The following is a 576,716-nucleotide window of genomic DNA, read 5'->3' on the forward strand; positions in this document are numbered from 1 at the left end:
AGTTTGACTTCCCCCGGAAACTGGTTCCATTATCTCGCTGACTTATAAAGATTCTTGTTGGACTCATGTTGAAAACGAAACCCCTTCAAACACTGTGATGTCAGTGTTATGTAAAATTGGACAACTTTGACGGTGACTAGGAGACTTGGGAGTGAGAAATAGGGAATCATGGCTAGGAGACCAGGAAAGGACCTGAAAAAAAATGTGATTCAGCTCGTTCATCTCTCAGGTAAGGGACCTGGAACACACACACTTTCTTTTTATCTACGGAGGCCATGTGTTAATGAATGGTTTTCTTCTGCTTCTTCTCATTTTTATGCTCATTTTAAATATTCATGTGTCTTCAGTAGGCTTTAAATATTTAAAACTTGGAGTCTCACATGTTGGAATGAATAAGAATTCAGTTTTGGTGATTTTGTTCAAATAACCAAATTTTCCTTCAAGGTAGATTTCTAATTTTTTTCTCTTTACAATACCACATGTTAAATATCTCAGAAAGTGTGCAAAGTTAGAACCTCATGGAGAGAAAAGCCTTAGTGGCTATACTTTTGTTTCTGCTATGTAAGTACTGCTGAATAAAGCTGACTTTTGTTTGTGGCTGCTTTTCATGGTGCCTTCCATCTCGACAATACAGTTGATTTATAAACTCTTAAAAAGAAGACATGCTTTGGAGAAAGACGTGGGCTTGGTCAGAGTGAAAGTCATGGAATAAACAACCTCTTGCAATCACTTACATTCCAAAATCATTTTCCAGGGTGATTATCAAGCCAAGAACTACAGAAACCAATGTCTGTAATTTGAACTGTACGAATCAATGCAAGGAAAAAAAAAGAAAAAGAGGGAGAGAGAGAGAGAGAGAGAGAGAGAGAGAGAGAGAGAGAGAGAAAGAAAAGCCCTACTTATCAACTCAAAAAAGACATATTTGTTTTTTAACTCCAAGGTCAACTTTCTAACCATACACTTCCATTAGAAATAACGAGGTAATAGTATAGTTAGAACGACACTTTGCTTCTTTCTCTTCTCCCTCTCCTTTATTGGATTTAAATTAACTTTTATTTAAAAATTATAATATATAAACATGCACATTAAAATTTTTAAGTTGTTAACATTTAGGTTATTATTTTGAATTTTAAGAATTAAAAAAAAAAATAGAAGCACATCAAAATGCTGAGAACACTATCCATCAATTTCTTTCCTGACAAGTAGCATGACTCTTTTCGTCTCTGTTGGCACCAGTGGCAAAGTGCCACGCTTGAAGTAGCCAAAACCTGCTGTTTCTGTAAAGATACAGCTTTGAAGGGTTATGCCAATGCTTTTGAGAAACAAAAGTGCTGAGTGAAAGCAGGAACCAGGCCTCCTGAATCATCAAAATATTGTGTTTGAGGCTTACTTTTCAATAGAGTAGTCATTCCACAAACATTTATTGAGTGTCAGCTGTGTGCCAGGAGCTGGATTTCAAAGACAAGAAAAACACAGCCCCTGCCTTACAGGAGGTTCCAGTCCTGCGGAGGACAGAGGTAAATGGACAGTACGGCCTCATATTGTAACATGCACCAAAATTGAGAAATAATAGTATTAAATGGTTAATATTTATGAGATGCTGGCCAAAGGCATAGCATTGGGCTACTAATGTCCTGAGAAAGCATGGAGAAGGGACAGGAATAGTTAGGAAGATAAAACACCCTGTTATATATGAAAAAGAAAAAAAGGAAAGACAGGGTGATATATCTGACACAAGAAATGCTGTAGGGCCAAATACTATAGAGAAAGGGCCAAAGTCAGACTGACTTCATGCCACTTTATTCTTGTTACCTCATAAAACCCTCAAGCAACAGATATTTTCGAGCCTCACCTCGGTTCCACCCTCACTCAGGCAATCAAAGAAGAAAGGGTCTGGAACAGACCAAAATGTGATTGATGAAACAAAAACCAGCTAAGAGTCTGATGCCCTTTTTCTTCACAGCAAAATGTTCCAAATCAATATGACTCGGGTATCACAGTGGATATTGACATAGTCTCATCGGAAAACATGGCTTTAGAGTCTGTAGAAATGGGTTCTCGATCCTGGCGGTGTGACCCTGGATAAGTTTCCTGAGTCTCAGTTTCTTCCTCTGTGAAATTGAACTGAGAAGACCTAGCATGCAGGGCTGCTATGGAGGAGAGTAATAAACAATGGTACCCAGCACATGGCACTCAAAGCCGGTCACTATTATTGCCAGTTTCAGTCACTCTCTAGCCTCCAGGTGGCAGCCCAACACCTGGGACCCAGCCTCAGATTTCTGAATTCACTGTGTGTGTGTGTGTGTGTGTGTGTGTGTGTGTTTCCTGGGTATGGAGCGCAACAGACCAGTCTATACTAGAGTTTCTCAGCCTTGACAAGATTGGCATTTTGGATCGGATGATTCTTTGTGTGGTGGGGGCCGTCCTGGGCATTGCAGGGTGTTTAACAGCACCCCTGTGGTCTCCCCCTAGATGCCGGTAGCACCAACCCCCCACGACAACCCAAAATGTGCCCAGACATTACCAAATGTCCCGGGGTGGGCGTGGGGCCAAAGTGGCCGCCGGTGGAGAACCACTGCTTTACATGTGGATCTTGTATTCCTCTTATTGCCAACCAAACAGTCGTGGAGAAGGGAACGGCATTTAGCCTACATCATGTTAAAGGTTCCCCAAATCTGCTGGCTCCACACAAAAACCTGCTTCAAAGGACAGACTTTGCCAGTGTTATCTGCAGGCTTCCCCTCACACGCTCAGTAGCACAATGCTCTTGGTTTTTTTGAGGCCAAAATGCTGTTTCCAGAACAATCTCAGGCTCCAGGCTTTCTGACCCAGCGACACCTCTGTCCCCCTCACAATCTGCTCTCTTGTCTGCGTTTGTGCACAGTGACACTGTGACGCTCTCATCCCCTTCATCTCGCTGGGCTCCTTTTCTCATTCCCCCCCAACAGACACACGCTTGACCTCTCTCTTGTTCCCCAGGATGTCTCTGTGCTCGGCCCCACCCCCCAGCTGAAAGAGCCTCCCACATCCTTCCTGCCTGGTCACCCCGGTCTCTTCCTTACAGATCCTTTTCCAAACCCGACTCCGCAGGGACATCTCTCCTAACTCTGTCTAGCGATCTCTCTTTCCTCCAGCAACTTTCCCAGGACCATATCTATCGACCCCTCGATGAAACACATTCTGAAAGAGCATCATTTGATAACATGCCCCGTGGAGTTACAAGTGATTTCATTAAATGCAAACGCTCCCTGCTCTGCATCCTTTTTCTGAGCTGCCTTTGCACAGCCGTTGTGCCGAATTCCATAGGTGTCTCTGATATTGATCTTGGACAAGGTCTACTGATATTTCAAAAATTAATATCTGTACATTAGATGGTTGGCTATTCGCAAAGTCCATTTAATATCGGACATAAACCACAGAATCAAACCACGGGCCATGTGCTCTCAAACTGACCTGTGTCGGTTTTGCGCTCTGCTTTGCTCCAAATCCATTTTGTTTCCCAGACTCCTCCCTTTTTTCCTGGCATTTAGCTCTCTAGTTTATGACAGTTTCTTATAGACCTCAATTCTTGCTGTAAAGTTATAAGTAATTTTTAATGGGGGGGGAGACGTATAAGAAAGGGATAGGAAGTAAAGAAAGGGATGGAAGTGGCTGGTGGAATGAAGGCTTTGGCGGACAAGCATGTATCTCATATTGATGACTCACATTAAAACATATTCATGTTTTCTCAGGTTTATTAATGCATTTCATTGCGCCAATAACATCTTCAAAGACCACCAAGCACGCTTTCAGGAAGAGGTTTGGGCACATCCTGTGCTTAATGAACCCGTCACAAAAATGCCTTACTCGGTGTAGTCAGCCTGGCTTTTCCTTCTGTGTTAAAATATAGAACAGACCACTGAGTTTTTACGTTGTTGTTTTCTTAATTCCCTGCTGCACAAATTTTGGCATCCTGGTTTTCATGAAGTTTACACCTGATGATGTATGTGTCTACGAGTCATCCAGCAAGTTCAACCCGTTTTCCTGATGGAAAGGGAATGGGCGGTCCAGGGGCTCACTTCGTTGAGTTCTTGCTCTTGCGTTCCTAAAGCTATACTCTTCTCCCTCCTGTGTCCTCCATCGTTGACCCCATTCATTCGTGGAAATCCATGCAGTATTTCTGTGACCTTTGCCCACGGTACCTCTAGGGGTGCTGATTTTTGTGAACACCTTTTCTGCTTGCGTAGATAAGTTTTTAAGTCTCTCAGCACGCTTGCTGCTTACTCTCTTGAGAACATCTTAGTTCCGTACGTATCAGTTCATCTTCCCGCGTTAATATCTTAATAGAGCTCTGGAGTATAAACTGACCTGAAAACCACTTTTTAGACACTAGCAACAGGGCAAAGATTTGAGCTGAGGGCTGCCTCGCTTTCATCTTCGTTTACCGTGGCTGATGCCCGTCTGAACATCCGAACTGGGTTTAAATCTCCACTTGGCCATTTGCTAGAGGTGTGATTTGGCGCAAGGCAGAATCACGCCTTTGTGTCTCTACGAAATGCATTTCAGAGGGTTCTCATATCCAAACTGGTGATGGACCTGTATTATTCCATTGAAAGGTTTTGTCTCCCACTCAATAGTTCATTAAAACAGTCAGTCACCTTTCCCTACTCCTTCCACCCTGGGAAGAGGCTAACGGTACTCTGACTCTGACGCAGTGGTTTGCAAAATATTTGTTATGCCCCCCCCCCGCCAGGATGTGAAAAAACTTTGTAACCTTCTGCTGAAAAAAAAACGTTGTGTCTAAAATGTCTTATCAGTAATGTAATTTGATGCAAAGGATACGATTTCTATTATAGCACAGATATGGGTACTTAAAAGTCACACTATTATATTACTCTTTTTAATATATTCACCGAACTACGAATACCACAGTGATTTCATAAGCACTGTCACTTGATCAAAACAACATACACATATGAAAATTTTAAATACCTAATTATTAAACATAAGACATACAATTATATTGGAAATGTATGTCAGTGTACCACATTCTAACCACGGTGCTTGTAGGCATTGAAGTAAATTCCAGGAAAGGAGCTTCTTTTTGGGGGGAATGGAGGTGAGTGGTTGCAGGTGGAGAAGAGTCTCAGAATTGGGCCAAAATGACACCTCAGTCCTGTCCCAGTGGCTACCTTCTTACGCAGGTCACTTACCTTTTGTGTCCCATCTTTGTAAACTGGAGATAACACAAAGTCTGACAATTAAGTTCGTGAACTCATCCTAGAAAAAGTGCTACATGCCTCATTGCGGAATATCACTACAGTCACCTTCGAAGGACTCCCCTTGGGAAGCTATGCACCGACGCCAGCATCTAGTCCACCCTTCAAAGCAATTTTGGAACTCTTTTTCTGGAATGGCCATCAGAACTGTCCTCATATTACCCTTGATGTCCTGAATGTCATTAAAATGTCTTCCTTTCAATATTTCTTTTATCTTCTCGTAAAGAAAGAAGTCATTGGGGGCCAGATCAGGTGAGTAGGGAGGGTGTTCCAAGACAGTTAGTTGTTTACTGGCTAAAAACTCCCTCACAGACAGTGCCTGGTGAGCTGGTGCATCTCGTTATGCAAGAGCCATGAATTGTTGGCGAAAAGTTCAGGTCGTCTAACTTTTTCACAGTCTTTTCAGCACTTCCAAATAGTAAACTTGGTTAACTGTTTGTCCAGTTGGTACAAATTCATAATGAATAATCCCTCTGACATAAAAAAAAGGTTAGCAACATCGTTGCAACAAGTTTGCAAACTTCATTGTTAGATCTCATATGACACATGCCCTGTTTCCTGCCCAGAGTTGTAGAAAGGCTAACCTAAGACGAGGTAAAAGAGCTTTGTGTGCATGAAAAGCAAAACACAATTGTTAATTACTGTTATTAGTTAAGGAGGGAAATGCCCTTCTGAAATGTTGGCCTCTGAGGCCTGGAATTTAAATTGCAGTTTGATAATTATAACGCTTGTTTAATCTGATCTGAACCTGATGTGTCCTGGTATCACTCTAGGCTTATTGGTATCCAAGACATTAAAATAAATTTAATTCTCTAAAGAAAAAAATAAGGGTCACTTGGGGATCCTTGAAGTAATCTTAAAAATACAATTAAAAGGATTTCTATAAGCTTAAATGATTCAGTGTTCACTCTCACGGGAAGTTAGCTCTCAGCCCCCAGCGAGGCCCTGGAAACCAGGGAAGGCAAACCACCCACTCGTCAACCAGGAATGAATTTGTAAATCAAAGGGCCACACCCTGTGTGCTCACAGCCAAGCAGCTTCTGAGAGAGAGAGAGAGAGAGAGAGAGAGAGAGAGAGAGAGAGAGAGAGAGAGAGAGAGAGAACTCTCTAAAGAGTAAACAAGGAAATAAACAAGTGAGGGAAGAAGGGAAAAGAAAAAAAATAGAAGAATGCAGCACGTTTGAAGTCTGCCGTCTTGATTCCATCAGTTAAATCCCCTGGAGAACACACAAAGTGAGCTGGGTGGGTTTGTCATCCGGCCCTGGGTGTGTCTGGGTGAGGAGGTGGAGGTGAGCGGGGGCCTGAGCGCTACTGACAGACCCCACATCTCAGCTACGCTTTGAAGTTGACCTGACCGTCCTTTCATCGAGTCCTCAATATCGCAGTGGCTATAATTTAAACTTGAAACAGGAACAAAGTGTTTTTACTATTGAGTAAATCCTCTGTTAGAAGAGCAGATTCTCCCCAGGCAGATGGCGTCTCTCTCTCTTCTTCTCTTCTTGGTGGTGAGTTTAGCTACCACGTTTCACACACAAAATTTGGAAATCCATCGGTCCATAGAACAAGTCAACAAAACATACATCAGGACTGCTTATGGGGTCTAAACAACGATAGTAACCGTTTCTGAAGTCTCCCTCCCTTCCTTCCTTTTCTTTCCTTCTTGCTTCCTTCCTTCCTTCTCGTTCTTTCTTCCTTCTTTTTTTCCTTGGAAAAATGATTTTTCATTCTTTGGCTTTCTTATAGAGCGAATACAATAGTATTAGAAATGTAATGGTCATTACAAAACATTAAGAAAAATACAGACAAGCAAACACAGAAAATCAAAATAAAAACATATAGATTGCTTCCTCCAAAAATAATCTCAACATTCTGGTGAAAATTCTTCCAGATTGTCCATACACCTGTCTCTCTCTCATTTTGTGTGCAGTCAAAACCGAGTATCTTATTTCCCTGAATTTGACCCAATTCTGAATAGAATCTTCTACTGTCTTCCTCAGTAGAGGTACTTTAGTGTTTCCTACAAGGAGCAAACTCCAGGACCATGTAATACAACGTGATTTTCAGAACAGAGTTACCCGAGGTCTGTACTAAAGTTTCTGTTCACGAGGATGATTTGGGGTTAAAATTTAAAGGGTCTGAGTAGATGCTGAAATCGGAGCTTTCTGAGCAGGTATGTCTGATCTTGACCCACATGGTATACGACTGAGAAGTGTGAACATGTCCATCATAAATAACCTCCTCCCCAGCTCTCTCTGGTCCCTACACTTTCCAAGACCCATTATTCTTGGTGCTACAGGAATTCTGGGAAGATTCTCTAATGGAAACGTGCCTGCTTATAGATATCACACCAAACCGTTGTCAGGCATCTAATAACACCCCAACTTGTAATAGCTCACCAGTTTTTGGGAAGAGAGGAAGCCCTTGACAACGGTATGGGTGGGGGTGGAGGAAGTGAGGGAGAATAGAGACTTGTGGAGAGGGAAAGTTAGAAAAGATTCTGAGGATAGGGACTGTCTCCTGCACGTTGAGTGTTCCCATCACAAGGACAGAAAGCCACTCAATGTTGTAGGCCTGTGCACACACACACAAGAGGGAGGGAGGAAGGATTATTGCAAAGATCCAATCTTCTTAGAATCATGAGGACATGAAATGAAGTATAGCAGGTCTTGGGCAGTTCAGGAACAGAAATCCCTCTCTTCCTTCCCTGCTTCTCTTGTTCCTCTACCTCTTCACACATCTTCTCATCACTCACTTGGCATCTGGTCCCAAATGGTCTCAGGCCCTAACGTCACAACAATCCTGGTCCAGCACGTAGCACAGCTGACAATGATTTCTCTGTCTCTTAATTCAAATGCCCTAGAGTGGTGACTCCTAAATCTGCCTGACCGTTGAAGTCACTCAAGGCTTTGTAAAACACAGATTCCTGGAGTCCTGTCCCAGATGACATCTCTCAGGAGGAGTAGTAGATCAGACCAGCTCTATTTGGGCAGACTCTGTCATAGCTGCTGAGGGGTTGCCCAGGGGCCAGGCATCCATTCAGGGATGCTGATTTTGGCCAGGGTGGCTGAGCCTCAAGTGTTACATGGAGTCACTTCAGGGTAGTGATTGGGACAGTCACCATAAGGCATATCTGTTCCAGGGCTGCTTGCAATCCATTCTCTCTGTATATTTAAACTCCCTAACATAACTCAGGTTATGCTCCCTCCAGGTTACAATCCTTCAGTTGATCCCCTATCTTGTTAGATAGAGATCAGACTCCCTAACGCGGAGAGAGAGGTGAAGGCTGGAATCCATTTACAAAAAATCGAGTAAGAATGAGAAATACTAAGAGCAGCAATGAGTACCTGGGAAGCTGGGTTCTGGTTCGGATTCTGCACAACCCTGTCGGTCTTGAAACTTCTCTCGCCTCAGGTACCTTGCTGAAAAAGTGTATGGTTGGATAAGATGACCTCTAACTCTCCGGGCTTTAACATTCGGAGATTTCTTGGGTCTGTACCACTCCTCTGAGGACAACACATCATTCCAGGGTTGGGAGTGGGATCTGGTTGGAGCAACTTGGGACCTTGTGTGCAAGATCTTGACCAAATCTTAGTGGCACAGACAACAAACAAAACCAATATGCTCTTTCTGGTTAACGTGGCCACAATCAAATGGTTCTAGTGAAAATCAGGACTCTGAAACTGTTCTTTTAAAAGAATCACTCCAAAGCTTGCTTATGGCTGTGTCCAGGTTTTAGGTCGGTGAGTATAAGGCGAGTGCTGAGAAAATTCAGTCCCAAACTAACTGCGAGAATTGTGTAAGTAAAAATAATGGGAAACGGACTACCAAGAGAAAATTACAAGTTTCTATGGATGACTGGTCACATTACAGCTCATAATAGTCATCTGTAGGGTAGCTGAAATAGTGTGTCAACAATTCATTGGTTGGATGATTATAATGACTCTTGTAAGTTGATGAAGAGGCTTGAATTGCCATTTTTAAAGCGAATTTAGAAATACTTCATTCCTTTGCACCGGACAGTGGCTGTCCCTCAGGTCAACAGTGGCATCCATCACTTTAACATAATTGAGCCTCTAACAAATTCAAACCAATTCACAGCAGGAGACAGAGGCCAATGGCTGGATGGAAGATTGCTCAAAGACTCTGTCATCTGATGGGAACCCCAATGAAACCTTCCATCTACTTTCCTGTTTGCCCCCATTGTGCTAGAATGCTTCTCTTCTCTCTCATCTTTGAACCCGCTAAGAAATTCGACCTTTACCAAAAATGCTGTCCTGTCTTCTTGCTGGATGGATAAGGTCTGATGACTACTGATTCTTCACGCTTCATTAATCACTCCATCTTCTATGCTTCCATGTCATCTTATAAATACTATTATTATAAGAGTTCAAGTATTAGTTATGGCTAGCTGCCCCTCTGGATTGTATCTTTGTATCTCTCACATGTTAATAAATATGTAGAGAACAAGAATTGGAAGAAAGAAAGAAAAGAATTGTATTGATGACCCGGGTGGGGGATAGTTATCATCTCATAAGGACTTTTGCACCAATTTATTTCATAACAGTTAAAATACTACACATTGACAAAGAAAATCTATTACAGCAGAATACAACATGGTTTGACTATTAACGGTCGAAACAGGAGAATGCTGTGTCGGAAATATTTATTTTGAACGATGGTGCTTAAGGAAAAGAAAACAAACTAGTTTAAATAGAGGAGGGTTAGGAAGTGAGGACCTGAAGAGAGATCCTGAGTGATTTAAGACGTCGTTCATATCTCTGCCGGTCAGGGTATATTTCAAAGCACATGGCCTTCTTTTTCAAAAATGTGCCCATTCTTCTGTGTTTCCATCCGAGATGGGATCACTTACAGGCTGACAGAGTAGGGAGGAGGAGGAGTAGAAAAGACAATGAGAATAAAAGATTGCCTGGAGGGATCTGAGCAAGTTGGAAGAAGGAGAGAAGGAAATTGTTATGGGTTAAATTGTGTCCTCCCCCAAATTCACGTTGAACCTCAGCAAGTTCTCATCCCCAGAACCTCAGCAAGTCGCCTTATTTGGAAATAAGGTTATTACAGATGTAATTAGTTAAAATGAGGTCATTGAAACTTGGTGGGCCCTGATCCAATAATGACTGGTGTCCTCATAAAAAGGAAAATGTCGTGCTGACTTCGGCAGCACATATACTAAAATAAAAAGGGGATAATTTGGACACAGAGACACGCATGCAGGGAAAACACTATGTCAGCACGAAGACGGCCATCTCCAAGCCAAAGAGAGAGGCCTGGGACAGGTCCTTTCCCAAAGTCCTCAGAAGGCACCAACGTGCTGGCATCTTGATTGCGGACTTGGGGCCTCCAGAACTGAGATGATCCATTTCTGTTGTTGGAGCCACCCAGCTTGCAGTTCTTTGTTACGGCAGCCCTAGGAAATTAATCTAGGAATGAAAGGGAATGTGTGTCTACCTGCAAAAGAATCATTTCCTGATAAACAGAATAAACTGAACTGTGAAATACAGAGGGGTGACCACAGCTGGTGAAAGTTCTGAGAAGACAGGACATTAATCAGTTCCCGGATTCAGCCAGCAGATGGCGCTGTTGATTGAAACAGCTCTCTGGGGTGGGAGTAGGAACCGGGTGGGTCTTGCCCATTTGTCAGGTATTTGCAAGTGGAGTAAGTATCCAGGTGATGGTAATTGCTGGATTTGCAGACTACTGCTAACTGTGGCCAGTACCCTTTGTGATTCTTGGAAGTCTGCGAAAAGGGGCTTGTGGGAAATATTTCCGGTGGTTATAATCCAGACAGGTGTGCAGTGCTGTAGGTGGGCATGGAATTGAAACTTTTGCTACATCTGACAGAAATGCAAACTCTTAGAGGGTCTGTGACTGTGGCTGTGCCTTTCTCTTTCATAGCATCTTACACAAAGTTAGAAAATGGCTGTTCTTTGTTGTAATAATGTTATCTCTTTAAGCTTACTAGAAAGAAACATCATTTTTTTTTTAAATTCACATTTTAAGCCAATAATACACACAAAGCCTGTATTTACATCTAATTAAATCTTTGAGGCATGTTTCCATTTACTTCTTAGAATTTTTTTAACCAACATTTTAACTATATATAGGGGGTGCTTATAAAACTGTGTACAAGTGGACACTGATCAACGTTGCTCAAGCAGTAGTTTGCTGTAATCAGAAGTGTCTGGACGCTGATGGGAACCACTCTGAGCATCTTTTGTAATCGCAGAAGTCAAACGTGACTTTGATTCATCTTTTGTTATCGGTATATATTGAGTACTATAATTTTAATACAGTTTTCCTTTCTAAAATGTATATATATATATTTTTGGCACCCTCTGTATATATATGAATATATATATATATCTCCAAGAAATAACAATAAGTGTTTACAAAGCACTTCCCACAACAGCTCCGTGGTGTTATCAAGGTAGATCTTACTGTCCATGTTGTACAGATGAGTTTAAGCACAAGCAGGGAATAGCAAAAAAACCCTCCTAAAACCCGGTTCTTCTCATCCTCAATTCAATATTCTCGATCACTAATTAAATGTTTAAAAATTTAAAGATTCGCTTGAAATGTAAATCAAAACCACGATGAAATATCACTTCACACCTGTTAAAATGGCAATTATCAAAAAGGAAATAAATAATAAAAGTGTTGGCGAGGATGTGGAGAAAAGGGAACCCTTGTGCATTGTTGGTGGGAATATAAATTGGTGCAGCCACTATGGAAAACAGTATGGAGGTTCCTCAAGAAATTGAAGAGAACTACCACATAGTAGGTCCGATAGTTTTGCTTCTCAGGATTTATCCAAAAGAAATGAGAACACTAACTACAAAAGATATCTGCACCCCATGTTCATTTCAGCATTATTTACAATAGCCAAGACATAGAAGCAATCTAAGTGTCCTTCGATAGACGAATGGATATAGAAGATGTGGCACATATGTACACAATGGAATATTATTCGGCCATTAAAAAAAGGGATATCCTGCCATTTGTGACAACATGGGTGGACCTAGAGGGCATTATGCCAAGTGAAATAAGTTGGATAAAGACAAATATTGCATGATCTCAGTTATATGTAGAATCTAGAAGAAGGAGGAGGAGGAGAAGGAGAAAAAGAAAAGAGAAGAGAAGAGGAAAGAAAAGAAAAAAGAAAAAAGAAAAGAAAAGAAAAGAAAAACTGAACTCATAGATACAGAGAACAGTTGCCAGAGGCAGACGGTGGGAGGTGGGTGAAATGGGTGAAGGTGGGCAAAAGGTACAAACTTCCAGTTATAACATAAAAAGTCATGTAAATAATGGATTTAATATACAGCATAGTGATTATAGTTAATAATATTGTATTGTCTATTTGAAAGTTGCTAAGAGAGTAACTCTTAAAAGTTCTCATCATAAGAAAAATAAACTTGTAACTGAAAAATATAATTTAAGGAACTGACAATAGAAAATGATCTCTCATGGTTTAATGTCTTCAGTTTTTTAGTGGCCTAACTATGCGCTATTTGTCGAGTTATCTATCATAAAGAGCCTATGAAATTTTAGTAGAAATCCAGTTGTTGATTAAATAATTAGTTCTCCTAGTAGAAAAAAAAATTAGACTCTTGAAATTGCACAGAATGGGTTTGAATGTCTCTAGTTTGGGCAAGTTATTTAATGTCATCACACTTCGATTTCCTCAACTGAAAAAATAAATAGTAATACTTGCCTCATCAGGGTCAACAAAATAAGATCCATTAAGTATTTAATATGGTTCTTGGTACCAAACAGGCCTTTATAAATGGTAGCTCCGTTATGCCCTATAAATAAGCCAGAATCTGCAGGCTTAGCGTGCAAAGAACATGTTTTCTCCCAAGCAAAAGTCTAGGATCAAGGTCAAAGTCATAATATGCAGCCGTGGACTGCCTTCACACCCACACAAGGCTGCCAGGCACGCCAGCGGGTGCACTCCCTTCCCACTTACTTCTTAGAACTAAATGGAGTAGGAACATTCTTCTCCCTCGAAGGGGCTCATTTCTCTCTGGCTTGTTGTGTGGCAGGCACTTCGTAGGGTTTTGTGCCCTTCGCGGACTTAGTGGGAGTTTTGCATGTAGGAAGAAAGAACAATTTGCTCTAAAGATCCCTGCTGTGGAGTAGAGAAGGTTGTTTTACCGTAAAAGGAGCAAATTACATGACTTCTTTAATGTCATCCAGATGATTTTCTCTCTCCTTTTCGTTTTTTAAGCTCTGCTTACAATTCCACAGTATTTCCTCGCAGTGCAGACTTCACTTGGCAGTATCCATAGCTGCGGCCTTTGTAAACAATGTTTGCAGGGCATGGGTTTTCTGGCTGCTCCTTTTTTAATTTCAGAATTCCATTTTATATGAACCCCTTACATACAGATGAATGCTATGTAGTTTACAAAGTGTTTAATGTGTATTAGTTCGTAGAATGCTAGAGCTGGATGGATTGACTAGAGGTCAGCCAGACATTTTCTATAAAGGGCCAAGTAGTAAATAGTCTAGGCTTTGCAGACCATATAGTTTTTATCTGTTGCAACTACTCAACTCTGTGCTTGTAGAGTGAAAACAGCCATAAGACAATACGTTAAAAAAAAGGGGCATGACTGTGTTCCAATAAAATTTTATTTAGGGACACTGAAATTTGAATTTCATTTAATTTCCACATGACACACAAGAATCTTTAAAAAAAATTTTCCCTTCGCTCACAGTCTATACAAAAATAGGCATAATTTGTCTATCCCTAAACTAGAAGAGTATAGTCAGAGAACAAGTGTTGGATTTGCTGGAGACCTTACAGAGCTTTAGAAGGCCTTCGTTTTATAGCTGAAATTCTGGAACACAGCGAAATTTAAATACTTTCCTCAAAGTCATACAACTGGTGAGTTATGGAGGCAAAACCATATTTTCCATCTCCTGATCCCTAATCAGATTTTTATAAACCATGTCATTCTTCAGTAATGACCGTGACTGATACGCGTCCAGGCAAGCATTACAGTGAACTTATAATTAATCTGTGGACATAAATGTCGGTCTCCAGATTAGCTCTTCTGATCTCAACGTGGAGAGACTCGGACTCTGCAAAATGACTTCCTCAACTGTGTGACTTGCAGCCTACCATTGGGGTCAAATGAAGTGTGTGAGACCTCTCTCATGACTTATATACTGCTACTTAAGTTGAATATTAGAAATTTTGAGCTGAAAGCGCCCTGGGAGAGTTTCTTGGCTCACACCTTCAAATTATATGGGAGCCACTGAGGTCCAAAGAGCCTATGTGAACTGCCCAGCGTCAACAATTGGCAGGACCTAGAAGCCAGTTCTCTGGACTCCCCGTGCATCACTGTTTTAATGATACCATATAGCCTGACACAATAGTTTATGGAAAGGAATTTTGTTACTCGTAATTAAAGCATGCCTTTTGTGTTCAAGTCCAGAGAACACATATAATAATGACTCTTAATTACCAACTCATTCTTCTATTAATATATCAGGAGCTGTACTAGACACACAAACATTATTTAATCCTTTCCTTCTTTATCTCCATTTTACAGATCAGGAAACTGAGGCTTGAAGAGCTTATCATAACTTATTTCATGTTACATCGCTAGTAAGTGATAGAGCCCCAGTTCAAATCTGCTTTTCTCTCTAAAACCTGAGCGCTTCACTTTCTGTGTCACCTCTGTTGGGTGCTTTTGTTTTAAGCCCCAGAAACGACAACAAAATGTTGTAAATTATAAGAAGGATGTATTGGGGGCTGGGGCACGAACAGGGGAAGTGTGACTTGCAGTGTCATTCAGTCCAAGCCCTGAGATCCCCGGCTCTGCCTTCCTGGCTTGATCTGCCTGATCTCAGGCTGGCTTCACGTTGCCCCGGGTGGCCTCATTCACACCCAGGAAAGGGCAAGGTGAAAGTGAATCATCTGTCAAACGAACGTCCTGATCCTGCGGCTCTGCTTGGACCAATCTCTGCACTAGTCCGTATGCTGAGGATGGGATTAATCCTCAGAACCCATCCCTAGAACGAGGAGTGAGGCTCATGCACCCAAGATAAGCTGCTGTCACATAATAGAAAGAAGGGATGCTCCTTCTGGAAAGGAAACTCTGGAGGCTATTAGAAGAATGAATATTTTACAGGCAACCAACGCATTTACTTAACCATCTCCGTATCCTCTCCCCATGTATGTAATCCATAGGTTCAAAACTACACAACTGGCAGCATAAACTTCGGTGGAGGTGTCCCGGACCTCTTGTTTTAAGGTGGTAAGGGGAGAATTGCTCAAGGTACATTACACCAATCTTCAACAAGCATTTTTGGACTCTTGCCTGAACTTTAGGCATCATTAAATGAATAGGTATCAGCCTGTCAAGGCAGGACCTTCCCAAAAGTTACGCGAGCGTTTCCTGGGGCCTCAGTCTGCACTTTCCAGGGAGAAAGTAAAGGGACTGACTAATAGCGAACCAATCCTAGCCTTTATAACCCAAATTCAATCCTCTGTTGTCTGCCCAGCTCCAGGGTGGGTATCTCAGACACCCCCACCACCCTGTTTTAGAATAAGACCTATCGCAACATGTTGCTACGACTGTCACATGTCTAACATCTCCACGAGACAAAAGTCTCCATACGGAAGGACCGTTTGTCACCCATCTTTGGCCCTCAGCCTGGAATAGCATGTCACCTACAGAAAGCAAATGACTGAAACCGAACGAACAGTGCCAGCTCTGAAATGAGGGCTGGGCTGGAGCCCCTGGAATACTGGGGAGTCCAGTGAGCTCCTCTGAGCCTCCTCTCCCACCAAATGCAAAAACTAACGATGTCTCATATAAAATGTAAAGTGAAGAAAATGTGACCTCTTCCATTTTCTAAGATGCACGTTTTGTCATACTTCACCATCTCAGAAACTGAGATCCAGTCTTACAATGCACCGAATGTCGGTGTGACCCCCCCAGATTAATATGTTGAAACCTTACCCCCAAAGTGATGGGATGAGGAGGTGTGGCCTTTGAGAGGTGCTTAGGTCATGAGAGTGCAGCCCTCACGCTGAGAAGAGTGCTCTGATAAAAGAGACCCCACAGAACTCCCCAGCCTTTTGCCACGTGTCTGTGAACAGAAAGCCGGCCTTCATCAGACACTGAATCTGCTGGCACCTGGACTTCCCAGCCTCCAAACATCCGAGAAAAAGCCACCCAGTTTATGGCATTTTGTTATAGTGGCCTAAAAGACTAAAACCATCCTGTAATCCACGTGTAAGTCCATAGCACACTTTAATTGATCGTGTTTTGTCTTATGTCTTACGGATTGTATCTTAATAGTCCATAAAATAATGGTGAATCTCACAATCAAAGGTGTCTGCTGACAAAATACAATGTTATGGATACCCATGCAGTACTCTGCCTCTGACACGTGTTCCGAACCTGCCTAAGAATCAACTAGTCTATTTGTCAATCTCACGAGAGTCCTTTTACATCCCTCACCGCGTCCTGGGTCCCTACCCATCTTATAGTTTAAATGTATCCAAACCTTTTTGAAAATGATTTCTATTTAGTACAGCGTTTAATCTTACCTGTCTTTACTTTCCATTACCATCTCACCACCACTACCACCGTGCTTGAAAGATGAACTTGGAACCATTGTGGAAAGAATAACTTCAGTTCTAGTCTCGTTTTGCCACTAATTACCTACATGTCTAATTTCTGTCATCTGCAACTTGAAGGTGCCAATATTTTCTTCGCAGTTATGTGCTGTCCCATGAGATCACATGTGTGGATGTCCTTTAAAATGACTGCATTCTGGAATGTGATAAGCAGAAAAGCCTCCGCTCCCCTCTGTAATTTTACCAGTCTTGGACAGCTTCCAAAGGCTTTAGAAGAAAGGGTGTCTTTTAAGGTGCATTCGATTACTTCCTATAGTCACCCCCAAGATCAATGGGATGACTTCTGTTCTAGAAAGATCTACAAGACATGGCAAACAAAGTGACTAATTGTTACATTGACTGCACCCAATTTCCAGTAAGAATGTGAACTCCATGGCTTTAAATGTCAGGGTCTCCCTGATTTTGCCTGTCAGGCAGGAAATGCTTATTTGCAAGGACCACTAGGGGAGCCTTATCTTGAGGTTTTTAAGACAGTGCAGGCTTTAACTTGAGATGATGAGTTGCTTTCAATGTGACTTACCAGAGACAAGCTCCATGCTATGTTTGGCATTAAAGAAGTCATCGTTTATTTGTGGTTTTATTTGTTCTTTTTAACTTTGTGCTTTCCCTGCCTTTGCACACTATTGAAACGTAGTCTGTCTTTTACTTGGTTGTAGGCTTAAATTATGGAGTAGGAGTGGGGTGGACATTATGACACTAATAGTTATTTAGCACCCACTGTGTGCTCAATTGACACACATTGTCTGGTTTCTCTACACATCTCACAGCACTCTGAAAGGGTTTAGTGTTCTGTGTTTGAGCTGAGGACACTGAAGTGATTTGTCCGAGAGCATGGACTCAGAACTGGACGCAAGCCTCCTGAGCTCAGACCCCCAACTTTTTGTTTTTGATTTTTGGTTTCGATTTTGTCTGGGGATAAGGAAGAAAGGAGTGAAAAAAATTGGTATTTGAGCAAGCATTTGGCATGATTTTTTTTAAATTTTCTAGATGGGAGGTCATCTTCTAGATACAGGAAATTTTATATTCCTGGTTTCTCCCAAAAACCATAATAGTTTAAGTGATTTAGAGCATAAATTTAAATTAAACTTCCAGGATTCTTTTTGGTTAACAGAAAGAAGTGCAGAGAATATACTTAGAGAGAAAGGTGGAAGAAAATGTATATACAAAGTTAGGCAAGCATGTTTTAAAGGCAGAGGTTATTCCTAAAACATCGTTTATATTTTATGTCTCCTTTCCTTAACATTCGTCAATGGCCTCTTCAGTGAAGCAAAGTGTTCTTTTCCCAGAGCAGGAAAATCCCATTATAAAATGCTGCAGAGAGGATGCTTCTTTGGTCATATCTCCTCGATTGTGAGGGGCCCCTGTGGCAGTGGGGACGTATCCTGTGGTAAATAGAGCACGGGTGTCCCTGGGCGAAGTCAGGGTGACCCGCGCGCATAGCGTGGCTGAGACCCACTTGCTGCACGTGAAGCACTCTTCGTCCCCTGGCTTGACAGTGACAATGCCCATTTGCTAACATGTCCCCAGGCGTTAGGAAGCTGAGTTTGGGGACAGGAAAGGTGGCTGCCCTGGCCAGGCTGCTGGGCCGCTGGGATCCGGGGCACCTGCTTCTCCGCTGGCTCCCTGGCGGTCCCCGCGGGGAGGAGGTGGTGCCCCGAGCGCGGATTGCGGGGCGCCTGGGAGAGCGAGCTCCCCACCTGGGCCGGGGCAGCTGCAGCACCCGCCCCGCTGGGAGGGGCGGCGCGGGGGGGCGGGGGCCGCGCGCAGAGCCACCCGCAGCTTCCCGGCTGCCGCCGTCGGAGGCGCACAGAACTGGTTTCCAAGGTCTGCGGCGTCACCGGCGCCGCGGGAGCGCTGGTCATGAGGACCCTGTGGCTGGCGCTGTGCGCGCTGGCGCGGCTGTGGCCCGGCGCCCTGGCAGGCTGCACTGAGGCTGGGCGCTGCTGCCCCGGCCGGGACGCCTCCTGCTTTGCCCGAGGCTGGAGGCTGGACAGGGTCTACGGGACGTGCTTCTGTGACCAAGCCTGCCTCCTCACCGGGGACTGCTGCTTCGACTACACCAGGGCGTGTCCAGGTGGGTGGCGGGGCCAAGGGGGGGGGGGCACCGGCCATTAGCCTGCAGCCAAGGGACAGAGTCCCACACCAAGGACCAGGCACCCTCCAGCCCCTTCTGTCGTGGTGGGGCCAGTCCCTCAATCCCGGTCCACCCCAGCCCCTTCCGTCCAGGTACACCAGCTCCATCTGTCCAGGGTCTTCCAGCTCCCTCGGTCTATGTGCACCCCAGACTCTTTATCCTAGGCCTCTCCAGCCCCCTTCCATCTAGACATACCTCTCCAAAGCATCCCTCCCACCAGAGCCTGGATGGAAAGTGCTGGAGCACTTTCTGGAGGGGTGCAGCTCACTTCTGCTGGATGAATTAGTCCTCTCAGGAACTCTAGCGTGATAGGGCCACCTCCAGCCTGGAGAGATGGCACTGACAGGTTCCAGGACCCGCCCCTGGGTCAGGCTCCACTCCTTCCATCCTGTTAATCCTCAGGGATCTTAAGGGCTCTGTGAAGGGTGACGAGAGAAGGAATGTGTAATGGTCCACTTTGTGCCGAGGGCTTGCTCCTCGGGCAGGGGTGGTGGGGGCGGGGAGTACTTTCTCTCGCAGTTCAAGTTCTTGAAGGAGCACAGTTGTCCTCGCCTCCAGACTCCAGCCTGTGGATAGAGCCCCTTCCTCACAAAAAAGGGTTCCCTCTGTTCTTTGAATTCAGTTTTATCTATATAGCTTGATAAAGATTTTTATCTCAGGGATCTTACTGCGTGTTAATCTTGCTGGTTTCCCTTTCGGGTCAGTCTTTTTCATCCTTAAATTTCCCACAGTATCACAGCCCCTGGTATGGGCTCAATAAATGAGGATTTAATTAAATTAAAAGGGAAATGGTGAGGACAGTTCTGAAGAAGGAGATGCACCTGAGAGAAGCCAGCTCCTGAAATAGAAGTAGCTGGGCACCCCCCCCCCTTAATCGCATCACCCCCAACGCCACGCAGCTGTTAGGGTTTGACCTGAAGGATCTCCGTGTGGGATCCTCACATCTTCCCGGGAGAGTAACCAGCAGGGCTGGGTGCCTGGGAGAGGGCAGCTCGCCTCCTGCCTCTGTTCTGCGGGAAGAGGCCAGGAGCCCACGGCAGGATGGTCAGCCAGGCCTGCTGCTGAAAGAACACAGTTGATACACATTAAGATTTTTTTTGGACCTTGATGGAAAGTTAATGATTTACCTACGAATATTGATTTTCTTTTTGATAAACTTCTTTCACTTTCCTGCTCCATGGCCAGGAGCTTTTGCTACTAAAGTAAGGTGAAGAGTCAGTTAGGAAATGCAGTGCCCTCGGCCCAGCTGTCCTCAGCCCCCTCCTCAGGCAGCTACCCAAACCCCTGTTTTCCTCAGTTACTTGGGTCACTCAGGTACACCCTGTCCACTGTGGTAGCCTCTCCCACTCAACCCTCCCACGCGAGGGATTTACCTACATGTTAAAGGGAAGTACAGAATTCCCGTAGTTCAGATAATGTCCCCCAGACCATGGCAAGCACAGTGACACAAAGATGGTGAGGGCACAGTCTCTGCGCCCGAGAAGTTCATAGTCACACATGCAAAACCACTTGCAGCACGCTTAGTGCCTAAACAAAGGACCTGGGATGCTAGAAAGGAAAAACTCAGAAGACCAGAGGAAGTGCTGGGCAGTCTAGTCCCAGAGAATGAACTAGAGGTCTCTAGAAGGGGAAGGGAATTCTAGGAGGAAAGCATCACTGGTTGTGGGTGTCAGCCTTTTGTGCCAGGTGCTAGGCTAGGCCCTGAGGCTAAGCTGGAGAACAGGATAGTGAATGTAGCTAGACATGGAGCGATTCAAGCACAGACAAGGAGAGCAAGCTGAGAAAAACTGGCTTTCTAGTGAGGCCTAACAGCGCTATGAGGAGTTGCAGAATCCTCCAAGTCTTGATTTGGTCAGAAATAAATCCCTTCTTTTCAGTCCAGGAAGTAGACACATTAAAACAAAGAGCCTGTCATTTTGGAGTGGGGATTTGTTGGGTAAGGGATGGCAGAAGATGGGGGATGACCTTGCCATCTCTGGGAGGACTGAGACAGAAATCTAGCTTAGCAGCAGACGGCGGGATAGAAAAGACTCCATGTTGGCAAATTCTCTGCACCTAGAGTGCTTTGGTTTTTTGGAAGGGAGGAAGAAAATAGAGACAGTTGGAAGCTGGGCACTTTGGGGAGACTGAGCCTGCTGGCACCTCAGAGTTGAGGGTGAGTGAAGGGCAGGTTGGAGCTGAGGTGCTCTGTGTCCTCAGCCCTGGACGACTGTCACAAAGGAGCTGACTTTGGGGTTTGGGGGAGGTCGGGTTGGCCCGTATTAGCATTTTACAGGAACTGAGGCTGCCAGGGGCTCTCCCATTACTAAGTTACCACGAATGGGCCGGGGAGTGAGCGCTGAACCCACGGCTGCCTGATTTCAAGCTGCCACCAGCCACATCTGTTTGTGCTAATGCAGGGTTATGATTTATTTCCAGCTAAATCAAAGCTCGGCAGCACGGATACCCCGTTCTGCCTCTTAGAATCTCATCTCCTCCTTACCCAATGCTATGTTACCCATCGATGCTGCCTGAAGCCTTTTTGGCTGCAGTGACATTAAATGTGAACAGAAAATGGAACTGTGTCAGAACTAAACATGCCTTACTTCTGTTCCTTCTGATTTTTTCATCTTGATAAGTGCATTTTTTGGGGGGGTGTGACTAAAAGATAAAATACCGGAATCTCTTTTTCTAAATAGATAGTTATTTTTCACTCACTCAAAATAAAAATATATTAGTGGATCTATAGAATTACTAAGCTGCCATTTAAAAAAAAAATCTGTTCTGAACCTAATTATCTCATAAATTCCCATTATGGGTTTCATATCTCATAAATTCCCATGGGTTTCAGTACCAATCACATATTTTCATACATCCTCCCCCACCCCCCAAAAAGAATAGAAAATTCACCATTGGCCTGATCAGGGACTGGGGGGGAAGGGGCGAAGCAGAGGAGGGGGACAGATCCAAGTGACCCGCCCTGGGAGAACTTCTTGGAAAACCTGCTTCTCAGGCACAGAGCCTCCCAGTTTCAGCTGGGTTCCTGGAGTCTGCATTCTAAGATCATAGAAACAGTTGTTTGCATTAGATCTTGGATGAACAACGTTAGGAAAGAGGTATCATTAACCCAAGTGGAGAGGGACAAAAACTGAGTAGCCTAGATGGGTCAGTCTCATCTAGATTTATGGGACATCTAGGAAACCAACTGGCCAAAATCTCTGATGTCATAGCTGGAGGAAGAAGGGGCACCATCCTTAAAAAGATGGGCTCCAAAACTCACCCAAGGGAATGATGTCCCAATCTATGATGATTTAGAAAGTGGAGGCTTTACTGGAGCCAGAGTGACTGAGAGACCGCATGTGGCTTCCCCTGCCTCTGTCTCTGCAGAAAAAAACGAGCAAGGCCTGGCACCAGGATTCATCATGCAGAACTTGGCTGCAGCCCTGGGTGTGCAGTCAAGGAGGGAAGAGTTGCCAAGGCTTCCCCAGCACTGGCTCCAGGCCAGGCCCTCTCACAGGCACCTCACAGCTCTAAACTTACTTTTGTCTCACAACCTGCTGAGGTTACAGGCATACCTCAGTGTATGGCGGGTTTAGCTCCAGACCACCGCAATAAAGCGAGTATCGCGATAGAGCAAGTCATAATGTTTTTGCTGGTGGAGGGTCTTGCCTTCAATACGTAAAAAAAAAAAAAAGCAACAACTGTGAAGCACAGGAAAGTGAAACGCAATAAAATGAGGTATGGCACCAGGAGGTTAGAGATTAGGCAATTCGTCCAAAGTCACACCACTAATAAGTGAAGACGCGACATTTGAACCCAGGATTTGAACCCAGATCCAGAGCCCACATGGTTAAACATTACGTTTGTATTGCCTCAGAGAAATGAGGCTTTATGAGAAGCTGTGTACTTTGCAGGGTAGACCCCAGATAAACACTGGCAGAGTGGATGAGTCTTCCATGACTGTGTGCTCAAGGGCAAAATGTGTCCTGTTCCTCTTTGCAGTCCCCTGATGGCTACTGTGGTGTCACTTGATAACGTTTGTCAAAACAATGTGAGCAGTCATTCCACCGAGGGGCTGTTCTCTGTGGTGTCAGAGGGCACTGCCAGCTGGGGCGTTTCCACATGTCCTTTTAAAAATAACATTTTCCTTCCTTGACTACAAAAGCTATGCTGCAGAAAATTTGGAAAATATGGAAAGCCACAAAAGAAAAAAACAAAAACTCACCTGGAAACTTACTTGTCCAGAAAAAGCATCGTTATCTTTTTGATTTGCATCTCCTTTCTTTCCTGGGTTTCTATGGTGTGTAAAATTCCATTTTTCTAATGAGGCAGCCCATTTCATTGTCTTGCTAGCATTTCATGCAACTTGTCCAGTTAATGTCTTGAAAGAAAAAACAAAACAAAACAAAACAAACCGTACTGGGGGCCAGATAACATGGTTTCTGCAAGAGGAAAAAAAAATACTTAATCATTTTATTGGAGGTTTTTTCAGGGGCTAAACAGGCACTTGGGCAACATAGTCTCGTTTGACTTTTAGAGGAGTTTTGGCAAGGTTCAAAAGGCGGATAATATACATTTGAAATTGTGAGATGCGTGTGCGTGTGGATAAAGGGGCTTTCTTTTCCTTCCATGGAATGTCAGAAAGCAACAGCCATGTGTAAATAGTCCTGCTGTGAGTAAAGTGTAAAAAGAATATTTCCTTGGGAATGATTAGGACTATCTGAACTTGACAGTGTGAGGGACAAGGCACTGGATCGTGCGTGGGTGGCCTTAAATTTGGAGGCGGCAGACAGCCATGCAGGCAGGGTCAGATGCAAACGGGAATGCTTGAGAGTCTGTGATCAACCGAGGAGATGCCACATGAGAATAAGAGCAAGGCCCCCCATTAGGGAGAAGTAATCCAAACTCTATTTCTGGTATCAGCTGTTTGTTGCTGTGTGTGTGTGTTTGTGTGTGTGTGTGTGTGTGTGTGTGTGTGTGTGTGTGTGTGTGTGTGTACGCATGCTTATATTTGGCTCCATCAAGAAAAGCATTAGAAAACCATTTTTAAAAATTACCCTTTGGTACCTAAAGACTGAGAATAGTGTGTGTGGTTCTGGCTGCCACAACACTCCAAGGCTGAGTCCAGTGGTCATTCTGAGAGGGGAAGGGTCTATAGAAAGATGGATCCGAAAGCTGGAGTATTCAACCTGAAAAGTCTGTGCTGGAGGAAAGGGGACCTCCTGAAACAGTAAGTTCCTGAGTGGCACAGATAAGATCAACGGAGATATGTTTTTGCACCATATTCTGAAATTCTTGTGTGAGGGAAATTTGGCTCAAATAAAAGGAAATACCATTGCATGCTGCAGATGATGACATGAAAGAAGCTTGTTGCATTCGAGATGTGGTACTGGCAGGAGACATAAATGGACTAAACAGGATGTGGAGGACTCGTGGCTGTCAGGAGCAGCCAGATCTACCTCACCTGAAGGCACAGACCCTTTGGGGCAGCCATGGCAAGGAGAGTGCAGACAGCTCTGGGCCAGGCTAAGAATTCCCTCGTGTTGGCTATGGGAACTTCTGGTTTTGCTCCTCTCCTTTCACCGGCTTTTCTTCCCACTCTGGAGCTTCCGTCAGTGCTTTGGCTTCTAACTCATGAGATAAGCAGACCAGAGTCTGCTTCAATGTAGAACATTATTTATGAAGGAGGAAGAGCTTGCCCAATGCCATTTTATTCATTCATTCAACAATATTTTGTGAGCACCTACCACGTGCCAAGCACTAGGCATGAAATGAAAAACTCAGCAGCAATAAACCAAAAAAAAAAAAAAAATCACAAAGGAATTATGAATCATGGAGTTGCTAGAAGGCAAAGAACACTGAGGTCGGAGAGGAAATGATTTTGAGGGGTGTGTAAGGGGATGCTGGGAGACAGCTGAACGAAGCTGGCCAGAGAAAGACTCTCTGAGGAGAAAATAATTCATCTGGGACCTAAAGGATGGGTCGAACCCAGCCATGCCCAGTGTGGGAGGAACTGGCCGAGCAAACATACAACAAAGGAGAGGGTGAAAGAATTTGGGTGTTTTCAAGAGGTCAGGAAGCCAGCATGGCTGGAGCTTGGCACAGAGGTAGTGGGGTGACGGTTCCAGGTGGGAGTGGACGGGCCAGCCCAGGCCAGTCACACACGGCAGGGAGTTTGAATTTCATTCCAAATTCAGTGGCAAACCACTGAGGGAGTTTCAAAGGCCATTTATTAAAAAAGAAAATAAAGTCAGTGGTACATCTTTTCAGGTAATTGTATGTGGCTGGCTATGACTAGATACCCTGTTAGAGCAGGCAAACATATACCCTACTCTTGTGTTGTGTAAATTCATTCCTGAAATGTGTAACTTACTTTCCTATTCTGGGCCTTTCTCCCTGGGGCTGTGGTAGGGACATCTATCACAGAAAGCTCGTGAGGACGGGGAACTAGCTAGCATACCAGGAAGGACTTGATAATTCGTCACACTTTAGATTATCTCACTTCCCACTGAGCTGGGAGCCAGAGGTGCCCACTGGGCCTGAAGCAGGAACTTGGGTATCTGCTTCATATCCCTGGTCTCTATTCCATGTCTCCTTCCTGTCTGTGCTCCCCATTCTCTCGTTACGCTTCTTGGGATCACCTCTTAAATAAATTACTTGCATTCAGATCTGTGTCTCAGAATTTGCTTCTGGGGAAACTCAACCTGCACATTGCATTGTGTTGAAACAAACACGGAGGAGAGCAAAAAGGGCTTGCCAAGCTTCCTGGCACCCATGAAATCTAGGCTTCTGTCCCCTTCAATAAGTAGGATGATGTCATCATGTCCTAACTCTCCAGACATCAGGAAGCGGTGACAAGCTGGGAGTCAAAGGTGATCACTCTGCTCAGTAGGTAACCGTCTGTCAGGCCCCAGAACAGCAAGTGGAAAGTGAAAATTGAGAAAGTCAGATTTTAAGAAAGAATATTTTGAGGTGCTCTATGTCGATGCAAATTAGATAATCTTCCTGGGAAGGGGACAAGAATACTCATGGAATCGTTCAAAAGGAAGTTAGTGTCATGCAGCTGTCAGATAGGACTCGTGGTAATAAATCTGTCAGAAGTTTCCCTACTTCCCCTAACCTCCACGACCGAAGATTGCGTGTGACCTATGATGATTTACAATCTAAATCATCAAAAGCTCACGTTCATCAAGAATAGATTTGTTTCCCACAGAATGGGAATAAATACCTCAGACTAATCTTCCAACTCAAAATATTTTGTGGAACACCTTTTGCCTCTACGTGAACCCTGTATTTCCATGTGAACTTTGTTTTTCCTTCTGACTTACCCTGCAGACATTGAGACGTTATTCTTCAGGGCCAGAGCGTTCTGACTCTCTTGATGAGACTATTAAAGTCATGCATCGTGAAAACGGGACGTAGCTTTTTGCCAGGGACAAACTGGAACCAAATGGGAACAACAGCTGATCCAATGATCCTGTGACTTGAGGATTTGCGCTGTGCACGCAACCAAATAAAAGAACCACACATTGGACAGGCACAAAGGTTGAAGAAGTACTGGGAGACTAAATTCAGAAAACTGTCCCCGATGTCATCTTTTACCACATGGATAGAGTGTAACCCGAGGTCATATTACTAAATTCTGAGTTAGCGCCATGGCACATTTCATTTTATTGTGATGCCGAATGTTAATCCTTGAAACAAGTGTATTTTTAAAAAAGTGTATCATTAAGTGTTGTTTAAGTCCAAAACGTCAGGGCAGAACTAGCTAGACTCCGAGATGAAGAGATTTGGGTGGGGAAGAGAGCTGTCGAAAGAATTAAGGCCAGAGGAGTCCTTTTCAACCAGATCCTAGCCTGACAGTCTCTTTAAATGCCTTTCAGTGCTACAGGCCAGTTACATCATGGGATTCTGAAAATGAACAGGGAAGGGTCAACGAGAGATGACAAGAGCAGGAAGTGACCTGTTACCGAGTTTCCAAAGGATGTCTGCAGGGAGGAGATTGGGAAGGAACTCTGACGTGGCTCAGTTTTGCCTCTTTAGGTAGTTGACCTATGAGTCATGCGATACCTGTGAATTCTCAGGTGGTTGATAACAACATTTTAAAAGTTTGGAATTTTTGAATTAGTGACATATAGTCTATGTTGCATGTGACCGTTTTTATGTCTGAGGAAGCTATGTGCTGCCAAATGATACACCGTCCACAAGCCGTGAACCCTAAACTAGAGTGTGCTCAGAGGTACAAATGAGTTTTCAAATACGATCAGAAGATTTCCAAGAAGTTAAGGTGCTTCCTTGATGAAGATTCTGTACGAAAGCATGAGAGTGATCTAGGGAAAGAGGTGATACAGGTTTGGCGAGGAAAGAAAGCCTGTGGTCCTCTCGTGCAGAGGTCTGTCTTCTGTCTTTCTGTCCTTGTCTTCTATCCAATTCCAAATATTGAAATAATTCGATTAAAAAACTCGTTCCAGTCCTTTGAAAAGACTCGCTAGGACTTTAAATGGGACAGTTAAATGTCAGCCACATTGGTTTTACAGTCACCGCCGGGGAATTGTTGGCCAGACTCTTGCCCTGGTTCTGCCCTTTCATGGTGACCACGAGCTCTGTGAGGCCTGGCTGTTCATCTCTAAACTCCAGCTCTCGTAATTTTTGAGTCTCTGACATGAGACTGAGCCCCCAAGAGCTGACTCCAGCGTAGGGGTCCCTTGGCGTGGCCTTGACTTGGGCAGGTGGTGGGGTCTTTGGCGGGTGAAGTTCATTTTTTTTAAACGTTTGTTTTTTTCCTTTACGTTTTCTACAACATGTAGTACTGCTACAATAAAAAACGTTCTGGCCAGGGGAGGGGGAAGTTAAAATCAAGGAAACACCAGGGCGAAGATCTGATCTAAGCAGGGGAGTATGAGGAAATAGCCTGAGGCCTCTGTCTCTTTACTGGGGTGTGTCGCTGGCTCAGACCCACCTTCCTGATCCGGAAACTTCCACCCTCCACTGACAGGTACGTGATAATCAGCTAACCGTCTTCGTCCGGGCAGTGGAATCAATGTCACCTGGACCCTGCGGAGGCAGGGCCCAGTCAAAGCTCAGATCCTGTGGGCTGGACGCCACCTCCCACGTGGTGGGGAGCAGCCTGGCAGGCTGCTGGGTTTGCTGTGAGCGTCCCTTGGTACTGTTTTTCAGCTCGCCCGTGCATCGTGGGGGAGTGGAGCCCCTGGAGCGGCTGTGCAGCCCAGTGCAAGCCCATGGCCCGCGTGCGGAGGCGCCTGGTGCAGCAGGAGCCGCGGAACGGCGGGGCGCCCTGCCCGGCCCTGGAAGAGAGAGCCGGCTGCCTGGAGTACACGACGCCGCAGGGCCAGGCCTGCGGGCACGCCTTCGGTACGGAGGTTTGCATGGGTGCTGCGTTTCCATCTGTTGGTCCCCTGAAAGGCCAGGTGCTGTGCAGGGCAAGCTGCATGCGCTGCAGGGAGTGGGAAGGGCCAGTCTCCCGGGAGTAGATAAGGAGCTCAGGAAACGCTTGATAAAGGAGTCACCGGTCAGCTGCCTAAATGTCCCCAGTCCCTTCTATTCCCTCCCTGTGCTTATAACCCAGTGGTGGCCTCTTCTCCTTGTGCACCGCTCAGCAGTTTTTAGCAAACTCCGTCCAGCTGGCCACAGAGGGCTTTAGGCAGGCTCTTGACGTTTCACGCAGGGTAGTGACTGTCCAATAAGGAGAACTCGATTTTTACCCTTCACTGCGATTCCTGTGTAAACATCGACACTCACATCCGTGTGAAAATAGTAGAACCATTATAAATTCCTGAACAGCGATAGACTGATTCTCTTAAAACAGCTACCTCGCCTCTCACGCCACCTGGATCTGGGCTGACGTGATCCGATTTGTGATTTGAAAAGAGCAGTCTGGTTGTGCCCCGGCCAATGGAGGGGCCAGCGGTTGTCCTCATGAATGAGTGGGGAGCCCCAGGAAGCTCACAAAGAAATAAAGAGAAAGGCCAGTGCTGGTGCATTGATCTGGATGGAATCTGATAGAGGAAAACCCTGATCCTCAGGATAGCAGAGACCCTGTGTGTTTCCTGGGAGCCTGGAAGATTGCATGTCAACGTGACCCTCGTCAAGCCATTTTGTTCCTTTCCCCATTCCACACACAAATATGTTATCTAGAGTCTGCTTCATGCCAGGCACTGGCTGGCTGCCAGGGTTGCAATGATGAGACAAGTGGACGGACGGGGAGCCTGCGTCATGTAGCTCACCGTCAAGAAGGTCACTGGGTAATCCTAGGAAATTCATCTCAGACAATTACAGCGGCAATTTGGTGCAGCTGCTGGTACTGACCCCGTGAGAGGGGTGTGGAGCTATGAGTGTGCGTTGAGTTGGTTTCCCCGGGTCTTGGGGGAGAGGTGGGGAGGGGAAGGACTTCCTGGGGTATTGGGGATGAGGCTGAGAAACACAGAGCTGTGCAGGCAGACAGACCAGTGTGGTGAACCATAAATAGAGGCTGATCTGGGAAAACCAGGGGACCCTGAGAGGCAGTAACACACCAGCTGTACTGGGTGGTACTGGAGCAGGGGTGCATGAGAGGTCGTGGTGTGAGGACCACAGTCCAGAGGGGGGAGGCTTATGTGTCTAGGTGATGTCAGCTGAGGCCAGGGGTCTCAGAGTCACAGAGCTGCAAAGGGCAAAGGCCATAGTAGCTTGGGGTATCATGAGTACAAGGCTTTAGTTGATCAACAGCCAGCAGATGTTGGATGTAGTTTCACAGTGTCTACAAAGCAGGCCAGGGCTAAATAGCTAAAAATCTGCCTGTTTGGCTATTTTTATAATAATCGTATGTATAAAAATTTGACTTTGGTGCCAGTAAGCTTTGGAACTAACAGGTCTCAGCCTGCTGTGGGGAAACAAACACCCTAGGGGCCACGTTTTGGCTCATTCATATATTAGGTTGGTGCAAAAGTAATTGCGGGTTTTGCAATTATTTTTAACCTTTTAAGCCGCAATTACTTTTGCACCAACCTAATACAACATAGGGGGAAACGCAAGGCCCACTGGAGAAGCTGGAGGAAGACCTGGGTGTGGCGAGCAGAGACTGAGGCTGGCCGTGAGAGAGCTGATACTCCTTCCATGCAGGGCTTCCGAGCTCCCTGGTTAGGGTTTTGGTCTTTCTCTTAAGAGCCCTGGAAAACCGCTGGGGTTTTTTTTCTGCAGGGGCTGATAGGGTCAGATCTGTGATTTGAAAAGATCCCCCTGGTAATGGAGTGGCGAACGGCAGGGCCAGAGTGGAAACCTCTCACAGACGTGGCAGTCACTGCAAGCTCTCGGCACTTGAGTGCTCAGAGAAAGGCTCACAGAACAGAATCACATGCAGCTCCTGAGCTCTGCAGAAACACTGCAGAAAAGGCTCAGAAGGAAGCTACCGTAGGACATTATTGATGTTCTTTATGACCCTTCCAAGTTAGAGTCGATCTATCAGGAAAAGCCACGGCTCCATTCATTTACAGAGTTTGGCTGCTAGAACGTAGTTCTGGAGTGTTCCACCAGGCTGTTTCAGACCCCTTCCCAGCCCTGGGTCTCTTTATAACAAGACGATTCAGGTCCTAGGACTGGGGACAGGGAGGTCATTGAAGAGGGAGGTATGCAACATGGGCCCACATATTGGTCGCGGGGGCTCCCTTCTCTGCTTGGAGATGTCCACCCCTCTGTCCTCTGACTGCATGAAGCCCACAGACCTCCCTGCCACCAAATGTCCCATGTTCCCAAATTACCTCTCTGATGACCCCTCTCAGCAAACCACTAAGAAGATTTGAAGAAGCAGTAGTTTTCTTCTGTGACACCCAGAAGGTTTTAGCAATTCTGGTATAACACCAGCAGGAGATAGCTCTACTTAATGGTCTCCTTTCACAATAAGGCCAAGCACAATTTCCCAGTTTGGGAAGAGAGGAAGAAATCGTTACTTGGGCAGGCCCACAGGCATATGCAGCCCTGACTTTGGTCCCTGAGATTCCCTTTCCTATTGGAGTACCTTGGAAATGTTGACCCCTGTCACAAACTGTCAGGGAGGAAGGACCCCTTGAATATTCCAGTTTGGTGGTTCCTAAAGTGTGGTTCCGGACCAGCACCTGTGGCCTCACCTGGGAATGTGTTGGAAATGCAAGTTCCTCGGGCCCCACCCAGACCCACAATCGCTGCAGTGGGGCCCAGCCCTCTGCTTGGAGCAGGGCCTCCAGGGGGATGTGATGCTTACTGATGTCCCAAACCGCTGCGCTGCCCCAAGCACGAACCCAGTTCTTTCCTCAGCTCCCTGCTTCATAGCTGGGTCACTTAAGTGACACCTCCCTGGAGGCAGAAGTTCCCAAAGTGCAAAGAAGGGGCGGAATCAGGAAAATCGTGAGGTCCATCAGCCAGACAATTTTCTCTCCCAAAGAACTTCTCTTTGTAATGCTAACAAGCATCTTCATTCTACCAGAGGGAGACGATATGGAATGTTTCCCCACTTTACTTGGTTAAATGACCCTTTTTTCCAAGGGGCATCTCACTATGTCACCACTGTTTTGTGACATGCATGTTGGAAAAGGATGAACAACTTGGGGACAACGTGAGGGAAACGAGAGACAGGAACGTGCAAAGGCAGGGTGGTGGGTTCTCTGGGCCGCCCAGCGCCGGTTTCACCCTGGGCCCTGGACCTTCGCTTATGTATTTCATTGAGACTCTCTGGGCATCTGCTACATAACCGCACTGTGCTGGGTTTTGGAGATTCCAACTTGAGTGGGAGCCTCGTCCCAGTTAGAACTCAGAGTGGTAAGTGAGGGCTGTGAGGGAAGGCTGTGCAGGTTGGTGAGGGAGCCCGGAAAAGGGGTACCCCTCACTCTGGGGCTCAGTCCTGCTGCGTGGTCACCTGTGTACCTGTTCCTACCCCCCGCCCCCACCAGACTCCCCGTGCACAGAGCAGGTGCCCTTGTGACACACATGGCACACTAACCTCTCACACTGGTGTGCTGAGAGCTTTCTAGACCTTATTGATTCGGTCGTCATGGCAGCCCTGTAAGACAGTGTATGAGACTGCTATGGCTGCTGTAACAAATTAGTGGCTGAAAACAACATACATTTGTTATCCTACCGTGCTGTGGGATGGAGATCCAATGCAGGTCTCATTGGACTAAAATCAAGCGAGTCAGCAGGCCTGTGCTGCTTCCTGAAGGCTCCAGGGGGGAGTTCGTTCCCTCACCTTTTCAGGGCACAAAGGGGACCCTTGTTATGGGGGCAGAAAGCTTAGAGGAATTGTGTCCTGCGGGTATGTGGGAAGTAAAACTTGTAAGCGATGAACTTGGATATTTAGTTGGGGAGATTTCTTGCTGCTCATAGTCCAACAGGAAAGCAAAGGGATAGATGGAGGATAGAACTGCTCATCCCTATGGAACCAGGACTGGATGGATTGGGAAATTCCCAGCCTCGCAAAACGGCCAGGGACACGAAAATGAAGAGGTTCACTCATTCACTGTCAGAAAGCATGTGCTAGAGGAAGACACCAAGGGTGTAGGTTCGATTGATTATTACCTTTTTGTCAGTACCTCAGAAAGAGGAACCAACGACCACACACTTAGTGACTCAAGCAACAGAAATGCACTACCTTGTAGTTCTGTAGTCAGAAGTCAGACACGGGGTCTCCCTGGTTTAAATCAATTTGTCGGCAGGGCTGGGTTCCTTCCTGGAGGCTCTGGGGGAGAATCCGCATCCTTGCCTCTTCCAGCTTCTGTACGTTTCCCGCATTCCTGGCTCATGGCCTCCTCGTCCATCTGCACAGCCAGCGACACTGCATCTCTCTGCGCCTTTCTTCTATGGTCACCTCTTCCTAGGACTCTCTTCTGACTCCTTCCCCCCCACACTTGGAAGGACCCCTGTGATCACATGGGGCCCACCTGGATAATGCTGGATAATCTCCCTATTTTAAGGTCAACCGAGTAGCAACCTTTCGTCTTTGCCGCGTAACAGAACATATTCACAGGTTCTGGGGATTAGGACATGGATATCTTTGGGGGACCGTCATGCTGCCTGGTGTGGAGATGGGACAGTGTCATTATCCTTGGTTCACACAGGAGGACACTGGAGCTCAGAGGTGACAACATTCGGAAGGAAGAGCTAACAGAATTTAAACCTGGATCTCGTGGCTCTGAATCCTGTGGGTCCCACCCTACACTTGGTATTGTTTTGCTGTCAATTGTTGTCATTAGAGCTAAATTTGCAAATACAGCTTCTGGTAACGCTATGTAGAAATATAAAGGTCCTGTGAGGCCAGTGAATAAAACATGATCACGGAAGCACTCTTTTTAGGGATCAAGTAGCTCTTGCATTTTCCTGTTTCATTTAACGCATATCTTGACTATATTTTTATCATAAAACAAATCCAAAAAGCCATATGATTGTATTTGTTGCACATACTGACAATTGCTTATCCGCGTTTTCCTCCTACAAGGAAATCAATGTGTGCTCTAAACTGTATGCTTCCAGGCTGGTGTTATTTGTCAAATTTTCTTTCTGTTCTATTTTACTGTCTATCCACAGACCAGTGGCTCTACACGGGCTATTGTGAAACCCCCATTGTGTCGGAGGGCTTTAAGAAATTCTCAAAGCAAATTTAATTCCAGGTTCAAAGTCAGTATGTGCAGTGCCACGCTTTGAGAAGTGGAAGTGGTAAAACCAAACCATGGTAGGCTGACAGGATGCCAGAAAAGTTGGCATATGGCCTGTACACAAAGAATCTGTTACATTTGAATATTGTTGCCAGGAGGGGAAAGGAGGTGGAACCCACATTTATTGAGTTTTTGTCCCGGGCATGTAGCGACGGGCTTCCACACATAAGCAGAAGTGGGACTGGAGACAAAAATTATTTCTAAATTACTTGCCACTCTTTAGTGAAAATTAAATTTGTGGGGGAGATTAAAAAGTGGGGCTGGTTCCGAAACCTCCAGGAGATCTGGCTGCTAGTCTGTTTACTGAGGACCCATGTGAGGGGGGCAGGCGCCCTCTCAGGAGAATGTGCCACCAACCGAGCTGGGGCCGAGGGGACAGGACACTCAGGGGACGAGGCCCTGGGTTACTGGCCTGGTTTCAGGATGGGTCGTAAGCACAGAGGCTTGCCACTGACCATGATTAGTAGGTGTTAAAAAAACAGAAGCTATCTTCTGTGTTGGGGCCCTTACTCAGTCCTTTACTACTTATTTTCCCTTCATTTAACTTCTGGGAGCCTCTGTGGGCAGATAATAAGATCGATTTCAGAGGGCTGTTGTGAGAATGAAACGAGTTAAGACATGAAAAGGGCTCCGCTTTGTGACAGGAAACTTAGAAGGACATAATTGTTAGCTTTTATTATAAGACGTTTTCTTAGGATTTTGATATCAGCAGCTATAATCATATACTTGCCCTCTACTTCCTAACCTCGTTCCCCACCCCCCAGCTGTGCATGAAGCGTGGAAGCCTTTGAACTTCTATGATAATACACGCAGTACAAATTAGGAGTTCAGGTAAATGTGTTGTGCTAAAGAAAGACACTGTGAAAATTTTATAGTTTGGTATAATGCTACGTGGATTTCGCAGTCCGTGCCTTCTTTACTTTGTGAATAAATACATAAATGCGTCAGAAGAGCAGAAATGAAAACAGGCCAGGGGAAAACCGAAACACTTCAGATGTTTGTGTTTCTGCTAATTAGGTCTAAGAGAAACAGAAACGGATCATCGTGTACATGAATCCACTTGTTCTTTTTGATTCTGTCCATGGAGTTTGGAAGTTCAAAAGCTACAGTCGCATTTAGAAAGCGTGACATGTTCTCTTCTGGAAACAATTAAACATGTTAGTGCAGCAAGGAAGAGCCTAGGGCTTACGTAAGAGGTGGGTACTTCATACTGGAGAGATGAGGCACCAGACCGTATGAGACGAATACCTGCACCTCTTAGGAGCAAGTGGCTACCAGGTATTAAGCCACTCTTGACTCAGATTCCCTCGTAATATAAAAATGTCTCTTCATTAAGAAAATCTAAAACAGAATTAGGCTCGCCATCTTGTGGTAGTAAGGAGCCAGGTAACATGAGCGTATCGGCTGGAAGCATCAATTGTGCATCCGGTACCCTCCTGCCACTTTGTTCCTGTTGGTGATGGCTTTGGTGTCCAGAAGCCAATACCCTTCCTCGGTTGGTCCAGTTTCTGAAATGAAAGGGAGGAAGGATTGTTGAGCCATTTCAGCTGCAAGTCTCAGTACAAGAACACAACACCACAGGGAAGGAAGTAGGACCTGTGCCCCTTGGTGGCACTTTGGGACTTTATTCATCCACTCATCGACCCATTGCACACCACTTAAGTGTGTAATGGCTACACTGATGAACAAGGCAAAACCCTGTCTTCTTTGAGTTGACCGCAGAGTGGAATCAAGAGGTGCCATGCAGAGAGACAGGTTCCTTCCTGGACTTAGAGATGAAATAGAAGGAGAGACACACCAGTAAAATACAATTACAGAAGGAGCAGAGGTAGGAGGAACAAATTCCTGCCTCCTTTTCTCTTCTCCCACCGTCAGGGCTGGGGTAAGGTGTGGGGAGGACAGGACGAGGAGAGGACCACTGGGACTCTCCTTCCCCAGGTGGGCATGGCATCGGGCAGCTCCACCTGCGCTATGTGGTTGGCAGCGAAGCTTCTAGGCTGTGGTTATTGACCAGGGAAGCACTCGCACTTCCTTCCTTTGCTTTCTTTTGTCCCCCATTCTCATTTCCTCTCTCTCTGGTCATCTTCTTGTCCTCCTTCTAGGCCCTTTTCTCTCTTTTGCCTTCTTCCTCTTTCCTTCCTTCCTTCCTTCTCTCTCTCCCTTCTATTCTTTTACTTTATTCTTCCTTTTCCCCTTTTCTTCTCTATTTCTCTACCTTTCATTTTAAAAACTATCCTGTCCTTTTCTCTATTACCTCACTTTTTCCCTTGGTTTCCCTCCCCCCACCTTTTTGTGATTTCCTCTCGGTTGTTCTTCCTGGTTCTCCTCCTTACTTTATAGTGTTATTACTGCAGACAAGCCCACCTGTCCAAGTTCTGCAGCCCCCTCCCTACTCATCAGTGTGCTCAGAAATCTTTATCCACTTGAGTTCTGCGGACACTGTAGGTTGGCCTTGTTTCAGCTCCCTGGTGCTGTGTCACAGACCTTTGCACTGAGAAATGGAGGGCTTCGGACAGACTTGAAAGCCGGTTTGGGAAACGTCAGCCTGGGTACTTTTGGCTACATGTGTTCAACCCCATTCTCCTTTTCTAGTCCCGGCCTTTATAACTACCTCCGCATTCAACAAGGAGAGAACAAGACACGCTGCCTCCCCACAGTGGTCAACAGTCACGGAGGATACCGGGTAATTTGGTGTTTTGCTGTTTGTTTGTTATTTTAATTTACGTTTTGCCACTGGTATGGTCGAATCATTCCACAAAGGTCACCTTGGGGTGACGGGTGTGCTGTTACTTCTGTTCATTGACTTTGGGTAAAACATGACACTTAAACAGAGTCGGGAAAGTACTTGTTCCCTCGCTGTTTCTGGGGAGCTATGAAGATTTATCTGTCTCTGAGGTCTGTTCCCCAAGAAGAAACACGCTATATGAAAATGAGTGAGATTGTCAGTCACACGAAGGGTTTTTATGGGACCATGCACTCCAGTACCATGTCTGCTTGGTGAATTTGACAGTGGCCCACACCTGAGCTCTGGAGTTCTAGCAAGACCTCATAGCACAGGCTGGCAGCAACCTCCGTGCTCGCTACAAAGCCACTCTTCTGTTGTCACAAAAGGGATACCAGATGGCTGCATGTTCAAATCCCCTCACTGCCACTTATCAGCCACTTCTTAAAAAATGAGCATGCGAATACTTACTACATGGGGTTGTTATGAGAATTTCATTAGAAAATATCATGGAAGAGATGATTACGCTGTGTGAAGTTGACTGAAGTTGCATCATAAAATTCCCTACCTTAATACCTTAAGATACCCAATAAATGATACCTACCACTGTTAAAGATCTTTGAAGCAGACTCTCCAAACACTTTCCACTAACCTGTTATATAGCTCATAATTCTATGCTTTAAAAAAAAAAGCCCATTTTAGCATAGTTAGAAGCTAAAATGCAACATGCAGGGTTTTTACTATGTTTTGTTTCCCTGAAGAATTGTAAAATTGTGTTGTTTTCAAGAACAAGACTCTGAAATGGTCACCCGTACCTGGGGCCCTCAGTCTCATCACATGTAGTTGTCCATAGCTCAATAAAAGGTGACAGTAGTCTGTCACAGAAAAACATGTCCTAGCTTCCCATTTTTCTTCTGTTTGTGATGCCCGATATAATTTTGATGCTTGACTTCAAGTCAAAAAACTCATTACAGCAGGTCACGCAGCTGAGCTGGGTGGGCAGTGTAGGAAAGGCCCCTGGGAACATCTGTGGGGCAGAAAAGCTTGGGTGCTGGCCTGGGCATCACAGATAAGCCCTATTGGGACTCACGTGTTCTCAGATACAAGGCAAGTTCTTGTTGCATGTATATAATTCATCAAAATATCTGCAAAGTTATCATGGCCTAGTTTCCTACTGAAACGTGCTTTTGTACGTACACTTTGGTGGTCAGACTAGACAGATACACGATATCCAAATTTCTGCAAATTCATGTTGACCAGGCAATTCGATCTCAGATTAAAAAAGAGCCCCAAGCTTCTGTGTAGTTGTCTTCTGGACGTCGTCACAGTACAGCAAATGAGAGACTTTAGCAGGCATTCCGTGACGGATGCGTGACGGATGTGACCTGTGAAAATGCCCTGTATTACTTCCTCTCATCTGTCCGATGTCCTTGGGGAGGACGAGCTTCCTAAGACTTTCTATAGCGTTAGGCCACCTCTCATTACAGTGAGTGAAACTGTTCCTCTTTTGCTCTAGATACTGTATGGAGTTCAAGACCGAGTCATTGACTCATCACTGTGCACTGGAAAACCGACCCCTGACTCGCTGGATGCAGTACCTCCGAGAGGGGTACACGGTGTGTGTCGATTGTCAGCCTCCAGCTATGAACTCTGTGAGCCTTCGCTGTTCCGGAGATGGCCTGGACTCTGACGGGTAAGGGAGGGAGATGGGTTGATGGACTTTTCTTGTTCCTCATTGGGAGAGAGCTGTCCTCTCCTCTCCATGTCCTGAACAGCTGACCAGTGTGTAGCCTATCGAGGCACGACTTGGGGAGTCAAAACAGTAAGTGAGGAGAACCTTCCGGCTAGCCATTGCGGACTCCAGGGCCCAGTTCACACTGTGAGACTTGGGCTCTATACCAGAGACGAGTGGGTGAATTTGGAGACGGGGGTTCAGACCAAGCTCCCAAATGACCACCAAAGACTCAGCGCTCCAAAGCAGTGCTCCGAAGACATGAGTCAGAGTATCTTGGGATGATGATTAAGAATATGCAAATTTCTGAGCCCCACCTGAACCAGAATCTTTGGGGATGGATTTTAAACAATCTCCTAAGTGATGGGTCAGCAAATGTTTTCTGTAAAGGTCTGGATGACAGATATTTTTGACTTTGAGGGCTATATGGTCACTGGCACTCAACCCTACCAGCGTTACCACGAAAGCAGACATAGGCATTACGTAAACTGATGAGTTTGGCTTTGTTCTAATAATACTGTATTAATGGACACTAAGACTCGAATTTAAAATAATTTTCATATTCTCTTGATTTTCTTTCAACTCTTCAAAAACCTGAAAATCTTTCTTAACTCATAGACTCCACAAAAGCAGGGGGTGGGCTGGCTTTGCCCCACGGGTCGTGGTAATCCCTGCCCAGATGATACATGCCCCGCAGTTTCAGAATGTCCGCTCATGGGGTGGTCATAGAAGTCATGACTGAGATAGTGGCGGGCTCAGCTTTGCAGGGTCATAAACCTACAGAAATCTAGACTGTCCAAAAAAAATTGAGTGTTGAAAACATTTTACCACCATGAAAAGCTATTCCAGTCCTGTACTCATTTATCAGTTAAATCTGCTAACAGTATAAGAAAAGGATAGTCTTCGTGCTGGGCATGGATTATGGTTTTAAGCATGTCAGATGGAACTGGTCAAAATACAGATTAAAAGGAAAATATGGACCTTTCCAGGTACTCATTATTCCCACAGTATATTTTAATGTTTAATGACTTGAATTTACGTTTATTAGTCACTTGTGCTTACCAGCCTCTATTGAGTACACCATATGAACAGTAAAGTGGGTAAGGAATTCATATGAAATAGAAACCTAATATTTAGACTTATTATTTTTCTGAATACCTCATCTATAATTTGACTTTAAATGAACTTATAAATTAATTTGTACCCATAAAGTACCTTAAGCCCTGGCTGAAATTCAGTGACTCTAAATAATAATTTCAATAATCTGGCTTTGCTCTTTCCACTTCTCCCATTTTTTTTCATTATGGAATCAAAGAGTTGGAAAGGATTATAAGAGATTATTTGGTTCAGACCCCTCTAATTTAAATACATGTAAAACAGGAAGCCATTATCCTTTATGTAGCACTTCATATATTTACATCAAGTGACAGGAAATGAATACAGGGACTTCAGACTACTCTTTCAGCATGAGTGTTCTCAAACAGGGATTAATTGATAACTTGAATTGTTAGAACCCAAAGAAGTAAAACTCAGTTTGTGATCATTTTTTTAAATTCTCATTTACAGTGTTCTCCAAAACTCTATGTATGATAATCATGTTCTTTTTCAGAAAACTTCAATGTATAATTTTATAAATTTGAACTTTCTTTGGTTTGCGTTTAGTGTAACATTTCCAAAATATTGTTTCAGGAATCAAACTCTCCATTGGCAAGCAATTGGCAATCCTCGATGTCAAGGGACTTGGAAAAAAGTTCGGCGAGTAGACCAGTGTTCTTGTCCAGCTGTTCACAGTTTCATTTTCATATAGATTGCGAGGTAAATATTTCAAAATGTGTTTGTAAACAGGCTAAATGTTACCAAGTCATGTTCAATGCTTCAGAAACCTTCCAAACCTGTTTGGCTGAGTTCCTGAACACGTCATTGCCACACTCTGAAGTGGAGAAAGAAAATTTAGGGTCTGGTTCTCAAGAAACAGAGCACCTTTATTTTTATTTTTACTGAGTTGAGAACCCACCCTTAAGACTCCTGTGGTTTTGTGTTCTGACCTTCCATATAGAATCCTCTCATTCAACTGGTGTCTGTTTGCACCACAATTACTACAACATGGTGCATTTATTGGTGAATAAGTTGTCATGTAAGGGTATCCACACTTTGAATCTTGCATTTTTTTCTTGCTATTCTGTAACCTTCAGAACTTCTTGCTTGAAGGATGTGTGCAGATATATGTACACTTTCACACATACCTTCCCCATAGATTAGTGCACAAATTCTGAAATAATTAATTTCAAGCAAATTGTCACAAATAACTTTCCACAGGACAAGTTGTTTAAGATTTAGTAAGCATTTTGTAATAAAAAACTCAACAGCTATGCTAATAATATTTTTTTGCAAGTATTCAGTTAATTGAAAAGAGCAAATGTTCATTCAAGGCCAATGAGTCCCTTTAAATGTTATACTTTCCATGAAGACAAATTTTGGCAGCCATGAATGGAAGAATTGCTTTAATTATGAAAATTCTACCAGCATTAGCATCTAAGATTATTTCCAAGGCTGAAGCCTGGAGCTGACTAAAATAATCTTTTGGAGTCCGATGTTAAGTTTAGTTGAAGTAAACTTACTGCTTTTTTCTAGAGCATACATTTCCTTGTTTGGGGTAGAAGGCAAAAGCATAGATTACAGAAGGTAGAAATTTTATTACAAATGCTATGATCTCACACACATACACGCAGAGAAGTATTAGTCTCCTTATTTTTATGATTGGAAAATCAGTGAACCGGAGACAAAGTGGCTTGTTTAAGGATCTGGGATGACAAGTCATTCTGTAAGGCAGCCATAGAGCCAATTTCGGCTTCTCATCCAGAACTCAGCTTCAGTGAAAAGCTTGACTATGCGTAAAACTGTGCTGTAAAAGCTAAGCCCTTTGCATTTTTTGAAATAAATTTTAAATTCAAGATAGTTTCTTTGGAGAATTGAATCTTAATATTTAAACTATATGAAATTCCCTCAGTTTCATTTGTATAAAATATTATTCACTAACAAATGATTTACTACAATATATATTTCTCAGTACTTATGTTAATGACAGGACAATAGCAAGCTTCATAGGGATGGAAAAGTCCCCCAATATTTAATGCTGAGAGTAGCAACATTTGTGACCATATATATATTCATTTAACTGTCAAGAGTTGTTTTTATGGTAAATTAAACTCTTCAGAAATTAATAAATAAAAAATTTGAGTCTCATCAAAGTTAAGAACTTCAATTAATAGTTCAGCATTAACATTTGAAGACCATTTCTGATGTTTGTAAATCAAGAGTTTTGAAACTATACCTGGGGAATTTTCAATGTGACTTAAAATTTTTATACTAGTAAATAAACTTTCTGTACACATTTTAAAAAGCTTTTTACTTGTTTGACTAGAAAATACCCAAATGTTCTGGATTGATCAAATAAACAAAATCTCACCAAAATAGAACGAAACAAAAAAACCCCTTCAGAATTGACTAACAGCAATAAAACTATGATGCAGTTATGGTTCCAATATGTTAAAACATTTAACATATTTCAGTTGCATAAAATCAATTTTTCACTGTATGCATTTATTTTTAGTGCCTGGCCATTAATTAGTTTCATATTGAAGTCAATTTTTGGAATTTCTATTTTTGAGAAGAATTTCATAGGCTGGCTGACTTACCTATTAGATAACGGTTTTGAGATGCTTGTTATTAATTCTAGGAAAGCCCAAGGAAACAGTTCAGAACTGAAAGATGTAGTCCCAGTGATTAATGAAGAACCAAAAGTTTTTATTTTCAAAGTTAAATATCAAAGTATTTAATTCTCTTTTAATAAGCACCTTCGAGCTAGGGTCCTTTTCACATGCACTATATGCAATGAGTGACGGACCTTAGAATTACTTAATCGACCGACTTTTAAAAGTGCATGTGGAAAGTAATTAGAACAAAAATAAATACACCCACTCAGGAGAGAAGGGGAAAGAAATTAGGGATGGTGCTCATTTAGAAAAGTGAAAAAAAAAAAGTAGAAAAAGGAACAAGAACTATAATCACGCTATTTTTTTGTAGGTTCTTTCTTGGGATGTTTTTATCCAAGAATGTTGAAAGCAATAATTTGTTGTTTACTTCTGTCATAAAATTTTTAGTTAGCTGTCTTTTCTAGGTATACACAAAAATGAGGCAAAATAAATCTGGTTCTGCCTTCTAAGAATATTCTAGTGAAAGTTCATATATATGACTGCAAGCTAATGTAGAAAGCAAAGCCTTGAGGTAGAAGCACATCAGATGAAGAGCATATTGAGAGAAAAGGGAAATTTCTTTTAATATCAAGGTGACATGGACACGTTAACACTCTTTCCTTCCCACTGAGGTTGCAGGATTTACAAAAGAGAATAGGTTCATAACAGATGAGAAGGGGGAAGGGTGGAAATCAGCCCCGAGATTTTGAAGAACTTTTTTGAAGACTGAAAGAAAATAGGATTCCACTGATGGATAAACCAGAATGGAGGGACCATACCTTTTAAAATATGTAGAAAAGAAGGTGGAATCAGAGGTGGCAGCCATTCTTCCTGTGGTGGGGAGGTCCCACTAAGCACCAAACAACGAATTTTTTTAAAAACCCCCATCCTGGGAGACAAATTCGTGAAATTTAAAACCTAGAACTCAAAGGCAAGGGCCAGCAGACCACAGGCTAAATTTTGCTGGTCGTCTGTTTTTGTAAATCTAGTTTTATTGGAACATAGTCACACCCAGTCATTCATATATTTGTGTCTATGACTAATTTCGAGCAGAGCTGACAGAGACCGAATGGCCCACAAGGTCTAAAATACTGTATCTGGTCCTTTACAGAAAGTTTATCCACCCTCTGGCTTAGACCATTATTACCTTTAATGTTAATTACTGACGTGGTTGGATTCAGGTGTACCATTGTTTTTTTCTGTTTATCCTTACGGTTTTATTTGCTTCTGTTTCCCTTTCCCCCACCTTTTGCTTTCTTTTGGATTATTTGAATAATTTTTAATAGCGATTGGCTCTGTATCTGTATTCTTTTAAACGGGTGCTCTAGGGGTTTTAATATCATCCCTAACTTTGCAGTTTATTTGAGTTATTAGTCTTAGTGTCACACTGTATTAAATGGGCAAAGTCTTGCAGCCATTGACTGGAAACAACTCTGAGAGCCTGAATACAAACCCACAACGGACAGACCTTGTATGACAAACTGACCCACGAGCTCTGCAGCAAGCGTGGAGGACGCCGAGGTAAACTACAGCAATGCCCCCAGAATGGCAGGACATGGTTGATGGCTGCCAACATCCTTGCAACTCAGAACCAATTAGAGAAAGCCAAAACAAGCACACAAGATGCCTGCTGCTGGCTGGCCAGCTCCCAGCTTCCTCATGCCAAAACCTCCAGCCAGAGCTGGCCTGAGCCTTCTCTGGTTTTCACTCCAAAGCTTTCCCACTATAAATCTCTGCCCATCGCTCGTGATGGACCCCCTGGCTACAGCAAGCTCTGAGTAAACAGCCTGTTTGTTCTCATTTCTGAGCGGTCATCATTTATTCCCACAACTCAAATGCCCAATGGCATAATAGGTAAATAATTGTGATATAATCACACAACACATTACTGTATAGAAATAACAATGAACAAGCTACAGTTACATATGACATATGCTGAGTGAAAGAAAAAAATAGCAAAGAATAGAGAGAGTATTGAATTTCCTTAAATGCCTCAAGTCACAAAAACAGGACATTCTCACAGCCTGTGCAGACTGGCTCTGAGGTGGGGTACGCCAATGCCTAGCCAGCCACCTACAACGCGGCCTTAGCCTTCACCCCCGGCACGTGTGCTGCCCAGAGAGCGTTCAAAGATGGAGGCGTTGGGCCTCCAGGTCTTTTCTGAGACGGTCCAGTTCTGGGCACGTGCACAGCCTTCTAGTGCCCTGATTTTCTTGAGTTCTTCAAAACCCTTCCTTACCCCATGTAGCTTCCTCCCCAGGACTTCTGGTCTGTCTGCAGCTTGTAGGCCCTGTTTTTAAAGCCCAGAGAGTTCAGAAGGGGCAAAACAAAGGCCAACCTCTGAATTAAGCCGTCAGGGAACTGCCAGACAGGTCAACACACACAACCACAATTCTGGGAGTACAGGTCTGCGTTGACCCCTCTGGCCCCATCAAGCTGCACCAAATAACGGGCTGCTGTCCTCACAAGTGGAGTAAGCAAAGACACCAAATCACCTTACCAAAATGAAAGAGTGGTGGTTGCCAGGGGTTGGAGGAATGATGTAAGAGATGCGGCAACGGGAGGGGTCTGGCGCTGGAACTGTTCAGTATCTTGCCTGAGGTGGGAGGTACAGACACCTACACAAAAGATGTATTATTTAGAACTACTGCGTTTTCCCGGAAGTAAGACCTAGCCGGGCCATCAGCTCTAATCTGTCTTTTAGAGCAAACATTAATAGAAGACCCGATCTTACATTAAAATAAGACTGGGTGTAATATGATATAATGTAATATAAAATATAAGACCAGGTCTTGTATTAATTTCTGCTCCAAAAGATGCATTAGAGCTGATGGTCTGGCTAGGTCTTATTTTCGGGGAAACACGGTAAATACACACACACACCACACATACAGAATACAAGTAAAACTGGGGAAATCTGAATAAGATTTGTGGATTGTATCAATATCAACATACCGCAGTTTTACAAATTAATATTGGGCAAAACTGGATCCAGTGTACAAGGGGCCTGTCTGTAATGGTGCTTTTCCTTTTTATGTACCCACAGTCATATAATAAAAATCTATGTTTTAATGAAATCTAAATCTCTTTTAATAAGAAAATTCTAAATAAGAAAGCACCGTACTGTAATTGACAGTGATCTTTCTCAGTGGCACATAAAATAATTGAGCTTCTTCTAGTTGATGGCACCTGAGATTTGATGGTTTATGTATGTTTGGAACGAGGAGGTTGACTTACAGGTCCGTTGTGGCTCACGCTGCCTACTGTGGCACTAACCATCAAAATGTCTACAAGAAACACAGTGACAGTAAGTGGTGGTGTGACAACACAGACGAGTCAGGAGGCAGTCAGTAATTATCCACATTTCTATTTACTATGAATATATGACAACAAATTCAGGCACAATGGGGAAGTCATGTATAATGCTAGAAGAGATGAAATACAAATGACAAAACTCTATCATTTAACTTTTTTTACAAATAGTTCAGTATTTTCACTCAATTGTTGAATAAAGCACATGTAACTCAACCTGCTAAATATCTGTATTAGTTTTTAACTAAATTCTCTAAAGAATAAAATGTTGGTGAAAACTCAAAGGTGTGTATGACCTCGCTTATTTAGGATTCATCACGGATGAGAAAATGATCCTGGTTAGTATCAAAGCAAGCATTTACAGAATACCATTTAGGTACACTGTTGCTATATTAAAAATGTCAAAGAAAATGATATTTATGGCACCATGTTATAAAAATGCTTTATTTAAAACCAACTTTGACTAGGTTTTAACACTGGAAGAAAGGTCGCATGTACCTAAATGAGACATGAAGAGATCCTTGGTGATAGTACAAATTTTGTCCTACAGATATTACTATTTAAGTTTTTTCCTTTATGAAACTACTGAAATGAAATTTTAAATGTGTTAAAACACAAAGATTACCTTGTACATTTCATTCTATAAACAAATGTTTTAGTCATTAATATATCAAGGCCATAAATCATTCCTTCTTATGTCCAAGGCCTATTACTAGTCACTGATTTAGAAACATCACTTTTATGTGTGTGCTGTGGAGCTGAAGTCAGCCTACAAACCTAAGAATTGGTTAAGAGAAATGTAGTTTTGCTCTTACCAGGTTTTCATGTTTTTATTGATACAGGATTTGGAGGTAGAGGTACTGAAAGCATCAGAGTTCAACAAATCTACATTTCATCAAAGTAAAAAGGTACTTAAAAAATACAATGATGGCAAATCATATTACTCTTACAGCACAAATCCTTAGTTAATCAAATGGCTGTGCCAAGAAAAGTACTATAATGCTTTAAATAAAAACTTTAAGATACATCAAAGACCACCAAGTTTCAAACAAAAAGCAATGATCAAAATATTTAACTGTCCTTTTACCGAGCTTTTACAAGCACATCAGTCTTCACTGTCTGAGCAAATCAGTTTTAGTTTCTTCATAGTCCTCCATCTGTCTTTTAACATGACACTCGTTCGATTGTTGAATTTATAATGTAACAGTATTTTAGACCAGTTTCCCTCTCCGTATTTCCTCACGCCAGATCTCAGATTCCTATCTTCTTCCCAAAGCCATGCCTTTTGATAAAAAAAAGAAGTTATTCACAGAGACAATTCTTTATATTTTTTAATGAGGTATAATTGCTATATAACATCATGTTAGTTTCAGGTGTACAACACAATGATTTGATATTTGCCTATATTGTGAAATGATCGCCAGAATAAGTCTAGTTAACATCCATCAAAAGTAGATAAAAAGTAGAACGGTTACTCACAGAAACAATTCTTTAAAGCACATATCTACTATAGATGTAACTTTTTTCATCAAGATAATTTTAGTTTCTTAAAGATGGGAGAATTTTTGTATACATTTCTTAGACTTATGTAAGATCTCATATTTATTACAATAACCTTTTAAGGGCCCTAACTATTACTGTTCATCTTACATAAGTGTAAGATGGCTCAGCTCTTGGAGGTCAGAGAGCTACAAAGTAACCGAGCTAAACACTAACCCAATTCCCTAATTCATCTAACTTTAAGTGCACACTGTGTCCTAAGATGCTTCTCTACAATTGTTAGTAGATTGGTATTTATTAATCCTACATATCTCTAAACAATTTATGAATATTTAATTTCATTAATGAACTCAGTGAAAACCCTGTTCTGTCTATGTCGGGCAAGGTACACATATACATAAAACTCGAATCTGTATAAAAATAGGTTTTTGAAAACAAGTAGTATGAACTAGTTAAAACTACACTAGTTTATTTTTGGAGAAAATGACTAAAATTTAAAAGAAAAAATCAAATCAGTATCACACACAGAAACTTCGCATGTGCTACCGGTGACCAACTGATCACTCCTCCTGCTGACAGCTGAAGGAGCAATGTGACCGCCTGCGTGATTGACTGAGTCTGGATGACGATGCATTTTCCCCGCTGACTTTCACATTTTCATTAAAAATCCATCTATCAGTCACAAGAAGACAAATACTGTATGACTGCACTTACATGAGGTCCCCAGAGTAGCCAAAGTCACAGAAACAGAAAGTAGAATGGTGGCTGCTCTGGGATGGGGCGAGGAGGAAATGGGGAGCTGTGTAATGTGTCCAGAGCTTGTTTTGCAAGATTCAAAAGTTCTGCAGATTGGTTGCGCAACAATGTGAACACGTGTAATGTACATACATATATATATATATATACACACACACTTTCAAAGGGTTAAGATGGCAACTTTTGTTATGTATATTTTACTACAATTAAAGAAACCTGGCCGACCTCAGTTGCGTGATGCACTATGAAAGAGAACTCAAGGTGGCTTGAAGAGAACAAGCCGAGATGACAACTGTCATGTGTAGATGCGTAAACCTGGCAGTGACCAAGACCAACCCCCGCAGGAGTCTGTCTGAGCTGCCACCTACCAGCTGCGCAGCTCAACGGCCAGACGAGATGGACACCGTCCTGGGACCCCCTGACCCACGCACTTCCCTGCCACTCACCACGCCGACACAGCCCCTCCACACTGGCCGTCACTAACACAAAACCAAGAGATGGAACTTCGCACGTGTGTGGTGAGGAGTTTAAAGGGGAGGAGGTGGGCTTCCTGACAAAAAGGACTTCAGCAGGGCGTTATTACTCTTGGGGGTCACGTGACTCTTTGAGAAAGGGATAAAAGCTATGGGTACACACTACAGTGTAGATGGACTTGGAGTGCTCACTTGTGTTGAACCGCTTCACAGACAAGTAAAGGTTTATCAAATTTTACACGAAATTTCAGGGGCCACTTATACTCCCCTTAAAAAGCTTATCAATTTTATGGTCCTCAAGAGAATTTCTATTGTGTAAGAAGTTGCCACACATTTATTCAGCTTTAAAATGTAGTCTTTGGCTTATGTAACTTTCATAAACACAGCACTGTTTTCTTGTTTTAATCTGAGCTATACTATTTTGAATAGAGAGCACAGATGGTATCTGATATAATACCAAAGCCCATTTCTCTCAAGAAATAACTAATAATCTGTTTAAATCCTATTTATTAGGTTCCTGAGTGCAAAAAGTGTCAGCAATATTTTCTGGTGGATCACATATAACAGAGGTTGGCAAGCTGTTGCCAAAATAGCTCGCACTGCCCAGGAGCTAACAACAGTTTTTACATTTTCAAGTTTCTAAAAAAGAAAAAAAATGTGATAGGAACGGTATGTGTCTCACAAAACCTAAAATATTCACAGCCTGGCCCTTTATAGAAATATGTTTGCCAACCTTTCGCGTAGGAGAAAGTTATTAGGTTGGTGCAACAGTAATTACAGTTTTTGTAACTATTTTCAACCTTTTAAACCGCAATTACTTTTGCACCAATCTAATACAATTTTGTCAGTAAATTAACTGAAAACTAGTGTTTAACATTAAGTATTTGCTTTTTTCTTCTATTAAAAAAGAGAAACTCTAAAGATATGTTACTTTGTGATTGATTATGTCTTATTTAGTTTGATTTGAATGTTTTTACAGTCTTTGCTTAATTTTATCTATGATTTAAAGGTAAAAAGTCTTGAAAAACATCATATGGAACAATTGATCATATAGCAACTAATAACTATATTCTTTAAAAGTTTAGAGTTTAAAGAAGCCAACTGCCACTTTTTATAGATGGAGCTGAGTGACACAATTGGCTCATCAGTATGAGATCAGAAGGAAAACACGAGGGCATAAAATTTCATTAAGTCTACTCCTTTTCTTAAACTCTTCATTTTTTCATTTTATACATTTAACTTATTGTACTATATTCCATTTGTAATGATACACAGTTAACAAAGAGCTTAAGATGATATATTTCAGGACAAAACATCTTTGTGCTACTCTCTTGTGTTTTGCTTTTCTTGAAAAATAAAAAAAAGAAACAATACAAAATCCTAACAATCCTAGCCCTGCCCATAACCACTGCCCAAAATACAAAGAGCGCACAACAAATTAAAACACACCAATCTTTCTTTCCTAAAGCTGAACTTTATATAACTTATATTTGATCATTTCAAATGCGTTAGAGGAAAAAACACAATGCTTTATAAAGCCTTAAAAATGATACCATTTATAGTAAAAAAATACTCTTACAGTAGCTCCCAGTACATAACATCCATGGAAAAAAGAACTGTTGAATTTATTTCTTGAATGAAATAAATTTACAAAAGGAAGTCTCTTTTTAAATTGTGATGAGGCAAGCAGAAATACCTCTGTCTGTTTAACAGACAAATGCAGCAAGGAGAAACTGTCTAATCAGGCAGACACTACTGCAATAAACATTTTTAAAGAACCCAAATCTCAACACAAAATAAGATAAAATCTGGCATTCATCTGAGACAAGCTGTCCCACCGAAAGTCAACGGTGAAAATGAAAAATAAAATCAGATACTAGGGCTAGCCACAGAATGCTTTTTTGGCACAATAAACAGTGATAGACAATGCACCTATTTAAATTATGTAGTTGATAACCCACGTTTTTTTCTCAATACAAAGAGAGAGAAACTGTTTTCTCGAAAACATCCATAAATAACACCTACAGTCCCATTTGGAATTGTTGCCAGAAGAACCAGAGAGGCAGATCGTCAGGTAGGATAATCCTTACCTGTTCCTCCTTTTGGAGGGCAGATTAGAACATGACGATGGAGTTAAAAAAAAAAAAAAGTATGAGGCAGAGACTTCAGGTTTTGGACCACTACGTAAAGAGCCTGGAAATACTACCCCAGTCCTAAGAACAAGAACAAATCTGAACAAAGTCAACAACTCTTCTTAGATCCATCAGAGAATTAATGTCGCAGGGCAAACTGCTGTCCTGAAAACGAGGATGACAGAAGGGTGGACACAGAGAACCCCAGCTTGCCAGGTGCAGGAGCTCACAGCTGGAGCCAGTACAGGTAGAAACATTTAACTGTTACAGATGAACTGACGGGGGCTCAGTGTGAACAAGCTTCAGTTATAAAACTCCAGGGGCCCGATCGCATTGGGGCCAACGAACTTTTGTGAGTTTTACCTCCAAAAGCCCCACCCGCTTCTCAGGGTGAAGATGGGAGAAAAATCTCCCCCTTCTTCTAACGGGGAGGGGAAAAAGCAGCCATTGTGAAATACTTCCAGGGCATTCTGTTCTCACTGACAGAAGCCTGCCCTCAGGAGAAACTGATGTTGCCAGAGCCTAACTGACCTGTAGAAACACCCGGCTCCAGCCCCCTCTAGCCTTCCGGTTTCACCCACGAGGGGACAATAAAAGCTGACAAGTGCATATGAAGGTCTTAGCCCAGGACACAGGCTCACTAGGAGAACGAGACAATCGCAGAACTATAGATGCTTCCCTTCGCCCGCCCCCATTTTACTACCATGCTACTAGGGCTCCTGTATAACCACCTCAGCTGAAGGAGCTGCCTTGGACCCTCACTAAGGACTCTCTGGGAAATCCAGAGACAACAAGAGAGCTACAACAAGGAAATGTTAGCCCCTGACACCTACAGCTACAATAAACAAAGCCTAACTCCTCACCAGACAGCCATAAAACCTCACACTCAAGGCCAGTTTACCTCAGTTCCTTTTATTTGATACATCATGTCCAGCCATCAACAAAAATCATAAGGTACACTAACAGGTGAAAAGCACAATCTGAAGGGACAAAGAATGAGACTCAGCTATGGCAGAGATTTTGGAATTCTCAGAGTGGGAATTTATAATAACTATGATCAATACGCCACGGGCTCTAGTGGAAAAAGGGGACAACAGGTAAAAACAGATGGGTAAATGTAAGCAGAGATGTAAACCCTCATAAAGAAACAAAAGGAAGAGCTAGACATCCACAAAACAGTAACAGAAACGAAGAAGCCTTTGATGGGCTCATCATCAGACTAGACACAGATGAAGAAAGAGTCAGTGAGCTTGAAGGTATGTCGACAGAAACTTCCCAACTGAAAAGCAAAGAACAAAAACAAAAACAACAGAAAAACAGCCAAGAACTGGGGGACAATCACAGAACATGTACCGTACATGTAATGGGATACTAGAAAAAAAAGGCATAGAATAAAGATTTAAGCAATGATGGCTGAGAATTTTCCAAAACTAATGACAGACACCAAAACAGATCCAGGAAGGTCAGAGAACACAAAGTAGGATAAGCACCCAAAAATCTACACCTTGGCACATCACATTCACAGTGCAAAACATCAAAGACAAAAATACGTGAGACTTTTAGTGGTATAAGGACAGTATTTCTCTATTTTCCTTGGGGGAATTCACTCAACAGCAACAAGAATAGAAATAAAATCCCAAACTCTGATAAAATTAGAAGACTCCCATGACATGAACCATAATGTAGGTGGAAGGGATTCATTGTCAGTGGAAACTGACAAAAGGTACATGAAGAAGCAGGGCACAGGCACTCTGCTTCCAGATCTCACACAGCCTGTGGGGTTCGCTTTTCCAAAGTGAGGACCACACCCTGCGCTGCACACTCTAAACCTCTCGCTGCACCAGCAAGAGCCTCCCGCAATCTGCAATAGCTCCGAAGCTAGAGATGATGGGACTACATGAGGAATCACACAGATTAGCAATATTTGCAGGAAGCAAAGCAAGAGTAGGAGGTGCCTGCTGTGTTCACTGAGAGAAGCCAAGGCCAAATAAGCTCCAGTCACGGGACATCCTCCTAGTAGCCTGGAACTTGACCCTACCTCTAACATCGCAATATGAACCATCTGCAAAAGTTTATCAACAGAAAATGCTCACCTTAAATAAAGGAGAGTAAGAAAAAGAGCACAGGACCACCTTCCACTTCCAGCCATGATAGAACAAGGACCAGACTTATTCACCTGTTGTAAACAACTAGAAAACCAGACAAAATACAGGAAACAATGGTTTCAGACAATGGACAGATGGCTATAATCACTTAGAGGGGAAGCAGATGACGTTAGTCTTAAAACTAATCTATCTTAACTTTCTGAATAGAAAAATTCCGTATCAAGTGGTTTCTCACTATTATTTTTAAAGCACAGAAGAACCTATTTAAATCGGACCTCTATTAAGAAAGTATGAATATAAAAGCTTATAATGTAAACTTAAGTCCCACCTTACATCTGATAAACTGACTTTATGATAGTATCACAATAAGTTTAAATAAAAGAAAAACCCTATCTAAACCTAACTTAAGACTGTTTTAAAAATGCACATAAAGTATTTTCTTGAAACTCTGAATAGGCAGATTGGTCCATTAATCTAAGATGACAAAATCAAAGCTGGCCAAGAAGAAACAATTTACACTCAATGTTTTCTTACGGGTGAAAAGAAATGATGTGAAACAATCACAATTAATCAAGTTACGAATTTAACATCAAGTATTATTTAAAAATCATAAACATACCTGTTTTTTCCTAGATCGATGATTTTGAGAAGTACCTGGTTGATTGTTTAAAACATGCTTTCTCCTGCTTTCAGTGGCTTGTCTACTATTTTCTCTTATCTTTCTTCTATCTAAAAGTAGAAAGTCATGAAAAACTGTTTCACATTAAAAGAGGTATTGTATTTTTAAAGGTTACCATGAAATTCCTATTTATTTTTTAGCTACTTTAAAGAAAAAGAGTCTATGAGCTTAATTTTTTCCCCCTTTGAATCATGGTGCTGTGCAAAGATCAGTCAGTACTGGAAAATCAGAGGGGGTGTGTTTTGAATCTCGATTCTTTTATGTCTTTAAACAAGTCATTTCATCTCGAGAGCATGCCTTTTCATCATCTGTTAAAAACAAGTAATATTTACCTAGTAAAATTGTTGCAATTCTCTTAAGATAATATTTAAGAAGTATTTGACACAGTGTAATAAATATAATCCTTTCCTTATTCCCTCTTTCTTATTCAGTCAATTTAGTAAGACAAGAAATAAATGTATATGTAACTGAAAAGAAATAAAACTGTAATTGTTGAAAGGATTTTTATATAGAAAACCTAAAAGAATATACAAATAAGAGTTAAAGAGTTTAGCACGATGGCTAGTTATAAGATCAATAAACAAAAACTCAGTAGTATATCTCTACATAGTAGTAAACAGTTAAAATATTAAAAGAACTGAAAGATAATATTTACAATAGTAACAAAAAATGTAACACTCTTAGAGAAAACTCTAGCAAAAGTGGTTAAGATCTGTATGTAGCAAACTATACAGCTGTACTAATATGTGTGCATATATACACATACATTATAAGAAAAAATATATTAACACAATCTAAAGAGAGAAATATACTTTTTGTTCATGCGTAGGAAGACAAACATAATTGTGTCAATTCTCTCCAAAATTATCTGTTGTTGTAATGCGATTGCAAATCAAAGTTTTAAGAGGGTTCTTTGCAGAACTTAACAAGAGCATTTTAACATGACATGTGAGGAGAGGTAGTGCACCATGGGCCCAGCGGCCTTGCACTTCTTGCTGGATGTATGAGACTTATTTATTTCCTGATAGCAAGCAGTTTCTGTAGTTAGACGGGCACTACGTAAGCCAAGGGAACCAAATTATTTTAGTTTAGAATTATAATTCCTGGCCATTTTGCAGCAATAGATGTAGAAAAACAATTTTGGAACTTCACCAGCATGAAACACAATCTTTCTTTGAGTGTACTGTACCATCTTTAAAATGAGGATGATAACAACAAACCCTTAACACGATGAGGAGGTAGCTAGATTCTATATAGTCCTCCCGCATTATTCATGGATTCTGCATTTGCAGATTCACCTAACCTACTAAACTCTGCAATTCCAAACTCAATCCTCAGTGCTTTCGTAGTCATGGGCGGACATGCGCAGTGTGGTGCCAAATCGGAATCACCTCCACGCGCACACCCTCCGCGGAGGCGAACGAGGTGGAGCTCTGCCTTCTTGTTTGCGCTCTCACGCTGTCAATAACTGTCCCGTTTTCAGCCTATGTAGCACTACATTTTTGTATTTTTGCTGGCAGTGTGGCTGTGGAAATGCTGTCCAGTGTTCCTAGGTGCCAAGAGGCTACGATGTTCCCCAGAGAAAACGTGTTCATTCGTGTTCATTCACACAAGTTACAGTGCTGCCGACCATGACGTGAATGTTAATGGATCAACGATATATATTAAATAAGGTGCCTTTAAAACAAAACACATGAAACAGGTTATGTATTGATCAGCCGACAAAAATGTGACCAGAGGCCCAAAGGAACGTACCCCTGTATTTATTCCCCTGTAATGGTAGTTTTCACTAATTCACTGCTCACGGGGACTTTACAGACCATAACTATTGTGAGTAACAAGAATCAACTGGATTTATGTTTCAGATCAGTAACTATGTCGGGTTGCTAAGTAAAGTTAAGGTAGAAAAGCAGTACACCACCAGAGCAAAAGTACTCTACACGAGGCAGGCCGAACAGCTCACTCTCTAAATTAACCACCACCTCTAATTAACTGTGCAGTCACGACATTTCATCTCTTTGTGCTCCAGTTTTCTGAAGTGTGTGTTTGTGTGGTGTGGTGCTGAGGTCAAGGGCCAGCTCGCTTTTGAGAACACATCAATTTTCCACTTCTAAAATGTAATACGAGTACTCACTTGGACAAGTTTCTGCTCTTTCTTCTCTCTCATTAAAACCTTGGGGGCTTTTCTGTTGCAACTTAGATAAGAAGAGATTCCTGTGAGACCTAAATGAAACATGAAAGCCTGTAACTGGTTCCACAGACTAGAAAAGCTATGGAAAAAGGTAGATGATTAGTCTTATCTCTGTTCTAGGACATTCTTCTACTTTGGCTTGTTTCCTTCGGTGCTTTCCGTGCTTTGTGCCCCTTTGGCCTCTTAAGATTTGTTATCAGTTTTCCATCTCTCCCATCACTTATTTTCTCCATCTTATCTACTCAGAAATCCAGGTTCTTTTGGTTTTCCAACTAGACCAAGGAAAAAAATCCTCAGACTATAAAGTATTAACTTGCATTCTCTTCTATGGATTATAAGTTCATTTTCCCAAAGAGAAATTCAACAATTCCTTTATACATGATGGCAGATATCACTTGATTATCTTCATAGCTTTTTTGGAAGGTAAGGCTGTTGGGAAATACAGGCTATGGCAGAATTTTTTGACAATCCTACAAAGTCGGTATTCCAATTTTATGAAGGAGCAAACTCTGAGGAAAGAAGTAGTTCATTTAAGCTTAGGCGTCTATTGTATCACCACCTGAAATCTGTCCCTTCACCCCTAGAATGCTCTATGCAATCGGCTAATCCTTTTCCTCCCTCCCTCCCGAAACTTTCTATCGTGCTCTCTGGAATGCCTTTCTCAAACCTCTTCACCAGCCCTCCATCTCGTCACCTTGTCTAAAACCTAGCTCTCTCATGGGGACAATTAGTTCTCTCCCTTGTGGCATTCTCAAGCAGACACTGACTTAATCTTCCACCTTTCACGAGCCACACGATCCCAGAGGTGGGTCTCTATACTTTCCATTCCTAACGAAAGTTACTGTTGGGATCCTGCTTCCACACAGAACTTGGCCTTTGAGGACTCACGCACTGAGGGTGTCACCACCTAGCATTCTTCATTGTCCTTCGCTACCTTTCACGTACTTCCCATCATTCACAGATCTTTGTCTACCCTCAACTGCTGCCATCACCAGGAATCATTTCACTGTTCCCATGGATCACCCATATACCATCCTGGTCCCTCAATCTCTCATTTCCAATGACCTCCTCCCCCATGGTTCCAGTCAGCATCCTGACTGATCTATCTCTGAAATCATTCATGCGGACTTCCTGCTCTCTGAACATGTTGTATTGTCTGTCACAGCATTTCTAGTAGATTACAGTTTTTCATAAAATCAGAATTTGGGACATTCATCCGAAACGTAAGCCCTGTGCCCTTCCTGCCCCAGCATCATGCCCTCCTTGTTTCTGTGGCAGAATCTGAGTTTACTACACATCTGCTTTAAGTTCAAGTACTCCCTATACGTGTATTTCAATAATGGCCTTGTAGAAACTGTGTGAGCCAACCTGGGACCCCAAGGCAGGTTTCTATAGTTTGGAATTCTAGGAAACGCCACGGTCTTGAGTATCTGTTGAAGTTAGCAGGACCCTGCGATATTCTTTAAATAACACCATTTATGTGGCAGCTACGATAACATATCTAGGTCTGCATGAAGTGCTAAGATTTTAAAGACAGAGAAGAAAAATGCCAATTTACTTTACCTCAGGAAGGATACTGTACCCTCTGTGGGCTCAGTTACTGCAGATGGTTTATCACTAACACTTCAAAGAAAAAAAGACTGTAAGAATGTAATTTAAAAAAACACTTTTCATAATAGTACTTTCCACACAATTTATTAAATTTTTCAATTTGTAAGAAATATCTTTTGGAAAGAAATCCTGGTAACATTAGGACATATATATAGTCCATTACAACATGGCTAATTTTTGCCCAGATGTGCCCACTATAGATGTTAAATGAAACGTCCCCAAACATAAGTGAAGCAGTTTATGCTGTAATCCAGCATCCATAATGTCACTCTTCCACAAACTCCCCCATCCACCTTAATTTCCATGAATTCAAGCTTAATTTCTCGTCCTCCCCAGCAGTCTCCAACTGAACTGTTAAACAAATTCCTCCTTTGCTGTGGCTTCCGCAAGCACAGCATGACCATTTACGCCTCCATGCCTGCCTTCACTGGAACTATTCTCTCTTGAAATGACACTTCCTCTCCCACCCACCTGTAAATAACTATCCTTCAAGCCCATGCTCGATGCTAACACTTCCTGGGAGCTGTCCATTTCAACTTCTTCAGCTTTTATGTCCGTCTATAAACTTTGACAACAAATTATGCAATGTCTGCTGCTCCTGTTTCACATCGATAATTTTTATGGCCTCAAACAGTGTATCAGCTGTATCAGAACAGAATATTTGTTTCATCTCACGCTGATAACAGAGGGGCTTCACGTTTCCTGGCATTTGCCTGACCTCCCAATCACACTGCTGATTCTCTCCTTACTTCACTTGCATCCTGCAGATTCTTGTCTCGACACTGGTGAATGTGATGCTTTATTTGTCCTGATTCTATCTGCTTCCAGGAAGGTTTGGAGAGTTGCCTGATTGTTGATCCTGGTCTCTAGTTTTGGTTTTGCTCCCTGGGTCTAGTGTACTACAAGTTCTAATGTACGCCTGGTAATGAACTAGGCACCCAGGACACAAAGCTAATGAAGAACCTGCAAAGAATTCTGAATCTAGTGAGACATGGACAGGCAGAGGTGTGTTCCTTTCCAAGATGTGTGGCTCGGTGCTGTGGGAGCACAGCAGTGACAACTCTGATGAGAGCTCAGCAAGACTTCGTACAGGCGATCTCTGAGCTAGACCTTGAATGGCAAGTAAGGGCTTGTCTTGGAGAGAACAGAAAGAAGGGAACTCAAAATTGAAGCAAGAGTAAAGGCATGAAAGAGCTTGTAACATTTCAAGATCAGGGAGAAGTTCTGTGTTGTTAGAAAGTACCATATATGTGAGCAGGGAGGGGTTAATGCTTAGAGACAAGGTTGTTTATGGCAAAAAACAGAGTCTATGTGAGGCTTCATAAGTCATGCCAACAAGTTCTAACTCATCTAGTAAGAAACAGAAAGCCAAGAGAGGTTATTAAGCTGGGAAGTGATTTAAACAGATTTGTTTTCATGGGGAACTAACTCTGGAAGTCATGTCAAAGGTGGATTTGTGTGGTACAAAGCTAAGTAATAATCTAGGATATAAATGACAAAAGTGGATTAGAGAGGCATTTCTGAGATGGGATTCCTAACACTTGGGGAGATAACTGGATGTGTGTGAGGTGAAGAAGACACAAATAAGAACATCAAGAATTCTGTTTTACACACATTGACTCTGTGTAGGAGGGCATTTGAAATAAGTGGGTGGTCCTATATAAGGAGGGCGCATAGGAAATGTGTTCATTATCTGCAAGCATCACGGTTAAGTTTTAATTTTATTTTAAAGTAGTATTACACTGGGCAGGAAGGCTGGGCCACAGAACGCGCTGAGTCTTAGTATTACTAAATTTTGATTCCCTAAACAAGATGAAATAATTGAGCCAGTAAAAATAAAATCTGTACTTCTCAAAATGGGTCTTCGACAAACATAAGCCAAAGAGCAAAATGGGTCTTAAGACAGACATGAACAGAGCTTTTGGGGAAACGAACCAGCAAGGAGCAGGCGATGCTGTCACGGACAGGGAGGGAAGACTAAGGTAACGGAGGAGCTCAGTCCTGAGGGGACCGGAACCACGCCCACCTAACTGGGACCTAGTGCCCACCTCTAAATAAATGAGGAATCTTCAGGGTTCAAGTCATAGCTCCAAGAAAAAACAGTAATATTACATCTACTGTCAAATGTGTCCTTCCAGAGACATGGGATTTGACAGGGTGAAGGGTGGAGTAGCGGGAATGGACCACTGGTTCAATAGACAGGTCTTTATAAGGGCAGAGTTGATCATCTTCGATAGGATTAGTTTCCAAAGCCAAAGCTACAGAGAAAAATCAATTCTGTAAAAATCACCCCTGCAAATCCCTAAAGAAGAAAGTTTGGAGACTGAACTCGTCTCTCGATATGTACGACTGACACAGCGGTTTCCCTCCAGCACGGGAGCGAATCACTATTTCTTCAGTGGAGCACCAGACGAAGCGGGTTAGCTTACCCTTAGAGAAGATGTACGAACAATGTTTTAAGATGCTATTAAGAGAATAAGTCTCGGGACAGTAAAACAGTCACATGATGAGGGCCAGTGGAGTCTGAGAACTAAGGGGCGCAATGAGTCAGGCTTCCAACCTTCACGCTGTTCTACAGCAGGTCCCCCGAGAATGCTAAATGCTACTACTCACACCACTTATACTGCGCGTGTTCTCACTCTCTGTTTTCGTTCAGCACATATAACCAGAATTTTGCATAAACCATGAAGAAACTCTACATACTCCAAATAGCCAAATGTTAATCATCAGTAAGACAAGACACCCACTGCTCAATGATTTTCATGAGTAATGGCTCACTAGTATCACTTTGATATAAACATACTGCATTCGTAAGACAAAAAAAAAGTATCAGTGAATTTACAAACCTTTTTCCTGTATCCAAATTAGCCTCAGTTTCCATGTCTGTATCACTGCTATCAGGTTTATCTTGAGAAAGTATTCTTGCTCTTTTACTTTCCACTACTTTTGCTGCTGCCTTAAAAAGGGGGGATTGTGGGAGACAAAGAAATGCATTAAGCGATTTTAAACAAGGAGCAGTAGATTAGGCTTCTAATTCTTTGACGGTCATAACCAAAGTGTCTGTTCACAGACCAATAAAAGGCACTGTGTTGTTTATTTTCCTCAGTATCTATGACAACACCAGCAGCTACTTTAGCTACCTGTTTGGTTTGTAAGCATTATGGAGGTCTTTCCTTGTAAATGTATTTGCTACACATAATACTCCCTAAGCAATCTTAAGATAAAAGGTCAGTTAAAAAAAGGCAATAAAAATTCTAGGTATTATAAAATAAAACTACCTCAAATTACTCAATGTTTGTTAAAAATTTTTGAGGCTAAGACAGAGAATAAAACGTTATAAAAAAGTTTTAGTCTATCCCTTTTCCAAAAATATTCTAAAACTTTCTTTAAAATTTAAACTAAATGTTTTTTTCACTTACTTCTTAATTCATTCTAAGTTTTCCACTTCAACTTTTTACTTTGAAAAATTTTTCCCAACCCTCATTTGAAAAGTTGTAAAAATACTACAAAGGTCACCGATTAACCCTTTAGATTTACTAATTGTAACACTGTCACATTCTTCTACAAAAATCACTAAATAAAATTCTGATTTGTTTTTAAAGGATTTCTATTTAAAGTATTCTCCTTTATTATAATAATTTCTCCTAAGTCTACCAGTCTCTCTGAAATATGCATACCTTCATTAGAAAGGCTGATGATTTTTCACTGAGTACATAATTCACAAAACTCTTAATTTTCTCCATCATTTGGTTGTAACTGAAGTGTTGAAAAAAGGAATGAAATGTATCTTTCTGAGAGATTATCATACGCAATTTCCTTTGTAAAGGCTAAAGAAAACAGAAGAAACAAAAATCACAAATAAGATACTAGAAATTTTGTCATAACTGAAAAGATCACTAGAAATATAAACTCAGAGACACAATTAAGAGATTTAAAAATTTTTCATGTTTTAAATGGCCTACCAACATCTTTTTTTCTGACTTTTAAAAGTATGTAATATTTCACACACACACAAAAGGACTTTAAAAAATATTATGAACCTGTATGTCCATTACAAAGCTTGAGAAATAAGAGATTATCTATACAAATTGCAGCCCTTGTTTACTACCATAATCTGACTGGTAATCCCCTAGCCTCCTTCTCCTCAAAGTAACCATTACCCTGAATTTAGAATGTACCATATTCATGCATTCTTCATACCTGCACTACACATGTATACATACATAAATAATACATACTATTGTTTAGCATGTTTTTAACTTTATATAAATGGTGTTATACTGTGTATTCTGAATCCTGCTATACTTTGCTCAACTCTATGTTTATGACATTTACCCATATTGATTTGATATGTGTAGAACTTTCGCTGTTGTATAGTATTCTGTTGATCAAAAATACCCATTTACTCATTCATTCTTCCAGCCCGTTGATAGCATTCAGGCTGTTTTCTATTACCACAATGCTGTTCAGTGTTTTTCTATATGTCTTCTTGGCATAGCACAAGTTTCTCTCGTACAGTAGTTCTTTCAATACTGGTTGCACAATAAAAGCTATAGAGCTTTGAAAAGTCAACTTCTCAGGCTCTATCCCAGACCAATTGTCTCAGGAGGAACTGGGATTTTTTTTTTTAAATAAAATTTTACAGCTTCTAAAACGTGTAAACAGCTACTTTAAGGTGTGTATCTAGAAGTGAGATGCTGGAATGCATACTTATAGATTTTGATAAAATGCTCTCCCAAGTTTAAATACCAATTCACTCCAGAGAGGAAGGCATAGCAGTCCTAGCATTTCTCCATTTTTTGAGCCAACTGCTGGTATTCTAGGACCTTTTAAATCACTGCCCTTCTGAGGTACAGGAAATGCTATTTCAGTGTGTTACTCTGCATTGCCCTGCTTGCTAACACCAGTGAGGTTAAGCTCTCTCTGATGCTTACGGCTATAAGGTTCTCCTCTTCGTGAAGTACACGCAGAGTAGAGTTTTCAGTAGCCTCATAGTACTAAGGCAAAAAGTAGCGGCAGGGAACCCAATAAATATATCAGGCTTTCTGCTGCAATCTGGAGGGTTATATCCCAGAAATAGGAGCATATCAGACAAACTGACCCTCTAAAAACTACAGCCTACCCTCAATGTGTCTCAGTCCCTCAATGGGTTAAGGTGACCACCCCCAACTCTAGACATACCAGCAAGTGAAAAGGTGCTCACCTTCATTAGTCATCAGGGGAATGGAAGTTAAAGCCCAATGTGATACACACATACGTGCCAGAATGCCTAACACGAAAACCACAGATAAGGTCTGTGAAGCAACTGGAACTCTCCCGCAGTACCGAAGGAATTAATAGAATGAAACTATTTTGGAAAACTGGCAGTATCTAGTAAAATTGAGTATGTATATATCCTATAACCCATCAATTATATTCCTAACTGTATACCCAATAGAAACACATATATATTTGTTCTACAGAAGATGTGTAAAGAAATGTAATAGCTAAAAACTGGAAATGATTCAAACATCCATCAACTGTAGGAATGGATCAACTGTAGTCTATTCCCACAATGGATCAATGAGAATGAACAACTGTTGCTATCAGCAACACGATGGACCAACAGTACAAATGTAAACCTGCTATATGACTCCATCGTAAGCCAAACGAATCTTGGATGTCCTAAGGACAGTGGTTACTCCTGAGCAGGTGGCAGTGACTGTAGGGAGGGGGCTGGTGATGCTCTTGATCCCGGGGCTCGTCACACAAATGTGTTCCTTTTGTGACAACACATCTACTTACATATGTATGATACATGTACGCCACTAGAGATATGCCACTGGTCAATAAAAAGTTTGCTAAAAAATCTATAAAACAATTTTTTTCTTTGAATAAGCTTAATTGATTCCAATGGCATTTTGCTTTTAATATTTAAAAACTTAGTCCTGTTGACCTTAACATGACACATACACACATAAGAAACCTCTAGAAAAAAATAAGCAAGTTATAATGCCTTCTTCCATACCTGCATTGCCCAGTACAGTAACCACTATGCACACGTGGCTACTGAGCCCTTGAAATGTGTGAGCCCTGAATTTAGACAAAAGTGTAAAATGCATGTTTCAAAGACAGTACAAAAAAAAGAAGTGCAAAATATCTCATCAATACTGTTTTATACGGATTAAATGTTAAAAATAATTTTTTTTATATATTGGGTTAAATAAAGTGTTATTAAAATTAGTTCACTTGTTTCTTTTCACTTATTTCATGTGGCTACTAGAAAATTTAAAATCACATATGTGACTTACATTTCTATCGAACAGGACTATTCTATACTGTTTAAAAAATAAACCATTCCTTTCCTTTTCCAATATACTTTCAATTTTCCTCATTTCATATAAACAGTTCTAAAATTCTGATTCTACACAAATACCGTGTTAGCGTCTGAATCACCAAATATTCTTCCAAAGACTTCTTCTGCTTCCTTAAAATTGCCATTTTCCATACAAACAGCTACAGCCTAAAAGACAGGATGACAAATACGTACCTTATATTGCTTTTTGAAATATCTAACTGTTGTTTAAAATTGAAATAACTCAGGTAAGTCTAAACTACTTCATTTAAAATATTTTATGTCGCTATGGAAGGCAGTGTGAAGGCTCCTCAAAAAATTACAAATAGAATTACCGTATGACCCAGCAATCCCTCTCCTGGTTATTTACCCAAAAAATCTGAAAACATTTAGCCATAATGACAAGTGTGTTCCAATGTTCACTGCAGCTTTATTTACAGTGGCCAAGACATGGAAACAACCTAAATGTCCTTCAACAGATGATTGGAAAAAGAAGATGTGGTATATATACTCAATGGAATACTATTCAGCGGTAAGAAAAGATGAAATAGGACCATTTGTGACAACATGGATGGATCTTGAGATTATAATGCTAAGTGAAATAAGTCAGACAGAAAAAGCAGAGAACTGTATGACTTCACTGATATGTGGTATATAAACCAAAAACAACAAAAGAACAAGACAAACAAATGAGAAACAAAAACTCAGACACAGACAATAGTTTAGTGGTTATTAGAGGGTAAAGGGGGGTGGGGGGCGGTAGATGAGGGTAAAGGGGATCAAATATATGGTGATGGAAGGAGAAGTGACGCTGGGTGGTAAACACACAATGGGATTTATAGATGATGTATCACAGAATTGTACACCTGAAATCTATGTAACTTTACTAACAATTGTCACCCCAAAAAACTTCAATTAAAAAAAACAGTTAAAATAAAATTCATTGAAGTGTTTTACTTAAAAAAATATTTTATGTAATAATTTTGATTTGATAAATCATATAAAATATTTCACAGACAAAATAACAGTGGTTTGAAAAGATGAAAAATTTTCATTGGCTCATTGCATATTTACTCATAAACACCCAGCATTCTGTTTCTTTCTAATTTAGGCCAAATTGAAGGCAGGTATTAATAAATAAATTAGGAGCTACATTTTATATGTTCGGGACCCGCCTAAATATTTTGAGTAAAAGGAAAATGAGAGAGGAGGTAAATGGCATTTGTGATGATTAGGAGACATAAAATTTGCAAGTAGGATCCCTGGATAATCTCTAATAGAAACCTAGGAAGCCAGATGCTTTTGAATAATCATTTTATAAATTGGCCTTTTTGATACCATATGTGGTAAATATGGAACCACCATTACCATCTAAGTAACTTTGTAAACTTGGGCGAATTATTTAACCTCTTGGTGCCTCAGTTTCCTTATATGTAAAAGGATAGAAATAAAAGTACCTGTTTCATAGGGTTGTAGTGAGGATTAGAGTTACATATGAAAGTGCTTAGAATAGTACATACTTGGCAAATAGTAAGCAACGTATTACATGCCTGCGATGCATTTTATGGTAACCCACGCTTTATACTATAATAGTATATTATCAAAGGCCTGCTTCCTCTAGAAACCCTCCTCCCCCAGATGGGAGTAACATTAATCTCTTTGCTGCAGGTTGAAAGTCTTAAAAGTAACAGTCATTCTTCTGCCCATTCTCTTCAGGTCTTAATTCTACTGGACAGTCACTATGCTACCAATAATTCTTGGGCAGGTAGGATACCACATGGATGTTCTCTCCTACCCAACTGTAAAAAAAAAAAAATTTTTTTTAGGTAAGGAAAAGTGTATTTATCTAACAAAATCCCTAGTATGTGCTTTGCCTGTTAGCAAAATAGATTTTCCCTGCTATTATTATACCTTTGAATGATTTTTTTGGCTTCTCGCTCTTTAACAGGCTACTCCTAAAATTCTCTCTACATACTTAAAACTTCCCATTTTCTTAATCACAAAAATCCATTTATTTGGTATCAAATATTCTAATATGTTTATATTTATAATCTTTAAATAAACATTGGGAGAGCACAAACCACGAGTCTCTGAAAGTTGCTTGGTGATCTTTAAATTGATGAGGCATATTTTCTGAAGTGGGGACAATAACACTTTGGTAGCAAACATTAAGTCCCAGCTCTCAGAGCTCATGTCAAGACTATACACCAAAGGTCCAATTTCTAAAGAGAATGATTATATTAAACTGTACTCTTGGGTTTAGTGCCCAACTTTCATAAAGTGGCTCTTAATTTCTTCAGATGCTATATTTTTATTTTCTAGCAAACTAGGTAATTATAAACACAGTAACACTCATACCTGAATTTTAATTAAATTCTGTATTTCTTCATGAAGTTTGTCATGTTCCTTTTCAAGTGAAGCCCAAATTATCAGGGCTGATTCCAAGGGTGTAATTCGGTCATCAGTTTCAAACTGAACATCTTTTAAAACCAGAACAAAAATAAATTAGAAAGCTAAGTTGAACATCACTTTGTCAATTTTTAAAAATTCATTTCTTTGAATATTTACTGAGTGTGTACTAACTGTCAAACACTGCTCCTGTAAATACCAGGTTAGGGAAGTGATTTGATTTTTCAAGTTAATTTCCTTATTAAAATCAACTTTAACAATGGAAAAAGCTAGGTAAGTTTATAAAACTTACTTTCCTTTACTAAAATATTACTATTAAGAGCTAAAATAAACTATATTTTACATAAGGTGTCACGGTAACAGAATTCTTAAATGGCTCATAAGTCTAACTGCATTATAAAAAACCTCTAGAACATAAAATCAGTTTATTTTGAATTTGATTTCAGCATATGCTACTTGAAATCCTTGTTATATATTTTGTGGATATTTGAAACAGGATCTTTCAAGAAGTTATTTTCCTACCAACATTCTTCCAATCACCAAGGCTTAGAATCTGAGGACTCATTGTTTTACTACTTCCTCTTTCTCATCACCATATCCTATTTGTTGCAAAACACTGTACAGTGGTTTAAAAAACTTGACTTTGGAGTTTCTCCTGGACTCCATCATGTATTACCGGTGTGGTGTTGAAAAAGTTACTTCATTTTTCTTTTCCTCACCTACAAAATGGTGAAAATAAATTCTATCTCACAGGATTTGTGTGACTATTTAATTAGATAGTATTTGTACTGCTTTTAAACTTTCCTAAAATAGAATTTTTACCAGGTTGTCCTGATCAAAGACTCACAGTGGCTGGTAGCTACATAACAAATTAAATACAAACATCTCAACCTGAAATTCAGACCCTTCGCCATGTATGTCTTACATCTATAATCTATAATTCATCCATTCAATATATGTTGAGCACTCACTATGTGTAGGCACTCGCCTAAAAACAGGACATCTCAGTGAATAAGACAAACTCCCCATTCTTAGGATGCTCACATGCTAACGACAGAGACAGGTAGTAAACAAATTAACAAATAATTTAACTTCAGAGGAATAAGAGCAAGTAAGAAAAGAAAGGGTACTACGGGAGGAATCACACTGAAGGGGGAGTTAGGAAAGGCGTCTCTCAGGAAGTGACAGTGGAGCCAGGACCACCATCATGTGAAGCGGAAGTGGCAGTCACTTCAAGATCCACAGAGAAAACATTCCAGAGGGAGTGAACAGCAAGGACAAAGGTCCTGAGTAGGAGTTTGGTGTTCAGAACGACAGCAAGGAGGTCAGGCGGCTAAAGCAGTGGGCAAGTGGGACGCCTGCCATCAGAGACCACGGAGGAGGGAAGGAAATGCCGGTTTGGGAACTCTGACTGGACAGCGAACAGGGCTAGCTGGGGGATGTGGAATGCGAGGAAAAAGGAAGGACTCCGGGCTTTACTAACTGGGTAAATGGTGCTGCCACCACGGACATGAGAAGCCTGGGTGAGGAGCAAGGTTTGGGAGTCAAACATGGAAATCAAGAGTGCTACTATCCAGGTAAACTACTGTGGCCAAATAACTCGAATGTTTCGTCTGGTCTAGACCACCATTTTCACCTTCTGATGGAACCCCTCAATCCTAAGAGGTTTAGAGCAAACTCTACCTCCGTCTTGAATCCCTTCCTTACTCTAGCTAAGTGACCAGGAAATTTCTTTTCCTTAAATCTCTTGTCTCACTAGTCCTATCTTTGCTATGCCTTGCAGTAGCTTATGCTTATACTTACCTAACAATCCCTTAGCTTTCCAGTGTCTGGAAGGCAGAAAATCTCTTACTCTCCAATGCATAATGATATTTCAACTTCTGAGGCAGGAGTTATTTAGTATATTCCTCCCAATCCCTGTAGTTCCCGGTACCCTAGTAGTTCCATAGCAACTATGTAACAAACATACTTAAGAGAATTTCCTTTTTTTCCCCCTTTTAAAAATTAGAGGGAGCTTGCAATTTAATATTAGCTGTTTCAACGATTTCTACGATTTCTACAACGATTTCTATTTTTTGTTGATTTCTCCAAAGTGTTTCTCCAGCATTTTAGATACAAAAATACATTCATTCATAGACCAAGTCTCTATAGTCCAGGCACTGTGCCAGGCTTAGGACACAAACATGAAGAAGAAAAAGTTTCTGCACTTACATGTGAGCTACGAAGGCAGACAAGCAGACAAAGCAACGTGACTGGTCCTTTCCTGGAATTATGTCCTATGCCAATGGTTCTCAACCCCAGCTTTATGTCAGAACCATCTGAGGAGCTTCTGGAAAATACACATGCCGAGGCGTACCCCCCGAGATCAATTTATTTAGTACAGAGCAGAGGCCATGCACCTTTGTTTTCTAGGAACTCTCTAGGAAGACCAGTGTATCTGAGGAACAGAGGATTGGCTCTCAGAAGGGATGCCAGAAAAGAATCCTCCGTGAAAGAGAAGTCGCCCGGAGTGGGACATGATGAGTAAACAGAAGATAAACAAGTGAAGGGGACAAGGATGGCAAGAAGAACATTTCAGGAAGATGGAGCAGAAGGTAAGGCAGAAGGTCTACGAAAGACATTCACACTCATAGTTAACACTCACTGAGGCCCTACTATGTGTCAGGCATTGTGCTAACTGCTTCACGTGCAGGAGGCCTTTATCCACACAATTTCTTTAAAAAAGTACACAGTATCATCGATCTTGTTTGATAAAGGAGGATCTGTGATCTAGAAAGGTCGCAGCTCGCAAATGGCAGAAATGAACACCAGAACCCTTACACACTACTTGCTTGTCTCCAAAGGTGTATTTCCGGAGTGACAGGATGGCTGGTAGGGCTAGAGTGCCTGCTGTGAGGCAGTGAAATGAAAATGCCAAGGCAGATGGCCTCCTCCTTCTTCACTTCACATCTGCCTTCCTTCTTTTCAAACTGCATTTCAGTACTCCTCTTTCCTAACAAGTCTTGACTGACATCATCGAACCCTTCTCTCTAATCTGCCTTCTTTCTTATAACTGTGAGATGTAGAAAAAAATGTATGTGTACATGTTAGATCTTAACTTCAAAAACTTTACCGTGTAGACCTTCCCCTTCAGGGAGGAGGCAGGATACTGCAGCGGGCCAGCACTCCCACGACCACCAGAAAAAAACTGGACAAATTGTAAAACCACGTTGCTATAGACGTGGGATAGCTGTGTGAGCAACGAGAACGAGACGAAGTACAATTAGAGAGTCCTGAGATGAGCTGATGATGTTTTCTTCCCTGAGTTCATTTACACTGAGGGGCCAGTATACTCCAGGCAGGGAGATTTCGCTGGGGTAAGAGAAACGAGAAAAGCTTTTGGTGGGTTCCTTGGGGCTGCTGGGTGGATTGGAAACTAGAGAAACTGAAAACACAGGTTTTCCCCACAGGACGTTTGCTGAGTTCTGGGGCAGTGCAGGAAACTGTGGTGGAAAGGCAGGGAAATCGTCCTGAGTTGCACAGATCTTAAGACATAAAATCCCATGAAAGAAGGTGCCTGCCATAAACAAACATTTCTCCTTCAAGACATTTACCATATTTAAAGCTCTGTGGGGCAGGAGACTAGGGCTAATATGGTAGCCCCTAGCCATACATAATTATTGAGCAGTTAAAATGCGGCTAGTCCAAATTGAGATGTGTTTTAGGTATAAAGTACACACCAGATTTCAAAGACTTACTGTAAAAAAAAGGAAAGGGTAAAATATCTTATTAACATGTTTTATACTGACATGTTGGTGCATGTTTTAGAAATACATTTAGAAATGTTGTATTTATTTTAGAAATAAATAAGATAGTGCTAAAATTGATTCCACCAATGTCTTTCTACTTAATGTAACTATTACAATTCTCAATTACATGAGGCTCACATTGTATTTCTATCAGGCAGTGCTGCTGCAGAGCAACCACGAAAAAAATGCAAAAGGGTACATACACTGAAAATCCAACATATAAATTAAAATGAAATTCTAAACGCTTTCTCGCTGGAGTCCATTGTGGTGAAATATATTGATTCTTGGTAACTGACCTTGGCCTATTACATCCAAGATACACCCAGAACAGGATCCTGGGGAATTTCAAGATTAAGGATGCAGGATACTGGCGCAGGCCAGCACCTTTCCTCCAAAAAAAAGATTTTCCCACCCCATTATTGGAGGAATGAAGATACACTGAACAACTGCTGTATGTGAAGCATTAGAATATGCTGTCATGTTGAGCTATAAAGCCACTCTGTTAATACCCCTGTTACCTCACAGTCTGCGTGGTCAGGGATACTCCAGTTGGGTCCACATCAGCCCATTTTCTTCAGCCCAGACCTACCTGTAATTCTGTCCCCCACATCTACTCTGCTCTAGTCCTAGCCACCTATGATCCTGGTACCAACTCCAGACCCAACCTCACCTCCAGCACAAAGCATGCTACCTGAGCCAGAGCTAGACTCCTGAGGGCCGAGGTAATCATTCGCGTCACAAGGTCCTTTAAGTGACCATGTGGTAATACCAGCCCTTATTGACCGACTGAATCAGGCTTGCCCATTACAATCTAAAATGAACTACGGAGACAAGGGAGAAAATACAGCAATAAATCATACTTCCTTATACAAATAAGTACTGAAATCAAGTTCAAGTGAGGTTTCAACTGTCATAGCTGCCAGTAAAAAAAGGAGTGTGCATGACAGAGTGACCGCAAAGTTACCATACCAACTTAAAGTACAACCTCCAAGGTAAAGCCCACGAAGCGGGGCATCCCCAAAACGGCATCAGAACCACCTGGGAACTTATTAGAAACAGAACTCCTGGGCCCTCGCCCATCCTATTGCATCAGAAACTCGTGGAGGGGAAGGGCACTCAGCATTCTGTTTTTTTAAAAACAAATTCTCCAATAACTCTGAAACAGGTTAAAGTTTGAGAACCACTGGTCTGAGATAGGGACTACATTTCTTTTACTTCCTTTAGATATGCTTGTGTGTAGATAGATATAACAAATACATGTGGGCAAACTCTCAAAAACAAATGACAGCTCCCATCTGTTTTCTTCTCACTGTCTTACCTTTACACATAGACTGAAATATTTCCAATATAAGATAAAAACTCATATTTACCAAGGGTTTTTCCTGCTGCAATTCTTGTCAAAAACTGACATGTTTGTATAGTTTGCAATTGATAAGCTGTTAGACTGGATAATCCATGAATAATAGCTGAAAAAGAAAAAAAGTGAATTTTATTTAAACATAGAAAAAAACCTTGACCTCACAGTGTCTGTGGGTTTTTTTTGTTGAGAAAATAGGTTATAAACATCACACAAAAATTATCATAAGTTTAGAACTGTATATTTTTATTTATAGACAATTTTTTAAAAATCTGAAAAATAGCAATGAACACTTGCAAAATAAAACCGATGTTTCACATGTAGAATATTTGAAACTACTTTCACAGGTAGCACTCTAAACTAACGAAAAGAGAGAGAGCCAAACTGTAAAGTGAGTCAAATCATTATCTGGAAGCTCATTTTATACCTTATAACTAATATTATAGGAAATACTTCCCATTATTTTTGTCACGGTTTCATTTAACTGAGAGTCTAGTTTACAAAGATTTATTATAAAAACATATTAATATTAATCTCACAAATATTTGAATGCCCACCCAGATGTTACGCCAGGCAGTGACTGTATACAATGGTGAGTAAACCATGGTCCTGGACCTCAGAGAGTTTCTTACCATGTAGCCATGAAAGACAAAAATGACTGAACAACTAAAGTAAAAAGGAAGAGAAAACCTAAAAAGACAAGTATAGAATGCTATGGAAACATAACAAACAATGTTATCGTGTGTTTTAGTAGCTAGTTGGAGGGACATCCCAGGGAAGGCTTCTCTGAAGAAATGTTTAAAGACCAGAAGGTGCCACTGTTAGCCTTATATATTACACTTCACCCAGGGTTGGCTTGGTGTAAATAAAGAGGTTAAATTAAGTAGGAAACCAAAAAGCAGTCCTGCAGCCACTAAGCAGGTAAGACAAACACATTTATTTGTACTTATTTCCTTAATTCTCAAATGCCATCGTCTTATACTATACTAGCAATTATCTGGGCTAATTATAGCCATAATATAATTAATAGGATTCAAGAACAGCATAAAATTTAAACACAATTCATTCAGTATTTACTGAACATCTACTGTTAGCCAATATTAGGGATTGATAACTGAATGATGGGATAGCCAGTCCCTGCCCTTGACGACAGTTTTAGTCTAAGTAGGCACAAATTGAAGAAAGTTATGCAAGTGACTAATTAAAATTTTAATAAGTGCCCCAATGGGTAAGTATAGCATAGGAGCAAAGTAAAAGAAAGACCTAATCTCTTCTAGGGAAGAAAGTCAGACCCTTCTATATTCACTTCCCTCCACATTCCATCTAGTCAACAACGCAATAACTACAGATATCCTATATACCACTGCCCGTCTGTTCTTTCTACCTGCTAGGCAAAAAACCAAAACAAAACAAGGAAAACCTACTCAGGCTGAACCTGGCTATCTGCTTTTTTCCATATCTGTAACCAAACACTGCGGACAGAAAAACACTAGGGAGGATCTAATGACCAGCAACAATAGCCAACTATATTTAAGCACACACACACATATATATATATATGTATATAATATCAGAACGTATTCTTTATACCACTGGTTTATACTAGTGGCTTTCAACAGGGGGTGATTTTGTCTCTTAGGGGACATTGAGCAATATCTGGAGACATTTTTGATTGTCAAGGGAGGAAGAGGGTGCTACTGGCACCTAGTGGTTGAGGTCAGGGCTGCTGCTGAACATCCCACAATGCACAGGAGAACCCTCATCCCCACTCTCCACTCTCACGCATACACAGAACAGAGAATTACGAGGTGCAAAGTGTCAGCAGTGCTGAGGTTGAGAAACCTTGCTTTATACATATCAGTTCATTTGCTTCTCTCAACAGCCCTATGAGGTAAATACTATTATCACCACTTTACCGATGAGGAAACTGAGGTGCCAAGAGGATAAGTAACTTGCTTCAGGTCTTACAGCCCTATAGTAGCAGAGCCAGGAATCAAATTCAGATCATTCACTCTGGAGTCTATGCTCCCAATACCCCACACTGCTTCCCATGGGAGGAGACAGGTTAGGAATACCAGTCTGGAAAAGGCATTATCTATGGGAGGTGTGAGAACAATTCTGAGTTGGAATGAAAGAGCTAAGAATTTTCTAGAAGGCGTCAAGACTCGTATATTTTTACAATATTGCAAAGCGTAGTGAATAAAATTCTATAAAAGGCAAAAGGGAGTCCTTTCAGTCAAAATGGGAATACAGAGACAAAAGATAAAACTATGTTCACAATTTGCACGTCTCCCATGGATTAGCAGTGCAACTTGAAAAAGTTTACCCTCTCTGGGTTTCTGTACCCCGACCTTAAAATAATGGAGGTGGCCTAGATTATTTCTCAGGTCTTGAGCTAGAACCTTGAAAAGGGTTTTTACTTTTTAATTAAACAGTATTTTCTAGAAGTTTTTAAATTTACAGAATTATTGTGAAGATGGTTTCCCTATTAACATCTTACATTAGTATGGTATATGTTAAATTAATGAACCAATATTGATACCTTAACTAAAATCCACACTTTACTCAGAATTCCTTTGTTATTACCATGTCCTTTTTCGGCCGCAGGATCCCATCCATCTAGAGTACCACACGACAATTAGTTATCAGATTGTCCCTCTGGATGACCTTGACAGTTTTGAGGTATTTTGTAAAAGGCACCTCCTACTGGAACTTGTCTGGGGTTTTTTGACTCACGATTAGACTAGAGTTACGGGATCTGGGGAGGAAGGCCATAAAGCTCCATTCTCACCATAGCACATTAAGTGTACACAGTGCCAACGATCACCGTGGAGGCTGACAGTGATTACCTGGGTGAGGTACAGTCTGTCAGTTTCTCTACTGTAAAGTTACTCTGTGCTCCCCTTTCCGTACTGTACTCTTCAGAAAACAGTCCCTGTGCACAGCCCACACTTAGGCATGGGGAGTCATGCTTCACCTCCTTGAGGACAGAGCAGATGCATAAATTACTTGAAATTCTGCATGGGCGATCTGGCTCCTCTCCCAGTTATTTAATTATTCTACCATTTAACTTTCTAAGGAATGCTACCGAACCATGGCTCTAGTGTTAGGTGTGACACAGCTAGAGGAAAGGTTCTGGAATCGGAAGATAAGCATGGGTCTGGCACACGCCCTTAGAAGGGGTTCCACGCGATCAACACTTTAGGATGTTTCACCAGTTCATTGCTCTGGAAACTAAGATAATTTGCCTAACTCGTGGGGTTTGCCGTGAAGATGAAATACGGCAATAGGGCTTTCTTAAGTATTTAACCCTCTATTCAATACTACCCGGGGGTTGCATCCAGCTGCAGTAAGTGGAGTGCGGACTCTGAAGTCAACACCAGAGCATCTTTCTGTGGTTCAAAACAGCCAGGCGAATCTTCTCTATGGATCTATGTCTTGGTCCGTCATTTACAGGCTGTCTCGTCTCGACAGATTTCTCGGACAGTCACTGTTATTCCGAAGCCTACAGTCCTGAGCAAGTCGGGCAAACGAGGTTTAAACAGCTCACAAGCTGACAGAAAACACTGAGGCCTACGTCACTTGGGGACCATAGTGACTGCTGACTAAATGCCATCACACGAAGACCTGAGCCGAAAGAAAACAACAAATACAAGCGCCAAAGGAGACAAAAGGCATCGGACACCGCGTGAGGTGAAATTTTGTACGTTTTGACTCATTTAATCCCGTATCAACGCTAAAGGCGGTCTTAGTCTCATGTCTTCTCAGAAAAACTGGGAATCGGGGGAAAAAAAAACCCCACAAAAAACAGGAGCCGATAATAGGGGGATCGAGATTCGAGCCAACGTTCAATCTGAGCCTCCTTCCCTCCGCAGCTGCTCCGCTCCCCCGACCCACCTGGGGGACAGCGCTTCAAACCTGGCCCCGGCCGCCCGCCCAGGCGCGCCCAGCACTTACCCTCCGCGCTGTCACGGGTCCGGCGGAAGTCCTCCGAGCGGCCGTCGCGGAAGGCCCGGCAAAGAGAGAGGCAGAGGAAATCGAGCATCCAGCCGGCAGCGACCTCCTCGGCCTCCGCCACCAGGCCCGCGTCCTCCTCTTCCTCGGGGGCCCCCAGCTCAACCTGGCACTCGAGCAGTTCCTGGCACTCGAACTGCTCCTGATCATCCTTCGCCGTTTCTGACAGCCCTTTCTCGGAGGGGCCAGCATCCTCTCCGTCAGCCCGTCCCCGCGGGCTCCGCGCCTCTGCGGCGTCCTCCGCCATGTTCAACCGCCGGCGCTGGTTTTGCCACTTGGAGCGCCGAGCGCCGATTGGCTCGGGCTGGAGGGTGGGGGCGGTGCTTCGACGGGGCTCTTCCGCCGGGAAACCACCAATCACACTGCCAGGATGGGCGAGCGGCTCGAGCCCGGCTTCTGATTGGTCGAGACTTGCTCACGCCTCTGATCGTTGAATTTTCCGCCACTCTAGAGCCAGACTTTGTTGGTAAACTAGTAGCTCCAGACTGCGCGGGGAGACAGGGCGCACAGGGGACTGCTTTATCCTAGTGCAAAACTGCAACATTGACTAGAACAACAACACGGTTAGTTAAAATGAAAAGCATTTCACCCGCAGTGTACTTCAAAAAGAGATAGGTGATTAGAACTTGTCACCATTAGTCCAGCTTAACACTTTAGACCCTAATAGTCACCTAACACAGTTACTATGCAATCACTAACCAAAACATAGCAACGGACTTAAATCCATGCTTCTCCAACCTTAACGTGCATCTGAATCAGTCCCGGCGCTCGTTAAAACACAAGTTGCCGAGCACCACCCGAGCTTCAGTTCTGTAGGTCTGGATTGGGGTTCTTGAATTTGCAAGTCTAATAAGTTCCCAGGTGATGCTGGAGCTGCTTGTTTGGAGACCGCATTTTGGGAATCACTGTTCTAGAAAGAGTATATTACTATGGAAATGAATTTCAATCAGATTCTGAAACAGACTATAGAATGCATTTCAGTAAAATCTATATGCAATTAGTAAACATTCTGTGATGGGCAAATTTTTTTTTTTGCGCCGAGATGCACAATTGTTACAGTTATCTTTAGTTACAGGGCTGTTAAGAGGGGAGAGATTTGATCTTTAAAAAAATTTTCTTTCCTTTTTTTTGGGGGTGGGGTGGGGTGGGTGGTGGTGGTGGTGGTGATGATCCCAAGAGCACAACATGAAAGCAAAGACAGAAGTTTTGGAAATGCAAAGGTAACTTCCTATCACATGTACTTTCACCATTAGGATGGATCGTTGATGTAAAGGCTGGGTGACCACTGGAAAGAGATACTGTGGAAAGATTCTGCTAAGGAGTGTGTCCCACCACAATTCATATGTTATTTTTTTTAAATTTTTTTTTATTGGGGAAGGGGAACAGGACTTTATTGGGGAACAGTGTGTACTTCCAGGACTTTTTTCCAAGTCAAGTTGTTGTCCTTTCAGTCTTAGTTGTGGAGGGCGCAGCTCAGCTCCAGGTCCAGGTCCAGTTGCCGTTGCTAGTTGCAGGGGGCACAGCCCACGATCCCTTGCAGGAGTCGAACCGGTAACCTTGTGGTTGAGAGGACCCGCTCCAACCAACTGAGCCACCCAGGAGCTCAGTGGCAGCTCAGCTCAAGGTGCCCTGTTCAATCTTAGTTGCAGGGGGCGGAGCCCACCATCCCTTGTGGGACTGGAGGAATTGAACAGGCAACCTTGTGGTTGAGGGCCCACTGGCCCACGTGGGAGCACGGAGCTTCCTCCAACCGCCTGAGCCACCGGGCCAGCCCCCCAATTCATATGTTGAAGTCCCAATCTTCAGACTGTAGATAGGGCAGATAAGGAGGTAATTAAGGTTAAATGAGGTCATAAGGGTGGGGCCCTGATCTGATAGGGTTAGTATCCTTATAAAAAGAGACATTAGAAAACTTGCTATCCCTCCCCGCCCCCCCCCCCCCCCCCCCCCCCGCCTCCCACCCCCCACATGCCAGGGGAGGACACAGTGAAAGGCGGCCATCTGCAAGCCAGGAAGAGAGTTTACCAGGAACCAAATCAGCCAGCACCTTGATCTTGGAATTCCCACCCTCCAGAGCTGTGAGAAAATAAATTTCTGTTGTTTAAGCTGCCCAGGCTGTATTTTGTAGGGCAGCCCAAGCTAACTAATACAGATTCTCATAAGCCTAGGTGACTTTTCCCGTGCTGGTGCCATTCCTAAGGCTGTTTTTGCCTTGGACTACTTAAGGAACACTTTGAAACCCTTCAGTTCCTTAAATTCTTTTGTCTCTACCTGAAACCAGGTGCTCTATTTCCTTTTCTCCCCAAGGGAGCAGACACCAGCCAGAGTTCACTTTCCTTGCTGCTGTTTCTTAGGCCTGGAGGTCCACCTCCCCTTTCTCTCTGCTAAAGAATTAAAGCCAAATAATTAGAGGATTAAAGCTCCCATGCATATCAGCTTTTGCAACTAAGTGCATGGTTCCTCCCATTTAATGACTTAGGATGTCACAGCACATTCAATCATTCTTCCTCACAACATGATTATTTCAAATTGCCACGTTTAAAAGAAGGTTAACTGATCACAGAAATTCTTATTTTTGACTTATCTCAGGTCACACTTGTTGAGTCAGGAACAAGTCTTGAGTTTTTCTCATGCCAAGGGACCATGAGGTTTTGCATGGAAGAGGATGCTCAATTTGTGGTCATGAAATTTCTGAATGGAGAGAAGAGAGTCACTGTCTGCCCCCTTTGGGGCCTGGCTGGAGTCTCAAGGAGGGGAGCCACAAGGAGGAGAGCTTGGTAGAGTTCAACTGCATCAGCATTGGCAGGTTATTGACTTAAAGGGGTGTTACATGTGGTTCGTAGAAATCTTGATAAGCCTCCTCTACTCATGGTTCAGAGCAGAGAGTCAGACTGGGCTTGTCTCCTGGTCCTGCCACTCACGAACTGTGTGATTAAAGGCAAAATAGGGAACCTATGTGCCCTGGTTTCCGTCTTTGTAAAATGGAGGTCACCACAGTTGTCTCAGAGTTGCTGTGAGGATTAAATGGTTTAAAGAAATTACTTAAAAACAGCTTCTGACATATTACAAATGCTCGATAATATTAGCTCCTGCTGATTTTCTCCTTTGTCCTGGTTTTTAAACATTTTTGTAGAGAATCCCTTTGGCAACTTTTCTTACCTACCTCTATTAGGAAGAATCATGGTTTCCCCATCAGTTGAAATCTCAAAGTTCCCCGCCACCACACTTCAAGGGAGGGAGGGGCATGATTTCTATAATAGCAGCATGATTATATATTATGATATAATAGGGCATGATTTCAAACAGCAGGAAAATGTGAAATTTCAGAAAAAGTATATATATGTGTGTGTGTGTATAATTCCATTTATGTAAAAATTTCAAACTTGCAACACAATACTCTGTATTATATATACATCCACATAAGGAGAAGTATGGAAAATATTTATGAGAATGATGATACCAATAGTGTCCCCCTGAGAGGGGAGAAAGGGACTGTTTTCAGGGAGGAGCTTCACGTGTATGTAACTGTCTTACTGAAAAGAAGATCTGAGATAAATATGGCAAAATGTTAACATTTAATAAGGTTGAGTGGCAGGTATGTGATTATTATTCTCTATACATAATACGTTTGAAATCGTTTACAAAATCTCTTTGAAAATAAAAATATTCAGAGTACATTTGGGCTTTAACAATTCTAAATAACAGATTTGACCTGTAGTACCTTTCCAAATTAACCAATACCTTGACTAAACAGACTAAATTGGCTTCTTATTTTGTTAGCCCTGGTGATATACTTATTCTTCCCAGTAGAGGTCACTATGTAATGAAATATTTTGTTAAACAACAGAACACATTAGTATACTTCCGCCCAATGCAAAGGTTTTCACTCTTAAAAAAAAAATTATGAAATTCTTTCTTACTAGCTCACTTTCAAGCTTTATTAAGCAAGTCGTGAATTTCCCATCTAACAACTAGAAGCGTACTCCAGTGAATTGTATAAAATGGAAGGTTTTAATAGGCAGAAAGAGGGTGAAACTAAGAAGTTAAAAGAGTGGAATATTTTAGGCAGGGATACCTTCCCTTCCGGCGAGCTAGTGGGTTTTATCAGCCAGATTGTCACTAATGTGGATTAAGAAATTCCAGATTGATTGGTTTAAAATTCCACTCCTGGAAGAGGAGGAAACTAATTAAGTTCCTAAACTTTGGTTTGGCTTAGCAAAAGTGACTCCATTTTGGCCATATTGTTTCTTTTTTTTTTTAACACAAGTAACATTCACGAATGTGAATCACTATGTTTGCTCTTTTGGCTTTAGGAATTTCTTCTGATTTCAAAATCTAAGAGTCCTCTCTCTGGCCTCCCCAGAGCACCAATGTGGTACCTGCTGGAACCAAGTACATGAAAATCAGGGAGCCACTCAGTCAGAGGGCCCTCCGGAAGGGGGAAGAGGCCCAGGTGGCACCTACTTACACCAGAAGACAGATTCATCTTGAAACTGCCGTCAGGCTCAGCATATGAGAAACTGGCTGATGATGGCAGTAGGTCAAACAGGACCTTCCCTGCTTCCTCCTTCTCTTCCAATGTGCCCGCCTTGGAGGGATAAAACTTAGGTAGTAAGGAAACAGATACAGAGATGCCAACCAAGGCATCTCTGCGGGGCAGAGACGCCCCACACCAGGTTTCCGTTCTGAATCAGGCTCGCGCTGGAAGGAGAGACATTTGACATTAAATCAAATTCAGAGTTTTGATTAACCTTCTGGACTGCACATTCTAATTGCTGTATTCGCCCTGTGTTTGTTCATTAAAGTGACCGTAGGACCTAAGAGTAAAGAACAGAAAAATCAGAGACCTGGCAGAATTTTCATCAAGGGTCGGGGTGAAATTATCCACATTAAGTGACGTTGAAAAGAAAGATGAAATTTGAAAAATAGGTGAGTTTCGGTTAAGTCACGATTGGTGCTTATTCAACATACCAAGTTTGGGGCCAGGTAATTCTCTGTTGTAGGGGCTGTCCTGTGCTCTGTAGCGTGTTTAGCAGCCCTGGCCTCTGTTCATCTACAGATGCCAGCAGCAACCCGCCCCCTCTCCCACCAGCCGTGACAACCAAAAATATCTCCAGGTATCGCCAAATGTCCCCAGTGCCGGGGGAGGGGAGCAAATTGCCCCTAGTTGAGAAACACTGATTTAAAGTAATGCTTTTTTAAATCAAAGACTTTTTGTAACTCACATAATCCTCTAATTTATTTGTTTTGGAAATCTGGAAGGATATATATATATATATATATATACACATATATATAAATATATATATGTATATTTTTAGTAGGCTACTTTAGCAGCCCTACTTTTGTGGTTATGCTCATCCTGAAAAAAGTTCATAGAATTTTTGTGGAAAATTTATCTCACATTGGTCAAAATTGCTGACATAGTTTTGGGCCAGGCACATGAATAATCTGTTGCTTAATAGCTATATTATGTTTACAGTGCTTTTAATCTTATTAAATGAAAATTTAAATAAAATCGATGCTCCCGTTTATTATGTGAAATATCAAATGATGATCCCATTATCCCAATTTACTGCTGTTATTAGACTGTTATGCTAACAGCTTACTGAAGGAAAACCCTCTTGCAGCGTCTGGTAGCTAGATTGAAAACTTAGGTGTAACTTCTTTTTTTAAATTGTTTTCTAAGAAATTTGCTGGGCTTCAGCAGGTAGGACACAATAGGCTTTGACCGACTGCTTTGGCCACACAGATCCTTCCTTCCACAGGATTTTGGCAACAGCAGAAAGAGAAGCTAATGGGGTAGAGTAAACCCTGCCACCACCTGCCAATTCAGAGGCTTGGATCTAGAACATTCCCTTCCACATCTCAGAAGCACATGTTTTTTGATTGAGAGGTAAACGATAGAACTAGTTTTTATGTTTTAACATACTCCAGTACCCACACCCTAATTATTGCTTTATTTCTGGCCAACATGTTAGTTAACTACTGTACAAAAAAACCCTGAAGGATTTAAGATTTTCTTACAAGTCAGCCTGTTATTGTTTTATAGACACTGGCAGAAGACATGACAGTCTTGGATTAGAGACAAAAGACTGTTGCTTATGACAAAGCAAACATGAGCAAGAGGTTGTGTTAGTTCTCCATTCCCCCCAAGTCCCACCAGGGTGTGACACAGAGCGGTGCCGGTGGGTGCTATGCACGTAGTGGGTCGTGTCACACTGAGGAAGACTGAACTTGAGGACTCCACTGCTTTTATAATGAGAGGTAAGCAAGCCTTTTCTTTGTCTGGTGGGAGTCATTATCTCATTCCTCAAGGTTGTTTGTTACAAGCACACCCCGTAGAAAAGAGCTGTCCGTGCCTTATGTCCTTGGCATAAGCAGCAAAGACATGCAAGGACACAAGAGCCCACGGCCATTGTCACGCCCAATAATTACATGTATATGCAATTTCTTGTCTACGTCGATCTGAGGCCAGTAGGTGGGGATAAGTGAGGATATTTGACAGGAGAAGGAAGTGTGAGGGAAGAAAGGCAGTTCTTTTCGACAGAAATTAGGGTTCTGTTATCAGAATTTCAGTGATAAAGTTTACCTAGAAAATTGTTGTGATTTGAAATCTTAGTTGGATTAATTTTGCAGCCAGGGAGGGTCTATCTATCATCTATCTTATCATCTATTTACTGTATTTCCCCGAAAATAAGACCTAGCCGGACCATCAGCTCTAACGCGTCTTTTGGAGCAAAAATTAATATAAGACCTGGTCTTATTTTCATATAATATAAGACCAGGTCTTAATATAATATAATATAATATAATATAATATAATATAATATAATATAATATAATATAATATAATACAATATTGGGTCATAATATAATACAATATAATATAATACCGGGTCTTGTATTAATTTTTGCTCCAAAAGATGCATTAGAGCTGATGGTCCGGCTAGGTCTTATTTTCGGGGAAACACTGTGTGTATCTATCATCCATCTATCTCATCTATCATCTTTCTACCTACCTACCTACCTACCTGTCATCCATCCATCCATCCATCCAATATCATGACTTGCAGAAATTAGCACCTTCATAAGTAGTTTTATGTGCTCGACAAAACATCTCTGTAGTTTATTCTCAAATGCTTTATTGCCTGGTAAAGAGAGTAGAGTGGTGGGTCTTTGGGTGGCAATGGACCCTTCCAGGAGATTCTTCCTTTAGTTACAATGCATTAGTGACCACCTACAAAGTTATTCGTGATTCTGACATGAAGAACTTCTATAGTTCTTAAGCTACTAAAAGTAACACATTAAACATAAATTGGAATTCTAAGATTGTATAGCAAGAACATTAAAAAGCATAATTATTGATCCTTTCATAACACCTCTGAAATAAATGTAAGGTTCGAATGCATTCAGCAGGGTAAGAACATTATTTTTAAAGAATCAATACATATATTATATAGCTATAATGCTTACTACGAAAAATTTTTCAGTAGAAAATTGCTCCAGGGGCAAATTATTGGAAGGATTTTAGATAATGGCTTTTATTTCTACTCAGAATTTCTGTATTATGGCATATCAAAAATGATACCAACAAGCTTTCACCAGGCCACTGATGTAATAAAATAATGAAGGCAACTGGAATGTTAATAAGATGACAGTTTTCTATTGCGGTGTAACCAACCACCTCCAACCTCAGCGAATTAAAAAATAAGTTATTTGTTTATCTCATGAAGCTGCAATTTGAACTTTTAAGGAGAGAGTTGGCTTCCTGTCTCTCTTGCTCTCCCCCGTGTGAGAGCATAAACAGGAGAAGAGTTCCCACCAGGAACTGATCTGGATGACACCTGGATCTTGGAATTCCAGCCCCCAAAACTGGGAGAAAATAAATTTCTATTGTTTAAGCCACCCAGTCTGTGGTATTTTGTTACAGCAGCCTGAACCAACTTAAGATCACTAAGAGCATAAATGTCTTTTTCTTGGTATTTCCTGTGCTGATTATTAAAAATATTCCAGAATTATGGTGTAGTCCCTGGCTCGAGAGAATTCTCCTTTTATTTGTTCTTATTAGAAAAGGTGCTTCACTCTGAATTCACCAGCTTGACATTTCCGTTGAATCTCAATTGTATGAAGCAATACTCGAGGTGAAAACCTCTAACCCAATTGAAATAAATTATTTGCATTGTAATCCAAGAAATTGGACCATTTATCGTTATTCTGCCCATTATTTCCGGTGAACAAATTCATGATGCGCAGACATAACATCACCAACTTTTCAATCTTCGGTGACTACTGTCTAATTTTTAGAGCTGCTCAATTCCCTTTCTGGGCTTTTCCGGCCACATCACCTCAGTGAAACCTCTCACTCTAGTCTGTGAAACCTAACACTTACCTCATTGCCATTTTGTGTCCTTTCTCCAGTGTATCAGCGCTGCAGTATCAGAAAAGAACAAGTATTTTAGATGCCTATCTTCAGATTTAAAAGTCCTGGTTTAGGAGTAATTAGAAGTTGCATTTTTTTTTTTTTTTTTAAGGCAGATCTTAAAGCGTTGCCCCAAAGTACTTTAAATTATCATTTAAAAGTATTCCCTCCTACAGATCTATCCCATAAAAAATGCCCTTCGCCATTTCCTCTAGAATCCTCCAGTAGAACCATGACAACTCCCCGAAGAAGGTGTGGGGGGCTACGGGGATGTGGGTTTTTCATTCTCGGTTTCATTTTTATGAAGAGATTTCGAAAGGATATGGCTTCACTTAAACACTTGTAAAGACTTTCCATAAAAACCAGTGTTGTGTTTTTGAAAAATTAGGCTGTCTAACATTTACTAAGTATCTTCTATGTAGATTATTTCGTTGAATACTTACACAACTCAGCGGGGTACTTACTATTGTAATCTCTATTTAACCAACAAGGAGACTTGCCTTACACTGCTCACCCTGTCAGTGGCAGAGCCCTAATTAACTCCGGGCTGTGCAATTTTACAGCCCATGCACCTGCCCTACGTATATACCTGTAGTACAGAGTATACAGCTCTTTACTTCCAGTCACATGGAGTCAGGAGCCTGACCACACGGTCAGTCAGGCTACGCTGTGTGCCTGGAGGACATGGGGAGCCAGACCAGATGAACTAGGCAGGAGGGATGCAGAACGCCACCCCAAAACTTAGCGGCTTAAAACAATCCCGGTTATTTCTCATGATTCCATGGTTGGTAACCTGGATAATCATGCCTGGGATTACTCCTGCGTTCACAGTCACCTGCTGGGGGAGGGTTCTAGGTGACCTCACTCACATTTCTGGCTGATGGAGCTGGCTGTTAGCTGGAGTGCCTTGGTTTTCCCCCACAGGGCCTGTCACGGTCCACTAACTTAGACAGCATGGTGAGCTCCAGGTCCTGAAAGTGTGAGCATTGAAGCTGCATGTCTCCTGTGGCCTAGGATCTGGGACTTCCACAGACTTTCTTCTGCCACATTCTTCTGGTCAAAAAAAAAAGTCCCAGGCCTCCACCTCTCGATGGGAGGTGCAGCAATATCACATCTCAAGGGGTCATGGTCACAGGGTAGCATGATTCTTTTGAGGCCATTATTATAATCGTCATCACAGTATTTATGTATCAGTTGTATACTGTTGTGTACCAAATCACCCCTAAACTTAGGGGCTTACCACAATCACCATTTTATTGTCGTCAATCTGTAGGTCAACAACTCAGGCACGTTGCAGTGGGGTAGCTTTTCCCTGCTCCATGTGGTGCCGGCTGCGGCAGCCAGCGGGGGCTGGGAGGGCCCAACAGAGCCTCAGTCACAGGTCTGATACCTTAACCGGGCTGGCTGAGAAGACGGGTGTGGTGGGCTGGCTGGACCTGTCTTTTCTCATGGTGTCAGCTGAACTCATGCATATGTCTGGGTCCTTGGTTTTCTTCATGTGGCTTCTCCTTCTACTTAGTGTCTCCAGAGCCTGTTGTCATGGCCTCTCTCTTGAGTAGGATACATTGGACTTCTTTCCATGGCAGGTAGCCTCCCAAAGAGCAAAACTCAGGCCCTGAAGGCCCAGGCCCAGAAATAGCACAGCGTCACTTCTTCCATGACCTTTTGGCCAAAGCAAGCCAAAGGCCATTCCAGATTCAGAGTTGGACAGACAGACTTCCCTTCCTGACAGAAGGAGGAACATGCATGTACAGGGATGAGAGGAAGTGTCAGAGGCTATCTCTGTGAACAGTGTACCACAGATAGTGTGTGACTGAATGTGGAAAAATGAGAAGCTGGGGTCAAAGGGTTAGTCTAGGCTGGGGGCTACCCAAACAGGTTGTACTTAATAGCAAGAATGACTCAACGTAAGACAAGGCAGCTGTACGTAGGGAAAATACAAAGGTTTATATCAAGTAGCAAATCAATAGAAGGAGACAACGTATGGACAGTGGTTGAGATAGTAGTAGCTAGCGTATGTTGTGCATATGACATTTCATGCTAGTCGGCCATGACATGGTTAAACAGAAAAACCCTGCAACCTCTGCAGCCAGGGGAAATATTTAGCTGTTACACGGGATGCACCATGACGGTCCATGTGTCTTCCCCAAAGGCATTTTGTCATGATGAGACTAATGTGGAATTTATCCTCCCACTAAAAGGATGAGATCATAAAATACCCCTTCCATCACCACAGCTTGGGCAGAACCCAGAAGCAGATGGCCAGACAATATGGAGGCTCTAATTAGGGAGAGAGAGCTGCAGGGCCACGAAAATAGAAGGACACGTCTTCCCTTGATAGTAACTAAGCAGTGTTAGGCATTTGGCAGAGCGTTTTGGAGGAAAACAAAGGCTTATTTTTGTCTGGGTGTGCTATACAAGGTCCAGGTGAAATTCTACTGCGCCAAGTGACTTTTTATTTTTTTTTAAACCATCCATTTCACATGGAAGCATTTTTGGTTTTGATTTTTAAAGGCTTTGAACAACTTCTGATATTCCTGATCCTGGCAGAACAGAAGGTGATAAATGTTTTCAGTTTTATGCATTAATTATCTGTGGTCCATACAGACTCTCTCTCCAGTCCCAAGGGCTAGTATTATTATGACAATGGCAACAACAATAATGATAAACAACTGATATTTAAGAGAAATGTTTCCTTTTTCCAAAGCATATTTACATTTATTGTTTATTTTTACCTTACCTTGTCTCACTGGGGCATCTGGGTTTCCTGTGGCTCGCGGAACTCTGGATAGACTGTGAACAATCAGAAGCTGCAAAAGACAAAATGCTGCCACTGCCATCACTTTCCTTTGAATGATTTGGTCATTTTATTATTTCCTTCTCTAGTTTAAAAGTTCACTATTTTTAGTGAAAAGCAAAACATCATATTTGGAAGCCAAAATTTAATTGGAACCCGTAGCGACTAATTTTGTTCTTTGGCTCATGAGAATCGTCACTACTTGTAGTATTTCCTGTGTGGGTCCCTATTAACACAAAATGAAAAGTAGTGGTGGTAGCTGCTTAATTAGGCTTCGTGCTTAAATTTGGGTGTTCAGAGATTATTAAGGTTTGTTCAGAGCTAATGAGTACGGTGATCTTGGTAGGTTGGCTCGTAGCAAAAGAGAAAGGATTGGCTTTGCCCCTTCTAACTCTCCACTTATATTTTTATCAGAGTCTAAAAGACAGCTCTGACTCAAAACGATTAAAAACCACTGCTACCTACTTTTAATGGCGACTCGAGAATTGCTGCAGATCTTTCCTGTGATTATAACTACAATTCTATATTGTATTGCTTTTGTGTTTTGCAAAAATGGCAGCTGGCTTCATTTGAACTCTTTGCATCTTGGTTCATCTGGAGAAAGTGCTTTACGCTTGTTAAAGCAACATTTTCCCTCACAAATTTAAATCAGCCCAATCTTTCTGTTGTTGATTGAACTATTAATAACATTTTGAGTTGTGGAATTGCTTGGCTCATTTTTAAATATTGCAGCCTAAATTTCTCCACAGGCATTGTCCCTCTACTGCCAGACATTCTTATTTCCTGGTCTGCTGCTTCCATCTTTAATGGTCAAGCAGTCTTTCTGATGGAGGCTCATTTATAAAACAGTAACGTTTATGAAGTCTCTGAAATGGGCTTCGGTGCTTACAAAGAGGAAATGGCTCTTTGGAGAGTAATAGTTGACTACTTGCTCAGTGAGAGCAAAGTTTTCCATTTTCACAAAGAATTTGTAGGCTGTTTCTAAAATTTCGATGTCTGGGAACTTTCCAGGGCAGTTTCAAGCCAGTTGAAGAGAAAATCCAAGGCCCCCAAAATGTTCACCAGGAGGTGCTTTTAGAGGTTGGACTGGAAACAGGAATTTCTCAGCAGGCAGTCAGAAGGAAGGAGGAAACAACTAGGATTCTACACCCGTTAGGGTCGGTTTGGCACAGAGTCTGTCACCTTATCTTCCCCTGCTCATTTTTTTCTTCATATTTTGTGAATGTTTCCCCTGAGCCTTATTCTCCAACCCTGAAACAGTGATAAGTAGCAGGGGGGCTGTGATCAGGATTAAAGAAAAGGAAGGAAAGATGAGCCCAGATGCTGTATTCTCACCTCCATTCTGTGCATCTCTTGGTTTACATTATCCCTTAGTCCCTCGCACTCCAGCTACGGCCTCTCCACTGGACTGAAAAAATCCAAATAGTATGAAAAGTTTACAGCGTAAACTATGTCTCCTCCCCAATCCAGCCCTCAATCCCTGGCCTCTTTTCCAGAGTTACCGTCTTTTATTTTAATTTTTTTCCAGTTATGTTGACTTAAGGAACGTCCAAACCTGTATTTATAAGATTTATTTGAACCCAAACTGACGACAATTGCCAGGAAGCAAGATCCAAAATGCTCTGGGAGGGACAATTTTGCAGTTTCTTTTATGCATTTGGAATTAAGGAGGGAAGGTAAGGAAGATTACATGGAAGTGGGAGAAAGCAAGGTGGGATTGGATTGCAGGACAGTTAAGATTATGTGTTCTCATGAGGGTGGTTACGCCTTTGAGGAGTATCACTTCTGGCATTTCAATGGTGTGTTCACCTACAAGCACAAGACAATGGAAGGGACTTGCTTTAAAACGTTTCACGAAAGAAGTTACAGGCCTGGGTGTGAGTACACATCATGACCTGCCCAGTTGGGAATTTATGATTGGGTCACTCTGTGAGGTTACTTTCCTCAACCCCTGTTATCCGCACTAGGCTGTGGCGAATGTCCTTGTACACATTACCTTTTTTGCTCAGATGGAAACATTTCTTTAAGATAAACCCCTGAAAGACGAGTCTCTAGGGCAAATCAAATTTTCATCTTTTAATAGATGCTGTAAAAGTTACCTCCAAAGAAGTTATACCAATGTATACTCACACAATGTAGGAGAATGCCGGCTTCCTACACGATGGCCAAATGCTCCGCATTGCTGTTTAAAACAAATCTTTGCTTCTGCTAGGAGAAAAATGACATCGAATTTTTGTCTTAATTTGATTGAGGGGGAGTACTTTCCAGGCGCTTGGAATTCTTTTTGTTGTTGTTAACTACTTTTTCAAGGCCTTTTCCCATTTTTCACTTGGGTTGTTCTTTTTCTTACTGATTTGGAAGAGCTCTTTATAAATTAAGTAAATTGGCCTTTTGATGTTGGGATGCAATATTTAAAGATGAGAAATAGAATGGGATTTTCCTGTTTCAAGCTTTAGCTTCTTTGGGACATGACTTTATAGTAAGTATGACAAGGTGATTTCTTGCTAAAATCAGGGACAATATACATTATATATTTTTTTCTGATTTATAGTGAGAAAAAAATTTTGATTTCTTAAAATTGGAAAACTGTCTAATGTTAGTCATTGTTTTTCTTTTTTCAATGACTGGTGTTTCATAATCAGTTTGTTTCTACAAGTGATAAATCTTCATGAAATTACATCCATCCTAAAATAAGGCATTTCAGCACAAGTTGATTTCTTCATACAAGTTACAGTGATTTGTTTCTGTGAATTTCCAAGACTTTACCTTTGCATCATGTCTAACACTTGCTTTCAGATATTTTTGAGAGTAATTCTCTAAACAGTATTTTTGCTTCAGCTCTAAAATGTAGATATGTGATTAATAGAAGTTCAAAAATACGTTTTTACAAATTGCCTGCCTCCCTCCCTTTACTAATTTTTCGTCTGTGCTAAGTGGATGTGGAGACAAAGTAATGAGGACAATTTACCACAGGCTTTAGCAAAAAATAAATTTGATTCTGGAGCACCACAAATGCTAAGATCTCGGAAATGAAAAGGACCCTGGAAGGTCATCTGGTTTGTCCTTCATTCAGACAAGTTCGCACTTTCATTACAGCTTGGCGAGAATGTCTCCTAATTCTGCAGACATCCTGGGCAGCAGATCTCACCAGCTCTCTCGTTATCGCTAATGTGAATCATCCATTACTTGTGGGAAATTCGTCTGAAGGACATCTAATTTCCTCCGACTGCAGTTTATTCCCATTTCCTCTAAGTGAGTCTTCAGGGATGACCACATAAAATTTCTGTTAGCCAACAACTTTAGAGAAATGGGATTGAAGGAGGTGGTGGGTATCCAGCTCCTGGAACAGGGTCTGGCACAAAATAGACTCTCCAAGTACATTAGCTGCCATAATAATTGTCATGATTGGCATGGTAGCCTGAGACATCTGGGGTTTGTCTCTCTGGTGATAAGGAATGGCAGGTAATTTTGGGATTAGCATTTCTGCCTGATGGTGGTGCATTTGGGTGTTATATTTTGAGACCGTATCCGGTCCCAGTGGAGGGTTAATGGTTGACCTGGGTGAGGGCAGGGGATGGAAGGATGGACGTACTTGTACCAGCTGTTCACCATCCTATTGTTATGGCTGCAAGGTCTTTGGGAGTCGGGACTCCATCTTATTAGCCGTGGGTCCCTTAGTATTTAGCACAGAAAGACACAATATCTATTGAATACTTAAATGTTGACTATTATGAAACTCCCTCAACAAAACATTTGTTATCACAGTGTTATACTTGTCTTCGAGTGTGGCATTATAATTTAAAACAATTGTCCTTCTATGTATTGCTCCTTCTCAGGTCAGCCCTCTTTTTTCCTTCTATCCCATTGTCTTTTATTTGCCAGAGAGGTCATTGTGACTCTCCTCTGGAGGTGCTTTAAGTTCATCCAGGCTATTTGTGAGTCACGGAGGCCAGAATTAAACCCTGTGTCTTGTTACACCCTTGAGCATTGTGATGAGTTCTGATATTTCATGCTCTGGGCCGATGCTTCCCGACATCACACTGGCTTTGGATGTATGTGAAGAATGATGAAGTTCCGTCCTGTGAGCTGCCACAACGTTGCAGCCAGTGGGAACGGAGGTTTCCATACAAAATTTTTCCCTGATCAGGGTTGTCGACCACTTTGGAAATCAAGCTCTAAAGTTCTGGCTATGGGACTCGATCATCTTTAGCTCTTAGAAGACTGTCAGAGGAGTCGTAGGGTTGAGAAAGGAAAACTCTGGGGCTGGAGGAGGGAACGTGCTCAGGTTTGGCTCAGCACAGTCTCTACTATTCTGCAGCCCCCTGAGTCACACTATGAAACCCACTGTTTACGTGAGGTTGAATGTGGGAAAAGGTGGAGAAGTGAGGAGAAAAATCTCCTTTTTTGTTCTCTTAGAGTAGATGCCATGCTATCAGCTCCCCCCGCACCATCTTTTATCGTGTGTGGCCCAAATCATGCCTTATAGGATTTATTTTTCTAGGCCTGAGGGTGGATGGTGAAATAGGGTGGACTGAAGCAGAAAGAGGGGACCATACCAAAGGGGAGAAGATTTTGCATTCAACCCAGTCGACAAGGGCAAGGAGATAAGGGCTCCTTTTGTTCATTTCTCTTGGGTTAGATGGAATTTAGGGATGGGTGACTTCGCCAACTATTTTGTCTCTGTGTGCCCTGAACTTTCAGAAAAGGAGGGTTTGGGAAATGAAGTGTGGTGGATGGAATGGAGAAGCCCGTGTGGGAGAAGAGTAAATTTCCTTATGTGGCTAGATCGCTCTTACCTTGGGGGCTGCCGACACTCGGGGATGACTGGAGAATCCAATGGGCCGTCTGACTGGAATGGCTGCGGCTGGGTGGTGGCTGCTGCTGAAGGTGTGGGTGCAGCTGGCTTTTTGGGATCCCTTTTTTCTTTTATATATGGCTTTGGATCTTGAACATTAATTCGCCCGGAGCAGAAAGGCTCTTGCAGACTGAATAGGCAGTGAGCACGTGGCTCCTTGTCTAATTCTCAGAATCCAGCACTGAATTTCTCTACATCACCAGCCCAGCCTCTTAGGCCAGTATGACCAGGATGGCGCCCTCTGGCTTTAGGAAGATGCGTGGTGGTTTCTGAGCTAGGAAGGCAGAGGGAGCGAATGGAGGCAACCCACTCTCCTGGTCACTTAACTCCCTCTGTCATCAGTGCAGGAGTTGGATGGAGACAGACTAGGAACTCTGTAGTCTGGTCTGCGTTGGGCCACAAATACGCCGGTGATATTTTACTGCATATTTATAGCCATCTCATTAATTTAACTCAGGCAAGTGTCCTTGGCCTGGGGAGCAGGGGACATGTTGTTTGGAGTTGCAAATTTCTCTGAAGGTTTCCTCCTTGAAACTTTTAGACGATTAAGCAAAGGTCTTTAAGGTAAAGACTGTAATGGACACCGCCAGCACTTTATTAAACAGACAAAATGAAGAATTTTTCTTTGATGGAAAGGCAGCAAAGCAAAGCAAGAGCCAGCATTGGCCTAAATGGTCAGGTATCCAACCTCTATAACCAGGCTGCCTGGGTTCACATCCTGGCTTGACTAGCTGTGTGACCTTGGGCACGCTACTTAGTGTCTTTGTGCCTTACTTTGCTCTTCTGTAAGATGGGGATGATAATAATACTGGTATTTTGACGATTCAATGAACAACCATATGTACAGGACTTGGCACATGGTAAGTGCTATATAAGAGTTTGTTAAATAAAGAAGCCTCTCTCCTCACTATCTGTTAACCTTGGAGAGGCTGATTCACTTGGCAGTCTGTCTCACTGGCCAGGTGGCACTGGCTGTATAATTTGTGACCTAATGTAAAATACAAGGTTCCTTGCTCAAAATTTATTAATAATTTCAAGATGGCTACAGCAGGAATTAAATTAAGTATGGTGTTCCCCTAAGCACCTGTGCTTCTGTGTAACTGCACAGGCCACATAACCATGAAGCTGGCCCTGGGATCAGGAGTTAAGACTTGATTTACCCAACAAGGACTATCCTGGTGTTAGGAATGGCTTGGGGACACTATCTCAAAATTCTCTGATGATCTTATCCCAGAGTTTCAGCAAAGTGGTTTGCACTGAATTTTTAAAAAAATATAAAGCTAGTGACATCCATCCGTCCGTAGGCTGTCTGAAAGGATTCATTTGAAAAGGAGAGTACTTTGAATGGCAATGGATCCAACTTTAAGTTTTTCCAGACTTAGAAGTTTAATCCTACACTTCCTCCAAAAGCTACTTGTCTCAACAGTCAGAAATGAGGTGTTAGGAAACCATGGTTGTTGGGTGGCGGGCTTGGATGTCATGCTTGATGCAAAGTGGCTTCATGCAGAGAACTGAAATGACACAGATGATTCATTTACACATTTATTTTCTATCTTGCTTATTCTATCAGACTGGAATGGAGAACAATGCCAGCAATTTTACAGACATTTTGACATAAAGTAAACAAGTATTTGGATGTTGAACAATTGTACAGACTACTACATGCATTTAAGTATGCTGATTGGTGCAGAAATACTGAGTTGATCAGCAAAACTACTAATACAAAATCACATTTTCTTTTCATGGAGTTAAAATGCAGCCGATATGGGGACATCGATACAAACACCACTAAATGGGAGAGAAAGGCATTGTATTCATGGTGCAAGATGGACAGCTGAACACACATGGGTATGCTAACTCGTACCCTCTTTACAAAACCGAAATCAAAACATTTTGTTGGCAAATATAATGAAACAAAGCATGTTCAGGCAGATGAATGACACTGGACAAGACTTACCACTTATGAATAAGCGTTAGCTTCTAGTGAGGATTTATATTAAAAGTATTTCAACATAGTAAGTAAGATGAAACACTATGGCTGTCATGGGTATGGACAGGACAAGATAACGCAACTGAGAAATCTTAAAAAATAAAATACGGATTGTGCTTCTTTTCCCTTGCAGCATTCAGAGTATTCATAGAGTAGTATGAAAACCTTCGAAAACATGGAATTAATGAGAGCGAATGATGCTTCGTGTGACTGTACCTATAAATGTAACACCAGGTGTAACTTAGAAATAGGAAATTGTATTACTTACTGTATACAGCGGTTTTAAGGACTATTAATTTAACTTTTAAATTCTGATACTCTAGATTCCTTAGGCTTTAAAAATAGGTTTCGGTGTTTTTAATCTGAGAGATGTTAGGGACTTAATAGAAACTATTAAAATCTCTACAATTTGAGGAAAAAAATAGGTTGTATATCAACCTGTTTTATAGGGAAATCACCCGTGATTAGTCCCAGCAAGGCTTTTTATGTGCATTAATTACTCATAGTTTTATAGCTTCTCCATAGGTTTTCATAAAATTACTTTGTGAATCTTCACAGAGTTGTCCTGAGTTTACCAATAAGATTATAATTCTAACATTAAACATTGAATTAATGAGTTTTGGGAGTTAGGCATATTTATTGTTAATAATATACGACTCTAGTTAACCAAAAAGCAGTAGCTATTCAGGCTTCCCCTCCTAACCTACACACACTCCTGTCCGCATGCACACACCAACACATACGGTCTTCTCCAAAGCCAATCAACTTAAAAAATATCTACAGTATAAACGTCAGTTTCCCCCATTTAACTCATTTGGAGATTTGCCCTTCTCTGTGAGCTTCTCTTTTTTTCTTTCTCCTCCCACTCCCTTCATCTCCTAATTGACTCTCACCTCCATCCCCCAGTGCAGGCCTTTGAAGGTCTATATAGATTAATTCTGTAGATACTGAGGTTCAGTGTTTGGCGGCTAAAATGAAAATAATACCTACTCTTGACAACTGGACGTCACTAGATGGGTCACTTCTGAGGGATGGACATCCTTTGACTAGTGAAAAGAGCTACTATCAGGCGGGTAAGCCTTCACCACCATGCCCTCCTTGAATTTAACACACAGTAGTGGTGAGAGAAACCACTTAAGGCAGGTCTACACTGGCAATGGGAAATAATTTCAGCAACTGTCTGGGAATACCAATAGCTATTTCTCTTTAGTTTGTTAATAGGCAACATTTTTTAAACGGAATTACTTGACGTATTTAGACTATATGGATAGGACGTAGTGCTTTTTCTTACAAGCCTGCAAAGACAGTTAAAAAATACTACTTGAGTACTTATGGTAAACAGTGCACAGATGGAAAGGATTCAAACTGTGAGCCACTTTAACTAAAGGCGTTATTGCACTGCCTCAGACCTTTTTTGGGCTAGATGAGGAGTAAGCAGTTTACAGCCACGTTAGTACAACGGTCCATGTAAATGACAGTGTAACATAGTGTGTTGACACAATAAGATGAGACAGTCGCGCTGACAGCTTTTAAATGCAGCAGACATGGACAGTCAACATCGAATTGTTACATAAGCTACATAGAGACAGGTAATAAATACATTTAGTGAATTGGCCGGGCAGCATAATGCTTTATCTGAATACTGTCTACCAAGCTAGGAACTTTAATTTTGAGAAAATAGGTAGGAATACAGTATTTGTTAGGCTATAACTAAATAGTAATAGAATCTAAACTGCCATGCAATTATGCTTTAGAACATGGATTGCTTTTTAAAACATCATAATAAATTGACTGAAACCCCAAATATGTTATACTAAAGTTTTCATAAAACCACTGTGCAAAAACAACAACCGAAAAACCTTCAAATCTCCAAAACCCTTGTTAAAATTAAAGTCTTAATTTCAGTTTACTAGTGATAGATACCAGCTACTCTGAAGGTGAATTGTAGCATACCTTAGAAATTTGCAGATTCAATGGGAGAGCTTCCCAAAGTCAGTCTGTCTTTAATATTAGAGTTAGTTGCATTCCCTGGTTCCTCAGTGACACTCTGCTTTGCTTGGAGGAGCCGCATTCAATCAGTGTAAAGAGTCTACAGTGTGCTGCATTACACAGAGTTCTTGGTCACCACCCAGCTCTGACGCTCGCATAGGAAATAAGGGCACTATCTAAATTTGTGACCTGGTATTTTAAACAAATTGAAATAGAAAATGAGCTTCCTCCTCTACCTTTCTTAGTCAACAAGATTTTAACGTTAAAAACAAGTAAAACAAAAAGTCTCTGCCAAAGGCTGATGACAGTCTATACTTTAGATTGCAAAAACAAAACTTGATGATTTTTTTTTTTACACTGAAAGCTTTTATCCTCATTTTATAGTTTATTCTGGCAAATAGCCAATTATGGGAAATCTAGAACCAAATTTGGTTGTGAATTGCTTTATGAAATATATCCTTAGATTTATCCTGTTTCCCAGAAAATAAGACTGAGCCACCGGACAATCAGCTCTAATGTGTCTTTCGGAGCAAAAATTAATATAAGACCTGGTATTATATTATATTATATTATATTATATTATATTATATTATATTATATTATATTAAAGACCCAGTCATATATTATAGTACAATAAGACCGGGTATTATATTAATTTTTGCTCCAAAAGACGCATTAGAGCTGATTGTCCAACTAGGTCTTATTTTTGGGGAAACACGGTACAAATATTTAAAACATAAAGTTGGAACAGTATGTTGAATATTGACATAATGACTAAGTATGTTTAATTTTGTGGTAAGAAGGATGGCGTAAAAGACTCTTCAAATAGACAACACATCTAAAATCTTACTAATTGTAGGAAGCTGCTGTTTCGCTAGAAGAAATAGACATTTGTTTATTAAACATTAAAAATATATAAGCATTTGTCTATATAAACATTAGGTAAACAAACAAAGAAACCTCTGCATTGCTTAAGTTTTTATAGCATGTTATCTGTCCGAATAATGTCAGTCTCTTTTTAAAGCCACATGAGTTGAAGATACATATACATATAATTTAGCAAATACAATGCTCTCTATTTTAAGGTAACAGTGAGTGAAAACCTACATTTATACTCACGCACACATTTAGAATTTTCACTGTTTGGGAAGCCACAGAAAAATTTTAGAAGACTAAATAATTAGCACACAAATATGAGTTGAATGATTTCTTTTGGAATACTTTTAAAAAGAAAAAAATACTTATTTGCCAAGTATTATGCTAGGTGCTTTACTATGTATCATCTCATTTCATTTAGAAGTCTTTTAAAAAACACTCATTTATAGTAAAATGAGAAACATTAATTTCAAATGACCACCTAAAGATATTTTTTACTTGAAAGAATGTAAAAAAAAATCCTAATACAAATACGAATTATTTCTAATTGTATGTACAACAAAGTATAATTTTTCAATATGGCCTTCTTTCCACCTCTCATACCTTTTGCTAAAGTTTTATTTAAATCGCTATTATAGTTTTGGCCAAGAACCATATAAAAATTACTAGGGTAACAGCAGTTTTACTTGATCAAAATGTTTGTTACCATTGAATATTACTGATGGTTCACTTGCTCGTGTCCTTGATTTGACACCTGAAGCACTGTAATCAGGCAGACCCTTGGAAAGGATTGATGGTTGCTATTGCAGACAGGAGAGGAAGGAAAAATAGGGATGGGCAGGGTCTGAGATTTGATCTACAGCATCTGTTTCCAAACCAGGATGGCGAAACTTGAAAAGAAGGTGGAAAGGAGTGAGAAGGTAAGGCCACTTCCACAAATGGTTTCCATGGTACCCCACGGCACAGTAGGTAATGTTAATAAGTTATCTAATGATTTTGCTCTATAAACACATTTGCCCACTTATCCTCACTTCTTCAAACAAAGCAAAGCAAGCAGACACATGAGCAACAATATATAACAGAAACACTTTCAGATTGAAAGCAAGGTGGGAAGAGCAGACAGTCATTATGCAGTTAAATGTAAGGTTATTAAAAATGCCTCAGTGTGCTAATGGTACCTTATATTTGCTTAATAAACCTTTTTAATACATTCACTATTGAATTTTTAATGGTTTAATATCATACCTCTTTAAAATTGCATAAGTTTGAAACTTGGCTATTGTATGACAAATCTAGTATTTTATAACTTGCAGGTCTTTCTTTCTCTCTCTCTCTCTCTCTCTCTCTCTCTCTCTCTCTCTCCCTCTCTCTCTCCTTTCTTTCTTTGGCTTTGTAGGAAGAGCTTGCCAGTTTTTTAGTGAGATTTTCATAGTATATACATGTTTGTTAATTCTGGCAGTAGTGTTTTGTTGGATAAGTAATTTAGGTAATATTAGTACATATTACTTTCTGTATGTTTTCTTTACAAAAATCCTAATTTCAATTAAACATTATGACGTAAGTATAATTTGCAGGTTAAAATCAGAGCCTAACTCATATGCTGCAACTATGAATGTAAGAAGCAGCATTTTGGTTTAAAGATGGCAGAAACCTGGCTGTAAGAGAATTTCTGGCCAGCACCCACAGATGTCTTTTGGGAGCTTAGCGACCGTCTGTTTTTTTTTTTTTTTTTTACCAGGGTCAATTCAGGGGCATTTCAGGTTCTATTTTAATCTTTAGGTAGACTGGAGACTATGGGTTTTGGAGTTAATCACCCCAATAGCTTTGTTTTCAACAGGTCTGCGATTCTTAAAAGAAAAAAAAATCAGTATTTTGAGTTCTCTTCTAGCTTTCTGCTAATAGTAGAAAGTAGCATATACCGTGTTTCTAGAGTACAGACTAGGGGACTCTTAAATACTGAGCTAAACTTGTGATTTTGTTTTGATGGAGTCAGCAGGTAAGAATATTCTGAAAATTGCTACACACAGGGTAGCAACAGTTTTATCAGATATTTTGGAGTAAGAAAAAGAAAACTGAGAAATGACCACTGGAAAAAATGTCTAGGAGGTACTTGTGCTTCTGGCTCCATGTCCTCGTGACGGAAGGTGGAAAATAGTAGAGAACTTTTAAGTTCTTGTTTCCGCTTCCTGCAAATAAAGAATTCCACTTTCTCTCAGACTGACCACTAGAGGGCACTCAACATGGTCATAAAAAGAGGGATGGCAGGGGCTCCCGACATTCTTTCTGAATCTGGGCGTTGGCCTCTTGTTTGTTGCAACTATTTTGTGTCTGTTTCCCTGAGTCTTGATTTTGAAAGTCTATTTTTATTGTCTTGTGTGCCATCGCAAATCCTTTTTAGTTTGAAATAGAGCAAAAATAACGAGCAGCAACACTACTCGGCCACATCGTTTGCCTGCATTGCCCACAGTGGATGGGAGACAAACTACATGGCTCAGATTGGCATTAAGCGTTCACCAGAACAGCAGGTTGTGATGGCTTGTCACAGCATACAGGCGAGGATTTTAAAAAAATCAAACAAACACTGTTATAGAACTATAAAAACGATTATTTTCAACATCATTTTTGCTGGAATATTTCCTTTGGCTGAAGTGGGCAATCTCTACATTGAAATAAATGTTCACTAGATTCCAGACAGCTACTGTAATTTTAAACATGGATGTTTAGCAAGCTTATGTGGTAGTCATTCAGATTCTAAATTAGGAATGAAAATAAATCACTTGTGTCTGAGGATGAAAAATAGTGGATTATAGAAATTCTCAGACAACAAATTTAAATATAGTGTCATACTATTTCCAGCTCACTCTGTAGAATTGCATTTTACTTTGGAATATAATCTCTTTAAATATGAAATTAATTACTTCTGCTAGAATGTAAAATTGAGGAAATGAACTGTACATAAATTAATTTCTGGCACTTGGTAGACGGTAAATGTTTGTTGAGTGAAATATTTTATCACAGCAATCTTGAAGTATCTGTTAGATGATAAAAAATAATTTCTTCAGGAAAGAAATTCAAGTTGGAATTGTGGTCTCAACTGTAAATTTCATGTCAATAAAAAGTATTTAGTCTAAATGTTAAACGAGTATATACTTATATCTAATATTTGTCTGCTTAACAACATGTTTAATTTACTTACATATTTTTTAGTCTTTTTTCCCTTTTTTGGGGTATTTATATCCTTTGCTGGTCCTGGATTGTCTTATTATTAAACAGAACCCCCCACCTCCCTTTATATGTATATTTAAAGGTTAAAACCCTTTTAGATTTAATAAGAAAGAGATTATGCATTGACAATGGTAAATAAAAATTTATGCAATTAAGTCAGACTGTTTTCAAAAGGCAAGTAGATGAAATGGTTACTGAAACCACTAAAAGATAGCATTATATTACAGTAAGCACTAACTTTAATAATATAAAATGTTCACCAAGATTCTGGAGGTGGGATCTTTCCTCTTTCTTATTAATGATGGACCTTTGAATGTTCCCATTTTTTTTTTTTTACTTAGATTTTGTAGAGTCTTCCTCCCTTTCTCCCTTCCTCTCTTCCTCCCTCTCTCCCTCCTTCCCTCCCTCCTCTCACTCTCTCTCTTCCAGTTCTGCTTGGGTGAGGACCATGGAAATGGAAAACTAACCAACATATTTTCAAATTCACACGGACCTAGTGAATAAATCCCTTGAGTTAAGCTAAATAATTTTTGGATACCGAATTTTATATATCTTCCATTTAGAAATTCAGAGGATTAAACAGAAATTAGTGATCCATTGCTAAAATGTTGCCTATGGACAATAGAAAGTAAGAAAAAAACCATGAAAATGCATTGTTTTTAACCACATAACCATCAACACACTATTAAAATATAAAGTTTGTTATAAATTTTCACTGGTACTAAAATTTTGCTCTAGTTATTACTTATAGACTATTACCAGCTATTTGACAAGCAACATATCTTAATTGAAAAAAATTTCAATTTATCAGATAATAACGAAAGACAACACATAACCTCACTCAGTCAGACTAACAATTTGTTATCTCAAACATAAATCTAAACTGTTTCAAAAATAATTAGGGATCAGACTTCCATATATACCATCCATCTTTTTCTTAGGAAAATAGCTCGTTGGAAAAACATTTCACTTATTCCTGTCATATGCTTCCCTGGCTTGATAATTGAGTGATTTTTCTATACTCAGAAGAGACATCTTTCAGTAACCCGAATTGTTCCTTAGGCTGGTTTTAAGTGGGCCAGGCAGTAAGGTCCATGACACTGGGTTTGTACCCTACCACCAAGCTTAGTGCTTTCTATAGAATATAGGGGTGCTCACCTCCTATTTACTGAATGAATAAATAGCTAAATGACAGTGAAATTCAATTGCACAATATTTTGACTGGAGTGTAGTCTACTTGTTTTCGTTTCAGAAAATCAAGCGGCTCCCTTCAGCCCTCTGCCTCATGTGTGTGTCGCGTCACATCAGGAGTTACAAATTCTTTTCCTTAACCCATGGATGTGTATCTTATGACCAGAAATCTAAATTGGCAAACACGTATGTGCTAAAGATGCATTCCTCTTCAGCCATTACCATTTGGTCTGATCCACTGCTGCTTTAAACAAACTGCTTGACGATAAATGCCCCTCCAGTTTTATTGACGAAATTTCAGATATTAACAGAAAAAACAAAACCAAACCCTAACTAAACACACTGTGGTATATTGGAATGCCAGACTTGAAGCCAGATGACATAGAGGAGGCAAGGTTCCACTATTTGTCAGTGACCTTTGTGAACTTGAACAAAACAGATACCGAAACCTCTCTGGTTCTTCACTGATAAATAATCCGTAGTTCAGACGGCTGTTTTGAGGAGTACGTGCAACAAGAGACTACAAAGTACTCCACATACATAAGGCGCTTTTATTTTTTCTATTCAAATTCCAAGAGACAATAGTTGAATTATTGACTTTCCTCAGCATGTGTCTACTTGAGAGTGAGACTGTTTTGCAAGGGAATTAGTGGAAACGGACTTGGCCCATTTTCTCTGTGTTACCAAACCGAGTCATACCACGTTTCCCCAAAAATAAGACCTAGCTGGACAATCAGCTCTAATGCTTTTTTTGGAGCAAAAAATTAATATAAGACCCGGTCTTATTTTACAATAATATAAGACCGGGTCTTATATAACATAATGTAATATAAGACCCGGTCTTATATTAATTTTTGCTCCAAAAGACGCATTAGAGCTGATTGTCCAGCTAGGTCTTATTTTCGGGGAAACACGGTATCAGGGTGGTGCTTGATCTAAATGGTTGCTTCAGAAGAGTTGTTTGTGCCAAAGTGGACAAATTTTTAGTGAAAACGTTTAAAGACTAATGAGGTCGACTCCAGGGAATCACAGGCCACTCTTTGTAATCCAACCTAAGACACTTAGCCACACACCCATTTCGTCCTTTTATGATCGATCTCAATCTTTGAGCGAAAACAATCTTGTGGCAGTTTGCACCGATTGTTAAACTAGCTAGACTAATCCAATTCACCATCATTTTGAGTTCATTCAGTCTTCACTCATTCACATGTGTCCCTGGTCACCAATGTAAGTACCAATGAGTACGCCCTCCCAACAGCAGAAACCTTCGGCGCCCTACACGGATTGTTCCTGCCATTCATGCAGCGCTTCTCAAACTGGGGATACGTTTTCCAGGGGGCAAAGGAAGAGGTATTTGATGTTATAGGAGTAGCAATTTTACTAGTTGATAAGTAATATAAAAACATTTCTTTTATACTGAAACATATGCTATGGAGCAAAATGCAGCTTTTACACGAATTGTTAATGTAAAACATAAGACTTTAAAAGAATTCCGTGCCTGGTACACTCCCAGACCATTCCAGGCATTCACATTCATTGACCAGGTTTAGGAGGCCTGCACAAGTGCATTCTGGGAGCCCTCAGTTCCCTAACTGCCTTTCTATAAACACCTGAAGTCAAAGTGTTTTTTAGAGGAGCATTTTTCTTTTTCCTAGCTGAAGATTTTTGGCTCAGATGGGCTACAAACTGAAGATTGAGCTTTCTCTTCGGATATTCTTGAAAATTCTTTAAAACTTATATTAAAGGGGAAAAAGTTTTCAAGAAGAACGCTCTTCCGTAAGGGAATATCTAGGATTCGTTATCTAAGATTTCTAATATTAAGCATTCTGGAGCAGGGTTCTCAGAAGAAAGCCTAATGGACATAATGAAAGGTGGGCCTTAGTGAATTGTCAGGGCAATAAGAAAAGTCCACTTGTACAGATAGATTAATTAAAATAAAATTGAGATTCAACGATATGGAGACATTAGAAAATAATTGCTTCATGGGACCATGATGTAAAGAAAATGATTTTCATAACTTACTTGCTATTCATTTAACAGCAGATATACCTGTTTGACTTGAAAAACAATGTATAGAAAATTCACATGCTCTTGATTTACAAAAACTGGTCCACATTTAGTTTTAGACACTGAAATAAGTATGAGTAATGTAAATATATGAGTAATGTAAATATCAGCGATAATGAACATAAACTCTTAACGGTTTTATGTTTTGAAACAAATGTGAAAACCATTCAGAAATTCTAAGCACGGTGAAAAAGAGATATTTAAAATTACTTTTAGCATTAGGGCTGCCTGAATTTTAACTAAGATCAAGACTTGTTTTCTTATCTGAGATATAATGACCAGATTCTGTTAATAAAGACATGTTTTTCCTTAAGTTAACTTGATTCTAAATATTTGGGTTGTCTTTTTCCAGTGTTATTTTTTTTAAATTTAAAAAATAGCATAATATTTAGAATTTTCTTCTCTTTAAATAAAAAGTTGTGCTTTGAATTTGGCCCAGAATTTTCCCTACTATTTCCCGGGAACACACACACACACACACACACACACACACACACAAAACACATTATGCTGAGGCAAAACTTGGACATTCCTGAGAGACCAAGGACTCATATTAATTTGAAGGCTTAAAGGAGCTGAGAAATAACTTTCTTTTGGTTTTTGTTGGGGCAAAACGGAGACTCAGAGAGGTTTTCGAGGCTCGTCCCAGATCGCACAACTGATAGTTGCCTCTCTGGAGCCAGCACCTTGATTTCCTGTGAAGCAAAGTAGATTCAAAGGACCTGGGTTCTAGCACTGACCTTACTAGTAGGGCAACCACCAGCAGAGTGCCCTAACTTCTCTGGGTTTCACTGTTTTCCGTAGAAAATTCTGGAAGTGGTTTCGACTAGGGTAGTCCTGACCTTGCAAATGTGAGGGGATGTTTCCAGTTGCTGCAATTACTGGAGGGTGCTGCTGGCATCTGTGGCCCTCCCAAAGTGGCAGTGTCCCCTCCCCACATTGGGAAATACCACAAGACCCATTACCACGTCAGGGTGCTTTTTATGGTAATTCATTTCCAAACTGAACTCTATCTATGAGGGGGTGTGGCAGTCTCAATTAAATAGCTCTGCTTTTAGTTTGTTAAAAGTCCCTTTTTGGAATTCCCATTTCCTCATGCATATCTGTATTTTATCTTCAGACCTTTGGATAGGGTTATGTCGGATACAAGTGGAAAATACAGTCGTCTTTAGATAGCCAACATACAATTAAAAAAAAAACCCAAAACAACAAAAACACCAAAACTCATTTCCAAATGTGGAGTGCCACTAAAACAAAAGTTTAGCTGTATGATGTAACCCTTGAAATATTTTTCAGATTTTTCAAAAATGCAATCCTGTAACAGTCTGTGGCAGGATATATACTTGATTGGCAACATTTCAAGCTTCAATTCCAAATTTTTGGATATCTGGTCATTAAATCTTGCCTATTTTCATGATTTGTAAAGTAAAACCACAAATGCCGTAACTAAGCAGGAGCCAAAAAGAAAAATGCGCCCTATGAATTTTATCACAAGTAAATAAAAAATACTGTATTCCTTGAAACAAATGTACTTAGAAGAGCTTTAGAATCCAAAGCAAGATATGAGAGATGGTTTAGGAAGAGGTTGCAATTTTGCAACACGAAGTCTGTGCAATTCCTCTAGACAGTAGCTGTGAAGGAAGAACCTGTGTGTTAGAAAACTGGTTTCCACTGGGTTCATGACACTTTTGCATCCCTGGCCTCATTATGTACAAAGGGAGGCATTTTGCAAGCTCAGAGCATCTTGCTCCTCGCAATTATGAACGCGTGCAATGACATTTCATCCTTTCATGTACAAATTCTAAAATTCATTGTAACCGAAACGTTGAAAATCTGCCTACAATTTGGAATGAAAGGATAAAAAATGTCAGACATTGCCGAATACTGTTTCCTGACAGCTCTCTTTATTTGTTCACTGTTCTTCAGTCATTTTTGTTTGTTTGTTACAAAATGCAGTCTTGACTCTTTATTTAAACAGTCCTTAAAGGAAACTGTTCATGCCATGCAAAAATAACATTTTATGCACTTTTTTGGGGGAGGGGGCCGGGGGAGGGAGCGTCCCACTTTTTAGTTCGCAGGCATTATTAACCGCATGTTTAAGAAACAAGTTCTTTTATTTTTTTTTTATTTTATTGCTTTTCTAACTAGTCACATGCTGGTTTCACGTGTGGGACAGTAACCTGTGTCTCCTGGGTTGGAATGAATTTCTGGGGCAAACAAGTGGTTTTCCATCTTGTACCCTTCTTGACTACTGTCCTTTTTCACTTCAGCCACAGCATGGCAAGGGTCTTGCCTACAGTTGTGACTTGTGTCCTGGGGTGGGGAAGAGCCCACACAGCCTTCTTCTCTTAAAGGGTCTCTTCCATCACTAGGCTTCTCTGCCAAGCAGTTTGGGCTGGAGTCTGCCTGCTTGTCCTGCCTCGTCCCGTGCAGCTCTAAGAAGTCATAGTCTTCGCCAGTGTCTATCTCAGTGAAGCTCCTCCTCTCTCTTGATGAGAAAGGAAAGAGTTTCTGCTTGGGAAACCGAGGGGTCGGCCCTTTGGAAGGTCCCTGACAAGGTGTGGAAACCTCAGCGCCTAGCAAGGGTCTGTCCCCCTGCGGGGGGTTTTCTTCTAACAGGATGGTGCTGATGAGCGGCGGGGTGGTGAGCGAAAAGTCAGCGGTGGTGACCGGCAGTGGCCTGGCCGTGCTGGGCGGGGTCTGCGGGGCGCTGCCCCTGTTTTCCTTGAAGTTCACTTTGAGCGACCTGGATTTCAGCGGGTTGCTGCCTTTCAGCGAGCTCTTGGGGCTCTCCGAGGTGCCCTCGGACGGCGCGGGGCCGTGGAACCCACTCTGGGAACCGCTGGAGTCGCGGTTCCCAGTTCCATCCACGGGAGAATATTCCAGGGTGGCCTCCCGGCCCACGGGCCCTTTCTCTCTGGTGAGCGTTAGAAAAGGGGGGCCCCTGGCTCTCTGATGCTCCTCTGTCCCGGTGAGATCCGGGGGGAACTTCATCTGCAAGTGGGAAGCGGAGGGGGGCGGCAGGGGCGATCGGTCCGTCTCGGTGAAGTCGGTGGCGCAGCTGGTGAAGCTGTCAATGCTGGACGTACTTTTCATGTCCACGATGACCTCGGTCTGCCCCGCGGCCAGGTGCTGCTGCGGGCACACCACTTCCTCCATTTCGATCTCTTCTTCGTAGGCGCAGGGCCGCGCCGGGGGCTCGGGGCCGTCCGGGCTCGCGTGCGCGCGCGGCTGCGTCTTGGTGATCTCGTTGTACAGCATCTCCAGTTTCTGCGCGCTCAGGTGCTGCGGGCTGGACGAAGACGTGTTGTTCAGCTGCTCGTGGGAGTCCTTCTGGCTGACCTCCTGGTACTTATTCTCGTAAGACTTGTTGGAGCTCGTCTCGGACAGAGCCTTCCTGGCCCACTTCCACCGGCTGGGTGACAGGTGATTGTCGTCCGCCGAGGCCTTGGCGTTGGCGGGCTCTCCTGCCTTCTCCACAGCTACGTCGATCAGCTCCATACTTCGAGCGAAGGCGTCTTTCAAGTTCATGGAAACGATGCTTCCGTTCCTTTTGGCCCTCTCAAGAGCCTCTCGCCTTTTAATCGCCTTCTCCTGGCGTTTCTGCTCCTTGTAAAACTCAGAAAAATTGTTCACAATGATTGGGATGGGAAGGGCAATCACCAGAACCCCGGCGATACAGCAGAGGCCTCCCACGATTTTCCCTAGTAGCGTTTTGGGGTAGATGTCACCGTAGCCTACTGTGGTCATGGTGATGGTGGCCCACCAAAACGAGGCCGGGATGCTGGTGAACTTAGTAGCGTCCTCATCCTTCTCCGCAAAAAATACCAGGCTGGAAAATATCATTATCCCCATGGCCAAAAACAGTATCAACAAGCCCAGTTCATTGTAACTACGCCGGAGGGTGAAACCCAGGGACTGCAGGCCGGTCGAATGTCTGGCGAGTTTCAGGATCCGGAGGATACGCATGATGCGAAAGATCTGGACCACGCGCCGCACGTTCTGGAACTGCAGCACGCTCTTGTTGGACTCGGTGAGGAAGATGGTGACGTAATAGGGCAGGATGGCCAGCAAGTCAATCACATTGAGCGGGCCTTTGAAGAACTTCCATTTATTTGGTGAGGACAGGAAGCGTAGAAGGTACTCCATGGTAAACCAAGCAATGCACACCGCCTCCACGTGTGCCAGCTGGGGGTTGTCGTTGGCTTGCCCGAATTCATCCGTTTCCTGCAGCTCCGGGAGGGTGTTGAGAGACAGGGCTATGGTGGAGAGCACGATGAACAGGATGGACACGATGGCCAAGATCTGGAAAAGAGAAGAAAGCCCGAGTGAGCAAACCCTCTTGGTTGCTTGGTGACATATGGATTCACTGTTCTTCAAAGGATGGCTCAAAGATATTCCAAGAAGGAAACTTTACAACCCCAAGTTCCCCAACGCATACAAATACATTCACTTTTTACAAGTTCATTGCACTTAGAAGCCTAATGTAGTGTACACTTAAATCCTAGGGCCTAGGCGATTGGCAAAGGATCAGTTTTTCCCCTCCTCACCCATTGGTCGTAGGCACATTTGTATGAGGAACCACCATCTGGAGTAGTTGTGGGGGAGTCATCATCTCTACTCTCTTAGTTATCTGTAGTTTTCCTCTCGTAACCACCTGGTTTGTATTTCCGTAAGTGAATCACCATACATGCTACATAAGCGAGACGGAATCCATGATGTCTAGAAGTTTTATTCTACCTCTAAAAACACGAATGCAGACCCACACGTGGAGCAATGACATGGCACTCAGTACAGCAATGCTTCTTACAGAACAAATACTATTTCTGCGGTAAGCAGCGATGGTGGGACTGAGTCCGCGGAGCCTGCGTCCTGGGATATGGGGACCTCTGGCCAGTCTCACATGGGGAAGGAAGGTGATGCGCCAACTGCAGTCAGCCAAGGAGGGTTTCGTAAAGAAGAGCTTGAAGACTGTCCGTGGCGATCCTGGTGCAGGGCAGACATTTCAGGCGGAGAACAGCAGCCTGATGTCAGACGTCGATGCAAGGGTAAGGATTCAATATGCAGGAAGAAGAGGGTTAAGAGACTGGATTTTAGAGTCAGACATTCTGAGCTCTGAGTCTGACTCTATTGCTTACTGTGTGATCTTGGAGGAGTTACTTAACCTCTCTGTGTCTGTGTTGACAAATCTATCGTATGAAGACAACAATCATCGTTATTTCATGGTTGTTGTGAGGATTACGTGGCTCACAGACATGCTAAATACATGAAAGGTACTTCTATTATGAGAGGCTGAAATGCACAGGACCTCAGTCTTGAAAGATGAAAGTCAAGAACAGGTATGTGGGAAACCTGTATAACAGGTAAGATATAGACAGCCCACGTCCATATCTCCTCATCGTAACCCAGAGTTCCAGGTTGATGAGGCAAAACATGAAGATTAAGGTTGGAGGGCAGCGGAAGGAAGCACTTCTTTACTCAGTAAAGACTGTGCATCTGAAGTGCGCAATTCTTGGTGAAGTAGGAAACCTGAAACCTCTTATCTACGTTGGGTCTGGCTGGTTTCTTCTGACCTTTGTCAGTGACCATGGCAGGTATCACTGGTCTGAGTTATTATTTGTAGCACTGTGAAAAATATCATGATAGTGACTTTAATTCAAAGATTCAGCATCAAGTACACATTTCAAAATACAATGATGAAACATCTTGAGGCCACACAGTTCAGTAAATATCAGGCTATGAAAAATTAGTTTATCTCTAGTTGACATCAGGACTTCTGAACATCTTCTCTCTTGTTCTTTCTCCCTCTTCTCTTTATCCTAAGTTTCTCTGTTTCTGGGTTATTCTTCTTACCCTTTCTCTTTTCTCCTCTTAGGCCTCCTTTATACCTTTCATTGGTTTTTTTTTCCAGCTCTCCTTTCTTCTTAAATTGCTACAAAGTAAAACCATGGTATAATATATTTCAGAATGTGTTGCAGATATTAAATAAAGATCTATGGTTCCTTAAGTTAAAGGACAGCATTTAATTACTAGTTGTTTCATTTTTTTTTTTCCTTAAAGCAAAGTACTTTTGACTTGAGTACACTTCAAAATTTCCTTTAAAAATTGTGGATCAATGAATCACAATGAAGGTTCTCTTCACCTACTCTAAGAGATTATAAAAGCTAAAGTTAGAAATCCCCTCGAGAAGGTTTAGGTAAACCCATGGAAAATGGATTCAGAGAGTTTATTAAGGGCAAGTTGGGAATACTCACTGTGAATCTTTACCCACAGAGGTCAATGGCAAGGTCAGTGACATTTACAATATTCTGTCACTAAACTATTCCTTAGGAAACATTGGTCAGATCCCATCCTCTCTTAAGCTCTTACTGTAAGGAATTACGCCCCTCTCTATTTTCTAGGAGGCCACACTGTAGCTAACATACCTGTGGGCATTTTAAGTACTGGGATTTTGCCATCATTCTTGCATTGATGACCATATTCTAGATTTTCCTTATCTTCTTATCTGTTCACCTGCCTATTTTGGATGCATTTTACCGATGCACCGAAGAGCAAGGAGAAAAGCAGAACTACAAATGGAACCGTTCTATTATCTTCCAGCCTTCTGGACAAAGAATGAAGTGGAACGTCCAAGGCGGACCTTCAGTTTTCCATGATTCTTCAATGACAGATAGATTGTTGGTCATTTTATTTCGGTAGCTCTTTTGGGGAAATAATGAAACATTGCATTATGAATGCAGTTTATGGTCCAGTTGATGGCAGCTTAACAAATATGGCTACTTTTAACACCTGAAAATTTAGGTGTTAACTTTGGAGCACGTTCTTGAAGAAAGAGTTACTAGAGAAAAAAACCAAACACTCAAGTCCTTAGGGACCCTACATCATGTTCAAGAAACCATAAGGTATTGAAGTGTGTTACTTTCTGTCTCATGTTCAAATTCAAGCTGTCAAAACCCATTTGCTCTCAATGTAAATAAATGGCTTATTTTAACTGTCTTGTGAAACTTGGCGTTCTCCCAGAAAGATAACCCTCTAGACAGAATATTCAATATATACCAAGGATGATGTGTGATGCAATAAGCCAAATGCGAGTTTATTGTCTTATTGTACTTTTTTTTTAACACAGTAAATATAACAAATGTGCAATTTTGCTCAAAGCTACAGGATAAACTTCTAAACATGGAAATTTACTTTAGTACAGTGAACCCTTACGGCAGTCAGGTATTGCTTTGTTTATTATAACTATGCACAAGTTAGGTTTTCAATCATTTCACCTCCAATGGCTGGCCTCCAAAACTGGCTTTCTCTCAGCTCTAGCAAATAGACTTATGTTTGTACATGGCAAATGAGGCAGCAATTCCAAACAATTATCTTCGTGATACTGGTCAACTCCCTTGGTGAGCTGGATTACGTCATCTCCAAGGTTCCTTTCACCTCTAACATTTGGTGCTTCTCTTTTCTAAACAAAAACGTTTTGCTAATTCCAGTCATGTCTGCAAACCAAACCCAGGACAAGTCACAAGTGGTCCTGTTATTTTGGTCGAACTGCCAAAACACAATTTTGTTGCTTAAGAAACAAAAAATTCAAATGAGAAGGCTTTGAAAAATATCTCACTCTATGTTCCCAGCGTTTAGTTACTGGAAAGAGACATTCTTTCTGGACAAAACTTTTCTTCCCTTTTGAATTGCCTAGTAATGATTTTAATTCTTCATGGGGACATAGACATTCATGGATGACGTGGGGTTAAGAACAGGGCCCCAGAACTTGTAATAAAAGTTGGCTGCATTGATTTTTGCCTCAATTTACCAACTCTTCAATTTTATTTCCTTTGGAGATAATGGGTGCTTTGTGGCAGAAAGAACACAGGACAAAGAATTAGAATACATGGCTCCACTTCCACGGGCCACTGGGATGAGCCAGTCCCCTCTCCAGGCCTCAGTTTCTGTATCTGTAAAATGAGGTGCCTCACACTTGCCCCAGAGGATTGTCAGGGATCCAACTAGATCCTGCACAGGAAGCATCCTATACAATGGACAGTGGAATAAGTGTAAGGAAGGCTGGAGGTGTGTCTGGAAAAGGCTTTGGCAAGCACTGGGGGGTAATAAAGAACACAAACTGTTTATCTCTCCCCCCCCATTTAAATACAATTACACACCTACTGTGTTTCCCCGAAAATAAGGCCTACCCCCAAAATAAGCCCCAGTTTAGATCGTCAGCCAGACGGACACATTCAGTACGTTCTGATGATGTTCCAGAAGAAGACGACATGACCGTATTTGAATAAATGTAGAGTGTTTATATTGAAAAATAGGACATACCCTGAAAATATGCTCCAAGGCATTTTTTGGAGCAAACATTAATATAAGACCTGGTCTTATTTTCGATGAAACATGGTAGTTAATGTTCATATTTTAAACAGTTTCAAACACATTCTCTCACCTAAGCAGTGGTTTGCATGCCAAATCCAGCCAATTGGAGCATATTTGCCTTAGGATGGAACCATCTAGTCCACCAATATTTAAGAGGTGAACTGAGATTGGGTGGGGGTAGGCACGAAATGGGTGAGGGTGGTCGAAGGGTACAAATTTCCAGTTACACAATAAATAATTCCTGGGGATGTAACGTCCAGCAGGGTCACTACACTTGATAACAGTGTGTTATATATTTGAAAGTTGCTAAGAGAGTCGATCTTAAAAATTCTCATCCCCCTAAAAAAATTATAACTATGCAAGATGATGGATTTTAACCAAACTTACTGTGGTAATCATTTCAGGATAGAGACATGTATCAAATCATTATGTCATATACCTGAAACTAATACAATGTGACAAGTCAATTATCAATGATACTATCTCAATAATAATATCAATAATAATAATAATAATAAAAGGAGGTTGGACTAAGTTTACTTCAGGTGAACTTGACTTGCCTTGAATCTTAAAATGTGCAGAAAGTTTTTAGCTTGGGCTTCCCCAGTGATACTCTGCTTTATTTCACAGACATTCAACACTCCACAAAAACACATGGGAACGTCCGTGCCTGCGTTGAAGTACTTTCTCTGTCCCCTCTTCTCTAACCTCTCCTTCCTTCCTTCATACATATATGCTGACAGGTGGAAGTGAGTGAGTTACAAGCTCTTAACGGCATAGAACTTCTACTTTGTCTCCTTAGTGGGATATAACACATTAAAAAAAACAACAGCAGCAATAGAAAACAACATGGGAACACATGATAATATGCATTTTCAGGACAGAATCAACTTATTGAATTCGTCAGGAAGGAAAAGTCCTGTGATAAGCATTCGTAGAAACATGAATAATTGTCTACTTCCAGAAAAAGGACAAAGCACAATGTCATTTCTGAGCCTATAAACCAAAGGCCGGATCATGTGTCAAAGGAAGAACTGAGAAGTTGGTAAGAATAGCATGATTTTCATCCAGCCATCTTCTATTTCTAGCTCTTTCCCAGAAGACTACCGGATGCAGCAAACCAGAAAGTAAATCCTTTGATTTGCACCAAAGGAAGAACCGTGTCTGACTACAGCTCTAGTTTCTCCTAGTCCTTGAACACCTGAGATCTCCTCTAAAGCCAGTGGCCTGTGGTTGACCAGGAGCCCTTTCTTCTCTCAGATGTTCCCTTGGCCCTCCCAGGACAAAAGGGAGTCCGAGCTTAAGTACTCTCAGCTGATTTGCATAACATCACACACGCAAACAGTGAGCATCAACTGAGGGTTCTGTCGACTTTTAATTATTCTGGTCCTGTGGATACCAGGAACCCGGAAATTCAATTCTCCGCGCTCCCATTTGTGGGCTGTTGAATGAAGGGTTTGAAAAGGCTCAGTCCTCCACACACAAGCTGATGTCTGCCCTAAGCCTATATTATGCTTTTCATTTGGGGTGGGCTGGGGTGTGAGAAGCAGCCCCGTTCTACATACTATCAAGTCCTTCTTTTGGTTTTTTACTCTCACATACAACACCGGTTCTTTGAGAGGAGATTTTAGTTATCTTACGACTAAAGATAGTGTTTTGCTATTTTCTTGGTATCTCCTGAAATAAGCTTTGTTTCACTACCTGTGATATATTTCTGCATTTTAAAAGGTTAGATTTTTAGGAAGCAAGTCATTAGGTTGACAGCTGGTGAAGGGAACGTTTGTATTATTTGTGGTGACTCTGCAAAGAAATGAGCAACAGAGAGATGGAGGGGCCTTGAATTTTACACCCACTCAGGTGACCAGGCAACCTCTTTGTTGGTAACTTGCTCTTCCAGAAGCCTTCAGAAGCCAGGGAGAAAATGGAGACTGGCCCAGCTTGCTGGAACATGAAACTCCCTGACCCTGACAGTCCTTGAAGGGCAGGAACCGTGGCTCTCGTCTCTGCAGATTGCTCAGCCACCCTCCCAAGAAAGCGTGACGTAAGCATTTAGACTCTTTTCTTCAGTGCGTGAATGAATGATGGGAGTTGGGGGAAGGACACAGGAAGAGAATGAGGGGTGTGAATCCTTTGAACAGAATTTCATTTAACTTGGTATCTAGACTGTAAAAAAAAAAAAATCATAGAACACTCAAGTTAGAAGAACCTTTGAAATACCCTATTTCTCACTTTGTAGGTAAAGAAATGGAGATCCAGTCCAGTAAGTGCCTGGTGGGGGGAGAGGTGGTCATAATATGGGACTTAGAGTTGAAAGGGCTGAGTTTGAATCCTGATTCTGAGGTACGTCATTCGTTTTGTGACCTCGGGGCACCACAGTTAGCTTTTTTGGGACTCAGTATTCCTATATAGAAAATGTGAAAAATAAATTCTTGTTTTACTTATTTATATAACATTGCTTTGAGGACTGGGTTGGTGAATTTCACATAGCAACTTGGCTAGGCTGTGGCGCCCAGTTGTGTGACCAAACAGCAGTCTAGAAGCTGTTGTGAAGGTATTTTTTTTTATAGATGTAATTAACATTTAAATTAGACTATGAGTGAAGCAAACCACCCTCCGTGATATAGGGGAGTCTCATAGAACAGTTGAAGGTCTTAAGAATGAAGACAAGTTCCCGACAATTCTGCCTCAAGACTGCAACACAGAAACCCTCCCTGAGTTTCCCGTCTGCCTGGCCTGCTCTGTGGATTTCAGACTCAAGACTGCAACTCTTACCTGGATGTCTAGCCTGTCATCTTGTCTGTGGATTTCAGACTTCCCAGGCCTCACAATTGTGTGGGGCCAGTTCCTAAATATCTATGTAATCTATCATCTATTTATCTATCTGCATACACAACTATCTACCTATTATATATATGTGTATACATGTGTAATGCATAGGTAGTCTATTGGTTCTGTTTCTCTGGAGAACGCCAATATAAGAGCAAATAAGGTAAAATACATGATAGCACTTTGCAAGTTGGAAAGTGCTAAACACTGTTAATTATTATACTTATTGGAGGATTTTCCAAGTCATATATTGATTCCTGTTGGGCCATAAGAAGAATCCAGTTCCTCATTCTGTGTGTGACTCCAACACCTAGATGGTGGCTGTTTCACCGTCCTACAAGAGGGCATATTCACGTGCATGTATCGTTAGGAGGGTCTTAAGGACAGATGACTTTGTTACTTGGTGCAAATGCATTGAGAAAAATTCCCTACATTGGACTTTTCTTAACGGCTGCCAACCTCCTAAGACGCCGCCTCTTCCACTTAGCTGAGCGGAAGTGAACTCAGGGAAGGTGAGCAAAAGGAAAATAAAGATCAACACATATTCCTTTCTAAAGCCATATATGAATGGTTAATTTATGCTAATTACATGCCATTGGGATCCATCCCCAATGCAGTGTAGGGGATTAGTAACTGATTCTGATTTTGAGACCCTCGTAAAGACTATTTCACTTACACGTGTTTTTTTTAGCTAATTTTGCCTTCCCATACTCACTCACTCACGCACTCACTCACTCGCGGTGACTGAATTGGTGAATTTTTCGTCTCCAGCCAGGCTGGGATCCTCACCGCTTCCAGGGCATGTCATTTCCCTTCCCCAGTCCCTACCCTTCCCCCACGTCGTCCTTCATCTGCCCACATCCTGCCACTTCCCAGGAAGCCCTTGTTGGCAGTCCAGATCACAGTGGCCTCTCTTCTCTGGGTGCTCCTAGCCTTTATTGCCTGGTTTGACCAAAAGCACAGAAGGTGCCCCTGACACTTCTTGCAGTCAGTCCAACTCACGTGGTCTCCCTTTGCAGCCTTGCCTGTACTCAGCTGCCTCCTTGTAGGATTGCCAGATTTAGGAAATAAAAATACAGACGCCCAGTTATATTTGAATTAATTTTTTTATGGGACATACCTATGCTAAAAAAAGTATTTGCTGTTTATATGAACTTCACTAGGCATTCAGTATTTGATCTGGCAACCTTATCTCCTTGGCTTTTGTTCCAGGGGACAATCCCTGCGCCAGCCTAGCCCCGTCAGATTCTCGTCCTCCTGGAAATCTGAACTTTGAACTCAGAGATTTGGAGATCTGGAGATCTGGAGTTGGTGGGATGAGGTCACACGTGCTCCAGACGGAGGAGCAATAAGTTGGCATCATGGGGAGTCTGTTTCTGCCCGAACAGGACCTTCTAATGTGTTGTCTTACAATTTCCCCCTTTTTAGCTTAAGTTGGCCAGAGTTTTGATCAGGTTCTACTCCATCCTGACAACCTTCTTATGTAATAATTTGACAATTTCATAGGAGTTAGTTTTGTTTCTCCAACTGGAGTCTAGAATTACGGAAGGCAATGACTATTTCTTTGCTCTAGAATTTCTTACACTGCCTAACACAGAGCAGGCATTTTACAAGTCAGTTGTGAATCACTGAATAACCAAAAACGAGAAGGGAGAAGCCCACAGAACTGGAATAACGAGAATGGACCTTGAAGAAACCAAGCATTTTCTAGTTACTCAGGAAGCATAAGACAGGTTTTTCGTCATTTTCTGTTGCTTTCATATGGCCTAAAAGCTTTAACCAGCGATGGATTTTTTTTTTAACAACAGAAATTCATATTACAAAGCACCTATTTTGCAATAACAGACCAGCTTGACAAGTTCAGCAACATAACTTTTTCCTAGGTTTAAGCTCTATACTTTTTATTAATCTTTCTTTTTTCATTATAGTGAAGAGATTAACTTTTTCTTCTTTTTCCCCCTTATTCTTTGAGAACCCTGCTTTTGACTATATGTTAACTTTGGGCTTCAACCTCACAGAAGGATGAATTTTCTGAAAGAAAAGTACTGTATTCATCCTATATCACATTTTTTTTTTTTTTGGCTAGTATGATTTGGAGTCTGCAGTTAATCCAACCAGTGAAGGATGTGATTGTTCTCTGTATAGATCTAGGTAGATTCAGGTTTGTGCAATAAAATGTTAAGCCCCAGAGAAAAATTAATAATGTAGGTTATCCATGGAAAAAATACATACACACAAACGCATGCATGCATACATACATACACACCCATATATCCCTATTCCATATATCCCTGTAGCCAAAAGGAAACCATCACAGAATCTAAAAAACTCCATAAAAGTATAAACTTAAGCATGTTGCATATTCCGTTTAATGTTTATTTATAAGTGTCATTTGTTAAAATGCCATGTCTATATCAAGAAACATCTTAGATATATGAATACCTAGAACAAAAGAAGCTCCGCTTCCTGTTCTTCTTATTTTCTAGTTTTTTTGAAAAGATAATTCCTGTCCCCTAAGGGAGAAAAAACAGATTTGGAACACTCTTTACAGCTCTAATCAGGTTCTGTCACAGTCTTCTCCTTGGAAAAAAGTTTCCTTCGCTCTAAGGACAAGTCTACTCATAAATGTTTTGGAGAGGGACGCCTTATAGGATGGATAGGACTGTCCACGCAGACAAGAAGAGGAAGGCATAGAGAGCAGGGTGTGCAAAGGCTTCAAAGCCCCCAACCTCTAGTTTGCTCAGAAAGTTCCAAGTCATTGTGCATGACAGGGGGCACCCGTAAGGAGGGATGGCCTGGGGGAGTCCATGGTGATTTGGGGCTGTGTGTAGGCTGTGCCCCGGGCAACTCCAGAGGAAACCAAGGAAGCGCTGAGAATATGAAGGATGCCTCTACCATTTGTGCAGTACACAAGTTTCACAGACAGCCCTGGTCTCAGGCAACCGAGTCGTACGGTGTGGATGGAGGCAGGTGGAGGCACACACGTGACTTGATGTGGGGTACTTCTGGGAAGTGAAGCAAAGGACAAATTCTGAAGGGCGCGTGGTGTGTTGATGAAAAGTTTGGTGGGCTTTCTTCTGAAGAGCAGTTTTCCTTACAGCAGGGTCCCCTGACCGGCAGCTTTGGTATTATATGCTAACTCATTAGAAATGCAAATTCTCAGGCCCACGCCATACCTATTGAATCAGAAGCTCTGGGGCAGAGGCCCAGCAATCTGTGTTTTAACAAGTCCTGCCGGTCATTCCGGTGCTGGCTAAAGCTTGAGGACACTGCGATAAGGAGTAAAAGCCACCGACAGATTTTAAGCAAGGGAACGGTTCGCTCAGATTCACGTTTTAGAAAGATCACTAACTGCAATGTGTGGGACCGATTGGGGTCGGGGTGCAACTGAAGACCAGCAGTGGCAAATCTCCATCATTATCTCAGCCCCGTAGAAAACTCACAGTGATTCCGACTTCTGTCATCATTTATCTCTGAAAATCGTACTTCCTCATACGGCACATATTTTAATAACAGCTTCGGTTTTTGAAAGAGAAATAGCGCAATTTCTGTCTTACACAACAGTTCATTGGCACTTGAAAACATCATGAGACACACATTGGATTCTGTGTCAGAACTATTTTCTTTTATAACATTTTACCTTCCGTGTGCATTCTAAAAGCACAGAGGCCACAGACGAGTTTAACGACCCATGTATACTAGCTGTTCCCTGAAAGCATGGTCATCTGTTGAATTATTTCTCACCCCCTCCAACTTCCCATTTCTGCAAGGAAGTCTTCTAAATTTCCAGAATTAAAGTGCCATTAAGAACTGGCTTTGTTCCTTGGACACCTACTAGGTCTCACCAGCTCATCAATCACCATTAACAGAGAATTGCAAGGATATATTTCCGCCATCACCCCCATAGCTAAAGACTGTGTCCCAGCAGCTTCAAAGAAAACAAAACAAAACAAAACAAAAGCCAGAATGCAATCATTATTTTTTCTTTTAATGAATCTCTGTAGTAGACCTCTTCTGAAAAGTACTTTCGGGGTTAACAGCATGAAGACCACATTATAGAAATGCCAGAAAACAAAACATGGGAGGGTCACACCGAAACCCAGGAGCTCTGCCAAGGGAAGCGTTAGATGGGAGCCAAATCCAGCCAGGATCGAAGATAACGTGCGTGATTCGCTTTGCTCTTAGGGGCAGGCTACTGTGCTGTCCCAAGGCTGCTGAGCAGCTGCAGCTCACAGGTGACAGGTGTTTTCCACGGCATAAAGCCAAGCATCACACACAAGGGACTATAATGGAGTCTTGTCTGGCTCGTTTGAGAGCAACAATTGGGGACCGTGATTTGAATCTGTACTGATTAGGGACTGGGGAGGTGTTTACTGTGCAAAGGGGTCCTGCTTTTCATTGCTGTCTGATGTACGGTCTGATGTAGACATTCTCTACAAGCACACAGACACATTCTATTATCTGTGTCGAGTCGCTCCTGGGTTCTATAATGAAGGCTACTTCAGGGTTTGTCACTCAAACTCTGGTCCTGGAACCAGCAGCGTCCTTTGGGAGCTTCTTGGAAATGCCGCGTCTCAGCCCCCACTGCAGGTCCACAGAATCAGAGTCTGTTTTCACAAGATTCCCAAGGGAGTCATATACACTTTTAAGTTTGAGAAGCTCTGACCTCAGGCACCAATGCATGTCATTAAAAAAAAAAAAATCAAATCAGCGTTGCACGCTCTTCCATAGTTTTTTAACCTGTGAATCTCAGTTCTGGAAACAGGGTAGGTTGTCAGGCCTTGTGCGGCTTTTCCAACACTGCTCAGAGGTTCTGGGTAGGTGGGTGTAGTTAGCGAGATAAAAGCTTTGTGGATGATGCTGAAGTGGTCTCTCATCTCACCCAGACCTCCTCTCCCAGCCTGGGGTTGACAGCCATTGCGTGAAACACTTGCACGTCATACCATTCAACTTGGCAGTAAAAGAATGCTGGATTAGGAGTCAGAAGACTTGATCTTCTTCCTGGGTCTGCCTTACTAGACTAACTGCACTGATTTGAGTCAAGCCATGGAGCCGCAGTTCGTTCATGTGTAGACGGGGGCTAATCATGAAAATTTCATTTACATGACTAGGTTGTAGTGATACGGAAATGATATAATGCATGTGAAATTATATAATGCACGTGAAAGTGTTTTACAAGTTATGCAATTCTGGATAAATGCCAACATTTTTATGATAATCAAGTCCATTTTTTTTTTCCACATGGATTATAGAGTTTGGAGCAAAATTATTAACTAGCATCTAACATTAGAGGTAGAAGAACTTTATTCTTACAACTTCCTGTTTGAAATTGGTGCATTCTTTCCTGTGTAGGAAATTGCTACTTAGCCCATTTCTGTGGAAGCTGCTGACCGATTTATAAGTTTGGTAGAGATAAATGTGCAGTCCTTTTGGAAAGTCAGCATACTGGATTGACTAGCGCCCCGCCGCGCCCCCATTCATGTATATCCAGAACCTCAGAATGGAACCTTATTTGGAAATAAGTCTTTGCAGACGTAGTTAATTAAGGTGAGGTCCTATTTGACTAGGGTGGATCCTGACCTGATATCTGTTAAGAAGGCTATGGGGGGGGCACAGAGATACTCCCAGAAGGAAGATGGCCACGTGATAGGGGCTGCAAGGATTGGGGTGGCGCTCCTACAAGCCAAGGAATTCCAGGAATTGAGAACAACCACTAGAAACCAGGAAGAGACAAGAATTCGTCCCGAGAACCTTCAGAGGCAGCGCGGCTCTGGTGACAGACAACACGATTCCAGAACTCTAGCCTCCAGAACTGTGAGAGAATAAATGTCTGTTGGGTTAAGCTGCCCAGTTTGCCTATTTTATTACAGAAACCCTGGGAAACGGATACAGTCAGCTTGTATTATTCAAGGAAAGGGTCAAGTCTTTAATGAGGGGTTCAGCTAAGAACACTCAAAACAGCCATTACACATAGGCCCTTCCAAAGTACATTTAATGTGATGTGAAAAGGAAAAGGAAGTCATGGAGGTTTGTAACCCTAGTCAGCAGGAAAAACAGTTTAATTGGGAGAAACTACGTTGTATTTACTGTTGGAAGTAAGTAGCTACGGTTTGTTAAGGAGTTAATTAACACCTACATTCTAAATAGCAGCCCAGGACAAGTTAGACTGTGTAGGTCCAGAAGCTGTAAAAGTCACTTATACCAGTGGGATGTAGGAGAAAGATAAATAAGGAAATACTACAAAATAACAGACTCAAACAGTCAAGTTAGCAACGAGAAAACTCTCTGATGCTGGCAAATTTCAACAGCCAATTTTCAAACACTTCTTCGCGTGGTGGATTACAAATTAACAGTGCTGGGGAATTCTTCTGTGGTTGTCGAGACAAACTAGTTTTTACATAACAGGCACCAGTGAGTGTACCGTGTAGCTCCGTCTCTCTGTTATCCAAGCCTGACGTAAGCAGTTCCTACCCAAAAACACGGCAGCTTCCTATGAAGACCTCTTTAGAATAACATTGTTCAAACTGTGAGTAACTACCCCTTTGTGGGTCACAAATCAATCGAGAGTCACAATTACTGGTTAAAAAAAAAAATGAACTATTAGGTTGGTGCAAAAGTAATTGCGGTTGTTGCAATTATTAACCTTTTAAACCGCAATTACTTTTGCACCAACCTAATAGACTAGGTTAGAACAGAAAATATCAGAAAGCGTAAGTCATGTTTTGTACAATGTTTCTTGGGTGTGTGTGTGTGTGTGTGTGTGACTGGGTCATAATTCCTATCCTCAAATAAAGATAACAATGACAGTAGTTGTTATTATGAAATTATAATTATTATTTTACTTGATACATGGTACCTCGTGGTTAACATGCTCCTAATGCTTCCCAAGTTGAGCTTTGGATAATTTCTATCAATGCAAGAGAAGGTAGGCTACCTTCCATACCCCCCTAGAAAGGACAGAACTTTTAGTTTTTCAACATTACTCTGACTTAGGACTTGGGCAAGTTGTCTACCTGTATATAGCTTCTGTGTTATATTCCCAATGATCCTTTCTTGCTTCTGACATTTAGAGTTCTGATCTCTCATTTACTACTGTTTGCACTGCACTTCTGTTGTTATTTGGGTTTTGAATGGACTCATGATATTTCCTAGGACATAAGTTGGGATGACAAATTTTCATTCACCACTAGCAACTGTATTTAGCAAACCTTCGTTTTAAGTTTATAAACCTTTCTTATAACAAAATGCCACACATTAAATTATGCCTGGTCATTACTGCCATTTTAGGACATTTCTAGGAACTTCTAAATTAAATAATTAAAAATGCAATAGAAGTTAATGCCATTGATCAACCATTGATTGATTGATACTGGTTTCTAAATATTATGTGGGCTTTCCAGTTATATGATTTGTCTCGAAATGAGGTAAAGACCCAATTTCTGATTAGGCAAACATTTATCACATGAGATTTATATATGACTTAAAGAGTTAACATTAAAATAATTGATCCAATCATTTTAAACTACCACTTTAGCTTCTAGGTCATGTTTTGAATTCAAATCTCAGTTCTATCACTCACTCAGCTATGAGGCATCGACTTTTCAGGTAATAGAACTAGTAAGATCAAGATTAGAGCTTAAATATATGTAGCACCTAGTAGGTGCTTATTTAAGGGTTGCTAATATTGTTGCATATATTCAATAAACAGTTTCCACAGAAGTCTTATTATGTGTACAATGGTTCCTGGTTGGCAAGACAAAATTTAACCACTAGGATATGTAGTCTACCTATAAAAATACACTGATGATATTATGTTCAGGTAAGTTCTACATATAACCTAAACCTTCTCATGTTTGAATTTCTTACTTTTGCAGGTAGGAGTTTGTCAGTCGTTGATTTATATGTGGTCCCCCTGTCACAGCCTCTGTCCATGCCTCAGTTCCTGCAGTCTGTAAACTATACACCAGCTGCAAAGAGAGGTGGGCGGTCACGTCTGAAGGCTATCACCCACTCTTTTCTTCACGTAGCAGGAAGGAGTGTCTGCTCATCACTCTGTTCTATGTGGTATGCAACTATTTTGAGCCAGGCTCAGTTTAAAAACTACATCTTCTAAAAAACAAAAAATCTTTCTTGATCTCCATAGTGAGATCACTTCCTTCTTTGGTTTTCAAAATGGGGCTTCTGGAGCCTTGGCTTCTTTGGGTATGCTTTAGGCTGCTGGAAGAAGACTAGAAGACAGCGGCCAGGGCTGTGGGAAGCCCATCTCTGCTACAGACCAGGTGGAGCTGTCCTTCCGTGCAGTGCTGAAGGTACATAAGTACGAGTGTGTGAAGAGGTGAACATTTCTCACAGAAGCACCTTAATTCTATGGTGGAACATATGCACAATGCATTTACATGCACAACCTGTGGTAGCTCGCCTTTGGAGAATACTGATGAATATCGCTAGCTGTGTTCGAGGATCTGGCGAAAAAGCTCTATTTTGACCAAAAGCCTTCTCCGCACTATTTAGTAACAAATAAATGGCGGTTTTATTTGTGGTCACAGCTGTTGTTTGTAGAGTTGGTTATTGAGCACAACTTTCTGTCTTTGACTTCTAGGACTCCTAAGTGCCAGGTCAGTTTTGTATATGCCAGGAAGCTAAAATTGGATTTCCCCAAATAGGCAGAAGGCATGACTAAACACATTATCTTCAGATAGCACATAAAACAGCAATCCACTGAGCCCTGGCTGCCACAGGCCAGCTGTACCATGTTAAATGGCCTCTAGGAGGCTGAACGATTTGGGCACCCAGACAGACTCAACCATTAGTTTCCTCACAGCCAGCGTCAGAGGACTCTTTTATGGTTTTGGATCATTTCGATAAAACAGAATCAAATATGCAAAATTCATTTCGCCACATTATTTACAAACTGGTTTAGAATTCCTCAAAAAACATTTTCTAGGATTCTGCCGAGGTCTGAGCACTCAACCCAAAGAGTTCCCATTGAATACGTGTGTTATTCTCACCAAATTCTTATTTATGCAAATACAAATCCAACAAATGCCATCTGTGGCCCTTAAGAGTTTCTAAATTTGAGTTCCGAAGACAGGAAGTTGAGGAAAACAAACTCTAAGCTTTCTCTATAAATAAAAGAGTTAACATAATAGTAATAAAACAACAACCATGGTGCCATTCCCACAGCTCCATCCCCTCATTGCATAAATAGTAGGTGTTTCCTTCTGAAAGTCTAAGCAGACAAGAGAACAAAGCAGAGGCAGATGATGACTTAGCACTGTTCCAAAAGCCACAACTTTTAGGTTGCTTGATCTTTTCGCTTTAAAGTTCTCATCCTAATGATACGGTTGGGAGATTGTCAGGTACCGCATATTTGGCAGATAAACAAAGAACACTAAAATTCACAGTAGAAAGGGGCTGAAAAGGACTAATTTGCTCTCTGCAAAACCATGACTAGGAAGGTTACGAAGGAGAACATAATTGCCCTATTGCATATTGGCATCCCAGGCCAGCGAGCGAGACTAGGCAGGGCGCGTTTTATGTACCCTGGGTACTCGTCAGCCTGTGTCCCCTTCTTTCCCCTGCACCTGTCCGCTCCTGCCTTCCCCTTCCTTGCCTGGCAGGACAAGTTCTCAGTTTCTTTGAGGCTCTTCACCACAGCACATGCTACTGCTCCTTCCTTCCCCATCCCTCCCATTCTCCACGGAAATATCTGTCCAACAACCTGGGCTACCAATGCGATTCCACTATGAGAATCAGATTATATCTTGACCCAAATGAATGTATCCTTATCAACAGAATTTCAGGCAATGGAGATATTTTTTATCTGTGGACCTCTTAAGTCATACCACAAAACATTCACCTATTATGCCAAATGACCAGGCTGACATTACTGGAGAAATATATTTTGGTACAAGGAACCATCCTTCTTTTAAAAATTTACCACTTAAATAAATGCTATAAAATATTTTTTTCTCTTACTTAATCTCAATCTCATTGACAGAATAAAAATTCTGCTTGAATGGAAACCTAAATATTTGGCTTTATTTATGTGGCATATTGTTGCCAATAAAGGACATTTAAAATAGAGCTGATTTATTGACTAGGTCTCAGGCTTTGGAATGTATTGTTTATTTTCAACAAACTTTGGAATGTATCGTTTATTTTCAACAAAATGACCATATGCTTATTTAAGGACAGTATAAAAAATTCCCTCTCATTTATATTGCCTGTTTTTTTTTGGCATTCTTTTATATCTAAACATTATAATAAGGGCAAGATCTTACATATTAATGACTACGTTTAACCAACTGATTATAGTATTTACTCTCATTCTACTGAAAGTATATTTGGTACTAAATTCAACCTTTTGATTCTTGGTTTCTCTTAGGCACAGAGGGTTTATTTCATTTTGCTACATTGACTCTCTAAACAGTTAAATCATTTCTTAACTTTAGTACTCATCAAAAAAAAATCTCACAGGGAAATGCTTTCTTTCTTAGCTTAATGATTGATTGTTCTTCATGTCTAGAAACTTCCTTTATAATCAACAATCCTTCATATTAAACTTACCTTCTACGAAAGCACCTGGGAGTAAAAGTGATTTCAAATTAACCCCTAATATAAACAAGTTAATATTATTTCTTTGCACTGGATTTCAGGGATTCACCAGATCTCATGGATTCTCTCCATGGATCTCCTGATTCAGAAATAGTTCCCTGAGACCAGCTCTCCATTCCCAACCTCCCAGGAACTATTTCCACCGACACAGCCATTGATCCTTCTCGTCATACAGAGAGTTGAAAAAGGAAACTCATGATGTCACCTTCCGTCCCAGCTTCCTGCAACAAATCCCTCTTGGTTGTTCTATTTCGATCAGTACCGCCTTTATTTCATTTTTCTAACCTGGGAATTAAGGTGTCCCCCCTAACCCCAGTTCTAATATTCTATGTCTAGATCTATGTTTATATCTAGATCTAGACACTTCTTCCGTAAGCTCAACATCCAAATCCCTAAATTCTGTTCATCCATCCTTCAAGATCCTTTTCCCCAATTCATCTCTTCTTTCCTCCTTTCTCTGTTACTTCATCCTCCTGAGTACACATTCATTCCTAAACAATTGCAGTAACCTTCTAATTGTTTCAACTGTCTCCTGTCTTACCCATTTTCTCTGTGGAGATGAAATGAATGTGGAGGAAGAGGGAATTCAAGTTGTAGAGGATGCTTTCCTCGCCCTCATCTGTTTCATCCTCCCAGTGGCTTCCTCATATTGCCTGAGAGATTGGTCATTTGTCACCTCTTTTCAGCTGGATTACAACTTCTCAACTGTCAGGACAGCGCTAATCAAGATCTGTTTTCTTTAGAGCTCCAAACACAGTGTTTACACTTCGGTGTTTGATACATAAAATTTAATCAGTAGTATTCATGAGTTTATCGTTACTATACAGTGGCATATCTCAATAACTGGCTACATTCTCAGCGTCAAAGTGCACATTTCTCGTTACCTTGTTTTAGATTCTCTCATCCCCCAGAGCTGAAACTATCATCCTGTTTGGATCATTGGAAGCCTTAGTCATTTTTGAATCATCCACCTGCCCTTTCAGGTAGGCAAATTCTCTTACTTTACCTCCACCTTGAAACTAAAACCAAACCAAACAAACAATTGCATCCTAACAACCCAACTGAGAACCATTTCCTCTAAAGCCATCAAGACTTTTCAATTATACATTGTTATGGCTAAGGAGTTTAGTAGGTTTAAACAGAATCCAAAGTATTTTAACTAATGAAACCAAAGCAAAAGGGTGCTATTGCCATCTCCCTAGACAATTTTCTCCTCTCCCACACTTTATTTGCCTTCATCCATTTCCCCCATTTCTCCTTTCTGACCTCTTTCCACTAGGCAAAACTTAGGAAAGTCCAATTTTGAAGTACAAGTCCAACTTTGACCAACTGACGTGGTGTAGGAGCGAATTCAAAAGAGTACACATTCATGACATTGTTGTTGGAAGAGTGTCACCTCGGGAAACAAAGTAACACCTGAGTGCCCCAGAAGAGACAAGAACATGTCATCTGACCAGACCAGGTCTGAGGGAGAGTAGAGATTCTGTGCTCGGGTTGTATAAATAGTTGGATACATCTCATTTTTCCCCCTTAAAATGTAATGATCTTGAAGGGAATATTCTGTATCTTATCATCATACAGTCCATATCCAACACCTATCAAATAATAATGAGAATCACTGCCTTGAAATAGATGATAAAAATCTATGAAGCGATGCTCGTTCTCACCAGTAGGTGTCTCTGTTCCATCGTGCTCTCCCCAAACTCGCCTAGGTTTCTCCTGGAAATGCGGATGTTACATAAAAGGCATCTTTCCTTTAGAAATTGTATACTTGAAAGAAGAGATATAAAATGACTTCTCTTTTTATTCGTATTCACTTTAACTCTGAATTTGGCCTTGCTTTGCAGCACTGGTTGCTGATAACGTTGGCGGGAGTTTGAAAGATAATCCCCCTTTTTCACCCTTTGGTACAGAAAGTAGCTTTCTTACTAGGCTTCACGTCACTGCAATCAACGGTGCATTTTGGAGCAAAATAGCAATAACTAAGTTTCTAGGTGCGTGAGGCTGCTCAGAAGGTCAGACTCTTTCTCTTAAACATTTATTCCCTCCCCATAAAACAAAGCCCTGCCTAGAATTACTGGGAGATGGGAGCGTGCCACAGGTAAGTGTGTAGCCTCTGGCTTCAGACTACCTGGGTCCAAATCCTGGCTCTACTTCTCATTCCTGGATCGATCTTCATTGAGCTCCTTACTCATTTTGTGCTTCAGTTTCCCCATATATAAAAAGGGGATAATGAGAATACTAGTATTACAAGATAAAGTTGTTAAAAAGAATAAGTATATCCAAAGTGGTTAGAACAATGTATGGCATGTGATAGGTTACATAAGTATTTTTATATATACAGGATATCTAGCTTTTACACATACAGCATATATATGATGTATATTCATATATATATAAGTATGACATACGCATATAAAAGCTAGTTCCTACTTTGGCACAGCCGAACGGAGTGGATATGGTTACTGCAGGGCATATGTTCACCTTTGTGACTTGTCTCTCAAAGCCTATAGATGTCGGGGGAATGAAACTATGAATATTATGGAGGTTTTCCCTGAAGTTATTAGGTTGGTGCAAAAGGAATTGCAGTGTTTGCAATTATTTTTAACCTCTTAAACAGCAATTACTTTCGCACCAACCTAATAGTTGTAGTTTCCTAAGGGGAGAGCCACCGGTTATCTTCCACCCAAGAAGCTCCTTTCCATGTGGAGTTGGGTTTCATGCTTTGAGTTGTTACAAACACAACCTGAAAAATGGGGAAAATGAGATACATAGGGAATTAATCAGTGGGAAAACGACCCACCATTGAAGACACACAAAAAGATGCACATACATTTTGATGAACGAGTCCAGCAGCTGTCCTGATTGTCCGAGTAAGCTTTGACCAGGACATCAACGAAATGGGGGGAGACGCTGAAAGATGCAATGGGGAAAGGCCCTGCGCGGTGGTCAATATCTGACATATGTTAACTCACGTCGTCTTCATCATTACACTATCCGCTGACACTCCCATTGTCCTCATTGCACAAGGGGGGAAACTGAGGCACAGAGAGATTAAGTGAGTTGTCCGTAGCTGGCAAGTGGCAGAGCCAGGATTTGAACCCAGCCTGTCTGGCTCCAGAGACGGCTCTGTTGAAGAAGGAATTCGAGCAGCGGTTCTCAAACTTAAGACTGTGCAACAGGAGTCGTTTAGTGGAAGTCATGATGCTTGGAGACGAGAATGGGAGATGATTGCGACTGCCTGGGAACCCCCGGCGAAAAAGGCAGTGTCGGCTCAGGGAGGGGTCAAGTACAGTACAGGGGTCAAGTAGAGCCCATAACGTTGGTATAACTGTGTATGGGGAGTACTAGACTTATCGGGGGGGGGGGGTCTCACTTCCTAAGTTATAGAAAGGTCTGATCACGATGTTGTACACCTGAAACCAATAATATCCTATTGTAGGTGAATGGTCGTTGAAAAATAAAATGTAAAAACAATTTCCGAAGACTTGCATGTGAAAAGAAAGGCAGTGCTGGCTAATGAGAAGGGATCCGGCTCTGGTTTGATTCATGATGATGCATCAGGACACGCTTGCCTGAAAACGAATCATGTGGTGTCTTAGTCACCTTGCCTGTTAAACGCTATTTCCAGGTGAAAGGCTTTGAGTGGTGTGTGTGTGTGTGTGTGTGTGTGTGTGTGTGTGTGTGTGTGTGTGTGTGTGTGTCAGAGAGAGACAGAGAGAGAGAGAGAGAGTTTGAAGGGAATAAAGCTTGTTTGCTTTGAAGGTCGAGGCCTGGCACACATCACATACAATGTCCACATAAGGGTAAGTAAATCTGACGCCGATCCCAAACCTCTTGGTCTTTGTGCTCGTGTCACTGGGGAGGCAAGGCTGGTGTTGAATCCACAAAAGTCACTGAGAAGACCCTGAAATGGGACCTAGAGATGCAGGCTGTTGTCAGAGTTTCTGCTCAACAGAGACCTGATAATGCTCTAAACAGGAAAGTGAATTCCCCAAGAGAATACGCACACAATTCAGAAAATTGCCACTGATGCTATATAGAGTTTAATTCCTTTTCAGAAAAGCCTTGAGAACAGAATAAACACATTACGCTTGGATGGTGTATTCAAGAAGTCTCCTCTATAGGAAATGACTTTAGAATTATTATTTTCCCTTTCTTCCGCCAGTGCCTGACAATGGCCGATAAAAAGCTAGAATGGGGCACCCACATCCAGGTCCCTGAATGCCTTTTTGTTACACACTGAACCAGAGCACCGAGGCAAAGTCTAATTTGAATAGTCAGAAAAACATTTTTAATTTACTCTCATGCCCCGCACTCTGCTGTTTTTAATAAAAAGTGTTTGCATGCTAAACAGTGATCCATATCTAACAACGTCTCTCGACTGCTGTATCTTGCTTTTTCCCCGCCTGCCCTTCTACTAAAACTGTTGTCTCACGGGTTACTGACCCTACCTGTCCCAGAATTCAATGTCCCTTTATAGCCTTTCCCCTTCTTGACTGGTTGGTAGGGTTTTACTCTACTAATGATTTCTCTTCCTGAAACCTTCTCTTCCGTAGGCTTCCATGACGTTATGGCCACTCTTCATTTTCCTCTTATCTTCCTGGATACTTGTTAGTCTCTACGGTATATGTTTTTTACGTATCCTTTTATTGTTCATGTTATTCTATTCTATTCTATTCTATTCTATTCTATTCTATTCTATTCTATTCTATTCTATTCTCATTTCTTTCTGTGATTCCAAATACCATCTATCTATACACTGATGGTTTTCAAGTCCACATTTTCATGGTAGATGGTCCTAAGCTACCGCCACCACCACCAAAGACTTACTAAGGCTGAGTGCTTTACAAGCATGATGTCATTTATTTCTCCCCGAATCCTACGCAGTAGGTAATACTGTTACTGTAGCTCATGGTGAAGAAATAGGTTTAGTAACGTGATGTCCAAGTGCACACAGCTCATGAGTCACTTGCCCCTGGTCTCGTCTCCCCGACTCAGAAGCCCACTTGCTATATGGACTGTGCTCGTGCCCACATGAAAGCAATCACCAAGGGGGTCACAGAGGTGGCTGAAATCTCTGTCCTTAGTTTCACATCTGTCCCATGGGTACTTTTGACCCAAACATCCCTGGGGTCGAATTCACCGTCTCTCCTTGAATCCCCTAAATCTGTCCCTCTTCTGTGTGCAGCCTTGGGACTGTCTTTCCTCCCCATGGCCCGCTCCTCCTGAGTAGACTGTCCATACTGTAACCAATCAGCTTTCTGAAACGCAAAGCCCATCCTCCCAATGCCCTCAATGTAAAGCTCAATTCCTGAGGTAGAGTGCAAAGCACTGTGCGCCCTTGTCCCGGCCTAACTCTCCAGGCCCTCCCTCACCTCTGGCCGTTTTGGCCTCCCCCGCCCCCACTCACCTCTCACACCCTACACTGTAGAATTCCTCTCCCTCCTTCTCACAGCCATGCTCTGTCTTGTCCAGAAGTCTGTGCAATGCTGGTCCCTTTGCTGGCATGTCTTCTACTTCTCCCCTGATTAACTCCTCTCCTTGTTGACTTTGCAGCTTACATCATGGGTTCTTTGGGGCCACGTGTCCCCTGGGACCAGGTTGGTGCTGCTCCCCCGTGTGCCCACAGCTCTCTGTGCCTCCCCTAGCAGGACACCCACACACTGAGCTGCACCTGCTCATTTGCTGCACTTTTTTGCTCATCAGTCCCGACACTTTGTGAGGACAGCGGCCATATCTGTGTCCATCTTTCTAATCCTTCTAGCTGCACTTCCTGGTATATGGCCAGTGCTGAGTAAATATCAGCTGATTAACTGTCTGTCTGACGAAACCTGGACTTTCAACCTTCCGAACACTGTCGGAAAAATGGCCAGGAAGAAACATAGCTTTCTGCTGGTATTGCCACATGTGTCAAGTTCAGGTTTCGATCAATCCCCGGCTTGAGGATTCTTTTGCTGTGTGTATCCCCTGGGTCAGGAAGCTTTAATAAGCCAGGCCCCACTATCTCCACAAGAGAGGGTCATCCTTTGGAGGGTGCTCCTTGCAAAGCTTCTTAATCTTCTCCAGAAGCACAGGGATGGCTGGCCTCTGTCACCCAGCCTCTTCCTCTTGCTGTTGTGAAGCTGCTGCTTTGTGTAACCCTCATCCTTCTGACCCGGGCCTCTGCAGCACCTCCCTGCCCTTCCCACCTCTGGATTCCCCGCTTTTCCCAGGCTGCCCGCCATCCACTATCTTGGGGAGCATCCTGAAACATACCCTCATCATTGCTTCAACACCTCGGTTGACTTCTCGTGGCCTACAAGATAATGTCACAACACCTTAGCAAGGCTGTTGCCAATTTTACCCCCAACCTGTTTTTCCATGCTTCGCTATGCTTATCACCCTGTAATGTGCTAGGAGCTCTTGGAAGGAAGACACTACATTTCATTCTTCAATCCATCCATTCATCACCCTTCAATCCACCCACCAGTTACGTGAGCATTACTGTGTGCCAGGCACTACCACTACCATAAATTGGTGAGCAACTTCAGGCATGGTTCCTGTGCTCAAGCTGGCGAGACAGGCACTCATAAAATAATCAATCAATGAGTGTGTTTACAAACACATATATTCTAGGAAGGAAAGACTGAGGTTCTAGACAGCAAAGAAGACACCTCGACTGGGGGTTAGGGATGCTTCTCCTTGAGGAAGCGAAGGTTTGCGTGAAGGACAGGAGGAGTCAAGTAGGTATAGAACGGGAGGCAGGTTGATATTCCTTCACGGGTGTGCGCTCCCCTTCAGGGCAGAGCACAGAAGAGGCGCTCAATAAATATTTGCTGAATGCATCAGGAATGGTGGGAAAAACACCTAAGAAAAAGGCAGCTTAGATTGCCTTAGAGGAAGACGATAAACCAAGCTGTGCTGGGAGATTCCAGAACGTGCCAGAAGCAGAGATGAAGAGTCTCTGTTTAAGTGGAGGATGACAGTTCCTCTGGACATGGGTACAAGCAAGGTCTCAGGAGGCCGTGAAACAACTGCTTAGCTACCTCAGCTCAACTAGAAAGGCAAAAATGAATCAGAAGTTAGACGTAAGAACTGATTCATTCTGGGTGCAGACCTTACCACAAAACATCCAGAGGACACCAAGGCTAAACTTTAAAATGTGTCCGTTGGGTCACAGTCCATAAGGAGGCCACCTGGGGCTGCCCCTGAATCTAAATTCCTAAATGCAGTGGCATATCGGCAGAGAGAGAGTTCCTGATGTTTTCAGGCCCTACCTTTGGCCTATCTGATTTTGGAGCCTTGGAAACATTGCTTTGATTTGCTATTTGCAAACATTTTTGTGTTCAGAGACTCCAGATGGGTCCCTGGATTCCTCCAGGTCAATTCTTCTGTTAAGTTTGCACGACGCCTTCTTCAGGCCGGGGCTTCACGTGGCTTCTGCCCTGCTGGCTATGCCATGGACCTTGGATTGACTTTATCTGCTCAATCCACCTTCTCCTTTGTAGAAAGTACAGCATTCTATTATGAAAATATATATCATTTAAAATAGTTTATGAACATTGCAACTTGGTTTTATTTATTGAGGGTACTTCACGGTTGGCTCATTCTTTGTAAATAAGAGTGGCAAGGAATGCATACTTATTAGCAAGGACCTATTTTTATTTCCGAGCAAACAAAAACACAGATTTGCTTCTCTGCTATCAACAGAAGCTTTCTTGTGGTGGTACTGCTTGTGTCTAGGGTTAGAATAAGGACACCTGTCGTCACAATTGCCTGGTGTGTCCTTCAAGGACAGGTAATATGAGGTCTCCACTGGTTGCTCTGGTGGCCAAAGTGCGATATTTATAACAGAAAACTTAACATTAATTAGAAAGCAATCAAATAATCAGGCAGTCTTTGCTGTCAGGAAAGATATATTATAAAAAGTCAAAACATTGTGAGTCACTCTCTTACAATGCAATTCTCTATTTTGCCTCTACCTCATTAATTTGCAAACCGACTTCTACTCTGCGAGAGGAATGATTTTCACGTAAAGTCACAGAAGCAGCTTTCTTTCACTGTACAGGTTCAGTTCTACAGAGTATCTTTTAAACTACTGAAGATTTTGGTTGGAAAGAAACTGAAACCATTAATTTTCTAAACGATAAATTCACCTTGTTGAATTTGAACTAATCCTAGGACTAACAAAGATGATACACACCTCTTCCTGGAAATGTATTCGATACTATCAGGTTGGTGCAAAAGTAACTGAGGTTTTTGCACTTGTTTTTAACCTATTAAACCTCAATTACTTTCGCACCAACCCAAGAGCTAGTGTCACAAGATCTATAGGGGAACAAAAAGCAAAAGATTCACTAGCTTCTTAAAATAGGAACCAATTAAATTAGATGAAAAACTGTGAAAAGGCTTCAGAAATTAAGGCATCAAAAATGAATTTTTTTTTTTTTAGTGGAAAAGAAAGAGCAAAAGGCACAATGCCAGCTTCTCGCTTTGCTCTGTATTTTTTCTGTCCTCCCCTAAATCTTCTTTAAATAGAGTGAACAGTTTTACTTATGTGCAGACAGGAAGCCTAACGTATGCATATGAAAACGTAAATGGCAGCTCCAGGCCTGTTTGACAACGGAAGAAAAGCATCCAGGGGAAGATAAGAGAACATGGACCAGTGTCCGGCTTCTGATGATGGAGAAGAAATCTCTTGCTCAGGGTGAATCCTACGGACTTGGCCTGGAATCGTCCCCACTATGGACAGTTGGCCCCAAGGCATTCCACACTCCGTCACGCTCACCCTTGATTTGCATCTCAAATATCTGATACTAATTCATGACAGTCTGGTGGCTTTTGGTGAGCATGGTGTCCAGCAGGAGTTCCGCACTGAGCTGAATAATCTTCTGAAGGTTCTTGGGTTTGGGGTTAACGTGGGGCGTCTGACAGCAGGCCCTTGGGCTACATGCAAGCTTCCTGATGGACAGCCAATGGCAACTAACAGCTGAGCTCTCCGTAATCAGACGCAAATACCAAAGCAGAGGACTTGCAGTCCACTGCCCTGAGTCGTCCCTCCACTCTGCACAGGTGTCATCACTCTTCTTTGGCTGAAAGCCGCCTTCTTTTTTTTTTTTAATAAAAATGCTTCACATCATTAAAATGCACTTAACTTTCTAGTGCGCTCATAATTTCAGCACATAAATATTTCCCTGCTGTCCTGAGTTTTATTTTTACTTTCTGCTATTACCTTTTCAATGGTCTTTCCCTAAGTTCCATCTGAATGGCAAGAGTGCCGGAGAGAACTGTAGAATCCTGTTAATTGGGAACCTTTTAGGTGGCCGGTCTTGAGGGACAAAAAGGAGAGGAGCGAGTCCTCGATGAGTCTCCGTGAATTCAGCCTAAGAGTGCATTTCATCAGCCTGCAGTGAGTTTTGCACATATGTAATTATCTTCCTTTTCAGAGGCTAAGCTTAACTTGTAAGAGTTTTTGAGAAGCTTTTAAATAAACCATTGAAATACACCAATTTTTAGATCTGGAGTCAAGAAACTCATAGAAAGTGAGGTCGGTATTTGGCAGGTGTTTCATGGTAAAAAGACAATCATGAGTGATTCTCCAGATCTTGTGGAAGAGTTTAGTTACACTGTGTTTCCCCGAAAATAAGACCTAGCTGGACCATCAGCTCTAATGCTTCTTTTGGAGCAAAAATTCATATAAGACCCGGTATTTTATATTCTATTCTATTATATTACATTATATTATATTATTATATTACATAATATACATTATATTATATTAATTATATTATATTGTACCTGGTCTTATATTACATTACATAAGACTGGGTCTTATATGAATTTTTGCTCCAAAAGACGCATTAGAGCTGATGGTGCAGCTAGGTCTTATTTTCGGGGGAACATAGTATAGCTTAGTAATACTATACTTACCTGTAAGCGCACAATATGGAATGAAAAATAACTGGCAATATAGCCAACTTCTCTATACAAAACCAAATCATTGAGGTAAAAATAGAAAAAGCTAAAAATGGAAAAAATTGTATAGAAATGAAAAATGAGAAATGGAAATATATCAACTACTCTCTTCTCCTCAACACCTTTTAAAAATAACCTAGAGATCTATTTTTACTTACCCTACTCATACGGAATTTGGCCTGCTTTAGACTGTGGTTACTTGTTTATATTTCCACATGGGTTTCTCTCCCCTATTAGTGTGTAATCTCCTCAAGGGAAACAAACTGTGTCTTATGTGTTCAGGTACTTCAAAAAATTAAGTTTTCGTTAAATAAAGAAAAATACATTTTTCATTCTTAAACCTACAATAGGTAGAAAGAGAAACTTATATGTTATTTACCTGACCAAGAGTGAAGGATCTGGCTCCTTAGATGTGTAACTTTCTTGGGGAAGATCATCTTTTCAGAGATAACCTTTCATTTAGGATCGTGGCATATTTGAGAGATGTTGCCATCATTTTGGGTCTCATTCTGTGGCAAGAAACTGGCACGATTGGGTTCAAGCAGTTTTAAAAGGCCAACTCAAGAGTTTCATTATTTGCCTTCAAAACCATTTGAGACCCAAATAATTTCAGATTAGAGGGGTGAACATATCTAGAATTTTGACTTTCTGAGTTAACTTCAAATTCCATAGTCGTAGAAACCTGAATTTTAGAGCTGGAAGCCAATGAAGAGATTATCCAGAACCATTCTTATCCCTGAAGATGAAGAAACAGGAGCCTTGCTACCCAACGTCACAGGCAACGGACAACATGGGGACGCTGCAAAACTCTGATTTCCCAATTTATCCTTCACATTTCTTTCTACTACATATGGCTTCAGAGATGGATAACAATAAGACACAGGGAAATAAATACGCCAATTTCCCTTAGCAGTCAGCTATCAGCGGCAAAAATCGCAGAACAAGTCAGTTATACCGTCCCAAGTACTAACGGTAGATATCACAAGTACCCCTAAGCCATATTGTCTCCTAAAAGCTGAGAAATCTTTTCTACAGCAACTGGGCTATTCATTAATTTGTTCCTTTAACAATTATTTCATGAACTTCAACAGCTATATCGTAGGCAGTAGGCTCTATCCGAGGGAAATAATAGTAGGCGCTTCCTCCATTAATCAAAGAGTTTGGTTAACGCCAGCCCTACCCCAGGGGACTTCAGGGTCCCTTCTAATGCCCTCGCCTCTCAGTTTCCCAACTTTCCAATTCATCTGTCGACTCCCACGGCTTGGCCAGGACCAAGCTATCACCTGGCCCTGCTCCACATCTGAAATCTCAAACTCGAAACTTCCACTCTCAGATCACAGCTTGGGATCCATGTAGCTTTCCCATTAGTCTCCTCCCACAACTACCTTTGCCTCTTCATCCTGATCTTCTGTCCCGTCACTCCTTCCTCTTTAGATCCTTCTTAGCTTCATTTCCTTCCCCCTCCAGCCTAGAGTCCATTCTGTTGCCAATATAGTCAATTCCATTGATTTACCCATCCATCTGCCACCCCTACTCTGCCACGGATGAATCCAACATCCAGGCTCTGTCTTTTCAACGTCCTGTACTGGCCTGTGGACCCCTGCTGAAGTAATCTGCCAGTCTGATGCTAGGAGAAACTCCAAGACCAGAGACTCGGCTGAGCTCTCAACAATTGTCCTAACCTATCTGGTTGTTCAGCTCCCTCTTCAGCTAGTCAAACACTTCCCTAGTCCCCTCAGGACAGCACGCCCACACACCTACCTCCTTCTCTCTTCACTGATGACCTCGGTTTTTATTTCAACAGATTCTAGAAGCACCAGGCTTGAAGTACGTCAAATGCCTACGCTGCTTCTCCAACATAACACCACCTGCACTTGGGAAAGCAACATGGTACAAGCTCTATGGAAGGGAACTCGGCCACACCCAGAAAAAGTGCATGTACCTCAAATCAGCAAACCCACTTCGGGCAATTTATCTGAGGGATAAAAAGGTGAAAACACAAAGTGACTTAGGCACAGGCTATTCATTCTAGGACTGTTTGTAAGAAGAAATGATTAGAAACTGCCCAAATGTCCTTCAGAACCATAAACTAGGGCACATCCACAGGGCAGCTGTGAAAAAGAAATGGGGCAGCTCTCCATAGACTGTGATGGAATCACGTTCAGTATTCACTCAGTGAAAGAGGGAGGCGTAGTAGAAAGTTATAATGTGCTACTTTGCTGTAAAAAAGGTGGTGAGGATAGGAACCTTATTACATACTTACTTGCTTATCTTTTAAAAAAAAGGAACAATGTGTGTCACAATTGACTATTGTCCTAGGGAGGGTTCTGCCTCTTTGCTCTTTTTTTTGTTAAAAACCCTGCTGCTGTTTCTTGCCAGTCCCTCGCTACAATGAGCCCGAGATTGTCATTCCCCTCAGGTCTTCTGCCACGACTCTCCCACCAGATTCCAGCTCTTGGTCCTTGCGTGGCTGCCGTCTGGATTCCTCTAATCCTCTCTGATTGACGCTTCCAGGCTACAACTCTGCAGAGGACCAAAACTATGGAAGAAATGCCGGTTTCAAAGCAACCTGTCGGCATTCAGGACTACTGAAACTAATTCCTTAAAATGGAACCTACATTTTATTGTTTCCTGTACTTAAGCACACAAGTTCTCAGCTCAAGCAATTGCCCTTCAGTCAGGCAAATCACTTTCCTGGAGCGAAAAAGATAAGGTAAGCTGACAGATTTTCCCTTGGAGAAATCTGTAAATTAAAGAAAGTCTAGAATAAATTTATCAGAAGCCAAGCTCATTGCTACATGAGAGAAAAACCCTTGGAATTCTGTTGGCTTGCCATACATAGTACTGGGTCTACAGTTAATATTTAGGAAATCTTTAATGACTATTTGTTGAATTTAAGTAGTTTTTGTAAAGTTGGCTGAAAAGCAAAGTAATAAGATTCATGGGCCCCCATGAAGAAGCAGCCTTTTAAAATAAATTTCTAGGAAGCTCAGCAAAATTGAAAAGGAGTGGAAGCGAACAAGAGAAATTTCTGGCTAGGTCTGATAAGAGCCCTGGCTGAATTTCAATGTATTTGGTAAGTATAGTTTAAGCTAATGTGGCTTTGGCCTCCGTAATGCAATCCAGGGAATAACTACTCCAGACAAAATAAGTGGTCAGCTTTTCAACGTCAGTGGTATTTTCTGCCTAGAGTTGTAATCTGTCAGACACCTCAGTGGTTACCAAAGAATCCTTAATTCCCTCCAAATATGTTAGTCCTTTTTTATAATACGCAAATGCTCTTGATTCTCATACAGCAATAATCCCCATTGAAAAAGACAGAATTTGAAGTATGAAATGAAAGACAAATAAGACAATTCCCAGGGTCCAAGGGCGGCTTTTAGAAAGTCCAAGCTCTCAGAGGTGACTGCCTTTGAAGCACACAAGCTTTGCAACTGCCCAGGGCACCTGGGCACCTGTCTTTCCACCAGGGTCTGTTACAGTCTGCTCCACGACACACCATGTATCTGAGAACAGGGTGCATCCAAGAAGTAAAATTGCAAAGGAAGAGTACAGTATCAGGGTCAGAATTTCGTTTGCTGATGGGATTACATAGCGACTTCCTGTATTTAGGATACATTGAAAACAGCCATCCTTGCTCCCCAAGCAATAATGCTTTCCAGGGTGAGATCAAGGCAGCCCAAAGGAGAGAAAGTGCTGGAAATGGGAGTTTTGAATTACTGAATTTGGGCCAAATAGACAATCAACCTGAATAACTGGGATCAAGCCCCAAGCTTTTGTTCTCATTGGGTGTGCAGTTCCGGTCAAAGAGTTAATTTTCAATGATTAGCCGCTACCGTCTTTTAAAAAGGTTGTTAAATAAAACACTTAATCTTGATCTAAGTACACAAGGAGGGAGCACTGGGATAGTCTGTGGATAACTCAAGCTGAAGATGACTTACAGAGGTGACGGCCCAGGGCACCTGTCTTTCCACCAGGGTCTGTTACAGTCTGCTCCACGACACACCAAAGAACTAAATAGCGGCAAAAGTTGTTTTTCTAAATTTGATGTTGAGATCATTTCTTACATGCCCTAGTATCCTGCTGACCTGGATAAGTTCGGACCTGGCGGCCTTAATTATCCAGTCTTATTATTATTATTACATCAAACAGCAAAATTAGATAATTTTCTGGTTTTTACTTGATTTTGTACTGTTGTGTTAGTTTTCTATTATCGACAGAGTGAAATTCAACAGAAATTGAGAGGGCCACTATATTCTAGGCATAAGGAATTATATAAAATTAATAAGGTGTGGTTTCTGTCACAATATAGAGGCAAGTATAGGACGTAATTCCCTCTAATGTGATGATAGAATGAAAAAGTTTGGTCTGGAATTGTCTAGAATTTAGATAACACACCTATCCTCCTTAAATGGATGCATTTGCAGGTATGACTGAAGCCTGCATTTTCCATAAGACTATTCTCATTTCCCAGCAGCCCAGAACCACCCACCCCCCCCAAAAAAAAAAAGATTTGAAAATGCCCATTAGAGGTAAACAGATATTGACAACAAAAGGGAAAAGGAATTTTCTGGTCTCGATGTCTGTCTCGGGCTGACAGTATGCGTTTCTCTGAGTGACTCATGTCCTGACTTTTTCTTTCTAGTGACAGAGCTTCGATGTAGAAGAACCTTCAATTAAGACACTATATCAAAATCAGTCATTTGGAAAAAGTGGTGCAAGAAGGAGCATTTCTGACTTAAATACAATGCTTTCTTCTGAAATATTTTCTGGATCACTGGAATTAGTGTCTTGGATCTAAGAATGTAGTGCTCACCAGTCTGACATGTTGCGGCTTACAAAATGAGATACATTGAAGATGGACTTTGTATATTTACATACACACATCCTTACAAATGTATCAATGCAGAAGTTTCATTTGTAAGTATGGAGATTCATAAACAACTATGAATCTGAAAGGCCACTTTGCTCAATGTCTCAGCGATAATCAGAGTGCTTCGTTTATTTCATTTATGAAATATCATTTAGAGTTGACTTTGTGAAAGACACTGGACACAAAGGGGAAAGATACATGGTACGTATGTCCTCAGAGAGGAAAACGTCAGAGAGATAGATGCCAAACCCACAGCAAATCCCAGAGCAGGGAACACAGGTGATGGTACCGTCCCCAAAGTGCCTTATATTATGGACAGAGACGGTGGCGACTTTCTGGAAGGGGGACTGGCTGAAACTTGTCATCAAAATCAAGCTTATTAAATATCAATAACCGCTTAAGAGGCTAATTTTTTTGAGCTGAGTTTCTCTTAGTCTGGAACATGCAGCAAAACAAAGCTCTGCCAGAGTATAGATTATGCTTTATTATAATTCTTCTCAAAGATCCAAGGAAGCTTCCAGAAACATACTTTGGAAACTTGAAAAAAAAAAAAGCTCGAGGATAGTCTGCCTTGCTAAGTTTATGAGCTGTAAATGACAACTTAAGTGGTTTTGAAATACACACTTTTAAAATTAGGAACAACATCTATCCCCTAATCAGTATCCATGTCAATTAGCCCAAATATTTAAAAATTTATACAGAAATCATTCAGAAACAGTCTGTACCCTGTACTAATTTAGGCAGGCTGCTTGTCAGAAATTGGTCCCAGAGATGTTAACAGCTTTGTTTTGCCTTATCTTCTGCATAAGGTTTTCCATGATAGGTTGGGGATCGAGATTTGTATCCCAAGAGGAACCTTGTGACGTTCCTCTTGCTTCACCTCTTGCACTTCCTAATTTACTCCACAAGGTGGCGCTTCATTCTATTGCATTAGTTTCCTATTGCTGCTGTAACAATTTGCCACCAACTTAAAAAACACAAATTTATTATCTGTCCGTTCTGTACTTCAGAAGTTTGACACAGGTCTCAGTGGGCCAAAATCAAAGTGTGTTGACAGGGCTGCGTCCCGTTAGGAGACTCTAGGGGACAATCCTTTCCTTGCTCTTTCCAGCTTCTTGGGGCCACTGGCATTCTGGGGTCATGGCTCCCTCTTCCATCTTCAAAGCCAGCAACGCTGCACCTCTCTGTGTCTTTCTTCTATTGTCATAGGACTCTCTTCTGACTCTTTCTTCCACTTTGACGGACCCTTGTGATTCCCTGCGGCCCACCTGGATAATCCAGGATAATCTCCCTATTTTAAGATCATCTCATTAGCAACCTGAATTCCATTTGCAATCATTAATTCCCTTTTGCCATATAACATAATATATTGACATCTCCTGGGGATTAGGACACAAATATCTTTGGAGGTTCATGATTCTGCCTGTCACATTTGCCGTTATAGAAGGCTAATCAGTATTATTCTGCTGTGTTCACCGACTGTTTCATGACTATTGATCCCTTTTCCCAAGCACTTCCTAAGGACCCACTGGATCATAGGCGTGTTTATTATTTCATCCCTCACAGCTCAACGATCCAGGGAAACCAAACAGATCCAGGGAAACTGCTCACCTGACTATGTACAATACTTCACAAATGTCCCTCCCTTCACTGTAGGGTCCATCCAAACCCATCAAACCAGGCCCTCACCGAGTATGCAGATGCTCTAAAATAAGCAACACAAACCTACTGTAAAGTCAAATTAAGATTCTTGAGGCAGAGTCATGGTTTCATGAACTTACAGAAAGTGACGGAGACTTGCTGCGATGGTCGCATGTGAGGCGATTGGCAAAGAGTTTAGACCAGCCAACATCTAAAGATCAGCAACCACGCAGTTGATGTGAAGCTGCCTCACAAGAGACGTCCTTGAAAAGACCCAAGAAGGTGTCAAAATATGGCCTCTTTGTGGTCAGACTGTAAAGGGAAAGTCAAGTGAGGAAGTGATGCAATCCAATCCAATCCGATTGGGTATCATGCAATCGGATATAATCAATAGGTAATTCATTCATCCTTTTGCGAAGAATTGGTGCATAGTCACAATTCTAATTTAAATGCTTACAACTTTTAAAAAAATGTAAATCTTATCCCACCCTTCTTCCTAAAACCCTCCAATGGCTTCCGCTCACATTTAGAATAAAATGCAAACTCCTTACCCAGGCCTGTAAAACCCCACGTAGCCTTGTACCTCCCCTCTCTCTGACCTCATCTCCTCCATTCTCCACTTTGACCAGCGTCTCCAGCCACACAGACCTCTAGCTAAGCTCACACCTTTGGCATCTTTGCTTGTCCCTGCTCCTGCAATGCTTGTCCTGCAGATTTTCCCATCACTGGCTCCTACCTGTCATTCAGATCTCAGGTTAAATGTTATCTCCTCAGTGAGGCGTCCATCATCTACCTACCCCAACCCCATATTTCAATTCCCGGCACAGCACTTACTACTCTGAGGTTTTTCTTGTTAATTAGATAATTAGCTCCAAGAGAGCAAGGAAAATGCCAGTCTGGCTTACTGCCTCAACTTCTGTGCCCAGAACAGTGCCTGTCGGGGAGGGGGCTGGGGGTTCAATAATCATGGGTGGTATGAAAGCATGGGCAACTGGGTTTATACACGTCATTATTACTGTGTCATTTGGATTAGACACTTCTGGGTTCAAAACCTATTTCACCATGTTGTACATTGACTGTGTTCTCTGTGAACATTTCTATTCAATGTCCATATTGCAAATCAATTCAATCAAATTATGTGGCTTTTAAGTTTGTACAACAAACTTCTGCATTGAAAAAGACACTGGTTAGACATTTTGGTGTTGTGCAGACATTACTTAAACCTCAATATGTTTTTTTTCTGTGTTATCAGCTAGATGGCCAAGAAAGAAGTAGAATAATAATATGTATGACAGGTTGCTTTAACCCTACTTGTTTCACCTAATTTTGATAAACAATGTACACCAAGATTGAATAAGATGATGCATATATAAAAATACTTTGGACAGGGGTGGCCGGTTAGTTCAGCTGGTTAGAGCGTGGTGCTAATAACACCAAGGTTGCTGGTTTGATCCCCGCATGGGCCACTACGAGCTGTGCCTTCCTTTAAAAAAAAAAAAAATACTTTGAACAGTTCACTTAGGGCTACCATTATTTTGTGAATGGTATTATGATTACATTTTAGGTCCTCACTAATACTGTGGGATTTCTATGTTAAAATAGGAAGAAGTCCCAGAAATGCAAGTAAAAATAGCTAAAAGTCTGAAATGCATAAAATCACACAATGAAGCACTCAATATCGTTGGAAAGAACAAATCAAAGATATATTTTCTGCTCCATGCTGGGATGGAAAACGAATTTAGTGTAATAGCAGTTGGGACGTGAAATGTATTTATCATGCCCAGATAGCAAACTGACGAGTGTGAAATTTTTTTTTTTTTTAATAAGCAGAATAAATGTCAGGGCAGACAAATCTATCAGAGAAGAAAACAGAATCTCTTCATAAAAAGCAAATCACACTGAGCCTTGGCCATCATGTTTTTGGTCAACTTGCATAAACCTCCTTCCTTCTGACGGCCCTTGGACCTAAATCACACACATTTATCATCTTAAGGTCAAACAAATTTTCTGGCTGTGCAGTAGTCCAGGACAAAATCATTAGCTATTCCCCAGGGTGGATCAGCTGGCACAGCAAGGCTCATTGTTTCAGAAGTGAAATGTTATCATGGCTATTTCCTTTAGCACATTTGCTACTTTTAAAGATTATTTTGCATACTTGCTTGAACAGTAATTTAAGTTAATTTACAACCTAATGGCTGTGTGTCCAGGCTGGCAGGTGGCAGAAACATTTTTGTAGGCAACATTTTCATAGGGGATTGAGACAAAAATTAAGCAAGAATTGAGGGAGAGAGAGAATTAAGAAACGAGGCCGTGTAGGAGAGGCAGGTCTTGTTAACAGGTTCAAATTCTGGCTTGGCCACTTTGCAGTGACAAACCTTGGGGAAGCTATACAGCTTTTCAGAGCCTCAGTTTCTTCCTCTATACTATAGAGATGGTCTGCCAACATTTCAGACTGTTGGGGTTTCAATAAGGTCATTTACGTGAAACACCTGACATGTGCTGGGTACCTAGTAAATAGCCCTGGGTTTACCAAGAAGAGTCAGTTTTACTATGCAAAAATATGAAAGAAAAGGATCAAATAGGAGTAGAGGTTTGTGGCAAGGCCAGAAGAGGTCATTTTGATTTTCCACAGTGATGGCCCAGCTGAGGCTTCTTGATCTCGCGGCCACTCTCAAAAGACGTGGGGCCCTGTTTTCTCTGGGCATCGCTTCTGGAAACTTCTTCCAAACACATAGCTATTGTTCTCTCTCCCTTATTTGGTGTTGTATATTGATTTGATATGATTTCAAATCCACTTGTTTATGATTTAAGTAAAATTGTTTTAATCCACTTGTTTATGACAGAGACAAAAAAAGGTGTTCTTTTAGAAATAAAGTTGTTCTGACATAAGAATCAGGTTAAGTCGTGTCAGGATGTCATCACTTTATCTGTTGTCGTTCATAACAATCAGTCATTTATTCATCAAAGTGCTTGGCTGCATTTTAGGTGTTGTACCTAAGTGCTAAAATGGATCACAAGACCCCAGGTTGCCTGAAATTTCAGCCTTGGCTTTTTTGATACACACGTTGGAAATGAGATAGGTCTTCTATAATTTAAGCTGAATAGGTAGCATTTCAGAGAACTGGATCATGGGAATCCTGTCTACTAATACTTTTATTACCATATCCTTTTGTATTAGTTTTCCGCCTTTCCAATTCTTGCTACATACGCAGTCGGACAATTAAGTTCGCGAACTCATCCTAGAAAAAGCGCTATATACCTCATTGCTGAATATCACTACGGTCACCTTCGAAGTACTCCCCTTGGGAAGCTATGCACTGACGCCAGCGCCTAGTCCACCCTTCAAAGCAATTTTGGAACTCTTTTTCTGGAATGGCCATCAGAGCTGTTGTAGTGTTACCCTTGATGTCCTGAATGTCATCAAAATGTCTTCCTTTCAATATTTCCTTGATCTTCAGGTAAAGAAAGAAGTCATTGGGGGCCAGATCAGGTGAGTAGGGAGGGTGTTCCAAGACAGTTAGTTGTTTACTGGCTAAAAACTCCCTCACAGACAGTGCCGTGTGAGCTGGTGCATTGTCGTGATGCAAGAGCCATGAATTGTTGGCGAAAAGTTCAGGTCGTCTAACTTTTTCACGCAGCCTTTTCAGCACTTCCAAATAGTAAACTTGGTTAACTGTTTGTCCAGTTGGTACAAATTCATAATGAATAATCCCTCTGATATCAAAAAAGGTGAGCAACGGCGTTGCAACAAGTCCGCAAACTTAACTGTCAGACTTTGTAAGCAAGTATAATTTTTAATATCGCGATGAAACTATTCAGGATCTTGACAGCTCCCTCATATCCATCCTAAATTCCCTACAACTGCACTGCCAATGTAAACAGTACACATCCTCATCTCCAGCTCTGTCTCTGTATTCCTTGATTCCCCCTCTGCCATAGCTGCCTCATGGTGACATATGGCCACATGCTGTACAGCTCCAAGAAAAGAAAATTTATTTTACATTAAAAATATGTAAGCAGCATGTGGTTTTATAACCACAAAGATTTTTGTATCAGTGCAGGAAATTGCTGTTCCATTTCAATCGCATTTATATATGACACTTTGGCCTGACATAATTAGAATTAAGGAGAGGTGACGATCCTGGTCACTGCTCCTGGTGAACGATGTGCCAGATGGAGTCAGGGTCCCCCTGCCTAACTGCATTGGCCCTGAGGACAACGGGGTTTGTTGCAAGAGTCTCATGGTGGAAGAGCTATGCTTGGCATTCCTGAGGATTCTCTCCAATGGGATCCTAAAATGCACATAATGGGCCACTGTTGTTAAAAGTTAAGCTTCTGCCATGAATTGCAATCTGCACTAAAGAGTCTAACCTTAAGTAGACAGAAATAGGGCTGCTTCCATCACTGTTGTTTACAATTAGTGATGGGCAAAATGAGTGGAAGCAGTGAAATGTGACAGAAGGAACATGGACTTTGAGGTCAGAGTTGGCTCCTTCGCTTCCTACTACTATCCGATATTTGCCCCACCTACCTTCTCTGGGCCTCAGTTTGTCTCATCTGGAAAATGGGGTTGTGGAGAGGATTCAATAAAATAACACCCTCTGGTAGACAATACGGACTCAATGTTCACGCACACTATCCACTTTTTTCCTGAACAAGTTTGGTGCTATAATTCTGGTGGTGCCTGGTGGGAACCGGTGTGGCAGGTGGTTTTCAGGGTGGTGTGATGGGACTGGAGAAGAGACCGGAGCTCCACAGGTGTGAAGAGACTGGAGTGGCGGGCTGAGACTTCCTGGTTCTGAGTTCCATCTCTGCCCCACCACACTCTAGACCTTCCTCCAGGGCATGCCAGAGCCCATGTCTCTGCCTCCTCACTAGACTGGAAGCTTCGTCACTGCCTTGTCTTTTTGTCTCTTTAGTCCTAGTGCCTGGCACTGTGGGAAGAGTCAATGGCATGGCTTTTAGGTACTTGTGTTTGGGTAGACTGGCAATCTGTGGTGCTTTGGCCACAGAAAATGTTCTAGAACTGCAGAATCTGAATCTGACCCTTCGGCAGATGATTAGAGGACTTGTTCTCCAACCTTCACTTTCCCTCTCCTTTCCAAGCCTAATGAAGAAGGAGGAGGAAAAAAATGATGGGATGTGTTTGTATGTGAAGAGTTTTGCATTTATCACTTTGTGTTATTTATTGTCCATGTGTTTTATTTTATTTTTGATTAGGGAGATGTCTATTTTCCACATTGAGTGAAGCTGGGTGAAAATGTACCTTTAGTTTAAATTCCTACCTGACCCCTTGGATCTATAGTGTCCTGGATCTTAAGTTTTCAGCTTCAGGGACTATGTCCTTTTAGCTGTATAATGAAATCTACGTTTAGGGTTGGTGGGAGTCGGGAAGTGCTGCAATGGATTCTGCAAACATGACATGTGGTACGGTCCCCGGTACTGTGCAGCCACCGCTCCCCACGCCCCGCCACTCCCCGAGGAGTACCTCGTACTGCCTCTCAGACGTTGGGAAGCCCAGCGGAGAGTATGTGCCTTACTGTGCTGTGGAGCTTTCAGAGGAATCCAGAACATTCCTCTCAGGTTACAGATCCTGTGTAGATTCCCCAAATCCCAGAGTTGGTGTTATAGAAACTGCAATTTGTGAATCCCAAATTTCATAAGAGCAGTAGCAGCAGCAGATGGCCAAAATACATTTCTAATTCACTTAAAACCCGCTCCAAGAAATGAGTTCTCCCTGTACTCTTCATACTGTTATTTTTTTATATGTCTCTTCTATGCCTTCTAAATAAAACAATTATGAAGGAGAGAGACTGGCTAATGATACCCTGGCCTGAGAGGCAGCAGCAGTTTCTCTGCACTGTCTTACTGGGGAATCTATGATAATATAATAGGAGCCTCTATCACCGAGGAACAAAGAACTTAATTTTGTTGTTTTTCGAGTCTGAGGCTTCAGGAGGGCGAGGTGGCGGGTATAATTCACCTTTATGTCCACGGGATGCTTTCTTATTTTAAAATGCATAGCTGTGTCAAAAGCAATAGTCAGCTTGAGTCAAACACTTAAGGAATTTCTTTGGCCTCGGTTCTCCATGCATCCTCTGTATCAAAAGCAAAGTTTTAGTAGCTGCTTTTAAAAAAGTACCTGTTAGAAACATGACTGCGTGCATAGGTAGAAAATTAACTGACTGGAACTCAATCAAGAAATCTTTATGAGGCGGCTGCCATGTGCAAAACACTTGATTAAAATGTTGAGGCTCTTCTCTGAAAAAGCTTAAGACCTGGGAGGATGAGATACACAAGCCGTGTGAGGCAGGTGAGGCTTCCCGGGTGGGTACTTCCAGGAATAGATGGGAGAAGGGTTGTGAGAGGGGCTTTCCTCCTTCCAGCCTCTTCACATCCATGCTCCCGTCTGGGCAATCAGGACGTCCACGGCCCTGGGTTTCAGAGCTGCACTTGACTGGGTGAGGGGATCTGAGACAGAATTGGGTTGGGCCCTGCCTGTGAGTATGGGGCAGATGGAAGGAAATCTAAGAGGGATGACCGGTTAGGTCAGGCAGTAAAGCACTTAGGAAAGGAGAGCCGGAAAGACTCTGGGAGCAACAATTTGCCCCAGAAGGAAGCCTTTTACCAGGAAATTGCCCCTTTGCCCATATGCAGGGCCTGGAGCAAGTACACTGAGCCAGTTCAGAGAGTGGCTCTTGATCAGAAGCCCTCTTCCCGTTTCAGGGTAGAGATTGGGCCCAAATTCTGACACGCGCAACGAGGGGTGGCTGTTTGAAACTGAGCCAGCCCCGAAAATCAGGAACCATGTCAGGCCCCTGCCCATGCAGCCAGTAGAACGAACTTACTATGTACTTCGGTAAACCTCCCTCTCTGCAGTTTTAAATAATATTTCCCATCTGGTTCTAGTTCTTGGAAGGCTGTTCACTAAAGAGTTAAAACTCATGGCCAGCATAACCCACTCTCATATTTAGAAAACTTTTAAGATGTGTTACGGGGCGGCATTCATACATGAGACCAACATGTCTATGGGACCAATAGGTCATTCTGATGTGGAATGAGACATTTGCTGAAGCTGTGCTTTCGTTTCAATGTCCACACTCAGGATCTAACCCAGTTCACCCTCAATGGCTCAGAAAACAATATGGACAATTCTCGCCAGGTTGGCGTAGGGCATCCTTCATGATCTCCTGTCACCAATACAGATCAACTACAGGCAGAACATGTCCTGCGTCCTGGCGAGTTTGCATATGGATGCCCAGTGCTTTTGGCATTGGGCAGAGTCTCCTGGCCCAGACAGCTTTAGCTGGTGGTACATGTGCCGTCCCTTGACGATTAGGGCCCAGCGTCTGTTTCGTGTGACCTTGGTTAAGCCATCAGATTATTCTTTTTGTCTCTCTTCAGGGCCATTGGGTAGCTATTGATTAATATTTACCGAATGTTCACAATTCCCAGCTGCCACTGTGATGACAGTGGCTAATTATCTGTTGAAATTGCTGCTATTTTGTTTGGCGGAAAGAGTTAGGGCTGCTTGAAACTTTCTGAGGCGGTCTGACTGCCATTGCCAGCGGTAGTCCCAAGGGCAATTAGTCCTATGGGGCAGTGCCAGCGTTGGGCTTTGTGGGGACCAAGCCAAATGAGCTCAGAGGTGCAGACAGCTCTGTTCCCCTCCTGCTTTGGAAACAAATAATCTCTTTCGGACCAGAGAAAAGTAGATGGTGGGGATGTACGCTTTCCAGCTAGAAAGATAGTTTACATCTAACTCCTTGGGGGAGGGAGATCCACAGTCTAGGAAAGAAAGAGCTTTTGAAAGAGACAGCAGACTGTCACAGGAATGCTATGCCACCCCCCGACCCCCACCCCTTTCTGTTTGATTTGATCTTCGTTATGGTCTCTGGGAAAGAGAAAGAGAGAGACCAAGACCGGGCAGCCTGGAGAATCATAGCAAAGTAGCAGGGATTCTGAGGTGAAACAAGTCCACAGATTCTACAAGGTGATAAATCACAGCCGGGGGAAGCAGGTGAGGCGTGGGAAGGCGGGAAATAAAGATGGGGAGACCAGGGAAGAAGCTTTCCGTGTGGTTAAGCACAAGACTATACGAATAAAAGGAAGATCATTCTCTTTTGCTACGTTTAAACGACATTTAAAAATAGATAAAATTTAGCAGTGAAAATAATTTCTGATATAGGGAAAGATACCTTGTGTGCTATGAAGGCAGGGAAGGATAAAAGAAAATATTAATTTTTCTTCCAACGCGGCTAGTTTAGGTATCAGTGATTGGCAGTTCATAGTGGGAAATCCTCATGGTTCATCACCACAGGAAAAGAGGCTCGACCTCTCCCATAATCAGAAAAAGAAAAACGAACATTCAAACAACGAGATGTCATTTCCCTCTCATCTTGGCCCACATTAAAAGCCTTGCCAAAGCCAAGGAATGGAAAAGATGTAGAGAGAAGAAGCTTTCCTCTGGTGGCTGCGGCGAGAGCTAAAGCAATGCGGCTGTTCTGGAGAAGAATTTGGCCATAAAATAAAGGTAAAGAACTGCTCGCTGCCCTGTGACTCACAGCTCCACTTCTAGGGGCACGAAGAGACTTGCACACATGTGTGTAAGGAGACAGAGGAACATTCATTACAGTGTTATTGGTAATAACCGAAAGTCAGAAACGACTTATATATCCATCAACAAGAGATAAAAATCAATCAAGAGGCATCTTCCAGTGGAACAATACCTAGCACTTAAAAATGAACTTGTACCATCCCAGGGATGCAAAGACCAGCACAGGGAATATTGTCAATAATATTTTAATACTATGTATGGTGCCAGGTGGGTACCAGGCTTACTGCGGTGATCACTTCCTAAGTTACACAAATGTCTAATCACTCTACTGCACACCCGAAACTCATATAGTATTGTATGTCAACTGTCACTGAAAAATAAAACTTATCAATAAAAATATGAAAATGAACCTGTATCGGATGGTGAAATCTAAGACATCTATTTTAAATAATGTAAGAGAAAAATAATTTAGGCTGCTGGTAACCTGTGGGAAATTAGAGAAGGGGTGGAATCAGAGAGACATACCTGTACTATTTTATTTCTTAGGGGAAAAAAACATCTGGAGCCGAGGAGCCAAGTGTTAGTTTTCAGTAAAGACAGGAGGTGGATGGGTTATGTCGCCCTTAGTTCTTTTTTAAAATCTGAAATAACTGAGAAAAAAACGAAAGCAAAGGAACAGCTACCAATGAGTTGCTTTTATGGAATTAAAGTGAAATGCAGCAACAAAGGTGCTGAGTCAGCTGAGAGTGACCGCGTCCTTGCGGCCAGGTCAGTGGGGCTGAAGGGGTTGTACCCAGACGGTCGGCAGAACGTTCCTGAGGGGCGGCTGGAACCAGGGAGATGCCCAAAGTGGGGAAGGCAGCAACAGGAACCTGGTACACTGCCCTTAGATGCTTGTGGGTGGCTGACTCCCCGTTTAATAATCGCTATGCAGTTCTACCCCATGGTCATTTCAGTTTCTTCTCAGTGCATTCTTTCCTTTTTATCTCTCTCTATATTTTAAATCTGATGTTCTGAGATAAACATTTCAGTGCTTTCTAAACTGAATGAAGTGGACCCTCCCACCAGCCATGTTCTCAACCATCTGTCCTCTCAGACACTAGCCCCGAGTGGGGAGAACCCAGTTTCGCTTCAGGCTGTAAACACGGGTTGAAAACAAAAATGCCTTCTGCGAGCAGGTGGGTCACAATGAGGAGCGTAGCAAGGGCAGGCTGAGGCTCGGGGACGTGGCGGGGACAGTGGGGAACTGGAGAGTCGTCTGAGTGGGAAGTGACTACAGACCTAGCTAATGGTTGCCACATGGAAAGAAGGGTGCGCCATCAGATTTTCCCATACAAAGGAAGCCAGAAATCTGGATTTTTGTTTTCTAAGATGTGACGTTTTCTGATTTTTAAATGTTTCAAGTATTTCAAACATTTTGTATTTTTATATGAGTTTATTTGAGCCAACCTGATGACATATGCTTGGGAGCAAGATCTCAAATATTCCCAAACATTTGTTAAAATACTGTGTAGGACAAAACAACAACAACAACGACAACAACAACAACAACAACCCATAAGCAAGCCACTCCTTGGGGATCTCTGCTAGCAGACCACCCTCGATGGTGTTTAAAATCCACAGAGAAAGCACCGGTTGCTGGGTCCCTGACCCATTCTCTCTACCCAGCCGCCTGTTGCAGAGGAAACTTCAAATGCAGGTCAGTAATGAAGCACACACACAGATACACACACACACACACACACACACACACACACACACACCCACACACACACACAAACTCAACCCTCGAGTGGTATGGTCAAAATAAAACAAAGACGTGCCATGTCAGTTTTGTGAAACCTCAACAGGACCACGAATGAGCATGAAGGGGCGATGGCGTCACCTAGTGATGCGTGTGACCTCATTTGACTCTCCCTTTATTGCACAGTTCCCTGCCTCGCCCCCACACACTTTCATTCCGTGAATGGTCCCTGAAGGAGCTTTTCAGCTCCTTTATAACAACAGCTCATTGCAAATGGGGAAACTGAGGACCCGTGAAGAGGTGAAGGTGACATTGCACTGTGACATCCAAGAAACCATCCCTACTGTGGAGGGCAGAGGCGCCTCAGGAATTTGTTGAGGACGCACTGAGGGTCTTGACAACCTGGACGCTTCACTACGTTTATTTTCCTGCCAAGGGGAGAAGAGTGTAGAATCAGAAGAAGAAATTTCGAGTTGTTACAGAACTGCTCTTATTCACAGCTATAAAAAGGAACGGCACATTTCCCCAGCCTACTGAAATGATAACTCTGGGTTTTATTTTTGGAAAAAGTACTTTTCATCTTGTAAAAATTTAATGGCCTCTCAGTGACAGGGAAGTTCCAACTGGTTTTCACTGGCTCTTCTCCGGCCGCAGCAGAAGCTAGAAGTGACGGCCAGGGCCACCCCCTGCTCAGAGGAAACACTCCCTCTCCAGTGTCTGGATGTTGGCACTTAACAAACAGCCACAGCGGGCTCTCTTCTGTTCTTGAGAAGCCCTCTGAGCCCAGGGCAGGCAGAGGTAACCAGACCTTTGGGTAATATTAACATTGAACTTCTGTGTACTTGTGCTTTCAGTCTACAGGGGTTTGAGTGTCTTCTCGACTTCTTCCTCTAAGACTCGGAATGAGCAGATTTCCCTCCCCTTTGTGGTTGATATAAAACGTTTGTTCATCTGATCACGAGCATATGACTCAGAGTGGGCTTCTGGACTTGACCACGCATGGGAATCATCTGATCATCTGGGGGATCTCGTTCAAGTGCAGATTCTAATCCATGGGCGGGCCTAAGAAGCTGTCAAGCTCCCGGTGAGGCTGACGCTGCCAGTCCAGGGACACACCTCGAGGAGGAAGGGAGGGTGGTCGAGGTAAGGAAGAGGAGGAAGACGAAGCTTCCCTTTCTTCACTCTGAGGAGGTGCCTGTCTTCTCCTTGCCCAGAATGATAATCTGTCATCCGAGCCTTGCTGGGGGAAAGTCCCTAGCCCGGCTGTGGCTCACAATGTAGCAGGGGCCCAGGAAGAGGACAGGTGTGGTCCTTCGTGGAAGAAGATGACAGTGACATCAGTCATCGCTCTCAGGATGACAGCTCTGAAGGAGGTGAGCGTAAGATCAGAGGGTGCTGGTATGGAGAAGCTCCATGGACTCAGAAAAGCACCACCTCCTCAGTTGGGTGTTTGCTTCGGGGCTGTGGCAAGTTAGCTAAGTGAGAGAGGGTACAAACGCCATTCGTCTGCTCTGAGATGCTTTCTCATTGCAGACTGGATGGAGTGAAATGAAGCCCACGAGAGCCAGGCCCCTTGGCCCGAGTCCCCGGCACACAGATGGTGGCACAGTCGGGCCCGCCCCCTCCTGTTCCTGACAGAGGTGGTGATGGCCTCCAGCCACGGGACTGTGACAGATGTTTGCTCTTAGCAGCCCACAAGAGCCTCATCATAGGGGAAACATTTCATCTACTCAGCTGGTCCTGTCGCTGCTTTGTCTCGGAACAACTGTCTTCCTGCAGGGTGATGCACCCACCTCTCCACGTGTTAGGTGACACGCTGATGAGGAGCAGGGGCTGTGCTGTGCTCCCAAGGCTGGCTCTGTCTGCCATTTATGTGCAGCTGGAGAAGCCCTCGATGCAGACCTGGGTGGAAACTGGACTGGCGACCGTCAGTCAGGACACCCCAGTGGCTGACTTCCGCTCAGTCCGACTCAGACACATAGTGAGAGGCTTTGGGCCCATGTTCATCAGTAGAGGGAACAGAATGGCGCCTTGAGGTCTCATTTTAAGACATCGCTGATAATTGTGCAGTGTCTCCATTTACTGACCACTCCCTGGGGCAAAGCCACTTTACCTAAGACGCTTCCTGAATAATTTTGGGCAGTGGCAAAGATAGTTTTTGAAAAATGAGAATTATGTCCTACAGGAACTATGGAAGAAAAAGTTAAAGGAAAAGGTGGTCTCCAACTGACAAAAGAGCAGACAACCCTAATTCATTTTAAATTCAAGATACGAATGAGCATGAGTAGGCGAGTCCACACTTGCCTACCGATGCTTCTGCTGGAAACAAGGAAAATACTGCATACACTACATATATTTCATGGAATACCAAAATTGTCAAAACTGTAAGCAACACTTGATCAGCTATCAGAAAATAGGAGTTTCAAGAAATGCTATTTGAGGGGAGAAGTTTAAATTTGTAGGCAGAAAGGCTCTGGCTCACCTCCGGGTAGATGGGTTAACAGATATTACCTGGGCAGGTACTGGGGACGGTCACAGGCCTCCCAATCTCCTGCTGTACCACCATGAGACCACCGGAGGAGGCTATGAACTGGCTTTTGTTCTAAATGGAACATTGCACAGGATGTTGGACCTGTGTCATTGTCTTCCTCCCCACTGCCGTCACACAAACACTGGGCACCAAATTATGCCTTATTCTCTTGCCATGCACTCCTCACCTACTGTCATAGGTTCCTGTCCATTTGTTGGACGGCTTGGCCCTGCCAGAGGCCCTTAGGGAGAACACTACCATTTGTGGAGAAGCTACTTTGCACCAAGCACATCTGTGTATCCCACCTACTCTCACTCCAATGGGCAGGGGTGAGGGGCATTGTTTTTATTGCTCCAACTATGGGAAAACAGAACTTAGAGAGGTTCAGTTTTCTATTGGCTCTGCTAAACAGTGGAGGGGGTGGTGGCCCCTGTCACTTGTGTGCTGCCTTGCCGGCCATAAAGAAATGAATCAGCCTTAATCCACATGCATATATGGTCCCTCCCCTATGGAGTAAGAGGAAAGGAGTACCTGGAGTACTGGCCCTTCTGGCTTAGTTTCAAATTTGGATTTTAATGAATGAGGGTGTTGAAGACAAGTGTCATCACGGAGACCCCCAGTTGCAGCCTGGTAGGATATGGAAATGGCTGGGGAGTCTGGCAAGAGGGCAGAGCTTGTCTTTGGGCTGGGCCAAGGTGGGTGCTGCGGACTCAGCACACACGCTGAGCCCATGGGATTCACTCAGTCCAGGAACATTTACTGGTCTCCTACTATGTGCCTGGAGAGACACTGGGGGTTCGAAAGGACTACGCAGTCTTTATTCGGAGGAGACACGATCCTTCAAATGATTCAGAATAGAGCGGGCCCACATAGGGTTGTGGGAGGCAGAGTCCTCTCCCCGACCCCCGGATGTTTTAGAAGATTCTGTGCTAGGACTTTTTCTCTTTGTGATACTTGCTTTATGCTCATGAGATAAGAGTAGGCACAGGATGAAGACCACATTTCTAGCTCTAGGCTCTTCTTTCACACAAAGGTAAACATTTCTGTTTTAAAAAGCTGCTCGCTGTTCCATGTAGAACATCTTGCCATTATTAACTATTATGTACCACTCACGACAATTTACTAAGTGATGGAGAGAAGAGTCACAGAAACCTCCGCAAATTATAAGTGAAATCTAAGACTTCCAATTTGTTTTCCCCCAGAACTAAAGCTGATTACCACCCAAACAACCCCTCAGTGAGTCTCCCCCGGCACACACAACCACCTCAACACGAGAACGGATAGGGAAAAGGACAGAACTGTGTAGAAGATGCACATCAAAGAAAGCCCCCGAAAGAGTTATGCCTTTTAAAGGCTAGTTAGGTGTTGTTTGGAATTGAGCTTTTCTGATAGAGCTACCGTGTTTCCCTGAAAATAAGACCTAGCCGTACCATCAGCTCTAATGTGTCTATTGGAGCAAAAATCAATATAAGACCTGGTATTATATTATATTATTATATTATATTATATATTATACCTGGTATCGTATCGTATTGTATTATATTATGTTATATTACATTACATTATATTATACCAGGTCTTATATTAAAATAAGAACGGGTCTTATATTAATTTTTGCTCCAAAAGACACATTAGAGCTGAGGGTCCGGCTGTCTTATTTTCGGGGAAACACGGTATTTGCCTGAGAAAGATGGTCAGTGCCCTTTCTGCTGAGAACTTCAGTCAATTATAATCACAGCTGCACCACTGAGATGCCAATTTTTACTCAGATGCTGCCAAAAGAAGCAATTTTCACAAAATGTACCACACTCTAATTTTCCAAAGACACACTCTGTTGTAATAGGCAAGTGGTCACAGCTTCAAAGGTTCCACAGGCCGTGTGAAGCCGACAAGATGGCCTCAGAGTTCTTTACATGTGAGCACATTGTGTTTGAACATCGAGAGGCCACCCTCCAAAGCTGAGGAAAGAGCAGGCAGGACGGGTGCCATCAATAGAAACTGCTAAATTAGGTCACGAGTCGCCAAGGTGCCAGGGGCTTGTGTGGTGATTCCTACTAGCAAGAATCAGGAGTGGAATTCTGAAGTCTGATTTGATCAAGATGCCACATGAGCTCAGACTATTCTATTGTATCTCCTATAATGCAAACATATATTTTCTCAAGCATCTGCTAGCTAGTTGTCTGTGTGTTCAGCAACACACATTTAAAATAAAAGTACAGTGCATAACTTATTTAATTTATTCATTCAAATAATAAGTATTGAAAGCCCTTTTTAATTTGAGAGTCATACTGATATAAATAGCAAAGGAAGAGCTTAGAGTGAAAAGGATGGAATTAAGAATGTTCCAGCATAAAAAGAGATTAGATTGACCACAAAAGCAAGTCCTATTGGATCAATTCAATTCAATTCAAATTCCAAGCATTTACAGAGTGACCACTGTGTATCAACGCTGGGACAGGGAACACTGGGGATACAAAAATATAAGTAATATGTGCCTTCCAGAATCCTGAAATCTAAGATACATCTGGGTAAAAGTTATATTTATGAATTATTAATTATAATCTCCTTCTCATATGAAATACTTGTTACTTTTGTCTTGGGCTGCCTTTGTAATGCTTTCCACCATTAAGTACGCCAGTGGAGATTTTAGTATTTCAAATTATGAAAGCTTTATAAGGCATTCATTCGTTCAATAAACATCTACCGAAAAGCCTTTGTATGAGAGGCACTGGACACTTCCCTTTACATAATTTTCAGCTTCTTTGGTAATAAAAATAATTCCTGCACGTAATGCGTCTAGCTATAACAAACATGCTTCTACATCCATTATCTCATTTGTTCTTTCAGCAATCCTGTGAGGTTGGCAGGGAGGATATTATTACAGATGATGAAACCAAGACTCAGAAAGGTCAAGTGCCTGACTCAAGGTCACACAGCTAGTGTGTAGAAAAAAATGGAACTAGAAGCCACCTCTTAGGATTCCATTTTAAGTGTTTTTCCATGAATCACAAATGTGCTGCTACTCTTACTAGCTACCATTTTAGTGCTTTGAAGCAGGCAGGAGGCAACGTATTTTGTATATATCTCATTTAAATCCTCATAATGACAATTTATGAGGATGCCAACACTCCAATAAATTAATTTGCTCAAGGTCATGTAACTTATAACTCGAAGAAGTGACATTTGAGCCATTCACTGCTTCCCATTCTGGGACACCCGGTTTCCTTTTGATGAAAATGGGGTCTGTGGAACGTCCAAGTTCTCCGTGACAGGGTCCTCCTGTCCATTAGGTGCAGTGCGCACTGCCCAGGGCTGTGATATTTATAGGGGCCCACTAAATGTTTTAATTTTAAGTTCATTTAAAATCATACGAAAAATGAATGTAACAACTAATACAGAATAACGAATTCAGCCTGGATTAGTCCAATGCAGTCGTAAAATATAATTTTTCATATATGTTTAATGGAGGAAGAGGCCCACAAAGGCTAAAGGGCCCCAGGCCCATGAAGGTCAAAATGTAGCCCAGCTCCAGCACCTGCTTCCGGATATACAGAAACCCTCAAAGAGGCTGAGTGTTCCTCGTGTCTGTTTCTCCCTCCAAGCCTCCTCGCTGGCCTGGGGGCACACGCCCACTTCTCCTCGTCTCTCAAGGCCACTTAAACCTGTCGCTGTCATCACCCACAGGGCGGGCAACAGAACTGTACCCAGTTGCTACCTCTAGGCTGCTCCCTGAGAGGGTGCTTTTTCTTCCCTATGACAGTGACAGAACTGGTGCTGTCTTGGACTGGAGGGTCACCTTCCTGGGTGACCAATTTCATCTACTTTGACTAGCGTCTCCCAATTCTGGCCACCTGCCTCGTTCCGATTTTGATAGATGAGGACTTTGTAGGAAGAAAGAGATGCTGTCCCACTGACGGGTGCTTTGCTTAGTGATGGGTGGTGGTGATACAGGGACCTACAGAGGAGTCACGTTCAAAGCTTCAAGTGCCTGCATGGAGACTTCCATTGACAGAGATGTTACCTTCAGCCCAAACATGTCTTCTCCTGATACTCCACCAGTGTTCTCTATGTTGACTGCTTTTACTTTTCTCACCAAATCCATTCAGAACAATGCATTTTATGTCTTCCTGTCTAGGCTGTAGCTCAGGCAACTAAGGTAGTATTTTCTTTTAAATGTTCACTTAAAATAGAGGGTTAAGGTGCAAAGAGTCTCTTTTAGTTACAAGGTCCTTCTTAGAACTGGAAAACATGAATGTGCAGTAATTCATTAACTTAATTAGAACATGTATACAATGATAAAATTATTCATTTAATTGGTAATGAATTAGGAAACTAGCATAAAACCAAAACCAACCTCCCCTGGCTTGTAGACTCTTATTTCATTGGCCTATGACATGGAGAGCTCCCATGTTTATACTATTCATTTTAAAGAATCGGACAGAATTTGGCCTGTGAATCCTCAGGTCGTCCTTGTGAGGTAAAAGGTAGAAAAAAGATAATAGACAAGCCATGCTGCAATATGCCTAGAGCACGTGGCCATTGCTTTTCCGCTTCAATCTAGAAAACAACAGCGATGATGTCATCTTCCTTTGCCACACAAGAAAAAGTCTTTGAAGTGGGGATGTTGCTACTGAACGGACGGTTCAGGGCACCCCGTGTCTACTGTGGGCTGATGGCTCACCTGAGTTTTCTAACATTTTAATTTATTTTTTTACTTCACAACTAATACAAATTTTATTCATCTTGTTATTTCCAAGCATAATAATAATAAACTCGCTATTTCAATCTTATTTACTTTATAGTTAAAAAAAAACAACTCATGGTATACCTCAAAACTCAATGAGACAATTATTTAATTACAACTCCTTGGGTTTCAGTTTCCTTATTTTTACTTTCTTTCTAGTTTCTGAATTTTTTTTTTTCAATGACACTTGACATTCAATATTATTTTACATTCGTTTCAGGTGTACAGCATAGTTGTTAGACAGTTATATAACTTACGAAGTGATCCCCCCCGGTAAGTCCCACCTGGCACCATTCATAGTTATTACAATATTATTGACTATATTCCCTATGCTATACCCTTCATCCCCACGACTACTGTGTAACTACCAACTTGTACTTCTTAATCCCTTCCCCTTTCACCTATCCTTCCAACCCCCATTCCCATCTGGCACTCATCAGTTTGTTCTCTGTATCCACGAATCCGTACAGCTCACTTTAAATATGAATGGATGTATTGGGCTTGGCTGATTGAAACCCCAACACGCAGGAGCAAAAGCTGTCCCCACTCACTATTTAGTTTCATGAAAAATGTAGCCTGTAACACCATGAGCTATTTTTTTATAAAGGTCTCTTTTTAGAGCACAGACACCTTTGACTAATTTAAGTTTAAACAAGAGCCATTATTTATTATCAAGAAGAAAATCTGTGGCCTGCAGCTGTAAGACCTACTCACACAGTCTTTATTGCCGAGAACAAAGGTAAGCACGGTTTCCTATAAACCAAGTAAATATTCCTATCTGGAGCTACCTGACTTCTCATCTTAAGCCATATGTTTTACAATATGGTATTTAGTGATATATTAATTAGGTGTTACTTGTAGATAGAACGATGTCTACAACAGAGGAAAATGAAGAGGCTCATAAATGGATGAGCTATTGACTAAAACATCACCACGCCATTGGCACATTCATTCATTCATTCATTCATCATTATTTATTAAGCTCTTACTCTACACCAGGCAGACATAGTACTAGACAAAGTTTGGGAGAAATGCCTTGGGATTCAGAGCTGAAAGACACAGCACCTGTCCTCAGGAGGCATGTCCTTTGCGATGGTGTGCAGTGCAGGTATGCAGAGGAGGCTGTGTGAGCACAGAAAATGGCGCCACGCATACCCTGGGCTTCTGGGAGGGCTTCCTGGAGAAGATGACACTTGACCTGAGTCAGTTTCAAAGGATGCAATCGATCTAATTGATTATTTTAAAAAATAATACTGCAATTGATTATTTTTATAAGTAATACTTTCCTACCTGCTTGAAAGCATTAAAACAGATGAGAGTTCTGCTTTTCTTTCAAAAACTAATTTGTAACATGGAAGGTGTCAGTAACAGCAGTTGTGGTTGATTGTAGGAAGTACGCCCACTTCTGTGAATATCCCTGCAAGTGGACTCTGAGAGGTCCGAGACTGTTATCTTGACAAAAGTGTATTCTAAAAAGGATGGCTCCGTGTGAAATGTGTTCCACCACAGCAGCTGTCGTAACAAGAATGTTCTGAGTCTTCCTCTCAAGCTTTTTGACTCTCCACATGACATACTTCTGGGGTGGAAAACTTGATGATTCTGGAATCCTGTGTATGCCTATATTGCACTCGTTATGCAAAGGTGTTCAGTAGAAAGGTAAGTTGGGTAATTGAACCAGAGGTAGAAATAAATCTTTGCAAACATACTTAAAGGACAGTTTCCATCTTTGAGGCTTTGCTCCATCAACTTTTCCTACAGGAATGTGGAGCCCTTCCACGTTGGGGGCATTTAACGTGTGTGTTTTCCAGTAGAACGTTCTTGGTATTGACTGGAACTGGAAAGGAGGGCTTGTCAGTCATACACGGGGACAGCGATGGGAGTGGGACTAACAGAATACAGGTTTCATAATGAGAAGTGTTCTTTTTCTTTTTTTTTTTTTTAAGTCACAATGTTCAGATACCCAGACTTACTTGTTGGATTTTCCCATTACTGATAGCTTTCTACGGTCGTCATTGACACTGAGGGAATGTAAATGTAACTTCTGTATATTTGGTTCCTGTTGACATTGATAATTACATGAACAAATATTTATTCAGTGACCACAGGGGGAGAGGTCTTGTGCCAGGAGCTGGAAGATGGTGGACAATCAGACATCATTGCCTCTGCCTCACAGACCTGGCCGTAGAGGGTGAGAGGCAGATCGCAACACACAAACGATCGCAAACACATGATTCCAAGTAGCGCCGAGCACCACAAAGAAAGGGACAAAGTGAAGTTAGGCTCGGAGGGGGCCGGGGGTTCATTAGGGTGGTCAGGGACTGCTTGGCTGAGGAGGCGACGTTTTCAGAGACCAGGAGGATGAGTCAGAGGCAGCGAGCTGAAGGCTGGCTGGGAAGACAAGTATTCCCCACAGACACGTGAGAGAATTTAAATTCGCAAGTCAAAACTTTGAAGAAGGAAAGCGAGCACCTTAAAGAAAGGAGAAGACCACATTATTAGGCAATCACTGTATGTCAAGTACTCTTCTAAGTGGTTTAACACTGGTCATCATGATCATTAGTGTTTATTAATTATTTAGAGAAGCTAAGCGCTGCGCTATAGGAACTCAGCATACACTTTCTCACAAAATATACAATAAAACATGTCCTTGAGTTGGAGGGAGCCCACTGCAGTCTCATGAAAGAAGCTTGAGAAGAAGGCAGAGCAGAAAGGAAACTGAGGCACAGGCCTGACGATTGGATGTCAGAGTATTGACAACTGGAGCAGAGTATTCCTGCAGGTAGCAGAGGGGGACCTGGTACCTGGCTGAGCGATAGGACTCCACGCCTCAGGGGCCAACTCATGGGTAATCACCGGCTGTAGAGACGAGCATGACAGTGGTGAGAGGTCTGCAGGCACTTCTGAGTGGAGGTGACATGCGCTTAGATAGCTTTATGGCTCTAATTCCAATGCTAAGAGCAGGATGAAGGGAAGGGAAAGAGAAGGTCCTCAAGAGGTAAGCCAGGGGCCAGCTGCCATGATTCTGGGAAGATACCCTGGAGGCCTTTGTCAGGAGAGTGGCGTGAGTGAGACCCATGGCAGGTGAACTCGGCCAGGCAGGAAGGAGGTTCGGGGATAAGGGGACGAGTTCAGTATTAGAGACTCAGACTTGAGATGTCAGCAGGACAAACACATTTCATCAGTATTTAATGCTGGTTCTGATTCCTTCTCACACCCGTTTCATTAAACCAAACAGAATCCCTTCTGAGAGACTTAATTAAGCAGGGCTGTAATAAAGCCTGGCCAGTAGCAATTTCTATTTCTTTACAAAGGCTCTTAAAGAAACATCAGTGGTTAATCAAACCAGGCCATGAAAGGAGAGGAGGTTCTGGGAACGGCTCCACTTAAGATGCTAAACAGAGAACCTTAGTCCAGTTATCTGCTGTCTTTCTGGTATTTTCCATATCTGTATGGGGAAATTACATGTCAGGACACATGTGTATTCACGGAAAGCAACAAAACCTTCCTTCTCTTGATCCTTGATCATTAGCTTAGAGCTCACACTCCTCTGACACGTGCATACTGTAGGGAATATACACTCTGGTTGAACGTAATGGAAACGCCATAAATTATTTATGCCTCCTCTACAGCAGACAGAAGGGTATCCACTAAAGGAACTCACAGAGGTTTGTTTGTTTTTTGTTTTTTGTTTGCTTTGGTTTTTGCTTCTGCTTTTATGTACCAGGAGAGAGAAAAAGAAAATGTATCTCCAGAATAAATAGCCTTTAAAGATATAAAAGATGGACTTTAGAACAAAATAGTTTCATATTTTCATAGATCTACTTCAAGAATGTCTTTTCTGAATAAGGAGCATGAAAGGGCTGACACTGGTCCCCTGAGCGGACAGTGGGTGGACCACGGGACGTTTCAGTCTGATGAAGAATTACAACTCATTTAGTAACTTGGGCATCATTTAAGCTCTGATTCCATCATCTTACCCACCAGTCAGCATTCTACGACCCAGGAGCCTCTGAACCAGGACCAATGATCAGGTGAGGCTGGAATTGGGTTGGCGAAAATGGTGATTTTTTCCTTACTCTGCCACCTGGAGTAAGGGTGCGAAAAGCTATCACGTGGTTTTTGCACACTGCTCACAGTCAGGCCCAGTTTCACAAATTGGCAGGCTGCCATGTGGACGGTCACTGTTTCAGAGGCTGGGGACCCGTGTAGAGGACTGGTCATGACCCCTTCAGTGAAAGGACTGTCCTCTGCAGACAGACACCAAACACTCGGAACATTGATCACTAATGACAACAAGATGGTGAGCGCCCGGTGGGATGACAGCTTAAAGGACCCTAAGTGGATAGTGAAGCTGGCACAAAAGTCTGGCTTATTTTATTTTATTTTATTTTATTTTATTTTATTTTATTTTATTTATTTTATTATTTTATTTTATCGGATGCATGAATTGACTTGGGTTTTTGGATCATAATCTGGTGTGGTTTCTGAAATCCATTAAAATACACAAAAATCTAATCAAAATTCCACAAACTCAGAATTTATGATCCTTTTGACAGGCCCAAGCTGGGTTAGCTTATTTTTGCTTGGTAAAACACTTTCTTAATAGTGTAAAATTAATAGTGCAAACCAGATTGCAGAGGGAATGTTTAAAATACTTAAAGGACAAATTATTTTCAGCACTGACAAGCCCTGTAGGAGGGCTGTTTACATAGAAACAAATGACATGCTGCTTAGAAGCCATTAGAATTTATTAATTAAACCAGATCTTCCCTACTAGGCAACACTGAATTGGCTTAATTTGAGTTAGTGTATGGTTTTTTGAGAGAATAAAACTGCTCTTCCTAACATTCTATTGTAATTAAAGAGAAAACTCCTTGGAATAGTGCAAAAAATATGAGATTTAGAATCAGAAAAATCTGAATTTGCACCACAGTTTTTTCATTTAACTATCTGTGTGACTTTGTGTGGGTGGCTTAATCTCTCTGAACCTCATTTTCTCTTAGATAAATTGAGGCTTCTAAATACTGACCTTTGTGGGTTATTGGGAAGATACCACAGTGATATGGAAAGCTATTTGAAGCACCGCTAGCACATAATAAGGGCTTTTGGTGTTTTTATCTAGACAGTGTTTGGGTTTGAGGGGTAAAAATGTAACTCTACAGAACTACAATGTAATCCTACAAACTGGAGAGAAAGTAAGCAAGAATGGTGACTTGATTAATTATAGTAAAAATAACAGCTTTCATTTACTGAGGACCAGCTACGATGGAATCCCTTTTTTATAGATGAGAAAACTGTGGCAACTACTGTCCTTTATAATTTTAGTGTTAAAGCCAGCAGCCTAAAGTTAGAAAAGAAAAAGATTTTCAGAAAACAAATGTACAATTTAAAAATCATGAAATCTCTTTCATGTAAATATTTTGGAAATTTTGATATGTTTTCCATATTTAACAACAAATACAATTTTTATAAATTGTAGGTTTCATGCAAAAACATCAAGAAAGGATTTGACTGTACAGTTAAAGGCTGCTTGTAACAAATGGCCACAGCTGGCAACAATGTTGACAAGTTCATGACTTTTATTTCTCTATTTTTACCTGAAAATTAGTGATTTACTTAACTAAGTAAATAACAAAAAATAAATTTGGCTTGTCTCTAGACTTGAAGAAATTAAAAATGGTGGTCACTTCGCAAGTTTCTTTAAGGTTCACATTTCTAATGTTTCTCAATGAAACCAAAACCCAACCAAACATTTTAACTTGACAACCACTTTGATAAGGACAGTCTTTGGCCCCAAGAGACATAAACTATCCCTACTTTATAGACTATTCATGGGACATTAGGAAGCCACCTTACTTAACAGTAAGATCTAAATACAGTATTTTTTAAAATAAGGTTAATAAATTTTTGTGAATGAGTCTTTGATTTGCTTTGTTTTTCAAAGGTCAGGCACACTGAGATTTTCCTTTTGGTGGGGAGCGTTCAGTCCTGATGTTGACCAGGTGAGATGCCCACTGATGCCCACCGGGAAGGGTCAATGCCCACACCAGGTGGGGTTCCCTCCCACATTCTGCTACATAAAGACACCCTTGGCTGCTATCAGGATCCTCTGGTGAGCTTTTATTTCTCAGGACTAGTCTCTGGGGAGTGGTGCTGTCACTCACTACCTCTGCAAGCCTGGAAATAGGAGGGGTTGTAAGCATTTCCTTGCTTGAAATTGCATACATATAATCAAATTCTTACTTTTACCTAAATTGCATTATTACAAATGACATATGGCTTTGAGGTTAGAAATGTACAGAGAAATCACAAGTTGTGAATTTGATTATTTTGGTTTGTTTCTATTAATGTATAGAAACTCAACATTTATAAATGGCTTCTGTTCAGATAAGACAAACACGCTGAAAAGGAAGAAAAGTCACTCTTCTTATTATGGATCGTACTATTTTGAGAACAAATGAATGAATATACATAGAGAAGAAACCTCCCGTGTCCTTCTAGCTTTTCGGGATGGGTATAATGTATGGATTCTTGTAAACTAGATAATTCATTACTAACCTATTTATTTGTGAGTGGCTACTATATCTAAACAAAGTAAGATACTTTAGTGTTATTAAAAAATAAGACACAGTCCTTGATTTGGAGTAGTTTATGATATAGTATACATGTGCATGCACATAACAAAACAACCTGGGTGTAATTATAGGCCATAGCATAAGCTAGCATCATAGAGCAATAATATATTTTAGGACACATAAAAATTCCTATATTGGTTCATTGGTTATCTTACCTGAGAATGATTAAAAAAAAAAAAAAACAAAACCAAACCTAAAAAACCCCAAACCTACACCATAACAAAAAAAAAACCAAAGAGCAATGACATGATGCTCTTTGGAAAGATGATCCAGTAATTAATACACTCAATAATCTGTACTGAGAACCTACCATATGCAAAATATATGACAATATAAATGACAAGGCTCTCAAACTTTTACCAGACTGAATGTATGATCTTTTGGTTAGGTGGGGACCACTTTCAAAGATTCTCTACAGTATTCTTAAAGACTGAAAGTTCAAGTATCTTCTAGGGAATTTGGTATTGCTTGCTTTCTGTTGTGTGATTATGTCCTTAAATAATCACAACACTTTTATCTAAGTGCTGAGTGAACAGAGAACACGGTGGTGGAGGGCAGTGTCATCAGAGAGAGTTCTCAGAGGAGGAGGAAATTGTAAACCAAGTCTTAAAGGAAATATTAGACACTAACTGTTGGATTGAAGCAGGGAAGGCACTTCTAGAAGGAAAATGGGATGAACAAAGGCTTAGCGATAACAGCCAGAATTAAGTCACGAAAACAAAACCAGTCTGGGAGCCCCCTAAGCTTTTGGGCACATTTCTTTCATAAAGGCAGTGTCAGGGACAAGGGCCTGTTTCCCAAGGAAGGAGTATACTAAGCAGTCTCACCCTTCTTGCCTTTCCAGAAAGCACTGGCAGAGACACTAGAAGGACACCAGAGCCTACAGGAATTCAACCCGTAGATTTTATCTGAACTCTGCTTGTACAAGTCTAGTCTGTGAGCCATTGGCCACAAGGCTGCCCAGACAATTCTCTCTGGCAGGAGAATGACGAGCGTAATTCCTGCGGGAAAGCAGAGCTTCCATTTTCTCAGTGGGCACAATACAGTCTCAGATAGTTTGCACAAGCAGTTTTTAATTTTTGTCCCTAAATTCTGGCATTGTAGTAGGTTTTTCTTTTAAGTCAAACATGGATTCCAGCCTCTGTAACCCTCTTTCCATGTAATGATTTCTCCACTAACCAGACTGACCTAACGCAGGGTAGAACTGGCTGGGTCTCCACACCCAGCGAGACTGGCCTCTGGGTTTGGTTAGGTTTCTGGCCCTCATTCTTCCTCTTGAGTCTCCTTCATTCTTCCTTACAGGTGGCCCTGGGCTGCCAAGGGGTCCTCACTGTGTGCCTTCTACCTCCTGCCCTTCACTCCCCAATCTGTTCTGCACGGACACCCCACAGTGACCCCCATCTACCTCAGCCTACCTGCAAAAATACCCCAAGTAAACATAAAGTTACGTTTAAAATAGTGCTCTTGCTATGTACATGTAGCTTCAAGAAGAATTCTCAAGAATCCCATCTTCCAACCAATTTCCACTCCAAAACTCATATACTGGGGGTGTCAAAAAAATGTACACACATTTTAAGAGATGTCATCTATGTATTACTTAGTAGTTCGCCATAATCAGAAGTGTTTGGACGCTGATGGTAACCACTTTGAGCGCCTCTTGTAATTGCAGAAGTCAAACGTGACTTGTAGTCATCTTTTGTTATCGGTATACAGTGAGTATTACAATTTTAATACGGTTTTCCTTTCTTAAAATGTATATACATTTTTTTTTTTGGCACCCTCTGTACTTACACACATATGTAAGTTCTGGAACTGCCAGGGCCCAATAAAGTACCATCAAAAAGGAGATGCCCCACTGGAATAAGGAAATGAATCAGTTAATTCATGTCAATTGTCACAGAGTAAATGCTCACGAAGCAGTTTTGGAGGCATTGTGGTCCAGTAGAAGGCAGGCTTCAGGACCAGTCGGCCTGGGGCCACACCCCATTCTGCCACTAACTAGTGCTGTGACCTTGAGCAAGTTCCTAGATACCTTTGTACCACACAGGTTGAATGTAGGATTTGGGGTTAATATGTATAAAGCACTTGCACATAGTAAATGCTCAATAAATGTTTGCTATTTCAATAGTAGCTTAATCCCAGTTACGGAGGGGTGGGGGTGGAGGGAAAGGAGGTAATTTCCCACTTTTCCAGAGAGATCCTTGTAGTATGTGGGATTTTGTATATCCTGAATATCACCTCACCTCATGCTACAGACTTCCCTGTCTCTGCTTACGGGAGCTTGACTATATGACCCCCCCACCCCCCCACACACACATTTCATGACCCCTATTTGGGTTGAGACTGGAAGCTTGAAAGCCACTGGTTTAGGGGCAGCTCTATAAAAATGAATGCATTCGGTCTGGTCAATTTCCTCAATCTGAATTAGACAGAAAATGGCTTTGCTCTTTGAAGACACTCAGTTCATTTCCACGAAGCCATGCCTTTAACATTTTTAATTTTCCTAATATAAATTTAAAATCATTCACAGGCAGTGATAGAACTCAGAAGCGGAAGGGACCTTAGAGAGAGAGTCCGGTGCTGTGGAAAATATATTGAACTGGGGGACCTGCCATGTGAGCTCTGGTTCCCCTTCCTTCAGTATCACATGTGGATCTTAGATGAGTCCCTAGAGCCCAAGTCTGCATTTCCCTACCTGGGAAATGAGAGCTGAGTTCTTTCCAGCTTTCTAACACTTAATAACAGCATGTATAGCCTTGTAATTTCACAAACTACTTTTTTTTTTTTTTAATTTCCAAGTCCTAACTTCAAATACTTTCCCATCAATGATTTGAGCTATTTGGATTTGGGCAAAAGTGAATTAATTGTCTTCATGGAGTGAACTTGACCCTTTGCCAGGTCATTGGCAAACCTTTCCTTTTTAAAGGTTCATCTCGGTTCATCCTTCAAGAAGATGCATCATGCATTGGAGAAGTATCTGAAGAGGTGCTCATCTGTTCTTGTGACTATTTAGGGATGGATTAACAAAAGGGCAAGGAGATGGACTTTGTGTTTTTTTTTTTTTTTTTAATCGAGGAATTGAACCGGCAACCTTGTGGTTGAGAGCCCACTGGCCCATGTGGGAATCGAACCGGCAGCCTTCGAAGTTAGGAGCATGGAGTTCTAACCGCCTGAGCCACCGGGCCGGCCCCTTTGTGTTTTAATTTCCTGAATACCTCGGGGGTAGAAACGATGTCTTCTTTTTAAATGTATTTCCTCAGACATCAGTAAAAGGCTTGCTTGTTATGGGACACTGCTTCTCCAGGCAAATGGAGCTACAGCTTCATAGAGGCAAATGGATACAGTACAGCTCCAGGAGTCAACCCTCTATTTGAAGGACTGGCCATTTCCTGGTATTTCATTAGTGTTACTTTTAAAACCCAGCAGAGAAATTGGGTTTTAAAAAGGCATCTATACAAATGGCTAATACACTCATAGAAAGATGCTCAACATTATTAGTTATTAGAAATATGTAAATCAAAGCCACAAGGAGATATCACCTCACATTCACTAGGATGGCTAGAATCAAAGACAGAGAACAAAAAGCACTGGTGAGGATGTGGAGACTTCAGAACCCTCATACACTGCTTACGGAAATGCAAAATGGCGCAGTCTCATTGGACATCAGTCTGAGAAGTCCTCAAAAGGTTAAACTAGAGTTAGCTTAAGACCCAGAAATCCTACTTCTAGGTATATACTCAGGAGAAATGAAAACATATGCCCACATGAAAACTTGTACACACATGTTTGTTACAGCATTATTCACAATAGCCAAAAGGTGGAAATAACCCAAGTGTTCATTGGCCGATGAATGCATAAATAAAATGTGGTCTATCCAAACAATGGACTATTATTTGGCAATCGAAAGGAATGAATTACTGATACATGCTACAATATGAATTAATCTTGAAATGGTTATGCTATGTGAAAGAAGCCAGTCACAAAAGACTATGTATTATGTGATTCCATTTCTATGAAATGCCCAAATAGGCAAATCTATAGAGACAGAAAGTAGATTAGTGGTTGCCTGGGGCTGGCAATGGAGATGGAGAGATTGTGGGGGGAGGTGATGGCTAAGGGATACAGAGGTTCCTTTAGGGGTAATGAAAATGTTCTAAAGTTGACTGTGATGATGGATGCACAATTTTGGATATACTAAAAACCACTGAATTATACATACGAAATGGGTGAATTATATGGAATGTAAATTACGTCTCAATAAAGTTGTTATTTAAAAAAGGCATCAAAACATTCTGAAAACTTGTAAGAAAACAGATTTTCGAGTTTCGGACATCATCAAAATGGCGGCGTGAGGTGAGCCTCTGTAAATCTTCCCTGGAATTTACAACTAATCGAACAACAATGACTCCACAAAGGACTCCCTGCACAGCAGACAGGCAAAACAAAGAGGCCCACTACTGAATTCACCTAAAGGTGGGCGGATCACGTGAGCGGGGGAGGAGGGAAGGGAGAAGTGCGGAGACAGAGCCACGCGGGCGGGCGCAGGACGCAGACCTAGCTCAGTGCTCCGAGCTCGCTGCATCCCGGAACTACTGCAGCTGCGGGAGAGGGAAGAACTCGGACTGCTAGGGCTCCGTTTATGGTGCTCAGGGCTGAGGGGACAGCATATAACACGGTTGAACCCAACGCTCACGGCAGAGACCTCGGAGCAAAGACTGAGGGAAGAAGGCTGAAAACGGTGGTTTAAGCCCTCACTGCCGAGCAGAGAACGGAAGCCTTAGGCACTGAGACTAGCCAACCCCTCCCTATCCTCCCAGAGCTCTCCCATCCCCCACCTGCCCCGTGCTAGAAGCGGAACAGTAGCAGTGTCAGATCAAAAGAACAGAATATTTGCTGTTCTGAGAACTGTGGACCGCAGACACAGATTCGCAGCCCAACTAGTTCCAGCAGAGGGGAGGGAGGAGAGCTGTGGAAGCAGGACCGGCTGTGGTGGTGGTCGCCGCCATTGCTCTGGGCCACCTCTCACAACTCACCCCGCCCCTGGCCCCACCTATCTGGGCGGATCCCTGCAGGAGTAAACAGAACTGCTGAAACATACGGGCTCTGAATCTGGTGCAGGAAGAGCTTTGGAACTTCAAAAGCTCTCCGCATACCCATACGGACAATGTGCCTTGTGACCCAGGTGAACTATTAACAGAGGAGAAGCCCGTCTCCCAGGGAATCCCCCCATTGTGTGAGAAGCTGGAATAATGCAGAGAAAACATAGCACTACTGTGTGAGAGAGAGAAAAAGGTTGCAGTCGGAGAGAAAATAAAACATTCTACCAACAAGTACTGGAAAACAAAAGAAAGACCTCTTCCTATCAACCTGTTGCAGAAGCCACTCCTGTAGATGTCTAGGAAGAGAAATAATAAATCATTAATTGCCATTAATAACCAAGGCAACAAGATAGCTCAGAAAGAAAGTGAAAAGTCTCCAGAAAAGGAACTTAAAGATACGGAAATATGTGACTTAAATGACAGAGAATTCAAGATTGCAGTTCTGAAAAAACTCAACGAGATGCAAGAAAACACAGAAAGGCAGTTTAATGAACTCAGAAACACAATCAAAGAACAACATGAGCATTTTACGAAAGAGATTGAAATTTTAAAAAAGAACCAAATAGAATTTCTGGAGATTAAGAACTCAATAGAAGAAATTAAGAATGAAGTAGTCAGCTTAGGTCGTAGAGTTGACCAGAGGGAGGAAAGAATCAGTGACATCAAAGATAGAAACCTGGAAATTACACAGATGGAAGAAGAAAGAGACTTGAGACTTAAAAGAAATGAAATAACTCTATAAGAACTTTCTGACTCCATCAGAAAGAGCAATATAAGAATAATGGGCATACCAGAAGGAGAAGAAAGAGAGAAGGGAACAGAGAATATATTCAAACAAATTGTCGATGAGAACTTCCCAAACTTGTGACAGAACTGGATCCTCAAATCCAAGAAGCAAATAGAACACCTAATTACCTCAATCCCAACAGGCCTTCTCCAAGGCACACTGTATTGAAGCTGTCTAAAATCAATGACAAAGAAAGAATCCTCAAGGCAGCCAGGGAAAAGAAGACGGTAACATACAAAGGAAAGCCCATTAGATTATCATCAGATTTTTCAGCAGAAACTCTACAAGCCAAGAGGGAGTGGAACTAAATATTCAAAGTATTGAAAGAGAGAAATTATGAGCCAAGAATAATATATCCAGCAAAGATGTCCTTTAGATATGAAGGAGGAATAGACTTTTCCAGACATACAGAAGCTGAGGGAATTTTCTAATACACGACCTACACTACAAGAAATACTAAAGGAGGCTATTCGACCACCATCAACAGGGACAATTTGTGGCAACCAAAACATAAAAAGGGGGACAGTAAAGGCCTGGACCAGAATATGGGAATGGAGAAAGTAAGTGTGCTGAAGAAAATGGAATACTCTAAATATCAAACTTTCTTTTACATAAACTTAAGGGTAACCACTCAAAAAAAATCCAGAAGTGAAATATATACTGTAATAAAAGAAGAAACAGAGGGAAACATCATAGAATACCACCACACAGAAATAATAGACAACAACAGAAAGGCAAAGAAACAATGGAGACACAGCCTTACCAGAAAACTAAAGATAGAATGACAGGAAATCCTCACATATCAATAATCACCCAAATGTAAATGTACTGAATTCACCAATAAAAAGGCACAAAGTAGCAGATTGGATCAAAAAACCAAACCCAACCATATGCTGTCTCCAAGAGACACATCTCAGCTACAAGGACAAGCATAGATTCAAAATGAAAGGGTGGAAATTGACACTCCAAGCAAATGGTATCCAGAGGAAATCAGGTGTAGCCATACTGATATCAGATGAAACAGACTTCAGGGTGGAAAAGGTAACAAGAGACAAAGATGGACATTTCATAATGGTAAAGGGGACTATACAACAAGAAGATATAACAGTCATCAATATTTATGCCCCCAATCAGGGAGCACTGAAATATACCAAGCAACTACTAACAGAACTAAAGGGAGAAATTGACCAAAACACAATTATACTATGGAACTTAAATACATCATTGACAGCTATGGATAGATCATCCAAACAGAAAATAAATAACGAAATAACCTCCCTAAATGACACATTAGATGAAATGGACATAATTGACATATATAGAGCATTTCATCCTAAAACATCAGACTATACATTTTTTTCTAGTGTACATGGAACATTCTCAAGGACAGACCATATATTGGGACATAAAATCAGCCTCAGCAAATTTAAGAAGATTGAAATCATACCAAGCATATTCTCTGATCACAAGGCTTTGAAATTGGATATCAATTGCAAAAAGAAAGCAGGAAAAAACACAAATACATGGAGATTAAACAACATACTTTTAAAGAATGACTGGGTCAAAGAAGAAATTAGAGGAGAGATCAAAAGATACATAGAAACAAATGACAATGAAAATACATCTTACCAAAATTTTTGGGATGCAGTGAAAGCAGTTTTAAGAGGGAAATTTATATCATTACAGGCCTATCTCAAGAAACAAGAAAAATCCCAAATAAATAACCTCATGTTACACCTTAAAGTACTAGAAAAAGAAGAACAAATGAAACCCAAGGTCAGCAAAAGAAAGGAAATAACAAAAATCAGAGCAGAACTAAATGAAATAGAGAACAAAAAGACAATAGAAAAAATTAATGTGACAAAGAGTTGGTTCTTTGAAAAGATTAACAAAATTGACAAACCCTTGGCTAGACTCACTAATATAAAAAGACAGAAGACACTAATTAACAAAATCAGAAATGAAAAAGGGAAGTTATCACAGACACCACAGAAATACAAAGGATCATCCAAGAATACTATGAAGGACTATATGCCACCAAATTCAATAACCTAGAAGAAATGGACAAGTTCTTAGAAACATATAGCCTTCCTAGGCTGAACCATGAAGAACTGGAAAATCTAAACAGACCGATCACCAGTAACGAAATTGAATCAGTCATCCAAAACCTTCCCAAAAGCAAAAGTCCGGGACCAGATGGCTTCACTAGTGAATTCTACCAAACCTTCAAAGAGGATCTAAAACCAATCCTTCTCGAACTCTTCCAAAAAATTAAAGAAGAGCCAGTACTCCCTAACTCATTTTATGAGGCCAACATTACCCTGATACCAAAACCTGGTAAGGACAACACAAAAAAAGAAAACTACAGACCAGTATCTCTGATGAATACAGATGCAAAAATCCTAAACAAATTCTAGCAAATCGAATACAACAATGCATTAAAAAGATTATTCATCATGACCAAGTGGGGTTCATCCCTGGGGCACAAGGATGGTTCAACATCCGCAAATCCATCAATGTGATACATCACATAAACAAAATAAAGGACAAAAATCATATGATTATATCAATTGATACAGAAAAAGCATTTGACAAGATACAACATCCATTTATGATGAAAACACTTAATAAAATAGGTACAGAAGGAAAATACCTTAACATAATAAAGGCCATATATGACAAACCCTCAGCTAATCTCATAATTAATGGTGAAAAACTGACGCCCTTTGCTCTACATTTAGGAACACGACAGGGCTGTCCCCTATCACCTCTGCTTTTCAACATAGTGTTGGAAGTCCTTGCCAGAGCAATCAGGCAAGAGAAGGAAATAAAAGGCATTCAAATTGGGAATGAAGAAGTTAAATTGTCACTCTTTGCAGATGACATGATGCTATATATAGAAAACCCTAAAGACGCCACCAAAAAGCTATTAGAAACAATCAACGAATACAGTAAAGTTGCCGGCTACAAAATCAACGTATGAAAGTCCATTGCATTCCTATATACTAACAATGAAATCTCAGAAAAAGGAATACAAAAAACAATTCCTTTTGCAATTGCAGGAAAAAGAATAAAATACCTAGGAATAAACTTAACCAAGGATGTGAAAGACTTATATGCTGAAAACTATAAGACATTTTTAAAAGAAATTGAAGAAGACACAAAGAAATGGAAAGACATTCCGTGCTCATGGATTGGAAGAATCAACATAGTTAAAATGGCCATATTACCCAAAGTAATATACAGATTTAATGCAATCCCCATCAAAATCCCAATGGCATTTTTTAAAGAAATAGAACAAAAAACCATCAGATTTGTTTGGAACCACAAAAGACCTCGGATAGCCAAAGCAATCCTAAGAAAAAAGAACAATACTGGAGGTATCACACTCCCTGACTTTAGCTTATACTACAGGGCAACAATAATCAAAACAGCATGGTATTGGCAGAAAAACAGACACATAGACCAATGGAATAGAATTGAGAACCCAGAAATAAAACCACATAAATATGGACAGATAATTTTTGACAAAGAAGCAAAAAACATACAATGGAGAAAAGACAGCCTCTTCAATAAATGGTGCTGGCAGAATTGGATAGCCACATGCAAAAGAATGAAACTGGACTGCTATCTGTCACCATGTACCAAAATTAATTCAAAATGGATCAAAGACTTAAGCATAAGACCTGACACAATAAACTGCATAGACGAAAACATAGGTACTAAACTTATGGAGCTTGGGTTCAAAGAGCATTTTATGAATTTGACTCCAAAGGCAAGGGAAGTAAAAGCTAAAATAAACGAATGGGACTATATGAAACTTAAAAGCTTCTGCACAGCAAAAGAAACCATCGACAAAATAAAGAGGCAACCAACTGAATGGGAGAAGATTTTTGCAAACAGTGCCTCCGATAAGGGGCTAATATCCAAAATATACAAGGAACTCATGCAACTCAACAACAAAAAAACAAACAACCCAATTGAAAAATGGGCAGAGGACCTGAAGAGACATTTCTCTAAAGAGGACATACAAATGGCAAATAGACATATGGAAAAATGCTCAACATCACTAATCATCAGAGAAATGCAAATAAAAACCACAATGAGATATCACCTCACCCCAGTCAGAATGGCTATCATCAACAAGACAAATAGTAACAAGTGTTGGAGAGGCTGTGGAGAAAAAGGAACCCTCATACACTGTTGGTGGGAATGCAGACTGGTGCAGCCGTTATGGATGGCAGTGTGGAGGGTCCTCAAAAAATTACGAATAGAATTACCATATGACCCAGAAATCCCTCTCCTGGGTATCTACCCAAAAAAATCTGAAAACATTTATACATAAAGGCACGTGTGCTCCAATGTTCATTGCAGCTTTGTTTATGGTGGCCAAGACATGGAAACAACCAAAATGTCCTTCGATAGATGAATGAATAAAGAAGTTGTGGTATATATACACAATGGAATATTATTCGGCGGTAAGAAAAGATGACATAGGAACATCTGTGACAACATGGATGGATCTTGAGAGTATAATGCTAAGCGAAATAAGTCAGACATAAAAAGCTGAGAACCATATGATTTCACTGATATGTGGTATATAAACCAAAAACAACAAAAGAACAAGACAAACAAATGAGAAACAAAAACTCATAGACACAGACAATAGTTTAGTGGTTACCAGAGGGTAAGGGGGGTGGGGGCTGGGAGATGAGGGTAAGGGGGATCAAATATGTGGTGATGGAAGGAAAACAGAGTCCCGGTGGTGAACACACAATGGGATTTACAGATGATGAAATACAGAATTGTACACCTGAAATCTATGTAATTTTACTAACAATTGCCACTCCAATAAATTAAAAAGAAAAGAAAACAGCACTGCCTGATAATATCCCACACTAGAATTTTCCTCTTTGCTTGCTATCCCTTGAGGCACCTCAGGTTAGGTCCTTTTGATCCTCTCCCCATCTATAAGATGGCAATAACCATGGCAAATCACTCCCCTCTTCCTTCCTCACTGGGTCCTGGAGAGACCAAACATTTGTGTGTCCCAGATTTACAGTGAGATTTTTTTTTTTTCTTTCGGAGACTCAAGCTTTACACACGGGAGGCATTACTGTCAAAGCTACAGGTTTTAGGGCCCATCTATGAGGACGTTTTGCAGGAGCAATCATCTTAGCATTTGTGTCATCCTAGATCTGTGATGGAGGAAAACAAGATTCAAAGCTCCATGCTTGAGCCAAGAGGAACTGACATGAGATAAAGGGCGCAGAAAACAGAGAATATTATTCCCTCAGAGAGTCTACATTTATTCATGGAAAGTTACCAGTGAGAGGAGCACCTCACACCAGTGTAAGACAATCTGCACTCAGGAGGAGAAGCCGCAATAAAAGCCAGATTCCCAGGAGGTCCCATTCTGTAATGACTTTACCAGGCCACTGGTAATCAGAGTAGGTTCCAGTGGGGGGAGCCTCATAGATAGAGACATATAGTGACAACTATCCTGAAACCTTATATATTGCCCACCTTGGTTCCCAAACTTTTCTTGATAAGCTTCATTTTACTACAGAGCTGTGACCACGGCGTTAAGCTGTGGAGAAAATCAAATTTGTGCTGCCAGCTTAACTCTGCAAAGTGGGAAAATTCCTGCTTAGTTTCTGTGCCTTAACAGTTTAAAACTGCCGTGTTGAGAAATAATTTAACAACTTCAGTAAAAAATGGCTAAATCGCACATTATGGTAAAGAGAGAAAGTTACTCCCAGATCTAAGCATTTTTTTTTCTTGCAAAAGCACTTTTCTTTTTATAAAAATTAGTGTAGTGCTGTTTTTAATGGACTTGATTAAGGTCTCTTTTTAAGACATATCTTAAAATTATACATCTCATAAAATATTGTTGGGCCAGTGCAATTTGGTTAGTCCTTTTAATGCATTTTAAAACATTATAATTTTAAAAAATGGGAACTATGAATTAAAATAATAAATGTGTGGGTTTATACGTGTCACCATTCTTTCTGTTGGTTTAAAGCACTGTACATATATTATCTTGACCACTTATGCATGCAGAAAGGTGCAGGAACTAGCGAAATTGTCAGTTTTAACATTAAAGGCCAAACAGATAAGGTTTAACAACTTTTCCGGTGTAACTTGCAATATCGGAGACTGAACTCCATTTTCACTCTAAAGGTTACTTTTTAAACATCAGCTAAGATTCCTTTTTGAGGAGCCTAGCAGAAAGAGTGAGGGCACTGACAAACGAGTTTATAAGTCTCGTGCACTACTTACTAATGTGTAATCTTGGGCAACTTACAAAACCACTCTGAGCCTCAGTTCCTTCATTGCAAAATATGCTGTTGGCAGAATTAAATTAGATAATATATGCACAGGGCCTAAAAACACTAAGTTTTTTGATGCCGGATATCCCTTCCAAGGTCAGTGCATCCCGATCATTGGTTCAAATCCAGCTGCGATCTCTCACTGTGGTGAACGAGCTCCTCTACTTCTTTTCACTAGTCTTCACTCTTCCTTAACCCTTTTGTCTATTTACCACCTGCCACCTTGCCCTGTTGTTTCCATTTCATCTACCCACCTCCACCTCCAGGCAGACCAGTCATGTTAACCCTTTGCAACCAACCACCAGACAGGCACCTGTGACTGTACCATTTTTAACTCTTTGTGAGCTGACCCCTCATGAAGGGCCACAAGTCCTTCAGGTCTGCCCTCCACTCACAACGGTCTTCTTCCAATTCCTGGAAAGTCTAGTTTCTGGTTGCCAAGACCTTAAATCTGGGTCTTCCATGTGTTCTTTCTTTTGCCTGGCTATTCTGTCCCCTTCTATTTAACTGGGCACTTCCTACTCCTCCCTCAACTCTCATCCTAATGACCCTTCCTGGGGGAGGCCTTCTTTGAGCCCCTAGACCAGGTTCCATTCCCTTTCTAGAAGCTCTTGCACCTTTCACCATGCACAGTACAGACTCGTTACGTGTCTGATTCTCCCAAGAGGCTGCATGCTCCTTCAAGGTAGCGATTGAGTCGTCCCAGCACACAAGGTCTGCACATAATAAGTGCTCAGTAAATAGTGAAGAAATGAATAGAAACAATAAATAAAATGAGACTGTAGTTCTCAATAAATACAGTGCAGGTCAGTCCTTGCACTGGGTGCAAAGGATGAGCAGGCATGTTGGGGAGAATCACAGTCTTTCTATCCATATAATTCTGGGTTTCCATCTGTTTCTGAGCTGGGGGAGGGAAGCAAGGTCTTTTGTTGAATCTCACTCACTCAGTGATATTAATAAATTGATGAAGTGAGAAAAGCTAGTATGCTGATTCTGGGAGGAAGGGAAAAAAACGTTGTTCTTGGGCAAAATATTCCAGTTGTTGCCTTTTCCATCCTGAAATATGAATACTATCTTTCAGAATAAAAAAAAAAAATCACCTTACAACACTCTTTAACTGTATCCAACTATCTGATATGCATCTGACTTTTAGAACCAAGAAAAGTGATCCATGAAAAATAGAGGAAATGTTGACCTTTTTTCCCCCAAGTGATCATAATACTTTATCTCCAGAGATGATGTAGAAACTGGTAGATTTTATCCCATCAGCACAGAAAGCCAAATCAGGTCATTCAAGCTTCATCCTCAGAAAAGAGACTCCTTCAAGGTTTCCCCATCCATTCTGCTCAACTTGTTCTCAGGTTGTTGGCGATGGTGGTGGCAACCTTACCTGGGTGCTAACTATCTGGGATCTGCACTGTCCAAGGTGACAGCCACTAGCCACACGTGGCTACTGAAGACTTCAGGTGTGAAGAGTCCAAATTGGGACCTGCTATAAGTGTAACCTACACATTAGATTTCAGATAGCATGGAAAGAGAGAGTGTAAAATGGTAATGATTTTTACATTGTTTACATGTTGAAATGATAACAGCTTGGATACATTGGGCTACATGAACTATGTTGTTAGTGTACATTTCACCTGGTTAGTTTTACTTTTTTGATGTGGCTACTGGAAAATGTAAAACGTGGCCCATATTATTTTATTTCGATTGGACACAAAATACGTTTTCGCCGGATTGAGATGATTCCTAGCTGAGTGACTTCTGCCCTTTTACGATTCTGCTCATCGCTTCTCGGGACTGTGGCTCTTACGTTTAGTGCTTGTCTGACCATCCTGGGTCCTCTAACCCTACCTGTGACATATCAATCACCATGCCACAGTGTCTTTGCATGTGCTAGTTTCTCTCGGTGGAATGCTCGTCCTTCCTCTCCTTTTTCTCCAATGCCAGTGCAAGGATCACTTCTCTACGAAGTCTTCTCTGATAACTGAGATGTGCTCAACTTTCCCTTCCTCGTGGCACCGGTCACCGTCACATTTACTCCTTCTCTGATGACAACCCGTCTCTACATTGTTTTCTACACTGCACTTTTAAGAGGGGAGGCGTTCTTTCGTATGTTTCTGCTTGCCTGGTTCTTAGCAATTTAGGCATCTACTAGGAACTTGCTAAACATTAAGTGACTGAATGAGTTCTACCTCCTGAAGGCATGGCGAAAAATCTGAAAAAGTACTGATTCTGAGGTCGGCCCTTATGTATCACAGGCTTCGGGCTGAAAAGAGGCAACAAAAGCTAACTTTTAAACAGCGCCCTCCTAACACTTTAAAACTACGGATTCACGGATACTTGCATATTATCTGAGTTGTATTTGCCCAGTGTGTGTCGAGGAAGCTGAGATTTTCTTCATGTTGATTTGATTTTTCCTGTTTAGGAAAAAGGCGTCACATTAAAAAAGTAGAAAGATTCACTTTAGCAAATGCCTTAATAGCTTTCCTGATGAAGACAGAGCGGTCTAGGCAGAAATTAGATGCTCTAAATAAATAAGTAAATAAATATCCCATAAGTAAGTAAACATCTTCGATTCGGAATTGAAGCAAAATAGTCCGGAATGTTTTTAATTTAATTGGGAGGAAATGGCTTAGATTTACAGGCAAGTCGTTGCCAATTTTTTTGTTTACAATAAGAAGAGAATAATATCCCATAGATAGTAACTATGGAAGTACCCGCAGAGAGTGAGAAGGGTGAGATAAGGAAGCTGAATATTGTGGAAATATCCATCCACGTGTATGGAAAAACATGACTTAGAATTTAATAATAAGTAGAAATTGCAAACAACTGGGAAATTCTCCATTCAAGTCAGGCTTCTGTGAAGGTGCAGGGAAAGATTTGTCACCTTTGACGCACCCAAAATGGGCCCTTACAGCACATATTGGGGGAACGGGCATAGTAAACCCCAGAGAATTTAAAAAATCAGCTTATTCCCATTAGTTTCAGTAGTAATATTGAAGATGGCAATATCTAACATTGGTTTAATTCTTTCTGGGTTACAAAGCACCATCGTATCATGACGTATCACTTAATTCTGACAATTATCCATGGGTCAGCTGTTACTCTCATTTTCCAGATCACGAAACGGAGGCTCAGAGGTTACGGGTAACTTAGGTCAAGTTCGCTAAGAGGCAGAGCCTGGACAGGGATTCTGTGCAATGATGTACTGAAGAGTGCTTTGAGGAGAAGGGCAGTGAGGAAAGCAGAATGGAGCAAGGGAAAAAGCCACGTGAAAACATGGTCTCCGCAGGAGACCAGCTTCAGCCTGAGACCACAGGGATCTCTGGAACCCGCTGTATCAGAGATGGTCCCACCTAAAGGTCCCCCCTACGGCAAGGGAGCTGCCTCTTCTACCCGTGCCAGCTCAGTCACTGGCGACACGCTGCCCTGGGCAGACAGGGGCTGGGGTGTGTAACCTCTTGGACAAGGCAGTGCCACTTGGTCTTCCATGAGTAGGGGACAGCTCAGCTCTGCTAGCAGCCAACACTCAGAGCAGGAGAGGATGGGTGCAGGGACCCAGGAAAGGGGCCTGGCTGAGGAACAGTGTCTATTATAATAAGCGGATTGGTTAAGGGAACACAGATAATAGGTACCAACTACACTTTGAATCCAAATATACTGATTCCAAATTTGGTGCCTTTTCAATAGAATCACAGAGAAACCAACGATCTCACTTTACAGAAAGGAGCTTCTTGCTATATGCAGGGGTGGCATTTATTAACCAGACGCTAGTGCAAACACTCTCCGAAGAGTGTTTTGATGCCACTGATTACACTGTGTTAATGAGAAAGCATAATGATCATAGACTGCTTTTCTGAATTCTATGGATGTGGCGTCCAGAAGTGAATAATCCGTATCACCTAAAAAGTTACCTGATAGAACAAGAGGCTCAACTTTAAAAATGACAAATGACCAACCTTCTAAAACCGAGGATGACTAAATAATTTGTCAATACTCGTTCCCTGTTGTTGTGCATTCATTTACAGAATACTTTTCCATAGACAAATCAGACTGAGAAATTACCATCACGTTCCATTGAAGTATCTCCGCCATCCTGGACAGAGACTACAGAGGCTACAGATGAACCTATTCAGCTGCAGATTATCCACTGCTGACTATGACTATTGATTGCTTTCCCATCCCATGTAAATATTTAATAATGTGTCCTGCTATAAAACTAAGAGTAATGTAATACAACTCCAAGGCCTGTAATATTTCAACTGTAGTTTGTTTCATAGCAGCACAAATATAAATGAAGCAGTAAATTTAATGGAGTGCGTGATATTTCTGATAAATAACATAAACCTCCTTTTTGATGAGTAGAAAAGTAGTAGAAATGGTCATGAAAAGCATGGTGCAATAGTGAAAAAGGGAAATACTTATTCTAAAAGTCCTATCTGGGAAGAGAAACTCCTTCAAAAGTATTTTAAAAACTGTCTTCATTTAAGTTACATCTATAAAAACTGGCAGCCTTTTTAATTAGTGTAAATCAGTTAATAATAGTTTTGAGTGCCATGCTTGGGATTTTCAAAAGAAACCATAAGCTATAATTCCTTCATTCAGTTTTTAAGGGACAGAAAGTTAGTTATTCTGAGAATAAGATTTTAAGCTTCATGGTGAATATTAAACTTTGTTAACAGAATTAATATGTTTTCGTGTGGTTTCCCTGTCAAGAGTCCAACAGTAAAGAGATTCTGAGAAGGTGAAAAATCTTCTGGAATAAATTTCGTATCAACTTACAGTATCAATTAAAATATCATGTGAGCCCCGTGTGTAATTAAAAAATTTCTAGTAGTCACATTACAAAGAGTAAAAAGAAACAGGTAAAATCAAAATCAAGAATATATTTTACTTAATCCAATATATCTAAAATATTATCATTTAGACACGCAACGAATATAAAATCTATTAAAGAGATGTTAAAAATTCTCTCCCTTTTGGAGTAAGTCTTCAAAATTCAGTGTATATTTTACACTTATAGCACATCGCAGTGTGAACTGGCCACATTTTAAGTGTGCAGTGGCCATGTGGTCAGTAGCTACTGTATTGGACTAAAGAGAACAGAGGCATTCCAGAACCTTCTGGAATTAAACCTAAAAGAGTGCTCTGCTTCCTTTTTCACAAATAAGGGTGCTTGCTAGGTACTCTTTTAATATTAGAAAAAAGAAAACGAGTTCTTTGCTCCCCACATCCCTTGCTGTCGTTTACCATACACACCAGATGGTCTCATATCTAATCACGAGTCTGTAAAGTCAGTGGGGAAAGTTCTGGAACTCAGCAGCATGTGGCTTTCTACTAGTGGTTACAAAAAAACCCCACAAAAACAAACAAACAAACAAAAAACCAAAAAACAAGAAAGGAAGAAAGGAAGAAAGAGAAAAGAAACAGCATTTGCTCACTTCAGGTACACATCAGCTTTTTCCTCCTGGCAGCCCGACTCCTTCCTGAACAAATCATGCCTCCATGGCAGTGATGGAACCTTCTCTTTCCTCACCTGACATTTTATAGGAGTGGAGCCTCAGTACATAGATGCCCAGGGGAGCCCTGAGGGGAAGTCAACTCGCCTGCTCTGGAAGGTGCCACTTACTAGAAAGAGAAGGCAGGTCAGCTGAGAGCTACGCCGAGTTTAGTTTTCGGAGGAGAGCTCTGGCTCTGATATCCATGTCCAATTCTATAGAGAGATCTAAGGTCATTTCAAGTTCTCCACATCAAATTTCATTCTGAACCTCAAACTATAAGAATAACGCAAAATGAATGTGAAAACGTAATATAGTGGTAATTCATAGAGTGCACTTTATCATGTATTGTCCTGTCACTAATTGTTTCAGATGGCACATCTTGTCTCTTCTGACTAGAGTTCACCATAACCCCATTGTGCCTAGGTCTCAGGGCTCAGAACCCCACGTACTTAAGGATGTAAGGCAAGGATGCTACCAGTGTCCTCTGTTTAGATGTTAGAAGAAACAAGGGAGGTGGAATCTTACGTAGTTTACTTTTGAGATGTTTTACCTCATTCCATTAAAAAAAATCAGTACAGTCATATGCTTTACGGGCTCTGCTGTATTAGCTTTAGGTTCTAGGAGGATAATCAAGTCTGGTGATCATCAACTGTTATGGGATGGACTTTAGTGTCTGTGTCTGGGTTCCGTGGTTTAGTGCCAATCACAGTGGAGAGTTGCTCACTGTAGACACACACTGGGGGATGATGAGAGACGGGCTGTTTGGGGTACAGACTTAGACACAGCCAGAAATATTGGATTCCCAATCAAACGGCAATCAAATGGCTGTATCAAGAGCAAGTGACTGTAAAAGAAGGAATTTTAAGATCGACACTTACACAGAAGTCCTGCCTTATAATCACACACACACACACACACACACACACACACACACACACACAAATGGGAAGTGATTAGAATATTTAGTCTCTCTTAACTTATGCCATGTGTTACCTTTCTGCATCTCATCCACCCAGGGTTATAAAACAATTCCATTAATATTTCTCCTCTGGCACTCTCACATGAACTGGACTTTGTAATTTATAAGATTGTGTGGAGATTATTATACATCATCAAAGTCTCCAGCAGCTAATTTCTTTTGATAAAGCAGAATCTGAGCTTTGCACCATAATTACTGGCTCCCATGGACAGAGAGGAGTTTTGCAATTTATTAAATCTAAATGGCAAAAACAATCCCAATTACATCCAGCCTTTAGATGCATGCAATTAGATCTATACACCATCATACCTGAAAAATGTGCATTACTTCATTTAACAGTCACTCAACAAACATTTGTTTCATGTCTACTGGATGTCACAATGGTGCGTGATGTTGGGAAAAGAGATAGACTAGGTAAGATCCCTGCCCTCAAGGTGCATAGGGTTCTGTTTGACAAAGTGCTGAGTACTGCAGGTAACTAGACCTCAGTGACCTCAGTTGGTCACCGGGACAAACAGAATTGTTAGATGTTAGGTTGCAGATTCGAAGTCTCAGGTTTTTCGAAGACTGCCCCCCAAGCCTCGTGTTTCACAGTGGTGACAACAGAAAGATAATGCTGTCTTGCACCGTTGAAGAACTATTGGAAACGGATACCAGCAGAGCCCCTGCTCTTAAAGAGCATTTTTGGCCAGCTCTTCTCCAAAGCAATCAAGAGATTTAACTTTCTCACTTTCAACATCTATACATTTTCAATGGAGAGGGGATTTTAAAAAGTAAGCAGAATGCTGGTTTAAATGACTCACAGACTGACTAAGAGAGCTGTATTCAGGAAAACGGATTTTGTAGTCATATCATATGCATGCTTAGAATGAGAAAGAAGATGGGTAGAACTAATCCCAATGAAACTGAAAGCAATTATGATTTACATATTGTAACAAAGAATTACAAGTCTGGTGAGGGAAAACCCCTTTTTGTGGCTGAGAAAATGCGAATAATAAATACTAAGTTGGGCCTGAAAATAAATAATGTGTGTACGTGTGTGTGTTGTGGGTTAATGTTAAAGATCATGAAAATGCTGAAAAAATTATAAAAGAATGTTAGATATAAAAGTAAACAATGTGTAATGATTTTATAATGTTAGACTTTTAAACTCAGTTTTTTTTTGGATATTGTAGTGAAAACATTTCCTGTAGCATGTAAATTCCTTACATGCTACATGCTCCTTACATGGTAGAAATGGGGTTCTTTTCATTCCTGTATCCCCAGCATTTAGCACAGTGTCCAACGCTTACTAAGGTCTCAGTAAATAATCATTGAACGGCTGGGTGGCTGAATCAGTCAGTAAATGATCTGAATAATAAATTTTGAGAGAAAGGAAAGGAAAGGAGCCTTATTTAGACCTTTTATGTTACGACTTCCCTTGCGTAGGTGCTTTCACAGTAAGTCACAGATCCATCCTCTGAGGAAGTCCTACTTCACGTGTGGTCTGTGGACACGTGTCCATCTGCAAATTATTTGTCAGTAACCCAAGAAGTTCGGAGTAGCTGCTGAGATTTTTTTTTATAGCAAATTGGCATTGCCAGAACAGCCTAGAGTACAATCATGTTTACCCCAATTTACTTTTTTATCGTTATTTACAAGAGTATTGGTCCATGACAAATTGGAAACTCCAAAAAGAAAGAAAGAAAGAAAGAGAGAGAGAGAGAGAGAGAGAGAGAGAGAGAGAGAGAGAGAGAGAGAGAGAGAGAGAGAGAAAGAAAGAAAGGAAGGAAGGAAGGAAGGAAGAAAGAAAAAAATCAGAAGCTGGCCCTTCAGCAGAGACTTTGAAAAGCACTGCTCTAAAGTAGGTACTACAATCCCCACTTTCTTGATAAGGAAATCAAGGTTGATAAGCCAAGTCACCAGTAAAGGCTGGGATTGTCAGAGCCAAAAGCTCCAAGCTCTTTCGTATTTGGAAAAGAGACATCTTCTAGTTAAGGGCTTGATTTTATGACCTCTTTTTATTGACAGAATGAAAATAGAAAGCATCTGGTTATTTTTCCTATTATATATTCCAAATGCAAATGGGGCCTCTCTGGTGTCAATACAGTCTCCCCTAGCAGCAGCCCTATTTAGGATTCATGCCAGAAACAATGCAGTGCGGGAAGAAACACACGCATGGAATAAATGGGAAGGGAAAGCTTTATGCCGTGGAGCAGGCTTGGCTTGCGATCTATGGCGAGGAGGAGTGTTAAGGGGGAGAGAATTTAATTTACTTCCCACAGAGACCTCTGTTCTAGCCACGCTCTCCTGCTGAAGCAAAGATCAGAGAGGGTCTGTCTTTTTATAGTGAAGATGGGGACCTGAGAAAACTAGCTGGGCTTCATGGGGAAAACATACCTCGACTGATTGCCTCCACCAACCATTTGCCTCGAACAGCCAAGCTATAAAGGCAAACACGTTGTTTGTTATTTTGTGCCTTCCCTGACTCAGAGAATAACTTTCAAGTTGTGTTTCCTTCAGTTTCAGCATCCTGCTGATCTCTCAGGAAACCAGAGAGTCCTAAGTCAGTAGCAGCAGATGATTCTATCGAATGACATGAAAAGTTCATATTTTACACGTTCAAAGTGATCTCCACCCTTGACTGGTTGTACGGCTGCAAAAGGAAATACGTAATCTTGATGCAAGAATATTGAATTTATGAAGAAATAGCTAGGAAACTAAACAATTAACGTAGCAAGCAAGGGCTAGGAGTTGTAAAGCAATTTGTTTGCAGAAGCACTGGGCCCAAAGCTGGGACCAGACTGGAGGATGCCTGAGAGGTTGGCATCCTGGGGTGGGGGTCGGGGCGGGGGAGGGGTGGGGATGGGATGGGGTGGGGTGGGGTGGGGTGGGCTTCCATGTTCGGGCAGAGGCTGAAAGGCCACTTGGGGGCGATGTTGTACAGGCATCGGGGGAATGCCTGGCCACCACAAGAGAACCTCTAAGGTGGTTTCTAACCCCAGTCTCCTCCCTAGGGAGCTGATTTGTTGCTGTTTCTTGAGTGGAACCCTGATGTGACTCAAGGAATCGTTTCAAATTTTAAGCGGGAGCCTTTTAAAGCTCAATTCAGGATGACTTCTCTTGATCTTTCCTAGCCTTCTACCTGCAAAGTGAAATGCATATTTTACTAAATTGCACCTGTAGGAATTAGTGAACCTTTCTTGGCTGTGTTTTTGCTTTTTACCGTATTAGATTATAATTTCCTCAAAGGCACAGACTGCGTCTTAATCATCTTTCTATTGTAATGCCTAACAAATTACATGGCAAGGCATACACTTTGTGTTCTAAAGATGTTTGCTGAATGGAGGTGAAATCTGAGACTCTTTAAAAAACAGGACAGACATTATATATAGTAAGTTTTATATAACATATGTTGTTTTATATATGAAAACAGGTAAATATATGTAAAATAATATATTGTTTTGTTATTTTAAATAGTTTATTATGTTAGATTACCTTTTTAATAAAGAAAAATTTCTAGGATAATGCTGAAAAAAGTTCAATTACTTTGAAAATTATTTTTGGCTAACAGTATTTTATTTTAAAAAATCACAATATTTTAGAGTTGATATAATAAATAATTTTTTAAAAAGTCAGGGGGAGGATTGTTTTCTTATTCAATATTCTAAATTCACATTGGCTTCAAAAATTCGGAAATTTGATATGCATCAAGGATTTTTTTCCTTTACCTAAAACCTTACCAAAATTACATGAATGAAAAAAATTTTCATTTTACATATTATTATCCATTTTACTGGATAGGCAGACTTACGGTATACATCACAATTTGGATCCAGGAATTTTAATGTGAAGTTACCACACCATAAAATAGCTATAATAGCTGCAGCATTTACTTTGACATACTCAGTTAATGAGAGTAAGACAGATAAGTACATTTCCTAAAGATAATATTAATACCACAAGACCTAATTAATGTAATTCAAAGAGGGAAGGGCAGTATGAATGTATAAATTAAACCCCATAAATCATTCTATGGAAATAATAGCTGTGTTGTTTAAATATCAATCCAGAGCCAAACTTTGTTAATATTTTATAGTCTTGGTTGGTTCTTGGTAAATGACTTCTTTAATAAATAAAAAAAGCTTTGAAATTAGCATAGTAAATGTTTCCAGGGGCTTGGCAATTTTTGTTTTTCAAAGTCTGTAACATTTTCCCTTGCTATCAGATTGCTATAGTATTAATGGATATTGCTATGCTATTAATTAGCTCAATAACATTATATTAACTAGGTAGTGAGATGATACATTTTAAACTTCAAAGTCTTTTAGTGTTTAAAAATCATGGATTCCTTATTGGTGAGATTATGAACTAAACAGATTTCACCGTACGTAACTAACAGCCTCCCCTCAAATAACCCAGGTCCAGGGAAGAACTGAGAAACAGTCTGTGTGACCGATGTAAAGATCAGAGCACAGCTTCCAAGGGTGGTGCCTGTCTATCTGATTCAAGAATTTGTCCAGGGACCCGGGGGTTCTAGTCCCAGAAAACATGGGCAATTGTTAAAACCCAGATTTTGAAGAAGTATCTTTGGAAACCAAAGGGGTTTGAACTACCCCGGGGTCGTCCTAGGCATAATGGTTTTATAGTCAATGAGCTGAGGTCCAAGAGCTCCTAGCTGAAGGGGGTGCCTCAGGAGGGCCAGTTGCCACGAAGCTTCAGGTAAAGAACGCGATTGCTCTGAGAAGACCTGGAAAGCTCAGACAGCCCTTTTGATTTGTGAGGAAAGGGCAGTTGTAGTGCGTAGTTCTCAAGAGATGAAGACCAAGAACCAGTTATCGGGAAAGAATTCTCTGGTTCCAAGAGTACTACTACTGAAGTACAACTCTAAATACATCAAACTGATAAAGTAGGGCTCACACTCCTTTTTATAGAATGAGAAGCCACCATCTGGAGAACTATTCTGACCTTACAGGGTCGTGCCCACTGTGGAGAAGTGTTCTATTGAGGTCCACCTTGAATTTGAAGTACTCAAACAAAAAGGAAAGATCCGTTAAAGTTTGGCATAGTGAAAGCCGAATGAGGTAGTAAACAGCTAACAGAGTGACTTTCATATTCGTTGGCATAGAGTAGCCATTTGTGAAAGGGACACCCTAACTTGGAAAATTTCTAGGAAACAATGAAACATCCAAGCAGAAAGAGTTAATTTAGGTTGGCACTACCACTCGCAACACCCATCTGTCTGCTCTGGGCTACAGTAGCAGGCAGGTCATGACTCTTGCAAAATACCTGTATTTTTGGATTGTTTTCCCAAAGAAACACATTTGGCTTTTTGATTGTCATTGTTATTTCATTTATTGTAAGTTAATGAGCATATAGGCTTGTTTTAAAAATAAATTTACTTTGTGAACTCTAGCCAGTTAAAATAAAGCAAAATTATAGCTGTAATGGGAACATTTTGAATACCTCACTGGTGAATTTTTTTTTGTTTTTTGAATCCTAGTTTCTGCTACCTCTTTTAGAAGTACTTGGTGAATTCAAGAGAAGAGAAACAACGGCAGGTGAATAGATGTGGAGTAAATTTGGTGTTGACATTTCCACTTAAAATCTGGAGAATTTTTTGAGCAAAACATCCCAAATGAAAATTTTGCTGCTATATTCCAAAATTAATCAAGGATAGGATAGTAAATATAAATTGTTAAGAGAAGACAAAGAATAAGGCGGCCAGCCCAAGACTGACGTACACTAGGAAAGCCAAGTATTGATACTTGTATACTTGGGGTCACGTTACTGTTCATAGCACAGCTCCTTTTGAACGGAGTGACTAATCATAGGATGGCTGAAGGAATGAATGTGTGAGTAGTTTCTAGAAGTGAACTTGCAATGGTTAGGACAAGAGGTAAGTTTTTGATCTGACGTATCCAGTCTGGCTGTCTACACTAATCCCATTAATCAGATAATTGTGGAATTTCAACGCCTGCCATGTGGGATCTCTATTTTCTAGTTGTGATTTGTACGTTCTAATTCGCCCACACTTCCAGAATCCTTGGAAATCACACATCTGGGAACTCTTTGCATAGGAAACTTCAGAAAAAGTGCAGGTTTTTATTTTGAAGCACTGTACGTAACGGCATGTCCAGTTCCCATGACTCAGTGCAAACAGTAAAAGACAGGCTATTAGTTTATAGCCCAAGTTGTAATGCAGAAAACATGATTGTCAAAACTCTGAGCAATGGGCACTATCCATCTTTCAGCATCTTGGAGCTTATGCTTCGTTTTTTATTTTTTCCTATTGCTTTCTCCTTACTGACAAGGCAAAATGAAACAATACCTGGTTTCGGTTTCATTTTGAGAGTGGTACCGTGTTTCCCCGAAAATAAGACCTAGTCAGACTATCAGCTTTAATGTGTCTTTTGGAGCAAAAATTAATATAAGACCTGGTCTTATTTTAATATAATATAAGACTGGGTCTTGCATAATATGATATGATATAATATAATATAATACCGGGTCTTATATTAATTTTTGCTCCAAAAGACGCATTAGAGCTGATGGTCCAACTAGATCTTATTTTCGGGAAACACAGTAAGGTATACTATTTCTTGCTAGAATAAAATATCTTATGTGTAAGTTAAATTAAAACACTTGAAAACATCAAGACACTCGGCATGAATGTGAAGTCTCAGCAGCAAGCTTAGAATGTGAAATGTTATGAACAAAGAGGTTTGGGTTAGCATTCACTTGGTTAGCTTGCATGCGTACTTCACTTACTTGATTTTTCCCCATTGTAATACGGGAACTCTCAGTTACTCTTCAAAGGTACAATTGTTCTTAGAACATGAGCAATGAGCCTCACTAGCAGAATATTCACTAGAGACTAGCAGGATCTCCTTTGTCCTGCCAGTCTTCCATTCATTAACACTGGCATGATTTGGAGAAATTAATTGCCCTTTTTCCTGAGCTCTATGCAAAGCAGTAGAGACAAGAAGGTAAAGCTGTACATATTTCTGGCATGACTCTAAAGTGTATTCAAAGATGGTGATTAATTTTCTTCTACAATAGTCCTAGGAATGACTTCCCTGTAATATCCCAGGGGGCACCTCATTTCATTTCTTTTAGAGAAAGTCATGACTAGGTTGAGTGCATCCTTTATACTCAACCAGTATTCTGAACACTGAGCTCAAGAAAATCACACCTCCTTAGAAGGTGTCCCAGGATTGGCTGGGAGAGTGTGCCTCAGGACTTCCAGCAAGGAATTTTGGTTTGGTTCCATTCCACATCAAACTCTTCAACTTATTTTGTGCATTCTGGTCAGTTGAGCTTCATAACGAGTCCCTCAGAATAGTGTCTCCTGGGAAGTCAAGTCAAAGCTGATCCTTAGGTCTCTCAGGCCTGGTCCAAATTCATGTCCTGCCTAATTCAGGTGTGATCTCCTCTGAGTTACTTTTCTTTTCCTGGAGCAACGTTTCTCCAAACATTTCTCCAACCAAAATTCTAGAGCTGTCTCATAGTATGTAATCGGCAGGGCTGCAGATGCCTTCTTGCTGTATTTTCTTATCGTGATCATGAGCTATTTTTTGCAATTTAGAGACCTCATAGAGGAAGGAACTCAAAGATGCTAGGAGATCAATACAAAGCTTAAAATTTAAGATACTTGGTTTGTGTGCAGTTGAAAAGATGTCTGACATGGATGCATAAATAAGTAGACAATTAGAAATAACTAGAGTACATAGAAAACTAAATGATTCAAATGATCAAGAATATGTCTTTCTCAGTTAAACATTACTTAAAAAAACCCTGTGGGGAGAAAAAAGCTTTTGTGTAAAAAAGTATCTGCTCTCTATCAAATGTGTAACTGAGGTCACTTAGGTAAAACCACATATGCCGATGTGACAGAATACAAGAGCCAAACGAGAGTCTAAGAAAAGACACACAATTAAGGGAAGGGGTGGTGAATCCCTTTGTGGTCCACACAGTCTTTTTCTGCCTTCATCCTATTCGATTGATTGACAGGCCTTCTCCGCCTGACTGCACAGTTCCTTAACTTCCTTATTTCCAGAGGGTTTCACCTGAGCTCCACTTCAACCAGCTACTCCAAAGTCCCCTTTTCATCCACCGAAGTTTACACTCTCCCTCTGCAACCACACAGTATCTTTCTCTTCCAGCCCTTGTCCTTTCATACCTCTCCTGGACGGCTCCCGGCTTGTGACACTATTTGTTATTTAATTATAAGCTTCCTCCCCCTGCACCTCCGTCCCCATCCAGCAGCCCCTTTTGGCTGTATTTCTGTCCCCAGGTCTGAACGCTACAGTCAAAGATGTAGCAGCTTCAAATTCCTTACCCCCTAGATCTTGTGCTGTGCTTCACCCTAAATGATCTCTATCATTTCCTTCTCCTGTTCCAGCTTTCATAGAGCAGAAAATTACAGGTCAGAGGCACAAACTGTTCTGATCGGCCCCACTAAGAAGTCACACAACCTCTCTCTACTCAGCTGGACCTTACTACTTCCAGAATCCTTGTATCTATCTATTCCTTGTTGGCAGCATGTCACATGCCTCACAGGAGCTATCTAACACGTATGAACTTTTTCGTGTCTTCTGCATCTCACCTCCCCTATCCCAGCCCTGAACCGACCTAGTAGACCTTCACCTGGCCTCGTCTCTTCTTTCCCCGCCAAAGATAAGAACATTCTGGTCAAAGTTCCTGCAGCTTTCCACCTCTCTTCCATAAAATTTTATCATAACATACCCATTCTCTTCTTGCTCTTTCCTATTCTAGATAGAAACAATCTCGTCTCCTTTCCCAAACGAGCATTTTCTTTAATACTCTTGATTCTAGCTCTTCCAACTCCTTTTAGAAACTTATCATTAATTATCTCTCATGCTATTCAATATTTCTCTTTCCACAACTGATTTCCCTTCTACTTACTGTCGGGAAAACAATTCCCCAAGGGTCTCTCATGCCTCTGCATGTGTCTGAGAAGAGGCATGACTGCCTCTGTTCTAGACTATTATCCCAAAGATGTCTGTATAACAAATAGCCTTGAAAGACAGAGTTTCTCTCTTCAAAGCAAAGGGTAGCTTTGGTTACTATTTATTATTAAAGATTTGGCTCCCTAAATCCAGGGGTCCTCTCCTGTAATGTAATCCAGGGGTCACCTGGCCTTCTCCGTGTCACCCTGTGGAAACTGGGCCAAGGGAAACACAGACAAAACATGCCAGAACTCCTGAGACTGTCATTTCTGTGAGTGATAATCTTATCCTCAGTGAGCATATACGTGCAGGTGTCAGTGAGACCACACTGGGGTGGCTTATAACCTCAGCACTTGGCTTGCACGCACCTTGGTCAGCACGGCTACTAAGAGGGTAAGGAACACACACGACCTGATCAGATGTTAAAGCCGAAGAAGGGTAAGAGGGTTTCTCCTCTATTTAAAATTGATTGTATGACACTGGTATGGATGAAGGAGAGCAAAACAGAAATTGCTTGAAATCCAAACCTCAATGGTTCAATACGTGAGTGACAGCTTCGACAAGCCTGGGGATTTAATTTGCTGTCCTAGCATTTCTCCATCTCCACCCCTCTCCAAACGAAGATTAGCTTATCAGGCACCGAGTTTCATAATGTCACTCGAAGTTTCATTGCCTTCTTTCATTGCAGTATCCCAAAGCAGAGAGAAAAGATGTTGTGTGGGTGAGATTGAAATGGTGTCCGAAGCACGAGTGGAGAGACCAGACGCTGATGAGTGTGACCCACTGGAGAACAATGGCATACACACTGTCCGCTGACGGGCCATATGCCCGCCTAGGGCCACATATGATGGAAAAGCAGTTCATAAACCATGAAGGATAATGAGTAGATGTTAAAATGTAAAGTTATCTTTTACCTGGATTTAGGAGAATCAATGAAACAGGGTAGAAGTTCCTTCTGGAGTGGGTGGGATGGGTAGTAATGAGAAGTTGACAAGTAGTTCTTACATGGGCAAGGGCTTGGTTGGCTTGTCCTATTCAGTGTATAATGTCCCCGGAGTCCCATTTATCAGTATGAATTAGCACTAGGATAGGTCTTGCAAGGCTCTGTAGAATTTTCCTGCGAGAGGTGCTGCATTTGATGAAAGGACCTGTCGGTGAGCGACCATATTTCCACACATGAGATAACCTATGTGATTGGTTATCCTCTGAACAGGAAAGTTGAGGTCTTCTCCCCTTCCTTCTTGGCAAGTATCTATAAAGAATTTCTCCTGTTACAGCAACATGTGTGGGAGTCAGTCATTCGAAGGCAAGGAGACTATGACGAAGTGAGTTGTGTTACACTAAAAGCAGAAGAAATACAATTTTGAAGAACACTGGATAGTCTCAGTTGACAAGTAGTAGCAATTTTTAGTGACTGATTATGGAATAACTAGGTTTCTTTCTTTGTTTTGGGCAACAGTTTTTTTCCATCTCTCTTTCTCTTCTTATTACCCTTCACCCTACCAAAGAAGAAGAATTCCTGACACAGGTTCTCACTTTCTGTCTCTCAGTATTCATATAAGATGTACACTGCTATCTTCGGTTACAAAGTCCCAATGATTCAAAAGAATCATTTGGATATTTTCATTTCAAACAGATACATTATTTTTGTTTTGTTTATTTTAAATCACTCAGGCCTGGGAACAATATATTAAACACATATGTTAAAAGCTAACATTTGGACTGGACCTAGCAGAAAGAATGTGTGCCATGTAGAAGTAATAAACCTGGGTTGCAGTCAGACCCATCGTCTAAATGAGGCACGTCACCTCATTTGTGCATTTCTCGCTTTCCCCAACTGTGAAGTGGAAAAAATAAGATCTCCCTCATAGAGCTGTGATGAAGACTTATGAGAAAATACCTATTTTTAAAATTTCTTTGGGAACTATGAAGAACTGTGCAAAAATGAATCCCCCCGCCTTGTTATCCCACACACTCTTTACACAGAGGCTGTTGTAGCACTGCTCCAAGGAACACAATTCTGAATATATTTGCAGATTTCCATTCATTCTGAATAGTTCAACTGGGCCCAGTCTACCTACCATCTACTAATGAAGTCATTTCTGTAATGTAGGCTGCTTTTCCAAAGTAATGTAAAGAGTTGGATAGTTACTAAATTCAGTTAAATATAATGTATTTCACCAGTATTTCTATGTACCAGATTTTGCCATGCATAAGGCCACTTTTTTGCCCAAATATGTGAGGGAAAAAATAAAGAATGCACATATACGTGGGTAGTATGAATTCCGTGTCTATATAAATGTTTTTAATTCTTTTGTCTATGCTTATGAGTTAAAAGGGTAACTCTAGAAATCAATAACAATATCCATATGCAAAATAATACCCTGGAACAGATAATCCATTTTGTTGAACTTACGATGAAATTGCAAAGACAAAGAATTCTTGGCTTTCCACAATGTGTAAATATCGTAAATTTGTTATGGGTACATAACATTTCTTGTATCATAATGTGTTAAAAAATGAATGCTGAAATTCCTTTATAATACAAAAGACAAGAACCTAAATGTAAACAAAGAAAAATTTGAATTAAAAAGAAAGATTTTTTTTTCTTTGACAGTTTGGGCCAAAAACATGTATGCGCATTATACACAGGCGCACATTATACACAGCAAAATATGGTGCGTAAGTACAATAAGACTGTCTTCAGTAATAATAATTTAGACCACCAATATCCTTACATTTGGGGGGACTACTTCTGGGCAGTCTTACCTAAAATAAATGAAATGACTTGACTCTTCGTTTCACTTTTTTTTTTTTTTTTGTATTTCATTTCACTTTCAGTGGATACAATTTAGTCATGAGGGCATACATACAGAATCTTCTCTGGGGAACCATGATGAGCCAAATGAAATTACAATGACTCATGGGAGGAAGCTTGCCTGAAGGGACCTCGGAGTTGGAGTCCAACTGCTAACATCAACCTGAAGATAACGAATGTGTGTAGGTACAGCACCCAGGCATTCATGTTCCATCATATCTTATTGTAGTAGTCTAGATACAACAGAAATAAGAAATATAAGCAGCTATTTTCAGACTGCCTAAAATGGTAAGCTTTCTCTGAGTGCTGGTAGAGAAAAGGCAACAGCATTATTTGTAGTGTACATTTTATTTTGGGAGGACTTTTGCTTAAATAGTACCAGGGGTTTTCTAGGCTTAAAGTATTAGGGAATGGGTGACTACAGCCTCCTCCTTCTTAGAGGCTTTGGGAAATGAATGATCTTAGCTTGGCTTGAAAAGTATAGAATAGAATATATTTTTAGCCTAATAAATCTTTTCAATCCTTTCAAAAATAGATCCATAGAAAGAGCAAACAGATGGAAACCCATGTGCTGTTTTGTAACATGTCCAGGGTTTTAAAATCGAATAAACACTGAAACCCGGCAGGCGCAAATCCATCCTTTCTGAAACGAACTCCTATGAGATTGTGTGTGTGTGTGTGTGTGTGTGTGTGTGTGTGTGAGATGGGGGCCGGGGGGAGCTGCTCTAATGAAATATGCACGTTAAAAAAAATCCAGAACCCCTGCCAGCTTCTCTGCTGGGGACATAGGATAAATGGCCTCAGACTGTGGAAATTAATCCAGTTCTCATTGGTGAAAATACGCATAATATTTCTAGGATGCTTATTATTGTAATAAGCCAAGCACTCAGGATGTTAGAACAAATAGAAAATCGTACTGAAATACTGCAAAAACTAGGTTAGTTTCCCATATGCTCCCGTCACATTATTTAACAAGACACTATAATCAGTGAAGGCCATGAATACAATTTGATTATATTTTTTCAATAATTAATTTGAGTCCTCATGAGAGAATTGGTTAGAAATAAACTTGCAGTTTTTGGACCTTGCTCTCCTCTCACATATTTCATATTATTCCTCATGTCAACCTTTTTCTTTTTCTAGGTGGTTGCAATTAAAAGGATATTTTGATGAAGAAAGAACAATATTCATTGGAATTTGAACACACAGAACAGAGAGTAAGCTTGCGTAGGTAAGAAGTAAGGCCTTTCTGAGGCTTGTATCCCCAGCGTTTGGCACGGTAACCTATGTATTTACAAATATCAAGTAGGTATTCAGAAGTGTTTATTGAGGGACTACGTGAATGAATGAATAAAAAGTTGGAGGTTAGGATCTCTTTGTCACACTTGGGTGCTGGTGTAGCGATTAAAGGTGTTTCCTCATTTGTCCTTATTTCTCTTCAGGTCATGCCTAAAGAAATGTTTGGTTGGAATTTTTCACCCTAGCAGAGTACATAGGTTTAAAAAAATCCATGATGTATTTTAAAGGGTAGATTGGTTTTTCTGGCTTTCAAAAGAAAAGTCCAGTAACTGACTACCTGTTTAAATTCTATAGAAAAGTTAGTGCTGGGTTAATAATGCATTCATTTAATCACCACAAACATGTATAGGCCAGACACAAGGGTTTCAAGGACGAACATGTCCCACCCCTTCCATGGAGAACCTCAGAGAGAGAGAGGAGAGAAGGCTGGAACTGACATATACGTAGGTAACAACAAAGTGACAGGAGTTCCATGACACGGGATGCACCCGGCACGGTTAAAAAAGCCATTCTGCCTGGGTTAGGTGCGAGAAGCAGGAAGGCTTTCAAGAGGCTTGAAGAGTAAAATCACCACATGCTCAGGGCAAAGGAATGGCCGTATGGGAGAGCATGGTGTGTCCAGGAAGGGGAGACGTGCCATGTGGCTGACATAGAAGATTTAGGTCTGGGCAGGAGGTTTAGACTGAGACAGAGCAGGAAGCGGCAGGAGATGAGGCCAGACAGACAAGCAGAGGTCAGAGCCAGGGATGCACCACCGGGGAAGAGCCAATGGAACGGTTACAGCCGAGAAGCTTACTTACTGGGAAGGAAGTCATGAGAACGCAATGGTGGGGTGATTCATGGACTGGGAAGGCAAACTGAGTTTCCTGAGTGTATGTAACCTTGGTGAAAGTGTTTTGAATTTGCTAGGGGGAAAATACAAGAGGCGTGGGATTGCTAATGTTACCGGGTCCGCTCACGCATCAATTATTTAATGGAATACTTGTGGAACAAATCTCAATGTCAAGTTGATTTCCCCAGATACTATCAAGTTACTTCTCCCCTCTCCCTTCTCCTCCTGAACAGTTGGTACGTGCTCAGAGGATGCAAACTAGATTGACTTAATCCCAAGCTTTCCTCACCTTCAGGTATCATAAGAAGATCCGTCTTTCCCTGTTAAGTCAGGTGATATAGTCTAAAACCAAACTGATCTGTGGCGTATCTGATGTGACAGATATGCAAGCCAGGTTCCTTTTGTTACAGTGGCCAGCCAAAAGGTGACATGATGACAAAAAAGCGTTTAATGCTGTTTGAGCCTTTCCCTGCAACATTCAAACATAAAACAAATAAGGCAGAGAATTAAAAAGCAAAAGTAGCACAAAAACGCTACGTAGCTATTATCGTTGCTTACATTTGACTATCATAAATGGCACAGAAGTTGTATAAAGGGAATAGGCGGCGACATATGTGGAATTTATATCTGAGAGCACTTTGGGTTTTAATTCTTAGTGTTCAAAATTACTGACTAGTCAGATAAGGAAACCAATTCCTTTCAAAACATGTTTTGTTTTTTCCCCCCTGAAATATCATTTCCCAATAGGAAAGAGACTTTAAGGAACCATTTACTTCACCCTACCCCTATTCAGTCTTTTCTTTAAAAAGAAAAATTTCTAAAGAAAGAGATTTACCATCCTTGGTAACCTAGATACACATTCTCAGGAAATGTATAAATTATTCCCTCAAGCTGCTGTTTACTTATTTCCATTTATTCTTTCCTCAGTAAAGAAACAGCTATCTGCAGCCCTTGTCATATGCTTGCTGATTGTTCTTACGACCCCTCAGTCTTCTCTTCTTCAAGTTCAGTACTCTTCTTGTCTTTCCTTATTGCTCACAGATATCAATCTTTTTACTCTGTTTTCACTTTTGTTGGGATGAGATTTTCCAACGTGTGGACCTGTTGCCCTAGCAGGATTTGTGCTACATGGAATCCGATTGAGAAACAGTGATAATTTGCAGTTTCTACTTCCTATGTTCCTGTCATACAGATGTTAGAATTAGACTTTTCCTGACTTCACTTTGACTGAAGTACCAATATAATAAGTACTGATACCAAAGTCAGTCTAAGAAAAATTTGCATATGAGATTTCCAAAGAAAATCCAGGAGGCTAGGATCCACAGATCAAAATTTTAAAACTTCAAAGAAAACAAACAAAAGAGGTAAGATCATACCTTATGCCATACACACAAATTAAAATAGATCAAGACCTAAAATTAAGGGCTGAAACTATAAAACTCTTAGAAAATAACATAGGGGAAAAGCTTTGTGACATTGAATTTGGTAATGAATTCTTGGATATGACACCAAAAAGCATTGGCCAAAAAAAAAAAAAAAAAAAAAAAAGATGAGTTAGATAGACTGCATCAAAATTAAAACTTATGTATCAAAGGACACTACCCACAGTGAAAAGACAATCCATGGAATGGGAGAAAATACTTGCCAATCATATATCTGATAAGAGGTTGATACCCAGAATATATGCATATAAAAAACTCATACAACTCAACAACAGCAAAATAAAAACAACCCAATTAAAAACGGGCAAAGGATTTGAATAGATATTGCTCCAAAGAAGATATACAAACGGCCAATAAACACATGAAAATGCCACTAGTCATTAAGAAAATGCAAATCAAAACCACAATGAAATACCACTCTACACACACTAGGATGGCTATTATAAAAAACAAAAACAAAAACAAAAAAAACCCCCCAGAAAATAACAAGTGTTGGGAAGCATAAGGAGAAACTGGAACCCTGTACACTGTTGGAGGGAATGTAAAATGGTGTGACACTGTGGAAAACAGTATGACAATTCCTCAAAAAATTAGAAATAGAATTACTATATGATCCAACAATTACACTTTTGGGTATACGCCCAAAAGAAGCAAAAGCACAGATTTAAGCAGATATTTGTACACTCATGTTCATAATAGCATTATTCACAATAGCCAAGAGGTGGGCGAAACCCACACGTCCATCAATGGATGAATGGATAAAGAAAATATAGAATATAGATACAATGGAGTATTATTCAGCCTTAAAAAGGAAGGCAATTCTGACACATGCTACAACATGGATGAACCTTGAAGACACTATGCTAAGTGAAATAAGCCAGTCACGAAAGGACAACTATTGTATGATTCCACTTACATGAGGTTCCTAGAGTAGACAGATTCCCAGAGACAGAAAGTATAATGGTGGTTACCAAGGGCTGGGGTAAGGCGGAAATGCGGAATTAGTGTTTAGTGGGTACAGAGTTCCAGTTGGGGAAGATGAAAAAAACATTGTGGAGGTGGACAGTGGCAATGGTTGCACAACAATGTGAATGTCTTAATGCCACAGAATTGTGCACTTAGAAATGAGTAAAATGGTCAAGTTTGTTATGTGTATCTTACCAGAATAATAAAAAGCAAAGAAGTCAGAGTATAGAGCAGAGAGAGAGAGGAGATTGTCAGGAGGCTGTCTAGATGAAGCCTTGCCTGGGTCTCCATCCACTTTCCTCCACCCCAGGGGCCTTCTATGTCTCCCACTGCAGGTCTAGTGGGGGCGGGGTGGGCAGCTTAGTGATACCCGGAAAGCGTTGACTCTGCAACTGGGGCACCATGAACCAGTGTATCTAGAGAAGTGCAGACTCACTGCTTTGGTCTCATGACCATAAAACTGCGGCTTTGAGATGGGCACTTGCAGAGTTTTGGGGGGCAAGGGACACAAGTGTGCCCGTGGTCCAAGCAGGAGGGAGAGTTGCTGGATTTTCTTAGATACCATCCACCAGGCCTAACTCCGCGGCAAGAAGATCTCAACAGTCATGGTCTGCAGGGACATCACAGGATGCCCAGAAGATGAAGGAAGTATAGGAAGTGACCAGTGGGCCATCGTGGGGGGGCCGGGCAGTGGGGCAGGACGATCCAGAAAGCATCCTCCCTTCAAAGAGTCATGGACATGCAATGCGAGAGTCAGCTTGTAAACATCTGCCAGGCCAGGGCATACAGGGCCAGTTTTCAGGGGTGCTAGTTCAAGTAAGAACTGTGTTATTCTCTTGCTTCCCTCTCCATCCCGGAGGGACAGAGACAAGAAAGGGGTGGGTCAAGGTGGCCCAAGGTAAGCCAAGCCCAGAGAGCAGATTCAAGCAACTTCTAAAGTTCGATAATGCCTTGGACTGTACATGCTAAGTCTCACTTCAGACTGCTAATGAAGTGGCTACCTCTGAGTGAGCAGAAAATTATGGGGTCCATGGAGAAGAGGACCATTATTTATATTGCATTAAGTTCAAAGGGACTGCCGGAGACAAAAATATAGCTTCATGTTGGTCACCAACCACCACCAGCTACAAGATGGAAGTTCCCCTGGGATCCCTGAAGAACTGGTGGGGGTTTCATGGAAAACCCCAAAAGTGAAAGTGAAGTCAGTGGCCCCCAGGGGGATAACGGTTTTGATCTTGGTCTTACGCTTGTGTTCTCTGTGTCACCTGAGATAATTTACTTAACTTCTTTGAGCCTCAATTCCTTCATTTGTAAAATGGAACTAATTATGGTATCTGCCATCTTGACGATCTTTAGAATTCAATGAGACAATGAAGGTAAGTGCTGCATAAATGTGAGTTATAATTAGTATCATGGGTAGAAAAACTTACAGGTGTTTCCCTCTTGGGAATTTCATTTCCAACAAAGACGATCACACATCTTCTAACTGAAATCCTGGAAACCTGCCTCTGACAAGGACCTTGGAAACAGAGTATTATAGGTATCGAAGTCCAAACTCACTTTAACTCAGGTCAAGATTAACTGGGGCCCTGCTCCAAGCAAGGTCCTTTGCTGGGCCCATGTGTGGGATGGTGTCTGTGCAGAAACTTGGGGAGCAGTGGCGAACCTGCTTCTCTCTGCCTGGATTTGCTTCGTAACGCTTTACCATGGCAACAGGGAAGCACCTGCCAAGAACTGCAGCTGACACCATGAAAAGCATCCCCTCTCTCAAGGTACTCGAAATTGCACAGCGTGATTCATGGTGGCTTTCTCTTTCTGGCTGGCTGCTGGATCATATGCTGAGCAAGCGCAGAGTATGACAGAGGTTCCTAAGTTACAGAGGTGCCTCATGCGTGAGAGAGTGTGTTCATGAAAGCAGAGGTGAAGGGTTTGCAGTATGACTCGCTCAGGATGTGAGAGAGTACTTGTGAAGTCAATAAATATCCCCTACCTGCTTTTTAGGAGCCAGGTACTAGTTGTAGGCTCTGGGAAATCAGTGAACTAGATGGACAGGTGCCATATTTCAGCGAGTGTACAGGGGGAGACTGACCATGCATGCCCAAATACACAAACCAGTTTATCCCACAGTGATAACTGTCCTTCGGGTGGTCCAGAAAATGAAGCCGTGGCATTTGAGCTGAGATATGAATGACAGGAAGGATCTAGAAGTTGGGACACTCCTGCCAAAGATCATTCCAGTCACAAAAAAGAGCCAGAAGACTAGGAAGGTGTCTGAATTTGGAGGACGCTCTACTAAGTTTGGATTTTGTTCTAAGTTTGACAGGAAATCATTAAAGAGTTTCAAACAGGGAAGTGATGTAATCTGATTTATAGTCACATGGAAAAGATCATTGTGGCTTCTATCAGAGATTGAACTGGTAGGAGGTAAAGGGTAGGGTGGTGGGAGGAAAGCAGGAAGAGATGGCATTGTCTGAATGAGAAATGTTGGTGCTTGGAGTCGGGTGGGTGGTAGAGGTGGAGAGAAGGTAAATGAGAGATGCTGACTGTGCTTGCTTCTTTCCAAGCAAACTAAGAACACCTCACAAACACTTACCATGTTTCCCCGAAAACAAGACCTAGCCGGACAATCAGCCCTAATGCGTCTTTTGGAACAAAAATTAATATAAGACCCGGTATTATATTATTATATTATATTATATTATATTATATTATATTATATTATATTATATTATATTATATTATATTATATTATATTATATTATATTACATTACATTATATTATACCTGGTCTTATATTATAGTAAAATAAGATCGGGTCTTATATTAATTTTTGGTCCAAAAGACGCATTAGAGCTGATTGTCTGGCTAGGTCTTATTTTCAGAGAAACACGGTACATAGATAGCCTGTAGCACATAATCAGTAGATTTTGCCTTAAACTTACTCTCCATTCTTTCATGTCTGTGTCTCATCTTTGTAACTTGACTGTCACGTCATTCAATACATAGAAACCCAGCACTCATCAAAAGTGTGTGGCACTGGCTCTTCCCACCAAGGAATTTATCCGAAGGGAGGAAACATAAGGCTGATACAAAGTAACCAGGAGACAATACAGAATATAAGTAAGTGCCACAAAGGCAAAGGTATCCGTCTTGTTAAAGGAGGAAGGGCAGAAGCTACAGGAGCACACAGCTATCCTTGAAGAAAGGCCCTTGACAATGACCTCGAAGTCACCAGAGAGTTTCAAGGTGGATGGAGACATGATCAGATAAGCAAATGGATTAGATGAGGCAAGAACGGTCCAGAAACTGGTGAGCAGGCTGGTGCAGGAGCCTCGCATGAGATGTTGGTGGGAGGGGTGGGGATGAAGATGGAGGAAAGGGGGTGAGTGCGAGACGTGTTTAGAAGGGTGAACCACCAGAACCACTGGACTTGGTAACTGGTTGGATGGGACGGGGAGCTCAGGAAGAAACAAGAAGAAAAGATGACCTGCATGGACTGCTCTCTCCTTCTGTCTCTCTCTCTCACTTTTACTTTTGTTGCAAAGAAACATCAATAACTGCTTATTGAAGTTAAGTTTAATGGGACCACATTTCATTAATAACTGTCTAGTGTTTTCATTTCCATGAACTGTGGGTCTTAGGGGGTGTGTGTGTGTGAGTTTTAACTGAGTGATCAGTTTGGTGGAGTGTAAGAACTGACTTAGAATGAGTATATCAGAAAATAGAGATTGTTTGCTTCACATTCTTTTCTAAATTCCAATATTTCATATTTGTGTAAAACTTAAACATCTGTATTACATAGTTACTATTATCTCTACTTTACAGTAGAAACTGAGGTCCAGAGCAGCTAAATGTCATCCAAGGTCATCTGACTCTAAAGGGGTTGGAGCTAAGACTTGAACTTGGGTCTTTACACCTGTATTTGTTGTTGCGGGGTGAAGGGTGGGGGCAACAAAATATTGTACAGGTCTTTAGAGTTCTGTGTTAGAATACTAACAGAGAGATAACAGGACTAATAATCATTCATATTAAAAATAATGACTATATATTTATTTAATAATTTATACAAGTAGATCAGGAGGTTTCACAGATAAGCTCTCAAACCTTACAGCACCCCTCGTGGGAACACAGGAGCAAGGATGGCGGTGCTTGGGACCCGATGAGAACGTTAATAGCAATGCTGAGTGACCAGTCGTGGTTCAAAGCAAGTCACGACAGGGCAAAGTCACTAACCTTCTTTGTTTTGTCTATTCGAGAATGTCATCTTTTGAGAAATGAAAATTGAGGAAGAAAACATAATCTTATTCAGTGGGTAAGGGCATTTACATCTCTAAGAAAAGAATGGTAGAACATGCTAAGGAATACCATAAGGGATAACTTAGTAGATTACGGTTCTTTTCAAGGAGAAAAAAATAAACTTGGCTTGTATGAAAAGGATGAATAAGAATGGAAACAGGCCCTGGACTTTGTAGCAAGAGAGTCTCAAAGGAAAGAGATAATGTTGAGAAGACACTAGCAAAACCAGTGAACTTAAGGAAAATAGAATGCTTCTGTCTGAATAAATCAGAAGAGTGAAATCAAAGATTCTTTTAAAATGATCTGACAGAGGGAATCAAAATGGCGTAATAAATCCAGAGAGAATAACTTCAACAGTTTCGAAGACTTCAAGAGGAAAGAAAATAATAATAATTTAATTTAGGAGGACAGAAATAGAGGTAGAAATAACTATGTCAATATGATGCCACTTCACAAAATTAGAGAATTAAAAACTTAAAGTAAAATTATCACAGAGCAAAAAAAGTCATACATCAGATATAGGCAAGTATTTCTAGATACGATTTGTAACAGATAAAGGGAATACAACTATGGGCAAATTATGCATTTGTTTTGATGTCGGGAATAGAAGGTCCCACTTTGACCATGTTTGAGGAGCCCACCCTGGAATTCCTACCTATTTATAGAAATTCATTGTGCAAATTAATTGGAAAAGTGTTCATGGAATAAATATACTATTTAGAGAAATGGAAAGCTTGATTTGTGAAGCTATTTAAAAAAATCATTTATTTACGATATAATTATTTGTAATGAAAGGAGATATATGATCCAGTACTTGCTGGGGGCTTATATTCTCAGAAAATGTATTTGTGAGAAAAGTAACCATGCAAAGATGTATATGACTTAACACCGAGTGGAACAAACAACAACGCTCTGTGTGGCTCAGAGAGCTCAAGGAGGGGACTTTCTGCAGGGGGAGTGCTTTGCAGTGGGAGGAAGGATGAGCAGTATTTGGAGAACTGAACAGGAAGTCAGGGGGTCAGCCATTACAAGATGAGACTCTGTCTTGAGTAAGAGTGTACAGGTCACGTGTCAGCATGCTTTGGGAGCCAGGAAAACACCGGCCAGCTGGAGTGCAGGCTCCTTGTAGGACAATAAGGTCATTGGTGTCAAGATAGCAGAGGTTGGATATTAGACTGAGTTCGGACTTTATTTGATAGCAGTGGAGGACCACTGAAAATTTCAAATAGGAGCATAAATAGATGAGAATAATTTGAAGCCCTATGCAGGGTGGCTCAGGAGGGAAGGGAGTGGTGGCAGACATTCATTAATAACGAAGGTGTTACAATGATGATCACAATAAAAAGAGCAGCTAGCATTTACTTCTTCTGTGCCACCTATCATCTCATTTAATTCTCTTAGCATCATCTCATTTAATTCTCTTAGCATCCTTGCTAAGATCATCTCATTTAATTCTCTTAGCATCCTTGCTAAGATCATCTCATTTAATTCTCTTAGCATCCTTACAGGAATGATGTGATTCCTACTGATAAGTCCCATCCAATCAGGAACACACCTGCAGTCCCACACGAGAAGGGTTATTCAATTGGCTGCAACAAGGGAGAGCCCACCATGGGAAACTGTGGAGTGTTTTGGGGAAGAGGGAGTAGGCAGGGTTTTTTGTAGGGTTTGGGCTGGGCTGAATAATTCTGAAGAGGAGCTAAGGTGAAAGGATTATCTCTGGACCAGAATTCCTGGAGAGGGGTCAGCTCGGGGCTGGTTGCTGCTGTCATGAAGTGAGGGTAGGTTTGCGACTGGGTTTCTCAGTAATCTTTTCTCAGGAACAAAGTGGGGCTGCCGAAGTCATTGATTAGAAAGCAGTAATTATTAAAAAGAAAGGGGGTAAGACATTGTGTGGCTATAGCTGACCTCGGAAGAATCATTGTTTTGGGTTGGCTTTGTCTCTGATTTCATCCATCTGTCATCACAGCCTGATTGATACCAGGGTGAGTTTTACTTTCTCAGTTCTGGGGTTTACTCTCACTATCCTACAACTGCTGAATCCGAGACCCAGAAAAATGGTTTCACACTACTGATAAGTTAAGTAGAACCTGGATTTGAACCTGCAGTACTTCAGGTGTGAGGTTGGAAGGGTCTAAAGTGGGAGACAAGATGGAAAGGAAAGGTCTAGAAAGGTTTGGTGATTAATTAAATGTGAAGAATGAGAGAGAAATCGCTGCATACAGTGTCTCTTGGTACCAAGGAGTGCACGGCAGGGGGCGGGGTAGAAGAATAATAATTTTATTTTAGGCTACTGAACGGAAATGCTTGACGATTAGCATAAGTTTAAGAAAGTAGACAGTTTCTAAAATATCATCATAAAATATATTCACTCAATATCAATTAATTTAAAAATGTACGTCAGTATTACTTAAAAGACTTTCCCACCCACCTGGTATGGCACCGTGAATTCATATTACTTTGTCCTTAAAATAGTGATGTGTGAAGGAGGTATGACAACGCATTTTCCAGGTGAGCCCTAGGAAGTTAAAGTGACAGTCTCAAGGTCATAGAGCAAGTCAGGAGTGGAATTAGCATTGCACTGGTTTTAATTGCTGTCCGTTGCATAATTATTCCAAACCCAATTTTCTTATAAGGTACAAAGAATACTGAACTTGGTACAAGTCTTGATGTATCTTAGTAGGAGAAACAGATTTAAATTCAGCAAGTTGAATGTCAGGGAAAACAAACAAACAAGAAAAACCTTGACATTACTAAAGAGATTATATAATATTTTTGCTAACTATCAGGGTGGTAGTCCATGATATTTGACTTTTTTTTTTTTAATTTTTGTGAGAGGATATTAAATTTCTCTTGCCTACAAACAGAATGGCTGCAGAAGATTTTCCAGTTAGAATGGGTGGTACATTTTAAGAATGAATTTCAAAGGCTATGAATTAGGCATTCAATTATGGGCCATAGATTCTATTGGGTAAAGCTGTAGCTATCCATCAAGTCCCTTCTTCTGCACATTTTAATTTTTTTTCATTTGTAAAATAACAATATTGTTAGTCAATCCTTCCTCTACAACCCAAATTACCCCATCTGATGACAGAGGAGACATTCATGAAGATGTTTATGAAACATTACATTGGCATACAGTTTAATACAGCCTCCTTAAATTGTTTTCTAAATTCGATTGAAAAACATAATAGAGATGATAAAAATGTAGCCACCAGCACTACTATGAGAAAACAGAAAGCTTTCTGTGAGGAGAGCATCGCAAGGCATTCTAATCATGGTCCCTTTTCTCAGTCACTGAGGAATCCCCCAAACGTTGACTGGTGGCGGTAACCCAGCAGTGAAAGCCCACAAGGCGGGGGAGTAGGTTGGGTCAGTCACCCACTAGGTGTAGGAGAAATAATTCCCTGGGTTCTTGTTGAGAAAGTTCCTGAAAGAAATGTTTACACTCTAGACCGAGACTGACTCCACTGCAGGGTCCAATGAAGAAAGGTGAAAAGCAAAGGACTTACAAATCTGAGTCACTACACAAGAAGTTGAGGAAGGATGACATTTTGCCTTTCAGAAGAGCAGAAACCCTTCACACCAAAATGTGAGATAACATTGAATCCAAAGTTTGATGACTCTGCTTGCTGCAAAGACATCATCAGAAACACTGGTGACTATTTGGAATGCCACATCTTTTCAAATGTCAGTTATAGTAGACACCGCCTGTTCTTTAGTTTCTATAGGCGACAGCTGAATGAACCTGCTTGCTGAGCAGGAAGGTTGGAAGAGAAGAGAGCAGGGCTCTTTTAAGCACCAATTGCCACAGTCCTAACCCAGGCTTTGCCCTATGAATCACAACTTGCTCCTTCGGAAACATAATACCATTGAGAAGGTGTCATACACAGAAACTCTTTTATCCATTCAAAACCCTTTAAGGTCGTCTCCAAGGACAATGTGTCTCTTTCCCCTTGGAAGATTATTTTTCTACATGCTGTGTGCTCCTTCAGGATCTAACCCACCAGGGTGTATGAAAGTTGGGTTTAAGAAGGCTCTATTTTTGATATTTGCAGAATTTATTGACCTCTTCACTACCGTCATGATTGGGGGGTGGGGGCAAGGGGCAGGGGGCTGGGAAAGCCTTCCTCAGACGTACAAAGTCCTGAACCTTTTCCGTGTGAAAGCAACAACCATGGAGGCACACCATCAATCTGGTGGGTTTACTGCAGGGCAAGGAGCAAGCAACGTATTTCATTTCACGTCTTCTTTAGCAGAGGTTTTAAAATTAAAGATGCTCCTAGAATCCGTAATGGGAGAACTCCATTAATAAGGGGCAAGACTTGTGGTTTTAGGTGAACTTGATAGGGTATTCCTCAAGGAAAAGAAATTATTCACGAATTCATGTCACGAAAGTATCAAAATGTTCAGCATATCTATACCGTCTGATTAAACTGTTTCAGAGGCACATTTCCATTTAATTCATCTGCTGCCAGGCTCCTTGAGAAATCGCTGTATTTGGTGCATATTTTGGACTAACTGCTTCAAAATCTTGACAATATGTTTAGTTTGCATAAATCAGGCAAAACATATTTTGTTTTGTTCAGCATGCTCTGAACTTTCACAGTTATTTCATTATCTGTTCAGATGGTCCCCCAGCCTTGTTTCAACTGAAAGGGAAATTGTAAATGTTGTTAAAATAAAACCCGGCTGATGCTTTGGCAGCTGTGCAATTTGCAAAGGACCTGGGTTCAGGGATCTAGCTTAAACCCAAGACGCTTATCTTCACTAACTTCCATGGGGATGAGCATTACCGATGCATCACATTTTGCAGAAATCTGTCCAATCTTCCCTCTTTAAGGAAATCTATTTTCATTTTAGAAAGATCCATCTTCCCCCAGCTTCCCTTCTTGGTCTCAGGCATCGCTGATTATAAGTTTCTTCCTCTTTATAAAATATTCTAAAATTCGTCCTACTTATAATTTTGAGTCACCCATTTATGGCAGCTTTGTCTTTCTTATGTCTCCTCTTCTCTCATTATTGTCTTTTACAGTTAGTTCAAAATAAATGTGTTCATATATATATATTTTTCTACTATGTCTGCTTCTCCTTAAGCTCATTTAGTTCTCACAAACATTTAATATTAAGGCTTCAGTTTTTGGGTTTGCTCTCAAGAGTTTAGGAAATTCTTCATGCCCTCTCCTGACGTTCCTCAAGGGCAGATATGGCCTTCTCATTCTCTCTCCTGCTCTGTGGAATCCTTCATGCAAAATTTTCCTTTTGGACAAGACATTCAGTGTAACAGGACTAGATCTCAACACCTTCAAACATGAGGTCAGACAATTTAGTTCGCGAACTCATTGCTGAATATCACTACGGTCACCTTCGAAGTCCTCCCCTTGGGAAGCTATGCACAGACACCAGTGCCTAGTCCACCCTTCAAAGCAATTTTGGAACTCTTTTTCTGGAATGGCCAGCAGAGTTTCCTATTACCCTTGATGTCCTGAATGTCAACAAAATATCTTCCTTTCAGTATTTCCTTTATCTTCGGGTAAAGAAAGAAGCCTTTGGGGGCCAGATCAGGTGAGTAGGGAGGGTGTTCCAATACAGTGATTTGTTTACTGGCTAAAAACTCCCTCACGGACAGTGCCGTGTGAGCAGGTGCATTGTCGTGATGCAAGAGCCATGAATTGTTGGTGAAAAGTTCAGATCATCTAACTTTTTCATGCAGCCTTTTCAGCACTTCCAAATAGTAAACTTGGTTAACTGTTTGTCCAGTTGGTACAAATTCATAATGAATAATCCCTCTGATATCAAAAAAGGTTAGCAACATCATTGCAAGAAGTTCTCAAACTTAATTGTCAGACTTCGTATAAGATATGAAGACTAAGCTATGGGGATTAGTCAATAAAAGACAAAGGAACATGTTAATGTAGACTCAGTCCCCATTCATTCATTCATTCGCTCATGCGTTCAACAAACATTTAATGTGTGGTTTAAGTATTATGACAAGCATTGGAGACTCAATGGAGAACAATGGGTAAAGGTCCCTACTTTCTCTGAGTGCAGTCTATGTGGGATCAAGACAAACAGTTATAACACTGATAAGTGCTACTAAAGGGGAAAGTACATGTTATTACATTATATTTCATACTCTATCTTTAAAAATTAATAGGAAGGGATAAAACAGGATTTTCTTATCCTTTTAGCCCTTATGTCTAAATACATTCTGGGGATAGTTGGCACTAAAAAATTAAAATTTCCATCAGAAGTAATTTAAGAACATTCCAACTCCTCTGCCTGTGTCTCTCTCATTTCCATTTTCTTTCTTCCCCAGTATAAACGGAGGATGCACTCAGTGTTTGCTTTATTGGGCAGAATGTCTGTCATGTTACTGGGGACATTTTGTTGGGGAGCTCCTGAATCACGGTGGGGAGAAGACATCCCACAATTTCACGTGCAATCCCTTCTTCGTGACCTTTAATTTATCAGCTTACAAGGAATTTTCCAGCCTCAATAAAAAATATGTCTCCTTTCTCTGCTCTGCTTAATTATTCTTTGCCTATTACTGACCTTCTGATTGATTTCTTTAATTTTTTCACTACTTACTACAGTTCATCCCACTGTTTTCTCTGCAATTCACACACTTTTTTGGGGGTCATTATCTTGCACAATTCATGAGGAACAATGATCATTCCACACACTTGGATATGTCATTTTGTTAGAACTACAGTTGCCGAGTAAAATGGCAACCTTACAACTGGAAAAACATTTAAAAATCAAAAAGCATGCATCCTCTTAACGTTAGGACTTGGCCCAGTACGGATTTAAATGAAAATTGGCCTCAGTAGGGTGATTTTATCCTCTGAATAAATGAAATGTTTGGCTACTTAAAAACTTTCTATTCCTTTTATTTTTATTTTTTAAAAGATAAGTCCTTTAATCAAAATTAACCAAAGGTTTACTAAGTCGTGAAAGTAACTTTCATGTGTGCCTTGCACAGAATGGCTAAAATAAGAAATGACGGGAATTAACAAGTATCGATAAAGATGTAGAATAAACAGAAGTCTACACACTGCTGGAGGGAGGATAAATGAGTACAACCACTCTGAAAATCTGTTCGTCAGTACCTACAAGTATGAAAGCTGAACATATGCCTTCCTGTGACTAGTCATTCCACTCCTAAGTATATACCCAATAGGAGTGGCAGGCAGGAGTTAGAAAATGAAAGAGGAGGAGGAGGAGGGGTGGGCAGGGGTCCATGGTGCCTATAGAAAAAGCTCATAAATAGCTTTGATTAACTGCCTCCAACCACGTATCTCTTTTTATAACAACAGATGATAAGAGGTGGTCTGAAGCAAGATAAAAATCTGAGTCAACAGACCTCCACCCATCTTAGGAGGTCAAGCCTCCCCATGGAACAGCACCCACCACCTCTTTCCGCCAAGTCAATATGTATCTCCCTCACCCCACCCAGCAAACATAAATCCTTGGGGCAAGGGGTCTCTCACTCTCTCAGCCTCTTGCCAGCTCTCTCTCTCTCTCTGTCTCTCTCTCTCTGTCTCTCTGTCTCTCTCTGTCTCTGTCTCTCTCTCTGTGTTTCTCTGTATCTCTGTCTCTCTCTCTCTCTGTCTCTCTCTTTCTGTCTCTCTCTCCTACCTTGCCTAGGCCCGTTCTCGTCTCCTAGGACATTTCACTAATAAACCCTGCTTGTATACTAATCAGCTTGCTGACCTTTGATTCTTCACTGCACCGGCAAGAAGAACCGAGACTCCCATAATAGGAGGATAACAAAAATCATGGACTAGAATGTTTATAGCAGTATGAGAATTCATAATTACTCCAAACCAGACATGCTCATCAGTATGAGGATGAATAAATTGTGGTGTATTCATATAATGCAATGCTATATTGCAAGGAGAATTGAATTAACATGCATCAACATGGCTGAATTTCACAAGCATAATTATTCAACAAAGATAATATTGAACAAAAGAAACCAGATATGAAAAAAGCATGCAGTAGATGTTTTCATTTACATCAAGTTCAAAAGCAGGCAAACTAATTGTCAGGAGAGTACGTACCCTTGGGGGTGGTTGAGGAGACTGATGTTTATATGAGTGTGTTTAACTTTAGAAAATTAATCAAGTTATCTATTTTTTATTTGTGTACTTTTGTGTATGTGTACAATTCTTCATTAATATTTCACAAGTGAAGAGAAAGAATGGGGAGAGAGAGGGAAAGGGAGAGGACAGGGAAAAGGGAGAGGGAGGGAGGGAGAGACAGAGAGAAAGCAGAGAAAGACTGGTGAAGAGACAACTTAATTTATTCATTGATTGCATCATGGGTAGACCCAGACAAATGAGTAAATTTGACAAAGTTTACTTTGACGGCCCTTCCTTTCTCTTTTGTGACCTCCTTTTTAGCCATGGGAACCTTACAATCTTTACTCTTTCTTTTTCTGTACCAAAATTACCATCAGGAACAGCTGTCCATTAAGCATTTCTTTCTGAGTATAAAATTCAATGGGTTTTCACCTCTCCCAGGGGCAGCTGCTGCATTTTAAGCCTGACAATGTTTCTCATGTGAAATAAGAAGTCTTTAGTCACCTATTAAAGGAATTCCAGCAGCTAGAGGCAGGAGTTTGGGGACAGAGCTTTTGGAATCACACTGGTTAGGCTTCTGCTTGCCTTTCTCATGAGTAATGCCAACACTGGTTAGCGTAGTTGACTGTTTTCTTTAAGAAATCACTCTTTATTCTCATATCATATCATCTACAAACTTTTATTATAGAAACACATAACCCTGTTTTGTAATATATTATTGACATGCTTATCACCTCCAGTAGACCACACGTTCCTTTAAGTCTGGGATCATCTTTCATTCACCTCTTTATCTCTAGTGACCAAACACTGTGTTTGACGTCAAGTAGGCAATCCATCAAGCCTGGTGGAAATTTTACCATATCATTAAAGCCCTTCTAGTTCCCACACAATTTATACTTCTCCAAGACATAGAAAAATAAACCTTCCAAATTCTTTATATGATGTCTGTACAACACTGATACCAAAATCTGACAAGCACTGCACAAAAAAGTACAGCTCAATGGAACTTAGGCATATCAATGTAAAAATCCTCTATCAAATAGTAGCAACCAGAATCTGGCAACACATTAAAATAATAAAACTTCATGACTAGGTAGAAATTATTCCAGAAATACAAGGACAGATTGGTATTAGGAAATGTATTAATATAATTTATCAGATTTGTAGACTTGAGGAAAAACATATGATCATCACCATAGACCCAGAAAAGGTAGTTGTCTAACTCCAGCAACTATTTCTTATTTAAAGAACATCAATTAAAGTGAGAATTGATAGTTAATTCCTTGACATAAATGTATCTCCATCCATCCATCCATCCATCCATCCATCCATCCATCCATCCATCCATCCAACCATCCATCCATCATTCATGTCAACTAAAAACTGGCATCAAAATCAATGGAGAAACATAAATAGCATTCCTGCTAATGTTACAGATAAAACAAGGATACCCACTGTTACCACTATATTATTTAACAAAATTAGACAAGAAAAAGACATTAGAAGCATAAAAATTGGAAAGGAGGTAAATATATTACTACAGTCAGGGAAGAGTTTTTACCTGGAAAACCCAAGAGCATCAACAGAAAAAAATAATATAGGCAATGAGAGAATTCAGTAAGATATATCAAATAGCAATTAACAATAGCCTTTGTGTATAAATATAAGTTAGAAGAAATAATGTAAGAAAAGACCCTAGTTAGAATAGTACTTCCAAAGATAAAACTTTACGAGAAATGTGAAAACTTATATGAAAACTTTAAGACATTTCTGAAGGACGAAATAAGCCTTGACAAATAAATAGACACCTCATACACTGGGGATCAGAATACATGGCAACAGAGATCTGTTAATTCCCCTGAAGGGAATTCATGAAGTAAACATAATCTTAATAAAAATATCAATGAGTTTTTAAAGAAACTAAACTGGCTCATTCTAAAGTTCATACAGAAAAACAAATAAGCAAGAAGAGCCAGGAAAATTCTGAGAAAGAAGAGAATAAAATGGGACTAGCCGTGTCAGATGTTAAAACACCTTATAAAGTCTGCATAATTAAATGAATGTGGTACAAGAACAGGAATACATAAGCCAATGAAAGATTTTTTTCAAAAAAAAGATTCCATCCCTTATAGGTCTTTATATATGATAAATGTGGCATCATTGGAATAAGGGGTCAGCCATACAGAAAAGGAGAGTTTTATCCATTTTTTTTTGATTGCAGTATAAATTCCAAATGGGTCAAAGATTTAAGTGTTAAAAACAAATGAAACCATAAAAGTTTCAAACTATAAGGAAAAAAGATACCTTTACAACCTCAGAAGGGGAAAAGCCATTTTAAAATCTGACTCAAAATCAGGAAGGTAAAAAAAAAGAAAAAAGACCGGAAATCCCTTTCTTATCTTCCCACTGTGTGTGGCCTGCTTCAGATAACTGAAACTCATTTCTTTCAGAAAGATGTCAGCTGAGAAAAAACATGGTTAAAAAGGTAGGATAACAGATAACATAAATATTGGAAAGTTTCGTTTCATGAGATGATTACGCACCTCATATCTCTTCACTTTTATGTTCTAGCTTGACAACTGTAACAGTTACACAACAAATCGAGCCATCATTTTCATACCGTAACTCACACAGCTGATGACATTCCATTTCTGACAGATTTGATCACATGTGAAATACTTAAGAATGTTTACCCAAACAGGGTGATCACATTGTAAGTTATATACACGTCTAATCGCTATGTTGTACACCTGAAATTCACATATTCTTTTTCAACTGTAATTGAACATTTTACTTTAATGAAAAAAAATAAATAATTTTAACCAAGAGACAGGTGGGCTTTAGGTTGGGATGTGCTTTCCCTCTTCTAAGCACCAAAGTTGCTTGATGCCAAGTACCGAAACTGACAAATAATATTTATTTATTCATTATTTATTTATTTATTTAAATGGAAGTCCTTCTAATAAATGCAGGAAAAATTTGGGAGCAATGGTACTGGAGGATATTCTTCAAAAAACGAGGGAATAAAGAACATAAGTCTGTTCTCTTCTAATAGCTATGCTATAAAATTTAAAACACATCTGGTCCCATCAGGGATATCCTGGTGTGTCACCGTAAAGACACTGGGTAGTGTGAAGACAAGACTTGACCACACCTTATTGAAGGTACTTCCTTATCTAAACAAGAGAAGGGATTTATGTGTCCATCAGAGGGGAGGCATCAGCAGGGGACATTTGGACAAAGAAGGACAGAGCGATCAAGTCTCCACCAGAGCAGAGTTTGTAGGATTGCTTTGGATTCCTTTCCCATTGATGATGGCGACCATGAGTTTATCTGGGACAGTCTAGGTTTATGCCTCTTGTTCTGCTGTATTTATTTAGAGTATCTCCTTTCGTTCTCAAAATAAAATGGATGGTAAATTATATGGGCATCCTGTCCCTAAGCCTTCAGCCTTGTGTGGCCCACCTGTTTTCCTTGGTACTGAACCTTCTTTGTTTGCCAAGTTCCTTCCGAGTGGATGATCTGTCCTGATTTTTGATTGGCATCTTCCCAAGATATTCCTCCTCCCCTATGATATCTGCAGTGCAAAATGATGTATCTACCCCACACCTACCGAGACTCTAGGATCTGGGGGCAGCTTGACTGCACAGGTGAAAACCATCCAAGTAGGAGTCCAGGTGAGAGGGATATTAAGCCAGTGGGGTTTTAGTGTGCTAGTCCCATTGAGAGTAATTAAAAGAGTGAGTAAAGGATACTGAGGTAAGATTGACAATAAAAGATATAAATAAAAATTAGAAACAAAGGCTAATACCCTTGGAAAAGGCATCAGGCAATTATTTCCTTAAACAGAAGACAGGTTACCATTGAAGACTGACATTTGTTTCTAAATGTTCAGGTGGAAGGTCTGATTTCAGCCATGGTAAGCACCCAATATCCCTGATGGGACCAGCTGTATGTTCATTTTATAGCATAGCTACTAGAAGAGAACAGACTTATGTTCTTTACTCCCATGTTTTTGAAGAATATCCTCCAATACAGTGAAGAATCTAGAGATTCGGGATGTTTAGGGCTTCCTTTGGAAGAGGCATTCTTGCATGTTGATTGTCCTTGCCAGAGAAGTGAGAGGGCATATCTGGGGGCCATACTGGCACTATGAATTCATTTTGAAAAAGTATTTCTCTAATAAAGTTGGAAGGAGAAGTCTTAGTTCATCTCAGAGACCAATGTCCCAGAGCTAATCAATCTCACGTCCTTTCAAAATTCTCCAGGGTCACAGGAGCTTGCTCCATGGAGTCGCCAGGGAAAAGAGCTGCAACTCCTTGAAGCTCAGTGTCCCTTTTTGATCTTTTAAAGTTTAACTTAATTATAATTTGTAAATGCCGCATGTACCATTGGGGGGAAATAAGAGTTATAGGTGGCAGGACAACTAATTTTCACATATAGAGCAGAAATGGGTTAGGGATATTGGTGAAAATGTCGTAGAAAAGAAAAAGCGTGTTTGATGTTTCGATTTTATCGACACATGGAAAAGAGTTCTCAATCTCAACCCTATCACGCAGAGCAGAGCCTTTAAATTAAAATATTGGATTACAATTTACTAGATTTAAAGGCGACTTTTCTGATCGCTCATCATGACTAATGGGCCACAGAGGTGCTGGACACAAAACCACTTCATACAACAGGTATTCAACAAATCTGCATTGAGGACTCAGTTTTGGCCACGTACAGTGTTAGCATAGCAAGCAACATTTGTCATTCTCCTGTCCTCACCAACTTATAGTCTAATGTACAAAACAGGAATTAATCCAGTATTGAACCCAATAGATACACAATTAGAATTGTGTGAACAATTAGAGATCTGACCTTTGGGATATTGTGAATAGGAGCTCTAGCAAGGTTAGTGTTTCAAAGCCAACGTACGTGGCACCGTGAGGGTATAAAAGGAGATCTGACTCAGATTTAGACTCAGAGTTTCTCTTAGGACGTGACTCTGGGCCTGGAGGATAAGGAGGCATCACGTAGGTGAAGAGCTGGCTTGGGGGTAGGATGGGGGAATGTCAAGTACGTGGGGGCTCTATTTTCCAATGAAGTGATCTAATCCTCAACGGCATTGAAAAATTTCTCCCAAAGACACGAAACATGGGTTATGACTAATATTTTCTAATGGCAAACATCCTCCAGAACTTTTTTCCACTTCATAAATGAAGCACAATGGAATCTACATCACGTTCAAGGTTAGTATGGGGACTCGATTACAATGATCCTTCTTAGAGATAAAGACTCAACAGTTTTCACTCAAGAAATATTTATAAAAAGCTGACCCAAAACAGATGGTTTGATGGTTCATAGATAATCATTTGTTGTCATCGAAAGAGGTTTACTCAGGAGTTCTATGAAGCTTCAAAATATATGATGAGATTATTGTGACATAGATTTAGATATACTTCCGATCAAAGCACATATCCTAAAATATATCAATGATGTGCAGGGAAATAGTGGTAAAATTCATCCTATTACATGCTATTAGAGGTTGTATCAGACTATTTCAGAGCAGGACTGATCCCCGGTTGTATAAGGCTTAGTGAGGTCAAAAGGAGGGCTGTATTTAACCAAACCAAGAAACACCACAAGATGCAGATTCTTAGCTCTTGCAGAATTTGCACAGAAGTTGTTGGGAAGGTTAACATCAGGAAAATGGTCGTGGTAGGGTATTTGAGCAATTTTCCGTCTTTTTGTTAGTACGTCTGCATTACTAACTGGGTTCACCCTTCTGGTCCCTTCTCTTTGCTTCTCGTTGCTTATTTCTCCCAACGTGTTTTACTAACTCAATAGAGAATTTAGAAAAGGCACTCACTCCCCCTCCACCCTGTCTCAAATTTGTGTGACATAGAGGTGGCTCCCTTTCCCCGGCCCTGATGCCATCTAGATGGTGTTTTCCTGGGACCCAGTGAGCAAGTGTAACACAAATCTGTCTGTAGGAGCACTTGAAGGTCAGACCTCACCTTGGCCATTCTATGAGTAGGATCTCAAACAAGATTAGTCAGGTATGTGGAACGGAAGGTAGAAGCAGGAAAGAGCAGAGCTGCCCACAGAACCAGGCTGACCGTCCAGGAGTAAACGGTGCTTGTAGAAACCATCGTTAAAGGGGTCTATATCAGCAGGGGCATAATAATAACTTACACCTTCAGGGCGGTTCAAGTTTACAAGGGCTTACTCACTTAAGAGTTTATCGTATGATACGCACAACTTTGGATCCCAGAAAACAGCTTGCGTGTATTGGCTTGTACACAGTATATGGTTCTTATACTTCATCTCAAGAGCTCTTTTGGGAGCAGGTCTGTTTTGAGATATAGGTCATAACCTACACAGTCTGCATGGCTATGAAACCATATCTCTGCAGCTTCCAAAAGCAGCTATAAATCTCTCATTGGCTGCTCGTGCGTGCGTATTCAGGCCCGGTAGATGGGATAAAAATCCCAAATCTTTTCCCTTCTTGGGGTCTAGGTAGTGGGTTGTACTCTCTCTTGGAAACTTCTCCTTTTCCTTGGTGGCAGACTCTTCATTCCGGTCACAATTAAAATGTATCTGCGTCAGAGAAAGGGAGAGACCTGTGACCACTCTCTTTAGAGTATGAGTCTCCTTCTGCTATTCTCTCTCTCATTACTCAGTGATTTCCTCGAAGCACTTCTAACAATCTGAAATTATTTTACTAATTTCTTTGTTTATTGTCTGTTTCCCTCACTGGAATATACGTTCCATGAGGGTAGGAACCTATTTTTGCCTGCTGTTATGCCCCAAGCCCTGCACCTGGTACAGGAACATACTAGGCATTCAATAAATGTTGAATGAATGAATGAAATAGTCTTACATTTCCTTATTAAGGATTTCACTCAATATATCTTTGATTAAAACATTCATCACCTTTCATTAGTTGGAAACCGAATAACGTAAAACCACAGAGTTCACATAACCTACTTCTGCCATTTTGCAAATGAAGAAATGAAGCCCCAGAAGTTGTGGGTTTTCCAAGGTTAGGGCCAGGACTAGAGCCGGGTCACTTTTCCTCACTCAGCTCAGTGCCCTACCTACCACACCTTGACCACCCACAGAGAAGGACGCTTTATAAAAGGTTCCTATGGTCAGTCCTCTTTTGCATAAACGCTACCCTTGCTGGCTTCATGCACACAGACTGAAGAGAAAGCATTCCATGAAGTGTTTTGTAAACTCAGAAGGACACCGTGATGTTGGTAGGGTCCCAGACCTTGAAAGCAAGTGCCAGCATTATGGTTGGTTATATTATTTAAAACATCAGACTGCAAATGAGTTTGAGGTTGAGAGGAGATGAATCAATCTGGTAAATGAGAAGTACAAAAGGGCTAATTTAGAACAGCACTGGGTCAATAGATTGAGCCAACTCTATGTATCACTGTTTCCCGAGATCATTATGTGCAGCAGGAATAACTCTTAGAAACCCAGCTGTATGGGAAGACAGATCTGTCCTCTAAGATAATGTTCTTAAATTCCGTCTTATAATTCCCTTATGGGCCCCCCACCTTACCCTGTCACGTTTGGAAATGACAGCAACAAGAATCTCTTTCTAAAGGTTGTCTGATTACAGAGATTATAACTCTCTGATTAGAACCACAGCCAAGGGGAGAATGTTTACATCTCCAGAGAGAGGACACACGTTTGGGGAAGACATCTCCCCCTTCATAGATTTGATCTGTTGAACTTTATTTTATTTTCCACGTGGCTCTTGCAAGTTGTTTGGCTTTTGAGGAGGAGGAGGATGAGGAGGATGAGGATGATGATGGTGATGACGATGAACTACTACTTAAATGAACTACGACAGACAATAGATCACAACGACGGGGCAGCTACCATGTGTGAGGCCCTGCTCTGAGCACTTCATAGGTATTAACCCCCATGACCATCACGATTATCCTGATGAGGCGCGGCTCCCCTTTTACCAATGAAGAAATGAGCTAGTAAGGGGTGGACCTGAGATTTGAACCCAGGCAGTTTGGCACCAGCAACATAGTCACGGCAGTGTCTCACTTTTCACCTGAAGATTTCAAGTTGAAATTCTCATTGTAACAATGACTCCGAACAGAAGATCCAGCCCTCGGTGCAGCCTTGGTACCCAGTACTTCCTTTCCAACATTCCCACTTGATCGGATCCTTAGTGAACCCCTCCCGTGCGTCTGGTCTGCTCAGGGAAGCAGGGACTCTTGGTACTGTCAACCACTAGCACAGTAGCTGACAAATACACATAACAGATGTTCAAACAGTGCTTGCTCAGTGAGTGAATGAATTTTCCAAATTGACTGCCATTCTTTACAGTTTATTAATAATATGGCAAAGTCTTACGAGTCATTTTCAAATGTCATGGTTTAATTAGTAGTTCATTTGGCTTAAGCTGTGGGGAGGAAGGCAGTGTGAAGAGTAAGGAAGCAGAGAGGGAAGGACAATATTGATTAAAACCTCTGATGAGAGTACAATCGAATATTAATACTAATCTTCATCAGCAGAATAATCGACTTATTTCATTTTTGCTGTCCCTAGCACGAAATTGTCCCCATCAGGACCCTATTTCCAAGTGACCATCGACAGTTTCTATGTCCTGGTGATACTTTATAATTCAAACAGACTAGATTTTCTAGAATCCGTATTTCATCAAAGCAGTGAGTAAAGAGAATGATATGCAGTAATTGTGGGCTTTATAAAAAAAGGAAAAGGGACGGAGGGAAAGAAGGCGGGTATACTTGGTCTCGTTGTTGTTGGATTACTGAGGAAGCTTCCTAAAACATTTTCTTTTTGCCTCCCTACAATCTCTTCCCTCTTCAATACCCAGGGGATGCCAAAAAAATTTATATATAAGTGGACACTTCGGTCAACGTTGCTCAAGTAGTACTTTGCCATAATCAGAAGTGTCTGGACACTGATGGCAACCACTTTGAGCACCTCTTGTCATTGCAGAAGTCAGATGTGACTTGTATTCATATTTTGTTATCAGTATATATTATAATTTTTGGTTTGTTTTTTATTGGGGAATATTGGGGAACAGTGTGTTCTTCCAGGACCCAACAGCTCCATGTCAGGTCGTTGTTTCTCCATCTAGTTGCGGGGGGCGCAGCTCAGCTCCAAGTCAAGTAGTTGTTTTCAATCTAGTTGTGGAGGGCGCAGCTCACTGGCCTATGTGGGACTCGAACCGGCGACCTTGGTGTTATGAGCTCACGCTCTAACCAACTGAGCCATCCAGCTGCCCCGAGTATTACAATTTTAATATAGTTTTTGTCCTTTCTTAAAATGTGTATACATTTTTTTGGCACCCTCTGTATCCAAGGTCTGACAATTGAGTTTGTGAACTCATCCTAGAACAATCGCTACATACCTCAGTGCTGAATTTCACTATGGTCACCTTCAAAGTACTCCCCTAGGGAAGCTATGCACTGACACCAGTGCCTATTCCACCCTTCAAAGCAATTTTGGAACTCTTTCTCTGGAATGGCCATCAGAGCTGTCGTCATATTACCCTGCATGTCCTGAATATCATTAAAATGTCTTCCTTTCAATATTTCCTTTCTCTTCAGGTAAAGAAAGAAGTCATTGGGGGCAAGATCAGGTGAGTAGGGAGGGTGTTCCAATACAGTTATTTGTTTATTGGCTAAAAACTCCCTCAGAGACAGTGCCGTGTGAGCTGGTACATTGTCGTGATGCAAGAGCCATGAATTATTGGCAAAAAGTTCAGGTTGTCTAACTTTTTCACGCAGTCTTTTCAGCACTTCCAAATAGTAAACTTGGTTGACTGTTTGTCCAGTTGGTACAAATTCATAATGAATAATCCCTCTGATATAAAAAAGGTTAGTGACATCATTGCAACAGGTTCATGAATGTAACTGTCAGACGTTATATGCCTTTGCACAGAGTCATATCTGTCTAAAATGCCTTCCTACACGCACACACAGCCTTCTCCACCTAGGACGGAAAGGTAAAGCTATTGCTCAAGGTCAGACCTACCTACGCAGCTCCTCCTTCCTGCTCTTCCTGCTCCTCCAACCCCATTATCACAGCAGCCTGGCAGAAGTGCAGTTTATCACCATTCCTTCATGCTTCCCGCTTCACTCTGCTTTTGCCAGACTTCCCATCAACCCCAGTCCCCTTTCATTCACATCTCTCTCCACATTGTGTTCACCCATCCTTCTACCACAACTATATTTGAGCTACTGATTCTGGTGTGACCATCTACAGGCACTCAACGTTTGTTCCTTGTCTTCCAGACTTATGAACTCACAGGACTATGGGGAGCAGTTAGAAGAGCTCACTGATATTTATTAGATCATCCTAGGTGCCAGGAATTTTCTGGAAGCTTGATATGCCTTTCAGTTTTCACCGGTATTGTGAAAGTATCATTATGCCCTATCTATAGAGTTGTGATATTGGTGGTCCAGACATGGCGTACGCTGGGCATGTACTTTCTCATTATGTCGAGTGGCCATCATGCTTCTGGGATTTTTCAGCCATTAGGGAAGTTTAGAAAAATGTTAGTGAGATGCTATAGTCAGAAAACAAAACATAGGTACCTGGTGTGGGTCAAGTGTGAGAGTAGCAGGCAACGCAGGGCACGTTGTGGTGGGGTTGGGGTGGGGTGGGGTGGAATGCCCCTGAAAGATGAACAGAGGGCATGGATTTGGCTGGTTCTTGGCAGTCCCAGCCCACGTCAGCAACTGCTGGCTCTGATCCTGCTGTGACTGCTGTCTGTTCTGTGCTGCCATTGTTTATCACATGTCCCTTAAAGTGAACAAAGGGGTTGCTGGCTTATTTATTTCCACAAGCCGAGACCACTGTCCCAGAGCTACAGGGGTCAGCAGTGAACAGGTGCACCTTGGGGGTGACCATTTTCCTAGGTCACATGACTTTGTTCAACGATCCGGGTCTAAGGACATTTGGGTAGAACTGAATCTCTTAGTAAACATCAATTCTCATTTCAGATGTTCTACCACATTCATCAAAAAAAGCAAAAAAAAAAAATTTTTTTTTTTTTCTGATGTGAAAAAGATGGAAAAGGAAGCTGTTGACATTTCTACTAATTGGGTCATTATTATTTACCCTGGACCTGAACACTATAACCAAAAGTGAAAACCATAATGGACGGAAGAGACTGCTCAGCTCAGTCCAAGATGGCACTTAACAACAACAGCAATAACGTGGGTCCCTGAGAGGAGGACCGAATTCATTAACACACTGATGTCAGACTTCAGAGGAGCTTTTAGTTGCAGACTTTCAATCTTTGTCATCCCTAGTCAGATATAAACAAACAAGTGATTGAAGGGAGAATGTCTACACAGCAGTTGCCAAACACAGAAATGACCTAACAAACTTCCTCTAAGTTGATTAAAAACAAAATGAACATCTGTTCTTAGTACACCGCCAGTACGTATTTAATTAAAACTAGTATGATCTCAGCAAGGTAGAAGACTATCAACACTTTTGAATATACGTTAACCCAGAGACAATAAATAAAGTGAAACAAGGATTTTTCACTGCATATATGAGGTTGGACAACTAAGTTTGTGAACTCATCCTAGAAGAACTGCTACATGCCTCACTGCTGAATATCACTATGGTCACCTTCCAAGTACTCCTGATGCTAGCACCTAGTCCACACTTAAAACAACTATGGAACTCTTTTTCTGGAATGGCCATCAGAACTGTCGTCGTATTACTCTTGATGTTCTGAATATCATCAAAATATCTTTCTTTCAATATTTCCTTTACCTTTCGGTAAAGAAAGAAGTCATTGGGGGCCAGATCAGGTGAGTAGGGAGGGTGGTCCAGTACAGCTATTTGTTTGCTGGTTAAAAACTCCCTCACAGACAGTGCCGTGTGAGCTGGTGCATTGTCGTGATGCAAGAGCCATGAATTGTTGGCGAAAAGTTCAGGTCGTTTTAGTCTAACTTTTTCATGCAGCCTTTTCAGCACTTCCAAATAGTAAACTTGATTAACCGTGTGTCCAGTTGGTAGAAATTCATAATGAATAATCCCTCTGATATCAAAAAAGTTTAGCAATATTGTTGCAACATATTTGTGAACTTAATTGTCAACCCTCGTGTGACTGTGTAGACTAAAGATGCTCTTGTGTGTTATTCTAAGAACAGTGACTCTATGGGTAGTAACCATTGCTATCAATAATTAACACCCCATATCTATGCATTTAGAGACTGTCACCTCAAAGCCCTTGCAAATTCCCTTATTTACCCTTTAAGACTGAAACCACTGCATCAGTTGCTGAAATATATTCAGCTCTGTGGTAGACCCTACCAACCGTGTGACATCAAATAACAACACACAACAACTGAAGAGAAGTACAGTGGAATTCTGAAACCAATTAGAACTACAGGGACAAATTAGATAGGAGAAATGTAATTATCCAAACTGCGATCTGGGCAGGCTAACAGGACTAAGAGTCACCTCATCTTTTACAGAGATTTAATAAGGAAATCAGTTACTTAATTTGTCTTTCAAATGTTAAATGTTGCCTTCCTTGGAGGCTGGAGGAAGTGGCTTTGATGATTCTGCATTTGTTTTAGCACATGAAATGGAAAATAAAGACATATTGCTGTTTCTTTGCTTTGTTTCAGAGCCCTCATGGAATCCACCTGGAAAACTTCTTCTGCTTCAGGGCTGAATACTAGCCGCCTCTTCTTAGATACCTTCTCTGACGTGCCCAGAGAAAGCATCTCCTTTTTAGAGGCCTGACTGCCTTGTGTCTCCCTCCATGATCGCCCTCGTTATACTACAGTATAGTGGACTGTTTACTCAATGTCTTCCTCACTGGACTTGAGGGCAAAGACTGTGCCGTTCACATTTATATATCCAGTGCCTCAATTTATGCTCAACAAACATATTTTGAAATCAAGAAATGCTCCGGAAAAAGAAATTAGGGATCCTGAAAAATATTAAGCCAACAGAATGATCTACAAGTCAGGTATGATCTGACCTTTCAAGTTTAGATTCTAAAACCTATCTAGAGTTGGTGCAATATCCATCTTCCCCAGGAGACTTACCAAAATACATTTTGGGGGAGATCAGTGAGTATGATCTATTTATTTTATTTTTTTACATACATAGAAAAAAGGAACAGTGCTGTTAATAAAGCTACGGTTAGGTTTTTGGGACAAGCGTCTAAAACACAATGCATTGATTACCCATAATGCCATATATTACTTCCTTTCAATCAAGTAATGGCATCTTTTAAAATCACAGGACCCCAGGAGGACTTGGTATTGGTCCCACCCTCTCCAGGAAGAAGAGGGATTTAGCTGGCATTGTTTTCCCTAAGGAGAAATAGGATCTCAGGATTCAAGGCAGGATTCTCCCCTTTCATATTTTGAGTCACTGGGGAACCTCCTCACACAGGAAACAGAATGAATATAATGTGAGGGGAGCTTTACAAAGAATTTCTTGCACCAACCCCAGCTAGAATAAGTTTCAGTCTTTTAAAAAGACTCTGAACATGCAAGGAAGTTGTTACTCGGATGGTATTCTTATTGGTAGCTAAACACCAGACTGTTGGGAGCTATTTTTCATCACCACTAACTGTAAAAGCAACATCCCTCCACAGAGCGTCACTTCAGAAAGAGAATCTGAAATCCTATCTGTTATAATAATAAACACAATGGCAGCCAATGGGAGTTGAGGGACCAAAAAAAATCTATAAAAAGGTAGTAGAGACTGTGTCGTTGGCAAAATGTAATAATTGACTCCCAAGAGACAAATTAGGCATTGGACCTTTTATGGAGTTCTAGGGTCATATTTTCTCAAATATGGAGCCTTAGGGAACAAGGGACATTGATTCAAGTGAGCTATCAGCCTCCTTGGGGATTCTTTACAAACATACATAGACTTTTGTTTAGGAATAAACAAGCAACCTCAGGAATCTTTGTATTATACAAAATTCAAACTTAATAACTAAAAGTTGTGGATCAAGAGACATAGTGTCCCCTAGTTAAGGGTTGAACTCTGTAAACATTGATGAATTATAATTGAATAAAATACAGAAAGGCAGCATGTTGTATTTTGCACGAAATAAATTGGATTGCTTTTTTTTGAAGGAGCATGTTTATATTCCACTGACACAATGTTTCTGCCAAGCTAGGTTTCTAGAGGTCTTTTATTTATTGTCCTCTTCAACCTCGGAAGACGTTACGAAAAGCCAAAATACACACACAATTGCAAGTACACACACACACACACACACACACACACACACACACACACACACACCACTCAAGGTGTTCCACGCACATGGATGAAAGCCTCATTGTATACCTAAATACAGATAGCTCTGATCATCTCAGTTCCATTCTCAAAAACTTTCCGTCTAAAGCCTACGGGTGAAATCCACGTTCATTAACGTGTTTTTTCACAGTGGGCTAGCCTCAGCCAGAGAGCCCAGTGTCCTTGTATTCTCCCTTTTACATCAAAGCATCAAGCCAGTGGACAGTGGCACCCCAACATGTAAACTTCCCTGCCTTAGGCATGTAGTATTTACAGCTCCACTTACTGAAATTCTATTATCCTTCAAAGCTCCTACTGAATGCAGCCTCTTCTAAGAGTCCTTTCTGACTAAAATTAGTCTCAGGCCTCCCACAGTATCAAATTTCTTTCTTCAATTCTATTTGTGTATGTTTATATCTTGAGACACTGCCCCTTGCAGCCCCCAGCACCATGCATGGCCCATGTCTAAGTACATATTTGCTGTTTTCACATCATTGTCTTTCTCTTCCTCGGTTTTCCTGATTGCAGAATCAGGGTATGAGGTTACTATCTCTTTAGATACCTGACAGACCAAACAATCTATGACTCTCGGGTCATACAGGTTATTTATTCTCTTGCCTGATCCCCTACCCTATTTTTATAAGTCACAATATGGTTTTCCAGTTTCTAGAATATACGAAGTGCTGAAGGAATTTGTTTCATTACTGTTTTGAAAGTACAGTAAGTCCTCACTTAACATTGTGGATAGATTCTGCAACTTGAAGTAAAATGACATATAACCAAACCCATTTCACCACAGGCGAATTGATACAAATAAGAGTTAAATTTATAAGTCATCTCATCAACGTTATCATGAAATGATATGGAACAAGATGACGTAATTCGAGGACCTCCTGTAAATTATTTTTGTGAAGTTCTGAAAATCAAACATGTATTGAAGAAGCATAATAATGTGCTCATGAGCAGTTGTTTTAGTTGAACAGAGTGGATTCCTTTCTGCATATTTGTTATTTATTTAGTTTTCTAGACTGAGGGTCAGGAGGAAAGTATCGTTATTTCAACTCTATACTTAAGGAGCTAAAGTTGATTTGCTCAAGGTAGCAGCACTAAACTGGCATGTAGGTCAAAGTTCTTCTCCAGGTCATCACGTCTGGTGATCTGAATTGTGCGAAACAAGGCTGATGATGTGATGAAAGGATCATCGATCGGGTTGAGAAGATGGTAACGGGCCACCTTCTCATGGTCTTCCACACAGGGCACGTGTAGCTTGAGTGTCTGTGTTTTGGAACTAGGGCCTATAACTAAGAGAGCTATGCCTTAAGAATCCCACTGAGACAGTTTACACTGACAGAGGTTCCCTCTCACCCCCAAGACGGGGCGATGTTGGTAAAGATGGTACTGGAGAAGCACTACAGTCAAACGGGCTGCAAGAAGACAGACAGGGAGTTTCTTCACTTATTTGTCACTTCCTTGACCCACCATCTGGGAAAATGTTCATCCTGTGCCTCTTCCCCTAGAAGACCATTCCTAATAGGAATCTGGCTCTCCACATTAATCCGCTAGAAACCTACCAGCATGTAGTGTATGGCAGACTATATATTATTAGGGCAAGTCATATTATATTGCCCAGATGAAACACTTGCCTTTGAAAAGAGCTTAAGTGCCAGTGGATGTGTCCGGGCATTCATATTTGAGTCACCAAAGAATTGTATGTCTGTTTTGGATTACCAATCATTGAGATGGTAAGATTTGGGGTAAAATTCTGTCTTTGTAGGCTAGTCTTAAGGTATAATGAAGCAAGTTCCCACAAGCATCCCACTTTTAGGCAAGGCCTGCAGACTTCCAAGCCTGGGGCTATTTTCTTCAAACTTATACAAACGTAAAAGACATAGGTTGTCTTTCAGGATCAAGGGCAAAGGCAGAATTGCTGTAGGTTTTCCAACCTTGACCGTCATAGCACATCCTAATGAAATGCTTTGAAGGAAAGTGTTTAGAGCATGCATATTAAGAAGGGAAAAGATGGGAGGGTAACCAAAAAGACAAGGAAACAATACTTCACATGATGGGGGTTAGGAAAAGGGATCTAAGAAATGGTTTGATACCGATAAAAGATTTCGAAAGTTTTGACCCTAAGAGACAACAACAAAAAATGGTTGGAAGACATGGGAGTGCTCTTTTAGCTGTTGGCCCACTTCTTCCTCCCTAAACTCCCCAAAAGATATCCATGAGAAATGCCGCAATAGCGTTACAAACAACCCCTGGGAGCTGCCATGTACCACAGCAGTTGGTACGATCATAATCTAGTTCAGGCCACGTTACTGTGAACGCTGTGGATAACTGGTTTCGCAGAGCTAAGCTTTGTCAGCATGGGTTATCCCAGATGGCTGAGAAAATGCTCTAAACCTGGCAGGTGCTAGATGTGGAATCCCACAAACCTCATTTCACTTTATTAAGCTACTCCCATTTGTAGGACATTTTCTTGGCGATAGAGTTAAAAATATAAGTGGAAGAATAAATGGATCCAATTGATAGAAGTTACAAGCTGAATTCTCAGGAGCGCTAGTGAATAAAGGCACCACAGCTGGAGGGGATTCCTGTGAGCACAGAACCTGCAGTTCTGCTGCTGATGTCACCATGCAATTGAGATTATTATTTTTTTTTTATTATAGTCACAGCTTGGGGGTAATTGATTGTCAGTTTTATATGGGAAGGCATGGAAACCAGAACTTCAGGTTTCTAAGATGATAAAACAGAAACACTCATTCCACGGTATAGCCACTTTTTCAGAAGTCTTTGTGGGGACTGGATTTATAGAAACTTCAAAAATCTTTTAAGACACATTTAACAATAATGATCGTAAATACAGGTAAACAAGGATTCTCCTTTAGAGATTGCAAATGTCACCACCAGAGTCACATGAATCATGGAATGAGGAGCAGAGAAGGATCTGGAGTTCTCATTATTATCATATTATGGCATCATTATTCACCTAGAGAGGTCATGAAACACACAATAATTAGAACTATGTGTAGCTTACAAAGCACTTTCACACACTGGATCCCAATGGACCACCAGATTTACCCAAAAACATTTCCAAGAAGAGCTAGCAAACCCTCTGCTCAGGAATTGTCAGAAAATAACTTTCTGGACCCTGCAAAGTGCAACGTGCTCTATATAAGACACACGAGCTCAGGAGCACACAATTTGGTACATATCTGGTGTACCAAACCAAAGTTCTATAATTATTTTAGCCACAATAAGATCTAAAATATTTCTGTTTGCCTTATTTGTTCCGTACGACAGAACAAAAACTATTTCCCTAGCATTCATTTCCAGGGGAGTTTTATAGGATCTTTCGATTTTGTAGTTTTTAGTAAGTTAGAGTGAATCTGATTAGATTAAATAGGTACATAAATCCCAACCTTATATCAATAAATGCCCCGAAAAATTCTAAATTCTCCCATAACACCAGTGAGAAGCTGAAAAAACTCCAAGTACTTTTAAATTTGACATGAATCAGTTTTTGGAAACTGTCCTAAAGTTACAGAAACAGGGATAACATAATAAATGTCCTTTATCTTTGGAAAATTACCAAATTGCTGTCCCTACAATTAACATTGGCCCGCTGTTTTCCTCAATCAAAAAGGAGCAAGCATATTTATTTTTCCGTCCTTTCAAAAATAAGATCTTCTTTCTCCTTTAGCCCTTCTGTATTTGTGACGAAAACCCTAAACGTCTGAGAAATGTTAGATTTTGGTTGTACAGAGCAAACCTGCCTCTGTGATAATTCAGACACTGATTAGCCCAACAGCTCCCAACAGGTGGTCACCCCATGACAAACAAACCTGAACAAATATTTCCTTCAGTACATATTTCCGGGTGACAGAAAAGATCACGGGTCATAAACATGCCTGCTTTATGTGAGGCAGGCCAGATGGAGCCCGGAAAGGGTGACTGTGGTGATCTCTTCGGTACTGCAAGAAAGGAGCTTTACTTTCGGGGTGTACACTTTTTGTGGGTGTCACACACTAGGTTGCAAGCTGAACAACAGCTCCTTAGGGCTACACATTCATATTTCAGCCATTTGGAACAGAAGACTTCCCCTTTTTCATACTCTTTAAAATGACGGAATCTAATTTAGTTATTTCTGAGTCATTAGATGCATCTCTGAGGGACTCCTGCATGCTTGTTGTACGAGGAGGAACAGAAATACCATGTCCTTTATCATGAACATGAATAACGGTTTTGGCTCTGGCTGGCGTGGGTTTAGCATCATCTTCAGGAATTTTGCATATTTCAATTGGTCACAGTTCACCTTTATAGGGAACGTTTCAGGACATTTGAGGGGTAAAATTCTAGTTGCGTATTTTTGTTTGTTTTTGGCTATGAAGACCTGATGAATAAACAACTAAACTCAAGGTAACCGCAATCTGTGTCTGATTTCCTGTCATTGTTGAAATTAGCTGGCCTTTCATGCTTACACTTCCGGCCTCGCACTCTCCTTAAACCAAGTAAGGTTGCTTTTAAAATATCAGTATTCTGTTCACATTACACTATGTTCAACAGAATCTCAGACTACTAGTAGAAAACATGCGGATTATTTATTTGAGGGGTCTTTTTATGGAATTGTGCCTCTAGTCCAAAGTAGGTCATTTAACTGATAGAAATTTCTAGCCTAGCCCATAACTGTTGTTTCTTACAGATCAATTCTCCTAGGTCCTGCTGAATTTTTAAAGAAAAAGGGAAGTAGAAAATCTGTAAAATTTACTGAGTCGCTATTTGTCAACTTTAGGGTGCCTCCGCTTACTCTACTTGGCAAAGAAGTGTGATCCACATTCTACATGCCTTTTTCTGTGGTAGTATGAAAACTCTAAATCTTATCTTTGAATGACCTTGCACTGAACCTACACACACACACACACACACACACACACACACACCCCTTTAACATCACCTATACATTTTCAGTCTACAGCTGTTTTCCAAATGCACCCATGAACTTGTGGTAAGAATCCTAACATCATGAACAGCGTTACCTTAGGTGACTATACAAACCAACCCCAAATCAGGCAAAGACTTTTTCAGTGGTTACTTCTCTATTAGACTCTCGGCAGCATTTGAACTCGCTGGCTATTCCTTTCTTCTTGAAACACTTTCTACTTTGGCTGTTTTCTCTCCAGACGCTCTCAAGCAATCTTCATGACTGTGGATAGTTTCTCTGGGATGTGGGTTTAAACATTTGCCTTGTTACCCTCTATCTTGAGCTGAGCTCCAGAATCATACATTCAACTTTCTACTTGATATTGTCCCTTAGCTGACCAACAGACAAGTTGAACAACAGATTTTTAGGGCCTACATATTCATATTTTAGTCACCCCACCCTTAACCTGCTCCTCTCCCAGTCTGCTCTATCTTGGTACAGAATACCTCCATCCACATCGTCTTTCAAGCTTGAACTTAGGAGTCATCCCACCTCCAATCCAGGAAGTGTGGTTGACTGTACACCATCTGCCTATAACATGCTAAACCTGACCATTTCTTTCTACTTGTTCCAGACTAGGACAAACCACCACCATCTCTCTTCTGGAACACTGCAATTGCCTCTCAACTGATTTCCTTCCTCCTGACATTGCTGAGCCTAGCCCCAATCCATTTTCCACTAAGTGGTGCCATTCCCTTGCTTAAAGCGATCCAGTTAGTTACCTCTCATTATGTGTAGAATAAAATCTCCTACTTTCTTTACCCTGGTGTTTACAGCCTTACTTAGTGGATCTCAATCATTTCTTCATATTACGAACACACAGAGAAAACTCAAGTTGAAACCCCAGAGATCCTGACTCGATGGACGTGGGGTGAGTTTAGGCTTCGGGTTTTCTTTTTTAATGCCCCAGAAGGTGTCCCAGAAGGGTAGAAAACATTGCCCACACGATTAGCCATCTGTCTACCTCTAGGTCACTGTCATGTCTGACTCTTGCTGTCCTTCTTGATGTGCTGGCTCCAATGGCCTCAACACACCAAGCCTATTCCTGCCTTGGGGACATGCTCTCTCCCCAGATTTTCACAAGGCTCACTCCTTCTTGTCATTCGCTTCTTATTTCAATTTCCAACTCTGTGGAGAAGCTTTCTCTAATCACTAACTCTCAGGTTAACACCCATGCGTCTCCATCACACTCCCTTTTTTTAGGACCTAGCCCTGGTTGTTTCTAGTTTATTTGTCCATTTCTGTTCATCCCTCTAGATTATAAGTTGGATAAAAGCAGGAACTAACCCTAGTACTTAAAATACGATAGATTCCCAACAAATGTTTGCTAAATGAACAAATGAATGTGGTATCAGTGTTATCAAGGAAAAATGAAAGAATATTTGAAATTAGTGCTTTCTTGGAAAATACAGGGCATCTTCGTTGCCGAAACTAGAATGTTTAACATTGCATAGGAGGTCTCAGGTTTTGAAGCGCCATTCTTTGGTTTGAGGAGGAGAGAAAGAAGAGGTGTTACTGTTTTTTTTTCTCAAATGTTCTAACTGTGTAAATTTTAAGATATTTAATTAGGAGGGATCAAAAACATCCTGCGACCGACAGTTTTATTGATAAGTGTTATCAATCCATCACTATGCTATTTTCCACCATCTGGCTGATAATACAGAAAAGACCAAGCAGAACACCTAACTGAGTATTCTTGGCTCTTGCAAACACATTATTTAGCTCTGAGGCTATCAGTGGGGTTATCAGATGATGGAGTTCAGTGGTTTCCAAACCTGGCTGTACATTAGAACCTTCTAGGGGAATTAAAAAATATACATATGCCTGGATTCCACCACAGCATAACTAAAGTTGAATTTCTGAGAATAGGGCCCCGGCATTGGTATTTTTTATGTATTTATTTGTTTTTCTCAAGGCTTCCCAAGAAATTCTGCTGTGCAGTCAGGTTTAAGAGCTACTGACAGTCAACGTAATGTGGCCAGGGGAGAAAGGGAAAACCTCTTAACCATGCTAATACAGGTAGAAAACATCCCCCAAAAGAGAACTACTTCACTCACAAGAGGAATATTCAGTTTTTACTTTGAGACACATTGATTTTTACATCATCTTACTTTAGAAAGTCACAAAGGCTATTAGTAGTCATTAAAAAAAACCACGTAGTTTTTTTTTGGGGGGGGCGAGGGGGAATATTTTTAGAGTGCTGATTAAGCCAGAGAAATGTGGAATGTGTAATTCATTGAGAGAGGGACACAGGGGTTTTGTCAGCTCAATGGTCTGGCGAAGAGACAGCCTGGGACAACGGGGAGACCAGTCCTTGGAAGAGACAGCCTGGGACAACGGGGAGACCAGTCCTTGGAAGAGAGCCCTGAGTTTAACACTTGCAGGTCTGTGACCCTGGACAAGCTACTGAGCTTTTTTTAAACCTTAGTTACTTCTCCTTTAAAATGGGATGACAGCACCTTCCTCACTGCTAAACATAGGTAGTGTGTGCAGAGGGCCAGGCACTCCTGGTGATTCTAAATTCCTCTTTCTTGTCTCTCTCTGAATTATCGGCATACCCAGGGAAAGAATTGTGCCTGGCACATAGCAAGTGCTTAAGAGCCACTCTGAACATGTCAGTCAAATTTGGGGGATCTCGCTCTTTCAACGCCCCAAACATGCAAATCTTTGGGAGGAGTCATTTGACTATTCTTTCTTCCCCTACCTGGTCTGAAATGTCGGTTGTGATTGATGAATTTTTGATATGGACAAATCTAATTTCAAACCCTCAAAGGTGTCATGTCAACATTTTATTCTAACTTTTTCCTTTTCTTCACTTTGCAGGGGAGCTGGATAACTTTTGGGTCTGTGGAACTGGTAAACAAGCCAGAAAAATTGGAGAGTGAAAGACTGGTGATCATGCAGGGTGCTCACCAAAGATTCGTAGTCAGCATTTCATGAAGAAGAGGAGCGGGCTTTCAGTTCTACCGGCTGAAGGGGCCTCTTCATACCCCTGAGGATGGCTTTCCCCTCTGGTCTACTGTGTTTCCTCTAAGGAGTAAGTGAAGTCTGGACCCAACTGCTTTTTGCAGCTGACCAATATCCCACCAATGGGTGGATATGCTACATGCAAAGGGAGCATCTTTGTTTGTTCTCTTAGAACTCTAGACCTTTTTTGTCTGAAACTTAGAAAAAGGGCCTCTAACGAGTCTCTAACGCTTTGCCTCATACGAGCCACTCTGAACATTTCAGTCAAATTTGGGGGATCTTGCCCTTTCAACGCCCCAAACATGCAAATCTTTGGGAGGAGTCATTTGACTACTCTTTCTTACCCTACCTGGTCTTTGTTTATTCATGGAAACACTCACACAGGATGTTTTCTTTGTTCTGATCATGAGGTATTATACATCAAATATCTAACAGGTTTGTGGGACATTTTGATCAACATTGACGGGAAAGTCATCTATAAAAGCATCCTGAATTTGATGCTCCTTAGGAAAAATATTTTTACTGAGGCTTTTATGTCAGCTGGACATATGGTTAGCATAGGAAAATCTATACAAATTCTAAGTAAAAACAAATTTTATTTATCACTAGCAAATGAAGTAAAACTTGAAAAGGATATCTGAAAATGTAGGTAAGGTGTTTTTCAACGGCCTTAACAGTGAGGATATTGTTTGATCCTGAAAAGTTAGGATATTATTAGGAATCTCCGATGTAATGCGGAAAAGCCCAGCAGTGCTCTCTTGATCCTGCCTCCCCACTGGCTACTGCCACAGAACAAGACCTCCTCCAGAGCCAAAATTCTTGAAAACATGTTCTTTATACGAGGCTTCCATTTCCTCACCTTCTATCACCACCTGCAATCTGGCATTTGTCCTTACGTCCCACTGAAGCCACTTCAGCAATGTCACCAGAGACCTCCTAATTATCAAGTTCAATGGCTATTTAAGAAATCCTCCTGACTGAACCTCTGAGGCACTGAATCCTGTATCCGTCTTGAATTTTCTGGCTTCCAGATTGCTATTGTCTCCTGGTTCTCCTCCTGCCTTTTGGACCCCACCCCCCAGGGTCTTTATCCATTCTGGGTTCCTCTGGGAGCTGACCTTGGTGGGTTCTCTTTCCTTGAGCTGCTCTCCTGGGGGCTTCCGTTTACTGCCTTGACTCAAACTGTCACCTACGGATGAGATGAGAGCTTCCTAATCACTCCTGCTAGCCCTGACTTCTTTCCCTGGAGCTTTGGCACTGCATTTCCGGTTGTCCACAGGTGACATTCACTTAGACATCCCACAAGAACTCAATGTAAGGCATCCTAAACAGACCTCTGTCATCCACCCGGGCCCACTCCCCCTCCTGTTTTCCCTCTCATGCCTCAGAGCACCGTATTCCACCCAATTCTTGCAGCTAGGTGGGTGCAAAAGTAACTGCGGTTTAAAAGGTTCAAAATGGCCAAAACCACAATTACTTTTGCACCAACCTAACAGACCCCAGAGAGTCAGTCTTGCCTTTTCATTTCTCACATCTGATTAACTCCAAACGACTGGCAACTCCTTTTAAATACACCTTTCAACATTCTTCTCCCCAGTTCGACTCCCACTTCCGAAGTTCAGGTCATTACCACCTCTTGCTAGGACAAGTGTAAACTGGTCTAGCTCCCTGAGTGTTGCAACTCTCTGCTATACCACCCTCCCCTGCCAGCATACAGATGTTCATCAGAGTGGCCGAACAAAATTTATAGCGTGTCTCATTTTACATTAACTTCCCTGCTCAAACAAACTCCAGGATCCCTTGCTGTCTTCAGGATAAAGCATGACTTCCTAGGTCCTCGTCCCTCCAAGTGGTCTCACCTAGGGCCATTCCCGATCCAGGTCCTACTCTTCCTTCCTGAGGAAGCTGTGTTCTTTCATACCTCTCAGCCTTCCTACATTTCTGCTTCCTCCTCCTCCACCTGGACAATTTCATTCTTCAAGATCCAGCTCAACAGTTGCCTCTTTTATGAAGTCTTCCGTGGGGGGCTCCGAGAGATGTTAGATATTTTGCGTTCTAGAGCCAAGAGGCAGTATAGACTGTGAATATGAAAATGCCCTGTGGAATGAGATCTCACCGAGTCCTCTCCTCTTAGCTCTACCACATCACAACTATGAGCCACTGGCAAGACACCTCATCTCTCCAAACCTGTAACATACTGACAACTACAGTACTCAGCTCAGTATTTTCGTAAATGTTAGATGAGAACAATGAATATAAAATACTTGGCCCAATAACTGGGACATCATATAATAACTGATAACCTATTAGGTTTTCATGGCATTTAATCTGACAACAAACAACTGTGTACTACGTTTCTGGTTTATTATAATTGCTTATTTACATGCATGTCCATCCCAAAGGCTTGTGAGCTACTTTAAAGTTATATTCTAAGAATATTTCCTCTGAACGCTTAGTGGCTGGCACGTAGTAGATAACCAATGAAATTTTAATGAATAAATAGGAGAACAAACGAATGTAACAGTAAGTGGAACAAGCCTGTCTTTGCTCCTTGATATTTACTTTACCCAGAAATCTCAGACTAGTTAGTTAGTGAGCAATGTCATGTTAGTCCTTAATACATCCTTAAGTAGCAAGTGGATGATGGGCTCGTTTATAATACATTTTATGTGAGGATCTGGGAAAAAGGAAATTAAGTAACAATTGCAGTTTCATACAGTGGACCAGTAGATTTAGGCACGGAACCGAATGTCTAACTCTTTTGAATCTGTAGCACTGTGGACTGAAACATGCTCTCTCTGTGGGGTTCATCCTACCTGACAGGTCACCTCTGCATTCCAAAGCTACTTCTAGGTTTCCTTCGTTGTAAGTAGAGTATAAATACGCCTGTTGTTATGGACTGAATTGTGTGCCCCCAAAATTCCTATGTGGAAGCCCTACCCACCACTGTGATGATATTTGGAGACGGGGCCTTCAAGGAGGTGCTTAAGGTTAAATGAGATCTAAAGATGGGGTCCTCATCCTTATGAGAAGGAGAAGAGACACCAGAGCGCTCTCTCTCCATGCACAGAGAAAAAAGGTCATGAGAGAACACAGGAAGAAGGCGCTATCTGTAAGCTGAGGAGAGAGGCCTCACCAGAAATCATCTCTACTGGCACCTTGACCTTGGACTTCTAGCTTCCGGAACTGAGAGAAAATACATTTCTGTCCTTTAAGCCACTCAGTCTGTGCTATTTTGTTATGGCACCACCAGCTGACTAATATCACCTGAGGTACAACTTCTGCAATCATCATAAACTATATAAATTGTTGATCCAATGCTCACCGTGTTTCCAGACACTAACGCTGTGCCAAGTCCTAAATACGCATTAGCTCCTTAAATCCTCCTGACAAACTTAAGAAGGAGATACTATTGTTGTCACCATTTTACACAGAAGGAAACAGAAGATCAGAGTAGCTAAGCAACTTGCCCAGATGACTTGCACAGATGACAGCAAGTGTCAGATCGGGAATTCAGGGTGTCTTTCTTCAGAGCCTATGTACTCGACCCCCACGCTGTCATAAAACCGAATCATCTGACATGAGTGAGACTAGCCGTTAGTGGTTAATAACAAAATTAATTAAAGCAGGAAAATAAGAAAAAACATATAATTCAAAATGTTATTTTAATGTAAAATTCATTTGCCAATATTTTACTCAGGGGAGGAAGAAGAGGAGAGGCGATCAATGCTTGTTTCTTTGTTATGGACCATTGAATTCTGCGTTACCTTTCTTCTACTAGCCGTCCTCCGAAATGCATGATTGACAACCTCTAGTTGGAGTTCCTTCAAAGTGGAATGGGTCCTTAAAAAAACCCTTTTGCGACGTAATTTGGGTGAAGATCTGTCTAGACTTTTATATTCCTCTTCTCCCCAATCTTTTCAAGTTGTCATACCTACACCTAATTCAAAAGCATCTCTTTTGCGTCACACAGCCTTACTGAAACTCTCTAAAAGACTCACTTGAGTTTTCATAAAGGCAACAACCCACTTTTATTGTCCTTGGATTTCACGGGTTTATATTCTCTGGAATATAAATATAGTCATCTCAACTGCCATAAAAAAGTTGGGGAGCAAATACGACAGACTCTCCAAACATTGGATGTGGAGTGGATACCTTCTTAGCCCTAAGTGGTCAGGATGCTCTGGAACCAATCAGTGTGTTTTAGAAGGAAATGGAGAGCCTTGGTTAATCTGACAACGTGGTTCACTGCAGTAGATTGGGAGAGTTTCTGCTGTAGTGGTAGTCCTTCCCCACATACTTTTAGAAAATGGTACCACATTCATTTAAGCTTCAGATCCTAGGTTTTAATCTCAGTGTTTTTATGGACTGAGTTTTTATGCCAGTGTTTTCAAGACTTCCTGTTCTTGGGCAAAGCACTTATCATTTGCTGGTTTGCTTCACAGGTCAATGGCAAGTTACATTCATTTTCTAACTGTGATGAGAGGCAAAAATGATGAGCATTTCATAAATGGAATGAAATCGTTTATAGTTAGCAAATGATTAGTGTGGAAAGTACCAGCATGCAGCCATGAAATATATGCTTCAGTCATTGATTTACGATCATTTTCACTTGTGAATTAATATAAAACACTACATCCCTGAGCCCTAGGAAGAGGTGCTCAGTAGACATAGTGAAAGGAAAATGGGAAAGGAGATGGCTGTTTTTCTTTAAGAGTCTCTTTTTCATATGATTGAGGGTTGCTCTCGCCCATTTTTATTCCAGTGCCTTCAAGACTTCTTTTTATTTTTTTAATTTTAGGATAGACATGCTCAGTATAAGATATACTGAATTAAGCAAATCTAGGCTCTCAGAAGATATCTTCAAGTTATCCTAGCCCTGAGGAAGCCCAGCTGAATTGTCTGATTACATAAAATAATCTGCCCAACAATCCAGCAGAAGAAGTGTGGAGACAGCACGGCCTCAGGGCTGAAGGCAGCTGAGTTTATCTAGTTGTCTGGTGAGAGGAGATGGAGGTAAGACCCACAGAAAATCCTGTAATTCAGAAAAATTTTACGTTGCAGCCAGTCTTGACTCATACAATGTCTTAGGATGGTTGTTTGAACATCAACTACACAGTCAAGGGAGAATAAAGTATCTTCTTGGTGTATACAAGAAGTAAGGGGTAGGGTAGCTTCTTAAATGTGTGTATTCTTCCTAAGAGTGTTGCAAAGACATTGAGCAACCTTTGATAAGCCATATATTATATATTGTTCATTCTAAAATTCTGGCTAGTAGATTTGTCATAAAATGCCTAAGGATGACAGGGATTCGTGAGCAAAGTGGAGCCTTTTTTATTTTAACTCTGAAGATCTAAGTAAATAATAGTAATGAAATGTGGAGATCTATCTATCTATCTATCTATCTAGCTATCTATCTATCTAGTTTCCGTCAGGATAACACACAATATGTTTGGGTAAATGTGTTCTGTGCAGGGATGAGTGAACATATTTTAAATAATACGGGTATGTCAAATAATACTATAATATTACTTTTGTGCGTGTAATAGCTGACATGAAAATCGAGGAGAATTTATTTGTGATTTTATCAACAGATAAACAGTGAGCATACTTAATGTGAAGATGTGAGTAAAAAGCCTTCTTGCTCTTTTTTTTTTTTCAGGATTTTTTTTTTTTGGTCCCCTTCACATTTAATTATGAACAACTTTATTTTTGCAGAAAACTAGTGACCTTTTTGTGTCTGCAAGCCACATTTCAATATGGAAATATCTATGAATTTAAAAATGGAATTGCCCTTTTCAGTATGCTGGTTATGGAGAAAGGTCTCATTAAATATACACTCCACGATGTGTCTCATTTGGCACCTAAAGCCACAGCTGACACACAGTGGGCACTCAATAGTTATTGAAAGAATGAGTCACATCTTCTGCATTAAGTTCCAGAAGCTGTTTAAATCACTGGCAAAGGAAACACAGGTCTATGAAAGCAAAGTGACTTTCCACGAGAAGACAATATACCAGAAATTTTGGAAATACACCAACAAATGACTTGTTATTCATGGCAGGTATCTATGATCACATCAAACAGAAAGGCACAAAAATACCTGCTTAAATTGTGTCGTCTTCCCTTAGGGCAAAAACATCCTTCAGTTAAGGAATACGGTTAAACCTGAGCCATTTTTCTTTCTGGTTTTATCTGAATTGTTAACTGAATTAATGTTATTTTTTTCCCCTGAGAATAGAGAAAAAGGAGCGAAGCACATTTTATTATTTCTTCAGTGCCCTGCCTCCCTGCCAAGGATGGACTTGATAGTCCTAGGGAAATGCAAGAAATGACTAACACACATTTAGGTAGTTCTCAATAATTCAGGAGCTCATCATCCAGCATGTGGGCTGTTTATAAATCCTTTTATTCCTCCCTTTCTCCCACATATTTTTGTTAGGAAGACAAATGTAAGGAAGTTAATGTCCTATCAATATAGTTCCTTACCGGTTAGCAGCTTTGATCAAATATTTGCTGGAATTAATTTCTATAACGAGGTTTGAGGATTATCTGTGAATCGAAGTAATCCTTAGCAACCATGGGATTATTTTTAAAATTAGAGCAACAAGCCACAATCCCCTTATGGTGAAAATAGTTTAAATCGAGTGACATTGGATTATGAAGGTTTTCTTCTTTTTTACAAAACTCTGAAGCTCTAACTAAATAATTGTAAGTAATGAAATGTGGACTTATATACTGATGGTTTCCATCTGCAGAGCACACAATATATTTTGGCATTAGAATCAACCAAAGTCAGAAGTTTAAGGTTCTGGTGTCCTTGAATTGTGTGTGTCATTAGCAGCTTGATCTGAGCTGGGAAAATCAAGATGAATTAAATAGTCCGTCCCTGCAGTAGACCCTGGTTTCCTGGAAGAAGAGCCTGGCAACCAAATCAATAATGATAAACCAATGTAATAAGTACAAGGGTAGAGACAACAGAGAGCCTTATAATACCACAGTGCTTAGAACTGGTTACCTAACTTGGCTCAAGGAGGTCCTAAAAGGCAGATATCTGGACCACTTTTAAAGGATGCTAGAGCTTTTCCAGAATACCAACAACCGTCCAGGGAAAAGACAGCATATAAGCAAGGTCAAGGAATCAGAACTATTATGGCATATTCATAGAAATGGGCGTTTGTTTTTACTCACAGTGGAACTGGAAGCAAGTCTTATAAAAACCTTGGATCACAATATCTCATTCGGCCAAACTACCATGTGCGTGGCTGATCGCAGTGAACAAGAGGCAGGGCCCTGCTCTCAGGAGCTTACATCTAGTGGAAGAAAATGAGTAACTTCTGACACTGATAGATTCTGTGAGGAAAACAAAAAAGGTTAATGGAAAGGAGAATCAAAGGATGTGGGAAAGGCGGATATCTTTAGATAGTGGGTCAGCAAGAGGCTCTTTGAGGACATGACATTGAACCATGAAGATTCAGAGGTTTCCTGCAATTACTTGGAAAGAGAATTTGAAGCAGAGGGACCAGCAATTACAAAGGCTTTGAGGTAGGAATTAAACCTGGATATTTAAGGACCTGAGAGATGAGTGGTTTGTCTGAAGAACAGTGAGAAGAGGTGAGAAGAGATGAGAATGGTGGGAGAAGAGTTTCGAGAGGGACCCTAAGGTCAGTCTTGCAGGCCTTGCGGCCCAGGGTAAGGGGTTGGATTTCACAGGAAGTCACTTAAGAAGAGTAGTGATGCAATGTGATTTGTGCTCTAAAAAGGTCACAACAGCTGTTGTATAGGGGTTATAGGGAAGGACTGGAAATACAAGGTGGGATCCCCTGTAGGAGACTAGAAATGATGGTGGCTTGACTGTTTTGTAAAGTGAGAACAAATGGACCCCCAAGATGTTTGTAAAATTCTTAGAGCTCTTGCCGGAAAGAGTTCTCTAAGACACGATATCCGAGTATCTAGGTTACAGAGCAGATTCAAGCATCAGATAATGTTGCAGGAGATAAACTTAGAAGTTTCTTACAACTCTCGTTATCTCTGAATCCATAGTTAAAGCATCCTCTTTCTTATGTTATAATGATAACAATTGCATGAAGGATGCCTAAACTAGAAATTGTAAAATCAAATGTACAGCAGAATAAGAAAAAGACCCAGAGGGAGAAAAACTTAAAGTAATAGCTCAACACTCTCCTCAAACACTCTGCCAAGGTCAACAGAAATTTTTCAATGTGAATTTGAACTTCAACTTGAACTTCAACCCCAGCCAGCAATATTGAGAAAATTACTTGGGTGAAGTGGGTCTTACCCAGGAGAGATCCAGAAAAAGTGGATGGGAGAAGCCACTTAGGAGGGATAATTTGGAAGAATGGCCACCTCATAAAAGAGATGGGTCATAATAAAGCACTTCAGGCTTGAGGTCTTCTCGGAGGCTTAACGAAATAACAAGACATTCCTTGCACGTTGTCACCACCTTTAATCAATTCTAAATAATTAAATGGATTGCCCTGGAATTCTTAGAAACCCATGAGAAGCAGACACTCGGGGAGTAAGTGCATTCAAAAACTTCTTGCCATCTTAGATCAATGAATTGTGACTTCAACATCATGCTAATCATTAAGAAATTTTGGTCTGAAGGGGGAAAAAAGAGTACTTCATAATGATTTGAGATTTATACAATTATTCAAACATTGAAACAGGTTTCAAGTCTGGTCCTGAGTTTGGGAAGCATTTTGGTCATGGATGCTTTAAATTTAGATATCCCTTTTTACTTGAAAATAATTAACAGTTTTCAGGAGCTAAATTGTATTTGCAGTCATTTTATAGAAGAAATAGAAGAACAATAATGCAAACCGAAGGGGGAAGGAAATATTAACCCTACAATTTAAGAGAAAATGACTTGGCTCTCAGGACCTTGCAGACATTTTGGGCTTTATTTGTCAAATTGGTCTCATATTTTCAATTCCCTCTGAGCATACAGATGATCAAAAGTCGTACAATAAAGTAAAAGTGACTGGGCTGAATGAGGAACGCAAAGTATTTGACTCCTAACTCTGAGTTTGAACCACTAGACTCTACTTAACAGCTTTGGACATGATTAAATGGAATTTCAGACACAGAGGCTCTGATTTATAGAGAAACAGCAGTTTTATCCATAGCAACGGCTCAGAATAAGTGGTAGGTCCTTCCTCTCATCCGAGTATCGTGCACAGTATTTGGAACAAGGGTGCTAGATAAATCTCAACAACATTCTCAAACTAAACGCATAATCCTGGCAAGTAGTGGGGCCTATTGAAACACTGGGTCACTGGGGAACAGCCGTCCTTTTATACAGAGCTCTCATATATTCAATTGTGTGCTGAGCTGAGGAGAAGAACATTCAGCTTGGCTTACTCTCTATTATCATTCCATCATCACCATTTTACATGTACCAATCTGGCACCTTTTCTTCATTGATCAGTGATTTTATATTCTGAAACTATCAAGTTGCTTAAAAAAAAAAAAAAAGAGCTCTACAGCCAGGCAGTAAGATTTTCTAAGAGCCATAAAAATTCACCAATCGAGGACTTGCAAATACAATCTATGGACAGAATTCTGGAACAGGGGAAACGAACAGGATCAGAATTGGAAGTCCCTGTCAAACGTATTTTGAAACGTGTTTCTTCATGTCCTCATCGGGGACCTCAGGCACCCGGCAGTGTGCAGTGGGCCAGAGAGACTGTTGGCAGGAAGACACCTGGTTTTAATTCAGCCTGAAGAAAAGATGCCAGCCTGCCTGGCACTTCAGCCCCAGAAACAGGAACATTCCGTGTTAAAGTCGCCCTGCATGCAAATCTGTGTGTGGCTGGCATTTTATCCTTTGTCCCTATGGTCAGCCCTGGGGAAGGTGAAAAGGTTCTCTCTCGATAGAGACCACTGCCTGTAATTAATGGAAGGAAATGTATTCTACAGGGACCATGGAATAGAGAAGTGATGAAAACGCTGTTACGTTTTGTTTTGCGGGCCGAGGATGAAGCCTACCTTCCCCTTCCTGAACCTCCTATGCTAAAGCCTGGATCGCATCCACTCTGAAACCAACACGCTAAGCAGTGACTGAGTTTCAAGCTGGGCGGGTGTTGGAGACTTTCCAGCAGTTTCTGTACTTGCTGACTCGGGTGGGCACAGGGAATCACCACAGCAGTCAGCAACCCAGCTACTTAGAACTGGCGGCCCAGGTAGGACCTGGCTTCTTACCATCACTCAGCAGGTAGCATTGGCAGCTCTGTTTAAAAGGGAAGGTGTCAGCCAAACTCTACACTTGGCTTCCCAAGTGACCCAGTAGGAAACTAGGCTACAAAATTGTGTTGGGATTAGGATACCTTACTTCGTTATTGACTGAATCTGAATGATTTTTAGAGAAAGGAGATGTTGAATCTAGCCACATTTAACATTCCCCAAACAAAGCGATGTGTATTTTACCCTCCTTCAAGTGAGGTGAAGTAACACAGCTGAACTGAAAGAATGGGTAGCAAACCAGAGGCCAATGGAAATTAGTTTCTCTTCATAAATCTTCATTTTCCATGGCAGCAAAAACAAGAATACCTCTGTGTGAAAACTCATTCTTTGTTTCCATGATTAAAAAACTAAGCTGTGTAACTGTTGGCTAGAAAGGAGCGAGTATTAATCATAAATATCTCACAGCAAGGGATGGTACAGTTATCATCTGGCCCACCCACACGAGCTATTAACTCTCACAGATGCTATTTTAGACAATTCATTTTCAGTCTAACTAGTTTGTATGTACAAAGCATGGAAATAGCAGGCCTTCTGACAATAGCCTGTGCTAAAGAAAAGGGAGTAGGAGAAAAGGCCAACTTTATTTCAAATGTCTAGAATAGGACCGTTAGTGCAGGAGGAGACTTCAAAGGAAAGTTCACGATTGGAATTTTTTCCCAGGGAGTAACAAATGACACGCTCAATAACGAATCAATGGATATACAGATTCCAAAAAGACTGTAGCCGCCAACAGTTTTGAAGAGTTGTATGTATAATTTTTTTTTTGTCTTATAAGCAGGCAGAACGTCATGTATGACTACTTTCTCTTTTTCTACTCTGATCACTAACCTGAGTATAAGAAGTAAAGCAGGTCTTTTAAGCACGCATACACGTGTGTGCACGCACACACACATATTATTTCTAACAACACGATCATATTTTGCATTCATTGATCACTTTTTAAAAATCTGGGATTCTGGAAATACTTCAAAAAAAAAACACCAAACATGATGGCAACCATCAACTGGGTCAGTACTTGTTATAGCACCAATTTTATAAACTGAGAACCAGAGACATTCAATGTGGGTGACTTTTCTAAAAGACACATGGAATGCCTGGACCCCTGACTCCCGGCCCCTGGGGCTGCCTTGGATGACTCAGCCTGGGAATCACTACAGCTCAATCCTCTCGTATTCTCCATCCTTCCTGGTTCCAAAGAGGGGCAAGAAACTTTCGTTCCCCTCCCCAGTACTTCCCAAACCCAAGAGTCTCGTTCTCTCATTTACCAAGTGCTGCATTAAACTCGTTCACAAAAGGACTCAGTAGCACTTTGCAAATGTGCGAAGCTAAAATTACAACAAAGACACCATTCTTTAGCCGTCTGTTGAGCTTTCTGTTTATATAGCACTAACTATTTCTCCTCCGGGCACTTGCTTCACTGGTGTCACAGGGTACTACGAAGAGAGGAAGAGAGAAAATACCGCTACAATTCAGTAATACGAGAATCCTTTAGTGTCTGGGTGTAATGCAGATTTCATGAAAGAAATTCACCTTCTTTGCTTTGACAGGATTCCCACATTTCCGGTGCATTTTCTGGAGTCTCTTCCATTTATATCACATGCAGCGTTGGATCCAATAATAACAAATCATACAGTCATAGAAAGTTCAACGGGTGAAGGAACCTCAGAAGTCATTCAACCCCTTCTCATTTCCCAGTTGGGGACTCAATACTTAGTTAGGTCCCCAAGGTCCGGCTCGGCCCGGTGGCAGGCGCTCCTCTCTCCCCAACTACAGGCCTTTAACTTGAGGCCGTGATCTAGAACTGACTGATAGAACCTGGATGAATACGTGCTGATCTCTGCACTGTATGTCACGACTCTCCCCGCCAGTACCCTTTTTTTGGCCATGTTAGATTCATCTCCCTTGGGCCCACCCCCCAACGCCCACCATACAGAGGTTTGTAAAGAATGCCAGTTAGCAGCAATCCCAGAGACACAAATAACATGCTGTGATCAAAGAGTCCTACATTGAAAAAGCCAAAAATATTCACCAGTGGAGTTGATAACATCCTCCTGAGATCCTACCTCCCACACAAACCAAACATATGTAAATAAGAACGGGAGCCATGTGTTTTCGAAAACACAGGAATTAAATGATTTTTAACGCAGGGCACAGCCTGGCATTCTGTAGTCTACAATGTGGTCTACCTGTAGGTCATTTGTTAAAAAGCTCACTTGAACAGCCACTTAATTTTCGTCCCCCCTTTTATTAATAAAAATGGGGGCCGGGGAGGGAGGCACAATGGTTTTTGTGCTTTTGCTCCAAGGCTGAGGGGCGTTGCCACTGGATTGTTTACTGTGAGTCATAGAATCACGCATCTGTGTTTTTTTAAATGCCTATTTACTTAAAGGGAGAATAGAGAACATGTTTTTAGAAATACATGCACACAGCTGAAGGGAGGGCCACAGTTCCTCTTGGATCAAACAGTCCCTATTCTGAAAGAATTCCTTGAGCCTTGTCTTTAAGGGAGGTTATAAATAGGAGTCAAAAAAATGGGCAGCCTGGAGCCACAATCTGGCCACAGATGGTTTTGCTCCCAAGGCATAGTATTTTTAAAAATTGAAACTTGAGTGTTTTGTAACCTTGCCTACACTTTGTCCTTCTCTTTGGGGTCCACCACCACCTCCAGAGGTCAGCGGGGGCCAACTCCTGGGGCACTGAGTTTTCAGATGCTGTCTGTTCCAGGAAGGGCAGGGACACGGTGAAGGCCCTGAGCCAGCAGGGGAGATATGTTCTTTCCAGGCCCTTCTCTGCCTTGGGGGGGTGGGGGGGGAAGGTGAGGAAGGCAGGAGAGGGAACCTGTTTGAGGACAGGAAGTGAGATGTGATCTGTGTTAACAATTTCCTACTTGCTGTCCGCATTAGGGAAGAGCTGTGACTTCTCTGGTTTCTCGATACCTCTTCCACAGGGTGACCTCAGGTGCTCAAATGCTTCTGCTCAGCCAATTGTTAATGGGCCACTCCACTTTCTCTTTCCAATGCAAATCGGCTTTGGGTGGCTCTCTGCCTCTGGAGCCCAGGAGCGACTGGATTCCCTGAGCCACAGTGATGCAGAATTTCAACAGGTCTCTACACAGGAGGACCTGGAGTGAATTCATACCGGATACTATCATTATTAATATCTCACATTATTGTATTTGTAGTTTGTTGTTGCCCTAAACATACTGCCAAGTACGAGGTCGGACAATTAAGTTCGCGAACTCATCCTAGAAAAAGTGCTACTACACACCTCATTGCTGAATATCACTACGGTCACCTGTGAAGTACTCCCCTTAGGAAGCTGTGCACTGACGCCAGCACCCAGTCCACCCTTCAAAGCAATTTTGGAATTCTTTTGCTGGAATGGCCATCAGAGCTGTCATCGTATTACTCTTGATGTCCTGAATGTCATCAAAACATCTTCCTTTCAATATTTCTTTATCTTTGGGTAAAGAAAGAAGTCATTGGGGGCCAGATCAGGTGAGTAGGGAGGGTGTTCCAATACCGTTCTTTGTTTACTGGCTAAAAACTCCCTCACAGACAGTGCTGTGTGAACTGGTGCATTGTCATAATGCAAGAGCCATGAATTATTGGTGAAAAGTTCAGGTCGTCTAACTGTTTCATGCAGCCTTTTTAGCACTTCCAAATAGTAAACTTGGTTGACTGTTTGTCCAGTTGGTACAAATTCATAATGAATAATCTCTCTGATATCAAAAAAAGGTTTATCAACAGCGTTGTAACAAGTTTGTGAACTTAATTGTCAGACCTCTTATAACTCAGGGAAAGAAAAAAATTCTACTAGGGCATGAGAATTCTCTCATTTATGTGCTAATATAACTTTTTAAATTGAGATATAAGTGATCTGTGACATATTAGTTTCAGGGGCACAACATAATGATTCAGTATTTGGATACATTGCAAAATGATCATCACTATACAGATTTACTGCATTTTCTTTTCTTGTAATGAGAACTTTTAAGATTTAGTCTTTTAGCAACTTTCAAATATGCAATACAGGATTGTTAACTATAGTCATGATGCTGTACATTAATGAATTTTTTTATGTAATTATAATGACAGAAGGTGGGATGAATGTGAAAAAAAAAGACTAGAAGGTAAAATTGCAGAAATGGTCTCCTTTGGTTCATATACAAGGGAAATGGACAGAATAGTATGAGCATGATGAGTGCAGACTCTGTAGTCAGATGCCTGGGCTAATGTGCTGGCTTCACGACCACTAAATCCATGATTGACCTTTTCCATGTCTCGGCGTCCTTATCTAAAAAAATGGCAATATTAACAGTAACACTCTCAGAGAGTTTGGATTCAATGAGAAATGCATGTCAAAACCCTTGGTGCAGCAGCATAGAATAAGCCCTTGGCAAGTTTTTGTTTTGTTATTATTGCTAATACTTAGTATAACTTCCAACTTGACTTGCATGATACGTTTTTCAAGAATTTCAGAAGCTCTACAAAATGACCCCTCTGGATTCCTGAATTGCTCACTGGCCATGATGTCTCATATCAACCATAGTTCAGACCTTGGGATGAATGAGTGATTTGGTTTATACTTTAAATAAATATTTGAACATAAAAATATATCTTAGCATAGTTTACCTCTTAAAGTTCTTAGGTACACAATTAATTGTAAAGATGAATAAACTTCAGGAAAATAAAGTGAAACTGACCAGCTCAAAATACTTGGTAAGTTGCAAGATTTTTACCTAACATCCCAGCTATTACCCTAATAGTCAGACCTACTATTGCCAAGAATGTTTGGGCATGCTTTAGGTCTTTCGTCCCAATTTCCGTCGGTACTCTGAAGGGCACGTGACATCCAAAATCATCAATTTAAGCACAATCTCTATATACCGTCTATGGAGGAATTCTGGAGCTCCCTCATGCAATATATGCTAATAAGAAAATGAATGAGTAATTAGATGGTAAAATTTGGATCAAATCACCTCAGCAGGGCCTTCTCTGGGATTTCATGAAGATCTTTGACAACCTATTAATTACAGTTGGCAAGACTGGATTAGATTATACTGTTTCCCACCTTAATAAAAATGCAGCCACCCAGGCAAAGATACGGCATAGTTGGCAGGCCTGGACAGTACAGCACAGACTGTTGAATATTCATGATGTTCAGCACAACAGGGCAGCCAGTGAGTGACTGGCTCTTATCTATCAAAGAATTCACTTAGCAGATGTCAGGAAATGGACATGCTTGGGCCAGGAAAGATGCTAAAACTTGATTATCTTTTGTGTTCCTCTTCCAGAGGAAAACTTCATGGTCCCCCTCCCATTCATTAATTATGGCCAATTGAGAGAGCTGACTGAAAAGGCAGGTGACGCAAAATTCCCTTGATGGGAAGCATGAGATACACTTGTCACCGTTGCCACCCGACCTGTGGCCATTTCAAGTATTAATGACCAGCTAGCGAGAGGGATATTTCTGAACCTGCAGGCTTTTCAGAATGCCTTAGCTGACATCTCACAGATAGAACTACTGGAAATCACCATCACAGACCCAGCTAAGCAAGGATGGAGTTTTCCACCAAACACACCTGTGTGTGGACAGGTAAGCAGGGCTTCTGAAAGAACATCCCTCACCCACATATTTACGTTAAATAGACAGACCAATGTATTTGTAATCAGAACCTTATAAACTATGCAGGTGTGGCATGCTTTTAGGGCAAACACTGAATACTGTATTTATTTCCTAATAGCACACTACAGGAGAGTCCAAACAATGTCAGATTAAGAGCAGAAAGGGCCTGGTGCTAAAGAACAAACACGAAGTTCTCCTAGGAAGTCTAGAGAGGGAGAATGAAAAAGACAAACGTGGGGAGATTTCCCCCCAGGAGACATGCAGTAATGGCTGGAGACATTTTTGATTGTTGGGACTGGACACCAAGCTACCAGAGATGCAGGGCACAGGACAGTCCCCAAAACAAAACACGGTCAGGTCCAAAATGTCAGGAGTGCCGAGGCTGAGAAGCCCTGGCTTAACTCTTACCTGTGGTACCACCTGTCCTTGATGTGTGCTACTGCTGGTCCTGGCCAGAGTCCTTTACCAGTGTCTTAGTGGTTCAAGAGCACCCGCCTTGCCACTTCGTCTGCTCTGCCCTTGAACCCCAGTGCCTGCTCTCTCTATGTCACGTCCTCGAGTTCCTCCTCTGATTTCCTGACTGACATTCTTCCCGGCTCCTCAGGAACTGTGGTTTTAACTTCTGTCTGAGACCTTCAGGGACTAAAGTCTCATCCTGCTCTCTAGTCCTCGGGGCTGGACACTGGGGACTGCCAGCGGACCTTCCTGATGCCACCTACTTACCTGCTTCGTTGGCTGCTCCTGGAGCTTCCTGGAGACTGGAATGCTTGAATCAACATGCTTCCTTCCCTCTTAGATGTCAGGGCCTGGGCTTTCTTTGTATACAATACAGCAAACGGTCTTCTCTCCTGGCTCCTGGAACACCTGACTTTTGAATGTGGCTAGATGCCGCCCCCCAAACCAAATCTTCCAACATCCCTCAGCCTGCGCGTGCCCAGGCCCCAGGTCTTCCTGGTCTTTGTCCTGCTCTGTCCCTACCCAGCCTGTCCTATCACCCACTCACTGAGACGGGCTATTGAAGAACGTAAAAGGTCAGCCTCATAATACAGCAACCTTAGGCTGACCTCCCCACAATTAATATTTATCAGATATTAGTTTCTGTTTAGAGAATCCTGAGAAAAATCAGCTCCTTCAAAAATCAATTCATTTAATAAAACACAGTTTTGAATGTTATGTGGTGAAAGAGGGACTCGACAGCTCAACAAAAAAAATAGAGGCGATCACTTCAGCTTCAGACAGCTCAATTAAATATTTAAGAACATGAAGCAAAAAAAAAAGCTGGATGTTTTTGAAATGAGCAGTTCTGTGAAAGGAGGCTCAGGTAACCACTGATGGTAACTGTTGGAAAGGTTAATATATATATATTATCTTCCCCCTTTTGATCATCATAACTTTGGGGTAATGTATCCTTTCCTGAATTATACAGCTTATATCCATCTCCTGTGTAGTAATTGCAACCTCAGATGACTTTTCTGGAGAAAGCACGGACTTCAGCGAAAGCTCCTTCTGGTCACATCTCTCGGTCTAGGAGCGTTTTTCTTCAACAGGACACACATCATCAGAAAGAAATGTAGCCGAGCTCTATCACAATGCAATGTTTTAAAAACGCCATTTGGACAGGTATAGGAATAGTGCAATTTCCTCAGAAGTTAACACATGTTACTGGAAAGTGAATGTGTGTAGCTGTGTGGTTTGACCAAGGACTCAGTTCCGAAACTCGTACGTACAATGAACACACATAATTATTTTCAGTGTACTGCATCGACACTGATTTCTGAAGTGAACCAAGCAATCTTTCTGGCCTCAGTAATAATCACAGAGATCATTTATGGAGCACTTCATTTGTGCTGGCTACAAAGCCTTTTCTGTGGATTATCCTGTTTAATCCTCACCACGGCTTTATGAGGCAGGCGCTATTATTATTCTTTATTTTACAGATCAATGAGCTAAACCTTCAAAAAGTAACTTGCTCAAGATCACATAGCAGGTAAATGACAGACACGGCTTAAATTCAGTGGTATGACTCCGCTCCAACACCAACTGCTATGCGACCTTCCTTCCTATTGATTGTGAAGATTTTATTTATCCCTCAAAGTGTTTAGGGACATTTTCTTGTTCTGTTTAACAAACAACAGTGCTCAGACTTTCCTCCTTGGACCTCAGGTTGTGCATTACAGATTGTTCTCCTAAGAGACCTTTTCAGTTAAAACACAACACACACACACACACACACACACACACACACACACACACCCCTATGTCTTAATATTAGGCATCATTAAATATCATTAAGGTCTTTGGATACATAGACAACATATGGGATGGAGAGTTATAGGGAGGTGTCTGTGTCCTGACTCCATTAGCATAAGAAAAATGGCTTTTACTGTTTTCTGGGCTATCCCAGGACTGCGATGAAGAGATCTTTTTGAGTTGTTGTAGCCATAGAGTAAAGCTGTAGGGTCTCTGGTACTCCTATAACTTCACGGGCTATTTTCTTTCTCCTAAGGGTAACTAATAAGGGAATTGACCTCCAAGTTTGTAAGAGTTGGTTGGCCTCTGAGGAGATAATGGTAATGTCTGGAGAAGTTATTATTTTATCCTACTTAAGTTTTCATTTTTATTGGGGCCACTGCCGTAGTATAAAGTAGGGAACTGGATCTATGATGAGGACCCTTAGAGTGGAAAATTTCCTATTTAAGGAGAAATGTAAGCATCTGAGGCACGGTTTAGAGAGAATGAAAGGTCTATGATTCCTGGGCAATGATGCCAGACCTGGGACCACCTATTGCTAAAGCAGATTCCCAAAGAAGGCTCGAAACCTCCCAGGAATTCACTAAACCACCTCTGCCTAAGGTCCTTCAGTGTCTCTGTCGTATCCACAGACTGTGGCCCACACTCCTGAAGAAGGCATGCAGAGCTCTCCATAACCTGACTGCCTTTCCATCTCGTCTCCAAGTATTCCCCTCCCTCCACACACACTCCAAGCCTCCCGTCCAATGGTCTTCCAACTGAAGGTCACTGCACTCCACTACCCTTTACCTTCTTCCAGGCGTGCCCTTCCCAACCTCATGGCTGAGCTCGAACTTCACGCCAGGTAGACTTAAGCAACTGGGCTGCTAGGTGTCCATTTTGCCATGGACATATTTCTATCAGAACATTTACTGTGTTGCTGTATTGGTTTGCATACCTGTCTTCCCAGGTGCACTGAGAGATTGGATAGAAATTACGGTCAATTCACCTTTCTAGCTCAGAACCCAGCACACACAAAGTACTTAATCGGTATCCAGTGTACGCTGAGTCAGGCTCTTAAATCACTCCAGGCCGTTAACAGCATTCAGCACTCACAGCCACCTCATCTGGTTCTCAGTGAATCTTTTAATCTGTGAAAATCTTACTATTTTATCTTTTTATGTCACTTAGTTTTCAAAGGAATGAGGAGAGTGCCAAGACAATTCAATGGGGGTGGGGTGGGAGGGGTGGGGAAGAACAGTCTTTTCAACAAATGGTGCTGGGACAACTGGAGATCCCCAGGCAAAGAATGACGCTGGGTCTCTTCCTAACACCCTCCACAAAAACTAACTCAAAAGGATCATAGACCTAAATGTAAGAACTAAAACTATAAAATTTTTAGATGAAAACAGGCATAAACCTTTGGGACCTTGGAGTAGGCAATGGTTTCTCAGATGTGAGACCAAAAAGCACAAGCAACAAAAGAACAAAAAAAACAGATACACTGAACTATATCAAAATTGAAAGCTTTTGTGCTGCAAATAATACAGCACAAAAAATACAAAAACATACGCCAAGGAAAGACAACATACAGAATGGAATAAAATATTTCCAAATCATATATCTGATAAGGGACTTATATTCAGAATATACAGAGGGGGCCAAAAATGCATACACGTTTTAAGAAAGGAAAAAAAAATTGTGATATTCAATATACACTGGTAACAAAAAATGAATACAAATCATGTGTATACATTGTTTTGGCACCTCCTGTATAAAGAGCTCTTACAACTCAATAATAAAAAGTTAAATCACCCAATTAAAAGTTGGGCAAAGGATTTGAATAGACATTTTTCCAAAGAAGATATATAAATGGCCGATGAACATATGAAATGATACCCAACATCATAAACCATGAGGGAAATGAAAATCAAAACTACAGTGAGATACTACCTCACACCCATCAGGATGGCTATAATCAAAAAGACAAATAATCACACGCCTCGGTGAGGATATAGAAAAATTGAAACCCTCATTCATTGCGGGAGGGGATGCAAAATGGAAAACAATTTGGCCATTCCTTACAATGTTAAACTCGCAGCTACCATATGACCCAGCAATTGCACTTTGAGAGTAATGAAAACACGTCCTCACAAAACTTGTAAATCAATGTTCACAGAAACATTATTCATAACAGCCCCAAAGTGGAAACGATCCACGGATGAATGGATAAATACAATGTGGTATATCCATACAATGGTACATTATTTGATAATGAAAAGGAATGAAATACTGATACATGCTACAACATAGATGAACCTTGAAAACATTATGCAAAGTGAAAGAAACTAGACTGCATATTGAATGATTCCATGTGTACGAAACAGAGTCAAAATGTAGCCTACTGGTTGATTAGGGCTGGGGAAGGAGAGGACAAAGTAACTCCTTAATGGATATGGGATATCTTTTTGAGGTGATAAATATGTTGTAAATTTAGATTGTGGCGATGGGTGCACAACTCTGTGCGTATACGAAAATCATTAAATTTTTATACTTTAAATGGGTGAATTTTATAGTATGAAATTACATCATAATAAGTGTGTTTAAAAAACCCAAAAGAATGGGACTAGCAGGTATCAGGACAAAGAGAGTCATATCTTTCGTGCTTGGAAAATTTGAAAGCAATGGATAAAGCTTTTTATGGCTTCAAAAACACTGGGGCCCCCCTCCTGACCACTTTCTGTGTCAGAAAGTCATCTTCTGTGAAGCATCCAGTACTTTGAAATGTGTTCCTAATGTAACGCTGGTGACACGGTTGCGTATGTTTGTTTAAAATAGGGGGATAGCATTACTCACAACTATCAGTGGCAATACAACGTATTTCATAAAGAATCTACAGAAATATGAACATCTATATACCCAGGAAGTAATGCCAGTTTAAAAAAGTTTTGTGTGTTAGATGTTTAATTTAAATATACCTGCCAGTGATTTTATAGACTCTAGTAGGCTGCGGATTGAGATAGACAACTTATTTGTGCTTTACAAAGGGGATATACTTTTGCAAGTAGGTCTCTCCTGAGGCTTATGCAGGATGTCAGCAGTAGAGATGTTAGAATATGATTTCCTTCTTTTGCAACAGCATTTTATTCTAAAATCAATGCCACAACTTTCATAGCTAATGGATTTTGTTGGTACGCATTCATCTGCTGCAGAGAAAATCATTGCTTAAATCAGGTTGCTCCAAATAGGATTGACTAAAGCAAGCAAGATGACATTCTTGTCAAAGCCACCTCATACTCCAATTGGCATATTGTACTCCAGTGCTGACAGCTGAAGGCTAGAGTTTTGATTAATCCATTTTCCTCTTATTATAAACAGTCTCTTCCCTGAAGGTTCAAGCAATCACTCTAGCAAGTGTTGGCCTTGACGGAACAATGCTTATCCTTCGGTGGCCATTGTATATATAAGAGAGAAAGAGCAGGTTTTGTTTACGACTCTCCTTGAGCATTGTTGAAAGGGGCTTAGTTGTGAATGCATGTGTTTCAAGGAGCTCAAGGCTATCTTTTGTTTTTCTCTTCCGTGGATAGTCAGTGAGGGAGAGGAAGCAGGTGTGTAGTTAATCCAAAGTAAGACAGACACTGCTGAGGAGTCACTTCAAGTGCATAGTGAGGTGGCACTTGACATAGGGCCTGCACGATTGGGTGCAGTGATCCTTTAGGTGCATCTCCGCTCTGGACTGCGGAAGTCCGATATTGCAGATTGACCCCATTCCTTGTAATCCCCAGCTGAACTATCACAGGCACTTGGAAGCTTATTCTCTGGGCTACTGTTGTTAAGAGTCACAACGATTTTGCAGAGTCTGGTGTTTTGCAGTAGTTGAAACATCCCACAGTACCCAGTGGCTAGGTTGAGGCCCAGTCACCCAATTCAGTTGGGAGGAAGGGACGAGAGGGTGATGGGGCCCACTAAGTGGCTTTATGTCATACAACATGGTGACGTGAGTTCACAATACTGTTATATATTCAAAAGTTGCTAAGAGAGTAAGTAGATCTTTACAGTACTCATCACAAGGAAAATAATTGTGACTGTGTGAGGGGATGGATATTAACTAAACTTAGCGTCGTAATCATTTCCCAATATAGACATATAACAAACCACTATGTTGCACACCTTAAATGCTATATATATATACAATGTTATATGCCAATTATATCTTAATAAAATTGCAAAACCTAAATTCTCTTCCTGTTTATTAAAAAAAAAAAAATCGACTTCATGCAACAGGGAGGTGATGAGTTCTATCTCTGTTTCCCAAATCTGATTAAGATACGTGAGCAAACATATTGTGACAGTAAAAAGAATTTTGGAAATCACTGATGTCCTCAAGTCCAGGCCTTAGGTACCATCACTTAGATATCCACGTGAGGCCACTCCTGCACAGCTCAAACTTATGCACTGCCAACACCAGCTGAATGTGGAGCGGTGAAAAGGAGACTGTATTCAGTATAAGCTAGTAGTTACTCGAGGTCTGTGAGCTCTGGACCTGCTGCATACTGTGAGTTACTGACCAGACTTATCCTAATATAGTAGCTTTCAAACTTCAGCGTGTATTAGCTGGAGGGCTTGGTAAACAGGTTGTTGGGTTTCTGGCTTCTAATTATGAGTTTCTGCCTCAGGAAGTCTGGGATGGGTCCCAAATTCCCAGGTGATGCTAGCGCTGCCGGGCCAGGGACCAAATTTGACAACCACATCCTGAGACCTTGGGCAAGAGAATGTCTTCCGTCTCCTATTTGAAAAATAGGGGTTTCTGTATAGGCCTAATCCTCTAAGTTGTTTGAATGTTGACTCATGAAAGGGAGAGAGAGAAAGAGTTATTCAGCGACTCTTGTAAGCTAGATGCTTTCATGCATCACCTCATTTAATGCTCATAACAACCTGACAGAAAGGTATTATTACCCCCCACTTCCTCATTTGGAGAATAGAGGCGTAGAGACTTGCTTAAGTTCACGAAGGTAGTAAGTGCTCAGGCTGAGTCAAGCTGGGTTGGTCTGGCTCTAAACCTGTAGGCCTTCCACGAAATCCAGACCTCTCCTTACACCAGGCAGGATCTTACAAAGCCCCCAGAGAAGAAACAAACAAGACTAAGTTAAAGCACATACCCGAAATGCCTCTGTGGAGCACTGATTCATTTGTTTCAGGCAGAGGCTGTCCAAATTCTCAATACGCTACCCCAGCAATGCTGAGTTTCTTTGTTTCTGCCTGTGACGTTGATAACCTTATCTGAATTCTGATGGCTTTGCTCTTGGACCTTAACACTGATCTGGTCTCACTTAGGTATCCAGCAATCACCCCGGGCCTTATTCACCAGAAAAAGCTTCTGGTGACTCCTCCCATGAACACAACTGCCATGGGCCACCTGCCCACGGTGATGATGCCACTCAGAGCTGGGGCAAAGCCCCATGCTCATCACACCCTCCAACCTTGACCTTTTCCAAAGACGAGAATGGTGATTTGCTCACCTTTAATACACGCTGTAGATCACCGCGTTCCCAATCACCCATGTTGTAGTGTGGTTAATTCACTGCAAGCAAAGACAAAAATATATGTTCTGCTGAAAGCCTTGCACACCGTGGCTGCATAATTTTAGGTAACCGTGATAGGAGAAAGAAGGCAGCAGAGTTGGAGCAGAGAATCAAATTTAAATTCTCACGACCATCCATTAATATTTACTGAGTGTCTAGAGGAGGCCCGCTCCTTTGCAGGATTCTGCCCAGATTATCTAGATTTTTTTCTTTTTCTCATAAATTCTCATTAAGATTTTTTTATGTCTTAATTTCCAATAAAAATATAGGGAGCTGGCATTCCTTATTCCTCAGGGTGAGTTTCACTTCCATATTTTATAATGTAATATCATGTCATAAAATAGAAAAAATGAGCCAAGAATGAAAATTTTTCTATTAAAATGAAAAAGATTCATATACTTCCCTGTATCCCGCCAACTTTTTTACATACCAGGATAAACAAGGCTCTTTTTAAAACAAGAGAAAAAGCAAGCTTCCCTCCTCTGTCCCACTCTGTCCCCACCCCCAGCCCCGACCTAACAGTCTCATTAGTTCAGATTAAGTTCATTAAACAAAGGAGAGAGAGGGCCCTGCAATTTCTTCTTGTAAAATATTGGCACGGTTTTATCCTCATTTTCCAGCTGCCCTTTAATTATCCGGCAGAGCTAGGACGTGTTAGGGTAATCCAGTTCATAGCACTTGGCATCTTTTAAGTAAATGTCAAAGCAGGTTAGTTTGTGGAGTTCTGCATTGTGTCCATTAATGAAAGTCCCATGGGAAATAACCCATGTTCTTTCTTCAAAAAAATATGGAACGATGGGCCCTGATTTTTTTTCAGTGACTGCCAGTTCAATCTCTATTGAAATATTATGTCCTCACAGCAGAAGTACCTCTGGAACTTCAACTGCTTCTCTGTCTACCTGATAAGTTGCAACAACGAGAAGAGAAAGTAAAACATTCTCCTTTGGAGAGGAAAATGGAAATGGACAGGTCTGTGTAACAAACGTGGGGTAAGATGGTCTTTCTGAGTGAAGGAAGCGGGGATCCGACTCTTTAAAAGTAGAAAAGTGCCATCTGACCACAGGCTGGGGCGAATTTTCATACCTGAGTCATTCATTAGCTATACGGTTGTTAGGTCAGCTACGGGCACGGTCAAAGCGGCCGGGAGCCAAGTCAGACCCCTCCTCGCATGACGGAAGCTGGGGCCCCTGGCGTTTCCCAGAAAAGGCAACAGACCGCTGGTGTGATAAATGGTCAGGACCCAGCCACTCGCGCCCGATCTGCGCTGGGGGGCCTGCTCATCTGCCACCTCACTCAGCCAATCCCCACCCCCAAAATCGCATATATGCCTCCCTCACTCTGCCCTGGGTGTGACTTCACCGGCCCCCGTCTGCGGACTGGTGAACCTCGCCCCCGGGGGCGCAGAATAAAGCACTCACCTTTCCCAACCCACCTGACTCTCTTAGCCTCATTATCGAGCCGCAAGCCTTACAACGGTTATATAGCTATATTTGTACATGTATAAACACTGCTTCTGCTCGCATTGGGCTCATTCTTTCTCTGGCCTTCTGGATCGCCCGGCCCCTGGACTTCTGCCACACTGGCCAGGCAGGGTCCATCTCACAAGGCTGTTTGTTGGTTATTATACCTGGGCTGCCAAGCACATACGGACGCAATCACTCCACCTCGAGGGCTGATGCCACCGAATTTCTAGTCTCCAATTTCACCTGGACCACTCTTTTGTTTGTCCCTCATTAGCTTCCTTTTTTGTCCTCCTCAGTGGCCATTCCAAGACTTGACTGTTCTCCTCCCACCTCTTTACCAAAATCCTGATTCCATTTGCTCAGCAGACACCGTGAGGCCTGCTTTGTTTGGAGCAGAAACAAAGAGCGACTCTGCAGTGGGCAGTTTTGCGACGTTATGACTGGCCTAGGTGAAGGCTAAAAAAGGCTCGGCTCCCAGCCTCTCCTCACTGTATCTTTGTATAGCTCTCTACCAGGCACATCTCACAGGCAACCTGACCTTGGCTTAGTGTCGTGGTTTTGGCCCTAGTCATAACTTGAACTTGAAGACCACTCTTGATTTCCTTGACTTTGAAACTCCTCAGTGCTTGGGATTCACTCACACTTATTCCTTGGTTCCTTCTAGTCCTGGAAGCCTCACCTTTTCTCTGTTGTCAGGACCCAAACTCCCACACCAGACCCCACGGCACCTACCCCCCTTCCCCAATCCCCCGGCCCCGGCCTCCTATAAGGAAAGGTTTAAATGAAAAGGTTTTTAGACCATATCCTTCCTTATAGAAATCTCCGTTGTTTCTCTAACTTCACACACAGACACATCGACACACACATACACTAAACCGAAACAAACCAAAACCCTCTGCCTCCTAGCTCCACCATTTCTAGATACCATTCTCTTGCTCCCATGCAGGATCCTTGACGTATCAATTATACATCTCTCTCTTGGAGTTTCAATCATTTCCTTGGTACTGATTCCTTCCTTGCAGCTTATAAACACATACACACACACACAGACACACACACACACACACACAGACACACACACACACAGACACACACACACACTTCTTTTCCGGAATTCTGCATTCTCCTCCAGCCACTCTTTCCATTCACAGCCAATCTGTCAGAAGAGTCATCCAGCCTTGCTGTCACTGTTTCCTTATTTCTCTCTTCAACATCACTGTGGTCAGGCTGCTGCCACCAGCACTCTGCTAAAATGGCTGGGCCTTGGTCACCACTGACCTCCATGTTGCCAAATTCAACCAACACAATAGGTGACTAGCATCATTCATTTGGCCTGCTCCTTAGTTCTCTTCCTGAAACTCTGCTCTTTTGTCTGTTGTGACATTCTCCTGGTTCTCCCTCTATGCTGGCAACGCCTCAGGCTGTTTTGCTGGCCCTCTTTCCTCTGCCCTGTATACACAGCTGCTGGCTACAGCTCTGTTCTGCCCACTCTACCTGCTCTCCCACGACAATCTCCCTGGCACCCAGGGCTTTAGGTATCATTTTATGCCAACAATTCCCAAATAATGTCTCTGGCTTACCTATCTTCTGAGCATCTAACACTGCCATCTGGATAGCTCCAGAAGCCCAGGACATCCAACGTGTCCAAAACCAAAATCATTTTTTTTCCTCTTTGCCTTCCTTACTGAAATCTGGGCATTATCTGGACTCCTCCTTATCAATTTTCTCAAGCTCTGTTGATTTCACCTTTCACAACTGCTTGAAGCTGCCTCAGCTCTCCAAGCTTACCTGCTCTTCCTCTCTTACCAAATCTACTGCAGTAACTTTCCAAGCAGCTATAGGTAGGGCCAAACACTGTCGCTAGATGAGTAACTAAGCCCCTTTACTCTGCTTCCTAGTAAATCAATGGTTTTAAAACTTGGGCCAAACATTAGAATCAAACATTTGGAATCAAGAACACTGATATTGGGGTCCTATTTTCCAATATTCTGTTGCAATTAGTCTGGGGAAAACCTAGTCATCGGCATTTTTAAAACTTGCCAGGTGAAGTTCAAATGTTCAGCCAAGATCCAGAGTCCTGACTCAATGATTGTCCACATGACTGTCCTTTCATCAGCTCTGTGATGATGTAAAACCCCGGCTTATATGCACGTCAGATACTGGTGTAAGATATCACGCAGGTGATACTCAGGATGGAGGATAACTGGGGTTGGGGTGGAGGGGTGGAATGGGAGAACAGGAAGACAGAAAAGAGAGAAAGCAGCAGTGACAGGAAGCGAGGGGGAGCCATCGACCCCAGCAATTGACTCTCTCTTCCCAGAAGGCTGCGACCTGCTTCCCAGGTGATTCAGGGCATGCCCCCCACTGCAGAGCCTCTGAAGTGCCTCCGACTCACGATGGGCTGGGCTTTTCCCGCCACATGAGCTTTACACTGCCCACTTCTGGGCTGAGCCCATTGTGAGAAGATGCAGAATTTTCTGGGCAGTTTTGGCCAGAAGGCAGCATCGCATGTCCAGCTGCTGAAGGCTACAGGAGGCAGCTTTCCCCAGCGGGGCAGGACTCCTGGACAGGCTTCCTCAGCTGGCCTGCAGGACGGAGAGGCTGCCCACTCCATATCCCCACTCCCCTCCACAGTCTTTGCCACAGACATGGAGACCCTACGGTAAGGAAGGAGCCAGGCATGGTGGGGGGACAGTTTTCCTTTTCCCTGAGCTCTCAAGAATGGAACTTTCCTCTTGGCTCAAGAAAGCCAGAATGTTCACTTTGTAAAACAAGCAGCCATCTGTGCTTGTAAGCACATTGAGTACAAAATGAAAATGAAGACCTCTAACTCATACTAACCAGGTGCATAGGTTGAATTATTATGTCCCCTAAACAAAGACATATTGGCAAACCATCAGGAGCAAGGAAGAGGCAAGTAAGGATTCTTCTACAGATTTCCGAGGAAGCACGGCCCTGTGGACACCTTGATTTTGGACTTCTAGCTTCCAGAACTGTGTAAAAATAAATTCCTGTTGTTTTCGGTCCCATAGTTTGTGGCAGTTTGTCATGGCAGACCTAGGAAACAAATACAGCAGATAACACTATCCATCATCAGAGCTGCAGGCTCTCTGAGATCCATTCTAGCTCAGGAATCTTCTGGAGCTAGGTGTATTGTTCAGTCATGTGACCCTCTTCTGACCCTGTTCCTCTACTGCCTGTTCTCTGCAGACATCAGTTACCCTCCCGTCCTACCTGTGGTCTCTTCAGCACTTCTCTGGCAGAAGTAGTCTGTGGAGTGCAGATTCAAAGGTTTACTCGTGACTCTCTACAGACAGAGCTATTGCCTTATAAGTGATCCTAGCTACCACTTAATGCCTGGCTACTATGCATTAGGTCTCATGTATATTATCCCCTTTCATTTTCACATTAACTCTATGCCATAGCTGGTATATCTTCTTTTGACGATAGAGAAACTGAGGTTCAGAAGCATTAACTTGGCCAAGGTATCCAGCTATGAAGGAGCAGGCCTTGGAATGCGGCCCAAGACAGCCCGGCCGCGAAGAAGGCTGCTAGCTACCTGCTTCCCAGGTGATTCAACAGTGCAGTGTACTGCGTCCTGGGTGTGATCACTGCTGCCGGCCCTCCATGGCTCAGACCCTGCTTCAGATATTAGCCGCAGGGACCCTGAGGGTATCTCTCTGCTAACGAATCAGTGACTACAGCCTTTGAAACACAGGCTTTCTGCTCAAGCTAGGGCCTTCTTGCGGCTGTTCTACTTGATGAATAAGCCATGAGCCCTCCCTGGGTTATAAACACTTAACAGAGGGTACAGTCGTTGCCTCAACCCACACTTCTTAACTGCAATTATTACGGTCGGCCCAAGGGACCCAAGCCCTCTCCATTCCACTGATTTTTCAACTGAGTATGTTTACTTACTGTTGAGTTTTAAGAATTCTCTCTATATTCTGGATACAAGTCCATTGCCAGAGTTGACGATTTGCAAATATTTTCTCCCAGAAGAAAGAGTCTCCTACCCTCCAACTATAATCTTCTAGTTGGAGACAGAAAGCCCATCCTAACTCCAGCTCCATTCCTTCCATTCCTATTGCTGGGGCCAGGGCACCCCAAGGGAGCCTGGCACGGTCAACATGGGGGTGCCATTCCTCTTTTCACTGCATTGAAGACCCTGCGACTAACATACATCCTGAGGATACAAAAACTCCCAAGAGATAACCACAGTTCACCAAAGAAAAAAAAAAGTCCCCAAATAGACATTTTTGATTTAAATTCCTATCTAGACCAGTTCATAATTAGTCTATATACTGCGGCAGTTCAAATCATTCAAGTAATATGAATAAGCTTCTTTCGTCTTATAATGCCATTTTCCCAGGGAATAGTTGCAATAGTCATGTGTCCATTCCTCTTTTTGTTTTATTTTGAATAATACCTGTACCTGAATCCATAGGAAGTCATACATTTTAAACACCAACACTGAATTGAGATAAGCACTATATATATCCATATACACGTAAGGTCTCAGTCAAAATTTAGTGCAGACACTCATAAAAATAGCTGGCAATATTTTTCACAGAAGTTCAATGGATATAAAACTCTCATAAAAGTATTAAAACACCTGGATCAAACTCCTTTGAGAAATAAATTGCCATATTTTTAGAGACTGAATTATGAGCTGAATAATGACCTTGTGAAAATCATGGTAGCATAAAGATATGCACTTTTTTGGTTTATATTTCAATGTTGAGAAAATTTCATCTAGGAATTTGCACTGACTCAAATATCCACAAAAGGGAAAATCAGCCATGATGTGATTTATAGTCACTGAGTGATCTCAGCATCTTATGGAAGGATTTCTGCACGTTTCAAGAGGGACTGCAGGTTGCAATAAGGTTGTTATAATACATGAACTTTGTCTTCTAGGTTTCTCGGCTTAATTTTGGTTTAGTTGACTCACAGATGCCCTTTCCAACCAATATACCATGCATAGGGCAATATATATAACTGTGAATGTGAAGTTATTCAGAAAACAAGAAACATATACTGTTGGTGGGATGAATTATGGAAGATATGCATTAGAATAAACCATTATAATAAAATTTTGTGTTATAGTTCCTCAGATTCTAATTTCTAAAATAAACCAAAGTGAGTTTGGTACTTTGTCAATTCAGTAGGATTGAAAACTTTTCTATCTATCTATCTATCTATCTATCTATCTATCTATCTATCTATCTATCTATCTATCATCTATCTATCTAACGTGTTTCCCTGAAAATAAGACCGGGTCTTATATTAATTTTTGCTCCAAAAGACGCATTAGGGCTTATGCTCAGGGGATGTCTTCCTGAAAAATCATGCTACAGCTTATTTTCCGGTCTAGGTCCTATTTTCGGGGAAACAGGGTATCTATCTCAGACTACGTGCTCTCCCCCAAGGCACATCCATCCCCTCAAAGGTCTATAGGTCCTTGAAATAAAAATAGCATAAAATTCATGATGACATAATAAAATATTATAAACCTAATCAATGACAGTTTGCTCGTCTAATGGATTTGGCATGCAATCATCCAGTACAGAGAAAGGTTGTAAGTGTCTGTTAAAGTTTATCTGATTAAATAATGTTGAGTTACATAAAATCATTTTACTGGCCACTGTTATTTCAGTAACTTTCTTCATTAAAAAAAATATCTCACATTCTGCATGTTGATGAGACTTAAACTGATGAAAAAATAAATATCCAGGGCGTTAAAAAAATTATGACAATGAAAATTCAGTTCACTTTAAATTAAGACAATCCATGTGCATTTTTATTTGGTATTGTTTATTTGTTCCAATATTGTTTACTCCTTCCTTGGCTTCTTTTGATCTTACTATTTGTGAGTGCCACCCTGTTCTCTACTTTTCATTGTAATTTCACACTTGACCAAAGAACAGGGAAGCTGAACAAAGCTGTTGATATGTAAATAACAGCTTTGAAGATGGAAGTACCAGATTGTTCCTAAACAGAAGAAAAATTGCAGTTGCTTTAGTTGAATGTCTCAATATATAATTTCAATTGCTGTCTAAAATAGTGTACGTCTAGGTGTGAGCTTCATGCTAAGACGAGAATATTATAGTAGGCAGACAATCATCCTGATCATTTTCTTTGCTTTTAGAAATAATCTCTATATTCTTCCAAAAATAAGTTTGAATTTCTAACTCTGGTTGCAAAGTCTTTGGATTTGCACATTCAAAGGGTTTTACTTATAAATCAGAACCTAAGTTATCTCTCATCTAGAAAATGGATGAGCTTTTTGTTGGCAAAACAGTAAGGTAGATATGTGAATAACAATCAAGTAGTGTCCTTGAGAGAACCAATTAGTTAACTCTGTAGAATTTAAGGTGACTAAATTCTATTTCCGTAGCCAGTAGCATTTGTTGACTAAATGCTATTATGGGACATTGAGAGTAGTCCCAAGGTGACCAATAGAGTTTTGCCAATCAAAATGTAGTACAAGGAAGAGCAATATTGACAAACCTTGTGAAATGGTTAGAAATGGAGAATCTCAAGTCTCTCCCAGACTGAATCAAAATCTGCATTTTGACAGGATTCCCCAAAGGGTCCGAGTCGCCAGACTGAGCAAGTAAAAAGGTAGGATCTGCCCAGTAAAATTAGAATTTCAGGTAAACAATGTGCTTTTTTTTTATTGTTTGTTTGTTTTAGGACAAGTATGTCCTAAATATTACGTGGGCCATGTATATCCTAAAAAAAAAAAATTTGTTATTTATCTGAAATTCAAATTTAACTGGATGTCCTGTATTTTATCTGGTAACCCAACAGGTGATTTTTATGAACATTTAAGTTTAAGAAACAGGATAAGATCTGTTCTTTTCCCCCTAAATAAATTTAAATACTTGGGTTAATTCGAGGGCTTTATAAAATTACATACGTTATATTAATGCTAAGTGAAAATTAAAAAAAAAAAACTTATGTGAAAGGTCAGAAGGACCTATTTCTAAGAGATCCCTTACTAATCCATATAATAACCACATTTTCTAGCTTCTGTATTTGGTGCTTTGACCTCAGGGCCTTCCTAGCCCTGAAGGACAGCCCCTCCCTGGGCTAGCTAATTCCCAGAGGTGGCAAACAACTTGCCTGACATCCTACCTTTTATATACAAACTAACCAATCCAGAGAGCACATCCCCGCCACGCCCCTTATCCAGCTTTTACACTCTGGGCCACTCTTCTGCTCTTATCATTCCAGGTCCAGGTACCAGACAACTAAGAACAACCTCCATTCTCAAGAGCCTGCCGAAATGATTCAAACCAGCCCGTCTAAGCCTGCTTACCCTGCCTCCCCATTCCTTCCAGGGAAAATTATCAGGAAGACTCTCGCCTATACTTCCTCTCGCTCCCTCTGCCTCCTGACTGACCCTGCTCCTTCCCGGTGTGGCCCTGCATGGTATAAGCCATGCCTCCTGTTGCCAGGGATAAGTCAGTGTATGAAAAAACAAAACAAACTTATTCCTTCATGACAATCCTTTCTGTGTCTGCATGATTTAAACAAATCCCAGGTATGCTTTTGAAACACCCCGCTCACCCAGTAAAATGATATCAGACTTCCCCTGGAATTGTCATCAAATAAACCTTCCCTTGGAATGAAGCGGAATGGTGGGGAGAGGCATTGAGCTGAGGTCCCAAGATAATACAATTTAGCTTTAAGAAAATTCAGTTTTCTGGATGGTTAGTCTACACAATGCTCTGAAACATTTGGGTGATTCAATTTTGTGACTTGTCATCCAGAAGTCATCTGTCATGCGACCATCATCTTCCAAGAGAGTTCTGCAAGTTAGTACGGGCCCAGCAGTCATAGAAAGATATATTGCAGCTCCTTCAAAGAATGGTGTAATCATTTTGAGGCTATACCTCACAGCTGTCACACATGTTGAGAGATGGAGAAGAGTTTCTGTGCTCTGTTCAAGGTCATCTGGAAAACCACTACATAAGGGCACATGTCTCCTAGCTCACGATGCAGTAAAGCATGAAGTTAATTACATCATCTGCCCATTGAGTCATTCAGTTTTATGTTTTTTCTTCTTGTTTTGGTGCTTTTTTTTTTTGCTAGTTGACAAAGGAAATTTTGCAAAGTTGACAGCAGCCTCTGATTCTAAATGTTAAGGACATCTAGATTCTATTTACAATCACTCTCAATTGGACAAAAGGACAAGCTAGGGTTGCCTTTTTTTTCACTGTTTCTCATAATATTTATGTCACTTGCCCAATTTGCCAAGCCCAGACAAATATGCGCTCGGTAGAGGAGAGAGTAGAATCGTGACACTTGTCAGCTAGGAACGAAGCACACAGACGTGCTGCCTGTAAAAAGGGGAGTGTGATGTTTCGGGATGGGCAACATGAATCTATAATCCCTTTATAATGATGCCTGAAACTCCACAGCTCTAGTCTGCTACAGAAATTCCAGCAATGAGTGCTGCTTCTTTCTTACTCAAGCAATCTGAATTGTACTCAGGACTGGGACACAGAATAAGCAATTGGTGACAAATCTGATGTGAGGAGTCCCAGTATGTAATAAAGAATTTGAGTGGCCTCTGTCCCTGGTTCTTAGAAGGGAGCCTCTAAACCCTTGGACTTTCCAGAGTGAGAAGAGTGTCTGCTGTTATTCACGGTGGGCCCTTCAGACCACACGTGATCATTTATGCCAATAAGGTAACTCAAGATGGGGCTGGGTATACCAGAAAGATCAGACCCGCCTCTGGAGAGGAGAGGGGGACTGGATATTGAGTTTGACCTCTTGGCCATTGATTTGATCAATCCTGCCTCCTTAATGAAACCCATAAAACGCTTTGGCCACAGAAGCTGGGGTGAGCTTCCCTAGTTAGTGTTTCTCTACATACTGTCACACATCAGTATGCTGAGAGGGTAATGCATCCCTGAGGACAACGGGGTTTCAAGTTTGGAATCCTCTCTGACTTTACCTCATACGTGTCTCTTCAAATTTATATCTTTTTTTGCTGTACTAGAACTGTAATCAGAAGCACAGTGCTTCCAGTAAGTTTGGTGAGTCTTTCTGGTGAATGATCAAACCTGAGAGGGTAAAACAAGTGCCTGAATTTGTAAGCCAGGTGGTCAAAAGTGAGGGGGTCCCTGGGGACCCCCATACTTGTGGCTGGTATTTGAAGTGAGGGCAGACTGTGGACATCTAGGAATACACATGCCCTAAAATATTCATATTCATTCTCTTTCTTCTTCCTTTCCTCCTCATTAACACTGCACACATTTTTAGGCTATTAGCGGATTTTTCAGGTTTAACACTTCACTCCAACTTTGCCAAGGATTGGCTTAGTTTCTTTCCCAAGGAGGAGTGGGTAGATCTCTCTGGATGATGTATCTGTATCTGGTGGGGGTGGGGGGTGGGGGGGATGGGGTCGGGGAGGAACCCCAATTTGCATATTTAATTCAGAAGGTGAAAGAGAAAGCTGTGACAGCAGAGTGTTGCCTTCCTTTCTGGAATGTGTTGCAAGTCTCTTCAGATGCTGTTAAAAAATACCAAGGAGCTGGATGATGCTGGCCGGAGCTGCAGCAGTGGCCGCACAAAACGAGCGGGATCAAATAGTTCAGCCTACAAGACTGTCGCAAGCAGAAGAAAATTCAAATGACTTGCATGGCCAATGACACCCCAATTTGCATATTACACATATCTAGCGGACTCCTGTGACTCTTCCCTGTCATGGTGCATTAGGCTCCAGCCATGCTGGCCGTCTACCCCGCAACCACGCTGAGTTTGTTCTTGCTGTCAGGTCCCTGGCACTTGTGTTTTCTCTGGAATGCTCTCTCCTCAGGAGCACCTAAGACAGCTCCCTCTCAGCTTGTATTCTACTTTTGTTTGCAATGTCACTTCCTCCCAGGGAGATCCTGGTCAGAGTAAAGCCCACCCACCCCCAGCCACACCCTGGAGTGCCTTCCTAGCCTGTTCCTTGGTTTCTTGTTTTTATAGCACTTAGTGCTACAGATGTTAGTTATATATGTGGTTGCAGCCCTGGTACTTGTTTTGACCTCTCCCACATGCACAACTCCCGGGTAAGTGTGGGATGACAGTGGCTTTGTTTGTCTTAGTTACACGTATCCTTGGTGCACAGAAGAGTAACTGGCAGCTATTAGTGAATAAACCACCAGGTGCTTCTCACCGTTTAAGGTGGCGTAAGACCTAAAGGAAGGGTGTAAGACATTTCCTCTCTAAAGCAACTGTGGAAACTGAGTCACATAAACACACGAAAGGGACAACCCCAGCCATTTCTGTGGCTGCTTCTGTTCTCTGATAGCTATTGTTCAAGAGCCTATCTTGACCTTCTCTTCTTCCTGCTTCAAGGCGCTGTCCCTGCCCTGACTTCAAACAGTATCCTTATTCAGCTGGTTCCTAAATGGCTTCCTACAGTCTCAGTAAAATTATTAGGCCTGTTTCTCTCTTTGTAAAAAAATTTTTAAAAATTAACATTGCCTCCCAGGAAGCATAAAGTGGAGGCCAAAGAGAAAAATAATACAAAAACTGATAAAGAAACTGGAAAAACAAAGTATAGGAAATTAAGATCCAGGGCTTCACAATTTACTAAAATTACACCACGAACTATAAGTCCATAATAAGTAGGGGATAAAGACTTATGATGTAATTATTCTCTTATGTTATTCTTAGAGCACAGTTTTAGGAGAATTTTATTAGATGTGACTGATAGGTTTTAAAGTGTGGTTGGATCTATATAATAATCAGTAAAATTTACAGGGAATTTGATAGCATGTATACAATATGTCATAATTTAGCTTTCGTGCTAAAGACAGAATAACCAGCAATGATTGGTTGCCTGTCTCAGAAGAAAAAAATACTGAAAGCGAAAAATTTTAAGTGAATTAAAATTTATCCAATTTAGAACCACATAAAAATGCCATAGGCCCTGCGCCAAATAATATTCTTGGATTGGAATTTGTTCAACATCCTAAATTTAACCAGCTGCAATTCCTTTTCAAGTGCCATCCAATACAACCTTTCGAAATGGAGGGTGTGCTTTTAAAGGGAAACTGACATTCCATCTGGAAGATGGAACAAAACCTCTTTGGAATATTTATTCTCTAGATAAACAAATACAATTTTTTTTTTTTCCAATATGTTCAACATAGAGAAGGTACGGGTCATAGTTAGGGATTACATAAAAAAAGAGCAGTGATGTGTTTTCACTCCGGGCCATAATTGCTTAGAGGGAATATCGTGACATTTTATACTTGTGTCATGGACAGGCAACTTTAATGCCTAAACTTTCATAAGGGAGTATCTTAGTATTTCTTAGAATCAGAATATGTTCAGAGCTACAAGAGACCTTCTAGAATGTCTAATCGTAATTCAAGGCCTTCATTTTACAGATGAGCAGATAAGGGATTCATTTGAATCCTAGTAAGTGACAGACTCCACCCAAATCTCACCTGGCATGTGTCTCCATTTATTCATTTCACAGATATTTAGGGCCGTAGACTACACTTTATTAAACATATGACTAAGATTCACCATCTACTGGAAAGCTGCTCACGGCATCGTGACACATAGCCCATACCATATTTCTAATTTCAGGACTGAAAATAGGACTGAGCTAGAGTCCAATCCCAAGGGCAAACATTTGTAAGTGCTGTTCAAATGTAACCATCATTTCTGAAAAACAGAGAGCCACAATGGAAAGAAGAGGTTATCCTTCAGGTGGATAAAGTTACAAGTTGACTACATGACCCATTGTGCACTGGGCCTGGACTCCCCCCTGAGAACAGGAGGTGTGAGTGGGAGCCAAGACAGAGAACGCTACATAAAGCTAGAACCTTAGGAAAAAATGCCCCTTCCATGAAAGGGAGGACAAGAAAATTTCTTCCTATACAAGGACCAAAGAGGACACGTACCAGGATGTTAATGGCTAAATTATTTGTGGTGTAGGGAGTTAGGGGCCATCTAGATGCCCGTTGCTGGCAGGGGGGAATCATTCAGCCACAGAGGGGAGAGGCCAGCTTATTCCCACTATTGGTTCTGGAAAGTGTCTCCTGGGATAAATAAAAATTCCCAGGCTGCACCATCCATGGGTATAAAGTCTTAATTTACACCACTCTTATGGTGTAAGAAATCCTAAGCAAAGGCAATCTCTACCTAGCTAAACTATTCTTCAAGTGTGAGAGCAAAATACATTTTCAGAAAATGACTGCGAGAATTATTATTACAGGCCCGTGCTTTAAAGAATGCTGAAAGAATGTACATCCAGAAAAGGAAAGCTGAACATGGAAGGAAGGAATGGGATTCACGGATCCATGATGAACAAATACATTTTTAAACTGTGGCAGAATTTAAAGAAGCCTGCACTAAAACCATAATCACAATGCAAGGTAAACACAGGGTAGCGAAAATATGAACAACGTGAAATTTAAGCACAGACAAGAGATCACTAATTCTGTCAGAGGAGTTAAAAAAGAAGAGACTAACCAAGTGTCAAGGGATGAGTAGGAATTTAGCAGGCAACAAGGAGAAGAGGGGTTTTCAAAAGTAAATCTCTCAAGTATGAAGGTCTATGGCACGTTCTAGAAACTGCAGCGTGGGGCACAAACCAGGCATTTGCTGGGAAGAGGCAGAATAAAGGCTAGAAAGACAGGCACTAAATCCGGTCCTCTTCCCCTCAAACCAATGTCATCAGAGTCAGCTTGTGAGAAATGTCAAATTATAACCGGAACTCTTAGGGAGATATAGAAAACATGAAATTTAAACACAATATTTGAAATAATAATCCAAAATTTTATGATTTGGGGGCTTTCTTGCTAAGATTATTTTCAATAGTCATTTTACTCTCTTCAAAAGACCTCAGCTCATTCCCTTTCCTTTAGATCTCATGGGGGTTTATTATCCCTGAGACTCTATTTAATGGTAAGGAAACTTCCCATTTACTGATGTAATTTTTTCCATCTTAGTAATCAACAGTATTTCAGTTCACAGTTGGAAAACGGACCTGAAAAGTGAACATGTCTTGGGAAGAGAAAACTATATCGATTAAAAACAGTGAGAGATCCAAGACATCAAATGAAATGTCTACAATAAAATTATAATATGCAGGGTGCAATAGCCTATTGAACAGTTCAGAATTCATTTTCCCCTTGCTGCAAATGTTACCATACTAGAATCAAAAGTCACATACATTCTAAAATGCTTTATTTAATTGAAAGAACTGACAAATATAAGATCTGGAGAGAATTAAGAGAGGGATTTAGGATCTAAAGATAGGCTGGGGGATTTTCTTTTGCTGTAATTGAGAGAGAAGCATTCAGAAGAGAATGTAGGGCTGGGCATATATGTTGTGAGGTGGGTCAAGTTTGTGCTCCTCATAGGACCCTTTTTCGGCTCTGTCCTTTCCTTTCTGCAGCCATTGGTCACGGGCCTTTCATACTGTGTTTCCCCGAAAATAAGATGACGTAGCTGGACCATCAGCTCTAATGTGTGTTTTGGAGCAAAAATTAATATAAGACCCAGAAGACTGGGTATAATATAATATATCATATCATATGTCATATAATATAATACAGTACAATATAATATAACATAATATAATACATAATATCAGACCAGTTCTTATATTAATTTTTGCTCCAAAAGATGCATTAGACCTGATAGTCCAGCTGCGTCTTATTTTTGGGGAAACACGGTATTTTCTCCGAGGAGAATTGGCTCTTTAAGAAGGATTTTATAAACATTCCTTTTAGGTCTGAATGACTCCTAAGACTTAAACACGGTGACTTTCCCTGCCATATTCACTTTGTAGTAGGAGACAGTGGTCTAAATTTCTTATTGAAGAACTTGAGGCACGGTCTCATTAGGTTGGGGGGTAAATCTTGATCATTTCAAGAGCACTAGTATTCAACACATACCATGTTTCCCCCAAAATAAGACCAGGTCATATATTAATTTTTGCTCCAAAAGACACACTAGGGCTTATGTTCAGGGGATGTCATCATGAAAAATCATGCTAGGGCTTATATTCCGATTAGGTCTTATTTACAGGGAAACACGGTAAGTCCCTGCTTATATCTCCTGGACATAACTCTGGTTCTAAATCTATGTTACAGAAACTGATATCCGATTTCCTCTTCTGGGTCAGTGTCAATAAACATAGGACCTGTTTGGTGTGACACAATTTCAAATATCATACAAATGGGTTGACTTCAATTTGACCTGAATTAGCCCACCATTCGAATATTATCCAGCCTTAAAGAGTATCAATATCTAACAAATGTAGATAAAAATGAAAAACATGACTTCACAAAGAAGTTGGTTGTTTTGTTTTTGTTTTTTCAACAAAGAGAGTCTGAAAACCTTCAGAAGATGAGTATTTACAAAAGGATACTCATAAGATCCCTAAGCTGCCCCAAAGTCTAGCTATCTAGAAGGAGCTGTACTATTCCAATCAATCAATCAGCATTTATTTGCTGAAAGTCTGTTTTGTGTTGTGCATGGCACAGTGTGATGTGGTTCCTTTCTTCTCTATAGTTAGAGAGACAAAATCCCCATGGAACAATCGGGGAAGAGAAATTAAGGGGTGACTTATGTGGTACTGACAGGGCTGACGATTGATTATCCTTTCTGTTCTTTCCATGGCTCGCTTTTATCTTCAGGACAAAGCCCAAAGCCCTTACCAGACTTAGGGAACCCTTTCTATTTGGTCCTGCTTATTTTCCCAGACTCATCTTGTGGCACTTTATTCCATGAACTCAAAGCCCCAGCTCTACCAAACCACATGCAGTGTTCCATATTTATCATCATTTATTTATTTATTTGTTTGTTTATTTATTTATTTTGCACCTCCAGTCCATTCCTTCGGCTCGAAACATACTTCCCACTCTGTTTTGCTTAATTCCTACACATCCATTTAAGTCTTCTCCCCTGGGAAGTCTTCTCCAATCCCTAATGAGTTTTGCGCCCCTTCTATTTGTTTCCATTATATGTCTGTATTTAATCTCATGATAGCAATTTCACATTGTATGGAAATCTCTTACATATTTGTCTAATTCCCTCCTTACTCTAGTTTTTAGGTGAGGATGAGGATCTGTACCTCATCCTTATTTTGAAACCTATACACACAATAGTTGCTCAATAAATATTTGTTGAATGAATTACAGTGGGGGAGGTGGTAGATAACAGGCAGATTTTTCTCCCATAGGGTTGAAAGATGGTGACTATAAGAGATTATAGAGCACAACAGGGTGAAGTAATTATGGAATGACACCTATGAAACCATACAAGAGATGGGTGAGATAAACTCATCCAGTGAATCCCGTAACATATTCTAAAGCCGGGACCTATCACTGATGGTACGAAAGGCAAATTTAAAGAAAGGAAAAATAGATCTTTTAATCCCAACAAGTGGTATAGCTGGAATATGTGATTTAAAAAAACAAAACAAAACAAAAAAACCAAACTACTAAAGTTAGGGATGACTATCCATAAACACTTTGTTATATCCTTTACTTTCTAACATGCCGTCAAGATGAAAACCACACCTTATGCCATAATGTTATGAGATGCCTCTACTGAAGAAATGTTCTTTGTTTGGCTAGACCATAGATGTAAGACAATATGATAAAACTATTTTTAGTTTAATTTTTGGTTCACTACATCTTTCTTTTGCCAGGGATGCTCAGACTTGACTCTCTTTGCTCTGGTACTGAGTTGCAAAACAATGCCAGAGCAACCAATTACTTTTAATCACAGTAATATAAGGACAGCAAAGGGTGGGCTGGGAGTGGTTTGCTTTGTTCCCAGAGACTGGTAGAGAGAATACACAGCTGTTTGAGACAGCTACTACAATGTATCCTCATGTCCAATAGCCAGGGGCTGGCTCTGAAATGGAGAAGTAACCACTGGGGAGAGCTAAGAAAGGAGGAAACAAACTTGGGGCTGGCAGGTGCTATCTTAGAAGACAACTCAGACAACTGCCCTTTAAGCATCAGGAAACAATCTTCTAATGGAATGAGCGATCAAATGAGAATTTGGCGCTCAACTCCCAGAAGGACTTTCTGCCCAGAGCCAGAGTTCAGGATGAGTTGTACAGGTCGGTACAAACTTCCAATAAAAAACAGATACGCATTTGTAGTTTGGGAATTGTAGGTCGTAATTTCCTCTAAAATGAAGGTTCTTAACCTTTTTGGAGGGGTCAGTGGAGCCTCTGAGAAGCTGAGGGACATCACAGAATGTTTTCCAGGAAAAATAAACAATTTACATCCATACAGTACATTGGATACCATGTCCCCACTCCTCAGAGAACCCAACTTGAGAATGCTTTAAAGAATTTCTGAAGATTGTATTTGTTTAAATTTGTCAGCTTGCGTTAGGGGATATCTTTTGGTATAAATAGTCTGAACATGCTTGACCGTACCTATGTGGTACAAGTCTGCAGTGGGTATTGGGCTGCCATTTTGAAAATCCCTCACCTTGCTCAGGCTTTTTCTGTGGCCTCTGAGAAGCACTTCTAGAAAGCAGTAAAATTCTCTCCAAAAGGAAGGAACTTGACAAACAGATGCTATGAGTTAATAGCTATGGAACAATCAAGAATACACAATACCCTTGTGTATTCTTCTGAGGACAGGGAACCCAGACTGTTGTCTGTTCTTGAACCTAGAGCAGGATGGTCCTTTTCAACTGTCATCCACACCCACCTCCATTTCCACGCCCAACTACCAGGTAGTTGTAAGTAATGTAGTAATCTTCCCATCCTATTGCAGAGGACCTGATCTGTGATCATTAGTAAGGTCACCACACTTTCCACACTGTCATAAAGTTGGCAATTACAATAGTTGAAACCAAACAGTGAATCTGGCTATCTATTAGAAAACATCACAGAAAGGGTCTCCATTCTCTTTAAATATTGCCATTAAGAACGTTTGTCTTCAACTAATTTGTATTAATGAACACTGGCTAATTATATGATTACAAGCTATGAAGGTGTAACCTCTTCCCACAGTAACTGTGAACTGGAGCCAAGATTTTGAGCAGAACAGGCAACTGATTTTGCCATAAGGAGTACTCATTACTTAATATAGTTGGCAAAATCCAGATATTAGCAATCGCAAGTAATAGTTCTTATTTGGAAATCATGCACACTGTTGTTCATTTAGTTCAGAAATTATTTGCAAACTTAACTATAACCCTAACTTATGTAAGGAATCAGATGGAAGCATCATTCGATTCTTTCATAAAATGCATATGTTGCTTAAATATCCTGAGAAAAAGTTTTTACTATTACAAAATATATTTTAAATCACTGTGGTTTCTTGTATACCTAATCATACAAATAAACACAAACAACCATAATAAAAAACCCAAAGAACAATAGCAACTATATTTAAAGTATTGAATAACTGTGAAACTGTTTAGGTTAATATGTAAATTTATATAAATTTAAATATAAGTATGTAAATATTTTATATATGATATATATGTATACACACACACACACACACATATATATATATATATATATATATATACACACACACATATATATATAATATATATATGGAGAGGGAGAGCCAAAAAAAATGTATACACATTTTAAGAATGGAAAAAACTGTATTAAAATTGTAATACACAATATATACCAATAACAAAAGATGAATACAAGTCACGTTTGACTTCTGCAATTACAAGGGGTGCTCAAAGTCGTTACCATCAGCATCCAGACACTTCTGATTACAGCGAACTACTGCTTGAGCAACGTTGACCAAAGTGTCCACTTGTATACATTTTTTTGGCACCCCTGGTATATATATTAACATTTATCCTTAATAAAAAGAGTTGATCACTTTAAGTTTTAATAAATAAATCTTATCTGGTTGAATTTTTCAGTAACAACTCTTGGGACTGTGTCAAGGCAGCTGATACGTCCCCACTTCTCCATCATCAATGTGGAATAAGATTATTGTGGTCCACAACTTCATATCTGAACATCTTGGGGCCAAATATTATTTCAGAATTCATAATTCACTTTTTAAATGATGGAAAGGCCATAGGGTGCATACACTGAATACAGCATAACACTGCCAATGGGAAATCCAAATCAATAATATTTCTGCTGTGAAATGTTTCCATACTCACATTACATTGTCGAATTATACAGTAAGTAAAGGCTGTTAATAGCTTCACATCAGTTCAGGCCAAATTTTGTTGTCAAGTGCGTTTCAGTGCAAAACTTGGGAAATCATTCAGGCTTCCGTGTTGCTGGGATTTTGAAATTGCCAAAATCTCAGCAACACGGACTATGGTCCTGGATGAATGCATGGAAATTGTTTCTCTAGCACATATATTTCCTAAGCAGGGGCAATGATCACACAACTTGTCTGTCATCTTGCAGTCTGGTTTGCTGGGAAGCTGTCATTTCTGTGAAATTTGAACTTCAGTCAGCCATGTCCAATTTCTGTAATACATCTTAATGGCGTCCATTAAGAACAATCTTGATGGCGTCTGAGAGAACCCGGCGCTGAAGGGATTGGCAATCTGTTTGGTAAATGACTACTATGTGAACCATGCATACTCCATGCGTATTGCTAGACAAACAGTGCCATTACTGCTCCCAGGAGACAGTCTAGGGTTGTTATTCTCCCCAGTAAACTAAAGAATAAAATCATCTTGGAGACACCATAAAGAATACAAAAGCCATCCTCGTCGAAGTTGGAAGGGGCCTCAGACTCTGAGTTTTTATCATGGACCCTGGATGACACTGACACACCGTAAAGCTTGAGAATCACTGATCCAGACAATACGTTGTTACGTTAGAACCTCATCGTTATGTAGGGGAGACCTTTACCCACACTGAGTATCAAGGTGGATGCACACATTCTGGCGGGAAATGAGGAATTATTGCCGTGTTGTGGGCATACGCAATGACTTTCGTGAGTGAAATAACAAGTCTTGCTGGGAAATGATGTCATTCCAACTGCTTGCAGTCAAAGTACTTGTAAAAGCCTTAGTACTTATCTATGGCAAAGCACAAGACATAATCAAAAAGACACTTCCTGGTGACCGATTCTTATGAGTACAAATGCAAAAGATTGTGTTCAAAAATGGAACTGCACTCCTGGATTCTACTTAACTTTGTGAAGAGCGCAGGACGGGGAGACTGCGATTTAAATAGCCGGGGTGGTAGGAAGTGACTATAATTTTGACTGTGAATCATGGTGATGGTCACAGGAAGATTGTGACAGGGAGACAAAAGGGCCCTGCAGTCCATTATAAACCACTAAATTGCCTTCAGATAAATGCATCTTGTCCTTTGAGTGGAAGCCACCCATCAAATTTCCCCCCCGCAGCGTGCTTTGTTCCCAGTAATGAAAATGCGCTTGGTACAGTACAAGCTGCTTAATTCATTAGCACATCCCTGTGTGGACCACCTGCCAGGCTCTGGGGGTGGCAGGTGGGGAAGAACATGGGAGAAACAGTCCATATTTTTCTAAAATGGCTGACCTTTTACTCGAAACGGTTGAAAATCCTGTTACTGGGAGATGCTATATACACCTCTGTAGCCAGATATTCCTCCAGGGCTCACCCCGGTAGACTTACACAATGTGCTGTTTGAAGAGGTCACCCCCTCAGGCTGGATGCTTGACACTGAAGACCCAGAGGGGATGGCATGTGTCTCATTCAGTTTTCGTCTTCCAGAGACTCACATTTACGTATGTCTGCTCTGGCATTGCATCGGGGATTGTGTGGTCGAGTATGGGGATGGTATCCCATTCAAGGCTCCTCAAAACAACTTTTCAGGATGACAGTACAGATAGGAAACGTTCAGACAATTCTTTAAAACTACATTTTAAAAGCATCAAATGATACAGATGTCCTACTTTCCTATCAGTTTATAACTTCATATACACGCTTTCTGGAAGCAAGGGGACTCCAGTGGAACCCGTGGGAGGGATAATAATGAGGAAATGTTTAGAAGAGTTGAAGTCAAGCTTTCATCCTAAGAATAAAGGGGCCAGGCCACTGGGGTGTACCCATGGGGGCTCTTGTTTTCCCCAAAGCTGCTAGTCCAGGTCGAGGTGGAGCCTAGCCGCCAATCTGAAGCACTTTTAAAATGGTGATGCCGTGTTTGCAGTCTTGGTGGACAAAGTACCTTTATGCTGAATCTAGGCCAGAGTTGATAATGAGACAGTTTCTACACCTTAACGGAGTATCTAATTACTAACCTAACTGTTGTCTATTCCAGATTGCAGATGATAAATACTCTATAAGCAATCTCCCAAGTCAGTTCAGCAGCCTGGCAAAGGATGTAGGCCAGTCGCCTTTAAGAAAAAACCAGCCTCTATAAAAAGAGCTGGATCAAAGGTAGCCGCCGATCACACAGCCCACTGTGGTTGGGCTGACAAAAATAGCCACTTGCACAGGTTTAGTTCACTTCAGTGTCAGGCTTCCCCCTCCACCCATCCCGCCTCCCACCCCTTCAGCTCCTTGAAGGATTCCTGAGGTGCTTTCAGCGCTCACAGCAGGTGTCTCAGAGTCATCGGATCAAATGCAGGCCACCTTCCTGGGAAAGGACGGCTTTTTAGTGCTACCACGCACGTCCAAGGTGCCTGGCACTGTTCTGAATGCTGTAATACACAACTTCACTGAGTCCTCCCATGGCCCTATGTCACAGTCATGATTACCTTGCCCACTATTGTCCTGACGAGGAAATGATGGCTCAGATACATAACTCAGTCCAGGGCACACATTTAGGTAGCAAGAGAGCAGATTCTCCACCCATGTTGGATCGGAGAGCCCATTGCTTTCAGCCTCCCAGTTGCTCTGCTGTCTCCCAGTTTGGTCAAGAATCTTGAGATTATTATGCCGAGCGAAAGAAGTCAGGCAGAAAAAGTCCAGAACCGTATGATTTCACTCATATGTGGGATAGAAAACTGAAAGCAACAAAGGAACAAGAGAAACAGAGAAACAAAAACTCATAGACACAGACAACAGTTTAGTGGTTACCAGAGGGTGGGGGCGTGGGGGGATGTAGAAGAGGGTAAAGGGGGTCAAATATGTGGTGATGGAAGGAGAACTGACTCTGGGTGGTGAGCACACAATGGGATTTATAGATGATGTAATACAGAATTGTACACCTGAAACCTATGCAAGTTTACTAACCACTGTCACCCCCGATAAATTTAATAAAAAAAATTAAAAAAGAGTGGGAGGTGCTCACACAATGGGTTTCGTACCCTCTGCGGGGGGGGGGGGGGGTTATGCTAATAGCTGCATCCCACCGCCACCTCACAACCAAAACCAAAATTTGACTCCAGCTGACTTGTATTTTAAAAAGATAATACAAGTCAAAAAAAAAAAAAAATCAAGGGATACAGTTTTGCTAACCCTTCATTTATTTAGAAACTGAATACACCATGGAAACCCAGGGCTTACAGGTCATGAATGGAGTTTGACTTCTTGGTACCACATCTGTCCGCGCTAAAGAACAGTAACCTTAGCGCTTGCAGAGCTTCTTCTCCTTCCTTTCTTCCTTCTTCTACCCCTTTCTCTTTATTTCCCCTTCCCTATTCGCTCTCTGTCACTTCTTCAGGGCCTCCAGCACACCAGGCACAGTGCCGGGTGCTGGAGATACAAAGACAACACGACTGCTCTCCAGGTGCGTACTTTGTAGTTGGAGAGACAGGTAAGTCACAGGCAGGTATGGTCCGGGGTGACACATCTTTTCACAGGGACGTCCCATTGAGTACTGTCATAGCCCCTAGGATGGGCGGTCAGCCCAGACTTAGACAGGTACAGAATGCTCTTACACGTCTTATTTTTAAAAGTATGCCTTATGTTTAATCTCAAGCATGGTTGGAAAAACAGTCAGTAGATGGAAATCACTCTTATAAAAACCATTCCTTCCCCCACACGCACGGAATCATAAATGGCATCAACATTCCAGTCGTAAATACAGGCCAGGTGACAGGTTCCAAGCCCTACCGTAGCTAACCTTGCGGTCAAAAATCTTTTGAAAACAAAAAAAATCTAGTTATCTAGTAGGCATCTCGGCTCTATTAGTCACACTTTCTTGTAATTGTCTAAATGTCCAAAGGGTACAGAGGGACCAGCACGATGTGACCAAATATTTCCCAGAAGCCTGTGGGCTGCCCCCCACCTCCCTGGCAGCAGAGTCAGGTCAGAGCAAAAGACTGGCTGTACACGCACAGCATGTAAAGCAAAGGAAACCCTGCCTCACGTCCACTTGTAAAGTCTGGAGTTCCAGGTGACAGACTGATAAACTGTAGTGTTCACAGGTTCTAGCTAAGGAGTAACACCTTCTAACGAATGACCTGCAGCTCAAGACAGAGTAAACTGCCCCTGAACAGACAACTGTGGGAGCAGGTAAAGAGGCCAACAGAATGAAAGGAAACATCTTCTGTGGGAAACACACAAAACACCCTGCACCAGACAGAATCAACTTCACAAGTGGCTGCCATGTCTCCCAACCGAGACATCCTCTTGGCATCCGAAGGGAACGAAGAATCAGCAGGGAACTCAAATCTCACGGTGTGAAAACTTCTCACATTCCATGAAGATGAGTTAGCTAAACTCATCGGTGCTACCAGATGCCACGTGACTTCAGCAGAAACCGTCTTTAGGCAGCAGGTTCCCAGTAAGACAAAGTGGCCCCAGCCCAACAAGAGTGCCATGGCAAAGAGCCAGCTTACCAGGCATGACATCAAAGAATCAGAGTTTCTAAAAATCAACGATCTGTTCACACACGGTACACTTTCTATTAGAAGTTCTGTGACATATATTGATCTGTGAGGTGTTGTTCTCTCCTCTTCTTAGCTCATTTCTCACCAGTGTCCTGAGAGGAGTTGACCTTACCATCTCACGTTGCCTGAGAGGCCACAGAAGCTGAGACAGGTTAAACGATGTGTTCACACTCAAATTGAGCACTGCCTCTCATTGTGAGTAAATGCTGCACTGCTGCCCAGTATTTATCCTCGACCAAGTGGCCCTGCTCAAATCAGCTCCTAACCCGGTACCTTTTATAGGAAGTGTCTGTCTTCTTGTTTGTGAACTATTTTTTAAAAACACAGTAACACTTAGTTAATGGGTAAACTCTCTTGGCAGATAGTTCCATGTTTAACACAGAACGACGATTCATGTTCAAAACGAGGATTGCAAGATTCTGAAATGCCTTTTGAATCATTAAAAAGAAAATTAATTTCTTCCCAACATAGGTTTTTGTCTTCAGTGCAAAATTTTTTTTGTATTCTAGCTCTTACGTGAACAACTAACTCATCATTGGTGTATATATATATATATGTGTGTGTGTGTGTGTGTGTGTGTGTGTGTGTATATATATATATATATATATATATATGATGACTTTGTTGCAAGTGAAACATTTCACTCTCTGACAATGTAGAATAATATATGTACAATGCAAGGTGTTTTCCTCTTATTCTCTCCTTCTTTCTTGCTCATGTTCCCTTCCATCTAATCCATCCTTACAGCCCTATTTTTTAAAGTGTGAACTTCTGACCATTGCACCACAGTCACCAAATATCCACATCTCGTTTCTGGCAGCCATTTTCTGACAGCAATAATTGGGACGAAATACAACAGAAGGAAGGGGATGGGGAGAACGCTTACTCCTCGGGAAGTATGTCTGGGGAAATTTGGCTTCCTGGTCAGGAAAGCTCTATCTGGTATCATCGTTTTTGCAAAAAAAAAAAGAAAAAAAACTCCCCTTTTGATATGATATGTCCAAATCATTTATAGTCGAAAGTGATTTGTTTTGGTTCTCACCTTTCCAAATAATTTCTTGATAATAAGATTTTAAGAAATTGGTTAAGTTAGTTAGTCTTTAGAAGTTCAAACTTGAGCTCGATTATACCTTACGATTCTGGTGTTGAAACAAACATCTGCTATATTCTTTTTCTCTGTACATATTGTTTTTATGTAGATGATTTAACTCTGCCATTTTATCTTTGGAGACTCAGTATTGAAAGGAAAAAATATCTAAAGTAGAGCTAATTGCTTTCTTCTTCAAATTTCACTGTTCACTGGAAAGGAAAAAGTGACATTAATTGTGAAGAAATTGAGACAAACGAATTAGAACGTGAGTTAATGCCTTATTATTCACTCAGTAAGACTTTGCTGGATTAATAAAAGGCCAATCACAACAGGTAAAATTTAATCAATCATTAAGATAAGCATTATACGCTCTGTTCTTTCCTAATATGGCTTTAGCATTCAATTGACATTTCACTTGAAATTCATACAAATTAATCCCGAGTTCCTCAAAGGCTATTTTAGACATCCAATTTAAAATTGATTGAAATAAGTTTGGAATGGTTGGTTGACTGCTTAAAAATAAGGACATTCTGAAGGAGAGATGTGTCGAAAGCAAACCCATGAGTGTACTTGGGGATCTAGCCAGTCCTAAACAAGCTCCCCCATTGTCTAGGCAGCTCTGAATATTATGTTGCTAATGTATAGTACAGGGTATCCCTCAGAACTAGACAGAACTGGGGGCTTCTCCTCTGTGGCATGATGTTTAGGGGCATCAAGAAGGAACTCTGGGTTAAACAACATCAGTCACAAATAATCTCCAAAGCGAGCAGCAACTCTCTCTCCCCTTGGTTACTAACGGTTGCAATTACTGTATTCAAAGTTTATTCTTTGCCCCTCATTAAGATCCAAATATTCTTAGGAGATAGCGTCATCAGGCATGTTTGTAGTTCGTGAAAATTTTTCTTCCTGAGAAAAAAATTGATAAGGAAGGAGGACATTCCAGAATATCCTGATATAAAAGGAGACTTCCTAGGATGGCAATTCACTGGAAATTTCTCTTCCTCCGTGGAAAGAAACACATGGCATATCCATGGCTGGTCAGGAGAATGGCCTCCCTGTTAGTCTGCAGGCAAGATTAGTTTTTTAACCTTCAATTCCTCTATGTCTGGAATCCTAGAGCCAAAGCCCAAAGTAACGTTTGCTATTTAAAAACAGAAAATGGGCCAGTGGAATCCTATTCACCTCAAATTCTGTGACGAACAATGTCAGGTAGAAAGAGACACTTTGCTATTCTCCCAACAATGCTCTTTGCTGCCTTCTTTATCTGGCAAACTCCTTATGCGCCTTCCAGGGCCGGGTTCAATGTCCCTTATTTTCCATAAATTCTCTTGTATTACTTTCCCTCTTCTTTCAGTTTATCTCACAGGTAAAAAATGAATTATTGATTATGGCATTAACTAAGGCATAATTAATTTTCCCATAGTGCTCCTTTATCCTTTTATTACAGCATGGGTCACATTATACATTACATTAGAGGTATTTGTCTACAACGTCCCATGGCAACCTCTAGGACTTGGCTCATTTTGTACTCTAGAAGAGTCCAGGGCTTGGGACATAATACATGTAGGTATTCCTTGGGGTTTGTTAAATCAGGTGTTTGTCTTTCTCTAAACGAGACCCGAATGATCGTTCATTGACCTAGCTCTTAAAACACAGCACATTATTACCATGGTATGGCAGGGACGTAGACCAAGGAAACAAAACCAGAAAGCAGCATTGACAGGAACAGGGGACCATTCCATTTATGATACATTTTTATCAGCGTAATTGAATATATCACACTACCAGGCTAAAGGGAAGCATTATAAATCAGATTTTTGACACAAATATTTAGTCAACCGTACATGGAATTAATGTTTACTTCTTTCTTCCCAATTTAGAAAGTGAGAAAAAACGTCAGGAGAATAGAGTCAAATGGAGAACAGGGTACAGCAGAGACATTTCTGGAAGCATAGGATGGGAAGAGAAGAGTTGATCTCTGTTCTTTGGCATGGTTTCTAACTGCATCATGGTTCAGATAGAGGGACAATGACAAAGAGACTGTGCTTTGTTTTTTGCACTTTTGAACTGGTTTTCGTGCTTCCCAAATTAGTTTAGTTTTCCTTGCATGTGGGGGTAAATAACCTTGGTATTGAAATAAAGTCCACCAATGGACAAAAGGTACTGCTAAGATTATTATTTATGTGCACTCCATAAAACAATGCTTTAAAATATCTAAAGAATCATGTTTATTTCCTTATATAATGGTTCTAACCCATCTTCAGTGTTCTGTTGTATAAATATGTATCGTCATGGTTTATGATCTCTTGCCTATTCTTCCTTGAGACTTAGTCTGCTATGCATTCGTATGCCACCAGCCATTTCACACAAAGTTTATATAATTCAGGATTTCTCCAAGTTTACGGTCACTCCACATAGCTTGTGACAATGCAAGAAAGCAAGGATAACGGCCTCAGAGAAGGTTTCAACCAAAACCTTGCTAACCAGGTACAGATTTTGCCAATATTTTCAAACTAGATGCCAGGAGATAAGGGTTTCATCTATGCTAAGGGTTTGGCGATCCCCTAGCAAATGAAAAGACTGGCAGCTTTATCTGGCTTTCGAATGCAAGCTATAAAAATGCTTCCATTAGATAGAGCACAGTTATATAGATGTACTACTAGAACGAGCTGTGTGACACAAAGAAGATAGAGAGGCGCAAAAATCTTGGTTAATGAGATTACTGTAATAGCCAAAAGAAGATAAGGCACATGCCTCTGTTTCTGAGTTTGCAGCATAATTGCCAAAATATTTGATAGCTAGACAAATTTTCAAATCATGCACAGATTAAGTAAATGGGTGAGTGCATTGGGGATTTAAAATAGGTCTGGGGGAGGTGTAGGGAAGCCAACTCATACCTTTGAAGCAACTTGTTTTCTGTTTGAAATATTCCTCTTCATTTCGTTTTAATTTCTAAAGGTCTCTTTAGCTCATTAAAAAAAGTCTTTCTGTTTCTACCTTTTAAAGATTTCCTGTTCTTTTTTAGCTTACTGGTCTTTTCATCCAATGTTCAAAAATACCAGAAAGTTGGCAAGTGAATAGTGATGAGATAAAAAGCAGAGAGGAAAATAGAGAGCATTTCCAGTAGGTGGGGTTCTTGTTGCTACTGGAGATTTGAACTCTGCAGCTGAGAACATTAGAGGCTGCTGGCTACAGCGGGGGGCTCCGGTCATCGTGACGAAAGACGCCAGGTCTGAGAAACTACCTTCTGGAAAGCCACTTCATTTTCCATGTCACTCCCCAGGGTGGGTGTCAGCTCATTAACCAAAACAAACAAACAACAGCAAAAACACAACCTCTTAATTTATTTTTCTGATTACAGAAGTAAAATATATTCAACACCCAGAACTTATAAAATATGGTAAAGCACAAAGAAAAATGAAAGAAAAAATAACCTGTAATTCAATCATGTTTTGGTGTACGGGCTTGCATTTTTCAAAAATGTGTACATGTATGTGTATTAGTTTTTATAAACACTCAGATCATATTTAGTAATATTTTGTGGTCTGCTTTTTCACTTGACTATAGAGGGTGCCAAAAGCAATGTATGCACATTTTAAGAAAGGAAAGAACTGTATTAAAATTGTAATATTCAACACATACCGATAACAAAAGATGAGTACAAGTCATGTGTATACATTTTTTGGGCACCCCTGCTATAATGAGGATTTCTCTATACTACAAGTCTTTTAAAGAATGATTATAACGACACAATGATCTACATAGGGGTTTACCGTCATTTATTTAACCAATATCTTATTCTTGGATATTGTCTTAGTTTGCTCAGGCTACCTTAACAAAATACCATAGGTTGTGAGGCTTCAACAACAGAAATGTATTTTCTCACAGTTCTGGGGGCTGGAAGTTGGAGGTGAGGGTGCCAGCATAGCAGGGTTCTGGTGAGAACTCTCTTCCTGGATTCTGTTGCCTTCTCACATGGCAGAGAAGGAGAGACAGAAGGCAAGCTCTCTGGCATCACCTCTTAAAAGGCCACTAATCCCATCATGAGGGCCCCACCCTCATGACCTCATTTTACCCTAATTATTTCCCAAAGGCCCCACCTTCAAATACCACCACATTTAGGGGTCGGCCTTCAACATATAAATTTGGAAGGGGATACGCAATTCAGTCAATTGAAGTGAATTGAAGGCAATATTCAGACGCTTTCCATTTGTACTACTACAATAATGTTCTGATAAACATATTTGGGCATACGTATATCTCTGTGAATGCGAAAGCCTCTTTCCTTGGCATGAATTCATAGAATTGTTGGATAAAAATGCATGTGCTTTTAGAGGCTTTTTACAAATTAATTTAGGATAATCAAATTATAGCCTCAGTTTATTCAAATGCAGCTCAGTTCACAAATAATTATTAAGTGCTTACTATGTGTGAATTACTCTGAATACAATAAAAAAAATGAGGTAATTCTTGCTCAAGGAGTTGACAGTCTGGGCGGAAGGATGAGTGGGTCAAGTAAGGCAATAAGAGTTGAAACGTGCTTAGTTTCCCTCTGCCCCCTACAGAGCAGGATGGGTAACTTTATGGCTTTTTATACATATTGCCAAGCTGCCTTCTAGAAAGCTTATAATGCTCCTACCTGCAAAAGAGAGAGCCCACTTCTCTAAGTGTCAGTGTAGTTTGCAACATTTACTGGACTGCACTTGACTTTTCAATTGGTCCCACCCCTGGAACCCCTGCTCCTCTCTTAAATTGATAGTAATGAATTTGCTCGCTGAGTGCCTACTACTCCAAATGACAGTAAAGATATCCTTCATTGGATAGAGGAAGAAGATAAAATACGTGCACTCGCCACAAATACCCTGTCCTTAGATACAAGAAAGCAGTGGAAATTTCAAGGTATTTACTATTGATTTGCCCACAATCTTAATTTTGGAATAATCTGGTGTGGGGGATATTGACACAACTAAAAGTTTAATTTCCTTTTCTAAAACACGGTTTGCTTTAATAGAGAAGGGGAGTGTTTGGTTTTCTAGAGACGTTAAGAGAACTAAATCTTACACAATTTTGTGGAAGTAACTGTGACGTCTCCACAATTGAAAAAAGAAAAAGAAAAAAAGTAACAGGTCATTGGAGCTAGAGCTCTCAAACCTAAACCATTTCTCTGAATAATAAAGAATTGTTGTCAGAATGATAACCTGTGTCTTCCTATCAAAGGGAAGGGAAAGTCATATACTTATTTTGTGTTAGGTATTATACTTGATTCTCTCATTTACATTATCTCAAGAAATCGCTTTTATCTTTCACAATTGCCTTGTGGTAGGGTTATCAGATTTACCGAATAAAAATAAAGGATGCTCCGTTAATTTGAATTTCAAATATACAACAAAGAATTTTTTAGTATAAGTACGTCTCATGCAACATTTGGGACATAGTTATACTACACATTGCTATTTATCTGAAATTCAAATTTACCTTGGCATCCTATATTTTATTTGCCAACCAGAGGTCAGTATGGCGATTCATTTTACTTTCCAAATCATGGAAATGAAACGGCTGGGAAAGAAATCAAATAAAGCTGCCACCATTCGTCTTAAAAAATCTGGACTCCACAAATGAAGGTGTTAGCTGTCCTCCAACATTCAGTTTCAAACTCTTATGGCATGTTTGGCTTGTTTTCTTTGTCTTCACTTTAAGTTTTTCTGAAATGATACATTCACTGTTTTCTACTTGAAAGCCAAAACACACATTAAATGGACAAATAGCTATACAACTGGCTTTGAAATATTAATTTGTTTAAAGATTGATTTTCTTGGCCATAACCACTCACTCATATTTAATTTACTGCTATGCGGTACATATAATAATACAAAGCAGACAGTGACACATGATATCCTCAAGAAACATTATGAAATACGGCCATAGCACTATGACAGGAAGACTCAGCACGTAACAGGGCACGAGGCTAATAGGGAGCAGAAAAGAAGAAGTTTTCTAACTCACAGGGAGAAGGTACTTGGAACCTGAATAAAGGAAGCAGACAGGAAGTATGACCTCCCAGGCCCAAGATGCAAACATTGTGACCTGGCAGAGGGTGAAGAGTTCCTGGATACAGGAAGTGGTCATGGTATAAACATATCCACACGGGGGACTATAACAAGTCACAGCCAAGCCCTGCAGCCTCTTGAGATAAGTGCCCACGAGAGAAATCTGGTTCCGAATGTTTCACAACCGGAAGTCCTAGGGTGGCCTTGGAAAATCCTGCTGTGTCTTGGTTTTCCTCAAAAGCGCTTGTCCAACTGATTTTGGATTGGAAAACACAACTGTGACCCGGGGCCTTCTGCGTTTTGGGCCTCTGGATTGTGAGAATGGGGAAGCAGTCCCATCTGGAATCTGGGACCTCGTGTGTGTTGGGGGCTCAGCCACGAGGCAGAAGAGGGACTGATACCTGGAAGCCAAACCAGCTGCCAAGGAGAAGGCAGAGCGCACTGGGTCCCCAGGCACTGGATCCCAGGGCTCTGGGCTTCAGGGAGTTCATGGCGTTGAGAATCCCTTCCTGATTAGCCAATCGCTTCTTTGGGGCACTGAGGAGGGCGCATAACTCAAGTCTCTCAAGGGACAGTTTTTCTAATGGACACTGAGGAAATCAGGATGATGTGGGATAGCAGAGCTTGGTTTTCAAATGAAATGTTAAAGCGTTTCGCTTCTTCAGCTCTAGCTTCACCTCACTTTATATATGTTTTAGTCAAAATAAACACACCACTCGAAGAACGCTCCCAGCACGCATTACTGCAGTCATCTGGCCGCGTTACGTAAAGCTGCAAAGGGTGAAGGACAAGAGCATTTTCACTCCTGCGTGTCCCCCAGTCCAACTGCCAATTTAATCAACTAATCATTTCACAATCGAGCAGCATCAAAAGCAAAAATCCCAAACCACTACACATATTCCAACCAAATGCGTCTTAGCCCTGTCAGGCAAACGCAGATGCTCCATGTGCTATGTGCTTTCCTTAGGATCACTAAAGCCAGAAGAAGAAATGAAGCCGGCTCATCTAAAAGCTTTGGGCAGAAACAAATAAAACAAAATAAAAACTTCAGGCAGTTGAACTTTGGAGTGGCTGGCGAGGAAAAGATGGAGCTCTCCAGCGCAGGAGGGTTTTCTCAACACCTGGACTAGGAGGGTGTGAACAGGGCTTGGCACGGGTATCATGCCTGGCATTCTCCACAGCAGGTACAAATTGTGTTTGCTGAATTTAATCATTGAGAATATTGTATTTAATTCAGCTGACTTTGCCAACAGATAGCTAGGCAGGTTTATTTTGATTTAACTCCCTTACTGTTCTGGGACAACAGAGAGCTTCCTGGAGTAGAAGTATCTAGAAGAAAGTCTCCTTTCATGCACAATGACACTGTACCAGGAACGGTGCCAGGGAGAGCCGAAAGGACTGCTCCTGGGCTTCCTAGACTTTGGAACTTACAGTTTAACAGAGACACAGCCACTGACTCAATGACTCCATAAGCTGCCATTCTGACAAATTGTGAGAGGAGGAGCTTGCTGAAAAATGAGTAGGTGTTCGCTAGACGATGAGGTGGGGAAGAGAATTCTGACTGGAAGGCACAGCATGGGTGAAAACCGGGGCGAGGAGGGAGCACTGCACATTCCCGGAAAGGAAGGAAGGAAGGTCCCGTGGCTGGTGCAGCGAGGACAGAAGGAGGAGGGGACAGCAGGTCCTGTGGGCTTCGGGGGAACGTGGTGTAATTGTATGAGCATTGAGAACTGTTTCAAGAAGGGGCTGGCAGGGTGAGAATTACGATTTTGAAGATCACTCTGCCTATAGGATGCAAGCGAACTGGAAGAAGGCCAGTGTGCATGTAGGCAGGCTGGGAGGCAGCCTTGCTGCTGTGGTGCAGGCTGCCACGGGAGCTTGGGTATGTGATGGTGGTAGAGAAGGTGCGGTCAGATTTGGGGGCTCAGTGAGGAGGCAAATCAAGAGATCTGATGAGAGTCCACAGACTTAGTAAGGGGAGCTTCAAGGAGGGTCCTGGGGTTTCCCGTTTACTCAGCTGTGAAGACCAGGGTGTGCATCTCTGAGACAGTGAACCCTAGAAATAGACCACGCTTGGGGAGAAGAGAGTGTGTTTGGCAAGGCTGCTCTTGGCAATCCAGAGGAATCTAGTCAGTAGACGGCTGAATAAAAGGGTCTGGAGCTCAGAGGAGAGGCCTAGGAGCCACTGGTTCAAGTTTGTATCGGCTGAGGTGTGTCAGAGAGGAAGGAGCATGTTTGTTCTTCGGGACGGGAGCACGCGGAGCAGGAGGCTTCAAGATAGAGGACCGATTCAGCCTCAGCTCTGCTAGTGCGTGCAGGTTCAATGTCTCCATCTGTTCGGTAAGAACAGTGATAGGGCCCGAGTTACACGATTTCACGTGCCTGAAGGTGCAAAGTAAACTATAGAGTCCTGCACCAAGGTGAAATGGTTCTGACCATTTAACACTGACCATTCAGCCGGTGTTGCCTTCCCACTCCTTCTACCTATTATTTTATTTCTCCTTTCACCCTGACATTTAGCCCATCTGCTACCTTATTGTCACCTTCTCTTAGGGAGCAGGGACAACAACAACATGGAGGACCTATTAATTGCCAGACCTCATGCTTGATAGTGAGAATACATGCTTGATAGTGAGATAGTGGAACCAAGAGAAAAGAGGCTTGCCCTCAAGGCACTTCTATTTTAAAGGAGAAAAGACCACATCAAACTCCTTCCTGCATTATAAGTCATCAGAAGACTTCACCAGCAAAGATAACAACCTCCAGATTATGTATTATAGCCTGGGTTTGACAGACACCCAGTGAAGAAATGCTACAATGAGGGTCACAAACACAGCAGTATATACACCAAAGGCAGTTATGAGCCAGGAAGGGGATAATAGGTTTAAAGTTGAAAGATGAATGCCCTCCTCATTCAGTTATTTCTGTATATCTGTAATGTAGGCGTAGCCTCACTCGGAGATAAAGACAAAGTCCAAATTTGGCATCCTTTGTGAATTTGAGACTAAGGTCAGCTAGTTCTACTGTATCTGTACAGTCAGTACAGATACAAGATGTCAAGACAACAGAAATAAAAGAAAAATTATTTAGCAAGTTTATAATAGAAACACTTTGAAAGTCATGAGATATTTATAATGAAAGGTATTTAGATTAGCGGATGTATCATAGGATCTAAGGTAGACCAACTAAACATACTACTGAGGTTGAGTACTTTGGCACAGAGTAGATGCTCAATAAATGTTCGTCTCAGTGACTAAATCCAGCCTATTTTCATGCACTCATTCAACTAATGTGTATCAAGTACCTTCTACCTGCCAATCATTCTGCTGAGCCCCAGGGATATCAAGACGAATGGGACTCGTGACTAAGTAGAGGAGACAGAGTGCAAATGACTAAGTGTAATCCAGTGTGATGAAGGCTATAAGATAGATGAGTATGAAGCATGATGGGAGCACAGCGGGGGAAAGCACGAGTGGAAGAGGGTCTGCGGAGGTAAGAAGAAGTTTTGGAAGGAGATAAGCGTGGCCATGAAGGACTTCTGGGGGGGAGATTCAAAGGTGAGTTTCAAGAAGCTGGGAAAGACGTATTCTGATGGAAATTAAAAGAAACAAATTTAACTTCTTCACCTGTCAGGTGAAGAATTATAGCAGAATAGCAAGGGCTAAGATCCAGAGATGTTTCCTCCATGACAGATGAGAAAAAAGAAAGAAGGACGAAAGCTATCCATACTTGACAACTATGTCCACACCTCTCAACTCAGTCTCAGGAAACTTGGCAGCTAACCTGTCTCCTTCCAAGCACTGAGACATTAGAACACCTTGAGAGATCAGGATTTACTCATGTCTAGAGGTTTAATAACCAGAAGCTCATCGCTGAACAAAATGGTGGCATAAGAATATACTTAAAAACAGAATATGTGACTTAAGGTACAGTTTCTCAAAGTCAGACTGTAAAAGGTGCAGGAAGATGAAATGGATGAGGAGGCCATCCTTGGTCACTCATTGGGTTGGTTGGACTCACTTTTTCTTCAACATCAAGGCCCACCATCGCGAATGCTTCAAAGCTCCTGAATGTTTTCTTCAGAACATAGAATAGGAAGACAGGAAGACTGGCCATCTTTGGGACTGTTTCCTGTTACCGTTTTTTTTTTTTCTGCTATGTTTTCTAATAGAATTCATTTTTCTGAGGGTGGCTGGATGGCTCAGTTGGTTAGAGCACGGGCTCTTACCTACAAGGTTGCCAGTTCGATTCCCACATGGGCCAGTGAGCTGGGCCCTCCACAATTGGATTAAAAACAATGGTTTGAGCTTGGAGCTGAGCTGTGCCCTCCACAACAAGACTTGACATGGAGCTGATGGATCCTAGAAAACCACACTGTTCCCCAATATTCCCCAATTAAAAAAAAAGAATTCATTTTTCTGGGGTTTTCCTTTGTGTTTTTGGCTCACTGCTTTTCAGTGAGAATTGATTTTTCTTTTTCCTTGTTTTATTTACTTATATTGTCCTTCCTTCCTCCCCCAGCCCCTTTTTTTTTTGTCACTGAAGTATTACAAATGCCAGCTGCCACCACCTACTCATGACTTCACCGTGGTATAATGGGACTGAGCAGGAGCAAAGGAGGAAAGTGTTTATCCCTCAGGCCCCGAAGCTTCTTTCTGCTTTTCAACTAAAATGAAACCTATGGGAGGACATTTGTAATGACTTAGGCAGATAGAAAATTAAGGCATAATTTAGATTTCTTAGAGAATATGTATTTTGATGGAAAAAACCCCAGTCACTCTATAGACCGAACGTGTTTAATTATTCAACAAATGTATTTAGTAATAAATACCACAGCATATGTTCAGCAGAAGAGATCTGAGATGAGAGGAATGTCATTATCCTCTGTATTTTCAAACATGAAAAAGTTAGATGGTTTTACGCCTGACATCCCCAAGAAAATTTCGTTCTACAGAATAGGACAGCAAGGGTCACGTCTTGCTGTGTTTCCACAAGAGTATCAGGAATTACTGGGAGCTGAATTCTTCCTTATAGGTCTGGCTGATACCATGGCTTATGCAGGATTTGTGGGTAAAATCAGAAGTACTGATTAGAGAGAATATTCCATTTGTTCCTCACTACTGGGCCTTATTCCAGGTGAAAGCTTTACCAGCCAAGAAAACGAACACTGCTGCCCGCCACACATCCCATGTCTCCTATTACTGCATTATCAGAATCCTTATCTTAACATTCGAAAAGTTCAAATCTACTGAGAGGCAGGGGAAAAAAATTATCTCAACTTACAACCTTTCCAATTTACTCCCATCTCTGAACCTCATTTTTTTTTCTTTTTTCTTTCTGTAAAACAGGAAAAGTAAAACCCCATAGCAATATCTTAATTGACTTGTTGTCAGAATGAATAATTTCCTGACCAAATGGTTATTAAACATTAGAATATTAAAGCACATAAACTATAGTGCCTATAATGCTTTGCCCACCGTCTCCGGCATTTAGTAAGCGTTCAATAAGTGACAGCCTTTGCTAGATTACTGTTACAGAAGAAAAGCACGTCATCCAACTCAGCGCTAGCCCAGGTCACAGGACAGTGTGTGGAAGTGTTTGGTCTTCTAAGTCGAGCCACTAGGCCATCTGTTTTCAAAACAAAATGGACATCGTGAGATAAAAGAGGGTAAGAAAGCTGCCACAGCAGCACAGGACTCAGTGAGTTTTTACCACTGCCCACTCTATCAGAAGACCATGGGAGGCATTACGGCTGATGTCGTACCTGCCAAGTCTTTAAAAATGTATTAGTCCTTCTCTTTCTTCTCCTCTTCTCCCCTCCCCCGCTTCCCTTTCTAGATGGAACTTGCTTCATATGAGTCTACAGAATAAAACATATGTTATGAATTATTTGCTTTTCCTTTTATGGAGAGTAGTCATCATTAAATAAAAACAAATTAAAAGCACAGCTGAACACATGTTTAGAATAACATAAGTAATACATAAATGAATAATGAATTAGGGACACAAGTCAAGTTAATTAAATTCTTAAATGATCCCCTCAAGAGCCCCGCATTTGGCCTTTGTCACATCATAAATATGATTCTGACTCTTTAAGAATGAGTTGGGGTGCCCCTCCTATGTGCTCCTGCACATTCTTTATCAGACACCTTATAAAATGTGACTGAGGTTGCCCGTTTATGTATTGGATTCTTCAGGGTGACTGTACAGACCACAAGGGGAACTACTGGCAGCCTGGACCTCGTACACAGCCTGGCACAGGCAGACAGTGTGGCATGTTCACAGATACTCCTTGGCACATAGTAGGATTACACCTCCTGGCCCACTCGTGGTTCTGCTGGGCTGTGCAGCGTGCTCGGGCCAGTTAGTCGTGAGTGGAAGTGAAGGATATCACTTCTGGGTCAGAGCAAATAGTTGCCTGTACAAGACCCTACACAGCACTCCTTCCCACTGCCATCGGGACTGGCAACTTCCTAGATGTCCCATCAGTCTGGATCCTGGAGTATGGATGATGCCAACAGAGCCCCTGGCTGACTACGAGGGACGTGCGGAAAGAGTAAGAAACAAATCCTTGCTATTGTAGACCACTGAGATTTTGGCATTGTTAGTTATTAGCAAAACTTAGCCCATCCTGATACATGAAGTCCATAACATTAATGAATAAATGATGAAGAAATAGCACTCGGACCCCTCTATCAGCTATCTTCTTCAACAGTCTTGAGATGGCTTCTAAGGTATTGCCTCTTTCAGAAAAGCCCATACTTTAAATTTAGTCTCTTCTTAAAATCTCTAGAGGTGACCGGGGATATATTCAGATGTCTAATAATGTCTTGGTTAGGAAATTTGTTTTCGCATCTAACCAGGGAGTCGACATATGCAGTGTCCTGAAGGGTCCTTGGTAGTTTGATCATGTATGCGATCGGTTCTGATACACTGTGGCCAAATCATTGGTAACCGAGCTTAGTGTGAGGCCAACTGTCACCATTGCTGAGTTACGTGAGACTTAGTTCTTCCCATCCACTCTTCCCGTAGTTTCTGCTATTTTTCAACACACACAGACACACACACAGACACACACACACACACACACATACACACATCTCTTTCCCAAGAGTTCAAGATATGTAGAGCCTGTGCAATAACTAAGGCCATATTTCCCAGGTCAGGTCATTATTGGCTCCAATTATCTGTTCTTTGGACATGCACCATTTATCCCTCCCAAGTACTGGTTTCTCATTTGGGAGTTATTATGAGACTTGAAAGAGATAATATGCGGGAAACAAAATAGAACTGTACAGTGTTAGCCACATCCCGTGGCATGTGATTTGAAGGGAGCCAGAAGGCATGACTGCCCTCAAATCGGCAACATTCCTTTGTATTAGTGTCTCTGAGAGGACTTTGTGAAATTTAACTAAGTCCTTTGAGGTTGAATTAAAATTAATAATCACTGCCTTAAAATATCTGTCAGCGAATGTGGTCCTGAGTACACCAGGACACAGGATCAAAATATTTGGATGGTGTGGAAGGGTTTCAATAGGCTTCCTGGGTAGGTAAACACAGACTGAAGGTCATGCACTCCTAGGGGTTGGGTTATCGTCAGGGCCAGAGGAAGCAACGTCAAAATCTCCATTTTGCAGTTTCATCCGCGGTCAATGCAGCTACTTCCTATGGTTGCCCAACCACTAGACTGTAAAAGGCATCTCTGGACGAAACATTAGATTCTGGGTACAAAGTAATTACGGAGTGGTTCCACTGTCACCAAACACAGCCACACCTGAGGAGATAGCTGAGAGACTAAAAGAATCTGGTTCTTTAGTTAAGAAGTGTAACCAAATTTCAAACCATTAAAGTAAAAAATAGTTTGGGGGATCTTCTTTTATCCTTACTGTAGGCCAATGAAAATTTTTAAAAATTATTTTTTGTTTTTTTTTACAGTGGAAGTGATAGAGACAGAACAGGGAGATTTTTCTTCCCCCCACCCCTATTTTTTTCATTTTCTTTCAGTAGAAAAAAAAATAGTATTCCTATTTCTGTCCTTCCAGACGTATTTAACCAGAGAAGTTAAACTCAAACCACTGACTGCTTGATGAAAATATGTAAAGGGGCAGTAAATTGTGTCAGTCCTTGGAGAGGGCAATAGTACCGGTAGCAAAAGGTAAATGATGCATCAGTGTTTTCAGTGCCTGCCATTTATTAGCTGTTCCTCAATAGCCTGGAAGGATATATCCAATTACATGTTAGGCTACTGATGTCTGCAAGTTAGAAAAGCGATCCTAGGAGACAGTTTGATTTCTAAAACCTGTTAGGTCACCGAGCCTGCGAATAAAAATAGGATTGGGACAAGAACAACCGGATGCCAGATTCTCATTCTTTAAACTATGTCCGACTTTTGGAAACATGGCTTCCATTTCTTGAAATCGAAAGGCAGAAAGACAATTATTATGAAGTCCAAAGGTAGGAACCAGGGAAACCACTGGAGCACATGTCTCTGTGCTCCAGTGGTTTCCAGACGAAGGGGAGAGAGGGAAGGACAGATCCGTGAAGGGACTGAAGTCAAAGGCTGAGACGTAATTGCTCTTTCCACTATTAAAGTGTCTGAATAATTAACACTGGTGCAGAAAAGCTTGCAGGGAGATGTGAGGCTTGTTCCAAGCTTTGGTAACAGAAGCATAACTCTAAGATGTGCACCAGCCGATGGCATTCCCCGAAATCAATAGCAACTTCCAGTCCGTACTCAACTATTGATTCTTTATTAAACCCGGGTAAGTCATTTTAGATGACCTCAGCAAATTAGAACAGAATTGTAGATTCACCTCCACTAGCACTGAGCTGTATCTCCTACAGTCACACTGTTGAAATAACATACCTTCCAGAGACAGAAAAAACAAAGGTGAACGGATAACCCAAATTCTACTTTTTATAAGAAGTCAAATTTCTTCATGCCATCCGTGCTGGAAGGCTTTCATTTGCCCCCAGATCCATTCTCCACGTTTCCCCACCTGGCTCTGGGCCCTGGAAGGCTGCTGAAAGGGACAGCAGCAATAGGCTCCCTCACCCCTGGCTTCCTGTTGGGAGTGGCCCACGGGGCACACTGGCAGGAGATCAGCTGCAGTGGGTCGTGGAGTCACCGTGGTCAGTCTGGCTGGGGCCCTCACTCACCCAGGAACCCAGCTCCTGTCAGGCGTTCTCTCCACAATCCTCTCTGTGTCTGGGTCCTGCTTTCCTCAACTCTTCAGGCTTCAGGGTGGGAATACAGCCCCACCCTATTACCACCTCCTGGGGCTCCCCTCATCCTGCTCCATCTTTGTAAAGAGGCCCTTTGTTACACCTAATGTGAGCATGCTGCGGCATCTGATTTCCATTGGCTGACACCCTGACTGATAGTTCATTTGAAAGTGGAAACGTGTATTTCTCAGGCTCCATCGTGATGATCTGGAACACGGGAGACAAACAACCCTGAACAGGAAAAACAGTCAACCTTCCTCATAACCTACCCTTCTTAGTTAAAAGACATGCCGCTTTTACTTGTTGCACGCTGGGTGACCCTTTCATGGGGTGTGGAATGTTGGTGGGACTTCTGGGTGTGTGATAACCAGTGTGCCCAGGCAGCATGTGCCTGCAGGAGTGGGGGCAGGTTTTCTGAGACTCTCTAGCTTCTATCATGGACACATCATGCCTCTTCTGGGTTCCAGTTTGCATTCTGTGAAATGGAGATTAAAAAATAACCAACCAAACAAACAAAAAAACCCCAAGCAACGAAACCAAACAAAAAAGTGATGTTTGAGGATCAATGATCAATTAGCTGAAGGAGAAGAGAAGTGGAGGGACGATTAAGAGACTCCTTTAGAACACCTACCAACCATTCCTTGTCCCTTGTGGGCTCCCGAGAAGAATTTAAATGGCAGCAAGGGACCCAAATTAGAAACTTAAAAAAAAACCAAGCCACTTTTTGTCATCTTTTAAAACACAGAAGAAGGCTGTGAAACTATTTTCTATGTATGTCTTTGAGATTCCGGTTCATACCTCCCTGGGATGATTTAATTCTGACTCTCTCTGAAGGCAAGGTGTGAGATTCAATAACCTTTCAAGGTCCCTTCTTTGCCCATAAAGTACGAATCAGAAAGCACCAACGCTTAGAAGGTAACGGCAGAGAGGGGTACCAAGTTGGTAGTACACAAATATGCCTGAGAGTGACTGTAGGAAGCTGGCAGCACCAGAGGGGCGTGATTCAGCTGAGAACCAGCTGGACAATGAGCAGCACGCACTCCAAACAAACACAGACTCACGAACGGAGCCAGGAGCTGTGGGCAACACAACAGCAAAGCAGGACCATTTCTTGAAAGAAATTTTGAAAAGCATGTGATCGTGAAGCAATGAGACCCAAGTGTTATTTTAACAAACTTGGGGCAACTCTGCTCATCATTCTCCTTCAAAGGGGGCTTTATATTATATACAAACTGTTAGTATATATATTTTTTTTATTATGCATGAGACCATGAAAAGACAGGTCGTGTGTATTTTTCTAACTCATAAAGTGTTTATCACATTGTGTACAGATGGGAATCATTATGATTCAGGGGATGGTAAAAGGAAAAAAAATGGTAATTTACCTCTCTAGGGAAACTAAGAAGAAATTCTGATGCCAGAAGAATTCAGTCACCTTAAAGGAAAGGTATTTTATTCAATATGGATCATTTGTAGACTACACTTATTTTTCACTTTAAAAAAAATGTGGTTGGTGGTTTGAAACCAACACTTTCAGCCAAAACCCTTGACCTCCTTTTGTCTATATTCATAACCAAGTATCAATACTTAGCTATTGGGCCAGCGCTACACAGTATGTTTCATTTTAAATTCAGGACTTTAGGTAATGAGAGGAGAGAAGGGTCAGAATCTTTGGAAGACTTCTACACTTGTTTCAATGGATCCCTCATCCAGTGCTGACCAGACACGTGCCTCATCGCTCAGTGCAGGCTGGGCGCCTGCCACCGGTCTCGTCATTTCCCTTTTGGACACTCCAGGAAGACAGACACCACTGTATCCACCATTTCCCTAAACGGAAGTTCTCAGACTGACTCTTTTCCTTTTCATTTCCAGGAGACTTAGCATCCAGCTGCCAGTCCTATGTTCTGTCAATCCCCCAACCCCGTCCAGTCCAGCTCTCCCTCAGCTTCCTTCAGATGGATCTGGCAGCCTGTCTGAGTTTTGCCTCTGCTGTAGAAGGTACACCTCTGGGAGTTTCTGTCTGACATCCCTCCCTCTCCGGCCATGTTTGCTTTTGGCTCTTCCCTACTGGGGAATTGCAACTTTTTTAAGAGTGGACTTTCTCCCCCAGTCCTCTAGCCAAGCCCCCAAAGTACATCCTCCTTGGGAATTGGGTCCCTGTCTTATCCCTCTGAGTCTGAATCTGCCCGGGTAACCTGCAGAGTACCTCAGGCCTTTCAAGACTGAGCCTCTTTTTTTGCATTCCCAGTTCTCCAACTGGGGATGCTTGGGTGCCAATGTCTGTTGTCAGCTGACCTGATAACAATGTATATGGTCCCCTGCACCATATACCACACAAACCCATTTTGATGCCTCCTAAGAGCCCTTCTCCACACCTGTCAGAACTTACGCTGTCTACTGACACCCATGGGTGCTCTGGTCTACACGGCTTGTTTTCCTCCACCCTCATATAAACTTGGTGGGTTCTCACTGCCCACTGAGCCGTCCTCCCACCAGCACACCCAGTGCTACAGCAGATACAACATGCGCATCACAGCCGTCTTTACAGAAACTAGAATGACCTAGCGGTAAGACTAATCTTCACAAATACAGTGTCTCAGAGATTCTTGGTCTTGTCTTCCCTTCTTTCCACTAGAAAGACCTAGCTTCAATGCCTTCTAAAATTGCATGTCACTCTGCTTTTATAGAAAAACTGGGCTGGACCCTGTGTAGGAATTCCTTGATGGAGTTGGCAGATAGGGTATGGTTCCTACCTATAAAATCTAGTGAGAGAATCAGCAGGATAACTTAGACAACCTCATAAGGCTACCGTGTTTCCCCGAAAATAAGACCTAGCCTGATCATCAGCTCTAATATGTCCTTTGGAGCAAAAATTAATATAAGACCTGGTCTTATTTTAACATAAGACCAGGTATAATATAATATAATATAATATAATATAATATAATATAATATAGTATAATACCGGGTCTTATTTTAATATAATATAAGACCAGGTCTTATATAATATCATACAAGACTGGCTCTTATATTAATTTTTGCTCCAAAAGACACATTAGAGCTGAGGGTCCAGCTAGGTCTTATTTTTGGGAAACACGGTATATGCAACAGAGAGGGGTCATCTAAAGAAACAATTTCCAGGGATAATAAATCTTGGTTACATCACTTTACTGGTAAATAGCACTTCAGTGAACACAGATGATTAGGTAAAGGATAGACTGAGGAATTGAAAAAAAATGTCAAAAGTATCTACTGCTATAGAAAGAGTCCTCCAAGCTAACTAAGATTTAAGCCTCCTTTCACATGTTCAGATTTGGAGATCACTGCAAGATCCCTCATCTTTAGAGAGATCATTTAAAAAAGTAACTCAATTTATCTTGAAGCTTTCTCCTTATTTTGGGGTGCTGGGTAGGAGAATCCTTCTGATGGCTGAGGTTCTTTCAGGGACACAGTGCTTATCCCATCTATACCCCAAGTTCAGGATTGCTCAGCTATTACACACACACACACACACACACACACACAGAAAGAAAGAGAGAGAGAGAGAGAGAGAGAGAGAGAGAGAGAGAGAGAGAGAGAGAGAGAGAGAGAGAAAGAGAGAGAGAGAGAGAGAGAGAGCCGTAATAGTTGTGTCATTTCAGTAAGTCCATTCAGACTGCGGACTCCCAGCAAATGTTTGGGGTACCACCTACTATTATTAGCTGCTTGAAAATGGGCAATTTACTTGCTTTTGTGAACTTCAGGTTCCTTCTCCATAAAATGGGGATGTTAACACAACTCATTAAATGAGATTATGCTAAAATATTCTACAGACAATGACGAATGAGTCAAATGTTAATAGTCATTATTTCCATGCCACTTTGGTGGTACCCTACAACCTTCTCATAAAAGGTTATTTGCTCAATTAATGCCATTGACTAAATGACTGATAAAGTAATTTGAACCTGAACAGCCTCAATTAGCTCTAGCAGCAAAGGTCTGTTTTTCACGGTCACTGGCATTACCCAAGAATAGATTTTCGAGCTATAAGGTTTGCATGTGGGATGCTTCCCCTCTGGCAGCTGTACACTGAGAATTCAAATGAGAACATCAGCCTTTGGCCTAGTTCTGGAAACTTATCTACTAGATTTAAAATTGTAAGCATAGAATCAAAGGCAATATACTTCTTAGAGTGACATTAATAGAATGATGTTTGGATGCATTATCTACTTCCCACAAATAACAAATGGTTGAACCCAATGCTTCTTCCCTGAACACACACCATTTTCACGGGCAGTTTTCAGGGAGCTCGATAACGTCGTACCTCTTGTCCCAGAACTACCCCATAAACCACTTTAACTACCCGCGGCAGTCAGTGTTTTTAGAGGAGTATTCTCTGTAGTGAACACTGGAGCATGGCCCAGCTTTTCCCCTACCCTGAACTCAGGCTTGAGGCCCTCATCCCTCAGACGCTGGAATATTTGCAACCAGCAGTTCTCAGCTGAGATGAGACCCTCTCTGGGGAGTGCCCAAGGCTCAAGAGTCATTTGGCCCAAGGTCACGTCTCTTTTCCACCGACAGCCTGTATCCAAGAAGTGATCAAAGCAGGGGTATAAAGGCGCAATAGTCCCCTCATTCCAACTGCTGACAACTCTGAAGGGCCATCCAGCTCCAGGACAACCAGTGGGACCAGCTGAGGCTGTGCAATGACATAACAGGTACACTTCTTCGCCTGCCCCGTCCTGCTCCCCATGGTCCCCACAGGTGTCGGGCCACTAATAAGTTAGTACCTGTGAATCTCCACCTCAGAGACGTCTCCAGGAACTGGACCTGGACACCCTCGTGTCCTAACAGGAGGCAGTGTGTTCAGCATCCTTGTGCAAGCTGATGGCTAAGCTCGGCCCTCCCAATAGGAGAACTGAGCTTGGAACTGTGCACAGAGCAGTGCCGCTAGGGAAGGAAAGGCCTTCAATGCCAGTACCTCCTCTCACTGGCCTTATGATTAAGCATTTATTGACATTTACATAAGAGCTCTCAACTGCAGCCCCAGCAAGATGAGAAGCCAACCTAAAAGCTTTCTTGGTAGAATCGGGCCAGGGAAGTGGTACCTTCATGCTCCCCACTGGCCTGGAGATGGGACCAGGTTCACTGTAAGGAAGAACATGCCAAACAGGGCAGCGTGGCTTTGGGGGAAGGATCCCTGGAAACCTGCATACCTACCGGACTCCCAACATTACCCCCAAACCAGTGGCCCAAGTCCCTCCCACTACTTTCTAAACCTCCTTTCACATGTACCAACAGCTTTGCTGTGTCCACCAGGCTGAAGGGACTCCCACAACAGACTACAACATTTAACAGCTCCAGTTCACGAGTTTTCTAGCAAATTCTTGGCAGAAGCTGGCTTTTATAAAGTACACAAATGGCACATCATGGTTCAATTTCTCCACATCATTTCCTCCCCTCCAAGGGTGCTGGCCTGAGACCGTGAGGGCCCCATGAGGTCAGCCCTCCCTTCCTCTCTGGTGTGCAGGGAGTCCAAGGTTTCTGAATGGCCACCGGCAAAGTAATTGACTGCATGCCCTGTTTTCCAGGCTCTGGGGGAGAAAATGAAAACAAAAGCAGACTTCTCCCTGAGACAAATCTGCAACCAGGCCACAGACAGACCGTGTTCATAATTTTAGGACACCGACAACAGGAACAGGTACAGACTATTCGGCCGGCACAACGTGTTTGGTGTTATTTGAACAGGCACACTTCTGTCTGTGTTCAGAAACCCCTCTCCTGGTCTCAGTGGGCGAGTTCCCTGCCTGGAAGGTGAGGAGGGTGGGGAAGAAACCGAGTTAGCTGCAAATGACAACTGTGCTAAGTGAGTTCCTCCACCCTCTGATTTTGGGCACAAAATCGGAATCCATTTTTCCTGTGATCTACACTTACTAATGAGATCAGGTTCTGATACCGAGATCAGGGTGGGCTTCTCACCTCCTCATCGATAACCGAGGCCAAGATGCAAGTTTCCTGAATGCTTTGCAGTTTGCTAGGTATTTCCTATCCGAGTTAGGGTAACCATGGCAGAAAACAGAAAATACAGATCTTGGAAAAGAAGAAAATTTAAATTATGTCTAATCTCACTTTCCAGATATTATTACTATTTTGGATAACATGTAGGATGTTTGTACGTATGATATTATACATCTATTCTCTGTGAAAAAGTACGGCTTTGTAAGTGTTTTTACTTAATAAGTGATATGTCCGTATCACTTTAAATGGTTGCATGGTTCTCCTTTTTAGGTGCATTCCAGAAATTATTTAAACATTCTCCCACCTATTGGACAGTTAGGTGTTTCCCACTTTTCGTGAGGACCCTCGGTGAACGTCCTTGGAGCTGAATGTCTGCGCACATGAACACATGCATGAGTATTTCCGTAGGAAGAATTCTTAGGACCCGCATTGAAGAAAGTCACTTTAACATTACTTCTGCCTATGCTGTCCTCTCCTCCCATCTAGTCTAGGAAGTATGACCAAATGGAAGTAGGAGGAAGTGGAGAACACCTACGTAAAGGGACAGGTGTAAGGTAAGGTACCACAGCCCCTACTGCATCTGTACAGTATAGACACGATGTTGGATGCAGGGCGGTGAGGATGCTAGAGGCTGGTGTGACTGATAGATGACGCGGTCACGAAATGACTTTCATTACTATGAGATGGACTGCTTTTATGCAACTGGTCAGTCTCTTAACGAATGTAAAGAAAATGGTCAAAATAGCATTCTTAATGTGCTACTAATAGTGCCTATCCCACAGTGGAGTTAGTTTTAATTGGGAATGTGTTAGAGCGGTGGTTCTCAGACCTTAACATGCATCAGAATTGCCTGGATGGCTTTTTTTTTTTAAATTGGGGAATACTGGGGAACAGTGTGTTTTTCCAGGACCCATCAGCTCCATGTCAAGTCATTGTTTTCAATCTAGTTGTGGAGGGCGCAGCTCACTGGCTCATGTGGGACTCGAACCGGTGACCTTGGTGTTACAAGCTCTGCGCTCTAACCAACTGAGCCATCCGGCCTCCCCTGGATGGCTTCTTAAAACATGGACTGCTCAGCTCCAAATCTAGACTGTCAGATATACGTATTGTAATCTAATCTCCAAAGTGACGCTATTTGGGGGTGGAGCCTTTAGGGGGTAATTAGGTCATGAGGGTGGAGCCCTCATGAATGGGATTAGTGCCCTCATAACAGATGCCCCAGAGGGCTGCCTTGTCCCTTCTGCCATGTGAGGACACAGTGAGAAGATGGCCATCTATAAACCAGGAATTGTGCTCTCACTAGACACAAAATCTTCACCTTAGACTTCCCAGCCTCCACCGTGAGAAATACATTTCTATTGTTTATAAACCACTCAGTCTGTGATATTCTGTTATAGCAGCCCAAACAGATGGAGAGTAGTAGGTCAATAGTTGCTCCCCAATTTATGTGTTTTGTAAGTTTGAATTTTCTGAAATTGGATTGATTTCAAGTGGGCCCTATTTCTAATACAAATCCAATTCCTAGGGAGTGATGACTCCCCGGGTAAAATCTATGCTGAATACCATGTGGAAGGTATTTAGTTGGAGAATCAGGTACTGGAAAGACCCAGATACTACCTAAGCTAACCACCATGGTGGTGGTGAGGACGATGATAGCTGACATTTACTGAGCGTTTACTATGAACTTGGGACTTTCACAAATACTGTATAAGTATTGCCTCACTCAGTCTGCCCTGCGATTGTAGGAGGTGGATCTCCCCCATTTTTTCTTAAGATGAGAAAGCCAAGGCATGTTTCACAGGCTACCGAAAGTGAATTGTTGGCTTAGTTATCTATTGTACCAGTCTGTTTATATTGAATACAGACCTTGAAACATCCCCTGTAATGCCAAAGGGCAACGTAATAAGCTTTAACAATATGGCAGCAGTGATATTCACATCAGTTAAATAGTAATTTGCTAAGATCAATACTTTTTAGTCTTCTGTATGAATGATGGGGATGATACAGAGTGACATTCAAAGTTTCTTGGACAGATTACCCCATTTTAGATGTATTCAGGGAAGATTAAAAAACAGATTAATTACACAAAGCTATTATTTTTACTTCCTGTTTTCATTGACAGTCCTATATATATATATATATATATATATATATATAAAAACCCTCAGTAGAGAGAAAAGATCATTGATAAAAGGAAAGGATTTTCTCAAAATGAGAAACTTAGCATGTCTCTGGCTCACAAAGGTCCTGAAAGTTTAGCAGGGTGATTTATACAGAAAAATGGTTCTTTAACCAGAAAGCAGAACCCAAGACCAGAATGGGTTGTTCCCTACGACTGCTATGCTTTCTTGGTTTCCCTCCTGCTGCTCTCTGTCCACGGCTCCTTTCATTACGTCATTCCCACCCAAATTCCACCCAACTTGAAGGCTCACATCAAACACTCATTCTCTAAGTCAGGGATTCTTAATTTAGGGCCTAGCATACACACATACATACATACACACACACACACACACACACACACACACACACACCCCATACATGGCTACACACACATACCACGTCACCCCCATATACATACCACACACATTTATACCATACGTGCACACACATACCATGGACATATACCCTAAATATACACAGCATACACACACCACACACATAGACCACACAATACACCACATACATATATATACACATAGCACACACACATACACACCCCCCACACACCCCACATCACGTATCACACACATATATGTACATACTTCCAGTGGTTTCACAACTCTTTGAAGTTATGTGCTTCGTGGGAGGTATATTTTTCTAGAGAAGAGTCTAGAGTCTTTATCAGCTTCTCCAAGAGATTCACGCTTTCCTTAATTCCAAAAACTGAAATCCTGTCTTCCCTGTGAGTTAGTGTATCACTTTAGACGCTCATAGGACCTACCATATGCATTCTAGTTATTCCTGCTTTATCACCCTGCTAGATTATAAACCTCTTCAGGGCAGGATCCATGTCTGATTTGCCCCTGGGTTCTTGCCAAAGCACTTAGCACAGAGAAAGCCCTTAATAAATATTTACTGAAGGAAGGAAAGAATAATGGTAGGAAAGCAGTGAGGGAAACTTCAAAACCCATCAGATTTATTCCCCGTGTCCTGACAAGGTCAACTGAAACCGTCTCCAATAGATGACTCTGCAAGTGTCAGTTACTAAAGCACTTTAGAAAAATCACTTTCTCAGGGTAGTTTACCTGCTCCAGCCTAGGACCAAGATTCAACACAATCTATATTCTATCTCTGTCACAAATCTGTCACCTTGTACCACTAATACTTAATTTGCAAGCGCTCTTGGAAAATACAAAACAGACACAGAAAGTATTAAGCAATTAGGATGATGAAATTGCTAGAATGATTTGGCTGTCTGTTAAACAATGACCAAAGTTGTGTCAGTGATTCATTTAGGGGTTATGAATATACTGATGTGTCAAAAATCAGTTCTAGGAAATATATTGGAGGAGTTGAATTAGTCAAGAATAGAAAAATTATACCAGGAAAAAAAAAAAGAGACTATTTGGTAATGCTCGTTTCATTTGCTGATGTCTCTCCCTTTGTCGTTTAAAGAAACATTTTCCTCTGAACAGAAGATTTTTGATGGATGAATTAAAGGAGACATCCAACAGAGATTAAGAAGGCTCCCAATTTTAAAAACGGTCAATTATGAAATTACTTGATTAACATTTAAAAATCCACCATCTTTGAAAACATTTACCATATGCTCATAATCACGTGCACGTGGGAAAATTTGTCACTCTCCAAGTAAATAGGTCACTTGACTACCTGGTCCCTCCCTACTTTTGGAAGCAAATGTTTTAATTGTATTGAGATAAACTATTTCCGGGCGAAGAGGGTAGAGTTTCCAGGTAGGAAAAAAAAAATCATTACATAGTCCTCTACCTTTATTAAAATGTGAAAGTTTTATTCCCTCAGTTCCTACTCAAAATTGGAGGGCAAAATACTGGAGAGAGTAGCCAAGAAGTTGAAAGTTCTTTAACAAACTAATAATAACAATTTGCGCACGCTGAGCACTTGCTTTATGTGAAACGTGACGCTATTTACTCAACACCGATTGCAGCATTTATTCCTCAGAATTCCCCATAAACTGGGTATATTATTAACCCATTTGACAAGATGAGGACATATGGGTTCCTAAAGATAAAGTTAATTATTCAGTTTTATACAGCTCTGTAACTGGCACAAAAACTTCAGTGTCCTTGTTTTCAGGGGAAAAATATCAATTTAAGAGCCTGAAGCATACAGTTCAATAAGGAGAACAAATGAAATATTGATGTACTTTGTTTGCAAAACTTGTATTTTATCTTTTTAATGAGAAAAGATGGACACACAGATGCTATAAAACCTATAAAAACCAGCCATTTCTACTACTGATTGCTTAATCCAGATAGATAATGTAGGTGACACACTGCACTCAGAATTTAAAAACATACATTTCCCAATGGCTCATACTCATGGATCAGTATATAATATCTTCTATTTTGTTAAATCTGAAAAGGTTTGAAAAACATTCTATTTTTTTTAACGCCTCTGTCTATGCAGAGGTCGCCATCTTCTCGAACACTTTGATCTAATTTTCCATACACATTAAAAATGTTATTTGGAAACTGCTGCTACATCATGCTGCTACATGATAGATTTATTTTTGGTCTTTAGAATGATTTAGAATGACTCCTTAAGGCAGGTTTCTCTTTAAAATGTAGGAATACATAAAGGGAAGAAATGCCCACGATATATAAATCCTAGTATTTCTGAACAATGCAGGACAGACAACAGATGTCATTATGTCACTCATGCAAAGTCCCCATGTGACTCTAAAAGCCAGTCTTCTACCCGGCCACCTTATGCAAAGTAAAGGGCTTTGCATGCCTGTGCGAGGATATTTTAAGAAATGACCTTTGCAGAATAAACAAAAATTAAATTAGGCCTAAAGTACTGCCATACCCTTTAATAGTTCATAATTTGGTTATGCTAGAATCACCCCTCTTCCTCTTATAAGGAAAATAGAAGACATAAAAATGCATACACTTTTATACTACTTTTCCATTTTCCCCCAATGTACATATATCATTTGATCCTCAGGATAAACGTGTTATATTATGTTTGGAGTAATAGTCAATTTGAATGCAAGTTTTCCTATTGTTCAAGAAAGGGGAAAATAGAATGTTGAACTGTAAACCACACTAGCATGTCAGGGGGAAATCCAGATGGAGGATAATTTGCTGATTCCTAGGTAAGCAGAGCTCTGATGTTCCTTGTATGTAGGCAGTGACAGAGACAAGGGACATTCTTACTTTCTCCTTCCCCTGGCCCTGTTTCTCTCTGCCGTTCCTTTCTCTTCACTCTAGAGACATCCAGTCCAAACCGAAACCCTCTTACGCGTGGGAGAGGCAGGCTTCCTCCGATCAAGTTAAACTGGCTAAATTTTTAGTCATTCTGAGAATATTTCAGGAATATAATGAACTGCCTATGTATTTCTGAGCCTGGGCCCAATCCAAGGCAGAATGAATGACATTTTGTACAGGGAGTTGTTGCTTTTTTTAGAACACAGAGCTGGCCCTCTTTCTGGCTGTGGGGTGGACATGCAGATTGACAGTAGGATTTATGCTTCTTGTGTGACACATTCTCTCAACAAGCCCCAGAGAACCTTGTCCAAGGGCACGGGAAGGACAAAGCTTGGCATAAGCAGGTGTACGTACTCTCAGACACGACAACAGGTATGACAGCAGAGATTGTGCGAAAGGACATCCAGGCATCAAGGGAGCAGTCTCCACTCTGAGCAGAGAACAGATACAAATCAGGGCTAAGAAAAGTGCTGTGGGAGGCACATCTTGCCCAGTCCCCGCCCACCCTTCCCAAGTAAACACAGATCCACACACACATCGTCCACAAAATCCGCTGTAAGAGAAGATCTGCTAGCCACACACGGAAGGAGGTAGTGCTAACTCCACCTCTCTTCCTTTGTTCAAATTAGACAAGGCAGCTAATGACGGTAACAGAAAGAGGGCTGCCAGTGATGATGATATGATAATATTGTGATAATCACAGTATTCTATGCTTTCATTATGAAAAGCAAGTTACATAATTTCACCATCAGCCAAAAGTCTTAAAACAAATGCAAAGACCGAGGCTTTTTCTTAGTTCACATTTTTGAAAACGAAAACAAAAACCCAAATTAGGAAAGACATCCATGTATTTTAAAATCCAGTGAATAATATAATCATTAGTACCAACAACCCCTAAATTAGAAAAAACAAAAAACCCCAAACAGTACTATGGAGTACCACCTCAGAAATAAAACAGAAAGCTGATTCACGTAATTTGCAAGATTACGTATGTGGGATGGGATGACATGTATGCACGGGGAGCAGTTTGTGGGTACAAGCCTAGAACTCAAGATCCAAGTGTCTCTTCATCCCCAAATACAATCCTTGGATGTTGGCATAATGTTAGACAGAAGACACTATAGACAAGTGGAAGTGAAGAACTTTCTCAAATAATAAGAAACCATATTGTCAGGTGGGAAAGTTAGGGACCTGTCCATTCTCCCTACCAACCAGAGGTGGCTAGAACGGGACAACGTTTCTCAGACTACCTGTGGTCAAGGAGCTGTTTCCCCTCACCCCGGTCCTTCACAAAATAAAAATCAATTAATAGAGAAATGAATTTAAAAAAAACCTCCAAAGATGTAAAAACTATGAAACCCCAATTTTTTATGATTAGATTCAACAGACATGGTCAAACTTACTCTCCATTTCCGTATTTATCTCATTACAAACCATTGACAAACAACTCACTTTAAGTAGCAGCAAAATAGGAAGTTAGGGATTTTTAGTCATCTCACATGGAAATACCGAAATTACAGAAGGAAAAAGGCGGTGCTGAAAACGAGATAGAACTGAGCGTGTAAATATTAATGGGGAGACAATGACATCACAACAATATAAGCTGCCATTAAAGTTCCCTGATGACCAGTTTTGAAGAATCAAGAAATTTCCAGGTTCCCTGTAAGAATCACTGGGCTTGAGGATTTTGAGGACATCAAATGATTAGTGACCTGCTGTACTTGTAGCTGCAATGTGTAGATAACCTATGGCACCTGCAGAGGTTGAATATTATTGCAGCAAACAGATTAGCTCCTTATACTTGAATAAAAACTACCAGTTACGTTCACTAGATTAATTATAAGGCGTTCTACTTCTGAGATTTCAGGATCTAAATGGCATTAGTTCAAGAAGGGAAGACTTTTCTTTTCACTTCGACTTCAGTGTTGGCTCTTGTGAAAGGATTTAAGTCAACGGGTCGTTGGTCCAAAGTGATAACACGGGTCCTTCATTTTCATTCTGTGAGAAAATTACGGTAGGTGCTCGGGGACACAGAGTAAGGTTTGCTAGAGCTCAAACTAGTGGTACAGGAAACGACTGGGGAAGACTAAGCCTATTTTTTAAAACGTCAAGTTATATAAACATTTAAATCAAAAGGGAAACAGACTGAATGGTCCTTAGCTTGGAGGAACTGAAGCGGGACAGCCTATGAAAACAGGTCCCAAGTTGAGTTGACACTGAGCTCCATCGATGCAGCAAGTTCAGGGTCATGGATCATTCAAACAGGACAGGCACCCTGCTATCCTCAAAACTCCTTCTACACATTCAGTTGTCGTTATATTCAGGAGGATGGAACCACAGCTTTTGCAAATGTGAGAGTCAACTACTCTTCTTTGATTTTAAAATGTGAGGAAATTTGTGACAGTCTTTTTCTACCTGCTACTTTAAGAGGCACTTAACAGACAGTTCTGGGTGCTTCATGGCATCTGAATTCATGACATAATCATAGTAATTTTTTATAGGTTTCTAATTTAAGCAAGTATTGCTACGCATTTGATGACACAATGAAATAAAATGGTCACATACAATTTTTGCGGTAAATTGTTAAAAGTCCTACCAAAAACTGAAATTGGGCACTTCCACAAATGATGACCTGAGCTCAGCAGGACTTGGTTGGTGTCCTCACAAAGGTTCAAGCCTAGCGGGGGTGACAGACAAACCAAGAATTACACAAAGTGCCATGTGCTGTGAGAGACGCAGACATGAGTAGGGACGCTGCAAAGGTAGGCTTCCTGGGAAATGAGACTGTTTATTTTTGGCTTTATTCCCCTAAAGCAGGATTTTTCATCTTCATCTGGTCTACAGATACTATGATGATAGTTGATTTAACTTATGACAGTTGGTAATGACAGTGATTTGCTTCTAGGCAGAGAAGGAACCAGTAATTACTGAATCATACTGTTGCTCTCATTGGGCGGGATTTGACAGGTTCGCTTTCAAAGGAATCAAGATGTTCCAGTCAGGTCCATTTCTACATGGCAACCATTCGTGGGAGAAAGTGACTTGAAATGAAATTCTTCCCATCCTTCAACGCTCAGTGAATGTAAAGAGTATGACAGGTTGGCTTGAGAAAAATCTCTCTTACAGTATCCTACTATGGCTATATAGCTTTACATTGGTAAGAAGTTGAACATTTTTTTTCCCCCTAGATAGACTAAGCTTCAATGCATGCTTGTTAATGGAATGAGAAATTTCAGGAAAAATAAGTTTTATTTTAGTGTCACAAATAAAAGAAGTTGGGTCCCATTCCGATTTCTAAATATAAAATGAAGACAGATTTTATAGGTAGCAATGCAAAACATATGCCAGATGCACAATCAGAAGAATTTGGATTTTTAATTCTAAAGTTTATACTATTCTAGGAAAACAGCCCAAATATCCATTAACTAGTGAATAGATAAACAAAATGCTATATTCATATAACAAATGCTGCTCAGTAACAGAAGGAAGTACCGATATAATCTACACAACATGGGTAGAACTCAAAAAAGTTTACGTGAAAGAACCCAAACACAAAAGATCTCAGACTGTATGATTATGATGGAAGTGTCCCGAAAAGGCAATTCTATAGAGACAGAAAGTAGATTACTGGTTGCTTGGGGCTGGATGTAGGAGTAGGGAGTGACTGCAAATGGGCACCCATTTTCTTTTTGGGGTGACGGAAGTGTCCTGAAATTAGGTCAGAGTAATTGTTGCACTACTCTGTAAACGTACTGAAAACCACTGACATACCCTTAAAACAGCTGAATTCTATGGTATGTAAACTTTACCTCAATACAGCAGTCATTCGATACGTATTTATGGGTGAGCAATTATACGAATGAGGTGACTTTTAAAGTACAATCAATTTCTCTATAGCTGCATATTTGTATCGATACCCACCTATGTAACTATATTTCCTCAAAAGGTCAAGGTCATTTATTAACATAATGTAATACAAATTAAAGAATAAATGCATTAAATTCCCCCCCACTTTCTGTTTTCCCTATGGCACTCGCACTATGAGTAGTTAATTAACTCATTTCCTCAATATTTATTTAAATATTTATTAAGCACTTTGCCAGGCACTGAAATGCCAAGTACAATGAGCCCTGGTCTCTGCCCTCAAGAAGCTCATGGTATAATGGAGAGACAGACAGATAATAAGGCACTAGAGTAGAACGTGGTGAAAACTGTGACCAGACCTATGCAGGATATTGTGGTGATGGGGAGATGATTTCTTCAAGTCAACCCAAGAAGGTTAAATAGGAATTCACGAGATGATAGCTTAAAAAAGAAGGGCATTCTAGCGGAAGGAACAACATGGAGGCATGACACAGCAGGATGGACTTGGGGAAGCTGAGTTGGTTCCAGCCATTAGAGTGATGAGTGCACCCCAGGGATCAACTGGAAAACAGGCCAGGACAGTGGACTAACACCGGTTCAGAAAAGGCCTACCATGCCAAGCTAAGGATCTCAAAAAGGGTCCCCTGTTTTTCACCTAAAAGTTACAGGAACCATGAAGGATTTCAAGCTGGTGAATGAAAATCAGGTGGGTGTTTCAGAAAGGCCATTTCGATATCAGTGTGGAGGACAGATGGGATATACCTTAGAAGGGAGCTGCACACACAGCAGAGCTGTCTGCCACCTCCTGGGGCTCTACCCTCCAAGTTTCCGTACTTTGCTTCCATCCACAGTAACCAGGGCTTCCGGCGGCCTCTGATGTTTCCATACTTCCTCTCACAGACTCTGGCCTACCCTGTCCTCTGTAGTCAAGACTTCTACAGTTAGCCTGCATAGAAATCCCTGCTCTTTCTTTGCCATAGACAAATCCAGCTCCCAACAGCTGTTTATCAGGCACCCAGGGCAGCCACTCCTGGGCCTGCAATGTGGGATATGGAGGCGTCATGCATCTTATTTAAAAAGACATTCAAGTAAAGGAAAGTGGACCAGTGTCTCCATTTCCAAGGTCATTACATCTTTCTAGAATATGATATTGGAGAACCATCGCTGTATAAGGTCAAAATGAAATTACTGAAACAAAATTTTAGTTTGAAAGAACCAAGTGACTCTTTAACGATCTGGAACAATACAGTCTGTGACCCTCGGCTTAATGGTACAAATACTTAGAGTATGGTTTTTGTAGTTTTATTGCTGCTGTCTTTCTGTTAAAGAGTTCCGTTGTTGCAGCCTCTGCCCCACCGAGAAAATCACATGCCCACCCCAAGGCAGCACCCTCACTGGAAATGACAAAGACTAAATCGCCTTACAGCGCTGTCATCACTCACCGGGGGAGAAAGATGACAGGTTAAGCTTGAAAACTGGCTAAATGTGATATACGCACCAAATAAAATTATGTTCTAGGAAAGAGAATTTTCTGTTCTTGTCACATAGGCTGCCTAAAATTTCCATGGGTTGGTGACAGTAGAGCTGAGAGGAAAAACACTAGTCCTATTCCAAAAAATGCTCACGAATTCATGAGAAAAATACTATAAAAATACTTACACGGATTAATCAGTTTTTAAAATTGCTTTGTTTCGGGAACAGATATTCCACTGTTATTATCAAGGACCATGAACATTAAAGAGCGAGTTGAATCATAGTCATTCATTGCAAAGATTTAGGAAAACATCATGAGCTTCCTGTCAGTGAGTAAGGATGCTTTTTATTACTCTAAATAGCAATCCTAAGTGACTTCGCACATAGCTTTGATGCTAGGAGGTAAGAATCATGAGGACCAGACCTCTCAAGGAAATTCTATAGGAATCTCCTAGACATCGCGTACTCATTACTCCATGCCGCTGAACTTGGAAGAAGACCACTGTCCGAGAGACTACAGTAATTTTAAGATGGCTATTTAGGACATACGTTTCATTCTAAGTATTAATCTGGGTAAACATAATGCGGGTTTAATATCTGACTTCTGTGCCTTAGGGCTCTGTTTCTGAGCCAAATCACCCAGGATACGTAATTCTACTACGGGGCAGCAAACAATCGTTTTCAGCCTCAGAAAATTACTTATCACCCAGTGATAAGAAACAATTTCGTAGAGGTCACTGCAGAACTCGCTGACGTACTGTGTTTGAGGTCAAGTTTGTTTTTAGGTCCCTTACCATACTGGCAAGGTAATTGATTGACTGCTTTTTTCAATAAGTTATTGCCCTCTAGCTTTGCTTCTCATTCTCTTTCAAGTTTCTGACATAAAAAAATCTCCAGCAAAGGATGATCATACACTCTTAACTTGCGGAAGCCCAAACAGAGCTCCTGATACTACTCTCAGGACACTTTAGAAAAGTCCAGACTACAACAGGCTCACACGACAAGCTCCAGCTAAGGGGCAGAGCATTTTTCTGTGTGAAAGGTCAAGGTCTTGACACAGCACTAAGGGGAGGAATTTTGTGTTTCAAATGGGAAAAATATAATCTTATAGACAAAGTTTGAAACAAAAAGGATTGACGTCAGGAGACCTCTCCCTTTCAGGTGCTGCACTTCCGGCATCTTGAACTTCTGTTTTCACTAAAATACCCAGGCGCCATGGTTCCCCTGGCACCTGGACCTTCTCTTTCTGACCCTGCCTCATCCCCTGTGCCACTCATCTTCAGGTCTCAGCTCGTACATCCCTTCTCCTGGGTTACCTTCTCTGATCTCTACATTTAGTTAGGGGCTCTTGCTACATGTTCCCATGGCTCCCTGGACTGCTAACGTCACAGCATCCACCCACCATCGTTCATTGTTAATGTCATACATCTCTTTTTCCCCACAGACTGCAAGTCGAGAGGACAGGAACCACGGCGGCCCCATTCAGCATGGTACCTCCATTTCCTAGGACAAGGAATGGCATGTAGCAGGAATTCAAATAAATGTTTGTTAATGAATTTATTAAAAATGTTCCCAGTCTTTATGAACATGAGTTTTGTTCATATTGTTTTTAGAATAGGGAAGGAAAACAAAAGAGATTGTTAAAAAAAGCCCTAAGAAAAACACTGTAAGAATATAGGGTGTTGATTACGAGAAGTTTCCCCCAACCCCAAGTGGTTCCTTTCTGAGATATACCTGTATCAGTATGACCTGTCACAGTTGGTTTGACGTCAGAAGCTTTTTTTCCTGATTTGTCAGAAGGGCATACTGTGCTTCAGAACAGCAACGGAATCCTGTCACACCGCACAGAACTGTTTCTTGCTTTTCTCCACCTTTGTGAAATTACCATTTTTCCCCCATAACATGGAAACCTCCTAAATTTGTTGTGACACAAGTTATTTAAAGATGAAGGATTAAGAGTGCAAAAGAATAAAGATGACCGTGTTTATTCACAGGGCAGAAACACAATAAAGGTGACATTTAAATTATGTTCGGTGGACCTCATAAAATAAACTTGAATACATTTGTGTGACTATCTCAGTGAGAAGCATACATCTCCTTAATGCACTCAGCGGCTTTCAAATGCACACACTCTGAACACAATTCTGCCAGTCCAGTTTTTAACAAATTCTAAGCCTTCTCGTGATGGCTGGTTTCAGCTGTTGGTCACTGATCAAATATTCTCTTTAAATCTCAATGTTTAATCTTATATTCAAGAGCTCCCCATGGAACCAGGATGTACTGAACTAGGGATATGCTTTTTTTAGAGAAAAGTATTCATTTGAATCTCTCCAGATTTATCAAACCTACTTATAGTTTGAGGGTAGGTAGGGTCAGGCAGGGACAGATGACGTTCCTTCTTTCCTCATGGACTCTCTTCTTCCTCCTGCCTCTTAGATATTGTGATGCCCAAAGATTTAAGTTGCCCCTCTTACCTTTTTCCACTCTCTTCCTGTGCAATCTTGCCTGTATCAAGGGCTTTCACCACTGTCTATATATGAAGGTCTGACACTTAAGTTCACGAACTCATCCTAGAAAAAGTGCTACATACCTCATTGCTGAACATCACTACAATCATCTTCGAAATACTCCCCTTGGGAAGCTATGCATCGATGCCAGCGCCTACTCCACCCTTCAGACCAATTTTGGAACTCTTTTTTCTGGAATGGCCATCAGAGCTGTTGTTGTATTACCCTTGATGTCCTGAATGCCATCAAAATGTCTTCCTTTCAATGTTTCCTTTATCTTTGTGTAAACAAAGAAGTCAGTGGGAGCCAGATCAGATGAGTAGGGAGGGTGTTCCAATACAGTTATTTATTTACTGGCTAAAAAACCTTCCTCACAGACAGTGCCACGTGAGCTGGTGCATTGTCGTGATGCAAGAGCCATGAATTGTTGGCGAAAAGTTCAGATCATCTAACTTTTTCACTCAGCCTTTTCAGCCTTCCCAAATAGTAAACTTGGTTAACTGTTTGTCCAGTTGGTACAAATTCATAATGAACAATCCCTCTGATATCAAAAAAGGTTAGCAACATCGCTGCAACAAGCTCGCACAACTCATTGTCACGCCTCGTGTACTGCTGACCGCCACGCCTCCAGCCCTGACCTCTCCCGCTTGGTCTCTAAATCCTTATACGCTACTGCCTCCCGGGTTAGCGCCATGTAGATATCCCACGGATCATCAAGTCAAAAGTGCAGCACCTTATTTTTGTATTTCCGTTCTTAGTAACCACACAGTTGGCTCAAGCCAGAAACCCGAGAGCCTCTCCGAATGCTAATTCTCTCAAGTCTCATGGTCAGTCACCACATCCTTTCCATTTTAAGTATTTCTGGAATCTGTCCCCTTCTAACTCCACTGCTGCTGCTTTTAGGCCTAGCCTTGCCACTTCTCTTAATTGATGCTCTCATTCCTCGTCTTCTAACCTGTCCGCGGCCTCGTCAGCAGTGATTTAGTGACTTAGTACTTCTTTATCTTAATGTCCTTCAATCTCTACCCGATTCACAGGAGACAGCGCAAACTTAGGAACACACCAGAGAGCTTCTGCCACACGGTCCACTCCATCTTTTGTGGTTTTCTAATACGTGAATTTCTTCCTTCTCTCTATGCTCTCCATCTCTGTGCTCTCCCAGCACCATGTTACCACCTCTACTAACGTGTGCCTCACACTGTCTGAGGAATGGTGTCCCCCTTGTCTCTCCTATAGCAGGCATCTGCTCTTTGTGTCTGTTTTCTTTTTTTTCTTTTTCTTTTATTTATTGGGGTGACAATTGTTAGTGAAATTACATAGATTTCAGGTGTACAATTCTGTATTACATCATCTATAAATCCCATTGTGTGTTCACCACCCAGAGTCAGTTCTCCTTCCATCACCACATATTTGATCCCCCTTACCCTCATCTCCCACCCCCCACCCCCCTTACCCTCTGGTAACCACTAAACTATTGTCTGTGTCTATGAGTTCTTGTTTCTCATTTGTTTGTCTTGTTCTTTTCTTGTTTTTGGTTTATATACCACATATCAGTGAAATCATATGGTTCTCTGCTTTTTCTGTCTGACTTATTTCGCTTAGCATTATACTCTCAAGATCCATCCATGTTGTCACAAATGTTCCTATATCATCTTTTCTTACCGCCGAATAATATTCCATTGTGTATATATACCACAACTTCTTTATCCATTCAACTATCGAAGGACATTTTGGTTGTTTCCATGTCTCGGCCGCCGTAAACAAAGCTGCAATGAACATTGGAGCACACGTGTCTTTATGAGTAGATGTTTTCAGATTTTTTTGGGTAGATACCCAGGAGAGGGATTGCTGGGTCATATGGTAATTCTATTCATAATTTTTTGAGGAACCTCCACACTGCCTTCCATAGCGGCTGCACCAGTCTGCATTCCCACCAACAGTGGATGAGGGTTCCTTTTTCTCCACAGCCTCTCCAACACTTGTTACTATTTGTCTTGTTGATGATAGCCATTCTGACTGGGGTGAGGTGATATCTATCTCACTGTGGTTTTTATTTGCATTTCTCTGATGATTAGTGATGTTGAGCATTTTTTCATATGTCTATTTGCCATTTGTATGTCCTCTTTGGAGAAATGTCTCTTCAGGTCGTCTGCCCATTTTTCAATTGGGTTGTTTGTTTTTTTTGTTGTTGAGTTGCATGAGTTCCTTGTATGTTTTGGATATTAGCCCCTTATCGGAGGCACTGTTTGCAAAAATCTTCTCCCATTCAGTTGGTTGCCTCTTTATTTTGTCCATGCTTTCTTTCGCTGTGCAGAAGCTTTTAAGTTTCATATAGTCCCATTTGTTTGTTTTAGCTTTTACTTCCCTTGCCTTTGGAGTCAAATTCATAAAATGCTCTTTGAACCCAAAGTCCGTAAGTTTAGTACCTATGTTTTCTTCTATGCAGTTTATTGTGTCAGGTCTTATGCTTAAGTCTTTGATCCATTTTGAATTAATTTTGGTACATGGTGACAGAGAGCAGTCCAGTTTCATTCTTTTGCACGTGGCTTTCCAATTCTCCCAGCACCATTTATTGAAGAGGCTGTCTTTCCTCCATTGTATGTTTTTAGCTTCTTTGTCAAAAATTATCTGTCCATATTTATGTGGTTTTATATCTGGGTTCTCAATTCTATTCCATTGGTCTATGTGTCTATTTTTCTGCCAATACCATGCTGTTTTGATTGTTGTAGCCCTGTAGTACAAGCTAAAGTCAGGGAGTGTGATACCTCCAGTATTGTTCTTTTTTCTTAAAATTGCTTTGGCTATTCAGGGTCTTTTGTGGTTCCAAACAAATCTGATAATTTTTTGTTCTATTTCTTTAAAAAAATGTCATTGGGATTTTGATGGGGATTGCATTAAATCTCTGTATTGCTTTGGGTAATATGGCCATTTTAAAACTATGTTGATTCTTCCAATCCATGAGCACAAAATATCTTTCCATTTCTTTGTGTCTTCTTCAATTTATTTCAAAAATGTCTTATAGTTTTCAGCATATAGGTCCTTCACATCCTTGGTTAAGTTTATTCCTAGGTATTTTATTCTTTTTGCTGCAATTGCAAAAGGAATTGTTTTTTGTATTCCTTTTTCTGAGATTTCATTGTTAGTATATAGGAATGCAATGGACTTTTGTACGTTGATTTTGTAGCCAGCAACTTTACTGTATTCGTTGATTATTTCTAATAGCTTTTTGGTGGAGTCTTTAGCGTTTTCTATATATAGCATCATGTCATCTGCAAAGAATGATAATTTAACTTCTTCATTCCGAATGTGGATGCCTTTTATTTCTTTCTCTTGCCTGATTGCTCTGGCAAGGACTTCCAACAGTATGTTGAAAAGCAGAGGTGATAGGGGACAGCTCTGTCGTGTTCCTGAACGTAGAGCAAAGGGCTTCAGTTTTTCACCGTTAATTATGAGATTAGCTGAGGGCTTGTCATATATGGCCTTTATTATGTTAAGGTATTGTCCTTCTATACCTATTTTTTAAGTGTTTTCTTTTTGTCTGTTTTCTTTTGGTGGTAGAACTTTGGAGGCCTCCACTGGAGGACCTGTCAATCAAGGTGCTCTGCCCTGCCCACCCAAGGGGTGGGTGTTTGCCCTAAACCAGGCCAATGGGAAGCTCTTCTCAGGATTTTAACTGTGTAGACTACCATAGATGGAGAAAAGATGGAGCTCACTCACTTGGGCAGCAGTACCTTGGTGGGACTAGCTACCAATCCACTGTCTAGATCCTATGAGGGATTCTCAGTCCGGGCATTCACAAGACTTAGTTCTTCTTTCCATCTTTTAATTGTTATTTAAGTTGCTTACAAACACCTCCCCCTTTCACCCCACCCCCCCACATAAAACCCTAACAGCAAAAGTAATTGGGAAAAATGGATTTTATTGTTTTATTCTTCTTTCTATACTGGCTTGGCACACTGCCTACAAATCAATAAACATTTACTGAATTAATTAATTGACACTTGCATATGTGAATAATCAGAACCCTTGGTATGGAACAGAAAAAAGTGTGTCAAAAGCAATGGAAAGGTGCTGACAATGTTCAATGATGACAGCAGGGTACTTGAGCTATTTGTGTCTCTTTACATCCCCAATGTTTACTTCACATTTATCTCTTGACATTACAATGGAAAAGAATAAGAGAGCTTTTCCATTATGTCAGGACAAATGTTGTTCTCAAGGATCCAGCTTATTATTTCATCGGTCCTAGATCATGTGACTCTTTCGATTCTCCACTTAACATGATATGGATACACAACAAATATGAAACAATAATAGTTGCTAGGGTTTGGAAGCACTCTTATCTCAGTGATGGTATTTTATCAAATCTCCCCGGGTGACAATCAGAATTCATGTAAATATAATATGTAATAAATATAACACATAAATTAAAAATTAATAAATGAATATATAATGGATGAGTGTGTAAGATAGTCTGTCGCTTTGGTCTATAACTGCCCAGTAAGTTGTGTTGAGTTTTTCAGGAGACTATACCAGGTGGGGTAGCCACACTCCAGAGAACATTTAATCATGGCCGGAACCCAATGTATTTGAAAAGCTGAGCCTTAGTTATTCTCTAAAAGGAGTTACGTTTCAGATGAAAAAATTACATAATCATGTAGGTGAATATTAACTCATTATCTCAAGAAAACTAAATATACATACCTAGAAAATAAGAAAATTGAAACCCTTCTCATTACAGCCTGTGAGTTCAAATGTCTTGGTCAATTAATCCAAAATAAAGACTTCAAAATAAAATTCTTTACCTCTAGATTCAGACCATTTTCAAGAGAGCAGTAGTTGAAGGATCGGGGTCTCAAGTCACTGTAGCCTAATTTCAGTTTTCTCTTTAGTTAAAGGGTTAACCTGTTCCTCGTGCCTCAGGACTTTCCACTGCGCCAAATTTGGTGGAACCCTGCTTCAGGACAAGATGCAACGCCAAACACACTCCATTGACACAGGCAGCTAGCTATCTGCAATCTGGGCAAGGCTCCATTCTCAGCGAGCTGTTTCTCTGACTTCCCAAGGTGGGGGCGTGCATGTCCTCTCAGACACGCTGAGAATGAATGAACAGCAGCAGCAGGAGAATTGAGGGTGCAGTTGAGCGGGCTGAAGGCAGCCTTCCCTTATGGGGCTGAAATCAGGCTCCAAGGCCCACAGAAAAAGTGCAGAATCACTGGAGACTTTTGGAAAGCAGAGACAAACAGGGAGACCTCTCAACATCAGTGAAGAGAGGGTTACATCCGCAGAAGCAGATCTAAAACCTGTAACCTGGACCTAACAGCCAGGGGCGCAAACACTGTCCTCAGCAAGGCGGCAGGGCAACGAGAGATGGAAGAACTACATTCGACCCTCTGTGCCAAGGAGACCATCGCATTTGACTTTTCAACAAGCTTGTGCCAGCATGGAGCATAAGCAGAAGGGCAAGGACTCCCAGGAAACTCAGCCTAACTGATTGATCTCTACATATATGCAGCAAAGCCTGGAGGAACTCATGAACCCCAGGGGCTATTTCCCTAAAAGTATTTTATAAACGTATAAAAATACGTTGCTCTGGAGATTAGCCATGGCAATAGCCAACCTTTTTTTCTGCAGCCATTGGTTACTTTATCCAGTGATGTTACACTCTGAGTGGGAGAATAAAAGGTCACTGAAGGGCTATGTGTTTCTGTCCTGAAGGCTCTGCTTATTGCCAGGAGAACTTGTGATGAAAGGATATAGAGTTCTCCTCCAGAATCATATTCCGCATTCTTGATTGTGAAAAAAAGTCTCACTTATGAAAGCCCGGAGCCTATCCTGGACCTTTCTCCCCACATCCTACTGCTGCAGAAAACCGTATCTGAGACGCAGGTGATTCTGGAATTATTAGTATCTACAAGTATACAGCTGGTCTGGGGGATAAACCAAACTTTTGTTGTTGTTGTTGTTTAATGCTGGAATATACCCAACAGTAATAAAGAGAATAAGTAGAGAGCCAGGTATGAAAAGCAGCAAGTTGTCATCCGAAAGCAAGCAAGGGGGACCTGGTGACAGGGATGCCATCTGGCTTGTCCACTCTGCAGCTGTATGTCCTTGAACAAAGCACCCCTCTGCCTTTGCTCCCCATTTACTCAGCCAAAGAATGAGGGGCTTGAGTCAAATGATCCCCTCAAGCTAGAAAATTTAGTGAATCAGTATCTACACATATTTCTTTTTCTTTTTAAAACAGGCTCAGGTCTGTATAGTTCTATGGTCCCTCAGAGGGTATGACTGGCAACTTTGGGTTGAGAGTCCCTCAGTGAAAACATTAACAACCACCGATTTCAATGCTTGATAAATGGAGAGTACAAATAAATTTCTCTGCCCACTATCACCTCCTACAAGTTCATCCTTTGAATTTGGCATTGGCCTAACAGAAAAGCTCTTCTAATATGTCTAGTGGTTAGTTATGCTATTACTTCAAGTTCAACATCTCGCACTTTATTATCTCACACCCCAAACCAAACTCACTCCATTTTCAAACGTCCTGTTCTCTGTCAATTTAACTATTTTGAGGGCAGTCTCTGACTTCCTTTTTGCATTCACCCTTTACATAAAACCAGTTACCAGTTCTTCTCCATCTATGCCATGTCTGCTGCTTTATGTGTTTTGGCTTCCAGTCTGGAGGCTACCACAGGAGGGCAGAACTGATACAACAGCAAGCAGACACTGGGTGCATAGTATATTCAATCTTCACAATGGCCTTGTGAGGCAGCCTCTAGAATTAGCCCCATCTTCCAGGTGAAAGGAGTGAGGCTCAGAGCCGTCAAGATTGTATAGCAGGCCTCGTCTCACACCTAGTACCTGAGCCAGAATTTAAACCCAGGAGTAGGCTCCAGAGCCTAAGCTACACCATTCTGCCTCTACCATTTCTGAGGACCCAGCATGACACACCACTAACGGACGCTGTATCTTATCTCATTAGTCATCGGTATGACCTTGTAAGCTCTGTCATGTCCTCACTTTACAGACGAGGTCTCACAGCGAAGAAGTAGCACCAAAACCCACACTCCTTTCTACCCTGCAATGCCTCCCTGTCTCACACCTGCTTCACGCTACAGTATCCCGGATAGAATCACCAAATTAATTTTCCTAAGACGCGGCTTTCATCATGTCACTTTCTGGATCAAAAGCTTCCAAAGCCTCCCTGTGGCTGCCTGATTGCTAATGAAGTCCGAATTTGTCACTTGGGCATTCAAGGTCAAGTGAGAAGGCCAGAAGGGAAGGTGTGGCACTCCTCCATTATCTGACCTCTCTTACCTTTTTGACTCCACCTCCCACGGCTCCCTCACACTGAGGTTCTCCACCCCCTAACCTGTGCCTTTCCTCATGCCCAGGCCCTTCCTTTGGAAGCACTTCTTCTAGGTGTCTCTGGGTATAATCAAGGATGAAGGCTGGGGAAACCCCTACATGGGTTAAAGCTGAAACTATGTTCCAGTGTTGTAGAAATACAGGCAGTTAAAATCTCATGCAGCATTCAACATTATTAAATTAAGTTTTGTGCTCAGGCAGGTGACACTGTAGTGAAACCTGGGTATAAGACGAGCTTTCAGGATGTTAGCTGCATTATTGAACTTGGCTTAAATAGAACAGGATGAATAAAAGAGGACCCATCACACAGCAATGCATCCTTCCATTAGAGATGAGGATTGGATCAGACAGGAAGTTATCAGCTGCCAAAAGCAGCCATACACAGAGCAGCCTTCCCAAGCAATTGGTTTGGTTCAATAGCTGCCAGAGCCACGTCTAAAAGGATGGTCACTTCAGCTGTTCTCTAGAAATCATGTAGTAGGTCCCAGATCGGGGATTTAAACTGATGCCAGGTCCCGGGGGCTACTTACAGCCACAGGACAAACGTGATTCATCTTTAATTTACTTTTGAGGATTCAGGAAAAAAATGTAAATAATTAAACTGAAAATATCTCACAATATTTTATGTCAAAACATAAACACTCCATGGCTCATTATAAAGTAGAATGGAAAATTCCATAAATTTTCACAAGCACACATGAACCACTTTTTAATTTGTGGTTGGCTCCTTTGGTTTACACAGCCGGACACTTGGGAGTACATGTTGCTATCCTCTGATATTAGAAGCATTTCAGTGGAAACGCTTGAGAAACACTGATGTAATGTACTAAGTGTGATGGACTGAAACCCAGTGAAATCTAGTTATCATGTGATGAAGGCTCTTACTAGACATGAAGAGCATGACCCATTAATAAATATGAAAAGACAAAAGTTTATATTTGTCTTATGTGAGCTGTCGACAAATAAGAACATTGTCCATATTATTCCTTAAAAGCTGGATGTTCCCTTTACTGTTTTAGCTTGTTGCTTGTTTAACTGAGATTTTACCATGCACCTTGGACTTTCTAAAACATGATTTAGCTATCATATTTTGGAGGTTGTACAATCTAAGTCCCTTCAAATCTTATGGACCAAGGTTATAGCGGAATCCATTTGGATCAGGATTATAGCTCAAGATTAAAAATCTAAGGTCCCAAACCAGCGGTACGTTTAGTCATTCAAGATCATTACCATACGATGGGCACTCACCTAGATACGAAAAAAAAAAAGAAAAGAAACATTCCACCATAAGAATCCATACTGGAAAACATGGCAGGTTCCTAGGTAGATAGGTAGATGTATCTTAGCATTGAATGAAGTATAGAAATACCAGGCTCTCCCTGGATTATCCAGCAATCCATTCAACATATATTTGTGTGCCAGGATCTGTTTTAACGGCCCATGACACCAAATGAAGTCACTGACTTCATGAAGTTTTTAAAAAATATATAATAAGGTAAGAGGAATAGAGAGTCATGAGTGACGGTTTGCTCAGGAAAGGCTGTCCAGTTAGATGACAATGGAGCACAGAATTGAAGTGAGGAAGAGAGGCATGTTACCATCGAGCAGGAGAGCATCAAAGGCAAAGAACTTCAAGTGCAGAGAGGCCTAGAGGCAGGCTCACGCTTGGAAACAAAACATAAAGCAAGGCCAGGATGGCTGGAACAGAACGAGTGAAGAGCAAATTACACAGAGCCTGTAGGTCATGAGAAGGACTCTGGATGGAAGTCAGATGGAAACCCCTAGAGGTGGTGACATGATCTATGCTATGTTTTGAAAAGATCATCCAGGCAGCTCTGTGGAAAGTAGATTACGGGGCACTTATTAACACAGTATGTCTTCAGTTAGAAAGCTCTTGCAATAAATGAGGTGAGAGATAATGGTGACTCCCATGGGAAATGGAGGTGGTGAAAAGTGGTTGGATTCTGGCTGTCACAAAAGTAGAGCCAGCAGAATTTTCTGGGGTAAGAAAGAGAAGAGGTAAGTATGTTTTCACAATGTTTAGTTCACACATCAGGAAGAATGGAGTTGCTGTTTGTAAGACAAGGAAAGAACAGATTTGGGGCAGACAGGTTTACTTTGAGATGCTTATCAGAGATGCTTCATAGCAGTTGGATACACAATTCCTGAGTTCAGGGACAAGAGGTCCAAGCTGAAGACAAATTTGGAAGTCTCAGCATAGTGCTATTTTATTTAAAGCCAAGGGGACTGGATGACAACATCTGGAGATGAATTGAGATTCAGAGCATCTGCATAGGTCTGGGGAGCAAGGCCTGGAGGTGTCTACTGTTTGTTTTTATAACAGCTTTATTGATATATAATTAAAACACAAATGTTGAAAGGCAGCAAAATGAGATGAAACAGCAAAGGAGACTGAGAAGGAGAGGCCAGTGTGTTAGAAGAACAAAGAGAACGGTGTCCTGGATCCAAGGGAATGAGGCTGATGGATGAAGTAAAAACATACTGAGACACATGCTCTGGATTTGGCAATGTAGAGGTCAAGAGCAGTTTTGTTCTTTTTGTTTGTTTGGTTGTTTGTTTTGAAGATTTTATTGGGGCAGGAACAGGACTTTATTGGGGAACAGTGTGTTTTTCCCAGGACCCATCAGCTCCAAGTCAAGTTGTTGTCCTTCCAACCTTAGTTGTGGAGAGTGCAGCTCAACTCCAAGTCCAGTTGCCATTGTTCAATCTTAGTTGCAGGGGGCACAGTTAGTTGCAGGGGGCATAGCCCACTATCCCTTGCGGGAGTAGAACTGGCAACCTTGTGGTTGAGAGCTTCCCGTTCTAACTAACTGAGCCGTCCGGCTGCCCCTCTGGAAGCTCAGTGCTAGCTCATTGTCTTCAATCTAGTTGTGGAGGGTGCAGCCTGCTGGCATATGTGGGAATCAAACTGGCAACCCTGTTGCCCAGAGCTCACGCTCTAACCAATTGAGCCACCCGTCCACCCTAAGAGCAGTTTTGATAGAAGCCCTAATGGAGTTAGTTTCAAAGAGAACGGAGGAGAGGAAGTAGAGGCAGGAAATGTAAACAATGTCTTCAGTGACTTTTCTGTAAGAGAGAGCAAAGCATTGGCCATAGTGGGAGGGAGTTTCCAGTACGCTTGTGTACTGATGGACCTGGTCCACATGGAGGGGAAGATGTCATAAGGCCGGAGAGGATGGTGCCTTGGTGGGGAGAGGCGTTGGAATCTGTATCAACTTCCTGAGTGGCTTAAACAACAGAAATGTATGGTCTCCCAATTCTGGAGATTAGAAGTCTAAGATCAAGGTGTCGGCAGGGCCATTTCCCTCTGCTCGATAGGGAAGGATCTGTTGCAGGCCTCTCTCCTAGCTGCTGCTAGTTCCTTGGTTCGTGGCAACGTAAGTCAAATCTTCACAGGATTTTCTCCCTGTGTGTCTGTGTCCAGATTTTCCATTTTTATAAGGTCACCAGTCATATTAGACTAGGATCCCACTCTTATCCATCATGACTGCACCTTAACTAATTACATCTGCAATGACCCCATTTCCAAATAAGGCCACATGCTGAGAACTAGGGTTAGGACTTCAACATACGACTTTTGCAGGGCCATAACTCAACCCCTCACAGGACCCAATGCAAAGTGGGGAAGGCTGGTATTTGTAAGAGGTAGGGGAGGCAAAGGATGTACATGCATTCAGGTGCAGGGGGAGGGTTAGCTGTGGCAGCAGAGTTCATGGAAGTTCTCTTCGGATTGCTTCCATTTTCTCAGTGAAATGAAAGGCAACATCCCCGTCCGAAGGTGAACCCCTACTTGCACAACTACCCTAAACTTGGGCCGAATACTGGCCAGTCAAATTATAAGTGAGTTCCACTACATTTAAATGTGAGTTCTGTAATACAAATAAGTATGCAATGCAGCAAAGCTCTACCTGGCATTATGATTATCTAGTGTGACTCTGAGACAGTTGCTAATACTAACTAGCGTGGTGGGTGAATGGATGTGTCAACAGTAGATAATGGGAGGAGATAATGAGAGCAAGAATATAGGAAGCAGAAATCACAGATCAGAAACAGAAACCCTCCTTAAGCCAGGAGGAATATGGTGGAGTTTTCTAGGATGCCGTAGGAGAGAAGAAATATTAATGTGGATTTTAACAACCCCAGAACAGAGCTACAACAATTGTATTGTCCATGGGAGTTGAGGTCGTTGCTCATCAGCCTCAATAACTTTATGATTTAAATAAACTCTTTTCAAGTTCTTCATGTTTAGCAATGACTGCTAAACATGACTTGATTTTGCAATGGGGACCTTGGCAAAAGAAACAATGTCATGTCCTCACAATCTGCACCCCTAAATCTGAAGAAGTTCCATGCATATGGGAAGACGAGGTTCAGAGGTAGAGGAGATAGACAATGTGAACAAAAATAATGCAGCTAGTCTGGAAAGTTTATTGCTGTTTTACTGAAAACACCCCTGCTTTAAGTGAATATTTCCAACGTTAGACTTTTCCAAGGCTTAATTCTTCTCCATCGCTCTCACATCATTGCTATTAGAATTTTTGTCTGTCTTGAGTGTGGAATGAGGGACAATGGAGCTCTTACACCAGATAGAATGATCTCATTCCATAAATAAAAATAAGACTTCAGATTGCCTTATTTCTGCAATGAGTCTCCCATTAATGTCAGTAAAAATGGTGGGAGTGGACCATGGGTAATATACGGCCTGCAACCACCTCAAACTCTAGATACAGGAAAATGGAAAACATCTATTATATTGTCAGCCTGTTCATACCCTGGGGACTGGCACAGAATTTTTTTCTTAGTGCATATTTTGTTCAATTTTCCTCAATATTGCTTTGAAACAAATTGAGCAAGGACTGTGCTCATTGCTTCCATCAGGAAACTCATAAACATAAGAGCTTTGATTAAAAAAATTCTTGGCAAAGATACTCAAACACTTTTTATTAAGTTTTTTTCCCCCAAATGTACCTACATATACTACCTTGCTTTGTGATAAAAAAAAAAAACAATCCTTTTCTTTTTCATATTGTTCTCTTCCAAAATGCAATGACTGCGGTTGCAGCCTCCATTAGTTATTTCTACATTTGTTATGCGTAAGCAAAGGGGATGACTTAAAAGAACAAACAGAAGTCAACAGAAGTCAACCCCTTCAGCAAAGTGAAACCATAGCAGTTCCTTCTGGGTTGTTTTAGGGGCCTGTTTAATTTCTCATACCCATATAATACCATTTTTTGCTTATACAAAAGAAAGTAATCCTTATTTTTTAAATTTGCTATGACTTCATCCAATGTTCAACAATAGCAACAAATAAACTTCTCTAACAAATCTTTCAACTCTTCAGTCTTCCTCCGATGCTTTTGTGCTACCAGCAGAGTTACACCCCTGTAGTTTTCAACCTACAAATAGCCTTCTCTATGACTCAGAAGTTAGGGTTCTTTATTTCTATTCAAAACATGTATTAAATATGTAATATATGCCAATGCTAGGACTACAAAGACAAATGGTGTATCTTCCATCACCAGTGATTTAAGCTAATAGTCCTTCATAAAGAGAATCTTGATCATGATGATATTTGTAAAGCATCTTGTAATCTATACTGAACTTTTGTTTGATAAGCTAACAGGGCTGATGAATGAAAAGTATTATGTTTGTAAAGTCAAATTATTGTACACCACCTCCTCAAGAACTTAATGTTACAAATGGGAAATAAACAGATTCAAATCCATTATACTCTTCCCAAACCTAAGGAGATCTTGATATGTCCTTGATCTTGGATGAAACCTAAAACTTAAAATGTTGTTAACATAAGTGGTGTTTAGCAAACCAAATGAAGGAAATCCAGAAACATCAGTGGAAAAAAATGATACTTTTGAACTCTAAGTATTTAATTCTTTAAAACAGTCTTTCTAGGTAGATACTATTATCTCTATTCACAGAAGAAAACATTAAGGGTAAGAAAAGGTTACTTAACTTGCCCCCAGCCATGTATGGGCTCAGGATTTGGACTCAAGATTATGACTGTAGAGGCTATGATCTTATCGTGATGATAACACATCATGCTAGGGTTTTCTTTGTTTTTGTTTTTGTTTTTGTTTTTTTCCTGTAGAGATGGGCAATCCAGAGGACGAGGGAAAATGTCCCCAGAATGGTCATGGAATATACCTGATTAAGCTATCAATTAATAGTTTTGTTTCCTCCTCCATATTTTTACTGTGGTAAAATATATCTAACAAACAATTTACCATTTTAACCATTTGTAGGTATACAGTTAGTGGCATTAAGTACGTTCACATTGTTGTGAAACTATCACCACTATCCAGCTCCAAAACTTTTTCATATCCCAAATGGAAACTCTGAATCCATTAATACTAACTCTCCAAGGCCCTGGTCATGGCTGTTCTACCTTTTTTCTCTATGAATTTGACTATGCTATGTACCTCCTATAAGTGGAATCATACAATATTTGTCCTTTTGTGTCTGGGTTATTTCACTTTGCCTAATGGTTTTTGGGCTCATTCATGTTGTAGCATGTATCAGAATTTAATGACTTTTTAAAGGTAAATAATATTCCATTATATGTATATACCATATTTAGTTTATCCATTCATTTGTTGATGTACATTTGGGTTGTTTCCATGAAAAGGATATGAATAACACTAGAGGATGTCAATAACACTGCAATGCTGCCATGAATATTAGCATATAAATATCTGTTTGAGTCCCTGCCTTCAACTCGTTTGGATATATACCCAGAGGCGGAATTGTTGGATCATAGGATAGTTTGATGTTTCATTTTTGAGGAACTGTCATACTGTTTTCCACAATGGCTGCACCATTTTACATTCCCACCAACCGTGCACATGTCTCTACATCCTTGCCAACACTTGCTATTTTCTGGGTTTTTTAATAATTCTACTAATTTTTAAATAGTAATGTATTGATTACACAGTGTGCATGATAAAAGTTATAAGAACGTGAAGAATTTTAATGGTCATGAGAGCCCCACTGTAACTAGAAGCCAGGACAGTTGTACTTGAGATTTACACTCCAAAAGTACCAGTGCATTGGAGCCAGAAACAACATAAACTGGTCTTTTACTAGAGATAGTATCAGCAAACAGTAATAGAGGCAATTATGACAAAAAAACATGCCTATCTTAATTGATAAAAATTGCCCAAAGCCTTATGGTACCCCAAGAGCAATGGTCTCTCAAAGAGCAATGTGTGCCATTGTCAAATTTTATTAAGCCATCTATAATTCAGGATGTGTTAGTATGTTGATAATTGCTGCTATGGAGAAATAGCCCATGTTAATTTGCTGCAACTGTGGTAGAAATGTCTATGCTAATGAACTTGAGGGAAATGAGTTAGTTGAGTTATCACTTTTATGGTTCTAAATAGAGAGATTCCATTATTTTCCTAACTCATTTAACCCAATTAGAAACAATAATCTTATAGCAAAATAACCTTTTCAGAACACCTTTGATTATTCAATGACTATTGGAACCAGCTGACGTTAGATATTTAAGAAACAGGAAATGACTACGCTTGAAGTATTTGTCACTTCCTTCCTAGGGAATGTCTGAGTCTGAGAACTGTCTTCACTCCCAATGTATCAGTTATCTATTGCCACAATAGTGCTGCATAACAAACAACCACTGAACCTCAGTGGAATGGACTAACCATTTATTTAGGCCACGAGTGTGCAGGGACTGATCTGTCCAGGGCTTAGCTAATGGGAGCTGGGATTGCTCACTTCTTTAGGGGTCACCTAACTATTGAATGACCCAGGATAGCCATACTCAAATGATATGGGGGACTTGGCCCTGTCTTATCATCCAGGAAGCTAGTTTAGGCCCTTTCTGTGACCATGGCAAAGAGAGGAAACAGAGATAAGCAAGTGTATATTCAATCTCCTGCCTGTGGCACAACTGCTAACATGACTCTGGCCAAGGGAAGTTCACATAGGTAAATTCAGAATTAAGAGGCAATGAAGTGTACTCTACCTGTTGAAGGGAAGAATGGAAGATTATATTGGCAAAGAAACTGTATACAGAGAGGGGTGAAAGATGAAGCTAACAGTCCACCACACTCCACTTCGTAGCCTTAAGCAGTGATGGAATTTTTCTTATTACAGTTTCTAGAGCAGGGTTCTTTCTCTCTTTGGCCCAATCACAAGTCCCATAGCAAGTATCTTGCTAATCTGTGAGTACTCCTGGGCCATAAGAATGCCTAACACAGAGTAGCTGTTCAACAAATGCTGGGTGAATGAATTAATGAAAGAACAAAAGGTTTAGCAAGCTGTAGTGTCCTACGTAGTAGCGATTTGTAACAGTATTAACATAAGAAGAATGTGTGTTTTGTGATTTTTCTACATCTATACTTATTTTTCCATGTTGAGATGACTGCCTCCAATGTAGCCAACAAATATGAAATGTGCATCCCTTTTGTGCAAAACATTATGGTAAGAATTGAGGAATGTGTTACTACTCTAGTGAAAAAGTCAACAGGCGAGATGAAAAATCAGCCCGCCATTCCTGTTTAGCATTCTGTAGGTGCATAAAATATCTTTCAGAGGAGAATGATCTCTTAACATTTCACTCAGCTCTGAAATTCCACAATTTTATGATTCCAGGTACAAAATAATAGAAGGCAGACTACATAAGTACGAACGGAGAGGCACCCAGAATAACAGATGAATTTAGAGGAAAAAAAGGTCATGTCCATTTGTGGTTGGAGAATAAAGTCTTCATGGAAGAGGTAACATTTAAGGACTTGCAGGACTTTCAACACCCGTGGGAGCAGTGAAGGTGCAGAGGTAGCTGAGGGCTGAGCATAATCAGGGACTGATCCAATTTTGCTGGAACAAAGCGTAAATGTGAACAATTGGTGGGAGATATACCTGGAAAGGCAGGTTGTATCTACATTGTTTATGACCTTGAAGAGCAAGCTGAAGCGTTTTTAGCTGTTTCTGCAGATATCCCTGCGTTAAAAGATTAATCTGATAGCACTATACAGAACTGCCTTGTGTCGGGAGAGGAGATGGGCAGATAAGTCCATAGGTTATTGAAATTGTCTCCATGAGAGAAAATGAAGATGTAAGAAAGGCAGGGAGAGTGGAGAGGCTCTGAAAGAGAGAGGGCTGTAGGGTAAGAGAGGACTAACTCAGCATCTTGCCCGTTAAAGCTCTTTTCATAGGAAGCCAGTCAAATTACATGCCAAGTATATATATTCTACAGGAAATGACAGTTCTCAAAGTTCCCCCCAAGTATCTATTAGAATGAACTTAATCCAAATCCAGGCTTCACCAAACACAGAGATCATTGTCGTAGGTATTAGTGGTGAAAGCCTCACTAGAATAATGAGAGGCTCAAATTGATTCATCACTAAAAGCAATGGCAACCGATTAGAAGCACTTCACTGGTCTTTAACCTTTCAACAGGCTGATCTGTCTACCTGGCTGCTTGAGCCCAATCTTATCTCGTGATAATTAACAAAGTCTTCTAGACCATCAACACAAGGAAGGCAGAATCTAGGCTCTCAGAGCCCTAAGCACTTCAGAGACCCTCTTGTTCAATCTTCTTATCTCAGGAATGAGTAAACCAGAGCTTAGTGCACAATCATCAGCGGCTCTGGCTAGTTGGAGGTGGAACGGAGCCCAGAGCCCAACTCTTCCCATCAGGCTCATCTGGGGCTCTTCCTTTGATACTAAATAGCACGTAGGCACATTCACATCTGTTCCTATGTCTGAGTCAAAATTCTCAACCATGGGACATCCAACTGGACTATAAAATATTTGAGGACGGGAAACAACACGTAGCGTGGGAAGGTACCATGTTTCCCCGAAAATAAGACCTAGCTGGACAATCAACTCCAATGCATCTTTTGGAGCAAAATTACTTTAAGACCTGGTCTTATTTTACTATAAGACCCGGTTTTATATAATATAATATAATATAATATAATATAATATAATATAATATATATAATATAATATAATACAATACAATATAATAGACTGGGTCTTATATTAATTTTTGCTCCAAAAGATGCATCGGAGCTGATTGTCCGGCCAGGTCTTATTTTTGGGGAAACATGGTAGGTATGGAGTAGACCTAGGTGATCGGAGAAGGAGGCTGTCTATTAGCTGGTTTCTGAATGACAGGCCAAGGGATCTGAAATCCCTCAAGACAGAAAATGGAAATCATGAAAGGTTTTTACATCTGTACTTTATTTAAAAGTACTATTTATTGGGCAAAATCTGAATGAAATACATGCCACATGATTTCATTACTATGAAAGAATAAAATTTCTGAAAAATCGCCACAGGCAATTAGGGTTTTTTTTTTCCCCAAAACTTCAAAACTGAGAGAAGTTTCTGTTTATTAAAGTGACACAATATGATACACATCGCTGTGAATGAGAACCTTTGGGTGGATTTTATCTCTTTGCTCCCTGTGTCAGATTTCTTTGACCTGAGAAAGATACCTTTTTACATTATTTCTATAATCATTACGAGTGGAATATTTCAGTTAAATTCAACACAAAATGGGATACATACTTTCAAGTCTTACTGAACTGGCACGTTCATTCTACCAAACTCTCTGAACAGCACTGATTCAGTTAAAATGTAAGTATCATACACATGCAATTCACAAAGCAAACGGAGATGTGATCAAATGGCTGCAATGGAACTTGTGCTGTGTGGTGATTCTAGTAAGAAGTTAGGAAGGACAAGTGGCTCTCTTCCAGGGCCTGCCTCTCTCCCCACCTTCACAAAGACAGACCCGGAGCTGGCAGAAAAGTGAAAGCTGCCTGACCTTCCAGGCCAGTCTAATCAACCCGAGGTTACAGGCATGGCATCCAGAGTATCCGCACATCTGACAGCCGAATTAAAATTATTTGCAAAACATTCATTAAAATTACAAACAAAAACCAAGGAGACAAGTACACACATAAAAAGAACAGCTCTCATCGTTCAAAAATGTCTTCTGAGTAAGAACCACATCTCAGACAAGGCGCCAGGCACAAGACACACATGGTCCCCTGTCTTTGTGGCTCTTCACAACTCAGTAGGGAGACAGACAAGGAGCAAGCAAAGAAGCGCCAGCTACAAACATAATCATCATTTGCGACAAGTATTACCAAGGATTTGATGAGGGTTCTGTGGGAGAAAGGAAGGGCCAAAAGTTAAGTTTGAAATGCTGTGAGACATCTAAGTTGAGAGGACCAAAGATACAAATTTGAGAGGTGAAAGCAGAGAGATAGGCGGATAAAATTTAAAGCTACAGTAATGGATGTAATCACCTAGAGAGAATGTATGCAGATAAAAGAGAGAGGGCTCGGAACTAATCCCTGATGACCTCCAACATTCAGAGGTCAGAAAGACGATGAAGAGGCAGCTTAATGTGTATCCAGCTCAGTGCCACACACTTTCCATGAGCTAACTTAGCTAATCCTCACAAGCACTCTAGGAGGTAATTATTATTATTCCCATTTTTTAGAGGAGCAAACTGAGATGTAGAGAGTTCAGATAACTTGCTTTAAGTATCTCAGTTTCTCTCTCTCTCGCTCTGTCTCTCTGTCTCTCTGTCTCTCTGTCTCTCTCTCTCTCTCTCTCTCACACACACACACACATACACACACACACACACAATTATGTGGTAAAACCAAAACTTATGTTCTTTTTTGTTCTACTGCAATGTTATAAATAGAAAGGGCAACAAAACAAAACACAAAAAACAACATAATGAACAACAAAACCAGGAAAGGATTGAAGAAATTTCTAGTAGTCATAATTTCCAGGATCAAGAAAAATACCCACAAAAAAGTTATCGCTGAAGTAAAAAGTCTTTCCACGTCTTATTTGAAAGTCACAACAGAAAATATCAAATTGTCCACATTTCAGACCAGTAACTGAATAAAACGTAGCACCATAAAATATTGCTCCCTACCCTGGCATTCAGAGTTCAATCCAAGCTTTTGATTTGCTTATCTATAAAGTCAAGATAGTGGTATGAAAATTACACTTGAAAATGTACTCAGAAGGCTTTGTAAAGCGTTATAGATAGTGGTCATTATTATTCTCTTAAAGTCTTTAGTAAATGGGCAAAATCACATAGGGAATAAAGAAAGAGGGCCTATTTCTAAGCAGCAGAAAGAAGTATGAAGAAGGGATCCAAAATGTAATTTTCTAGTGTAGGGGGATGGTGTCACAGACTTGTGTTCCTGGAGAGAAAGTGAGGTCTGCCAAAGGCGTGCGCATGATAACTTTTCTTTGTAGTAAATGTATTATTATCATTATTTTTTGTTTGTAAAGAAAAGCAGATTGAAGATATCCATAGGAAGTTGTTTTTTTTTCCAAAAAGTAACCTTGAAAAGGATAGCACCTCTCTGGTTTTATTAAGTTGGTGCAAAAGTAATTGTAGTTTAACAGGTTAAAAATAATTGCAAAAACTGCAATTACTTTTGCACCAACCTAATACTTAAAAAAAAAAACCAGAGGTAACAATCATAGTACTGTGTTTCCCCGAAAATAAGACCTAGCCAGACCATCAGCTCTAATGCTTCTTTTGGAGCAAAAATGAACATAAGACCCTTATAGTAAAATAAGACCGGGTCTTATATAATATAGTATAAGACCGGGTCTTATATTCATTTTTGCTCCAAAAGACGCATTAGAGCTGATGGTCCAGCTAGGTCTTATTTTCAGGGAAACATGGTAGTGAAGCTGTGGCAAATCAGAAAAGGCCCAGGGCCGTGAAACTCTCTCTGCGCCAGGAGGGAGCCAGCTCCCCTTCTCTCCACAAACACGCAACTGCCCCCTCCTTCTTCACTGTGGTAACCAGTTTATTTTCACAGTATGGCAGCTGGTTAGGAGGGGAGAGTTTTACTGTGTTTAATGATTAGCTTGATGGGAGGTCACGAGTCTGTTTTGGCTGGGTCTGCGGTTGCTTTTTTTTTTTTTTTTTTAGTATTAATGGTCAAAGTTATCATAGATTTTCTTTTTTTTTTTTTTTTTTTTTTTTATTTTTTTTAATTTATTGGGGTGACAATTGTTAGTAGAATTACATAGATTTCAGTTGTGCAATTCTGAATCACATCATCCATAAATCACACTGTGTGTTCACCACCCAGAGACAGCTCCCCTTCCATCACCGTACATTTGATCCCCCTCACCCTCATCCCCCACCCCCCAACCCCCTTACGCTCTGGTAACCACCAAATTACGTTCCCCAGATTAATTTTCAAACCCCGTGGCCATCCTGTGGTCACCGACTGCCCTCCAATCCCCTCACCCTCCCCCCCACCCCCCACTCCCCCCGCCCATCTAGCAACCCTCAGTTTTTCCTCATTGCTTTTTTACTTGAATGAAACAATCGTGTGGATGGAATGAAGTTTTGCGCTGGGACCAATTCAATCTTACGATTTGTAAACACCCATAAAAACAGGGATGACTTAAGAACAAATTTACCTATGTTTGTTTCCAAGTGGTAAACTTGATTGACTTGAACAATAGCCATTGAGCACTTACTTCTGTGGCCAGGACATCTCAGATTGTGAGGCTATCAAAATGAGTAAGAGACTTCCCCCCAAATAATCAGATGACCTGCCTCTAGAATGTTATTTAAAATGTCAATTAAATAATCCTTATCTGGGAATTTCATATAGATTTTTATTCATAAATGTGTTTGATGTTTCTACTTTAACTTTTTAAATGGTGATTTGAAGGACAAGCAACAGGTATTTTCCAGGTTTCTCTGTTCTTTTCTCCAACCTGCTCCCTCATCTCACTTAATGACAACCCATCCTCCGGTTGCTCCAGCTAAAAGCCTAGAGATAGCCTCGTCTTCTCTCAGTCAAGCCCCATGCCAGCATCTGTGCTTGTCTCACCATCTCTCCTGCACCTGCTCTGGTCCTCTTGTTGGGACTATCACAATCGCCACATAACACATCTCTCGGATCCTTCCTTTCCTGCTTCCCCTTTATCCTGTTCTCACCACAGCAACTCAAACGATCACATTCGAAAGTGAGTTAGACCATGGCACACACCCTCCTTGTGAATACCCTCCAGAGGCTTCCCAGCTCACAGCAAGTGACTGTCAGTCCTGCAAGACTCTTTTAGATTTGTTTTCCTGTGTCCCCACCCCACACCTCCTTTGCCCTGTGCACTTCAGCCTGCCTGGCCCCCTAGTAACACTGAAAACTCTCCTGCCTTGGGCTTCCGTCTCTGCTGCTTGCTTTGCCCTGTTAAATGGTTTGCTTTCCCAGTCTTCCCTACTTGAACTTGTAATCCCCCAACAATTCCTAAACTGTCCTCCTGCATTATGTCCCCCCACAGCGGTTATTATTTTCTGACATGCTATGGTTTTACTTATTTAGCTTGTCTATTTCTCTCCACTGGAAAGCAGTACCAGGGGGTAGGCATTTTTGTTTTGCTTATCACTGTATCCCTCGGACCCAGAACAGTGTCTGGCAGGCAATAGGTACAAAATAAAGATCTGTTACATGAACGAATATTATAACAAGAGAACTCAAAACCAGAAAGGGTAGTCTATCCTTTGAAATAACAGAGTCTACAAAAGCGGTCTCTGTGACATAAAAGATTTTTGTGGGATGAAGGTGGCATTTTATGTTGACCCTTGGCATCAAGGCCACTGATCAAAGCAGAGATGATGGAAAGTGTTAGAGCTACGGGTGGGGCGGTGACAGGCGCTTGTAGATTCTATCTCTGGATGTCTGTGGCTCTTTATCCTCAAGCGCAGAAGTAACCCAGATGCCATCACTTTCCCATTACCTAATCTCTGGGCCGACCCTACACAAAACCCCACAGGCAGACTTCATCTGGGAGGAAGCTGTAGAGTAACAGTCAGGGGCAAAGTGACACAGGCTGAAGCAGGCAGCCACGGGAAAGAGAGAGGCTGGCCAATCTCATGCTTATCTCCTGGGAACTTACAGCTTTGAAAGCCCAGGTGAGTCATACAATTCCTGCAGTGAAAACGAATCTCCCTTTTTACTTTAACCTAAATCAGAAAACTGGGGCGTACTGAAAAGCTACAATAATCCCACTTTTGCCCTCAAAGGGAATTTCATTTAAGGCAGGGCCCCGTTTGAAGCACCACAGAAGGGGGTCATTTATTTATGGAAAGAAAATCATAAAGAGGCAATGACGTTGCATTGACATATTGATAAACTGCTTGTTGAAAGTGATACTTTAAGATGCTTTAGGTCTTTGTGTGTGAAATGAACAATAAAAATGCAGAAATAGGAAAGCTATTATTCTATGGGGGGGAAATCTTCCTTTTTGGTTGCCCTACCTTTCATCTCTTGCCACGTCGATCCATTTATATAAATATCTTCACCGTACCACAGTTCACCCTGTATCACGTTACCTCCTCTCAAACAGCTCCAGTGACTTTTCATTGTTTAAGACAATGGTTCAGTTTTTATATTTAAGCAGCAGAACCCTTTCTTTAAAATAAGTGTTACGCTAAAATATAACAGAGAAAAGCAGAAACGCTCTGTGTTAAGTAGGGCGTTAAGAAACCAATTAACTGGTCTTAGACCCATTTCCCCCATCCAACACCTTACACACATGTCTGGAAACATTAGGGCTCAGCCAATTGCAAAACTCTGGCCTGAAAACTTACATAGTTTCTTTTGTTGTTGTTGTTAACTCTGTTCCCAAGATCTTCCACAAATTAGACCCAAACTACCTTTGCACTATTCTCTGATTCCACATCCAACATCTATCCCCTGCCAAACCAAAGCATCCTACTCATGGTTGCTTGGAAGACTTCCTCATTTTCATTCTGCCACGCCTTACAAAAAACTGGATCAGAATCAAGTGTCTCCTAGCTGTGTGGACTTTAGGCAGGTGACAGCACCTCTAAAAGCCTCTGCTAATCCATTTACAGGAGCTGAAAACAAAAGCACCTACTTCATAATGTCTCCAAGAGCATTAATGTCAAAGAGAAGCAATGAGCAACCCGTCTGGATGATAGAAGTGTCCCATATATGTTGGTTATTATCCCCCGCCAGGGACAGCCTCCACATGGGAGAGAAGCTCGGTAGCCCAGCACTCCTGCCATTTCAGTGAGTGCTCTAATACTCTCAAAGAAGATGACCTGAAGACTTCCACGCCACCCAACATTAAGAGTCTGAAAAGCATTGTTTTCCTTGCTCAGAGAGGGACTGCACATTCTTGAAATATGTAGACTATGAAAATCCCACTTATTTCTTCCTTAGTTTTTAAAGGTGAAAATCAGTGAAGAAAGCCAAAACGCTCCATGAGCTCTCCTGCACTCTTCCCCGTGCTATTCAGAGCTGGCCAGACAGAGACGAAGGGGGGGGGCTGATAGCACCATTTTCTCTGATTCCTGTGGTCTCCAGAGCCAGGATAGGGTCTCCAGAGCCACAGAATAAAATGTTCACTCAAGAAAATGAGGACCATTGGCCAGGGTTGTGCAAATCCTCCACAGCAAAGCTGCCCAACAGTGACACTGAATGGGTGACATTGATCCCCTTAGTTCTTGGGCAGTAGGAAGAACGGGCCTTTGTCCCCCACCTCCACTGACATCTGTGCTGGTTGCCTTGCACTGGTTTGGTTCCAGGGGGAATGCTCCCCAGCGTTCTCTGCAGGCTGTGCTGGCCCTGGAGACGCAATGCCAGGCAGTGGCCGGGTTGCCGGGGCCCTTAGACCAGGCCAGAGCTCAGCGGACTGCCATGGAAGTGGTGGCATTGACAGTCATGGTAGGCTTTTTAATCATCAGAAGTCTACTCCATGCAAGCAGGACAAAGGATTGCTATTGGAGTTTCTATCGTTCGTGGGTAAAGACTTCAAGTTCTGGAGAAGCTTAGCCTCACTGAAAAAGAAAGGGAAGAGCTAGAAGAGTCCAGCTCTTTACTTAAGCTTAAAAATGGAGAATTTGAGAAAAGGTCATCAAGAAGAGAAATCTAAACATTTAGCAAAGTTGAACTGATGCCTGACATTAGGAAGAAGGTTCAGTCTTGAGAAGGTTCACAACACACATCCCATTTCAAGTAGCTGTCACTAAAACAGCCTTCAAAACACATCAGAAAAATGAACAACTTCATACAGCCTCAAAAGTGCTTTGGATGAAAATTCTACTCAAGTATAAGCTGCTTTCATAAGAGGCTAAAGAATGGAAAGGAAGATTGAACAACCCCTTTAAGAGAATAAAATAGTAGAAAATGCTGAAGTGCCTTGGGGGCAAGTTTAAATGACAACGCAAGTCAAATGAAGCCTCTGGATGCCCTCTTGCTACAGAAGAGACTTGAGGTGTTGGTCTTGAAAAAGCAACGTGGGTGGTGGGGACTTGGAATAGATTATAACAAATGCATCAGAAAACGGGGACCTTTTAGAACAGACACCAAAGTCGCTGAAGAAACCAATTGATAAAGCTGAGTCAAATACATGTGTAAAAGAGAAAAAAGAAACCAAATGTACACTGAATTAGGTGAAGAAAATAAAATAGCCAATTAACTAAAAGATATTAGAAGTCTCCACTTCAGAGAAAGGAAAAGGCAAAAAGTCCAGTAGAAACTTCAGGTCCTTTCTGAACTGTACCAAAAAAAAAAAAAAAAAAAAAGCAAGCAAAAAAAGAAATGAATTTTCACCAAATACCCAATTTAGAACTAATTTAACTCATAAAAATACAAGAGCTGACTCTTTCCAAAGCTGATACAAGATCATCCATGCACATGAAGAGCTGGCTGGACGTCTATAAAATACAAGCCAAAATTCTTTCAGAAAAATTCGAATGAGTCACCGACTCTTATCAAAGCCAGTTCATGTCTCATGAAAGAAAAATTCATGGTACTAGGTGGAGAGCCCTTTTGGCTGAGAGAAATCTTAACAATTTAAGAATAGAAAAGGAATACATCAGACGATTTATTGTGGAAGGACTTAAACATTTCCAAAAGAATACTTATGTCCTTAATGTTGGAAATGGAACGTGTGGTAGAAGTTTGCAAAGACCATGAAAGAATCCTCTGTAAGACCAGATCCCCAAGGAAGAAGTCGTGTGTGGTTGCCGTGGTGGAGGAATTCAGGTCCAGCATCCCACATGGAGCAGATGCCACCTCTCTGGGACCAGAACCTTGGGGCAGAATCCATCCCTGAGGCCACCTCCATCCTGATGCAACAGGTTCTCCACAAGGTCACACCCAAACTTCTCCTGGGGCTCCTTGCATGGGCACTCCGGACATTCTTTTGATTCAATCCTCCCACCTAAACAGGGAACCAGTGGCCAAGACCTGGTCCTCCATCTTGTGGTCCCATCAATGGTCACGTTACCCAGGGTTCCCAGGAGGTAGTTCCTAAGAAAAGAACCCCCTTTCCTTCCCTTATTCTTGAAAGCCAGGACAAATCTCCCTAGGAATTCTCTCTCCACTGAGGGGCTTTTCAGACCCAGAACATACTCTACGGGAAACAAAAAATACCTCTACACCAAGCTCTGGATTTGGTCTTCTGTCCACATAACCCCAAAACAGAAGTGAGTCACCTTCCAAATTGACCCACCTTAACAAGCCTCCTTCTGCAGGTCCAAAACCACAGCAAGATGCTTTTTATCTCGAGACTAAAATAATTTGGTGTTTTCTCTATTAGTTGTATTTCCATTAAGTGATTATGGTTCAAAGGGAAGCTTGAAAGAATTACAATTCTTAGGATAATGTCTTATAAGTGTAGACTATCGATATGTGAAACTTGGAGGTTAATTATATCTCCTTAATTCCATTTGTAAATAATATAATTATAGCATTTTTATTGTTGTTAAGAAGTCAGTTAAAATCATCCAAAGACATAACAAGATTTAGAAAAAAAATTCTCCTCCTACAGTTTTGAATTTTTACTCTTTTGGTTTTATCGCTATTATGTATTGATTATACTATAGCTCAAAATGGTAACTTGATAGAATTATTCGTGAGAGCGTTTTATAGATATACATTATATGAATGTGAATCTTATTAATAAATGGTTCATAACTTATTTAATTTTCAGATAATCTAAGATTTTCATTATACCATTTTAACAAGTCTTCTATTGACACAGAAACTTTTTTGTTTTTCTTCTAAAATAATTTTGAATTCTCTCTCATTTAGTTTTACTGCTATAGTTAAGAGATTATACAATTTCTCAATGGAAGTTAGGAGAATATTTTATAATTGTACTTTAAAAGTGAATTTCATGAGTAAATGTTTCCTTTTCTTTTTCTCCTAGATAATTTAAGGATAGAATTTCCAATCATTGCTGCTTAACAAGTCTTTCATAACATGAAGTGTAAGAGCTTTATAGGAACAATTTTGCAATTGGAAACATTTGCCATTCAACATTTATTTCTATATAACTGGGGCCGAATTTACTCAAAATTAATATATTTAATTAAATAAACTTTGATTTAAAAAATCCTGCTTATCTTTAAAATTTTAACTTTACTGGTTTCCTTTCTAGGAATTTGCTTTTGATTCTTTCCTGTAATTTCTCGCTATAAACCCTCAGAGTACTTCGTACTTCTTAATTGTACACTATCGTGCAAAAGCCTCATCTAATTGACCACTATTTATATAGACTGTAATATTTTTGTGTGTGGGCAGAGAGTACATTTCAGTCTCTGTACTTTATACTGTGTCTAGTGTATGTTTTAAACACAGAAACAACTGAAGTGGTCACGACATTTACTAAATTGAATTAAAATCACTTTATTTTCGTGAATTTGAACACATACTGAGTTGTGTTCTACCATAATAAAATAGAGCTTGTGGCCAGTGACCAGTTAGAGGCTGGGGGTTCTAGCCCACACGTGTGCATAAAGAAACAGACCATCAGCTTTTCCATCTCAGGCAACACCTCTTCTTTCCTTGGACATCCTGAGAATGAGAAAGTGAGCTGCTGGCCCCAAGCTGGATTTGGTGAGAAAGAAGGAAAGTAATCAAGGAAGTCTATGACCTCTACTGAAAAATAGCTTCCCCAGTACACGCTCCTGCTTCCACCAGGGACAAGCATGATTCACAAGTAGAAAGGACAATCTGCTTTATTCCTTCGTATGAAACTTCCTGTAATACAATGTGAAGGATTTAAGCCATAATGCCTAGAAAAGGCCCAAACTGTGAAAAATCGAAGGTTCTCATTATAGTGGTAATTTGACTACATTGCACATTTTTCATATCATAGAATAACCTTGGAAAGTTTATCCAGATATTGAGAGACAATATCCGTGTGCAACTTGGATGAGTTAACATTACAATTAAAGCCTCATTTGTACATTTCCTGGCTTTTGCGTGCCATTATTATTATTTATGACTTGAATGTTGACAGCCAATTCAGCAAGGCATACGCCACAGAGTAAGCTTGGTTTCCACCTTGGGGCTTGTTGAGTGAGTTAGACAGGCAAAATATTTCATACTAAAGCTTTCAATTCTGGAGATAGCTAACTCTCAGAGGTACAAGTTGGCTTTGTCTTTAAGACACGTGTCCTTTCCTTTCTTTATCCTTTTTAACTGCTTGCCTTGATTTGTGCACTTCTTCATCTGGAGGTCATTGAAACAAGGAATGAAATGATGTAAATTGTCCTAAAAAAATAGTCAGTCTGATGTTCCAGTGTGGCAAAATTGAAAGCACAGGGGTGAAGAAGTGGCAACAATACCATGACTATGAGAATTTAATTAAAACTAGTTTGCTTTTGTACTCTGGGACGTGCTGGTTCTTCTGCCCAGAATGCCCCTTTCTCCCTAATTTCCAGCTCAAAGTCTCTTCCACTGGGAAGCCTCCCTTGATCTCTCACAGACCATGCCTACTGAAATTGTTTGTCTCTCACTTGACTATGCACCCCCGAAAGTAGGGAGCATGCCTTATTCAGCTGTGTATCCCCAGCATCTAGCACTGCTCAGCAACTATGGGTAGTGAAAGAATAAATTTAAAAAGTCAAGAGAGGACTAAGTCCGAGGTCGATAGGGCCATCCTATCTTTCAGAATGATGTGACTGGTGAAATCTCCACCCTTCCATTTCGTCTTATGAGTACTTTCTGACCCCTTAAATAATCCTGCAAATAGCTTACTAACCAGCATAACGCCTAAAAGTATCATGGTCAAACTATGGTTGCTGTTTGATTACGTTTTCTTTATGGATTACCTATTATTGGTTTATAAATCCTCTACTTACTTTGGAAATTAGTAATTTGCCAGCACACAGCCATGTCTCTTGTTCATTCACTGATCCATTCATTCCCTGAATCTTTTCTAACGTGATACTCAAGAGTTTGTATAATAAAAGTTTGTGGTCTATCTCATTTGTTTTCTCCTTCAGAAACTCCTATTATGTAGACATCGAATTTCTCACTCTGTCTTCCATTTCTTTCATCTTTTCTCTCATGGTTTTCCTGGCTTATCTTTCTGCTCCATGTTCTATACAAATTATTCATGTTAGTATCCTTATTCACTACTTGGTCTCTAAATATCCATTCTAAGTTTTAGTGCCCTTTTATTTAACATTTCTTTATTAAAGCAAATGGTTGAGGAACCTGAAAAAACAGTTAATGATACAAAGAGCCTAAATTATTAACAAACCCATGTACCTGTTACTAAAGTTATCCCCTGGATGACCATTTGAGATTTTCAGGAAATATTTTTATATCACTCAGGCCTTTAAACAGCACTTCTTATTATTTTGTATTGGGTATCAGAATCCAATTACGTTTACTAAGTATTGACTACTTACCTCAGTTTGTATCTTGCATTCTTCTAGGTGTTGTGGGAGTACAAAAAACTACATAGCATTGTTTATGCTCTGAGAGAGCTGATTATCTTTAATCTTTAAATTTTACACTAACGTGTGAAGATAATACTTATGATTTGGGAAGCCTGAGGTACGTCTCATGATGATATACATGTCCACAGAGATACAGCTGGAAGCATGAAGTGACTGTAGTAAAATATCTGGATTTGCTGTCTTTGTAAGATGACATTAGCTGTGGACACCATTTATCTGCCTATGAAAGAGAGACCTAACTGGGTAATTATAACGATAAAACGAGACGGCACACTCTTCAAAGTAATCTGAGATCTAAGAAGTGCATTTTGTAATCTTAATAGAATTTCCCTTTCCTCTTTTAACCATCTAAGTTAGCATTTATGAATTATATTAAGTTAGGAAAAAAAAACACCCAGATATCATTCTCTTCAGTGTGTCAACCCTATGATGAAATTAAATTTCTCTACTTAGAAATAACCCTTTACAATATAAACAAATACATACTAGAAGCCAGACACAGGTTATACACATGTGGTTTCCCTTAAAGGGCCAGATAGTACTAAGTGTAGGCTTTGCGGGCCACACAGTCTCGGTTGTGACCCCTCAACTCTGCTGTTACAGCATCAAAGCAGCCACCAATAATAGGGAAACATATGGTCTTGGCTGTGCTCCAATAAAACTTTATTTACAAAAACGGGTGGCAGGTCAGATTTGGCCAATGAGACACAGTTTGCTAACACCTGTTCTAGGTGATACTAAGATGACAAAGACAAAGTCCCTGACCTCATGAAGCTGGTATTCTAGTGGGGACAATAATCAATAAATGAAAAACAAACAATCCACAATGAAATGGCACACAGTGTTCAAGTGCCATAAAGAAAAATAAAAGAATTGAGAGTAACGAGGGGAAGCTCTTTTAGATGGGCAATCAGAGAAGGCCTCTAGGAAGAACTATTACTCGAGAAGGAACTGGGAAAAAGTGAAGGAGAAATGCTGTTCCCAAGGAGAAAAATGATTCAAGGAAAACACTACAGATGTAAAAGCTGTCATAGCGTGTAGTGGTTTGAGTAGTGGCCCTCCAAGAGACATGTCCACCAGCAACCTTAGAATACAACCTTACTTGGAATAAGGGTCTTTGCAGATGGACTTACATAAAGGATTTGAGACGAGATTATCCTAAACTAGGGTAAGCCCTAAATCCAATAACAAGTGTTTGGAGGAAAATGGGAAATAGAGAGAGAAGAGGGGGTGAAGATCACGTGAAGAAAGAATGGAGTCACACAGCTACTGGCCAAGGAACACAGAACCTTGCCACCATTTATCAGAAGCTAGGAGGAAGGCATGGGACAGGTTCACCCTCGTTGCCTCCAGAAGGAATCAACCCTGCTGATATTTTGAGTTTGGATTTCTTGTCTCCACCACTGTGACAGAATGAATTTCTGTTATTTTAAGCCACCCAGTTTGTGGCAATTTGTTAATGCAGCCCTCGGAAATTAATGCAGATGGAAATACGCTTCGTATGTTCCAGGAACAGCAAAACCAGTGTGCCTAGAGCCAAGTGGGCAGACCCAAAAGAAGCAAGCAGGGCACATATTCATATGTTTAATGGCTGACCTGACAAAGGTACCCATCAATCAGAACAGATGCCAGTCATTAAGCCCTGCCAGTGCAAACGGATAAATTTTCAACCTGAGAGGTCAGAAGAAAGATTAGAAAGATCTTTAACCTGTTCTTTGGATTTTACTTTAATTGTAAATGGAAACTATTAGGAGGTTCCGAGCAGGGCAGGGACATGATTTGATGTTTGATTTTAGAAAGATAATTCCAGACGCTCTATTTAAAAAAATTGACTGTAGCAGGAGGGCAAGAGAGGACGCAGGATAGTTAGCTAGCTCTCGCAGCACTCTAGACATCAGATGATGGCTGCCCGGCTCAAGGCTGCCACACCAAGATCCGCAGGTTCTGCACAGCACAATTCCAGGGGTACCATTCACAGCATAAACAGTGTATATTTGTCACATGACTTATACACGTATATTTGTCACAACAGCTTTCCGGCAGAGAGGTGGTAACATGTCTTCTTTGGAGAAAAAAGGTAGAGAACAACAATACTCCAATAGATGGTTGTGTTTTAAAAAAGTCATGCCTTTTCCAAATTTGTACAAGGGCATTGTGTGGGCTAATGACGCCTGGGACCCGGGCTAGTGGTGAGACAGTCTTGAGAAAAGAGAAAAGGTTCAAATGTAAAGTAGATTAGGGAGGTAGACTTGATGGACTTCCTGCTGTTGGGAGTGAGACTTTTTGAGTCAAGGACAACACTTTATTGTTTTGATTTTGGTCACTGGGTGATCCAATTTACCCAGATGGGGCAAATAGGGTAATTATGCTCATCTGGTATGTTTGTGTGGGGTGAGGATGGACTCAAGGTTTACTTCTTCCTGCTACCTTTGAGATGCCTGTTACACATCCTAGGAAAGAGATCAAGTAGTGAGTTGTATATACTAAATTAGGGGTTAATTTCTGATAAGCCCGTCCCCAGCGTTATTATATCTTGACATGATGTAATGAATTGATATTACCTTTCCTCCTAATCAGGTAAGATTGATTGGACGGACGGGATGCCAACCTAGTGTCCAAAGATAAAAATAAAGGCATTTTTCAAAAGGTGCTGGGACTTCACTATGAGTATCTAGTAAAATTTATAGTGGATGAACCACATCTGGGCCTCCCGCCAAGTCCCCGCTGAGCCTTTTTATCACTGGTTTGCATGGCTCAGCACTGCCTCCATTGACTTTGGGGGGCAGAAAACCTCTGTGGATGTTAATGTGAAGTAATCTTTAACAGTAGGGGTTTAATGAGTTGTTTTAGTGTTGGATGATAAGTACTTCAAATCCATAATTCCACTTCACCCTGCCTTTGTTATCCAACACCATCTTAATTGAAATGCAACTTTTGAAAGAATTCCCAAGAGAAAATGGTTTATTATCCCTTCGCCCAAATAGCCTTCCTTGGCCCTTCCTGGAAAAGTATTTACTTATGGAAATAATGACTTGAATCAACCATAGGTCAAGCTGGATATGAATAGAAAGAGAAACTTTTTAATATAATTATTTTTATAAGACTTGTAGAAAGTGAAATGTGATACATACTATGTCTCATGAGTAAAATCTCACCACGTTTATATTGAAAGAAAAGCATTACGCTTATGCTTTGTCTTTTCCTTGTTTCCTATACTCTCTTCATGGAAGTTTTCTCAATGAAGGCTGCAAAGCACAGGGAACGACGGTGTGTCTCCACTGCTTCCCTCAGCCTGATGACACAATAATTCTAGGGTTGGGGAAATGAATGGCAGTTTTGACACCCAATGCTAGCTTGAAGTTCCCAGATGTCTCAGTCTACTAAATAGGTCGTGGCTGCCATATAGTAGATACAGAAATGTCTCCGGGGAAATTCAGTGTCATTTATACTGGGGGCGGGGGTTGTCTCTACACCTATATCTATATTTAGTTCTGTGACTTCCTCAGAGGTTAGAGACCTTGACAGGTAAATTCTTTAGAAAGTACGATGAATGTTGACTTCCCCTTTAAAATAAGCAAGAAAAAGAATCCTATAAATCCTGAAAACCACTCTTTTTCACGCAGACTGTAATAGATACACTTGGTCATTGGTGGGTGATTAAATCAGTAGCAAGATCCTAGGATGTGGGAAGCACAGGTGGCATCAGAGGGACCCAGCTGGTGGTGATCCCTGGCTCTGACAAAGGCCACCAACATGATCTCGAGCGAGTTACTTAACCACTCTGAACCTAGGTCTCCTCACCAGTAAGATGGAGCCTGTCGCAAAGATTCCATGAGAAAAGGTACTGAGAGTGTCTCACTCAAAGCCAGAGCTCTTCCAATGTCATTTCTGTCTCCTTTTGTCGTAAGTAAGAGTGAGGGGGCAGCAGCAGTGCTATTAGAAAAAGGCAGCCACTAAATCAGGAGCAAGAAGAAGATGCTAAGGCATCCATCCAGCAGATTGAAACCCCAGGTTTGAATTTCAGAAGAGTGTCTAAGGTAGCTAAGAAACCTGGAATTGTGGGTTGAATGGACTTGTGCAAATAAAAGCAGGCTATATATAAAAGCGGTTCATTGGCACGGGCTAAAAAAATAGCTGCCGGATGGTACCTGTCTATTTTTCCCTCACACGAAAAATGTATTACATTTAAGGAAGCAAATATGTATGCAACTGCTTAAAGACTTCTAGGTACCGTTTTTACTCTTTTATGATCCATGGTAACAAGACATGGGTTAGACCACTCTTGCCTAGCCCTTTGGTGGGCCTTCCAGGTTCATTGCCAACAAATGAAGAGCAGACCTGCCACGATCAGAAGAAGAGCTATCTGTCTAGTGAGATGCAGGTGCCATTCCTTCAGTTGCAAATAATGATCTGCTCGTTGGAGGCATTCCAGATGGCTCCATTAATCATTTTATTGGATCACGTCATATTGAGAACAGTTCAGATGGCCACACGGAGGAAAAGATCACGGTGGTTAGAGGTTCGCTGAGATCCTAATGGGATCTAATTCACGACGCAGGCCGGGAAGCTTTGCAAAGTACACCGCTGTGACACTCCTGACCCCACACCCCCATCCCTGAAGTGTCTGCTGTCATTGATGATTAGTGGAAAATCCAGCGTTGAAAGGACCCGTGACTCATCTTCCACTCTCCCTCTTGCAAATTGAATGATATTAGATCCTTTAAATGAACGGGAGGTGGTGTTCCAGAATCTCAGGAGAGTTTAGAATGAGACAAACAACAGACTCTCAGTGATGAGTAACTTGAAAATAGTAACCCATACCCACAGATCCAATGTGGTGTAGTTCTGGAACCTATGAGTGAGAAAATGTCGAAATAAGCACAATTTATTCCATTCTGTAAAAGACAGAGGAATAATAATAAGAAAAAAAAAGTATATTCTTAGGCTATCAGATATAATGAAAACCTTTTAAAAGTAGACAAGAAAAATGTCTTTAACAGAAAAACACAAAAGATACACTTTTGTATTATGTATATATCTGTAAAGACAAGAAAAGTGTATGATGCAAGAAAAAAAAACAAACTTAAAAAACCCCTGCATAATGTAAAGTGTCATAGGAGAGACAATTTCAAATTAACTTACTAGCATATTTACTAGCATAATTTACTAAAATATTTCTTATAAATTAAATTCCTATTTTATAGATATTTTCTATTGATTCTTAGGTATTACTATGTGGCCTAGTGAGTAATATAGTCTTTCGTCTGCTTATAAAAGCTGTTTAGACAAGTTTTCATTTCTGAATCAGGAATTTCTTTTTTCTTTTCTGATAATGCATTATTGCACATGGATTTTTCTTGATAGACTAATAAATATTATACGCATACCCTAATTAACCAGGAAAATTCTGACTTGTGAACTGAAAGTAGGTAGAAATTGAATATATTAATGAACACACCCATTCATTGTAATTAATTTGTTAATATTTTACTCAAACTGAATTTTTATTATCTGGAAAAACAAAGTATAAAATGTGCATAATTCAGCAGGAATCTATTGATATTTCTAATGCCTTTGATGCAAAAATATTATTGTGTAGTTTAAAAGCTAAATCTCATTCTTTTTGTCCTAAAGTAAACCACTGATATTTTCTCCCAACACAGGAAACCATTGAGAAGATGTTTATTAAAGACAGGTCAAACCTCACTTGCGATTCTCACATCTAATATGACACAGAAGAACTAAAGCATAATTTGAAATCATGCTTTTGTATCTGAGTTTGTTTCTGTTTTGTTTGTTCCTTTATTTTGTTCTTTGGTTCCACATATAAGTGAAATCAAATGGTATTTGTCTTTCTCTCACTTATTTCACTTGGCATGATACCCGCTCAGTCCATCCATGTTGTCACAAATGGCAAGACTTCATTCTTTTTTATAGCTGACTAATATTCCATCATATATATTTACCACATCCTTTTTATTCAATAATCTATCCACCATGTTTTCCAGAAAATAAGACCTAGCCAGACCATCAGCTCTAATGTGTCTTTTGGAGCAAAAATTAATATAAGATCCAGTCTTATTTTACTATACTATAAGACCAGGTCTTATATAACGTTATATAAGACTGGGTATAATATAATATAATATAATATAATATAATATAATATAATATAATATAATATAATATAAATATAAATATAAATATAATATAATACTGGGTCTTATATTAATTTTTGCTCCAAAAGACGCATTAGAGCTGATTGCCCGGCTAGGTCTTATTTTTAGGGAAACACGGTATGGACATTTAGGTTACCAGATAGGAAGAGGATTGGGTGGGGGGATGCATGAAGAAAGGGAAGGGATAAACTGCTAGTTATAAAAACAAACACGGAGACGTAAAGTACAGCACGGGGAATATAGTCAAGACAGTGTAATAACTATGCGTGGTGTCAGGCGGGTACTAGACTTACCAGGTTGATCACTTTGTAAGGTATATAAATGTCTAACCATTATGTTGTACACCTGAAACTAATATAATATTGTATGTCAACTATAATTGATTTTTTTTAATTATAAAATAAGGACTGAGTTCTATGCCAAGAAATATCTAAATATTATTAAACGATCAATAATGCATCATGGTTCTTGAAAGTTAATATTAATAGTGATTACATTGAATGGTGCATAAGTCATTAGACTGAATGAGGAATTTTTAAAAAATCAAGCTTTTGGTTGCTCTGTCTGAATCAGATACTATACTCTTTTCTATGGAGACATAACAGAGACACAGCGTCATGAGCACTGACAACTGCAAAACCTCCACACAACCTCTCCATTCAAACTCCTGCACTGAGACACTTGACCAAACGTCACTGTAGCTTCTAGCAGCCTAATGTGGCGTCCCTGGGACAACCCAGCTCCTTTTTGAGCTCCTGTCTGGAAAAGCTCGATGCTGTTTAAAGCATGCACTGTTTCTCCCACACCTGAAGAGAGGTCCCTGATCTCCCTTCCTTACAGCATTTACTAAAAAGGACTTACAACTGTGACTCTGTCCTCTGTCTGTTTATGATGTAGACGTCCCTTCCACACCTCAAGAGCGTCCAGGATCTGAATGCCATCCCTTTACCACAGAATCATGGGGGAAGGATACGGCCTTGGTCCCTGTGGGAAACAGAATCCTAACGTTGACTCTTAGTACTTGAACCCTGGTTTCTTCCCCTTCCTACTCCCTCATTCTCTCTTTAACACGCCTGGTCACTTCTGCCCAATCCAAATTGAGCTCGGCTCTCTCCCCTACTGTCAGCAGTTACCGAATAAACTCTGTTTGCATTGCTTGAACTAACTTCGAGCTTTGTTTATCCGTGACAGCACCAAACCCTTACTTTTTCATTGAAATACATAATTTCATTGCAATTTCATTGACTATATCTTTGGGTAAGTATTCGAAGAGCTGTAATAAATGTATGTGCTTTTTTAAAGCAACTTGAAGAGTAAGATGTTTGTTGATACTGAATTGATTTTTAAATTTCTATTAGGTTGGTGCAAAAGTAATTGCAATTTAAAAGATTAAAAATAATTGCATAAACCACAATTACTTTTGCACCAACCTAATACTAACTGCGTTGGCACCGAAAAAATTCGAGCAAACTTGATGGATGCTATTTTTAAGAAAGAGGAAACGTAGTGTTAAAAATGATCCAAACAATTAAGTATCCAAATAGGAGGACTTCATCAAGAAATGACAACATGGCTTTTCAAAGGAAAGCGGTTTCCTCAAGTTTCTCTCCCTTAGTAGTTAGTACTGGGGTGGGATGCAGTCAGCATCTGTAACAGAGTTTGCTTTGTTACCATAGGTTTTTGAAACTCGGAAACTGTTTTAAGACATGGAAGATGCTCTTTAGGCCGCCAGCGCCTCATGTAACCTGCCAACCTTATTGCTGAGGAGAAGCGTGCAAGTGTGTTCATTGAAGAAACACAGGGCAAGACCCCTCAGTTCTCTTTGAAGCTCTTTCATTTATTTACTTAGTGATGTTGAGGTTGCTTAACCTCCTTTTACTCTGGAACTTCAGCCAAGAACGAAAATCATTATAACCTTCCTTAGGAGATTTCAGTAAAAAGATGCTTTCCTATAAAAATATATTGCTCTGTGGTGTCTCTGTGATCTTTCTCAGAATTGCAGAATCTCTGTCAGGAATCATCAGGAGTTGTTGTGGTCAATAGAAAAAGGGGCCATTTTCCCAACTCCTGCACTGACTTTTAAAAAGTAAGGAAAGGTATACCTCCCAAACCACAGATTATTAAATGTGTGCTTGGTCCCAGCCTGAAATTCTCTCCCTCGGTTTGCAACCCCCTCAGGACTTGGGGAACCACATTCTCAAGGTACAGGAAGGGAAACCATGTCAGAACGACTTTTTTAAAAATTGTGGTAAAATATACAAAACATAAAATTTACCTTTTCCACCGTTTTTTACTAGACAATTCAGTGGCACTAAGTACATTCGTACTGTTGTGCAACCATCACCATCATCCACCTCCAGACCTTTTTCACCGTCCCCAACTGGAACGCTGTCCCCATTAAACACACCCACTCCTATCCCTCTAGGCCCCCCAGCCCTTGGGAACCACCATTTTACTTTCTGTCTTTAAGAGTCTGCCTACTCAAGGCACTTCATATGAGTGGAATGGAATCACACAATATTTGTCCTTTTGTGTCTGGCTTATTTCACTTTGCATAATGTCCACAAGGTCCGTTCATGTTGTAGCATGCCTCAGAATTTCTTCCTTTTTAAGGCTGAATACAGAATTACTTTTTTTTTTTTTAAGGTAGAACCAAGTTGATTAGTGACAGCCTTGATTACAACCGCTCGCAGTGTAAAAAATAACGAAAGATTAATTAAAATTTGGAACTCACTTGGACTTGCCATTTGGCCTTTCACTAGATGTGCCAAAGGGTGGGACTCTTGCCTGATTCTGAATCAATTGCTCAGATGGGGTTCACTGGAGAACGAGGCAACCAACAAAAACAAAAAGACGAGAATGCCAATTGGAGAGCTCAAGAATTACTTTTTGATCTAATTTTTGGGGGAAGTATAACCCCTGTCTAAATATTACCTTTCTGACTTTTATCATGCAACCAAAGAGATGCTGGAAGATTTATAAACTGATTCTTCCGTTCCTTGAAAGAGTTCAGTTCTAAGGGACTGCCACGATATTCTCCAGAAGAAATAAGGACTTCAGGAAAATACGTATCTCTATTAGCCTTCTCATAATATATGGATTATAAAACACTGAGCATTAAATATCAACAAAAAATGCAAACACACAAAACAATATGCAACCCAATAGCAATGTTAATGTATGCATATATATGTATATAATGTATTTAATACAGATGATATTATAACATATTATACTATTTGAATAGATAAGGGATTTCTGATATATCCATATTTGATTATTTTAAACTTATATATCTAGAAAAATAGTAAGAATAGAATTGATTCACACCTCAAAAATACTCCCTACCTCAACCTGGTAGACCTTTCACCCATGTTTTACAATAAAGGTGAAAAATTCTGCTGTCAACATGAATGAGAAAGCTGACGAAGAGAAAAAAAGATAATAATACCTGACATTTCAGTGACAGGTGGCTAAACATACCACTTTGTAATGTGTGAAACAGAGTAGTTATGGAATACCAATGACAATAGTTGAAAAGACTCATCACTGACCTCTGTCATGTACTAATCAAGAAGGTGACATTGATGATGGATCAGGATCTAAATTGATAAACGCAGGAGAACTGCTGATGTTTCCATTTGGAGTTTTTGCTTCCAGTAGGTGTGGTTCAGTTCGTGGGTGCTTAAAGCTGGCAACCAGAAGCAAAAGGACATAATTTGGTTCCATTTTGGAACCTCCAAGCAGTTGAGCTGACAGAATATAGAACAGGCCCATACCCCCTCTGAAGCTCCAGCTGAACGCAGCCAACTATTCGCTACTCTGAAAAAGAAGCCCAGAAACTCTGACATCACAAAGAGCTGAGCCACGGGAATCAAAGTGAACCGTATATGATACTTTCTCATGGGCTGCCTTCAGCCGTGGAAGATGCCAACAGCGTTGCTCCCAGGCCTCGCTAAGATAGATCTGATATTGTGATACCTATAACACTCCCATGCACTTGAGAACATAAAGGGCACTATTGCCATCCTATAGCTGCTCCTGCAAAGACTCCAGGAGCAGCCTGAAGCTCCTTCAGATGGGACATACTCCAATCACGGGGCGTATGGTCTATGACAAGGAGCCTGTAAAATGGTGAGGGGCAGAGGTCTGGAGTACAAACCCTGTGTATGAAACACCAACTCCCGGGGTGGACCAGGCTCCATGAGATGTGACGCGTAAGTAGGAGATGGGCTCTGGGATGTGGCATCCTCGCATTTTTGACTCAGTCAGTACCGGTGCGGTACTGATGAGGTAACTGAGTGCTGTGACTCAGTTACCTCCCACAGAGATCACTAACACACCATGTTCTCCTCTCCACTCAGGTGCGTGTACAGGAAAGCCTGGCAGCGTTTGCTTTTCTCTCCCACAGTCTGGGGCATTCCTGCTCTGCCCTTCAGCACACGCTCTCGGCCTCCTGGAGGGATAGGAAGCCTGGCCTTGGACTTGGGGTCAGCCAACCTGGATTGGAGTCTTAACTTTCATTTCCTTGGGTCAAGCCATTTAACTTTTCCAAACATCAGTTTCTGTATTGGTCAAGCAAGAGGAATAAGCTCCCAGGCATCTGTAAGGATGAAATGAGATGACGTCTAAGAACAGTTCAGTGAGTACCTGGCATGGGGAGGAGACTCAACAAATCTTAGTTGAATTGTGAGTGAAGACAGAGACCCATGCAAACACTCGACACATTGAAAATGACATGTAAAGTGATGGCTAACTACTTTATATCCAGAGTACTGCAACAATAGCAAGGTTCCAGGCTAAGGCTATATTTACGTTGTACAGACAACTGCGTGCGGTTTCTAATATGGCAACTCCAATTGGACAAAGCTTGTCCTAATGCTGCCGAAGTAGTGGTATCATTACTTTTGGGCTCCAGTACGTGGCACCACCATATTACATTCCAAGCTGAATGAAAATTGGTCCCTTGCTTCTTTCCCTTTTGTTTGTCAAGCTCCCAAATGACATTATCAGGACTGACCAAACTGTGACTCAATGGGATACGATAGAAACCGGGTAAGTAACGTGTTAATATCATCAAGTAGCAGAATTCAGGCCAAAACAAAACCACACAAAAAACACTACTTCATTTCCAGATAGCACTCATCTGAAGAGAAGGGGGTGGTGGGATTTTTAAAAACCAGGGTTTAATGTGGTTGGCATAGCTATGGTGCACACGAGTAATTAAGTTTCTGGTATGACTTATTGTTTTCAGAGTATGCAAACAATGGGTTCATGTACAGCACAAAATCCACTTTCAAAGAAAATGGCATTTTAGGCACAAATGTAGGTTGCAGATCATAATGTTATTATTTATTCACTGCACACATATTTCAATGAACGAAGGGCCATCCTTTCCCCCAGATGTTCAAAGCACTATAGCCTACTGATAAAAGAAGTTTATTCCCTTTCATTTGTCCTCATTTACGTCAATCTCAAACGGCTGAAAACGTGAGAGAAAAATTTATGGAAACTCCCTTTCTACCCGTTTGGGCAGGGTTATCCTGGAGCTCTCTTGTTGGTGTTCTCCTAACAAGGTTTCTCTACAGGCCTCTGCTCAGAGCAAAGAGAAATGTGTCCAGCAGATGTGTTTTCCTTTGCTCACACCGAAGTCCACCAGTCTTCAAAAATCAGATCTGTATGGGAACTGTCTAGAGCTTCCCTGTGTTCCATTAGGGATTCGGTGGCAGGAAAGCCTTTTTTCTAGAAGTGAAAACCTAGCAGTGATCAAAAGTGATACAAATTCAGAAGGAAAAGATGCGTAGACCTCAAAAAGGCGACGAACACATCTCAGCGGAGTGAATGGGCCACACTTCACACTGAAGAGAGATCTCCCTGTGGTGTACCCAGGACTTCAGGCCATTCTATAAGTCAGACCTGTAAACTGTGGGGAGAGGAGCCTTAGGATAAACACTAAATGGTCTCGGTCTAGATTAAGGATGGATACAGGGTGTTGGGTGTGCCATACTGTCCCTGTTGTCCTGGGATGACCAGGGAGCTTCTAGTTCCATACCTTACTTTCTGGAGAGTTCTAGCCCGTCACACTCCTCAACTTAATACAATGACGCATAGCACAGCACCTGGCACATAGAAGCAGCTCCACAAAGGTCCCACCCTTCTTTCCATTCTACTGCCATCCTCGCCTTCTTTATTTACCCAACTGAGGGTGTAAGATGGTTTGTATTTTTAGCTGTTGTGGAAAGGGTATTTGAAGAGCACCCATTGGTTGGTACTGAAAATACAAGGAAAGCATGCTCTTGAACTAGAAGACAGAATAGCCACTTCAAATTTGGCATATATGAAAAGGAAAATAAAGTTCTGCTCGGCTAGCTGAAATTGTTTCCTTTTCTTAGCAGGCTCAAAAGCTGTCTAGCTGAAAGTCAAAACACCTATTACTTGACATAGCGAAAAGCTTTGAAATGTGCCTTTTTTCTTCTGGCTTCAAGTTCTCTATATTCAGGCTTATTTCACATCTTATATTTTTTCAACAAAATACTCCAGAATATATTTTAATGCTATTGGCCAAAATACAACACAAACCAATGCAAAAAAAAAAAAAATTCTCTGAACAAGGAGGCTCTGAGGATTGCAGAACTAGCAGCAAGCTCTTTTACGTTCATTTTGCTATTTCGATATCTGATTTTGCAGAAGACAAACAGGGTGCTGTTAAGACAGACAATAGTATGGTGGTTACCAGAGGGGCAGGGCGGTATGGGGAGGGTGAAGAGGGTAAAGCGGGTCAAATATACGGTGACAGAAGGAGACTAGAGTTTCGGTGTGAGCACACAAGGCGATACACAGATGAATGTCTTATAGAGCTGTACACTTGAAACTTATATAATCTTATTAATGAATGTCACCCCAATAAATGTAATTTAAAAATTTAAATTTAAATTAAAAAAATTCCTTGTTGCCTAGGTGGGTTTTCAAAGGATGACAACCATTGTTGCCACTTCCCCCACTCCATGCCTACTGAGTATAAAAGGTACAGGTGACCTCAAAGCCCCCAGGTGTTATGGATCAGGTCACATGAGGTATTGTGAGGTCTTTTCTCACGTGTATTAGGACTGTCTTCCTTGACTAAATTTCATTGAGTCGCTTCCCATCCCGCTGTTTTCTTTCTAATGACGGGCTGCACCGTGTAGAAGACTGCCGTCCACTAGACATAGGACGCAATTTAAAATTTTCTAATAGTCATGATTTTGAAGAGCATAAAGATATAGGTGAAATGAATTATAACAATATATTTTGTTGAACACAATATATCCAAAATGGCATCAGTTCAACATTTAATCAATGCACATTATTAATGAGATATATTACATTTTCTTTTCCTTGTTTTTTTTTTTTTTTTTTTGCATCAAGTTTCCAAAATCAGGTTTGTATTTTACATTTATCGCACAGCTCAATTCAAGTGCTTAATAAGCTACGTGTAGCTAGAGGATACCATATTACACAGTTTAGATCATTCTTCCTTTCCACTTATTTAACTAAATCCTACTTAAACTAATCAAGGTTAAATTCAAATCTTGGACTTAACAAAGTCCTGCATTCAGAGTACATGATTTATAAATAGTTGACAATTCACTGACTACGTATTTCCGGCTTCCAGAGGTACATGTATGTAGCCATCATAACTTCATATGAAATATCTGGTGTTACGGTTAGTGCTTAATAGCGATCTAGCTCATCACTTGCCCCATTATATACATTATTTTGTTAACTTCCATGATTAGCTTGTGAGATTGTGCTCATTTTACAGATGAAGAAACTTAGTTAAGTGGCCTAACCAAAGTGATGCTGCAAGAAAGAAGCAGTGTCAACATTCACGTCTGGCAACCTGATCACAAAGTTCTAGCTCACGTCTGGTCGTCAGGCACTCATGGTATTGAGATGACTCAAGGAGTGCCAGAGGTATCCAATTTCATGGGTTTCTAATTTAACGTGACCTAAAAATGAAGGTTAAAAGGATTGGAAGCATTAGTAATGAGAGAGTAACTAAGCAAGGAAAGAAACTATAGGTCAGCACATCGAGAATGTCCATTTCATTGGCCTGACACAGAACACACACAATACGTAGCTCCTGCGTGAGTGGCAGTGAAGAATTAATTACATGGACATGAGCTAACGCACCTGAGTGGTTATAGAAAAATAAGCATATTGGAAGGTGCTTTGTAAAATGGGGCTTTAGGGATGTGGAAAAATGAATGCATTGACAAGTAGGGAGCAATTAAGTCTATTATCACCGGGAGAAGCATTACCATCAAAATAGTCATCTCCAAATTAAAGCATACAATAGCACTTTGATTCATCAAAATTTTTACTAAATAGGAAACTTTGGTTAGATTGTCAAGAGGGAATTTAGGCAGTTTTATCAATAGCATAATGAATACAAGGTCGCTCTGGCTTGATCTCCTACCCTTCTGCTTCCACTTACAAATTTCTTTCAACTCTCATTGTCCCTTTACCAGTGTCTGCCAGGTCCCTACACACACACCTCATCTTCCACTACAGGAAAATGTATGGAATACACACCGTGTAAGTTTCCAAGTTTCTGGTGGGTCAGGGCACTGAAGACCAATCTGTTTTGCTTCCGTGCTTTTCCTTAAGACAGGTCTCGTGCCATTTGTAATATAGAAGTGGATGAATTGATTACTGATAACTGCATCATTTAAGAGACCTTAGATTTCCAAGATAAACTTTTTCACCAAAATCATGAATAGTCAATTGGCTCACATTGAAGTCCATCATAATGGACCATCACTGGTTTATACACTGTAATTAAATTCCTTCCCCCAATATAGTTCTGGTCATGAGTTGTTTTATGGGCTTTCTTACATTTTCTCCTCTAGCATCTGATTTTACAGAGCTTTAAAATGGCATTTTTAATGAAGCTGGGTTTTTCAGTCTTTGATATTCCTCAGCATTATTATTTTCAGCACACTGGATTGACTGCTACTACAGATAGCCATCGAAAGCAGCACTTTCTGAAAGGTCAGGATTTAATTTTCTGAAGGACGTCACTCCGATCAGGCAGAACTTGGGTGACTTCGTTTCCAGCACATGCCCTGACATCAGACCACTGACGGCCATAGCAAAACTCAGCAAAACAGAGGGTTGGCCCATCGGTACGATTTTGCTGTTCATTCATTCCTTCTTCCCTCATTCATTTGTTCCACAAGCACAAGTACCGGGAGTCTGGCACTAGAGACGGACATGTTTCCGTTATTTGAGAAGCCATCGTTTTACAGGAAGCTAATATACAAAGAATATGCCTCGCACACCAGCAAGTAAAACTGGGAATAGGAGTTAATGATTGCTATTCATTGAACAAAGCACATACCATTCTTTCCCTCCACGTCCAGCTTAACAGGGCTAAAGTACCCCTTTATCACTGGTCAGGGCCAACACCACCACCACCACCACCTTATGGCTGTCACTCTAGACATATGCAACAACGCATTTGATCGACTGTTCTGGAAAAGACAGTAAAATACTCTACGATGTCCTTATGAGCTCCCCGTCCTGCCTTCTCTGCCATCAGCTCTCCTTTACTCGACATTATGTCATCTGTCTAAGCTTTCTGGGTTTCCACTTCTTATTTCTATGTTTAGCTTTATTTTCTGTTACAGGCAAACTCTACGTGAGTAGTTCGGAACCCTGGCTACACATTAGATTAATTTAGGGAGCTTCAAAAATAGACCCATACCAGGACCTCTCCTTGAAATTGTGTTTCAACTGGTCTACAGCATGGCCCGGACACCAGCATTTTTCTTTTCTTTCAATTATATCTCTTACTGAGATATAATTGACATACAGCACTGTATCAGTTTAAGGTATACAGCATATTGACTCACATGTATCGACAAATGATCCCTACACAATACGTTTCGTTTTCATTCGTTTTCAATGCTCCCTCGACGATTGTGCAAAACAGCTAAGATCCCAAAATTTCTTCTCTATTCAGTCAGTGATCCTGAAGCCTAAGGAACCAAACTTGGATGAAATCACAGACTCGCTGGGCAAGCCTGCATAGTCCTAAATGGGAGAGAGCACTGTCCCCTCCCCACCAGGAAGGTATTGAGCAGTTTATCTGGGCAAGAGGCAGAAGAGACAAGAGGCTGTTGGTTACATAATAACACAAGGCAAGCCTCACAGTGGGAGGCAAAGACACCTAAAACCAAAGAGAGAAAATGCGAAATGGCAACGAGTTTTAAGACACCTGACTGCATGAGAGCTGGAAACGTGGTTCTGCCTGAAGGTTGCGGAGCAGGCAATCAGTAACACAACTTGTGGACGTCTAATCAATAGATTTGAGGCCTGCTAGTTATATTTCTGAGTTTCTGCTGTGGGTAGTACAGCAAGCTTCCCAACAGTCATCTTGGGTCAGAACCAGGGGTTGTGAAGCCCAGGGTTCTTCTTGGATGCAACAGAGACCAAGCTGGAAAAGGCCGTGTTTATCAACCTAACGGTCAGGGAACTAATGCAGAAAAGTCTAGCTTCCTTTAGTATCACAATGGATTTACGAAGCCTACATTATCTGAAATTTAAAAATCCAACTCATATTTCCAGGCTGTGCCATCACTGCAGGTAGGGAGTAGCAGTTTTGCAGGTGACAATTTGGGCACACAGGGCATGCCTGGAGCCAAAAATGAGAATTCGAGGGAGTCACAATGATCTATGTAAGTTGGGCGATAGATTTAATACGGTACTATCCACAGTTGTCCTTGGAGGAACTTCAAGCATTTATCGTCGTCGCAAGGCAACAAGCGTGCTTTTATTTGGAGTTTTCCCTTTTTGGGGTGGGAAACAATGAAATGCAGTGGGAAAAATTCCAGGCTCTTTCAGAATCACCACATGTCCTAGAGGGCCACCTAACCTCTTCAATACGATTTCTTCAACCATAAAATGGAAAAAATAGCATCAAATGGCTTCTGAGTTTCTTCTAGCTATAGAAGGCTATGAATTGATTAAAACTGAATTTTGCAGGAGTTTGGGGGCACTGCTGGCGGGTGTGTGTGTGTATGTGTACATGTACGTGTGTGTGTGTGATGTGTTTGTTTAAGAGGCAGAAATTAGACAGTGTTAAGATTTTAAGGCTGACTTGAAAATACGTGTTTGCCTTATACAAGCAAACTGGACAATTAGAAATACTCATTAAACGAAGAACTCAGCTTCTACAGGAGGGGTTTTCTGGAGCTGTGAAGGAGCCTGTCACGTGATTATTTTGGAGACAGGCTAAAGAATTAGCAACACTTATGAAGGCTGGTGGCCAATACCCTTGGCAGAAAGAGTTTCTGGGGATTAAAGAAGAAAAACGCTTAACTTTTCATGGCAGTTTACCAATCTTTCGTAAGTTTCCACATACAGTATCTACAGAGAAAAACTTCAGGGTAGTTAGTCTAGCTTTACGGTAATGTGAAAAATTGAAAAGAAAAAAAACAGAAAAAAGAGATGATGGAAGAATAGATTCTGACCCATTTCCAAGTTCGTAGGATCGTAAATGATGCCCTACAGGGTTTTGAGTCTCTGAGGCAGGACTCTCCAATTACTCCTGTGGGGAAAAGATTGATGATGCTAAGAATGCATGAATTTCAGCGTTTATATGTGATAACTGCTTTCCATTCGTTTTCTCATTCAATCGTCAATGCCACCTGAGGACAGCATTACCTTCATCCCATTTTGCAGATGGAAGCACAAAGGTTGAGCTAGTCTCACAGTCGGTAAGCAGAGAAATAAGGCAACACCGACCCGTGGTCCTTTCGGTTTTACCCCTTTCTGTTTCCTCCTCATTCCAAAGTTGGTTCATTTTTGTCTTTCCTTTTCTTTTTTTTCAACCCCCCCTCAATTATCTTCCAATCTGGCCTCAGTCGACTTTTCAGCACCTACTCTACTTTTGCTCCTCACTGCTTTCTTACGAGGCTGATGGCAAGTCTTTGGTGCTTTGTTTGTTTCATGGTCTTTTAGTCAAGTGGAAAACAGTGCAACCCATCTGTTAAGTGGTATTAAGTAGAGTTTACGTGCAAAAGAGATGAGAGAAGAGAGACTTGGTGAGGTCTTCCAAGGCTTCGAAGCACTAGCTATTGAAAAAGAAAAGTCAGAAAAACGGATGGGACTGGGGAGAGAGAAAGAGAGAGAGAGAGAACGAATCCAACAGTGGCAACGAACACTGGGGCATAGCTTTGCTACATCAGTATCACTAGCAACACTGCAAGCATCTCTGATTCTCTATCATTCTCTTCTCTCTCTAGTCTCCCCACTCACACACATGCTCATGCTTAGCTAATAGGGACCGTCATATGGGAAAGACTCATGTGGCTGTATCACTCTGAATAGGCAGATACCTTTAACTTAGGCAGATACCTTTAACTTCCCTACAAAAAAGATCTATTCAAAAAGAGAAGGAAAAACAGTATTTATAAAAGCCGTGAACTAAACTGTAACACCCCGTAGTACTACTGGCCAAGCCAAAACAGATGCAGTCTTTCCATACAGGCCAGTATAAAATACAGAGTTTATTTAGAGTAGTACTGTTCTTGGCAGCCTGGTTTTATCCAGTTACATTACTAACTACTGGGTTATTCTGGGCCACAGAGTACACCATTTTTCATCCTCACGTACCTTTGGTTACTGTCAGCGCAGATTGAGTCAAAGGTCTTGGACGTGCATCACCTGGTGGTGATGGTGGCAGGAGGGTTTTAGTGCCAGAGTCTCTATCAGTCACACCAAGCCATCCCAACAAGCACAGCAGCTTAACAGAAGCCCTGTGCTTGCTTGGCAAATGCACCTTCCTGGCAAGAGCTCCAACCACCACTCCCCCTTCTGACCCAACACTGCCTGTAAGGCCCTCCGTAGGGAAATCATTTGGGAAGCAGATTTTTCAGGACTTGGAAGACAAGGATTCAGTCTTAGGGCTCTGAGAGTTTGGCAGTGGCAGAAATGGGTCCATACTGATTTTTATGGATCCTGGTTCTTTATTCTCCTTGACTACTTTGCTTCTTACTTTAAACTAAAAGTAAGATCTGATCTTTTATAATTTGAACAGTCAGGACAAAAATTTCTCAGGGAGATCAAGAGATTTGACTTGACTTGTGGAAGAGAGAACATCATAGTTATAAAGAGCACTGTCTTTGGAGTCAAAGAGAACTACATTGTCTCTGCTTCTTAGCAGCTATGTGACCTTGGGAAAGTTACCTAACTTCTCTGAGCCACAGATTTCTAATTTGCAATATTAACAGGTATGATAATATTCCCCACCACAATATAGCCTGACTTTGGTGAGAACTGATAAGAAAAAGTATATAAAGCATTCAGTAAATGTCACTGTAATAATAATATAAATTATCACCTAATCTCATCAAAATGCAAGAATTAGAGCTAACTAGAGGAAAACTACATCCCTTCCATAGTTCATCGTGGCTGCTTGCTTGCAAATAGATTTCTAATTTAGATAAAAAGCTAGTTTGCTTGCTCTCAGTTAATTTAATACCTTTTACTAGCATGTGCATACTTGCTATAATGAGTTGAACGTCAATTACTTCTCCCCGAGGGATAACTTAATGTCAGACTCTTCACGTAAATTGTCCTTTTGCTTAACTATAATCAAGAGATAGGTACTACATCCGGTTTTACAGAGGAGTTTCAGAGACACTGTGTGACAGGCCCAAATTTGTGCAGAGTCAGGATTTGAGCCCACCTCATCTGAGTTCAGTGCTGTTGCCTCAGGTTCTCTGGACATTAGAAAATGTACAACAATAAATGTTTCCCTGCAGTGCGCACATCTCTGCACCAGGTACTGTTCTAATCACATAGACGTGTAAGCTTAAAATCTTCACAAAACCCTATGAAGCGAGTACTACTATTCCCATTTTACAGATGAGGAAACTGAGGCACAAGGAAATTAAGGAACTTGCCCAAAGTGACACAAGTAGTTAAGCAGAAGAGCTGGTGTCAGAAACCAGACCATTTCTCTCTAAAGCCTGCACTGTTTACCACCACGCCACAGAGAAGACAGCGCGCATAAGATACTTTCTGTCAGAAGGAAGGCAGCCAAAGTGGAAAGCATTCCATTTTGAATGCTTTGTGGACGGACACTGTTATCTTTTCTCCTTGGTATTTCATACCCCAGATGAAGTGATAGCACCTTTCTTTCAGTTAAACGTGGCTGTGTGTTGACCAGCCTTTGCAATGTACTTCTGTCCTATAGAAACAGCGAGAGGCAAACGTGACAATACTAGACATAAAACTGAAGACCAGGGACATTTCCCGCTATAACCTGGTGAGATCCCGGCGGCAGAGAGAGAGGCGTGCTTCAATCAATTCTGGGCTCCCAGAATCCCAGAAGGATCCCATGGGGTTCCCTTGGGGTCTTTCTGTCAGTCAGGCAAACTCAGCCGAGTGACAGGATCCAAAGTCACTGGGAAGATAAGTCCTTCATTTTGATGGTAAGCAAACCTAATCTTGCTGATTCAAAATCTCACATAATTGAATTAGAGTGCTTTAAAGCACTCTCAAATCCTTCCATCTTTGAAGGTGAAGATATGAACTCTGCCTCTTGGGTGCTGTCTCTGCCTATCCTCAATTAGGATTTGCAGCTGACAGCCAGAGGGAGAGGAAGCCTATTTGGGTCCAGCCTTGCCAACAAACACAGATGGGCAGTCATGTCCCCAGGAATCCCCGGCCCTCACACCAAGCTTCAGGCATCACAAAGCATTAGGAAGGGATTAAGTGTCCCCCACAGGTTTGAAAGTGGAGCCTGTGCTATACACTCAGCCCAGACAGACTTGGGGACAGGTACACAAAGGCTAAGATTTCAGATTCACACTGCATGGACCAGCTCCCAAACATAACAAAAGCTAGCGTGTTCCTGAGCTTCCCAAAGAATTCCAGGTGGCTTAAAACCGATGAAGGGGAGAGAGAGAAGGCAGGGAATATTTTAGTCCAGCCCGAAATGTCTCCCCAACTACCCAAATTTTTAGACCACGTTGTCTCATTCTCCAATTATACTTAAAATAAATTTCCTTCCTTATGCTAACCCTGTCATCAAGACCCTACTTGGATCCAAATTTTCACTTGATGTATTCTCTTATAAGCGTATTATTCCTTTAATTAAATTTGAGTTAATTAGAACTAATATCATTATTCAAAGTTGTTCTTCCCCTGCTGAGGGAATACAGTATCATAAAATTATGCTTAAATCTCGATGCCAAAAAAGAAAAGTGAAAGTGAGTTATTTGACATTCCCAGGGACATGAATATCTTTAACCTAAAAATCACAATTAGTTGGTATGGGAAAGAAAATAACGCTTTGAAAGACATTCATCCACTTTGTTTACAGTCTAATTAAACTCTTGGGTCACCTGGGGGGTGATTAGAACTGTGGAGTCTTAGGTCCCACTCCAGACCGAGAGAATCAGAACGTGCATCTCTACAAGAGCCCCACGTGATTCACGAGCAGCAGAGGTTAAGCAGGAAATGGGTCTATGCTCGTCTCTACTCCGTCTGGCTGCCTCCATCCTGCGATCACCGTGAACAGAAAGATAAGCCACCCCTTTCCATACCCGCGTCCGTCTTGTGGGAATGGCTCTTGGCTAGTTATCGAGCATTTCCCAACTACACTTATAATTGAGCCTGAGCTTCCAGAATGCTTCAAGTTTTCTCACACTTGGATCAAGTCCAAGAAGTCTTCCCTACCTGGACATCAACCAGATTTAGATGGGTAACCAGCAATATCAGCGTGCACACCGAGAGGGTAATTTCCCTGGAATCTGAACAGTCATGAATAAATGGATATATTCCAAACTTCAGAGAGGGCCCGTGTTGTGCCATCTGACGCCCTGGCTTTTGACTTGAGGACAGAGAGGGCGGGTGACCAGAATGTATACAGGGTGTTTGTTAGGACTGCAGCGTCAGGCTGGACACGTCGTACACTGCTCGAGCCTGGGGTGTTGCGTTCATAGCATAGTTTATGTACGTTTTAGTTATGGAATGACGAAGTATAAATATTCTGAGCTACTGTGGCACAGTCTGTTTAACTGTCTTGCATGGGAATAACATGGTGATACCCAGGTGAAAGATGATCTTTCAATTCCAACTTTACAGAACAAAGAAATGACCCACCAAAAGGGTCTCTCGAGTAGAAAAGAGAATGCAACGTCCAGGACCAAGTGCTGACCCCTCAGTGTCTCCAAAGGGAAGACAGAGATACAGAATGCTCAGGTTAGAAAGACGGAACCACAGAAAGCGTGCTGGCAGAATGGCTCCCCAAAGACGTTCATGTTCTAATTCCTGCAGCCTGAATAGGGGAAGTTACAGGGCAAAGAGACTTTGAAGATGTAATTGAGGTTATCAACCATAAAAAAAAAACACAGGGAGATTATCCTGGATTGTCTGAAAGGGACCAACCTAAACACATGAACCCTTAAAAGTAGAGACTGTTCTCTGGCTAGAAGCAGGAGAGGTAAAGAAGAAAGAAAGACTAGATGCATGAGAATTGCTGGTTTCACGATGGAGGGGGCACCGAGACAAGGAATGTAGCAGGTGTAAGAAAGGCTCCTACTGACATCAAGGAAGTGTGGGGGGGGAACCCCAGCCCTATAGCTACAAGAAACTGATTTCTGCCAACAATTTGAATGAGCATGGAAGCAGATTCTTCCCCAGAGCTTCCAGAAAGGAATGGAGCCCTGCTGACATCTTGATTTCAGCCTTGGGAGACCGGGAACAGAGAAATCAGCCACACAACTCTGAGATAAATTCACATTGTTTTAAGCTGGTAATTTTACGGTCATTTGTTTTGGCAGCAATAGAAAACTAATACAGAAAGGATTAAATACAAACCCACCGAATTTAACGGAACTGAATTATTTCAAGATGAAAGTTCCACGTGGAGGTTACATGTAACAACACTCTGCCATGTTGGGGAAGGCGGGAGGTGGTAATACACATAATTTTGATCTTCAGCAGTGAGTTTTGTCAATGGAATATTGACTATGCCTATTAACTGTCTTGATTCAGTTTTCTAATTAAATGCTTATGAGTTAACTGCATGATTCTTTATACAGTAACAGATCAGGCCAAATCAGGGTGATATTATCACTGATGAATGGGAACATCTCCTCCTGACAAGGAAAGCTGGCACCATCACGCTTATCTGCCATGGTGTCGAGGTTGTGTCTCCTAGGAGTGGCAGCAAGAATCGTGAAGAAGTGTAGTCCACAGAATTAGCATTCTAACGCAGGGGTCAGCAAACTTTCCCTGAAAAATGGCACACCGTAAGTATCTTAAGCTTTGCGGACCAAATGGTCTCTTTTGCAACTTCTCAACTCTGCTTGGGGAGGGTGATAGCAGCTGTAAATAATATGCAAATGAACGTGTGTGGCTGTGCTCCAATAAAACTTTATTGGCACTAAAATTTGAATTTCATGCCATTTCCACCTGTCATGAAATATTATTTTTCTTTTTGGTGTTTTTCAATGCTTTAAAACAGGTGAAAACCATTGTAGGTGTGGAGGTCATACAGAAATCGGCAGTTGGTTGCAGTTGGCTGACCCCTGCCCTAAAATTAAGACTGTACTTGCACAGAGGAGATACCAGCACAAGGCTGAAAACCAGGATGGATTGACAACGCTTTCAGGCCATTGTGAATAATACAGAAATCAACTCGGTAGGAACATCTGTTTTTCAAAAGGATTAAAATATTTATTTGTTAGGACTCTAGCTTGACAAAAACATTTGTTCATATATCGATTCTGAATGTCTGACAATTTAACAATTTCATCACAATGCTGTGGTGGGTTGAATGATGTCCACTCAAAAAAGATACGTTGAAATCCTAACCCCCAGTACATCAGAAGGTGCCCTTCTTTGGAAATAGGGTCTTTATAGACGTAATCAAGTTAAAATCAGGTCATTAGGTTGTGTCCAAATTTATTATGACTGGTGTCCTTATAAAAGGGGGAGGTTTGGACAGACACACACAGGAATAATGTTATGTGAAGACGAAGGCGGAGAATGGAGTGATGCCGCAGGAGTCAAGGAATGGCAGAAACTGCCAGCAAATAACCAAAAGCTGGAGAGAGGCATGGAACGGATTTCTACTCTCACCATCTCAGAAAACAGCCACCCCTATTTGACGTCTTGATCATGCATTTCTGGCTTTCAGAACTGTGAGACCATAAATTCTGTCCTGTAAAACCACTCGGGTTGTAGTACTTTGTTAAGGCAGCCCTAGGAAACTAACACAAGTGTGTTTATTCCTTTTGGAGTTAGGCTATAAAGGGGTGTCTCTTGCGTATCTTCTTCCCCGTATTTGCCAAAATAACTGCATGCGGGCAGAAAGGGCAATGCTAACGAATGTGGTAGTATGGCAGACAGGCTAGCAGTTGGCACTGTTAAGAAGAACGTATCGGAAGTCTGGCCTTTTCATCTGTTAGCTTAAAAAAAAAAATCAACATTAGTGAGGTCAACTCAGGAGCTAGAAATGCGTACATGTTATCTACAGATACCTTGCTTCCAGAAAGTGGCGTTTGAGCAACACACACTACACATAAACTAGAAATACAGATTGCACCAAATGTGTAAAATGGAAGACTGCTGGCTTTGGGGTAGAGTAGAAGAAAAAAAGGAATAGGAATTCTGTGATTTATTAACTTCCTGCCGGGTTACATCTCTCTATCTTAATTACGTGAATTTTATTAATTACTGTGGACAAGAAAAGAACTTACTTTCAAAACACAAAAGAAAAGAACTTACTTGAAGATGTAATTCCTATAACCATTATAACTAGTGGTGTGCTGGTCAGTGTTTAACTACCAGCGGCTGGAGGAGATGAGGCAGGGCCTGGTTTGAAGAGTTTGCCAATTTCTAAGGTATAACTATCCCCACTATAGTTCACTTCAAGCTACTAGCATTATTTCACTGAACGCTTAGTAGAGAAGAGATGTACACGCTCATTTATCACCATCTGGTGTGAGCCAGCTCCAGCATCCAACTGGTTATAACAATACTAACTTACACAATTGTATATTCGACAGTCATCCTTGCTTCAAATAAGCCAGCTTGTTGGAAGGGAGAGGGTAAGATGGCACCTTGATATTGGAAGTGATTCCAGAATTTCTAGACACTGCTACCTCTAACTAGCTGTGCAACATTGAGAAACTGACTTTCTCTCTCTAGGCCTCAGTTTCCTCATTGGTGTATTTATTCAATAAGCGATTCCATCCCTGGCTCCATAATCAGCATGTGAGTCACTCAGGCCAGGCTAATCACAGTGTCACGTTTCCTTTGCCACCATGGCTACCGGAGCGATTGCTATGAGATTCAAGCCAGACCAATAAGGCTCAGTGTTGACTTACTGTTATGATGGTGATGATGATGATGACTTTGGGATTTGGGGGAAAGAAAAAGTTGTTTTCCACTGGGATTGCTGAGAGGACAGAATGCAAGATTGCAGTTTCTAGGAGCCATGGAACTCAAGTAAGGGTGGAGCCTGCCTAAGACTGATGAAGGCAGAGTTGGGATTAACTTCAGGTGACATCTGTGCCCCTCATACAAGGTTACCAGCCACCATGAGTCTATTCCTCCTGCTAAAGGGATACTTGCCATTAACACCCCAATCTTCTCCTTAGCGTTTCTTTGAGTATGAGTTGCAATTTAGTCTTCAGACGTCCTGGATTTCTCCTACCTAGATTTACCATATCTGGCTTTACCCTATGTCAGAGCTATTGTGTGGCCCTAATGCTTCCAAATGTCTTCTTTTTTGGTCCGTGGTGTCATTGTCTTCTACTCTCTTACTTCGGGACAATGGTTTTGACGCTCCTCAGTCACATTACCATTTATTTAGTGCGTAAAAGGTCAGCACTTTATCCCTAATAAATTCTGGAGTGGCACAGAGCTCACAAAGCACAAATCTATTTCGGAAGCTTTGAAGTAGAAGGATGGAGGCATATAGAATGCTTTACAAAGGTAAGAAGAGAGCCATCACACTCACCCAGCCAAGCCCGTCACAGTGGGGCTCTCGTGTGGTTGTTATTCAACAGCACAAATGTGTTCAGGGAGCAGGGCTAAGCCTGTTCCCAAACGTTGACCCTAAGAAAAATCCAACTCCCAATATTAGCTTATCCAAGGACGCAAAGGTAAATGCAAAGGTGAGAACCTTACTATCTGAAAGCTGCTCTGAAGCCCTAGTATTTATTAGTATGAGTGCTCCTGATATCAACATAAAGAATCGAGTGGGCGTAGCTCTTTGGGGGCTACCCTCTAGAAACTCTCCCAAAACGCGTTATTTTGATGCTTGGTTAAGCCCTTCTTTCCTGCTAAACCACTGTGAAAAGACGTGCTTCAAATAATGCAGCCGACCATCAGTACACAGCACACGTACGTCCTAACGGGGACACAATCCACACAATAAAGGATAATGCAGTTAGTTCTGCTATAACATCACACATGGGTTTCTAAAAATCACCATGCTATGCAAAATCGTGCAATAAAAACCCAGGGCTCATGAGGAAAATGGATGCTCAGAAACTTCCGCAGTAAAATGTTAAAAAGCAAGTCACCTTATAAAAATGGCAGCAAAGTTTTACACATGTTCAACAGTTCAGAAATACATAAACACTACAATAAATAGAACACTTGATGTTGAAATGATCCGGAGTTTGCTTGTGGAAGTGGGCTTTGGGAAGATTACGGTTGTTATCATACGATGACAAGGTTGTCTATAATAGAAAATATAATTAGATATACAGAAAAATCCACATTTCAAACTTCTAGAAAGCGTTTTTAAAATCTGCCTTTCCTTTTACTCCTTAGGGACCTCCTCTAGATTTAGCACCTGGGATTCTTACATTTTTGCCTCCTATTCTGCATAAAAATCTGCTTTCATTGAAAGAAGGAGAAAACCTTCGTGACTGATAAGGTTATTAAAGGACTAGCAACAATTTTGTGGGGATCAAAGTTTGCATGCAAAGGAAGCATATATTTTGGGATGTTAGGCATTATCAAACTGATGAGGGAGTTGCTGGAGGTAAAGAGGTCTTCTAACTACTTCATAAACACTAGCACACAGGGGTCCTCCCCTCAGAACAAGAGCCCTCCATGCCCCCCTTTATCCTGCTGTGTAACGAGTGCCTATCACATCAGAAGACGCATGTCTGCATCTCGGTTCCTCCTGAAACTAGTTGTTGGAAGGAGTCGTTCCTGGCCCACCCCCACCCACAAATATCTTTCACAGCAGCGCTATGAGGAACAAATGAGAGAACATGGTTTCTGGCATCGTGCTTATCTGGTCAATGGGGAGGCAGCTTGGCTGATGGTTGAGGGCATCCATTTTGCAATCAGACTTCCTGGATTAAAATCCTGACTGCTACTCTTTGTTGGAACTTGGATTGTCTCTTAGGCTAAGGTTCCATTTCTTCAACCATACAATGGGGATAACAATCCTGTTTTGTTTTTTTTTAATTACTATTGGGGAATATTGGGGAACAGTGTGTCCCCCCAGGGCCCATCAGCTCCACGCCAAGTCGCCATTCTCAATCCAGCTGTGGAGGACGCAGCTCACTGGCCCATGCAGGAATCGAACCGTCGACCCTGGTGTTATGAGCACCATGCTCCAACCACTGAGCAAACTGGCCGCCCAACAATCCTTTTAAGAACGTAAAATAACTACTTACCAAAGGACTCAGCACAATATCTAGACAAACCTAGTGCTCAACAGGTGTTATTACTAACAATAAGAGGAATTCTGTAAGAGCTAGCTCTATGGACACCCTCTGTATACCGAAATACAAACGTTAGCCACGGAACTGCGACACATACACGCTGACAAAATAGCGGCTGAATGGGATGTGTTACTATTTCAAAAGACACTTAAGTCTATCCCGTAGGATGCGGCCTGAGCTTTGGGGTTTGCTGAGTAAAGCACAGCTCCTAGTCCCCCAAGAGACAAGTAGCACAAAGCTGCTGGACAGATGACCTATGGGAGGACATGGCCTGTGTGCCCAGACATTTGGTTCCCGTGCATAAAACTTATGTAGAGATTCAAGCCAAGACCCTTCCCTCCTCAGCTCTCCAGCCTGGACACCAGAACTGATGTACGTACCACGTTAATAAATGTGACTTGAATCTTCTGAAGATGCAGGAGGATTCTAGGTTTTCCTTCTGACAATAGTCTTTTTATAGAAATAGCATCGCTAGGCTGCTTTTGAAATGGCTTTTTTATTCTGGTGACTTTGGGCACTTTTGTATTTAAGCCATTCAGCATCTTGCTTTTGAAATGGTTATGTGTACTGTGTGGCCACATTCTCGAGGCACTGACAAGTTCTGATTCTAAAGCTGGAGTCTGCAGGGAACTCTTTCTCTGCAGCTGACAGTGACGTCCTCGAGTTCTTTCCTGGAATCGTATCACCTGGTAATTCAATGCTAGCATTTGTTGAGAATAATTTATTTTCTCCTCTGGACCAAAAATAAAATCCGCAAATGTCAAACATCTAGCACATTGGAAATAAAGATTTTAAGCAAATTTGGATTTTCCTTCTCATTTAGTGGAGGGTATTGAGCTTTTTACTTTGAAACTGTACTTTAGATGAATTAATGCTTCTAGCATGTGAATGTTCTAGATTTATTTAAATGCGAGCTCCTTGGGGCAAGGACTTTGCTTTGTTCCCTGCTCCATTTCCAACATCTAAAACGGTGTCTGCAACACTGTAGGTACTTGTGCGAGTTTCCTACGTAACAACCACAAACAGTGACTTAAAAGAAACAAACACCCAGCATCTCCCAGTTTTTGTGGGTCAGGAGCCCAGATAAGGCTTGACCGGGTCCAATATTAGGGTCTGAAAAGCTACAATAAATGTGTCAGCCAGCGCCGAGGTCCCCACTGGAAAGGGGTCTGCTTCTTGGGAGGCAGAGTTCACTTCCTTCCAGCTGTGATACTGAGGCTTCGGCGTCTTATCAGCTGTCGCCTGGAAGCTTCCTCAGCTCTAAGGGGCCGTCCTCAACTCCTTGCCATGTGGGCCAGCTTGCTTCTTCAAAGCCCGCGAGGAGTGAGCAAGACAGGCGCTGTGATTCTACGTAACGTAATCACATCCATGGAACATGCACATCCTCTGCCTCACTCTATTGGTTAGAAGCAAGTCCCAGGCCCCACCCACACTCAAGGGGAGACGTGACAGGAGAGTGCCAACACCAGGAGGTGGCAGTCATGGCACCACCCTACGAGTCTGTCTGTCAAGCGCTTGATATGAGGTGTTGAATAAATGAACGCAGGACCACAGCATGGAGTTAACACCCAGTTAGTAGGATCAGACGGGGTACATTTAAATTTTGAGTCCTTTATTTTACTATAATCAGTAGCTTTTCAACTCCTTCCTTAGTTAAAAACAATGACAACAACAACATATCTCTGGGTAAAATAATTTGTTAAATGCCATCTCAGGCTTATTTGGGAAGAGATCATAAATGTAGGATAGAACGGTGACGACATCTGTTTCTGTGGAAGAAAGTGTTTCTGAAAGCACAAGGGGAAGAGTAACAGCTCAGTCAGGGAAAAGGCACTGAGTGTGTGTGCTCCCTCTTTCAGGCTGTTCTCCCAGATTGTCTGAGCCCACAGGTCCCTTGCGAACTTTCCCGCAGCAATGTCCAGATCCAGGCTTTGCCTGAGAAACTAGTACAGAAAGCCAAGCACGCATCCGGAAGAATAAAGACATTTAGGAAATTAGCATGTATGGGTGAAATAGTTCGTGGTTCAATATTTTACTAATACGAGCATCAGATAAATTGGACTGATTGAAAGATGAGAGCGGAGTGATTAGAAAAAGAGGGAGGCATGGTTTTGTTCTGTGTCGACTTATAGGATAAGCCACAGCCCAGCTTAACCACTCTGAACAGAGGCTTATGCACTGATGAAGAAGCCCTGGAACACTGGGCAGGCTGTAAAAAGAAGGGGTGATCATCAGGGCACCGAGGGAGCAGGGGTTAGAGAGTACACTAGATGCAAACGAGAGTGTGTCTCTGGGGCCAGCCTGAGTGGGTGTGACCCTTTGCAGCTGAGACTTGGGGACCCGACTTCTCCAAGACTTCTCATCTATAAAATAAGGACAGTAACAGACTGTCCCGTGGTTGCTATGAGAATTAGTTAATATCGGTAATGCATTTAGAATAGAGCCAGGAAGATAAATGTTAGCTGGGAGATTTAGTATTATTTGTTAGCAAAACAGATTTCAATTGATCTGATCCAACCAATCACATGCATCCAAATACCTTATTTCACAGAAGCATGAAAAACAGGAAAAACTGTAAATTCACTCTGATATCCTCAGACGAAACCCTATTAATACATGACTCCCAACAGCCATTTTCTTTTTTTCTCCCAAACCAACAATGAACTGTAGGTTCCCCGTTCTGACATGTTACAAATGGGTAATCTTTGTAACCTGGACTAAGCTTCCCGTATGCTGGCAGCCTCGTTCCTTGGAACTAGTTCATGAGGTCCTCACTCGTGTCTTTCCCCTAACAACCTATCATCAACCTTCCTTTCATTTGTAAAACCTTTTTTGATTTTTCATTGCCCCCTGAAATGTGTCCAAATGGCCCAGGTTTCAAAGACCTCTTAGGATGAATGGGTGACTGCACACCACAGCCTCCATTCTCCTGCCAGCCGTGCCCACCCACTCTGTTTCAGTAAATGACACCTCGGTTCTCTTCCCCACTCCTGGGTCTGCTTCCTCAGGCCCACAGATGCCTAATCTAGTCTCCCTCAAAGCTGGAGTTGAGATCTGCATTCCTGGAGTCATGGCACGTTCAGAAGAGCAAATGACGAGAAATGCCCCTAAATCATGACGGGTACCTCTATGACCTAAGTTGGGAGAAGGAATTTATTTTCTTCCTCCAGCTTTGGGGAGAACTATTTCACACGATCCATACAGCCAGAAAAAGGCAACCTCAACATGGATTGGCTCTGGCTGACTGGAACAGGACTCTTTACAACAGCAAGGCTGCCATGAAATGGCAACATGATTAACAAGCCAGTCATTGAAAACACATCAAAAATACATCGACAAACCTCCCGTTTCCTTCTTCTTCCACCATTCTGACTTTTGTAAAATCACAATGCTGAGCCCATCCCCTTGTTTTATAGATGAAGAAATGCAAGCCCAGGGAGGTTAACAGTCTCACACAAACCCACACAACATTTTCAAGGATGGAACAGATCCCAGGCATGGAAATGCGGGCATCCGGGGTTCTTAGAGCCGCACCAGGAGACTCTCTTACAGGTCCCTCCAACACAAAGTAAGATGCACTGAGCACTTCAGTAGGTGGGAGTCTGGGATGAAACCACTTCAAGTCAAATTCTGCTGCATACAAACTACGTTTGTGTTAAGATTCCTACGTAGAACAGAATAATGTAATATTAAGGTTCTCTTACCAGATTCTTATATAGTCCTTATGGCATTAACTGCAGACTAACTTTTAAAGAAAATGACACAGTAGGATTTAATCGTCTAGATTATTCAAGTCCCTCTTCATTAGATTCCTTTGTATTTTTTAAAAAATTTGCCTGAAGTATTCAGATGAATAAATGAACCATTTTTGGAGGCTTGTCCCAGGAAGAAATGACTTTCATCCCCATGTCACTTTGCATATGTAAGAAGATGTTTATTCAGTCACTTGTCATCAAGGTATTATTTACTCTTAGACTTTCTAGTAGATCATAATATTACTATTACATTATTTCAGCTGTTGTATATGATGGTAGATGGTGTTAGTAACATGCCTGAATGTCTCCTATTACTGGAGGTTCATGAAATGTTCCAACTAGTGCATAATAACGACAGACTCTGTAGATATTATTCATAAGACCAGTTACCAAGGTGTGGGGCTTTTCCCCTTCTGAGATCATTTAAAAATAAGTTTTTTAAATGTTTATAATCTGTTGGGACCTGGCAACCATTTTTATTTCTGTTTCTCAGAGCTAAGTACAGCCCTAAGGAAAGTCTAAGGCACATTTATTTCCTTTTCACCTTCTATGAGGATCAGAATGATATATTATTTATCATTCCACCCCCAACCATTCACACAGGGCTTGGCACATTGTAGATATTCATTAACTATGCACTATGAGATACAATGACGTATTCAAGTAGATTACAGATAATTAATACAAATTTGTGTTTTAAAAGGCAAACTGTGAACTATAAATCATTTGCCTAAAGATCAAATATAGCAGATGAAATAATGTTGGAGAGGGAAATATTGCCTATGTGTCTGCTTGGATTTACACAAACACTCAGCAAATGCATCAACACCAGCCTTCAGCGTTTAGTATGAACATTTTTTCAAAATGAATGTCAAAAGATGACTACATTATGCTACAAAGTTCATAAGGTCTTTATTTGATTTTTGTAATTCACTGAAGATTTTAGTCTAAATTTGATTAAAACTGTGGTGTTACGACTGGACTATTTCTATTTTTTTAAAAACACTGCACTGCTAAATCAAATGAGTGAAGGAAAACATTTGAGTCAAGTAATATTGTTATTATGGTATAAAAAGACCACACACACACACACACACACACACACACACACACACACACCCCTTTCTGGGAAGCAACAGAAAAGAGCCACTCGCTAAACTGATGATCCATTCTATCTTTCTAGTTTTTTGAGAAGAAAAACCTGGAAGCTGGGATGTTGGCTGAATGGTATGATCATGTTGGAGACGTCTATTGCCATGTCTTCCAGGTATACCACCAGAGGGCAGAAGCTCCTTGGTATGTTCCAGAGGTCCTTCCAGACATGCTAGGCTGCAATCACTTGGATCAAACGAAGAATTCACCTTCAGAAAGTGTTAAGAGATGCAATATACACAGTTCACTGGGATTCTTTTGAACAACACATTTGCGTAAGTTTGCAGCCTTATTTCTTTTATCAAGAAAGGAAGACCCATTCGTACTGAATCATTTATTCTGTGTGTTTTATGCTAGGATATTCATGCACAACTTAGATTTCTTGCAAAACCAAAAGTCTCAGACAGGCAAAAGTCCAGATACCACAGAAGTAGGAAGGAATGGGGATTTGCTTAATGAGTACGGAGTTTCAGTGTTGCAAGATGCAAAGAGTTCTGGAGATTGGTTGTACCATAATACGAATGTACTTAACACTATTGAACTATGCACTTAAAAATGGCGAAGATGGTAAATTCTATGTTAGGTGTGTCTTACCACATATAAAATGAAAAAGTCCAGGTATTACATTCACTGCTGTATCTAAGGGCCTGGCACACCATCCACTGAATTGACGGATCTAACATATAATCCCGGAGGGCCTGACCACCTTGGGTAGCAATGCTTCCAAGAGAAGCAGAGGGTGGAACACGACACTCAACCACAGACACAGTTTAGAGGACACTGAAATGCCTGCCTCTACTACACACGCTGGTTCATTTGAATCCCTTTCTTTTGCAGCTCAGGAGCCATTAACTCCTTCTAGTTAGCACTAACTGGCATTGTATATTAATATTGTAGCAGACGGAGTCAGGATTGAATCAGCACAGACAATAAACCTGTGTGTTTCTTTCCAGACATGCCTTTCCAGTTTCTGCTGGGAGAACGCTGGTCAGCTTTCTGGACAGAACATCTAAATGACTTGTTACATTTCCTTGGGCCTGGGGACATTATAACTGTTTCCGAGAAGAGTAACCAGAAAACTTTAGTTACCTAAAGCATTACTGCCCCATAGGGATACATCATTAAAATTTCTATGCCACATTTAAAGAAGTAAATATAAACGGGTGACATTCATTTTAATAATGTATGTTAGTCATCGCAATACAGTAAAAATATTTCTGTATGCAATCGATACAAATGTTTTTGAATAAGGTATTTCACACTTTTTTGGACTACATCTTGGAAATACGGTGTGGACATTACACTTACAACACGTCTTCAGCTCAGGCCAGCAGCATTTGAGGTGCTCAGTTGCTACTACCATGACCATGAATAGCACAGATATAAACCATTCATTAACACATTCAATGAATTGGTGATTAAATCCTTTCGTATATCAACCAAATGGTTCTGAAATTCATTTACATCTCGCTTTCACTGTTGCAGTCTTGAAGGTTCTTTTAGTTGTTACCTAAAACTGATTGTCTGTACACCATGAAAACGTGGAACAAATCCTTTTTTTGGGGGGTGGGTGAGAGGTAATACAAGATTTAGATGAAATAAAATTTGAAGATAATAAGATAATGTTTTCGAACTGAAGGTGAGTAAATAAAATTCTTTCACTACACTGTCTTAATATCAACTCCAAACAATGGAAATTTATGTTTATTAAAATCATATGCTATTAAAATCCAGTTTTATCAGGGAGATGGCTGAATGAAAACACAGCAATCAACACTCGTATAGTTACACAACTATCTGGGGTGAATTAACTGACAAGAAAATAAGGCGAGTTTCTCCCATCCTGAGGGTACAAGACCTCAAAAATCATTCGGGGGCACTATTTTGTTTTCATCTTGGCCCTGCTCCTGTTTTTAGGTCCTACAGAAACTTGAACCATTTGGAAAGTTAGTGCTTTGGGGTCATTTCTTATACACGTTGCGCAGCTCGCAAGACTGGTGACATGTCAGTCTACACTGCCATCTTGGCAGGTATTTTTAGCTTCCTCGTCACACAGATGCAGTGACACAACAGGCTGTAAGAGAAACAGCCGTGCGTGGAGGTTCCACGGTGTGGGAAGCTGCGGAGTGGCTGCGGAGTGAAAGACGCCCTGTGGCATTTGCTCATGTGCTATCTTGTGAGGCCCAAAGTCATTCTTCCACATATTTAGATTCCTCACTAAGGTGACTGAGAAGCTTAGAGACTATTATGGTGTGTGTTTTCTACCCCCCAAAAAAAAAAGAAAAAGAAAGAAAAGAAAAAAGGCTGTAGACAGCCCTTGCCAAAAATCGCTCTATTTTTAATTGGCTGCTTATTTTTAGTTATTTATTTATTTTTGGAAGGAGGTAGGGGAATTTGGTGTCTGGGAAAACCATTCGATGAAGCTTAGAAGTGAGAGAAAGGCATGAAACCCACAGGACCAAGACAGAGTCAGAGATGGACACAGTTGTGAGTCCTGGAAATTGGTCTGTAGCTTCTCTTCCCTCCGGGTTTCCAAGCTAGGAAGGGCTCTGATGTCACCTGCTGCCAGCTACCTGTGGACCCTGTTTTGGACCGATTCTGTAGATAGCACTTTGTTTCCCTAACTTTCCACAACCTTTCCTCTCCCTGCCTAATCAAACCTTATTTTATTTAAAGCCCCACCCACTGCCACGCAAACGGACAAAGAGGTCATCTAAGGATCTGACACTGCTCTCACCCTTCCAGCCATTCCTAGATGACAGTTTCTCTCGTAGTGTTTGATAGTGTTTCAGAAGGAAACGCCCTTAAAGCCGATTCCAAAATCAAAGATGTGTGTTCAGGATGTGTGTTTCCAATGGAAGAGGAAGATGACAGAGGCCGGATGTGGAATGGGAGCACGGCACCACCATTTTAGGAAGGCAGGGCTTTGGGGCCCACATCAGGTGACACTGTTTCCTCCATCCAACGCGAGAGAGATCTGAAGGACGCTCATCTATGACCGGCAGGTGCACCTTCCAGGCCCTGGGATTGGGATTTGACCCTTACCTTGCTTCCACCATGAAGCACAAACCAGTACATTGATTAATACAGACTAGAAGGATGGAGACATAAAAATGGACAATGAACCATGGCTTCTCTTGATTAGCAGACATTTTTACAACAGATCCTTAATTATTCAGTCACTCTTTCACTGTCTACTTGGAATGAGCCTGCATAAATCACATTAGAGCCGAAACCTGGCCCAGGGTGTGAAGTCACAGAACTTGGAGAGAGAGAAATTCGGGAAGACATTAAGGAATGCCTGATGGCTGAGCGAGGCATACAATCCTCTCCAAGCCTCCTCCATCATCTCAGTGTGAGGTGAAGAGTGGGAGGGAGAGTCCTACAGAAGCTGAGGCCATTATATCACCCCCCACTCTATGCATCATGCAAATATTTATTGAATGTCTCTCTGGGTGCCAGGCATAGCTTTAGGAACTGGAAAGAGTTGTAACCTATGCAGACAAAACACTGCTCTCATAAACCTTCCATTCCAGTGGGAAGTGGACGACAATAAACAAATCCGAAGTAGGAAAATTTCAGACCGTGGTACACGCTATGAAAATGAAACCAAATAATATGATAGAATAGAGAGGCGCTCCTTTATACAGGGTTGTTTGTAATGAACTCTTGGTTAAAAAAAAAAAAAAATTCAGTAAACTTTGCAGTGAAAAAACGCTTCATGCCAGTGGCTTCACCCTCAGGAGGTTATATATCATGGTGTTTTGTTGTTAGCTCCCACTCTTCATAAACAAGTCACTTGCATAACCGAGATCCATATTACTTTAAAATTTACAGCTGTGTTTCCACCCCAGATCTCATTTTGTAGCTACTGTAAATTTCCATTGGGAAGTTTAAATGGCTGGGAAATAGAAGATGGCAATTCAGAAAGGCCCTACACTTAATTCCAACAAAAATGTATAAATTCAAAAGGAAGCCTTTGACACACAATTTAAAAGGAAAGAGCAAGAGTAACATGGTGGGTGGTCCATGGAGAACTTTAAAATGTCTGGATCTCTTCAGGTAGTTCAGAGAAGCTCTTTTCTTGGTCAATATGAGGCAATATTGTGGCCTTGAGTTTCATGAAGTAGGAATAGTTAATAGTGGGGACCACCTTGCACAAGGCAGCTGACATTTCAACAGCAATACGTCATTTTCTGGGTGACATCAACTTAAATTGTCGTTGGTCCATTGCCTTTATAAACTTATTAGAGTGAACTATGATACATGAAGCTGTGAGATTAAAGATTCCAGGGAGGGTGAGCCTGCTTATCTTATCTTTCTTCTTCATCCATTCATTTTATTCATTGTATTCATTCACCTTTTAATACACACATACATACATACAACATACATATATATATATACATATATATATGTATGTTGTATGTATGTGTGTATGTATGTATATATATACACATATGCCTGCCTTATGTGGGCAAAGAAAAGCCCATTTATAGATTTAAAGAATCTTTTTTTTTTTTAACCCTATTCAATTTTTGGTAAACTGTCCACATTTCAGTGTACAATACAGAGCTCCCAGTCTACAATATATACTTCTTTTCTACCTCATTATTTCTCAGTAATCTCCCCAAACACACCCACCCCCTATGGTCTGGCCTCTTAGAACAGCATTTTTCAAAATGTGGCCCAAGGACCAGGTCTATCCAGACCATCACCGGCATGCTTGGTAAAATGCAGATTCCAGGATCTACCATGGGCCAAATAAACTAGGGTGCTGTATTTTACAGCAGCACCCCAGGTAATTCTCAAGCAATTGAACCCAAACTCCGGAGCATAAGGGGAGTCTTGGGATCCGTCTTACCTGCTTTCGGAGCCAGGTAAGGGCTCTAAATAGGAGCCCAGGTTACCAAGAGCTTTCACACACAGTGAGTGGTCTTGTTTGATTCGCACAACCATCCTTGAAGGAGGCAGAAGAGCTCTTATGATTTTCATTTTACAGAGAAGGGAATTGAGCTTGAGAGAAAGAAAATGATATGCCCACTGCATGTAATTAGTAAGAGGCAGGACTGGGGCTAAATTTCAAGTCTTCTAAGAAATTCCATGCCCCTGCTTCCTGGGTTGACCATTCTTTCCCCACCTACTGCAAACATGGAGCCAAGGGAGAGCTCAGGCAGCTAGGCTAGGTGGAAAGGGGTCTGTTCACAGTTGTGAATTGCTGCTGCTGCCCTGGCCACTTCTGTCACCCGGTCTCAGGGGCCTCTCAGTGACAAAACATAGTCCCTGCCATGGACTGAACTGTGTTCCCCGCCCCAATTCATATGTTGACGCCCTAAGCTCCAATGCGATGGTATTTGGAGATGGGAATCTTTGGGAGGTATGCGGTCATGAGGGTGGGGTCCTCACCAGGGGATTAGAGCCCCTATTAGTAGAAACACAAGAGAGCCTGTCCTCGCTTTCTCTTTGCTGTGTGAAGACACAGCGAGAAGTTATCATTTGCAAGCCAGGAAGAGAGACTCACCAGCACCCAACCCTGCTGACACCCTGATCTCAGACTCCGAGCCTCCAGAACTGTGTGGAAATAAACTTCTGTTGTTTAAGCCACCCAGTCTATGGGATATTGTAGCCCGAGTAGACTAAGATAGTCCTTGTTTCTTGGATACTTTTGGTCCCTCAAAACCATTTTGGCATTCAATCACCTAGGTCATTCTGTGACACTGTGTGGTCCTAAGTAAGTTACGGCATCTCTCCTGGTCTCCATGGAAACCATGTCTCCTCTGAACTTTTCTGTCAGGATGGAGTAAGAACAGGAAATTGTTCAAGAAATAAGTTGTTTCAGAAAGAACAGAACCTACAGAAGGAGAGAAAGACTCTGAGCACCCAGTCACAAGGTGGCAGATTTAAAGCATCCTGAAGCAATTCTTCTTGGAGAAGCCATACAAGACCACGCACCCTTGTAAATTCCCTTTCTCCAGCCTGCAGAGCAAGGACAAGCGTATCAAATAACGAAAACACTCATGGATCAGTATCTAGTCTGCCCCAGCCTGTATTTTGTAGTGTGATCTCATCTGGTTGCAAGAACAATACAATCAGGTGAGAGAATTCATTCACCAACAAAAAGAAGTCCAGTGTCCAAGGGAAGAACCTTCCCTTGATTCACAGGGCTGTGAGTGCACAGCCAGAATTTGAACCCAAGTTCTCTCTGATTCTACATTTACCATCATGCATTGACCCCATGGAACATCAACAACAAAAAGTTTTTTAATGGCACAAGCTAAACTAAAGAAATATACTAGAAATAAATTGGAAGGCATTCCCTTCCTATTTGGCATTGAATCAATATCGATTAACTCTGTTTTTACCCAGTCGGTGCTGGGAGAAAAGGCTGTGATGTTATCAGAAACGAGAGCTGCGTAATACAGACTACCTCAATGCAAGGTGGCCTAACACACTCGTACAGCAGAAAACGAGTCTGCGTCAGTGTTTTGACTCAGCACACGTCCCGTCCTTCCTCGCAGGAAGACAGGCAGCATTTCTACAGAAGAGCTCACTGCCATCCGCACTAAAATTAGATCGTCCACATTTACGCTTTGAGTTGGTGTCATTATCTCAGCAGCAGTGTGGGAGTTTAAACCCATAATCTCAGCGTTATTGAGAACAGATAAGACCTGATTTGAATAGCTGCAAGAGCTCAAGGAACCACTCCTCCACATTACCTCACTCGGGTGATGAATTTTAAATGTGGACCATGCAGAATTTACCAGGAGGAAAAAGGAACTCCACGAATTGAATGTGCAGTGTGCCCACTGACAGCAACTGACAAACCCACATCAGGGTTACAGCGTGCCTACGTTAGATGTGTGAGTATGGCCATCAGACATCCAGAACGGCTGGGACAGGCCAAGGTGGGTTCAAGCTGACCTCTGGCAGCACAGCCGAAACTGAGGACTGTGTACCACCAGCTGGGCACACGCCACAGATGGCCAGATCTTAACACACAGCAAAGCACTGATTCGATGTAAGAGAGATTTTATTCCTATGATTTTATTCCCTTCTAAGTCAAATGCTGCAGGATCATGGAGCCAATTAGAAATACATTTACAGCGACATAACACAAACACTTATAAGGGTTATATAGTCTGTCAGTGACCCAGTGTAGATCGGATAACAGCATGGAAGGCATTAAAAACATTTTTTTGAGGGCTCTAAATTCATAGTGATCACTGGCATAGTAGCAGATTTCCTAAGGACTTGCAGAGGCCAAAGGGGATTGCCTGTGTTTTGCTTGTTATGACTGCACGCAGCTGGAAGATAACCGCCTGTTCAAAATCCACTGTTTTCCCTTTTATTTTCAGCTTGTCTTTGTAAATTCATATTCACTCTGGCCATAGTGTGGAAAACACTGTAATGATACAGTGGGACAGAAACAAATTAGTCCCCATGGAACCGTAAAACAGTTCTTCATCCACAGTTCCTAGTTTCCTTTTATTCTATAATGGTGTGTATGTGTATATGAATAAAATGACATGAACTCAATAGAGATGTTATTTCAACAGGGGATCATATCTTCTAACAATTCCATCATGTTTAATTTTCAAAGAAAAAAAACTGTTAAAACACAGAGACTCTAATTCTGAAATCTACCGAAAAGAACATTCCAGCTTATTTTCTCATGCCGTACTTCACACCACGTAAGGTAAAACTTGAAAAAACCGAGGAATTTTCAGGACTAAAATAATACTTGACTTAGAGAAAAAAATCAATCACCTCATCCAGCAGCATTCTGATGTCCATTCTACCTGCACAAAAGCCCAAGGCAACTGTTTCTATTTAACTTCTTCTAGACTTTGACCCTGATGTCTGGTTTCCTGGCACTGTCTCCTTCAATGTGTTGAGCTGTATTAAGAAGATGTGAACTAGAATTAGGTTTTCAAGGGCACGTGTTTCTAAATCCTGGAGCATATTCCATGATACGATTTGCTCAAAAGAGACAGGAAACGTAATCGAGGAAGAAAGCAGGGCAAAAATTTCACCAGTTTGAAATGGCAAAGAACTGGAAGTAACGTCTTATTCTAAATTTTCGTGAGCAAGACTTCAACCAAGTTTTATTTCTTTGTATTTTCAAAGATTATGTTGCTTAGGTTTCCATTTACGAAAAGCTCAAGGTAGTGAAACTTGAGTTACTTGTGGGGAGGAGAAGTATCATTCTTTACTTAGAATCCAGCGTCGCTGAATCCTTCAATCTTAGAACAATAAATAATTTGTATCTGTTAGTATATTGAATTGGGATACGGCAATAGTCAGGCTTTCCATTAGTACTTAATGTTGTTGGAACAGCTATGAATTGAGAAGAGTCACAGAATTTATTGCTTCTGAATTTTAAGTAAAACATGGAGCTGACAATGACATGTTATTTGAAGGTCCCTGCTATTTGCATAGTGTTTTTAAGGTTTACGTGCTCTGTTTCATTTGAACTCACTAATAGGTGATCTGGCATTATTTTTTTTCTACTTTAAATAATAGCTAATATTTAGCTTTTAAACGTGTTTCAGGCACATATAATACCTAGTTAATCCTTATCACAATACAATTGTCCCCATTTGCAAATGAGGAAAGTGAGGCTCTGAAAAATGAATGGATTTCTCAACATCAGGCAGCAAGTGGGCCACCTAGGACGTGAAGTCCAATTGTAGTGAGCTAACATCTGATGTTTTCTATTCTAATGTATAATATAATAAACATAAAGCAAAAGCTGAAATGGAAAGAACCTTGTGGTAGCCTTTACCCGTTGCAAGGTAGAGGGTACGTTGCAATAGAAAGTCTTCCTTCCTGAGTCCACTGTAAAGAGCTGGTGTGCCACAGAGCAAAGCAAAAGTCTACACACATCCTCTGCATCCATCACTGTTATTATACCAAACACATCATGTGCAACCCTTCTCATCACAGGAAGTCTAGACCATTGAAAGATCATTCATTGCACAATGTAAACATTATGTTTCTAAAATAACATGGGAGACACTGATGGACTCAGATATGGAACTTCCATATGCCAGGGTCACAAACAACCAAGAGTTGCAAGCTTGAAAGCAGCGAGCCCAACTCTTATTCTAGGGTAGTATTTGGGAACAAAGGGACCCCATTCGTATTTAAAAGATTACTGTGCATTGCTTAGCTTTGTAAAGGGGCTGGCAAAATTAATGCAGCTATCCGTTTCGGAATAGCAATCAACTTTAAAACTGATGTTTTAAGATCACCCACATGCATAATTGTCAGGAATTTATAAGAAGAAACTCCTGATAATATTCTGAGAGTTGAATTATGGTCTCAGTTTTAAGATTCACAGCACATACTTTTTTTTCGTTGATTCAGTCTCCTTACTACAAAGTGACAGGATACAGAGACTTATAATAACCTCCACATACATACCTTGATTCTTGGAGCGTAACTGTTGTTAATCAGTACCAGTGACTAAAGCACTGTTTTAAAGGTGGTTTCTTTAACCCAAGGCCAGCCTGTGAAGTCATTACTGATTTGAGACAAGTCTGATCTCACTGGGTTGACCTAAATCACCGTGACCCCTTCCGTGATCCAATCTGCCTGTCTTATTCTTGCATCTTTTAAATTAACAAAATCCCATGTTAGGTAAACCACTTGTCTTCTGAACTTACCTAATCTAATCATTGATTTGTCTTCATTTTCCTTTGAAATGATTCCAGTTTTAATTTAATGATGCCTGAATTCCTCACCCATCTTTTACAATGGGCTAACAACAAACCTTACATCATATCATTGGCGGTAAGGATTAATAAGCTAATATATTTGTAAAGTGTTTAGCATGGTGCCTTGCATATAAGAAGTATTATATAATTTTGGGTTATTATTTGTGTTTTTACTGAACACATAATAAGTCATCACCTCCTTATCCTTTTTGTTAGGCATGATTTGTCTTGAAAATTTCAGGAAGAGACAAATGAATTGCAGGTCTGTGCTTTTAAAAATAATGGCTGGTAGACACGAATACGAAAAAAATATGAAATAAATCGTATCATCATACATTCCATTGCTTAAAGTCTATGTTCTTTGAAAGTTGTTCCTCGCTTGAAGTCCAGTTTGCCTGTACATCGGTTGGAGGAAAAGATTGCATTGATTTAAGCAGGAAGACTAGGACGTCAACCCTTGACGGTGAGGGGATTATATTTCAGGACATCCACTTTTCAAGAGGGGTGATCCAAAGTGCTTCAAGATCTTTTCTCTTCCCTCCAACCACTCTGATCTTTTCCTGTTCACTGATCTGTAGATATTTTTCCTGTTGTATTATCACTACCCTATGATCAGAAACATCACCCAATTCTTTGCAAATATTATTAATATAGTGTACTTTAATAGGGGCCAGAAAAAGCTATTTAAGGTTTTCAGAAAAAAAATATATCCAGGGCACACCTGGTACCATGCCCAGAAGCTATGAACGCATCCGATGTGAGCAGCAGAATAGCAGCCCCTGGATCCCAGAGGGCTGGGTGACTGTCCCCTGGCACTGTGCAATATGGCAGCACTGATGACATCTAAAGGGTAATGCTTTATTCAGTTGGGTACCACGATGAAAAATGATCTCGATAAATGCGCGCTTGAGCTTAATGCTCAGTGGTCTAAAATGTTCTACAGACATCCCAAGAACGGCAAATAAAATTATAGTAAACTGAGCCTAACTGACATTGGAGGATAGAATATTAAATATTTCTTTCCTGCTTTTTGCCTGAAACCAGATTTTGCATTACATTCCAAATCTGATTTTATTAGTATCTACTCTAGTTTATGTTCCAGCACAAATAAAAGGGCAATAGAAAATTCTAATAATATTTATTATGGTAATCTCCTGTACCTAATAAAAAAAACCCCAGTAAATTACAAACCCTGATGCAGAGATCCATTATGCTCCATTTTTGATTTAGAAGAAATAAAGTTGTTCCTTTTTTTTTTTTTTTCCTTAGAAGGCAAACGTAACACAGTAACTTCTTGGAAAACAGGTGTTAACTAAAATTTTAATCAAATAAACCTTTAAAATTCTCTAGGAGAGTTTGTTATTTTTCATCATTACTCTTTTAAATAACTTTTAAAACCAAATCATTCTCACCTAATATCACGTGATCAGATGTATACATACACTTGTAATTATGTGTGAGAATGTGTGCATCTGAGAGAAAGAGAGAGAGAGAAGGACATATTTGGCCTAAGAAGCATGGAGCCAGGTTATAGCTTTGGCTTTTCCACTAACTAGCCATGTGGTCTGAAACAACTTCTCTTAAATGCTCTGGGACTCAGTTTCCTCATCTGTAAAACGAAAGGGGTGTGAGACGATAACCTCTGAGATTTCTTCTTATTCTAATTTTCTAAAGACAATTACTTGTCATATATAATTGTGCCAAGTTATGAACTGTTGAGTAAAATGGCTTGTTTGTGCATCTTGTTCCTCCTTACAGCCATCCTGTGACACAATCTTTGAATGAGTGACATCTGTATGATGACGGTAAGTTGTCTAACAGCAGGCACCTGGTTTGCCCCTAATTAATGACAGTGGTATCCCACACCCACCCCGGACGTGTGTCTCATCCTTTCCTTTGGAAATACCTTCCTTCCCATCTACGAACACACTCAAATTGTCACCCTTCGTAAGTCTCCTTTGCTGTCTCCTCTCCTTCTGCCCAACCTCTCAATGTTGGTAGTGCCCTAGGGGTAGTTTGGGGCTCCCTTCCCTTCCGTGTGCACCTTCTAGCTGCCAAGCAGACAGCAACAGGCATCTCTAACTTACATCCTCTACTTCTCCAGCTCCAGGTCCACCATCCTCATTTAAGGCACCAGAACCTCTCACTTAACGTATTTCAATAGCCTCCCAGCATCCTCTCTGCTTCCACTCTTGCCATGCAAGGCAGCAGCCAGATTGACTTTTTAAACATATAAATCAGATCTCATCGAACCTGCTTTCATACCATCTAATGACTGTCCACTGCAGTCAAAACCAAGTCCAGCCTCCTCTCCCTAGCGGGCACTGCTCTGTGTTACCTGGCCTCTTCCCACCTCTCTGATCCTTTTCACCTGCCATCCCAGCCATTCCTAGCTCTATTGAGAATGCCCACCCTCTCTTGCTGCAACTATGCACATGGCAGGACGCTTCTCCGAGGGGCTTTCTTCAACCACACAACCTAGAGGAGCCATCCAGAAGTTTCTATCATATCACTCTTCGTTAAAATCCCTAAATAGCTTATCCTTATCGGAAGTAAAATTCAGGTTACTGTCTCACTTCCCTCATGAGACTATAAGCTCCAATGGAACAGGATTCTATCTGCTTAGTTCACATGGAAACACTAGTTCTTTAAACGATGCCTGACACAGAGCATATGCTCAATACTGTGTTTCCCCGAAAATAAGACCTAGGCGGACCATCAGCTCTGATGCGTCTTTTGGAGCAAAAATTAATACAAGACCTGGTCTTATTTTATTATAATATAAGACCGGGTCTTATGTAATATAATACCAGGTCTTATATTAATTTTTGCTCCAAAAGACGCATCAGAGCTGATGGTCCGAGTAGGTCATATTTTCGGGGAAACACGGTACATATTACTTTAATCATGATGAATGAATGAATAAATTCTGCCTATTTACTGACCCAGTCTAAATAAGTCACTTTTCTTCCATCATGATAATTTTATAAGTAAATGTGTGATGTTTAAAATGTTAGTAAGACATTAAATTTTATTTCTAGGATTTCATATTCTTATTCAAACTGGTTTCCTTCCTATATGAAGCACCTAAATGGATCTTCTCCATTTTCCAATAAACAAACTTGTTTCCTAAGACCAACTAGCCAATGCGGAAGTGATAAATCTTCAGAGATGAGGGAAGGTGATTTTTTAACAGCTATAGCTGAAAGTTTAAAAAAAAAAACACCAAAAAACCACTTGATTATTTTCTAATAGATCATAAAATATAAATCACAAAATCATATTTTCTTGCTCATTGTATTACTCGTAGATCCAGCGACACTGAAGTGTTTTTATTTTCATTACTCTTCATACCTTTCGATATTTTCACGTTTGCCAGGGCACGCCTGCCTGGAAATGCAGTAGCACAGAATGAGTTACCGTAACAGTGACACAATTAAATTCTCTAGCTCCATCTGCAATAAATACATGGTGAAAATTCCAGCCCTCCATCTCTCTCTCCCAAATCGCTGCCTTTGGAAACAAGGGGGCCTTCGAGGTTCTTGCAATGTTCTAGAGAAGGAAGGTCCTCTCGACTTTATGAGGCCTACTTTCCTTCCTTCTGCTTCTCATGTGCCTTCACACTGGTCCCATCTGTGTTCCTCTGACTCTATCCTTTTCCCCACTCCAATGCCTGCTGCTGCGCGACCATTGCCTTTGGCACTTGTCCCCTCAACGGCCAGCGCTGCCCCAAACACTGTGTTGGCAGGAACCCATAAAGGAACCCAGCAAAGGCCGGTCAGTGGTAGAGGCAGTTACCCTGTGTTCCCCTTCCCACAGCAACACGCAATACAGTCCATCGTTTCAGAGCCGATTTGGCCCTGGTCTCTTCTCTAGCCAAACCTGCACTCTTGGCCATGTGACTCCATCTAAGTCCCCGACACTGGCCCCTTTGGCCTGCTCTCCCAGACACCAAATCTCAAGCTTTTCTCTAGCATCTGGCCCATACGTAGGTACTCAGTCCTTAGCGATGATGTCCTGGAACCCAGAATCCAGCTGTCATGTCAGATACACGTCATCACAGGGGCTCAGCTAAGTGGTGGAATCCGCTTCTATTTGCTTGGATCCTTTCTCCACGGGGAGCGTCCCTAATGGGCTATTCATGATCTCTCCTCCATGGCTTATCAGACCTTCCTGCGAATCATAGGCTGGCCAAACTGACCAACCCACAGCCTCACCAAGGGCCAAATCCATGGGAGCTATGGAGCTGTGGCCCTCTCTCTAGATGCCCTCCAGGCTAAAAACATAATGTTTCTGATTGTAAAGTAATAAATAATAATTAGTATGATAAATATTAATAATAATAAAATCATCAATCACCATTATCCCGCCATCCACTATCATTAACATTTTGAAGTATTTTCCTAGCTCTTAAAATATTATAAAATTTATGTAATAGTATAGTATTCCATCTATAATTCTGTATTTTCTTTTATTTGGATAATGAGCATGTTTATGTGTCAGTAAATATTCAACAGCCTACAGGATTCTATGGATTTGTCACTACTATGTAGTCATTCCTCTAGAACTATTTCTAGTTTTTTCCTATTATAGTACCGTGTTTCCCTGAAAATAAGATCTAGCCGGACAATCAGCTCTGATGCATCTTTTGGAGAAAAAATTAATATAAGACCCAGTCTTATTTTACTATAATATAATACTGGGTCTTATATAATATAATATAAGACCAGGTATAACATATAATATAATATAATGTAATGTAATGTAATATAGTATAATATAATATAATATAATACTGGGTCTTATATTAATTTTTGCTCCAAAAGATGCACTAGAGCTGATAGTCTGGCTAGGTCTTATTTTTGGGGAAACAGGGTAATTCTGTGAAAGAAGTAGTTATACCTAATACTGGGTGAATTTCTTATTATTCCTTAGGATCAATTCCTAGAAATAAAACTGCTGGGTCAACTTGAACATGTTGCCAAGCTGTTTTCCAGAAAATGATACCAATTTAACTTATTCCGGGGGTCTGTCTCATTGCATACTCAGCAGCACTGGATACTCCCCACCCCTTTCTTTTTATTTTTTTTCCCAATTCTTTGCCACTGTACAATTTGAAAAATAGGTTATTTCAATTTACATTTCTTTGGTAATACTTTGGCTAAATTGTAAATTGTCTTCAAGTCCTATGTCTTTTTTTTCAATTGCTGTCGTAGTGTTCCTCTTGTTTTGAAAATGGATATGGCCCTTTTAGCATTTCTATTACAAAATTAGCCTAAAAATTATATTCTTATAACAATAAATTCTGTTTAATTATCACCGTGTCTATAATGTTATGCTCACCTGCCATCATTAGCATCTTTATTGAGTCACACATCTTGATGGAGACAAAGCTAAAATCAGAAAAAAAAGATTCACTTGGAACACGTCTTTCCAATGAATTTGGTCTATAAGTAAATTACTTCATGTGTGACACAAAAAGCTTGCCCATAATCTTTGCATGGCAATTTTTCTGAAAGCATTAAAAACTACTTAAATGCATCTCTCTTTGTGGATGGATACACAACGCCTACCTACTCAAAGTTGCTCCTTTCCTGAGCAATGACTTAGAGAGCTGTCCTACTAAGAGCACCTGGCTCTTTTGAAACCCTGTTCTCTTCTTTTCCTAAGAGAATTCTTCAGGGCCATGCAATAATAGTTTTCCCCATAGTTAAAAGTCTTTACGTCTCAGACTTGTAGTAACGCCACCAATGGGCCCACAGAACAAAATCAAAAGCTGCCAACACCACAGAACCCATAACGATGTCTTGTGCGGAGCCCCCAGGGCAGCCGAGACACTAGCCAGCTGCTTAAGAGCAAGGTGACGGTGTGGGCATCGTTGCCACCAAGTCGCAGCTGTGCTGTGTCAGGCTTGCTAACAAGCACAGCAGCAATGTGCAATGCCACGGGGCATTACATTTCTTCCTGACATTTTACCCAAGCGACTTTTTACAGCCTCCTTCTATTAATTCCCTTCAGCTCCCACCCTCGTGCTGCAAAGATTTTCTTATTGCAATTTTGAGTGGCACACGCCATGCCAAACCACACTTAGGTTGACTGGCTGTCTTAAAAGTGACAGCATAACAGGGGAAATGAAATATTCTACGCAAGACTGCTGATAAAGTTATGAGAATAAGAGAAAAGCTATTTGGCATCAAGACGCAGTTGCAGAAAGCTTGTCAAGAATGTTAAAAACATTTTCTCCCCCCTCACAAAACACGGGAGAAGGGTGATTGATGGCTAGGTCATAAAATGTTAAAAAAGAAAAAAATCATGTGCTTCTACTTAGTATTCCAATCCCTGAGAGAGACGACTTTTGGAGTTTAAGTGAAAGGACAAAATTTAAAACCACAGAGATACCTGGACGAACAATACACAACTAATTGCCAAAAATGTTCATTTAAACAGGTTCACAGGAATCACTTAATACATCCAACTGAAAAGCATTTTTGAGCAATTATTAATAGTATGTTCATGGTTCTTTGCTCCGTGATTCTGAGCAAAAGTATATACTTCTCTCATTTTTTGAGGACTATGTATGAGACATATATGAATTCTAATTTCCACAACAACCCTGCAAAAACGCTATTACCTGCCTTGTTTAACAGATGAGGAGACTAAGGCTCAAAATCCCACAGTGGCTTTTAAATACCATATTCTGAACTTGAACTCAGGGGTTTTTGTTTTTCTGCACACTGGCTCTTTCTGCTACGTCATACTACCTCTTAAAACAAGGTATGAAAACCAAACAGGACATGCTCTCCAGCTTAGTGGAAGACACACTCAAAAACATTGAAAACAGCTGATAGACCAGAGCACGTACTGTGTGCAGGTATTGTTGTAAGCAGTTATGACATCTTGACTCACTTAATTCACATAAAAACTCTTAAGTAAGGTTGATTATTATGACCATTTTAAGGATGAGAAGACTGAGGCACAGAGAAAGGGTAAAGGGTAACTTGCTCAAGGTCATAGAGCCAGTGGATTAATTTCCTAGGGCTTCCCTAACAAAGTACCACAAACAAGTGGCTTCAAACAACAAATATTTATTCTCTCCTAGTTCTGTAGGCTGGAAGGACATAATCAAGGTGTCGGTGGGCCAAGCTCTAGGGGAGAATCTGTTCCATGACTTTCTCTTAGCGCCTGTGGCTGCCACAATCCTTGGTGCTCCTTGTCTTGTAGGTACATGATTCCAATATCTGCCTCCATTGTCACCTGGGGCTTTCCCTGTATCTCTTCGTATCATCTTCACTTGTGCATGTCTGTCTCTATGTCTCCTCTTCTTATAAGGACACTGGTCATACTGGATTGGAACAACCCTTTTTCCTAATAAGGTCACATTGTGAGGTTCCCGAAGGACGTGAATTCGAGAGGACACTATTCAACCCAGTACTGCTAATAAGTTGTGAAACCGGAATCCCTCTGGCTCAGGGTCTATGTTCATGACCATTCTGTTCTGGCACCTTCTCGAACACACAAGCATGACTATCAGCAAAGGCATAATCTGTTACTGCACTGGCCGTGCCAGCACAGTGTTATGGGAGAGGATGGCAGGTGGCATTCAACCCTGGGATGATATTCAAGGAGAATGATATTCAAGAATATTCAAGAATATCAACCTTAGGATGATATTCAAGGAGAACAGAACACCAAGGTACATAGCCATGCAGGGTGCACTGCATTTGGGAAACAGCATTGTCAGGGCACACTGGGACATGGCAGATGGTGCAGGGTCAGGGAGAGTTGGGAACAGGAAGGGAACGGTGGGCACGATAGCTAAAGAGAAGATTGGGACCAAATACTGGAGGGCCTGTGTGTCAGGCTAAGGCACTTGGACTTTATCTTCTAGACCACTGACAGCCATTAGTGAGAAGTGACACATCAGACATGTGCTTAAAAGCAATAATTTTGCAGTGGTGAAGAAGACGCAGTCAAGACAGGAACACAAGTTAGGAGGCTATGCGAGGGATGTCCAGGGGCTAAATGGGGGAGGTCAAACTCAAGATGATCATCTGATTGGCTGCAGAGAGTAAGGGAAGGATGAAATATATATTAGGTTTCTAGGAGATCCGGCACATGGTCCGTGCCTAGCACGCTAGCTTTCTTTGGCGTGCTTAACCTTAGAGGAAACTAAGCTGACTAATCCATCTATGAGATTCAAGATGCCCATGAACTTCTTGATACTCCTTCCTCTAGAGGAAGGCAGTGTTCATGCCTCCTTTCTGTGGTTCTGGGGGTGCTCCGTGATGTCCTGGGGCTCTGGGGCTAGGTCACGAGAAGTTTTGCAGCTCCCACCTGGAAGCTGGAAGCCTCACTATGGGAAACCTGAGTTGATATAGTCATATAAGAAGCTCGTCTGTCCAGTTGGACAGATCATGTGGAAAGACTCAGAGACTACATGGAAAAGGAGAGAAAACTGTATGAGCCCAGCCTTCCTGCAGCTCCCACAAAGGTGCCAAGCGTATGAGCAAAACCCCGCCAGCCCCAAGCTGAATTCTACTATGTTTCCCCGAAAATAAGACCTAACCGGAAACTAAGCCCTAGCATGATTTTTCAGGGTGACATCCCCTGAACATAAGCCCTAATGTGTCTTTTGGAGCAAAACTTCATATAAGACCCAGTCTTATTTTTGGGGAAACACAGTACCCGTTGATCTCAGTTGATGCTACCTGATACCCAAGAAACACCAAACCATGCTCTGCCTGAATTCCCAACCCACAAAATTGTGAGTCAGAGAAAAATGGTTATTCCTGAAGCCACTGCATTTTGGGGTAGTTTGGAAGAGACAACAGGAACCCACCCATAGGGTGAGGTAGCATGAGTCATTCAAGTATCTCATACAGCTCTTATATAAAACTAAATGAACAAATACGCATATTGATGAAGGTGACAGAAATTAAAGTAAGTTAAAATGTACATTCATCCTTCGATTAAAATTCAGAAGGGTAGCAAGTATTCTAGTAGTGATTCAGTAGTGGATGTCTGTGGGGGGGAAATTGTACTTCTTTTGTTATGCAACCCAAAATAAGGGGAGGAGGGAAGGCAAATTTGAGGCCACCTCCCCACATTTAGACTGGTACAATCATGAGAGACCACTCAGTTGCCGTCATGGCTGTCCCGAGAATTAAACACCAAGGTTCATTCTCTCATAATAGTTTCAAAAATGGCTGGAGCTGCCTGATATCAGTTATTAGTACAAAGAATAGAGCTTCTAAGCTAACTAGAACACTTTGCATTTCAGGAATGATAACAAAGCTTTCCTAGGGCTTCTGCCCACACACATAGAGTGAACAGAAATAGAGCATGTCTGGAAAAGTGTCAACTATTTGATTGTTGACCGAACTTGAGTTGCAATTCTGAGGGCCGGAGCAAGTTAAAATACATCCGCCGATTTCTGCATGTCCGCAGACCTGTAGTTCATGCCTTCCTGTCCTCATCAGTCCCCTGCCAGCATCACTTAGGATTGGCAACGTAATGCTCCAGTGACTCGCTCAACAAACTGGTTTTGTGTTACAGCATCATGTACTGAACTGGCATTTCCAGCGACCCAAGTCAAAAACCACATCAGCATCTACTTCAAGAGCTACGATGTACCTTGCTAGGAGAATAGCCATATTTCCAGGATTCTATAGATGCCTGAGTATTTGCCCTAAACGCTTAACAGTGCAAGTTAAGACATCATTCAATGGAAGTTAAGTCATCAGTCAAGTTATAATGAGTCCAATCACTAGCCAGCAGCCAACAGAAGGTTTAATCTTCAACTCCACAAAAAAAGTGGTTAGATTTTCAGCCTACAGGAGGTTGATGTGTCATGTGGATGTCTCCACTAAGAAGAAGCCAATAACTTTCATAATCAGAAATTCCTACATTACTGTTTGGTGAAAGGTCTGTGCCCCCAATCTTGCATTCTTGTCCCAATTCACATAGCTCACAATTCTCCCCTTTCTGTAAGTCACAGAAGGCAAAATGCTAGTGACAGAGGTCTAATGCCAGTATTGTCCTCTGATGGAATGTATATTAACAACTTAGTTTTCAAACTTTTATCCTTAGGATCATTTTGTGGAAAAAATGCTGATTAAGGACAATCGCTTGCTGGCAAATGTAAGGCCAGTGTAATTGACATAAACTGTGAAATTCAAGTACCTCAACTCCTACTTTAAGGGAACAGTAAATAAAATTCCCTTACTTTGCCAACTACAACATATGAAGGATAATTAACAAATTTGCTGATACTTTTTTTATAGGCAATAATACAATTTCAAGACCAAAATGCAGGATTTGTTGTGACTAGAAATGTTATCTTTGAGTTCTGTATATATGTGTGTTGGGGTGTGGGGAGGGTGGGGTTTGGGACCTACTGGCTGGCAAAGTTAGGGACGAATTCTAGAACCTGGATCCAGGACAACCTAATATTCTCATATGAGGCTAGAACAAACAATCTAATCATATCATTAGGGCTGAATTCTACCTTTCTGTTCAATAAAGTTAATTCTTTTTCAAACAATGATTTGATGAAGGACATAGTCTAACTCTTATGAGCTCTCTATCAGGTTTAACTTTCAAGAAGCTGGGACAGACTTGCAGCTGGACTGCACAGCCAACTGCTACATTTCATGAGCAAAGATATTTTCACTGAGTCTTTTTTTTTTTCTTAACGTTCACGAAACTTTCTTATGCTGCTCTGATAACATGATGCGTTAACTAAAAAACAAAACACAAAACCAACCAAAAAACCCCAAACTGTAAATAGATTCTCGACTTGAGTGTATTTTAAGCAGTGGCTTGAGATTGTCATTTCAAAAAGGAAAGCATGCCAGGTTCAGGCAATGTGAGAGGGAGGCAAGTTGGCTACATCACAGCACCCCTGCAACGCTGGGGCTGGTAGCCCAGGTAATAATATCAGCAGAAAATCCTTAGGAAGTAAACCACATGCTGATTCAAGTATTACATTTTGACATGGTATATAGGCTATTTGGAAACTTCCAAAAGTAGGCACAGCGAACGCCAATGGCAATAGCAGATGATTTCTTTAGCCCAACGCAGAAATTAAGATATATTACGTTGTGTTGCTTTTAATAACCTATATCACAAACCATTCCTTACTTTTAGAAATAGAGTTTATAGAACACGAGGCAAAATACCACTGAAAATCCTCTTTGAAATTAGATGAATGCAAGGTATAAACAGAATGGAATGTCTGGAAAATTCTGAGCTTATTAGCAATGATTTTGAGGCACCTGTACATAATAACAAAGATGAACATGTCTTGCATGCTTCCTATGTGCCAATCATCTCAAAGCACTCTTATGCATAATATTAATATCTCATTTAAAGTTCACGACATTGCAATAAGATGCTGAAACCATCTCATTAATCATTTGCAGAGACAGAGGCCAGAGAGATTAAATAGCTTGTTAGAGCTGTGGAAAACGACACACATGGCAGTCCAGTGCCTTCCTGCAGAGGGTAATGGAAGTAGTGAGTGGGAGCCATGATTTGAATCAAGCACTCCAAGGTCTGATGCTGCTCTCTCCCAGCCATGGCGTGCTAGATAGCCTCTCCATATCTTACTGCCAGGGACTTCTGAGTTCAAACTCCAGGTAAGCCACTTTCACTTGCTTTGCAACATTTAAGGAAATCATTTCTTCACTCTGAACTTTGCTGTTTCAACTGCCAAGGGGGTATAAGAACCCCTACTTCACAGGGTTGCCGAGAGGATTATAAGAGCATACACGACACCCAGCACAGGGAGGATGCTGAATCATTATCTTCATTTTTCCTTGGCCGCTTCCAGGTATTTATTTTTAATCAACTCCTTCAAAACATGTGGAACATCTACTTTGTACAAACACTGTGCCAAATATGAGCGATTCAGTGGAGAACATGGTAGACGTGTTGCTTGTTCTTGAGACCAGGTGTCAGCAGACTTTTTCTATAAAAGTCCAGATAGCAACTAGTTCTGGTTCTGTGGAACATACAGTCTATCTCTACTCAAATCTGCCATTGTAGTGCAAAAGGGGTCATAGAAATAGCATGGCTGTGTTCCAATAAAACTTTATTTACAGAAACAGGCAGGAGCTGGATTGGTCCGCGGCCATAGTTGGCCAACCCATGCTCAAGGCCGTTAAACAATAACAATGTCATGTGGACTGGGCGGGATACTAGAAACACAGGATGTTATAGGCACACAACATGGCAGGGCCACTTCACTCACTCTGGGAGGGCCAGTGACTCAGAACTAGTGATATATGAGGTGAGAATCTAAGTATGAGCAGAAATAAGTAAGAAGGACTTCAGGAAGAAGGAACCAGAAGGCCCAGAGACAACAGAGATACATGATTCATTGGAGGACGATGAGCCTTAGAGATTCAGTGGTGAAGAGGTAAAGGAGAGATGAAGGCGTCAAGGGCTGGAGCAGACGGAAATTGACGCGGGCAGGGCCAGCCAGGGCAGCAGAGGATGGGCTCTCTTAAGAAGTATGGAGCTGGTGCCGATGTGAAGAGGTTGGTATTTTACTAGGACGCAGACAGAATCACACTGAATCACTGTTCTATAAAAATCACAGCACCCACGGGGGTGCTGAACTATGAAGAACAAGTCCCTTCCACTCCATGGGCCCCAGTTGCTGAGTTTTTGTCCACGTACCAGCTTTTCATAGTTTTTGCGCCTCCTCTGTTGACCAGGTATTTGCCAACCACCACTTCTGATTAATGTGAATCCACTGAGGAACCTTTTTCTAATCTTCTAACATGTTGTTTCTAGTCTACTACAATATTTAACCTCTTCTTCAAATGCTTTCATTTTTAAACAATTTTTTTAAAACGAGAGTAAGGAAATTGGCTGAGTAAACTCTTTTGTAAGTATATTCAGGGGAGGGACCGCAGGGCTTCTGTCCTCTGTTACTACCTGTGTTATCTCAGTTGGAATTGCTGAGTCAACGATCCCCAAGTAAAGAAAAATACTGCAGTAGTAAGAGCATAGAGCTTGGTGAAATCTGTCCAGATTTTCTGTTGACACATTTGTCTGGAAATGCTGCCCGTTACCAAAAGAAAAGTCTAGGCTATAGTTCACCAAGCTCAGTTACTCTACGTTCTCATTTCCATAAACATCAAAATATACCTGAAATGTCCCACCCCCCTCCCCACAGCCATATATCCAAGACTATTCATTAAAGCCAAAGTAGTTTAAAAACTTTTTTCTGCCTGATTATATTGGTTTGGAAAATATATTCTCAGTGATCTGAACTAGAGGATGTGTTTGTCGGGCATACATTTGAATGATGGTGGGTAGCAGGGATAGGGGGTCCAAATTGTTTGCTTCTTATGGTAGAGTTTCAATTAATTTTTTTTTCAAATGAAAAAAACACTTAATTTTTTAAAAAAATTTTTAATTTTAAAAAAAATGAATCTAAAAAACTTAATTTTTTTAGATTCATTTTTTTTAAATTATCCGTTTCAGGTGTACAAAAACAATGTACTAGTTAGACATTTACACAAAGTGACAACCTCCCCCCTCCAACCTATAAAAATCTTAAATTTTTAACCATAAGGAACTTGTTTCATCTCTTTGTTTGCAGTTTCAATTTCTTTTGAGGCCCTGATAATATGAATGGAGCTGAGTCATATGCAATATCTAGATGAGGAATACATCTAGAATATAATTTCCCAATCAGACCCTAAATATCTTGAAATTAACTGAAGCCAATTTTACTTACCTTTCTGTCCCCTCTAGCATAATATCCTGATCAATTAATACTGATGAATGAGCAGAGATAAGTAAAATAATTTTCACTGCAACTTAGTGAAAAGTTTCTACTAACTAACATTCTAGACATGTTTCCTTTTCCCTTCCAAAAAAAAAAAAAAGAACATTTTCCATTTGCTTTCCTATCAACCTAATAAACAGAGCAAAGCCATTTGGCATACTGTGGCTCATTCAATATTTATGAAATTAACCATACCAGCAGATTCAGTCATTTTAGAGCCCTAACAATGGTCTTCACAATTGATCACCACATAATCAATTCAGCCATGGTAGAAGATTATGGATCCCCATCAGGAAGGGGATATTGGAAATTCACTCAGACCCTGAAGTGGTCCCGAAACCCATAGTCCTACCTTTGACACTATTTACTGAAGGATCGTAAAGATGAGAGTTGTCAGAGCATAGTTCCGACATTAGTTCTCACATTAGTTCTCAACTATTTCACTGGACTGCCCAGAATTAAACAGAAGTAGGAGAGGAAAGCAATTACTCTGGTTTTCCTAATACCCACTTCAGAAGTGACACATTCTTTAAAAGCTTATTTTCACTCCCATTGAATTGAATTATTTTAACATCTTTCCCTTTAGTCTTTAAGACCCCAGAGTCCATTTCTTTTGCCTTTTGCATAGCCAAAAAAAAAAAAAAAAAAAAAAAAAAGTCTAACACCTCTTAAAGTAATGTGCCCGTACTTCCCAGTTTACCTTGAGGATACAATTAATTAATTTAATGAAACTCCTTCCATAAGTCATATTTCTGTTATAGTGTTTTGCACTTTAAAATACTTCTCCTCACACAGATATTTAAGGACCAGCATATCTTTCTAACTGTAAATATTATACAAACTCCAAAAGATGTCTACAAACAGCTACGAATACTAAATATAGCAGCTGTCATTTTCTAATTCAAATTACAACCACCAACTCTCAAGCGAGCCAAATACTCGATGTAATCAAAGAAAACTTCCTTTTACATGTTGTCTTCTCTTCTGACAACTTTACAAAAGAAGCCTAAAATAAAAGCCTATAAATCTCTTAAGTAACTCAAATTCAAAACCTCTTTTATTTATTTTTATTCCCTCAGGTTATCTTATACATGCTTACATCAGACACTAACTTGCATTTTCTTTCAAGGGTAGAAGGCAAAAATGACCTTTATGGCTATTTTAGGTTTTGCCTCAGTATGTTAGGTTGTGTTAGGTTATGCCTCAGTAACAAAAACAAAACAAAAACACCAATATCTCAGCAGCTGAGTACACAAAGTCTTTTTCATTGTCACTGCACGGGACCCACATGGCCCTTCAGGGAGTACTGCTCAGCAGGGTCACTGAGCGACGCTGGCTGGTGTATGACCCATCTCAATACACACTTCCATTCTCACTGAGACAGGGAAAAGGAAGGAAACATGCAGATAGCGCCCTGAATCTTCAAGTGTCTGCCGAGAAGTGACACCCACTTGAATATTCACATTTCACGGGCCAATGCGAGTCACATAGCCATGGGTCACTTGAAAGAAATGTTTGTAAATAGTCCTGACGATTACCACAATTTTAGGCAGACCTTCACCCAGAAATCAATCAATCTCTCTGTCTCACTCTCTCTCCCCTTCCTCTCTCCTTAGCCCCCTCCACTATACATGTCTGTGTGTATGTGTGTGTGTATAATTTTGTTTTTCAATACTCGAATAAGAAAAAAAAAGTCATTTTTAAATTCAGCACCAATGTAAGCATCCACTCTACTATTAACTCCATTTTCTCTCTTTTAGAATGAAGGAGAAAGAGTCATTCTTAACCCAAGTATGCATTTCATAATTACCTTATCATGAAACAGAGAGAGAAGCTGACTTTTGGATACAATTTACAAATCAGAAGGTTTCTATGTCTCGGTATGAGGCAGATGAATAATCCATTAAATCTTTCATTTTGGCTTACCAGAGCCTAAATATATCCAGTACTTGAGCAGAGGGACATAGCATAATTCAATAATAATGTGAATCTCTTAAGCCAAAATGTAAATTTCTTATGCTTTAAATTTTAAGATGTATACTTTGATGAAGCTAAATATTCACTTTGAGAGATTATCTAGTTCTTAGTTACATAAGTTTATGTAAGGTTATTCTCAGTGATACTATTCTTATAATGTAAAAGGCTAACATTATAATAGGAAAAGCTTTATGTGAAATAACCAAAATAATTTTATTTCACCAAATACCTACTGGGAGTCTACTGAGCCCCATGCCACCTACAAGGGATCCAAAGTTAAATGAAGTATGACTATGATCTTCAATCCACAGAGAGTCTGATCTGATTACCCTTCCACGATTTTTTTCCATTGTGTATGAGAATCTTATGTTCCTTGTATCCTCTCCTTAAAATCATGTGAATTCAAGTCTATGCAAACAAGAAAATTTGAGGGGGAGGAATTGGATTAAGAAACAAAAACATAACTTCTGAGTTTTCTCTTCACTGATGACTAAACATATAATGGGATTCTATGATTTTACTATTAGGATTACTAGAATAAAGAATTTCCACTTTCACAGTAGGTAACAAACGTATTTAATTTCTATTACATCTTGAGTAAGTTCCTGAAGAAGAAGCTTGTTGTACGTGCCCAGGAAATTCCAGCTCAGTTCCAGATCATCAAGATATTTTAGGTTGAATTATATAGTTGTAAAGAAACCTTTGGGCTCCAAAACCACTAATGCCCCATTGGATGCACTGAAAGGAACAGATCCGTATCTGGCTACAGAAATCTGTGCATAGGTGAGTCATCTGATCTGAAGGTACCCAGAGTCATCCGGGACCTACTAAACCTCTGATAGCTATGGAACTAGATCAACTGAAGATAAAGTGTCCTCACCCTGGGGAAGTGCACTTAGGAAGTACTATGGTTAGAAGAGATTGTCAAAGAAGTTAACTAAAAAGAGCTAACTGAACAAAAGGAGTTTCCAAGCAAAAAGACCAAAGGATATTCAAAAGTGGAGTGAAACGTCTTCATTTTTACCTCTCCCAAGATGCATACTTCCTTCCTTTTGTTTATTAATCTTTCATAAAGTAACATAAATTTCAATCAGAACCAAAGGGTCTAGATACCATCATTAAAAGAAAGAGCAATGGCTGTGGGTATGTTATTTGCAGCTGCGATTTTTAACTTTTGGTGTTTTTTTTGTTTTGTTTTCACTTGAGTATGTAGGCAACTACAAATACACATCCTAAAAAATAGAAGGAAGACAAAAATCACAGTTTGTTTCTTAGTCCCAACCCTCATAGGAAATGGGAATATGCCATTCCTAGGACTTGGTAAGATGCATTTATCTTGTGTTCACAGCATATGGTTCACTTTTATTTAAGCACGTTTTCAAAAATGAAATGCTAGTGTTACCTCTTATAAACTGCAAGACAAATGCTACAAGATATCAAAAGAATCGTTTGAGCCAAATCAGCCTAAAGTGTCACCTTTTTCTAGTGCTTGCTCCACTAACATGAAACTCATTATGACCTGGCAGAAAGTGACCTCTGGAACGATTTATATTTCATGGGCTGTGTGGAGAGGATATCATAGGGTATGCTGGTTACCACAGTGAAAAAATGTATCCAAGTGGACACTTTGGTCAGTGTTGTCCAAGCAGTAGTTCGTCGTCATCAGAAATGTCTGGATGCTGACAGTAACCACTTTGAGCACCTCTTGTCATTGCAGATGTCCACCGTGACTTGTATTCATCTTTTGTTATCGGTATATGTTGAATATTACAATTGTAATACAGTTTTCCTTTCTTAAAATGTGTATACATTTTTTGGCACCTTCTGTATATGTATTTTAGAAATTTGGCCATACCACAAGCTTTTTAAAATTTAGATATAGTTGACATATAACATTGTATTAGTTTCATGTGAACAACATAATGATTCTATGTTTGTATATATTGTGAAATAATCAACACAATAAGACTAGTTAACATCCATCACCACACACGATTACAATTTTTTTTTCTTTTGATGAAGACATTTAAGATCTATCTTCTTAGTGACGTTCAAGTATACAATATGGTATTATGAACTGTAGTCCCCATGCTGTACATGACATCCCCAGGACGTGTCACACTCAAATTTTGACTCAGAACCGACACACACTCTGAAATTACCAATAAACCTTCTGCAGGAATCAAACTCATTGATTTATCTGCCATCTTCCATTCAGTATATTCTGAGGAAGTTAGCAATCTACACTCACACGTTCCAGGGTCAACTAATATTGCCACAGCCGCTAAGTGGTAAGTAGGGGCTGGTGACCTCAGCCCTGTGCCACACACTCAGCCATCCCACAGAAGGAGGAGCTGAAGCTGATGGAGTTGGAAAACTCATCTAATTTTCTCAACCTTGAACCTACCTCTGTTGGATGTATTTTTAAACCTAGTTTTAACAAACGTTGAAATTTTCAGGAACGCAACTGCAATGTACATGTAAAGATGATTGTACTTTCTTTTGCCCTGAATGGTGCAGGAGACGTGCACCATTTCTGCAAATCACATCATCAGTTGCAACACTGCTCATGGTATCTGAGTCACTATAACACACATTTGCCAATACTGCTTTCCCGGTGATTATACAGCTAAGTGCAGGCATGAGACCATTTCATTGTAGTTGTCCTGCCTAAGCATTTACGCTATGGAAACACAGATTACTTTGTTATAAATTCGTTTCCTTTCGTCTCATATATTATAGTTGGGTTCCTATAATTGTTATTTTTTAAACAGTGAAAGTGTAGGTAAATTAAATTACCCATGAATTTTATATCAGTATAGTAAATGAGGCCACACAAATGATGTTTCTCGAAGGAGGTGTTGTGAGTGATAGAATTGAGAGCCCCTGGATTAAATTCCATTTGGAGTCATCAACACCCAGACTCATTAATTTTACTCTTCAAAGTGCTATAGCAATTTTACCTATAGGTAATGTAATCCCATCAGAATTATCTCCTTTTTGAAGTACCATGTCGGTACAATGAATATATATATTATATGCTTGTAATTAGTCTGAATTTCACTAAATCCAAAAGCAATACAAGAGTAGTGGTGTCTTCTGAGACGGTTCTCTTTTATTTTTCTACTCTTCTCTGAAATAACATTGGAATCAGAAGGATCTAACACTCCATTGACCAAACGGGCAGTTATTCATCACTGTTCAGTCTGTACATACTGAGTAGATTCCAGAAAAAGAAAAAAAAAAGAACTGTTTTTTTCTTGAAAGCAATGTCCTGTAGTCCCTTAGTCAAAGAGAAAATTGAAGCTTTTGTCTCTGCCTCTCCATGGGGTCATATTTTAATAAAGAAACTCAGGGACGCTACCCCAGGATGGCGGAGTACACGGCGACCTTCTAAGATAATATGTGTCACCTATTCTGTAGAGTATAAGGGGGGTGATACCTGATAACTAGAAAATAAGACAAAGGAGCACTGGGCGTCAAGGGGACTTTTCATAAAGGTGACATGTTTAGACTGTTGCCTGCACTCTGTCTTCTTTATTCGAGGATTATTTCTAGTGTCTTCACAGTGTGGGTGATAGAGTCACTCAAAGCAGGATGTGAAATTTGGAAATGCCTCTGGTTTGTTTCTTAACCTCTCTGCGCTTTAGGTTTCCATCCTCCTAAGTAAGAATAAGAGCATCCAACTCACAGGATTATTATGTGGCTGAAATAAGAGAACGTGAAAAGTATTACGGTCGACATTGATGCTTGTCTCTTCCCCAGACATCCCATATTTCTGTATTATCATGTCATCATGCCTCTCAACGTGCTTAGTTTTTTTCTATGAAGATAGTTTTTAACTAAGTGCAGAAATTGCACAACACTCAACACATATGTTTCAAAACCACTATCACTGATAAATGTTGTTATCTTTTTTGGTGAACTAGTTAAATGACCTTAGAGCTTATGTATAAAAAGAGAAATCCTAATTTAAGTACTACATGGAACTCCATATATTAGGTTGGTGCAAAAGTAATTGCGGTTTTGGCATTTATTTTATTTTACTTTATTTTTTTATTATTATTTTTTTGCATTTATTTTTTAACCTTTTAAACCACAATTACTTTTGCACCAACCTAACAGAACCTCAACAATCAAAAAGCAGCTACCAATGGAATCTTGTCATTCCTCAGAGAGAGTCTTTCGAAGCAGAACAGAACCACAGGAATTCGTTCTGCACTGGTAACTAGTCCCACATACTATTTCTAAGCAGTTCATTCTGTAAACGTTTTTCAGTGAGCGGGTAGGAGATGGAAATGGAAGAGTTCATCTGCTAAGCCTAAGGCAAATGGACGTATGGACCATTCTTCTGCTCCATACATTGGATGCTCTTATTCTTACTTAGGAGGATGGAAACCTAAAGCACAGAGAAGTTAAGAAACAAAACTAGGGGCATTTACATACTGATGATGGAGAAAACATCAGTATGTCCCTTCTCAGGAATGCTGGTGAGTTAACAAGCGTCTACTTGGAGCGAGAGAGAACATAAGAAATAGCAATTAACTTTGAAAGAGATCTGACTAGACAGAAATGTCATACCCTTTAAAATATTTCAAGCCACTGCCTTTTCAAACTGTCAGTTTCCTTCCTTTTTTGAAAATATAGATTTAATAAATAGCAAATGACAAAGTCAAACAAATGTCAGCTTCTTGGGCTAAATAAGGTATTTTCTAAACCTGCTCAGACAAACCCAATAGATCTCTGTTACAAGAAATCATATTCTATCATAAATCGTTTATATATAAAAATTTGTTTTTTTTCTTCTTTTTAAACCATTGATATACTGTGTTGTAAGAAACATTCAAAAACCATGCATGTACTGATAATGCATTTAATGGTTTGCCACATATGACACTAACTTGAGTATTAGAGAGAGAGGGGAATACGAAACAGGAATTTCAGCCCTCACAGACTTTCAGATCTAACTGGGATATGCACACATATCGACAGAAAATTCAATTAAGAAAACACAGATAACTAAATGCACGATGAGGTCTTAAAAGAAAAACTTTATCGATTCAAATATTCAGAACCCATTCCCAGGGAATTACTTGAACTTTTTCTCCCTGTTCTTGAGAGTTGATGACAAAAGCTTGATTGCGTCCCACTTTGCCAGGACAGAAACCAACAATAACAACCAATCCCTTACTGAGAGCTTACTTTCTGCCAGGTGTTCTGCAAAGCCACATGCCATGTATGTATGAAACCATTCTAGCCTCAGCAAGAGCCTGTGAGCCAGGAATGGGACACCCTGGGTCCCAAAGGAAGAGCACAACGCACGAGATGCTTACTTACCTGAAGTTCCCACGTGTCCTGAGTCCCAGAACCGGGATTTCAAGAGTGAGGTTGCAGAGGCTCCTCCTTACCCCTTTCTAATAATCTGGAGCAGAGGAGCCAAGATAGACAGACAGGGAAAAGAGGGTGATGGCATTTGTATCTTCAACAGGTCCAAGCTGGGGCTCCAATGGTAGTTTTGTCAATAGCAAGTAACCACAAGCAAACACCCAAGTGTGTGGCATGACTTTAAATACTAAATGGATAAGACCATACCTTCTTCACACATTAGGATAAGACCATGCCTTTTTTAGGAGTATCTAAGAGACTGTGAAAACAATCTGAGAGAGAATAGGAACCACCGCTCAGAACTCACTCCTGGTTCCCATTCTCTCTCCGGGGAAAAGCCAGAAGACCTGGTAAGGGGTAGCAAGGCCCCCCAGGATCTGGACGCCCCTTCTGTCTCTGACGTCATCTCCTAAAATGCTACCCTACACGTACTGCCCCTGCAGCCTCCTTGTAGTACTTGTAGGCCCGGTTTCTCAACCTCAGCAGCACTGACACTTTGGACTAGATGGTTCTCTGCCATAGGGACTGTCCTGTCAATTTTATTTCCCATAAAATCTAGTGATCTTTTCAAAGATTACTTTCCTTCTGGTGGGATGTTTAGCGGTATCCCTGGCCTCCACCCACCAGATGACCGTGGCACCCATCCCCCAAAGTCGACAACCAAAATCTTCTGACGTTGCCCAGTGTTCTTTGAAGGCCAAAATCACCAAGCTGAGAGCATTGGCTGCCAGTCATGCTTCCACCACTGATTGGAACCCTGGAAACCTCTCCCCTAGACATCCATGGGCTCCTGCATTTCTATCAGAACTTTGCTCAGAAACGGCTTTTTCAGCGAAGGTGTCCCTGGAAAGCCTATTTAAAATGGAACCACCGGCCCCAAGCACTGCCTAACCTAATTTCTGCTTTATTTTCCCCCACATCACCAGTCACTTTTTAATATGTTATATTAAATTAATTTATTTTGTGTATCTGTCTCCCCTCTCTAAAATACAGAGGGTGCCAAAAAAATTGATACACGTTTTAAGAAAGGAAAACTGTATTAAAATTGTGATTACTCAATATATACCGATAAAAAAGATGTATAGCAGTCACATTTGACTTCTGCTATTACAAGAGGTGCTCAAAGTGGTTACCGTCAGCATCCAGACACTTCTGATTACGGCGAACTACTGCTTGAGCAACGTCGACCAAAGTGTCCACTTGTATACAATTTTTGGCACCTCCGGTATAAATTCTATGGCAGCAGTAGGTTGTGTCTGTTTTGTTGGAGATTAGAACCTCAGCCCTGAGAACTGAGTCTGTTGCTCTGTAAACATTTGTTCAATAAATTAATAGTCACCTGAAGAGCTGACCATACACACCGCCTCCTTTCCAAAGGACCCTACTTAGTGAGCGAACATTAATTTCTGAGCTCAAAGTCCAGATTTTATGTAATTTTGTTCTTTTGTTTTTGTTCTTCTGTTAAGAATGCTCAAAGCCTGTTGCCCTTCTCCACCAATTATAACAGGAACTTGTGTCATAAATATTTTATATGCTGATCTCCCCAGTTTCCTCTTTATTTTGCTACCCATAATTCCTTTTCTTCTTTTACCTATTATCTATCCATCAATCTATTAATATATCTATCCATCTATCATCTAGCTATTCTATCTATTTGTCTATCTTTCCATCTAGTTTATCTATCTATCTATCTATCTATCTATCTATCTATCTATCTTACTACAATCCAGTCATTCATCATTCTGTCATGCTATATATCTCTTTAAGATGCATTAAACAATTTAGGGGACGTGAGACTTGGTAATACATGTTCTTAATCAAAAAGAAGATTTTTAAATGCTAATCTCAATTTAAAAAATCTGATATTTTAATTCTGAGAGAATTTTTCTTATTTCTTCAAAATGTACACATCAGGAAACAAAGGCTGCACCAAATACATGTCTCATACTTAAGTTTAGATAACATGGTTCTTTGTGAAAAACTCATAATTTGTTTTTCTATTTGTTTTCTATGAGGAATAGTATTCTTCTAACCACTCCTGAGTTATTATGGCATTTCTAACAAACTTGAAGGTTTCTGAGGTTTGGCATGGAAAATTTTATCACTGAAACTACACTTATGTTGAATCCAATTCTTCCTGAGCCAAATAATTATTTGCAATCAAACATATTACTGTTAATGCATCCTAATGATAGGGATCTAGAAAGTCAACGATCTGTGTTCAATTTCCTACCACACTAATAGATACTTAGATAAGAAATGTGAGCCAATGAGACCAACCAGAAAGCGCAAAGTGATAATCTGATCACTTCCCTCTCCCAAAGCAAAGGTGCTGTTTGTGAACAAGAACAGAGCTATTTATAGCTGCTCAACTTCAAGACAGTTATATTAATGTGGGTGATTAACACAAAGGCCACCATCAGGAAAAGAGCAATGAATACAAATGCTGTACTGTAATCAAACTTTGCAATGGTCGGTTCATTCTTTCTAATTTCATTGTTTCCACTAATAGGATCCATTTCCCCAAAATAGCCTTTTTAAGAATTAAATTTTAATGTGTATTCAAGGTTCCATTTATCTCAAGTATCACTGTCATAAAAATTTGGACAAATCAATAAACATTAACTTAATTAGCTGCTTTTATGGGGTGTAGCTCTAAAATTAAGATGAAACTAGTTTGTTACCTATGTGCTTAGATGTCATCTTTATAGTCTAGTACAATTATTCAAAGTGCAACGGAAGAATACTAAATACTATTTACAGAAAAATTCCTCTTGGTGATAGTTTAAAATGAATTATTTGGAATAACAATGGTGATTAATAATTATAACACTAATATGTAATATATTCTAGGTGTGCTGTGTACCAGGGATTCAGTTACCTAGCTCATTTAGTCCTCACGATAACTGTATTAAGTACAGATTAGGATCTTCTCCGCTCTTCCACTAAGAATGTAAGGCTCAGCAAGGTCATCAACTTGGCAAAGCCAGCCCCCGCTCTAAATCTGTCTTACCCCTGAGCCTATGCTCCTCACCACCAGGTCACTCCACCCCCCTAGCAGCTTCCCACCAGCCACCGACAGGTACAGACCCAAGGTCACCCACCTTTGACCTCCTGTGGGAGTACATACTCTCAGGTGGGTACTCAAGCCACGCCAGTACGTAACATACCCGCATCCTTCCAATCCCATCCCTACTGCTGACAGTTTCCCTAAGGTCCCATGCATACATCGAGCACCTGAATCCCTTTCTTTTTGCCTTTGTTTATATTTTCTCCACCTTCTCAAAATATTTTTCTATTCTTCTGACTTGATTCCCTGTCATTTACAAAGCTCTCCCTACCTGTTAAAAATTCACATGATTAGATTTCCTCCTCTGACATTCTAAATGCCACGCAAAATGGCAATTTACTCAAATTGGTGGTTGTATAAAGAACATTTTCCGATCGTTTTATATCTATCAATTTTATTTCCCATAAAATCCTGTGATCTCTTCAAAGATTACTGTTCCTCTGGTGGGTGCACAAATAATTAACAGCTAAACTGAAAACATACTTTAACTTGACAGTTTCCTTTTGCAATTGAATTGAAAGAATTAAATTATACTACAATGCTACTAAAAACTCTTAAAAACTGAGATATAATACAGTCAAAGGATTTAACAGATGAAAACGATTCTACTCTTAGCAGCTATCTGATTAAAATTCTTAGAAGACGTGTACAAGGCTTAAAGTTTTCTTATATACAAAGTAGTTCCTCAAACAATAATTTTATGAATTAGTAAATTGAAACATCAAAACTACTTCCTAAGTGACTAGGGAAATTTTAAGGGATTAACTAAGGCTGTTTGTGAAAACCAAACTAGAAATTCCCTCAGTACAGGCTGAAAGATCAGAATACTGTTTGATAATTGAACATACTTGATGATCAAGTGGCAGGCTGATAGCGAGCAATTTCAATACAAAAAAAGGAATGCCTCCTTTCTATTAAAGAAAACTCAAATTAGAAGTTTCCAGAAAACATCGTTTTGGATTATAATAAAAGTCAGTTCCACCACGTTGATACCATCATGGTACTTTTAGCTTTTGTTGTAAAAATAAAGATTCTTGAGCTTCCTTTTTGACATATGCCATGAAGAACGTTTTTTTCAGATGCTCTTGATATTCCTTCAAAACCGACACCATGTTGTAGATCTGTCTTGATTCAAATCTTGGATTTATCCACATTTATAACTTATCCACGTGGATAACTCCCACTTGGGCTCAAGGTCCTGCAAATGGTGGATGGCTGAATGTAAAGAAATGATCTATCCATCCTCCAGAACGCACGGAAGGACTGCCTGTCCCCTGGGACCAGATCAAGCCCTCCATCCATGACACACAGGCTACATTTTACCTCTGAGCTACCATATGACCCAGCAATCCCTCTTCTGGGTATCTATCTGAATAATTTGAAAACAGTTATTTGTAAAGGCCTATATATCCCTATGTCACTGCAGCATTATCCATAACCTGAGGGTCCTTCAACTGAGGACTGGATATGAAGATGTGCTACATATATACAATGAATAACACTAAGCCATAAAAAGTTGAAATATTGCCATTTGCGACAACTGGATGGACTGTGAGAGTACCGTGTGAAGTGAATTAAATCAGATGGAATAGGACAAGAACCATATGATTTCACTCATGTGGGATATAACATCAAAAGCAACAACAACAAAAAACAAACAAAACAAACTCATAGACACAGACAACAGAAGGGTGGTTACCCGAGGGAACAGGGTTAGGGAGGGATGAAGAAGATAAAGGGGGTCAAATATAGGGGACAGAAGAGACTAGACTTTGGGTAGTGAGCACACAATGAAACATACAGATGATGGATTATAGAATTATACACCCCAAACTTACATAATGTTATTAACCAATGTTACCCTAATAAATTTAACTTATAAAAAAGAGTTCCCAGAACCTGTAGTTCAGATAATGAGACAATCTTAGCAAAGCAAGCATCTGAAAGCTTGCTTTTCAGCAGCACCTGATGCCTTTCTTTGCATAAACCCTGTGGCACACAGAGCGGCCCACACACTATTATAGAGGGAGAATTTATACAATGGAAAAATGGAAAACCCACATCTATGGCTCTCAGCCTATTTCAAAAACATAAAGCCATTTAACATGGGTAAGATATCCAGGTTCCTGAAACTGCCTGAAAGAAACCTAGCATTACTCAGGTCTAATCACTGGGATGAAATATTCAACTTCTATGTTGTTTAATTTTCACAGAGAAATAGAAATACTATGAAACATTGGGTCTTGCTGCTACGTCTGCCCTTTGGAGCAGGTACCGAGTGTTTGGTATGTGCCAGGAACCGGGCTGAGTGTCAGGAAGGGAAGATGAAGAGACGTGTCTGCACCCTCAAGTGAGACAACCTAGCTGGGGCGATGAGCATAGCATAGTGAGAATCTCTAGATTACAACTATGAAGGAAGAGCTAGGGAAAAACAGATGGGGGAGAGTCAGGCAGACATCACTGCAGAGGGACATAGGAGCTGAGACACAGGAAGGACAGAAAAGGGCAAAGGGCGCTCCAGGTCAGGAAAGCAGTGGTGGCCACAGAGCCATGAACGTGCTAGGTGTGTGCCGAAGTAGCTGCAACCAGTTTACAAGGCACCTTTGTGCTAATTAGTAAAAGATGTCCCCTCTGGATGGATGTGAGAGGACTGCTTGTTGAGAGCAGGAAACAACTGTCTAGACCAGAGCCCTGCCTTCAGGATAGTCTAGAATATAACTGGAGCCTTGTTTACAGTAAGTCCTCACTGAACATTGTTGATAGGTTTATTGGAATTTTGGTGAAACGTATAATAAAACCAATATTTACCATAGGCTAATTGCTATAAATAAGAGTTAAGTTCCTGTGGCATCTCATCAACGTTATAACGAAACGACGTTCTTCGAGGACGTTATATGAGAAGTGACAAGGCTTGTGGTCAGCTGCAAAGGTTGCAAAAAGTTTTAAATTCAAGGCGAAGGAGTCTGAACTAGATTGCAGGCAATGAGAAATCACTGAGGTTGACAGTTCAGAAGTGACCTAATCAGGGCCATGTTTTTGAAAGGTAATTCTGTGGGCTACAGGGGGAATAGACTAGAGTTGGAGGAAAATGAAGTGAGAAAATCCAGTTAGTGACATCGCCTCAATCCAATGAGACGACCAACGTCTAGACCGTGGCAGTGGTCCCAACTGAGTAGAAAAAGAAGGGGATAAGTAATGGCACAAGAGATTGCAATAGGGACAAAGGACAGATTTAGTGAGAAATGGAAGACGCAGTGGTTGCCTTCGGAGTTCAAGATCCCAAAGGCAGTTGCATCCATGTGCTGAGGTTAAGATGGGGAATATTTAGGCTGGAATTTATGATTGGTAGTTGTCCTGGCCACAGCAAGGGGGTACAGCAGTATGACGGTTTTCAGCAATCAACCAGTGTTCAGTGACAGGAATATTGGACGATGAAATGATGAAAAAGTTGTGACAAATGCAACTGGACAGGAAGAAGAATTGTGGGAAATCCAGGCTTCGAGAGATGGGATACAAACCCCTATCTGCCACATAGTGAGAGACATGACAGACATGAATTAGATATTTCTGGGTGTCACCTCTTTAATCTGTCAAATGGGATTAATGATGTCTTCCTCATTGGGTTGATAGAAGGCAGTGGTAGGCCAACTGTGACCCCCGGGCCAGATCCAGGCTGCTGTCAAGCTGTACTGGAATTCAGCTAGGCCCATCTGTTTACGTGTTGTCTGGGGCTGTGTTCACACTACAACAGCAGAGTTGGGTGGTTGTGACAGAGATCTTATGGTCCACGAAGATGGAAATATTTACTATTTGGCCCTTTCCAGAAAATGTTTGCCGACGTCTGTTGTAAGGGTTCCTATGAAAATCCCCAAGCTCCATGGATGTCACACAGCAGATGCTCAATATAAATTCCTTCCCTTTGAGGAAGGTCATACTAGTTACTAAAGGGACTAGAAAATGTAGCCTTTACTTCACGACTGGGCTACAGGGAACAAGGTTCTTTTTTCCTCCAGGTTGTGAGGGGAGCAGTACTGCTAGAAAAGAACTGGTCTCAGAATCAGAAGACAATAAGAACATTTTGATGATATTAGGGAATCCGTTATAGCTACATGTTGCAGAGGACTTGGAAAACAGAAGCGAATGTCGTCTTGTGACAAAGCATCTGTTACTGTATCAGGTATTCAATTAACCACAGTCTCTTCCCCAGAGTCAGATTTCTGCTCAAAACAGAAGGCTCTGGGGATAGTGACAATTATTATGAGGAGTGAAAGCAAAACCAGCTTATTGGCACAGCCAGAGCTCACGGATTAAGGGAGGGCCCAGGGCATGTGAGGATTCAGATGGTTTCAAACGGAGAAGGAAAATACTATTTGATACCAATTTAAAGAGCCTAGAAAAAAACTCTACCTACCCTCAGACTCTGATCCTTTGGCTAAAAACAAATGGCATATATAAGTTAAAGACAAAATGAAATCCGGATTTTTTTGGTTTATTTACCTTCTCTAATGTGGACTCTTCACCACATTCAATGTCATCGAGATTTAAGTAATGTTATCTCCTGAAAAAAATTAGAACCAGGCTAAAGACAAATGTACAATCCAACTGGAGCCGAAGAAATCCAACAGAAAACCAGTAGTGTTTATGTACAGCATGGTGACTATAATTAGTATACAAATTGCTAAGAGAATAGATCTTAAAAGTCCTCAAAATAAGAAAAAAAATGTATGGTGATGGATGTTAACCAGACCTATTGAGGTGGTCATTTTGCAACATATACCAATATCGAATGCCTAGAACTAATGTAATAAGGTTGTATGTCAATCATACCTCAATAAAAAATTAGTTATCCAATGAAGTGTAACCAAAACATCCCTGATGAAGAGGGCTCTTGAAGGACACAACAGGGCCATATGTGAAGTGGGTTGGGGAACAGGGTTTCTTTTGCATCCTTTGGAAGGGCTGACTCAGGTGGTGGAGCTGAGAAGCAGGTGTGGACGGAAGAATAGGGGAAGGTGAGCCTCCTCAGACAGAGAGAAAAGAAGAGCTTGAAAAAGTAATGAAGATAATTTTTCATGTGGGCTGAGTTGCAATGAGAAAGGCATTAGGATATTTTCAAAGCACCCACCGCTGGCACTGCGGTGCCCTGTAGAACCATTTCGATACTGAAAATACCTGATGAGGCCATCTCACCGCAGCCAGAACAGAATGTCTGGTGAACAGCGGAAAACTGTCATCTCATCTTTCGGCTCAATTTTAGGCGTATGCATCCAAGTACAGCCGGGGAGGAACGTCATCAACGTCATGGCATATGCCAGAAAATTCAACAAAGGCAAGTGAATGCAGGACCCAAGACAATTTTTTCAATTATTATCATTATTATTATATATACAGTGAAGTGAACAATTCTGCCCACACAGATCTCTCAATGTAGCTTTCAGAAGACTTCTTTAGTGATAAACAGTAACAGTAGCCCTTAAAACCAGAAATCAGCCCCAAAAGGAACGGATGTAGCATGAAACCTCAGCGACATCTGCCTACTTCGAGGCATCTCTATGGACCCAGCAGGACTCCAGTTCTTATCTGGGACTGCAAGTGGCCTAATGAATGTGCCAGCTGTTGTGTTTCTGTGTTGTTGACTGTTCCTCCCCCGCCTTTGCCCTGCTCCTTCTACCTCCTGGCTGTCCAGAAGGAGCCGTGTGTGTGTTCTTCACATAACATGCCATGAGTTCAGTCTCCCAGGCAATGACGTAAAAGGACTTGGCTAGTCTGTGGAGGTTTAGCTTGGAGATAGGTTTTTTTTTTCTTTTCTTTTCTAAAATATATACTCCATGCAGACTAACTTCTAGATTGAAGCCTAGAAGAAATGGGGTATAAGAAAATAAAACAGGTAAGATAGAAAACATTGGGTTTGATGAAAATGTCTCAAACATTCTGTTCTTGAGCTCCAGTAGTCCGTTTCCCGATCAGTGTGTCTCTGCTTTCCCCAAAAGGCTGCCCTAAAAATGCACCACTCTTTGTCCACTTGGTCTCATTTGATCAGGGAGAGAAGGGTGAGAAAAGAGGAGGCGATTTATGTAAAGCTCACCTCCTCTTTTGCCATCGGTCCTGGTTTTACTGAGAATGGCCTGGTTAACGCCTTTTGTCCTAGACTAATTATTAACAACATTTCCTTTCACTCTTGAAAAGTGTCCTCTTTGGACAATAAACTATATGATCACCTGACATGTGAAGAGTTTTCTAAAAAAGAAATTATTTAAGACTCATGCACTTTTCATTTCCTCTTTGCTTCTTGGTTACATTTGAAGAGGACCAGTCTTCATTTTCAAGCAATTTTTCCATCTCTTTTGAAAAATCATTGGTTTCCATTAATATTAAAGGAAGACATTCAGATTCCTTTCAAGCTTGAGTTTTAAACCTCAATAAGCAATTATCATTTTGAAAGTAAAAAAGAAAAAGAAAAACTGAGTTCTTTCTACGTTATCTAATGTTATCACAAAACAGAGTACATTGGCAAGTATTGAAATAATCTGGCTTTGAAAAATCCATGTACACTACTTTGGTTATTAACAGATTTGTTTATTTCAAGTGAGAGACGTTCAACAGGGAATGATGTACTGTTTTAGGTAAGCATAAGTATTATGAAGGAATGGCCACAATATTTAACACTCCACTTTGGAAGACTCTAGAAAGTTTTGAATAATATTTTAGATTAAGTGCTTTATCATTATCTCCCATTTAAAAAAAAAAGAAGAAAAGAAATTCCAAATGCTAAGAGTTTATAAGGTCATTGCTATGGTGCATATGCCTGGACCTTGATGGCCTTTCCATATTATTTCCTTTTAAGCATTTATGTTCTCCAGTGGAATCTTGCCCTGAAAGTTTCATCTAATAATTGCAGGAAAGTACAGTCAGGTAACTTCTTTGATTCCTCAATGAGATTGTTAGTCATTGCCTCAGCCATATTTATTTATACTGTTACTGTTTAACTTACTTCCAAACATGTTAGAAAGTATGTGGGTCACCCTTGTAAACTATCAGTTAGTTGCCTTGGAATGGAACATGAGAAGATGCTCTTTCTAATGTCACTATTCTTTTCACTTTTACTAGTGCTTTTATATTTACAGAAATGCTTAGCATATAGAAGGAAATGAAATAATCTCTTACCAGAAAACCTGTTGAGATGCAAATGTTTGCTATGAATGTGAAATTAGCCAATTTATTGAATATTAAATATTCCTTTACAAAATATGAATATTTATTGAATGTTAACTATTACATACATTGACTCATCAGAATAAAAAGCTTTGGACAGTCCGTTTATTTTGATTCCTCTATACTTCCTCTTGTTCCACAAAAGAGGGAGCTTATTAGAAATGTATACACTAATAATTCAAATAAAATAACAATAAAAGAATTCAAAGCAAAAAATAGAACTAGAAGAAACATTTTAAATTATTTTATTATAGGGAATACTTCATTTTTTGCAAAATATTTTGAATAATTTTAATTAAAAATGACAATCTTACAATGTAAAATAGAATTGAATTTCATAAACAAAAATATGTGTTCATGATTAGAAAAATTTACCTCTCTGGCCTTAGAGAACATTGCCCCAAATTAAGAGTCATTCTTAACTCAGAGACTGTCTGTATATCCTTAATGAATTGACCATTCTGATGAAGAAAGACATTTCAAAATAATTAACAAAATTGATTCTAAAAGAATTACTGGAGCAAAAGTTCGTTTTTGATCAAAGCATGATTACATAGAAAAGCCTCCAGCTGCTAGTATATCGTTCACAAAGTAATTTTAGATTACAATAGATTTTTTTCCAGTTCTGGAATGGATTTAACATTGGTGGTTTTATTCTATTTGAGAATAACCTCAGAGTCTCATGACATTTAATAATCTGTAATGTGCTGAGGCATAAATCTGAATTCTGTACAATGTAAGATTGGTCTGTAGGAACTAGTAACTTTGACAGTGAGTGAGCTTCGCTGGCCTCATCCAATTTGGCTTTTTTCTCCTTATTGACATATATACCCGCTTTCATTAAATGTTCCTGTATTTTATAGGGGAGATTATATGGTATGGTAGAAATTGGTGAAGCTCTCTCAGGATACATCCCTCATTAAAAATATCCTATCCAGATGTGCTAAGAGTGACAAGCCTTTTAAGGTAGCAGTCAGCCTGGAAGTATTCTTGCCGACCGGCAGCCTAGTGGTCATTGAAATCCTTCCTACCTCTGCAGTGGAACAGAGAAGGATAAAGCTGTCCCCAGGCCGTGGCAGCATGTGGACATCACAGGCAAACTGTACTTCCTGTGTTTCTCAGCAGCATTCAGCCCTTCAGCCGTCTTACTCTTTCCTCGCATCTCCTGAAATGCAAGTGGATGATGACTTTAGAGTTTCCAATCAGAACTTTGAAGGCCTGGAGGAGAAGGACACTTCTCTGTGATTGCTACCGTGTTTCCCTGAAAATAAGACCGGGTCGCATATTATTTTTTGCTCCAAAAGACGCATTAGAACTGATGGTCCGGCCAGGTCTTATTTTCGGGGAAACACGGTACCTATACTAGCTTTGTTCGTGTGTGTGTGTGTGTATGTGTGGGTGTGTTACCTCTTACTCATACACACTGCGCCTCTCCATTAGAGCATATTCTAACAACCCACCTGCACAAAACTGCAATGACCTTCAACCTATATTTGGTAATCTAGGCTACATGTAACCTTGTCATCCAAATACGACAGCGCGTTCAGAATATAAATTTTTGTGATAACCTGATCAGGCAGAAGTCCTGGGGACTGCTCATACGATCTAAGAAGAGCAGGAAAAAATATTTTTTTGAGTCTGCCAGGATTTTGTTTCGGGGGGACGCGCAAAGTCATGGCCAGCCTGGATTTCATGCTTTTACTTGTGTCGTGAGTCACTTCTGAGACAACCACCAGTGGTGAAAATACCACTTTAAATTTAAACAGCTTTCTGGCCCCCACCATAGCAGTACCAAGGACAGCCAAGGAATCCCGCCCAGCTCCGACTGGGGTTACTTGGTGGTGGTGCCCTTTGCTGAACAAACCTCAGGATACCTGCACATGAGTGAAAGAACTCCCACCTTCTAATCGCTGTTTTATCTCTAATTGATGTAAAACCTAGAGTGCGACTTTGGATAGTGGAGTGCAGTTGTTTTAATCTGGTGGCACCTAAATTAAATCCTCAACTAAATGTGTGCCTCAAATTAGATATAAAAAAAAAATCAAATTTTAGTTTAATTCTTAGAATCACCTCTGTCTTTGGCAATGCTTTGTATAGAGGTTATGTAACTCGTACATACACTGGTGTCCGAGCATATAGTTTCAACCAGAATTTCGTTGAATTGAAAAATAATTCAGTGCCACTAAGTATAATGTATAGCAACAGATTTGTGCTGTGATATATTAGAGATATTTCATTCATATAATGGTAATTTCCACTTTGGGAAACTAGCAAGAGGTCCTGTGTAATATCCTTAAGGTAACCAACCTGTTCCATTCTGGTGCAGTTTTTAGTTGAGAGGCAGAAAAACATTGGTAGGCAATCTTGTTTTTTAAAAGGTGATAATTTGTTATGCCACAGATGGAATGAACTACAAATGCAATGAAAGGAAATATGAAGTAGTAGGCTAGAATCTAGTATAACATGAATTTGCTATTACATACTTGCTATGTAAAAAAGCCAGCACATTTTATTATATTTCTTAAATGAGTTCTGCAGGTGTGAAAATTGTTGTATTATATAAGTAAAGTAACTGCATTATGAGTATATTAAAATTCAAAGCAGAAATCTGTTTGAGCACTGGTCTTAATTTTTCAAACTCTAGCTCAGGAGCCATTATAAATATTTTAAATTGCATGGGGTGTTTACAAAGTGCTAATCACACACACTTTTTTTTTTCCAAAGTGCTGCATATACATTATGCATGAGGTACCTGAAAGGGTAGCAGACTGTTTTGATAGGCATATTTGAACAATACATCAGGTACGGTTCTGCGCTTAAAGAAATATTACATTACAATTAAAAAAATTGTCTTGGGTCCTGCATTCACCTGTCTTTGTTGAATTTTCCGCATATACCATGACGTTGATGACTTTCTTCCCCGGCTGCACTTGGATGCATACGCCTAAAATTGAATCTGAAAACTAGATGACAGGTTTCTGCTGTTTACCAGACATTCTGTTCATTCTGTTCTGGCTGCGATGAGGTGGCCTCACCAGGTACTTTTAGTATCGAAATGGTTCTACAGGGCACCATTGGAGTACTGCTGGGTCCACAGACATCCTTCGACATAGGGAGATTTCGCTGAGGGCTCACACTGCATGTTCCTTTTGGGGCCTATTTCTGGTTTTAATGGCTACTGTTATTGCTTATTACTAAAAAAGTCTTCTGAAAGCTACACTGAGAGATCTGTGTGGGCAGAATTGTTCACTTCACTGTATATATAATAATAATGACAATTATATATATATGCACACACATACACACATAACGTGAAAGTTCTGCTTCTGGACTAAAAGGAGATCATTTATGGCTCTGTCCCAACACCTTTCTTTTTTCATTCAAAACATTAGAATAACTGATCCATAAGCCATAAATAGAATAAGAATGTTATGCATTCTGTTCCCCTGGAGGAGTACACAGGAGTTCTTGTTTGATTTGGATTCATTTTCACTTCACTATTTCCGTGACTTGGAAGGCAAACACTGTAATTCGGCTAGAGGAGGGAGTGTGGTTCTCAAGGAGTCCTCACCGGTAGGGCACCCAGGCAGACACCACCCCTGGGAAACTCATGGCTTTGACCTTTGGCTCTCCTGAGGGTTGCAGTTCCAGGGACAGAGGCTGGACCTCTGCCACCATCAGCTTCCCTCTCGATCCAAGGATGACTAAGGTCTCCTGACCCTCTTCATGCTTGCTTTAGGTGCCATGCCGTGCCATGCCAATGGTGACGGTCACGTGGGTGGCTGTGGAGGTAATGAGCTAGGGGCAGGACACACGGTGATCTCCTTCCTCCGTCCCATGCGTTTTCCATGGGAGCAATGCCCCTGCAAGGGGAGAAAACGGCCTCTTGTGGGGAGGGCCAAAAACAATCTTAGATGTTACAAGAGTTTGTAGCCCTCCAAATGCCGCCCTACCTGACAAAATCTTATTCCTTAGTATTTCTTTTCTCTCTTTAGGGAGAATTCAAATTTAATTTTTCTCCTTAGGGGGCTATTCATGAAAAAACGTTGAGAAAAAATTCTCCAATCAATCATTGTCCCTCTCATGAGGGAAGGAGGGGTCAGTGAGGGTGGGAGGAAAAGGGAGGAGGAGAGAATAGGGAAAAAACGGATGAGGATGAGAGAGGAGTCCTTGGGTAAATAAGTGTTAGCTATGGATAAGTAGTGAAATGGAGGAGAAGGAAGCAGATAATAAATAGTGCCCCCCACCGACCCTGGATCCTGCCCAACAGGGTTTCCAGGGATCTCACTGTATCGGTTCCTGTGAACAGAAATGTCTTCCTGCAGATTTGCCTCCCGCTGTGCTGATCCAATAAGGGCTGCTTCCACTCGAGATGAGCCTCTTGGCTGGCAATGTTCTTCACGCCACGTCCACTTATGTGCCAGGTTGAGGCTCGCCTCAGAAGGCTCAGCCGTTCCTCACTGGGTTTGCCTGAAGACTGGTTGACTTCCTTTGTCCTTGACCTTCTTCAGAGCTCCAGAATGAGAGCCGGACTGTACTGAGGAGTCCATCTAGTTCCTTTCGGCTCTCAGGCGGGCTTTGCCCTTCCTGGTCATTGTTTCCTTCCAAAGGCTCCTGATACCGCATGACATGGCACCCATTCCCTTAAATGCTTTCAAACACCTCTTAACGGAAGTCACTGTATGTAATTTTTAAAGAGGAATAGCTACTGCAGTTCCTCTGGGAAGAGGCCAAAGAAAAGAGAAAAAAATGTTTCCAATCCAAGGGCTGACTAAATTGCCCTGGGTTGGAAAAGGTACAAGATCAAGTCAGATTCCAATTCACTGCCCAGGAAACTGGCAGCCAGTTAAACCCATTGCCTCCCCAGCACGTTCTTAGGAAAGGCATACCAGAGCCAGCATGCCACGTCATGGTAACCCAGCGATTAGTGCCAGCCAGCCCTAGGACCCGTGGGGTGGGCCCCACATTCACAAGTAGCCTCATGTGTAAACTTTATACACTATCTCTACTAAGGGTATATATACAGTCACCAAGCTACACTGACGAGATTGAAAGAAGACTGTCTATCACACAGATATAAACTTGCGTTGCATTACCAGATCACACCATGCCACAGAATACTATGAAACAATCATTTCTATTAGCCCTGTCATTATTTTGTGAAAAATACAATTATATTTCATGGTATATAGTGTGTGTGTGTGTGTGTGTGTGTGTGTGTGTGTGTGTGTAAGAATGTTATTTTGTTAAATATAGACATTTCAAATATACCACACTTTTAAACTCCATTTTGGCATTGCTTTTCACTTACTCATAACAGAAAGTCACAGAAGTGACACCAAAAAGCATGCTCTGTAAGAGCAAAATTGTTATTGTCAAGATCACACCCAAGGACAAAGTGTGACAGGTCACTCGGCCTTGCAATAACTTTGTGTATCATCCTGAATGCACAAGCATAGGCTGAAGAATTATTACTTGATTGATTATTGAGTATTTATTCCATGTTAATAAATAGCTCTTTTCACTCACTGCGGAATATTTGATAGAAAAGGTCAAGTTTTTCCTTCTCTACTAGGGATTTGGCAAATAATCTCATAACTTTTATACTTTATTACAGAAATATTATAGATAAATTATAAAACGCAGAACCACCAAAATATTTTCAAGGATGTGAAATCCCTGTTTAAACTAAGAGAATATTTTTTAAAGTCTGGAGAGAAGGAAGTGTCTTTCTACATGATTACGTTAATGTGCGTAGTACACACAAACCATTGTATGTATGTTCAACTGAGTTCCGAAACTAAATAAGCAATAAATGGAAAAGGCAACATAAACAGATGTTATCCTCCAATGAGCTCTTACCTCCTAAGCAAGTTAGGAAAACCTGTAGATAACAAGCGTGGCTTCATAGCATAGTAGGACCGCGATGTGACCATACTATTAATAGTGAAGGTGGACAATCAGCCTATTGCAGCTTTAACAAAATTAAGTGTTCCTATGTTGTGAGAGTGCTATTCACACAAACCTAACACTTGCACTCCCCTCACCAAGAATTATTCCAGAGAAATAACAAGTTACAGGACTTGAGAAGAGTACAGGAAAAGGTAGTGGTTTACATAAGACATCATACAGAGCTGTTTTTAAAAGGTTCCAAACCCCAGACAAATGAACAATACTTTCACTAAACTACTATGTAATCAAATGTAAATGATTTCCATAATATTTCACCATTCAAACAGAGAGGAAAACGCAGACACTTAAATAAACAAACACAAATCCTTTATGAAAATTCAGTAAAGAACCTACTTAGTTTAGTCAAGTTTCGTTTAGCTTAATAGTTTGGAAAAAATTATTAATAACTACATAAAAATTTCCAAACCAATATCCTTAGCTGCTTGGTATAGTTTATAGGTAGATACCTTATTTGTGTATACATAAGTTGAAGGAAGTTTAAATAATCTGATGCATAGGGGTATATAATGGTATATTGTAATAAGCCATTGTCAATATTACCTTCTTAGACATCAAGAGATCACTGCTTCAGCATTATTCACAGTGGCCAAGACACGGAAACAACCCAAGTGTTCTTCAATAGATGATTGGATAAAGATGTGCTACATATATACAATGGAATATTACTCGGCCTTAAGAAAAGATGAAATACTGCCATTTGCAAGGATGAAATGGATTCATCCATACAACATGGATGACTCTTCAGATTATCATGCTAAGTGAAACAAGTCACACAGAAAAAGTTGAGAACATAAGACTTCACTCGTATGTAGGATATAAAACTGAAAGCAACAAACAACCAAAAAATCATAGATACAGACAACAGTTTAGTGGTTACCAGAGGGTAAGGGGGGTGGTAGAAGAGGGCAAAGGGGGTCAAAATATATGGTGATGGAAGGAGAACTGACTCTGGGTGGTGAACACACAGTATGATATATAAATGATGTACTATTGAATTTTACACTTGAATCCTATATAATTTTACTAACCAATGTCACTCCAATGAATTTAATAAAGAGAAAAAAGAGAGAGAAAAAAAGATAGAAAATACTAGGCTATTGTAGAAAATTCTAATTGTCTTCAGAAGTAGATTTTAAGCAACTACCAAGTAACACATAGTTCTTTGCAAATGAAATAAAAATAATTCGGAGAGAGGGAGGGAGGGAGAGAGGGAGGGAGAGAGGGAGAGAGGGAGAGAGAGAGAGAGAAAGAGAGAAAGAAAGAGAGAGAGAGAGAGAGAGAGAGAGAGAGCTGCTTCTTTTAAAATTTAGGGATTAAATAAACTCCCTCATCTAGGAAATCAAATTATTGGCCCTATTCCATCCTTACCAGAAATTCTTCAGAAAAATATGTTTATATGAATATGTTTTAAAATATTTCCTGTAACAGTTATTCATTTTAGATATGTGTTAATAATGTTGTTATAAGCAAATAAACCACATTAACCTTTCAAATTTTCTTCGATTTAGCTGCTTATTTTTATATACTATTTGGCGAACTCCTTCTGGAGCATGTGGTGGAGCAATGATTTATTCCTCCATTGCATAAAGGCTTGAAAGAGTTAATTTAACACCCAAACTACTCTCTTAAATCCAGAGTTTAAATCATTCGTCTTCAAAATTCACTCCAGATTTTTAGGAGTAACTCAAAAACATAACTAAACCCTTGACATTGGAAAAGAGCAGTTTGGTTTTCTCAAACCAAACCCCACAAATGTAGCAAACCCCACATCTATTTCTTTCTTAACAGGTAAAAACACAAGTAAACAAATTATTCGTAACCACAAAAAGGCCTAGTTGAAATTTTCTATTTGCAACAACATGTACATTTCCTCATTATGTACAACACAAATACCATTTATTTCATTTAGTTCCACGTCTTAGCCGGAAAGTAAAATGCCTTTAGAAGTAAACAAGGTGCCAAACCAGAATATCACGTAGCGTAAGAAGCAGCTTTACGAGCATCTACGTTTAGGTGATTATTTACATTATTTATTTGTCATAGATTATTATGCAGAATCTTAATTTTGAATAAAAAGGTCCATATGGTATTGTATTTCTGTAATCTTTACTGTTTAGAAGACAAGATAATAGAAAAAAACTGTAATTTAAAGAATTAATATGATGACACACTCTTTTCTCTATTTCATGTTCCATTTTCATCTAATATGCACAAAACATCAAAACTACGCTTCTGCAGCTAAAGATGACTTTTTTGATTTTTTACTTATAATATATACTGCAATATAGCTCTAAATATATGGGATAAAAATAGTTTAGAGCAAACCCTCAGAGCTCTAAATAAAATTAGATAAACAGAATCATGCAGTTGAATTAAATACTGAAATTACTGGCAAAAAAATCTACTCAGAGAGTTGGATATAGGCAGGCACAATGGAAACATATGAATTTATGTAGCTTCATTTTAAGCAAACACTTTATGAACTCGCACATACGGTGATACCTCAATTGTGGAAAACATTATACCCCAATAGTCAGACACATCGTTATCAGAGTACAGCTCACAAGGAGATGCATCTGGACACTGACCCATTCTTTACACAGCTTAATGGGATAGCCCCTTGCTCACATGTGGGGCCCCAGCCCTCTGAGCTACAAGGGGTCACACTCTAGTTCCTTTCCCTGCACCTTTAGAGAACCAGTCCAGGAGGCACCCCTTCCACTCTTGATGACAACACCTTGCTTTTACTCAGGATGGAGCCCAGGCCCCAGCCTTCTGCAAGACTCCAGTGCCTGATGGATCTGAGCGAGGGCTTTCTCCTCGGCCTCTAAGTTACCAACACCACACAGCAGGAGGAACCAGACCTCCTCCTTCCTCCCTGGTCCGGGCCTGTTCCTACACAACAGTCTCTATAAAAGAGTGATGCCATTTGATGCCATTACACAGGCAGAATAACTGTACGTAACTACATAAGACTTTTGGAAGGGACTTTTCACTGTCTCTGGAGCCACATTTTGTTCTGTCTTACCCAAACATCTCACACGAAGACAACTGCACTCCCTGGAATGCAGGCAACTCATTTTCAGACCGCGCAGAGCAAAGCAACGCCACGCTTTCCTTACCTTGGCCGCCACGGAGGAGTTGGGTTTCTCCAGCAAGTCCCACAGCTTCTTCCTTTTCTCAGGACAGCAGGTGTTATCGAACTCTTCTCCCTCCCGCTCCCGCATGGTCTCTGCCTCCCGCCTCAGTTCTTCGTTCATTTGCTCCTTCTTTTGATGATACCTGGCTTGGCAACAGGACTCTAGGTAGATTTCATCAATGCCCCAGTAATCCAGCTCTTGGCCGAAAGAGAGAGCACACATTTCTTCCATCATGTGGAGTTTTCCTGTCCGGTAGAAATTTAGGATGGACGTGAAGGCGCCTGGATGCCGATCAAAGAAATACTCGTTCTCGCTGAGGTTGTAGTCGTCGCACACCTCCAGCAGGCTCTCGTGGGTGTTGCAGTCACGGAGCTTCCCCAGACGTGTCCTGGGCAGCCGGTCCAGCGTTCTCCACAGGACCTCGTGGTTCAGGCCCCCCACGTTGATTTTCACTCTCCGTGAGCACGTTTTGCTCCGAATAATGTCCACAGGTTCCGGTGGAAGAGAAAGTGTGGATCTTGAAGTCTTTCGGTTTAAGCCAGGGGGAGCCTTTTCTGCCATTGTGAACGGGACACGGCTGCAGAGCCAGAGTCTTCAAAAGAAGGAGCCGTTGGAAGGTCAGCTACAGCGATGTCCCTCGGAGGCAGGCATTTCCACGGACACACTGGGGGCAGAAAAGCCACAACCATTTGGTTACTTGTGTTTTTCCTAAAGCATTTTCCGGTGCTACGGGGTCGCTCTGTTGTTCATGCAAAACCGGGAGGTACATGTTAATTACTGTGCATTTATGGAGATGTAAACGTTTGCCTTAGGATAGAAGAGAGGAGGAAAAGACAACACAGTGTACTACACAGAAGAGGCTGGGTATTCACTTTCATCCATCTATAGCTGACAACTCCCACGTTTGTCACCAGAGTCTTTCCCAAGCTCTAGACTCAAATATCCATGTGATGATCAACTCTTCCTAGATAAACCACAGACACCTTAAACTAAACTGAGCACACCTCCAACTTGTCCAACCAGTTCCTGTTCCTTCTCCACCTCAGATTTATGACCCCCCCACACATCCCCATGCCCAGCCCCCCAAGCTAAAACTCTTGAGAGATCCTGATCCATCCGTCCTCATCCAAATAAGCACCAATTCCACCTCTTAAACATATTTAAACTCTCCGCCAGCTTTCCCCAGGCCCTGTTACCCCTGAACCATGATGCTGGTTCAAACCCTCTGCATCTCTCGCCTGTATTTCCACGAAACCTCTTACACTGGATCCCAAATTCTGGTTTTGTCTACCTACAACCCATTTTCCACACAGCTACTAGAATGATCTCTGAAGATTCAAACTTGACCTCGCCATGCTTTTAAACCCTACAAAGGCTCATCTTACTGGCAGTATAAAGTCCAGTCAGCCCTACTTGAATTGGCCGACCTCTCCACCCTCACCTCTCCTCTCTCCCTCATCACTGTAATTCCAGCCACCCCAGACTACACGTATTATTCTGTCTCAAGCTTCTGGCCTTTCTTCATGCTGTGTCCTGGGAGGGCCTCCACCCTTCCCACTTTCTTTTGACTAACTGCTGCTTGTTCTTCAAGACTCAACTCAGACACCACCTCCTCCATAAAACCCTCTATGATGCCCCTCCCTTAGGAACATGAAACCCCCTGTGAATGTCTCTTCTATTTCAGCATAGCACAGCAATAACCCTTTTCCCACAGGATTCTAGGTACTCTTGGAGACAAAGATTATCTTCTCTGTTATTATATCCTCATCACTGAGCACAGCGCTTACATATCATGAGGGTTTAATAAATGTTAAATAATGAATCAATTCTTTGTTTTCCAGAAGAAAGCTAACAAAAGATCTAGTAGAGCTAATATTTATGGCCAGAAAAATGCATACCTGGGTTATTTGGATCACGATGTATCTATGTTTATGTTGTGTGTATATGTTTGTGTGGATATAGCATGTCAGAATGTGTGTGTGTGTGTGTGTGTGTGTATGTGTTTGCATTCTTTTGCTCCACAGCTACTTCTCCTATGTATTAATTCCTTAAAATATTACTGTTCTGGTACTCACACTTGTTGATCTAATATTCCTTATTCTTATCTGCAGCAGCAAGTATCTTCTTATGAGATCCTCCCCTATAATGTTTTCCCAGAAATTCACAGAGCTTCAAGCAATGCATCTAAAATACCACTTTTAATGCAAAACACCATTTTTTTCACAAGTCGATGGTTTATACCAAAGGGGAAAGCTTTTAGATTTAAGAAGTCCTTATAATTAGAACTCTCTTTTAAGATACACACCAATTTATGCATATCTCTGGTTTCTCCACTCCCGTAAGTTAAATTTATTTCTCCCTATGGAAGCCAAGTATCCTCTGAAATGAAAATAAGTCAAATTTATGAGAAAAATATAGATGGACTATGTAAGAACTATTTCAAATATAACCCTTAAATTGGGAGTTTTTTCAACGACATAGTCACAGAAATATTTTAAGCACATGCACACACACTCTTATTACAGACAAAAATGCTTATTTTCACAAAATAAAGAAGAGTTAAAATAATTGGGTAACTTAAGTTCTCTGATCCTCAATTTCTTAATCTGCAAAATGAGGGCAATTGTATCTACGTCACATGATGATTAAATGAGATAGTTTATGTGAAGTGCTCGCCACCGGGAGGTATAGCTGAATAGAGTCGGAAAATTCATATTTCTCCGTTAAGTGTGGTTTCCAATTACTGAAAGAAAACTAAGATTAAAAGCTATACTAGTGTCTACTAAATAAATGCTAGCATTAAATTTTTTCTTTATGCATACATTCTATCTTCTGAAGTGGATTATAAGCTTAGAAGGCCAAGAATTGTTGGTCCCAGCTTTTCTTTACTGAGCACTGTACGTACACACGACAGGTACCGCATAGCATGTATCTTTGACGCTGCTGATGACCATGTCCAACTTTTATATTCAGGTGACAATGGACTATATATATATATATATATATATATATATACATATATATATATATATATATATATAAGCAAAATTGAGCGTCAATATTAGGATCAGGCAAAACTGCTGAAAATATTAGCAATGTGGCAACTTTCCAGTAATGAATCTGACTGTCTCTTCTCCATGAAATAACTTTGTTGTAGGTGCAATAACATCTCGGCAATCTATACAGATTACGTGAACAGTCCACATGAAGAATAAGCAGGAAGGCTAATCCATTTTTAACTTGGCTACAAATAAACACAAAATGAATTTACTCTTTGGGGAATATCATATTTTCTACTAATGTGAAGAACAGAAACGGTTTTTGAACTGATTATAATATCAGATAAGAGGTTTTTCCAGAGAAAAAGCAAGAGCGAATTCCAATGTGACACCAACATCTCATGTTTGCAGTCAAGGGCTTCGAGTGACTTGCTTTCTTGTAAGAAGTTACTACTAAAAGCATAAATGCTATCTCACAGTCACCGGTAGGTCAACCTCTGTCTTAAAAAATCTCACACTCATGACTTAGAATTTTCTTTTTTGTAGAGTGTGTGTCTCAAGTGAAGAGAGGTCATAAGAGTTAAATTTCAAAATATCTTCTTTACTGATCAAGAACTTTCTATTATAAGAAGTCCAGTGTTGATTACAAATCCCACAATAAAAGACGGACGGAAATTCAATGCCCTTCCTTCAAAGCAAGGGTAGAGAAATTTAGGAGGAGAGAATGTGGTCTGTTCATCTGATTTGCGTAAGTCTTAAAGATGGTCTGTTCTGTTTATTGTTACTATGGCTAAAAGTGTTTTATTCTCCTTTGGCAGAATGTTCTGCTTGTTACCCGATGAGGAATGGAGGCTCAAAGACGTAAGTTCTTGAGCAGTTAAAGAGCTGTGAACAGTGTTCAGAGAGTTAATTGAGCTTTCGGGATAGTTGTGGAAAACAAGGGTCACATATGAAAGCCCATAATTCAAGTAACCCCTGATCAGCAGGATCTCTGAAACTCACTGGGCCTTTCTGTCAGCCTGCCTGCCTGTCATTCTCCCGTCTCTCTCTTCCTTTGTGGTTTCTCTCTCCCACTTTCCCCGTCTCTATTTCCCCTCACACTGCTTATCTTTCTTCCGTTCCTCTCCCTCTCTTTCCTAGCGTGCTCCCTAGATCTTCCTATCCTCACGGCCTCTTAACCAACCACAAAACCAAACTCTACATTTTCAAACTTGTACATACATCCTTATTGTGAAAACCTCTTGAGCTGAAAAGACCACGTCTCTCTCCAGAAGAGAAAATGCACTTAAACTGAGTTGTTTCTATAAAGAAACCTCATAAGAGAGGTTTTATGAGATTGCAAAATGGGGCTCTGCTCTGAGACTCAAGACCCCAGGTCCGGTTGGGCTGACCTTCTGTATCCATCACCTTTTTGATTGGACTTCAGTTCCTTCATCCATGAAACAATGGCATTTCCAAGCCTACAATTCTTTAATTTCCTAGAACAACTGCTGAATTTCTGCCTCCCTATGATTCTGCGGCCTTACCACCTTCCCCTCCAATCACAATCCTTGTTTAGAGAGAAATAAACATCATCAAACTACTTCAGAGTCCATGAAAACATTCTTTCATGTCTAGTTTCTCAAGAAAAGGTGTTCATATTTCATTTCAAGAGCCCTTTAATATTTACCAGAGCTTGAAACAGGTTACATTTAGAACCATCAAAGTTTCATTTCTTTTATTTAGTGTTTAGTTGCTTTTCTATATTTTAACTTTTCATTTGTAATCTATGTTCTTTTCTGGCATACTAATATCGTTTTTAACAATGAATCCGTTGGTTCCTGCTGCGTTAGGTTTGGTGTCTTGCCACTCTTGAGAGCTTGCAAAATTTATGTTTTTAATTTTAGTAATTAAACTGGATACAATGCTATGTTTTCTCACATATTGTTTTATAAGTGAAATTATATCTATCATAATAATTTTATCCCATAAGAATTAATCATGTAATTGAATTTAGTATATAAGTACAATATAAAATGTAATAATTCAATGCTTAAACTGTGTAGATGTTACGCAACTGTGTAGAATTTATATACATATAGTTATAAATGGAATGCACATTTTTATGCCAAGGGCAAAATCTCAGTGAATCTTTTGTCAGTTTGATTTACTTCACCTCCTCCGATCAATTAAAAGTCAAGCTTGCAACAGTCAGTAGACCAGTGCAAATGTACTTAAACATCCTTTCATTAGTGTGTTAGAGATAAAAGCGACTCCTTAAACAATAAACAACAACAAACATTCTCGTTTTGCACAGCTGCACCGTGCTCCTACCAGCAGCATGAAATTATGCTGCCACCCATTGAGGGCCAAACCTGACAAAACATAACTCTCTGATCCTGGCATCATAATTAAAGCTTGAGACTGCAGGTTTGAAAGGGGAGTGGGGCTTACTGTAGTCTCAAACCTACTACGACGATGTCACATACTTGACACTTCCTTAGTGTAGTAAGGCAGGATAAGTCCCATGTGTGATTCTGTGAAGATGAAAAGCAAATCTTTCTAAAGATCTAAGTGATGTTTAACATTTCATTTCTGTGTTGCTGGTACATGCTGAACAGGCATTTGCAAACAAGCAGCTCTGAGACCTTTAAGTCTTTAAGTTACTCTATGTATAGCTCTAAAGCATTTTCTTAAATTTTCATGGATAGTATTAGGTAGTAAACGCATCTTTTCTTATAACAGCTATTTCTGTTTCAGAGAGCCACATATCTATTTGCAGCAGATATGTGGAGAGAAAGGCATCATGACTGTTAGTTGAAAATATAATCATTTGTTTGTCGTGTTCTTTTGTTGTTTTCAGTTTTATATACCACATATCAGTGAAATCATATGGTTCTCTTTTCCTGTCTGACTTACTTCGTTTAGCATTATAATCTCAGAATCCATTCATGTTGTCACAAATGGTACTATTTCATCTTTTCTTATGACGGAATAGTATTCCACTGTGTATATATACCACGTCTTCTTTATCCAATCATCTATCGAAGGACACTTTGGTTGTTTCCATGTCTTGGCCACCGTAAATAAAGCTGCAATGAACACTGAAGCACATATGTCTTTATGGATAAATGTTTTCAGATTTTTTGGGTAGGTACCCAGGAGAGGGATCGCTGGGCCGTATGGTAATTCTATTCTTAATTTTTTATAAAACTGAAAACCACGAAAGAACAAGACAAACAAATGAAGAAGCAAAAACTCATAGACACAGACAATAGTTTAGTGGTTACTAGAGGGTAAAGGGGGAGGGGGGTGGGAGATGAGGGTAAAAGGGATCAAATATATGGTGATGGAAGGAGAACTGACTCTGGGTGGTGAACACACAGTGTGATATATAGATGATGTGTTACAGAATTGTACACCTGAAATCTATATAACTTTACTAACAATTGTCACTCCAATAAACTTTAATTTAAAAAAATTAAAAAAATATATATATATATATCATTCCTAAAATTTTTTTTAGTACTCACTGAACTTTTGAAAAGCACCTCCAGAATTTACTAACAAAAAACAACAAAAAAAAAAACTCAAACAAAAAACAAAAAACAATAAAATTACAGCAAGTTAAAAACAAAACAGATTTATTTGAGAAAGATAGATAGTATTCGAAAGTAAGGTTTTGGAAGCTTTCAGCTATCCTAAGATATTCAACCAACCTGCTCAATTACTTTAGAACCTGGCAGAAATGTTAATGAATTTCATACTATTGGGTTTTTTTTAATATGCTAAGTTCTAGTAATAACTGAGACACTGTCCTTGTTCTCAGAAAGGTGGAAGGCGGCATTTCTTTTCTGCAAAGGCTGCTAATATCAATATGTTCCTCGATTTTAGCACAACTGTTTACGCCTTAGTTTAAAAAAAAAAACACAGGACTTTATCCTTGATATAACCGATGCTTTTTTTAGATACACTCAAACAAAATCCTAAAAGCTTTGCTTTCAGTGGTCAAAGGAAGCACTGCGTTGCAGTAAGAAGGGGGAAAGACAAGTAGTAAGTAGAATATGTAATACGAGTATCTGTCAATATCATAGATGTCTCCGAATAACCAAGTTTATAAATAAACCATTGTATTTAGACACAGAATTTGATTTTTCTTCATCAGAATAGAGAACTATTTAAAGAATTAGATCATACATATAGTATACGTTTGCTATAATTAGAGAGTAAAACACTAGGTTTGCCTTTAGAAAAATGACCTTTTCTAAGACATAGCCAACAAATAAATCTCAACTCTGAAAAATATAATACTGGTGTTAGAATGCATCTTAGACCTTTTATAAACTACAAGGCATAGTCGTGACTGGACATTTTCAGTCTGTTTCAAAACACACACAAAAAGGCTCAAACTTTTATATGAGTATTCAGTCATTCAGCTGGTAGATTTTCTATTATGATGAGGTAAAAGTGCCCTTTATGTTAGAACCCAAGATGTATTTTTTAAAATGTCTCCTTTTACAAAAGTCTTCCCAGAGTCACACTGGAATGAAAGGGATAAATAAAGATGAAAAGTGATGAGAAAAATAAAAAAGGCAACCAACAGAGAAACTATTGGTGCCACTGAAAGGAAAAGGAAGTAAGTCTGGGCCACCCTGTAATGCCCTGATTAAAAAAAAAAAATCATAAACTTTAGTTGTTACTTGGTGTTCTATGTGGATAATAAATCTTCTATTTGCATAATTGATTTAAATTTCATATTCCTTTTGGGTGTCTGGCATAAGTAAGATTAGGTCTCTATGAAACCAAGCAGAAACTGTTCATGACGTTTGAATAGCATTTGGAGATTTTATTAGGTTTCTTCCAACAAAATTCGCTTTTAGATCATGTAATGATTGGTCTGGAATGTTCAGTGGTAAGATTCTTGACAAGGGATGTTTCCCTGTTGGGCTCCATTTTATAGTGAAAATACACTTTCCAATTACATTCTGGTCTCTTAATTCTCCATAATCAAACACATTACAGGCAATATGGCTTTTTAAAGGCTCGAATAATAAGTGTGATTTGAGATTAGTCTCTATGACTTAGACATTATACCATGCTTTGGTATAATGTTTACATACCCCCATGTTTGGAGATTAGAACCATAGAATGTAGCAGAAGGGAGCTTGGATATGATCTGGTCCAATTTCCTTATTTACAACTGTCAGAACTAAGCACCAGTGACGTCACGTGACCTGGCTGACCTCTGTATTTGCTGAACTTGGACTAGAACCTGTAGATACCTACAGAAGCCTCTTTCCATTACACCCCACCTCATCACTCTTTGCTTTTCACCTTCTAGTCGAAGTTTTAAAAGCTTTTATTACTTTGTCTACCCCCATGTGAAAATACTGAGTCAAACTACATACATTAAGTCGAGATGCATTATCTCCTATGCACTGTTCGTTTCTTCAAAGGGTAACGATTGCAGCCAGGCCACATGACTGGGTTCTTCTGAAGACAGGTGCACTTGACAGAATCCCTCTTTCATTTCCTCTGCCTCCCTCGTATGGGTTTTTATGGTGACCACTTCCTTCTGCTCCGGACCCCTCTGCCAGTTCCGCACACTGCAGCCCAAACACCAGATAGGGGCAATCTCTTGTCGAGGAGGCTTCCCTGCCCCCATTCTCAGGAGAAAGACACAGCACAAAGACTGCAAGGTCTGTCCTCCACTCTCTCTGCAGTTCTACCACGTACGCTGCTCTCACTCTTTCCGTTGCAGCTTTTTCTTTCTTTTCATGGCCCATTCTCCCCTGGCGTATCTTCTATTCTCTTCCCCGCCTCACCTTCTGATACCAACTCAACGATCACATCTTACATAGCTCCCCTGATTTCCTTGACAAGACAATAATCCTCCTGTTTTAAGAATTTCCATAGTATCAGGTGCTTTTTACCTGGAGCACCTGTCACAACAGCAGTTTTATACTTTTGGAGATGAGTATTTGGATTATGTGACAAATACCCAATCTCCCCGGGAAACCGTACGTTCCTTGAGGGCAGAAATCATGTCTGATGATCTGATTCATCATTGTATCTCAAGTGCCTAGCATGTAGTAGACACACAATAAGTAGTAGCTGAGTGAAAAAGTAAATGATCAGATTTATATTTTATGTAACATTTATTTAAAAATCATTTTCCTCTGATACCAGCTACTTCATACTACCTGCCATTCCCCACAGCCAATATGACTTTCATATTTGAAATGCTCTTTTCCACATTCTCCATCTGATAAACTCTTACTCGTTACTCGAGGCCAAGAACAAATGCCTTGTCTAGGCAGAATGAATCTCTTCTGCCAGAATGGGCGACACGTTTGTTCTATTTATTGTAACGCTTTTCTCATTGTATCATATTCACTTAGAATTCTTTCCTATTCATTCATTCCACAAATATTTATGAACCCTTTCCCTGCTGGAGGCACAGCCTCTGACGTCATGGAGCTTACGTTCTAGTGGAGGTAGGCAGACATTCGAAATACAAACATACAAGCAACTGAAGACAATTGTGACAAAAACTACAGTGGAAAAGAAGGTGAACTTTAACTGAAAACACCTTCTTGGCTGTGAGTGCTTAAAAGTGATGAACGTCTCTTATCCATATTTGCATCTTTGGTGCACAAGTACATAACCAATGTTTGTGGACTACCCGAAAGAAGGAATGAATGCTTGGATAATGAATTTCAGAGCACTATGATCCTCTTTTTCGGTCAAATGTTTTGGTTAACATCATCTAATATCAGTTTATTATGGTGACTTCCAATTCGCTTAGAAGTTCTACTGGCCTGTATTTGCCCATTTTAACAAGGAAGGCCTGGGTTCAAAATCAGAGCTAGATTTTTCTAAAACTATGTAGGGAACAAGTGATAAATAAATAAGACTCTCTGATAGTTACTGCTGATCCAAAATGGACTATGCTGCGTCAAAACACTACTGGGCCTAGTAAGGTTCTAGTGGACCCCAGGTGACCACCTGTCAGGTAGGCACAGGAACCACTTCTTCCCTGTTGAGAGATTGACAAGACTGCCTCCAAAATGTGTTCTATCACATCTTATCGTTCTCCGCGATTTCTGTATGAATACTGCTCGTCTACCTATTCCACTGGTCAGAGATGAAGAACAGGAAAAAGTTCACTCTTGTCAATCTCTGCAATTTAAAATTTTGCAAAAGTGAATTTTCTACTTTTCAGCTTCCACTCACTCCTAGGAAAAACATTCAAACCAGCCAAGCCAACATAATACAATTTCCGCTAATAAAAGAATAAAGTAAGAGTATCAAAGTTAGTGAGTCCAAATATTTTTTTCAAAGAATGAACTTAGACCCTTCAACAATGATCTTTTCTCCTTCTCTGTGACATAAGTATTGCCACGTGAAGACCTTCAAAGGAGGGAAACCTTGAATCCAAGGAATGACCCTACAGTAATGGAAATACAAGCAGAACAGTATTGGGGTTGGGGAAATAACTTCAGGTGAAAGGCAAAAATTTTCCCATCATAATATATTCTAATCTTAATATATAGGCGGCCATATCTTCAGACTCAAAGCAGACTGCTGCCAAAATTCACCTCCGGATACTCAGTGCAGCCACTTCCCTAGGTATCTTTCGTGACTGCGCATATTCAAAATAAATGTGTTCTAAATTCTAGCATGAAAAAAAAAAGTGTCTAACGAATCAGTGGGAGCCTTTATTAACAGAACTAATTAAAAAAATCAGAATATATCACAAGCAATCATATGCTTGGTATTTTTTTTGGTGCATTCAGTAGAAAAGGGAAGAGGTTCACTAACTATAGCCATCCATCTCCACGTCCCTCATGAATAATGGTTTTCATCCACCCTGTCATCAGTGAGGATCATTAAACAACATTTATTAAGCATCCATCTGTGTGTGGCACTTTATAAGCGTTCCTCCCCCAGTCCCTACCCCCTTTCTCAATCTACCATGTGTCTCTGTTGTGTAAAATGCTAAGAAGCTGCAATGATAATAAATAAATAATGGTAAGAACGTAAGGCAGATGGATGAGATGACCTACTAGCATCCATGAATCTTAGAATGTTAAATTTACTGCTAATACACTTTAGCACAATTTGATAAGAAAACGCCAAAGCATTTGATGAGGAAAATTAGCTCATCATATTCCATCACCGTTTTCTAAAATAAAAATGTGAAAATTAGGGACCACAGATGGACTGACTGAAGCCCTGAGTTCATGTGACTTGTACCAGATGATACAGTCTTCAAATAAATAATTTGGAAAACAGTGTGGAAGAATCTAAAAATTACGGTTACAACAGTATAATAGAGAATGGTCCTTTGGATCAAGGGTGAAAATATTCAGGAATGAAGGAGAACTACTGTTATCATTGAAATAAATAGCTTGGTTAAGGATGGTGAAATTATGGACTTTTCCCTCTTTTACCCAGTTCTTGAATGTTGTTATGTTGTCTTTCCATATTTTGTCTTCAAGGAAAGAATCAATTCTTCTAGATTTAGATGGTGATATTTAAAGCACTCTTTTTCAACTTTGCAAGCCTTGTGTAGTCAGGATGATAATAAAAGAGCATGTCAGCGTAAAAGAAGCCATCGCTATGGGATTCAAATGTGCAATCTGGATTTTATTTCATCTGAAGATCAAAATGTCCATAAGTAGAAATTATATTTCCTAGAGGGTAAAGATATTCTTGGAGTAGTATCTGAGGGAGAGTCAAAGTTACGAGCTTGGTGAATTTTGTTACTAGTTTATCACTTTTATCATCTACCACATAATGAGTGATTAGTATATGCAGCCACTGGGCTTATCCCATTTAATTCTCATAATGAGAATTCTCATTAATTCTCAGCCACTTCGGGGTGGGTATTTTGTCTTTGATTTACAGATAAAGAAACTGAGGTTCAAAAAGGTGAGTTCTTTGCTCAAGATGACACAACTAGTAAGGTGTTGGTTCCAGGATTCCAATCTAGCATTATCTTAATTCAAAGCCCATGTTCTTAACCTCAGGATGTTCCTCGAGTGGCAAGATTCTAGATGCCTCAGGATGATGAATAAATGAAAACATGGGAACAATCTTCAGCAACCTTTTTATTATGATATAGAAGGAAAGATGGAACCTCAAATAATTCCTGTACCAGTATGTCTGTCCCTTGGCCTAAGTAGCATGCATAAAATATATTCAAGGTTACAATTTTTTTATGGGTAGAGATGATAGGATTGGCAACTGTTTGTGCTGTTCTACATTTTTTAAACTAAACATAAATTTTAGTATGCGACTTTCAAAAGTAATGGTATTAGTCTCGGTGCTAGAGATTTATAGTCAAGATAGATGCTTAAGTAATATTTTTTAAATGTTAAAAATATCAAATTCACAGCATTTGGGAGGGCACCACTGGTAGTTACATGATCTTCCCAGCATCCGTTCAATATCAGGCCTAGAAGCCAAGTCTCTTGTTCCTGAAACCATGTTCTTTGCACTGGACCTTGCTATCTCAAGGCACCAAAAATTAATATAAAATTAGAATGATGGAAGGGAAAAAACTGTAAAGCAAGAGCAATATAACTACAGGGATTCCCTGCTTTTTGAAAGTTTGTTTTATAAGCTGCCATAGCGCTGAACTGTATCTGAGAGAACCTGTGCTTCACCTCAATTTATTTTGAGCATCTCTTAGCAAGACGTGTCCTAAGGTGATTACTTCTTCACTTTACACCGTTTTGGCTTACAAAAGGTTTCATAGAAATGCTATAAAACTACTTTCGGATAGCGGGGGACACCTGTATCTCATACCCTGAGTTAAACCTACAAATACTGATGGGTTGAACCAAATTATTAATGATTCCTGACTGCAACATAAATCTGTAATTTCTACAATTCCCATAAGGGTCAGAACGGAGAATGATCGTAAACTATAATACTCATACTAATTTAGATCCATTATTCCGTTCTCATTGCCTCCCTTCCATCCAAAACAATGTGTTCCTTGGCTGTCATAGTACACTGAGGGCAGGGGACACAAAACGATAAAGTAACCCTTGCTCTCAAGGAAACCTTATAGGATGACTTCCAAGAATATTACAGGAATTTTTGGATTTGTGCTTTTAGCATGTGCTTTGTAGGCTCCAATTAATATTATGGACTTAAATATTTATTTAACTAGCGCTTAAATATTTATTTAATTAAAGCTTCTTACCTGATTTAAACATATTGATTGATGTAAAGGAAGAGAGAGGGATAAAATACCAGCAAACGACGCATATGTCATAGTTCAGGAGCTTTATAATGTTCATTTATGGGAGCTATAGCCTTAACCACCATTTGGAATTTTAAAAGCTTTCTGAGGTTTTAAATGAACGAATGAACTAATGAATTCAATGAATTAATGAATTAAAAGAATCATTTCATTAATTCATTCAACAAACATTTATTGAGCACCTACTACATATCAAATACTGTATTCCAAATGTTATAAAATGCCTGCCAAAAAAAATGGCTCTCTAGATTTTAAAAAAGTGACAGAAACTCTTACTACAATGCTCTACTTTAGCTGCGTATATTGATTACAAACTGTGTTTATTATGCTGGAAACCAAGTATTTTGCTGGGCCTGAATGAAACTAGAAGCCAAGTTTAAGAAGTAGCTTTTTAATAGCTTCTAAGCTTTCTATGTGCACTCTTTCTATAACGCCTAATGAGAATGCTCTCCTTAGATTTAGAAAAAACTAGGATTCCAAATTTAAAATGACATTTATCTCCAAAGTAAATTAAAATTTAATGATAGTCTGATTAATAATTGTGATTTTATGAACTGGAGACATTTAGCATGAAAGCCACAAGACACATTTGTTCTAAGCTATACAGACCAGGGGAAAAAGACTAAAGATGGACCATCTCTTTTCAAATGTTACTTTACTGGTATATTTCAGGATTTTGCCTTCTAAACACCACTTTCTCATTCTTCTATTAATTTCCTGGGAAGCTTTGCATTTGCAAAAAGCAGGACAAAGAATTCAAGAGATCCAGTCACATGTGAGCGTACACAGGCTTAACAGCAGCTATAACGTTATCTAGGTGACAACTATAAAAAATTCAGTACCATACTTCACCTTACATTCTTTACATAATTTACATAAATATTGAAGTTGTTATATCTGATAAATCTCCAAAAATGTATCAGTTGGCATGTCAAGAGCTAGCGTCATTTCAGAGATTTTTTTTTTTGGTTCACGATCTGAACTGATACAACCACTTTTGTAAATAAGCACAAAAGAAATCAATATGCAAAAAAAAAAAAAGGAACTTGTGAAAGGACAAAGTGTTGGGTTTCTGTCATTTCAGAGGTTAGAAAGGAAACAAGAATAGGGGAAGGAGGAGAGAGAGAGGAGGAGAGGGAACGACAAAAGAAAAACAATCCTGTTTGGGCAAAGTGAGCATGAAGAAGCTCTAAAGTTCACATCACACAGATAGTTACAAAGATAATATTTTACACTTTGTACAGTTCACATAAAGAAAGTAAAGCCTTTGATACAGAACAATGCCTACGGACAGAAACAACACACAGGGCATTCAGATCTTCGCTGGAATGGACTGGGGAGATAGTCTTCAGAGTCAAAATAGGCACTGAGCTCCAGAGATGGCTCACCTGTTTATGTATGGTTCACTGGAGGCCAGGTTGGAAATGGATATTTCTAGAATGTAGACCGCACTGCTTTTGGAACTTAGAGTTTCCTAAAGTAATTCACCTTCATAACAGTCCAGGCCTTCACTGTCTCACATTGCAGCCTCTAGCCACACATGACTAAATTTAAATCAAATTAAAAATAAGCAAACAAATACATGAATTCAAATCAAATTTAAAATTGAATTTCTAAGTCTCCCAAGTCCAACAGCTTCTGTGGCTAAGGGCTACTGTACTGGAGAGCACAGACTGGAAAATGTCCATCGTCACATCAAGTTCTATTGGAGCGCACTGGCCTAGACGACTTCCTGTCAAGTTACAAGACTGAGTTCTGTTCTGAAACAGGGACGAGAGAAAAATTCTGTTGGAAGTCCCACGTTCTGTCTTGGCTGTATCTCCCGCCAGCTGCCTCCATTCTGACCAGTGGGAGCCCCTGGACCTCCACTTACAAGCTCTGCTCCATCCCAGACTCTAGGACCATCCTGGCCCTTGTCAAGCGGAACATAAAGAGTACGTGAGCGTAAAAGCGTGCAGGGCCATGGCCTGGCACTTCACCACCGGGCACACTTACTCTGGTCTTAACTCTGCCCCATCCTGGGCAGCTGTTGTTGGGCACGGCATCCCTGGTGCTGCTTTGTGACCTAGAACCTGACTTAGGTCTCGGCCCCATCCGTTCCTTCACTCACTGATTTGAAAAATAAACAATGAGCATCAACTACGAGCATGGAGCTGTGGATAAAGAAGTGACTAAGGATGATCTCTGCCTTTATCAAGCTTTATCACGCAGGGAAATGACAGTAAATAGGTCATTACCCACAATGTAAAGTTAGAATAAGGTAAGTGCTGCAAAGGAGAACACAGGGTTCTTTCAAGTAGAACTTGAGGGGTTGATGGACATTTCCTAGTCTGTGCTCTCCAATACAGCAGCCACCAGCGACAGAAGCTATTGGACTTGGGAGGCTGAGAAATTAAAATTTAAATTTGATTTAAATTTAAATAGTCATGTGTGGCTACAATATGAGACAGTGCAGGCCTGGACTGTTATTAATATGAATTACTCTAGGAAACCCTAAGTTCCCAAACTAGTGCGGCTTAAATTCTAGAAATATCCATTTCTAGAAACATATATAACTATGTAAGCCATCTCTGGGGCCCATCTCTTTTCTCTCAACAAGAGAATAATGGAGAGACCTGCCCTATTCTAGGTGCCCAAGAAGACTTTTTTGAGCAAGTGGCTTTTGACTTGAGATCGGACACATGATTAAGAGTTAAATACGTGAAAGTGGGAAGAGACGATTTCCCAAACAGCTACGTGCCCTGGCCTTATGGCAAGTGAACCTTAGATAACTACTAGAAAGCCAGAGATTGTAGGAGAGAAAGCGAGGGACGAGTGTGCATAAGAGAAGGCTGGCAGGCAGAGCCAGGCTCACCAGAGTCTGTCACGAACAACGGCCTTACTCCAAACTAGTCCTTGTTTGCAAAATGAAGAAGGAATATGGTAACCCCCCAAGTAAAGACTGAAGCCTGTATCCTAAGAAAAGTGGGAAATTATTTCAGGGTAGATGAGTGACACTGATCAAATTTGGTTTTTTAAATCGTTATTATTATTATTTTTGTAAAACAAAAAAGCAAAGGGCAAACTAGATTGAGAGGACAACAAAAGAAGCTAAGCATCCAGTTAGTAAGCTTTCATGGAAGTCCAGAAAGAGGTGTTGGCAGTTTGAGAATAGGAAAAGGTCTTGTCTACCATGTCTGAATCCCTGCACTGATAACGTGACCGTCCATAGTTTTCCTGAAAACAGACACCTGTATTTCAATGGTTTTAGACCCCTGCTACCTGCTTAAGAAAGACCTCTTCCTAAACGCTAAGTGCCCACAAACCAGAACATTTGAGCCCACGGGACTGGGTCATCCCAATCCTACTGACCGCTGCCTGTCTAATCTCCAAATACTCCTGCTCCCAAACTCCCTTTCCCATATTTAGCCAGGACTTCCCCGATATTCCTCAAATCTATCTTCCTACCTACCTGGATTGCCATCTGCCCTCTGTCTCCATTCTCCCCGGATGCCACATTTGCACACCTGGCTGATCTCTATTACTGAGCACCCACTGTTAGAAAATAAAAGGAGAGAGTGAGCAAAGAACCAAATAGCTCAAGTCCTGGAGTCTGCAAAAAATGAACCGGGTGACCAGAAGCAGAGCCCAAAAGGATCTCTGGGTCATAATGGCAGCACGATGCTCCAGCTTCCCCAGTTCAGAACACCACAGCCCACACGCTGCTCTGCACTCCACAAGTGTCACCCTCACCACTTCTTTTCCAGTAGGCTTGCCCATCACCTTTCCTTTCCACAGAGTTCACAGAGAATCACCGATCATTTGGGCCTAAGACTGACTCACTGCACTTGGCCACTAAGACGGGTCTGGGGGTTCTAGGAGGGTCCAAACCAATTTTGTTTAACCTGGTGACTTAAAAGAGTGCTTTACATATGAACATGCTTAATGACTATCCACATGGCTTTTTAAAAAGCTGGCTACAATTTTGAGCCAGTTAGACTATGTATGAGAAAGCATCGGGTTCTCTTAGAGAAAGAATGGCTGCTTTGTTTTGGAAACAACCTTAATGGACTATTTTTTGACTATTATGGGCAAGTTCCCTTGTGGACTTGCGTGCCATCTCCACTGGAACCTTAAGAAAAGATACTGGGAAAACCTTTGATGAAGAGATGTAAAGAGCAAGGGAAACGTCTAGCATATGGCAGGTATTTGGGCCCCAGAGAGATCCAGACCAGTGAGCAAAGCCCTATGGTGAGAAATGGCAAATGCATTTCTAGGAGCAGGGACATCTAACATTCAATTAGAATTAGTTTCTTGTCTACGGTGTAATTATCATCCGTTATCCTAAAGCACTCAGCCAGAGTCCGTTACATAAAAGAGCTACTACTAGTGAGGCTTTAGAGAAGAAAGAGATATGAGTCCCAGAAATCTGGGTGGGGAGCCAAAGAAATGACAGGAGTGAGGTGGAGAGATGTCATCATAGCATGGATTAACTAGCGAGTGGATGTAATTCAAACCCCTTTCCCCCCACCCTAATTTATTCTGCAAGAAAATGAATACAGCAGGGACAGCTAATTGTCTATCGAAATTTATGCTTCACCTTTGTAAGAGAGAGTTGTCACTAAGAAGCTGTTGTTAAGCCAGGGATACCATTTCCCAGCCCTCCTGCATCTAGGTGGGCCATTTGACGAGTTTTCGTCAGTGGACTACCAGCAGAAGTGGTGTGGTCATCACTTCTGAGCCAAAATGTTGGAGAATTAGAAATGTTTTTCTGATTCTCCCTTTCTCCCCACTTAGACTTCTCTGTCTCTTTCTCATGCTCTCTCTCCAGCTGATTGTTATCTGGGTAAGAAATACACTTTTATTATGTCAAGGCACTAACAGTTCGGTTTATTACAGCAGCTGGCATCATCCTAACTTATTCTGAAACTGACACCTTGAAGAGGGTGCTTACTTTACAAAAATCTATATACGTGGCATTGGTCATTGGCCAGGAAACAGATGTAGAAGACTGGAGGCCTGAAACCCTATTATATTGCGGCAAAACTGCACTACCTTAGAGGGCAGATCTATATACAGCTCTAGAGGAAATGGCTGGGACGATCCAGAATGCTAGTGAGTGAGGAGAGAGTGCTCCTAACACCTGTGTCAAGGAATTACAAGATAATGGATGAGCTCAGGAAAGAGTTTGCTACTTTGAGAACAGAAATACGGGTGAATCGCCAAAGTCTAGAAATGTAAGACGCTAAAGCTATAACAGTTCACTGCTTCAGGGACTCAGGTGAGGAATAACACTGAAAAGGCTTTGACTAACAGATGTCCATCAAGACTTCCCAGCTGGAGGAAGTGACTCCGCCTGGCAGCAAAGGCCGGATGAGTGATGTGACTGCACTACCCGAGCCTATTGTTTCAGATGACAGCAAAAGAATCACCTGAGACACGGGTGGTTGAGACGTGCGCAAAGAAATGAAGCAAGTTCAAGAATCATGAATAGGAAAGAACTTCCACTGTAGGGAGTAGTGTAACTGACAGCGAATAGCTAAGAAACCTATGAAGATTTTGAGGGAATTGTATTGTCAAAGAAATGAGGAGACTGGCTTAAAAAAAAAGAAAAAGAAAAAGAACAGTGACTAGGCATCCAAACGTGGACCAGTAAGAAGCCAACTGAGAAAGTAATACAACTCCCAAAAAGGACGTACTTCCCAACACCCATTTTGGATGTGGCCATGGAGAGTAACGGACAGCTCCCAGAAGGTGGCCGGGGCTATGGAGAACAACGGACAAAGAAGTTCTTCCAAGTCAGCAATACCAGGTTCTAATGAGGATTTCCCCACTGCTAGGCAGGGGGTCTTTAGCAATGTCTAGTAGGATTTCTTCCACGTTACGGGCCAATGACTACTCTATGTCATCCATTCTTCCCTTTTCCAAAGGGAAATTCTGAAGGCAGTTATTCTATACCCAATCATCCTTGATGGTGGGAGGCTGATAAACCTGCCTTTTAGCATACACGCTTCTGGACAACAAGGGGCCATATCCACATTTAATGGGGGTTGAAGGGGAACTTAGTGTCACCCATCGAACCTGGACTTTGAGATGAATGCTGGCACCGAGGGGCTTCAGGTAGTCTCCCGGCACTGAGATTTTCCTACATGTCACCAGAGAGGGAGACTGTGATAGAAATCGCTGTTTCACAAAATTTGTGCTTCTCCTTCTATGATATAGAAATGTCACTGGGAGTGGCTGCCCAGCCAGGGGTTACAGATTCTCCTCTTTGTATACAGATGGAGCAATGCGATTACCTTGCCAACAAAGTGCGAATGGAAGCAAGGTGTCACCTCCTGGGTGTGCCTTTTCCATGTGTTTGGTTTCCCACAGCTGCCAGCCAGACACAGAGAACTCCACATCCTTCGTGTAGACAGAAAGAACCTGGGTCCCCAAATTACGGAACACACACATTGGACACTCCCATGAGCACAAAGTAAACTTCTACTCTATTAACCACTGAAATATGGAGAGGTGTTAAGGAGGCTCTAGTTACCTCAACTAATACAGTGACCTTTGAAGAAGAAAGAGGGAGGCTTAGAGCCCATGATTATGACTTGTGTTGGGGGCTGGAAGAGGTGGCGACACTTGGATTACAAGTATCTGTCACTGGGAATTCACACCCTCCTCCTGTGTCCACCACTCCCATTGAAGGTCACCTGTACCATCCCACCTGTATTCCTCACCAGTCGCCCAAGCATCAATTGCTTCTGCTCTTATAGTTCACCCTTCTCATGCTAGCACAAGACTGTCCCCCAATAAAAGTGAACCATATCCTTCGATATAAAATTGCAGTTGACCCCCATTGCCTGTCCTATGGGATAAAATCCAAATGACTCAACATGGCATACAACACCTTGCACATTTGATCCCCAACCTTCTTCTCTGGTCTCATCTCCCATCACTTGCCTACACTTGCCAATGTTGAGCCCCAGTTACGATCCAAGCCCTTTTTATGACCCTGCTTTGCAAATGTTGTTCCCTCTGCCTCAAATGTTATCCATCTGCTTCCTTTTTAGCCTGGAGAGTGTGTCCTCCTCTCTTAAAAATTAGCTTAGGTGTCACTTCGTCTGCCAAGTCTTGCCTGTCACGCCCACGTAGAAAATGAAACTCTGACAGTAACGATCAGATCAGCCAGCTTCACGTATTGTGCCTAATGTTAGGACAGGGCTAATGTTTAGTAATCAATGTGATTTAATTCTCTGGCTGTTTATTTTATTATTTAGTCAGCTTCCAAATTTATGTCCCTACCAAAAACTCAAGAGAGTTCTGCTTTTTCAAAATAGCCCAATTATGCATTAGAATTGGATTGGCCTCCTTCAATGGGAGGATATGGCCATAATCAGTGTTGCTGAACGGGATTACTGCAGTTCTTTTGAGTGAATTTTCTAAAATTGTTAAATATTTGGAAGGCAAGGCCCAGGAATGCAAGAAACCCTACAATGTGGGTGGAAAGTCTGTGTCCTCCATAATTTTTACGCTTCTTATCAGACACATATATGTAAGTGAGACACTTGCTTTTATTACTATCTGTGACTAGATCCCCACCCTGTTGTACACAAAATATTTTTACATAGGAATTTTCTAGGAATATAACTACCATATTCGGAACTTCTCCAAAATTGTCTCACCACGTTGGAAAGTCACGTCACCAACTACACGCTGCGCATAACTGATTCACTAACACAACACACCCACATCTGTTTTCAATTGTAGCTATCACACTCAATGAATATATATTTACTTTGTTCTTATAGCAAAATGTCAAAACTACAAAAGTGTCACCAGTATTCAGTTGAATATTTCCTCTTAAATCCAAAGTTACTCATTTTAAGTAGCAAGCATTGGACCACTTTCTTACATCTTTTTAGGGTAGTTATACCCAAATGTACACATATCAATATACCGTGTTTCCCCGAAAACAAGACCTAACCAGAAAATAAGCCCTAGCATGCTTTTTCAGGATGACATCCCCTGAACATAAGCCCTGCTGCGTCTTTTGGAGCAAAAATTAATATAAGACCCGGTCTTATTTTCAGGGAAACACGGTACCTACAATTTTCATAAGCTGCTTTCCTTTTATTTCTGTTTTCTATTACAGATAGAGAATTTATATTCATTTTTAAAACACTGCATGTGTAGACAGACTGTATTATCTATAAATATCCTTTCAGAAAAGTAACAGGGATATTACAAAATACTGCTTAAAATGGGGGTGGGTATAGGGTCTGACTGAGTAGAGAATCATGACTACATACATCTGGGAACTCAAAGAAACCCTATTTTTTTCTTCTCTTGGGTTGCTTCTCTTAGGCAACTAACTACTCCACTAAATTGCCTTCATGCTCCACTAGCACTCACGACATTTTGTTATGATTTATTTGTCTACACGTGCAGGCTGTAAGTGCATGATGTCTTATTTAAATTTATGTCCTCAACACCTAGTTTAGGGCTTGGCACAAAGAAGGAGCTCAGCAGATACGGTAAGGATGAAATAACTAATGAGAATCCTGAAGAGATATGCAGTCCCTGGCTTTCACAATAGAACGCTGAATCAATTATTCAACATTTTGCCTATACCAATATTATAAAGCTTTCTTCATTCTGCCTAATGTCAGTCAGCTACATCCAAACTCTCTCAATTCCCTCTCCTCCTTGTGGGCCCATGCAGTGCTGTGTTCACCTCCGTATCCCCAAAGGGCCCTGCAGAGAAGAAGCAGTTAATAAGTATTATTTAAATCAAATCATTCCCTGGGATATATTGCTAATCATGCTGGTTGTGTTTTTAGTACTAACATTTCTGTACTTCAGGTATATTATTGATGAAAAGGGCATTTGTAGATTGGTCTGGTGACCTACACAGCATTTAAAGTACAGCTTCTATAAATGTATTAGAAGTTCCAAAAAAACCCCACAAACTTTTAAAGTCAAATTTTAGGCTACACGCCAATTGCAGGCTAAGAGTTGTCTATACAGTGTGACTGAGCCTATGAGACCTGGTGTCTGTGAGAAAAATTAAAATGCCAACCTATTACAAGGATGTTTCTAAATATTTGACGGTATGGCATCCTGCGGGTAATATTTAGCCATTTTATCTTCCAAGTTTAATCCAGACGGTATTGTTCACCTAACTAGAAGCAGTGGCTATTGGAAAGAACTTTACTTCAAATATTATACAAACACTTCTTGATGAAAATGTCAATAATATATGATTTATGTTTATATGATTTCATTACAGTTATTTGTCACTTAATAAAATAAATGCACTCTAGACACTAGACAGTAAATTTGTTAAGTGGCTATATTTCAATTCCCATTAATACATTGGGGGTGTACTTTACAGGGGGGCAAATGGTGACAAGAGTAAATGAAAATTATATTGCAAAACTAATAAATATTTAAATGTAGGAACACATAATTCTAAAAATAATAAAATACTTATACTATATTAAAACTAAGCCACTCAATTTTTTAAAAATGAAAATAACCATTAGAAATTAACCAGTCAGCTCACCTGTCTCAGCCAGCCTTGTTCTCTGTCATCACTGTAAAGGCAGTATTTCCTAATGTTTTAGGATTCTGATAAAAGTCCACCCACCTTTTAAAAATCAGCCTCTAACTAAACTACCTTCTGACTTCCAATTCATGTTGAAAATGCTGGGGTTTTCTCCTATTTAAAACAAAGTTCATACTTTTGGCCTTTTCCAAGCATCCCCTGTAAGAATAACTATGGTATCCTTTAATGGGAAGCTATCAAATAAATCTAGGAGCTGTACACATCTTTTTTTATTCTGCCTGGCATCATGTTTCTTAATACTCCTTAATATAGTGGTTAAGTGGAGCCAGAATGCCCAAGTTCAAGTTTGACTATACCATTTACTTCCTATGTGACTTTCATCGAGAAAAGTCTCTGTAGATTAATTTTCATATGTATTTAGTAAAGAGTATTAGTGAGAGATGCCTCATAGAATGGTTCTGAGAAGTAAAATATTTAATATTTGTAAAACACTTAAAACATATCCTGGCTCAAGTGTTTGCTATAATAATTTGCTATAATAATAATAAACATCATCATCATCTTGTTTATGCAAATAAAATATTATTAAAATATAATATACATATTAATAATGTTTTAATTTAATTTCAATCTAAAAATTAATCATTTTCATAAAAGTTATTAATTATTATTGTTCTCTAATATTTCCCCAATGCATAGACTGTGACAAAATTTTATGATCTTCTTAATGAATTTGCCCTAATTAATTTATTAAGTAGGAGGCTGTAAATACATTGCTGCATGCAGGAGATCCCTGATTTTAAACTCTATACGTGATTCTTTAGTTATTCAAGTTTTACTCTCTAACTGGAAAAAATCCTTGAGGGGCAGGCACGACAGACGTCTTCTACCTGCTTTTCATTTGTTACAGTCTAATCAAGCACTCTTCTATTTATACATACTTAATGAGTAATAAATGAATTAATGAAAGAGTGGATACATGATATTAAATCAGACATGATAAAATACGTGTATAAATAGGTACAATTCAACCTAAAGGAACAGGCCCTTTCCCCTTAAAGATAAAGCAGTAGGGTTTGGTTTACACAGGCCAAGGAGCCCCTGGTCTCATACATTTGACCTTCTGCCTGACAACCTGGGCTTGCAGTAAAAAGTTGGTGGGGATATATATTTAAGAAACACAAGCAGGGAATGAGCTATGAACACGAATGGGCTTTCGATCTAGAGCACAAAGACAGTTGTTGCATATGACTGAAAAATGTAAGAGTCTGGGAGTCTATAAAGTTGATTTTATCATTTCAGGAGCGACAAGGCCATACACTCTTACCTTAAAAAATACTTGGAACTTACAAAAACATCACATATAAGGCATGTGAACTGTCTACTCTTTGGAAGCCCTTGTGAAAATAATAGGCGTCATGACTGTATGCAAAATCCACTTGACAAATATAAGCAAATCTCAAATAATGTTACATTCGTATATATGTCTTAACCTTATATATTTACCTTCAAATGTGCATGAAGAGATGTCCTCACAACTTTCACAATGTTCCTTAGGAATTAATCTCTAAAGGATAGCACATTTCAAGGAACTGAATAATTCCTTATAATTTCTTTAGGAAAAAAATGCATTAGATCAGCATAAGTATATCTTGCAGGTTTCCTGCATTTTACCAGTAATTTTGTCTACTTCCATAACCAGTCTTTCTAGAATACCAATTCAAAATGCTAGATACAAATTTAAGAGAAAAATATTTTTTCAATGTTTAATGAAGATTTTCCACAGACATGCAGGCAGGTAGACAAAAATCCTGGGCAGACGACATGCTTTTAAGTTGCCAGGAGATAGGACCGAAAGCATAACTTGTCATTTCATTTTTCTAGCAGGCTCACTCTTATTACCACACTGGAAATTAAAAGAGTAAGTTCATGCCCACAGTTGCTCCATGGTGTCAATAATGAAACTTTAAAAGCCATAGAGAAAGGACTGGGTGAGGTTAACAATTTTCACTAATCCCATCTGAATAGTCAGTAAACATATATGCTCGGAAAGGTGAGCTGTGGGATTTGGAGAAACATGAGATTCGAAATAGTTTCAAAAGGTGCCTGGATTGACTATCTAGAAAAAGAAGAGGTAAAGAAAAGAGATACTAGCATCCTCAAAGTGGCAGGCAATGGAGCTATTTTTTGGAGTCCGCGTGTTTGTGTATGAGGGAGATTTGGGAATACTAATATGGACAGGGGAAAGTGAAGGTGAAAAGGACGAAGAAGCAAAGACAACTGCCAAGTGATTCACTCATTTCTCCAGGAGTCTGAATAGAGCCAGGAAAGGAAAACAAGTACATTAGACAGAATTCTATTCCTGATAAACAACTGGTCTGAGCCTGACAGCAAGAGGGAGGGGATTATAGTGTTTACCTTGTGGAGGCACATTAAGTCTTTTAGGTGGAGAGAGTACTTTTTACTCAGTGGGGAAAAAAAAGTTATTCATATATGGGACCCTCAATATTCTCAGAAAGTCTAGGCAGCCACACAACTAAGCACCTTAGTTACGCCCTCTATTATAAAACACCAGCTCTAGCTGCAATTAAATGCGCATACATATGCATAATGTGCCAAATTACTGAACGGGTGAAGTTTTGGTTAATTTAAGAATCAAGAACTACCTAGTCTAGATGTCTACAGATCTTATTCAGTATTACAAGTAAGCTTCGGACAACTTTATATTTGTTGACACACACACACACAAACAGACACACACACACACACACACCTCTAAAGAGTGAAATGGATAAAGTAAAACTTTATTTTATACACATATAATTTTTTTTTAAATGTTACCCTGTTTTCCAAAATCTTTCCTCTAAGTTACTCAGTACTGACAAGTTGGACTTCAGATCTTTGACTGGAATATACCTTTCTCTTGTCCTATGAAATGCAAGGTCTCCATTGACGTGTATTGGTAAATAAACCAAAAGACCTCTGTCCTATACAATACACATTTAAAAACAATAACAAATTCTTATTTTTCCTTTGAGCTGAGCTTAAAAAAATCAACTTCCCAACAAAATCCCTAAACCAATCACTGCAAAAACACATGTGAAATGCTCTTTAAGATTTGCCATTATTGCATAACTTGATTAGAAGGAATGTTGAACCTGCATGAAATTAACCCTAGGTACATATGTGCTCCCTAAATTTTCCAGTACACTCTTGTATCTATTATTATAGCACTTGTGCAATCATAAAGGATGCATAAGTGGTATGTCTGTGCACATGGCACGCTGACAATTTTTATGAATGAATACACAAAAATGCTCATAATTCGAGAAAATGGATGGCAGTATGCTGTTTTGAAAACGGTTATTAAGCACTGGAAGGAAATGAGGAGGCAAATGGTTGGTGTCTTGTAGTGCCATTCAGGGCAACTGTATTCCCAAGTCCCCTAGCCTAGCCCAGTGTGTTGCAAACAGCCAAGTAGCTCTTTCCTTAGCGACTCCTTCTCCCTCCCAGGAACCGAGCTCCAGAACGGAGACGGTGCACCACGGCTCGAAGAATAAAATGCATGCACGTCTCTGTGTTCTGAGAGCTAGCTGTTCCTACATCACGGACATCACACTCCTCAGATCCGGTCCCACAAGTGTGTGCATGAAGGCAGCAGTGCGCATCTCCTAGAAATACATAACAGTTCCCATCCCTTCGCAGGCAGGTTGCTCGGAAGCTTCTCAGGGGCTAACACTTGAGCGCCTTCCTCTCGGGGATAGAGCCTTCCTTCCATTAATACCCTTCTCCGGGCTAAGTCAGCTTGGTAAGTCCACTCGGCGCCATATGGCAGTTTCCAATTCCTTTAGCAACTCAAGTCTGGCTAGGCTGCCCGCGATGATTCATTCTTAAAGGAAGACCCCTTCAGAGAGCAGCAATGGCCCCCCCTGCCACTTACCTAGCTCCCACAGACCCGCGGACGCCACCAGGGGCTGTGGGATTTCCCGCTCCCTCGGGGGCGCCTCTCCCTGCGACGATCCCTTTCTCCAATGATCTGTCGCTGGAAATCCCCCTCCCCTCCACCGAGAGGAGGGTCTCCCCGGCTGGCTGGAGCTCCCGGCGTCTTTCCCCCTCTCTTTACATCCCTGACTCTGGTTCACAGTCTGTAGTAGGAAGGCTCAAAGGAGAGGCGGCGGGAGGAAGCTAGGGCATCCTTAAAAAGAACAATAATCTTCATCGATCTTCACCCCTTTCCCCACGCGGGCCCCCATCCCCCTGCCGCCGCCGCCGCCCAGCAAGAGAGGGCTGGGATCGAACGGGAAAAATCGAGCGGGGCTGAGCTCGGCGCGCCAGCCGGGAGTTACGGCTCGCTCCGGCGACCCGCGGCGCGGCGGCCGGCCAGGGTGGCGGGTGCTGGGTGCTTGGTGGGTGTGTGTCTGTGGCGGAGCGGGGAAAGAGGCTGGGCACCGGAGGCGAGGCGGGACGCTCGGGGGCGCCGGCCCGGCGCGCACACCCGCCCGCGGCCACCCCTCCTCGCGCTCCGCCTCCTCCCGCGCTCCGCGCACCCGCGGGCTGGAGCGGCCACTGCCTCCTCCTCTTCCTCCTCCTCCAGGGCGCTCGCGGCTCCCGAGGTGGGCGGCGGGCCCGGGTGGCCGGGCTTTGCGGCCGGCCGGGCACCGCCGGGGACACCCGGGCTCGGCCTGATGGCGCTAGAGCTGTGCGCTCGACCGGGGACAGCGCCCCACAACCCGGGCGCGGCCCGGACGGGCGCCGCCCACACCTCGGCGGCGCCTCCCTCGCCTCCCGCGCGCCTGCCGCTCCCGGTAGCCCCGGCCGGGCTCCACACCCACCTGCTTCCCTCCTTGGCTCTCGCTGTGCGGAGCGGGAGGGTCCGCAGCCCTGGAGGCGCCGCGCACTCGGCAGCCGGGAACGCTCGGGGCGCCCCACCGGGACGCGCTCGGGAGGCTTCGTGGGATTCCCGGGGCCCTTCTGCTTCCAGCGGTGGGCTGTCCCGGCGCCCGCCCCGGCGCGACCCTCACTCGGGACCCGCTGCTGGACCGGGATCTGGGGCGAGGACAGATCGCTCCTGAGTGATGGAGCCCGGAGGATTTTCTCGGAGGAGGGGTGTAGGGGAAACCAGGAGCGCAGAGAGGACCTGACTTTCCTCCTAACACCTCCAGCTCAGCTCGGGGACGTCGCCAGCCCCAGTAACCCCGCTTTCCTGGGTCTATGGGAAAAGCCAGGTCGGGGGCAGCTGTAACTCTTGCTTCCCATGGGGGCGCTATTCACACTCTGGTTTTTCTTTTTTTCTTTTTTCTTTGCCTGCTTGCTCTCCCTGCCACCTGGAGAACTGTGCCAACTTCCTCCGTGGCAAGGCCGCCGGATGGACACTCACACCTTTCCCTTTCCATTGGGCGCGGTAAAGACAGAACGAACTTGAGTAATATCACCACTGAGCTCTCCAAGTTGCTGACACGCTCCTTAACAGGTACGAGGTAGAGACAGCTGGCCCAATTAGTTACTGGGGCTTTCAGGAAAACAAAGTAGCTTGAAAGAACGTAGGTCATGGCAGTATGTTTAAACCTGGGGCTCCCTACTGAGTTTCTTTAGGCCAAGAAAGATGGCCAGGAAAATCCAGATACACTCAGTTTTAAATATATCTCATTTAACCTTGCTTCTGTTTTAGCCTTGATGTGCACTGGAGCCCGCTAGCTAGGGTTCTCAACACCTTGGCTTCCTGCCTCCCCATTGGCCTTACCTTGGGCTGGGTGGTGTTTCGAAATGCCAGTGTCCGGTGGAATGTTTAGTATAGAAGTTGACCCTTCGGAGACCATCGCCCTCCACCCAGGACTTCTCCTGGTCCTCTGCTCTTCTTCGGGCTTCTCCAGTATAAACGCTAGGAAGAGGAAGAGGACTCGCAGATTCCTAGATGTTATTGCCAGCCCTGTTTCCGAGCTTCAGCTCCACATTTCCAGGGACCTGCAGGATGTCCCGCCTGCGCCTGCAGTCTTTCCACCCTCCCATACATTTCATATACTTTCTGCAGATTACGTTCCCCCAACTACAACCGTGACCATAGCATTTCCCTGTTCGCAAATGTTCCACCAGCTTCCCATACATACCCTACCAACAGTGCCTGCACCCTCCTGAGCCATTGCACGCCCACTGGAGTCTCTCCTTCTGGGAAGCCCCTTTCCAGGTCTCACCTGAAAATCATTCCATCATTTCCAGGCCCATTTCCAAACTCTGCCTCCTCCATGATCCCTCCCCTTTGACCTCCATAGCATCTCGTGGGAACTACCTTTTTAAAGACATATCACCTTCTGCTTCCTACAGAGTGTATGTTTCCTTTGTACCTGTCTTACCACTTTAAATCAATTCCCCCAAAGTAGATTCCGATTCACTTTGTTTGCATTCTTACATCTAACCCAAAGCCACAAGTGTAAGAGATACCTATCCACCCAACAAACTTTTCTCAGGCCCTCTATATTTGTTAAATGAAGGAGATTTAGTTTAAGTCTAGAAAGACTACTTAAGTTAATTTCAGATGTGCCTCAATTTAAGTAGCATGATCTTTCATAAACTTTAGGTGTGGTGAAAATCCCCTCACTTTACTAGTCCTACGTCAACATTACTGATCACCTCAGGGAGAATTTAATTCTTTGACAAGTACTTGTTAAAAAAAATTTTTTTTAACCTTAACTTTCCATTAGGGTTTGGAAATAGGAATCCATTTTCTGACTAAGTGGATGTTAGTCAAGACAGCCAATTATCTGTTGGGTAAAGACATTGCTGTTCTCTCAGGATTTGGGAGGTAAGGTGGTAGGAGTAGCTTATCCATAACACCTGAGTCGTGTCTGTAAGCATGCATGATACAGAAAAGCAGTCTTTGGAAATAAAATCTAATTCCGCTTACTAAATTACTCGTAGCCCAAATGGGTTATAGAGAATAACCTTTAGTGTACAAATTGTTTGGAATAGCTGAGTTCTCCATATGCACAGCTTGAATTCCGTGTGGCTGAAAAGACGCGTGTGTTGCTTATCAGCATGTGGTTCCACTGCCTTAGTATTTTTTTGTATTTTTTTGCACTTTTGTATTTTTTTCAGTTATTCTCCAAAGGAAAAATTAAAACTATCTAGCTGAAAAGACAGACATGTTTTTTCATTGTTCCTTAAGCCATCTTTTTTTAAGCTTTCTGGTATTTATGGAAATGTTCCTTTTGCTTGAATTTCAACGTCTGAGATTTGATGCAATTAAATAATAAAGGGAAGAAATGTCTGCTTATTATAGCGAAATGATTCCTTTATAATGCTTAGTAAAATAAATAACTTTAATATAAGGTTAACCTGAAATACTATTATGTGTATCAGTTGATACAATTTAGGTGAAGAATGTGTTTCTTCATACATCATAATGGTGGTGTATTAGAATACATATGTAGACACACACAATATCAAACATAATAGGTTTTTGGAATTTTTTGTTGAAGAAAGTATTTGAAAAATATTTAGTATAATCTGAATAACATCATTAATGACTATGCTTTAACTTATCAGGTTGGAATTTCCATTGGCAAATTGACTTGCAGAGAGAGCTTGTATAAATTAAAATAAGGTAGTAAAGTCAGGAGAGTGAACATATTTTAAATGTTGAAAGCATAAGGGTAAGAATTTACAAGTGTTTGGAGACAAACATATTAGAGTTGGATTTGAAAAATATTTTAAGTCAAATGGAAAGGGGGTAGGACATATTAAGTAAAGCCAAGGAAAAACAAAAGCTAGGTCTAAAAGGGTTATTTAAGAATGAGTCGAACCCCATTAAAGGCAAAAGTATGCAACACATGTAAATGTGGTGTATGTGTGTGTGTGTGTGTATTTGTGTTCTAGAATGATATACATTAACAAGCTAAAGGAGTTATATCAAGAGTTGGAAGTCAGGTTTTTTATTTCGTATAACCTGGTTATACTAAAAGATGGGTCAATATTTATTAATCTTTTTTCAACATCAGTACTATGATGATGCTATGTTTTTAATCATAAGCCAAATACAGACATAGATCAGGACTGTATTTTTTTTTTAATAGGGACAGATATTACTATGGTGCTTATTGTCATACAAGAAAGCAGCCACTGACAGGTAATTAGAATTTACCGTTCTTAGACCTAACGTGCCTTCTTTTGCCCTTCTAAATGAAAATGTAGGAAAGCTTGGGCAAGTTGGAGTAACTCATAAATTCTTAGCAGCCACTGAACTTCCACATTCACACACTGCAGTGAAGTCTTGAAAAAAAAAAATGAGCTGTGTGTTCTTCATTAAGGAGATAAGTACTATCTCATTGATTCTTTTGAATGCAGTGGAGACAGATTTGGCTGTCCTTTGAAGATTTAAAGTAAGAGATAAGCTCCAGATGGACTGTATTTTTTAACAGTGATTATACTGTGTATGAACTTTTTGAAAAATGCCAAATGCTTAAACACAAAAATTTTCTGCCACGTAGTAGCACGGATAGAAGTGCTGTGTTTGAACCCATCCTTAGAGCTACTTCCAGACACCATTTGTGTCTAAGCAAGTCTGTTTTTAGGATTCCCTGATGTTTAGGGTGAGGGTTTCTGAAATCTAGAAATTTCAAAAATATGCCACGTAAAAAATAGCGACGTTATTCTGGGACATGGTGGAACGAGGATTGGATTCCTAGTCAGATGCGAGTCCCATCTTTGTCACGTATTTGTGTTGTGTAATAACAAGTAAATGTTGCCAAGACGTTACTACATGTCAAGCACTAGGCTAATTTCTTGTCAGGTATTGGCTCATGTAATCCTTATAATAGTTCTTTGAGATAGGTACTATTGGTATTATTCCAGGAAATAAAGGAAGTAAGAGACCTAGAGGGAAGTTAAATTATGAATTATGAAATTTAAGTTTAAATTACTGCGAGAATTGGAATTGAACCTTAGGCAATGTGACCTTAAAATTTTAGGCTAGATTTCCCCAACCTCACCTCACACTGATATCTTTCTCCCTGCTTCACTAGGTTGTCTCAAGTTCATGTGGGGAAATAGTGTATACAATCTTATTTTTAATTTTTAGAATGGAAATCTGGTTAAGATAAACGTGGGATTTGCCAAACACAATGTGAAAAGGAGAAAAGAAAAAAGAATTTGTGCTGGTCCTAAAAGATGATGGAGGTAGGAGATGCCCTTCCCACCACCACCTTTTTTTTCCAACAGGTATATTGACACTGATTCACCCACATCACTCACTAATTTTCTACATGACATTTGATCTGAGATTTGACCTGACAAGGCCGGGCCCATTTGGGATGAGGCATGTGGCCAGGGACTAGAATGGAGGTTTTTTGGCTATACATGGAAGGGGCCTGGTCCACCCAGAAGGACTAAACAGCTCTGGATTGTGAACATATCACCGGCGTGGTGATCAGAAAGCTTCTGGGGTTCTTAGAATAAGCAAATACTGAGGCTTTTAGAATAATCTGGGCTTTGGATAAGTAGGAAATGGATGATCTCCAATAGTAGAGGAAGTGCAACCAGTCCCAAGTGAAAGAGCCCCCTTTGCAAATACAGGGCATTAATCTCAGCCCCAGATTTCACATCATTACAAGTAAAATGTGGATATAATGATGTGACATGTCCCTCCTGGCCAGGCAACAACCTTGCCTATCAGAAGCTAAGATCACAGTCTCGGGAAGCAAAATTAAAATAGCTCGCCACAGTCTTTTCTGAGAAATTTCTGAGGGGACCTAGGACGCCACAAAGCAATTGGGTTTAAATTGTGGTAGATACTCTAACGTGCCTTTGTTCTCTTCTGACTATGAACCCTGAGCTGACAGTACAGTCAACAGAGACATACTTCTAAAAGGGCCATTAATTCTCAAAATGATGGAAAAAGAATGCCTTATTTCTTGGTCTTCCTTACAGTTGGCACTCTTGCACCTTTAAAAACCTTCCTTGCAATATCAGGTAGAAATATTGACCATTACTGGATCCATAGCCTGATGATTATACTTTCTCACTGCTAAGTTGTGCTTTAATGTTTTGTTCTAAATAAAACATATTATGGCAATAAATATAAAATCAGAGCTTTTTAAAAGCACCCTAGCATTGTATAGTAACTAAATTTATATCAAGAACTTAACATACTAATCGTTGAAAAGCACTTAGTATTAAAGATGACTAAATTGAACTAGTCAAAACTGATAAACAGATGAGAAGGCATGCAAACTCAAAAATAAGCACGTTTTACCTAAAATGTACTACAGAAATGAAAGAATGCTTTTTTTGTTTTTTCCCCCAATAATGCCAACCTTCATGTTGCTCAATTACTACTAACAAATTTTCAGTTTTTGGAATTGAATATGTATGTTAATTATGACATGTATTCAATTTTTACTTCATATAATATATATTTTATTGTCATATATATATTGTGGGATGTAAAATATTGTCTGTGCATTTTAGGTGTTTGGTTCTGTTATTAATGTATTGCTTTTCAATACAAGAGACTAGTTTCAATAAAATAGGTATACGTTTTAGGACACAAGCGCAGGTGCTTTTGACTGGAAATTAAAATACAGAAATGAAAACTTTGAAATGACTGTTTCTTACCCTCCCCCGCCACCAGCACTTGTACCCTGTGCAATGCTAAACCCGACCCAGTCAGATTTTCGAATGTGCCATATTTCATATTTGATTTAGCTAATCACATGGCTTACCGAGATAACCAGATATGGAAAAGGAGAATCACACGTGGAAATTCTGCCTGTTAATCGAGTACCATTAGCCTGAAAGCCATCTACTTGGACTGCTATCAAAGAAGCCCCCAAACTGTCCCAGCAATCGATCCGGTCACATGGCACGGTGCTGACAGAGACATCAGTGTCACTAACGAAACAAATCTTCATGAGCTTTAAGTTAGCTGTGACTCATCCTGTCATATTCCTTGGCAGCACATAAGAAAATGAGTTCAACAGAAAACTGACTTCTTCTACGAACGGCAACCAAAATCAAAACCACATCCCTCCTGTGGTTAATGCAAATTGGAGTTGGGGCTTGAAATCTCACTTGCATTGGAAGATTTCTCTTGTTCCCTCTTTCACGACTTCTATTTACCTTCGAAACTAGCCCCTGAAATTAGGGGGATGTGCGTCACTGATGCCAGAAAGGGCAGCTAGTTATACTTCACACACAGAGTGTATATAGCATGCTCTTCTATGGTTTCAAAATTACCAAAAGCAATAGTCGAGATTATCAATTGCCTTTGATAATAATTGACACAAAAGAAAGCTAGAGTAAGCCTCATCATTATTTTCAAACATTTCTTCGACTCCTATGAGAACTCTTTAAAATTCAGCAGTTTGCACAGAGTTCATTTGAAAAAATTTGAAGGGCACCATCTACAATGATATCATGAAGTTATTGTTTGGAGAAGAATGTGTTTCTATAAGATACATAAAATGAAATTTACCTATGAAGAACTATAAGCTCAAGAGAGTTTCCAGGTACAAGACTTACAATCCAGTGCCAGGTTATTGACTTATATAATTTTCTATATTGCCTATGGCAATTACCAATAGTTGTAGAAATGAAAACTAATGCAAAAAAAAAAAAAAAAAAAAAAAAACACACACACACACAAAAACTTTACCAGAAAACAGAGTGGCTAAATTGAATTAGTTAAATAGCCAATGCAGAGGAAGGAGGAAACATTTTCCTGTCTCTTTACAAACTCTCCAGTTTATTCCCTGAAGCAGGAGATTTGAGTGCCCATAGACAATTTCATTGTGTGGCTTGCAGAGTTATAGAACACTCCTGGCATCTCCATTTGAAAAAGGTAGCTGTTGACATTTAAATGACTCTGTTAAGATTTGACCTGGAAAATTACAGTCAATTCTGTACATTTTATTACCCGAAGAATGTGGCCAGATTAAAGGGAATTTGGGAAAGAGTAACACAAATGAGTAAAGAGGAAGATAAGGGAGAGTGAGCAATGAGGAAAGAGTTGCTGAAATCTTGTGTCTAAAGAAGGGTGACAGCATAATAATTTCAAGATCCATCCATCGAGAACCATGTGATTTCACTGACATGTGGGATATAAAACTGAAACAACAAAGGAACAAGACAAACAAATGAAGAAACAAAACCTCATAGACACAGACAGTAGTTTAGTGGTTACCAGAGGGTAGGTGGGGAGGCGGGTGGTAGATGAGGGTAAGGGGATCAAATATATGGTGATGGATGGAGAACTGACTCTGGGTGGTGAACACACAACATGATCTGTAGGTGATGTAATACAGAACTGTACACCTGAAACCTATGTAATTTTACTAACAAGTGTCACCCCAATCAACTTGAATTAAAAAAAAAAAAAGAATGATGACGTAAGTATGAATGGAGGTGACATTCAGATTATATTCAGGGATTTAAATAAGAGTAAATACGATAAAAGAGTGAAATTAAAGGTAACCAAACCTTCTACTTTGAAAACATCCACTTTACAAGATCTGAAAAGTTCTTTTCAAAGTATCAAGTACAGTAAGTCCCTCTTTAAAACAAAACAAAGCAAAACAAAACAGAACAAAAAAAGAGACTTAAAGAATGTAACTTGCTCATGATAAAGAGCTACTTTTCTCGTACTCTCAAGGAAGAAAAATACATACGTTAGAACTTCTTCCCTGATAATACTTACCAATGTAATGAGCACCTAAGAAATGTGATAATTTCTTTGATCATTTTAATAAGGCTCATTATATATCTTGGGCCTTCATTTTATGTTGAAAATGTTCAAGGAAGAAACATTAATGCTATTAAATACTTGGACTGCCTATTGCAATCTCCTAAAGTTATTTATGATTTAGAGAATTAAAATTCTAAAAAGCCTTGTGTCTAAATGAAAACTTACTTGACTATCTCAGAGGAAATGGTTTCTGTACAAAGAATTTTTTTCCCTAAAGAAATTTACAGATTTAGCAACATGTCCAGTGTCCCTATTTGCTCTTCCTTTCCTATTTCCTTCACACGATCACACGTTATGAATAGTTTTATATCTATCACAGCTAGACTAGCAGTTTCAGTAGCTAAGTAAGAAATGTAATTATTTCCACCACCACCAGTTGGGCTCCCCCTTAGAAAGTTGCGTGGAAATGGTAACATTAGGAAAGCCAGAGTCAGGGCTGACCATATCTGCCTCCTGAGCTCTGGCCTTTTTCTCCCTTGGTGACTAGCACCACCCCTAGGATTTTCATCCAAATACACATGACTCCCAAAGCCTTATTTTCTAACCCTTGATCATTGCAATCAGTGTTACATTTGCAACTATCTGTTGGATGTCTCTACTTGGATATTCTGCCATCACCTCAAATTAATTCATCTTAAATAGTTCCTCCTTTTGATCACCTGGCCTGCTAAAGCTACCCCTGTTCTCTCCACTGTCTCGCATCAAAGCTTCAGTAGCCATCTTAACTCGTAGCTTGCTCCTTCCCACATTCAGTTACTTGCCAAGTCTTGCTGACTTTTCTTTCGTAATGACTCCTAGCCAAGTCTTGTGAGTACACGTACGTAGACACACACACACACACACAAACACAAACACTGCCTCACACTTTGCCTCATTCCCACAGTTCTCTCCAGCATGAATTTTCTCCCACCCAAGTTCACCTTTCCAAGACACTGTTATCATCCCATCATGCCTGGGTTTTAAAAATCACTGCTTTCTGACAATAGACGCCATCTCCAACCCCGAGGTTCAAACCTTTCCATGATTGGACTCTACCCATATTTCCACCTTCAGTCCTCACACAAATTCCTATAGTCACCATCCCTCAAAGAGACCTGGCCTTTCCCAGGTCCACACTTTGAACTGCATCATGTTCTTATCTTGAAATGTCATCTCCTTCCTACTCCATCCAGGAGAATTCTGAAATTGCCCACTTCAATTTCACTCATTCCCTGAAGCCTTCCTTGACTACTGTAGGCAGAGGGGTTTTGTTCTCTCCTAAATGATAACGCAGTATCTGCTACTCATTTATCTTAGAAAATGGTGGCATTTAAAATAGATATACTCTCATCTATCATATATTATATTGGATTTCTAATGTAATATATGTATTAAATGCTATTTCATAATTACTTTTCATAGAGAGTTTCAAGGTCTTCTGCTTCTCTAATTAGATGACCAGAACTTGAGAAATACCGTCAAGGAAAAATTAAAAAACCACTAGCTTTGAAATGACAATAGTCTACGAAGTTCAAAAGAAGCTTAAGACATTGCCCCGAGGAGAGTGGACAAGTTTCTTAGCTTCTCTGAGCCCCAGGTTCCTTGTTTGTAAAAAGGAAGAGAATATACCTGTTTTGAAAGATCATTTTAAAGGTTAATTAAAATAACCTGTAAAGACACCAACCACAGGAACCACTCAATAATGTGAGTTCTTTTTCTTTTGTGCCCTCTATGTAGCTAACTCACAGTGAGGACTTGGTCAAAATTAATCAATAACAACAATGTTTGTAAGAATTTAAACTTTTAACATTTCTTAGAAAAGAAGTTGCTCGGTCTTCCTAGAGCAACAGTGCATGCAAGAAATTAGAGAGGAATAGAGTTGACAATGGAGGTTGGTGCAAGACTGAAGAAAAACTTGATTGTCAAGCAATGGATTATTTTTCTCACTTCACCTGAAATAAGACATGCTGAAACATTTGACTTGAGAGTCATGCGACCTGTTACCTTCTGTTTAATTTGTCCCCATTGTAACATGTGGGAAATAACCAGAGCGGAAGGAGAGTAGGTGCTAGATATTTGCATAAGCATGGACTTGGTATCAGAAGGCGGGGCTAACTGTCCTGGCCTTGACAATGAATAGCTGAGCAATCCTTGGCAAATCCCTTTACCTCTTGGAGCCTCTGTTGTCTCACCTGTAAAATAGAACTAATCATTCCCTTCCCCTGGAATTTCTTTGAGGATTAAATGCGATTAAATATATAAAATTAATATATAAGCGGTGAAGTACCAAATGAATGTAAAAGATTAAAAATGACATGTGTGTTTTATTTCATAGGTTATAGTATTATTTGAGTTAGATTTGGTGAGATGTACCATATGGTTTGTATCTCTCCACATAAAAAAAGAAAAATGAAGATGCAGGTCTGTGTGTATGGAGGTATAGGAGTTTCTCAATAAAGTAATGGTAGAGCTGACTCCGCGCTGGAGGAGGGCTGCAGCTATAAACACAGAAACAAACGCAGTGATCCCTGTAAGATGGCCTCATTCAACCGTTATTTAGTTATTTGTCCTCTTCTTTTTCTGGTCTCAGGGCTGGCAGATTTCAAAAGCAGGCTGAAATTCCACAAAACAAAATAATGTAATTTGACTGTTTACTAAATATATAAGAAAACATTGACTACTGGAAAAAAAGTAATAGCATTACATCAAGTTAAACTAAATCCAGTAGGCAGAAAATTCAATAAAATGTTGCAAAACAAAAGCATGTATTTTGATTTGAGCCTAAGGACCGACAAGGGAATAGTAGCAAACAAGTCCCCATGTGAAAATGTTGTGTTTGTCTTGTGTTTCTATATTCAGGTATGGAAACAGTTGACAGAAGCACCCTCGCCGGCTGTGCTGCTGGGATGTTGGATGCACATTGGTAATTAGGCCCCAAATCTTGTATGGCTTTAAGGAGCAAAGCTAATTCAATTCACATTCAGAAATCAGCCATCTGAAATCATCCACAAATTGTAAATAGAATTAAGAAACATTTATTAGTAATATTGTTTATATTTCATCATTTAGGGGACATTCAGCATGGGCTTTCTGATTGCAAAAAAAGATCATGTTTCTTTGGTAACAATAAGTAAGATAAAAACAGTATTGTATAAAGAAATGAGCTTACAAATATCTCAGTTGTCAGGTCTGTTGTGTACACAGAATATTTAGAGGACAGCTCAGCTCAGCTAATATCACTACCCTTCTTTTTACTGAAAATGAACCTGGAGCATAAGGACAAAAAGTTTACTCAAAAGACTAGGTGTTATTGTATCTTTTAAGTATTTCTGGTTTGTATTTAAGCCTTCAGACTTGGCAGTCTCCCCATTTAAGGTTAAAAAGAAAGAAGAAGAAGAAAAAAAGAAAAACTGAACCATATATCACTTTTAACTAAAATTCTAGTATCAAAAGATATTGACCAGTCTCCCTTGATAAAATCAGGCCCAGTGGGGCATTTGTCTTTACAGTTAATGATTAGTTTCATGGTGTTTCATTCTATTTTTTTAATATTTGGATATGTGGTACTTGATTAGGTGGTATGACTTAATTATTTCTAAGTTATACCATAGCATAAAAATAAACAAGTACCCACATAAGAGGTTCAGCCTCCTTATTGGAATAGGTAAGGAAGATCCTGTCTTAATAATTTGATATGCCAGTTAGCTGAAGGACTCTTTTAACAGATCAGATGTATATAAGTTAAGTTTGAAGCTGTATTTGTGGTTGAAAATATAAGGGAAAAATCAACCTTGAACTTCTTAGGTCTTCAACAGGTATGTTTTATTCAATAGGTATGTCTTATTTTAAGAATACATGCTAACATCCTGAAAGCTTTAGACAGAAATGAAACAAAAATCAGGCTTTCATTGGACTTGTAGCTAGCAACATGTCTTTATATTTCTAAGTAAAAACTATTTTACACCTAGAATTCTATAGTTGGCTAAATTATCAGTAAAATCTGAGGGAAAATTAAAGTGATTTTTAAACTTACAAGAACTCAAAATATTTTCTTCTTATCCATTATTTTAAATATATTCTAAGTAGTTTATTTTTTTCCATATTATTGTAATTTTTATTGTAGTAAAATATACATAAAATAAATTTTACGATTTTAACCATTTCTAAGTGTACAGTTGAGTGGTACTATATACATACAATTATTGTACAGTCATCACTATTATCCATCTCCAGAAATTTTTCATCATCCCAAACTGAAATGCTGCACACATTAAACTCATGACTCCCTTCCTGGAGACCCTGATAACTATGCTACTTTCTGTCTCTGTGGATTTGACCATTCTAGGTACCTCATAGTAGTGAAATCATATAATATTTGGCCTATGTCAACATTATTTCACTTGTTTTCCATCCATGTTGTATCATGTACCAAAATTTCATTTCGTTTTATGGCTGAATACTATTCCATTGTATGTATAGACCACATTTTGTTTATCTATTCATCTGTCAATGGACACTTGGGTTGTTTTTACCTCTTGGCTATTGTGAATAATGCTGCTGTGAACATGGGTGTACAGATACCTGTTTGAGTCCTTGCTTTCAATGCTTTTTGGTACTACCCAGAAGTAGAATTTCTGGATCATACGGTAATTCTATATTTAATTTTTGGAGGAACTGCCTTACTGTTTTCAACAACAGCTACACCATTTTTCATTTACTCGTTACACCAGCAGCCACAAAGTTTCCAATTTCTCCGCATCCTTGCTAGCGTGTTATTTTCTGGTTAGTTTTTTATATTAGACATCCTAATGAGTGTGAAGTGGTATCACATTGTGGTTTTGATTTTCATTTCCCTAATGATTTGTGATGTTGAGCATTTTTTCATGTGCTTCTTGGCCAATTTTATATTTTCTTTGGAGAAATGTCTATTCAAGTCCTTTGCCCATTTTTTAATTTTTGGTGGTGGTGTTGAGTTGTAGGAGTTCTTTATATATTCTGGATATTAATACCTTATCAAATGATTTGTAAATATTTTATCCCTTTCTATGGGTTGCCTTTTCAATCTATGAATGGTGTCCTTTGTTGGTCTAAAGTCTTTGATTTTGATGAAGTCTAATTTATCTATTTTTCTTTTATTGCCCATGTTTTTGGTGTTTTACTCAAGAGTTCATTTCCAAGTCAAATGTGATAAAGTTTTCTGCATGTTGTCTTCTAATAATTTTGTAGTTTTAGCTCTGTGTTTAGGTCTTTGATCCATTTTGAATTTTTGCTTATGGTGTAAGGTCAGGGTCGAACTTCATTCTTTGGCATGTGGATATCCAATTTTCTTAGCACCTTTTTCCACTGAGTGATCTTGGCACCCTTGGATTTGTTAAAAATCATTTGACCATATATGTGAGGGTTTTTTTTTGGGGGGGGGGTGGCACTCTATTCTATTCCATTGGTCTTTATGTATGTTTGTATCGTGCTCATCAATTCTTAAATAGTTACCTAAAGAAGCGTTTCAACTAAACCTAGGAAAAAAAGACAAGATAGGCTTTAGGAGACAGAAATGCCAGACCAGAAGAACAGTGGTATACAATCCCCAAATGGGAGTTTTCCCGAGACCTAAAGAATAACCAGTTCAGATATGAGGAAAGGTCAGAGGTTTCCCAATGCAGACCTTAGGGCTCGAAGGAGATTTCGTTGATTAGATAGAACGAGAGTTTTGAGAAGCTTGAGAATATAGTAAAGTATGTGATAGAGCAGAAAAAGGACAATCTACTTGAACCTGACTGAAGGAATGTTTCCTTTGTCACAGCAGTCATGGCACTGGGTCTATAGAAGAAAACATGTAATCCAATCACGCAACTGGCTCATAATTTACATATTTATAACACTGTAAACTTCGAATTGTTCACTGAACTTCCAATTTTAAAAATTAACAAATTAGAGACTTAATTGTATTTCCAGAAAGAATGTAAAGGTTATCCACAGTGATAATATAAACTGTAAGAAATTAGGAGATGGGGTTGGAGTTCAAGAGATGGAGACAAATCTGGTGTCTCAATGTCTTGCTTTTTTTGAGTGGAGATCAAAATACTGGCTGTGGTTGTGGGCTAGGAAATAGAGGTTTAACAAGCTGTTTAAAACTGCAGATGTAGCCAATGGAAAAACGTGTGAATAGTGATAAAATAGGGGGCGGTGAGGAAAAGGGGAAAGTGAAATGGGGAGATACAGGTAAGGTAAACCCTCATCTATCAGCAGAAAGTCAGTCGACACTGTCCAAAAGAGCTGTAAAAACCACAAACACTCATGAGCCATGAGCACTCGTGAGCAAGTGAAGAGATTGATGAGATATCCAAAAGGAATGAGAAACAAACATTTTTAAAGGGTTTCCTCCACAGAGAAAACCAGTGGGTTGGAAAGATGGACCAGCAGGCTCTTCATTAGAAGCCCTTCTGTTTGATTTTCAACCACATGCATATCTTGTTTTGATGGTGTAAAATAAAATGTGAAATGCAATGCCAAGTAAAAAAAAAGAAAATATGAGATCAGATTAAAATTCATAAATCAGAATAATTTAGGGTACTGATTCGATTACAAAATCTTAATTTACTAAAGATTCAGTGATGGGCATCTTTAAATAGTGAGGGTGCCATCTGCACCCTAACTTGCCATTGTTAGTCCAAGATCATCAACTGCTTGATGAAGGAAGTCTTCAAGCTAAAATGATAGAAAGAAGGCAATTAAAGATTCATCTGAAAGGGTGTCTGAAATTAAAAGGTAGATTATTTGGTGAAATGATTTTCTTTAAAAATTCAATTCACAAATAGCTTATGTGTAAGGTGAAGGCAATTAAAAATGCTGAGATTATGTCTGAGTATACAAATAGCGAAGTTTCACTGATCCAGAACCTGAGTATCTGACCCCTAAACCTATCCTGGAAAACACATCAGAATCAGGACACAAACTACAAACTTCTTAAAAGACAAAACCTCCATGTCTCAGGATTTTACCAAGACAGTTTCCCAAACTCCTCCTGTTAGATATATTAAACGATATCAATATTTATACACACAATCCTAAATTGGGGGGTGGGAGGGCCTTAGCCAATCTATATGTACAGAACTTTTTAAAAAGTAGGCGGAAAAGGGAATGTAAGTAAGAGGAGATACTTGACAGAATCAAGAATGACTACTAAAAGCAAGGGAAGAGACATTACAAATACACCCAAAACAATAAAGCACGCACAGAGCTTTTTTAAAAAAATAGCAGCTGGAGGCCATTTTTTCACTGGCAAACCGCCCCCCACACCAAACCCCCCAGAGACATGATGCAGCTCCAGCGCTGCTGTAACTAATGACAAGTTGCCACCTATATGTTGATGACTCTCAAAGCTAGATTTCTAACTCAGACCATTCTTCTGTGCTCCAGACATATTTATTCAACTACCCACTGAATGTCTCCAGCTGGGTTTTCTGCAGACGCTTCAATTCCTCATCCTCACCCTCTTCCGGATTTCCAATCTCAGTGGCACAACTCCTGAGCACCAATCTGCACTGTTCACAACTGCATGGTTTTATACACTTCCCTCTGCATGCACTGCCTTGCTCGCACAGATCCCCCGCTGTGGCAAATGCCTGGCAAACAGCCACTCATTTGCTAGACCCAAGAGTGGAAGCATCACATGCTGGATAAAGATTTCCAGTGGTTCCTGAGTCTCCAAGCGTAGCCCTTTGCCCTCTATGAAGACAGACGTTTTTTGCAGTGCCTGCAACACTTTATTACCCAAATCCCTTTACTAGACTGTAAGCTCTTTTAAGGTACGATCTGTATCTTACTTGCACTTGTCATTTAATCCCAGGTCCTCACTATCTGCTCCATAATGTTTACTCAGCAAATGAATGAGTTACATAGATGATATTAAATTATTTTCATAAGAGCAAAAACTATTAACAAGCAATTCTCAGAAGAGAAAACACAAATGTCCAATAAACTTAGGAAAGATGCTCAAATTTATAATTTGTTAGGAAAATTAAAAAAAAACACAAAACAATAATTTAGAATGCCAAAGATGGAAAAGACTGATAATTTCCAGTGCTGGCCAGAACACATGGTACTGGCATTCTCTTACATAATTGGTGGAACTATAAAATATTACAACTGTTAGTGCAAGCAATTTGGTAATTGTTATTAAAATGTAAAATGTATTTATTCTTTGACCCAGAAAGCTCACTGCTGGGAAATTATCTGACAGAAATAAAAGTGCAGCAATTTATTACAGAATTGTTTTAGTAGTAATTTATCCTCAAACTAAACAAACAAAAACACTCCTGGAAATCTAATCAATATGGGAATCAGTGGATAAAATTATGATACACCCACATAGTGGAAAATACTAAGAACGAAGTAAATCTATGTGTGTTGACTTAGAAGAAATTGTCTACAATGAACTGAGTCAAAAAATAAGTTCCAGAATAATACTATAAAAAATGTAAAATATATATGTATATATTCTTACACAAGCAAAAGAAAAATAGGGAAAGATAAAATTTCCAGAGGAATGGGATAGCAGATGAATATTGCTTTATATACTTATAAATTACTTTAGTTTTTTAAAATGTTCTAAAATTAATAACTTTAATATATGCAAAAGTAGAGAAAATGTAACCAACACCTGTCTACCTATCACTTAGGTATATTAAAGGTCAAAATTTTGCCATTTGTTCTAGCTCTCTTTTTACAAAAGGAATAAAGAGTCATAGATAGAGCGAAAGCCGTTTCACCCACACCGCTGTTCCCATGCTTTCTTGCACTCTCCATTCCTTCCAGTACCTGATTTTATAATTTTCCTGCGCCTATATGCATTCATAAACCATTACTATCTCTTTTTCTGTGTTTAAGTTTACATACATGGCATCATTTTTGCCTACCATTCGGCTGCTTGTTTTGTATACCCAACCTTCCTTTCTAGCATTATCCACGTTGACGTAGTTCATTCATTTTACTTACCTGTAATGTTCTGTTGTATAAACTTACAGCAATTTATGTATTCTTCTATTGATGGAGATGACTGCATTGTATAAAAGGTATCACATTATTTTTTCATAAGAGCAAAAAATGTTAGCATTGTTGTTTGTACCTTTTTGTGTGCATGTGCCAGAGTCTCTCTAGGTTATGTAGCTAGAAGTAAGGTTGAAGGATCACATTTAGAATTGATTAGATCATGTTTTTTATTCCTCATTATTTTACTTCTCAACTGTTTTATTGTGACAGATTCTTGTCTTATTTCTTTAGTAATTATCCTTAAATTTTTAACATGCATGTTTGACTCTAAACAGCTAATAACAATCAAAAGATCTGACTTCTTCTTGAACAAGAAGATGCCTCTTAGAACACTTGGTCACCAATTACAGTTCTTCCCATCTTCTACATTATGGCTATTAAATATTTTAGTTTCATCTTCTTTTTAAATCCTCTCATTCCACATTAGTCTTTACTCTTGTCTTTTCACAGGTAATGTTTATCTAGATTTACCCAGGTGTTTTCTAATGCCTTGGTTTGTCCCTTGTTTGTACCTGCATGTTATATCCCTTTCTTTCCATGATCAATTTACTGATTTCTAAAATACATCCGTTAGTATTTTTAAAAATATTTACCTTAAAATGTATTTTTAATATAATTCTTAAATGATAGTTTAGATACTTTCAAAAATTCAAGGATGACAGCTATTTTCTCTCGGTAGTTTGAATATATCCCCTTCTTTTTATCCTCTATTGTTGTCATGAGAAGATCGCTATCAGCATAAATGAGTTTTGTTGAAAACCTGCCTTTCATCTATGAATGATTTTTTAACAACTTTATTGTTTTGTATGTTTCATACTTACACTATGATTTTTCCAGGTGAAAATTTATTTTTAATTCATCCTGACTAGACTAGGTATTTTTTCTTTAATTTGAGGGTTTCTGTCTTACATAAGTTCTGAAAATTTATCAGTCACCATCTTTCCTAATACTCCCATAATTATACACTCTCCTTGATTTTTTTCCTCCTTGTCTCTTAACAGCAGTTGCATATTTTCATCTATTTTGCTCACTGTGTTGCATTGTAATAAATTTCCTTACTGATATTCTAATTCACTAATTCTCTCTGCTGCCTCAACTACAGTCTAATTCATTCTCTAAGTTTCCACTATCAAATAATTGATTTTTTTCACAACTAGATATTCTTCGTTATTCAAGAAAATGTTTTATCTTCTTATCATGTCCTGATTTTGTTTTTCTATAACGTTTCCATTTTTTTAAAAAAAAAAAAATATCTAACATTCTAAATAAAACCACTTTTGTGACTTTATACATATGACTATTCTAAAACTAATCTGGCTCTTTCTACTTTCTGTCGACTCTTGCATAAGATGGATCATTTCCTTGTGCATCTCATAATTTTGGAAGGTAAGTGTATCATCAGTGGGGATCGCTTTTCTGGGAGAATCTTGTGTACTTTGGGCTGAAGCTTTCTGCAGAGTGGTTGTGCATTTGCTTCTGCCTGGTGCCACAGGTGTGTCCTCACATCTGTCAGAAATGTGTATCATTGCTTATCTACACTTATTATATCTATATACTGACATATACGGATATAAATATACCGTGTTTCCCCCAAAATAAGACTGGGTCTTATATTAATGTTTGCTCCAAAAGACGCATCTGGGCTTATGTTCAGGGGATGTCATCCTGAAAAATCATGCTAGGGCTTATTTTCCGGTGAGGTGTTATTTTCGGGGAAATACGGTACATGTTTATATGAGTATGGTCCCTGTGTGTGTTTGGGTAAGGAGCATCAATGTAAGGAAGGGCCAGTCATTCCCACACTCCTTTATCTAATACACATCAATCAAATTTCCACACACGCCTACATTCTGGTTGGGTTCCTTACATTGTGTACCTAGAGGCTTTTTAAAAACTTAACTAAAGTCCTTAATTCATTCAGAGTTCCTTAGTTTTTACCCAATGCCCCTTTTCTGTTCCAGGGTTCCATCCAGGATGCCACATTACTTTTATGCGTCATGTCCTCTTAGGCTCCTTTGACTGTGATGGTTTCTCAGATGTTACTTATTTTTGATGATCTTGAAAGATTTGAGAAGTACTGGTCAGGTATTTTGTAGAATGTACCTCTACTGGGATTTTTCTGGTGTTTATTTATTTATTTTTCATGATTAGACTGGGATTATGGGTTTTGGGGAAGAAGACCCAAAAAGAGATGAAAGAAGACCCACAGAGGCAAAGTGCCGTTGTCATCACATCATAATATCGACATGACTTATCACTGTTGATGTTGACCTTGGTCACCTAACTTGAGGGAGTGTTTGTCAAGTTTTTCCCACTGTAAAGCTACTCTTTCCCCTCCTTTCCATACTGTAATCTTCAGAAGAAAGTCACTATTTGCAGCCTACATTTAAGGAAGAAGGAACTCCACTCTACCCTCTTGAGGCTGGAATAGTTACATAAACTACTGGAATTCTTCTGCAGAGGACATTTGTCTCTTCTCCCTAGTTATTTAATCATTCATTCATTCATTCATGATTTATTTATACCAATATAGACTCAGATATTTATTTTATACTTTGGGTTATAATCAAATATTTTATTTCTCAAATTGTTGTAGCTTTGACATTGGGAGCTGTTTCAACTGACTCCCGTGCCCCTTTGATGTATCCCTGTGATTGCTGGTTTTTTTGTTTAGTGCTTTCTTACTTTCTGGCACTATAGGATGCTCCAGGCTCATCTTGTGTGTTTTCTGTTCCAGTTATATAATCAGCCATTTCTCCAAGGATCTGTGGTTCCTTTTATTGGAGGACGGTATTAGAAATCAAGATCTGGGTACCCGGTGTGCTTGTTGCTGCTAGGGTATTGTTACTTTTAGGACCTCTCAGTTGGCAGAGCAAGGAAATACATATGTGCATATGAGTATATACATATATACATATATACACATGCACACATATATATATACATACATGACATATACATGTATATATATATGGTCTGAATTAAGTTCGCGAACTTTTTTGCAACACTGTTGCTAACCTTTTTTGATATCAGAAGGATTATTCATTATGAATTTGTACCAACTGGACAAACAGTTAACCAAGTTTACTATTTGGAAGTGCTGAAAACGCTGTATGAAAAAGTTAGACGACTTGAACTTTTTGTCAACAATTCATGGCTCTTGTATCACGACAATGCACCAGCTCACACGGCACTGTCTGTGAGAGAGTTTTTAGCCAGTAAACAAAGAACGGTATTGGAACACCCTCCCTACTCACCTGATCTGGCCCCCAATGACTTCTGTCTTTACCTGAAGATAAAGGAAATATTGAAAGGAAGACATTTTGATGACATTCAGGACATCAAGGGTAATACGACGACAGCTCTGATGGCCATTCCAGAAAAAGAGTTCCAAAATTGCTTTGAAGGGTGGACTGGGCACTGGCATTGGTGTATAGCTTTCCAAGGGGAGTACTTCAAAGGTGACCATAGTGATATTCAGCAATGAGGTATGTAGCACTTTTTCTAGGATGAGTTCACGAACTTTTGTCTGACGTGTGTGTGTGTGTGTGTGTGTGTGTATACACATAGATATATTTATATATCTATATTTATATTAACCTAACATGAGTTTCATATAGCTGTCTCCAGTTCTAATCTATTATGTGAATCATTCCAGCCTTTTCCTCTTGCTTGTCGGTAACCTCTCACTCCTACAGTGAGAAACCTGGCTCCCAACTTCTGGCGTCCATTTACTTGATTGTCCAATTCCAGTATATGTGTATAGTGGTTTCAGTTTATAAGCTTTTACTAAAGAAAGTTGAAGCCAATTATTCATTCCTAAGTGCCATTGTGCACTGCCCGTAACAACAGCAATAAGTATTGATATGCTATTAATTAGTGCTATTTGGAGAGTCTTAAGACAATTAAAATCATCATCAAATATTTGTCTTATCTGTAAATGGATTCTATTTGATTCTACTCACATTTTCAAAGAGGCATCCATATTGACAGGTACTGATGACAGCAGGAGTAGAGTGAAGGCACCGGTCGGAAAAAAGAGCACATGGTATAGGCATTCACTGAGTGCTTACTGTGTGTCAAGCATTGTTCTGAGTATTGGGGAAATGGGAAACAAAGATGAGAAGGATCCGTTTTAAGAGTAGGCAGACAGGAAGGAGGCACAAAACTAGAGAGCGACACGCAGTCAGAGCCTGATAAGTATTAAAATACTCATATAAGCAAAGGGAAGGGAGAGTGTGCTTTGTCCTGGGGAAGAGAGAAAAGGCTTACAGAGCTGATGTTTGATCTGGGTCTTGAAAACAAGCCGGAATTCAACAGCAGCGAGAGAGGGTCGTGGCCAAGGGAACTGCACGCACAAAGGCACAGAGGCATGACAGTGCGTTCTGTTCTTAAAAAGTCCTCAGTAGCCACTCATCTTCTCCTGACAATATCCTGCTACCACTTAGTGCCATTATTTCCTGGTAAGCCATGGATGTAAATGATTCACAGAAGTTGATGCTTTGGAAACACAGTGACATTTATAACACCTGCACTATCTCCAGCGTGGGAAAAACAGTGCAGAAGTGAGTTACTAAGAACATCCTCAGAGAATCAGCTTCAAACAACAGACACAGAGATTATGTCTGAGGAAGCAATGGAATAATTAGGTTTTGTGATCTCTTGGGTCTAATGGAACAAATCCCTTCATTTTTCACTGGAGATTAGCCTGATAACTATATTTTTAAAATGTCATAATATTTATCACACCCTTTCTGAGTATATGACCCTCAGCACTACATAATTTCCTCTAAGCCTATATGAAAATAGAGAATTCTTTCCTTTTTAGGTGTTAAAATAGGAATGACCACATTTTTATTCATTTTTGTCTGTTTGGGTCTATTAACAAATTGGTTTGTCCTGTTTTTACAGAAGTAACCTTCATCCCTCTGTAGTGATATTATGCACCCTTGTTCCCTCTTTTCATGGGTACCATCACCTCAAATAGTTTCCTATTATATCCCCCAAGTACCCATCCATCAGCATTCTAAAACCAGAGCCATACATTGCAAATGCTTTGCAACATCAACCATGACCAAAAGTTATGTTGTTGAAAATACCATCAATCATTTCAACTTTACTCCAAAATATGAAGTTTAAACCTAGAAAATGCAATAGCATGGGAGCTAAAGGTTTTAAATAATAGTATTCTGGTACCAAATGTCATCTGTTAAATTAGAATAAAGAAAATGAACTCTAAGCATAAAGGGAATAAATTTAGAACACAGAACATTCCTTTATGAACAAGAAGTGAAAAAGGAAAAGTATAAGAAGTGGAGACCTTGACAAATGTTCCATGTATCTGCATACCTCCTGTACAAAAGTACTGAACTGGTTGGATAGTATTTTGGGGTTTAACACATATTTTGATTGGGATCAAGGACTGGATTTGGTTGGGGGATTTTCTGTGTTCTCTGACATGGCTGGGGCCTTGGGGCCCATCTACTGATGCCATCGGTAATTCCACGCGTGGGCCTGCTGTGACGGGCTGTGTTGATGCTCTGCTCATACCCCCCAGAGCCTGTGCAGCATCCTCCTACGTCAGTGTGCTTCACTCCTACTGGACCGCGTCTGCAACTCTCTTCAAAAACCGCCATTAGGCTACTCAAGCTGCTTCGCCTAGACAGCTGAGAGGTGGGAGTGCCCTGGAATTCACCCACTCCCGCCACCCGCAGCCTGGAGCAGCCCAATGACCCATACATAGATATAAAGGAGTATCTTCCTTCCTCAAAACGGAACAGACTTTGTACCGTTGTCTACACTCTAGACCTCCCTGCAGGACAAGGCTGGGCCTGGGATTCACTTGAAGTCACATCTTTGCTTGCCACTTGTGCCCTATGACATGGCAGATCATATCATATAGCAAGGATCTGTTGGAGGATAAAAATGCCACATGGGTTCTCTGGCAAGCCCCTGTAGGAGTGTCCCAGCACGGACCCCTGGGTTCCGGAGCAAGGTCCTGTCATCTGCAGCAGAAAACGATATAACATTTGAAAAATTGTGTTGATATTATTCTGGATCCTGGTAGAGATGGAGTATCTGAACTCTGGGACATCCTGTGACTGTGCAGCCCAGGATGGCCATAATGAGGTGGGCACTACCGGTGGCACTAAGGCTTAAGGTTGGAGGGGCTCAGTTGCAGTCTGTTGTATGAGAAAGGTGACACATCTGAGTTCAGGCCCAGGGCGTCCCCAGAACCATCATCTCTGCACCCTCAGCTCATGTCCATGGCTTCATGGGAGATTGCCTGTGATCAGTTGACGGAAGAAAAGAGAAACTGAGCTTGATTCATAGTACATTGGTGCAAACAGTCCCACTTAGGGTTGCTTCTGAAAGATAACGGTGAGTGGAAATCTTCCTAATTAATGCCCGTTGGGTCATCCACTTTGTGTTGAGATACAAGTGTCAGAGGTAAGGTGATGGTGGATGGCTTGGCTGGTTGGTTAGGAGGCCAGGGGAGTACGACTGGAAGACTGGGCACAGGAAGTGTGTGGAAGAGGCAGGTTGATAGACCAATGGGAGCAGGCACAACGTTTAAGGGTCTTGGTATCACCTGTTAACACCCACTGCAGAAGAGACACCAGCCCCCAGGTGGACTGAAGAATTGTCCAGTAAATGACATTCGGTCTGTCCTTGGCTACCCCAGTGCCATACAATCAGGTCATCCATGGAGGATGGGGGAGGAAGCAGGAGGGTACAGGGGTCCACCACCCTGGGTGCTCTCTCACTAAGGCCGATATATCTACTGCTGCCACCAAAGGTCCAACTCATAAGCCACCAAAAACTGACTTTAAGCCTCTGATATATTGCCATCGTTGAGGAAACTAACCAGCCACTTGGTGACAAGCTGATTGCTCTGAAAAAATCCCTTCTGTCCTTAAAAGGTCAGCAATTTGTCCTTATCTGAATTTAATTGTATTCCAGGTATGCATTTTCCTTTTCTCTATGCAATATCTCAGCCTGTAGCATCCTGGGACCTAGAGAGCATCTGATTTACTGATATAACACCTCCATATATCATAACCTCTAACTCTTACAGAAAATCAGGTATAGCTGTGGGCATATAATTATGGGATGCATGGTTCTTACCACCTACTACATCCAGAAGCTTCTGGCCTGACAGATATTTCCTTTAACAGTCTATTGTTTCAAAGTCATAAAGATATCTGGTTTTGAATGCCCTTAGCTCCCTGAGTTCCACCCACTTCAACCCAGTTATCCTACTTTAAGAGCTTTACCCTAAAGTAACAATATGAATTACAGACAAGATTTTATATACAAATATTTGTCAAACCATTACTGACAACAATGAAAAAACTGGAACATTATAAGGTCCCAAATCAGGAAAACGAACAGGTAAATTAGGGCATATACCTATGATGGAATATTATGCAATGTTGGTTAAAAACAATTTTTAGTGACATGGGAAAATGCTTATGTCATAATTTTAAAGGAAAAATGCTTAACATATTTAAGAAATTTTTAATGTAAAAGAAAACAGGAAAAATGGCCTAGCAGATATCACCATTAATTACAAAGCTGGAGTCATTAAAATTAGGCAGGATTTATGCAAAGATCTACAAGCACTTATGAAAACAATAACAGCTGAGAATGTTTAGCTCTTATTATGTGCCCTGTAACAGTACTAACTCACTGAATTCTCACAACAACAATATGAAGATGTACTAGAACTATTTGCATGGAGAGGTTAAGTGCCTTGCCTCTGTGCGACTGAATAAATAACTTAGAAACAGACCGAAGTATTTGTGCTCCTTTGGTGCGTGACAGAGGTGGCATTGTAAGTGAGTGGACAAAGACTGGACTAGTTAATAAATGGTCTGGACACATGGCTTTCCATATGGGAAAAACATGTAGTTCCTGACCTCAGATCCTATACATAAGCAAATTCTAAAGAAACACTGAAAATAATTAGAGTCATATATTTGAGAATATATTGTGACTATATTGGGGAGGATCCAGGTAGGAAACAACAGGCGGTCACTCACAAGTGGTCATTGAAGAGAGTTTAATGACTGCACTACTTATAAAGTTGTGGAGACAATGAAGGGAAACGAATATGGGATGATAAAGCCTTCTGGGGCTGGCAACAGCAACCAGCGGTAACTGGTCCAATCATTATGCTTGAAGGGTCACGGGAAGGCAATTGTTAGGGGAAACCCAGGGCTGCAGAAAAGAGCCACTGAAAGGGAGGACAGAGGAATGCAATCATTGCTAAATCTTCACACAGCAGGGGATACTGTATTTTGTCGTGTATAATGTGCACTCTTTTTTCCCAAATTTGTGAGGGGAAAAATAAAGATGCTCATTATACATGGGGAGTACTAATTCCGTAGCTATATAAATGTTTTTAATTCTTTTACTTGTGAGTATGACTTAAAAGTGTAACTCTAGAGACCAATAATGATATCCGTATGCAAAATAATGTCCTGGAATACGATCATCGGTTTTGTTGAACTTAGGACAGCAAACTTGCAACAACAAAGCGTCCTTGGCCTTCTATGATGCGTAAATATTGTAAATGTGTCACGATACATAAAATTTCTTGTATCTGTTCTTGTGTTTTGTAATTATTTGTTACATAGGATTTCTTGTACTATAATATGTTAAAAAAATGAATGCTAAAATTTCTTTATAATACAAAAATCAAGTACCTAAATGTCAACAAATAAAAATTTGAATTAAAAAATTAAAACGAAAGATCTTTTCCCTGAAAGTTTGGGCCAAAGACGTGGGTGCACATTATATAATACACAGGAACGCATTATACACGGCAAAATACAGTAAGTCAGGAATATAAATACCTCAGCTTTCCCCACTTCCTGCCTCTTCATCTCCTGCAGATGCCTCCGATTGGCCAAACCCAACCGGAAGCTAGAGAACAAGGGAGGCTGGTGGACCCTGTCTACAGAGGTCGGCTTTTCAGAGCAGGGTGGAGAAGAGTATAGGATGATCTGGAAGGGCAAATAGTGAATACCCAACACAATGACTGTCAAGAGAAGGCTTTTCTGGATAAGACGTAAGAGCACCACTCTTAGAGGAAAAGATTGATAAGTTTGACTGTAGTCAAAATGTCTGTGCTAAGCCAGTTTAAAAGGCAAATGTCAGATTGAAAGAATATGTTTGAAACATAAAGACATACAATTCATATCCATAATATACGTGTATGTGTGTACACACGCACTAAATGTTGGCTGGCATGGGAAGAAGAAAAGACCGCTCACATGCTGCTGGTGAATTGGTACACCCTTCATTACCGGGAGAGTAATTTGGCAATAGCAAGTGAAATTTAAACTGTGCATACCTTATAATCCAGAAATATTTCCTCTAAAAGTATTGTCCACAGAAATTCTTGCAAATGGGCTCCAGGAAGTCACATTTTTAAGAATATCCATTGTAGTGTTTTTAGACATAAGAGAAAAAAAATTGAAAAGAACTAAACGTTAAATGTTATTCAGAGGCAATAAATAGTGGTCCAGTTATGTAATAAATGTTATCTAGCAGTTAAAATTCACGAGCAACCCATTCACTTTTGACAATAAGGATAGATTGAAAAATAGGTTGCATGAAAAAAACTGAGTCAAAGAGAGATTTAGAACAGTATGGTAGCATTTATATAAAAATTTAGAAACAAACATAAATAATGAAATGTGTATATAACAAAAATCTAAAATATTGACTTGAAAGATGTGTGTCACATTTTTGAAAGTGGTTGGCTCTGCAGAGAAACACAGATCTGGAGAGGGAGAATTTAAAGTACTTCAATTTTGTTCACAACATTTTATTTATAGTGTGCAAAACCCCACAAAAATGAATTAGAGGTATACTAAAATGTTAATAATAGTCAGCGACTCTGCAGGGTGGCATATTTGGGCCATATTTTTCTACCTCTGTATTTTTCTAATTTTCCAAAAGGACTAAATATGACTTGTATATTCTCCCCCTACCCCATTATTTTTTTTAACTCATTCATGATAGAGGAACAATCTAGAAGATTTAGAAGAAAAACTGGGTAGCCATCAGTAGGGGATACGAGGAAAGCCTTGCCGTCTCTACCTGATGTCTTCTCTAGTCAGGTGAAAGCCACCACGGGCTGGAGGAGAGATGATAATTTAAGATGTTCTGACTTCAGCAATGCTGATGATTCTCCCCTTATTTTGTACTCAGCGCACTGAAAAAAGAGCATCTAGAAATTGTGGTTTTCATTAGAATTTTCCCAGGGTCACATCCAGGTTAATGAAATATATGGGTGAATCACCAGTGATCGTGTATATATTTAATGCATGAGGTCTGTTTTCAGGCATGTTCAAAAATAAAGCTTTTTGGTACTCTTCCTAAATTTATCATGCTCTCATTTGTTTTCTCTTCTCAAAATCTTCTCACTCTCCACAATTAGATCTCTTAAACCAATTTCTGTGTGTCATGCCTTCTTATTCATTCATCATTTTTAAACCAATCAAGCCAAAAAGCCGCCTGTCATGATGTGAGGAGCATGGAATTGGAAAATGAAAACCGTGGGTTTGAGTGCAGGCTCTGCTTCTAATAATTTGCGTGCCTTTTAGCAAATGATGCCTTTCCTGAGCCTCAGTTTAACTGTAAATTGGACCTTGTACCAGATGAATGCTCTCACCAGAATAACCAGATTGCAGGTGTCCATGGGATTTGTAAACTATAAAATGTCAAAGTCAGGGTTTACCAGCTTTCCTGGACCAAGTGGGCAGCTGCAGGATAACCGAGGTGTGAGCCGTATCCTTGCGAGACTTGTAGCTGGTGTCCCTGATTTGCAGCAAATTTCTAATGAAGCTGGGATCATGCACATAGGACGTGCTGCTCCTCCGATGATCTGTGACCACAGAAGGTAAGAAGAGAGCAGACCAATGGAGCGAATACTCATTTTTTTATAGCTTTACATTCTATTCGTGGATTTCTTAACCCAACCGTGCATTCCATTGCGAGGGCCTCACTCCATACCAAACGGAATAGGCAGTGTTAACAGGCATTCATTCATGCAATTTTAAAAAAAGCATTTTATTATGCTCCAGGCACTGTTAGAGGCCCAGCAGTGGGCACACATATGAAAATTCTTGTCTTTGAGGAAGGTCACAGGCCATCAGCAAACCAATCAGGAAATTATGTAGACCATTAGAAAGTGATACTGTGCTATGGAGAACAATAGCCAATGGCTAGGGAGGAAAAGGCTGGGCTATGCCTTTAAAAAGGGTGACGTGGAGACCTGGAGAAGGGGCCTTGCAGACCTCCAGCTACAGCGAGTGTGTCTTGGTTTGCCATTGCTGCTGCAACAAGTTATCCCAAACCTTGCAGCTCAAAACAGTGCAACTTTACTATTAATATCTCACGGTTTCTGTAGGTCAGAAACCTGGGTGGGCTTGGCTCTGCTCTGGATCTCACAGGACTGAAATCAAGACAAAGGCAGGCCTGGACTCTTGTCTGCAGGCTCTGGAGAATTCCATGCCCAGCTCACTCGGGTCTTTGGCAGAATCAGGTCCTTGCAGGTGTAGGCCTGAAGTCCTCATTTCCCTGCTGGCTGTCAGCTGGAGATTCCCTCAGCTCCAGAGGCCCCCTGCACCCCTGCCACAGCACAGCATGTCCTCCTCATGCTTTGCATTTCTCCGACTTACCCTTGTGTCGCACCTCTTCTGCCGTTAGCCAGAGAAAGTTTTCGGCTTTTAAGAATTAATGTGAATCCAGAATAATCACCTTGCTTCCAGGTCTCTAACCTGAATTATATGAGCAAAATCCCTGTTCTGCTATGCAATGTAAAATGTACAGTTTCAAGGATGAGGCTGTGGACATCTTTGGGGGGACATTCTGGCTTCCATACAGGTGAAGGGCTCCAGCTGCTACACCAAGGCAGGCCCAGTCCTGGGACACATGGAACTCCTTTGGCTTGAGGACTCACTGAGGGTTTGGGGGAACCTTCCGGCATGGCGGCCTAGGTTGCTTCCATCCAACCTTCCTTCCTTTCTCCCTTCACTAGAGTCGCTCTTGCATCATAGAAATTTCCCCTAATAAAATCCATGCACATTTCATCTCTTCTTGGTGTCCGCCTCTTGGGAAACCTGGACCACCATTGGTTCAAGGGAACAGGCAGGCAGTCAGATGGGCACTTGGGCCTGGCTCAGCCCCTGCCCAGGAACAGGTGGAGGGCGCTGTCTGTGCTGGTTGGTAGGTGGGACACAGATAGTCCCTGACACAAGGTAGCACTCCCACTGCTGAAGATTCCACCCGTGGCGACCTGGTGCCATGTCCTGGTGGAATAGGAAGGCTGTGGCAGGTGTGATAGGTAAGCTTTGGTAAATATTGGGGGAGCAGTGCCTATTGAGATATCAGAGCTGGTCAGTCATATTCACACCCTACCGAAGGATAATAACAAAATATGGCTGTCACCAGTGTGACAGTCTCAGGGCCTCTTTGGTAGCTTACAGAGGCTTTTATTTCCTATAGTGGCAGGGCTGACACAGGCTGAAGACCCCACTGTTAGAGTTGCCGGGATGTCTGAAAGCTCAACCAAGGCAAGTCTGGTACGCAGAGGTCAGGGGATGCTGAAATATGGAAGGGGGACATCTTTCTGGATGCCCCTGAGGACATTGGCCTTACCACCCCTCGTTCCCCAGAATCTGTGGGCTTGCAGGCGTAGCCCACTCTCTCCTAATAAAAATCGGCACCCCAGTCTTGCAGCAAGATGCTGCGAAGGCCTCTACCCCACAAGATAGCAGTCTCCGACACTTCCACCCAACTTCCTTCCCTCGGGGCGGACTTGCATCACCGTCTCATGATTCTCTCAGCCTTGCTCGGCTCACTGCCGAGTCTCCTTCACAGGTGTTTCCCCTAAAATCCTCGTACTCCCGCTCACTTCTTGGTGTCTGCTTCTTGGAGGACGCAGATGGACAGAAGTGGCCGAGGAAGCCCTAAGTGAGAAGGTGACATTCCAGCAAAGACACGCAGGAGGTGGGGAGAGTGGGAAGACCATTCCAGGTGAGGGAATAGCAGTAGCCAAAGCCTTAGGAGGAGCCGTGTGTAGGTAAGGGGGGCCTTTCACTCTGGGTGGGAAGGAAAGGACCTGTAGGGTTTTGAGCGAAGAAATAGCACGATCTAACTTAAGTTTTAAAATGATCTTTCCTGCAGTTACTTGAGACTTACATGGTGAGGGTGCAGGCGGGGGAAGCAAAGGTGGGAGCCCACGTATCAGGTCGGGGTGATGGAACTGGCCTCAGGTGGAAATGGTGGGAGTGCTCAGAGCCTGGATGCATTCCGAAGGAAGAGACAACTGAACTGCATGAAGGATTAGGTGTGAGATGTGAGAAGGAAAACAGTCACCGGAACGGAGGCGCTGCTAATGGAAATGGAGAGGGAGAGTTGCAGCAGGCGTGAGCAGGAGATCAGCAGCTTGGGACGTGTTAAGTTTGAGATGTTTATTCAACATGTATGTGGAGAGGTCAAGAGGCAGTGGATGTGTGTGTGAGTCTGGTGTCCAGGGCAGAAGTCTGGGCTGGAGACATGAATTTGGCAGTTGTCAGATGTAAGATGGCATTTAAAGGCTTGAAACTGGATGAGCTCACCCAGGAATGATCGTGGATAGCAAAAATGGGTACCTGATAAAATCACGTATAAGCAAGTGAATTCATGTCATGCCTGAATACTGATGTTTTAAAAAACTCCGGAACATCTGTGTGTTTTTCTCTGTATTTGAATTTCTGAGAGGCAAAGTCTAAACCTGGTCATGGTATATCTCTGCCTAAGAACCAGTAAAATAATCTTTTTCCTCCAGCTTTCCTGCTGGGTTAACAAAATTAAGAACCAAAGATGTTTGTGAATAAAAATGATTTTTGTTAACCTAATTATTCTACCTGCAGAATTGAAACCTAATGTTAAGGCTAGAGGCAGATTTGCTTATTAAATTAATTTCTGTATGTGCTTTATACTTGAATTACACTCATTGGTATTTTCCATTTTCTTCGATCTCTGTTGCATTAAGACTAAAATGAAATCTATTTCTTTATCCTATATATTTAAAAATTGTGTTAACTATTGTGAAACAAATAGTCTTTACTGAATTGTTGAGGGCAATTCCCCACATATATTTCACAGAACAAAGCAAAGGAAACTTTTTTATTTCCGTTATGGGAGGAAAGATTGACCCAGTGAGTATGCTCAACCCATAGATTGGGGGGCGGGGGGTGCTCGAAATAGCATGGCTAAGGGAGCACATCAGAATTCCATCTTGCTCAGCTTTCCTTAGTTCCTTTAAAACACAGCTGATAACAACTTGGTGCATAGCTTTATAGATCCATGAACGTTTTGGGCTAGAAGAAATCACTGTGACCAGTTACTACCCCTATTTTATAAATTATATCAGAGATCAAGCTATTTTCAAGTATTTGCAATTCTGGCTTGTTTGACTTCTTTCCCCCTGTACTAGGTTCCTAGGACTGCTGCAACAAATTTCCACAAGCTTGGTGGCTTAAAAGAGCAAAAATTAATTTTCTTCCAGTTCTGGAGGTTAGCAGTCTGAAATCAAGGTGCCCAAAGGGCCACGGCCTGTCCACAGGCTTTCGAGAAAAATCTTTCCTCGCCTCCTCCAGCTTTTGGTGACTCTCCAGGTGTTCCCTGGTTTGTGGCAGCATAACTTCAACCTCTTCTGCCTTCACGTAGCTGCTTCCCTCACCATCTTTGTGTCTCAAATCTTCCTCTCTTTCCTCTTATAAGGACACCAATCATGGGACTTAGGGTGGACCTAAACCACTCACACCAGTCTACTTCTTTTATCCTTTCATGCTTTGCATTAATTTCAGTCTGTCACTGGCTCTTCAAGGTGGTCATAATCCCTCTTAAAAACAAAAACAATGGCTTAGGACAGAAGGGTTCGTTGGAAAATCGATAGTCCCTACTTTTGCAGTTGCTCCAGAGAAGCCATAGTTATATTCCATTATCTGCCTTTTTCACCACCCGTTCTATAGATTCTTCATTTTTGACTCCATCAGCCACTCTAGTTGAGTTTGTGTGCCTGGTGGACGAACACAGACCTTTATCCCCGAGGACTCTGAGCCTTTGGTTATCTTGCCTTTATCAGCCATTGTTTGTGGCAATCGCCTGCCTGCTGTTATAACGCACACGGAAGCACCGCGAGATGATCTGGTGACTCTGTCATGTTTCAGGCATACTCCTGCTTGGCCTTGTTGTGTAGAATCAACCTTAACTCATCATGATTATAGGGCTGACTGCTTGGCCAGCGTAATTGCTTTCTGGTCGACCGGTATGAGGGTCTCAAAGTGAATGGCAGTAATCTAGCTTTAGGTTCAGTGAAACTGTCCCTTGTGTCCCCTGATGGAAGTGTCCCCCACCTCCCTTGGAACTATGGCCCCTGTGTCAGTTAGCTCTTGTTATAGAAGACACGTCAAAACTCAGTCGCCGCCAACCATAAACATTTATTATCATGTCCACAGATCTACTGGGAAAGCTCTGCTTTAAGCTGGGGGTCCGCTGGTTGGCTGCACTGGTTCTCCTCGGTGTGTCTCCTATTCTGGGACCAGCAGGCCAGCGGGGCATGTTCTTCTCATGGTGATGGCAGAAGCATAGGAGGGCAAGGCCAACTGCACTCGCACATATCAAGCCTTTGCTTGTGCCATTTCCATTACCGTACTGCTAGCTAAAGAAAGTCCGTGGAGCCCAAAGTCGAAGTGTGGGGAGATCGCTCTAAGAGGCCAAGCACATCACATTGCCAGGTCATCGTCAACAGAGCAGAGAGTATACCCTTCCATGGAGTATGTGTGGGTGGTTACGGGAGAGCAAGGAGTGAATATTTACCAAACAACACTCTAATTTGTATAACCTCCAATGGAAATGAGAAACACAGCTTTTGCTAATGGGACACTGGGAATGATGGTGAGATGCACGGATCCTAGCTCCACACCCTGTGTCATCCATTGCTTCAGTGTGCGTGCTGCATCCTGGGAAACCGCACAGAGCACCAGCCCTAAGTTGGTGCATTAGCTGAGCCTTTCACAGGCGCTGCCAATGCTCTGTCAGGCTGAGTGCTCCTAGGGCGATGGCATTTTGGGGCTGCTAGTTCTTCAAATACTTTTCTCTGCCCTCTACTTTCTTCCCTCCCTTTCTGTGACTCCAATTACATGATAATAGGCCACTTTAAGTTTCTGCACAGCTCAAAAATGCTCTGTTCATTTTTTTGAGGCTTTTAAAATTTTTTGATACGTTCTATTGCTATGTCTTTAAATTCACCAATCTTTTTTTCTGAAATGTCTAATTTTCTTATTATCCCATCTAATGTATTTTTTTAAACCTCCTACATGTATTGTTTAATCCCAGGGGGTTTAATTTGTATGTTATGTCTTGAGAAAAGAGGGCTTACTTTGTATAAAAGAAGAAACTATTCGGGGATCTTAAATTCACATATCCACATTTGCCACCTCATTTTTTTTCCCTTTCTGATGAGACTAACGTGTTAATTTCACAGGAAAAATTGTTTTCTCAACTTTCTTATCAAACAAATTTGGGCATCTAAATTTTGTAATTTTCAATAAATGGAAATGGAAAGTGTAATTTTCAATAAATGGAAAATGCAGAAATGGAAAATGACCCTATGTGTTTTGAAAAAATACTTTATAAATATAGAATAAAACATAAAATAACTTTCATTGTTCATTTACATGTTGAGTAATCCTTAATCAATCAGTTGATGATTATAATCTGATTTTAGTGATAAAGTAAATTAAGCTGAGAAACACAGAATGCTTTCACCTACGATACACTTATATCTTAGAAATATCATATAAAATACAATAACATGTCCTATCTTTCCTGTTTTTCCAGGCAAAACAGAAAGGAAACTACGTTGTTTTGTGCATAAGGTAGAAAATTACCAGTTGTAACACTTGTAATTATTTGTGTGCCTGTCTTATTTTCTACATTTTATAAAACTCAAGAATACTAATTGAAGTTACTATACACTTTGGGGAACTAAAAAAAAAAAAAAAAAGAGAGAGAGAGAGAGATCCTTCAATGTAAATATTTGAGCTAAAATAATGAGAACAACCTACAACAGTATAACACTTGAGTAAGCCTATATAATGAAGAAACTAAACTAGTGAGTCATGATTAGAGCATGATATTTAAATATATACAAAAATATGAGTAATAAATGTAAAACCATAAAATATTTAAATGTTTTTTAAAATAATTTTTAGTGATACCTGTATGATTTGTAATGTTCTTTTGGATTCAGACACAACCACTATTAATGCAGATGATGATATGTTTTAACAATCTCAAAATAGTTATCCTCAAACATCTACTTTCAATAAATATTCTCATCGCATGCATTTTTCATACTGTGTAGCACTAATATAGAGCAGTGACACTTACTATAATAAAAGAAGCATACCTCTATGTGTGTTAAAACATATATGCTTATTTTAAGTTCCCAGTACTATAGAGAGAAACATCTCTATGACAGGTAAATATTTATTCAAAAAATTATATTTGGGAGTTTTGAATTAGTCTAAGAACTTACCTAAATTTATCAAGATTATTACAGGCTGCATGGAAGATGATTATACTGCAGATAATTTGTACTATAAATATTTGCATTCAATCTACTAACAACTTTTCCAACCCTTGAAATAACTATAAAAGGATACTAGTCTATAATTGGGCATCATTACTTATACAGAGAAAATAGAGATAAAATTAGCACTTTGCACCGTGTATAGGATAACTCCAAAGTGCTTTTAGAAATTGAGATTTAAAATTCACTGTAATGAGAAATCAAGATAATTATAAAAAAATCAGCCTATAAAAAACTGTTTTTTGTTTTTTGAAAATTAATAAAATACAAACCTATGATGATATGGAGCAGTAAAGAAAGACAAATAACATTAGAAATGACAAAGCATACATAGCCATGGGTCTAGCAGAGGTAAAAAGCAATTAAATAATATTTTAAAACAATTTAATCCAAGAATTTTGCAAAGCTAATTGAAATTTATATATTTCTAGAAAACTGTTACTTACCAAAAAAATTGAAGAAGAAATAGAAAATCTGAAAATACACATAGGCATTAAAGAAATTGAATAGTTAAAATTCCCTTACAAAGAAAACACTAGGTTCAGATGCTTTTATGGATAAGCACCACCATATATTCAAGAGACCGATTATTTCAATTGTTTACAAGGTTGTCTAACACACACACACACACACACACACACACACACGGGAATACTCTCTTTTGGTGGAGTAGTGTAGTATTATTGTTCCTCATTTGTCCCTCTCTCCCTAGAATAAGATAATATATCCCCACTCTATTCATGTGGCTTTCCCATTGACTTTGAACTTGGCTGTGTGAAGATCATTCCCAGAGAGAAGCTGCTCTTCAGCCTGGATCGTAGCATGAGAAGATATGTGGAATCCACCCAGCTGAGCATAGTCTAGCCCAGCTTTGCTGAAGTTGATCTGTAGACCCATGAGCAAGAAGTAAATATTTGATAGTTAAGCCATTCCAATTTGGGGGCTATTTGTTACAAAGACATTAACTGACTAACATACTTTCCAACTTCTTCTATGGGCTAGTGTAATCTTGAAACACAATCATGGACAGCACAGAATAAAAAAAAATATAGTAAAATTTAATTCATGAATATAGATGCAAAAACCCTAAATAAAATAATAGCAAACATAGTGATGTTTAAAAAAGATTGTATGTCAGGACTAAGTTGGGTTTATCCCAGGAATTCAAGGATGGCTTAACATTAGAAAAATCTATAACTGTCATTCACTGTATTACCAGATTAAAGGAGAAAAGTCATAGGAAGTCTCACATATTCATTCATATAAAAAAGCAACTACTTAATAAAATAAGAACAGAATGGAAACATTGTTGTCCATGGTGCAGCATTAGAAGCATTCTCTTTAAGAATTATGAAACAGTTAACCACATTTAAATGTCTAACCACTATGCTGTACACCCGAAACTAATATAAAATGATATTGAATGTCAACTATAATTGAAAAAGAAAATTAAATTAAAAAATGCTCCTCAAAGTTAAAAAAAAATTATGAAAAGACAACCCTATTTAATATAAAGACAACCATATTTAATATCATAAAGACAACCGTATTTAATTTCTATTTAACAGTGTTCTTAAGGTCTTAGCCAGTACAACCATAAAAATAAAAGTTTGTGGAAGGAAAAAAAAACACTGTTCATATTAACAGACAATAGGGTTGCTTCCACAGGAAACTCAAATACAACCTATAAATAAATTAATATAATAGAACTAATAGTAATAAAAGACACCTGGACTTCCAGTTCCTAGTCCAGCATTTAAGGAACTTGGAAGTCATTATTCCATTCTAACAAGTAAAAAGCTGAACATAGTTTCTATTTAATAAGGGTTTTAATAAATGCTTCACATTATATATATTTCTTATTCATTCATTCATTTTAACAACTAGCTTCCAGATCCTGTGCTAGGCCTCATCCTTAATCAGGACACAATCCTCTAATTTGGTATTGTTATTTTAGCCTTATTTCATTTTGTTTTGTTTTGTTTTTGGTGGTGCAGATTACAATGCCTGGTACAGAGAACATAATTAATAAATGTAGCCGGTACCTCCCCCACATGTCCAACATAATTGGTAAATTGTGAATCCAAGGTTGGAATCAGGTCTGATTTCAAAGTCCAGGTCTTTTTCCAGTACATTTTCCTGTAGAAAGTCTTGAGTTCCAAGGGAGAAAGGTCCTCAGAGCATTCCTCATTACTTAAGTTGAACTTTTATATTCACGATCATGAAAGGTACTATTGTGTGAAGTGATAAGAAAAATGGCAGCATGATGGAACATATCAGAGTACACTATATGAGTATGTAATTAGGGTTGTTGCTATTTTATGGATTTTTTTTTGTTTCCAGCTTTGTGTACGTGTATATAACAATATAAAATATAATTCTTACTGTGGATTGCACCCAAAATTTTGAAAGCCTCTGAAATAAAGAAATTATGTTTTTTTTCTCTCTTATTTGGAATTTTAACAAGACTGAGAAAGGTGAAACTGACAAAAGGAAGATGGGTATCTATTCTGTCATCCTACCAATAATTCAAACTTTTTAAAGTCTCCCAAACTGATTTCATGAAGTCTTGTAATGTTCCCAGGCTTGTTGAATGGCACCACCAATCCACATATCCAGCTTGTATTCTATTTCCCCCCATTATCTTGTCTGTAACTATTTTTTAGGTCACCAGCATTATCTACAAGGATAGCCTGTCAGAATATGTCTCTCTGCCTCCTGCTTTTTATTTATTTTTTTAACCATTCAAAATTCTTCTACCTCTCCAGAAGCGTGAACTTTCAAAAGGGCACATTTGATGGTGCTGCTCCCCTGCGTACAACCTTTCGTGACTTTCCTTATGGTTAAATAGAGTTTAGACGCCTTTGTACAACGGGCAGAACCTTCCCTCTGAAGCCCCATCTCCACCCCTGTTGTCCCATCTCCTTCACTCCCTACCTAACAGCCGCCCACCACAACGGAACTGCTGGCAGTCTCCCTGTCACACCGGACGTGCTGTCACCTTGACGACCTGCCATCCGCTAGTCTCCTGTGGCAAACCAAACCTGGCTTAAGGTACTCAGCACGTCCCTCTTTCACACCACGTGACGGTGGTGAAGTGCATTTTCCTTTATTTATTTATCCCATCCCCAACTCTGGCCTGCAAGCCCTCAAGGTCACAGAGTCTTGTTCACGATGTCATCCCAACCCCTGGCCCTGTTCCTCAATGTATAGTTGTGTTCCTAGGCAAATCATTTCAAAATAAATGATAAAAAATTAATTCTGGAAGATTTGGGATGAGATCGTCTACAACTAGTTATTCAAAATGTATCTCTCACTAGGCAGCGTCTCTGAATAGGCACCCTTCAGGTAATAAGAGCAGTTCTAAAACCATTCTCAGAGGTATATAAATAAACAATGGAATTATGCAGTGGTGGCTTGTTTAATCTTTTCCAGAATCCTACCGATCACATCAGTGGATGGAGGACTTTCTCCATGGTAACTTTCCCTTGAATGCAAAAGCTCCAGGCACTCTGAAAACACTCGCTCAGGGATGCTATCCCTGCCAAATCCAAATCCTGATTAGCTGGAAACTTGGACCAAGAAGAGTGCCCATAGACCAGGTGATACCCTGTGTTCTGTTTGTTGAAAGGAATTTACAAGCTGTGACCTGTGGATCTCTGCATCATAATTATCGCCACAAAAGCCTGTTACACAATACCTTCTCTAAGTGAGAAGCTAAATATGAAAAATATGTTCTTTATTTTTGGATAACGAAACTATAGGGGAGCCAAACCCTACTCAAAGATGCAGTGCCTCCAACTTGCGGAAGAATTTACAATTTATAAGGGTAAATATTGGACAAGTCTCTAACACCCAGAATTACTAAGATATGCAAACACCGATGCGAGTACAGAGAAGCAGAAAGAGATGAAGTGTCTGTAGCAAGAAAGGAACATGATTTGAGGCAGAGCGGAGTTTAACCAGTAATGGAGGTAATTACACAGGCCAAGACACTGATCAACTTGAATATTTGACTTTAGACATATTCAATTTAGAGTCTCTGTTTTGGAGAAATTGGGAAGCAAATGTTGTTGTGAAATAATAAGTAGCAGGATTATTCTGTGTATAATTTCTAAAGTCTATAATAATATTCTGGAAATGGAAGGAATCATGATTTTGAAATTCTATGACATGTATTACTTCTTGGGGGTGGAAGTCATTTTGATGTTTAAGTTTATTTTTGTCACCTCAATAAACGCTGAAAATGAAATAAATTGAAGTAATTCATTCATTTCGCTAATATTTACTGAGCGCCTACTCTGTGTCAGGAATGTTTTAGACTCTGGAGATATGCAGTGATCAAAACAAAGTTCTCAACCCTTGTGAAGCTTGTATTCTGCAGTGAGGGTGGGTGGGAGGCAAGACACAGTAAACAGTAATCGTAAGAAACGAAAGTAAACAATACACGAAAAGATAGAAGGTGATACGTTGGCAAACACAAAAAAAGGAGAGCAGGACAATCCGCTGATTATTTTAAATAAACTGGTTCAGTAGGTGAGATAGAAAACAACAGTCAAGCAAAGAGTGGTTACAGATCACAGAGGACAGAGTTGGCTGCACAGATGTCTGGAAAGGGGCATTTTGGGCAGTGACCAGCCAGTGCAAACTTCTTTTGTTCAGGGAACAGGGAGGAGGCAGGAATGACCAGCATGGTAATTAGTTTATTGCTTAAGCTAATGCAATGAAATCTTAATGGTTTATCAGAATAGAAATTTATTTTTTCTTACATAAAGTCCAGTGGGAGCAGCAGTAACCTGCTTCGTTCAGAAGCCCCGGCTGATGGGGTCTCCGTCATCTTTAACACGTGGCTTTCAAGGTCACCCTGGACAGTGCTATCCGGCATGTGGTAGAAGAGAGTATGAAGAATCACATGAGGTTTTTATCGGCCAGGGTCAGGGTGACTGACTTCCCATTTGCCTGGGAATGATGTTTCCCAAATGTGGGACTTGCAGTGTAAAAACCAGGACAGTCCCGAGCAAACGAGGATGGTGAGTGACTGCCAGTCCACCCTAGAAGGGCACATGCCATGGCCAGAAGCCTCATGTAATGCCTCATGTAATGCCAAGGGGCTTGGAGGATGCAAGAACAGGGGACAGATCCCATGGGACAGACCAGGGGAAGGACTGAGTGTTGCTCTGAGTGAGATGAGAAGGATTAGAAGGTTTTAAGGAGAAGAGTAATATTTTACTTATTGCACATTTTAATTTAATAAAGCACCCATTTGTAAAATTCTAGGCCCTCTTGAAAGCATTTGCAAATATGTAAGTAATTTAATCCTCATTGCAACTTTACAAGACAAATACTCCAACTATTCCCATTTTACAGAAGAGGAAACTGAGGCACCAAGAGATTTGGTAACGTGTCCAAAATCATTGAGCTGGAAGTGATGGAGCTGGCATTTAAATCCAGACAGTCTCGCTAAAGCCGCCACGCTTTCAACCTCTCTAATATTCACCGCTGAGATAACCTCCAGGGGTTTGCAGAATGCTCAAGATAAAAGCAATAGATGTGGTTTGTCCGGTACTGGTCCTCGCATGTCCAGGGCAGCCGCTCCCCCTCCTGCAGGTATACATGTGGTCTCATCACTCTCACCTGGACCTGCCCTCCCCACAAATACCTCTCCTCCTGAAACATGATGGACAAAGGCGGTAACCACAGTGTGTGTCTCCGTGGTGGCTGGGAACAAAGTGATAAAAAGGGAAAGGGATATTTTAATAATAATCTCAAAAACCTCTGCCCTCCATTGACTCCCCAATATCGTCTGCCTTTTCCATCCCCTTATTTCATAATGTCTGATTAAATTGTCTTGCCTAACACTACGAAACATGGGCTCTAAATCAGTACAAACACTGCTTTATTATCACTGACTTAAATATAATTTCATAATTTAAATTCATGCTTTTGTGAATAATTTCAATAATGGGATCTAAATGTTGGAAAATCCCGCCATCTGCTACCATAGACTATTAGCTTGAAACAAAGTGAAGAAGGCCTCAATATGGTTTAGACCAAATTCCATAATAAATTGAGTAAACATTAATTATCTCTCATAATCAACAGGGGCTAAAGATATCAAAAAATAAATATGATATATTGCTCATTTCTTAAATATAATGTTTAAAAAATGAGATGCCATGGAAAAATCAAGCTGAAGCCAGTGCTAAATACCAGCAGATAGAAAAAAAAAAAAGGTTAAAACAAAGGCGACTAGGACAAAGCAGTCACAAATCCCAATATGAACAATAAAGAAAAAATGTATTAATTTTGAGATGAGGGACAGAGTAGGGAAACTGGTTATAAAACAATTAACAAGGTCAGATTATATTTCCCATCCACTCTCCATCAGGTAAGTTTACGTTTTAGGGTTTATCTCTACAATAAAGCTCAATTAGCAATTTCCATCACTGATAAAACAAGATATATTTATATAGAGTGAACAATTCATGTTCATTGCTCATGTTCATTTTTTCTTCATAAAAACATGGAAATTTACCTCTTATAAGCTTGACTATTAGTGACTATTTCTAGTATGTGCCTGAAATTGCCGAAACTTTCTTCTGAGACTTGAAACTGAGTGTTTAATTACTTGCATACATTGGCAGTATTGCAAGAATATAATTAGTGTGCTTTCATTTCATTCATACATTAAGAGGAGAATATCTATCCAAACCTGATTAATGGTTATGGCTTTGGTTTCAGGGTAGACAGTAAATCTAATGAATAGAAAAGTATACTTCTTTTTACCAGAATCTTCTTACCAGGGAATAAAGGAATTAGGATATAGGCATGAAGCTTATAACACTAATGAGCTTCATGAAAATGAAATTTATCGGTGGTCTTTAGTAACCAGGCACAAACAAATTTAAACAGGAGTTAAACAGTGCAACCTCAACTTCCTTACTTTAGACGAAGTATTTGCTGAGACCAGATTCCTCTGGACTCTCTGAGAATTGTCAGTCCGAAGGATAGGAAATGGGGCTCGGCCACTGTTCTGGTCCCTACTGGTTGAGGGTGGATTCCAGAGATGGGAGCGTCCTCCTACTTCTAGATGAGAATCATAAAAAAAAAAAAAGTATATATAAATATCAAAATCTATAGTCTCCACAGTGGGAGTATGTTGGATGATATATTGATGAAGGAGAAAATGATTAGAATTTATTTACTCAAACTTTGCTAATTTAATTTATTTTGTACTACTTATATATTAGTGGGACAGTACGTGTCTATAATTTATACCTAACAGACGTATATTTGGATTAACTTCTCTTTTTCTAATTGATAGGGTATATAATCTAAAAAAATCACTTTATATCACATGATACTTTCCTTATCCTTGGAGTATATCGGTCTCTTTAGCTACGCTGATGTGAGAATGAAACAAGTAAGCACCCTAAGAGGAGGAAGAGAGTAACAGCTGAAGTAGAATAACTGGCTCCATACAATGGCACACAGAGCACTTCTAGGGCAGCTGTAGCTATGGCCCTGCTGCCCCCAAGGCACCCTTTAGTCTCCCTCTGACTTCAGCTGCAGCTGGGGGTACAGTTCAGTGGGAGCGCAGAAGTACACTGAGCCTAGCCTCGGTATCTCTCGCTCTCTGCTTCCAGATCTTCCCTGAAGCCATCGGAGCCTTCTCATCCAGAAGTAGGAGGACGCTAATGTCTCTGGAAGCAGCCCTCAACGAGTGGGGACCGGAATAGCGGCTGAGCCCCACTTCCTATCTTTTGGATTGACAATTCTCGGAGGTTCCAGAGGAATCTGATCTCAGTAGATACCTCATCTTTTTCTTGGCTTTTCCTCCTTGCCCAGCTCTCTCTCTCTTCTTTCTCTCTCATTCTTGTTTCCTGGGATCACCCCCCAAGCCAACTGCATCTGAGTTCTTGTGTCAGGCTCCGTTCAGGGGAGAATCTGAAATAAGACATTGTTTTGACATAGTTCTTTCAGTCACAACTGAAATAGTTCAGTGGATTCAGAAGTTATCCTTAAAGGAGAACTTGCTCAGCTCTTCTAAGTTATGAAAGATCTAAATTAGAGAATAAGATGTATATTGAAGAAGTTAAGTGTTTTCATATAAGAGATCAAATTGAGGAGAAAAGATATAGACTCCCAAGAACAGATGGAAGATATCTTTCAGTTTCATCCCTTAAAAAAAAAAGTAACTGGAGTGATTGGGAGGCTTAAAACTATTCCTCAACAATAACTAGTATTAAATATTAGGAAAAAGCCTACTGTTTTCATAAGACAAACCTGGCAAGAATCTTCATCAGCCAGAATGAGACAGATGCAATCAAAGAATTGCTACTTTTCTATTACTTAAGTACATTTCTTTAAAGTTAAATCTGATGATGAATTAATAGTCGGGAGGACTCACTATACCGAATGACCAGCCATAGGCAGATTTATCACATTAACAGTGCAGAAATGTGGTTGATGAAGCAGAAATGTGATGCACCAATCCCACCTCACTTATTTTCGTCTTCGACCTACTAATTTAGTGTAAAAGCCTCACTACTTACCTGTTTTTACTTTTCATTAAAAAAAAAAAAAAAAACACTATGTGGGAACAATTAAGTGCAATGGTCTAAGCACATCTGTTTTTTTAGGGAATCGAAACTGGCCACTATTGGGTATTTCTGGTTTAACAACATGGAGTGAATGATGTATGGTTAAATATCAAAGCAAATATGAACTGTCGGCCCCAAATAGTGTTTATGGGAGCATGCAGAACTCCTTTGTAGGATTAAACAAATACTCCCTAACTCAACTTTTAGTGAAGAAACTAAACTTGGAGTGTTTGTAATTAAAAAGCAAGAGTAGCTGCGAATGAAAAACATGACCAATTTAAGACATGTAGGGAGGAAAAATAATTTCTCTTCTACCCTCCTAGGTTCGTGGCTGAGACTCCCTATAATAAAGATAGATTAACAGGAGAAAAACATACTCAATTTTGCACATATGAGAGTCCTGCGAAGATATGAGACCCAAAGGCAGCAAGGCTTCAAGAGGGGAAGCAATTCACAGGAAGGTGAGAAGAAGAAATGTTTGGTAAACAAATATTTGCCCTGCCATGCAGATAAGTGTCTCAGATGAAAAAGTTATTTATCTCTGGCAATAGCTCTCTTCCTGGTATAGGCCCCCTTTCTAAATTATTTTAGGCAGTTATGGGGGAGGTAAAAAGCTTTGCCTGAGTCTGCTGGGTCTTGACTGTTTTCAACTCAAAATAATCCACATGCCAGAGTGCTACATTTTGGGGGTGGCATATTCTGCTCTCCTTCAGATCACATCCACAGTGCACTCAGAATGAATGGTCCTTTCAGAAAATAATCCAACTGCAAAATCTGACTATCTGGGTGTGCATGTATACAGTAGGAATTTTGCACCACTGCCGAGCTTTGTATGGTAGCCAGACTAAACTTTAAGATGTGTTAATTTTAGTTTCTATAATCTTTAATAATCCAATAAGCTCCCTGAAAGTGACTTAATTGTATGGAAAAGGAACATCCATAGAAATGCATGTCATCTAACTGATGAAAACTAAAGAAAGGATGTGCATTTTGTATCCATTCTCAGCCGATTACAAGACCCTCACAGCAGTGGGCCCCTGACCACACTTTTAGAGTTGCTGACCTTCAGCGACTTCAGACATTGTAACATCCTGAGACTGTTGGCTATGGGGTCTTTATGGCTCCGCTTACAGGAGAGAGGGTGCTGTTGGCGGCTATCTTATCTGCTCTTGTTTTTCCATCTTCTGTGGGTCTATTTTAATCTTTCTCATATCTTTGGCTTTTTGCATTTGCACACTGCTGAGTGGGAGACAGCACCCTCTATTCTGGAAAAATAAGACTCCTTGTTGTTTTTTTCTTCATCTTTAGTAAGTTGTGCTGGGGCTGTCTTCATCGGCGCTGGGCTTAATTTCCAAGGGTCCCATTAACTCCTGTATTGTACTCAGTGAACTTCTGTTGAGTGATACTTTTTCAGTTTCTCATAAGCCTCAGGTCGTCTTGTCTTAGGGAGGGCCAGCCACCAAGGGCAGCCCAGAGGCAGAGTGATCACCTCACTGGTAGCATTATTTTTCTGTACCGTTGGCCATCCCTACCATTTTGGTCTCAAAGCCCATTTTCCATTTGTTCTGAATGAGGATCTCAGGTATTTTTATGTAGAAGAGAAAATTATATTTTTAGAATATAAATGTATAAGAATTCCATTTTCACAGTTTGGGTTCTTATTTTTAGTAATAACAGCTAGTATTTATTCCATACTTACAATTTACTAAAATCGGTAAATGTGTTGTCTTATTCAAATTCTCATAAGTGATCTCATGAGGTAGAAATGAATATTTCTTTTGCATTTTAAAAATACAGAGTTTAACTATTTGTTTAACGGTGCATAAGTTGAATGTGTCTGCAGTGTATTGGGGGCAGGTGAAAAGTCCAGTTTTTCATCAATCACACAGACTGCTACTTCAATTCTCTTCTATATTTTGATAATCTGAGCTATTCTCATTTTTCTCCATTTCAAAAAGCAACGTATATTGAGGTTGAACAAGTAAGCATATGAATTGTGGATGGTGGGAACTAGGTTTCCCCCCTCAAACAGAGAGATTATAGATAAGCAAGGGGGAAGAGCGCAGTGAATATTATAGGACTCTATTAGAATCGAAGTTATCAATAAAAAGTCCTGTTTATCTTTTTTTTTTAATTTATTGGGGTGACAATTGTTAGTAAAATTACATAGATTTCAGGTGTACAATTCTGTATTACATCATCTACAAATCCCATTGGGTGTTCACCACCCAGAGTCAGTTCTCCTTCCATCACCATATATTTGATCTGTTTATCTTAATAGCTATACAAATAGATATAGAAATCATTGTAAATAGGTGAGTATATGTGGATACACACAGGCGCACACGCACGCGTGCACATACACACACACACACACACACACACACACACACACATAAAGATCTGTCAGCTCAGAGGGCTTAGAAGCAGTGAACCCCAGAAGAAGTGAGCACACCCAATGCCCAGATCTTGGCTTCTAAATATCATTCTGCAATTAAAAAAAAACAAACAAAAAAACAGGCTTGTTGGAGAAATGACTGATTCTAGGACTGGGACAGGGAAAAACACAAGATGATCCTGGAGCATCTTGCAATGCCAGAAAGTAAGGAAGTGGTAAAAAAACAGGCAGATGGAACAGGTCAAAGGGACACAAGAGCCAACATGAAAGAGATCCCAATGGCTGAAGCTGAGGGGAAAAAAACACACAAAATATATATATATATATATATATATATATATATATATATATATATATACACACACACACACACAGACACACACACACACACACATATGTATGTTTATATATGTATAATCCAAAGGATAAAATAAATATGAGTCCATAATGATTTCTAAAAAATGACTGCCTAAATAAACATATAGTGAGAAAGGACAACTCTTCCTTAAGGAAGAATACCAAATAATACATGTAGATACTCCTTCCTCCTCTGGGAGGTGGGGCTTAATCCCGTCCCTCCTTGAGTGTGGGCTGGACTTCCTGACTCATTTCAAAAGAACAGCGTATGGAATGGGAGTAATAGTAATTCCACATTGTAGAAACCTGGTAAACACTATCTTACCCCAGCGATTAAAGTTAACATCTCCATGTTATACCCTGCTGCTATCAAACACCTCTGCAAATACCTTAAATACCTCCTGACAACATAGGATGAGAAGGGCACCTCACCTCTGTGATTTTCTTCCAAAAAACCCATAATCCCAGTCTAATCATAAGAAAATACGCCAAACCCAAATTGAGAGACATTCTACAAAATACCTAAGATGCTCCTCGAAAGTGTCAAAGTCATGAAAAATAAGGAGATTGAGACACTGTCACAGATCAGAAGAGACTAAGGAGATGTGAGAACTAAATGCAACATGCTACCTGGATTGGATTCTAGAACAGAAAAAAGACAGCAGTGGAAAAGCTAGTGGCGTCACAATTAAGTTTAGAGTTTTAAAAACAGGAGGTCTGACAATTAAGTTTGTGAACTTGTTTCAACGATGTTGTTACCCTTTTTTTTTTTTTTAATATCTGAGGGATTGTTCATTATGAATTTGTACCAAAAAGTTAACCAAGTTTACTATTTGGAAGTGCTGAAAAGGCTGCATGAAAAATTTAGACGACCTGAACTTTTCGCCAACAATTCATGGCTCTTGCATCACGACAATGCACCAGCTCACACGGCACTGTCTGTGAGGGAGTTTTTAGCCAGTAAACAAATAACTGTATTGGAACACCCTCCCTACTCACCTGATCTGGCCCCCAATGACCTCTTTCTTTACCCGAAGATAAAGGAAATATTGAAAGGAAGACATTTCGATGACATTCAGGGCACAAAGCGAAATACGATGACAGCTCTGATGGTTATTCCAGAAAAAGAGTTCCAAAATTGCTTTGAAGGGTGGACTAGGCGCTGGCATCAGTACATAGCTTCCCAAGGGGAGTGCTTCGAAGGTGACCATAGTGATATTCAGCAATGACATATGCAGCACTTTTTCTAGGATGAGTTCGTGAACTTAATTGTCTGACCTCATATGTATGAACATTAGTTTCTTAGTCCCTACAAACGTACCGTGGTAATGTAAAAAAACATCAGGGGAAACTGAGTGAGGGGTATAAGGAAAGTATCTCTATAATCTTTGCTAATTTTCTGTTAAAATATTCTCAAATAAGTATAGTTATAAAAAAGAAAAGTGGAAAATTGAGACAATCAGCTCTGCCCACTATCCACTGTCCCTTAGAAACAGTGAGAAGGTCTTCAGGTACCTCATACCTGGAAGTGGGTTGTACTCTAAGCAAGACGACAAAAGCGAGCCCATGTCAAATCAATGTTTTTAGAATACACACCACAATCAAGAAATGTTAGACCCTCTCCTTCCATTGTAATTCAGTTTTTGGTTTTGGTAGCTTTTGTTTTCGTTTTATTTTGTGTTTTGCTTTAACAAAAGCTTTTGAGCAGGGGGAGAAAGAGTTGTGGCTTCCCTCATTTTTACATTCTGATCGCTTAGTGATGGTACAGCCTGGTATTTAGTGGACATCAGTGAAGAGAAACATTTGCAAGCCTACCCTTCCTCATGAAGTTCCCAAAGGGTTATATTTACAGGAGTTATGCTAGCAAGTGGGAAGTGAAAGAATGTTGAGGGTCCCTTCCTTCCAGAAGGTTCCCGCTCATCACTGCAGTTTGAAGCTCTCTGAGAACCATGGCTAGAGCAGAAAGCTTCTCCCCCTTTTCAAGGCCAAGCTCAAATCTTATCCCAGGTGCCAGCAACTTAAGTAATGAGACCATTCAAGTGTGATATGCTATATTTACATTTGTGCTTAAAGTACCCTAAGGTCAACGAAGATATCAGGTCAAACACATCTCCCCTCCCTTCTGGCAGCAAGTGGGTGCCAGGCAAGATGTGGCAAGAGTTACCTGGCATTTTGCTTGTGCAGAACCCTTTGACCCAAGTCTTTCAGGGAAGGAAAGGCCCTGAGGGTCCTGGGAAAGTTGACTCTCCAACCACTTTAGGGCTAGTTAAAAGAAGAGATGTTGGAACCTGTAGAATTTTTTCATTTTTCCTATTCCAAATCTAAATGCTGTGTTTCTACCTAATTCCTCAACGTCAAGATATTGGCTCCTATGCTGACATACTGACATTTTCATGCTTTTATTAATTAGCAATTAATGTCAAAAGGAGCAGGACTTGCAAAGAGGCCAATTAAAGGCTACATGTTGTCAAAATGCCTAAATGTCAGAAATCCAGCAGGCAGGAGAGTCGTGGCAAGTAATGCCCCACTGAGTGACGGGTCGTGTTCAAATCCTCTGAGTATGAAAACTTGTCAAGCGGTTGAAAATTCTTGTTCCTGGGTTGACACTTGTGGCGTTAATACAATCTGCGTCAAGTCCTTGAGGAGAAGTTTTTTTTAAAGAGCAAAAGCATTTAACACATACATCTATATGTCAGTTTCAAACAATGCTGAGGATGTTTCTCTCCATAATAATAGTAAAAAACCTAATTAGACACGAGTATAATAGTCCAAGTAAATTAGATGCTTATAAATATTCTACATTCTACGATATAACCTATTTACAAAGAATGTCACGAGTGTGATGGAACATATTGCTATTTAATAGTTGTGGGACCTGGGTAACCACTTTGCATTTCAGTTTTCCTAATTATAAAATTGAGAGGATAACACATCTCATTGGATCGTTGTGCTGACCTGATAGTAGGCTGGCTATTTTGAGACGCTACCTTTTCCTCCTTGGGTGTGTCGTGACCTCTGCTTCCTCCACCCTCTGACCCATTCCTAAGGGACTTGGGTCCCTCGATCTCCAGGCAGGTGTGAGAGAAGGCGTGAAGGAGAAGTAGCTAGCAACTCTCTCTGGACTGATTTTTCCAAAAGCTCAAGCTCACAGGAGACCTTCAAAGTTTTACAGAGGAAGGAGATGGAAGAAAAGTGCCTGTGGAAAAGTAAAGGATCTGGAAAAACTCGCGGGAAGACGAGATACTCTCAGTTGACACAAATACCCTGTGACTGCTGGAGGGGCAGAGATTCTGAAAACAGGAGGCGTTCATACTCCTTTCTGGCAGCGTTCATGGAGGCAGCAAACCCACAGAGAGGAATGGCTACAAGGTGGGTGCAGGCTGACGAGACTCCAGGAAATCTCACAATGGTTCCTTGTGGTCCCAAAAGAGCCTGGAAGCAGCTGAGTGCTCCTAGAGCCGAGAAGGCTTGAGGTTAGGGAGGCTGCTCGATGTTTCAGTGGGAACCTCTGAAAATGTGATGGATGAGCAAGGGTCTCTGCACTCTGTTTCCTTGTATGATCTCAGAACAGTGTCCTGGGGTTGGTGGCGAGAAAGCCCGAGACTGGATAACATTAAATTTCCTGCCAGCCAGAGCATTGGGCATTAAAAAAATATATTAAAGTGGTTTATTTAAAATAAAGATATAAAATATTTCTTGCATACTTGAATACATGGAATGAGATTATATCCACCTCATATGCAAAAACATTCAGCGTTACCTCTGGTATGTGGAAGATGCTCAATTAATATTCGCTATCATGATTTTTCATCTGGCATTGACAACTATAAAAAGGAGAAGGTTAAAAAAAATGGAACTGGGTGGCGATATATTAAAAAGGAGACACGAATTTGAAATGGTTTGCATGACACGACTGAGTTTAATATCTTGAGAACACTAGAGATTTTCTTTTTAAAAAAGGGATTGACTGCACTTTGAGTTCCACCCATAGGGTTGAATTGAATGAGAAAAAAGAAAAACAGAAAAAAACAGGGACTAGCACTCACTCGTCCATAACAGTCCCTGTGTAGTTCTGGAGATGGAAGAATCTTCCCAAGGCACTTTATTTAGCTTAAGCCTTTTAATCCACTCCAACACATAAGTGAGCAAGACCCAGATCCAGTAAGGAATTCTATAAAGTTCATGGTCCTTGACTCTGGTTTATAGAGTTGGTTAAATACATTATGAAGGTGTCGACCAAGAATAACCTAAGCTTCTATCTGACCTTACTCTCAACTTTATATATATATATATATTTTACTATAGCCAACAGTCAAACTCCTGTCCTCTGAGATGAGTTTATTTTTGTTATACTGAAGAAGATTTAGGACATAAGAGGTTTAACATTCTAGTTCAGTTTTAATAAGCTTACAGGTAGCTTCTTTCAACTTTTATTTTGCATGTCACTTCATTAACTTGGCTATGGTATATAAGTGTGTGAGTGTGAGTGTGTGTATGTGTGTGTATGCGAAAAGAGAAATACCCACATGCCCTTATGGTAAAATAGTGCCTAGCATGTTATGAACATGTTGCCTCTTTTATTTGAACCATTTTCTCCTCCTCAATGGATGTGTCTGTTGATCTGACTTCATCTGTATAAATTGTGAAAAAGAAAGTATCAAGTGTGAGTTGCCTTACCCACCCTACTGCTGGTCTAAACCCAAGGGAAAGAAGAAAATCAAAAAAACCATCTTCAGCCGGCAGAGTCACATCCTGTCCACCCTTAGTTCCTCCACGTTGACTGAAAGCAGTACTTTAAGGGGAAGAGGCTCTGGGTCTTTTGTCGTTTGCTGTCTTACCTCCTTTTTCCTTTGCTTGTTCTTGGCAATTGATAGGCTTGATATACCCAGAGGAACTTTTGAGCACTGGGCACAGATTTTCACATCCAAAAATAAACAAAAAAGAGGTTCCAGCCAATTCCACTGAGTGGGGCGGCTCAGTACAGTCAAGTGGGATGTAGCCACACAACAAGCATGTGTTAAGTTGATAAATGTGGCCCTGCACTGATGCATTGGCTTCAGTGCTACATTTGGAACCAAAACAACCCTTCCCAACTTAGCAATTTCAGTGCCTTCCATTAAACTCTCCATGTTCATCTCTTTTGTTTCTCTGACCATCTGTGCTCAGAGTCTTCTACCATAAAATTCATAAATATCTTTGCTAAACTAAACAAATCAGTTTTTCCATACATCAAAGGTACCCTTTTGAAGTCCCCCAAATCCTGTAGAACAAGCACAGAGATCATAGTTTCTGTCTCCCTTTAACCTACACTGGCAGGTGAATTAAAGCCACACATTTTTAGAACTTTTTACAATGGTTTTCTTGCCAATTTGATAGTTCCTTTCTGAGGGCTTTAAAACATACTAAACAAATTATGGCTCATTGTGTTGCATAAAGGATTTGAGGCACATAATTGCATCAACTACGTAGCTACCAGTCTAAGTCCTTGATGCAAAACTTAGGACACACATTTTAGACACTCAAAAACAATTTGTTGACTATTCAATTAATTAATAAATGACCATTACATAATTCATTGTACTACACCTATTTTTTTTTTAAATGCTAACACCTAGCACATAGCAGGCATCCGGTGAATGCTAGGTAAAATTAACATGCATATTTGAACAACTGGATAGAATAGACATAAATCCATGACTTTATTTACAAATGTATTGATTCAACCATTATTTGTTGTGAATCTACACTTTTCCAAGGGCAGTACGAATATTAGGTGAAACAGATATAACCTGTGATCCTGCAGTAGATATTAGCTCAATATTTACACTTAGGTATGTGTGATGGGGAAAGTACTTTGAGAAAGACACCTTGTTGTATAAGAGTATGACGAAGACAAATTCTGTATACCAGAGGTAGAAAAAGGCTCAGAGAAGAATTTCTTGCAGAAACAATGTCTAATCTGAGACCTAATGGGAAAGCAGGAAAGAGAGCTGGGAATCAAATATCACTGATATACTGTTCTTGACAAAATGTTTAATCCAAATCTAATCTTTAAGAAGAAATCGATTAAATCTAGATTGTATGACGTTCTTCAAAGTAGAACGTCGGTGGGGAAAATGTGGGCCACTGACAGCCAAGACAAAATGGACTTCATGTTATAGCCAGTTGCGTTAGCTATCTATTTATTGCTGTGTAAAATATTACCCCAAAATCTAGCTGCTTAAAATAATAGTACACATTTATTATCTCAACCAGTTATGAGAGTCAAGAATTCAGGAGCAGCATGGGTGTGGGATTCTGGCTTGGGTCTCTCCCGACGTTGCAATCAAAATGTTGTCCAGAGCTGCAGTCTCTGAAGCAGGGTCAGTACATAGCAAATACGTTAGGCTTGGTGGGCTCCACCAGTCTCTGTCAATTATGATGATGAGGATGATGTTTATCCATATCCACACCCTTCTCCTTCTTCTTCACCTCCTTTTAAGACTGTCGTTGTAGACTTCAGTGCCTCCTCACAGGGATTTGGTCCATGCACTGCATTTTGCTAACTCCTGATCTATAAAGGCTGGATTAGGGTTGCAAGGCCCACTTCCAACAGTGGCTCCTTCACATGATTGTTGGGAGGAAGTCTCAGTTCCTCATCATGCAGACCTCTCCACATGGCTGATTGACTGTCCTCACAACAGGACCTCTGGCTGCCCCCAGAACAGGGATCCAAGAGCAAGAATTAAGAGGATGTCACAAATCCTCTTATGGCCTCGTCTTATATAGCGACAGAAAACTTTTCCCTTCTTCCCTGCTAGATTCTTTGGCTAGTCTAATAATTAAATTGACATGAGACAGATTAATAGGAGAAAAAGAAATCTCATATGTATGGGAGCTCCATAAAAATAGGACATTCCCCTGCAGTCAGGTAACTGAAGATTATATGCCATCCTGAGCTGAGGATAAGGATCTGTGTCTTCGAAGGGGGTGAAGGCAATTCACAGGAAGACAGGAGAACAAATGTTGGGTAAACAAATGTTTGCCATGCCATGAAGATAAGTGTCTGATATAAAAAGTTATCGCTGGTAATGGCTCTCTTCCTGGTACAGGCCGCCTATCGAAATTCTTTTAGGCAGTTCAGGGGGAGGCAATAAGCTCTTCCTGAGCCTCAACTGTCTTCAGCTGAAAATAATCTACATGTCAACGTGGCACACTCTGGGGTGGCATATTCTGCCCCCCCCACTTGGAATTCATACACGGTCACTTCTGCCGTATTAGAAGCAAGCCATTGTGTATATATACCACAGCTTCTTGACAACATGGATGGATCTTGGGATTATTATGCTAAGAGAAAAAAGACAGAAAAAGTCGAGAACCATAGGATTTCACTGATATGTGGGATATACAACTGAAAGCAACAAAGGAACAAGACAAAGAAATGAAGAAACAAAAACTCACAGACACAGACAATAGTTTAGTGGTTACCAGAGGGTAAGGGGGGAGGAGGGTGGTAGATGAGGGTAAAAGTGATCAGATATATGGTGATGGAAGGAGAACTGACTCTGGGTGGTGAACACACAATGTGATACATATAGATGATGTATTACAGAATTGTACACCTGAAACCTATGTAACTTTATTAACAATAAACTTTAATTAAAAAAGAAACAAAGAAGAAGAGGCAAGCCTTCAAGGACAGAGGGGCCCACCTTTCAAGGGAAGAATTTTCGAAATTTTGTGGATAAATTTTAAAACTATCACCATTCTTGTCCCCTATGACTCTCCACATACTCCTCATGGTGAGGAAAAAAAAAAAGTTAGAAAGCAGCACTAGATATTAAAAAAATTATCTTCTTTACTCCAGTTAGCTTTTATATTTACAAACTGAAGCAAGACACCAGTAAAGATCTCTTTTAAAATGTTTCTAATATTGACAAGTATCTTAAAACCAAATTGGAGTTGACCACAACGTGTGAACCAATGACAGCATAAAAACTGATAAGGGAAAAGAAAGGTGAGTTAAGATGCCCATTTGAAGGATTTTGTGCCTGTTAACACTATAATTAAAATCATACTATTGTTTTGCAGCACAGTTGTTACCACAGAGTGCACATAATAGGTAATAATCTGATATTTCAACAAAGAATGGTGGCCAATATTTGAACCTTTATGACTCTGGAATGACCACTGGAAACTAGCAGGGTAAAATGGTACACTCACATCCAAATTAAAAACAGAAATCACCACAACATAACCGATGAAGCAGCAATGTTCTTTTGTCTTTGTCTCCTTGGGCCTGTTGCATTGAAGTGTGCCTGCATTTACAAATGGACTAAGAGATGAGTATTCTGGCCCTCTGTCCAGAGCATGTGCTATTCCTATTTAAATATGAAGGGGCTTTGAGGACTCCAGAGCAAGTAAGTCAATATTAACGCTATAAAATGGGTTTTCCGCATCCATAGTAGAGGATGCACTTAAAATAAAACAGTTAGGATTCAATTACTTTTAAAGAGCACATATATAGTTTTTGTTAGCAATAGGCGTAAACAAAAATTATATTTGTTTTCTATGTCGGGGAATCTACCTCTAACATCGAGATAACAGTGGTATTAGGTTGGTGCAAAAGTAATTGTTGCGGTTTTTGCAATTATTTTTAACCTTTTAAACCACAATTACTTTCATAGCAACCTAATAAAATAAATCGCTGTGTCAAAAATACTTTTGAAATTGTCAATTTTCACGTAACTGAACCATCATCATAGAAAAGTCACCTTGATAGTAAGGTCTCTGCTGCTCATTTTCACCATGTTTAAAATGACCAGTTTCAAAGGGTCGTAAAGCCATTAATTTGTCACGTGCATATCAGATACATGAACAGTTCTGGGGGGAATAAAACCACATTAGAATTGGATGTTTAAGGTTTCTATGATTATCACAAGGGGAAACTTTTCTCCTTGAAGAAATCGGTGATTACTTTTTTAAATCTGTTTAAAAATAATCCAAAGAGTTCTTCTTTTAGCAGCCTCACATCGCTAGGGCAGTAGTTGCAACATTTGTCAGCTTTTTCTAAGGTCCTTTGGAGGACAGGAAGCAAGAAACCACCCCTTTGATATAAACCGTCACATTTTAATCGGTCACGATATGCTATTCTGACACTCAAAATTCAAAATATTTACCAAACACAAAGATCACTGGAGTGCCATGAGGTAACTCAGCCCAGTTAAAATACATACAGTAAATCAGAACCAAAGTGTATTTTCCTCCTGAACTCATGAGCAACGTTGCCCTTTTGGTAACTTTAGCTTCTTGGAAACCACTAATCAAAGCAGTCACGTTGCCCAATTCACCACTCAAACATGGTGGTGCTAGAAGAAAGAAATAACAAACCGAGTTCTTTTGGCATGGAAGAGCATTTCAAATAAAAGGATTGAAACATAAAAAAAAGATGTTTTTGACTCCAACCATTTCCCCTTCAACTTGATTTTTTCTCTACTCTCCCCAAGGCTGTTAAAATCACCAGGACCTAGTTTTCTAGATTTCAGGGGAATTTGTGCCTTTGTTGAGATGCCTGCTTTTGGGGATTTCTGCTGCAACCAGAAATCTGCGGGTGGCTGGTGGAAAGCCTGGGGGAGAATTCCTGCTTCTTTGATATTGCTAGCAGTGGAAGCATGGGTGATGTTAGTTTTTTTGTGAAATTCCTTTTCCTTTTGCAAAGCTTCTGTTGAACATCACATAGTTATGAATACAAACTCCCATTTCTAAGGATAGTTTCATCAAAGCTTTGATAAGGTGGTGGAAGGGGGAGGCCACTGGTGGGCTGTGTTAAGGCTAAAGCAGGACCAACTGCTCTAAACATTGCTCACGTCACCACGTTGCTTCCATGATGAATTGCCATGATGGCATACTCAATGGCCTGTGACAACTCTGCACAGGGGGCCAGGAGAGCGGTCAGACTAGAAAGGAGACAGTTTTGATTTATATAAAAACACTCTGGTGGTTATCACCAGTAATGGCAAATAAAATAGAGAAAAGGGGAAAAAGATGCGTGCGGTGTTTTAATGGGCTTTTGTAAAATATTTTTAAAAGCTCATCTGCATTTACATTACTGCTCCTTGAAAACTATAGGGAATTTGATAAATGAAGACCTTACTAAACTTAAACTGTAGCCAGTTTGAAATGACAATGCCATATATTGTATAAAATGATTGCCTGTCTCTTTTGTAGACAGCAGCTCTATACAGGGTCCAAGATTAAAGACAAAAAGGAGAGGAAAATGTGAAAATGTACCTCACAGAGAACTGGAGCACTGTAAATCATTTAGTTCTGAATTCTTAAAATTGTAAGTTAGAAGCTTATGAAGGATTTACAGCTGTGCTTGGGAAAATAGTGTGTGTGTGTGTGTGTGTGTGTGTGTGTGTGTGTGTGTGTATGTGTGTTCATTGAATTCCCCGTGAAAGATGTGTAAAGGGAACAACCTGATACCACTCCAGCTCTGTCATTTCAGAATTATAATAAAAGAAATTTCAGGCTCAATCAAAACAATGAGTAATACAATGATTTTTTTTTTAAACAGCCATGCCACATTTCAATGAGTATATTTTAAATACCACAAGTAATACCCTGTTTTCAATGTCATTGTTTCATTAACTTATTTATTCATAGAATCAGTCAGCATGGGTTATTTTGCGCCTCGATGCTGGTTGCAGATAATAGACTAGTGTCAAGTTGGACATGGTTCCTGTCTGCATGAAGTTTATATTCTGGTGAGCAAACAACCAGCCTACCATTAAAAAAAAAAAAAAAAGCAACAAAACAAAAAAACAACAAAAAAAAACAAACAACAACAAAAAAACATGCTAAAAAAATGTGCAGTAGTAAGTGGTGTGAAGGAGTTAAGCAATGGTTTGAAAAAGAGACGAAGAGAGGGAGACCTATTTTTTGGCAGGGTGATCAGGGATGGTCTCTCTGAGAGCTATAAGGCACACTTGGGGAAGTTCAGTGGGGAATCGTTCCAGAGAGAAGAAATATGGGGATCAGGAGAGACCAGGTGGGCCAGCTCTTCCAACACACTTAGTTGTGAAAAAGAACGGTGAATGTGATGGTTGCTAGAAGGGGATATGGAATCAATACAGATTTGTTTGCTTTTAGAAGAGCATACTAGAGCATATAAGAATGCTCCTTTGGGAAGACATTGATTGATGATGCAAGAAAGTGAGGATTTAACTGAGGGGGCAGAGTTCTTCAAATGCTGTGGACAGATGGGATCTGAGTGGTCGTGAAAGGACAGGATTTGATGGAGAAGGAACATCCACTAGGAAGGATACAGTAGGAAGGATGCAGATGTGATTGTTTGGCTCTGGTGAAAGGAAGCAGAGGGGCTTTGTGTCTGGCGGTTTCTCTTTGCTCTGTGAAGTATGAGTGGAGGTCATCAGCTGGGAGAGAGGGTTGTGGGATTTTGTGAAAGGAAAAGAGAAATATGACATCACAGGGAGCCTACCTGACAACAAATGACATTGTTGATTTGATAATTCTTTGTTGTGGGGGTTGCCCTGTGGGTGGAAAGGTGTTTTAGTAGAATTCTCGGCCTCTACCAACTGGATGCCAGCAGCACCTCCATCAAGTCATGAAAATAAAAAATGTCTCCAGACATTGACATATATCCCCTGAGGGAAAAACTTCCTCCTGCACTTAAGAACCACTGCCCTCAAGTAACCATCAGAAACAGAAAGTATAATTATTAAACCATGGTGAAGTGGAAAGGGAATAAGAAATACTCAATTCATTCAAAAGAAGGCAGGAAGCAAGGGAAAATAAGGAACAAAGAATAGATAAGACACACAGGAAACAACTGGAAAGAAGACAGATTTAAGTCTAATCAGGTTAAGCATCACACTAAATTTAGATGGCTTACACATCCTGATTAAAAGGCAAAGATTCTCTAAGTGAATCAAAATGCAAGGCTCAATGACATGTTACCTACAGGGAAACGCAATTTAAACATATAGATATAGACGTTAGATGAGAAAAGATGGAAAATATAAATAGCATAGAAAACGTAATAAAGAGAAAGCTACAGTAAACATATTAATATGAGACAAATTAGACTTCAGAACATGGGGTGGAGCCAGGGAGAAGACATAACAATTTTAATGTATTTGTACTTAGTAAAAGAGCTTCAAAATACATAAAGCAAAAACTTACAGACGGTGAAAAGAGAAATAACAAATCAACAACTAGCGTGGTGACTTCACAACTAATCTTTCAGGAAATAATAGAAAAAGAAGTTAAAAAAGCAACAACAGTAAATATATGAAAAATCTGAATGTCACGCTCAATCAACTATACCTAATTTTCATTAATAGACTATTTTAATCCTCAACAGAAGACATAGTCTTTAAAATTCACCAAATTTGTGGACCATGAAGCAAATTTCAGCAGGTGAAAATGATTAAAATCATAAAAGAAAAAAAGTGTTTTCTGAAGTTAAATTAGAACAAAAAGATACCTGGAAAAATCCCAAATATTTGAAATTAAACAAACATCTAATAACCTATGGATCAAAGGAGAAACCCAGAGATAACTACAAATTAGTTTGAAGTGAATGAAAATGAAGCAGATCATAGCAAAATTTGTCAGATGTCACTAAAGCAGTGCTTACATGGAAATTTGTGCCATCACATGTTCATGTTAGAATGTAAGAAATGTCTTAAAATGATGACTCATTCATCCTGAAAACAAGAAAAAGAAAATGAAATTAAACACAAAGCAAGAAGGAAGAAAACAACAATGTCAGAGCAAAAAATCAATGAAATAAATTGTAAAACAATCAAGAAAAAGCAATGAAATCAAATGCTGGTGATTTTTAAAAGAGCAACTAATTCAATAAAAGTCTAGTCAGACTGATTAAGATGGAGAAGGAGAAGAACAAATTACTAGCATTAGGAATGCAAGAGGTACCACCACTACAAATTCTACATATATTAAAGAATCGCAAGTAAATATGAACAACTTTAAGCCGATACATGTGACGACTTCCGTGAAATGGGCAAATTACTAGACAGACACAGAACGGGAACAGAATTTGCCACCCCAAAATATGCCTCTTTGGGATATTGATTATTTTAAGTTGGTTATTTGTAAGAAACAAAAGACAGGAGAAACCTTTGACCTTCCCCCAACTGCCTAAAAGAATTTAGACAGAGGACCTGACAGGAAGGGAACTGTCACCATAAGTAACTATAGTTTACTATGAACTAAGTGACATATGGAGTTGTCTAGCAAGGCCCATTTGAGCCAAGTCCTCTCTGCTTCCAGAGAACATTGATTTACCAAACATTTGCTTTTCCATCTCCATGTGAATTCCCTCCCTGCCTTTTGAAGTCCCAAAGCACTACCTCCCTATCTCCTTAGCTCAAGCTAGCATAAGAGCTTCAACTGCTCGTTTGTCCTCGAGCTTCATATTCTTATGGAACCCCGAATGGACATACACAAAAAGTTTTAGTTATCTTCTCCTGTCGCTCTGTCTTATGTAATTTTAATCATTTGAGCAACCAGGAGAACTAAAAAGGGAAAGGGGGAAAGTTTCCCCTCTCCTACAACACGAACTACCAAAGCTCACCCAAGAAGCAACAGATAACCTTAATAGCAGTATGTCTACTAAAATAATTGAATTTGTAGTTAAAAAATCTTCCCATAAAGAAAACTGCAGGCACAGATGGCTTCACCGGGGAATTCTACCAAATGCTTAAGGAAGAAATAATACATATTCTACACAAATGCTTCCAGAAAATAGAACACAGATGAAAAAAAGCCTTCACAAAATGCTAGCAGACAGAATCCTGCTATATATAAAAAGGACAGTGCCTGGTGAACAACTGGGGCTTACGTAAGGAATGTGAAGTTGTTTCAACATCCCAAAAATCAATGATGGGATTCACTGTTTTAATAGACTATAAAAGCAAAACCATGCCCTCAGCTCAATAGATACAGAAAAATAATTTGACGAGATTTAACACCCATTCATCATAAAAATTCTCACTAAACCAGAAAGAGGAGGAAACTTCTAGAGTTTAATAAAGATCATCCATGAAAACTGACAGTGAACTTGATGGTAGTCAGACTTAATGGTAGAAGTCTGACTGCTTTTCCTCTAAGACAAGGAACAAAGCATGGGTATCCACTCTCACCACTTCTGTTCACATTACTTTGGAGGTACTGGTCAGTAAAGCAAGAAAAAAATAAATGAAAGCAATACTGACTGGAAATAAAAGAAATGTGTGTTTTTATTTGCACATGATATTATCTATATAAATAATCCAAAACATCTACAAAAGTGCCTGCAGAATAAACAAGTGAGTTTGGCATATTCACAGGATACAAGATCAATATAAAAATAATTGTTCTTCTATAGTAGCAAAAAAAAATGGAAATTAAAATTGAAAATTTATACCATTTATAATAACATCAAATGAGGAAATATTGAAAGACATCTAACAAAATGTGTATATGACATAAAATATTAATAATACAAATACTACTGAAATTAAAGAAGTTCTAAAGAATTGGAGAAATAAGTTAGTTCCCACATCATAACACTTAAAATTGTTAACATGTGAATTCTCCCCTGATTGATCCTGAGATTTATATGTGTCATCACAATCTCAGTCAAAATTCCAGCGGAATTCTAGATATCTTTTTCTAGAAATTGACAAGATCTTCTTAAGATTTACATAGAAAATCAAAAGACCTAAAGTAGCCTAAATTTTTTTAGAAAGATCAATTAGGGACCCTCCCTCCACCTGGTTTTAAAACTTACTATAAAGCTGTAGTAATTCAGACAGAATGGAAAAAAAAACGTATAGATCCATGAAACTGAATGAAGTTCTGAGATAAACTTACACACATACAGATAACTGACTTTCAACCAAAGTACAACCAAGGAACAGTAAGGTTGACACATAACATTTCAGTCAACAATGGACTGTACATACAACGGTAGTGGTCCCATAAGATTATGATGGGGCTGAAAATTTCCTATTGCCTAGTAATGTCATAACTGTCACAATGTTTCAGCACAACGCATTACTCACGTGTTTGTGATGTTGGTGTAAACAAACCTACTGCACTGCCAGCCTTATAAAAGTATAGCACATACAATTACTGTATACCATTGAGATTTTAGTAAGTGAGCTCAATGATGTTCGCACAGTGATGAAATCACCCAATGACACGTTTCTCAGAATGTATCCCCGTGTTATGCAGTGTATGACTATAATTCGATAGGAGAAGGATAGTCTTACTTAACAAATGACGTCTAAATAACTTGACATCCATCCACAGGCAAAACAACGAATTTTAACCCATGCCTCATACCATGTACAAAATATCAGTCAAAATTGATCGCAATCCTGGATGTAAGTCATAAAGCCATAAAACTTCTGGAAGGAAACGTAGAAGAAAAATCTTTGTGACCTAGAGTTACAAAGACTTTAAGATACAAACAGGAAAAACTATCAATATTAAAATGCTCTTTGAAAGACAGTCTGACGAGTATAAAACAAGCCACAGAGTGGGAGAAAACAATTGAAAATGATTTATTTGATAAAGGACTTGTACATTTATACATTAAAATAGTGCTCGGGCATAAAAAAGGATGAACTATAGGTATGTGCAACAACATGGATGAATCTCAGAAGCATTGTGCCAGGTGAAAAAAGTCAGAAAAAATAACTTCCCGTATGATCCTGTTTATATAACTTTTTGGAAAAGACAAAACTATAAAAGGAAAATAAACCATATCAGTGGTTGCTAGCAGCTGGGATGGGGGAGAGGCTCGGTATGCAAAAGAGCAAAAGGGAACTTTTGGGGATGACAGAAATGAGTGACAAAAGTGCTCCAAATTGGTGGTGGAGACATGACTATACACATTTGTCATTTAAAGGGTGAAATTCATGGTACATAATTTACATTGCAGTAAACCTGCCCGTCCCTTCTGAGGGAGAGAGAGGAAATAGAAGAAAGGAGATGTTTTTGTAGCACCACTTACAGAATAGTAGTGTACAAAATGCATACTATGTACAAAGCAAAGGGTAAGAAATTTTTGAAAGAACACATTTCATTGTAACACTTTCAATAGAGAAAAAGAGGCAGCTAGCATCAGCTAGTATTCATTGAGGGCTTTCAATGTGTCAGACATTGTATCGAATGTTTTACCGCAATTGTTTTCAATTCGTTTCCACAGTAGAACAAACGGGGCAATACCATAAAATGGGGATAGTAACAGTACTCGCAGAAGGGTTTGTATGAGGATTAAATTCAGCGATATTAGTAAAGCATTTAGAAACTTCCTGACATATAGTAAGTGGTATATATGAGTATGTGTCTGTTAAATAAATCAAAATAATTGTATCATCGAGCACACTTTATAAGGGTTCAGAGGCCACCTTCACTTTCCAACTCCCTCCATACAGTTCCGGCTACTGAACAACTGCTACAATAAGGAAGCCTGCTGGTGCCAGAGAAATGATCCCCAGAAAGGCCTCTTGTGGCTGACCTTCCTTCGTCACCCCATATTACTATGTTGGTTCATCCTCTTTTCTTAACCTACCACAACCATCTTTTCACTGGTTTCCAGTCTGTTGTATACAACGGACTGTGTTCTTCTCCTAAATAAGCAATATTGGTCATATCACTTACTACCTAAATTCTCAGGTGGCTTGTAAGTACCAATAAGATACACATCCATCAACGCTGTAGTATTTGGGGGCCGACGTCTGGCCTCATTTCCTGCTCTGCCCCACATCTCTTCTCTCTTCCCTTGAATATCTGCACTCCCTCCTGCTGCACCAAGCTCCGACCTATCTGTAGGCAGACCCTTTGTACAGAATTGCTGTTTGAAATCATCCCCACTTTTGCCTCTTTGTGTCAGGAAGAAATGCTTTCAGCTGTTAAGTAACAGAAACCCTGACCGCAGTGGTTTGAGCAAAGTGGAGTGTAGTTTTCTCACTTAACAAGACTGAAGGTGGGAGGACTCCGCAACACTCTCAGGGACATGGGCTCTCTCTCCCTGCCCTCTTCTCTGAGGCCCATTGGCTTCCACCTTCTCTGTACCCCCTTTCAAGCATCACATTGGTGTACCAGGCAGATGGAGGAGGAAAAAGCCAACAGCGACCTTCGGATCCTAAGGCTTGGTCTGCTTAGTTCAGGAAGGGCGGCCTTTTCCACCGGGCCTTTCCTTACACCGATTTGACAGATTGAACCAAATCATGGCTAAGAGGACAGATACAACCAGGATGGGTTTAAATCAATCCTGATATATCCCCTGGGACTAGGATAGAGGCCAACTTGCCTTACATTCAGGGGAATCTCTATGGGGTTCTTGAAAAAAACAAGATTCTGTTTTCGGAGAAAGGGAGTGGCATGGAGGTGGGTCTGCCATTTTTAACCAACTCCTACTCATGCTTCACAGCCCCAAAGCAACTTCTCTAGGAGACGCTCCTCATCTTCCCTCAAGTAGGATGGTTATTCTGCCATATATACTCCAAGAGCTTTCAACTTGGAGTTTTAATTCAGCAGTATCACTTGCCATAATTCCCCTGGGACAGCTATCCCCTCCTGGACTACAGCTCTGTCCAGATTATTTTTGCATCCTCAAGGCCGAGACTCATGCTTAGCACAGAAAGTGTCCAGTAAATGTGTCGACTAGAAAATTGGACTCGTGATCCTTAGAATTAGAAATTCTAGATTATTTTCAGTTATGTAATGATGATACTCACATTTATATAGCACTTTCCATGGGCCAGACACTCCTACGGACGCTAAATCCTGATATGCCCCGGTCAAGTAGGTGCTTTTGTTATCCCAGATTTACAAATGAGAACCTGGGCACTGAGAAGTTAGGGGATTTGTCCATGGTTACACATCTAACAAGCAGCGGAGCTTGTTCGGCTCTTCATCACTGTGGTGTGATCTGCAGAAAACTCTGAGATTTAACTTTGTTCACAGTATATTTCTCGCTTGGGGAGGCAGGATGAAATCCATCAGGACCATCTAACTGCATAGAAATTCTTATTTGCAGAAATATGGGATGTCATAAAACCACAGACTTTTATAGTCTTGTAATCTACCTTTCTAACCCATGCAATCAATCACCCAACCAACTAAGCAACAAATATTTATTGAGTGCTTACCGGATCCTAGACACTGAGAATACGGTGGTGAACAAAGTCCAGTGGAATAAATGAATATTAAACCATTTTACAGATGTGTAACTGAAAATGATAACAATAGCTGGAACGGAATATTCATAACGCATTGAGAGTGTAATGGGAGTCACTAATTTAGATGGATTTATATTAGGAGCCACCAGGCCACAGGAAGTATGTGTAACAGCATGACTGAAAGCAGGTCTTGGACAATTAATTAATGGTTATCTCAAACGACATTGCTACTTGCAAAATCAAAAACGTTCAATTTCACTGGGACATGATAAATTTGACTTATGATGCTGTTTTCACTGAGGCTTTGGGAGCATAAATCTTCCCTTTTAAGACAGCTCCTGCCACCTGCGTTTGTGATCCTTCCCACTCTCTAGACACAGCTTGGGGTTGACAGTTCTCTGCCCTCCGTCGTCATGACATTTTTGGGACCATGATTGGAATTGCGAAAGATTTGGTGGGGAGGGGACTCCAAGTCAACTTTGGTCTACTCTAATCAAGGTTTTCTTTACATTGAGCTACTATATCTCCTCGTGCTACCCTTCTCTCTGAACGTCATGGAATTAGCACTAATTAATGGTCAAAGCCTCGTGAGACTGACTGAAGTTCAAAGGTGATACCTAGTGACGTAATTGGGGGTGGCAGATTCACAGGATGGAATCCATTATCTGAGGAATAGCCTTGGTCCTGCAGACCCAGATAATCTTGTTGGAGTCCTAGAGTTTATCAGACTTGGGTATCTTGATTTAATTTACTAAATTAAGCACTCAGGAGTCTGAAGTGTCTACCTAGAAATGTAACTAATTAACGATCGAAGAGCAATTTAATTGTCTAAATATAGCAGTCAGCTGGACTGGGGTATTTTTCCCTCCGGACGAAAAATATCTAGGAAGTCAAATTTCAGTATGGTAACAGGGCATGTGATGACAAAGCCAGAGGAGTGAGCTGGATGATTGATTATAAGAATTCCAATGGATTCCACCCCCTCAATATGTTTGAACCATCTACTCTTCATCTTCCCTGCCCTCGCTGTACTTCCGGATACATCATGTCTTTTCTGGACTCTTTTATTGCAAAGGCGCGTTCACTGCCCTGAGGCACAAATCTGGTCACGTGACACCGGTGCCTGACATTCTGTTACTGGAGTCCCACCCTGACCACAATGCCCCTCACATGACCTGTAAGTCCCTTAAGTGATGCAGACCCTGTCAATCATCTAGCCTCCTCTCTTGATCATCCCTTCCTTCCCACTGAACCGATCTCATTTTCTCTAGCAGTCTGTCACACTTTCCAACATGCTGTTCTTTATTCCTGGACCAGTCTATGTAGGGCACGGGGGTCTTCACGCCCCTGTCAACCTGGATAATTCCTATGGATCCTTTGAAAATGAGCTCAGTCCTACTTCCTGTAAGAAGCCTTTCTTCTTGACTCCCTCTTAGTTTAAAGTTGCTCTTGTGTGTTCTTCCATAGCAACCTTTATATTTTTCTCGTTAATTAAATGTCTTTTTCCCTGGACTGTACGGTTGTGCAAGGCTAGGGTCGCATTGTTCTCTGAAGGGTCTGGAAGGGCAGAAGCTGCTTCTATCCCAGACACCACTGTCCCCCTGGCACCCAGCAGAATCCATGAGATTCAGCAGATGTTAAATAACATTTTGTTGAATAAATGCATATATCCCAATATTCATTAGTATCAACTTCTGATAAAATAATTAAACATTTTTATGCTTGCCAAGGAACTTAGTGGTCCACTTCTCACTGTCTTTCCCTCATCCAATGCCAAAGTACAAGTCTCAGGTTGTCCTTCACTAAAGGAAGTCTCCATATTTCCCTTCAGATAAACTCTCCTATTTCTCGTTCCAAAAACTATTGTCTCCGATGAAAATTTTGAGTATGACCTGCTGCCATTTATTAAGGGCTCATTCTGTACTTTAAATATGAGAGGTCCTTTGGTGTCACCCCTGCCGACAGGTAAAGCCACTGCAGTGACGACCAGCATAATGGTGGCAAAGCTGGTGCCTATTACACTGAGGTAATGAAGAGAAAGTTAATTGGAAAAAATGAGAATGAGCTACAAAGAGAAAGAACGCACTTTAGAAGGAGATAAATTGTTTCTGAATCTGAATCTTCATTAGTTTTCCTGATTCTCAGTCCAAAAATGGCTTTCCCCTTTGTTTTCAGTAAGAAAAATTAAAAAGTACACTAGGTTTAAGAGTGAAAAAACATTATTTAATTTAACTGAGGTTTGTTTTGTTTTTTTTTCCTTTTATCCCCGGGACAAGTCATAATAATTTCCCATGATACCCAGACAGGAGCCTCCATCTTGTTTAAAAATAACTATTTTCATTTCCCTCTAGGGCCATTCTTAGGTTTTGGGCAGAGGTACTTGTTTATATTGAAAACTTTGAAAATCATTACATGCTTACTAACAAATTTCTGAAAATGCAATATTCTAAAAAACAAACACAAAATTTCTGTATGAATTAGCCTTTGCTGAAGAAACAAACGATTCTAAAGCTCTAGGTCCTGATAATAACATTTATTTCCATGTCATTTTACAGGGGGTCTGCAGTGTGACCTGTGTCTTCTCATTCCAAGATCCAGGACGAAGGAGCTGTCCCTATTTAGGACATGCTGTTCTCTTGGCAGAGGACAGAATGGCAAGAGGCTGAGTCCAATCATGCAATTGCATTTAAAGCTTTTTCCAAGACAGAACACATGTATGTCTAGTCACACTCCACGGGCCAAATCAAGTCATGTGGTTAAGCCCAGAGCCAATGGGACAGGAAGCTATATAACCTCCTTACAGTTATGAAAAAAGGAAATTATTAAGAACAGTAATTACCACAACTGCTATATCCAAACACCACTTCTGCTAAAATTTTCATTCAGGAATATTTTTAGGTACAGTTAATTTATTACATAAATTTTATATGGTTATATACACACTTTTAGATTTCAAATATTTGCTCTATATCATACTGGTCATGAAAATTATCTTTAATGGCTATATAATATTTCATTAATTGAGGAACCATAATTACTCTATAATTTGGCCATTTATGCTTCTCCCAATCTTTGGCTCTTAAACAATAATCACTAATGGTTATGAAAATCTTTGTTAATTTTTTTCTGGACATAAAATCCTTTCTTTTGATTACATGCCCAGAAAAATAATCACTGGATCAAAGAATATAATTTAGAGGTTCTTTAAACAATTTGATAAAAAAATTCTGTCCAAAAGAGGTTGTAACCATCCTGATACTCCAAGGGGAAAATCTGCTCAGTCAGACTAATATCTAGACCTCTTGACATCAAGGTAAATTAAGAAATTAACATTCTGGTTTTAAAAAAATATGTCATAATTTCTACTCCTCCTTACAGAATATAAAGAAGGCCTGTTTGTAGCAAATTCTAAGCAGCTCTATTATAAATGATATACACTATTTCTGAAACTATTTCCTACCCCAAGTGTATTTTACCAGTCCTTTCATTTCTTGTACCTCTTGTCTCTCTTTGGGTCAGAAACGTCACTGAGGGCAGAACTCCAGGTGTCTAATCACTAAATTCCCATCACCTTGCCTGTTCCTGTCTAATAAAGGCTGGCTGAGTGAGTCATCTTACCATCTATATAAGCACATCACTAAAAGAGTTAAAATGGTCTCTCGGTTTTTTTAAATGTTCATAGATGACTACAAGATACAACATTTTTCTATAATTTGCCAACTAGTTGTGTTTTTTCTTTTGTTACTTAAGAGTAGTCAAGTCCTTCACCCACTTTCTTATCAGCTCTTACTGCTTTTCTTATCCAAATATGTTCACTCTTTATATAAAAAAGCTAATAGCCCTTTGTGGCATCACAAATAATTTTCTCCCATGTGCTCTTTGACTTTTAATTTTTATTATATTTTTTTTTTACTTAGAGGTAGTGATTTTTTTTAATGTAGATGTAAGTCTTTCATTCTTTTCTTCTGTAATTTCTCCAGTTGTTTTCACATTTAGATATTTCTTTTCCTAAAGGTTTTTCTTAATATTTGCTTCTATATTTCTATATTCTTTAATTTTATGTGTAGCTCTTCAATTTATTCGAACTTGCTCTGTTGTAGAGCGTGAGATGAGATTTTAAACTGACTGCTTCTCCTAAATGGTTGGTGCATTTATTCCTTTTAGGACTCACAGACTCTCTTGTTACAGCATTCTGAATGGAGTTACATTCTAATCAGCAAAATTAAATGACCATTGTGCGTTTCATATTTTAAACTACTGAAATTCTTACAATTTCTTATGTGAGGAAGGGTTAAATCACCAAAGATTGATTGACCTTTCTTATTTTGGATCATGGCCGACTACTCCTGACCCACGTCCAGGTCTAACTTGTCCTGATAAACACAAACAGAACTGAGAAGATCAGCACAAGTCTATTATTCCAAACAGAGAAACAGCCCTTAGAAAGCTCCCTGATCTCAATGACTAGGAGAGCCAACTGCATGTCTGACGGAAATATCTGGCTCAGAATTACATAATCCAACTGCACTGTCGTTTGAACGGCCAGTGGGGGTCATGGCCAGATTGCACATAGTATTACGACTGGAATTTAACATGACGTAACGGCTGCTGTTGATTAAACATTGCTCCCCAGAGCCTCTCCAGAGTTAGGGCGACCTCTACCCTTTGAGGGTGATTTCACCCAGAGAGGAAAGATAGGAGGGCCTGGGGACAACTGGCTGCCCCAGAAACACTGCCATGGGCATTGCACGGTTAATAGGTCACTTGACGGATTCTGGAAGCAGGCAGGCATTACTCTTTGAGAAGCCTCGACAAAATCTGCTGTACGCCACGATGCTTATAGCTAATGCTACTGTATATTGTGCATTTAAAACCGTGTTCAGTGGCTAGAGCTCATGTGAAGTGTTCTTACCACAATAACAATACGCAAAAAAAAAAAAAAAAAAGAAAAGAAAAGAAAACCCGAGCAACACTAAAGGAGCAGGAGGAAACTTTGGGAGGTGATGGATATGTTTCTTTTCCCAATCAGGGTCGTGTATACATACATCAAACTCATCACATTGTGTACCTTAGATTAAAAACCTGATATACAGTTCTGTTTGTGTGTGTATATCAATTATACCTCAAAAAAAAAAAAAAACTGCTCCAAAAGTTTGTCTGGGGAATAAGCTGGTGGCAAAGTCGTCACTACATCCCACTGGCTCAGATGGAGACACGTGGTCATTGCATGATAGTGCAAGAATTGCCCTTGGCTGCACTCAGCTCTAAGGATGCTGATTAATGAATGAAGTTAATCTTGGAGGGAGAGCTCTTGCTGTGACAGACGGGTGCAGAAGCTCCCACCCCCACACCACTTCCTCATCAGGTCAGTTTTATGATGAGAAGCTTCCCTGGGATGAGCTGCACAGTTTGGAATGGAATAACTGCCGAGCGGGGCGGGGCACTGAACCCAAAGCAACCAGACAGTCTGGGTGATGGTGTTTTGTGCTCTCACCACAGCCCTCCTTACTCTACAGCAGTTCAACTCCAGGCTCCATGCAGGAGCAGAGAGTTGTCAGGACACCAGAAAAGTCTCGTCGCTGGGCCGTCACCTCCAAAAAGGCCCCACACTCTGGATTTGGGAACAGCATTGATGGAAGCTAGTAAGAATTTTATTTCTTTTCACCATCTGTGGATTATACGTAGTTTAACCCATAAGTGTTTTGGTCCTTTCCTTTAGAAATTATAATCCCTCCACAGGACCAAACACTCTTTTTTTCCCTATCAAAAGTCACTTTACATTTTCCTTTGCTCCCATAAATAGTCTTTTGTATTTTAACACAGTCTGAAACTAATGAAGATTCATTCCCCAAAGCAATCTGTGCCCATCCCATTTCTTTTTCCACATGCCCTTCGGTCTTCTTCCAAATAGTATTATTGTTAAGCTGGTAGGTAGCTCTTATCAGGTTCTAGCAGGGGTTGACAGCCACAGTGCCAGACACACAGCTTGCCCCTAACTATTATGCTACGCCCCCTCCTAGGCGCGTATGAAAAGTAAATGAGAAAATGCACATAAAGCACTTTCTCTGGCACACGGTAAGGGCTCAATAAACATTTGCCATTCCTGTGATTTATGGCACCTCACTGAGTAACACACTCCTGGAGAATTCTTCTAATTATGACCGGGTGTGATCATCTGAGAGGTCAGAGACTCAGGCCCTAATGGTGGAGGTTGGTAATGGAATCCTTTATGAATTAAAAAGGACTCTCACTTCAGGGCTTTTCTTAGAATTCATCCAGGCATCGAATCCTGGACCATGTACGTCCTGCCACGTGTATCGCACATCTGATTCGGCATGTAGACGAAACTCTGTCCCCTAGTACCCCAACCCACACAGTGTGAAACATGGCAAGAGGCAAGCAGTAGCTCCCACACCAAGAGCTGGTTTGTGCATCTCTAATTGTGGGTCTGTTTGAAAAGCCTGTATGTTGACGGCTCGGCTAAACCACTGCCATCAAAGAGGGGCAGGAAGGTGGTGGCTTGAGATGTGTGTGCATATCATGAGAAAGGGCACCAATGTAGGTTCGTCTTCCAGGGGAGTCCCTCCTCTCTCACCAGGGACAAACGGCAGTACCTCCTGAGCTGACCAGAGCTCCAGGCAGACAGCGAGGGCTCACTGGTGTTGATGACATGGGAGGCGAGGCCAGGAGGGCTTCGCTCCCCTGTATGTAGGGAACTGATCCAGCATGAAAGATCCTTGGAAGGCTCTGATGCCAAAGGCTTCCTGGGGAACACAGGGACGCAAGATGATAAATGATAGATGGGGTAGCTGGTGTTTTGCTAAGGAAAGAAAGCCAGTCAAAACAGCACGTCCACCGATTTCCAAAACAAAGTCCGTTTCCCTTCCTCAACGCCATCTCTTGTTTTTGTAATCAGATTTATGATGATCCCAGGGACTTGGCTGACAGCAAAGGAAAAAGGAAATCACATCTAAAGGGCAACGTTGACTAGGCTGTCGTTCTATTTTTAGACCCGAACATCACAAATTGATGTCTTATCTGGAACTCTCCTACATTATAAAATAGGCACCAAATCCAGGGGGGTGAGTGGTAGTCAGTGAAATCAAGTACCTGAGCACGTGACTGCAGATGCTCGTTCATTGACAGAGAACGTGCTCTTTGCACAGGAATGTGACAATGCTCACCGTTTAGAGGCGCAATGGTGCCACAGCTGAGGTCAGGTCGCCTCCTCTGTTATGAAATGGAGTTTCTCCATTCATTCCCTTGTCCTTTCTAGGGGTCTTGCTACGTAGGGACAAGAGCCTTTCCCATTTGGAACTTCCAGCCAGCTTCGTATTTGCCTGACTGTCAACTGTCCCTGCTTGAAACTTTCAAATGTTTCCAGCCATACTGTTTGTGATTATGAAAACATCTACACTTCAGCTTTCTTATTACTCTAGGTCAGAGTTCACAAACTTGTGTCCATATATAGACCATACATATATATGCTTGTCCAACATAAGAGGTTAGACAATTAAGTTTGCAAACTCATCCTAGAAAAAGTTCTACCTACCTCATTGCTGAATATCAACACGGTCACCTGTGAAGTACTCCCCTTGGGAAGCTATGCACTGACACCAGTGCCTAGTTCACCCTTCAAAGGAATTTTGGAACTCTTTTTCTGGAATGGCCATCAGAGCTGTCGTCGTATTACCCTGGATGTCCTGAATGTCATCAAAATGTCTTCCTTTCAATATTTCCTTCATCTTTGGGTAAAGAAAGAAGTCATTGGGGGCCAGATCAGGTGAGTAGGGAGGGTGTTCCAATACAGTTATTTGTTTACTGGTTAAAAACTCCCTCACAAACAGTGCCGTGTGAGCTGGTGCATTGTCGTGATGCAAGAGCCATGAATTGTTGGCGAAAAGTTCAGATCATCTAAATTTTTCACTCAGCCTTTTCAGCATTGCCAAATAGTAAACTTGGTTAACTGTCCAGTTGGTACAAATTCATAATGAATAATCCCTCTGATATCAAAAAAGGTTACCAACAGCATTGCAACAAGTTCATGAACTTCATTGTCAGACCTCGTACAGTATTTTTTTTTAATTGAGACAATATTTAAAAATTAGGAGTTCAATAAAAATCCACATTTCTGGATTCTTCCAAAAAATTTTTGAAGCCCAGAGGTCTGAGCTATCATCATGGGTGTAGCTGAGGAGTCGATGACTTTAGATAAGAGGCAGGCTTTCCAGACAGCATCAGCCCACACCCCAACTTCCTCCACCCCTGTAGCTCCCTGGTCACTTCAGGCATTGAGACTTTTGACTCCAAGCTCCTCCTCCTTTTCGCTTCAACCTTAACTTCCTCTTAATTGATAGTTGGTTTGGGAGAGTTGACTCTCAATATGACCTGACATTCAGCAAGGACTCAATTCCTGGCCCTCACTCCCCAGGTACACATGTTAAACCAGAAGAGACTTTTTCTCACTCACACCCTCTTCTAAGGCTGGAAGGAGGACACCCAACCTGTCCCCAACGCCCGGTGGCCTCATGCGTTAAGGAGAGAGAGTGGGACACAAAATTCCTAATTGCCGGGCAGGATGTAGGGAGCAGGCAATGTTTGGGAGATCTACTGTAATAGCAGAATAAATTTTAACACCTGTGAAATTGTTGTAATATGATCACATAATTCGTTGAAGGAAATAGCTCCAGATAATTAGATATCCGATTATCAAAGATATACTCTACAAAATGAGAACTTCCAGACATTGAGGCAAGAAATGTAATTGAGTACAACTTCTCTGGAAACAATTTGGCAATGTGCATCACGTCTTAACAAGTTGTGTGCCTCCAGTATTTGCATTATTCAGACTCCAATCTATGGGAGTCATCCAATATGAAGGCAAAAATCACTTTACAAAAATGTCTACTCAAGCACTATTTATAATAACAAGAAACTGGGACAGATTTAAACATTCGTTCTCCAACTGAGTTATGGTACAGCTAAGTTGTGGTACGTCCATGAGAAGGGATATTAAACAGCCACCGAAGCCGGCGTTTTGGAAGCAATTATCATATAGAAGAGATGTGCATGCAAGAATGCTTGGGAGTTTTGCTTTTTGCTTTTTCTTAAGGCAGGTTATACACCTACGTGTGCAGGATGATCGTAATGACATTTATGGTTTTGTAGGTATGTTTTGCATCTCCGTAGGAGCAGTAGAAGTAGTGCAGCAGTGCATTCAGGGGACAATGGTTCTCTTTCTCTGACAAATGACACAGTACCCACACACATGGGCCCTCAGCAGCCATGTTATTCTACGTATCTGCTCTCTCGCCAGTTGACTGGACCAGCGTGAACTCTTGGCACAAGCCAAGGAAAACTGACTCACTCCCCCAGGAACCAGTGCAGAGTTGGGACATAGGGGTGACCATGTTCGACTAGCTGCACGCCAAAGCAAAGAAAGCCAGGCTACAGAAAGAGAGAAGGACGAAACCTCTACTCCCTGAGTTCCCACTTGCTTCCCAATCAGCCGAGTTAACCCCATATATGGCTCGGCTGCCTCGGTGGTTCCCTGAACTATCCCCAACGTACTTTACAGAAATTCACATTTCTGTTTAAATCAGTTTGAAATGGGTTTCTGTCATTAAAAATCAATAGAATATGGAATAGATACATATGCATAGAAAACAGAGTAGCAAGAGCTTCTCAGAATGTTAATAGCGGTGAGAAATTGCATATAACATTTATTTTCTTCTTGATACTTTCCTGAATTAACATTTTTCTAAAGGGAGTCATATCATTTCCATAATAAAAAAAAACACCACAATAAAGTTCATTATAAGAGAAGGAAGTATTTATTTCTGCATAAATCCTTGCAATAGAAACAGCTTCATTACAAAGTATGCTACTCAAATATTCTCAGATAGAACTCTATTTCCAGCAGTGGAACAACAGCCCAGTGATGGCTGGCAGAGTTCTCGTACAGGTCCAATAAGACCTTCAGCTAACCACACCCCAGGTTTAGAGATGGCCTATTGGTCTAAAAAGAGGGAATAGCATCTCTTGTGCCAATGATTGGTTCGTGAGTGGGCGTGTAAACCAATATGGGCCAATCAGATTAAAGAAGAGGCTTTAAAGAATGTCCTATGCCAGAGTAGTTGCTGCCATCTTAGTCCCAGCTCAAGAATGAACCCGACACCTAAGAGAAGAAAACCAGGAGAATTGCAGCCAAGTAAAGCTGAATGAAGTTGCTTTGCTACGTCATCCTTAAGCCCAGTTTACCTTTGGACTTCCAGTTAAATAACCCAATATAACCTCCATCGTGGTTTAGCCAGTTTCAAATGAGTCTCCTGTCTTCCAGAGCCAAAGCTTCCTCACTGACATACCTATGAATTTAGAGATGTTATCATATAATCCCACTCAGTAACTAAGATCGAATCTAGCATTTTTGTGCTTCTCTATTTATCTTTACTTAGCCTTTCTCTGACTCAGTTTCCCTTATATTCAGCATATTTTAATGTGGTTCAGCTTGTAAATAGCGCACGTGTAGAACCTACTCAAAATATTTGTAAAGTCCAAATCTGCTATTTCTTCTAGTTCTCTTTGACCACACAGCTATATTCTGCTCACCCTTCACTGCTTCTCCCTCCCACCCACCTTCCCCACCCCCACTCACTGCCATCAAGAAGCAGTTATGCTTCTTCCTTTGTAGACACTGTCATTCCACCCAGAAATCACCTCACCTACCCTATATCTAGTGTCCCCCAGCTTGTCTCTTGGGGGCCCAAGCCTTGGGATGTGTCCCTGGCTACCTGGAGTCAACCTTTGGAAGTCAATCAGAAAGAAAAGGGAATACATTCTACAGTTATTTATTCTGTTTTGGTCTGTGTTGGTTTGTTCCACATAGCTTATAGACGGGTAGAATTCAAATAAAATTAAACCAACATTCTCATGTGCTATAGATTCCAGACTGAAGTGGTATAATCAACAGCACTGATGAGGCTTGTGAAGAAATTCTAGCTGTGAGAGTCCTTAGATTTGATTTTTACTAAGTCCTCGTAAATCAGTCCCAGTTTCAGAAGAAATATTTATTGATGGGCTTTCTATCAGTTTCGCCTGCTCATCGGTTGAAGGGAGAAATGTAAATGGCAGAGCATCATTTAAGTGCAGAGGCCACGGGAACACACCACAGTATATCTTCCCAGCAGCAAATGAGGGAAAACTGCATCTCAGACGTCACCTCTCCTCCTACCCCCCAGGACCATACCAAGAAGAGAATTTTGCACAATAGCAATTCATGCGTTTTTTAGATTTCCAATAACCTTAATATATGACATAAGTTTGTTTAGATAAACACTTTTTTTCCCAGCGTATTAATGACACATTTAAATACTCTGAGTTCTTTATAATAAGATGCTACCATATCTGCCCCAATATTTCGGGCTTTTACATCCTGGAGGTACATGTGTCTAGTACAGTACCTGCTATATCATAGGCATTGATGGGAAACGAGTCCATAGGTGTCAGGTGGGTTGGGGTAATCACTGGATCAAAGCAGCACATGAAAGCAAGTTTCTACCACTTGAGAAATGCTAGAAAAATAAAGCTAGTTTTTCAGAGCTGATTCGTCAGGACTTAGACAGTAAACAGATTAAGTGACACAGGACAGAACAATGGAATTGACGAAGGGATACCAAAAACAGAACCTGGTACCCGACTGGTACAGAGGAAGCTCAGTGTTCACTGGCGCCTACTGAGCGAGCACAGGAATCAGTGTTCTGAGTGGGGCCACAGCAAAGCCGCTGCCGTCCACACTCTGATTCGAAAAGGATCCCCCAGAAGGTAGACAACGTCATTTTCTATTGCTTTGCAGATGTGCCTTGAAAAGTGGGACGGAGCTATTAATCAGCATCATTAGAATTTATGAGGAAATGCAATATTTGGCCTCTCTCTTAGGGAGGGAAGCTTTTAGAATTTAGCCTCCAAACACTACCATGTATAGTCAAAGGTTTAGATACGTAAGCCCACAATGTATGGAAAATTTATCTCCCCTTCCCCACGCTTCTTTGTATTTGCCACTAACCAGGGACTTTGACTAAACTTTTGTTTCATTAAGTTAAAGAGAATAGATATTTTTGCTGTGAAATACTTATTGAGAGTTTCTTACATGCCAAGCAAACCCTATGTAAACTATCTTGAGGGATTATAATACAAAAACGTTAGTGTTGGAGGATATGGATAATATGCATAACGGCCAGCATGTGGAATGTATCCATGGAATATAATCCTTGCCAATCCCACATAAGTGTAAGCAAACAAAAATTAATTCTATCTAAAGATTGTAGACAAAGGAATAATTAGTTAGGGCTGACTTCCTGGTATGCAAACCATGCAGTTGCAGAGAACCCTGCACCCAGAAGGACCCTGAGTTGGTTTAATGCTTTATTGTTGTCTTGAAATTCTTAATGTCTGAACATAGTGCTCTGCATTTCCATTTTGCGCTGAACTCCCACAAATTATACAGCCTGTCCTGTTCTCAGATCTAATTTGATATATAGATCCCAAATGGAGGTGCTTCTTTCACCCCAAAAGTGACAAGGTTGGTCCTAAGACGTTGCTTTTGAGTTTTTATCTCAGTTCACACATATTTTCTTCTCCACCAGTGACTTTTTTAAAAAAGAGCAAACAACAACAAAACCTCTTGCAACTTCTGGGAAGATAGTGCAGGTATCAAAGGCAAGAAATGTATCTATCCTTGTATTCAACCATCCATTCACCTACCTATGTATTAATTTGTTCACATAACACACACTGATTAATAAGCACCTATTACAGAAGAACCTTGGATTGAAGGATAAGATGAGAAGATGGGCCCCTGATCTGGAACGACTCACAGTATACTCCAGGGAGCCTGACGACCAGCAAGACGATGATGCAAGGAAGTGTTACCGAATGTTAATTAATTGACTGTCAGAGGCATCGTTCTTCCTAAGAGTCCTTAATAATTACTCCAGCAATGTTTATTTGCTGTGGCTGACCTTCTCCCCAGGGAGAAAGTCACAGGAGCTGTGAGTGAATAAGTCCAAACAATAGGATATCGAGAGAGTGAGGGAGAGAGCATTCCTTCCGGATTGGGGAGCATATAAAAATAATGGAGAGGTAACCCTTTTCGGAGCCTTACAAGGTGAGTGCATGGGTCTGGGATGGGAAGGCAGAGATTTCCTTAAGGCAGAAGGAGCAGCATTTGCACAGGCCTGGAAAAGGATAGGCTTTTGCATTGCCTTGTATCAACCGCCCTGGAGGGACCCGACCTTGCACAGAATTGTCCTCTGCACCAGGGGAGACGCCTAGGAATGTAAATTCACCAGCTTGCTTCACTAGTAAAGACTCAAGCCATGGGAGCTATCCTAATTTGTCAAACAAGCACACAAGGCCTCTCTTTATATACAAATGTGGTTTGTACCTGGAGCCACGATTTGACTGACACATATTCATTGTGTAATCCAAGTACTATTTGCCTCGGAATCTCTAGATCCTTTAGAATTATGGGTTAACTTAATTTTGCAGTTTTTAAGTTACGATGTTTGAAGTTCTATGCCACATATAGTGAGACATCCAACATCTTCTACTACCTTCTAAAGCACACCTAAACACACACACACAGATACACAGAGGTACGAACTCCAGGAAATCTCAGGTGCCTTTCTCCCATCAGTTCTTGCTTTAAATTTCTTTCTCCGTTGAAGTCTGAGCCTCTCCCGTGTTTCCATTCCTCTGGCTCTTCTCTTTTCTGCCCGAAGACGACCTTCATGTGCATTAAAGATCCTTTTACTTTTGTGTTTCCTAAACCTCAAATACAAGGCTGCTTTATGCAGCAGAGATTTATTGAAGGCTTGTGGGTATCCGAGGCAGTTATACTACTGTTTGGCCCCAGACTACAAAGTGGGTTTAATGGTATCTCTATTCTTTAAAATCCTTTATGGAACCCAGCATTGCTTATCATTTCCCCTGCCTGTCTTCCTCTCCAGGCCCTCTGCCGACCACGAGTTTGTTTTTTTCTCCACCCTCCTTTTACTTGGGTCTCACCTCTTCTCCTCCTCCAGGCAGCTTTGGACATTTCAAGCCCCTACTTGATTAAGCAAAGGAAAGCAGATCTGTGTACTGACTATGTATACCTCAAGAAGATACAAGTAAGTCAAGAACGTTCCCCAAACAAATCTATGTAGGGTCCTATCCTGGCCAAGAACTTGCCAAGATCTGAAATTTCATTATTTCCTTTCCACTTCATCCACTAGTCTCCATAAGTAAAATGGAGAAGTACAGGAATTTATGTTCCCTGTGATATAACTCATATACCCCCTAATGGAGAGCAGAAGGAATGTTAGTCAGTCTTTAAGAAGCGCCATCAGAAAAAAAAAAAAGAAGAAGAAGAAGCGCCCTGCCCCCCACCCCGCGCCTGCTAGATAATACAACCGGCTGTTGCTAAGGAGAATAGAACGGGGCTAGCCTGTTACTCCGCAGTATTAGGATTCAACTTGTTTGCCACTCAGTGACAGCGAAAGACATTCATGAAAATATTTGAGCACCAAAAAACCTGGCAGACAGAAACAAACCTACATTCTGAATAAATAAGTACAAATACAAAATTTAAAATACATAGCCAGTCAGGAAGAGGAAGACAGAAAAATCAAGTGTGACTCAGAAGAACTAGAGATGCAAAATCGATTAGAACTTCGCCTTTCAGAATTAAAAAACAACAAAGCACATTATGTAGGAAGCTATTTTTTCAAGTATGGCTAAGATAAGGAAGTCCCATACCCTGTATGTAATGATTTTGATGACTTTTTAGAGTTGTAATATTAGCTTGTTTTCCCTTCCTGTTGTTGAGATTGATATGTATACATTGTATGCTTTGGTATATACTTGTGTACATTCTATACTTTGTATACTCTAGTCAACAGTTGTATACACTGTATTCTTTATATACTCTGGTAAACAACTGTATACATTGTATACCTGGTAAACAGTTGTATTCATTGTATACTTTATATGCATTGTGTATTTTGGTAAAGTTTGGCACACAGAACCTAGCATGACCATTTCTATTTCTGACTTGCTTACATATGCAGAAGAAATCAGGTGGTTTAACACAATCCTACAAGGCACAGGTCTTGTATAACTATCTATCACTCTGGTTATCCCATTATAATATAATTACCTGTTCAGGTAATTCAGTGAATAAATGTCCAGCGTCTAAAAGAAATGAAGATTAGTCTAATAGAAATTTAGAGGAGTAGCCCAATAAAAATCAGACAGCATTCAGAAAGAAACTATTCTGGTCATCACTTCAGAGAACGGGTTTGTATTAGTTTTAGACTAATTGTTCGGTTAGTCTTCTTTCATCTGCTTACCATTTCATTACTTTAAATGAAAGAAACTTCTCTGGCTCCTTATTATGGATAAATCTAGATAAATACAGAATGCCTATATCATGAATTGATGAAAAAGACCCAGAAATGTGTACCATTTTGATCTCTTAAAAATACAAGTACTGTTTTCCTTTGTGTCCTATTTTTTCTAGTGGTAATAAAAGGCCAGCAAAAAGAAGCCATGAAAAGTATTGCGTGGCTCTTCTAGGACCAAAGCTTTGCTGTTGTTGTTTTGTTGTTGTTGTTTGTTTGTTTTCAAGATTTTTATTAAAATATAGGTAACATACAATCTTATATTAGTTTCAGATATACACCATAGATATTCAAGCGTAGATTTTGAATGATGAAGTTCTGGTCAGGTTCAGAGCATGAGAAAATTTCTGGAATGTAGTTAAAAGTGAGTTTCTGAACATGTGGATTGCTTTCCTGGATTTCCATCTCTTCACACATACGTATCTGCAAACTGAACTAAACATTTTCGCTTGGTCTCTTCATTGGCCTCCCATGAAAACATCAATAGGTATGAGGATGGCAAAGAGCAGTAGATGTTTTAACCAATGAAGAAATTTTAACTGTATTTTAAAATAAAATCACTTCTAGGAAAACATCTACCGTTTAACATATAACGTTGGTATGCTGAGGACAGCCTCCTTGCGTTGACAATGGCCAATCTGGAGAGCCACTGAGGCATGTTATATGTTTGAAGACTGAACATTTTTGTTAGCTAACGTGGTGCACCGTCCGGGTGGCGTCACCCATCTCACTGCAGTAGAAATTCCACATCAACACCACCAAGGACATCAGGTCTGGTCAACGACCAGGCTCAGAGCCGAACACCAAAGGCTTTTTAATAAACAGGCATCCTTTTTCAGGGATGAAGCAATATCGTTCGGAAATTATTTTCCCCTCAATATCATCTCATTAGAATCATCAAACCTGCTAGGAACAGAGGAGGAGAAACGTCAGCCTCTCCCGGTTCACACTGTGGCTCATCCTGCTGTCGACCTGGGACAAGTGATTTCACCTCTCTGTGCTCAGTTTTGCCATCTGTAATCCCCACTCGATGGCAGTGTTTGGGATAGGATGAAAAAGAGAAAATATTCGCATGCACTTAGCATCCTGCCTGGCACAAAGTACCCAGTAAATGTGTATATGAATGTATGGAGAGATGGAAAGATAGATGGATCTATAGATAGTTAGTTAAAATTTGATATAAGCCCCTCACACTGCTGGTATGAAAATTTAATATTCTTTCATATTTAATTACAATAGTTGGCGCTCCATGTGATATTTCTGCGTGTATGCTAGGTAAGCTAAGACATATCTTCAATGCTATGTAAAGAAAGTCTGTACTTAAGACCTGGCTCCCCCCTTTACTAATTCTGTGAGAATTTAAGCAAGCCACTTCAGTCTTCTGAGTTTCCTTTTCTTTACCAATTAAATGAGGAGGAGGATGCCCATGGAAGTTGCTGACGAGTTTTAACTGAATGAAACTGTGTATCGATAAGTGCTAAGCACATGTGAAGGTGATTATAGATATTTATTTGATGAATGTGCTTTACATGAATGCAAAAGTTAGATAAAAAAAATATTATGCATTTCCTTTAGCTTTCAATTTGTTGCAGCTTAGCAGACACACCCCTGAGGAGATTTACAGGGAGTAATATATTTACCCAGCACAAAAGAGGGAGTCTCTGACGTCAGCCATAAATCTTCAGCGTTCACTAGGGTTTTTCTCATGGTGAAATGTATTAATTCAGCGTATAAAGATCCCCTGACTGCCTACCAAGTGCCAGGAAAGGTACTCAGGAGCTTGAGATACACCGATGAATGCGACATTCGTGGAGCTGACATTTTAACTGCAACACACGACATACCTGATAGTCAATTACACCACCTTTAGAAAGAAGTAAATATTTGGGGGGGGGGGAGTAGAGCACGATGAAGAGGTTAGGAAGGTGGGACTAAGGTTGCAACTTTAAGGAAGTGGTCAGGGTGGGCCTCCTTGGGAAGGTGAGATAGGAACAAAAACGTAAAGGAAAAAAGGGAGGCGAATAAGAGGGAATCTGGGACAGGAGTGTCCCAGGCAGAGGCAGAAGCTCGAGCAAAGACCCTGGGGTAGGCGGGTCCTGGGAGTTCCAAGAAAAGTGAGGAGGTTTGGAGAGGAGTAGGAGGGCGGGGTGAGAGAGAAAGAGAGAGAGAGAGAGAGAGAGAGAGAGAGAGAGGTATTGCTCTCAGATGTGGTGATAGATCAATGCACTGGCTTTTCCTCTCCCTTATGCTGCATCGGCTTGTCTTCTAATACAGGGGTTGGCTGTGAGCTCTACTGGGGTAGTGGGGTGACGACACAGGCTTGATAGCTTCTCATAAACCTCTCCAGAAGCTCTTCATTCTTGTTGTCGTGCTGACTGCCAGGCAAAACGAAGTTCACGGTCATGAGTTAAAGGGAGAATGTGTCTCCCTAACAACATGACTGAATTGTAAACAACATCTTTCACTAAATGCCCGTCCACCATCCACTTTTCGCTGAGATACTAGGAAATAGTGAGGTGCAGCTGAACCCATGGGAAAGCTTTGTACTGATTCTTACGATGATCTACTTCAGGAAATGCAACCGGTGTCCCAGTCTCAGATTTTTAAATGTTTGAGCTTTTCCAGCACTTGTGACCACTCAAGTGCTGGACTGAGTTGGAGGGATCTTTGGGGGTCGGGAGATCACAGAAATAATGGTTCCTATCCTGCATTAGCTCCCAGACTGGCAGATTCTCACGTGTGGCTGGGGTGGGGGGGCTCTGGCCCCCACCTCCCTCTGGGGGCACAAGCTGCTCTGGGTGGAATCACTGGATCTTTTTGTCTTCTGACCAATGAATTCTAAGAACCTCCTTCAGACCTTAGGGCTGGTTTGGGTGAGGAGTTTGTCAGCCCTGGAGAGGGCCTCTCAGGGTGGGTACACCGGCAGCAAATGCTGCTAACAGCCCCTGAGTCACGGCCGGTGCTCCCAAAATTTTCTAACCACCAGAAACCAGAGTGGGAAATTTGGCTTCTGGCCCCGACTCTCTCCCGAAACACCACACTTGCTTCCTGTCTTCCCCAATTTAAAGTAATGAGTTGTCCAGAAAAGCACTTTGGAAGTATCCAAAGAGAACAGTGCCTCATCCATAAATCGAGGGAGCATGAAAACGAAAGGTTTAAAGCTCCATTAAGAATCCCCTGAGTCACCCGTCTTCCTCCCTTCTTTTTAGTCTGCACCGTGCAACTTTAGCTCAGTGGGTTTTCTAAATTGTTCAGTTAATTTTAGCTGTTTCTAGATAGATGGTCATATTCTAGGTGAATCATCAGGAAAATTAAGGATAAGAGCAAATAGCACACTGCTGTATTGTGAATCACTTAATCAGCTCTTTAAAGTAAAGATGGGCAGGGTGCCTCTTCATTACAGGGGTGTTTCTGGATCATGCAGAAAAATACAGATGCACACATGTTGTACACACACGTGTGTAGTGGATGTGCAGTAATGATTGATGGTGGCAAACACTCTTTTTGTTCATATGTAGCTTTTCTGTGTCTCTATATTTTCTCAAAGAACCTATATGTCTGACTCTTGAGATGGGGATTTATTACACAATTCTGATGTTATTTTCTCTTCCTGAAGTGACTCATGGACATTTTTGGTGCAAATGAGGAGAACCTGTGTGTTGTCAAAGTGTAAATGTGACTAATGGCAGACAGAAAAGGTTGCTTCTTTTATCTATCCCAGCGTATGTACAACGTGAAAAAATATTGCCTTCTTTGTTCGTGATCTGCAGTATCAGCTTTCCCCTATTCAGGAGATTTTATCATTTTAGATTAAGAAATCTGTTTTGTAACCTGTTATGATGCCAAACGTTTCCCCCACATTCTGATTACAAAGGGTTGTATTTTCCTGTCCTGCTCACCCCCACGCAGTTCTGCCTTTGATGCGATTGGAACAAGAGAACTGTATTTTTATCTTCCAAAGAATTCAGAACCAGACCTCCACCATGGAAAATGGTATTCTGCTCGACCACAGAGAGAACTGGAATGCTGAGGATACTGCACAAAAGATGTCCCAGTGTCATCCCCCAAAGAAATGTTTTAATTGGTCACGCTTTCAGAAGGCCAAAGAACTACAGTTAGATGTAAGGTCCTTTCTTGAATCAGATGCAAATGAGAGACCAGATACCCTATCTTATGTATCTTGGTCTCCCCCGTGATATTTTAACAATGGTGTTTGGAGGAATGGAAATAAACGAATGATTGGATACACCAGTGAAGCTGAACTTTTAAAAGTGAGGCGTGGAGACAAGAAAAGGTAAGATGTGAAGAGAAGAATCTCTTTTACCAGTGAGAGTAGGGTTTTTCAACCTTAGTTCTGTTAACAGTTTGGGCAGGAAAGTTTTTTGGTTCTTTTTTGAGGGGAGGGGTTGTTGGACTGTGCATTGTAGGATGTGTGGTTCCATGTTGGGCCTCTGTCCACCAGATGCCAGCTGTGACAACCAAATGTGTCTCTCCAGACATTGCCAAATGTCCCTGGGTGGTGAGGGGTGGGGAGCAGGGAGGAGGATCACATCACGGCTGGTTGAGAACCACTGAGCCAGAGAATCAATTTCATTTTATCCATAGGAACGGGGGTAATCAGACTTCTTTTAATATACGTGGCACAGGATATAATATACCTGTAGAGTCATGTTGCAAACAGTAACATTATTATAAAGAAAATTTACTTCCTGAAATTAATTTAACGTATGTCAAGTTACTGCATCCAGATTGCACTGAAGTGTATTACTATCAAGTTCAATATGTTTCTTATAACTATTCTAATTAAAATCAGGTGTGTAAGCTGCACTATAGCAATTTGGGATGCATTGCCAATAGGTCGTTATTCAGGCATTTGTATGAGTAGTTCGACCATTCCCACTGTCCCCAATGGCAATATGGTTGGAATAGAATGGAATTCAGTGAGAGAAAGGAACAGCCCTGACTTTTACACAAGTGTAAACCTAGTTGATAGAATGGAGCCAGACGTAGGGTAGGCACTCAACAGATGAATGAATGAATGAATGAATGAATGAATGAATATGACTTCTCTTTCCCAAATTTGCTGCCAAGGATTCTCTTGTGTGTTGACTGAGCCCAGATTATTAAGATTGAATCTGATCTGTATTTTTGAAGATCGTTGTAAGGTACAATAGAAAGTTTTTGTAGGATTTTAGTTTTCCATCTATGTTTCAAGTTCCTTCTGCAGTTGACTGTTTATTCAATAATTACTTTAAGGAATCTTTTTATAATTGAGAACACAAAAGCACTTGGATAAACCCTGCCTTCTCCTAGTGGTATTCTAATTCTGCCTGATCAGTTACCTGGATGCTAAAAAACACAAATACATGTGTTTATTTACCAAAAAAAAAAAAAAAAATCGAATGCAATTTACAAATGACTCTCCTGCAAGAACGTAAATCCAAAAACAAATGAAATTAGTTCAGAAATATACATACTATAATAGGCAACACTTCCTGATAAATTACTAGGTCGTGATATATGACATGGTTTTTGTAGGTCAAACATTGGAGAAAGAGGAATTTGCCAATAATACAATTACATAAATTAGCAAATAAAAAGTGATCCCGGAGTTTAAAGGCACGAACGCAGTACTGTTCAACCAGGGCACGGAATGAAGTAGCAGTGAACAAATTACAGGTATAATGAAATAAATTGGCTGGTATCTTCCATTACCTAGGCAGGACCTCCGCGACCCAATCTGTACACTCCTGAAGGTAAATAATCTTAAGCCGTGTGAATTAGGATGTGAAACGAATTATAATAAGCTCCTCTCCTCCCCAAATTGTATAATAGCTACAGAATTCAAGCAAAGGAGATATCTTAGGTACTCTAAACACATAGTCTGTCTATGGCTTTAGGAGTTATAGTGCATCATGACTTAGGACTAGGATATATTATGGCAGATCTTCCTCTAAGAAACACTGCCCAAAAAAGTAACACACTGCATAGACGCAGAAACATAGTTTTATCCTGCTTTTACCATTTATATAGTGACTGAAATATAAACGATTTGAAGTCAGCAAAAGATCTATCAGTCCTATCTTCAGATGACTCTCTATGGCTCCAAATTTAATGAACAGTCTGTTTTGTACAAGAAGAATCCTTGAGAGTGGTATGTGGCTGGAAAGTAAGGTGAATTAATCAGGACCTGAACGTCCATCTCTGGTCAAGAAGGGTCATTCTTTTTTAACCTTTATATTTATCCTTATAGTTCTCAAGTGTTTTGTTTCAATTCAACCTTGTTTAATCTTCAGGACATCTCTGTAAGGTAAGTCAATGTTATTAAACTGAGGGACAGAAAGATGAAATGATTTGTCCCAAGTTCCAGAGAAAACCAATGCTAAAGGCCAGGTTTAATATATAAAAGGTAAATCTAATGAACCATTTTTCTCTCTGGACACAGGTGACTTGTTTTTTGTTGTTGTTATTGTTGTTTCATAATGGACTCATCAAGAATTTTGGAAGCTGATAATCACGTTTTGAAGGTATCCTTGCCTTCTAAAAGAATAAAATCATGAAAGATTGGTAGAAGGCTTTGTGGGGAAGCCGTTGTTCCCTCCAAGAAGGTAAATGACAGAAAGTGTCACGTTATGGCCTAGAATCCGTGTGATGCTGTCAGAAAGAAGGAGGCATGATGGTGACCCCTCTAGTGATGACCTAAGTTAGCCAGGGAAGAATACACAGCCAGGGGACCAACTGCGGCATAGTCAGAAAGGTGTGCTGCCGTCATCTGAGCCCCTGGGATTTGAAGATGAGGGGAAAGCAGCGTGATCGGCAATGTGGTTTCTAAGCTAGTAATGAGATTTGTGTAATAAATAATTTTAATTCAGCATCATTTGTTTAAAGACAATGCTTCTTCACAAATTGGGGTTTCAATCTCTTTGGAAACAAGTAGCTTTCGTGATAGTTTGCTCATTTGAATGTTAATGATTTCTCTGTGACAATATCTTCCCCAACGGAATAGCATTTTGAACTGTGTGTACACCTGTTGGGGTGGGGGCTGAGGGATTAATTGGTGTGTGAGGGGATTGACAGGCAAGAATGACCCTTCATCACAAGAAAGGGAAGTTCAGACGAATGAAGCAATACTTCACAGCTTCCACACAGGCAGAAGAGTCGTTTTCTGGAAGAAGCTACCGTGTTCCCCCAAAAATAAGATGTAGCCGGACAATCAGCTCTAATGCGTCTCTTGGATCAAAAATTAATGTAAGACCCGGTTTTATTTTACTATAATATAAGACTGGGTATTATATAGTAATATAATATAATATAATATAATATAATATAATATAATATAATATAATATAATATAATATAATATAATATAATACAATATAATATAATACAATACAATATAATATAACATAATATAATACCGGGTATAATATAATATAATACCGGGTCTTGTATTAATTTTTGCTCCAAAAGATGCATTAGAGCTGATTGTCTGACTACGTCTTATTTTCGGGGGAACACGGTAGTACCTATTGCATAAATGGCCCAGGAATGGACATAGGGTGGTGCCTCCTGGAGGCAGAAACACCCATTTCAAAGCACCTGGGACTTGCAGTGATCACCGTTAGTCCCTCAGCAGGAAGGTGGACCATGTGCTCAGCTGGTAGCTTAGTAACTAACCTACAGCCCATCGTTTTTTATCTTGCCACATCTACAATCGACAGTTAGGATGAGGCCAATTTAAATTGCAGGGCATGGATACTGAATGGAAAATTGTATTTGTGATCATAGATTTTCTAGAGTTTTTGGCTTTTCAAGAGGAGGGGATCACTGATTTTACATGTTTATTTTTTAAAAATAAAGAAACACTGACTCTTTCTTTGTTTGATCCACTGTAAAAATTCTGTGTCTTTTCCAGGCAACTGCATGCTTCTGACTATTGATGGAAGAAGTAACTTTTAAGGAAATGCACAAAAGGAGACCAAAAAAATAATATTTCAAGATATTATCTTGCAATACTGAGAAACAAATGGGAGTACCCTGGGATGTATTTTAAAGGTCGTATTTTAAGAAGGACAGTACTTACATTTCACATCTTTTCTTTTGCATTAGCTATGCAATATTTGCCAGATTCACATATATTGCACTAAAATCATGCCGGCTGTGGCCTGTCCTGCTGATTTTTTTCTCATGTACTCATTACCTTAAGATACTCAGACATACGAAAGCTAATGGAAAACAAAAGCCTTGTATGTGGTTCCTCAATGTCTATCCAATGGTTTCAAACAATAAATGTGATGTGTTTCATGATGTGTTTGTGTTTTTGTCATTATCCAGAAGGATTACACCAAAACTTTAGTTCTAAAAAATATCAATATAGGTCAGCAAATAGTTAATTTAACTCTAGGAAGTTTACTTTTTAAAGTGAATGTGAATTTTTTAAGTGTTATGAAATGGAATTTTTAGTGGGAAAAATCTTTCTCACTGGGTCTATTCCGGGTACAAATAAAGGGATGAAAGATTAGAGTTATTGGATGTAGAAAGGATTTAGGAAGAAGAATAGGTTTGCAATGTTTCTTTTTTATATTGGTGAATAAGGCTACTTCCAATAGAAGTGAAAATTATATTATTTTTGAATAAGAGGATTGCTGTATACCTGAAGTTTCAAGGTTATATTGAAAAGGACTCACACCACTAAAAGCCTTTTGGGGCTGGGGGTAGGAGTGAGAGTAGGAACAGGACTGGCTCCCCAGAGGAAGAAATAATAATGCTAAGGTCATGGAAAATCATTGCTTGGAACTTTCTTGGCTGGTCTCTTGCTGGGAATTTTGACTGATTGCTGAAAAGAGATTAGACATGTCCAATTTGCTTTAGGTCACAGTCTTCATTAAAATGAGAATTCATTGTTTACTTTTCCTTGAGAATTAGGAAATTGCCTATTCCCTAAGAAACAGTGATCATTTAAAATATACTCTGATCCATCCAAATAGTATAAATGGTATTTTTTTTTAAAGAGTAAACAAGCAATTTGGGAAAGAACAAAATGTAACAGAACCAGGAACAGTATTCACGGTGCTATTCTTAACATTTTTACACAATCTTTCATGGAAGCATGTAACAAATTAGATATGAGGCAACTTTGTCTGGGGAATCAGGATGATGTTGTGGAAATGTCACAAAGTTGGGTTTAGCGCCCAGCAACTTTCTACTTAACCTTAAGCCACCTCTGTTGTCACCGCCTTCCTCAGCATTGCCATCACGTTATTACAATCTCTGTCATCACCGTCATCGTCACATCGAATGTCACTTCTTTGCAGAGGTCTTCCATAAACTAACTCTCTTTGTCACTACGGTTTATCCTCCCATAATTTGTAACCCCTTATCTTGCCTTAAGTTTCTTCATGATGTGTTTAAACATCAAAAGATGTATTTTCTGTTTCGTTGTTCACTATACCTACGCCAGGATGCGGACTTCTGTCTAGGGGTCCCTGAGTACTGAGTGTCTAGAAAGTTCCTGACACGTTGTTAATACTCAGTATATACTAGTTGAATGAAGTATCGTGTATCAAACACTCATAAAGCCATACTTATTCTTTCACACATGTACCACACATTTTTGGAATGTTGACTATGTGTGAAGTACTTTTCTATGAACGGGAGATAAGCAGGAACAAAACGGGCAAACACTGCCCACCAAGAATTCGCATTCTAGTGAAGGAGAACGATAATAATGAGAAAATAAAGTAAAACAGTAAATTATGTAGTACATCAGATAGTGATGAATGCATTGGGAAAAAAAGTAGGGAGATAAGGAAAATTGTGGATAGAGTGACGTTTGAATCAATATTGCAGGTAAGTGAGAGAAAGAATCACGTGAGTTTGGTGGGAAGAACACTGCAGGCAGACAAAAATCTAACATGAAAATGAGCAAAGCAAGAGAATTTCAGAAGGAGGCCAGTGTGGCAGAAACAGACCAAGGTGGGAAGGAAGTAGTAGGAGATAAGGCAGAGAAACAGTGGGAGACTTTCATTCTGAGTGTGATGGGAAGCCACTGAAGGACTTGAAGAAGCAGTGTGACATATGTCACCATATTTGTACATGTACATATTTGTACATATTTACATATGTACATATGTACATATTTGTACATATGTCACCATAGTTGTAAAAGGTGCTGTACTGCAAATATGTAATGGGGCAAAGGCCACAGAAAGGAAATCAGTTATCTTGTTAACAATCCCACTCAGGCCCTGTGGCTCTGCTTGCCACCACCAGCCACACCACAGTTTTGCTGACCTTTTACTCAGTGCATACAACTCATTTATTCACATATATTATGGAGCTCCTGCTTGTTCCTCAACACTGTGCGATAGCTAAGAACACAACAATAAGTGAGAGGATATTTGAAATTTATAAATGGGATTAGTAATGGGTTCACTATTTGAATTACTTGATAAACTATTTATAGGATTTAAAATTAAGATAGCTAGGGGAGGAATTAGTATCTAGCCTTGCTACCATAGATTATCTAAAATGAGCATTTTTCAATAAAACATTGCAAGAGATTCAAAGAAGCAGGAAAGTGTGACCCATACTCAAGAAAAAAGCAGGCAATAAAAACTGCTTTTGGAAGAATCCAAATGACAGACTTAACAAAGACTTCAAAGCGGCCATTATAAATATGTTCAAAGAACTAAAGGAAAGCATGTCTAAAAATGGAAAGAAACAGATGAAGACAACATCTCATCAAATAGAGAATATCAGTAAAATGATATAAGTTATTTAAAAGGACCAAATGGAAATCCTGGAGTTGAAAAGTAGAATATTCAAAATGTAGGATTCACTAGAGGGGCTCAACAGATTTGAGCTGGGAGAAGAATCAGTGAACTCAAAGACATATTAATAAAGAGTATGTAATCTAAAGAGACAAAAAAATGAATGAAGAAAAATGAGCAGAACCTCAGAGAAATGCAAGGCACTTTAAAGCACATCAATATATACATAATTAGAGTTCCAGAAGGAGAGGAGAGAAAAGAGAAATAAAAATATTCGAAGAAACAATGGCTGAAAATTCTTCAGATTTGTTGAAAATCATTTTCTACACATCCAAGGAAGTCCAAGTAGATTCAATGCAGAGAACCACAGCCATATGCAATGGAGTGAAAATGTTGAAAACCCAAAATAACAAGAAAATCTTGAAGCGGTAAGTGGAAAACTCATTACACAAAAGGAAACTCTAGTAAGATCAACAGCTGACTTCTTATCAGAAGTAATGGAGACCAGAAGGCAGTGGGATGATATATTCAAAGAGTTCAAGGCAAGAAACAGTCAACCAAGAATCTTATAGCCAGCAAAACTACCTTTCAAAAATGAAGGCAAAATGAAGACATTCCCAGAAAAACAAAAACTGAGAAAATTTGTTGCTAGCAGACCTGCCTTACAAGGTTCTCTTGAAGTTCTTATTGAAGTTCTCTTGGCTGAAAGTAAGTGATATGACAATAATTCAAATCCACAAGAGAAAAAAAAAAAAACAAAGAGTACACTAGTAAATGTAATTAAGCAGTAAATGTAAATGTACATGTCATTTAGTATATGTAAATAACAGACAGCATAGTTGCATATTTTTCTCATTTCTTCTCTTAATCAATTTTAACAGCAAATGCTATAATGCTATCATGTTTCTCAAAAAATAAGACCAGGTCTTACATTAATTTTTGCTCCAAAAGATGCACTAGGGCTTACGTTCAGGGGATGTCATCCTGAAAAATCATGCTAGGGCTTATTTTCCGGCTAGGTCGTATTTTTGGGGAAACACGGTATATATATATATATAGTCATAAATATAAAATTTTATAAATGTATTTATTTAATTTGAATATTTTAATATATATTTCTATATTTCACAATAACAGCATAAAGGAGGCAGGTGAGAACAGATATGTTTTGGAGTGAAAAAATGACATCAAATGGTAACTCAATTTCACAGGAAGAAATGAAGAGAAACAGAAATGGTAAATAAAAAGTTTACTATAATGGACTATAAAAATACATACCTTTCCTACTCTTAGCTTTTTAAAAATTCAAACAATGGATTGTTTGCTTTTTAACATAGATAGACATAGTACATACAACAATAATAGCATAAATAAAGGGGAAGGTAAGGAGCTATATAAAAGTAAAGTTTCTGTTTAATTTTATTAAATGTATTGGGGTGACATCAATTAATAAAATTATATAGATTTCAAGTGTGCAATTCTATAATATATCATCTGTGTATTGCATTGTGTGTTCACTACCTAAAGTCAAATCTGCTTCCATCACCATATATTTGACCCCCTTTGCCCTTTTCTATCTTTGCCCCAAACCCTTTTCCTTCTGGTAACCACTATACTGTTGCCTGTGTCTATGAGTTTTTGTTTGCTTGTCTTGTTCATTTGTTGCTTTCAGTTTTATACCCCACACACGAGAGAAATCATATTGGCTCTTGACTTTTTCTGACTTATTTTGCTTAGCATGATATTCTCAAGATCCATCCGTGCTGTTGCAAATGGCAGTATTTCATCTTTTCTTATGGCTGACTATAAAGTTTCTATATTTCACTGATATTTAGTTAGTATAAATCTGAAGTTGAATATAATAAGATACATGTTGTGAGCCCTAAAGACACCACTAAGAAAATGTTTCCAAAACGTCATTAAATATTATTAAAGGAATTAAAATGTTACACTAGAAAATATCTGCTTAATATAAAAGAAGGCAGTAAAGGAGGAACAAAGGAATAAAAAAGAGATGAGACATACAGAATACAAAAAGAAAAAAAATGGCAGATATAAATCCAAACATAGCAATAATAACATTAGTAGTGAATGGATTACACAAGCCAGTCAAAAAATAAATTGTTAGATTGGATGTTTAGAAAATATGACCTGACTATATGGTGTCTGCAGGAGGCAGAGTTTAGCTTCAAAGATACATATAGAGTTAAAGTAAAAGCATGGAAAAAGAAATACTATTAAAACAAACGGCAACCATAAGAGAGCTGGAATGGTTATTTAACATGAAACAAAGTAGACTTTAAACCAAAAAGTGGGAATGTGTGCTAGGTAAGCACACATATTTTCACTATGTCCAAAAACCACCAAATCAGAAAAGGAGCCAAGAAAGCAAACAGGAAGTGGCAGGAGAGGTGAAAATAAAATGATACAGTGTGGTGGTTCAAAGGAAGAGAGAGGAAGAGAAAGCCTGCGAAGTGTTCATTTGATTTCACCTCAAAAATAAAAGAGGTGAAATATTCTTTTGGTTTTGTTCTCACCATAGGGTGAGGGAAACCAGGAAGGGAAAACAGAGTTCACTGGTTTGTGGAAGAAATGGGGTGAAGAACTGAAAGGGGTAATAGAATATTTTTAAAACACACTGGGCTGTGAAACAAAAGAGAAAGAGGGTATAGCTAGAAAAGTTCTTGTGGTCTTCAGGAAAACAATGACTATATTTATCCGTATTGTTTTCTAGTCATGGAAGTAATACATGTATATTTAAAAATTCAAAAATACAGGAATATAGAATGAACAAGGTGATATTCCTCCAACTCTCAACACAAAGAAAGCAATTAAGAGTTCATATAAATTTTTCCAGTTGTGTTTTACGGATAGAATTATTCATGTAAGTACAGCCATGACGCTCCTTGGAAAAAATCAAAGTGGTAGGAAGTGGGCGAAATGTTCCGACAGCCAACTAGTTATCTGAAAAGATGTGTTGTAATTCAAATCTAGTGATGACTCGCAGCCCAAAATCAGCAGGTCTCCTGGATTAACTAGATTTTGCTGTGGGCACCTGAGCCTATGTACGAAGTCATCCATGTTTTTTGTCTCCACCCAGCCAATGGTACCTACCTGAAAATGGTCTTCCTGTCCGAAGCCATGATACCATTTACTGTGTGGAACGCTTATGACAGAATATTATTATTGCCTGTTTTATTTTCTGACTGACCTGTGAACTTTTTGTCAGGGAAGTGACTATATATATCTTGCTTAATACTGTATCTTCAGAACATAGACCAATGCCTGTCAATTATGTTTGCTCATTGAATTAATGAATGGGTAATACATAGGAACTAAACATGTATGTACCATAGCACAGGTGCATGTGTGTGTGTGTGTGTGTGTGTGATTTTGTGTATGAACTTGGCCTTGATAGTTCCATGTTTTACGTAATAGTTCTAACTCATCCAAATCAATTATGCTGTGAGAATTGAATGTTGGAAGTAAATGTTGTTTTCTAAACAAGTAGGGTAAAGCTACCAAAGGTGATTAGAAATTTTAAACGTTCCCTCCAGCCTTTCATTTTTGTATATGTACTATAAAGGAGTTTGAATGAGGTAGTAAATATGGCTTGTGATATAAGAATGGCACTCGTATCCACAAGCCTATATTCCTCGATTATTAGTGATGGATTAAATTTTAAAAACAGCAGATATTAAATTGAAATACACTTCACCCCTTTTCAAATTCCAGTTCAATTGAATTACAAATTGAAGTTTTTATGTGAACCAAAATGTCACTGGAAAGGCCAATATAATTAAAATTCAATTAATATCTTACATTTTTTTTGAGTCATAACAAACCATCCATTAGATTTTGGCAATGAGTAAATTCCCATTTGCCATTAAATTAGCCATTTACTTTCTTTGTTCTCCAATTTCAAAATCGAGTAGCAAGCAGTCTGATTATTCATTTCTTTGTTGAGTTCATATGTATATTTTTCATTCATAGTCTGTGTGAGATTATTTATTTACTAAGGCTTTCGAAGTATGAACATTTATAGGCCAATTCCATTAGAGGAATAATTGCATTCTTTGCCAGCATCTGAACACAATAAGTGATTGTAAATCAGCCTTTTGAACAAGTAGAAAATTAAGATAAGGTTTCTATAATCAAAAAGGGGGTTGCATTTGTTTTTAGACTCCCCTCCCAACAAGAAAACAAAAACCAAAGACTGTTTTTCAATTCCTTTAGGGTCTCGGAATAGACCTTGTGCACTGATTTGCTTTTGCAATGATTTAGAGGGTAGAATGACATTTGGATGAATAATTCTTTTTAGAATAAATTGAGCAATAAAAATGCATTTATAATAAATAAACATATATTGCTTACTCTGCATTAATTATATATGTTGCCTCATTTAATAGTGTACTTATAATTAATCTGTGAGACATATATTGTCATTCCAATTTTTCAGATAAAGAAACTAGGGCTCAGGAAGATTAAGTAACTTCTCTTAGGTCAGAAAGCTTTCCTGCTGCCCAGCAATGTACGTACATAAGAGTTATAAAATCACATGCTGTTCATCTGCTTACGGAGTTTTATTTTTTTTTCAATAGCTTTGTTCTATGCACAGTTGTTCAGATTGTGCAAGGCTGGAGAATCCTAATGAACACTTGGAAATCAGATTTCTGCAGTTGCCAACTCAGTGTGAGCTCAATTGTTTCAACACAAAACATTTATCCAATTATGCTTTGCATTTTTCAGTAGTAATTTCACATTTTGATTACACTATAATATTAACTAACTTTTTGGTTATTTTCCCCTAAAATATGTATGTGAGTGTGAATCTGTGGACTTTGGGTAGAAAATCCCTTTGGATGACCTCCCCATGCTGGCAAAATCAGCATCTTACTCTCTTAGCAAGTTCTGCAGAGCCAGACTGACCCCTAAATTCTTTTTTCAGCCCCTGGGGCCTCTGCTAAAATTAGGCAGCAGTTAAAAACATCACTTATCCTTCATTTTTTAAGGGTGCATTCTTTTTTTTTTTGTCCTCTAAGGATGAAGTATATAACACAATTAATTCAGATTTTAGCTTTGTATGCATTTCTTGGTATTATATCAGAAAGCTCTAGCACGTGGAAGGCCTGTAAAGATAAAAGGAAGGAACATTGCACTAAATGTATTTTATAGTCCTGAACCAATAGTAATATTATACTAAATAGAATATTTCTTTGTTCTCAACATACTGTAATGTCAAGGCACTATGCACACAACCAAAGAGTACCCTAGCGTCATCATTCTCTAGAACATGTTTGGAAGAAATCCACCACATGTGAATATAGGGGTTGATTCCCTAACATTCACTCCACCTGGTGACTGACCTAAGCCAAAGATGGCAGTTCCATTCCTCTTGCCAGCAGCGGCTCAAGAATGGACATATGACCAATAAGGCATGAGGGGACATCTGCAGGACTTCCGGAAACATTTTCCTGGCTCCAAAGAGAGATGTCAAGGGAAGGATGGTTGCTTCTCGATACTGTGTCAGAATGAGGAAAGTAGAATTGCTGCAGCTCTATTGCTACCAGCCGAAAGATGGACCCAAACCTGAGAAGGGCTGAGAGGAGATGCGAGAGAACTTGGGTCCTCGATGACAGCACTCCTGGAATCCACACTTTTATTACTATTCTATTCATAACACATTTGAGCACCAATGACACACTGAAGTCCAAAAGGATTGTGTATAGTTAATTTATGCAGGCCTACCTGGGAAGAAAATCAGAAAATTTAAGAGCAAACTTAGAAAGGAGAACAGGGTCTACTTTTAGATTAGGTTTTATGAAAGGACTAATGTGGTCCCAAAATCAAGCTACCAGATGAGCGGGGACAGAAACAAAGAGTCAAGAAATACAAATGGAGTCAGAACTTGGAGGTGGGGGTTACTTTCCTGGGCTTGGAAGGGTGACCTCAAGCCAAAGCACAGTCCTCAGTAAGTGATGTCAAAGCCTCAATGTCAACAGAGAAGGCGTTGAACCAGGGAAGGCCTGGGATGTTCTGACCTGTTATATGGAAAATGGAAAACAAAGGCCACTGCCTCTCTTTTCGATTGGCAGATAACTTAAAAGATAAGAGAAGGTCATAATCAACATCTGCCCGCAGGGTCTTGGGGTGGGCGGGGCTTTGGTCGTCTGGTTTAGAACAAAGTTAGGACACCAGGAAGACCCAAAGACACACTGAGAACGATAGAACACTCCATTAGTTCATCAGCAAGCCGCGTTACATGAAAGTGGTTTTATTTCAGTGACAATAAAGAAGACAGGGTGCACAAGCCAGAATTCATAATCTAAATACTGACTCGTTCTCACTGTGGCTGTTGAATGTCTCAGCTGCACCAAAACACACTATACATACAATTAAATCATATTTAATTATTGATGTGATGTTGGGCAAACGTGGTCTTGTACACTGAAGAAAAGTACCTCTTTACTCCATTCCTCTCCTTCAAAACCAGGGCTAAAGGAAGAGAGTCTACTATTCCATACACGTGTCAATAATAGATTTTACAAATCTGGAAGGTGAGTTTTAAAATCAGATCAACCAGGGCTTAAATCCTAGCCATGACACTTTTCCAGCTATGGGATCTTTGAAATGTTTTTTAATCCCCCAAGTCTGTTTTCTCCCCAGGGAAATGGAGATAATAATGTCTCCTGAAAAGGTTGGTTATAAGGCCTGAAGGAGGACATGTATGGCAATTGCTTGTCAGACAGCCATAGCATAACAGAGACCAACAATGTCAGTTCTCTTCTCACTTTCCCTAATAAGGACTCGGAGAAGGGTAAGAGAATTGTATTGGCCAATAAAAATATGTCGTTCATTAGGAGAATTCACACTGAAACTGAAGTACTGATATATATCTATGGATCGATCTCCCTAAGGGACGTTTATCACAGTAGGGCCACCAGAAGTCAGGACATTTTTGTTTGCCTGAGAAGTCTAAGCTACAGATATGAAAACATCACACTATTTTTAGCTGGAGCATACTTAACTATGTGTAAGCTAATTGCCTGAACCTTAGTTTTGAATTTTGAGAATAAAGGATGAGAGATTCTGCTTAAAATGTACTTGTTGAAATGCCCGTGAGTCCGTCTTATTTTTAGTTCCTAGTAGCTATCAGTTCCAGCTCTGGGGGATGATTAGGAGAGTGTGCTCCAGTATTTCTCAATAAATAAAACATATGACAGACAACTCTTCACGGAAGTCAAGCCACTGAAATCCGGTGAGTGAGAGAGAGAGAACTGAACTCTTCTCGGGCTCAGAGAAGAGGTGGAGTCCATCCCTAACTCTCCCTTCCATTCAATGCTACGTAAACACTGCCAACTGGAGTTTACAGGCTCTGTGTCTCCTGGATACACAAGTGATGACAGGATGCTGATCACCTGTGAGAGCTCTTCAGCAGAAGCCTGGATGCCGGAGGGGAGTGGAGGCGGGATTAGAAGCAGAGGGACCCCCGGGGGAGGAGCTGCTGCCACAAGGGCTCTGGGGGGGCTCTTCTTAGGTGACCCCTGTGGGTTGAGGGGCTCCCTACTCATGCAGCTCTTGACCAAGATTTAGAGGGCTGTGGGGGCCAGAAACGAACCTGAGGGCTGTGAGGGCACCTGGCCCAAACCTGTTCCACTTCGCAGTCCAGTGAATAGATAATGCCTTCCATACGCTTAGACTCTCTTCTTTGAATCTCACTTTTATTAGCCTGAATTTAAACAGGAGCTAGATGACTTCTAACTTAACATTCCCTTGGGTGAGTGCCCTGGTTCTGATGTTTTGTGCTGCTGAGAGATTCAAGTGTTTTGACGGTTCGGGGAACAGGTTGCAAAAACAGCTCAATGGTACTTCTTTCTGAAGACTTTGAAAACCTTGTTAGAATGAATTGCCCCTTTTCTTCTTCTCACCCAGCGGTTTGTAGAGGTGTTTATCTATAAACATTTCCTGAGCCTTCTAAAATTATTTGTTTACTAATCTCTACTCCATTCAAGTGTTAATCCCTGAAGGCAGGAGCCGGGTGTTACTCCTATTTAAACTCTCAGTGCCTAACAAGTGACTGGCACACGTTAAGGCTTCAGTAAGCTTGTTGAGTGAATAAATAAATGCTAACATTCTTTTACAACAATTGCAAAGATGGAAAGCTAGGGATCATTGGAACTGTACATAATTTGCGTATCCATTTAAAACTGAATATATCTTCAGTTTGTTTCTGTTGAATAAATATTTATTGACTATTTACATGTACCAGCCAAAGTTTAGGGTATAGGGGATACTAAGATAATTATGACAGTATTCATACTTTAAAGGAGTTCAAACCAAATTGCTAATTTAAAAATTTGTTCCAGAAACGACTTGACATCTTTCGGTTCTTTTTTTTGTATGTCTGATAGCAGTCAATCCATCGGTGAGCATGATACCATTTTACATGGTTTTTCTTATTCTAACTTAAGAAACCGTCATCAGTATTGCCAATAAAACATAAGACAAAAAACAAACACGTTTTTTTACTTGCTTATTTCTGCATAGTATATAGTTTCATGAAATCACACATTTGGTGTCATGGGATTACATAACTAGATTACTGTGGGTTAGTAGTCATCTGTTCATATGTTGGCTTTGCAGTTGTCCTTCGATTCAGCGAGACTTTCAACATTGTAAGGCACGCCTCTCAAAACCCTGTAGCATTTTGAACCACTGTTGCCATCTAGTGGGAAAGTTTGGTATTTCACTAAATGGAAGGAGGACAACTCCGAAATAACTAAGAGTACAACCATAATCAAATTTTGATAATCACCAACCACCCATAATTAAATCCTTTATAATACTGAATTACAAGAAAAACGAATGCCTTTAAAACATTAACTATGCTAACGCGTCTTGATCAATATGTTACAGATATTCCCGGTGGGGTTGACCTGTTTCGTTCTTACATTGCAGTGCTCACGGCTGTGGCATACATTTCTTTTATATTCTTCCATATTTACTTCCGTTAGACGATGATTCTTATCCGGTAGTAACATGTGATGCGTTTTGCTCTTCCTGCTTCCCAGTTTTCTTCTGGGCTTCCGCGTTCTGTGTGGAGGACCCCGCGAAGTTCACGAAGGGTCTTTCGGTTCCCGCTGCTCTCTGGCTGTCTCTGATGCTTCCTTAGTCTTCCCTCTGTGTGTCCTCAGAATTGTAACCCAAGCTTCCCCCATTTTAATAGTTCTCAAAACTCTGTTTAGATGAATAAACACTTGGGTGCATGAGCAATTCTTATAAACCTTTTTTTGGTACCGCGTAAGTTGGAGCCAGCTAATGTGCTATAGAAATTTGAACTTGATTTCTGAACGATTAAGACAAAGAAATGCGCATAAACGCATATGATTCCTATGCATTTTTTAGGGAGACAAGAACCTGAAATTTAAAATGCTGTAGTGAATACTATACCTAGAGTATTTAACACCTGACTCACCTAAATTACCCAGGTAATTTTTTACATATTCTGGTATTGTTCCCAGCAGGATTCACTACAAAGGGTAATAATTGTGTTAGTAACTTATCTTCTTTATACTGACTCTCTCTTTATGTGATATATTTTTTCTGTGATTCTTCTATCTTTCTTAAATCAGCAGGTTCCTGCTCTCAAATGTCTCTGCTCCTTGCTCTCTTTAATGTGTTACAGTACCTAGTCCAAGGCTGTTTTGATGTTAATCAGAAACTTCACGATGATCAAAGTTATCTCTCACATATAGTTTGTCAATCTGTTAGGTGGGTGCAAAAGTAATCACGGTTTAAAAGGTTAGACAACTGCAAAAAACGCAACTACTTTTGCACCAACCTAATAGTACCTTTCAAATTCCTTTATACTGTGTTTTCTCTCTAAACTGTAAAAGCAGAAAACACCCACTTGCTCAAGCTGATGGTTCCCGTGAGTCAGTACCGGGGAGAAGCACCACTGGTCCCCACACTCGCATAAAGAAGCTTCGATGGAGGCCGTGACATGTAACAGGGCCTTTGGGATCTTGGGAACGGTATCTTAGATAGAATGCTAGCTCAAGATTCAAGGAAGTAGTCGAGAAATTGCAAAAGAGAAGAGAAAGGGATGCTCCTTTTTCTCAAACACTGTTAACAAACAGAACAATCTGCTTTATGTTTTTCTGCAGGGGAGTCATGTGGACCAGCCCACACACTGGCAAGTCAACTCAATCCGTCCAAATGACGTGAGAACACTGGTGTGAAAATACACCTCTCTAGGTAGCGGGGGCAAGCTGGGGGGGGCGGGAAGGGGGCACTGTGCCTGCTCAGCAAATGCACTAAGAAAACCCACCTGAACCTACAGGAACGGAATAAGGAGGGCTGTTCAAAATAGTATAATTCTTGGCAGGCCAGTCAAATCCTCACCCGTGTTGGATTGTTTACCTTTTTACAAGGCATTGACCAGTGTAATTCTTATTATTACTTAAAATAAAAAAAGTAATTACAGCTGACGCTTAAACAATGCAGGTTTGCACCACACGGCTTCACTAAGACACAGATCTTTTTTCCAATAAACACTCTAAATATATTTTGTCTTCCTCACGTTTTCTTAACAGGTTCCTTTCTCTAGCGTACTGGATTGTAAGAACACAGTATATAATGCTTACAAGCAGACAATATGTTAATTGCGTGTTATTAGTATGGCTTCCCATTAAGGGAAGCTAGTAGTAGTTATGCTTTTGGGGAGTCAAAAGCTATACTTGGATTTTTGACTATGTGGGGAGTTGGCACCCCTAACCCGGCGTTGTTCAAGAATCAAGCGCACTACAATCAACAATCCTCACTGCATACTCACTACAAAGCCAGCAGACACGGAAGATGTAAGTAAAGAGGGTGGAGATTAGTCTGTTACCTCAAGCAAATAGGAAGTGGAGCCAAGGAGAGTAGCAGAGGCGGGACAAAAACGACTTTTAATTAACATATAACTTTGTTGGGCTTCTCTCTCCTTCTTTTAAATTCTGACTTACAAGCCACAAAATTAAACTAATAAAATACAAAGCAATTGGAAGATCCTTTATTCTCTTATATTCCAATAAACATCTAACTAACATAGAGAGGAGAATATATATTTTAGACTCCTCTTTGTTATAGGAAAACCTAAAATTTATTCTTGTTTTCCACATGACAATTTTTCAGCATTCTACACTGGAAGTCCTCTAAAGTAAATACCTTCAAAAATGTTTTGGAGTTTAAAACGTGCATGGTGTCTGGAAATCTCTGAGTGCTAACTGCCATGGTGGGTGGATGGCACATAGGTTTGAAGAAGAACTTGAGACAGATGAATTGCTTTGAATTGTGACTGCCTGAAAATCGGGACGAGGAAAACAAGGAATTCAAGGTAGGCTGGCACCCAGCCAATGGGAGTTGGGCTGAGATGGAAACTGCATTCATTAGTACAAGAAGTGGGGGCATTGGGGAAGAGAGAGGTCTAAGGAATTTTAGGGCAACAAGCTCTGCTGTCTGACTTACCAATCTCATAAAATGCTTAGTGTGCTTGGGGTTGTAGTAGAAACTGAAAAAGAGGTGGAGTTTGTGTTGATTGACATGGGCTGAAATTGTCAGCCCTTGTGGATGAGGGCACCACATCCAACTGAGTCACCTAAGCCAACTTGGGGACCTGGTACCATAGAAAGGGACCCACGTGGGAACAGGTTCCTTTGTGGACCTTAGTTTGGTGGGCGCATGTTTCTCTCTACTATAAAGACTGGTCAACCGTGATTTCCTGCACTTTTTTGTAGTAAGCCATTTTGCAATGGGGCGATTTAATAAATTTGGTAAATTTCTTAGGCTAGTTCGCAGACAAATAAACTCCTAAGAGGATGGATAACAGTCTGTTCACTGGTTTTCTCTAAATAGATACAGTGAGTCAGCCCTTCCCCTTAGTTTACCATCTGCTATGATTTAGAAATCAGCCCTAATTTAAACAAGAATTTACATTATTGCTGTTTTTTCCTTCCTTTGGTATTCTTGCATGTGAGAAGGATTAGCCTAAGACTCACATTTATTTCTTGTTGTGCATGATAAACCATATTTTCTGAAAGCCTCATTCTCTTGTTGTATACCAGGTAACCTAAGGAGCTGTATAATCTCTTTCAGATTGAAAGGGTAAAGCCCAGAAGGCTAAATTTTTCTGTAAGACTAAAGATTTTGTTTGGGTCAGGCAAAATGCATTCAAAAGCTTTAGATTATTAACAGTCGTGGTATAGCATATGTAGGGTATCTGGTCAAAATAGGCAGCAAGTATAGTCAGGCCAAAAAACCTATAGGTGTTTCCCACACCAAAACCTACGTGGGTTCATAGCTCAGCTTACAGGTAGCGCTAAGCATCAGAGACATCTCCCTAGCATCCTTCACTACTTTTTGGAAATATGTTTCTATGACTTACGCGGGCAGGCGATTTCTGTCAGGTGTGGAGGACCGGAGTATGCAAGCTATCTGAGATCTCTTGAAATATGCTTTAAAGTTGCATTCAGAATTTCAAGGCCAACCACTTTAAAAGCTACAAACTTTTTGAGTCAAAATTTGTATCACAGGTTGGTTTATAAAACTGCACAGAAACCTGCAGAGTAAAAAAAAAGTTTTCCAAAGGGGTCCAATTTTAATGAGTAGGAGAAGTGGATCAAGTGAGAGAATTTCTATTTCCCTAATTAGAAAAGAATCGACCATTAAGGGATTGATTCTGCTTTGTGTCTCTCTCTGTTTCATAGCAGTATTTTACAGGCAGGGCAAAGGTGCACGGAGCCTGAGCTAGTTTTCTCTTGAAAAAGAGCAACTTCGCTGTGTACTTAGGCTAAGTAACTTCTCGTTCTTGGTTATCAAACTGTAAAATGAGAGTTTCATATTGCAAATTCACCAATGGTAACCAATCTTCCTTAAATATATAGGACATTTGAAAGGAATGATTCCATGAGAATTGAGCTTTATGGCATTCTAAGTCTGTATAACTATGATAAAAACTTCTTAGTGTGAGTAATAAGAAAACCAACAGGTTTCAAAATGCAATTTTTAAGCAGTTTACTTTTTTATAATAAATGAAAGAGAATACTTTGGAAATTGATTGGAGTTTGAGCTTGTTTGACAAGCTTGTTGATTCAAAACAACCTATAACTATTTGTTGTATACATGCACGTGTTCCTCACTCTGGGATGACTTTTTAAAATGTCAGTGGTTCCCCCCAAATTTTCCCCAAGGTCATGGGTGTAAAGAAAGCCACCCAGGGCCATCATTAAGCAAAACACTAGCTCACACCTGTAGGGTGATTCTAAAATCTGAACGTTTTCGATTTATTTTAAAGGAATGGACTTCAGCGTTTGAAATCCAAATACGCTTAAGAGTTTGTAAATTTGAAAGCCCCATGCCTGAAAGAAAACTGTGTTCAATGAAATCAATGGAAAAATTATGTCCCTTTTCTGATCAGTTTCTCTCCGTGAGGAAAGAAGTGATCGTCCAAATGTAACACCTCACGTTTAGCAAAGTTGTAGCTATTTTGAGTCCTGATCTAGAAGGGAATTCGTGTCCTTGGCGGTAGTGCTGATTTGTAAATTGTGAAGGCAGTCCATGGCCATGGGGACCTGCTCACTGAGTGTGGGTTTGGGGCTCAAAAGGGACTTACAGCGTCAAGAGCAGAGCGAGCACAGTGCAAGCAGGACAGGAAGCTCGCAGATTCTGAGCTAGCACGGTGACCCAGGCACTAGGTTCCGTGCTGAGTGAGGACTCCATGTACTAGGAAATGCCAAAGCTGACAAGGTGCAGGGGAGGCCAAGGTTAAGTAAGACCTCACGATCAGGCTTTGAACAGCATGCATAAAGGCAAACCTTGCAAATTTATCTCCTGCAGCGAGTTTTTGATGCTCCTTCTCCCGCACTGTTTGGTAGAATTGACTTTGAGTGTTCATTTTCATAGAAGGCATCTGAGGGAAGCTGCCGGTTACTTGGGGTGATTTTGTAAAGAGAGCTCTCACGGCTGGGGAGCTAGTGGAGAGAGGTGGGGACAACCGGGATACAGGAAAGTCCTATCCAGAGCTGCTGCATAATTTTCTGCCCCTAAACTCACCCTACACACCTACTACAAGGGGAGATTATAATTTAATCATAAGTTTCATTCAAAAGTTCGATACGATTTTTGAGCATCTACTGGATGCAATCATCGAATGAGATAAAACGCTTGCATTCCAGAAGCTGAGTGGGAAAAACAACAATTATAACTGCAATCAAAAAGATATGCAAAGAGACCGAGCAGGTGATTTGGTCTAGCCTGGGAGCTGAACCAAGACTGTCCATTTTGACTCCTGGACAAAATGCTGCTTGAGTTGTACCAAAATAAGGAGAAATTAGCCAGAAAACAGGGTTTGGGGTTTGTGGGCAGACAGTGTTTGCAGTGGAGGCAGCAGAACGAATAAAGCCTGGGCGGTATTTGAAAGAGAAGTGGGACATGAAGGGTGCATTCAGGGAGTGACCAGCAGTGGAAAGCACTAGGACAAAGCCTGAGACCAGATGGGTGGGAGTCAGGCGGGAGGGCCAGCTTCGTGCAGCAGGTTGTGGAGAACACTGCAAGCCATCTGAAAAGGTGTGCACTGGATCCTTAGGCACCATGGGAGCCCTCAGAGGATGCTACGCGGAGAACAGGTCTTTAGAAAGACCTGGCTGTGTGGAGGAAGGATTTGAGGCTGACAAAACCCAATAAGGACACCACGGGGAAGGCTCTGGTGGAGGAGAGAGGACAAGAGATTGAGCAAGACGGTAAGCACAAGGCTGGAGAGAAGAGACAAAGATTTGCAAACGATCAGAAGCTAATAAAAGTAGTAGAATGTGGTGACAGGGGGAGAGAAGGAGAAAAAGTTGAGACGGTGGAGCTCAGTATCTGGCATGGCGACTGACTGACTGGCTGTAATGGAAATACAGTCTATATGAGGAGTGGACAAAGAGAAACTGAAGTGTAGTTTTGGACGTTTTACATTGGCTCCATTGGAGGAGACTTCCACCCGGCAGCCAGACATGTGCTGAGGGGTGCAGCCAAGGTCAGGGCTGTGGAAATCAGCCACAGAGAGACCGGGATTAAAACCATGAAGAGATGGGAGAGCTCCGGAAGAATGTATAGAGTACAAAGGTCAATGGCTGGAAGCAGCAAATGAATGAGAGGCCCATAAAGAACAAAAAGAGAATCATCAGTAGAAAGGAGGAGCAGGAAGGCAAAGGTTGGGGGGGTGGAGGACGGCAGGGGGCAGGGGAAGCTTTAGAAAGAACCAGAAGGATGAGAGAGGGTCTGATAAAGAGTTCGATCAGGATGGAGAGTGTAAACCCCTGTGAAAAGTTTAATCCTGAGACAGCCTTCTCTGAGCGAGGTTTAATGCCACAGTGACATCCGTCATTCTGACATAAGGAGAGATATTCTCATCTGTTGGCCAAGTCAGCTGAACCATGTAGAACTGTATTCTCCAGTCTGGTAACCCCCACCACACATGACTATATCCATTTAAAGTGATTCCAAGGGAACAGTGCTAAGGACTTAGTTCCTCACTAGCATAGTACTTTTCTAGGAGTACTACAGCAGCACTACTAGTCGCACCCGCACACTGCAAACTCTCAGTAACCACATGTGACTAACGGCTACTGTGTTAGGAGCACAGATGTCGTAGGATTGCCATGGCAGCAAGTGCTATTGAACAGTACTGACCTGGAAAAGAACTGATTGGTCTGTTAGCGCCCAAGAAAGTGGCCATGTGCCAATCAACATGCAGTTCGCCAGTAGGACAATTAGAGATGTGGTCACTGTAATTATGCAGACCTATGTTCAAGGTATAAAACATTACAGTATTAGGAGGAGAAACCTTTGGAGATTGAAATTACATGGAGCTAATTACAGGAAAGAAGTCTTCAGCAGTACTGAATAAGTTGAGGTGAATTTTTTCCCCTTGTATGTTTAGATGCAATAAAATGTGGATATGCTGCCATCATCTGGAGGATCAAGAAACTTGAACTTCAAGTTTGAAGTTCACATTTACTTTCCCCAAATATACCACAGGACATAAAACAGCAGCTGCCTTTTGTGTATCCAGGAATAATTGGCTTTTAGAAAAAAAAAAATATCTACAGTATCTCTAATCCAAACCAATGATCTAAACTGTTTAAAATATTCAATGTCATAAAGTGAGAGGTCAGAGGGCCTTAAGATATTGCTTCACTGGGGGAAAAGTAGGTTTAAAAAGTTAACATAGCTCCTTAAATGTGTGTTTCCTTATAAAGTATCCTTCACATTGGAGAGTAGTAATGCTAGCCTCTGCTGATAAGCAATCGTCGGTAATAATAAAACATTAAAATGAAATTAATATCTATTATGGAAACAACTTAAAGGATGAAGGCAGGAATTCACTAACTAGCTCATTTACTGTGGTATTGATTCTGCTTTTAATAATCAAACATGGTTGCCCAGGAGACACTGGCCAAGTGGAGGGTGAGGGCCAGTCTAGCCGACCCAAGTAAAGTGAGACCGTGCCCATATCGTGTTTCCCCGAAAATAAGACCTAACCGGAAAATAAGCCCTCGCATGATTTTTCAGGACGACATGCCCTGAACATAAGCCCTAATGCGTCTTTTGAAGCAAAAATTAATGTAAGACCTGGTCTTATTTCCGGGGAAACACGGTAGATGCTGACGGTCTGCTTAACAGACAGAAAAGTACAAATGGCTAACTGGCTCTTTGAGAGTGTGTGTGTGAGACACCAAATAACTGGTCCTGGCGCTCAAGAAATTCGGAAGGAAAAGAAGAGGCCGAGTGCAGAAAAGCTGTTATCCTAAAGATGACCAGCAGGGGGCAGCAGTTCTGCAGCTAAACAGAGCAGGATCTCTATCAGAAACCCAGCTCAAACAGAGTAATTTGTGGTCCTGGTCCACCTGAACGAACCATTTCTCTTCATGACACCAAACCAGAAGCACAATCTAAATACCTATCTCTTCAGAAGAAATCTGCTTTCATCCTGGGGATGACTGATTTTAAACATCATTCACAGAAAGCCTCCATAGGGCAGCGGCTTCAAAGACGTTGAAGCCGGTGTGGGGCGGGCATAGGATGAGAACAGTCTAAACATGAGATAAGTGGATGGACGACTTTCCACTCTAGCACAGGTCGTCTGGGAAGAACAACCCCCTGTTTCCTGTGACTTCCTGAAAGGCTGTACGCAGCAATTTGGAAGCGCCGTCTCAGCCAATGGGAACGGACCGAGTGAGCCCTGGCTGCTGGTGGTTGTCACTGCCACTCACCCAGGCAGCGTGCCTCAGGCCTGCTTCTGGGCCAGAGGACAAGTGCTCAAGGACTAGAGAGATGAACAGCTAGAGGACTACAGGGATGCAGGTGTTGAGACAGACAGGCTTATCAGGCCTGACATTGCTCTGTCAATGCCAGGAAAGCATTAATTCTCAACTCTGGCTGCACCATAGGACCCCCTGGGCTGTTTTAAAATCCCAGGCCAATCAATGCCAAATCTCGAGAAGTAGGACCAACGCATCGTGTTTTTTAAATCACCATGTGATGCCAAAGTATACACAAGAACCAGTGGGGTTGAAATCTGAGAAACGGTAAGGAGAGCGGTCTGGGGCCAGACAGAAAGAGGCAGGAAACAGGTAAGAACATTCCAGCTCGTTGAGTGGTATTTGGGGAAGGTACGATTTTAAAAAATCAATTTGACTATTCATTTATTTAGTCACTGATTGACTCAATTACCAGCATTGAGTATATACACTAAGAGCTGGGCCGAACCCTCACGGGGTACACAATCCCGGCTGTGTCCATTTGCGAGGACCATGCTGCTGAATCGGGAAACCGTTCTGCACGCTGAGGAGGTTGAATGACCATCAAGGGACGTTCTCAACATTGTAGAAATGCTAAGAACATTGACTTTATCTTGGAGTTTAATTGATATAAAAGTCATTCAAGTGGGGTGGGGTTGGGTAGGATTTCAGGGGCAGCCCCGGCCCAGAGCATTCTCAGGAGTGATGGGGCACCCAAGGCCGCAATCTGGAGAAGGACTGACCCTTAAAAACCGGAGTGGTAGGTGGCAGTGAACGTGTAGCAGGTTGGTCATTATGGAGTCCCCGGGGAGAGTAAGTTTATGGCACTTTCGTTGAAGAAATGAGGGATGCACAAAATTAATGTCTACAGATACCCATGGATGCCATGACCCACACACGTCATTAAGAAAATTTAGGCTCTTGGAGTGATCACTGTCAATTTTCATTTACTCCAACCTGCAACATCACCTTCACCCCACTCTTTTATTGATTCATTCGTCAACAAGAAATGTAGTGTTAGCATCTGCTAAGATTCAGTGTCTCTGCCCTCAGAGAGCTGACAATTTATCAGGGGAGACTCTGGCACTTCCCCGGCTCCACGCTCAGCAAAGGAGGGGCTTCTCCTGCTGTCCAAGACCAACCCTTCCACTCGTGCCCTTGACTCCAACCATGACCTTGACTCTAAATATTTGGCCTTTTCCAGGAATTTTTGCAAACTCATCCGTTCTCTTCCCTTTCTCTTTAAGCTCTCTTTTCTATCCGTTCCTTCTCCTCGGCAGGAGAAGAGAGAAATTTTGTGTTTCCATCCGAAAACACAAAAGCCTCCATCCTTCTCTCAACCTTTGTTCCCAACGGCCACCATCTAATTTTACTCCTCCTCTTCTACTCCAAACTTCTTGAAATCACTATCAGTACTTTCTTATTTCTACTTTATTGTCTCTCACCCACTCTTCAATCCAGCCTAATCTGGTCCCCATGTCTCTCAAATATATCCTCCATACAGCCAAACGGGAAATTTACACAACCTCAAATCTGACCGTCTTGTGTACAGTTAAACCTCTGTCACTTAGGACAGAGTTCACTTCCTCAGCAGCAGCACGTGGGAGGTTCGCCTCCCTCCCTGGCCTTGTCTTTCACTGGCAGATGCCTCAGACTTGACACTCCAGCAATGCTGAACCCCGGTGGTTCCCAGCACACGTGACACCTTTTCTCATTTTGAAGCTTTTGTCCCTCTTCTCTCCTCTCCCTGGGTCATAGTACCCAAACACTAATGCTCATGAATGTTTCCCACGTGGGGCCTAACCCAAACACATTTCTGCTTACCTTGCCTAGAAAGCTAATGAATTTGAGCACCTGGTTCCCACAGTAAATTAGAAGCATGTAAGTGGGTATGAAACAAGACGGTTAACAGAGCGACAGACAAAGACCTAACATCTACTGAAAGGGCAGAAAAAAAAAAATCAGAAGCCAATGTAAGATTTCAAAAGCGCAATTTGGGGTGATTTACTGTAGAAACAAAGAGTTATCTACCTTTGTCTATTTTTCTATTGAGTCTGGGGTAAATACAATTCAGAACAATAATTTATTTTCATACTAAGGAACATATTTTCAACAGAACTTAAAGGTAAATAGATTTGAAGGTAAGTAGCAAAACATAGATTTTTAGTGAGGAAAAATCCTATCCTCAGATTATTCATTTACTGATTTATTTAAGTTTTACGGCTGACGGCGACAATGTTTAGCCATCCAGTGATTCAGCTTTTAAGATTGATTTTCCCCCCAAGGATTCTAGATAACTGAAATGCTGCTGTTTAATTATTAGCTTCCTCAGTGTGAATTTAATAAATGCTACTGTTTATTATCTACATGACTAATGCAAAATAAACTGCCATTATCTCCAGCTAGTCTAATCTTTGGCAAAGAATGTGAAATAGGAGAAATTTTACTTGTAATTGTAGCAGAGACGTAAGTTGCATAGGTAAAGGGAAACCCAGTGACATAAGTTAACCTTGTTTTATAAAGTTCCCCAGTTTCTCTTTCTAGTTATATTCATAATGACAAGCTGGCAAGTATGGCACCTCTGTGGAGTGAATGAGAAACTTACTTTTGCATATCGAAACCAAAGGGTAGTGATCATTCTGGAGGTTTTACGGAATACCATCCACGAAGACCATGTGGTTGTGGGTGTGGAGTTAAGTGATGCATTCCACGGGGGCAGATCGATGATTGTAGACAGGACACCAGTCAATCGTGTGTCTGGGCCCTGAAAGAGCGCTCCCTGCTCCACCAGACACCTGCCCTCCTGGCAGGGCCGCTACCCAGGAGAACATGCGGCAGAGGAATGGAGGCAGACGGCGAGTACGCAGGGCTCTAACAGCACAACCTCCCAGCGGAGCCAGTCCCACCTCGCACACAATGGGTGGTGCGCCCCAGACATCGTGGCAGTCGCCCCACCCAGAGCTGGTGAGGACTGCTCTTAACACCTGGCTAAGAACGTCCATTTGCCATAAAGTCTCTGACACGAAGCGGCAATGTCCCAGGGCACTCCTACGTGAGACAAGCAGGGCAGACAGAGAGGGGTGGATGGGATCTGGGAAGCACAGGAGAGGAAAATGCAGGCACTTTCCTCCAGCATCCCTAGCGTTATGGGCTGAATTGTGTCCCTCCCTCACAAAAAATACAAACACACAAAACTTATGTGTTGAAGTCCTGACCTCCAGCCCTCAAAATGTGGCTTATCTGGAAATTGGGTCACTGCAAATGTCATTACTTAAGATGCAGTTATACTGTAGCTGGGCGGGCCCCTAATTCAATGACTGGTGTCTTTATAAAGAGGGGAAATTTGGACCCAGAGACAGATGCACACAGGGAGAACCCCCTGTGCCAACGAAGGCGGAGATCGGGTGAGGTATCTGCAAGCCAAGGAATGTCAAATATTTGGCCGCAGGCCACCAGAACCCAGGGGACAGACATGGAGCAGATTCTCCCTCACAACCTTCAGAGGGAACGAACCCTGCCGACACCCTGACCTTGGACTTCCAGCCTCCAGAACTGTGAGGCATAAATTTCTGTTCTTAAAGCTACTCAGTTTGTGGTACTTTGTTATGGTGGCCCTAGCAAACTAACACATCTGTTCAATTCGTTCCTTACGAAGAATCAAAACCTACCAGATCACTGTACACACAGCATTTGTAATTATTGTATTCACGTAACAGGTGGATAGACAGAGAGAAAGAAAACAGGATAGATTTTAATTCATTCTAGTTGTTTTGTTTCTACATATACGTATGTGTCTAACTACCTGGTCTCCCTCCATAGTTCAGTTAGCCGCATAGAAAAGTGTCTGTCAATCTTACTCCACGCAGTGGGGTCAGTCATTCTCAGCTTCTTCTCGCTGTCACTGTGCTATTAGCTGAGCAGGGGGCCAGACCAATTAAATGGTGCCTCTCGCAGTGAGGCTGCAGCCACACTCCTGCTGGGCGGGTGGGGGCAGGGTGCCAGTCAGATCCAGGAAATTAAACAACTATCTCGTGAGCAGCTACTCTGGACAGGGTTCAGTGTGGGGTATTTGGGGAGAACTCATACATTAATAATTAACTAAAAAGCTGGTTATTAACAGGAATACATATATGATGTTTGCAGCTTTTCCTTACTAATACCCCGGACAGGAAAAGGACCCTGGATTGTAGAGCCAAATCACAGGACTCCCCTGAATTGATGGTAGGTTTTATGTCCCCCAGGTCTGGCAAGGCCTAATGACAGCTTTTCTCCTTCTCAGAAAGGGGTCCATTCTCTAGGGGCCTCCACTTCTGGACATTCACAGAGTGCAGCTCTATAATTAATATAAGGCCTGGTCTTATTTTACTGTAATATAAGACCAGGTCTTATATAATATAACATAATATAATATAATATAATACTGGGTCTTATATTAATTTTTGCTCCAAAAGACGCATTAGAGCTGATTGTCTGGCTAGGTCTTATTTTCGAGGAAACACAGTAGAAACATAATGGTCCATAAAGTCAAGGATAATTTATTATTGTCTGATTATAATAAATCATTTACATATACCTCTTCCACGTACAAAGGGTGACTTTCTCATAATCTCTAAAATGGATGCAGTAGTCTTCCCTTATCCATAGTTTCACTTTCCATGATTTCTATACTAAATAGAACATTCCAGAAATAAACAATTGATAAGTTTCAATTGCGTGCTGTTCTGAGGAGCGTGATGAAATCTCGAGCTGTCCCTTTGTCTAGTGTCCCCTTGTTGTGCCCTCCCATTAGTCACTTAGTAGCCGTCTGGGCTATCATGTCACCTGGTATCACAGCGTTGTGTCCAAGTCACCCTTATTTTACTCCACAGAGGCCCTAAGGCGCAAGAGTCGTCACATTGGCTATTCAGTGATGTCGAAAGTGTATGTATGTACATTAAAAAAAACAAAAACAAAAACACCATAATATACTCAGGGTTCAGGACCATTCTCAGTTTCAAGCATCCCCTGAGGGGTCTTGGGACATCAGCCCCATATGTTTTGTGGAAAAGTATTTATTTATGTATTTAGGGATAATTTTCTTTTGAAATAGTCCATTTGGTTTCCTAGTTACCTGCTTCTATTATTTCAGTGACTTTCTGGGAGATGTGCTAAGAAACACTGAATGCCATACCCACAATCCTGTGTTCAAATAAAATCTTCCCACATGTGCTGCTGGGACCTGACCGGGTTAAAGGGATTTACGCCCTCGGAAGATGGTGGGTGGCTCTTTAAACAGCGACATTTCACTACAGTTAGAAGTGGCTTCCTGACTTATATGCTAATGAAACTACTTCGGGAAATATTGCTTTATGGATGGGACGGGAAGAGATGCCAAATAGCAACCATAGAGTCGGTGAGCTAATATTATTAAGATTCTGATGAAAAGATTAATATTACATCTGAATTCTTACATGAGAATACAGGATTTTGCTGGAAACGGGTTACCATAGAATGTTTTAAAATTAATGAGAGCCCCATATTTCAATGTATCTGGAATTAGCTTTGTACAAACTGAAAACATAACCTGTGGCACCTGTAAGTTACAGTTCTGTATTTCTTCAAGTGGATTGATCTAGTTACTATACATTCATAGAACACATTTGAGATGGACACGAGTGGCTCACCATGACTCTTCGGGCCTTGGAAAACCATTTAAAATCATGAAAATGATTGACTTGGGCTTGGGATATAATAACTAGAATTTTGAAAATTCACCTTAACTCACCCTCTTCCTATAAAAGGCACATATCCTCTCCTTTTTTGAAAAGCCTTCTCTTGTAGTCATTTATTCTAACCTATAAGTGTCTTCCTGTATTCTAAAAACAATTTTTTGCTCAATTATCATGGATTCAAGGTCAAATGCCCACAGGAGCCAGGAAATCTTACACCCAGAAAAGACGATGGACAAGTCAAAGAAACATGGCAACCGACAGTAAGTGTTGGCGGCAGCACAGGTGAGGTCTGCCGTGAGCTGGACTCCCCGAAGCTACCTGTGGCGCTGGGTTGTTACCACGCAGGGCACTGGCCCAGGTGGGTGTCCTGATTTTAATGTCAAATGGTAAACCTGTGCAGGTTCAACAGACTATGGCTCACATTAAGGCCTGACACTCATTCTGCATCGTGTTGAAAGATTATTTCTTGCCCTCAAGGAGGATACAAACCCTGAATAAACTGTGCTGACAGATGTAGACGGGATTCTCAGGAAACAGACAGAAAAGGAATCTTTACCACTCAGTGAACTTGGATGGGTAGATGAGGTTGGGAAAGGAGTGCTTCTGGAGGATAATCAACCTTATCTGGAATGATGATTGAGGATGGCCAGGCATGGAAGGGAACACAGGGGTACCCCTAGGAAAAGAGCAGAACAGCAGCCATGGGATGTGGGTGTATGAAGAAGAGCATGGAAGCACTGATTGGTTCTCTGTGCCTGGGGTACAGCTGAGTTGGTAAGAGGTGGACGCTGTGGCTGGAGAGAAGGGTTAGGGTTAGGGTTGGAGAGAAGGGTTAGGTTTAAAAGACAGGTGCATCCACAAAGTAAACATCTCATCTGAAAGAAGGACAGAAACAGGTGTTGTGGAGCTGTATGCTAGGTGTCTGTGATGAATCTTAAAACTGGTAGGAAACATGGAGGCTGTACCATCATTTGGCGTTGAATCTGTGTTTCATACTTCTGGCATATGCAAATGCCTTTACGTAAAGAACACACCAACTGATCAAGCGGAAACGGCAAATAATCTGGAATCAGAAAGTGGGGATTTGAATCCTGACTTGACTGTACAGCAGCTCTCTGGTTTTAGGCAATTGCTGAGAGTGGAGTGTCTGGGACATAACCATTTGAGGACATGTGCCCTTCCAAGCCAAACTCACTTTGTAAGAAAACATTCTTTGGGCACCAGACTGACTCTGAGACTTTAAGTTGGAGACACAATGTTAACAGATGGAACTTCACAATAGAGCATTATGAATTTTTAGCTCTGATGTATATTGAAAACCTAAGTGTTGTGGTTGATTTTACATATGTTGTTTTTAAAGAATGTTCCAGACTTTATATGTCTGGCCTCCCTTTACATTGTGGGGTAGCCCTCCCCTAAAGCCTGGTCTTGGTCTTGGTGGCCTGGCACCGCAGGTAGGAGGTAGGACGATGGCCTGTAAGAAGGGCCCAGGAGCCAGCTCACTGGGATGGCAGACGTTCATCATGCCCCGGCCACACCCCTCCAGGAAACTTCTGTCCTTCTCTTGGCCAGATGAAAATAACCAAATGCTTTGAGAGCTTGTAGCTGTTGGGAAATTCTGCTTCCCTCTATCTACCACCATCCCTTTCTCCCGTATTGGGCTGCGCTGAGACTGGCCAGGGATCCATTCCTCTACCCCTTTATCTAGAAATTCTGCCTCTTCTTGTAATTGGGTCCTAAGAGGTTAGAGCCAGAGTGAAAGCTTGCTTGCGGTTTCATACATACTCTAAATTGTGTCTCTGTAGAAATGACTCACTATTTAGAGATAAGTGTGGTTTATTTTAGAATTCATTTTTTATCAAATCAATAAAGGTCAGTGAATAATTACTATGGGTTTTAGAATTCTTCTTCCTTGAGGGCTTTAGAGTAGGTATTCTCTCAGGTTCGTTCGTGCTCTAAACCCTCCACATTTGTAGGTATCAATTTATGGAGGCAAAAAACTTATCACCGTTCATAGCCCAAGGCTTAGCTGTTACTTCTCACTCCCTGCTCCCTTCCTAGGAAAGGCTTGTCATGGACATTTAACAATATTAGGAGTGTTGATTGAAGTTTCTTAATTAGTCAGGACAGGATCTGTGATGTATTATATGTTCTTGGGTGTTTAAATTTCTCAGGATATTTCAGTTGGCACTGTATTCTTAACCATGGTTACATACAGGTTATTATATTACTTCTACTTCAAATTACCCATGTTTACTATTTCCTGTCTTCGTATATAAAGAAAATTTGCTATGAGGAGAAACAGAGGATTTAGAAGTCAAGTGGGTGGTAACCATCCACTGGCTCCAGAAATTGATGGAGACATTTGTTTCCCACAGTGGAAAGTAAGAATCATTTTAATGAGTAAGAGAGCTATCATTTTGGCAGAGTCTAATAGTGCTATAAATATTCTCCTATTTAAAAAAATTATATTGTAATTTCCATCAAAGTTGTACACATTTTAAACAATCAAATAGTTTCACAAGCTTTAAAAAATAATCTCTTACATGTATCACCACCATTTTCTGCCCCACTAAAGCAACAACTTTCAATTTTTTAATCTAATTATTTTGATATTTATCTCCACATCTCAAAATAGTATCCTTCTTTATTCTATTTCTTGATTTTTCAACTTTCGTCCTCCATTGATTATTGAAAATAGATAAGGCATAATCTTTCTCCTTTTCCCACTATCACACAAACGTACTTCCTAAAACTTTAGTTCATCATAATTTTACATTAGTATGAGGATATAAGTGCTCTTGAAAGCTAAACTTTTTAACATAGAGTGCTCATTTTCCTGTTGTATATGCTTTCTTTTCACTGGAATTAACAATTGTCTTATTTTATTTGCTAACTTTTCTATGTCTTTATTACTTATTTACCCCAAACAAACCTTTAGTTATATAAATCTTCTCTCAGTATGTTCATGCACTTTAGATAGTCTATCAATTTTATCTTCCTGAGTAAGGCTCCTTCAGAGCTTTCTAACCTGCTTCAGTCTGGATGGGTTTTTCTTAGTCCTACCACACAGTGTTATGTTGAGATCTCCTTGCACTGGCACCCTGGTGGTTACTTTAACATCTCCTCCTGTCAAGAATCTCTCACTTCTTGGATTCCGTGTTTTGTTTTGTTTTGTTTTCTCTCTACTTCCTTGATAAGATGTGACACATCCTCCTTTAGCTTCTTTGAATAGAAAACATAGAAGGTAACCTTTAGAGAGCTTGCTATTTGTTCCATCTGAACACTTCATTAGTTGTTCTAGGTATAAAATTTTAGTTTGGAGATAAACTTCTTTCAGAATTTTGAAGATATTAATCCATTATCTTCTATCTTTCAGTGTTTCTGTTGAGAAATCTCTTCTAATTTTTAAAAATCATTTTTCTTCTTTTTCATAAAAACTGTTTTTTCCTCTTTGGAAGCTGTTTTTCTGCAGTTTTGCTCCAATTTTCTATACTGTGCTAGGCACTTGATGGGTCCTTCTTTCAGCAAGCTCGTATCTCTGTTCTTAGAAATGTTCTTTAATTATTTATTTCCTCCTTTCCATTTTCTCTTCTCCCTTTTTCTAAAAGCCTAACTATATGGATGTCCTCTAGTTATCTTATTTTCTTGCTATTTTTCATCCATTTCTCTGCCTGCCCTACTTTCTACAAGATTTTCTCTATCTTATTTTTTATTGAATTTTTTTAAATTTCTGAAATGATCTTTTATATATTACTCTAAGAATTTTTTCTCTAAACATTTATGTTTCATGGATATATCTTTCCTTCTCTCTTTATATTGCTAATCTTCTTCTAAAAAATCTTCTCTTCCTTCTGTCTTATACCATGTTTCTCCAAAAATAAGACCTAGCCAGTCAATCAGCTCTAATGTGTCTTTTGGAGCAAAAATTAATATAAGACCCACTATTATATTATATTGTATTATATTATATTATATATTATATATTATATTATATTATATTATATTATATTATATTATATTATATTATATTATATTATATTATTAGAACCAGTCTTACAGAAAATTAGACCAGGTCTTATATTAATTTTTGCTCCAAAAGATGCTTTAGAGCTGATTGTCCGGCTAGGTCTTATTTTCGGGGAAACACGGTATCTACACTTACTTTTTTCTACTTGTTCATTTTAGTTCCATCTTTCAATTTAGAGTATTTCCTTAAATGCTTGATAGCTCTTGGCTGTCCACTCATATTGAAAAGTAGAACACGAAACAGCTGATTGAAGCTGAGTGCCTCCTGGAGGGCTTGTTGAGTTAGTTACACAATTACCCACTAGAGAGCCTTAAAGAGTAAACCCCATGCCCTAGCCAAGGAAACATTTCGTAATTCCCAGGGACCTCAAAGGGTGCTGACAACCAAAATAAATGCCCTTTTTATATAATCCCCCTGGACACTTCTGAGCAGAAATGTCTTTCCTTGCTACGTGGTATTACATATATCTCTAACACTCTAGAAGAGCGCATAGTAAACAAACACACAAAAATCATGCCCACACGTAAGGTTTCCTTAATATTTATTAATATAGTTCATTTCTTTCACTTCTAAAAAATTGTGGGGGTGGCCAGTTATCTCAGTTGGTTAGAGCATGGTGTTCTTAACAACAAGGTTTCTGGTTTGATCCCACATGGGCCACTGTGAGCTGCATCCTCCACAACTAGATTGAAACAATTACTTGAGTTGGAGCTGATGGGTCCTGGAAAAACATTTAAAAATATATATATAATAAAAACTATAAATAAATAAATAAATAAACAACTCATTAAAAAATTGTGGTAAAATACAGATAACCTAAAATTTACCATCTTAACCATTTTTAAGTTTACAGTTCAATGGTAAGTACACTCACATTGTTGTGCAACCGATCTGCTGAACTCTTTTCATCTTGCAAAACTGAAACTCTATGCCCATAAACAACAACTTTCCAACCCCTCTTCCCTCAGCCCACCATTCTACTTTCTGTCTCTATGAATTTGACTACTCTAGGTACCTCATGTAAGTGGAATTATACAATATTCGTTTTCTTGTGACTGGTTTATTTCACTTAATAGTATATCTGCAGGATTCATCCATATTATAGCATGTGTCAGAATTTCCTTGCTTTCGAAGGTTTAATAATATTCTATTGTATGTGTAGACCACATTCTGTTTATCCATTCATCCGTCAGTGGATACCTGGATTGCTTCCACCTTTTGGCTATTGCGAGTAATGCTATGAATATGAACATGGGTGTGCAATATAATCCTTTTCAATTTACGCTGCTTTTGCTCAGACTATTCTCCAGAAGTCTCCAAATTTCTTCCTATTGGTGTTTTGTTGAAAATTTCTCTTTCTCTTCCATTCTCTTCTCCCAATTTCTCTGTAGCTTCTACAGCCCTCGGCCTCACAAAGGGGAGTAATGTTCTTAAAGGCTCAGGAGTCATCAGGTTTAACTCAGCCTCCCAGGGACTCATGCTCAGAATAAGCTGTGGCTCTCAAGATTAAGGGATTTGCTCCGTGTCAATAAATTAATATGATTTCAGCTCTTTTCTAGATATAGTTTTACACAGCCTAGCCTAGAAACGTAACCACAATCTGTGTTACATTTTCTGTGGGAATGTACTGAATAAACTTTTCGTATGGCATTTGTGTTGATCTATGTGTTAGACATGCAACCTGCAAGTCATCTGTAAATTAGTGATAC

General features: G+C 40.6%; 3 protein-coding genes and 1 non-coding gene across 4 annotated transcripts; 2 read left to right on the plus strand and 2 right to left on the minus strand.

Moving 5' to 3' along the window:
* Window positions 1–18,684: 18,684 nt before the first annotated feature.
* On the plus strand, window positions 18,685–44,617 carry SBSPON (somatomedin B and thrombospondin type 1 domain containing). Its single transcript, XM_033126839.1, has 5 exons — window positions 18,685–19,000; window positions 28,217–28,411; window positions 36,307–36,397; window positions 37,953–38,129; window positions 39,858–44,617. The coding sequence occupies exons 1-5, from the start codon at window positions 18,787–18,789 to the stop codon at window positions 39,973–39,975; spliced, it is 795 nt and encodes a 264-aa protein (XP_032982730.1). The 5' UTR covers window positions 18,685–18,786; the 3' UTR covers window positions 39,976–44,617.
* A 133-nt stretch (window positions 44,618–44,750) lies between these two features.
* TERF1 (telomeric repeat binding factor 1) lies at window positions 44,751–74,863 on the minus strand. The gene is made up of 10 exons (XM_033126535.1): window positions 74,525–74,863; window positions 70,581–70,676; window positions 65,372–65,493; window positions 63,095–63,181; window positions 60,357–60,506; window positions 59,526–59,635; window positions 56,632–56,691; window positions 55,012–55,100; window positions 52,818–52,927; window positions 44,751–46,514 (listed from the first exon to the last, which is right to left on the minus strand). Exons 1-10 carry the CDS (start codon window positions 74,826–74,828, stop codon window positions 46,338–46,340), a joined length of 1,305 nt encoding a protein of 434 aa, XP_032982426.1. The 5' UTR covers window positions 74,829–74,863; the 3' UTR covers window positions 44,751–46,337.
* On the plus strand, window positions 50,029–50,197 carry LOC117034236 (U8 small nucleolar RNA). Its single transcript, XR_004425048.1, has one exon. It is a non-coding gene; the product is annotated as a U8 small nucleolar RNA (small nucleolar RNA).
* A 27,581-nt stretch (window positions 74,864–102,444) lies between the features above and the next one.
* On the minus strand, window positions 102,445–457,173 carry KCNB2 (potassium voltage-gated channel subfamily B member 2). The gene is made up of 3 exons (XM_033125728.1): window positions 456,697–457,173; window positions 429,944–430,625; window positions 102,445–106,298 (listed from the first exon to the last, which is right to left on the minus strand). Exons 2-3 carry the CDS (start codon window positions 430,520–430,522, stop codon window positions 104,142–104,144), a joined length of 2,736 nt encoding a protein of 911 aa, XP_032981619.1. The 5' UTR covers window positions 430,523–430,625; window positions 456,697–457,173; the 3' UTR covers window positions 102,445–104,141.
* Between the last annotated feature and the right edge of the window lie 119,543 nt (window positions 457,174–576,716).

Source organism: Rhinolophus ferrumequinum, chromosome 14 (assembly GCF_004115265.2).
Source record: "Rhinolophus ferrumequinum isolate MPI-CBG mRhiFer1 chromosome 14, mRhiFer1_v1.p, whole genome shotgun sequence".
In the NCBI taxonomy this organism is placed as follows: domain Eukaryota; kingdom Metazoa; phylum Chordata; class Mammalia; order Chiroptera; family Rhinolophidae; genus Rhinolophus; species Rhinolophus ferrumequinum.

Coding starts and splice junctions, on each gene's coding strand:
- KCNB2 (XM_033125728.1), bottom strand. CDS start 430,522: ATGGCAGAAAAGGCTCCCCCTGGCTTAAACCGAAAGACTTCAAGATCC. Junction 106,299..429,943: donor ACTCCTCCGTGGCGGCCAAG/GTAAGGAAAGCG, acceptor TCTCTTTTCCAG/ATCTTGGCCATCGTGTCCAT.
- SBSPON (XM_033126839.1), top strand. CDS start 18,787: ATGAGGACCCTGTGGCTGGCGCTGTGCGCGCTGGCGCGGCTGTGGCCC. Junction 19,001..28,216: donor CTACACCAGGGCGTGTCCAG/GTGGGTGGCGGG, acceptor ACTGTTTTTCAG/CTCGCCCGTGCATCGTGGGG. Junction 36,398..37,952: donor ACAGTCACGGAGGATACCGG/GTAATTTGGTGT, acceptor CTTTTGCTCTAG/ATACTGTATGGAGTTCAAGA.
- TERF1 (XM_033126535.1), bottom strand. CDS start 74,828: ATGGCGGAGGACGCCGCAGAGGCGCGGAGCCCGCGGGGACGGGCTGAC. Junction 70,677..74,524: donor GACCCGTGACAGCGCGGAGG/GTAAGTGCTGGG, acceptor TTTCTTTTTCAG/CTATTATTCATGGATTATCC. Junction 46,515..52,817: donor ATCGATCTAGGAAAAAACAG/GTATGTTTATGA, acceptor TTTTATCAAAAG/GCATGGCTTTGGGAAGAAGA.